Source organism: Xenopus tropicalis, chromosome 5 (assembly GCF_000004195.4).
Source record: "Xenopus tropicalis strain Nigerian chromosome 5, UCB_Xtro_10.0, whole genome shotgun sequence".
NCBI lineage: Eukaryota > Metazoa > Chordata > Amphibia > Anura > Pipidae > Xenopus > Xenopus tropicalis.
In genome coordinates, this window is record NC_030681.2 from 109,594,776 (window position 1) to 110,171,491 (window position 576,716).

Sequence of the window (576,716 nt, forward strand, 5' to 3'; positions counted from 1 at the left end):
ATTTTTGCCACTTGTTTTCTTGCTTTGGTACATATCTTTATCTATTTCTTGTGTTTCTCAGTGACGTTATGGTGTCTTGTAATCCCTTCCCCCACAGCTTTCCTCTCCATTTTGACTGACGGCACCTATATTTCTCATGTCATTGCCAGATGTAAAAATATATGAAAGCCAAGGCCACACGCTGCTGCCCGACCATTGCACTAAGGTTAAATGGTATTGACATTTAGTTAAAACTGTCAGAACTAGAGAGAAATAAAGCTCCCAGTGGTGGCACAGTAAGAATGCAAAATTTTCAAGCTACTGAACAAATATATGTTGTTACTACTCATTTGTATCTCTCATCTATAACAGGATATTTTTTCATTACAAAAAAGGAGTGCATCAAAGGGAAATTTTTTGCCAGAGAGAAGTATTTGCCAAAACACCAAGAATGGGGTCAGACCAAATGAATAAGAGAAAAGAGCTCTGACTGTTATAAAGGATGGGCTGGTAAGGAAAGGGTTTAGTTGAGGTAGGGTTAAGGCAGGAGAAGGTGACAGTAGGGAATATGGAAGGGGGTTAGACCAGTAGTGAGCCAGGGACAAGTAACATATTGTCTGCCCTCTTTTTGTTAGGATCTGTGGCAGGAGGTCCCTTTAAGGGTGTCAGATTTTTTTGTCACAGCTGTGAAGAAGTGAAGAAGAAGTGCTTACTAGGGGGGATGGCCTGTGTCTCAGCTTGAAGCACAATGGTCTGGTGATGGCCTCCTCGGGCAAGGGTCCCAAGGGTAGAGGCAATGTGCCCCTCTATGTCTTTCTTTCAGGAAGTGTGACAGATAGCCCATCATGTTAGCAAGCTCTCCATGTGGGGGCTCTGTAGCTTTTCTCCTCTACGTTATATTGTTGTTTATACTACTATTGCTATTTATATAAATGTCATTTTCTGTTTAATAGCATTAGTAGTAATAGTGTTAAAAGCTGTGGCCCTTTATAAACCAACCTTGTTATCTTTATGGAAGGTGTATGTGGGTGGGTAGAAGAACGGCTTGGAAGGGCACACGCAAGCTTGTAGCTGTACTGTCAGGATATTTCAGCGACTTTTCAGTAGCCAAAAACTTTTCTGTCACCGCTAATCAGGGGGTTATGTCACCACCCACAAAATATTTTCAACGCTTTTTTTTCAGAAATGATAAAATTAGCCTAGTATATTGCACCATATACAGTCAGTTACAACCTTTCAGCAAAGGTAATCCCCAAATTGGTAGATACCATAGAGAAATACATTTTTCCGTGATTTTTGTTGGAATTGTTGGATTTTTGTTGAAATTCTTCTTGCTGATATTTAGATGTGGCTATCACAAGCAAAGTTGTATTGGCACCCAAGCCCCCTCTTACTCTCACACACCAACCCTTGCTCAGTCCACACAACACTTAGCCAACCCCACTGCTCACTTCTCCCCATTACTGTTTTACACAATTCACTGCCCCAATAACAGCACCCCTTTCACAGCCCTAGTGGCAAATGGTTTCTCCCCGAGATCCTAAACTGACAGAGAGCACTTTTTTCCTGAAGAGATTAAATGATTATAATTATTTTGGGACTTTGTATATTGCATTTTAATTTCTAATAGTCCCTTTTAACTGAGAACAGTTGCACTCCAAATATATACCTGCCACTTCAAACAGTGCCAAATTAACATCTGAAATCTGCAATTACAATAAACAGTGTATAGAATACAATTATACCACAAGTCAACAAAATGACAGTGTAATTCTTGAATTAAAAAAGTGTTTCTTTCTTATTTCAGATCCCATTAAAAAATTGTCTGCCGTGAACCCAGTGGCTGTAAGTAGTGGCCTACAGAGGTTGCTTAATTAGGGAAGGCCATCAAGAAAGCTATTCTTGAATTAAAGGTTTTATGTCAACTGTACACTTATTAGTTATATTTTTTTTAATATGCATCCTGTATTTGAATAGTTGGTGTGTAATTTACCAATCTGACTTCCTAAGGGGGTGATTAGAAAATTACTATGGAGGGGCATGTCTCAACTGCAGAGCAGAGAGGTTCTCCCTATTTGCACATAAGCTTAATATTCCATTAATACACCAAAGAAAAGACCAAGTACTAATCTAAAACATGTCATTATTTGTAGAAATAATGATGTTTAAAGAAACAAAGTGGATTTTCTCTCATACTGTAATGTTCTGAATTAATGGGAGATTAAGGGTGATTCATTAATGTTCTACAATTGCTTTGTGTTCGGAAAAACATTGTTTATCTGATGGAACATATAAAGGAATTCTAAACGCATCTGCTATGATATAGCAGGCGTATTTTTGCATTCCTTCCTTCAACCTTGTCCTATCATGTGTCTGTCCTTCCTATACATCTGTTATCTAATGTAGTTTATCTCTATTAAGCAAAAAAACTCGGCATACTGTTCTTGTACTGCATTGTTAGCTCTAAGCCATCCATTTTCCTATTATCTCCCAACTCTCCTTTCATCCCCTTTTCCATATGCTTTTGTCTTCTGCATTGAACGCACGTAGGAATACATAATGGTTCACATGCTTTGCCCCATAATCTCTTCTTCATCATTCAGTTTTTTAGGCTGCATATACACCTGCTGACAATAGCTTTCCCATCACTCTGTGGTTTCTTTCTTTAGGTAAAAATATCTCTCACTTGGAAATATGACCCTATGAACAATAAGTAATACAAACTGACTTTGCTCTAAATCGTAGCTATTTTTTTTCTGTTACATTTTGGATTTTGCTCTATTTTCTTCCCATAGTCTTCACCATATTTTTGCAATAAGCATAAGCCATTGGCAGCTTGCTTAAACTGCCTGTTTCTGTGATATCACATCCTTAGCAGGTTATATCATGCCTGCCTCTAAAAATAAATCATATGGGTGCACTAGGTATGCAGTGGCATAGAGGATAAAGGGGAAATTGGACGTGACGTGTATTTTAAGCAGGTCTTTATTTAAGGGGATCTGTCACCCAGACATAAATAGCTGTATGATAGGTCATTTTCAAATTTATCATGAAACCCAAATTCTTTTATTTATTAAGCATCCATACTTGTTATATCTAAAAATCCCAGCTGTCAATCCTTTACCGCCTTCCCTGCCTCAGGCATATATGAGGGACAGACAATTACATTCACTTTCCGTTCTGCACTTCTCACATTCCCCCTCCCTCCACACTGTGTATACCTGTATAGTCGGTGCATGGGCCTGTGCATTAGGTCTCCCATTCTGGTGCATAAACAAGATTTTGGGATGATGACGATGGAAAGCTCACCTTAACAACAGTGTTCACAAAATGGTGCCTGCCTGCTGGCCGGTGATTCTAATGTCCAAGACTGTAGGAAACAAGATTTATATAATTTATATAGTCTAAGTAAAGTTTATGTTGCCTGACTAACACACCAGCAAAGAATTTGAAATTATTTCTTAGGATGATAGGTCCTCTTAGGATGTACTTTACGGGACTTGAGTGGTTTTGGACTAGGTACCCTGCTGTTTTTTTGCTCATGCTCCCTCACAGTTATTGCACCCTTACTTTTTACAGAACCCATTATACAGAAAGCTCAAACACACAAAATTGTATGTTTCCTATAGTGGCCTGTAAAAAAAAAGAGAGTATCTTGTCCTTCATGTTAAAGTGACACTGACATGTTGTTATCACTGACAATGTGCCCCCTTACCCTGCCCATCATTACTCCACAATCTGCTAAACTGTGTAGTTAGTGGTTAGTCAAATCTGTTGTGCTGGGTTAGGTGTAGTATGATCCGCTGGAAGGCTGTTATACTAATTTAAACAGTGCTTTAGTTTATCAAAAAATGCTGCCAATTAGTGATTAGCAATACTGAAATATTGGAGGATGGGACAGAAAGCTAAAATTAAGCAAATATCCATAGCAAGTATCAATCAGTCAGCAAACAGACCAAAGTCAGTAAACAGAAAATGAAGCTTAGAAAAAAGGGCATGCTAGAACTCTATTGAACCTGAGACCTGTAATAGAGCAAATGGACAGTAAGATCAGATAATAACCTGTAAAGGAACCAAAATATAGCATACATATTTATTTTATATAATAAGTACACTTATTAATATGTGCTGGATCACATGAAGCACTTTTTGGCACACATGTTTCTAATAACTTGCAAACCAGTTGCTCCAAATACATCCAATATGAAACATTTTCATGACTTACCGTCAATCAGCCCTACATAGCTGAAGGATTTGGACATATCCAGCTCTTCTGTGTACATGTTGCACTGTAAGGTTCATTCCTTACGCCAGGGTTAAAACCTGTTTTTATTACAGATACAGAATAAATGATATCCTTAGTTTTTATACGTTGGAATCTGTAAGCCTTCACAGGAAAGTTGGCATCTAAATACAATGCTCTTCTGGATCTTTTCCTTGCTTGGGTAAGTGTGCAAAGGGGAATCCTGTTTATAAATTCCCTTTTACAGATAAATGGAAAAACAATGCATCTGTAAGGAGGCTCTGGTAATATCTTCTTTGCTAACAGCCTTGACTTTTTTTCTTTAATGAACATACAGTATTTATGCTTTTGTTTAAGCACCCTCCTGTGAGCTATAACTGCATCGTACTTTCAAGTATTGGCCCAGAGGCATTTCTCTGATTAATGGTTTCAAGTAATGTGATTGAGCAGAGCATAATGTGTTGCCAGCTGTAAGTCTATGCAAAACAATGGTCTGGGTGCCCCTTCATTTTTTTAAATTGCAGCCAAATGAAAATAGATGTTTTAAGAATAATAATTTACAGTAAAATGAAACTTGTGTTTCCCCTTGTGTCTGCATGAGCTGAGCTCTGTTCTTTGCACTAGCCAGGGTTACAAGCACAAGCAATCACCATTCTTGGAAAATGAGCCTTTACGTCTTCTATGTGGAAGCCTCTTGGTAGAGATGTGCGTACCTCCTGCCAAATAACAGCAGTCCTACAGTCACAATTAAATCAACTGGCAGGGTCAACTAGGCTTTATACTGCTGCCTAAAAAGGTATTTATCTATTTAGCTATGAGGTTAGATGTAGCTCTGGCTATCCCAAATAATCTCTCAGGATATCAGAGATACCACAGCGCAAAATTATTCGCACAGTGAACATATATGCCCTGCCCATGTTTACATTTATACAGCTGGACAAGACTGGCGCATTTAATGTGCAAACATAATTGCGAAATTTTTATTTGCAGTGTGAATATCCTTAAGGCTTTTTATATATGGCATATTCACAAATAGCTAATATGTATGTGCACACTCTGCATCCAAGTTATGCCACAAATTGGTGGAAAAAATATTCGCTAAAGTGATTTCGCAAATTTATATTTGCATATGGGATTATGTAATAAAATGCACTAAATTTGCCCAGGAGCAGCAACCCATAGCAACCAATCAGCAGGAAGCATTTACTGGTCATCTGTTTAAAAGCAAACATTTAATTGGTTGCTATTGTTTACTGATCCTGGGCAAACTTATTGCCTTTTATTTTTTGTGACTTTTTTAATTGTGTTTTCATAGTAAAAGAGAAAACAAGTCATATTGAAGTTTCTAAACTGGGGGTTGCAGGGCCCACGGGGGCTCCCGCCCCAGGGGCCCTGCAGGTAACCCCCCCGCTGCGTCCCCTAACCCCCCCCCCGCAGGGGCCCCCACCCGACGTCCTCCCTAAATTTAATGCATGAACAATTATCTGTTGTTTACCAAAATATAAGGAAATAAGGATCTACACTAGCGTCCCGGGTTAGTGCCATTTATTACACATGGGCAAATGTTTTATGTAAAGAAATACCCAATATTCCACATATATAGAAAACCTTTCCAATAAATTCACATGAGCTTACTTCAGCAAATAATGTAGGGTTTGTCACATCATTCCAGGGTTGGACTGGGCCAGAAGCGCACCCTCTCCTGACACACTGAATATAAGTAAAATTGTATGCGTGCTCGGATAAGGGGATTGTACATACAGCAGGGGCCCCTGGGGCTTGTGAGGCCCCATGGGGGGTGTGGGGGCCCCTGGGTTGGTAGCCTGCATGGGCCAGTCTGACCCTGCATCATTTTACTGTGCTATATGTATACAAAAGTATATAAATATATGAGTAAGCTAAAACTGCATATCCTTTGCCTGATTCATCCCATACTGAGCACTAAAATAGTTAAAGAGAAAACTAAGACCTTTTGTTAAATTAATTCTAAGCACATTCTCAGAAGGAAGATGCTTGCACCTGATGTGATAACAGACCATGTGCTCATGTTTAAACGTCTGTTCTCTTGATGCTACTAACATTCCACATTTTAATTGCCTTTTGTGATTGGGTTTACATTAGCATGCATTTAAATTTATGGAACAGCGATGCTCTTTGACCAAACAATTTTATAGCACTAATGAATATCAGACATCAGGGAGCTCTCGGTATTTTTCATTTCAGTTTTCTGACTGTAGAACTGTCATACAATCTAACAGTCCCTAACCACTATGACCTCTTTTTTCTTCATTTTAAGTTTTTTTTAAAAAGTTCATATTTATAATAGTCTCAACTGTTTAGTATAGATATTGAAGTGTGTCCTATTAATCATATATATGTGTGTATTTGTAACAGGGGTATGGGGTAGGGGTACCCCAAAATCACTATTACCTCTACTGATGTACCTTGGGCCCGGTTTGATTTGCCTCAACTCCTGGTAACTCCCAGTAAAGTATGTGTTACATAGAACTTTTCTCACTCAGATGGGCCCCTTCTGTACTGTTGGAGGAAAGGGCTAACTACGTTGACCCACACACAAAGCTAACTCATTCAAATAACTTGGGTGCCGGTGGTTCTTTAAAACAGATGCAATACTTATTGATGAACACTTCACAATTCCGTTTTTGATGAGTGCTTACTTGATATTACAAATATCAATCAGTAAATGCTTCCAACAAATAGTCATCCAATGGATACTCACAAACGTTCAGTTTTAGCATTCACAACACCAAGAGGTAGCATGGCCTGCTTTGGTGCTCAATTCCCAGGTAAGTTGCTATGGGTAACTGCCCAGGTGCAAATTTGCCTATTGTTTATGAATAAGCCCTTCTTTGTCCTGTACTGGAACCTTCCCCTGTTCCAGACCCTTCAGCAAGTGGGTGAACCAAAATAGGTAGAACACATGTGGGCTTTCCTTTTTATCCCCCAGGGGAACCTGACCCCTTCATTGCTAAAGGATGTACTCCCCCTTCCAGCTGTATTTCAGGACCCATCTTATCTGGCTATCTTACTCCCAGGGGACTAAAGAACCTAAATATTGGCAAAACCATTAGCCTAATACATATAAATAAAATCCCATTTAACACTCAGGGTATTGTGTATTTAACATTTTGACTTTTTTTCCAAAGCCTTCATCTGGAAACCAGATAAGCATTGTTTAGAAGACTGAATACTTTTGACCTCTAATACCACACTCATACTTGTTCAGTTAACACAAGAATATGGGCTAGAATTGGGCAAGAATTACACAAGAAGCCCAACTTCAGTATACTGAGAAAAGAAGAGAGTTGCATAGCTTAGTGTGACTTGCACTAAGTGGTTTTAAACTTGCACTAATAATTAAGCTCCAGCCTGCAGGTACCCCAGGTTTTCTCTTAACAGGGGCACCAGCCCTGGGTAAAAGGTAAGCGATTAAAGTTACTGGGGGGTGCCCCCAAGCGATTTAGCCTTTCTTTTTCGTTAAGGTGTCCAACTATGATTAGATTGACACCCATATAAAAAGTGCAGGGAAGGGGGCAAAAATACAAAAAAAGCAGGTGCATAGTTTTTGCACTTTTCAAAGCTTCTGCACTTTGCACTATGGGCACAGGTGTTTGCTCTGTAGAATAGGTTTGGCAATCCTGGATTTAAAAGGGGCCGGCTGAGGGAAAATATAGGAGACATCATTACTGCCTTCCCAACAGCAGCTGCACTGCACTGTAATTTTTGCCCTAATCCTTGGCCTGGTTAGGTTTAGGGGGATTTGCAGACCCCATGCTTAAACACTTTAGCTGTGCAGTATCAATTTTATGTCATCTAAAAATATGGTGGCTGGAAAAAGAAATCTGCTGAAAATGAAAAAAATGTTATACTTTTTTTTTTTTTTTAAATTTCCATGGACTTTATGTAATGCCCTGTATTTTTTGGAGGCAGGGGATCATCATTGAGAACTGATAATTTAACTCTGTTTGGTTCATTTACAAACACAGGTGCATAATTGCACAAGTTCAGTTGCCAATAGCAACAAATGAGCAATCAACTTTAAACATGATACTGCATGCTATAAAATTAAAGCAGTTATCTAATTGGTTGTGGTGGGTGACTGCACTGGTGTAAATTAGCATCTTTGTTAATAAACTAGCCCTTCTTGACACAAGATTGCTTGTTAATCTTGCCAATTTTTAAAAATATTTTTAAAATACATAATTTACCACTATGTATAGCATTATAATAGAAAAGTGACCTGTATACAAAAACATATAACACTATTAGATGATATCACTAGATTTATTTTATGCCTAAAGGTCTACTATAGCAAACATATATTCATGTAGGTCCCAATGTTATAAACTACCCAAAACTAGAATGTCAATGCACATAATAAGCAATTAAGAAAGGCCTTATTTTCTAGCATATTTTGCAATCGATGGAAACTAAAAACGCAACAGAAATCTTCTCTGACAGTTTACCAGCTTATAATTTTGGATAGAGGATAAAGCTAACTGAAGTAGAAAAGCTTCGGGGATCTAGTGAGACACATCCACAAAGATAATCGCTACATCCGTCTTTTAAAAAGTAATGCAGCAGATAATCTGTTTTGACGTACGAATGCTGTGTGAGGAAGGAGCCACTATAAATCTACCTTTCAGCTGTTATGAATCTTCTAGCCTTTCTGCTCAACACAGAAAGATGTATGAAGTACTAATGCTGTCTATCAGGGGATATTCATGACTAGCGACATTTTTATAAACCCCAGACACTTCTGTTTCTTAAAAGAATGGCCTTGACATATTGGACCGTTTACCAACGAAACTGGATATTTCACCTTAAATTCTAACTGATTTAATACTGAAGTGCCAAAAATAGCTTCCTTACCTCTAACAGTGGTAACTTAACTCACCTACAATCCATTCCCCTCCTACTGCCTCCAAGCCAGGTCATTCCAAGGGTGGGACAGGCAAGCAAAGTTGGAAACCTGAGAACTCTGTATAAAGAGGACTGATGAGCAGCCAGGAGTTTCCATCTACATAAAAAGGAGAAACACTGTTTTCAGACTTATTACAAAATGCTCTATTAGCAACAGATATCAGGAAAATTCTTACAAAATTCTTTCAAAATGGTACAGAACTCCTTCTCAACTTTATCAAATGCTCCTACTACCCAATGACTTATGTTGGAGATGTAACTCTGCCCAGGGGTCTATATCACATATTTGTCTTTCCTGTTCCACCTTATTTCATTTTTGGAATACTGTACAAACTAGTTGCCAGGAGATCCTGGGTTGCCAGATAATGCTCACTCCTCAATTAATATTATTACACCATACAAATTTGCGTGAACATAGCCATTCAAACACAGCCTCCTATTACAAATGCTACTTGCAGCAAAGATCCTAATCTCCAGGCATTGGAGGGATAATAATCCCCCACTTTTGAAGAATGGATCGCAAATATGAATGATATCTATATTACGAAAGAGATTACTTCTTCCTTACATGAGAAACAGCAGGAGTTTGTTTTAAACTAGCAACCTTGGGTATCCTACCTAAACTCTCCTAATAGACTTTAATCTGAAACAGTAAACTTTGAAATGCCATGCCGAGACACCAAAAAGTCACCAAAAAGTTACCACACTTACCTTAATAGTGGCATCCATTCTGCCCTCCTCTTCTTCTCCTTACTCTCCCCTTCTCCAATTCTCCGATAAGAAATATTTACGACTAGCTTCTTCTCCGACACTCTCTTCCTTTCCTCCCCCTTCTATTACCCCCCTCTCTGGTTGAGACAATTTATGCTACAAAATTGTTAAAGGAACAGTAACACCAAAAAATGAAAGTGTATAAAAATAATTAATATATTATATACTATTGCTCTGCACTGGTAAAAGTGGTGTGTTTGTCTTAGAAAGACTACTATAGTTAATAGAAATAGCTGCTGTGTAGCCATGGGGGCAGCCATTAATTTGAAAAAAGGAGAAAAGGCATAGGTTACTAAGCAGATAACAGATAAGTAGCATAGATTCCCATTGTATTCTACACAGTTTATCTGTTATCTTCTTATGTAACCTGTGCCTTTTCTCCTTTTTCAATTTAAATGGCTGCCCCCATGGCTACACAGCAGCTATTTCTATTAACTATAGTAGTTTTTCTAAGACAAACACACAACTTTTACCAGTGCAGGGCAACAGTACATCATATTTTAATTATTTTAAAACATTTTTATTTTTTAGTGTTACAGTTCCTTTAACAATTTTATATATTATGGAACAACAATGCTGTTACAATTGCTCTGTATACAAAAATAAAGATCTTGTTGAAATACAAAAAAAAAAAGGAAAAACACCATCTCCTATAAAAGCCAATGTGGGAGGGTAATTTTCCAAAGAAGCAGGAAGGTGCCATTTTCTAGGAAGTTAGCCTGGAGTTTAAACCCACACCAGAGCGGCTAATATGTCAAGCTACCTCAATCTTAGGAACTTATCAACAAAGATGTTGACACTGGCTGAAAACAGTTTAGGTTTACTCTATTCAGTTCTGGTATAAAGTTGTATGGAGCAGACATCCTTCTTTTTCTCTGGTAGGTCCAACTATACCATTGTTCTTTTTCTATTGTTTTGGATTTTTCCATTTTCCATTACCTCCACTATGTTGATATGAACATGTCTCAAGACCACAAGAACTGACATAATTTCTTTAAAAATATATCATCATGTTAGTGTTTTAATAGCAAAGCTGAATGCTGGTCCACACATCCGGGTTCATTTAGTAGCATAGTTCCTAAATTGCACCAGTGCAGTTATCCATAACAACTGGCAGGATTACCTCAATTCAGGTCTGAAATGAGATGCAAAATAGGCCCTGGAATTTTAAGTACACAGTACCCTACCAGCCCAGTAAATAGAGACTTTGGTGTCTTACAGCAGCCCCTCTGGCATTTTCCAGAGTGTACAGATTGCCAATTTAGGCTAGCCTCAGATAGTAGTCTGTGTATTACAAGCTAGAGAATGAAACAAAGATCTATGGGTGGGTGCTGTGGTGCAATTTAGCAGCCTTTCTTCTGTCTCTCATAATGGACCACCACATTTAATTCAGTCTTCCAAACACTGATGCCACATTCTGTTATTAAATAACCATTTAACAATACAGAAAATAAGTTAAGATTACAACTTTCATAGGCCTAGGATCTTCAACCTACCATTGGCCAGTTCATTCTACAGAGACTGTAACTCCTCCCTTTAGAGTAGATGACTATTTCTAGCCTTGGTACAATAATGAAAACAAGATATCTCCAATGGTGTCTCTCTTATACTAAGTGGTGACAAAATCACTTTGGTTCTTCCAGTATCAATTCATGTTGTGCCAGAATGCAATAACTCTGGCCTTGTCCACGCTACATACAGTCACACAGTCAGGCAGGCATTATGTTTACCTAAATCCTTCCTCTCTTACAAATTACAGTCACAGTACCACTTCTTGCTGCCGAGCCACCTGAAATACACGTTGTTCATCAGGCAGAAATACTGTGCACATCCTGCTTCATACAATGCCATTTTGTTTCTTCCCTAGAAGAACCACTCAGGCTAATTTTTAAAAAAAATTGAAATATAAAAAACATCCCACACTATATCAATTACTATGCATTTCTTTGTTTCAGTCTGGCAGCAAGGTGGCACAATAGGTAACACAGTGGCCTGGGTTCAGTTCTGGCCAGGTCAGTATCAGAATGCATCAGGAAGAGGTTAAGTGGCTCCAGATGAATCTGACCTAGTGCTAAAAATAATGAACAGTGTCTATAAAGTGCTGTGCAATTCTGTATAAGTAACATAGTGTGATTTATCATTCTTTCTTTCTTTGTGGCCCCAAGACTCATCTAATACACTCCATTGAATGCAGTCACAAACAACACCTTTTATTATCTTACATTTCTATGCAACACTGTTAACAGCTTTCAAATTCTGGCACTTCTGACAAAATCCCCTGGAGTTTAATATCACATGTAGATTTTCCTCTGCTGGAAGAAAATGAAAACACCAATAAGGCAAACCTATTGGCCCGTGTTTGAAGTGACAGGGATGAATGTTCTTTGCCTGCCAATGCACACGGGGCAAATCTCTTCAATCTCTCTCTTCAATTAAGCTGTTGTCATTTGTTGCACTTTTTGCATTTTACCCTAAGTAATGTTTATCTCATTTAGAAATGTTGTGCTTTATAATAAATACTAATAATAATTAACGTTTTCTGAAGGATGATTCCTTTTCTTACATAAAATGTATTGACCAACAGGTCTGAATCACAGGTATTTTTTAAAAAAAATAGTTTTCCTGTAATTCTTGCACTTCACATTTTCAGTTCTTTTGCCTCTTCTTTCATTTTCTTATAATATAAAATACTTTCTTATCAAACTCTTAAATCCCCTTTATGTGTTTACATATTTTTATTATGCTTCTCCTTACTCTTGTTGATGCTAATGGTAAAGGAGAATAGCATGAGTGCCAAGCGAGACAGAGAAAAAGACCACTTGCAAGCAAAGTTAAAGGGGTAGTTCACCTTGAAAGTAACCTTTTAAGTAAGTTATAGAATACCAGTTCTTAGCAACTTTGCAATTGGGTGTAATTTTTATTTTTTTATTGTTTTGAATGTAATTTACCTTCCTCTTCCAACTCTTTATAGATTTCAAATGGGGGTCACTGAACCCAGCAGCCAAAAACTATTGATTTGCAAAGCTACACTTTATTGTTATTGTTACTTTCTATTACTTTTCTTCCCTGCAGGCCCTCTCCTTTTCATCTTCCAGTTTCTCATTCAAATCAATGCCTGGTTGCTAGGGTAGTTTGGGCCTTAGAAACCAGATATCTGCTAAAATTCCAAACTGGAAAGCTGCTAAACAAAAAGCTAAGTAACTTAAAAATTACAAATAATAAAAAATGAATGAATGCAAAGTGTCTCTATAGCATTCTATATAACACAATAAAAGTTAATTTAAAGGTCTACAACCCCTTTAAGAGTCAGGCAAAAGCTTAGGACAGAGGGTAAACAAGTAGAGTTCAAAAAGAGGTAAAGTTTCAGGAAACAGAGGCTTCAGATCTCTAGAAAGTAAACTAAGCACTGAGCGGTGCTCTTATAAACCTACTGCACAATCACACCAAAATGCAGGGCTGCACTCAGCAATGGCATGGCGTGATCCAGGATCTTAAAGTATATGCACATGACAACTGGAAAGCTGAAAGGTGACCTTAAAGGGCATGTCAACTACAAAAATAATATTTTGCCTAATAAAACATAATGTTAAGCAATTTTCCAATAGGAATATATTAAAAATGATTAATGATTTAAAAGTTATTTGTAAATGTAATTGCTATAGAAAGCAGCATTTGCTGAACTCCTGGTTGTTACTTTTTAAACAATGTTGCAAAGGTCGGTCTCCTCCAGCGAGTCAGGTCTGTCAGTCTGCTGGCTTGTGTTACATTGTTTCAAGAGCCACCAGGGCAGAGAATAGAAAAGGGCAGGCAAACACTGCTTCTAATAGCAATTATATATAGAAAATAACTCATAAACCATTACATATATGTAATGAATGTATACTTCAAAGTTGCTTAGAATTTTCTTTTTTATTTATTAGGCAAAAAATTATTTTTGGGATTGACTTGTCCTTTAAAGCATTCCTTCCGCTTGTCTACATTGCCTTTAAATTACATATTCCTCTAATTATTATATTAGTAACACTGCCTGCCATATGACCTATATGCCTCATGTACTCCGATGTAGATGATTTTTAATATGTTGATTTTATTACAGGTATAGGACCCGTTATCCAGAATGCTTGGGACCAAGGGTATTCCAGATAAAGGGTCTTTCAGTAATTTGGATCTCCATACCTTAAGTCTACTATAAAATCAATAAAGTATTATTTAAACCCAATAAGATTGTTTTGTATCCAATAAGGATTAATTATATCTTAGTTGGGATCAATTACAAGGTACAGTTTTATTACTACAGAGAAAAAGGTAATCAGTTTTAAAATTCTGAATTATTTGATTAAAATGGAGTCTATGGGAGACAGGCTTTCCATAATTCTGAGCTTTCCGGATAACGGGTTTCCGGATAAGGGATCCCACACCTGTACTAAATTACACTGTTTACATAGCAAATAATTCATAAATATATTTTTTTATCTGTAACATTGGTGTGTAGGCGCCATCTCAGTGCATTGTGCCTGAGTCTGAGCTTAGAGAAAGAGCCAGAGCTGCTGCCCCTTCTCCTTACTGTATACAGGTATCGGACCCCTTATCCGGAAACCCGTTATCCAGAAAGCTCCGAATTACGGAATGCCCGTCTCCCATAGACTCCATTTTAATCAAATAATTCAGAATTTTAAAACTGATTTCCTTTTTCTATGTAGAAATAAAACAGAACCTTGTAATTGATCCCAACTAAGATATAATTAATCCTTATTGGATGCAAAACAATCCTATTGGGTTTAATTAATGTTTTATTGATTTTTTAGTAGACTTAAGGTATTGAGATCCAAATTACGGAAAGACCCCTTATCCGGAATACCCTTGGTCCCGAGCATTCTGGATAATGGGTCCTATACCAACACGTTTGGAACTTGAAATTCTCCTGTGTTGTAGAAAGCTATATAAAGGATATATATTCCAGGTTCTGTAGAGTTAGACACATGTTGCTTTTAAAGGTCATAGCTATTTGGTTAACTATAAACAAATGCTTAAACCAACTGTTTGTTTAGCAAATGGTAACCTGAATCATCGCTTGATACTTTCCCAGGCAGGAAACTTTAGTAATGCTGAATTTAACACTGCTGTTTAGTGAATGGAATATCCATTTGGCAGCCGGCATCCTTTAGTCTAAAATGAGAATGTACATTAGAAAATGACACCAACAGGGCAATGCGAGAAGAAAATACATCTAGTACATTAAGGATAAGGCTGCAGTAAACATATATTACGTACAGCATTTGCAGGACGTTTTTACTGAGAAATGCTACAAAGTTCAGCACTCATATATTGATATTGACAAAGACAATGAGCCACTTACTGCAGAGACTTCCACTTAAATCATTAACTCTGATTTACTGCAGCATGGAAATCTTTTTGAAGCATCTGTAGTGTCCTCACATTCTACTTTAATAGCAAGTGTTTGTAATGTAATATTTCACTGTAATAGGCAAATTGCTGCAGAAAGTAGTAAGTGCGTGTGGAAAATGTATTAAAAAGAGAGAGAGGCAAGCCAACTCAATTTAAAATATATGTAATGCCTGTATTTTCAGAAAACTGGCTTGGGATCCAAATAGAAATAACTGTTCTGGACAATTTAAGGCAAGGCGACATCCTCTAAGGAACATCAAATGATAACATTCAAGCAGTGATTCTCAATGTAAATTATATATCAAAAGATTTGTTGAATTATTAAATATAAATAAATAACACAAAATAAAATAAATGGAATTTTTCAATTACAAATTACAATTTTTCAATTACAAAGCACCAAATATATTTTAACGTGCTGAAAGAATGTATTACTATGGGCATTGATTTCAGATCTTAGTAAGAGACCTGCTGCTTACATCGATAATGAAGGTTGGTGCAGAAGAAGCATATGGTTATGATTAGAAGTTAAAGCTACAACAGTAAAGGGGTGAATAGCCAAAAATATTCAGTGCTATGTGAACTGATGAAAACGTCTTCCGCTGCTTGCGTATTCAGGTAGGAAATGTCAGTGCTAACAATTTAAACTGGCAAAAAAAAGATTTCTAGAGTTATTGCATTATTTATGGCACAACCAATCGCAGGTGGGAGGAGCCCAACATTGTTATCAGTGTCATATGCAGTTAGGGTTCCTATCCATCCGCTTTACAGCTCTATAATTCTATGTGATACAGCAGTGCTATGTCCTGGGGGTTGTGGAAATTGCTGTTTTAGAGGATTTTGCAGTACAGGTATCGGACCCCTTATCCGGATAACCATTATCCAGGAAGTTCCGAATTACGGAAAGGCCATCTCCCATAGACTCCATTTTAATCAAATAATTCACATTTTTAAAAATGGTTTTCTTTTTCTCTGTAATAATAAAACAGTACCTTGTACTTGATCCCAACTAAGATATAATGGGGCCAATTCACTAAAGGTCGATAACGCTTATCGCATGCTTTTTTGCTTTAAAAAGCATGCAATAATTAGATCAAAGTCATTTTGCATGCATTAAGACGCATATTGCATGCGCAAAAAAAGCACTATCGCAATGCGTTATTTACCTCGCATTGCATTAATTATCGAATAGAAATAATACTAATGCATGATTCACAAACACATATGAAGCGTTAAACGTGCTAAATATCGCATTAGTTTGTGCGAAGATTAACACCTACTTGGGGCAGGGGGTACTTAAAGAAAATTGTGGTTCGTGAGCTTTTGGCAACACAACATGGACTTTGCAGTGGGATTTTTTCAAGTATGTGTTCAAGTATGAGTGATGCATCTCCCAGTTTTCAGGGAAATGGTCATTTTCAGAACAGTAGTTTTCCGAAAGTAATGGTTACGTGCGTTAAATCATGCGCTAATATAGCACGTGGCGAAATATATTGCGCGCATTGGGAAATAACGCACATGGCGGGAAATAACGCAAGAAAAATGCTCATCGTGAGTTAAATAACGCTAAGATTATCATTTGACATTATTATTTGATCTTAAGCAGTTATGTTGTTTGAATGGAATGATGCTCATTTGGTCCAAATCTTTCTTGACATACAGATCAGCAGTTATCCATAACATATTAATCTAACCATAACTAACACCATATGAAATTCAACAGGCTTCTTTATTCTTGAAATTGCTTTCAGTATTTAGGAGGAAATACATTCTAATGTCATCAGGTAAGCTATCCCTGCTGTGCAAATGTCACTCAACTATATCAGCTACTGAGATCCCATGTTTCTTATATACCGCTGGCTAGCTGAACTATGAGATTAGTTAGCTGAAATAAACCTGGAACAAATTCATGTTCTTAAGGACAGAGATGCAGAGAAGCTGACTAGAACGTGAAAATATAAATCTGCAGAAACAAGACCTTGTACACACCCTGGGTAAAGGTATCTGATGCTCAAACATCATGGGGCTGATTTACTAATTCTTGGAAAACAATAATGTATTACAGTTTCACTTGAAACTGGGTAAAATAGAAAACAATTGTGGGATTTACTTTCCCTTGCATATGTGTGAAATAGAAAACGACGATGGGATTAATTTACTCTTGAAACTGTGTGAAACAGAAAACAACGGTGGGACTGACTTCCCCTTGAAAATGTGTGAATTTTAAAAGTTAATAAATCACAAATCATGGGAGTTTTTTTCACAAACAATATTGGAAAAAATCGTAAATTCGTAAATGACTTTTTCTTTAAATTGCTTAGTAAATGTGCCCCATATGTTAACTACCATTTCATTCCTCCAAAGCAAATGTTAAAAATGAAAAATCAAGTAATTGTATGAGAGTTTTTAAAATAAAAATTAACCTCTAAAGGTTTTGTTATGTAACACTTTCCTAAGTTTACCATAGAAATAAACTTGTTGCGAGTGATAAAAGACATATTTGTTATGTTCATTGAATTTCAAGGGGAAGCATTCTATTCTTTACATTTACTCTGAAAAACAATACAACTGTGCTATTTACTAAACAACTGAGGTGCACAGGTTTTGTAGCTATTATTCAAGCACTAACACTTTATTGTTAAACTCTGCATATTTCTAAACAGGGTTTATTGGGGAGTTCATTATCAGATGTTTCTCATGAATCTCTTTGTGTTTTAATGCTTTTAGTGCCAGCAGCCGTGGCGGCGAGCAGGTTTGTATGTTGTTCCGCAATACACTTTTCCCACAGCATATGCAAGAACCCTAGAATCATAGAATTTCCGACACTCACACTGTGGTACTACTGGGCCAGATTAAATTTGGGCCAAGCTTCTGGGCTCAAGCTCATCAGTTACAGAAACCATAATTCAGTTCCTGAACTTAATTTTTTAATAATCAATTACTTCGGCTTTCTGCAGATCAGACTTAAAAAAAACCAAAAAAAAAAAACCCTGTGTATTTGATTACTTTGGCTTTTTGCCAACCAGATTTTAAAAGAAACCCAAAGCCTTGACAAATAATAAATAAACCTCAATATCTAAGGCAGAAAAACATTAAAAAATCACCTCTCTTTTTAAACAAATATTTTAAATCTTGTGCTATTTAGCTTTGACATTTCTTTGACTCACTTAGAAAGACATACTATGGGGCACATTCACTTATCCACGAACACTCCGAGCGTTCGTTCGATTGGTCCAATTGTATTTCCCATGACTTTATTGTACCTTGTGCAACTTTTTCGGCGCTTTTGCAACTTTTTATTTTTAGTGGGAAAAAATCGGTTTTGCCGCTGTTTACAATTGTTCGGTACAAAAATTTCATGGCTTTCGGATCGCCAATACGATATTATCACGACTAATACGATTCTTTCTTAAGCATTTTCGTGATATTTGCAATCTTCAGAAATTTTCGTTTCCAATCCGAATTTTTCCCAATCGGGATTCAAACTCATGTTTTGATAAATCTGCCCCTATGCAAATGATTAGCTTAATGTAGTGGTAGGGAGACAGGACACTGCAGAGTTAAACTGCAAAAGTGTAATTTATTGCACTACATGTTTTGAGCTTCCCAAGCCCTTTATTAAGTGTGAATATACAAACAGATTTTTGCCTTTTAAACCCATAACCCCCTTAGTGACATCACAGCTCCTCCCCAAGTCCAGAAAGATTTGGTACATATACAACATACGTTACAGTGTCCATAAATTGTCGATTAAATAGTGTCCATAATAAAAAAATTAACATGGTGCTGCCTAATATGGCTTACCTAGGATCTCTGTGAAAGCTAGACATGTTGTATAGACATATCATATCATGTAATAATTATTGTTACATATCATATAACAAGACAGCTGCCTGTTAAACTACCATGATCTTTTGACCACATTTGAAGTGATCTGTTGGTTTTTCACAACATTCAAAATTAGGACACGCATCAATATCTGCAAGGGAAAGTGTTAGTATTATAAGAAGAATTTTAAACCCCATTGTTCATGTATCTCTAATGGGTGAATAGAGTCCAGCTTCTTAATCCAAATTGCTTCCTTTTGGAGAAGCAACCTAGTCATATCACCCCCTCTAGTGGGATACTTTATCATTTCCAACACCATGCAAATTATGGATGCCCCTTATTCTGACTCCAATTGCTGTGATAATGGCTGAGTTTCCCCTGACAAACGTTGGGGTGGATGGACAAATGCTGGAGTGGATGACCAAATGCTGGAGGTCAAAAGGAATATTGCTTTCCCAACCCCTGGAGTAGCTCCTCACACATAGAAAGCAGGAACATGAATGGCATGATGGGAGGAACTGACGTCACACATAAGGAAGGGGATGGGTGGGTATACAGACTTAGAAGTAAACAAGTTGTAATGCAACCTTGGCAGTGTAACAATGAGAATACATATAAACCATTAACTTTAAAACATAATATACAATATTAACCGCTGGTGCAGCACATCCCTAAAATATTTAATCCCAGAAAGTAGCAAGGCAGAAGTGACAGAGATTTTTATTAATATTAAATGGTGTAATTACTACTAGTGACCAAAGGGATGACAAGAGCATAAATCTTCCAGAGAAAATTTTAGAAAGGGACAAATTTTAGAAAAGGTTTTAGAGATTATGGAAGAAAGGCACTTGGTACCGCTGTATTTTTCAAGTAAAGAGCCCAAGGAGGGACCCACTGGAGAAGCCCTTGGCAAGGCTGGTATCATTTAGTCTTGCCCTATAAAGTAGTATGTTCCTCTCAGTAAATTAGGTACATACATAGTATGTACTTGGGGCTATCTGTCGACTTTAGAATTTACAAGTAAACCTGTCTTGATGTAAATGTAACATCTATGATCTGTCAATATTGGTTTAATTGGTGATGCATGTTCATAGGGAAACTCTAAACAGGGTTGCCACCTGGCTGATAGACATGATGCTTGATGTCAGTGTTATTTTTAATAGGGAAGAAAGTTGAAAAAATAGGAAATTCAGATTTTTTCAAGAAAACAAAGCGACCCCCACCCCCCAAATCCAAATGAGTTTGACACATTTTATCTATATGTGCCTATAAGATGGTACAGATATTTCTGGGCACTCAGCCTTATAGTCCTAAATTTGTTGTTGACTGCAGACTCTCAACTTTTTATTGTATTGGAAAATATATTTCCATCTAAAAAAGCTTTTGATTATGGAATCCCATTTGAGGCAGTTTTTAGAATAAGTGCTCTATAAATATTTAAAGGTACGTAATGTGTCCTAAGTAATTTAAGCATTTGCTCATTTATAAGCAGAAGCCTAACACAGACTTTCCTAGAAGCAACATATTGGTTGCACTAAAATGACGAGTGCACCAGAAAAAGAGGTATAGGAGAACATGTAGCTTCAAACAGAATAGAGAATTTTGGAAAGTGCTGTCATCTTGCATTTTGACATTTGCTCCACTTACAGTGCTGTAGTTCAGTAACAGAATCCAGTGCAGTTATTCTCTGAACACCCTGAGATATCTGGGCTATGCCTTGTTCCAAATACATTCTTCTATATGTCTTGATCTATGAAAGATATTGCTTTCTGAAGGGATAAAAAAGCACACCTAATATGCTCGTATATCAGTTTGGTATTTATTGTACCTTAAAATTTGGAACTGTGAATACTCATTACAAAGTAAGCTTTCATGATGAGTGTTCTCTTTTTCATTTAGTTTTACTAAAACTTTCTGTTAGAGAAAAAACAAATAGCACATTATTTCATATGAAATATTATTTTACAACCAGTGCAACCAGAATACAGTTTAACTTGTTTTAAATGAAATGGTTTCAGTAAAATATTGCATCAAATAAATGAAAATTATCGTGAAAGATAATTAAATAAGGAAGTGGCAATCAGGGCTTTACGAACTCTTCCTCTATGGATGTAGAACAAAACGTATCACAAACCGCTCTACGCGTTTCACGTGTCCGCCGCGCTTCATCAGGAGCATGATGAAGCACTGATGAAGTGTGGCGGACATGTGAAACGCGTAGAGCGGTTTGTGATACGTTTTGTTCTTATCCAGATACTGTAAGTAGCCTGTACTGCAGCAGGACTATTTTTAATAAAGGGTATTACACTATATTCTGTTTTTATCTTTTGCTTTCCCAAACTGAATGGAGATCTTGAACCTACCTCTATCAAGAGTGGATTTCATTTACCTCTGCATATCTTAACTACCATCTGGTGAGTGTGCAACTACACCACACTGCCATTTGTGGATTTTATGTGCACTTTGTTATTATTTGGAGTTATAGGCACAACTCTTTCACTTTAGTTTCATTAATTTTTGAAACATATTGCACTATTTTGTATTTGTATTTTTATTTTTCATGCGCTTCCAACACATTGGTTCTTCATTAAAGGTATGTTACTTAATTATATAAGGACTTTGTAGCTAAAGGCCCCTACAGGCCTGGGGAAGCTACTATAAGATTTATAGATTATCTAGACCATGCAATACAAATGAACAAAGCGCTGTGACCCATAGTGATCTCTTATTCACCATTTGATACATTTGCACTCATTCTAGGACTGGAATATGTATGTACGATAGGAACATCAAAAACCTGCATCTTGGCAGATTGAGGTGTCAATATATTTTTTCTTAATGACGTAATGATGAGAGAAAATATATGATCAACAAAGAAAATAATTTTGACCAAATATGATCATGAAAATGAATGAATGTTAGTGTAAATACAGGACATTAAGCCATTTTACATTGTGAAAGGTCTGTTTATATCATACCTAGATAATTTTTCCTTACATCAGTAGTTAAAGTGCCCACATTTTAGAAATTCTTAAATGACACTTGAACTATGATATAGCAAGAAATAAAGTTCTCCACTTATTGTACAACGATGCGGAATATGTAGGCACTTTATAAATACATGTTAATAATAATAATAATAATAATGGTTATAATAACAAGAATTGTATTATATAGAAGGCAGAATTATTATATTTCAATGCACATTTATCATGACAATTTTCCAGGAATAGTGTAGAATATATATATATATATATATATATATATTTATATATATATATATTATATTATATATGTAACCATTCATGTAATGTGATTTGAAACTACTGGGCTACTGAAGGTGACCATTTCTGTTTACATGCAGTGTAGTGTTGTTCATTTTAGTCAAATGTAAGTATACTGATTAGTATTTACATATGCTTTGATATTTGTCCATATCTTTTATGGAGGATTCTGCATTCAGACACAACTGCTAAATTTGATTCATCCCTATTCTCTTGCAAACTTCCCTAAATAGCATTGTCTATTTTAGAGTATAAGGCTCTCTTCTACAGAACGGTTTTCAGCATGGCATTAAAGCTATGGAAAAAACGGAATCCGCGTGCTCTATATATCTGCTCATTTCACGCACTGCCCCAAACTGCGTCATATTAAGTTTAATGAGGCAAAATTCCCATCATACTTTGTTGGAGAAGTGATTATTTCAAAAGGAACCTGTTACAGATTGGGAATCTTAAATACGTGTTGAGATCATTCAGACAGCTACTTTCTTATTTTATTGCTACCAAGGCAGTCTTTTTTAATGGAAACTTTTTACTTTGTGTTTTTCATGACATAACCCTTTATGAAACCTCTGAAAAGCCTGTGATGAAATTTTAATGCGGATAGTTTTCAGGAACCAGAATGATGTGAGAGTGCTCTTGACAGGGCGATCGCACAAAATGCAGGCAGAAAAGATTTATGCACACTTTCGAGAAAATGTTAAAATGGATGCATTTGATAGCTGACCTGAGATGAGTCACTCTTTTTTATTTTGTGTCTAAAAAAGTACTTTAATGATTTTAACATTTATCTATTACATTTTTCTGTTTGATCTATTATTAACAGCTGCAGTCCACTGAGGGAAGAACATTAGTTATGTTTTCATATAAAAGCTGGATTGCTACTCCCTCCCCTCCTATGTTCTCATGCACTGAGATAAGATATCCTACCAGGAATATCACTTGAATATAATATAACACTTCATATAGTTTTCCCCACTAGTATTAATACAATCCCTAATCTGGTTTTCAAATCCATGCACACATTCAAAGACCTAAATCTAAAAAAATACAGCTGACATTTCAAAGGCAGGTTGAAGGAAAGCTTTAAGTTAATGATTTTTTTTATAACCTATTGCTTGCATTATACATATTGCTGAGTAGTTTCTGCCCCATGAATAAAACATTTTTGTTGACCATGTACTGATGCTGTGCTAACTGCCATTATCCAGGTTAACTTTACCTTATTAGCCCAAGGCAAAATGGAAATAGTAGTAAAATAGTAATTTAAGAGCAGCATGTTAGAAACTCTCTGTTTACAGAATACTAATGAACGCACAATTCCCCATACTACTTCAGATATATGACATTTTTTAAAACTGTATTGCACTAGTCCAAACTTAATGGAACAAGACAGGTTTACTACCTATGGGTAAGCAGGAAAAGGCCGTGGGCCTGCATGCTACAAATGGAGGGAAAGGGCTTAAACCAGGCAGAATAACAAGGTAAATCCACTACTAGGTGGACTAGAATACAGTGGATAAGAAGAGAAAAAAGAAAGAGAGAAAAAGAAGAAAGGAATGGAAGAGAAAAAAAGTAAGTTGTGGGCGGGAATGAGACAGCAGAAAATTGAACAGGGTAAAGAAGAGAAGGGTAAAGTATGTGTTATGGTCAGAAGAGAAAAAGGAAGAAATAGGAAAGGGTTCTTTCTTTTTTTGCTATTAGTTTTTACATATTAAGCAACTTGCAAAAGATGTGTGACCACATACTACATGCAAACATCAATCCTTATAAAACAGTATCCATGTAATACTAAATTCTCCAGAAACACTAAAGAGAGTATTCCTGGACAATTCCAATCTGACAGCATCTTCATCTTATGTTTTGCCATAGGAAGTATGTTATGTTCCAAGCACTGAGCCCTGTGTATACTGCTTATACTAATGCAGGCTGTTTATACATAGCCTGTGCACACTGGCTTTGGGCTTTATGACTAAGGTACATTGTATATACCACCCCCTGCCCAGGCATGACGTATCAGCCATGGAATAACATAGCTAAAGTCACAAAAAACACATAATTGAAGCTACAGAAAAATGGCACTGTGTCATTTTGTTCTGACACAGTCTGATATGCAGACTAATTTGTTCATAATATAAAAATATTTTGGTATTCCAAGGCACTGTATAACTTATTAATAAAATATTATAAGAATGAGCGATCCAGGAAATCATTTTGCCTTATGAGGAGGATTTGCTTTCTATATTCTGCTAAGAGAGAACCCTCCTAAGAGAGAACATATTCATCCCCTAGAAACATCTACAGTATATCATGATTGCTTGTTAAGCAAAAGATAGGATACAAAATCCTCCTGCTAACATTTAAAGCCCTTTACTACAAATATTTTCCCTTGCGTCTATGTATGTTCTATGTTGTCTCCTATGTTTCTCTTAGAGCTACCTTCTTTTCACACAATACACATCCACTGCCTTCTCTTATCTTAAAATGTTCTCTATTGCTGTTTCTTACCTCTTCTGCAGCCTCTTCAAATCCTAACTTAGATCCTACCTTTGGGATCAATAGGGGTGTCCAGTATAGGCACTAAAGAACCAATGCCCCATCTTTTGTGCCTAGCAGCACTTATTACCCTCTGATTTGTGGTTGTTGCTCACCCTTTTAGTTTGTAAGGTTTGCTGAGCAGTCTCCAGCTTTCTCCTGCATTTGTGAACTCATCTCATTTAGCCTTTGTAGCTCCATGTATTTATATTTATTTTCTGCAATGTTCATCCTCCCTGTTTAAAATTCTATTGTATTAAAAAAAATGTACATCATTGTCTATATCAGTAGCGCTTTATAAGTAAAGATGTTAAGAATGAGTTAATCTATAACAGATAGTCGACATGGCGCTTTTTAGCTAGCTCAACAGCACCCCAAAATCAATCCTGTCATCTTGCATTGACTTGAAAATGCCTGAAACCACCAGTATTGTTGGTTTTAAGTCTGAAAATAACCTTTGGACTAGAGCACTTGTTCTACTTCTTCCAAGGGCCTAGACCTACTCTTTTTCTGATACAAAAAAAGTTATATTTTCTGAGGATAATTGTCTACAAAATAGCTACTTTCTATAGCTTTGAAAAATAATAAACAGACCTCATTCAGAGTCTCATTCCTGTAAATTTGCTATACTTGTACAAACATAATGGTGAATTTGAAATGAAGAAAAATTGTGTCTGCTGATACAGCCATGTCAGAGTGATATTATTGTGTCATGTTACCAGTTTTATACACAGCGGCTTCTTAACAGCAACCTGCTGCACCCTATTTATTCTCCCCTTGAGAGTACAATGCAGGCTGCTACTTCCATTCAGGTACAATCCTTTGTCCAACAACCCTCGTTTCATTTCCAGCAGCAAAATGGAACTAGCTAAACTGCTACATACAAAAAACAGCATACAATGTTTTTATTTTTATTTCAACAGAACACTCCACTTCACTTTTCCTATTCAACATGCAAACATTCATTTTTATCGCTAGACTACTGCTTGATCATTTGTGGAACACAATATAGGAATAAAAGCAATGTTGGCAGTAATCATTGTTTACTGATATGAATCTAACACATAGATGCATCTTTCCCTAATACCAATACAATGCTTGTTCTCTACAGATGTCCTAGTTAAGACTCAATATTACATTTCGGTTAAAAGGAGAAAGTAATAATATGACTTCCATCAAAAAGGATATGTTGACCAGAGAGTCATATAAAAAAGCTGTAGCACAGTATAAATAAGACCCACGGCACAGAATATTAGGGGACCCAGACAGATATCAGAATCCATCTTCAATGTCAAAAAGACTATGAATTTTTTATAATAGGGTTAATTTCCTGTGTGTGTATGGACGGGAGATGGTGAAACACTTTTTGGATGTTTATCTTGGTGGATGATGTGCGGGTTAAGAAATACTCGACCCTAACCTGACCCCTTTATTTATAGACCTATGCCCACCCCACCCGCAATGATGTCACAAAAGGGGAGGGGCGTGTTGGGTGCGCCTATAAATTCCAAAGCCGGAACCTGAAAGCCATCAGTGTTAGGTCTCGGGCGGGGAGGGTGAGCAGAAGCACTCAACCCGAACCCCCTGCAACCCGCAGGTGATGTGTCAAGGTTGGCCCGAACCTGCCCGACCTGTGGGTTAACTCACAGGTCTTGCGGGTATCGGGCCAGCACATCACTAGTGGATGTCCATTAATGATGTCTAATTCAATAATATCCCATTTGAGCACTGAAGACCAAAACTGCACTGTATGTTTTAGATGGGGCCTTACCAGCTCTCTGTAAAGGGGAAGAATAACCCCCTCCTCACTAGAAATCTCTCCTCCTCACCTCTACAGCTCAAAACCTTGTTTGCCCTTGCAGCTGCTGCCTGGCATTGCTTGCTACAGCCAAGTTTATTATCTACAAGGACTCCAAGGTCCTTCTCCATTATGAACTTGCCTAATGCTGACACATGAAGGGTATAAGTGACTTGTATATTTTTACATTCACTCATCTTACATATACACCTGGACTGCCAGTTTGTCTAGGTCTTGCGACATCCTGGATGGAATAAAGTGCCCCACATAGTTATGTGACATCTGCAAACACTGATACATTACTTACAATGCCCACTGCCAGGTCATTAATAAACAAATAAAGGCGTCCCAAAACAGAACCCTGTGAGTCCCCACTAAGAACCATAATCCAAATAGAGAAAAACTATTTCATTGGTCTGACATGATCTGTCCTGCATAATCCCATGATGATTACTGCTCATAATAACATTCTACAACGCTTGAATGTGATTCCTTAACAGACTTTTAAATATCTTACCCACCACAGATGTCAAACCCCCTGGCTTATAATTGTTTATAATCCTATTTTATGGATATATATTATGTCACATCAGCTTTTGTCAAATCCATAGGTACCACACCTGATGAAAATGAGTCCACTGCCATCTGTGTCCATATGTCAGGATCTTCATCGGGACATTTGGCCAGTGGACTGGGGGGGTGAATTTTGGTTATAACTTGTAATTATTGGCCGGCATGTCGGTCTGAGTTCTGTTAATTCTCTTTTGTGAAGTTTTTAATAAAAACACATACAATCCCTATCAAGTACATCTTGAAACTCTAACTCCTCTATGGTATAGATTTAGGAAAATAACTAATTACTCTTTTTTCTTTTAATCCTTTATCACTAAATTATTTCTATTATTTAATGGAGTCTTACTCACAACCTGCATCTTTGTACTGTTAATATACTTATAAATGCCCAGTTGTGCATTTAGCACAAACCTAATGCACAGGATGGCACCATTACTGGGACTAGTCAAATTTTTTATTTTTTAGGCACATCTCTGCAGCTGAGCATAGCTTTAGGGTTGATCCCATGTCAATAGATGCACTTACATGCAATTCATAACAGGAAATATACCCACTATAGGCTTCAAGAAGCATTTTTGACACAAGTACTTTTAAAGGGTGCCCGTCACCCACACATAAAAAGCTCTATAATAAAAGTTTTGTTTTGTTTTTACAAATTAAACATGAAACCCTTTTTTTAATTAAAACATCCATACCTATTGTAAAGGTATTTAAAAACGACAGCTGTCAATCATATTTTGCCTCAGTCATAGGGGTGGGACAGGCAGTAACTTTCACTTTCCAATCTGCACTTCCTAGATTTCACTACACGCCTCTCATTCACCTGGTCATTAAGCTTCCTAGCTGAGATCTTACCTTTCTATATTTGTTGGCTCCATGCTCCTGAGTTTTGATACACAGATGTTGGCACAACAAGGCAATTGTGAGCAGGGAAAACCCTGCGTGTTTATTTAGTGCAACAAAGTAACGTTTCGGGGGGGAATCCCTTCATCAGACAAACTGGATAGTGAGGCCAAACAGCATTTAAAGGGTATAGGTGTGACATCACAAATTACATTTGCATAATAAATTACCAGGGTTTTCCCTGCTTACAATTGCCTTGTTGTGCCAGCATCTGTGTATCAAAATTCTGATTAGAGGGGGCCGATCTCTCACGATACTGTGCACCAGGCGGAATACATTTCGGAGGAGCCAGGGAGTGCTGTCGAGTCCTTTTTTACCCATGTTTCTGAGACCTTTCTGGTTATTTGTCCCCTGCCTGGTTCCTTTGCTTCAGTACCCTGTTACTGTCAATCTTTTGGTTAGACCTTTCTATGTATGTATGTATGTATAACTTTATTTATAAAGCGCCACAAGGGTACGCAGCGCTGTACAATCATACAAAAAATAAATACAATAAATATATATAAATGCACAGGGAATAAGTGCCATGTGGTATGAGACACAGTAGGAAGGAGTTCCCTGCCCCATAGAGCTTACAATCTAAATCTTAAAATCTTTGGCCTGGACTTTGTTTGCCTGCTGCCTGCCCAGACTACAGCCTGTCTTTTGGACTTTGTCTGCCTGCTGCCTGCCTTGACTTCTGACCTTTTACTGGACTCAGTCTCAGCTTGCCATTTTCAGCATCCTTTACTTATTTCTGTTGTGCACCTTTTTCTGTGTTTACCTTTCCTTCCTGTGCATTAAAACTCACTTTCACCTAATCATGGCTGTAAGTCTCAGATCTGCCATTTATGATTATACTCTGGGTTGTCCATCCTAACTGCCAGTCACACCTCGGTGGCTAAGCTTGACAGCTGCACACTGTTGATGCTAATTTGAATCAGTAGTATTTATAACTCAATAACACACCCAAAGTGTCTAGGGTAAGAAAAAAGTGCAGGACATATTTCCCACTACCCTAAGGGCACATAAAAATATAGTTCCTTTTTCCCAAGAGGTACGAATGGACAAACTCCAGTGAATAATTAAAGTGGGTACTTACAGACCCCTCAACTTGATCAGCAGCATATACATCTCTCCAATTAATGCTTCTCTTTCCAAGCCAAGATAGAAGGCAGGGGGGGGGGGTGTGCCCAAATAGCATAAAAACATTTTCTTTACACATAATAAAACTTACAAGATTTCCATTTTACATAGGCAAATTCCGTGCTTCTCTAAGGGTCAAGATGGATATAAACACCGGCGTTGCCTTCCAGAGTTTCCAAGGTTGTTGGTGATGTAGTCATGCCTGAAGCATTGCACTAATCAGGGTTATTCAGACGCGTTCTAATTCTAATTAGTGTTAGGCATATAACCCATAAACTGCAATGAAGAAAATACATTTCTGCAATTAGCTGTTTCTTTTATATCCTATTGTGCATATAATTGAAAGTGTTAAAAACAACAATAAATGGCATTGGGGGGGGGGGGGGGCATTTTTATTATGCTGTGCAAAAAACGTAGAGAAAATTCACCACACATCGTAATTTTTTACGCGTTTTTTCTTCCACCGGAATGTAAACGTAAAATAACAGCATAAAATCTGGCGTTTGGACGGCGATCTTCTGTTTATTTTACACAGCTTTTTACGTTGTGTTTTTGCCAAATAAATTTACCACAGCATAATAAATATACCCAGATATAACTAGCTCTTTTGAAAGTATCTTTTTTAACCTGCCATTTATTTTTAATGTTTTTTTTAGAATTTGAACAATATTCATTTTATCCAAGTTTCTAGCTTCAATATCTCTGTTGCAAGATTATTTTTAAAAATGCCGGAATAAAAATCTGCAAATTGTCCTGTAGATGGCAATATGACATAAACAAGTGCTTATATATTTTACTGCTATTATTGCCATAGTGCAGCCTAACGTGAAGTCATACACATTCACACAATAATAGCAAATAACTCCGATTTTCACTCAGGCAGGCATATGGAAGTGTATCATAGATGTTATAATTACAGGTGTTAAAATCAAAAGGCTGTGTTTACCTGATTGTAATTCAATAACTATTCCATCAAGCATATGTTTGGAATGTTATACAAAGAAACAAATGGTATATAACAAATGGTATATAATAGTAATAATAATATCAGAATGTGATCAAATCTGACCCCTGAAAATCAAAAACATTTGTTTGTCTAATCTTCCTTTACAGTAGCAACTGGACTTTGGGAGAAAGAAGAATTTCATAGACGTGGCCTTACTAACATTCCTGTCCACTTCTCCATTTCTCCTAACTGCTAAACACAATGATATAGAGCAGGGATCCCCAACCTTTCTTACTCGTGAGCCACAGTCAAATGTAAAAAGACTTGGAGAGCAACACAAGCACCATAAAAGTTCATGGAGGTGCCAAATAAGGGCTATGATTGGCTATTAGGGAGCCTCTATGCACACTATCAGCTTACAGGGAGCTTTATTTGGTAGCAAATCTTGTTTTTATTCAACCAAAACTTGCTCCCAAGTCAGGAATTCAAAAATAACTACCTGGTTTGGGGGCACCAAGAGGCTGGTGAGCAACATGTTGCCCCCGAGTTACTTTGTTGGGGATCACTGCAATAGAGGTAGGTGCTTGACCAAGTAACCAACATGTCCAAGCCACTCTCAAGGGCAATAATGGAATCTGCCATCACATCATAGCCCAGCTGTGTATGTACCCATTGCACTGAAAAACTATTCAATGCCCTCACTGCAAAAAAAAATCACATTCATTTTAGGCAGGTTAGGTATAGGCATTATGGTTGAACTTGATGGACGTATGTCTTTTTTCAACCCAACTTACTATGTTACTATGTTATTACTTTAATTCATACAAATTCTAGGGCATTTTATAGGAGACATTTTGTGTGAAGAACAAGAATGCCAGTGCATTATACTCCTCTAAATATAGAAGGAATGTGCTTTAGCCTAATTTATTGAGAAGCTTCCCCAAAACCATACTAGCCCTGCCCATTTGTTCCACTTCCTGCTGGCAACACTCAGTACACTGCACTGTAGGATAGCCAGAGGATCTATAGGAAGCTCCAATAAAGGGGCCATTTTTACAGATAGTACAGGTATAGGACCCGTTATCCAGAATGCTCGGGACCAAGGGTATTCCGGATAAGGGGTCTTTCCGTAATTTGGATCTCCATACCTTAAGTCTACTAAAAAATTAATAAAACATTATTTAAACCCAATAGGATTATTTTGCATCCAATGAGGATTATTTATATCTTAGTTGGGATCAATTACAAGGTACTGTTCTATTATTACAGAGAAAAGGGAAATCAGTTTTAAAATTCTCAGTTATTTAATTATAATGGAGTCTATGAGAGACAGGCTTTCCGTAATTCGGAGCTTTCTGGATAACGGGTTTCTGGATAAGGGATCCCATACCTGTATTTGTTTTTAGCCAAAGTAACACCAGAGCCACATATTATTCATAATTGCCTACAAGATTAAGTTTTTATTTTCCAGTTTATCCTGTATGTCTCCTTTAATGTTTTGCTGATGAGATAGATAGACAAGCGGTGAAATGAGCAAAAATGCTTATTGCTTTATAACTTGCTAAAATTTGTCGAGGGTCTGCATTTGTACCGTTGTAATTAGGATTGCCTACTGTAAAGCATTATGCTTTTTATTTCGGGGATCTAGGGGTATAAAGGGTTCAGTGGGATTCTTGACTGATCCTTACTTGTAATAAAAGTGTGTAAAAGAAACCAAGGGCTTGATGAATAGTAGAGGGGCCCTAATGAGTGGGCCCATAAAGTTCTTGAGTCATTTGTCAAAACCAGGCAAATGTTCACCTGGATAGTAACCCATACCAACCAATTAATAATGACTTTTTTTCAGTAAGCTGCATATTGTATATTGAAAACAATTCTATTGGTTGCCATTGGTTACTTCCCAGGTGCACATTTGCCCTGTCTTGATAAATAAGTCCTAGTTTGAACCAAATAATTAAAATGTATAAATGAAAATGCAGCATTGTTTATAAGGCAACGGCAAAACAAGAAATGCATATTTGAGTTATGGAAAATAATGACATAAATCCAGAAGCCACTAAACTATAATTAACTGCCGCTGGAAATCATAACCGATCCCTCACATTTATTATTCCCTCACAAATGGCATCCACAACTCATTTTCATGACTTTATCAATGATCATGACATGTAGTTGAGATGTAATGAGAAAACAAAAGGTGTATGTGGTGTGTGTACCAATTAGGAATCCAAAGTAAATGTCATTAGCTTGAGCAGACAGAGCCAATTCTACAGCAAATGTCATACTCTCAGTGCTGTTCCATTTCATGTTTGTGACGCTCATGTGTAGCATTTTGTAACTTGACAAGTGACTGTCTCCTTAATTAAACAGTTCATTTATATAACTGAAACTGAGGGTTTTGCATAACCTTTCTGAACAGTTTCCGATATATTAGTATGACAGAAAAGTAGCCTACAATTAACACTACAGTGCAAATCACATCAGAACTATTACTGATCCTTCAGCTTAGGGTGCATTTGCAGTAGTGATTTATTACTGTAATCGGATGAACTATGAGGGCTAACTGAATATCGGTCCCTAGACCTAATGGAATTTGGCCATACAACATAGCTTTAATATTGACACACGAGTTACGCACACAACTAGTAAATGTAATAGAATATAACAAGGCCTAACATTTTAAACTTTGACTTGGATTAAGTCATTGTGTCAGCATATCATTCAGAAACATCTGTAATCTGCAAAATATATTTAGTCACACAAGAGCTCTTCAGCCCCCAGTGTTGCTACATTCCCCCAAAATGTTATATCCTTTAGGATAAGCTGTCAGTTTTAGTTCACTTTGACAATAAACCCCTAAGCAAATCTCTTCTATGTTACATAAAGCTACAGATTTTCCATCAGCACAACTTAAGAAGATAATAGTTTTTGAGTACAATGTTTTGAAAGAAAATGCCCTAATACTAGCCATACAGATGTATGGATACTATTAGGGCAAATCAGTACAGGAAAATTAGAGATATTTAACTGACATTATTTTACATTTTATCCTTAGCTCTCTTACTTGCACCCCTTCACATGTTGGTTCCTAATATCTGGACAGAAAGCTCATTCAAAGCCCTTCCCTTTTCCCAAGTCAAGAAGATACTCATTATTCCCAAAACCTGTACTGACTTTTCCATCCCCAGTAAATACTGCCGTTGTTATTCTTCCCTGCATTCTCACAGGTGTTTGGCACTGTTCTGGAACATTTCCTAAACAACTTGTAAAAGTTTTCAGTTTCACAGATTGTCAACTACTATAATTCACAGAATAATTAATATTTACTACCATAATTTTCAAAGTCTCTAATTGGACTCACAGTTTAAAGTTACCCATTGTGTTGTTATATATAAGTCAAGAAGGTCATTGCAAAATAATTACTTTTAGATTTTAGGCATTTTCTTTAGCTTAGAAAGTATAGGAAAATATAATCAGTTAAGTGGTTGTAGGTATCTACTTTAGTGATTGGAGATAAATAGTGTTGCTGATTGAAGAACATTATACCAAACAGCATTTAACATATATAGATTCTGATCCTGCATACAGCATAATTATTCAAGGAAAGGCAAAAACTAAAACAAATATATATACAAGTTTATATTCAAGGGTAAAACAAGTCTCCTCAAGAAGCCATTAAGGCAATAAGATCTGATCCGATAAGACCCTGATCTATATTCTTAGATGTCTTCAGTAGCTAAAATGTTATTCATAGTTACTAACTGCATCTACATTACACACTTTTCTTTGTCTGTAACCACAGTTTTCAACAGCCTACACGCTTCTGTGATAAATAACCCCCTTTTCTTATGTTTATGTCTTCTTTTACTCCTGCCTTCACATAAATTTGCATTTGACATTGACATTCTGAAGATAAAAATTTATCTGTAATTTATCTGTAAAATGTATCTATTTATTGTATATACATGGGGGCACATTTACTAATCCACGAATCCGAATCCCGAATGGGAAAAAATCAGGTTGGAAACTAACATTTTGCGATTTTTTTCATCGCCGTTGGGACTTTTCCACGAATTGTCGCGACTTTTTCATCGCCTTTACGACTTTTTCGCGTATTGTCGTGACTTTTTCGTATTGAGCGCTCGTAAACGGCGGGCAAACCTTTGCGACTTTGCATGATTTTGGAAGCCTCCCATAGGCCTCAATGGCACTCTGCAGCTCCAACCTGGCCCAAGGAAAGTCTCCCATAGGGCTCAATGGCACTCTGCAGCTCCAACCTGGCCCAAGGAAAGTCTCCCATAGGGCTCAATGGCACTCTGCAGCTCCAACCTGGCCCAAGGAAAGTCTCCCATAGGGCTCAATGTCACTCTGCAGCTCCAACCTGGCCCAAGGAAAGTCTCCCATAGGGCTCAATGGCACTCTGCAGCTCCAACCTGGCCCAAGGAAAGTCTCCCATAGGGCTCAATGGCACTCTGCAGCTCCAACCTGGTCCAAGGAAAGTCTCCCATAGGGCTCAATGGCACTCTGCAGCTCTGAAACTTTCGTACTCGGCACGACAGTATGATTATTTAACGACGGCGACGAAAAAGTCGCGACAATTCGCGAAAAAGTCGTGACGGCGACGAAAAAGTTGTGACAATTCGTGGAAAAGTCGTGACAATTCGCGCAAAAAGTCGCGACGGCGACAAAAAACTATCATAACAAAAAAACGCATTCAGACGCTTTTCGGACGTTCGTGGATTAGTAAATGTGCCCCTTAGTCTTTTTCTAATGAAATGTATGTCTTCAAGCACTTTTTTAAGTTCATTGTATCATAGGCTCTTTACACAGGTAAGCTAACCACATCATGCCAGTTGCCTTGAAGTACCAGCCCTCCCAGTGGTGTCTCAAACCACTGCCCTGTTGCTATATTGCTTGGAGTCCCTACTCTCGCAGGTGTCACCTGGGCATTATCCTTACTCTCTCTTTGGTGGAGCACACAAAAGTTTATGATAGCAATTCTACATCTGCCTCACACTTCTAAAGCATGCTCTAACATGGGTTTATTTCAACCCTTACTAGTCCTCATTTACAGGTCCTTCTCTCCTACTTTCACTTTCTAGATAATTTTAATACCTTCCCCTACACTCCACCATCCTACACAGAGATGAGGAAAAAGTTGCCAAAGCTGGTGTCCCCTCACTCCGTAGCATGTGTAGGAAGGTATAGACACATACTGCTTTCAACATCATTTATAACATTTTAAATATCTATTTTAGTATTTGTCAGTTGCCTGAGCGTCAAACAAAACATTGTGTAAGAGCCAGGCAATTTATTAACAGCTGACTTAGCAGAAAGTTAACAAAGTTACAGCAATTCAATTTTTTTCTTCCAATTTATCAAATCAAATTTATACGAAATACAAATTTTGCCAACTAACCTCTCGAGATGTCATAGAAGTCAATGGGAAGAGTAACTTTGGCTTTTGAACAAATAATAAAGTAATAAAGTAATCAAATAATACAACTCCTCAGGCCTACCTAGTTTCCAGATTACCTTGACCGATGCCCATTCAATTCACCCCTGGAGTTTTAAGTCAAGGCAAACCTACCAACTGTGACAAAACAGCCTCTCTGGACACATCAGCAGGAAGGTAGGAAGGGCTGCTGATGTGCTCCTAGCCCTTAACCCCCTCAAAGTCAAGTACCAGGTTCTGCCCTTAAAGGAGAATGTAAGTCAAAATTTAAAAAGCATACTGCCCAATAGTCCTCCTATTGTTTAGTAAGAACGCCACACTTTTGGCTCACCTAATCAAATATTTACTCAGTCACACTTACTTCACATTTTCTAGAACAGGCAGCCATCTCTAAAAAGGTATTCTCCCTTCCTTTCCCTCCTTGCTTCATACTGCACATGTGTTTCATTCCCTCCCCCCCTCCCCCCGACAGATCCGCCTCTGATTGGCTGGTGGGCATGTGTAGCTCAGAACAGGAGACAGGATCAAGTTACACACATGCTCAGAGAATAGGAAGGCAGCCGCTGGCAGCCTACAGGAAGGGGAGAGAGATTTCAGTGATGTCACTGTAGGCTTCACACTGCTGTAGGCTGCCAGCACCATATCTCAGAGAAGCAAGCAGGGATCTGGGAATTTAGATATGCAGGACGTACTTAAAAATAATGCCTTTAGACTTACTTTTAATTTATATTAACTTTCCTTGTCCTTTAAGTCCTTAACCAAGGCATCCCCAACATCCAGTCACTACCCAGGGATGGGGGAGTGGGGCTGGTCCACTTTGCATTGCCATGCCCTGCTTCCCTTCATTCCAGTATGAATCATTGGGCTTTATGAAAATGGATAAATAATAGGATTTTGTCTGTGGGTATAGATTACATTTACAAAGGCTCTAAACAGCTCAGAATGTTCTGTTCCTAGTGAGTGACCTTTATCAATATATTTCTGTGTGTATGTATCTGGCACAGCTTGGAGATATTATAAGTGGAAAAGTATGCACAAAACATTTGGTAAGTTTTTATCACCCCTTCTACTGTTTACAATCAAAAGTTGCTGGTGTACACAATCTACTTGCAAATACCTTTTCATCCTATGTTTTTCCTATACTAAAGGCAAGCAATAACATGGAGACGTTTTCTCTGCTGTTGTTTTTATCTTCTTATGCTACACAACTGAATTATTGTCATTTAATCTGTTCATTTACTTGAACCTGATGTCCTGATTTCAAGAAAAGGAGAAAAAGGTGGTGGTGGGGTTCTAACAGTGAAAAAAGCAGGAGGTAATTGATATTTCAACTAAGCATAATGATGTCTGCAACTACCCTGACAACTCCTTCACCAATTTGTTTTCTTTCTTTAAATAAATAGAGGATGTATAACCACCCTGATAAGCATCTGTTATCCCTGCAATCCTGTTTCCAATGGCCCCACACTTACATTTAGTACTGCTGCAGGGAGAGAAGTTCCCCTGTGAGTGGTGGCAAGGGAGGAGCATGGTTTTCCTAAGTTGGCTATTAATGACCAACATTGACTGCTGACATGACTAATTATTCTGGGGTCTGTTGATGCATAACCTAATTTGCATTAGTTTTTGCCCACATCTATTCTGCACCATTGTTATAAGTCATTTTGAGGTCTCAGCTTTAAGGAGGTGAAATATGTTTTATTAAGTGCACATAGTAAGACTATGTTATGCTTCTTCAGCAGGTGGCACCAATACATATGGTTGGCCTGTAGGGGGCATTCCCCTAGAGGCGCCTATAAAAAAAAGTGCAAGAGATAGGCACTTCCTCTTTGGCTTAAGATCATCAACAGTAGAGACAGACAATACCAACCAGGCAGGAAGCTGTGTCTTGCCAGGATTAGATAGAGTAAGGAGTCTGGTTTGCTATAGGAACGAGAAATAGATTGGGTAGCCAGCAAAGACAGCCTATATCCCAGCAAAGAGTTAGTATTTGGGGAAGAGCCCCCAGATGATGTTGCCCCTGTTAAGGAACTAGAGTGAGTAGACTAGGTTAGTGAGAACCTGGTGGAGCTGTAGTGGGATGGCTTGAGAGAAGCTTATAGACTGTATGTAGAGACGACAGAGAAAAGGGGGAGGGTTAACGGCACTTTGCTAGTGCATTTCCATTTGACAGGAGAATTGAATGCTTGTAAACAGAAAGAGAGAGAGAGTATGGTGTGAGTGCTGAAGAGAGACATACTGTGCGTATTGTGTAACTGGTTGACAGTTTGTGCCCTGGTCTTCCCCTGTGACATTTGTGAGATGTACTGAATAAAGTATTCCTTGCTTCATCACTTCATTGATGTGTAGCATGCTTACTTCTTCCAGTAAAGGCCTACCCTATCCCTTTCCCAGGCTGGTAGTGTGCCTGTCATGGCTATCAACTTTAAAAAAATAAAATAGTTAGTTTTATTTCACTTTAATAGTGCATTTTTGACCTAGAAAGTGGTGCATGGATAGAGATATGGAAACGTGGCTAAATGAGAATAAACGCTGAAAGTTTCAAATCCCAGCAGCACTAACACTGAAGGGATAACAATGTGACACAAACTATAATTCTGCTCTACAGGTAATTTCATATTCAGAATATTACAAGTGACAGTAATATGTGGAAAACAAATTAGTCTAATTGCATTTGTAGGATTTTACACAGTTTATCTGGTCATAGTTTATAATATTCTGCTGTCTTCATCAATGCTGCATGTATAATTAACAAGGACTGGAGAGAAACAACACAGGTAATCACTTTTTCAATTCCGTAGGGTGAATGATTGGTTAGTGATTATATTAAGTGAATATGAAAACTGTATTCTGCTAAGAATTTGTTTTGTAATATAATGCTTTTTCATTGTTTTGGCATATATTCTTTTCCCAAATGATACTCACAAAGCATCTCATATATGCAGTGGCATAACAATACGGGGAGTAAACACCATGCCTGCTGGTCAGTCTTGGAGATGGGGTATTCTGAAGGCCCTAAAATGCTTTTGGCTTAACACACTATACTCTCACAAGCTTAGTTTCCCTGCCTGTCATGTACCCACATTGTTTTTGTACAGGGGTAACCATAAGGTTCTGAAACAGAGAACAAAATCCTGCAGAAATTCATTACAGCATGGATGCCAGGATGCAAGAAATTGTGAATTGTGCCTGTGTTTTGCACTTTAAACCCTGCCTTTTTAAATTTTAAGGACAGCTTATATGACATAAGATACCCTGCTCACTCAACAATGACAACATGGTTGCATGGCAAGCAGAGTAAGGGAGCTTACAAAGGCATAGAAGTATATTAGTATATAATAATATAACCATAAGCATGTTCTTGATAAATGTCCCAATGGTGACCGAAAAAACGTACAATAAAGCGATTTGTTAATATACATTAACCTTCAGTTGCACCTAGAATTGTATAGGAAGAGGACCACAGCAGTGGGCCCTCGCTGTACTGTTGGAGAAAGAAACACTGATTTTCCTGCAAAAAAACCCCAAAAAACAAGGAAACTAAGACTAATCCCAGAATGTGAAAACGCCCATCATAGTCCTACTAAATGAGAGCTTTTACAAAATGTACGGTAAAACTTGAAACATAATCTTGCCTAATCTTGTTATATCTACAAAAAGGACTGGTGGTGGCTATCTTTGTTTGTTTTTCTATTATATTCCATTCCTAAACAGTTGTCTAAATGGTTAAATGAATATACGCTTCTATAATACTTGCTCTGTATTACTTATCTTAATTGCCATAATATACATTTGGGTAGCTCCTTCTCTTTTTATTATGGTCCAATAACTAATCCACTGCTTTTATTTCATTTTAATCTATTAGCAACTCAGATCCATGATGCTTTTAGAATGACCTCTGCTTCTGACATATTTTTCTCTATATATCAGTATGAATCCATAACATTTTATTTAAAACAGTTACTTATTGTAATGTATTTACTCCTACCTACCCACAAGGTCAGTAACTCTTTTTTATTGACATGGTTTCTTTTATTAAGCTAATCTCTATTAATGTTAAGGGTCTTAACACGCACTTTAAAAGGTCAAAAACTACTTCATGTTATGAACAAACAGAAGGCAGATGTGTTATTCCTACATGAAAAACATTTTCTTCACAATATTTTCCTAATGTGTTTCATACTGTTATGATAAGTTCCAGTATTACTTTTGAACTAATTCACATTGAGTATGACCCTGAGGGTAGGTATCTAAGACTAAGACTAAGGGGCACATTTACTAATTCATGAACATCCGAAAGCATCCGAATGCGTTTTTTTCGTAATGATCTGTATTTTTGTGATTTTTTCGTTGCCGTCGGGATTTTGCGCGACTTTACGACGTTACGACTTTATCGTATATTTTCCGCAACTTTTTTGATACTTTATCCTAACCTAGACACTCCTTCTACATCAGATACTCACCAGAAATTTATCTCAAAAAAAGTTAGCTAAATCTATAATGCATGAGTCCTGGAGAACACTCAACCAAAATTCCAGGGATTATACATTTTATTCCCACCCATAGGGAGTATATTCTAGACTTGATTTTCTTCTGGTAGACAAAATCCTTTTTCAGCATTTAAAAAAACTCGATAGGAATGATAAAATTATAACATGGTCAGATCATGCTCCAGTCTCATTATATATAAATGAATACTCAAAAAGAATACAACAAATAATTGGAGACAGAATGAGTCTTTATTGTATAATTTAAGAGACAGAGAACATTTTTACAATTGTCTAAAAGAATATTTTGAAAATAACTCTTGAATGAAAGACCCTACATTACTATAAGACAAACAAATCAACAAATTTTATGGCTAACTATTTAAAGCAAATAAAATCCAAGATAAAAACCTATAAAATTAGACAATGGTAAGACTATATTTAATCCTCTCACAATTGCTGAAGCTTTTGCATAATATTATTCACTATTGTATAGTCTTAAATTATGATAATACAATGAATCAACCAACCACTTCCTCAGATTATTGATAAATGCTTAACTACAGTTAACTTTTAAAAAGATACTGACACCAGAAAGCAAATCTTTTTTTTACATCTATCATAACATTGTCTTTGCAAGAACTTTTTTGCCATAAAAATATTTGCCTGATGCGTTTACATTACCTGTCTGATCCCCTGTGTTCCTCTATGAGGGGGCGGCCATATTTGTCTGTTAGCATTAGAAGCTGTAACTGACAGGTTGGGAAGGGACAGTCAAGTTGGCAAAACAGTCAGGTTTAGGAACTCCAAGTAACAATTACTTACAAAACCAAACCTGTCAGCGAAAAACCGTCAACACGACCTATAGGTAGCTCCTTATGTATATTCATATTTTGAAAAGTAGTTTTTTCGTGTCAGTATCACTTTAAACTGGGATCAAATAGATTTCTTGAAAGCACCCATTTCTCTGAAGGAAGTTGAATACGCAATGAAATCTTCTCTAGGTCCCATGTCCAGGTGGCCTACCTGTAATATATTATAAGACATTTGCTCAAATTATAATCCTGAAATTAACAAACCTATATAATTCTATAATTTCAGGAGGAGGAGGTGTTACAGGCTGTTATAACTGTTATTCCAAAGGAAGGGAAAGACTTGTCAAAATTACCCAATTATAGCGATTTCCTTATTAAATTGTGATTTAAAGTTTTATGCTAAAATACTGTCAAATAGACTAATAAAATAAGAATTGACTAATCAAGTTGAATTTATTAAAGGTTGACAGTCATCAGATGGTACCAGATGCTTCATAGAATTATTTCATCTCATTTATAAAACCAAAAACCATCCTTATTATCTTTAGATGCAGAAAAAGGTGTTTGATTGGTTTTTCTATGATTTAGAAAAGGTCCTATACAAATTAGGTTGTGATTATACATTTATTCATGTAATATCTGCACTCTACCATAATCCTGCAGCTAGAATAAAAAACAAAGGTCTACTATAGACAAATTGTCCCCTTTCCCCATTGATCTTCAGTAGAATACTGGCCCCAAGAATCATAAATACAAAATAATTATCTGGAGTTTAAATTGGATACAAAGATCATATAGGATTATATGCTGATGATATAATTATTGTCTTATCTAACCCTATAGATACATTACCTTATGAAAATTTTCAAACATTCCTTATTATAAACTTAATCAAAATAAAAGACAAGCTTTAAAGTTTAACATTCCCTTTAAAAATCAACACAAATGGACAACTTCTATCCATTGGTACAGTCTTTCAAAGATTATATGTCTAAGTGGAAACCTTTATCTCTCTTACTACTTAAACTGTTGTATCTCTTTTGCACCATCCCTATTACAATATCACCCAAATGTCCTACTAAAGTCACCAAAAATTTTAACCAATTGAACTCCTATAGTTTCAAGCAATATAATACAAAGAAGCAAGCAAGCAGCTGGCCTTGCAGCACCAGGTATCAAGACGTACTATATAGCCAAAATCCTAAAACAAACTACAGACTTACTAGCCTCACATCCCCAGAAGCAATGGTCAGAAATGTAAACCTTTTTTTCCCCGCATAGGATACTATGGTCAAAAGAGAACATAGGCAAGAATTTATTTCTGAACTTACCTGCAATACTGAAAACTACAATAAAAGTCTGGAGAGACCAAGCATAAGATTTCTTGACCTCATCTTTTTCTTCTCCACTGGTGTCTATTCCGTCTTGGAACCTATATTAAATATAAAAGTTAAAACCTGAAAGAAAAAGCTCACAGTTAAACTTATGGACATTTACAACTTCAACTCAAGTTGATTTTCTGTTTAAAAGAGGAATTAAACCTGGAAAAAAGATTTTTGCATGTACTTACAAATTCGGAAATGTATATCAATTTTCTACCAAGCTAATTTAAGGCCATTATCTGACATTAGAAAAGGTCTGACAAAGATTTACAATCTCTTAATGAGACCAAAGGATACATTTAAAATTATTGGACATTGTACACATTTAATATTTTTCCGTATGCAATACTTATCATATAGTTTTATATTTCCAACATTCTGTATCATTTATGATTGGTCCAAGTAATTTCTGAACTAAGTATTAGAGTAAACCAACTTTCAGTGTGGTAAATATACAATGTGCAATTTCCTGAAGCTACAGTACATTTTGAACCATGTTCTGTTAACATATTGTAGCTTTATGCACAGTTTTGCTGGAGACTGATACGAGCAGAATTCTTTGAGATTTGAGTTAAATGTAAGCCTTGGTATTGTGAGGGATGTACTTGTCTACAGCTGAGCAAGTTGAGGAAAATTTGCCAGGAAAAAAGTATTTTTACCAAGAAAGCAAAGTGAATGAAGGGTAGAGTGTAGAAAACAGTGATATACAGGTTAATGTTAGTCAGTATGTAAGTGGTATGTCATTGGGCCAGTTCTTTCAGATAATTCATTTAATTCATTGGTAAATGACCTTGAAGTTGACATTTAAGGCAGTGTTTTTGCATTTGCTTAGGATTTAAAAACATTAAAAATAAACTTAATGACAGATGTTACCAAACAAATGCAGTATATTTCATTTGGGAAAAAGCTAGCTATAAATTAAGCAGGTCTGTGCTTAGGGGCTTCTAATTGAGAAGGCTTTGGGGATTCTAATAGAAAATATGCAGTGTTAGAAATTGCCAGCAAAGGACTATTATGCATAAATAATGTACTGACTAAATGGGAAAGGCATACAGTATATTTTGCCTTCCTAGTACCTGGCAAAGCCAAAAATACACAAATAATACCATGTTTTCACCCACTGTTCAGCCCTTTTCCTGGAAATCCAGTATGCTTATGGCTGCACTAATTTTGGGCCAGATTTGAATCATCGAGAAAATGTTATTTTATTGTTTATCATGTGAAATCTCATAAGTGAGATTTAATTAGAGGTGAAAAAAACTCACTGTTTATCAGAATCAGAAATCTGTATAACTGGAGTCCATGGGAAACACCTGGAACTGAATTAGGTGAAAAGTTTTTTCTACTGTGAATCTCGCCCATAAGTGTTCACATGATTATTGAATAACGAGATAAGTTTTTTACATCTGATTGAATCTGACTTTTTTGTGTGAAATTTACCAGCACAGATGGAAATTAATGTACATGCAGGTAAATAACACTCAAGTTGTGTTCATATTTTTCTGGTATCTGATAGGAATTGGGACAATGAGACATCCACAGTGACCGTTGGGTAAGATTCACTAGGTGCGAGGCAGATGTGCCTGTACAGGAACAATGTGCAATGGGAGCCCTGAAGAGAGCACTTTCTAAAGGCAGGAGTTACTTCCAGGGTTCCTTTGTTTCATGATGCCCTCTTACTTTACACCCAGCACTATATTCAGCAATGTGCAGTTGAATATGTCCATGTCATAGACTATCTCTATGAAGGTATTTATTAATTAAGGTCATAATCTACAATATCTACTGGAGATAAATCTAGCAGAACTGGACTTTCTGAGTGGTGAGAAGTTTTCAAGCAACTAACTAGTGTTTCGATGCAAAGTGCAAAAATAGAGGAACATGCATGAGGTACCTTTGGGAATGACATTTAAGAACATACAAATTACCATGTAATTTGGTGGTTTGCACTTAGCTCTGTTAATCATGCATCCATTTTGGATATTACTAATCTAGAAAAATGCAGAGACATAAATAAATTGTTGAAAAAACAAGAAATGGACCTTTTAAGTTCTAAAGATTGACTGTCAAACATAGGATTTCTCGAGGGAAGCAGTGTTTGCAAGGTGACATAACTTTTAACAAATACAACAGAGGTCATGGCAGACAAATCACATGGACCTTCTGTGCTGAAACAAATCTATAAAGAATACAAGGTCATGTGTTTAGATTAGACAAAGCATTCATTCACCTTCAAAAGAACATATGGTGTTCTTTACTGTGAGAAATTGAATAATAGAATTGTGTGTTGTGGGTCTGCAACAACATATTCAATCAATGTCTTCAAAGCTGTCTTAAATATCCTCTTTAAAAGTAAATATCCAGGGTAACATCAACTTTTTATTGGCAAGACCTGCAAGTCCAGGCCCTCCTTGTGCCCCCCCCCACATGGTAAATCAACAGGTTATTATTTTTTTTAATTTGTACGCAGCACTTGAGGTTGACGGGTTTTTTAACTCCAGTTCATTTTGTACCCAAACATTAATAATTTTATATTTTGCCACATTATCAGCTCAGAGCAACAAGAAGGAAGTTAATAAAGTCACAGGTACCATGACATAAATGGTAAGAACACATAAAGGGTATAGATCTAACCAGTTGTAGTGGACAAAAAGCTTACCCGTTGTTCAGGTTTGGTCTGGGTGCTCATGTCCCAGACCCTCAGCATAGGGGAGCCATATAGGAAGCAGATTAGTGAGATAGGCAGGCACTCCGGAAATCCATAAAAAGTAGAATGGAGCTCAAATTTGAAATAAGATCAATAAGTGCTTTATTAAATAATACAGATATACTGTATATGCTCTAAGCCTTCCGCGTTTCGTACCATTCTGCGTACTTAATCATAGGCTCATGACATGCACTTAAAAACAATTTCCTATACAAATATTTAACATATTGTTTGATACAACAAATACCCTTTATATTCTACCAACAGTACCCTTCCTACTCTTTCCCTGAACCCTTCCAACTTCTATTTTGACAGCTAAATTAGACCCTTCTATCTACCTGACTGTAGAACTGCATATATAATAAATGATAAACGCTCAACAGTAAATCTTCATTTAATGAAAATTCTTAATGGAACCTGTTAGACTGTACTGTCTACTTTGTTCATTAGAATTATGTCTTCTGCCACAAAAGAAAGATGTGCATTATATCACTGGTACAAAACATGGAAATTATTTCATATTCCCTTTATGTGCCTGCAAGCTTGAACTTTTTAAATGTACCTTTTAACTTACTTGGTTACTGGAAAATTTATTACACATACTGATTCACATTCAGCAATGTGCTTTGAAAGAATATTTCAGACCTGGGAAATAATTATTAAGCCTACAAAGGAACTGTTTTCTTTATTCATCGCTAGTAACAGAGTTATCTAACACAACTCATTAAATTGATATCTGTTTATGCCTTAGTACAAGTCCTGGATGTAACAATAAAACTATACAAGATAACAAGCAGATAAATATGATACTCATTCAAACCATTAATTTGTAATACGGCTTCTTTAAGCCTTTCATGCATACCATGAGCAAATTAGTAAAGATGAAGAGCTGAATTTTGGTCTGATTTAGGTCCATGGGAAATAAGCATATATATATATATATCAGTTTAAATATATTCTAATGAGATCTAGCAGTGCACTCCAATTAGAGTCAGTAACCTATAGACACAAACATTTCGCTTGTACTGGTCTAGTGAATTTAGAATAATGAAAGCAAAACGCACACCACATAGCCCTTAAAGGTCATACATATAATATGCACTGGTTATTCCTGATATGGACACATACCAGGGGTGTGATAATAAGAACAGGAGACTAAAGGTGGCCATACGCGGGCAGAATTAAGATGCCTTTTTTAAATTCTTTGGACCGATTTGGTAGCTTATTTGCCAGTGTAATGGATATCGATATGCATGCTTATTTATAATTACTCAGAAGGCCCTTAGTTTAAAAACTGTGAACGAACACTGACTTAACCCTGTACATGCCAGAAAGTCTGCAGCAGCAATAATAAAGGAAGGGATAGGCACTCAGCATTTGGTTTTATGAAATTGTTCTGATGTACAGAGACTGTGAACAGTTAGAATGTAACATACAGCCTACCTAGCTAACAGATTCCCATAGAAACAGCACTTGAACAGCCTTTGTCTAATGGGTGGATTAACTTGACAATGCTTTTCTCCACCCTATACAGATGCAAAAGCTTCCAGCTTACTACAAACCTAATGCAATCCTTAAACCTTTGCCAGGGAAGCTTTGCACAAGACCTATACAGTATATAAGGGATTGAAAGATTTAGCAACCGGATTTCTAAATATAATATAATATAACCAAGGCAACAGTACATAGCAAGGAAGGAGTGATTTAGTTAATAGGATTTAATGCTTCTGGTGAAAGTTTTATGAGTCATTTTTATCACTGGGCTAGATGCTGGTGTAACCCTATCTTGGTGTAAAAGTATTTTTCCAGCCAGTGTTGGTTGAACATGGGTCACACTGGGCTCTCTTAACCAAATGGGCCCTTGCTAAGGATAGTGTGTTGTACAACTACCCCCCTATGCTATAAAGAAATAAAAATAGGATACCAGAGATTCTTGCAAACACATCAAAAAAGGCTTATTGTCAAAGCGCAACAGGGCTAAAACTCTAAAAGCAATGAGGTAGTATACGATCAGACACAGTTATAGGTAGAGCAGGGTTCTGTGACACCACTGTGGAGATGCAGTAGGTTAAGATACACATTTATATACTATTCAGGGAATGATACAGGAAAAGCTCAAATCTCTTCACAATGTGGTCACTTCATTTTAGACCAGTTACGGAATGATAGAAGATACCTTCCACTATCATTCCTTAGGTAGAGCAAAAGGCTGCTCTTTCTAGCTTGCCTTACTATTTTACATTCCTAGAATGTGCTCCTGACACAGCTAGTCCTGTAATCTGACTGAAACTCGTTCACGAGGTCCCTGTTTCTCTGACTTTCTCTAGAAGGATTGTCTCTCTAGGGCAATACTCTTTACTGAGTCTTGTTGACACCATGCTCTTCAGATACATCCACCTAGTCAGAAGATGGAAGGCCAAAGAGAAAGAACCACCCTTTCCAATTACTGTATTAGTGGTCACTAACCTGTGGATCATTAACATAGATATATGTGTACTGGCTTCTGCCTAGCAACTAGGGGACTAGAACTTGTAGAGGACTTAAAGGCACATGGACTGCTAACCCTACAGGGCCAAACACTTGTGTTATATAAGAATTAAACATAAAAAAACCCCATCAGTCATGTTGTACTTTTAATAAATTATATTTATTTTTTTCATCAGTCCTGAGTGAAGCGGGCCATTTGTGCATTTATCTAACTTGAGATTTTGAAGGAATGCACCCAGGCATTGGATGACTCAATTTTCGCGAGTGCCTACCGTTTGAACTGTTATATATAAATATATATAAATATGTGAAAAAACAGTGAAAGGATCCGCACTCCTTTATAATTAAAAAAAACGTTTATGTGCTAGAAGACTGACGTTTTGGCTAATACACTAGCCTTTTTCAAAGTGACTCATATAAAAAATGCAGTGCCAAAAAAACATTCTGTGGCGGGAAAGGAGTGAGGGTGATGCCATCTTACGTCACCATATAAGGATAGCAAACACCAACACACAATAAAAATAAACAAATACATAATAGACCATAAAACAACAAAACAAGCCCAATGATGCTCATAAGGGCAGTGACACAAGGGGATATTTCCTCTCAAGGCAACTTCTGCGACTTTGGCAAATCACGGCGCTGCCATCCCACTGGCGATTTACATTCTAGCTGGCGGGATGGCATTGCGGGGAGATTAGTTGCCCGCGACAACGCAGATTTGTCTTGGCGCGACTAATCTCCCCCCCCCCCCCGTGTACCCCTGCCTTAACTGTTCAGTGCAGGGAGTCTGTCTAGAGAGCGAGTTTTTACAATGAAACAAAGTTTGTTGTGAGGAGTGCTCCTGTGACAGCATGATCAGTATCAAATCACTGTAACTAAAAGTACCCAGACAGACATAGGGGCAGATTTACTAATCCACGAACAGACCGAAAGCGTCCGAACGCTTTTCATAATGATCGGTATATTTGTGACTTTTTTGTATGTCCCGCGATTTTTTCGTCGCTGTCGCAACTTTTTCGTATATTTTCCTCGACTTTTTCGTCGCAGTTGCGGAAAAATTGGATCGGTTTTTCTGCTGTTTGCTATCGCTCAATACGAAAAAATCGGGACGGCGACGAAAACGTTGCGCAAAATACGATAAAGTCGCGACGGCGTCGAAAAAGTTGCGACAAATACAAAAAAACGTGATGGCGGCAAAAAATTCGCAAAATTTTTACGTTTCCAATACTTTTTTTTTGCCCTTTCGGATTCGTGGATTAGTAAATCTGCCCCCTAATGTCAACAAGCATTTATTGCACATTAAAGGAGAGGTAGAAAGAAAGTAAACTGCTAGATGTGTGTAATAAATTGCAGATCTTACCCCCGAGTTATGGTTAGAGTGGGCCAGCAGTAAAGGGCAGTGCGCACATCACTGAATCTAAAAAGGGCTGTTCTGGGAGTATTATGAAGTTTATATATAAAGCAGATTCAAAGTTCAATATTTTATTTAACAAAGAAAATTAAAGTTATCCTTGAGAATCCATAATCAGATCTTTCCCATTTTTCCTTAAATCATTAATAATGATGACTGAAAATCCCAACATATATTAATATTAAGTACATAGAGGACAAACAATGGCAGTATTCATGATGATGAGAAGTACTGTACAGATATGTAAACATATATATGTATAGGTACAGTACATACACTGCACTATAGACATACACTAAATGGAAGAAGTGCTTGTATACTTCATACGGTCTAAAGTATCTGGACAAACATTTTTAAATTGCAGTTTCTAGAATGCTTTGGTACTGGACTCTGGGAAGGCAGAAAGGGGTAGTTCATTCATGCTTCACGCTTTGCAAACAGACATGATGTGTTTGTGGATGCCTAGATAACTGTTACCTGTGTGAATGCAATAAGACTTAGGAGCATACTTAATAATTAATATTGGAGACAAACATCACCAGTGATGTTGCCCAACCAATTAGCAATTAGATCTGAATGGTCACCTACAAGTTAGAAAACCAAAACAAACACCTGATTGGTTGCTATAATCAACATCGCCGGTGATATTTGTCTCCAGTGTTACTAAATACACCCCTCAATATAAAGTTTGGAATAGTACATATAAGGGTCATTCTTAACCTCAGTAGATCGCGCCCCTTCACTCATTCCTGGAGCACTTCTGCCATTCTGTATGTTACGCACTGCACTGAGCACCAGAAGAAAAAGCCAGCACTCAGTACAGAGGGCTGCTCTGTACCTTGCTCCTCTGAATAATGTGCAAGGTATTGGGCAGGTAGGGTTCAGGAGGGGAAGCACCTTAATTGAATGAATTGCTACCTAATGCAGGCAGTATTGCATTCAAAGGCCAAGATGGAGTGCAGAGGCCTCCAAATAGTTGCACAATGCCACAGTAGCCCTTTCCTGCTATAACATACTAATAACCCCCATGCTTAAAGTGGACCTGTCACCCAGACATTAAAAGCTGTATAATAAAAGCCCTTTTCAAATTAAATGTGTAACCCAAAGTAATTTTTTTATTAACATATCCATACCCATTATAAAAGCATTTAAAAGTCCCAGCTATCAATCATATAATGCCTGCCCCGCCTTTATGCCTTAGGCATAGGGGTGGGGCAAACAGTTCCTTTCACTTTCAATTCAGAACTTCTTAGATGTCGCTGCTCTCCTCACATTCCCCCTCTCTCCTCACCATCTAATTGTGTAACCAGTGCATGGAATATGGAAAAAAACAAAATGGAGCCTGCCTGTTCTCTGCAATTGTGAATTCCAGTGCTGAAGGAAACATGTTTAAAATAATTTATATAGTGTAACTGAAATTTATTTTGCTTGACAAAGACAATAGAAAACAGTTTGTAATTATTTCTTAGGGTGACAGGTCCACTTTAAAGCATGGGTTTGCTGAGATGGGAGTGGAAGAAACTAGTCTGCACTGGTTCCCTGACCTTAAACTGAAAACCTGCGGGATGAACTGGAGCACCAAATTCAAGCTAAGCCTGCTCTTCAACATGCCCCAACCTCAGTACTGCTCTTGAGTCTTAAAGTGGAGCTGTCACCCAGACATAAAAAGCTGTACAATAAAAGTCCTTTTCAAATTAAACATGAAACCCAAATTCATTTTTATAATAACACATCCATACCCATTATAAAGGCATTTAAAAATTCCAGCTGTCAATCATATATTACCTGCCCCACCCCTTTGCCTTAGAGGCGGGGCAGACAATAACTTTAGCTTTCCATTCAGCACTACCTACATGTCACTGCACATCTCACTTTCCCCCTCCCCCTCCTCAAGTTTGCCTTCATAACAGTGTCCACAAAATGGTGCCTGCCTGCTTGCTGTGATTTATATTATTTATATAGCGTAAGTAATGTTTATTTTGCTAACTAACAATATAGAAAATAATTTGTGTTATGTCTTGGGGTGACAGGTCCCCTTTAACTAAAGCAAATTTTAACAACAATATTCCTACATGTAGTGAAACCTGCCCACAAAGTAGAGACAGTTATAACATTTCAGATGAGATTTTGGAGGGGTAAGTGCAGATAACTGAAAATGATGTACAATATATCTGTTAAAGAGCCATGAATTCAGCACATGATACTGGCCACTTAAAATAGATAAGTATATACAGATTTATTGTTCTTACCAAGTGTATTTACTTAAATTAGGTGGAAATCTTTTTTTTTTTTTTAAACAAAAAGATAAATCAGTCAAATCTTTTCAGAGGTTTTGCCACTCACTCAATGTAATAATAAAATCAGACTGCAAGAACTGTGCATTCTTTGTTTTTTTTGTTGCTAGTTCAGATAGGATTCACAGGGTGTTTTGGATAGCAGTAGGATAGGTTTGAGTGCTCATTTAAATCTGTTGATAAGTTGTATTGATGGACTTTGTTCATAGTCATTTTTTATATATAAATACTTAGATTAAAACTATGTGTTATGGGATATATATATATATATATTTCCTCAAAATATCATGAGCTTATAGTCTTGTTCTTAAAGGACATGTAACCATACATTACGCTACCATGTATATAACTTGGTCACATCTTCCCCACCTAAATTGGACCATTTGTATTGCATATATCCCCTCTATTCATCAGCACCATCACGTTTTCCTAAAACAATTAGCTTTTACCCAGAGGCCATTTTCCTTTCCACACAGTTTAGTTTACATCTGCAAAGCGCACGTGTGCTGTAAAGTCCATGCAATGAAGAATGCAGGCTTACACAGACAGAACTTACTATGATCAAAAGTTCTGCTTATAGCACTGTAATGGTTAAGCTGAGCTCAGGAGAGAAGATTAGGAGGAAAATCATGTTTTCCAGCAGTGTGCACAACTAGGGTAGGGTAGAGTTTATATGGAAACCAGCAGTGCCACCTCTTCATTGGCTGTTAGACTGGAGGGTGTGTTTGGTAACCTGAGTTGAGAAGAACTGAGCATGCTCAGTTAACCCAAGAGCAAACATCAGTTCATAAGGGAGGGGACTGAGTGAATTACAGGAGGAAAAGGAATCCCAAGTGATTAAGGGGATGTTGTAGCCTTACTATTAACCTTTGAACAATAGGAGTAGCAGGTATTTAAAGATTTCTAAGAGGCTGTTCACTGATTCATGTTTTTGTGGGGGTTTACATGTCCTTTAATATACATAAAGCAGTGTTTGTACCTTACAGGAATTCATCAACAGCTAGTCCTGTCCTTATGGGCTGCCTAAGGGCAATAATCTGATGCTGTGTCTCTTGCCTCCATACCTTGTATGCCTGAATGATGTGTAAGGTACGGGGTGGGAGGGGGAAAGCCTATAACCCTTCAATAATACAGCTCTGGCTAATGCTGTCAGTGTTTTAGTAAAGGGATTCACAGGCCTGTGACTGTTTGCACTTTGCATTCTGGGTTTTGGTTCACAAATGATATTTGCTTCAGATATCACCACCGGTATGGAATACATAAGATGTCAGTCCTGTTTTGTCTTGTGAAAAATTCTTTGATGTCCGTTGAGAAATCTAGCAATATGCATTTCTTACTTAAATGAATGTGACCCATGTTGACCAAGTAATCTACCTGCAAAAATGTTTTATTTCTGTGATTTTCACATGGTGGGCTTTTCAGTTTCAGGTATATATAAATAACATTTCTAAAATATCATTTCTTATAGTCTTATTCAGGGCAATTGGACATGACAACAAATAGTTTACCCACCGTTGTTGTTTACTAACCAAAACAAACATAGTTACATAGTTTGAAAAAAGACCAGTTCCATTAAGTTCGACCCTTTCAAGTGAACCAGAGCGCACACACATAGAGCCATACCAACTTATAAATAACATCAATACTAATTGTAGATTTTAGTATCACAATAGCCTTGGATATTATGCTTGTTCAAGAAATTGTCCAATCAATCTGCCATCACTCAGAAGGGCATCCTACAACCTCACTAACCTCACCGTAAAAAAAAACAAAAAACCCTACGCTGCTGTAAACATAAGTACTGTTCCTCTGAATGAGGGGCCTCTAGTGTGCTTATCGTTTAATACCCTGGGATGAATGTCATCTAGTCCTGGACCTTTGTTTACTTTTAAATATTCAGGTCCCTTGTGAATTTCCTCCTGAGAGACCCATGTGTCAGTAGTTATATTACTAGAATTAAGTCTATTAAAAAGAAAACCTTCACTATCTGGCTCCTCAGTTGTGTAGACTAATGAAAAATAAGAGTTCAGAATTTCTACTTTTTCCCCGTTCTCATCAACCAACTGACCCCCCTGTGATAATAAGGTTCCCACCCCTTCTTGCTTAATTTTCTTACTATTTACATATTTAAAAATAAAATTGGATTCTTTTTACTCCTAGCTGCAATATCCCTTTCCATCTCTATTTTAGCTTGCCTGATAGCGTTTTTGCATGCTTTATTTGCTTCCTTGAACCTGATGAAAGTTTCTGCTGTCCCAGCTAACTTGAATGCTTTAAAAGCACGTTTTTTCTTACCAACTTTGACACTAACACTTTTATCCAACCATAAAGGTTTTGATTTGCTATGTCTTTCCTTGCTTACAAGGGGAATAAAAAGATCTGTATACTTGTTAAACAACAGTTTCAGATATTCCATTTTCCTTCTGTGTCTAACCCTGCGAAAAGCCTTTCTCAGTTGATGTATTGCAGAGATGCCCTTATACTGGCAGTATAGTTTGAAAGTCTAAAAATGTATGGGTTTGTTTCTCCAGATTGAATAAACTTGCACATCGAATGCTACCTTATTTATTAATGTGGCAAACTTGTGCAATTAAGAAATCACGAATGCCTCGAATCTTCGAGTTTACAAACTTGAATAAAACTTGAATATCTCATATTGAAAGTATGGCTTGATTTTGCCTAGAACAAATCCCATTGACTTCTATAGAAACTAGCAAGCTTTTAGAAGTTTTACATTCAAGTTTTTGTGTTTTTGGCACTAAATAAATACCAGACATTCAAGTTTTTGAACCATAACTTGAACTCTCCTAATTAACCTGACAAGCTCAGTGCATTTGCTAGCATACAGCAGAGGCTACTACTTTCCCTCTGACACTTTTATTATGTAATGGAGAGTTAGTGCTAAGGTTACCATTAGCCTGTTTTCTTTGTAACAGTGGAAGCTCCTTTGCTGGAAACTATATGCCCCCCTTACTCCTCCCTCATGACCTCTTGTTAATTTCACTGCCAAGTCGACACTAGCTTTCCCATAATATTCTAATATTCTACCCCCCCCATGCCTAGTTTAAACACTCCTCCAGCCTCTTAGCCATTCTTTCCCCTGGCACAGTGGACCCCCTTCCATTGAGGTGCAATCCTGATTTTGCTTAGGACAACTCCCATTGACTATAGAAACTCTCAAACTTTTAGATGGTAAATTTTTACATTTGCGGTTTTGAGTTTTTTGCATTTAATAAATACCAGACATTGGAGTAATTGAAGCATAATTCAAATTATTAAATTCATATACACTTGACATTGATAAATCTCTCCCTAAATTTCAGCTGTCTTTCTAAACTTGCACATGGCACAGGCAAAACTTCAGAAAACATGACATTGGAGGACCTTTCCTTAGTATTAGAGCCTAGATCCTTGAACTCACTCTTTAAGGTCCTCCACCTACCATAAATTAGTACTAATATGTACCAAAGCAGCCAAGGCCCAGTCCCACCCAATAATTTGTCGACCCAATCAACCACACGCCGAACTGCTCTAAACTTTCCTCAATTGTTTTCATTAACATTAGCTAAATTAAAGCAATGGTGCTTGTCAGTAGATTTTTACCCAAAAAACACATGTTGATCATGATGTGTCAAAGATCTATATATGTACCCAAATCTAACAATTTCTTCATTGCCTTGCTCATTATATTCCATTATACTTTAGGATAGTCTTATAGTGAAGATAGTGGGGTGGTTAAATAGCCCAACAATAAGATATTTACTCCTTAACTGAACCTATCCCACATGTCACCTAAAACCATATTAATGACTGATGCAATAGAGCTATGCATTTTACCCTTGCCAACAATACAAGTTAAAGCCCTGCTTGCCATACATTTTTTAAATGTTTTTAGGGACAAGGTTATGCTTGTCCCTAAAAATATGACAATGTCTGTGTTCATAGTTATATATTATAGCATAATATATACTATATTGCTTAATAAATGAAGTACCTTGATATTGCTGTGATAGCTTCTTTTTTAGGCAAGAAATTTAATTGATATATAAGTGGTATTAAGAAGAAAAAATGTAGTAGAAACATTTAAATCAGATTTTTTTTGTGTAAACAGACATCTGTGCAGCCCTGGCTGTCACCTAGTTGGAGGCGTTAATCCTAAAATAACATACAGCAGCACAGTCAAGGACTATGTCAACAGCTCAACAAGCAAAAACATTCATGTAATAGATAATGTATATTGTGGTAATTAGGAGGAGCTTCAGAAAGCAGTTATCTTGAATGCTTATAGTTAATAAATGTATCTAAACCCCAGACTGAACTACATTCTTCTCACATTGGAACATGCTAACCCCAGCCAACTTACGCATCAGCATATCCAGAGAACAGATTTACAGTCCTCTGACATCAATTAAGGCAAACAGAGTAAACATTCTCCTTTGCTGTGTTTTTTAATTATTTTATTTTGCAAATCCATTCAGTGATATAGTTTAATAGAATACAGCTTTGCTTTTAATTGTTTTGGTGTAAGAAGAGAACTCTCTTGGGTGCCAGAAAGATCTGTAATATAATGCATTAGAAACAATTTACTCAGCTCAGAGGATAAATGAGGTTCACTGAAAGCAACTATATTTTTTATGAAATATGTTCTTTTAGATCTTTTGTTCTGGACTCAGAGAAAAAAACCTGCAATATGATTTAAATTGCTACAAGATAAAGGAAATGTTCTTGGGAAATGTTAATTGCATTTTTACTGTAACATAAGAAATCAAAAGCTTTTGATTCTTCTTTGAAAACATCCTGAAACCAAAGGTCATTAAATTACAATGGGAAGATTGTGAAAACAATTAATTTGTTTCGGAGATTGCAGTTTGGCGTATAGATAATTTTTCTTTTTCTGTGTTTATCTGGAAATTTAAGGCGGTTTATCATTTTTACAAGGGCCAAACATGCATTGTGTAAATACTTTTAAAAGCAAATTACACCCCAAAGCCATTCTATAGTGATAATTACTAAAGACTCCTAAGTGCTTTGGGAATGAATGGGAATAGTAAGGGGACAAAGGCATGAATACTGAGCTATAGTCTGCATGCAGAGTTGAAAACATCAGAGATGCAAGTGAATGAATATAATAAAAACCTTTTGCTGCATATACCATTGATATGGATTCTTTCTTACAGGTTAAAGCCTGCTTTTGAAACAACTGACATTTTCAAATACATTTAGACACGACAAAAACAACAAGATTCTATTTACTTTTGCTCTGCCAAAAATCAAGAATTTTGCAAACTGGCAGAATACAATTGACATTTTATAGTCATTTTGCATGATCTGCCCTGTATTTGCATGCCAAAATATCATTGGTTTGATTGGATAATCTAAACTGATATGAAAAAGATAAGAGGGGCTGTTGGGAAGCTGGTTATGTTAATATGTCATTATGAAATCTGGTTTTTAGCCTGTGGCATGTTTCTGGGGATGTTGAATCTGAACATAGTAATTGCGTGGAATTAACATTTATTTTTAAACAATAATATCTATTAATATGCACTTTAGGATAAAAATGGCATCAAATATGCATATGAGACTGAAAAATAATACAAAAAAGTAACCCATACACCATTTATACTGGCCAGTTTTCCCACATAAGTTGACTGCTGGATGTCTGGCATTTTTAAAAAATATTTCCAAAATGCACATAACTTGAGACAGCTATAGATGCCCTTACAAGAAGATATTCAGCTCAGGCTGATAGTCTGCATAGTGTTACCAGGGCCTTTGGGTTATACGAGATTTTCCCTCACATCACAACAAATATGGAAGTGATTGAGGATGAGGCAGAATGGAGTGTAGAGGGATAAAACAGAAGGGGTATAAGTTGGCTATAACTGAGGAAGATAGGCAAAAGCAAGCAGTGTGCCACATAGATCAAGACAGACAAGCAAAAAGAACACAGAAAAGGGGCCAAAGGCCAGCAATAAAAAAAAAAGAAAGCCAGGTAGAATAGCTTAGCATTAGTGATGAGCGAATCTGTCCCGTTTCGCCTTAAAATTTGGGAAATGGCAAGAAAATTTGCTAAACGGCAAAAAAATTGCGAAACGCATTTCTTGCGCAATTTTTTTTGTTGCCCGCATCTTTTTTGGTCGCCAGAATCTTTTTTTTGTCACCCCACCCTTTTTTGCCACGACCACGCCCAATTTGCTGTGATCGCGCCTTTTTACGCGACCATGCCCTTTTTTACGCAGCCGCGCCCTTTTTTGATGTGACCACAACCAATTTGATGTGACCGCGAAGTTTCATGAAACAATTCGGCAATGGCGAAATGCGGAAATTCGCTGCGAATCCTTGCCTAGTCAAAGAATTCGCTCATCACTACTTAGCATGTAACCAAACTCTGACAGCAAATCCAGTGCCCCTATAAAAGCATATGGCATGATACCAAAATGTACTTTGATGCAACCATGCTGCACTGGCATGCACTCACACACTAGCACATGTTTTGCCATAACCGGTATTGACAACAGAAACATTCACAGCAGCTTGTAGTTGAAAGCATGCACTTATACAGATAAAGCACGCTCTGAGCAGATGAAGCACGCTCTGGGCAGATGATGGGACTTTCACTGATAATGATGAAAGAGTTGCAAGTGTTCTTTAAAAATGAAAGTTATAAGCACTGCAGAAAGTAAGAATCACATCATAATATTCTATCACAAAACAAAAACTGTGGTGCAGTGTAAGCCAGTGGCAAAAATAATAAATAAAAAAGCACAAAACTTTCAGAGCTCTAAGGCCCCTTCATCAGAGGTTTCATGTCATACTATTAGGGATGTAGCGAACCTCAAAAAAAAAGTTTGCGTTCGCGAACTTACGCCAAAAAGTGCGAATATTCGCAAACTTTGCGAACCCCATAGACTTCAATGGGAAGGCGAACTTTAAAACCTAGAAAAGCCATTTCTGGCCAGAAAACTGATTTTAAAGTTGTTTAAAGGGTGCCACGACCTGGACAGTGGCATGCAGGAGGGGGATCAAGGGCAAAAATTTCTCTAAAAAATACTTTGTGGACACAGCATTGCGTAAAACCGCAAAGGCAGCTGGCAGACCTAGCGGAAATACGCGGCGTTTTTTGCTATTTCGCACTATTAGCACCATGGAAACGGGATTTGCTTAAAAACGCCATGTGTGGCTTGTGCGGCGTTTTTTAGGCCGAGAAAAAACGCAGCGGAAAAACGCCACGTGAACCCAAATTGCGGACATACGCGAAAAGTTCGCGAACTTCCGAAATCGCGAACACCCGATGTTCGCGCGAATTAGTTCGCTGGCGAACAGTTTCTACAATACTTTTGTATTTGTGTTTTTTTATTTATTTATTAATTTTGCCACTGGCTTACACGGCACCACAGTTTTTGTTTTGTGATAGAATATTATAGAGATCCTAACCAGGGCATTTTGTTACATCTCTCCTTAAAGTAGGATGACTGTGAGTTCTTCCTTCACTTTTTCTGTCTTTGGATTTTCTTGGGTTACTTCACACTAGGGTGGTGTTTCAAATGTGTTGGGGGTTCTGAATCTATTTCAAGTGTGATGCACAACTTTTTTCAAACATAAACTTTACTTCAGTTACTAAGAAAAAGCAATATATATATATACTATGCAGTTTAAATTCATAAGTAGTGATGAGTGAAACTGCCCTGTTTCGTGTTACCAATAAAATCCCGAAACCACAAAAACATTTGCAAAATGGTGAAATTTTGCTGCAATTTTGCTAAATACATTGGAGTTAATGAGCCTTTTTTACAGTGTTTTTCTCATGCCAAATGGAGTCAGTGGGAGCATAAAAACACTTTATTTCCCTGGCGAAACTAGATTCCAGCGCAGATTCCCAAAGATTTTTACAAATCCATGTTAGGTGAAAACATTATCCCTAACCATAAGGAAAATATAAAAATATTTAGGGAAAATATAAAAAGTGATCAATGTGGAAAAAAAGATATATTTTCAATTTAAGAAAAGAAAAGGAAAGCATCTGAATAGCTGAAACAATAGTGTTTCTAAGTAGAGCTCAAGTTTCTGGTTTTTATGGAAGGAAAGTCATCATCCAGTTAGAAACACCTTCTGTTTCTTCTAGATCTTTTACTACAATTATCACTGCATGTGTTTAAATTTCAAGAATGGAGAATGTTTTGTCTTTGCTTAATGTAACTGTGACAAACACAGATCAGCAGGAAAGTTACTGGTGTAACACATGTAGGTTGGAAGAGAGAGCAGGAAAAGCCAATGACTGTATACAAAACAGAATTGTTTACAGCTCGTATGTGTAGTAAACCATGGAAAAACAAAACTGCAAGCAAATATATAGTAAAAATTGTGTTTTCAGGTTTATGGTGGGCACCACCATGCTGTGGAGTTTTCTGTATGTTCATAATGGTATTCAAGCTCCCACATCGACCATCTGTTCTCTGAGAAGGTGCTCTAGTGAGACTTAATCTTTGGGAAAGATGATTCATTAGCACTTCTATCAAATGTGTATAGGGTGAAACTGACTTTTGGCGAGGAACTGTATCAAGCCAGCTGTCCAATATCAAATAGTATTTCTTATCTACAATTTTACCCTTGTTTTATTTGTACTCATTCTATGAAGAAAATATTGAAACTATGAAAACATTGCAATATTTTTGCAATATCATATCAGAAACAGAAGTTTCTGCACAACAATAGACCCTGAAATTGCAATGACTCCCCCCCATGCACTGGTAACAAAAATAGTTTTGCTTTATTTCATCTGAAATGTTAATTTGTTGTGAGATGTATTATATGTACAGGTCTTGATGCTATCCCCCTTACATGGAACAAAACAAAGAATTGTGGGGAAAGAATACTACTAATAAATAAGGCTAAATGCCTCCAGAAAAAAAGGATTAACAGAACAGCATCAGCTTAAATACATAATGCTATTTTGTAGCCATCTTAATCAATGTTTAGAATACTTTTGAGTTACCAGAGCCGTCTATCACCAATAAGCATTAACATAAAGACCTGGGAGAATCCCCACAATTTAACTTAATAGTTGACACTGTAAAAATACAGAAAAATGTATTCCTCCATATTCATTTTTTAATAGCAAGTAAATTTGACCCAATGAGTTATCAAGTATTTACCTAAGGTAGGTCTGAGGGAAAAAGTATGGAATGTAGATGGGAGAAATATTGATTTTGCCCCTAATAAAGTGATGGTCAACAATTTCCCTTATTCCACAGAAGTTAGAACAGTGCTCACATTTACCCCTACATAGGACATTAGTTAAATATCTTTTGGCACAAGCTTTATATGAGAAGATCTATAATTAATGGATTTTCTAGCTTCCATATTTTCAAATTAGACTGGATAGGAGAGCCTTAGGCAAGGTATTTTAAATAAAGATCTGTCCTAGGACCTTTAATGCTGTATAAAGGAATCTAGATTGTTTTATTTGACCACGATGTGCTACTGTTCAGTTAATATATTAATTAATTTCTTCTCTACAGTGAGTGTACATGGAAACTTACTGAAAACTAGAAACATTGCTAATGGGGTGAAATTTAAATAGTTACTTTATTTATACCATACATATTGAATATACTATATGGATGGCATTTACTAAGCGATTTTGTCACTTTGTTGTGATTTTGTTGTGATTTTGTCACAAACGAATGCTTTCTATACTAAGGTCTGTTGGTCTTAGTGAAGTCGTTTGCACATGGATAGGAAACTGGCTGCAGGATCGGGTACAGAGGGTGGTTGTTAATGGCACATTCTCTACTTGGAGTAAGGTTCTCAGTGGGGTCCCTCAGGGTTCTGTACTGGGGCCACTTTTGTTTAACTTGTTCATAAATGACTTAGGGGAGGGTATTATAAGTAATGTATCAGTGTTTGCAGATGACACAAAACTCTGCAGACCAGTCAATTCTATCCAGGATGTGGCATCCATGCAGCAGGATCTTGACAAACTAGCAATCTGTGTGGCTAAGTATACATTATATAGCTTCAAGAAGGGGTTGGATGGCTTCTTAGCAAGTGAGGGAATACAGGGTTATGGGAGATAGCTCTCAGTACAAGTGAGGGAATACAGGGTTATGGGAGATAGCTCTCAGTACAAGTGAGGGAATACAGGGGTAGGGGAGATAGCTCTCAGTACAAGTGAGGGAATACAGGGTTATGGGAGATAGCTCTCAGTACAAGTGAGGGAATACAGGGGTAGGGGATATAGCTCTCAGTACAAGTGAGGGAATACAGGGGTAGGGGAGATAGCTCTCAGTACAAGTGAGGGAATACAGGGTTATGGGAGATAACTCTTAGTACAAGTGAGGGAATACAGGGGTAGGGGAGATAGCTCTCAGTACAAGTGAGGGAATACAGGTTTATGGGAGATAGCTCTCAGTACAAGTGAGGGAATACAGGGTTATGGGAGATAGCTCTCAGTACAAGTTGATCCAGGAACTGGTCCGATTCCCATCTTGGAGTCAGGAAGGAATTATTTATTCCTTATTAGAGAGGCTTCAGATGGGGTTTTTTACCTGCCTCTGGATCAACTAGCAGTTAGGCAGATTACATATATAGGCATTAAGGTTGAACTTGATGGACGTGTATAACTTTTCACCTAACTTACTATGTTACTATGTTACCAGTTAGCATCCTGAGTATAGTAGTGGCTCTTACAATATGAGCTTTCTTTTGCTGAGTTTTCATCCTGTTGATTATACCCCAAATTACACATGTTATGTTCATGTTTATGGCTATTTTATGTTGCAACTTACTGTAAGTTTTGTTTAATGGTTTGTTAATTGTGACAGATTACCTTATATTTTTGTACTGATCATTATAAAATCCTTTACTGGTTTACCTAATACTAATGTGCATACTAGAAATCATCCCTTGTATAAACATTTTATGTTATAAACAAATAACTTGAGAAAACTCAATGATTATCATTCCATTTGGCAGGAAGATTCCAGGGAGCAGACACCATGCCAGGACCCACCAGAGGTGCCAGTCTGGAGGACAGAGCTCAGTTGGCATCAGCAAATGGACTCAATACCAACGCAGTGCCAAATGCTAAAATAATTCAGAGCTAGTATCTTTTTAAAGGGCAAAAAAGTGGGGTGGCAGATTAATAAGTCTTAGCGACTTTAAGTGTTAAGTAGTTAAATTTAATTATGTTAAATGCTATAATGCTATGAATGCAATTATACCAAGGTTTCCCCCAGGACACACAGGGTAGTTGGATATAATTATGGGCCTTTAGATTAAATGGGAAAATATGTATATAATAACCTTACTAATGGTGAAAGCGTGGCCTATAAGAAACTTGAGGCTATCTGAGAAGTAGTTATTGGATTAGCAATAATGAGCTGAGCAATTATATAGGTTATGTAAAAAAGTTGAATCAAGTGTAGCCCTCCGAGAACTTGATTGATGACCCAATGGTGAAATTAAATAAATTGCAGTTAATTATGTTCATATACGCTAATGACTGTTTTTATTAATAAAGATGAATTAATGTTTATTTTTGCAAGCAGGAGTTTACAATTTTTGCTGCCTCCTTAAAGATTTATAAAGACCCAGTTTGCACACATCGAAGACCTGTCATCTCAAGTATTTTTACCTTGAACCTTTCTTCATGTATTGATCCCTATATTTTATCCATAATCTGAAGGCTAGAATCCCTACTGAGGGATACACAGTTAAGGCTGTCTAACATAATTAGCTGTTTAAATGTTACATAGTAATACATATGTATTAGAGACTAGAATGATTATTTAAAAAAAAAAAAAACTGAAGTGGAGCATCTTATAGGACTTAGATTTTAACAGCACATTAATGGTGGAAGTTTATAAAAACCTGAAAAGCTTAGAGAATTCCAGGAAGGTAAAATCAGGTGGAGTTTGTTTGGGTTCTTTGAGAATCCATGTAAAACATGTTAATTATAAATAATAGATAATTCATTTTACATTGCTGTGCCAAAGGGTTTGCTAAAAACACACATACTTTTAATTGTAATGCCAGTACAATGCCAGTGAATTTCCAGTGCTAAAGGAAGCATATACTGGCAACCTGTTTAAAACAAACATCTTGGTTGTGTCAAAGGTTAATGTAAATGGGTAAACCCCAGGAAATATAGTAGTATTTGCAATTAATAGCTAGTATGTTCCTTTTTATCAGGTATTTGGTCTATATCTCCTAAAATCTAATTTAATATTATCACCATAACAACGAAGGGGTAGATTTACTAAAATTCAGATAAGGATTCCAAGTACATGGTAACATGTACTGTAAATTATACATGCTGGGAAATAACTATTTAAGATGGGGGAGGAATGTATGATTTGTCTCTTGAGGTAGTGATAGCTCTGTGTATGAAATCGGTCATACAACATTTGCACTTTTCTAGATATTAATACATTCAATGCATTACGTAATTTTTAACTATCCCCATTAGGGCAGTCTGTGCACCCTCTTATAGCATTATGGAACCAATATGAATAAAAGGGACAAAATACTTCTTCAGCTTCTAAGTAATGGCTAGACAGTAGTGAGTGATTTATTTTACAGTAAAGTTCACAAAATCTGACTATGGGTGTCTGCAGTGTAAAAGATGGAAGAAGTATCTGAAACCACGTGAAAAAACCTTTGCAGTTTCAGATCATTTCTTACAAGATATAATTAAAATTTGGGCTAGGAATCCTCATCTTAACCTTAAAGCTAAAGAACAAACACTATTGTTTTCAAAACTTTTTGGCAACAGTTTGGGCAAACTCTCTCCTGTTTCAGTACAATAATGTCCCATGCACAAAATAAGGTCCATGCAGATTGGGTTTGCTGTGATAAGAAACAAAGAACTTGACTTGACCTGAAGAGTAAACTGACCTCAACAGTGGGATGAATTACAACAGAGACTGTGAGCCAGGCTTGATCCCCAAAATCAGTCCCTTGTCTCACTAATCTTCTTGTGTCTAAATGGAAAATAAAAAAGCAAATCCCACCAACAATGTTCCATCATCTAGTGGAAAGCCTTCCCTGGAAAGCTGTGGCTGTTATAGCAATTAAGGGAGACCAAACTTTAGGAATGAGTTTTTGCCCAGACATGTGTATGGATACTTTTGACTAAATAGTATATTAACATTCCTATTTTATAAATGAAAACTTTTTGATATTGCAACATGAAAACCTTTAGAGTCGTATTCTGTAGCGCTTTCATAAAGGCTACAAACAGAGGCTAATTATTAGTTTCAGGACTGATATGATTTATAAGGCTCATTTGCAAACATAAGTGCTGTAAACAAAGTGCAATTTTGGGAAAGTTGCCATGTTTTTTTTATCCCACAATTCTTGTGACTGCAAGAGGTGGAGCTGTGTTTGGTACATTTACATTTATTCAAAACCGTGCAATTACACTTGTGTTATGTTGTAAATTGAACCCAATTGGTGTCAGGCTGTTGTCATTTCTGATGCTCTGCTGTGTGCAACCCCAGGAATTTTTTGACTGCCAGCAAAACATGTTTTTTTTTCTTTAAAACAAAAAAACAACCTGTCTTTAAGTAGATTTTGCTGCATACCTCATACTTTATCACCAACATTCTGTTTACAAGCTAAACCGAAGCCGAACATAGGCAGTCATTGTTAAGTGAGAACTATGACTTGTTATAATGAATACACATATGCACTCAATATACTGAATATCTAAACATGATGGATATGTTGAATAAGGAAGGATATTAAGAACCAGATGCATGAAATAATGTTGTTGTGAACTTAATCAATTTTAAAATAACTTTAGAATCAGTAATCAATTTTGTTGTAAGACACTGTATAAAAGTCAATATTATATATACTACGTATGATAGCAAAGTCAATCAAGCAAGCAAGCAAATTATTAATGCATTACCAAATAACTACTATTTCACTTTGTATATATTACTGGCATACATCTTTTAACATATTTCACACCTTTCCAAAGTGCCAGAGATAATCAAACTTAACATTTCTTCAGCTCTGCAGGATTCATATTATAGATATAATATACTGTATATAGTACACAGAGAGGAAGACACCCTTCACAAAATCAGCAGAACGAGTACTGCACAATGTTTTGAGCACAAACAGTGCTTTTCTTCTTCCCTGAAGAAGAGCAATGTTTGTGCAAATAATACAAATTTTTAAGAATAATTTCTTTTCCTCTGTAGTAATAAAACATGACCTCATACTTGATCCCAACTAAGATATAATGAACCCTTACTGGAGGCAAAATAAATGGTTAAATGATTTTTAGTAGACTTAAGATGCAGATTACAAAAAGATCCCGTACCTGGAAAAACCTAGGTCCCAAGCATTCTGGATTACAGGTCCCATACCTGTAATAATGTTATCTGTTACCTAAATTTAACATGTGTTCCTCAGAGAAAGAAATAATGGCGGCTACAAATTGCCTTACATTATCTCTGATATATGATTTGTTAATAATGTCTACACATTTGGTTGCCAATTAAGTTTTAGTCTTTACCTGTTTAATTATTACGGATTATTAAGTAATTTACTTTGAAAAGCCCAGAACGCCCATAGTAACATGAGGCACACTGCTACTAAAATTATAGCCCAGCCTTTTTTAATTTCATGATAGGACCATTAGGACTTCCCTCATCTATTGTTAAATTATGTCGTCTATTTTGTGTACGCCAAGATGTACACAGTTAAGAGCAATACAAGTGTTAACCTAGGAAAGCCAAGTAGAATATATAATGACATTTTTACTAGATATTCCTGTAGCCTGACACTACTTGCACACCCAAAGAGCATCTATACATCTGTACATCTATGTTAAACCAACATATTAGTGCTGTAATATTTGAGTTAGAGATGACTTTGATAACTTTTCCATAACTACTAAATTGACTTGATATACTGCTTGACTGTAGTGTGCTAGTGCTTACAGAGTATGGTAACCGATTTGATTTATTAGGACCTACACATATAACTATGAGATGTAGATACGCATTGATTTTGTTGCTCATTTGATTAGGAGGAAATGAAGCACAAAATGAAGAGGTGACACTGTATCTTACAGTATATTGATGTTAACTCCTATTTAGTCTATAATTCCCAAACGGCATCCATTATAGTTGACATGAATCGTAATCACCGGTTCATCATATTTACGCTCAGTGGTCCACCTATGATGAAATTGTGTTTTCTTGGAATTGCAGCTTGCCTGCAGCCTTGTGATGCAAAATACAGCAAATTAAAACAGCACTACTAGAGAAGCAATGTAAATAAGTGTGTGACCAACCATGTTTTGACTGTAATCTATAATCCCTTGAATGTTGATAAATATTTTAAGCTTTTAACTCAGGGGTGTTTCAGTGCTTCCTTTTTTTGCCTTATGCAGTGGTAAAGCAATGGAAGCTGTTGATCTATCACATTTAGTCACTTAGCTCTATCTTTAACAGGCACCATGAACACTAGGGGGCACATTTACAAAAGCACGAATGCTTGAGCGTTTATGCGAACGCTCCGAGCGTATTTTCGCAGATTTTTTCGGGCGTCCGCACGACTTTTTCGTACAGCACACCACTTTTTCGTACACCGCGCGACTTTTTCGGACGTTTACACAAAAAAATCGGAAAGGTTTTACCGCTGTTTACAATTGTTTGGTACGAAAATTTCGTGACTTTTGGATCGCCAATAAGATATTAGCGTGACTAATACGATTTTTTCGTAAGCATTTTCGTGATATTTGCGATCTTCCGAAATTTTCGTTTCCAATACGATTTTTTCCCATTCGTGATTCGGATTCGTGGATTAGTAATTGTGCCCCTAGGGGTATATTTATCATGCAGTGTAAACGAAAAGTAATCTATAATAGAAAAAATGTTGTGTGCATTAACAAGGTTGAAAAAAGTACTTGCATCTATACACACTACACCAGTTTGGCCTGTTCTCATGAACTGTGCACAACTGTATTATGCACGTCCCAAAATGATACTATAAACACAGGTATTGTAGACTGTTTACCCAGCAAATACAACAAGCGGACAGCAGGCAGACAATGCCCAATTTATTTAAATAAGAACTTGATGTAGAGGTATAAAGTTTTGTATCTGACCAGACACAATGGCTGACTATTTGTTAAACAAGTCAGTAGTTGGGCTTGGGGGTTTTTCCTAAGAACTTTTGGCATAAAAGAACGGCTTCTGCCTTGGGTCAGGAGCTTCACCTAGGACTCCTGAACGAGTGCCGGGACATTTGGATCATCACATGGTTATCGGGAACCTGAGGGTCTTGCACCAAAGGTTGAGGGGCTCCCCGAGTTTGCTGGACTAATGTTGAACTGGCTATCTTTGTAACCACAAAACCGTACGAAGCTAAGTAAATGTTTTAAATTCTATTCCTACTTGTGTGTGTAAGTTATTGCTCATTTAACAGTTTTTCATCAGAAGGTTTAATCATTTGATCCTGTAATTAATATTAAATAATATTGATAAAGGTTAACCCCCTTTATTATATATAGCGCTGTGAACAGGATCTATGAGACACATACCATGCAACTAAAGAAAGGTAACAAAAGGTATTTAATCCATTCGTAGAAGTTGGATGCAGAGGTACCAGAGGGGACAGTAATACTGATCCCAGAAGAGAATTAAGGTATGTTAGGATCCAAGATTTCAGGTCAGAGCATTCTAGCTCACAAATGGAGAGGGACATAATCTCACAACTGAAGAAAGTGAAAAGTGTTGTTTAAAGGACAAGGAAACCCTGTGAAACATCAGGGATCTAGAGAAGAATACCCACAATAAGTTTAGTAGTCCGCTTAGCAGTGGCAATTAAAATCTTTTTAAAAAATCACCAAGTCACCAAGTTCATAAAAAAAATTCCCACAGTTCACCGCTCCTGCATTCAAGACCAAGACTGGGATCATAAACAAAAGTCTTGACCAAGATGCACCACATGTAGAATAAAATAAACCTTAACCAAAATTTTTAATCTAGAACTTTAAGCGGGCACAGTGTTAGCACATATTCATGGGCATTGTAGTGAAACAGTGAGTACAGCAATATGGCACTCATGACAGTCTCTATACCCAATATTTACGTGTGACAAGTTAGTCAGTTCTTTTATTGCTATGTGGGATTCAAAAACATTTGCACATTTGATTCGGGAAGTGTCCTCTTATGGTTTTTGGGACTAGCTACTGACATCACTACAAGCCAGAGCCAGCTGCCAGAAACACACCCTCAGTGATGCTGACCAGGTCTTTTTGGGATTTCTGATTGATAAATGTAAGAATTGTGGTTATTCTGGTGGGTCACAGATGTAAGATACTGACTTTTGATATTAAGAGTTCAGAGCTTAATACACAAAAACTGAAGTTCTCTTCAGTCCAATGGCATTTTTAGAAGCGTATTTATCAAAGGGTGAGTTCTAACTTATAAATACTCTTCTAAAAGAGACATATTGAGGATTTGTCTTTGTACAAAGTGAAGTCTAAGGGGCAGATTTACTAATCCACGAATGGACCGAAAGCGTCCGAATGCGTTTTTTCGTAATGATCGGTATTTTTGCGACTTTTTCATCGCCGTTGCGACTTTTTCGTATGTTCCGCGACTTTTTCGTATATTTTCCGCAACCTTTTTGGCGCTGCTGCAAAAAAATCGGATTGGTTTTTCCGCCGTTTACAATTGCTCAATACGAAAAAATTGCGATGGCGATGAAATAGTCGTGCAATATACTATAAAGTCGCAACGGCAACAAAATAGCTGCGAAAATACGATAAAGTCACGACGGCGACGAAAAAGTCACAACAAATACAAAAAATCACGACGGCGACGAAAAAGTCACAAAATTTTCGTTTCCAATGCGATTTTTTCCCTTTCGGCATTCTGATTCATGGATTAGTAAATCTCCCTCTAAGTCTCTGAAAGTGTGTGAGAAAAGGAAAAATTGTTTCATATTTACCATGATCTTCCTTTCTAAGATGAACTTAGTGTCTGTACTTACTGGGATAGGCCCTCCTTACTGCTCCCATCAGAAGGACTCCCAAATCTTTAAAAAAAAAAAACCACCCACCTACCGGCGGCTTTTTAAGAGGCTTCTGACATGGAGTTTATCTAGGAAAGGAAGATCATGGAAAGTATGAAACAATCTTCTTATTTACCTAGCCGAACTCCATGTCAGTACTTACTGGGATGTAGCGAGCTACTTTTTCCCAATGGGAGGGTAATAGGCTTTATCAGAATCCTGTAATAAGGAATGCTCTAACATTGAAGAGACAGCCCACAAACATGCAACCACTATAAGTGAGTATAACAAAAATGACTCCAGGTGGAAGCCCCATAATAAGATAAGGATAAGAATAATACTACAGTAAAGACTCTATAACACAGAATGAGAGAGGAGCTAGCAAAGCACCAGAATGAGGAAACATAGGGCTACATATTGTCAAAGGCAAAAGGCAAAGTCAGCTAGACATAGCACCATGACTCTTCCAGAAGTGAAATATCAAGACACCTCTGCACATGGTGACATCAAATAAAGTGTATTTACTCCCCTACTCACCAGGAGGCATACTGTACATCACATGTATGATTAGTTTAGTGCAGATCGCAAGGCACCTGTAACAAACACTAGTAATGGGAACCCCAAACCAGGCCTTGAATAGGTAAGGTTAGTATTTCAACAGAGCATACAAGGCACTATGAGGTACACATGAGGAAGGTACAACAAATACCTAAATAAATACCAACAAATGCCTACTATATACCTATATATACAGGTATATATGTACATATAAGGCCTTACCAGGGACCTATAAAGAAATTATGTTTTCATCCCTTGATCCCAATGCCCTTTTTTATACAAGACAGCACTTTATTTGCTTTAGTAGCCACAGAATGACACTGCCTGGAATTAGACAACTTGTTCTACAAAAATCCCCAAATCCTTCTTAATTAAGTATCTCCCCCAACACACTACCATTTAGTGTATAACTCAAATTTACAGTATATTATTCCTACCAAAGTGCATAACTTTGCACTTATCTACATTGAACCTCAGTTTCCATTTTGCTGCCCAGTTTTCCATTTTTGTCAAATTGCTCTGCAAGACGGCAGCATCCTGCATGGAATTTAGTGTCGTCAGCAAAAATAGAAACAGTGCTTTCTATGCCCACCTCCAAATTAAAAAGCAAAGTACCAAGGACTGCCCCCTGTAGTACTCCACTAACCCTGGCCCAATTAGGAAATGTTCCATTTACTACCACCTTCAGCCAGTTCTCTGTCCAATTACAAATATTATGTTCTAGGCCAATATTCCTCAATTTTATAATTAACTTTCTGTGCGGTACTGTTTTAAATGCTTTAGCAAAATCTAGATGTAGATGACATCCAGTACCATTTCAGCATCGAAATTCCAGCTCATAAAAGGCAACTAAATTAGTCTGGCAAGATCTGTTATGCATAAAACCATGCTGGCATAAAATGGCAGCTATTGAATCATTTTTGCTAAACTACATTTGTGGCTTTGTTTGTAAATGATAAGATGTCAGCGAATTTGTTGTTGGAATGTTATCTGATGTAAGCAAACACGGAAAGATGGTCTAATGACTAAAGAGTAAACCCAAAAAGGATTCATTCACAAATGCCCATGTAAAAACATTTTTTGCACTTTACACTCTGTCCTTACATGTGTAAATGAGTTTTTTATTCCTCTCATGGAGCTGAAATTTTGAATAAAGTATATTTTTAGAACTGCACAATGTACAAAGTCTGAATCCACTTTAAGTTAAGAAATCTTTTAATTGAAAAGATATGATCCATTGGGCCCCCCCAAAAAAACACTTTATTTTGGGAAAACTCTTCCCAAAAAAACCGCAAACAGTTCATTAGCATTACAAAAGAGCTTGTTCAAAACATGTACTCACTCTGGGCTCTCACCGTCCAGGGCAACTTCCATACTCTGGAACCTTTTCAAGGATTCTCACCATCCCCAGTTTTTACACATCCCCGGTTGCTCTCACACTCAAGAACTCTCACTCTTACTCAGCCCTGCTGCCTCTCCCCTCCTGGGATATGAGCTCACCAGCCTCTGCCACATTCTGGCTTCTCACTAAGCCTTGATGTTGTGGCTTCTCATTAAACCTTGCTGACTCTAGTCCGCATTCATACACCTGTCACAGCTCCCTCTGCTTCTCGCAGTGACAGGCAGCACCCCCAACCCCTCTGGGAGTTTCTCACACAGACAGGCAGCCTTCCTGCTCTATGTCCTGCTCTGAGAGAACCTTCACTCTGAGTGACCCCAAACATTTGGTCACAAATCCCTCTGCTCCTTGAAGTGGCAGGCAGCACCCCCAGCCCTTTTGGGTGTTCCTAACACAGGCAGGCAGCCTTCCTGCCCTGTGAGCGTTGCTGTGTAACCCCACAGCTCTTTTATTTGCTGCTCCCCTGCAGCCTAATCAGGGAGTTCCCTACAGCTGGCCAGCTTAAAATCACCAAATGGAGTATGGATTGTAAGGCCTATCCTACTCTCCCACCATTTTCTCCAGGGGTTTATTTATCCGGCTTTTCTTAAACTGGCAACAAGAAATCAGAGTTATTTGCTGCTAAACCAGGCATTTTTTTCTGGTGCTAATTGTATAAATGTACCTTTAACACTGGAGGAAAACACACCTAACAGTAATCTTGCCCAGTGCATGTCTCACAAGGGCTACACAGAAAATTATTCCGAAAATATGATAAAGGAATTTCTAGAAATGTATGTTATTTGAAGCTTAAACTGTTAGAAAGTTTAGAAACTGCTATTTAAGTTCCAGAGCAAGAGAACAGTTCAGTATGTCTTAATAAAACTGGCAGCAATTGGCAGGAATAGCTGAAGGCACAGTTAATAGAATATATCCAGGGGGGATTCACAGAAGCAGCGTTAGTCCAAGACTGGAAAAAACGTCTCATGACAAAGTCACAAACTTCTGAAAACTAGTATCCGAGTTTTGACACTGTCTTGTATTTTTAACCTCGAATTATAAGTGTTCGACAATGTAACTCTTTCTGAATTTTGTATTAAAGGAACAGTAACACCAAAAAATGAAAGTGTATAAAAGTAATAACAATATAATGTACTGTTGCCCTGCATTGCTACAACTGGTGTGTTTGTCTCAGAAAGACTACTATACTTTATATAAACAAAGCTGCTGTGTAGCCACGGAGGCAGCCATTCAAAGGAGAAAAGGCACAGGTTACTTAGCAGATATCAGAAAAACCCCCATTATATGGGGCTTATCTACTAGTTATCTGCTATTCTCCTTTATTCCAGCTTGAATGGCTGCCCCCATGGCTACACAGCAGCTTATTTATATAGTAGCTTTTCTGTAGCAAAAACACAATTTTTTTGCAGGGCAACAGCACATTATATTTTAATTACTTTAAAACACTTTAATCTTTTGATGTTACTGTTCCTTTAATACTGGAACCAAATTCAGTTAATAAAGTTAATAAAGCCAAACAACCTTATACCATCTTCATATTGTCCTTAGTTGCTGACAATTTACTGTGATCTTCAGACTGCATTCCACATTATTTATCCTTACTCCATTTTCACTTTACTTTACGTTAATGAATAAGTCCCCCTTTGTTTGTACAGAATTTGTGTAATCTCTCTGACAGTTGAAAACACTCTTTTAATGCTAGGCAGCTGCCCATTCCTTTTTTAAACCAAAGTAAAAGTTAAAAAAAACAGAAATACACTAGATAGCTCATTTAGAGTGCAAGTGTATGGTGCAAAGTGCAATTTTGGTACAAGTTTATTGTCTTTTTTCCCCCAGAATGCAGCAATTTCACAATGCAGTAATTCACCAGGGGGTGATGCGCTTGATACAGTTGTGCCTGATGCACTAAAACATGCACAGTTATGTTTGCACTTTGTTGTGAATCTGATGTACTAAAAAACTTTCGTTATGGGATGTCATAATTTTCACCACTCTGCATCAAAATGATATCTGCACATAATTCTTAATACACAAGTACACTGTGGGGCCGATTCCCTAAAGGTCGATAAATCGAATGCTATGCGTTAAAAATGTTATCGCTTCTTAATTTTTGCGACTTAACGCTCAATTCACTAAAAGGACAGGCGTCATAATTAAGACGCAATGTTCTTTGCGTTATTTAACTCGCAATGAATGTTTTTCTTGCGTCAATTCCCGCTGCGTGATATATTTCGCCACTTGCTATATTAGCGCACGATTTTACGGATGTAACCATTACTTTCGGAAAACTACTGTTCTGAAAATGACCATTTCCCTGCAAACTGGAGGCTGCATCACTCTATGTTGCATTGCCAAAAGCTCAGGGACTTCAATTTTCTTTAAGTACCACCTACCCCAAGTAGGTGTTAATCTTCGCACAGACTAATGCGATATATAGCGCATCAACCCTTCATATGTGTTTGTGAATCATGTGTTAGTATTATTTCTATGCGAGAATTAACGCAATGTGAGGTAAATAATGCAGTTTTTTGCACATGCGATATGCGTCTTAATGCATGCAAAATGACTTAATTATTGCATACTTTTTAACGCAAAAAAGCATGCGATAAGCGTTATCGACCTTTATTGAATCGGCCACTGTGTCTTTTGAGGCAGGCCGCTGTGGGAACCCTGGAACTACCAGTGTACCCCAGTGTCAATAGGCGCACTGCATGCGATTCATTTGAACAAAGTGGCTGGGTTCATTGGTGTTTGGTAAGTGCTTGCCTTTAATTGGTATATATATCAGTAAATATTGCCCTTTTACATCTTGAAGCCACCATTATGTGATAGTCTGTGTGCTCCCTCAGAGATCACCTGACAGGAAATAATGCAGCTCTGACTGTAACAGGCAGAAGTTTGAGAGTCATGCATTCCCTTGGTTCATGTTTTAGCACAGTGCCTTTTACTAACCAGAAAACTAATTGAAATTATCCTATCGTCATCCTCATCATTTACTTATATAGCATGAGCAAATTATGCAGCTCTTCACAATAAAGTTAAACAAACAGGGATCTTAAAAAGTTTAACAAACAAGGTTATGCAGAGTAACAATAGGATCAAAGAGCCCTGCTCACAAGAGCTTACATCCTATAATACATACTATTAGAAACGCTCTGTTTATTTGAAACAGTGTTTTAAATATGTGCTGTTTTATGTTATGTAGTTTTGTAGCGACCTGTTCTGAAAAAAAAAAAAACATGATGGAATGCAAGTGTGCTTAAAAGCAGGCGGAATGCCCGTGGGTACAACCAGGCAGAATAATAAGCAGTAATTTGTTTGTGCACTCAGGTGCATCCAAAACTGTATCTTAAAAACACGCCAAATGCACAAAAAATGGCCTTCTGTAGGGGCCCTAAGTGAATCAAGGCCCTAGTGAATTTTTAACATGAGATTTGCAGGCTGGAAATAGCTCCATTTTACCGAAGTACTATCCATCCATTTTACTACAGATGTTTAATAAAACACATCCAGTGCCATTTCCATATCCCTGTACTCTGGCGTGCTGCTCACATCCTCACTTACAAGACAATAAACGCTATCATCGGTGATCAAAGCAGAAACACAGCAGAGACAAGAAGTTTATCCTCATTCATTTTTCTCGAAAATCCCAGAAGTTAAAAAAGATGGATTAGAACTGTCACTGCTGTTATCCATGTCATCGGCTTTATTATGTGTCCAAAAGGTATCAGTCATTTCCTTGGCAGTCAAAACCAGTGCAACTCTATTTTATAAAGCATTGTGGGATTAGATTACCATTTGGTGTTACAATGAACAAATCCATCACATCAATTACACTCAAAACAAAACCCACAACCTGCTACAGCTAAACTGACCTGCTGAAGCACAGAAATGATTTGTCTGCAATATAACTATAAAAAGCTCCATCTCTAATGTTTTTTTTCTCACTGGTAGAGCAGTGAAGGAATCATGTTAACCCCTGATATGTTATATTTAATTAGAAATCGTTCATGCATCAGGCACTTGCATAGAAGCAAGCAGTGTATTTGCTGTATACCAGAAGGTGGCAATAGCGATCTTTTACACATACATTCTCTCATATGTGTTTAAACATGTAGACATATAGGAGTGCATATGCATGCTATCATACAATATAATAATCTTTTTACAAAAAAATCTTACTCCGATACTATAATTTTTGACTGCTATTAAAATCTTACTTTTATGCTAATCTGTCACCTGTATGCTAAATTTGAGTGCGTGGCAATTATTTGTGCAATTATCATTATATAATACTCAAACAATTATGTTTGTTCCTGAATTATGAAGCAATGCATTTTGCAAGACAGTCAACTAAAATAACTTATCTATTTATTTAGAACAATAGCGAAAGATATTATGTTGACTGAATTGCTAGGAATTAGACTGAGAGCTCTGCAAGTTAGAGATTTAAGGTGACTTAAAAATATTTTTTGCAACGTAATAGATGTAGTTTTTGTTATGGCTTTGTGACAATAATTATTTTTGTGCAAAGAAAAGTGTTATTCGCAGGGGGTGCCAATTGTCAAGCTCTCCTCAGTTAATATAGCCCCTAACCTTATTCTCCAGGCATTGGCCCCAGATACCATTTTTCCTGAAGTCCTATCAATGTACTGTTCTGGAGTGTGTGCACCACAGTACATGTCCTGTTGTGAATCCTGTGCAGTGTGCCTACTGATGAAATGTAACCCTGGAGCTGCCACCACCTTAGAAGCTCTAGGGTTCCCAACAGCCTGTGTTAATAGACTTGAAAAAATTGGCAAAAATATCACTTTAATGCTTTTAGCACAGGAAGGAAGTGTTAATATCTGAACACTGAACTTAAGGAATTCAGTGCAACTGTATCCAGTTTGCATTGAAGTGCAAGTGTAATTATGTGCACTTTAGCACATAGGAATTATGTTGGTTAATACATTGCTAAATGTTCCTGGTCTGGGAGCAAATGTGGAAAGTAGTAAAATTATAAGCACTGTGGATGCTTGATACCCCTGGGCCAGGGTTGGACTGAACTGGCAGAATAGTCAGCACGCCGGACAGCCATAATATCTAAAACTTCAGCCTTTATTTATTTCCTTAAAAACACCATGCCTGACGCGTTTCGTGCGCATGGGCACTTACTCACTATGATTAAGTGCCCATGTGCACGAAACGCATAATAATTGCACAATTAAAACACAAGCATCGCCCCTTTGTGACCACAATGATGCCAGAATTCTGGGAAAAAAACACTGCATTGTGGGAAAAACATGGCAATCAAGCTCAAAATTGCACTTTCCTTACTGCACTTGCAGATGTACATGGGCCATTTGGTTTTATTAACCAACTCTGCTTTTTTATAGTATTACAAAAAGTGGACTACTACTACCTTAGTACTTGATTCTACCATATAGTTTTTTTTAAAGCAGTTGTGGAAAAAAGAGAAAGTACTTAATCAATTTGCCCATTTGTGGAATTCCATGAAGGACTCCTCATCAATAATACTGAGATACAGGCAAAAGCTGAAATTCCATTTATACAGAGCTAACTTGCCAGGAATAAGGGTAAAAACAAGATGATTATCCATTAGTACCTTTGTTTAGGAAAAGGTAAGGGCGGAATGTATAATGGTGTATATTGTCTCTTTAAAGGCACACACTGTGCATTCAGCATGTGTTGGACAGACCTATCATATACTGTAGAAGTTGGTCTCTACCTGCTTTAATGTAATACTGAGCAGCAATCCTGTGAAACATTGGACTTTTTTAATGTCAACTGTCTTTATTGCTATGATGGATGGAGATAGAGTGATGGATTACCATGGAGACTGCCCATCGTAAACTGCTATGTTTGTTTGCTTATTAGTAAAAGAATCTTCTTTTTTTCCAAGTGCGTTATTGACTGTTTAAATAATTAGTCTCCCGAGGAGCGAAATTGTTGTTTATTGCTAGTTCTTTCAATAATTGCTCCAGGGGGGAACGTTATCTGCTGTTAATGCCCTAGTTATTGATAAAACTGTGGCCATATTCTTTACTGTGTTGAAACTCAGATGCTTTTTATCAGAAAGTTCTTTATGTGCATCACAATAGGTGTGAACCAACTCCTGAATACCCCACTGCAGTGCCTTAACTTATTGATTGACATATAACCACAGAATGAAAAGCCTCCAGCAGTTACACAAAACCCCTTTTGAGCAGTATAATACTAAAATGCCACTGGAAATCCACCATATACTTTACTGCACATTGTATGAGAAAATAATTCAAACAATCCTGGGGTGTTTGCTATAATATACTGTTTCTACTTATATAAGTCTCTGAAGTACAGGGATTAGTTGATATTATTATGACTTCAGTATTGACAGTTTTCTAGTACGAATGACTGCAGTGACTGCAGCAAATTTTCAAATGTTAAACTTTGGTTATTTTTGAAGTTTGATTCATCCCATATTTGCAGATTTCAATAAACATTTGTCCTTTGCACCATTGGATGTTATTTGTTAAAGGGTGAGAGAGAGGTCCTGCCTGGATCAGAAATGATAATGGGACACTGAAGGAAGAGTTAAGGTCCCCATACACGGGCCGACTATAGCTGCTGATATCGGCCCCTTGGACCGATTCGGCAGCTAATCGGCCCGTGTATGGGCAGAACAGAGCTGCCTGGCCGACCGATATCTGGCCTGAAATTGTCCAGATCTCGATCGGCCAGGTTAGAAAATCCGGTCGGATCGGGGACCGCATCGGCTCGTTGATGCGGTCCCCGAACCAACTGCCCCATAACCACAAATGTAATCCCCTGGGGCCAAACGATCAGATTATTTTTTTTTTAAGTTACTTTCTACCCGATATAGCCCACCCGTAGGTGGGGATATCGGGTGAAGATCCGCTCGCTTGGCGACATCGCCAAGCGAGCGGATCTTATAGTGTATGGGCACCTTTAGTCCGGCTGCTCTGCTGCAATGTCCTCTATTCACTTTTGTTAAATTTGTTGTCTAGATTTACCGAACAGCTGTATTTACTTAACTTTTTTGAGCAAATGATGCTTGGCCAGAAAAAATTAGCTCCAAAATGCCAAATTCTGGATTTCCATTCCTGCGTTTCTCTGTTAGAAACTCTCCACCAGCTTCTTTCCAACTAACCTCAGATCCATTCCCTTAATACATTAGCATAACTTGTCCATTCTTGGTACTTGTGGTCCAACACCCCAATCATTTTAACCAATTTTTAGCAGCAATTACTGAATCAGCCTCCTATTTGTGCTTGTAAGTAATCTAACCACTGGCAGGTTAAGGTAAATTGGTTAGTGACATCCTTACTGCAATGTCTGTACCCCTGTTTGTACCATCAGATTTTAAAAAACAAAGCTGAAAAAAGTTCAGGGAATTTTCAAGGAATTTCATTTTTTTAAACTCCAGAAACCAAAATGAAAAATATAACAAAACGATTCCTGATTCCTTCGTCATTAGGTGAACTTTATTTTGTTTGTGATGATTTGTTGCAACCCTTAAGCTTAGCTTCTCAACAACAACCCAGACCACACTAAGCATGCCTGGATCATTACTGTTTTAGAGATTCTGAACCTGGTTGGCTGTTGCAATAAGTATATACAATTCAGCATTTCTAGTCATATTCAGTTATAGGATTTAGTTCTCCTTTATCCCTACCATAGCAATCATTAAGGGGTCTGCTGCACCTTATGTATGCTGATGCTCCCTAACTTCATTAAGACAGGCAAGTTAGGGGTTGGGTAAGGAGCAGGATAAGGCATCTATGTGCCACCCCTCATAAATACAGCTCTGCTTGATACAGACATGGCTTGTTGCATACCATTTTGGCATGTAAAAACCTGTGCCTATCGGCTTTAAACATTGAGCAGGATACAACGTGTAAAAAACATGGTTTGCAGCTTGTACTTTGCCCGGCACATTGAAATCAGAGTGTCTTCCCCATCTAATAGCAAATTGTATTAGACAGATCAGTCAATAGTTACCATAACAACATGTATTTTTGCAGGTAAATATATACATCCAAATCACTGTGGATTGCAACTATGAAAAGGAAAATACAGAGAAGAAATATCCTACAGAATAAATGCTACAATCCTACATAATAAAACTGAATTCTATATGTGTTAAATATGAAATAATCTCGGCTTTATGACTTTGCTTAGAATGCTAGCAGGTAACTTGTCCACAAGAATATCGATTCACTAGAAAGGATGATATTTAGACCAACTCCCAGAGTGGCATTACAGAGCACAAACCTCTTTGGAACAGCTCTTTGAAGAGTTCCCTGCTGAATAAGTATAAAATTAAAAGCTTTATCATAGGGAAGATATGACTTTTTTTTTTTGCTTCCTTTATATGTGTACCATTCTATGGCTGTTATTAGAAAGAATTCACCTGAATACAGATTTAGAAATAATTCTGGCAGATTTTTTTTCATTTGGTATGTAATATAAATATAATTAAACTATTACAGTAAAATATTTTCGTTTGACATTTGTATTAGATTCCAAAAAAAAAATATGTGTAAAATTCCAAGTATGTGTTAAAGGGGGTCTGTACCAAAGGGGATTAGTGACATAGTATAGAGTTCACTTCCTGGTGAAATACTTATTTTAGGGATAGTTCACTTTTATATTAACTGTATGATGTAGAGTAGACAGTGATATTCTGAGACCATTTGCAATTGGTCTTCATTTTTTATGATTTTTTCAGTTATTTGGCTTGTTATTCAGCAGCTGTCCAGTTTGGTATTTTAGCAACTATCTCAGTGCTAGGGTCTTATTTTCCCTAGCAACCAGGCAGTGGTTTGAATAAGAGACAATAAGAGAATGGAATATACTGTATATAGTAAAGTGATTATTAAAGTATGTAGATATGTAATGAAAAGTAGCAATAATAATAAAATTGTAGCCTCACAGAGTTTTTGCCTGCTGGGATCAGTGACCCCCATTTGAAAGGTGTGGAAGAGGGGGACATATGACTCAAAAGCTATAAAGAATAAATAATGAAGACCAGTTGCAAAATTGCTAGAAATAGAACATTCCATAACATACTAAAAGTTAACTTAAGGGTGAACCATCCCTTTAAAGGACAAGGAAAGGCTAAGTCACTTGGGGGTGCCAAAATGTTAGGTGCTAATATCTATCTATCTTTTCACACATGTTAGGCTACCCCGGGCTGGTGCTATTCTCTCCTAACAGGGGCACCAGTCCGGGGTAAAAGGTAGGCGATTTAAGTCACTTGGGGGTGCCTAACGTTTTGGCACCCCCAAGTGACTTTGCCTTTCTTTCTTCTTTTAAACTTTTAATAGATAACACATAAGTCTGGCATTTAATCACCACACAGGGCTTTCTGAATACATACAGTACTTGCTGATAATTGCAAACTGCTCTGTCATTTTTCATTAAAGGGGAACTTTGGCTTCTGGGCCAAAATTTGTTAGAGACCCCACAACAACAAAAAAACCTCCTTATATACCTATCACTGTAATCTTCAAAAATTATGAATACATGTCTTGAAATCCATCTGCCAATCAGTTTTTCTCTTTCTGCATCATTTAAAATCCTGGCAGGGATTCTCCACAGTTTACAGGTAGCATGCAGGAACTATATAACCCTAAATGCTTTGCACTGCAGTGTTACTTTCCTTATTGACATCATGTGTGCAGGGAATTGTGGGATTTGGAGGATGCAGGCTGAAGGCAGGCTGAGGACAGTCTACTATTGTTACATTTTTTAGTCAGACAGATAAGCAGGGGAACAGGGGCCAGGCTTAGGTAACTGTTCTAAACCCTATTATTACATTAAAAATAAGGAAAAGGCTGCATATTTTTTTTAATTATGTATATTACAAAGTTGCTTGACATTATGTTTACTTTTCAAAAAGCTTAATTTGTGTTTGGGTGGAGCTGCCTTTTAAACTGTGTTGGTGACTATGGCAAAGGAGGACACAAAAAAATATGGCTGGTAAGTAGGGGGTCAGCATGGGTGGGAACTGGTCAAATAATGATGATATTTTCGGTGCCTAGTATAAAACTTACTCCTGAATTAATGTCATGCACTTTAGAAATAATACATTTCAATAAGCTTTTCACACACACCTTGGCCCTCCTATTTCAGCCGTTTGACACAATGTGCATGCTATATCTAATGAAATGTGTATAGGATTTTTCCATTAGGGATAACAAAAGATAAGAATAGGAAATCAGGTAATGGGTCTTGCCTGTAGCTAGGATGAGGTTGCCATGGCTCTTTAGAAAAGCTATATAAAGCTGAGTGCTGTAACCAGGTCAGTAGCATAAATATAATGCTTAACTTGAATATTTTACATCATTTTCCTTCACAGCTTATTTCAGTTAATTATAAATTAATACAGAATGTTTCCTTTGTACGCCATACTGAAAGAATTCATTTTGTCGCTCACCTGTGAATTATTGCTTGCCATCACTAGGAAAATATTATATTTGCCTTTAGTTTGAGCATGGAGAACTCTTTGCAAAGAATATGATCCTTGACACTATGAACATTATGGTCTGTGGCCAGCAGCAATTTTGAAGCTGCCAGTATTAAACAATGAGCACTATATATAATGAGCAGTATACATATTTCCTTTTGCATAAATGACAGGATATGTCAGGTGAGCCCTAATAATGCAGATCAATAGAACCAGAAAAAAGAGTTAATTAGTGCTATTTAGACCTAAGAATGAAGGGTATAGATCAAGTGCTGATTGTGTGTGAAATGGTTCCATAACAGGTATTTTACAATAGGAACAGGCCTCCTGAAAAGGGATGTGCATCATTACCTTAGTGCTTAGAAAGAAAGGTACAGTTCCACAGTCAGGCAGGCTACTGTATATGACTTGGCTTATGTAGCCATGCGCCTGTCGTGGGGTCCCGGCGAAACAAAGCAGGAAGGAGGAAGCGCTTGCTACAGGTACCCCGGGCTGGTGCTGTTTTCTCCTAACAGGGGCACCAGCCCGGGGTACAAGGTAAGCGATTAAAATCACTTGGGGGTGCCTAACATTTTGGCAACCCCAAGTGACTTAGCCTTTCCTTGTTCTTTAAGGTAAAAGTTTATACTCTTGCTGACAACTGCCTGTCTGACTAACCCTGTGGATCATTTCCTTAAACTATGCCTGATTACTGCTGCTGTCTAATATACTACTTATACTACTATATATTACTTGCTTATTGTTACTGACCTCCCCTTTGGTTTACCCTCACCTGGTTTAACCTCACATTTGGATTACTGCCTCCCTGAACACTGATTCTGGATCACTTCCTTTGAACCTCACCTTGACACTTTCCTGTTATTATCCACCAGCATTCCCTACACTGCCTGTGTGCCATACTTTGCCTGGCCTGCTCTGCCTGTGCCATACTCTGCCTGCCCTATGCTGCCTGTGTGTGTGCCATACTCTGCCTGCCCTATGCTGCCTGTGTGTGCCATATTCTGCCTGTCCTATGCTTCCTGTGTGTGCCATACTCTGCCTGCCCTATGCTGCCTGTGTGTGCCATACTCTGCCTGCCCTATGCTGCCTGTGTGTGCCATGCTCTGCCTGGCCTATGCTGCCTGTGTGTGCCATACTCTGCCTGCCCTATGCTGCCTGTGTGTGCCATGCTCTGCCTGCCCTATGCTGCCTGTGTGTGCCATACTCTGCCTGTCTGATGGGGTTTGTTCTGGGGGTTGTTAGAATTTGGAAATAGCTATTATATGGTTTCTAAGATATTTATGATCTGGAGGTGCTGGAGAAGCCATATGGATTTAAGTGTATATCTTAATATGACTTTAAAAACCTTTTTCAGATATAAGTGATATTCCTGCAGTGAGCACCAAATTTTTTTTTTTGGTGTGCTACCACCATTATTGTGGAAATAATGGAATTATTAGTTCTTTGATAACATGGGTGAGGTTTAAAAAATAGGGAGTGGTCAACACCACTCCTACTTTACGTCTACTTAAAAATTTAAGTAATAAAACCCAATATGATTGTTTTGCCCCCAATAAGGATTAATTATATCTTAGTTGGAATCAAATACAAGGTACTGTTTTATTATTACAGAGAAAAATGAAACCATATTTAAAAAGTGTCAATTATTCGATTAAAATGGAGTCTATGGAATTCGGAACTTTATGGATAATGGGATTCCAGATAAGGGGTCCGATACCTGTATATATATTTAACTTTATATATATATATATATATATACACATTACAGTATATGCATACCATGGCCAGACCAGGGTGTCTTTGAGGTAGTTGTTCAGCTTGACTATATTGCAATATGTGGACAAACAATCCCTGTTTGGCATTTTTAGTAGCTTAATGCACAATATATACTGTATATATTCATGAAGGGCGAGAAAGAGAGACAGACAGACACAAAGATATCAATTATCAATTTCCAAATCTAAAAGCCATTTGTGAATATGTATTCTGCCCAATGACAACTATATTTTATAATATATTGTATTCTTTTCTTACTTTTTAAAGACTCCCCATGATTATGCTTGTGGAAAAATGGATAAAGACTTTACAGATACATAACTTATTAAATTTAAGACTTTTTTTTCTGTACAAAAGTAAGGATTTCCTTTGCATACTTCATAGTTTGTAGTTGTATATTTCATAGACTGATTCATACTTTCTTGTCTTGAATTGCTTTTTTATTGTATCCATACTAAGATTTTATTAGACTTTGCAGCATCTGCTTTCTAATATTTCCAGTTTCACTGCATTTTACCTAAAAATTCACAGCCTAAGCTGCAACAGTGACCAGGTAGGGTTTTCTTCAGTGAGCATTCAAGATATTAAATGATAGCCGCGATATTGTGATTCTCTTTTACAGTGCATTTTATACTGATATACTGTAACATCTCTTTTATTTTATGACAATGCTTTGGCTTATCAAGATTCATAATGCATTTTATGTCATAAACTCTTTCTACTGTAGTTTGGTTTAAATGTTCAATTCCATAAACAACAATAGTTAAAAAGGTTAATGCATAATGCATGTGGGTTTTAATAATGCTTTCAGGTTATGATTACATTAATACACCCTTTGGCATGCATTACTGTCTCTAAAAAAATCACTTCTAGTAAGCATCTTAGGCAAAAGCTGGCAAACAAAATGTTTGCTGTTAGTTGGTGTCTAAGGAGATTAATATATTGATGTCTTGCCAATAAAAGTCCGCAAGCTGCTAGACATATCAATTGTTTTCAATATAACCCTTATTTATAAACAATATTCCATATATCCTAAATGGCTGGCATCTGCTTGTTATAATTTAAGAACACTAAACCTAGCTCATTGTTGGTTGGCTATTATGGGCTGTGATGCAGTTGAATATTTACATTGTTATTTGTAGGGCCTTTAATATATTTTCCCATAGTCTCTCATAAGTGGGCAAGGTGTGCAGTATCATATGTATGTTTATTATGTACATGATATCAGATATCAAGTATATATTCTAATCTCCCTTGAATGTGTTTAATTTTGATCTTTTGCTTTGCTATTTATTTTACCCAGGTATAATGAAATTATACCGATTTAACTAACAGCATAATTATCAAATAGTTATGGTACATAATACAGTGATGTCTACAAACAAGGGTTTCCAAAGATCAAGGATCCCTAACCTTTTACTCATAAGTCACACTCAGATGTAAAAAGTGATGGTGAGATACACAAGCAGGAAAAGTTATTTGAGGATGCCAATTAAGGTCTGTGATTGGCTATTTGGTAGCCTCATGGGGACTACTAGTCTGCAGGAGGCTCTGCTTGGAGCAAAACTTGGTCTCTGTGCTTCTAAAACTTGCCTCCAAGCCAAAAATTTAAAAACGGACACCTACTTTGAGGCCACTGGGAGCAACATCAAAGGGGGTGGTGAGCAACAGGTTGCTCACAGGCCACTGGTTCGGGATCACTGCCATAGAGCACGTTAGATCTAACTTATACTTCCAATTAGAGTCATTTTCTCGTTCTTTATCCTTTGCTATCTTCCCACATGCTTCTGTGATTTTAAAGGGGAACGCTCATGGATGGGAATCTGCTTAACTTGGCTCAGTTCTGAGAGGTAGCTTGTGTTCTGAGCAGAGAGGAGTGGAAATTCTCCAACCATTCTTGACCGATTTCTAAAGTTTAACCCCCCACCTGCTCAGCTTTCCTATCTGATCAAAAACCTGCAAAATACTTTGATGTAGGTCTACAAATTCAACCCAATTCACCCTTACATTTCTATCTCACTTACCTGAGTCACTAACAAACATTTAAAACTTTATTTCTTGGTTATTTATGAGAAAAAACATGAAAGAAGCCACATAACACTTGGTTTTTTTTTTTTTTTTTTGAGCAACAGCAGTCAAGTTATTTAGCACAAAGGCCCAGCAATTTGAAACATACATACCTAAGTGAGCTGGCAGGTGATGTGGGAGTTGTGGTTAAACAATAACTTTAGGGCACTTGTACATTCCCATAAAACTGCAATTTGCCTTTTGTATAACTTATAACTTATAAATAAATGTTGTAGGAACAGTAAGTTGTGTTATTGTTTGAGCAATAGCATTGTAGTCACTCTCTATATAGAGCACTGAGAATAGGACAGCCAAAAATCTGCAACGTGCTTAGACCCTATTGCTCCATGTGTTCAGGTGCAGCTGGGTGGCATGCTGCCCCTAAATTTGTGCAGTCCTAGGCCTGGGCCTTTGTGGCCTTGCCACAAATCTTGGTCTGCCTGTATCTGGCTATTAAATTAAGATTTGTATCTGCATGTGTAAATTGCAGGAGGGTGTTCCCCTTTTTTTTCTATAAATACTGAAGACCACTTTATACAATACAGTACTTTGGCTTCTGATGACACACAAAGCAACCTGGCCTCCCTTGCTTTGCAAGCAAATATAACAAATGTAGAATATAATTTGTTGCAGAAAGCAAAATAAACATGACAATCCCAATTTTGTTGGGCCCCAGCTTTTGCAACTAGATTACTGTAATGTTTCCCTGCAATGTGTCCATGGTTCTACTAAATCATTTTTATATTTGACATTTTTTAGATCGACACTTTAGAACATTTCATCCTTTACTTAAAAGGTTAAAATAACACAGTGTCCACTACATTCTAACGTAGTCGCTTTATTTTTTTGTCCCAATTTACGTGCCTTGCAATGCCTCTCTATTCCAGTATTCCATCTTCTCTTTGCACAAGCTGTCTAATGCTTCTCACACAACCAATGTCTCTACTGCCTCGAGCGTGTGTCTCTTCTGCTTTTTATATCTGAAATTGTTCACACCTTGTTCATGTCAAGCACCATTTAATTATTTAAAAGCAGGTTAATCATTTACTAAATATAGCTTTGCAGCAATTTTAAGCTTTTTCTATTAGCTGTCTGGTACTGCCATGAGCTAAATCTGCCCTTGGTGTAATTGAACGTTTCAGTACCCTTTTAAGATTTTCAGTTATAAGGGACAGAGGCCTCTTATCTGGATTTATATGTATTACATAAATATACATTATTGGGAAATAAAATATACAAGCAATTAAAGCATTGCATAATCAAGGAACACATACTATCAAAGTAATTTCCACTTCGTATGCAAAGGACAACCAATATGAAATACTGTCAGTACAGTATATATAGAAAAATAAAGAAGCAGGCACTCACGTAAGGATGAAGTCACAGATGCCTGGGTGCAGTATACAAACAAGTATCATGCAAAAAATGAACAGATGCCGCACTCACAGGTCTTAGTGAAAAAATACAGAAAAATTTATTGTGTCAAACTATAAATGTTTCTGTATTTTTTCACTAAGACCTGTGAGTGCGGCATCTGTTCATTTATTTTTTTTATATATATATTGTCAGTATACTGTATATTTAGCTATTTCATTAGTCACAATAAAATGGTATATTATCTAGGGATGAGCAAACATTTTGGCTGGGTACAGTATTGCAATGACATTTATAGCACAAAAACACTCCTTGTATACGTCATTTCCATCCATGTATGGGATGTTATAAGTAGTCTGATGCATTCTGACAAACTGACACACATAATTGTACTGATAAATGTGATTTATCATTTGGCATATGTGGTCTTTATGAGGATCACGCAGAGGACACTTAGGGGCAGATTTATCAAAGTACGATTTTCTTACGTTTAAAAAGCACAATACAAAAAAAATTTTTTTGCATCGTGCTTTTTAAGGTATGAAAAATTTGTATTTCAAAATACGAAAAAATCGGATCTGATCATATAATAGTGGAAAAGTACGATTTTTTCATATTTGAACGATCATAAAATGCAGAAGTACCTTTCCGACTGATCCTTCAGTGCATGATTTTGGAAGCCTCCCATAGGACTAAATGGCACTCTGCAGCTCCAACCTGGCCCAAGGAAAGTCTCCCATAGGACTCAATGGCACTCTGCAGCTCCAACCTGGCCCAAGGAAAGTCTCCCATAGGGCTCAATGGCACTCTGCAGCTCCAACCTGGCCCAAGGAAAGTCTCCCATAGGGCTCAATGGCACTCTGCAGCTCCAACCTGGCCCAAGGAAAGTCACGATACCAAAGCTTGAATGAATCCGAAACTTTTGTACTCGGCGCGACAATAGGTTTTTGTCACGCTTTTTGTCGCAAAGTACGAAAAAAGTTGCGCAAATGTACGAAAAAGTTGCAGAAAATACGCAATACACGGAATTTTTTGTATTCGGACCAGTCGTACTTTGATGAATGTGCCCCATTGGGGCGGAAGAGGAAAGAGAGAAACAATAGAGAGCAGTCATGCAACAGCTTATATAAATGAACACAACCGTTAACAAAATGCATAGTGTCCGCTTGTGGCCATTTTAGTATAGCACCTTAAATGTAAGCATGAATGCTGGTACATATGTTCCAATGAAAAAAGGGATATATCAAACTTGTGCAAATCCTTTAGGTTACCCCACTTCTATATATAAACCTGACCCTACATTTAAATGCATCAATGTGTTCTGAGAGCATTACTTGGATCTGCTTTTTCATGGTATGGGTACATATTATGTTTACTTGAGTTCCAGCAATATACCTGTATAATCATTTTACTTGCACTTGGGGTGCTAAAAAAATAAGTCTACTTTATAGGAAGTGATTGTTGCAGTTCTTTAAAAACAAATCTGTTAATGAGTGTTCTTTATTCTGGCTTCCAGAAAACCTGCAGGCCATCAGCTGGCATATTGCTGAGAAAGTAATACAATTGTGTTTTCTACATGACTCATCAGACTACAGATATTTTATGTTTATCCCTTTTGTTACACTGTGTAAATTGAGAATGCTTCCTAAAAGTAACTATTGATCCATATATTTATTTCCATTAGTCTTTGTATAATTCTTTTCACTGTATTTCAATAAGACCTAGAAAACTAACTATTTAAAGGAGAAAGAAAGGTAAAAACTAAGTAAGCTTTATCAGAAAGGTCTATGTAAATACAGCCATAAGCACTCGCAGAAACACTGCACTGAGTTCTCTGAAAAAAGATTAGTTGTGTCTGTAATTCCTGTGCCACAGACACGCAGCTTTCAGCTCTCTCCTCTCTCCTGCTCCCCCCTCCCTCAAGAATGCTAAGAACTCACCCCCCCCTTAGGAATGTGGATCTGAGCCAATCAGCAGGAAGCTGACTCATAGGGGCACATTTACTAATCCACGAATCCGAATCCAAATGGGAAAAATTCGGATTGGAAACGAACATTTTGCAACTTTTTCGTATTTTTTGAGATTTTTTCGTCGCCGTTACGACTTTTTCGTAAATTGTCGCGACTTTTTCGTAGCCGTTATGACTTGCACGAATTGTCGCAACTTTTTCGTAGCCGTTACGATTTGCTCGTATATTGTCGCAACTTTTTCGTATTGAGCGCTCGTAAACGGCAGGCAAACCTTTCAGACTTTGCATGATTTTGGAAGCCTCCCATAGGACTCAATGACACTCTACAGCTCCAACCTGGCCCAAGGAAAGTCACGATACTGAAGCTTGAATGAATCCGAAACTTTCGTACTCGGCGCAACGGCTACGAAAAAGTCGCGACAATTTGCTCAAGTCGTAACGCTACGAAAAAGTCGCGAGAATTTATGAAAAAATCGCAAAATACCGATCATTACAAAAAAAACACATTCGGACTGTTTCGGTCCATTCGTGGATTAGTAAATCTTCCCCATAGTCTTACTAACTGAACATGTTCACTTGGTCTGGGTGTCTGTGCAGGAGTGAGGCATTATGGGAACTTTCTTTACACAGCTCAGCGTTTTTTCTTTCTGTTTGGCTTCTGATCTTCTGAACAGGTGAAATATGGGGAGACTTAAGGGCACTATTGAGATAACTGAAGGTATGCCTGCAGCTTGAGATTAACTCTTTATTAGCACATTATAGAAATACTGAGAGTGAAGGATCACCCATGCCCTATCCATGTGATGTCCCTTATTATTCTGATGCAACTTGCTACTGGTGCTAGTACTGCTCATGTATTATTGCAAAATTGTAAAGACAATGGAAAGAGATAGACAGATTCTACCCAAATAGCAATTATATTTACAAATAAAGGAAAGGAAAATACAAAGGTGAGGTGCTGACATATTGCTTCTTTGTGGCCTGTGGATTTTATGTATTGGAACATTTTCTATTTTCCTATAGTGTGCATGCATAAGTCTACTTAGCCACAGGAGAGCCTCGGTAAATACTACAAAGATGGTATGATGTAGTATTTATAGTTACTATTTATGATAAATATACCATGCAATGCAAAACAACAATTATTCTAATGCCACAGTAAACATAACTATCGTACTCCTGTGGGAGCCATAGCAAAATAACATTTTTTAACCAGAGCATAAATGTAATGCTTGCAAAAAAAAAAAAAAAAAGAGCTAAAGACATTTATTGATATTCTGTGTAAAATAAATTACCTCTCTTTTTTCTAATCACCCTTATTTGTAAGGATTGTGATGTTATAGTTATTTTTAATTCAGTCACAAGTAAATATATGCTGCATATAATTAAAAGCCATAAATGCACCCAAATGATGTGTATTGTTAGCGCTAAAATATGAAAATAAACCAGTAAGAGAACCTTATTTAATTATAAATCTGGAGAAATGTTATACCATGTTAACCTGCCTCTGGCATAAGTCTGGGAAGGAAGCAGTTAACTGTCTAGTCTATCCTATGGGCTGGGCTGGAACTAGGGGTAGGAAGAAGAGGCACAGGGTAGGTGGGGAGGAGCAGAGGAGGGGGGTATCAGGAGCTAGTGATGAGTGAATCTGTCCCACTTTGCTTCGCCGAAAAATTTGCGAATCTTTCAAAAGATTCGCAAAACGGTGAAAATGGCGCACGTCAAAAAAATTGTTGCGCGGCTATTCTTTTGTGCACTTAGAAACAATAACACAATTGGTGTTGGAATATATGGGCCTATATAAGTGTGTAATAGAAGTATGGTGCTGATGCAGAGCTGTGCCCTTGTCATGCTGTTTCCTCCTCTAACAGCAAATCCAGGTTTGTGGCTAATGTATAAAGTTCAGACAAGCTATACAGACCAGTCTGCATATGGAACAAGCACATTTGCTGCCATGCAGTTTTGGGGTAGAAGCATAAGGTATTTATCTGCATGACATAGCACTGAAGAAGCTACAGAACTGTGGATTTTTTTTTACTGTGTGGGATTTAGACTGATTTAGTGCAAGAAAAAATCATGTTATATTCTCCCTACACAAAACTCATAAACATTGCTTCCACAAGGAGCCCAAGAAGTGGATGTTATTTATTTATTTCCAGAATTACTAAATCCACTGCCTGGGCTTGTTCTTTCTCAGATTGTGTAAATGGATTGTCGTTTAGTACGGCATTAAATGCTGACAAGTTCTGATATTGACCAGCTCTTGATAAAAGAATATGCTTGGAATATTTTACTTGAGTTATTGAAGAAACAGACTGACAGCAAAATAGATAATAATGAGAACCTGTCGGGGAGATTGTTAAACATTCTATTTATTTCCAGTAAATCTCTCACATATCTAATGTAGCTGATATATACACTGCAGTGCTGGATTTGCACTCTATGATATATGCAGGGTTGCTGTAAGTTTATTTAAGTACAGTACTTTGTATTGCACCCAATAGTCTTTTCAGAACTAAACTCAGAGACTGCCTGTTGGAGCACTCACATAGCACCTGAACTGGGAACTAGCATTTATATTGCAGTGTCACCCACTGTAACCTACAGCACTTAATACCCTCCTATTCGTAAGTTATGCTTTCATTTGGATTGTAAGCTCTACAGGGAATGGACCTCTATCCTCTTGTCTCTTAACTTATTGCAACCGTACCTTGTATTTATTATCATACTTTGTATTTGTCTATTATTGTGATAACCACCTGTTTGTTGTACAGTATTAATGCACTGTGTACATAAGTAGTGATGTATAAATAAAGATATGCATACATTTATACATACATACATACATACACACACCCAAAACCAAGGTAGATACCTTGAGTTTTATTAAGGATAGGAGGTACGGAGTTAGGCCAAATGGGGAGTGGTGCAGTCTCGAGGCTGCACCTGTCATGCCCCTGCTGCTCGAAATATTTTTGTTCATAGCACATCTGATGGTTTTTCAGTTATGCTGATAAGTGTCCTGTAGGTTTATTTTAAGAACTACAATATGTATCAATATCTTGAATTTGTTTTAATAATCTAAAAACAAATGAAATAACACATTGCTTAATTTATTAGGCAAATTAGGCCCTAGCAACCACATAGCTGCTGAAATTCCAAACTGGATAGCTATTGAACTAAATTAATTGAACTAATAACATTAGTTCTAATGTGTAGCGCTGACTCTTTCTGAAAGCTCAGACTCAGGCACAGAGATGGTGCCTACACACCAATATAACTAAAAAAAATACATTTGTTATTTCAAGAATAAAATTTGAGAGTAAACAGCTATGTAAACAGTGTAACTTAGAAATAAAAAGTATACTGTAAAAACCATGACAGTATACTTTTAAAGTCTGTCGTGCTAAAAGTTAATGTTTAGGTATGCAACCCCCTTTAATATCCCCTTTATATAATAAATAAGCTAAAATGACCATATCACATGAATCTGATCTTTTAAAGCCATAATGGTCTTGCCAAGTTCATTAAGTTGCCTCTTTTAAGGATTCCGTCTACTTTCAGTCTATTCTGTAAATTCACTAGTGATGAGCGAATTTTTTCGCCAGGCATAGATTTGCATCGAAATTCTGCATTTCGCCATTGCAAATTGTTTTGTAAAACTTCCTCAGGAGCAGTTGTGTCAACAAAGTTGTGGGGGTCAAAAAAACTCACATTGTACTAGTCACAGTTTCTTACTATAGCCTGTCACAGTTTCTTACTATAGGAGCAAAACCCATTCCAGAGAATTTTAAAGAAATATAGCTTTAACACGATTAGGGCCCATTTATTTGATACACATCCTACATGTTTTGTGAACTATTGTCAAAATCTGTACATTACTATTGAGGTGAGGTCTGACCTTGTCAGCTGAGATACCTGCTCCAGCTGTACAGAACTATATTCCCCCAAGAAAACCTTGTTTTTGTATTAAAGGTATACAATTATTCAGCAGTGTTCAAATGTGCCACTGAGTTTGGAGGTTACAATAAAAGCATTATTTGTTTTTGCCAGCCAAGGTGATCTGGTTCATGATCTAAGGGGGGAATCCAATAAAGTGGTTACCAGAAAAAATATGCACAATACAAACAACAAAAAACAAGGGAAAAATGCACCAGCCCAGAGGAAAAGTCTGCATCATTTTAAATAACTTTCCCAGGTTCCCAGGTTCCCCTTCCAACACTGGTCAGAAAATTCGACTGCCCAAGTCTAATCATCTGAGGGGATTCTTCAGAGTAGAGTAAAATGTTGAAAAGGAGCATGGCCCTGGGGACTTAGCAACCTTATTCACTGGGGGTAACTAACAATTAGGCATTTCCCCAGTGAATTAGCCTTTTATATATTTTGGAAACACTGGAAACAGTATATCAATGTTTACCTCTTGATTAAAAACATTGGCATTTAATATGCACTGATAATGTTCAATGTCAGCTTCTAAATAACATAACTTGGATTACCTGCAAATATCTTGCACTTTACTTCATCTGCAAGGTAGTGTTTTATGTCTTCAACATTGGTTAGTATCTCATTGGTTTCCATCGGCATGGTTAGATATTGGGGCAGGTAACCCCCAAGTTTGTCATTGCTTGCTGTATAGAGTTTAATGCACCCTAACCATATGTGCTACATTATTTTCCCTATTCTGTCTGGGCAAGCAAGCTAAAACAGAAGTGCAGAAGCTGTACTGAAATGTCATCTGCACTCTTATAACAGAAAGTACTATTTGCCTTCTTTATTAAATTCAGAATGCAATATTAATCAAAATCTTGTACACAAGGAAAATACTTTTAATATGCCTGAGGACTTTTTGCATTCATAAGGATGCCAATGACTTGCTAGATATGCGGTTTAAGCCTTATCATTCCAGTGCTGTAGTATACCTCTTGAAAATCCGGCATTGACTTGAAATGAACATAAATCTGAAGTGGATACATTAGAGATTCATGTAATCTCATCGTCACTTTCCCCCAGGCTCCGTAGCACATAAAACTGTTGCTGCCGCACAGTACAACCTTCTAGTATGACCTTATTTATGTCACCTAGTTCTTTTTAGATTACATTCCATTTTGTTTTTTTGCTTTTACTTTCTGTTGATGTTATAAATAGCTTTCCTGTGTTTTATAAACTTACATTATTGTTTTTTTTCCTTTATGAGACCCATATGTGGAAAGGAAGAAACTGAATATACAAAAATGACATAAATACAAAACATTTTCTAGAAACCCAATTTCTAGAAAGCTCTAAATTGCAGGATAGCCATTTCCCACAGAGCCTATTTTAAGCAAAGTATTCTTATTTTTTATGATTTCTTTTTTCTCTGTAATGATAAAAGAACCTTGTACTTGATCCTAAACTGCATGAATCCATCATTGTGGCAAATCAATCCTATTGGGTTTGTTTAAATGATTTTTACTTGACTTTTAAAGTATGGTGATCAAAATTACAGAAAAAAACTTGTTAAAAAACCCAAGTTCTGAGCATCCTGGATAACAGATCCCATACCAGTGTAAAGATACATTATTAGCATGACATATTTTTATATAGACAACCATGAGCATGTGCCTATTATGACAGGTTTAAAATATTAGTGAAGATTCTAATTCATTCAGGTTATGGTATATCTGTAGTAATAAGTCAAATTAAATGGACTTGCTGTGTTTTCTTGAAGACGTTTCGTTGCCTGCCACGTACAATGCTGTTTTGGCACCTCTTCCTTGAAGGTTTAATAACACCTCAAAGCTCCAATCTTGCTAATACCATTAACACCTCACCTTCATGAGATCCCTGACCCCATGCTGCTTATGATAAACAGATTATGCCGATTGGAGCAACATTCCTGAGTATTTATTCCAGGAAGGTCTTTGTACAAGTCATTCTGAATTGAGAAAGCCAAAGACAAAACGTCTTCAAGAAAACCACAGCACATGCAGTTGATTTGATTTATTACCATAGATTCAGGTTTAGAACGCTTAAAACAAAAATTTCCCCCAGCCCACTGTCTTACATTTATGGGTAAGTCTCCTGGAAATGCGAAGGGGGAGGGGTTACCTCTTTCTTTTACAATTGGCAAATGCACAAAGACTGTCCTGCACGTGTGCCAATCAAAAAAGAAAGGGAATGGATGGAGGACCATCCTAGGGCCACACTGGGTGAATATCAGGCATTTTTTATCAGGAGTCTGAGTAGAGGAATAACACACTTCTGGGAAGGGGAAAGCAGTAAAACAGTCCAGTTTCAATGGGAGTTTCAGGGGGTCAGGGGAGCAGATCCAGCTTGCAGAGAAATGGGCAAGATTTGGGGATGCCCTGGAGCATAATGGAGAATAGTTAGATAATGGCCAATTTATGGACCCCATGGTTTCTGAAAACATTCATAAAAAACATTTTTAGATATGTTAAAATGTAGTATCATATATTAATAGCATTATTGTGCTTGCAGAAAGATGCTACATCAAAAACAAAAAAAAGAGAACATTTTTTGGCTTAGATTTGTATTAAGGAAAATGAATACACCAGTTGTCTCTTGTCACTAAAATAAAGCTAATGATTTTACAAATAGATTTAGAAGCACACCCAGTACAGACACCTCTTTGAACACTGTGAGGTATGTTTTACTCTGTTATTATTACCCTTTATATAGACAAATTTGCAAAGTACTTTACTGTCTGAATTCCCTATCTTTCACACACTATTATCATTATTATGAGACAGTTAACCTTTGTGAATATTCTTTAGTGTGCTGGAGGAAACCAGAGAGATCTGCCCTAAGTAAGAGGAAAACATTTACAACTGGAATATTCTACTGGGAAGATTTCTGATCCATGAGCTACTACAGTATTAAATATACTATTTGCTAATAATTTTCATGGATATTCTGCTTTACCTAATTCAGCCAATCAGCCTCACATATTTCAGTGTTTTAGCCATAAACAAAATGATTCCAGATAGCAAAAAGCTGTAACTTAAAATGATATTCTTGACTTCTTCCAATATGTACTTTTTAGCCAATAATGGGCCAGATTCAAATCAGTGAGAAAGGTACATAATGTGAAAACTCATAAACAAGATTCAATTTGAAATGCAATTTAATTCAGAAAAACTTATCTCACTGTTTATCACATGAAAACTCTATTGAAGTCTATCAAAGTCTATCCTAGTATTAAATCATCCATGAGTTTTCACTTGCCAGCCTTACCAGTCAGGTTCCTGGCCTCTGACTAAATACACTGTAGTGTGTGTGAATGTTATCAACACCTTAGAATTTAAGCTTCACTGAGGCAGGGTCTGGGACAGTGAATGATGTATAATCTCTGAAAATTGCTGAAGCAACAGGAAAAAATAAAGGGGAATAATATGCCCTGACCAGAAGGTACTTATGGATAATAAACATGGTTGTAGCAAGCAATATTTGTCAGGAGTAGGAAGGGTCAGCAAGGTATTGTTCTTTATTAAAAGGTTTTAGATTTACAGGAGGCGAGACTCATTTTTCCCCTTTACAGAGCCCTAGTAAGGCCCAATTTGCAACATGCAGTGATGTTTTGACCTCCATTGCTTAAAAAGTATATTATTGGAATATATAAATATGCATGGGTCCTTACAATAAAATTACTGATGCTTTATTCTCCATCACATACTTCCAGGAGAGAAGAGGGCGACTAGAAGCAAAAATGTTTCTTCTTTTAATGAAAAATAGTTTATTTTTATATTAAGATTTATATTGATATTAAGATATCAATTTATGGAACTCTATCCCCAAAGATGTTGTACTTGCGTGTGTGCATACATAAGCAAACACTCACCCACGGGTTTTTTAGAAGCATATTTATCAAACTTTCACCCATAGATAAATAAGTTTCCAAAATCCCATAGAAATGAATAGAGTGTGGATGAGTTTTTCTGTATTAAGCTCTAAACTCACATTATGATAAATCTGCCCTGCAGAGTTAAATTATGGGGCAAATTTATCAAAATGTGAGTTTAGAGCTTAATACGTAAGAACTCACCCATGTTCTGTTCATTCCTATGGGGTTTTTAGAAGCATATTAATAGGTGAAAGTTAGAACTCACCATTTGGTAAATGCGCTTCTAAAAATCCCATAGGAATGATTAAAACGTGGGTGAGTTAATCTCTCAACTCGCATTTTGATAAATCTGTCCCTAAGTATACAACTTTCAATGTAATAGTGAGCTATTAGAGAACAAGTATTGAAAATGTAATTTCCCAAAATAGGAAAAAGAAGAATAGTGGCTAATTTTCTTACAATATCAATATCCACATACTAAAGTTATTTCCCTTTGAAATTAAATAAATGTCATGTATAATACTATGTACTATAGCTGGCTTTGCAATATTAAGAGAATGATTGCAATCTAACTTGTACAAGGTCGCAAATGTTCCACAGTCTGCAGCATTTAGAGCCTGTTTACTGGTTATGCAGGGCACAGGGATGATGCTGAAGAATACTTCTGCTCATCTGCTGTTTATACTGTGCTTCTCCTTTAGCACTTGCATATTTCACTGATCATGCCAAAATCTGCCCCATGTACAGTGCATTGATAGCCCAATGCCATTGATTCGACTTATATCATAGTAAACAGAGAAAATATCTAATGTGACATAAGCCTAAGAACTAAACCCATAGTATTTTACAGATATTGGACCCAATTCAATTATAGAAATAATACTTTCCTCCAAAATCAATGGCAGATTTTCTCATACTAAACTAAGTCTGAACCATTATTTATTATCTGCTATGTAAAATAGCAAGGTAACAGCATATTTTATTCTAATGCATCTAAATCCCTTGCATTTTTGGTATTACTGGACCTTTAAATAATAACACTGCTTAATAGGATTAAATAGTAGCACTCTGGCCGGATACATTTTATGCATACAGTTTGCATAGATAAATAGTAAAATATGAATACTCTGCAGAAATTTTGCCATATTTTAAACAGTTAAAAAGTTGTATTTTTATAATATTCATGTTCTCAAATGAAATGTAATTTACAGACAGAAAATCAGCAAGTTACTGCTGTTTTCATGCATTTAGGTTTTCAGGAACAGGTCTCTCTCTATAGTGCTCAATTACTACCAGAGAGCAAGAAAAACTGGCACATGTTGTGATGTTTATACCCATAATACAACATTCCCTCCCACAATTCCAGCTAAGTTTGCTTGCCAGAATCAGGTGAAAATGATGGTCTAGATACAAAAAATATACACTAGTTAGTAAATGGTGTTCACATTGATTCAACTTCTGCTGGGCTTACTAGCTGAATATAGGTATACATTATAGTACATGCCTTTTCATTGCTTGTGATTCAGCTGACACAATAGAGAGCACCTTGGGCATAACATGCAGATGAGCCCTGGCTCAAAAGAGCACTGTGCTTTGTGCTTTATCTAGAAGAGTTGGTACAACTGGCAAATCGGTGCATAGTGCTAGAACTGAGGAGAGAGTGCAAGTAGCTGCAAATACATTAGTTATGCTGTTTTAATGGACACAATTCAATTTGCAAATTGAATTCTATTGGGCACATTCATCAACATATAAACATACCGTTTAGTTCACATTTTCTGATTATTTTCTGCATGGTAAAAGTTTTGTCAAATCCTAAAGCCAAGGGAATCCGAGGGTTGTTAGTGCTCAGCACCACCACTGAACTCTAACACCCCATAGAACACAATGGGGTTCTGATAAACAAGTATCTGCACTTTTAAATGTCTCAATTTTTATGAAAGATAATTTTTTTTCTCTTTTAATTTAGTAGAATATATTACCATTTTTTCTGGCAGGGTGCACAAAAAAGAAACCAAGCAATCAAAAAGCCCACAATCCTGCAAAAAACATAATTCCACAATGCAATGCTAGTTGACTGTCCACACTGCTGGAAATGCTAATGGGCAAGGTTTGTTAAACATAAATCCGAGCAACCATGAATCACCAAATACCCATTTTGTTTTAGAAACAAAAGAGCTTATTTAGCAAAGGCTTTGTCAAATTGTGTATTAACTAACTGTAACCAAGGGCAAGACTTTGCTATAGATTATTATTATTAAGCGCCCAACCTCACAGAAGGCTTGATAGTAATTATAGTAAAAGAAAGATTATAGTTCTTAGTACAGCTTTAATTATATTTATGATGTGAGGTAGATGTATTAATCCATGCAGTCCATTAACACAGTGCCTAAGTACTATTTGTAGATGTTTTATTAAACAGAGGTATTTTAATTGGGTCTCTGTGGTAAAGCTTGGTCTCAATGACATGTAAATTGCTAAATATACAGTGGTTGAACAATGGCCTTCGTTAGTCATGGTGTTATTGCACATCTGAAAATGGTTACAACATATTAATTTAATCTTATCTTTGTATAAATATGAAAATAAACATATGGGTCCCATTTATTATAGGTAGGAGCAGGTGCTGGCTTCCATTTTATGGAAGAGTGCTAGAAATTGCAACATCAAGAAGTCTATATCATTGGTTTATATGGATTAGTGTCTTGCCTAAATGCAAACTAAATAATAAACAGATAAGAACAGTATTACAAAAATACTGTGGCTGTTTAATAACATAGGTGCTAAATAGACCCAGTGCAGTTGCCAATAGCAACCGTTCAGCAATTGGCATTTAGCTTTCTACTACAAGCTAGAAATAGTGATGAGCAAATTGCTTTTTTTTTGCATCTGAAGAATAATTTGCAATTAATGAAGCTTGAGGCTGATTTACTAACAGTGCTAAATTCCTACATAAGGGGGTAACTGACAGGTTGTTGCTCAAAAACAAGGTGATGTTGCTAAGAATATTAAATATGTTGGCACTTATAGGACTATAGTTAAAAGGTATCAGTGAATCATAGTATACTGTATTTGGCCTCTTGTATAGATGTCATCACATGGTTCACTGTGGGTGGAGTTTGGGTTGCCTATCCCTTTAAACAGCATTCTTTTTCTACACCTTGTAAAAACACTTGATGATAAAGGGGGTTTGTGCCTAAAACATTTGCTTGGATATCAGCAACTAAAATGATTTGGGGATTTTGCAAAGCTTGTATGTTGCGTTGTTTTGTGACATGGCGGAAGTGCCCCTAACAGCCCCTCTCAGACAAAGCATACCTCTTCATATTTCTCATTTAAATGTTCACAAACATTCCAAATCTTATCGCTAGATCAGCTATATGTTTGTTGTTTGCAAACCTTTACACAGACCTGGAAGCAGTTTAGAGAGCAGTCAGAATACAGTAGCACAGCCGGGGAGTTGTTCTTCTAGGTTTCTACAAATGTTTCCATAAAAAGATATTAAATGAAAACAAGAGAACATTATGCTTGAATCCAAAATAGGCATCACAGCCTTCCCAGGTACAGGCTTTCCCTCCCAGAGAATAAACAAACACTGCTATTTAAATATTTACATGAAGTGTAGATTGTGTTACAACTTGCACTGGGAACATGCGCCTTTTGAGAATCACGGACTTATAGAAGAAATAAGCAGATTGTTTCTGATGTTTTATTATTCAGTGTAGGTTTCCCTGTTCTTGAATATTCCCTGTTCTTAAATATTCATTAACATTGGATTCACAAATATATATATATATATATATATATATATATATATATATATATATATATATATATATATATATATATAAAAACCAACGTACGATGCACTCAGACCTTAATATAATATAATATATTGCTATGGGTGCGTTAGACAGGCTCAAATTGCAGGGAGTCCACCTGCACAATAATATATCAGCTGATGATCTTAGATATCGGGTAATACAACATGTCCCTGCCCCTGGCAGAGGTGGAGACCGTGTCAAAATCCTCAAGAAAACTGAGGTAGAATGGATTCATCGTTTAAATTCTTTAGCTCCATATGGGTTAAATAGGGATTTTGATTTACATTTATTTTTGTAAAATAACCTACTTCTGTACTATTACTTTCTATTTATTTTTGCTTCAAAACTGTTATATTTCTGTTTTCATTTATATAATTAATGCTCATGCTGAATAACTAGGACTGCTGTGATACTAGGTCCCCCTTTTTGACATAATTATAATGTGCTAATTACTGTTTCAATATTATGTATGCACAGGTGCCTTTATACAATAGATCGATAGCTCCTTATCAATATATACTGAATTGATGTGCCGGCTTCTGTGGATGCTAGTTACGCTGACAGTGTGATCTGTTTCCACGGTGACCCGCTACGTCACTTCCGGTTTTCGGTTATACAAGGAAGTAACAAGTTATGTGGACTATTGACTGTGCCTAGCCACGAGGTGCGCTTGAGAAAGGGGGAGAGATGCCCCCGAAACGTCGCGCGGATGTGGCATAATGGACTGATAAGTATAGTTGTTATACTGCCTTGAACGCTTATTGCATTCGTTTTTTTTAAGAAAATGCTTGAATAAAAGCTATGTTTTACAAGTTTGGTGTGCGGCTCAGTTGGAAGATATATATATATATATATATATATATATATATATATATATATATATATATATATATTAATTTAAAATCAGAACTGTATCTTCCTTTTTTGTAATAAAAGGCACCAAGTTTCCCCGTAGCAGTAACCCATAGCAACCAATATTATGTTTGCTTTTAAACAGAAGACCAGATGACCAATTCTACCTGCTGATAGTTTTGGGTTACTGCTCCTTGACAAACAGGAGTGACTTTTATTAAATAACCTCTGCTTTTTACTAGTAATGAGTGAATCTGTTCCATTTCACAATAAAATATGCAAAACTGCAGAAAAAATAGTGGAGCAGAAAAGGTTGTTTTTCTACTATTTTTTGTACTATTTTTTTTTTTTTGCTGTTCTATTAGATTTTTGATAGCTGAATCACAAGTGAAATACTAACACATGTATATTTAGTAGTTGTTTCACGTGATGATCAAAATGACAAGTACATTATCCTGTTTTTGGGGGTGGGAATCCAAGAATTTAAAAGGAACATGGAATATGGCTTGAAAAAAAAAACCTCCTAGGTGCCATTTTTACACATAGCCTGTACATCATGTCCCACATTCTGGTACATATACAAGATTTTAGCAAGATTTTGGGGTAATACAAAACTTGTCTCAATAACAGTGTCCACAAAATGGCGCCTGCCTGCTTGCTGTGATTGTGAATCTGTGCCCACCAAATATAGTGCAGTCTTAACCAAACACCCTGAGCTTAAATAGTTAAACATGCAATTAAATAACACAACATTCCCAACAACATAATTTCCTCTTGTTCTACCCCAACCCCAACAGAGGGTATAATTCATCCTGTAATTCAAGTAAACTGTGTACGGGGGGAGTATAACTTTAGAAAGGCCCTATGTTTGGGCTGTGAGCAAGAAACTCTATAGTAGGAAGTCTGGACTTATACTTCAAAAACATAAAAAGGAAGAGCGCGCTCTCTGGTGAAGCAAGTTTTTAAACAAGTTTAATAAGGATAAAATATTGCACTTACAATTTGTAGTGTATTACACACTATCAACAAGCAAAACGATATTCAGCCTAATGCATTTCATCCAAAAAGGACTTCATCAGGGGCACAAAAAATGTTGTACCCCTGATGCTTCACCAGAGAGTGCGCCCTTCCTTTGTGTTTTCTATATAGATTGCATTGGGTCTGCCTAACCTCTGAAGCATGGTTACCTTTTTTGGGACTGAGATACCTTCTTATGGGAAGATTTTTGCAATTTCTCTTTTTTTTTTTCTTGTTTTGTGTAGAACTTCTACATTTACAAGATTGACTATGTATACCTTATTACCTGGCAATTGGAGTATTTGGTTTTTCCGCAGTGCCCGTCATCGTTTTGAACAATTTGGGCTTATGCCTCTCCCTGTCTGGGCCCAGGATTAGAAAAAATAATATACAAAGTTAGTCTGCCAACTTTGCACCTCAGAGGGGATGCCTCTTCCTCCTCATGGTAACAGTCTGGGTGTGCACCAGGAGGGGTCTCTGGATAACTAGTTGATTCAAAGCCATCTTGTAACAATTGCAGAGGTGTGCCAGGGTGGCAAGCAGAATATTGGGTTTTGAACTTTGTAATAATGGAGAAAAAGTTCAGTTATTAATCATAATGATGCAGGTGGCTGGACCAACATCGGACCAACTTTGAGGAATACAGATGAGCTCAGAAATGCATCTACTGATATCAAGCTGCAGGCCACGCCCCAAATGTTCCTTTTTAATCTACACTTTTATCTGTGTCATTTTAAATTTATCTCTCTCTTTCTTTATGTTTTTTCATCTTTTGGACATTTATACAAAACTTTTTTGCAAAACAAAATAAACCCTTCCCCTGTGCTGTACAAAATGACATAATGTCACATTTGGAATTGTTAATATGCTTCTGAAAAGTAACTACATTAAAGAATGATTTGCAAATTCAAAGTGACTTGGATTAAGAAAGCACTCAAGTTAAATGTTGAATGAAATGACACTGCCATGATAAATAACCTCCCTTGAAAAAAGTAATTGAAATGCATTATTTGATAATGAAAGTAATAATATGCATGGTGCCTATTTTTCAAATTTGGTTACGACACTTGCAGATTGCTATTAAACGTTAATGAAACTGTGCTGTATTTTACAACCATAAATTCTAATAGATGAAACAGAACAGGATATATAATTATTGTTAGAGATTATCCAAGTCCATAAAATGGAGATTTTGAAACAATACTGGGCCTCTGTACAAATATTTCAATTTGTAACCTAATTATTGTAAAGGGGCTATTTTAAAATCTTAAACACAAATGTGTCAGTCTTTATATACTGTATACTGTAAATGCACAATAGTGTCCACACCTGCTTTTCCAACATTTCATTCCGAAACCAGGAGTTCTTCCATTTACTTTTGTAAAGGTCCCTGATCTTCTGGGAAGACTTTGAGTTAGTTTATGGAACATTGTTGGTGGGATGTGCTTCTATCCAGCTGATTTTGGATGACAACACCTGGCACTTATTCAAGATTCCAATATATTCCACAAATCAGTTGTGTTGGGGACAGGGATCTCCTCAGGTCAGCCTAGTTCTACCACTCCTATATCAGAGAACCAATGCTTTTTGCATGGGGGCATCATAAAGCTGAAATTGTTACGACCAAATAGGAAGTATGGCATTGTCAAGAAAAAACATTGTACAATGTTCAGGTTTTCTTTGAAGGCATAAAGCATGAAAGACCAGTCCGACCATTATTACTTCTCTACCAAATTTTACAATTAGCATTGCACCTTTAGGCTAGCAACATTCTCCTGGCATCCAGCCCAGATGATGAAGTCATTAATTCTGAAAAACATTTCTACTGCTTTGAAATGGGGATCTTACATAGCCTTGCCCACAAAGTCTTTTCTTTTTTGGTCTGTTACACGTTTCTGATCTACTTTGTCTCTTGATCTGTGGCCATTATTTTTAATTGCTATCCATACATATGTAATTTCCCTTTTATATCTGGTTACTGCAAATACTAAAATATTTATTATGAAATATGTCTTGTATATTGCTTTATGAAGTGTCTTGTTATTATTATGCTTGGTAAATGTATTCATACATTGAAAATTCTGTCAATTTTAAGTAAATGTCTGGTTTAAAATGGGTTTCTATGGCAGTACAATGCTTTTAGGCATCTTTTATAGTGCACTTGGGAGTATATAACAAAGTAATCATGATATGGGTACCCAAAATTCCAGAACTAATAAAAGCAGGTCACAACACTGATTTTAAATCAATGCAAAAAAAAAAGACATTTATTAGTTTTTTAATACTTTATGTAAAAAAACAAAACACTTTAGAAAAAATATGCAGTTTGCATATTTTATCCCCACAAGTGAATAAGCCCCCTTTTGAAGCCCTAAGTGTTTTGTAGTGGTTCTGGACCATGCTTCCCTGCAGATTTGTTCCAGGTTGCTCAGATTAGTTGGTTGATGGATTTGCAACTTAGTATTCAAATAATGCCAGATATTCTCAGTAGGACAGAGATCAAGACTTTCTGTGGGACATTGTAGAACTGTAGCTTCTGGTTTTTAGCAGATTCTATTTTAATGAGATTACCAGTTTTTACTTTAGCATGAAGCATGAATCTACCGCGATTGTTGTCACCATTGTTTCTGGCCTAGACTCTCATACCTAACTCTCCCTCTAAAAAAATAGCTTCTTCCCCTATCTCAGTCACTGCTAGAATAGCCTCCACTTCTGCTTCCTGCACAGGATATAGCCCATGGAGGCCATTGTTATGCAGTTCTTTTGATTTAGTTGCACCTTAGCTCCAGTTTCTGCCACATTACTCTCGCTGCTTTAATGTGTTTGTGTGACTTCTCTCAAAACTCACCTTCTCAGCTATGCAAAGGATTCTGAGGAATGCCCTTTTCTAGGCAGTGTCTGGGTGGTTTAATGTAACTTCCAAGTCCATGTACATTCAAACATCTGGATAATTTATTATGAATGGCCATTTCCATTACTTTATCTACAATTTCTTTGGAATGCCATTTGTGTCCTTATAAGGAATGTTTCACGTATATAACGTTACAGCTCACACACGGATTGAGTGCAAAAAGAATATTCCATTTCTAGGTATTTTAGTTTCTAAACATAAAACATTAAAAGTATAATATTTTGAATAAAAACTTTACAACACTTGTATATATATATATATATATATATATATATAAACTATATACAGTATATATATATACAGTGGTGTGAAAAACTATTTGCCCCCTTCCTGATTTCTTATTCTTTTGCATGTTTGTCACACTTAAATGTTTCTGCTCATCAAAAACCGTTAACTATTATTCAAAGATAACATAATTGAACACAAAATGCAGTTTTTAAATGAAGGTTTATGTTATTAAGGGAGAAAAAAAACTCCAAATCTACATGGCCCTGTGTGAAAAAGTGATTGCCCCCCTTGTTAAAAAATAACTTAACTGTGGTTTATCAATTTCAATTTTCGATTTCAATATCAATTTCTGTAGTCACCCCCAGGCCTGATTACTGCCACACCTGTTTCAATCAAGAAATCACTTAAATAGGAGCTATCTGACACAGAGAAGTAGACCAAAAGCACATCAAAATCTAGGACATCATGCCAAGATCCAAAGAAATTCAGGAACAAATGAGAACAAAAGTAATTGAGATCTATCAGTCTGGTAAAGGTTATAAAGCCATTTCTAAAGCTTTGGGACTCCAGCGAACCACAGTGAGAGCCATTATCCACAAATGGCAAAAACATGGAACAGTGGTGAACCTTCCCAGGAGTGGCTGGCCGACCAAAATTACCCCAAGAGCGCAGAGACAACTCATCCGAGAGGCCACAAAAGAACTGCAGGCCTCACTTGCCTCAATTAAGGTCAGTGTTCACGACTCCACCATAAGAAAGAGACTGGGCAAAAACGGCCTGCATGGCAGATTTCCAAGGCGCAAACCACTTTTAAGCAAAAAGAACATTATGGCTCGTCTCAATTTTGCTAAAAAACATCTCAATGATTGCCAAGACTTTTGAGAAAATACCTGGTGGACCGACGAGACAAAAGTTGAACTTTTTGGAAGGTGCGTGTCCCGTTACATCTGGCGTAAAAGTAACACAGCATTTCAGAAAAAGAACATCATACCAACAGTAAAATATGGTGGTGGTAGTGTGATGGTCTGGGGTTGTTTTGCTGCTTCAGGACCTGGAAGGCTTGCTGTGATAGATGGAACCATGAATTCTACTGTCTACCAAAAAATCCTGAAGGAGAATGTCCGGCCATCTGTTCGTCAACTCAAGCTGAAGCGATCTTGGGTGCTGCAGCAGGACAATGACCCAAAACACACCAGCAAATCCACTTCTGAATGGCTGAAGAAAAACAAAATGAAGACTTTGGAGTGGCCTAGTCAAAGTCCTGACCTGAATCCTATTGAGATGTTGTGGCATGACCTTAAAAAGACGGTTCATGCTAGAAAACCCTCAAATAAAGCCGAATTACAACAATTCTGCAAAGATGAGTGGGCCAAAATTCCTCCAGAGCGCTGTAAAAGACTCGTTGCAAGTTATCGCAAACGCTTGATTGCAGTTATTGCTGCTAAGGGTGGCCCAACCAGTTATTAGGTTCAGGGGGCAATTACTTTTTCACACAGGGCCATGTAGGTTTGGATTTTTTTTCTCCCTAAATAATAAAAACCCTCATTTAAAAACTGCATTTTGTGTTTACTTGTGTTATCTTTGACTAATAGTTAAATGTGTTTGATGATCAGAAACATTTTGTGTGACAAACATGCAAAAGAATAAGAAATCAGGAAGGGGGCAAATAGTTTTTCACACCACTGTATATATATATATATATACACAGATATACAGAAACTATATATACACACACAAATAACTTTTAAATAGATATATAAATATATATATATTTATATATAGAAACTATATTCTATATATATATATATATACTACATATACTGTATATACTATATAACTGATTGTCCCTGATGAAAGCTCCAGTTAGAAGCTGAAACGTCGGACTGAATAAAGTTTCACATTTTCACATTTACTTTATCAACCTTGATGATTTCTTTGTGAAAAACCATTCCTGAAACTATATATATATATATATATATATATATATATATATATATATATATATATATACATACAGATATACAGAAACTATATATACACACACAAATAACTTTATGGAGTCCTTAAAATAAGGTTATCTGGAAGCCCAATGCTAAAGTTACCTAATTCAATCTCTGCTGCTTACTTCTGGCAGAACTCAAAGTACTGTAAACAGGTCTTGAAAGAAGGAACTGTCTTTAATGTGTTCATCTAAAAAGTTCAACTACCCCATACAGAGTTGATAACCTAAAGGGATAAAAATCAGTGAAGCAGTACCTGATGCACAGCGCAGAGAACAGCGTGACGCTGCAAGCAGAACATGCTGTGTACTGAGCCACAACATACCTGGCATTATATTTGAAAAACACAGACCATTAACTATTTTTGAAAGGACATTACAGCTTTGACATTATTAAGATTGCTCCATATATTCTGCTCCGGTTATAAATATGCATCACAATCATTTAAATATTTGCCATAGAGGAAAAACAAATTCAAACTCATAAATCAGTGAGGCAGCCTGCATTTACAGAAATGGAAAGGATGGATCAAATAGGTAAGAGTGATTTTTCAGCAAGAGCAGAACTGAAATTAATGCTGGAGTGGATGTGTCCTCAGCAATGTCCCTTGTCCAAAAATCTTTGACATGATACAGGCAGGGTCAAGTCTTGGCCCCTTTTCAACCAACCACTGGCACCCACTTTTCTAAACAATCAACCCAGACACTTTTTTTTATGGAAAAGGCCACAACCAAATCTATAAAAAATAAATTGACAATTGTGTAACTTTACATTTCCAAACATAGCAACGTTAAAGTTATTTGCAGTGGAAATTGGGCGCGGTCACGTCAAATATTGGTATATAGGCAGCTATCTCGGTGCATTGTGCCAGAGTCTGAGCTTTCAGAAAAAGTCAGCGCTACACATTATTGTTTCTCCTACTCCCATGTAACTGGAGGGGTCCCAAGCCGGACTTGGATTTCTTGCTATTGAGTGCTATTCTGATATCTACTGGGAGCTGCTATCTTGCTACCATCCCATTGTTCTGCTGAATGTTCTGCTGAATGGGTCAGCATAGAGTCAACCTATATCCAATAAAAGGGAATAATTTAGGAGCTATAAAACATGGTGCAAATCACACTGAACTCTGTCTGTTTCTGTGAACAGAGAGTGATTACTTTAGTGCATTAAGTGATAATGATCTCCTTCCTTCCACTGTGTCTAATGTACAGTGCTCTCAGCTTGCAAGCCAATGTCCAGCTGATCTCTGGCTCTATTCTCTGCCCATTGTGCTGTACAAGTCGGAAGTCGAACAAATAATTTTGCTGCAAAATAACAAATCTATTAAGGGGCTGATTTACTAACCCACGAATCCGACCCGAATTGGAAAAGTTCCGACTTGAAAACGAACATTTTGCGACTTTTTCGTATGTTTTGCGATTTTTTCGGCGTCTTTACGAATTTTTCGTTACCAATATGATTTTTGCGTAAAAACGCGAGTTTTTCGTAGCCTTTACGAAAGTTGCGTAAAATCTTGCGATTTTTCCGTAGCGTTAAGACTTACGCGAAAAGTTGTGCCTTTTTAGTAGCGTTAAAACTTAAAAGGTGCGAAGTTTCGCGTAAGTTTTAACGCTACAAAAAAAGCGCAACTTTTTGCGCAAGTTTTAACGCTACGAAAAATCGCAAGACTTTACGCAACTTTCGTAATGGCTACGAAAAACTCGCGTTTTTACGCAAAAATCGTATTGGTAACGAAAAATTCGTAAAGACGCCGAAAAAATCGCAAAAAATACGAAAAAAATCGCAAAATACCGATCTTTACGAAAAAAACGCAATCGGACTCATTTCGACCCGTTCGTGGGTTAGTAAATCAGCCCCTAAGTGTCAGTATTTGTTATTAAAGGACTACTGCATGACTAGAGAGAATTCACAGTTATATGCATGAAATACATGAAAAACAACTTTTCTTTAAATTAGGAGCACTTTTATTTATTATTACTGGCAGAGTGTTTGCATATCTGCTTAGGTGTCAGCAGGCATCTTTGATATGTTGAATAAACAAACACCAGCAATTTTAGTTTAGTGATAATTGATAATTGTTCTCAGTGAAACTTTAGATTATTGATATTCATAGACTGGAGCAAAAATATAAAGAATTCAAGTTTTTTGTTAGAAATACTACTCAAAATAGGGTTAGGCAGGACATACTATTCTGTACTTTTCATGAACCTGCCCATTGCAACCCTTTGGGACACTGCTTATAAATATGCACTCCTTTACACGTGATTTTTTTCCCAACAGTTTATCTCTAACCTTACTATCCATCCAAACTAATGGATCTATCTTGATAACTACAAGATGAATATTTTATGTTGCACAAGTGCTCAGCATTTTCAGACAAGACTACTCTGTGTGCTAATGCCTATAGAGATTACCACAGAGACTGCACACAATAAAAACGCATAAAAAACATTGTAAATACATGGATTTTTGTACATTACCTTGCGTGATTTCGTTACCACAGTGTAACTGGGCAATCCTGAATCATATTTCATTACATTTTCGTGACTTTCAACAAACTTTTTAATAAATGTAAGTTATTATACTACTGTTCTTGTAAAAATTATTATATAGATTCAGTTTGTCCCTAGAGAAGCCATACATAAAGAGCCATTCATTTAGTTAGGAGACATTATTTGCCTGATTAGGCCATCCAAGTGGTGCTGATCCTTTGACCTGGCTTCAGACCTATGATTGGATCATAACAGGTGACTATGCAGACCTGTCAGGATAGGAACTCTTAAACAGCCTTGTGGGACAAGATGTTTTAACTATTTTTTACATATATCTGGCTGATCCCCAGCTACATTTAGGTTTGGCAGATCATCATTTTGGCAACATACATACTCCACTAAGGCTAAGCTGCTGACATTAAAGGAGAAGGAAAGGTAAAAATTAAGTAAGCTTTATCAGAAAGTCTATGTAAATACAGCGAAAAGCACTCACAGAAAAACTACAATGAGCCCTCTATCAAAAGAAACACCGGATTTCTTGTCTACTTTTTTGGGAACATGTTCTTTGTTCGGTATCAGATTTCCTCTCTTTTAGGGCTCCTGCAGGTTTGGGGCTTAAATCTGCTCAGTTCTCTCCCTTCTCCTGCTCCCCCCCCCTTCTCCTGCTAACCCCTCCCATAAGAATGCATAAGAACTCACTTCCTTAACCCTTAGGAATGTGTGATCTGAGCTTCCAAGGGCTATACCTGCAGCAGGAAGCTACCAAGACCAAGCTAAAATGGCAGCTTCTATCAGAGGGAGCTTTTAGTGATCTTTCCTCAGGTATAAGAAAGCTTTCTGCTGAATAAATATAGCGTTCCAGGTGGCACTAATGGGGCAAATCTATTGGCAGTAAAATGTCAAAATGACTTTCCTTCTCTTTTAAAGTGGAAAAAAATGTGGGTCCATGAGCAGGTATGGGATCTGTTCTTTAGAATGCTTGGGGCTCTAAGTTTTCTGGATAAGGAATCTTAACATGATATGGAGCATTAAGGTTACTAAAACTTTTAAGCATTAAAAGAAAACAATAGGGTTAGTTTAACATCATCTTGGATTTATGCAGCTTAATTAGGATGAAGTATAAGGTACTGTTTTAGCGTTACAGAAAAAAAATACGTAATATTGGCTTAAATGGGACTCTTTGGGAAATGGTGCCCCCATATTTCTGAACTTTCTGCATAATGGATTTCAGGATAATAAGTCCCATAACTCTTTACATTTAGGCTTCAATATATGCTTCCCAGTCACAAATACTGTTCACACAGACCAATAAAGAAATAACCACTTTCTGTTAATATTTGACCAAATTAGCAACTAAAAATGAACAAAAGAATACCTCACAGGATAATACCCTCTTCTAATACTTTACTAAAATTATTATAACTGCATACCAACAAGCCTATCCATTTCCTACAGTAAAATACAAGTGACATATTATTAGCTAAATGCTTCATTATCGCTTATCATATAAATTAAGTTAATTTTCTGATTTTATGATATTGTTCTATGCTGAATACATAAATTAATTGTAATGCACCACGTATGGATTGTAGCCATTATTATCTCACAAATCAACACTCAAGCTACTAAACAGTGTTAGGAGTGACCATGAATCTGACAGTGAAGCACAGGCCTTATTTTTGTATTTGTAGAATTATTTTTTAATCATATTTTTGACTTCTCCCAGTGCATTTGAAGCACAGATAAAACATGGGCCTATAGTTTGCTTTTTTTGCCACATTCCCTTTACATAAGAGACTACCTGTTCAGATATTTCTAGGTCATTCCAAGGTTTTTGAATTCTGAAATTGTTTCCAAACCACAGGTTCAATGGAACAATATAGAAAGCTCTGAAGCTCTAAATGCAGGGCAAGGGACAAGTGATCCAAATGACAAGCAGCCAGATTATGCTGGTTTATGTTTAAAGATTGGCAGAATCAGATGCAGCTGTGATTGGGTGAGAAGCTTATTGCTGGGGGTGGAGAAAGGATAGGGATGTGATGTCACAAGAGAAGCAGTTCACTTCCTATCTTCTGAACAGGTAGAAACACACCACCCACCTTCCCTTTTTTTTTTTGCATATTTTAAAAAATGCCAGGATATTCTCTTCTTTATGCTCGCATATTAGCTATTAATAACAGAATGTGAATGTTGTATTGTGGTTTTGATAACGTTATACAGTATAAATGTGAGAGTCTGCATGGTATTATTTATGTTAAATTAATGTCAAATCCTTGATCCAGGGAATTTTCTGATCGCCATGGGGGTCAGGAAGGAATTTTTTCCCTCTTGAGGCATAATTGGCACTGGCTTCAGGCTGGGTTTTTTGCCTTCCTCTGGGTCAAAACAGTGGCTATATGGTAATGTATTTTAAGTTTTATTTGTCACAGCAGCGGTAGGACCTTGCCAGAGTACAGCACAGGAAATTTTAGAAGAGGGAGAAAGAACCTTATCTCCTTTGGCTCCACGGTGGGTTGATTGATACAGATGCTACTACTGCTTGTGCTAGGTGACAGCCTGCTTGGATTTCCTATCATTGAAGCACTGCAGATTCAGGACTGGCAGCAGGGCTGCTGAACTTCTCTCATGGTGGGAGATGCAGCTCCTGCTGGTAGCAGAGTTTGGGGCCATCCTCTCTGTAGGTAGATGCAGCTTAATACTCAGTGGTGGATATAATGACATAGTGCTGATCTCAAGTCTTCAATAAGGAACAGCAGAGCATAGTAAAGATCTCTTATGGAATTCTGGCTTTGGATATTGCCTTGGGTGAGGCTTATTTATTTGATAAAATGGGATAAAATGCTGTGGCCTCTTTTTACCCATTTCTGGCTCCTGGTGTTTTATTAAGGTATGTAACAATGGGGTTCAGAGGGATGGTTGAAAGCGAAGGGCAATTGAGAAGTCCCCTTGTCAAGCAAATATCTTGCCTTTATTCTCTCACAGAATATAACAATAGACCAAGGAGCAGAATTATCATCAATGAGATATAAATATATATATATATATATATATATATATATATATATATATATATACACAGATATTCCCAGTGACTGATGTTTATGATTTAATAACTGCTTATGTTTTAAGGCATTTAAATAGCAATGTCTGCTTGAACTTTTTGCCCGAGCGTATCATTATAATGTGACATTTTCCTACCTAGAAATGTCATGTAAGAAGTGTGATACTGCTGCTGATGGATTTTGATTGTAATGCCCAGACATATTTCAGAACAGAATCCAAACAAACAACTTTGCATGGAATTTAGACACCCTTTACTTCATATAATAAACATACATACCGTATATACTCGAGTATAAGCTGATCCGAATATAAGCCGAGGCACCTAATTTTACCTAAGAAAACTGGAAAAACTTATTGACTCGAGTATAAGCCTAGGGTGGGAAATGCAGCGGCTACTGCTAAGTTTCAATAGTCAAAATAAATACCAATAAAATGACATTAAATGAGGCATCAGTGGGGTATATGTTTCTAAATATTTTTTACAAAGAAAAACACTAAACTAGCTCTGTAAGTGGAGAAGAAGGTCAACAAAAACAATATGGTATCAACAATGATGTCTTAAGAGTACTACTCCCTTAGCTCAATCAGCAACCAAGCTAAAACACAAAGAGTTAAAATCCTTCAAAACTATGGTTTATATAGATTATAAAGTGCAATGTCTAGTGCAGAATGGGACAGGTGAGGATGGTAGATGAAGATGAATTTGGGAGCGGGCCAGGGCACTGGAGGGTCTGGTTGCGGTTGGCCTAATTTGCACACAAAGGACAGAGGGTGCTTGCCTGGAGGGACCCATGGCACCCGACTCGAGTATAAGCCGAGGGTGACTTTTTCAGCACATTTTGGGTGCTGAAAAACTAGGCTTATACTCGAGTATATACAGTAATTCATTAGTGACTGGCTAGTCTTCTTAAATCAATAAATAATGTAATAAAAAACTTATTAAAAAGCACAAAAGCTAAAATATATAAAATTGTTGCTTTGACCCCTTAATTTAATCAATAATATATATATATTAAAATTAATCAAAAGTAAAGTGAAATGTGCCAAAAAAACATAGCTGTATCTGAGAGTGCAGTATCCCACCTGCAACATAGCTGTATCTGAGAGTGCAGTACCCACCTGCAACTCTCTATGTATCCAGTTATAGTTTATCAGCATTCTCTTATAAAGTGCAAATATATTAAAGCCATAATATATTATTTTGCAGCAGCAATACACAATGGAGCATACACAATGGCATAGTTACAAGTTCCTTTTCATGTGTATTATATCCAGATGTATCATCAATCTCTTGCTATCATAGCAGCCATAAATAGAGCACGTTCAGTGGGCTTATAAAAGTCTCCAGCGAGAAAAGTTATGCTTATCACAGCTTAATATTACCAGTCTATTATGGCTATTATGGTGTCCCCCAGCTGAAGTTAGCAATATTAGACAGATCTCACCTGGACCATTTGATTCAGTTCCTTCCTTTACTCGCCCCGACTCTGCTCCTTTTTGCTGCTTCCTTTTATGACTCTTTTGGCACCTTCCAAGATGGTGCTGTTTTCCACACTAGCACATGTGCTTTTCTGTCATCTCTGCACTCTATATAGCAAGATTTTCTGAGGTCAAAGCAGCCAAATATCAATTCCTATGTGTTTCCCTGATATTGCTTCATCAGGCAACTATTTTTTAGCTCATTTGTTGTCCTTATATCCTATCACACATTCTTCTATTAGTTCCTACACAAAACTGGGAAATACTTTACAACACATTCTTAAAAGGAATACTGTCATGGGAAACCACATTTTTGTCAAAATGCATCAGTTAATAGAGCTTCTCCAGCAGAATACTGCATTAAAATACGTTTTTCAAAAACATAAACAGATTTTCTTATATTTCATTTTGAAATGTCCCATGGGGTTAGCCAAATTCTTCATTTCTCAGGGTGCCACAACCAAATTAAACTTCAGTCACACTTTACTGATGAGCTGCAAGTTGCAGTGATATCACCCCCCTCCCAGCAGCCGATTAGCAGAACAATGGGAAGGTAGCAAGATACAAAAAAGAGAGATGACTGGCATATAATGCAGGGCTTAGCTCATGCATGTTTATTAAAAGTGAAGCAGCAATGTTTCATGGGCAAACCCCTTCATCAGGCATACAAACCAGTGCAGTGTAGGTAGTTAAATAGTCACACAATCAATTAGCATTAATAATTACACAATTAACATATTCATTTTAAAATAAATGCAAGGACCTGAAATTCCAAATAGCGGCAGTTCTCAATATAAAAGAAAAGCAATTGTCCATGTGCCAGTAGCCCATAAAATAAGCATAATTCAAAAAAACTGAGGAAAAAAAATGAAAACAATTAGGAAGATAGCAGCTCCCAGTAGATAACATAATCACACTCAATAGTAAGAAATCCAAGTCAGGCTTGGGACTCCTCCAGTTACATGGGAGTAAGAGAAACAATAGGTTACCTGAAAGCAGTTCTAATATGTAGCACTGGCTCCTTCTGAAAGCTCAGACACAATGCACTGAGATGGCTGCCTACATACCAATATTACAGCTAAAAAATACATTTGTAGGTTCAAGAATAATATTTTAATTGGTAGAGTGAATTATTTGCAATTACCGTATATACTCGAGTATAAGCCGATCCGAATATAAGCCGAGGTACCTAATTTTACCTAAGAAAGCTGGAAAAACTTATTGACTCAAGTATAAGCCTAGGGTGGGAAACTATATGGTATCAACAGTGATAGCTTAAGAGTACTACCCCCTTAGCACAATCAGCAACCAAGCTAAAACACAAAGAGTTAAAATCCTTAATATAGTGTAAGGCAACTCGTCCAAACAGTGCAGTCTCTGGGGGTTTAGGTAGATCGCAGGGATCAGATTGGTCTCAGAAAACAACAGTTCACACCCAGCACATAGGTTTAAGCTGACCTCAATCAGCTTTATTCACATATAACCGGCACACAGGAGTATATTGGAAAACAAAACATAAAAATAAATCCTAGCCTGTCCGGCTCTAACTAAACATACAGCAGCTCCCTCTCTATGCAATAGAGCGGATCTAACATCCAACTCTACAAAAAACAAAGTAGTTTGGTTACTCACTGTGTCCGGCTCTCTCCATACTGCATGCAGGCAGTTCCCCAGGAAAGGAGAGAGTGAGTAACTCTACAGACACCATGTTTAAAGGGGTTTCCCCTGAAGCCTAACAAGGCCACTAATTAGCCAGGCTTCACCAAAACCTGGATAGCCTGTTGAATGGAAGTCCCACCCGCTCACTTCCATTCACTCCAGGGCCCTTTTTACGGGCTTTTCCAAAAGCCGAATGCAGTGAAAGAACACTCTTTCACTGCTGACATACTTTCCCTGGAGCTTAGTATATATAAGAGAGAAATCTGGGAGAAATATAAACACCTTCCACCTCTAATCCAGCATTTCTCTCACACACCCTCCCCCTCCGTTTCGACGTAGGGGTCGGAACACAACTAGCCTCAAGACAGTGTACCCGGGATAAGGCATCTGCATTCCCCAGCTGGGACCCCGGTCTATGCTCCACTGTGAACTTGTAGTTCTGAAGGGCCAGGAACCATCTTGTCACCCTTCTATTCTTTTCACGATTTTCACACATCCATTTAAGGGGGGCGTGGTCAGTAACTAATGTAAACTGGCGGCCTAACAGATAATATCTAAGCTCCTCCAGCGCCCATTTCACTGCTAAGCATTCCTTCTCTACTGTAGCATAGTTTCTCTCATGGATGTTCAGCTTTTTACTCAGGAAAACTATAGGATGCTCTGCACCCTCTCTGATTTGGGACAGTACTGCTCCGACTCCCACATCGGATGCGTCAGTCTGCACAATAAATTTCTTTGTGAAGTCTGGGGTTATCAGTACTGGTTGGCTGCATAAGGCTTTTTTTAGGGTCTGAAAGGCCTGTTCTGCCTCAGAGTTCCACTTGATCATTATGGACTTGGTCCCTTTTGTAAGGTCAGTCAGAGGGACAGCTATAGTGGCAAAGTTAGCTATGAACCTTCTGTAGTAACCAGTGATCCCCAAAAAAGCTCTAACCTGTTTTTTTGTGACTGGTCTAGGCCAGTCTTGAATTGCCTGCACCTTGTGCTCTCTTACTATGGGCATCACCGCGGTTATTCTGTCCTGCATTTGGTCTATATGCTCAATGACACTTTTAAAGGGGGTGGGTTGTCCCTCCCAAGTCTCCTTTGCTATGTCCAACAAGCCCCTTGGGTGCCTACCATATAGCAACTCAAACGGTGAGTACCCCGTAGATGATTGAGGGACCTCCCTTATAGCAAACATCAAATAGGGTAACAAGTAATCCCAATTTTTCCCATCCTTGTCTACCACCTTCTTAAGCATACTTTTGAGCGTTTTATTAAACCTTTCCACTAACCCATCAGTCTGGGGGTGGTATACAGAAGTGCGAAGTTGGACCACTTTAAACAACCTGCACAGCTCCTTCATGACCCGGGACATAAACGGGGTGCCTTGGTCAGTGAGTATTTCCTTTGGGATTCCTACCCTGCTAAAGACATGTACCAATTCTCTAGCAATGGATTTAGAGGAGGTATTACGTAGAGGAATGGCCTCGGGGTATCGGGTAGCATAATCCATGATTACCAATATATGTTGGTGTCCCCGTGCAGATTTTACTATTGGGCCCACCAAATCCATGGCTATCCTCTCAAATGGTGTCTCTATCACAGGGAGAGGGACCAAAGGGCTACGAAAATGTGGCCTAGGAGCCGAATACTGGCAGTCTGGACAGGAACTACAGTATTGCTCAACTTCACCATGTAGCCCTGGCCAGAAAAACAGTTGCAAAATTCGCTCCTTTGTCTTCTCTACCCCTAAATGTCCGCCCATCACATGTTTATGTGCGAGGTCAAGTACCATACGCCGGTATGGTTTTGGGACAACCAGCTGCTCCACCCGGTCATTTCCCTTTTCTACTACCTGATATAGCAGGTCCTTTTGGAGGGCTAAGTAGGGACAAGAGGGTCTAGAGTCAGAGTCTACAGGTTTCCCATCTATCATTTTTACATTGGCCCTTGCTCTAGACAGTGTGGGATCCTTTAACTGCTCTGAAGCAAAATTATCCCTCCTAATCTCCAAGTCAGGCATGTCATTGTCTTCCTCAACTGGGTCTACATGGACTTCCCCACCTGGTATAGTCTGGTCAAGCTGGGGTTCCATGTCTACCTCATCAGATTCCCCTGCTAATACAGAAAAGGGAAAATCTATAGTAGCCCCACCTTCCGGTACAACCTCAGACACTTTACTACCGGAATCAGGGCGGCTTCCCTTTAAGTAGGACTGGTCCATAACCTTGTCAGTTTCCCACAATTTCCAGAAATGTGGAAAGTTTCTCCCCAAAATTACATCATGTGGTAAAGTGGGAACCAACCCTACAGGGTACCTTAATGTCCCGTAGGCAGTTTTGATTTCCACTTCAGCCATAGAATACTCGCGAGTATCCCCATGTATACATGTAACCCCTACCATATCAGGCCCATATTGAGGGGTTTCAACCAACACAGATTTCATCAGGGTAACCTGGCTACCAGAATCTAATAATGCATTTACTGGCTTTCCTTCCACAATAACATCACACAGGTATTTATCATTCCCTGTCTTTGGAAGGGCAGTACACACAATCTGAGCATACATCGACGTACGTCTCTTTGTTAAGGCAGTATCACACTGCATAGGTTCATCAGTTAGGCTGCAGTCTGCAGCAAAGTGTCCCAGCATATGGCACCGGAAACACCGCACCAATTCTTTATTAGGTCCTCTACGAGGAGGGGTCCCTCCTGACACATTTTGGTAGTCTCTGGGTCTAGCGCCTGTAGATTGTCCACGTTGGAGCATGCTCTTATCAGTCGCAGGTTCCTTTTTCCATGCAGGAAGTTTTCCCTTGGGAGCCAAGGTGCGCTCCACTTGTTGAAAACGGAGTAGCTCCTCAGCAGAAATGTACCGCTCTACCATTTCCACAAGCTGGTCTGCAGTTGTTGGGTCTGCATGGCTTACCCATTTGCGCAAAGGTGAAGGCAGAGACCTAAGTAACCGGTCCATCACTATCCGCTCCACGATCTGTGGCCCTGTTAGGGTCTCCGGCTGCAGCCACTTTTTAGTTAGATGAATTAGGTCATGCATCTGAGAGCGTGGAGGCTTTTCTGCCATAAACATCCACTGATGAACACGCTGGGCACGGACCGAGAGGGTGACCCCCAGTCGGGCCAAAATCTCAGCTTTTAGTTTGTCATAATCTTTAGCGGCTACAGGATCCAGATCAAAATAGGCTTTTTGTGGTTCCCCAGAGAGAAAAGGCGCCACCAGGCCTGCCCACTGCTCTTTAGGCCAGTCCTCTCGCTCTGCTATCCTCTCAAAAGTGGAAAGGTACGCTTCAACATCATCACTTGTTGTTAGCTTTTGAAGATAGTAGCTGGCTCGTATAGCAGTTGGTTTAGCAGTTTCTGTAGGAGGTGCTGCAACACTCCTTGCAGCTAGCTGCTGCACTACCTCTTTGAGGAGCTCCCGGTCTTGTCGCTGTTCCTCTCGGGTTGCGATCAGCTGTTGCTGCTGGACTCTGGTGGCCTCTTGCTGAGCAGCCGTAGCCTGTATCAGAGCCTTGATAACGTCGTCCATCATGCCTGCAGCAAAACACTTTACAATGCAAAGCTGAAATTGGGTTTCTGGCCCTTTAAATCTTCAGAGAAAAAAAACCAAACAAAAAAAAAATTTTTTTTTTTTTTTTTTTTTATTGCCAAAGCATCCTCCACCATATGTAAGGCAACTCGTCCAAACAGTGCAGTCTCTGGGGGTTTAGGTAGATCGCAGGGATCAGATTGGTCTCAGAAAACAACAGTTCACACCCAGCACATAGGTTTAAGCTGACCTCAATCAGCTTTATTCACATATAACCGGCACACAGGAGTATATTGGAAAACAAAACATAAAAATAAATCCTAGCCTGTCCGGCTCTAACTAAACATACAGCAGCTCCCTCTCTATGCAATAGAGCGGATCTAGCATCCAACTCTACAAAAAACAAAAGTAGTTTGGTTACTCACTGTGTCCGGCTCTCTCCATACTGCATGCAGGCAGTTCCCCAGGAAAGGAGAGAGTGAGTAACTCTACAGACACCATGTTTAAAGGGGTTTCCCCTGAAGCCTAACAAGGCCACTAATTAGCCAGGCTTCACCAAAACCTGGATAGCCTGTTGAATGGAAGTCCCACCCGCTCACTTCCATTCACTCCAGGGCCCTTTTTACCGGCTTTTCCAAAAGCCGAATGCAGTGAAAGAACACTCTTTCACTGCTGACATACTTTCCCTGGAGCTTAGTATATATAAGAGAGAAATCTGGGAGAAATATAAACACCTTCCACCTCTAATCCAGCATTTCTCTCACAATAGAATATAAAGTGCAATGTCTAGTGAAGAATGGGACAGGTGAGGATGGTAGATGAAGATGAATTTGGGAGCGGGCCAGGGCACTGGAGGGTCTGGTTGGGGTGTGATTTGCACACAAAGGACAGAGGGTGCTAGTCTGGAGGGACCCATGGCACCCGACTCGAGTATAAGCCGAGGGCAACTTTTTCAGCACATTTTGGGTGCTGAAAAACTAGGCTTATACTCGAGTATATACAGTATGTAAACAGTATAATTTAGAAATAAAAAGTATACCATAAAAATCATCACAGTATCCCTTTAAATCTCAAAATCTCTCTTTAAGAATGTGTTGTAACGTGTGATGAGCAAATTTTTTCGGCAGGCATGGATTCACAGTGAAATTCCACATTTCGCCATTGATGAAACCTCCACTAAATTTGGGCGCAAAAACTCATGGTCACATTAAAAAAGGCGTGGCCGCATCTAAAAAGGAGCAGTTTCGGTAGTTTCAAAAAGGGCATGCTTGTGTAAAAAAAGTGCTGTCGCTTCAGAAAGTCACACGTGTCAAAAGAGTTGCATGGTACCTGTGTTTCACATATTTCTCTCTGTTTTGTGCATTTTTTTTTGCAGTTTTGCACATTTTTTGGCAAAGCGAACGGAACAAGTTTGCTCATCACTATTAGAAACAAAAAGTTAACCAAACAGCATCCTGGGTTTTGTCGGGAGAGGCCTTAGAAATGTAGATATAACCGGTAAAAACATTACATGACTTAAAAGTTTAAAGCAGTTGGTCAATAAAGGTAAGGTTTTTGGCTTTGGTGTTTGCTGTTTCTATAAAAGCCTTGTGTGTGAGTTTTAAACCGCTATCCTACCCAGCCAGGAGCACTTTCTGTATTATTTTTACTTTAAATGTTCTGTAATTGCCTCAGAAAAAAATGATTATATTAGCTCAACAAATCTATATAGAGTACATTTGATTTAATTTCCATTCTACAAACACATAACCTTATGAATATTAAAAGACAAAAACGATCATCATGCACCTAGAAGAGGATTAAGCATTGTGTCAAACTAAACCTGAATTGCACAGAACTGAAAATCATACTGCTATCTACAAAGGCTTTTGCTGTAAACACTGGTAAATAAAGCTTAAATTACAGCTTTACAAGCACATTGCACACAAATTAGGTGATTTGCATGGGAAGGGCATAAAATCAAGCAAGCATTATGCAATGTATATTTAATGAACATTATGTGTGATTGTGCATGGGCTGATTACCCTTTATTAAAATAAAGAATGAGACTAACATTCAATGGCTCAATCATTATTCTAACAATCCAGTTAAATGCAGTATTTATATTATGCAGTGTACCAATACATATGCTGCAAGACCTGGCAGTATCATTGCACAGATAGACTAATAAAGCTCACATGGATACCTGCATCTCACTTATCAGTTAATGGCAAATTGCCCATTAAAATGTATCTATTAGAGTGCATACAAATATTGTATCAATTTGGTGTACTCAACAGTGTAATTATTGCCTTAATTCTGATTATTAACAGTTAGTTAGTTTCTTTGCCTGCCCTTGAATGTGCTAGTTACTGATATGAGGCAACTGAAAAGTACTTTTCTTTCTTTGATATTGTAATACTGTAACATGCTCAAGTTGGTTTGAAGGGGAACTAAACCCAACTATTTAATCACTACCCCCTCCCCCCAGCACAGACCCTCCTTTCCATTCTATAACCTGACAAAAATAAATGTTTTCTCTGTAGCTGGTCTCCAAAAGCTATTCCACCACCATGTTTGGAAGTGTTGCTTCCAGCCTCCAGCTCCCCAGTGGCGAGAGTAACTTGTGCACTAAAGGGTGATTTGGCTCTGGTTTTCAGTGTGCATCCTTCAGCATTTTCAGAAAGAAAAGAAGAAAAATGTTTTGCTCAAGTTTACTTTTGGCAAAGGATAACCAAAGGCTAGGCCTAATTTATAGCAGGAAGGGGGGCTGTTTCCTTTTCCATGTTAAAGTGTTTTGTTGCAGTTCTGTACTTGGGCAGGGGTGTCACGTTCCTCTAGTCTTTAAAAAGAGAAAACATTACATACTTGGCCTGTTTGGATTTCCACTTCAAATAGGAATGTATCCTGCTGAAGAATCTGAGGCCTTAGTTAGGGCCTGAGGCGAGAAAAACCTGAGGGTTGGAAGAGTTAACCATAAAATAACCAAAGAAGTCAGAGCCTGCAGGAATCCCATGATTGAGTATTAGTTAGTTATAGCCTAGATCCCTTTACAGTAAATCCATGTAAGGTAGTCAGGACTGATGAGTAAGAGCAGTTCTGTGCTCCACCTAGATGATGTAAAGGGTTTAGTATTCCCCAGATAAAATCTGCCAGTATAGGGACTTGTGGTTGGGATCAGTGTAGTGTGTATTCCCTTTGAGCACCACTGAACAATCCAGTATGCTGCGGCTGACATCTGTGTTTAGAGTAACCATTAATGTGCTCTGTGTATTGCTAAATGTATTGTTATTGTACTAACATACATAATTTGCTTTTAATAAAATCAAGTTCATGGTTAAGAGCCACTGGCACCCTTTATTTTTATTGTCCCAGCATCTAGAGTTGTAGATCAACTACATCACCCCTCCTCCAGGCACTTCTAAAGAGGGCCTATCTGACGTAGCAAATGTAGCAACCCCTGGGTTACAAGGATAAGGATTAGAACATTAACACACAACTGGACATGTACTAATTCCTGGCTATTTTGCCTTAAAGTAGACCATCAGAGATTGTAAGATAATAATTGTATTAATAACCAGGTGCCCTGTTGGTTGATGAGATGTTTGGTATCAAAGAGAGTGAGCTTGGGAGTGATGTAGACAGGCTGGACAACATCTGGCCATACATGGCCAGAATAGCTCATTTGGCTAGGCCAGTAAATGAGGATCTATGCCTGAGTTTGCCTCCAACAAGTGGATAACACACTGGGGTCTACTGCCTACATAGACCCATCAGACAAGCAATGGATGACCACACAGATGTGTTGCTTGTCCTATGGACTCTTTTGGAAGCAGAAACCTATAGCAACCAATAAGATGTTGGCTTTTAAAAAATTCTACCTGCTGATTGGTTGCTATGAGTTATCTGGGCAATCTTAGAGCCTTTTATGATATATGGGGGTTAGAGTAGTAGGTTTATGCACCTAGTCTTTCTGGTGCTGCTTTTGCCCTGTGCCTAGGCTATATCTACATCCTGGAACCAAGATAGTGAAGTAGGCATGCACTCCGGAACTCCAAAAAAGTAGATATAAAGTTCAGGTATAAAGTAAAATCAGAGTAATTTTATTGACATGTACACATAAATGCTAAAAAGCCTTACGCATTTCGTACCATACTGGGTACTTAATCATTACCTATGATTAAGTACCCAGTATGGTATGAAACGCGTAAGGCTTTTTAGCATTTATGTGTATATGTCAATAAAATTACTTTATATCTGCGTTTTTGGAGTTCCGGAGTGCCTGCCTACTTCACTATCTTGGTTCCTATTGGGCTCCCCTATGCTGAGGGTCTGGGGCATTAGGACCCGGATCAACCTTGTACAATGGGTAAGCTTTTTCTACTTTATTCGCTTAGATCTATATACCCATCGAAGATTTTTTATATCTACGTCCTGCCTATCTCCTGATCTTTTTGTATGCACCGCTGGAAAATGCAGGTAGCATAGCATACAGAGTGACACAGAACTCTGTTTTAGGAGCATAAGCAACCTACCAAATCTCCTGGGCTAATGTACAGAAACATGGCATTCTGAGCCCTATTTTTGCACTTTCTATCATTTTTGAAAACTAAGGTCCAAAATAGTTTATAATAACATAATTTTAATAATCCATTCTTGTAATATACTGTATATAAAATAACTTAATGTACTGCAATCTAATAAATAATACAGTTTGTAATGTAGTGCAAGAACATTTTTCTCCCCATTACTTGATGATAGTATTAGAAAACACCTACTAAAACATACCCTGCATATATAAACAACATTCCGGGGCTATGGGACATCTTTTGTCTGACTGCTGAGAAAATGTTGCATGTTATGAGCTGTGGAAAAAATAATTAAAAATGCAAAATACTAGCAATAAAAGTTAATGTCTTTCGATGCACTTAAGACTGCATGTCATCCACTTAAATGATTTGAATGTCTGAAATGTTCTCTGAGAAATGGATTCTATTTTATTGGATATCTTCTTTATTAAACCCATTCATTCCCATTAAACCCCCTTTAAATTTCAGCAGCAAAGTGATTTTATATCCATTATGTCTGTATTAAATCTCCTTCCCCAGTGGTGCAGGTAAACTATTGAAACCACTTTTCAAAAGGATTGATAGTTGTTTAAAAGAAGTTTGTATTTTTCTGGCAAACCGCAGCAGACAATAAAAATATACAAATGTAATAAAAAAATAATATTCTAAAAACAATTGTAGAAAATGTTATATCTCGCTACCTACATCTCAAATACACAAAATGCAAAATATACAAAATGATACAAACCTTTTACATATAAATGCCTGACTTGGATTGAAAATAGGCCCTGGCATTATAGGTACAAAGAGGTCCAAACTGCCCCCCCAACAGGCCCAATAAATAGTGACTTTCTATGGCATCTTACAGAAGCCCCTCTGGTATTTGCCAGAACCCACAGATTACTAGTCTGGGCCTGATCTATGGTATCTTACAGAAGCCCCTCTGGTATTTGCCAGAATCCACAGTTTGCCAGGCTGGACCTGTGCCTGGATGCTAAAGCAGTTTCCTAAGATGAAGAAACTTTTGTCCCTGGACAACTGGACAGGCTTGCTCCTGTGCCTCAACCCATGGTAACCAATCAACTGCTTTGATTGTTTTATCTGCATGAAACTCATCAAAGTATTGTAGTGAGCACCAATGTACACTACATGACAAGAATTTTTTAGACACTGACTCTAAAATCTCACAACATATAGTAAGTGGGACCCTCACTGCTATGTCCTAAACTGTGTCTGTAAGCAACATCAGTACAACTATTTATGGGGAGAATGCAAAACATCAACATGCAAAATGCTAACTGTTAGCTGGAGCTGTGTAATTGTTGTTGCCATTGTACCCTGCAGCAGTAGAAACATATTCTCTGATGCAGCGAACCCCACTTCAGTTGTTGATTTCCAGGAGAGAGAGCTACCTTACATTATCAGCATAATCCTGTTCTTAAAGTTTGGTGGAGGAGAAATAATGGTCTTTGGGTATTTTTGTGGGCAAATGCAGCATCAAATTGTCTCTGGCTGGGTCAAGTCAGTGTGGAAATAATACTGTCTAGAGGGAAGGGAAAATATCAATACGGGAATACATCTAAATGAAAGGGGAAGACAGACAAGAAAAGACCAGCTTGACTTGATGGTCTATGTGCTTATTCCTTTGATCATTTTTAGGGTCCACTAAACATCATAAAGGTTAGACAACAGGTAATGTTTTATAATACAGGTATCGAACCCCTTATCCGGAAACCCGTTATCCAGAAAGCTCCGAATTACGGAAAGCCCGTCTCCCATAGACTCCATTTTAATCAAATAATTCAGAATTTTAAAATTGATTTTCTTTTTCTCTGTAGTAATAAAACAGTACCTTGTAATTAATCCCAACTAAGATATAATTAATCCTTTTTGGATGCAAAACAATTCTTTTGGGGTTAATTAATGTTTTATTGATTTTTTAGTAGACTTATGGTATGGAGATCCAAATTACGGAAAGACCCCTTATCCGGAATACCCTTGGTCCCGAGCATTCTGGATAATGGGTTCTATACCTGTACTAAGTTTGGCTTAGTGGACAAAATCACATTTCCACCAAGCCCTCATTTTACAGACAGTGGTATTAAATTAAATGAAATACAATTTAATATTAGTTCCAAAGCAAGCCTCACATTTTTATGTAATACAGCTAAATGTGGGCAATGCTGTATTCATGCACAAATGCACATATCATACACAAATCATAGGCAAAAAAAAATAAGGTTTTCACAGTTCTCCTCTACTGCAATAGTATTGATATACTGTCAAAATGGACTTAGCCAATTAGATTACTCCTGTAGGCATGCTTTTAGCACCCCTCATCCCCCTTCTCCTAACGCTTCCAGTTCTTTCTTTATTGCTTGCCTTCACTCCATCTTCATGATGCACCTTCAGGTACAGTTATACCCTACACTAATTAAATCTACAATTTACATATTTGTATAATTATAGCTAAATTACAGTAAATGTGAAGAATAGTCTTCTGAAATCTTCTAGTATTCCCACAGTAGGACTGTATTTGCATTCATCGTGTCCATGCTGCTGAAAGATTATATACGGTAGCTCTTTTTTATGTGTGCAAAACATCAGAGCTTCATATTTCTTTTATATTGATTTTTTCCTAAAATATTGTAGATTCCCATATTTGTGGTAATATATTTGCCAAATTCTCCTCTTGAGATTAATCTCAGAAAAAGACTGCAGAGTTACCAAGACACTCCCTTATATCTTCCTGATAGTTCTTTATTTCATAATAACAGCAGGGTTTTGCTATTTCTTTTCTTAATTTAGAATTATCTGGGCTTCATAGAAGTTTTTACAGTTAAAAAAACTTTAGTATGCTGTCATTTTTTAGCACATTTCATTTTATTTTCAAAAGCAATATTTAATTTGCAAAATGAAAATGTATGTGTTTTGTGCAACTGAAAGATTAGTATTAGGCTTATCTTTTTGTCTGCTTATTTAGGTAAAACCTGATATTCAGCTATGGAAATAGTACTTAAAGGGACAGTAATAACTGTATGTGGTGACTTCTGGGGAAAAATTTTAAAACTATTATGGTGACTTTTATACCTGAATTTGCCCCTGAATTCATAGGCTTTTCTACATTTTTCTGCCAAGGTGATTCTAGCTAGGTTTTTCTTACAAAGAATTCAGTGACTGCCTGCAGCCTAATGATTTGTGTTGGCAAGGAAAGTGGAGGAGATGTCAAATAAGCAAAGCATCATTTTCATGAGTAGAAGTGTGTAAAAAGAAACATATTTCCTTCTAGGACTTGACAGGTGATTGTTGTGATTGTATGAGAGAGAGAGGGAGAGATAGAGACATAAGGTGCACACCATAAACATTTGTTTTACCTGGGTCCTTGAGCTGATAAACAACATAAACAATGCAGAAGAATGCTACTCACAGGATTTGCTGAATCAATCTTCCAAAGGTTTATTTTGCTCAATGTTTTGGCCCCCACAGGAACCTTCGTTGGTAGTGATGAGCTAATCTGGTTCAAATTCACGAAACAATTATTTTTTATGCAGAAGCACCTATTTTGATGCGACCGTGTCTATTTTATTGCAACCACAGCTTTTTTTTGAGACACAGCGAAGTTACGCAAAGCAATTAGCCAATGGTAAAATGTGGAAATTCCCTGCAAATCCATGCTTGGAGAAAAATTCATGTGTGTGTTTGCATAGTTTGCTGACTTGATTGAGTAGGTAGTCTATTGGTCAGTGTTCACGGTCCCAATATCCAATACCCAATATCCTCAGTCAATATCTGATCATAACATATTCAAATATTGACAGAAAAGTCTGTCTGCATTTTGACTTCGAGTCTGCAATGTAACTCTTATATCATCAGATTGTTTACCCAAAGGCCTTACAATTCAAAAAATTGTTCCTTTGCTTGGTTGATGACAAACAAGTGGATCTTTCTCTAAATGTTCAGATCTTCAACTATACTGTGCAAGAGTGGGCTGGAATAATGAGGGCTACAAAAAAGAATTTATTCTTTTAGTAAAACTTCTAAAATGCTGAACTGCAATGCAATGATCGTTTTATTTAAACACAATCATATTTTAATGCAGTGGGATCTTTTCATCATACAAGGATCACATGAAATAAATGTCCATTGAGATGGGTATTTAAAGGTTAGAAGAAAAGTTGAAATCTGGTTCTTTTAATAAGTTGTTCACATAGTATTAGACTGTTTTATTCCAGATAATAAATAGCCCTATGCCTTCATTAACCTTTCTCCTTTATTATTTGCAGTCTTGGCACTAGAGTTCTAAGCTGAGCCCAGCAGGTCGTTCATGCACTGACATTTTAAAGATTGGCAATGCTCTATATTGCTTCTTTTTGTCATTCACGGCAAAGAAACCTCTGCTAGACCATTTTGAATAAAATCAGATTGTTACTAGCAATATATTCTTATCCCATTTCAAGCAATATTTACAAGAATATATCTAAAAACAGTCAAATATTTAAGTCTTAATGAGATACATTCATAACTATAGTACAATTTTAGATTTAGTACTAATGATGTATTTTTCACACCAATCACCAGCTTACCCAACAATCATTACAAACACTTTTTGTAGTAATTAATATCAGGGTTGCCATTTAATGAGTGCATGTGTAGTTAAAGGAGAAGGAAAGGCATTTTGGCATTTTACTGCCATTAGATTAGTCACATCAGTGCCACCTAGAACACTATATTTATTCTGCAGAAAGCTTTACCAAACCTGAGTAAACAGCCTTAGAAGCTCCCTCTGTTTGTCTAAGATAGCAGCTGCCATTTTAGCTTGGTCTTGCGTAGCTTCCTGCTGTAGCTCTAGAGGCTGGTTGCATACCAGACACATACCAGCATACCAGACACGCATTCTGATGGCAGGGGAAGCGTATACTTCTGAATTATTATGGGAGGGGGAGCAGGAGAAGGAAGAGAGGAGAAAGCTGTGCAGACTTACCCAGGAATGAAGGATGTTTTTGAGAGAGGAAGTCTGATACTGAAGAACATGTTTACAAAAAAGGAGAAGTATTCAAAGAAGTGCTTATAAATTGCCCAACAGTGTGGGAGCATTAGTGATTAGTGATTAGCTTCATATTTACCCATATGTGCCAAAATCAAAAGATGATCCCAGGGCACTACTATGTTCTTGTACTTGGAATTTGTTAAAAGACAAGTAGCAGAGACTTTATGCAGTGTGTCCCAGGGGCCATACGCCCACAATTTTAATTAAAACAATGAACTGCTTAGATAGATAGATAGATAGATGATAGATAGATGATAGATAGATAGATAGATAGATGATAGATAGATAGATAGATGTATAGATAGATAGATAGATAGATAGATAGATAGATAGATAGATAGGCATACACATTTGTTAAATACTGGTATAGTCTGAGGCAAGGTATCAGAGCAGAATTCATACACAAAAAAATTCTAGCCAGTTCAAACAGCTTTTAAATCATTGTATTTGAATCTGTTTATGAAAGGACACATTGCTTAAGGAGTTTCATTCCTTTTGTCAAAACTTTCATAAAAGAAACATTGTTCATCGCTTCATACATTTTAGACAGCATCCAGATAGATAATACAAAACCAATAGAAAATCCAAAACAATCATGTTCTCTAAGCATGCATCAGATACATTGTCAGTGCATTTATTAGCAATAGCAAGCAAACATTTCAGATATTTTAAGCATTTCTGTTGACCTACCAAAATGATATTATCTCTTACATAGGGTTTCCTTAAATCAGGTTCTGAAAAACATTCAAATTTATGCAATCTCAGAGGAGGAGTGGTGGGATGTCACATGTCACAAGGCTTACATACTTCGAAAAGGCAATAACTAATATTCAGAAATGAGGAGAACACTATACATGCAATATGACTTTATAGACTTTATTACTGGCTAAGAGACATGACGTGTTCTGGCCGCTTTGGTGCCCTTTCTCAAGTATCTTCGAGAAAGGATCTGACATAAGAATGAGATTTCTAAACCCAGTCAATTTCTTAGACCTTAGGTAGGCACTCATTCTGGCAGAATGATTTCTCATTTCCTCTTTAGGTGGTTTTGAAACAGAGGTCACATTATTAAAGTGAATATGTGATATATTTAGTGAGATACATGTTATACATTTAAGTGTTTTATGTGGGAAAGGTTTGTTTTCTAGTTCATGCTTGGGGTATTTTTTTTAATAAAGTGTAGCACCCCAACAAACTATGTATCTGTCCCAAATATTATAGTTTAGAACTACTACTTACATTTTCACCACGGTTTTAGTCTTGTCTGTGCTATAATTGTGCCAGACTGTCTTGTCAGAACTCTACATATTATCTTCAGTATTCTTTCTATTGTGTGTATAATTCTCTTACAAAAAGCAGGTGGTATGGAAGATCAGGTCAGCAGGCTGCAGAGAGGGAGGCTTGGACTGATGTACCTGTTAGGAGATATATTTCCAATGATAGCGAGACTAGCTTGGGATTTGCCAGCCTAAACAAAATATGTCCAGAGGCAATTAATTAGGAACATCATATGGGGTTTACCTTGATTTGGGTATGAGGGCTTGCCAATTTTATGGGCAATACATTTGTGACTCCTCCCCTTACCCACCTGGTTCCCTGTGTAGCACAGGGTAACAGGGCATTGGGAAGAATTTATTGTAGATTTAAGGAGGGGAGGAGTGAAGGTGAAGATTGGCAGAGGGGCAGAGGGGCCAATGGGTGGGAGGGAGGGGTGATGAGCAGCATGCCCTGACCTGGTGAAGTCAGCTTAAGGCTGGCACTGTCAATTGCTTACAACATATTTGAAACAATGCAGAGACATTTTGGCATTTTATTTGGTTTCTGAATTACAAATAAAATAAGCACAGGAATAAGAATCTTCCATAACAATAATTCTTTATATTATAGAACTTTATTAATCTTCTTAACAGTTCTAAATGTTAATATTTAACCATGTTATTTATGTTGCATGCTTACTGTTTATATTGCACACATGGGGACACTAAGTTTTGGTTAAATAGTGCAGTACACTAAATATTTGTATATCAAATTCCACCAAACAGTGATGCTGTTTACAGATTCTTAAAATGAAAAGATGTTCAGATGAACAGGCTTTGCCATCTGTGAACTGAACCTTGTTTCCATGTATGTTTTACTTATTAAGCTTTTCTCTGCAACATAAATATTTTATTTATTGAAAAATGAGAAGCAGGTGAGCAGCAGATTATGTCAACAGATAGCGATATTGTTAATTTCCCAAAGCTCCTTCCTTAAGGTAGTGATATAATTGAAGTTTCCAGTAATACTACACAATATATCTGGGACACATTAAAAACTGATTTATGTCTGCAGGAATATATTTCACAAACTTCTGTGCAGCAAGATACTGGCTGTAGTGTAAAGGGATTGCACCTCAGGACCTTATGTGGAGAAAATTTAAGGCGACAAAGGTGACATAACCTCACCAAAAATGCCAACTATTGTATTATATGATTTAAAGCCATCCTATAGAAGGTATTGCAGTAGAAAGAAAGGGACAGATTTTGGCAATACTGCAAAACTGCATAAGAAGAAATGACAGGTTTTGATAGTGGTGTTAATATGGTAAGAAAGGAGAGAGAGGAGTCCAAACAACGTGCTGAGTCAACAGGGTTGATGAGTGAGCCATCCATATATTTGGATATCATCAGCATACAGATGGTATTTGAAGCCAAATGAGTGGATAAGATCTCCCAAAGACAGCGTGTAGAGGGAGAACAACAACAGCCCAAGTACAGAGCCTTGGGGTACCCCCATATTAAGTGGAACTGGAGATGAGGTTTTGTTTGCAAAGGAGACAGTAAAGGATTGGTTAGAGTGGTAAGGGGAGATCCAGGATGCAGACTGATTACAGATACCAATTGAATGGCGAATTTGCATCAGGAGGCAGTGTTCGACCGTATCAAATGCAGCCGATAGATCAAGGAGGATTAGTATAGAAAACTGACCTTTGGCTTTGGCAACCAGAAGATCATTTGTAACTCTGCACAAGGCCATCTCAGTAGAGTGCACAGCCCAGAAACCAGATTGCAGGGGGTCAACAGACTATGGGCGTTAAGAAAGTTAGTAATACGGGAGAAGACAATACATTCTAAGATTTTGGAGGCAAGCGGTAGAAGTGAGACAGGATGGTAATTAGAGAGACAGGATGGGTCCAGCATGGCCTTTTGAAGGATTGGCTTGACACTGGCCTGTTTGAACAAAGAGGGGAAAATTCCAGGAGCCAGAGAAGAATTGAAGATGTGAGTAAGAGCTGGAGTAAGCTCAGCAACACAGTGTTTAGCAGAGAAGAAGGCATTAGGTAAAGAGAGTGGTGAGCAGAAGGGGGCTGAGAAAGGAGGAGCTGGTTTGTATTGATAGAGGGGGTAATCTGATTGCGGATGGATTCCACTTTGTTCTTGAAGAAATCAGCAGTCCTGGGGAGAGTGCATAAAGTTAAGTAATTGAGTTGGTGAGGGATGCAGAAAGGTATTGAATGTAGAAAACAGGTGTCGTGGGTTGGATTTATTATTATTTATAAGGGTATTGTAGTACTCCTGTTTAGCCATTGACAAGGCAGAGTTGAGGTAGGCCAATAGGAATTTATAATAGAATATTGCCTTGGGGTGAGGCTGGCAAGGTCCTATTTATTTGATAAAATGTCAATAAATGCTGTGGCCATTTTACCTTATTTCTGTCTGGTGTTGTATGTAACAATAGGGTTCAGTGGGTTGGCTCAAGGTGAAGGGTCAGTTGAGGAGACCCCTTATCATACAATACTCAAGGGTGACCTAGTCAGCACAGAACCATTCCAAATATATTATGTCTGTGTTGCACCAATAAAGAATTATTATTTTTATTCTTTCTGACCTAACAAATGTAAAACCAATTAAAAAAGCCTGAAAAGATAAGAGGAAACAAAAGTGTATGTCATTAATTCATCTATAACTGTGATATCCTGAAATAAGTTACACTTGCATGAAATCAATATTTTCAGTAATTGCACAGTATAATACTGTCATGGAACATCTTAAAATGTGTCAGACATAATCCCAGCTAACCAGCTATGCTGTATATGTGTGAGTTCATAATAATGATGCAGTATAGTTCTGGGTTAAAGCCATTATTTAAAAACTACAAAGGTTTATTACAATATCTTCCTATTGGGTACAATAGTTGTAGAAAAAGGCAATAGAATATGTCCTTAAAGCCAAACTTAAGGAAAGCCCTGGAGCTATAAGCACAGGGGCTGCATGGCAAGGGATCCGAATAACCAGCAGCCAGATTACACTGGTTTATGTTTGGCAGAACTAGGTTCAACTGTGATTAGGTGAGAAGGAAAGGCAGGAGAAAGCCGGCCTGGGGGGGCGGAGAAAATGAGAGGGATGTGATGTCAGAAAAAAGAAGCACTCACTATATTCTGACCAGGTAGAAACATCCCACCCACCCTCCCCCTTTTTGCATAGTTTGCAAAATGTCAGGAGTTAGGTTCTCTCCTGTGAATGCACGGTGGATTGATAGATACAGACGCTACTACTGCTTGTGCTAGGTGACAGCCTGCTTGGATTTCCTATCATCGAGGCACTGCAGATCCAGGAACGGCAGCAGGGCTGTTGAACTCATGGTTGGTAATGCAGCTTCTGCTGGTAGCAGAGTTTGGGGCCATCCTCTCTGTAGGTAGAGGCAGTCTAATACTTCAATTCAAGTCTTCAGCGAGGAACGGCAGGGCATAGTAGCGACCTCTTATGGAATTATGGCTTTAGAATATTGCCTTGGGTTAGGCTGGCAAGGTCCTATTTATTTGATAAAATGTGAATAAATGCTGTGGCCATTTTCTCCACCTCTGTCTCCTGGTGTTTCATTAAGGTATGTAACAAGGGGGGTCAGTGGGGTGCCTCAAGGCGAAGGGTCAGTTGAGGAGTCCCCTTGTCATGTACTGGATGCTTGTGAGTTAGGAAAATGTATCTTGAATGATAAAAAGAGGCAAAACACAAGTTGCTTAGGAGCTAATAGCACCTATTAACTCATGCCATTTTCCCTGCTTCTTTGACCCATAAATACCAAATATTTTCTTTTGTGATTCAAACTGCATTAGACCAGTTAAAATTGTCTGTTGGTGTTTATGCACTGGCATGTATTTTTCCGTGTTGTTACTCTTCTTATACATATGCTACACAACTTGTTATTTAATTTTCTGTTATCATCCAAACATGTTGCAAACGAAACAAAATTAGCTACACAAAGGAGCCAGTTTAAATGTTATCCTAAATGTTACATATGGTGCTTCTTCTTTATACTGCCTCCATTTCTAGTACCACCCCTATATCAGTTATATTATTAATGAATAAAAAGGACTGGACTTAAAAACCACTTCTCTGTTCTCCTAGGGCATATATATTGTTGCGTGCATTTAATTTTACACATGTGCATTCCCACTAATGTAAATCCCAACTGTTAAAGCCTTCAAGTGCGCTATCTATGCCAGAATTGAAACCAAAAGTATACACTTTCTGGCACTGGCAAATTCATCAAAGTGTAAAGGTAAGAAACCAGTCTAGCAAACATACAGTACCTTACACAGGTATAATGCAATGTGTAAAGTTGTTTTTAACTATCAATGCATTATTTTCAACAACTATGGACCTAACCCCAAGGGCAAGGGGAGGGGGTCTCATGTAAAGGATGGGCACCCATATATGCCTATATATGCCTATATGCAGCCATAAATTGTATTGCACTGCAACAACCCCTCTAAAGCCGATCTTTACCACAAACTTAGATATAAGGTGCTATAGTTCATTTCAAGTCATGGTCTTTAACAAGTATGGAAACTGCTTTCTACAGTTTTGCTTATATATACAGATATGGGATCTATTACAGTATGTAGAACGCTTGGGACCTCAGGTTTTTTCGGAAAATGGATTTTTCTGTAATTTGGATCAAAGTACCTTATGCTTGCTAAAAATCAAATTAAATACACTATAGGATTATTTTGCTTACAAAAGAACTAATTATATCTTGGTTGGGATCAAGTACAAGGTACTGTTTTATTATTACCACGAAAAAGGTAATTTTATTTTTTCTATTTTGAAAAATCAGATTATAGAAGATGACCTTCCCATTATTTGGAGCTTTCTGGATAATGTTTGTTTGGCTAAGAGATCCCATACCTGTATATAATTTGCACAGGCAAATGCATAAAAGTGATGTTTATTGTTTATTTATTTTTTACATAAAAGTGAGGTTTATTTTTTAACGCTTTGGTTTTAACTGCCATCAGGGACACCAGATCAGTGCACATATAAATGCTTAGAAGCATAACATGGTGCCAAATAATGATGCCAGGCAACCAGTGAGCATCCCAAAACATATACATACAGACTGTAAGGTCACATGACAGCACAAACTGTGTCACCATATCCAACAGAGCCCATGTTTTTGGTGGTATCTGACATAGGAGACAAGCACTCATACACATATACATATATGAACACGTCTTAGCAGTGTCCATCACATAATCCCACTGTTATATGCCACGTCTAGAATCCTACAGAGGTGATTATATGTATACATAAAAATGCATATGTAAGATATAAAACTCAGTTTCACCACCAATATATATATATAAATATATATATACTGTATATATATATATATATATATATATTGTATTTTGCAAACTGAACTACAGTAATCATAACATACTAGAAGCAGAAAACACTTCATTAAGACATGTTTTTGTTTCTAATAATAGAAGCAAAGCTGATATGTATTTAGCTCTGGCAAAAATGTTTACCCAGTTTGAACTATCAATTTAATGAATGTTCTAACATTACTAAAGAACTAATAGTCACGGCCTTTCTAAGCACAACCAACGATTACACAGCGGTGCTTACCAATTTTGTGTTCTGAAGTGCACAACAAAGTACTTATTAAAGAACATATCATTGCAATATAGGAATACACTGTATGTTATAATAAATGCGTACGTCCAAATTGTACTTTTTTTTTTTTAGATCTCTCTGCTGTTCCCTAGTACAAATAAACATCTTCAGAAGTCAGAACTCTGTGTTCCTGTTGACTATAAAAAATTAAAACTGCTTTGGAGTTTGTACTCCTGGGACTCTTGGGGTCATTTAAAGTCAGAGCCCAGATTTGAAAGTAGGGTCTTTTTCACATCGACATAAGTGCTTCATTTCATACATTAGAGATTAAATAATTAAGTGCCATAGTAAGCTTGCAGGTTCTTAAATACGATACTAGAGCTGTTATACAGAGACATACACTGCTCCCCCAACATGAGCACATAAATCCCTCTACTGTCAGCATAATGAAGATGTTTATGTAGCGTTCTTCTAGCAGGATCACTTCACACAGGACATAGATTGTAATATTGACTCAGACACTCAAGGATGATCTTTCACTTTAATCTGAGTGAATGACGTGTGTATTTTAGAGAAAAATTGCTCCGACGGGCATCAGTTTACTTTATATGTTATTGAATTTTCTCAATGTAAGAGTAATTGAAAAAGAAAAATGTTGCTAAATGGGAAGTGGTAAAATGAGCAGTGAGTGCTGTAAACATGCCCCAGGGTAGGTACATAGAAGGGGACCTACAAGGAGGCATTATTAGAGGCCAAATAACAGTAAAAAGATATATTTGATCTATGGTTAATGATATGACAAGCAAATGAAGTACAAGAGTGCGTTCTTTATATTACAAGAGGGTATTTATGTGTATCGAGGTTACCTGATAATGTAGCTCTTAATGTAGATAACAAAGATAATTATGTTAAATTGCAGTGTACCAATCTGTTTATATCTATCATTAGACATGGGCAGAAGCTTCCTAATTAGCAATTTAGGGCTATACCATAATGCCAGCTTAGTAGAAAAATGGGTCCTGGGACAGAATGTGTGCATGTCTTGTTCATCTAATAAGGAAAAGGGGAGAGGGTTTATTTCCATGAGCTTGTGGCATTTCCACAATATCTGAAGCAAAATACTGTACTTGTTAAGAGGTATGTCCATTTCAGCACCTTTTGAAATGTATGAGCTGTTGCTGCATGGACTTGTATTATAGGTTATAAAAGGTCTGTACTCAGTAGGGGGTGTACTTACTTTGATTACTGGTTGAACACTATCATCAAAATAAAAAGTGTTTGCTCTTGTTTGAAAATAGTGCTCATGGATTTTAAAAGAGATAAGTGTTAAAAAAAATAAAACATTCTGGTATAGTTATGGCAATAATTTGTGCTTGTCTATTCCCTGGGATGCTGTACACAGGCCTAGCTCAGTCTCTCCCAAGAATGAATCAGTCTGCAATGTTTACATATTAGATATGAGTACATATGGAATGAAATTAAAACCCGGCAAAAAATCCACATTCTAATTTGCTTATTATTATGTGAACACAATAAGCTGAAGCACTGGAAATGTTTCTGTAGATGTAATCATCTGAGCCATGAAATTAAAGAAACCCATAACTTGCATCCAGGGCTAGAACCATAAGTGGATCTTTACTGGTAATGCTGGATCGAATTTACAGAAAGTAGCAGCTGCCAAATTTTGGAAGCTTTCCCTGGCTGTGAACTCAGTTCAATTTTATAGGTAATTAATAGATTTAACCCGTAGCAATCATTCAGTGATTTTGTTTCAGCTAGCTGCAAGTAGAACAATAGAAGCAATTGTTTGATTGGTTGCCTTGGGTTATTACTCAATGTTGGTAAATGGCCTTCACTAGTTTCTAAAAGTCTGAGTTCTGTTTACTGATTCGGCCTGTCTCTGGCTCTTCTTTTACGCCCCAGTCAAATGTCCTAGCCTTGCTTTTATTAACCTCCCTCTTAGTTACAGTATGTGATTATGCTTGATATTTAGCAAATTATTTCTCTTGACCACTAGCTCTGGATTTCCCTCAGCTACTGAAGGACCAAGTTGCACGAGTGACTTGTTGCTGAAGATATGTAATAAAAGACATGACTAGAATACAAATTTGCAAACATTAGAATAGAGATTATTACATGAAAAATAGTTAATACCTATGTGAAAATGTGGTGATTTTCTTGGCACAAAATAAGAGTCTTTTCAGTAAGAGTTACATTCATAGCACTCTAGCACATATGTCGAAACACACAAATGCTTATTTACATCTGCAAGTGCAGTCTGGTTCTCCACAATTTCTTCAAAGTCATTTGTACTTAAAACCACTTTCATTAAAGGGGCTTGCATCAAAATGCACTCTTTTTTACTTCCATGCTCAGTCCTTCGTGCTTTCTGTTCAATCAAACACTGCTGCACCAATGCAGAGGAACCTTGGAGCTACTACCACCTCCTGACCAGGCAGTAGCTCCAGGGTTTAGACTTCTGATTGGCAGCAATGACACTGGAATTCTGGGAAACTGCTGCATTGTGGAAATAAAACATGACAATGGTGCTCCAAATTGTCCTTTGCTCACTGCACATGTAGATTTAAATGAGCCTTGCAATCTTTTTATCCATTGGTGGGCGAGTGGCAATGTTTTCTCAAAGCTTATCTTAACTGCACCCAAAGAAAATATTATTTACAGAGGGTAAAAATTGTTCAGGTGTATTTTTTTCTGCTAACCCAGAACTGGTGATATAATAAATCCCTTTTGTATCTATTATACTACAGGGGACAGACTGCATAACAATTTGAAGTCAATGTAGTGTTCTACATAGAAACATTTGTCTATTCCTGTGTTGCTACAAGTAGCCAGCAAAATGTAGTAGTTGAAATGCTTTAAGTCACCAGCTGCTCCAAGCTCTTTAAAGCTGTGCAGAGCTGTTTTCAAATCCCCTAAAAACAGCATTTTTATTTAATCTGTGCATTAATAGCAGGGCTCATAGTTATTGCCTGTTCCACTGCAACAGCCTCCACAGGACTCCTGCCTTTTGATTTGATCCATTAGTAGCTGTCTTGCTTGACTTTATGTGGCACACTCTATTAGGAAAGGTAGCAAACTAATCCAAGGGTCAGCTCTGATTATCCCAGCACTTCATCTAATGTACTTCCTTATAATCCTCCCTGGAATCCACATTGGATCTTATGCAGTATTCAGCCAGCCTAAACTGAAATCCTTGTATTTGTCTGTCTAAGTCCTAGATTCACTGTATTTTTATAGCTTAAAATGAAGAAAGAGGTCACTACACCTACATTTCTTGAACTTGAAGCCTAAATTTTCCTTGAAATATATAGCTATCTGGCCCACTTTCTAAGCATGGTATCTATTATGTTCCTTGCCGGAGCGATAAAGAGTCCCTAAAGAGCTTTGCTACATTTCAGCATTTCAAGGTTTCTGAATAATTTTATGTGGAGTAATAATTGGTTTAGCTCCACATTTCAGTGAGAGGGCACAACAGGAAGCAAGAGCTCATCATCCATAGCTGAACCTGCCTCATAGCCTTTAATGTAGGGTGACCAGATCACTTTAAAATTCAGGGACACATCTAATAAATACATTTTGCAGGGCAGAACTGCATTTAAATTATACTGCATTCAGTTCAGCCCTGCTGGCTGGATTTTCTAGGTTATTGATGAGAGAATTTTTTAGCCAGATATTGATTTGCCTTTTTTTCCCGAAACTTCTATGAAAATTTTACACATCAAAATAAGGTGGTCATGTCAAATAAGCCACGTTTGCATCAAATAAGTCATGGTTGTGTCAAAGAAGTTGAAAAGTTGCTATAAGTTACTATTCTAGACATGTTCCTTAAGTGATCTGGTCACCCTACTTGAAGGCAATCCATAAAATTTACAGGTGGAACTCAGAAGTTGAAAACAATCATTTCAGTTTGCCGAACTAGAATTCTTTTGGGACATCAGAAGAGACCCTTCCTCAAAAGATGTCAGCACATGCCTCATTACCTCCTAATGAGAGACTTTCTGCTCGTGCAGAGAACTGCTACTCTTATGGAATATTGCCATTCAAGAGCCTATAAGACTAATGCTTAATTATGGTTGTAGTCAAAAAAGACATTGATGTTATACAAAGGTACTCCTGTTGGAACTACCCGAGTGGTTGTAATTCCTGGGTTCCCACTAAGGGCTTTGTATACTGTACTTGCTGGGGTAAATGATCCCTGATCTTTTTTTTGAAAATGTAGGCATGTCAAATTTCCATGGAGACCTCTCCCTGAATCAGGCTATCACTTCTAACTAGTGATGTGGGCGGGCTGACCCGCAGTTTTACCATTAGGTCAGGTGGGATAGGGTTGAAATTTGGGCGACCATTGCAGGTTTTCCTCTGTTCCTTGTCTTGAAACCTTAGGTACTCACAGAAGTAACATACAGAGTAGAAAGACGCGGGTACCAGTTGGGTGCGGATACTACCATGGCAACATTTTGCTGTTTAGGGTTGGGGGCAAGTCAAAGTTTTGCAGGTTATGGTGGGGTGTGGGTTGCGTTTTTCCTGACCCACACATCACTATTTCTAACATCCATCTGCCAAACCTGTAAAGGGCCTACTGTGTTTGAAAATATTTCTGACTCTAAATGCTGTTTTTTTTCACACTAAATATAGCAGTGATTCAGATGGCTGTGTCTCACTGACGTTAATAAATATGACGCATGCTTCCTCCAAAGCAGTTATGATTCTTATAAATATTTATTTTGCTAATACAGAACAAAGAAATGGGAATGGAGTCGAATTTTATCTTAAGGCTCCTTGTTGTGGAAACTACAGCCGATAAATTTCAGGAAATATTGATATTTTTTTTGAAGACATAACATAATCGAAATGAAGTTGTAAGATGGAGAAATAGAACAGCTTCATCTTACTTTAAAGATCCTGCAAAGTGTAATAAATTACAACTATGATTTCAAATAAAGCACTTGCAAAATTAGTGATAATGATAAGCTAACATAAAACAGGGTATAGATTTCCTTAATGGATGCTTAGTTTGAGAAGGATGGAGAACAGGAGTTGTTGTCTGATAAAAAGATCGTTGTTTGTACCCTCTGCACTCAGATCTGCACAATTTGTTGGTACTTTTATAAATAAATAACATGTATTTAAAATGACTGTTATTCCACTGTAATAGATGCAGGGCATAGCATGTAATTTGCCAGTGCAAATCAGACAGGGGATAATTTGGAAAAATTGCAATGAACTTATTCAGCATTACTTTAAAAAGAATGATGTTTTTTCCTCTGTTCTAATAATGTAATAATGTTTTCAAAGTTCTATGCTTTTTCCACCAAAATGATCAAAGCACTGGTACGTTTTATATTATGTTGCTACAAAGCAAAGACGTGATGCTCTTACAAAATTATTGCTTTCATTAGTTTTGCCCTGGTTCCTTGTAAATGTGTTCTTTACAAACATAAATACATAATTTCTGACAATTTTAATTATACTGGAACTTCTTTTTAGAATTTGACAAACCAGACACTTTAATGTAGGTAGAAATCCAACCCCCCACCCAAGCCAAAAGTAAGGAGGCATATTGATGCATATTAACATCTACTTTTAAAATCATATGTCCCAGGGGGTTTGCCAGTGTGCACTGCTTTCTACAATCCTATTGGGTAACTGGGTGTGACATACCTAACCAAGGGTCACTATCCTTGACACATGCCTTTGCATCTATGCCCTTCCTACCCTTATTCAGTCGGACTGGCCCAGCTGCCTCAATACTACTTACTACTAATACTAATACCTGAATGCTGGTCTCAAGTTTCTTCCAGTAAACCATGTTTTTACATATTAATGTTTACATGTATCTTTTTAGGTCTAAAAAATGAGTTAGGAGATTTATGTCATCTCACTCTAGGTAGGCAGGTAGCAAGGACAGACTGTTGTCTCACCAAGGAGTGAGTATTTAGGGAAGAGACCCCAGATGTCTGTGTGCCAGTTAGGAAATGGAGCATTCAGGATCAGGTTAGTGAAACACTTGCATTGTATGCTGGACACCACAAAGAAATAGGGTAAAGAGAGCAGTGCCCCTCAACAATTAATAACACTCTGACAGTGCTCTTGGCAGGCTTTAGGACAAGCTCATGCACTATATGCTGGACATCACAGAGATATTGGGGAAAGGCATTATTAAGAGTGGAGTCCCCCTCAGTGGCCAATAAAATTCTGCCTGTACTATTTCACATGAGTGGGACATCGGAGAATTATAGAAAAGAGAAAGAATGCTGTGTGTGTGAAGGAGAAGAGATTAAGGGGCATATTTATTATGTTATGTAAAACGAATTAGCCGAAAAAACAGCGTAAAAAGCCGTGTAAAATAAACGGAGAAGAACGCCAAATTTTACGCTGCTTTTTTACGTACAAAACAACATTTTCTCTGCGTTTTTTACACAGCATAACAAATATGCCCCTAATTGTTTAGTCAATGTTGTGTAACTGTAATACTCTGACCAGTGCTTTGGTCTGTCATTGCAATACTGTACCTGTGAGAAGTTGTCAAGAAATTCTACCAATGTTTGCCATGTCTACTTCTTGCTGCTAAGGCCTACCCAAAACCCTTTCCTATAATTGGAATGTACCAGTCACAGGTAGCTATTTGTTTTTAGATTCATGTAGATATATGTACTTCTGGGTATTTGCTGACATAGCAATTACAACTATGCATAGAAACTGTAACCAGTGGTTATATTCCAGGCAGAGACAGCAGAGGAATCTTATTCCACATATGTCTGAGATATAGTTCTGCAAAGACTGTATATTAATGCTGTGATACAAAAAAGATTAAAATATTAAAACAAGTACCAATTAAATGCATAATATATTACCAGAGGTCTAAGACATCCAAAATATTTGCAGTAAATAAACCCTACTAGATGAAGATTGATGTAATGTAAACTTCTATTAATATTATTAGCAGCGTTATTAACATTATTGCTAAACGCAGGATTATCTTTAAGTCTAAGCAATTCTCTGCAAATGTTTGAACCAAACGTCCTTATTGGAGTTTAAAAGTGTTCAGTTTAACATTTTGTCAGTAGTGGAAACACTGCCATTAAATGTGAGATGCTTGAGTGAGTAGGAAATGGGTATTGGATGAGTCATTAACCTGGGCAGTCATTAAAGTTTGAGGTCAAAATGCTGGAGATTTTGGATCTGTTCTAAACAATATCATGGCTATAGAAAATTGTATCTGTTACACTAGCTCCTAATCAATGATTATTTCAGTAAAAGTCTTCATGCTATAAACTCTCCAATTAAATGGTAGATTTATTTAATAACTTATTCCATGGTAATTCTATCCTATAATTGTTAGAGAACAGTAACTTTCTTCAGCAGTGTAAAAATATCCAATGATTAGAAATAATTCTATATTACTGTCTCTGTAGCCCCTGCATGTTACATTATTCTCACAGTTTAATTTACTTTTTATGAGCTGAAGTCTGAAGGCAGCTTCTCTCACTTCCAGGGAGTCTCACTAAATAAACAAACACATGCATAAATACTTTTATTTGTATTTTAGATTGAGATAGATTTAAACTTGGTTTCACTGACTGGCAATGCACAAGGAAATTATTTTATCAAGGACATGAAAGATAAGCAAAAGGATGAGTTGCAATTTAATCTAGGTGGGCAGTGTTCTAGTGGGCAGTGCTCTGTGCTCAAATTTGTTTTGTTGGCTGGTTGCCTGAATGGTCACAAGATATACATATATTCAATCTCTGGAGAGCCCAAGCTAGATTTATCTATTAAGGAATGTTATCCCCTTATATCTAATATTGCCTGTACTAACCTCTGATTCTGTGTGAGTTACTTCTCAAAGTGTAATTGCCCCTGTAGTGATAGGATTTTAAATGATGTCTGACTCCACAAGCTGTTGATGATGTTTCATTTCATAGCGAATATGTTGATGTTTCATGTTATTTTGTATAACTGCTCTTATCATAATGATTAGGCGGTACTCCAATAAAGTTGCTTTTTAATCAAGAGTTCTGCCTGAAGATTTGTCAGTGAGTGCATGTTACTTTAGGGGTCCTGGTGCAAAATAATGCACTTAAAGCAATACTGCCATGGGAAAACATGTTTTTTTCCAAAATGCATCAGTTAATAGAGTTTCTCCAGCAGAATCTTGTTTTCACCTGAAACAAAGTACAGGTATGGGATCCCTTACCTGGAAACTCATTATCCAGAAAGTTCCGAATTATGGAAAAGCCATCTCCCATAGACTACATTAAAAATGATTTCCTTTTTCTCTGTAAATACGAAACAGTACCTTGTACTTGATCCCAACTAAGATATAATTAATCCTTATTGGAGGCAAAACAATCCTATTGGGTTTATTCAATATTTAAATTATTTTTAGCAGACTAACGTTATGGAGATCCAAATTACAGAAAGATCCCTTATCCAGAAAACCTTGGGTCCCGAGCATTCTGGATAACAGGTCCCATACCTGTAGTGGAAAATTTGCATTTTCTCATGTGCCAAATATCTGTTAGAATTTTACCATGCATTTGTTCCACTGGAAAAATATTATGTTTTCTTTGTGCTGGAAAAAAAATGCAAGAAAAATCACCAGCTGACTACAATGCATTTGTGCATTTGGCCAAGAAAAAGGGGGTGCGCATCGCTAGTGCAGAGAGCGCAATATCACTCTCTGCACTAGAGTAGCTGAAGTTCCGCTTTGCAAATTGGAATTTTTTTTATCAGGAGGGCCTTTTTGCTGCCCCTGGTAACTTGCTGGGTGCTGCCGCCTGAGACGAGTTTCTCAACTCACCTCATGGCAGCAGCGCCCCTGATTGACTCCCCAATGCATTTGGGGACATTTTGCAAATTTTTAAGTGAAGCAAAACAGGGCAGTTCCACTTTTACTAGGCTGAAATAAAAGCATGTCCATCAAGTTCAACCTTTTTATCCAAACGAAACCTGCCTAACTGCTAGTTGATTCAGAGGAAGGTGAAAAACCCCATCCGAAGCCTCTCTAATTTGCCTCAAAGGAGGAATCCTTTTCAATCTACAAGATGGCAATTGGATCAGTCCATGGATGAACGTTGTTCTAAGAACTCATTTTTTGTAGTCCAGAAGCACTTGCCAAAAGCCATCCAAACTATTTTTTAAGTTATCTATAATTTATGTCAGTGTAACCACTTGAAGAGAAGAATTCCTCAACTTCAGAGTTCTCACTGTAAAAAAAACCTTTTGCGAATGGGGGAACCTTTTTTTTCTTCTACTCTTATTGGATGCCCTCATGCCTGCTGGAAGGACCTACTGGTAAATAAAGCATCAAAGAGTTTATTGTACAGTCCCCTTATATATTTAAGTGAGGGGCCTATTTATGATTGCTCAAGCCTTTGGTCCAAATATCTCGGCAACTTTTTTTTTTTTTTTTTCCAGAGCGGGCTTTTAGGTGACTTTTGAGAGGTTATGACTTGGAGACCAGTGAAGCATAACAATATTATGCACTGCTGAGGTCTAAAGAGGTTGAAAAAAGCTGTATGCAAGTTTGGATGTATGATGAATTACCAGGCTGTATCTGTACTATTAAACCAGTGGTTCTGGATGAATATTTAGCCACAGGGACATAGGAATATTAAGGAGTCATTTGCATGTCTTTGCCCCCAGTTCCTTAAGTAAAGGTTAAAGCATCTCATTTATGCTTTTAAGACAGTGCCATGTGGATAACATGTCTCCAGCATGAGCTGGAGAGAGTGCAGAGACGTGCAACTAAACTGGTAAAGGGGATGGAAGATTTAAACTATGAGGTGAGACTGTCGAGGTTGAGGTTGTTTTCTCTGGAAAAGAGGCGCTTGCGAGGGGACATGATTACTCTGTACAAGTACATTAGAGGGGATTATAGGCAGTTGGGGGATGTACTTTTTTCCCATAAAAACAATCAACGCACCAGAGGCCACCCCTTTAGATTAGAGGAACGGAGCTTCCATTTGAAGCAGCGTAGGTGGTTTTTCACGGTGAGGGCAGTGAGGTTGGGGAATGCCCTTCCTAGTGATGTGGAAATGGCAGATTCTGTTAATGCCTTTAAGAGGGGCCTGGATGAGTTCTTGATCAATCAGAATATCCAAGGCTATTGTGATACTAATATCTACAGTTAGTACTAGTGGTTGTATATATAGTTTATGTATGCGAGTGTATAGATTGGTAGGTGTGGGTTGTGGGTGCTGGGTTTACTTGGATGGGTTGAACTTGATGGACACTGGTCTTTTTTCAACCCTATGTAACTATGTAACTATGTGAATACCTGCTGTTCTTAGAAGGCTTTACTACATCTTCACACCTTGCGTTTGATTATTGTTTAATTGTAGTAACAATTACTGTATTGGGTTCTTCATAAAAATCCTTCATTAACCTTTATTTATTTATTTGTTCAACTCAGAGGCTCATTACATACATTGTTTTCTAAAATACCTTGACATGACAAGAAAGATTATCAGTATCATGCTTACACTCTGGGGGAATACCTGTGTTACTTACTGAGGAAATGTGTACAAATGAATAAAATATATGCTGCATGTGTTTTTTTTTTTTAATTCAACTTTTCAGTGTCTTCCTGTTTGATTATGAATAATTTAAAATATGCAGTAGAAGTATTGGCTCTTTCACTGGTGCTTATGGTCGTATCATTTATTTATTAAGGAAAATCTGAAGAGCAGCCTTTTCTATAAATAAAATATTGTTTCCAAAAAAAGGCCGATTGGTTAGGTACAGAAACACTCTGCTTAGGAAAATTCCATCTGGAATGAATGAAAATCCCATCTCAGACATATCTACACAGCCAATTGCTTTCGAAAATCATCCACTGTCAATGCTTAATGCTATTTTGTTTTCTCGGTGTCCTGTGATCCCTTATTATCTTCCATCCAAGATGATAAATTTATGTAATGCAGCAACTGATCCAGAAGCTGCTGGCAGAGGATCTTTTCTGACAAATGTTACTTTCTGAAAATCCCAGATAAAAATAGAGGTTTTTATAGCAATGCTGTTTTGGGCCAAAACTCATTTCTCTTTATATTTTGTGCGCAGAGATTGGTGATGTAAATACATTTTCAGTTCCTCTGACATTTTGATCTCATTCCATTCTCCTCACTGTATTGCCCAGCCAAAACAATGTAGCAATTTAATTTGACAACAGATCTGACCTGACGGCCGTGGTTGCCAAATTATATTGGTGATTATGTTTCCTAAATTAGAAACCACCTGCATGTTTATGGTGTAGAAGGATTAATTTCGCCACCTGGATGTTTCATGTTAAGTGAAAATCTGTTGCTTCCTTTTGGCAAGAAATATATCATACAGCATATTTTTACTAGATGATTAATCTGTGTTGTTGTAGGCACATTTTCATCTCTTCTGGATTAAAATGATATCTCATTTCTTGCTATTGAATTATGTGTTACAATGTAGCATAAATAAATAACAGCATATGAAAAAGTACTGTGAAACAAAATGGGTTATGCGTGTGCTATTTCTTCAATATTTTGTTTTATTTTCATATATATGGTTAAAGGACCAGTTATATAAGTGAAATGAAAATGCCCTAACATGTATTATAATGTTAATCTAGGGGTTTATTTGCTAAAAAACAAACAAATCAATTTCGACATGAAGAATTACATGTTTCTTACTTCTGAATATTTTTGTACTTAAACATTAAATATTTTTTCCAAATTTTTTACATTTTATATAACTTTTTTTTGATTGCGAAGACCATGCAACTTTTTCTTTAGGGTTTTTTTCAACTTACAATGTTTAGCTACTGTGAGGCAGTATAGACCAGTTTAATAATGATTAATGCTTATTAAGGTTATTTTCAGTGTGACAAATCAAACCAACAGCAATTTAAATACAGGTATAGGACCCCTTATCCATACTGCTCAGGACCAAGGGTATTCTGGATAAGGGGTCTTTCCGTAATTTAGATCTCCATACCTTAAGTCTACTAAAGTCTACTAAAAAATCAATAAAACAGTAATTAAACCCAATAAGATTGTTTTGCATCCAATAAGGATTATTTATATCTTAGTTGGGATCCATTACAAGGTACTGTTTTATTACTACAGAGAAAAAGGAAATCAGTTTTAAAATTCTTTATTATTTGATTAAAATGGAGTCTATGGGAGATGGTCTTTCCGTAATTCAGAGCTTTCTGGATAATGGGTTTCCGCATAAGGGATCTTATACCTGTACTATATAATTCTGTAGACTTTTATTTTTGCTTAGCTGAAATACAATAGAAAGGAACTGACAACCCCATTTGGAATTAGGTATATTGAAGTAGAACAGCTAACTCCATAACAGCATCATTATATAGTTTCTGGGTCATGATTTTTTTTTCTAACCTCAGTTTGGAAAGGGCTCCTGATCATAATAAGTTGAGTTATAACTACATTCGCAACATGATCATGCTGTGTAAGTTTGAAAATGCTTCTTGTCTGCCTGACTATTTTACTGGCTATATTACCCAACAGGAGCACAAATGATTTAAAGCCCAGATGCTGAGCAATTTGAGATGCAGAAGCTCCCTACAGTGAAGCAATTATTGCCTTGGAGGGTCTTATTATCATCATCAGCCATTGAATTCGGTAAAAAGTAAACAAGCATTTACTGCTATGTATTTACCTAGCTCTCAACTCAGACTCTAGACAAAAAAAAGCTTTTTTTTCTATCTACTATGCATCTCTATTTTTATATTTATAGTTCTGTCTTTTTATGGAACTAATCCCTTGGAGCAAGAAATGCATCATTCTGATATTTTTAGGAAGAAATAAAAAGTCTAACAATACAGTCTAAACAAGTGATGGGCAACCTGGGGCCCTCCAGATGTTATTAAACTATAACTCCTAAACCATATAAAGAGCCCCCTGGCTGTAGTTCATTTAAATTTGGAGGGCCCCAGATTCCTATGTCTGCTCTAAACATCATGGAAATGACTTAGCAAGTATGTACTTAGTAAATTAAAATTAAGGGAAAAAATTTGGTCAGGGTACAGATAGAACAGGATTTACTGATGGGCCACAGCATCAATAAAAACAAAATGTTGGCAACAGAGTCACCAAAATATCTGCTCCATCTGTACATTAAAGGACAATGTAAAACACTTTGGGGCTGATTCATCAAAGTACGGGTTCGAATTCCGAAATGGGTAAAATTCGGATTGGATATAATAATTTCTGATGATCGTAAATAACACGAAAATTCTTAATGAAAAATTGTATTAGTCACAATAATATAGTATTGGTGATCCGAAAGTCACAAAATTTTCATAAACGAACAATCGTAAAAGGTGGGAAAAACTATTTGACTTTGATCCTTCTGTGCAGGATTTTGGAAGTCTCCCATAGGGCTCAATGGCTCTCTGCAGCTCCAACCTGGCCCAAGGAAAGTCTCCCATAGGGCTCAATGGCACTCTGCAGCTCCAACCCGTCCCAAGGAAAGTCTCCCATAGGGCTCAATGGCACTCTGCAGCTCCAACCCGTCCCAAGGAAAGTCTCCCATAGGGCTCAATGGCACTCTGCAGCTCCAACCTGGCCCAAGGAAAGTCTCCCATAGGAATCAATGGCACTCTGCAGCTCCAACCCGGCCCAAGGAAAGTCTCCCATAGGGCTCAATGGCACTCTGCAGCTCCAACCCGGCCCAAGGAAAGTCTCCCATAGGGCTCAATGGCACTCTGCAGCTCCAACCTGGCCCAAGGAAAGTCTCCCATAGGGCTCAATGGCACTCTGCAGCTCCAACCCGGCCCAAGGAAAGTCTCCCATAGGGCTCAATGGCACTCTGCAGCTCCAACCCGGCCCAAGGAAAGTCTCCCATAGGGCTCAATGGCACTCTGCAGCTCCAACCTGGCCCAAGGAATGTCTCCCATAGGGCTCAATGGCACTCTGCAGCTCCAACCCGGCCCAAGGAAAGTCACGATACCGAAGCTTGTGTGTAGTTTGTTTACTTAATCCTTGGGAGGGTCAGTTTAAACATGATCAAGTGGCTGCCTAGGACTATCTAATCTAAATTCCATTCTGCAAAGTCCTTGCTACAGCTTTTTCTATTCCCTTCATTGCAATGCGATCCTAGAGCCAAAAGATCTTATGAGATTGGCTCATTTGGCAAGCTTGCCAAACAAGCGAAAACTGTGTATGGCCACCTTCACTCTTTCTCAGCTCTTTTTGTTTGTCAAAAAGAATCACTTTGCCTTGCACTGGTCTTTAGAGAATGTATGAGCCCTTCCTGCCATGAGTCATACTAAGGATACTGTTTGTTAAGCAGATAAACTGTATATGCAGGGGAGTAGTACTGACAGTGAGCCCACTTTTAAGGTAATAAACTCACACCTTTTGTCCTTTAATATTTATTATCAAGCAATTTGAAGATGATCAGTTCACCATAACAATTTGCATAGAATGTTGATGTTTAAATGAGATTAAAGTTAATATAATTTATTCCCAGATAGAATAAACTAAATAAGCTTTGAGGAAGCAATTCTTTGCTTAATGATGCATAAATATTAATTGGTTGCCTACAACTCTGAGATTAATGATTCCAATTTATCTGGAAACTATAACACTGATTGGCCTGAGGGAAGATGTTTTTTGTTTGTATTTTTTAAACTTCCATTTGAAAAAAAAAAGGTATATGAGCAATGTGCTAAGTATCCAATAAAATATCAATAAAAGAGCATGATATATATAACACAGGAGCAAATCATAGGAGCAAAATAGTGACGGCACAGCTAATAGAACACTTTATACATTTTAGGGGGGGAAAAAATATACACGTTAAACACAAAACTGTTGGATTTATTAGCAATGGTTGATTTTATAGACTGTATAATACTGCAGTATTAGAAAATAAAAAGCTCTAAGGATGCCCATCTATTTAAAAGCAAACATCTCCTTGGTTGTCATGAGTTACTACTTTTAAATAGGTGACCAGGAAATTCTACATGCTGATTGCCCATGGGCAAACTTAGTGCCTTTTATTACATAACCCCATAAGTGTTAAATGGCACAGGACGATAGTTATTAGACTGCATTAGTTAGGCAAGAATTTGGGGATGACCCATGTTTAATACTCTTCATTTGTCACTTAGGCCCAAAACTACACCTCAGTGTTATCACATCAGTATGCAGCAGAAACTCTGGGTCTGATTTATTAGCACAAATGTTACTGAGTGCATTTTGCCATCCCTGACTGAATCCTTGAACTGTTAGTACATGCACTGTTTGCATGTGTACTAAAACAAGTATTTCAGAGAAGCATGTTTGAACATTATTTAATGATATGAAAAAAAGATTTCCCCCATCAATTACTCCATTAACATCCTATCAGCTATTAAAGTTTGGCACCTTAAGGGCTATGGCACATGGGGAGATTAGTCGCCCCCGACAAATCTCCCGTGTCTCGGGGGACTAATCTCCCCGGATTGCCTACCCACCGGCGCGGTGAAATTGTGCCGCCACGTATGCCATCCCACCGGCGATTAACATTTTCGCCGAAAGCTGCCAACATTTTTCTGATTTAGGAAAGCCTGTTTGGGGAAGAAAACCTTAACTAACAAGGTATTTTTGCTCAAATCATTTTCTTTATGATTGCTCGAACACAAAGGTGCTAGCAGTCATAAATCTGCCCCTAGGATGTTTACTATTAAACAGCATTATTAAATGCTGATTGGTTTCTGTAGACAATTAAGCCTGTAGCAGACTTTTTGACATACCCATTTAGAGACTGTACAGTATAGTGAACCCTGATACTGAGGTGACTGGTATTTGAGAGGATTTATTTTTTAAAATAGGCTCTGACATTTTAAGTACTCAGAGGCCCAAAAAGCCCTCAACAAATAGTGACTATCTATTGCATCTTACAGTAGCTCCTTTGGCATTTGAATATGCAGAATATACATATTTCCAACATACAAGGGTCTCCAAGGTGACTTCATGGTAATAGAGAATTCCATAAAGATTACCTTGAACGTAGATTCAGGGTAATAGAGAAAGCCCTAGCGATCAGTTTGGAGGTTCTTGTATGTTGTGGCTTGGACCCCAGAGTGAGTACCTAGCTGGTGGAACACACCTTACCCTCTACATTCCTTGCAGATGCTTAGGCCTGCTTTGCTACCTTTTGCTTCTAGAATGACTACACTCACGTAATAAATTAAATTCAATTATCGTTAAATGAAAACTCATTGTACTTGAATACTAATGTCACAATATAACAGGGTATAGTTGTTACAGGTGGTCATTGTCCCTAAAATGCTTTTTCAGGCTGGAAACCTACCAATATGTGACATTAGCTTAGGTAATTTGTAATATCTGTCCCTAAATTACTACACATGGCAGCCTCTGCGCTACAAATGTAAAAAGAATAAGAATATCAGAAAGAAATATAGGGACAGAGTTATCAAAGACCAATCATGAAGGGTTTATTCCAGTGCCAGTGAAAAATTTTTTTTGAATTATTGTTCAGATAAACCTGCCTCTAGTGATGAGTGAATCTGTCCCGTTTCGGTTCACCAAAAAATTTGTGAATCGAAACTGCGAAAATGTCGCCAGGCAAAAAAAATTGTCGCCTTAGACTATTCTTTTGACGCCCGCAACTATTCTCGCAACAATTTTTGGATGCACAACTATTGTTTTGACGTGCAACTATTCTTGCGTTAATTTTTGGACCCGCGGCAAATTTTTTCATCCGTTTTGTGAAACAATCCGCCAACGGCAAAACGCGGAAATTCGCCACAAATCCATGCCTGGCGAAAAATTTTGCACATCACTACCTGCCTCATATTGTTTTACTCAAATGCACAGTAAAATAACAGCTACATACAGGATAAAATAGCATTTGTACATGTTTTACAGATTTTATAATACATCTGAACAAAACAGCTAAAAAAAAGGTTTCTTGATTCTCTAATAGTCCTCTCTATGGTGCAGTGTTTTTCTTGTTAACAATTACATTTATCCAAGTGGTATTCACCAAAGAAATGTAGATTTAAATGCAGACAATAGTCTGTAGTTTTCTGGTGTTACTGGCCCTTTAAATTAGCCTTTTCAAATAAAATATTAAAGAAGAGAATATGTAGTAATGCCTGTTCTTGAATGCTGTGTCCAAGGAATTACCAGAGTAGTTTGATGACCAAAAGCACATTAAAAAGTTATTGACTGGTTCTTTAGGACTTGATTATAGAACTTTATTACTTTTATGCCACTGATTCATTTGTTATAATCAATGAATGGAGACATATGGTATCTGATATTTAATAAATGCTCTAGAAGATATCTACTGCTTAATATTCAAAATCTGTCCCAAGAGTATAAATTAATAAGTGTTAGGCTCTTTCTAATGAGGAGCTTCCTTTTTAAAACCAGAATGAGTTATCAAAAGGGACCTGGCAGATTTTCAAAGACATTTTCTGACCTTCTAGTATTCGCGTCCACATTAAAATTTAACAAGATGCTATATATCTGGAAGGTCTATTAGAATTCTTTACCATGTAATCTATTCTTTTTTTCTTTCTTTTTTTTTTATCAAACTACTGGGGCAGAAAGAAAAGCATCCAAAATAATAAGCATGCATTTAAATGATGCAAATGACATAAAGCATATTCTCAGCCTTCTTCGTAAACTGCAAACATTGCATTTAAATATTAATATAGACTGCAAACTTTCTTTACTTTCTTTTCTTACTGTGTCATTAATTTGTATTTATTTTTCAACAATGTCAACATATTTAGCCTGGAAATTGTTTCTTAAAGTGAAGTAAACCCTTTGTGTATTGTAGTAGCCCACACAAAGATATCTAAAAAACACACAATCTCCTCAAATTGATACGCATTATTTGTTTAGTGTACCTAAACCTAGATTGAAAATATGGTGAAGAGCACAACTCACATGGGCATAAGGGAGCTCTGTACTTAATTCTTGCCATATGCAAAAAGTCCTATAGGTATGTGAAATACCGTATATACTCGAGTATAAGCCGATTCGAATATAAGCCGAGGTACCTAATTTTACCTAAGAAAACTGGAAAAGCTATTGACTCGAGTATAAGCCTAGGGTGGGAAATGCAGCAGCTTCTAAATTTCAATAATCAAAATAAATTCCAATAAAATTAGGATCTATCAATCTTACTGAACAAATACGTGCAGGGAATGAGTATGCGAGATGCCAGGCTCCCCCCTTCTCCCCCCCCATTCAGTGTGAGTTTTACTTTAAAACTCTGTGTCTGTGTCACTCTCTGTGTCACTCACTTGCTCGCTCCTCGCCTCCTCAGCTAAATAGCATGCAGGCTTGATGGTTCCATTGCCTGCCTGCATCAAAGAGCTCTCACCACACAAAGAGATAAATAGCAGGCCAGTTTGAGCTTTCCCGTATAAGCAGAGGGTTAATTTTTCAGCACATTTTGGGTGCTGAAAACCTCGGCTTATACTCGAGTATATTTGGTAGTTAATGTTTTTTCTCTTTGACAGGATATGACATAGAGGTGTCCTATGCTCTGTAGGAGGCAGGTATTCTCCCATTGGTTCTGTGGGATAAGCATGTGCTTGGCTCTTATAGCTCCACCTAAGAGGCAGATGGGAGTCCTAAGGGTCCAAAGGGTGAAGTAGGGCTCATTTTCCCTCCAAATATACACATACATAATATATTTTGGACGGCACTCACAGGAATTTTGCACACACATTTAGTTACTGGGACTTTCATCAGGGATACCACCACCAGTGTACAAACAAATGCTTATAACCCTAAAGTGGCGCCAAAAGATGGTTGCTAGGCAACCACACACACAAAATCGTCCGAATCAGCAAGGATGAAAGGAAAAGAATAAAAGGAAAAAATAGGAAAAAATAATATAGGGGGAGATTTACTAATCCACGAATGGTCCGAAGGTGTCCGAATGTGTTTCTTCGTAATGATTGGTATTTTTGCGACTTTTTCGTAGCCGTTGCGACTTTTTTGTATATTTTCCGCTACTTTTTTGTCGTCGTCACGAAAAAATCGGATTGTTTTTTCCACCGTTTACTATCGCTCAATATGAAAAAATCATGATGGCGATGAAAAAGTTGCGCAAAATACGAAAAAGTTGCGACAAATACGAAAAATCGCGATGGCGACAAAAAAGTCGCAAAATTTTCGTTTCCAATACGATTTTTTCGGGATTCGGATTCGTGGATTAGTAAATCTGCCCCATAAAAAAAAAATTCTAATAGGTGTTATAAAGTAAAAGGAAAAGGCATGTTATCTGCTAAAGCATATGGCAACATAACCAGATTTCTGCAAATGCATAAAAAATACTGCAATATGAATTACCTGTACATCATTCTGATACTTTTTCATATACAATAATAATATTATTTTTAAACCTATATTAACATAACATGTTATTAAGTCACCATGTCTTTTTATATAAACTGGGATGTATAAAATAATACATTTACTTAAAAAAAAAAAAAAAAAATCAATATTTAAGGCTAATAAATAAATAAATAAAGATATTAACTTAAAAAGCATTACTTTTTATATCCTTCATACTTTTTTTATTTTCTGGTCTCATATGCTTATTAATTTACATTTTATATTCAATGTAAAATAACTTTTGGTATGGTGAATTTCAAGTAAAGTTAAGTTTGTATTAATTTTCTATGTTCTGTAATTTTTGGTACTTTTTTGTCCTACAAAATCCATATCTGGTTACTAGGGCATGATCTCAAGAGGCAATAGTAATGAAGACCACTTCAAAAATTTTTTGAAGTACTTGTAAATAGTGATGGGCGAAATGTTTCGCCAGGCAAAATAAATAGTTGCACGCCAAAAGAATAGTCACGGCATCAAAATAAATAGTCGCGGGTGTCAAAAGAATAGTCGCAGGCGTCAAAAGAATAGTTGCGGCATCAAAATAAATACTTGCATGCCAAAAGAATAGTCATGCATCAAAAGAATAGTTGCGGGTGTCAAATAATAGTTGTGGCGTCAAAATAAATAGTTGCGGCGTCAAAAGTATAGTCACAGCATCAGAATAAATAGTCACGGCGTCAAAATAATAGTCGCGCGTCAAAAAATTAGTCGCTAGCGTCAAAAGAATAGTCACAGGCAACAAATTTTTTTTTCCACGCAACATTTTCACCGTTTCATGAATTTTACGCTGTTTTGCAAATCTTTTGAAAGATTCCCAAATTTTTCGGCGAAGCAAAACGGGATAGATTCGCTCATCACTACTTGTTAAACCTATTAACATCTATAAAAATGTTATCAAAAGATAAATTAGGTTTATTAATATACAGTATTTTTAATATTATTTAGAGCTTGCAGCAGTACGAAAACAGTTGTATATGGCACAACCCTGGCAATCTTCTTTCCATGGCTACTAAACACCAGAAAATACCCTGCCATTAATAATACTGAGAATTGCCTCTTCTAAAACACACGTAGAGACAGTGATCTTGTGTAGCCACAACAAGTAGCTGCTACTAGTAGCTCCATGTGTCTTCGCCCTTATACAACAAGCTGGTGTAGATGAGTCTTGTGCAGCAGAGGTAACAGGAAAGATGCATGGGTCCCGCCTCCCCCAAACACTACAGTGTTCCATAGAACTGCTTCTAGAGCACTAAAACTTTAAATGCACAACCTGTACAGCGAAGGCGGAGTCTCTGTGGGAGAAGTAAGGGGCTTATTGATTTCATGCATAAATAGAATGTCTTCATAGGGTTCTAATGTAGATTCTTAATGGGGTGATCTACACTTATTAATTACACACCAAGTGGTATACTTATCATACTGTGCTAAAAGTGGAGTAAAGGATTACCGGTGATGGTGCCCAGGGCAACAATCAATTAGATTTCAACAGTTAGATCAGCAATTAGATTTCAACAGTTAGAAAACCAAAGCATCTGATTGGCTGCTAAGAGTAACGTCTCTGGTAATGTCTTACTCCACTTTTTAGATAGCATGATAAATATACCCCCAACTGTCAAATTAAGTTTCATTATTACTTGTGTTACAACTTTTTTCTCTAGATTTAGATGAAGGTCTGATGAAGGTCCCTGTGATGCACCAAAAAGTCGCATTGTTTCATCACAAATAATATTGTATAAAATTGCCAACCAATATATTGTATAAAATTGTATGAATGAGATTGCTACTTGTAGCTGAAGCTACTTGTCTGCAACAAGCATCTTTGAAGCTTTCTGTTTGTTAATGTGGTAAGAAATTGAAAGTGTTACATTTGCCCACATCTTGTAACCACCTCTTGTATCGGTTATTGATTGCTTTATATGTTACTCTGTATGTCCAATGTATGTAACCCACTTATTGTACAGTGCTGCGGAATATGCTGGAGCTTTATAAATAAATGTTAACAATAGCAGCTGGTCAGAAGTGTGTTTTCAGACAGCTGACCAGTAAATGCTATCTGCAGACGTAAGACCATTTACATTACATTACATTAACATTTATTTATAAAGCGCCAACATATTCCGCAGCGCTGTACAATAAGTGGGTTACATACATTGGACATACAGAGTAACATATAAAGAAATCAATAACCGATACAAGAGGTGAAGAGGGCCTTGCCCAAAAGAGCTTACAATCTACAAGGAGAAAGGGTTGAGACACAGGGTGTGAGAATGGGCATGACCAGAGTTGTGAGAGGTGGGGCACAGGGTATTGCTAAACTAGATTAGGGTAAGCTTCTCTGAATAAATGTGTTTTTAGAGATCTCTTGAAGGCAGAGAGATTGGGAGAAAGTCTGACAGTTTGTGGGAGTGAATGCCAGAGAAGGGGGGCAGCCCTTGCAAAGTCTTGAATGCGAGCGTGTGAGGAGGGAATGAGAGAGGAGTTGAGGAGCAGGTCAGTAGAGGAGCGTAACAAGCGGGTTGGATGGTACCTAGAGAGGAGTTCAGAGATGTAGGGTGGGGCAGAGTTATGAACTGCTTTGAATGCGAGGCAGAGGAGGAGCGGTTGCAGAGGTGTATGAGCCTGGCAGCAGTATTCATTATGGACTGGAGAGGGGACAGTCTTTGGAGGGGAAGGCCAATTAATAGGGAGTTACAGTAGTCCAGGCGAGATATTATAAGAGAGTGAATAAGAATTTTGGCAGCATCTTGGGTGATAAATGATCGGATTTTGGAGATATTTCTTAGGTGAAAGTGACATGATTTGATAAGTGATTGGATATGAGGCAGAAGGACAGGGCAGAATCAAGGATAACCCCAAGGCACCGGGCCTGGGAAGATGGGGTGATAGTAGAATTGTTAACTTTTATAGATACCTCGGGAACAATGTGGGCGTTGGATGGGGGAAAGAGAACCAGTTCAGTTTTAGAGAGGTTTAATTTAAGGTAACGTTGGGACATCCAAGTGGAGATAGCGGACAGGCAGGAAGAGACGCGAGTTAGAAGCTCTGGGTTGAGATCAGGAGAGGAAAGATAGATCTGAGTATCGTCAGCATAGAGGTGGTACTGAAAGCCAAAAGAACTGATTAGTTTGCCAAGTGAGGAGGTATAGAGAGAAAATAGTAAGGGGCCCAGGACAGAGCCTTGAGGAACCCCGACAGAAAGAGGCAGGGGAGAAGATGATTCCCCATTGTAAGAGACACTGAAGGATCGATCTGAGAGATAAGATGAAAACCAGGATAAGGCAGTGTCACGAAGGCCAAGAGAGCGGAGAGTCTGGAGGAGAAGAGGGTGATCCACAGTGTCAAAAGCAGCAGAGAGATCGACAAGTATTAGTAGCGAGTAGTGTTTTTTGACTTTAGCCGAAAGGAGGTCATTTGTTGGGTTAGAACAGTTTCGGTGGAGTGTTGTTGTCTAAAACCAGATTGTAGGGGATCCAGGAGGTTATTGTCAGAGAGGAATAGCGTCAGTCGGTTGTATACTAGGCGCTCAAGCAGTTTGGAGATGAATGGGAGCAGAGAGATAGGTTGGAGGTTAGTAGGATTGGAGGGATCAAGGGAGGTTTTTTTCAGAATAGGGTATTTACTGTATTAAACTGTTTCTTCTTTCTTTTTAAAAGTGTTTGAGACCTTTAATGGCACCAGATTGGAACTGTAATAAAAGTGGTAAACAGAAAAAATATTTGCACAAATGAGAAAAAAAATGTGTATTTAGCAATGTAATATTCTTCATTAGACAGTTATTGCATGGCAAATGTTAAAGGAGAAGGAAAGGTAAAAACTAAGTAAGCTTTATCAGAAAGATCTATGTAAATACAGCCATAAGCACTCACAGAAATGCTGTACTGAGTTTTCTATGAAGAGAAACACAGGATTTCTTGTCATCTTTTATGTACCCATGTACTTTGGTTTCTGACTTCTTCTTTCAGAAAAAACTCCCACAGAAAAATTCCCAGGGCCGCACGTCTGCACAGCTCTCAGCTCTCTCCTCTCTCCCTTCATTAAAGCTTCATTAAATGCATGCAAAGTAAAATTTGTTTGTGTAATGGCTTTTATTACATTCCCCCATAGCTTTCTAAGAAAATGTTATTTCCACAGGCTGGTAAGCCTTAAGGTGAAATGTGTATATGTACCGTAAATTCATGGACAAATAAATATAAAAACAATAACAGTTATGAAGTGGTACGAAATTTGTCTGCGGACTTACATATTTATTAAGTAGTTCACACATTTTAATAACACAGAAAACTGCATTCCAGTATGTTTTGTTGATATCACATGTTTAGAACAAAACTGACAAAATAAGGCAGGTCAAGTATGAAAGTGTTTTCTTTCTAACCAAGTGCATATTATTTAGGTATGTATATATTTACAGAAGAGAAGAAGCAGAGCTTGGTAATGCATCTGAAACATCACATTCATTATGTCAGCACAGTAACATGACTCAGCATTGTGGATTGTATTAGTCTGCAACATCCTATACTCAGTCTGTACTCCGACACATTGACTTCTGGCAGAAACCAAGAAATTCAGTGGAAAAAGAAATAATGTTAAAATATCTCCCTTCTACAGTGTCATAACCTGTGTCCCCTTTACTTTAAATGTATGAAGTATTTTCCATATGTTTAAGACTCTAATTGTGTTTCTAGATATTATATGCCAAAAGCAATGTTCGCAAGTTTTAGAAAAGAAAGAAAAATGGAGAAACATGTTTTAATATAAATACAGTACCTTAAAAAAAAGAAAACGAAATGAAAATGCAGTAGCATGGACTTTAGCAGAACTTTGATGCCTTGATTCAAATTCATTCCTTCTCTTCATTAGCAGTACAGGGTAGTGAGTCATGGATATGGGATGAAATTCCGCATTTTGCCGTAGGCGAATATTTTGCAAAACTGCAGCAATTAATTGGAGCTCAGAAAATTGCCAGAAAAAGTTATGCGTGTAAAACAACAAATAAACCTCATATGTAGTGATGAGCAAATCTGCCCGAAACGGTGAAACATTTGTGAAACACATTTGTTGCGCAATTTTTTTTGTCGCCTGCACCTTTTTTGTCGCCCGTGGCTATTTTTTTTGTCACCCGCGGCTATTTTGACGTGACTTTTTTGACGCCCACTTGATAAAGGGCATCACATTGCCCGAAACATGTTGTGTTTTTTGGTCTGAAATAAATAGCATTTTAGCAGAATTCTGCTTTATGGTGCTCTCCTCTATATTTGGATTGTATTGAATGGCTCAGCGGTGTGCCTTGCGAGGATTGATGCATCAAGCCTGATCTAAGGGCTGTGCGGTTGAATACCTATTTGGTGACCGCGCCCAATTTGTCATGACCACACCCTGTTTTTGACGCGCGACAACAGAAATTCCATGCAACACATTTTTGCGCGCCGAATTTTCACGAAAGTTTCGCGAAACAATTTGCCAATGACAAAATGTGGAAATTCGCTGTGAATCCATGCCTGTCGAAGAAATTCACTCATCACTACTCATATGCAGAAAAAAAACATTGCACAGTAGTGAGAAAAAACACCCAGTGACTTAAATGCATTTGGAGTGAGAAATAAAGTATCATGTGTAAAAAAACACTTGCACGGTAGTGCAAGTCCTATTAACAATGCATTTTGCTAATTTTTCTGCAAGCGGATATTTCAGCTACATGTGCCTGCACCAGAGCGTATCTCATTTATTCGGGTGCAGGCACATGTAGGAGGCGTAGGGCGTTTCTTTCGGCAAACGCTTTTCCTATGGCCGAAAATATCCGCCCTATGCCTCGTCTGGCATTGGCCTTAAGTGAAACGGGACAGATTCGCTCAGCACTAGTACAGGGTTAAATATTCAATTTCTTTCTGATTTAAAGAGTTGCTGTCCAGAATTTGAACCAGAATTTTAGTTGAAGATTGTTAAATTATGGGTACAGAAATAATCTTTGAGAAAGCTAAATGTAAAAAATCTGTTTTAGGGACGGATTTATTAAAGCTTGAGTTTTGATTTTCACAGCAATTTTTTTTTGCGCTAAAACTCACAAACTCGGAAAATAACTTCAAATCAATCAATGTTTTGTCAGTGCACAGATGTCAACTTTGTTAGTATTACTATACATTCCCTATATTGTTTAAGTTGCACCATACAAATGTATAAAAACTTAGTAGAAAAAATATACCTATGACTCTTGACACAAATAATAAATACAGTAGAGTATGCATGTGGATATTTGTAGCACACTTTGATAGCTGATGACATTTTAGGAATTTGTGAGGGGAAAACGTACTACATGCCCACGTATTCCATCCAAGGGGTCCGTTTCCTTGAGTGTAAGTAGTCTCACCAATATGAACATTTTGCAAATCCAATATATTTCTTTTCTGTATAAGATTTTTCATTAAATAAATACAGTCTTTCATTAGAACAGATGTAGTAGAGTATCTCACAGTATTACTTCCCATTTGCATTAACATGATATGTTTTGTAGATGAGGCCATGTACATCACCAACATTTAGGGGGTTATATAACAGCACTATGGAAGATCTAGTAACACAGAACACCCACTCAGTTATTTGCTTTCCAACAACAGACCAGTACATTATATTTGCTGACAACAAGAATGTTTTTCACATTTTTCTTTTGTATTTTTTAATTTCCTTCTGAGTGAATAAGCAAATGTATTTCATTTAATGCATGTCCCTGGCATAACAGCTTTTGTTAAAGATGAATTTCCATCTACTTGCATATGCTTGCATTTGTTCTGTTTCCACGTGGTAAAAAAGTACAGATGTGACCTTCCTGTCTTTATGTGACAATATCTGAGGGCTGTCAGAGATCATTCATATCTCAGTCCTATCAGTTTCAAACACATGAAGACTTTCCTGGAAATACAGCTCAGCAGAGGTAATGCAGTTCAACACCTCCTGTAAGGCGGCTAGAAGTGTTTCATTTGACTTATACATATTGCAACGATCTTTAGCATTTTGAAGTATTGAAAACCGGGTTGTCTTTTCATCCAGTCTGTACAAGATGTTTCTACGTAGAAGAAAAATCAGAAAAATTCATCAAGTCTAATATAAAATATTTAATCACAAAAGCAGATAGATTTGCTTTTATGTATTTATAATATATACATGCAGGACTATGCAACATTTTCTTTTTGGGGGGCATCGATATGAAATGAGTTTTGCTATTGTTAATGCTCTGCAGAATAGTATTATCCAGTACTGTCCAACCAATATATTCTCCTCCTTAATGAAGACCATTAAAACAGATCATTGTTTTCTATATGCCAGCCTCCAAACATCTTGCTAAATGTCACTTTAAAGGAACATTAACAATAAAGGAACTGTGACACCAAAAAAACAGCTTTAAACTAATTAAAATTAGGGATGCACCGAATCCCGGATTCGGTTCGGGATTCAGGCCGAATCCAGGATTTTTTTGAAGGATGTAGTTTCGGCCAAATCCACTGTCCCAGCTGAACCAAATCCTAATTAGCATAAAGTAGCATATCCTAATTAGCATCTGGAAAGGGTTACATGGTCAGGGGAAATCGCTGCAATTTTTAACCCCTTAAAAAAAAATGCTAATTAGGATTTGGATTAGGTTTGGGATTTGGCAGAATCCGTCAGGGTGGATACGGGGATCTCCAAAAAAGTGGATTCAGTGCATCCCTAATTAAAATATAATGTACTGTTGTCCTGCACTAGTACAACTGGTGCCTTTGCTTCAGAAACTTTACTATAGTTTTTCTAAAGAAACTGCTGTGCAACCATGGGGGCAGCCTTTCACAGCCAAAAAAAGGAGAAAAGGCACAGGTTGCATAGCAGATAGCAGATAAACTCTGTAGTATACAAGGGGAGCCTGCACTGTTATCAACTGTGTTTTCTGTGCTTGAATAGCTGCCCTATGGAAGCAGCTTGTTTATATAAGCAATAGTAGGGTCTCTGAAGGGCATCAGTGTATTATATTGCCATTCTTTTTAAACACTTACGGGTTTAAATGTTACTGTTCCTTTAAAGGATCAGCTAGTCATTTCTTGCCATATTTAGTACAGAATAGGGCCGATTCAATAAAGTGCGTTAAAACGTGCGCTATTTATAGCATGCGGTAAAATTTTTATAGCGTCTAAATTTTCGCAACAACGCACGATTCACTAAAAGCATACTTGCGTTAATTTACGCGCGATATTGCATGCGTTATTTTAGTCGCAAAGACTATTTTCGTGCGGTATTTGCCTATACATTCGCTAATCAACGCCCCACGTATAAATAGTCAACGCATATAGTCGCCGCATATAAATAGTCATGCGAATAAACGCACGCCATGTTAGCCATACATGCCAATACTTGCGGAAAACTACTGTACTGAAAATGCCCATTTCCCTGCAAACTGGAGGCTGCATCACTCTAGGGCCAACACATACTTGAATAAATAACACTGCAAAGTCCATATTGTGTTGCCAAAAGCTGATTAACTGTACTTTTCTATAATTATAGCCTGCCTCAAGTAGGTGTTAATTTTCGCATTGACTAATGCGATATTTAGCTCGTCTAAGTGTTTGTGAATCATGCGTTATTGTTATTTCGGCGCACAAATTTACGCATGCGGTTGCGCGTAAATTAACACATGCGATGTGCGACCTAACGCACGCAGTAATACTGTAGTGAATCGCATGTTCATTTTCGCATCTATTTTAACGCAAAAAAGCGTGCAATAAAAATTAACGCACTTTAGTGAATCAGCCCTAATGGGTTACCACTTTGATAAAATGTCAGGTGGGAGACAATCCAGGGAATGGTTATTTAACATGTCACTTTGGGGGAGATTTAATAACATTTGTATTTTTTCCTGCAATTCTTTTTAAGGTAAAAACACAGCTTTTTATGTAAAAATGCTACTTTTTCACCATTTATTATGGCTCTCAAGGTCCTGTAGAAGTCAATGAGAATTTGTAACAACCTTTATTTAATTTGTGGTTTTAGAAGTTTTTATTTTTTTTTCTCATTTATAGGTGTTTGTGTTCTTTGTTTTTGTTCTGCATTTTTATTAATTTGTGCTTTTTATATTTAGATCTATTATTAAATGACTAGACATTCATGGTTTTAGCGGAAATTAGTTTATTCGTGGAAAATTGGCCCTCCAAATAATCCAATTCTGGAATATTTTGATTTGCCTTCCAGAGAACAAGATTGATATGTGACCTCATCCAACACAACTAGGGCACTAAATCAATCAGTAACACGACTGAACCATGTAGCTTTCAAAGTTTTATAATTCTCAGTTGCAGTTTACAGAACTAATAGAACAGATTTACTCACTATTTATTGAGCTTCTTTATAATTGCAGCTCTTGGCACCTGATGGTTCTGCATTTGTACATAAATCATGTAGTTTGTGCACTAGAACCTTTATATGCATTTTGTACTTACATAGTTACATAGTTACATAGGGTTGAAAAAAGACCATTGTCCATCAAGTTCAACCCATCCGAGTAAACCCAGCACACAACCTATACTAACCAATCTATACACTCACATACATAAACTATATATATACAACCAGTAATACTAACTATAGATATTAGTATCACAATAGCCTTGGATATTCTGCTTGTTCAAAAACTCATCCAGGCCCCTCTTAAAGGCATTAACAGAGTCTGCCATTACCACATCACTAGGAAGGGCATTCCCCAACCTCACTGCCCTCACCGTGAAAAACCACCTACGCTGCTTCAAATGGAAGCTCCGTTCCTCTAATCTATAGGGGTGACCTCTGGTGCGCTGATTGTTTTTATGGGAAAAAAGAACATCCCCCAACTGCCTATAATCCCCTCTAATGTACTTGTACAGAGTAATCATGTCCCCTCGCAAGCGCCTCTTTTCCAGAGAAAACAACCCCAACCTCGACAGTCTAACCTCATAGTTTAAATCTTCCATCCCCTTTACCAGTTTAGTTGCACGTCTCTGCACTCTCTCCAGCTCATTAATATCCCTCTTAAGGACTGGAGCCCAAAACTGCACTGCATACTCAAGGTGAGGCCTTACCAGGGACCTATAAAGCGGCAAAAATATGTTCTCATCCCTTGAGTCAATGCCCTTTTTTATACAAGACAGCACTTTATTTGCTGTAGTAGCCACAGAATGACACTGCCTGGAATTGGACAACTTGTGATCTACAAAAACCCCTAGATCCTTCTCCATTAAGGATACCCCCAACACACTACCATTCAGTAGATAGTTCGCGTTTATATTATTCCTACCAAAGTGCATAACTTTGCACTTATCAACATTGAACCTCATTTTCCAGTTTGCTGCCCAGTTTTCCAATTTTGTCAAATCGCTCTGCAAAGCGGCAGCATCCTGCATGGAACTTATAGTTTTGCACAATTTAGTGTCATCAGCAAAAATAGAAACAGTACTCTCTATGCCCACCTCCAGGTCATTAATAAACAAGTTAAAAAGCAAAGGACCAAGGACTGACCCCTGCGGTACTCCACTAACCACACTGGTCCAATTAGAAAATGTTCCATTTACCACCACTCTTTGTAATCTATCCTTCAGCCAGTTCTCTATCCAATTACAAATATTATGTTCTAGGCCAATATTCCTCAATTTGATCATTAACCTTCTGTGAGGTACTGTATCAAACGCTTTAGCAAAATCTAAGTAGATGACATCAACTGCCATTCCAGCATCAAGGTTCCTGCTCACCTCCTCATAAAAGGCAACTAAATTAGTCTGGCAAGATCTGTTACGCATAAAACCATGCTGGCACAAACTAATAGTATTGGGAACTGCAATGTATTCATCTATCCTATCCCTTATTACCCCTTCCAGAAGCTTTCCTACTACTGATGTCAGACTAACAGGCCTATAGTTTTCAGGCTGAGAACGAGATCCCTTTTTAAATAATGGCACCACATTAGCAATCCGCCAGTCTATCGGCACCATGCCAAACCTCAACGAATCCTGAAAAATTATGTGAAGAGGCTTGGCAATCACAGCGCTCAGCTCATTTAATACCCTGGGATGAATCCCATCCGGTCCTGGACCTTTGTTTACCTTTACATGTTCAAGTCTCTTTTGAATTTCCTCTTGAGTGACCCACGCGTCAGTAGCTAAATTACTAGCACTGGGTATATTAAAAGGGAAGCCTTCATTATCTGGCTCCTCAGATGTATAGACAGATGAAAAATAAGACTGTAGTCCTTCTAAATTGAATGCCCTGGGCTGCGCCTCCTGTCACTTTCTACCTTACGTGCAAATGACCCCCAAGCTAAGGTGGGTAGGGGACAGACAAGGACGTGCCTCCCCAAAGCTGCTTCTCTTGGATCCTGCACTTACTAACACAGCCAACTCTAGATACAAAACACCATGGTGCAGGTCTCTGCTCTCTGAAATAAAGGATTGCAGATAAAATACTGCATGACCCCAGTTTCATGTTTTTTTCCTTTATTTATTACCCATTGGATGATGTTTCATATAAATCTATAGGAAATTCTGGAAAATGTCAGGAAACTTGTGTTTTAAAAATCACTATTAATGCAGTGGTCTATTCAAATGGATTCTATAAAGTATAGAGCAGTAAGTTCTACATTTTCACAGCATACCTATATATTAATAGAGTAAAACATAGTTTGCATGTATCACATGATGTAGTTGAAGGAAAACTATACCATAAGAGTAAATTTTTAAATAACAGAATGTTTCTATCATAATAAGTTGGCTATAAAAAAATATGACCAAACTGGTATATTTATCATTAAATATTGCCCTTTTACATCTTTTACTTTGAACCACCATTTTATGACGGTATGTATGTGCCTCAGAGATCACCTGACAGGAAATAATTCAGCTTTAAGGGGCACATTTACTAATCCATGAATCCGAATCCCGAATAGGAAAAAATCGGATTGGAAACGAACATTTTGCGTCTTGTTCGTATTTTTTGTGATTTTTTCGTCGCCGGTACGACTTTTTTGCGAATTGTCGCGACTTTTTCGTATTGAACGTTCGTAAACGGCGGGCAAACCTTTCTGACTTTGCATGATTTTGAAAGCCTCCCATAGGACTCAATGACACTCTGCAGCTCCAACCTGGCCCAAGGAAAGTCACGATACTGAAGCTTGAATGAATCCAAAACTTTCGTACTCGGCGCGACAGTACGATTTTTTCGCGATGGCGACGAAAAGTTCGCGACAATTCGCAAAAAAGTCGTCACGGCTATGAAAAAGTAGCGAAAATTCGCAAAAAAGTCGCGACGGCGACGGAAAAAATCACAACAATACCGATCATTACGGAAAAAACGCATTCGGACGCTTTTCGGACGTTCGTAGATTAGTAAATGTGCCCCTAAGTGTAACAGGAATAGGTGTGGGTGTAAAAGTCAGAGCTATGTGTATTGATTGACTAATATAACCTGGCATGTATGTGTGCCCTTGGTTTGTGTGTGAGCACAGTTTATCGTACGAGTCAGGAGGGGAAACAGTAGTAGAAAAGTATATTTTTAGGAAAATGCTTAATTTAGATGACACTGTGTTTCGCACATAGCTGTTTTATGTGATATATTTTTATAGAGAGCTGCAATGTTCTGGGGTATAACTTCCCTTAATGGACCCGTAAAACTGCAAATACCTTGAAAATAATAATAATGTGGTTTTCTATCCAGTTCATTTTTTAACTTAAAGTCAGAATTAAAGTAGATAGAAGCAAACTGACAGACATTCAATTTTAAAAGAATCATTTTTTATACTTGACTAGTAAAAAGTAAATATGCCTATATCTTTTTTGATATTATTTTACTGTGCTCACAGGAAGCCTGTAGTTATTTCCTCCTCAAACAGAAAATAAATAGGTTTCTTGCAAGACATCAGTGGGTACATAATATAGTGGATCAGCAAAGGAAAAATACAGCACGAGAGAAAGCTTAGGGCAGGGTCAGCCACTATCACTTTTAGCAGTTAGCAAAAGGTGTTGCTATTTTAGCTTTAGACTTACATAGTTCCTGCATAGTTGTGAGAAACAAAAATAACAGGAAAACATATTTTAAATAATCAACACTGAAACATATGTGCAGAAAAATATAAATGAACAACATTTTACTAGACATTTGTTGTTTAAGTTGAAATGTAGAGAACATTTTGTAAAAAAAAAACCTCAAAAACTGCTAAAACCATAATTTTGATAAATTGGTGTCTAACCCAGATTTACTATTGTGGAATATTTACAAGTATGGAACCTATTAACTGGAAACCTGCCATCTGTAAAGATACACTGGCAATGCCATGTCAACAGTTAATTAAAAGGTTTGTCAGTGCATTTAAGGCCTTTAGTAAACCTTTAATACCCCACTTCCCATGGATTCTTGTTAACCAATCCTATGTGCAAAAACATAGTAACATAGTAACATAATAAGTTGGGTTGAAAAAAGACATACGTCCATCAAGTTCAACCATAATGCCTATATATAACCTGCCTAACTACTAGTTGATCCAGAGGAAGGCAAAAAACCCCATCTGAAGCCTCTCTAATTTGCCGCAGAGGGGAAAAAATTCCTTCCTGACTCCAAGATGGCAATCGGACCAGTCCCTGGATCAACTAGTACTAAGAGCTATCTCCCATAACCCTGTATTCCCTCACTTGCTAAGAGTCCATCCAGCCCCTTCTTAAAGTTATATAATGTATCAGCTAGCATGACTGACTCGGGGAGGGAATTCCAGAACTTCACAGCTCTCACTGTAAAAAATCCTTTCCGAATATTTAAATGGAACCTCCCTTCTTCTAAACGGAGTGGGTGCCCTCGTGTCCGTTGGAAGGACCTACTGGTAAATAAAACATTAGAAAGGTTATTATATGATCCCCTTATATATTTCTACATAGTTATCATGTCACCTCTTAACCACCTCTTCTCCAGTGTAAACAGACCCAACTTGGCCAGTCTTTCTTCATAACTGAGACTTTCCATACCCTTTACCAGCTTAGTTGCCCTTCTCTGGACCCTCTCTAACTCAATAATGTCCCGTTTGAGCACTGGAGACCAAAACTGAACAGCATATTCTAGATGGGGCCTTACCAGCGCTCTGTAAAGGGGAAGAATAACCCCCTCCTCCCGTGAATCTATACCCCTTTTAATACAGCTCAAAACCTTGTTTGCCCTTGCAGCTGCTGCCTGGCATTGCTTGCTACAGCCAAGTTTATTATCTACAAGGACTCCAAGGTCCTTCTCCATTATGGATTTGCCTAGTGCAGTCCCATTAAGGGTATACGGGGCTTGCATATTTTTACATCCCAGGTGCATGACCTTACATTTATCCACATTAAATCTCATCTGCCACTTAGCTGCCCAGATTGCCAGTTGGTCAAGATCCTGCTGCAGGGATGTCACATCCTGGATAGAATTGACTGGTCTGCAGAGTTTTGTGTCATCTGCAAACACTGATACATTACTCATAATACCCTCCCCTAAGTCATTTATGAACAAATTAAACAAAAGTGGACCCAGTACAGAACCCTGAGGGACCCCACTGAGAACCTTACTCCAAGTAGAGAATGTACCATTAACAACCACCCTCTGTACCCGATCCTGTAGCCAGTTTTCTATCCATGTGCAAACGAGTTCACTAAGACCAATAGACCTTAGCTTAGAAAGCAGTCGTTTGTGGGGAACGGTATCAAATGCTTTGGCAAAATCCAAATAGATTATATCTACTGCATCCCCACTGTCCAGCTTCTTACTTACCTCATCATAAAAAGCAATTAAATTGGTCTGACATGACCTGTCCTTCATAAAGCCATGCTGATTACTGCTCATAATGCCATTCTCCACTACATAATTTTGAATGTGATCCCTTAACAAGCCTTCAAATAACTTGCCCACCACGGATGTCAAACTTACAGGCCTATAATTGCCAGGCTGAGATCTTACTCCCTTTTTAAATATGGGAATGACATTCGCCTTCTTCCAATCCCTAGGTACCATACCTGATGAAAGAGAGTCTGAGAAAATCAGAAACAAGGGCCACTGCAATTCTGCCCCTAGCTCTCTCAGTACCCGAGGGTGTATTCCATCTGGCCCAGGTGCCTTGTTTACATTTATCGTGTGTAACCCTTTAAGCACCATATCCTGTGCCAACCACTGTGTAGTTGGAGCTGAGGCAACAGTGCAGCTATTGGGTGGGACTTGGCCCACTGGCTCCTCTACTGTATACACAGAAGAAAAGAACTGGTTAAGCACATCTGCCTTTTCTGTATCCGCTGTAACCATATTGTTACTATAACTCAATGGGGCCACACCCTCAACCTGCACCTTTTTACTATTAATATACTTAAAAAACTTTTTGGGGTTAGTCTTGGCCTCGGCCGCGATGCGCTCCTCATTTTCTATCTTTGCCTTCCAGATTGCTGTTTTATTTATTAGTGTTTATAATCATTAAACGCAGCTACTGTCCCCTCTGACTTATATTTCTTAAAAGCTTTCCTTTTTCTCCCTATTAACTTCTTTACCTCAGAGTTAAGCCACATAGGGTGATTCTTAACACTTCTACTTTTTCTTATTAATGGAATAAATTGAGAACAGTAATGATTTAATATCATTTTAAATGACAACCATTTCTGCTCTGTGTTTTTATCAGAAAACATAATGCCCCAATCTATGCCCTGAAGCGCTGCCCTTAAGGAGCTAAAATTTGCCTTCCTAAAATTCATTGTCTTTGTTGCCCCCGTGTAAATTTGTTTCCTGCACCAAACATCAAATGAAATAACATTATGGTCACTATTACCCAGGGGTTCAACCACTTGCACATTTGCTATACGTTCTGGGTCATTAGAGATCACTAGATCCAGTATAGCATGGTTCCTGGTTGGCTCCTCAACAACTTGTGACATAAAGTTGTCATGCAGCAAGTTTATAAACTTGTTCCCATTTACTGTCCTGGCAGTACTATTGCCCCAGTCAATATCAGGGTAATTAAATTCCCCCATTATAATCACTTGCCCCAAACTAGCAGCCTTTTCTATTTGCAACAGGAGCTGGGCCTCCTCCTCTTCGCTTACATTAGGGGGTCTATAGCAAACCCCTACAATTAGTTTGGTAGATTCTTTACTATCTGTGAGAAGCTCAACCCATAAGGATTCAGCTCCCTCTGTTACCCCCATCACTTCCTCCTTAATATTTGCTTTTAATTCCTGCTTAATGAACAGACACACTCCTCCTGCTTTTCTATTGCCCCTGTCCCTCCGAAACAATGTATACCCCCCAATATTAACAGCCCAGTCATGAGACTCATTCAACCAAGTTTCAGCAACTCCAATCACATCATATTTCCGCTCCAACGCCAGCACCTCCAGCTCTCCCATTTTACCAGTCAGACTCCTTGCATTGGTAAACATACATGCCAGTTCCCCCCTTAGATTCTGCACCTCAGATTCCAAGAGGAAAACCCACCTGCATCTCTCACAAGTAAATGCTGCATGGAACTGCTGCTCCAGGACCACATACATGCGGCAAGATGCACACTGAGTAACACCAGCAATCATACTGCAACTCATATTGCCACTGGGTACTTACAGTCTCCCGAGTGCAATCCCTTATATAGTGCCTTTTAAGTTTCAAACGCCTTTTTTGTTTTTAACGCCTACTATACACTTAGGGGCACATTTACTAACCCACGAACGGGTCGAAATGAGTCCGATTGCGTTTTTTTCATAATGATCGGTATTTTGCGATTTTTTCGGCGTCTTTACGAATTTTTCGTTACCAATACGATTTTTGCGTAAAAACGCGAGTTTTTCGTAGCCATTACGAAAGTTGCGTAAAATCTGGCGATTTTTCGTAGTGTTAAAACTTGCGCAAAAAGTTGCGCTTTTTTCGTAGCGTTAAAACTTACGCGAAACTTCGCACCTTTTAAGTTTTAACGCTACGAAAAAGGCGCAACTTTTCGCGTAAGTTTTAACGCTACGGAAAAATCGGGCGATTTTACGCAACTTTCGTAATGGCTACGAAAAACTCGCGTTTTTACGCAAAAATCGTATTGGTAATGAAAAATTCGTAAAGACGCCGAAAAAATCGCAAAATATACGAAAAAGTCGCAAAATGTTCGTTTTCAAGTCGGAACTTTTCCAATTCGGGTCGGATTCGTGGGTTAGTAAATCAGCCCCTTAATCTACATGCAACACTTTAGATTAAATGCAACACTCGCTAGCAGCTCCCAAACTCGCTGTGCAGTCAGAAACTTATTGAGGTTCAAACCAAACAGCCAAAAGTCTGCTGAGAATTTACCAGATTTACTCCACCCCCTTAATTAGTATGTGCTCAATCAGCCAGGTAGCCCTTACAAGTCACACAGCAGTTAGTTAATTGCACTTACTTCCTCCTTTCAGCCAGCACTCCCAGCATGCACAGTAAACCCCAAGTGCCTTTTTTGTTTTTAACGCCTACTATACACTTAATCTACATGCAACACTTTAGATTAAATGCAACACTCGCTAGCAGCTCCCAAACTCGCTGTGCAGTCAGAAACTTATTGAGGTTCAAACAATGCACCTGTCTCCCCCCACATTTAAGTTGCACTTGCAAGTGCAATTCTTCACTATCCCAGAATATAAGCCTTGTGGCATGCACAAGGGCCGAAACAACAATGGACCATATGTACTTCGGCATACCTCTCCTGTCATTCAGGAGGTGCAAAGAGGAGTGTTAGGTGCAAGGTATTCTGGTGCTTAAATGGCTTGGCTTTATGACTGTAACATATCTACAGTATTCAAGGACTGTTTTTTTTTTCCACACTCATTTTCCTCTGTATTAAAGCCATTCTATCAATGCCTGCCATATCCTTAACTCTGTACCAAGGCTGGATGTAGGAGTAGACAAAAAGGCAGATAAGTGACAAGCATCAGGGGCATTATGGTAAGGGTCACAAGTTCATTAAAATCTATACACCTCTTTGCTTTAATATCAAGCTCCATACAATCCCCACACTCTTATGGGACGTAATCCTTCTGCGTAGTTTAGTCCCAGAGGCATCTCTTATTATTAAGGGTTTGTAGCTCAATAGAGAACTGGCCTGACTACAGGAATGGAGAGTTGTGGGGACCTTTTTATTATTGCAAATTTGGGATTGAGAAGGACAGGTGTGAGGGCCTTTTCGTGCTGTCTCCTCAACATTACTGTCAATCCACACTCACCAGCACACCCTGGCCTTTCCACTCTGTTCCACCTGGTGCACAGTATTTAGAGAGATGTCGGCACTCTCCACCACGATCCAAATAGCACAAACATCCTCAACATTACTACCAAGACATCATGTTTTCCTCCTTTCCATTTTGTCTTTGCAGTTTGACAATAGATGGAGGACAACCAGTTGGGCATCCCTGACATAAATATTATAAATATCAGTGTTTTGTTTTGTGATTTGTGTTTCCTTTTGGTCAAGATGAGGTTGGGGTCCAGGGTGAATTACATCTCTGACATACCTTACTGAAACAGAAAAACCCATAATATTGACTGGCTGTTTATAGAACGGAAGAAATGTAAATACTGATATTTCAGAAATTGTGTTTGATAACATTTTTACTGAAAAGAAGCAGCTGTAGGGTAGAAAGGTCAGTCCTATTAATATGGGTCCAAATGTCTATTCTATCCTGAAAAATAAGCAAGCAAACAAAAGCCTTCCAAATGCAGTGTTAAATCGTTTAACAGCTTCCAAGGAAGAGAGAGATTCTGCTGAGCATTATCCCTAGTCAAACTTCTTTCTAAGTTCCATATGGTTGCAGGTAATAGAAAAAAAATTGTATTAGGTAGACTTTTTTGGGTCAACTGATCAACCTTTAAGTAAAAATGAATGTCTTGCTTAGCTGTTGAAGTGATTAACATTATTTTAGGAAGCTAAGCAGTTTGGAGTTTGATTACTGTGAACCATTCCATTTATAGCAACCTATTATTTAATATAGAAGGCAAGGATAGCATCCTGCTTAGCCTTGGGCCATAATGTCATTCGGCTATGGAGCTTTTTATATATTTCCTCATAATGATTTTATTTTAAGTAAGTTAGGAAATAAAAATATTCTCCTGTCTCCTGTACAAAAACTACTTTTTGTAAATAAATGTGACCAAATAAAGCTGTATTGGGGGGTGGGAATAAGTGCTTAGGTATCCACTACCACTGTTTTCCTACCTTTTGTACCCCTTTCTGCCCTTACACTTCTGTCCAAGGTTTAAGTAAAAACAAAACAGTTACAAACATACTATTAAATGTAGGATGTCCTTTTCTTAGTACCTTTTGGACTAGTCTTATTTTTTATGTTCTAAATTTAAATTATAATCTCCTTCTTCTTTCATTGTTATTGTTACTTTATTACTTGCCATTTTTTAGGCATCTCATCCAGTCCACTGTCCGGTTGCTATGGAAAATTGAACCCTGATAAATTGGTAAACATGACAATTAGCAAATTAACACTGGAGTGTAAATTGAATCCAGTGCAATAGTATTTGTAGAGCAATTATTGAGATTCTTTATAAAATACACTCTGAGTTTGCTAAAGTCATTATACCTAGACCTTAACTTTGGTAAATAGTCAATAAAACTAGTGCTGAAACTACTAAAGCCAAATTGATAGAAAAAGAACATACAAAAGAACATGTCCTTCCCTAGTCACATACTTACTAGTGGACACAACCAAAAAATAGCGGCGTTATTTTGAAGAGATTAATAAAGTTGAAGAATATGGTTACACTCCAGTTTCAAAAGGATTTATTTACCTGGAAAATCCAATTGGAGGTTTCTGGATTAAAAAGTTTTTTTCAAGATTTTGTAGAATGTCATTTAAAATCCTAACTCTAATGGGATCTCGCTCTTTGGGATCATTAGCTGGACGCATTTCATTAGATTGGAACAGTTGTGCAGTTTCCCTCAGACTTCTTGCCGTCTCCATCAACATATGGGCAGTATCATCACCTGAATGGAAAGAACATTGTTTAGAATTTAAAACGTAATTTTCCATTTTATTCATAGTTTTATTAGGGGAAAGTTTCACTTTATCATAATTCTACGAAGATATTCTCTCCACCTGAACAGACCTGATTTACACTTATTTTGTAACCAAAATACATAGCTGCTTCTCAGGAATTATGAGATGGAAGCATTTTTATGTGTTTTGAATTATACAGAACAGCATATCTAGTGATAAAATTGTTGAATTTACACCAATAACAAAATGGTAACATTGTAAAAGCGTTAAGGCTATAAATTATCTTACCGTGCTGCTATATACGCAACTGCTTTATTTATTGAAGGAGATGTCTACCATTTTAATGAGGTGAGAAGTAGGATCTGCATATTAAAAAGTGTGCTTTGTTCTTAAACAATGAACTATATATAAAAAGAAAAAGAAGAAAGGCAAAATGTAGCATTTAACAGCTCGCCTGACAGCCCCTAAATTTGCTCGGAAGTGGGCCCAGACAAATATTCAATTTAATGGAAAAGACCTCAGTGCTTCCAAGTAGTCTAGTGCAGACATTTGGTCTGAAATAACCTGTGTTTTAATGCCTTATTTGATATGAAATCAATGCCCCTGGAAGCTTATGTAATTCGTGTAATGTAGAGTGTTAAAGATTTCTTATTTTGTCTCAAGGTGTTGGTGACAAATGAAAGGCTTTTAGTAATCAACTGTCTTAGATTATCTGCTAAATATCTACTGCATTAGCAAGGAACAACAGTTAATCATGCGTTAGACTTAAATCATCACCAAAAGATGAAAGGTTATTCCACTGTAAATAAAGCATAGCCTTGTCTTTTCCGTCTGTATTTTCTTTTGTTTTGTAGTTATTTTTGAATTCCTTTTTCTTTTTTTTAACAGATGTCTCTTTGCTTTTTTATACTAGTATAAAGAAATAAATATTAAGTTTAGAATAACAGTTTATGTATACTACCCTCCAATAATTGTTTTATTAAATATTTCCATTTCCTTTTTTTATATATTCAAACACACAAGTTAGAGAGCAGCAATGGACCCAGACTGCAACAAGGCCCTGTCTTTTTTATACGGCATGAGGTGTAGAGCATATCCAGCCCTGGGGAAGTGCTCTGTGCATAAGAACTAAGGATCATGCTCTTGCACTTCTGCCCCAGGTCAATGTTAAATACCCCTTATGTGGGGGTAACGGAGCAGTTTTTTTCAGCACATTGGGAGATTTAGAACTCCTGCCACATTCTTTGCTTGCTACAAACATCAAAATGTCTAAAAACACTCACCATCAATAAGAATTCCCAGCCAAGTGATTGTACCAAATATTTCCAACAAATTTCAAAAAGCACATTAGAGGGTGATTTTAAATGTTTTGCCCCTTAACTGTTAACAAGTGAAACCTGTCCTCTGTGCCACTGGCAAAATGCTGTGGTTTCCAAACTGTGGGGCTACCCCTGAAAGGGGTCACTGAGTAAGAAAAGCAAACCAAAGTGACATTCGAGGGTATATACTCATTTACTGCCATGGGGTTCTTTGGATGTATAGACATGTTTCCTATATCTGCCATACCAAATGTTGGACTGCAAACGTGGAACCAAACCAAAAGTTTTCACACAATAAGTAATAGATGGTGGAGGTGGACAGAATAAAGCCGTGTATTTAGAAGAACAGCATTCAAACATTAGTAATGGAACAATATGTGAAGAAATGTAATTCTATAGTTAAATGGAGTTGCTGTGTGCTCCAGAAAACTCTCTGCTTACCATACAAATCAATAAACATGTGGCTCCTAATCTTTGGGAATGGGCCCTCACAGTATTAGTGGAGGAAGGGTTTTACAGAAATACAGCTCTTAGGTTGATAAAATCAACTGGGTGCCAGTGTTTCTTAAAACAAATGATTACTTTGTATTCACAGGAACATAGAACAGTCTCTTGGAGGAGAGTCACAGATGGATGCAGTACAGTTATTTACCATTTATTCACATACAAATCTTCCCAGAAGCATTTATCTATCAGGTGTAGTGATGAGCGAATCTGTCTCATTTCGCTTCAACTAAAAATTAGTGAATCTTAGAAAAGATTAGCGAAATGGCGAAAATGGTGCACGTGAAAAAAATTGACACGTGTGTTGTGTTTTTTTTACTTTTTTTTACACGCACAACAAGTTTTTTTGACGTGCAATTATTTGTTGTGTGGAAAATTTTATCGCCAGTTTCACGAAAAAATCTGCCAATGGTGAAAAGCAGAAATTTGGCGCAAATTCATGCCTGCCAAATTATTTCACCCATCACTAATTATGTGTAGTTAATTGAACATTTGATTTAGTCAACTTGGAGATGTCCAACCCTTAGTATTAGGTCCCCCAAGTGCAACCTAGGTGAGATACAGCAGTCCCTATTATTATTATTATTAACATATTCCGCAGCGCTGTACAATAAGTGGGTTACATACATTGGACATACAGAGTAACATATAAATAAATCAATAACCAATACAAGAGGTGAAGAGGGCACTGCCCAAAAGAGCTTACAATCTACAAGGAGAAAGGGTTGAGACACAAGGTGTGGGAATGGGCATGACCAGAATGTTAGCACCAGTGCCTGCCCCTGACACTAGATATGTCTGTACACTTGTGTCTCTATCTTGAGGGTGGAACACCTAGGACTCTAACCTAATTATCCTCAATAGAGCTTCAGGCTGCTCACTAGTAAACTTATTCCTATCTCTTACTCCTGGAGTGAGCTATTATAAAATAATCATCACAATAGATTCACCCAATCCCTTACCCAACTCCCAGGAAGGTGGTATACAAAGAAAGAGGCTGAACACGTTGGCTTCCCCTAAAACAAAATAATGCCATGTACTTGCCAGTTACTGAACCACCATGAAAATACTTTAAAGGGATACTATCATAATTTTTATGGTATACTTTTTATTTCAAATTACACTGTTTACATTGCAAATAATTCACTCTAATATTTAAAATTATTGAACCAACAAATGTATTTTTTTTAGTTGCAATATTGGTGTGTAGGCAGCCATCTCAGTCCATTGTGCCTGAGTCTGAGCTTTTAGAAGGAGCCAGTACTACACATTAGAACTGCTTTCAGGTAACCTATTGTTTCTCCTACTCCCATGTAATTGGAGGAGTCCCAAGCTGGACTTGGATTTCTTACTATTGAGTGCTATTCTGATATCTACTGGGAGCTGCTACCTTCCCATTGTTCTGCTGATCAGCTGCTGGAAGGGGGGTAATATCACTCCAGCTTGCCGCTCAGCAGTGTGACGAACACTGTGTTTTTGAAAAACAGATTTCAATGCAGGGTACTGCTGGAGAATCTCTATTAACTGATGTATTTTGAAAAAAAAAAAAACATGATTTCCCATACTGACTAAAGCTTAGGAAACTGTCTTAAGAAAAGGCAACTAAACCATTAGGGTGATTAGTAGGCGCAATTTTTACAAAACTCAGTCATGGTGACTAATCGCTGCAATATTGCTGCCATAGGTTAATACACAAGTGTCTAATTGCATGTTGTTTGCAGTGCACTAATTAGTCGCTGCAACTTTTTAAAAAGATGCTGCAACCAATCGTCCTGTGTGTCTTCGCTCTTAGTTCCTAAAGATATTACCACAATGCTGAAATTACCTTTACACAAAGTATTCAATTGCATAGATATCTGTCGTTCAAACTGATTTATGAACTTCAGTATATACTGTATACATAAAGAGAGAATCTTTATACATCTATAGATGTTTGTAAATAGCTACACAATCCCACTTTCACTTTAAACACATTGAGAAATGTTTATTTATTAGGAAGAATTAGAAAGGAACTCATAAATAGTATGTAGAAAAACTATTTATATTGTGTTAACATGCTATGCAGTGCTTTATAGAATATAGTTCATCCTTTACTGTCCCTGTGGAGCTTGTGATCTTATGTCCTTATCACATTATGCACAAACTAGAGTCAATATTATTAGAAGCCAATTAACTTGCCTGCACTTTTTGGAGTCTGGGAAGAGATTGGAGTAGTCACAGGAAACACATGAGAACAGGTAACGCACAGGCTAAATTGATCTCAGGACCCATGCTTCCCCATGGTCAAGTACTTAATTGGGAGGGAGGATTTGAATAAACAGTATTCATCCTACCATTGCTATCAGGAGCTGAAGAGATGTATGTAAGTGAAAAATGGTACTGTTTTTAATTTTCATGGTTCTGTACCATATAGGTTAACAAATATGAAAAAAAGAGTATATATGTTTCACCAATGCAAGCTCAGTGTTTTGGCCCCATGTTAAGCATAGGTACATATTGCCATTGTATATGTAAGAAATCTCAGCACATGCACAGGTAGAGGTTTATTTTTTTCCCCTAATCATCTGACCCTATTATAATCATCATACTCTATATTTGTATTCCCCCAAAACCTTAATTCTGCTTTGATTCATTTTTCACCTATTGCACACCCTTTTGTTTGGTTATTGAAGCACTGTAGGGGAGCTGGTATAGATGTAACATATGTTATCTAGAACTTTATAAGGTTTAAACAGATGCTGCAATAGATGTTAATTTGACTGGCTAACTGCCATCTTCCTTGTAGACATCTGCAGACAGCCGCTACTTTTACCCTTGAGGGTGAAGACACACATAACTACTAACAGCAGCTACTTGTCATGGCTACAAAAATAGACAATGCTGATAATTTACTGATAATTGACTCTATGGGGCACATTTACCAATCCGAAAAGCGTCCGAATGCGTTTTTTTCGCAATGATCGGTATTTTGCGATTTTTTCGTAAATTGTCGCGACTTTTTCGTAGCGTTACGACTTGCGCGAATTGTCGCGACTTTTTCGTAGCCGTCGCGCCGAGTACGAAAGTTTCGGATTTATTCAAGCTTCAGTATCGTGACTTTCCTTGGGCCAGGTTGGAGCTGCAGAGTGCCATTGAGTCCTATGGGAGGCTTCCAAAATCATGCAAAGTCTGAAAGTTTTGCCCGTCGTGACAGCTACGAAAAAAATCGCAAAAATACGAAAAAGATGCAAAAGGTTTGTTTCCAATGCAAATTTTTCGGATTCGGATTCGTGGATTAGTAAATGTGCCCCTAAGTGTGGTGTAGCAGAGGCAATTCTCAGTATTGTCTATGGCAGGGTATTTTCTGATGATTGGAATTGGAATATTGATATTTGATGGGTATATTAACATCTGCCCTATATCATTAAGAGTTGAGTTGATAAGAATTGGGGTGGTAAATGCAGAAACATAGTTGGCTAAAATGACTTTAGTTAGTCCCTTAACCATTAACAACCAAATAATTTGATGGGAATATTTAATTATATAATTAAATATATTGTGATTAAATCTGTAGTTAAATCTGTAGCATTTATCCGTCCATATATTGGTTTAAAGAAACTAGTTTTTATAATTCAATACTTTTTTCCTGACAGAACAATCTAACAGTATGTTTAGCAGTCAAAACATGTTTGTTGCATCTTTTAACTGACAATTCTTTTGCTAATTTACAATATATTCCCATGATTGACAAAGATTGTAATTACTCTGCAGTGAATAGAAGAGAATTGTCAACTGTCAATTAGGTTTAACCTTAAGATTTAAAAAAAAGCACTTAATGGTTCCCTAATGCTTCATAATTGTATCAAAAAGTGTCTGGTAATGATTTTAACAATCAGTTATTTTGATATTTTAGGACAATATATTTAAATCTCTTGCTTTTAAAAGTTTGTACGAGTACTGTGACTATAATGTAGGCAGATATGAGAAAGATTTTGCCCATATGAAGAGAACACAAGTTATTACAAGTTAGCTTGTGATTTAAGCATTTTGTTTTACATTACAACATTCTAATCACATTTGTTTTGGAGGGATATAAAGCATAGTGATATCACTTAAAAATATATAACCCCTCACAGAGCACAATTATTTCCAATAACTATTGTTCCATTTGTAAGTTCATTTGTGTGAGAAATCACAGCAGGTTTGCAGTTTTTGCATTACAAAATTCATATTTTATGGTCTAGGTTGCCCTGCTTTGCCAGCTTTTTTAATTTTATAATGATATATTCCCTCCGCAGTATTAGCTAATGGTATGAGGATAGAAGAATGTGAGAATCCAATTAATCCTAACCCTACATCAATTCTTGCTGTTAGGAGGCACAGTTAAGTGATACAGGAATGTAAGAAGGAGGTTTGTAGGGTTATCATACTTAATCTTAGATACACTAATGAAACAGAATTTATTAATGCATATAGTATACACAATGCACACTGCTCACCATTCACTTTAACCAGTCAAAGGGGTCAAAATTAGTATTTAACCTGTGTTGGTTTCACTGATGAAGCCAGACACAGTTTGAGAAATTTGCAGCAAGGCCCAGTCAACACTGTACAGCTGATAGAAAGACTTCCTAGCTGAAGATTAAATATAAGGCCCCCTAGAACCTTATTTCCACTTGTCCTCCATAGTAGTGATGCACACACCTGCAGTGTTTTGTTCCCCCCAACAATTTGTTTGTAGCTCTGCTCTAGCATATACATTACCCTTGCTTTGGTAGAGAAGCCCCTTTCCGCTATGCTACAACTGTTCTTAAAAGAAACATGCTACTGTGTTGCCAATTTCTTCCAAACTGAGCAAAGTGCATAATCACAATGTTTTTTTCCCATAATATAGCATTTTTTCCCCCAAAAAATTCTGGTGTCACTTTAAACTCAAACAGGTAATTCTCTTTATACAATAGTGCTGCCTCTACTGCAACTGCATCTGATTTGCCAAAATGGACACAACTGCGGTGTTCTTTATGTTTTCTGCCTGAAGTCATTTCTATTGTTTAGAATGTGAGTGACATGTGCACCTTATTCTTTCAGGGCAAATGTTCTGCGCATATTGATGCACAGTGCTAATGTAGCCCTGGAGCTACCACCAGGAGGTGGAGGTAGCACCAGGATTTTCCTACAGCAATATGTGCAGCAGTGCTCAAATGTGAATGGAAGGCAAAGACTGAGTGGAAGTGCAAACTGTTCATTTTGACTTAAGTACCTTTACTGAAAGTGCTTTAATGCAGAACTGACTGGAAGAAAATTGCGGGGAACGCAACTGCACTAGGAAACTGCACTTGCAGATGTAAATGAGTCTTAGTGATCAGTGAAAAGGTGTAAAGTGCATAAATTGTTAACTTGATAAGCGTCGATAAGCGTTATGGGTAAGGCCGATAAGCATTATCGCATGCTTTTTGGGTTAAAATTGACGCATCATCGCATGCGTTAAGTCGCATATAGCGTGCGTTAAATAGCGTGCAACCGAATGCGTTAATTTTTAACGCATTGTGTTAATTCTTGCACAGAAATAATACTAACGCATGATTCACAAACACAGTTCATGAGCTTTTGGCAAGACAATATGGACTTTGTGATTTATTCAAGTCTGTGTTGGCCCTAGAGTGATGCAGCCTCCAGGGAAATGAAAGTAATGGTGTGTATGGCTAATATGGCTTGCGTTTTTTTTCGCACAAGGTGACAATTTGTGCCCGCTGCGTTAATTAGCGTGCGTTGCATCAAATACCGTGAAAAACCGCGTCTTAAATAACGCAAACAGCATCGCATCTAAATTAACGCAAATATTCTTTTAGTGAATCGTGCGTTAAGTGGCGAAAAATAAGACGCAATAAAATTTTTAACTCATGCTATAAATAGCACTCGTTTTATCGCACTTTAGTCAATCAACCCTAGTGTGTTTAGAAAACACAGCTGTCTTTCCTAAAAATTTGATTTTTTTTAATATTTGAGGTGTGTGAAGTGGCCTGCTGAGGGATTCCAAGTGCAGATAGGGTTAATATGCCCTCTCAGTTGGCTATAAAGGGATGTGCTGCCACACCTGGGGGTCACTCAGAGTGGAAGGTCTCTCCGAGCAGGGCACAGAGCAGGAAGGCTGCCTACCAGTGTTAGGAACTCCCAGATGGGCTAGGGGTGCTGCCTACTACTGCATGGAGCAGAGTGAGCCTTTGACTAGTGTATGAAAGCCACAATGTCAAGACCTAGTGAGAAGCCAGAGTGTGCCAGAGGCTGATGAGCTGGTATCCCAGGAGGGGAGAGACAGCAGGGCTGAATGAGAAACCCAAGTGTTCATGGGTGTGAGAGTCACTCTTTATGCGTGAAATTGGGGATGATAAGAAACCCCAAAAAGGTTCCAGAGTGTGAGAATTACCCTAAGAGCACAGAGTGGGGACACATTTTAAATATATTTTGTTGAAATTCTACAGAACTGCGTTCCTGTGATGTTTAAGTTGGGAAGAGTTTGCCTGACTCTTCCCATCTTCTTCATCTGCTTACCTGCCTACCATAGCTAATTCCCCCAAAAAATTATTTATACAGGCAAACAGCATGTCACACTGTATAGAAGCTCCAAAAACACTTGCAACCTCTCATGCACTGCAACTCTAATAGATGCATAGTTTGTTTCTGTTTAAACTGACTAGGATTTTCTCATTTAAATACATTACATCTGTTAAGAGAAACTTGGAGAAGAAAGATGTAAGGAGATGAGAACTTTTTCTTCAAAAATGATGTGCAGTTAACTAACATAAATTAGTTACAGTTTATGAACAATGGTAGCTTTCTCAATTAAAAAAATAGTTATTTTTCCCTGCTTGCATTAGGCACCAAATAAATATATAAAATAAAGCAAATATCTATATAGCTGAAAAGGTTATTTAAACTTTTAAACAGAGTATACGTCTAACTGACTTACTGTTTCTACTGTACAGATCAATACAGTTCAACAGAAGCAGAGCAAAATGAACCCCTCTATTGTGAAAATTGTGGCACATCTGCCATAGAAAAGTAGCCCTACAGAAATGTATGTACATTTTTTTAAATATAAATTATTTGATGACAGTATCTATTTAGAAGGATAAAAATTGTCAGGTTAAATAGATCAAGGGTTTAGGCGGTTTTAATGTTTTGATGGAGAATAAAGGACTTTGAACAATAATAATCTGGTGTGGGAGCCTTCTACAACAAAAAAGTGTGGATTTCTTCCCTGGCTATGGGTTTGGGGCTTTTGCACCTGGACCATTATTGATGTTGGGTGAGTTACTGCCTTGTTAAGTTGCTATTGTGGATTGGGAAGTTTCTGTCTACTCTTTCATTTGCGCAGGACTCGGGGCATGGTCACCCGAGTCATGTTATTTATGAGGTGAGCTTCAGTAAAGTCTAATACAGCATCTGAGTTATAGAATTGTGGAACATATGTTTCTTGGCTGAGCCGTGCACTTTTTTAAATAGATCAAGGGAACATAATAAGTTAAGGTAGCACTGAAAAATAATACTTCTATTGCAAAAATGATTAATATCACAGGTTGTGGGGTGTCATTTTGTTAATGTAATTGCACCATGCTGGAGTCATAAATTAAACTAGTTTGATGCTGACATAACTTCTGCACTCATTTAGAGTGAAAACAAAAGACAAATTGTCAGGTTGTTTTGATCTTCCACTCCTCAATCATTTATTTCTCTGTAAATGTTAGAATGGCAACTTGTGTTTGACAGCAAAACCTCTTTCTTGCAAGAAAAGATATTTCATGCCATTAAACTCCATTATATAGGAAATGAAGAATTATAGAACGTAACAGTGGAAGGAACTGCTTGGAAGAACAAAAGTAAGAAAATAGATCCACTTAAAGGCTGACAAATTGACTGTAGAGTGAGTACACGAAAACTGTCAGGCCAACGACTCTTGTATAAATGCCCTGTTTGTTCTTTCATATTTGTCCTAGAGTTTCACAGTTTAAGATCTTTTATTTATAGTGTCTAGTTTTAGTTACTGTATTGCTACCTGCACCACAGGTACAATGTAGCCCCTGTATCCCCCTAGTGTTATTTGTTATCATTTAATCCAGACTAGTATAAATGAGTGTTGAATAAGCTACATTTCATCATAGATAAAGATAAAAACTTTCTTTCCCCCAAATAATCTTTCTTTTATAACTAAATACACAGACCAAGGTCATTCATTTCCAAAACACAAAGCTTTTTGAGAGTTTGAGAGTGGTTAAATAAATCAAGTTCAACAAATTACTCAGCAGTAAATTACCCTTCCTTCCTGTGACTGTAAGAACAAGAGAGGGCTAGAGTGATCTGCTGCTCTGAACTAGAGTAATAAATTCACAGTACACACAGTCACTTGTCAGACTGTGAAAAGTGCAGGCCACAAGCTCCACAGGTCCTCAAAGGACCTTCATATCAAGAGGCTTGCTGTTTCATTTACTTGTTCTAATATATCAAATATAACAAAATACTTAATATTTAATTCTATTCTTCTGAATAGCCAAGGTCAGTCAAAACTTGTAGAAGTTAAATTTTTGTTTTTAGTGCTTAGAGATTACTATGGCATTAAGGGTAAATATTAAAAAAAAAAATGCCCAGGGGACAGCACAGTCATCCTAGATGATCCAAATACATTAAAACCGAACATGGTCATTGAGCTTGTGGACTTTCCATCTAAATATAAAAGATCAATCGCTAATAATATATATTATAGAAATATATAACAATAACACATATTCATCAATAGACATTAATATTAACATTTGTAGTGCTTATTGTATTTTTTTGGGCCATTCACAAAACGTCTTTAGTAAAAATGTGGTTGTGGGGCTAAGTGATTAATAAAGTAGAAACTAAAGTAGCAATAACATTTTTAAGAACTTGCTGTGCTCACTAAGCACTTTGTCCAAGTTTTCATTGAGTTCTGTGTGTCAATACCATCATCATTGCTTCATGATTATCATTATTATGATGGTGGCCATGTTCTCAAGGTAACACAGAGTAAAAAGGTCATAGTCATTAATCTTCCCTGGTACTGGCCATAATTTCGTATTTCCTTTTACTGACCTTCATTCCCACCTGTTAAGAAAAGGTGAGTGTGGGACAGTAAGGCTAGACAGTGAGTGTAGGACAATAAGGCTAGATCCTTTACCTCTAGTACCTCTAGGTTGTCTGCTCTATAACCCAGTTGATTATGACATTGAAAAACACTGCAGATATTACATACCCCTGTCTGACATCAGTTCTTATTTCAAAATGTTGTGTTATGCCACAAGCTCTCAGGATGCACCAGTATGAATGCTACCAAATACCTTCTCTAAGTTAACAAAGTTGATATAAAGCTTCCTTTGCCATTCCATTCACAGATCTATGATGTTAAGACTAAATGCACCCATTTCACTTTGCAGAATATACTATAGCTTGCTCTTTTCTCAGCTTTTAAAGCACTACCTCAGATATATGCTTTATGATAGCTAATGTAATCTCCTCTATTTCTGGTGGTGCCTTGTCTGTGGGAGATCTATTTAAGATTTCCTTAAAGTGTTCCATTTTACTCTTTCAGTTGTAATATGGCATCCTGGTTGCTTTTGACTGGAGCAACTGATGTTGGTTATTTCTTTCCAAATGTAAGTTTGAAGATTTAATTTTGTGTACATCAACTTGTTCACGCTTACTAGCGGCCTCTTGTGCTTTCCCACAAGTCTCTTTTTGTATCATTGTGTACTATAATGTTCTTGTGTTAGATTTACTTGTAGTCTGACTAACTGCATTATTCAGCTTCAGCTTCAAGGCTTATCTAATTTCCATCACCTTTCATTTCTTTCTGTTGTGATCCACTTTTTGTTTTTTACCCTAAACATTCCTTGTTGCTTTAGGTTTAGTACTTTGTTCAATTTCCTACTGATGTCATAAGTCTGGCATGGCCTTATCTCAAGGTCCTGAAGTGTCTTGAACCTATGCTTTAGCTAAAGAATATAAATGTGTTCTTTACTTTAGAGTCACAGCATTCAAGTGCCTTTTTGTACTTATTTTCTGTTGAGTTCTCTTCAGTTTCAATTTCACACAAACAGATACAAGGTAATGGTACCATTACAGTTTTAACTTCAATTTTAGAAAAATGGTCAAACATAAATAATAGAAAGCAACTGAAAAAAAGTCTATTTATGGTGTTATCTGAAAATAACTGAACTGAAAAAGTGTTTAGAAGGTGAACATGAAATGATCAATCTGGTTTCTGTCTCCCATTGAAAGAACGCCATGTCTGCTTGTGGATATCAAGATGTAGGAACAAGAAACCTCCCATATCCTATATCAAAGCTGTTCAAGGTGCAGAATACAGAAAGCCTCTTTCCGTTTCCATTCATTGCTATAACCATTTCCCTATGAGTTTATCATACTAGATGTTACTCATCCCAGCCTTTGCATTCATGTCTCCCATGACAATCATAACATCATGCTGTGTGTTCTCCACTTACTGTAAACTTCTATCATTCATGCAAATATTTAAAAAAATAAAGACAGGGTTGTCAGCTCTAACCTAAACTCCCCAGACCTGGAGGATTGGTGCATCACTTTAAGACTGGTCTCTAGCCTTTGACCTGTCTGGCAAGAGTGGCCCTACCAGAAGCAAAATCTCCAATAATTATATCTCTGGGTCGCAAAGACACTCAAGTTCCTCAGCCTCAACTAGGTAGTGATCTATCTGAAGGGAAGTTCTGGGCATGCTCCACACCAAAGGCTAGAGGATAGCCACAGAGCCAGACCAGGAGTGATGTCAGAATAGCTGAAGAAACTGATAATAATTAGGCTACTAAATGAAGATTTTAACACAATAAATTGTAAGTAATAAAAAGAGCCCCTTAATGGTAATTGAGCCTTCCTTATTCTTAAAAGACAAGTTAGAAGCAGAGGAAAAACTGATTGCAGTGCACATATATTTCTGTTATTTACTTTTTTTGTAACATTTTCCCAAGTATTAGCCAGTTACTGTTTAGAGACCAGAATCAGTTTTTTTTTTACTGTACATGGTAATAGGCAACTGTGCAGTTTTTTCTCCATAATATAGAAAAACAAGAACAGTAACATAAAACATATTCACTGAATCCCCCCTTTCTTTTCTGACTCTTTGTAGAATACTTTCTGACATCTCTGACAATAAAGAAAAGCAAAAGGAAATTCTTAATAGGTCTCTAATAGCTTCTTTATGACTCACAGAAAAATATGTTCTTCCATTAGGTAAAACTAAGTGCAGTTCTAAAGTACTTAAGCATGAAAATCTATGTTTCAACAAAGAAAGCATAATAGCTAATCATTTTCATTGAGGATTACCTTCAACATTCTTTTGAATTTCTAATGCTACGTCCAGTGCATTAAAGGGTAATACGGGTTCACTTGCTACTTGTAGAATCACTTCTGAGGTTAACTGGAATAGAAATAAAAAGTACAATGTTTACTGAAATTTAGTGCTTAATGCAATGAAAAGTAACAGTACATACCAATATACAATATTCTTCCAAAAGCATTTTTTGAAAATTTGGTTGGAAGTTTCAATTTTTAAAGGTCTGTGTATCAAGGAACTAAATAATATTTCATCAAATATACATATTTTACTTGGGGCATTTTCAGGCAATATTTTGCTATGCTGGAGACATGACATTATATCACAATCTTGTGTGCCAAACATAGAAATGAGAAGTTAATGGGTTCATTTAACGTTGAAATGATTTTCGCAGACAAATTATGGAAAGACTGCTTATATCTGTATATCTACTATTTCTTCTATTTTGCCCAAAGTTCTTCATCCTTCTGAATAAAATATTATGGCTGCCCATGAATTAAAAAAAGATTGTTACAATTTGCCTAGAACAGCTCCCATTGACTTTTACATGACCTTGCCAGTTTTTAGATGTTAGAAGTTTTGTATAAGTGTTTTTCATGGTTTTGAGGCGTAATAAATGATGAAAATTTGGTTGGGTTTTTTTTACACAAAGAAACAAGTTTAAGTCTAATCAGCAGATAAAGAAGAATAAGTGGAGGTGGCATATTACTAGTGTTAGTATTATTGAATTAGAGCTGCTGGGGCAAGTAAGGCATGCCGAGATAGTTCAACAACACGAAATATTGACAATTTTTGATTGTCGTATTTAAAAAGCTCTTAAGGACAATTGCAATGCTAATACAAATATGCAATGATATTTGCACATTAAATATAGCATTCTTGCCCAGATTTATAAATTTAAATATTCACTGAGCTAATTTGATCTCAGTAATCTATGCTAAGAGCCCCAGAGATGTACAACTTTGTTTGGGAACCCCACTATATACTGTACATGTAAGCCTTTTGAGGGAAAGGCAATAAAAGTAGTGATGAGCGAATCTGTCCCGTTTCGCCGAAAATTTTGTGAAACTTTGAAAAGATTCACGAAACAGCAAAAAAAATTGTGAAACACGAAAATTACGCATGTCAAACATATTTATTGCATGCAACAAAAATTATTTTCAAGCACAACTTTTTTGTCGCACAGCCAATTATACCATAACATATTTTTGCACCTGTTTTGTAAAACAGTCCGCCAGTGGCAAAATGTGGAAATTAAATTTCTGGAGAAAAATTTTGCTCATAACCAAATAAAAGTCATAAACAGAAAAAAAGTTGCACAAATAATTAAAATTTGCATTTCGCAATGTATATTTTTACAGCTAGACAGTTATTGCATTGCAAGTTTTGATTTGCAATTTTTGTTTCACTGGCTGAAGTGTTTGCTAAACAATTTCCTTGTTTGCAAAAGCTATACAGATATGGGACCTAAGAAGGCTTAGGACCTCAGATTTTATAGACAAGGTCTTTCCGTAATTTGGATCACCATACCTTATCTGCTAAAAAATCATTTAAAGGACTAGGAAACAAATCCTTTCAACAATTCACTATATAGATTGTCACCCCTTTATCTACTAGATCGCTATGTTTTCTTTAAGTAATACTACTTCTATCACTCTCTGCACTGTTCAACCCTCCTTTGGGGAATTCCCCCCAAATTTACTTAGGCAATGTCATGGTCGAGTTTAACTAACAGTGCATGTGTGAACCTCCCCACACGCTGACCTTGCACATAACATATTGTGCGCTGTTCTAGATAATAAAACATCAGGACTGCAGTGCAAAATGACAGAAGAAAGACACTGATCAGTGCAGAACATCAATGAACACTATTCTGTTGTGATCAATGTCCATAGTCAAGGTCTGAGCATATGTTACCATAGCAACTGCTGTAAGCAGTTGTAATCAGTTGACGTCTTAGAGAGGATGGGCTAAGCTGGGGTAATGTATGCAAGTGATCCTGCTCGATATTGGGGAAGCGTGCACACCAAGAAGATCGTGTGTACATGCACCTTCTGGGAATGCTATGATGTGTCTTGCATCAGAAGCGATCTGTTATGGAGGGGGGATCTGTTATGGAGGTCTTTCCAACGGACACGAGGGCACCCACTCCGTTTAGAAGAAGGGAGGCTCCGTTTAAATATTCGGAAATAATTTTTTACTGTGAGAGCTGTGAAGTTGTGGAATTCCCTCCCCGAATCAGTCGTACTGGCTGATACATTATATAACTTTAAGAAGGGGCTGGATGGATTCTTAGCAAGTGAGGGAATACAGGGGTTATGGGAGATAGCTCTTAGTACAAGTGAGGGAATACAGGGGTAGGGGAGATAGCTCTCAGTACAAGTGAGGGAATACATGGTTATGGGAGATAGCTCTCAGTACAAGTGAGGGAATACAGGGGTAGGGGAGATAGCTCTTAGTACAAGTGAGGGAATACAGGGTTATGGGAGATAGCTCTCAGTACAAGTGAGGGAATACAGGGGTTATGGGAGATAGCTCTCAGTACAAGTGAGGGAATACATGGTTATGGGAGATAGCTCTCAGTACAAGTGAGGGAATACAGGGGTAGGGGAGATAGCTCTCAGTACAAGTGAGGGAATACAGGGGTATGGGAGATAGCTCTTAGTACAAGTGAGGGAATACAGGGGTTATGGGAGATAGCTCTCAGTACAAGTGAGGGAATACAGGGGTATGGGAGATAGCTCTCAGTACAAGTGAGGGAATACAGGGGTAGGGGAGATAGCTCTCAGTACAAGTGAGGGAATACATGGTTATGGGAGATAGCTCTCAGTACAAGTGAGGGAATACAGGGGTAGGGGAGATAGCTCTTAGTACAAGTGAGGGAATACAGGGTTATGGGAGATAGCTCTCAGTACAAGTGAGGGAATACAGGGGTTATGGGAGATAGCTCTCAGTACAAGTGAGGGAATACATGGTTATGGGAGATAGCTCTCAGTACAAGTGAGGGAATACAGGGGTAGGGGAGATAGCTCTCAGTACAAGTGAGGGAATACAGGGGTATGGGAGATAGCTCTTAGTACAAGTGAGGGAATACAGGGGTTATGGGAGATAGCTCTCAGTACAAGTGAGGGAATACAGGGGTAGGGGAGATAGCTCTTAGTACAAGTGAGGGAATACAGGGGTATGGGAGATAGCTCTTAGTACAAGTGAGGGAATACAGGGGTATGGGAGATAGCTCTTAGTACAAGTGAGGGAATACAGGTTTATGGGAGATAGCTCTCAGTACAAGTGAGGGAATACAGGGGTAGGGGAGATAGCTCTCAGTACAAGTGAGGGAATACAGGGGTATGGGAGATAGCTCTCAGTACAAGTGAGGGAATACAGGGGTAGGGGAGATAGCTCTCAGTACAAGTGAGGGAATACAGGGTTATGGGAGATAGCTCTTAGTACAAGTGAGGGAATACAGGGTTATGGGAGATAGCTCTCAGTACAAGTTGATCCAGGGACTGGTCCGACTGCCATCTTGGAGTCAGGAAGGAATTGTTTCCCCTCTGCGGCAAATTAGAGAGGCTTCAGATGGGGTTCAACTATTATGGTTGAACGTGATGGACGTATGTCTTTTTTCAACCCAATTTAATATGTAAAAATATGTAATATGTAATAATAAGCAGTTATGGGGAAAATAAGGATTAAATACATTATATAAACCCAACTGGACTGTTTTGCCTCCAATCATGATTTATTATATATTCGTTAGGTTCAAGTACAAGGTACTGTTTTATTATTACAAAGACAAAGGAATACAGTTATACAAATCTGAATTATTTGATTAAAATGGAGTTTATGAGAGATGGTCTACTTGCAATTCGGAGCTTTCTAGATAACACATGCATATACATAAAGGCATACATTTTTGCATTGGAAATATTTTCCCCCCATTTATAGCTTATAAGAATTCTTTTGTTACTTACTAAAATAAAGCACATCTTTAAGAAACCTGGATCTTTAGCCACTTTACTCACTCTATTAAAACAACATTTTTACTGCTGTTTAATTATCTTACACTACCTAAAATTAAGTATCTTTCTTATTGAGCATTTAATTGGCATTCAGGACATTTCACTAAGCAACTTAATTAAACTACTAAAGACAGATTAAAACAATGTTTTACAGCAGTAACCTCAAGATTTTGGTGAGTTGTGTTTATTCAGTAGATTACAGATCCATGAATTGTTTTTTGCAAAGTTTGGTTTATCAAATAAATCGTATTTATTGCAGGTCCCTTATTGCGACTGGTTTGGCTTATAGATAAGCAGAAATCCATTATGCAGGGGGATTATCTGTGCACTGGTATTGCAATTATCTACCTCTTAAGAACCAAACATGGAGTAGCTTCACCTCTCTGTTTAGCTCGAGAAATGTTCAAGTGCATAAAGAAAATAAAACAACTTTGACAAGAGCCTTATTAAATCTGACTAATTCTAGGGGAAGCTAAGGACAAAGTTAAAAGTGTAAAAAAAAGTTGCTGAATAAAGTGAGGAATTGTTGAAGTTCAAGCAGGACCTTTTACTTTTCACAGTTTTCACTCCCCACAGTCTCCTTTACTGTTTTGTGTCACTAACCAACTCAGTACCTCTCCCTGATGTCTACAGAGTTAATGCTGGAGTGGGGCTATGCTCCACCTGGACACATCAGGGGTTGGGACTGAGTTGGCAATGGACATACAGGAGAGCTGTTGGGGAAGCAGGAGAGCAAAATAAAATTGCTCAGAGTATATAAAGGCTTAGCAGCACTCTCCTGGTAAATGTATAAAGTGCTAGTATCCCATGATGTGATACAGCCATTTACAGATGAAAGCCTCCCTGGGTCAAAGCAGTTATCTCCATCTTCATTCAGGAACAAAGCATCGATTTAGGATAGTCAAGTGCCTGTTTATTATGGGAAAAATACATGTATGTGTGGGTGTCTGTGTGTCAGTGTGTATATGGCCACTGCCAAGCTTTTTCAAAAGCATCTTCATAAATATTTTATTCTCATGACAACTGGATCATCATACTGCACATAAGGAATACTTTACACAGCTTTTACTAAAGTTTAAAAAGAACAAAAAAAAAAAAAAAACGATTAATGGTGGTTCTATATTTTATGACAATTTGACATAAATCACACATTTCAGGAGGATCAGTCATATTGCTTCAAAAAGATTCTGCCTTGATGACAGAGCACTGAAAAGAAATGCTGAAGAAATGTGAAACTTGGAAGACTGCTACGTGGCAAAGAATCATTAAATAAAATGGTGCTGTGAGCAATGCGCTTGAATTGACTGGCAGGTAATGCTGGATTCAGACTCCAAACTGCACCTTGAGACAATAACATCTAGGACTTTGCTAATGATAAGCTACTTACCAAAGTGAAATCTAACAGCAATGACCAGAAGCGTGATTGCAAGGAATCAATGCACACAGTAAAAAAAGAAACAAAAATATGGAAATAAAAATGGAAATTAATGTTAATAAAAAAGGACTGTTTAAAAAAATGATTTGAAAAGATTCTTTGTATCATACTTACAGTGCAGTTTGCATTTGTTAAAAGGATAATTATAGGGTTTATTAAAGCCGAGGCAATGTGAGTTAACCCAAAGCAATCAATCACTTAGAGGAATGACTACAGCATTGATTTAAGTGGAGTGACTAATAATGCTGCAGAAACATACATCAAACCCATGTAATGTAGTTAGACAGAAAAGCCTACTGATTTCTTATTTATAGCCTTATTTTTGATATTCTTTCCCTAGATTGAAACATTAAGTATACACATTCAATAAAGTATTTCTCCTCAAAAATATCAATCATATGGAATTTCCAACATAATGTGGATATATATAGATACAGTATACTGTAGATATAGATAAAGGTCAGTTAACCCCTCTGTAACTACAAATATTTTTAACTGTATTTACATTATTCATTATAATCTACAGTACTTGTATTAGCTTTCTTTCTTTGTTGTATGTTCTGCACAATCCTACCCTCTAGTCATCATTCCCCTCCCTTCCCTCTGCTGTCTCCCTTCCTATTGTGGTTTCCTTTTATTTTTGATATCACACCAGTGTCTGGTTCCCTTTACTGCCTTCCCCTTCATTCTCCACTACCTGCTGTTCCATTTTGTTCACTCCCCTCCATTACCCTACCTTTGATATGGCCAACCATAATTGTCAGCCATATTGGATAGAGCCACAGGCTACATTGTGTAGCCAGGTAGCTAAGAATCTAGGATAGTAAGAAATAGTATATCAGCAGTATATCAGCAGCATTTATCTAACAGGTCAAAGGAACTGTTTAAGTAGAGGTTGCTGCTAGGACATATCCTGTTCAAGTGTAGTGATCTTTTAACCCTGCAAATCTAAATTCAAATTGTTCAAATATTTCAAACATATTTTTTAAATTCAAATTTCTGTCAAATGTTTTCCATTCTGTTAATTGGTTGCCTGTTTTAGTAAATCCCCCAATGTATTTCTAGTTTTCAGTCTTTTTTTTTTACATCACTGCTAAGGTTTGGTGGTCCTGTAACTAGGAATGGGCTTATTCAGACTTGTACACGCCTTCATAATTTTGCCATGCAGTCTGTTCCACAGTCTTTCTGTTGCGCCAAAAAAAAAAATGTCCATTATTATGTATGTATGTATGTATGTATGTATGCATGCACATACATACATTTTTATTTATATAGTGCTACTTATGTACACAGCGATGTACAGCAGAACTATAAATTAATACAACAAACAGGTCATTACAATAATAAATACATACAAAGTAAAGTAATAATACAGATACATAAGGAGTACAGTTGAATTAAAGATTCCACAGAGCTAAGTGACAAGAGACCAGTGGATGGAGATCCCTGTTCCAAAAAGCTTACAATCTGCATGCCCCTTATCTTCCACATCCACCAATGGGATAGAAACTCTGCCCTTTCTATCTAAGGAGCTGTTTTGCGCTATGTTTAAAAGAAATTGGCAACATAGGTTGTAGCATAGAGGAAGGGAGCTTCTCTAGCAATGTATGGCACTGTATATGCTATTTCAGAGCTAAAATGTCTTAACCACAATATAATTTCATCTTTCATGTGACTCCAATGAATTTTTGTGAATTCTTTGCCAAGCCAAATGCAGCAAGTTCCCTCATTACTACTTAAAACTATATTCTATAACTGCCCATCAATACAGTTGCATAATTTGTGGCATGGACATTAGTTTTGCATATTGGAATATATAAAGTTCCTGATTATTACATTCTGATGCTAATTGCATTGGGTTCAGAGCTGCATGTAATAAGAATCTGAATAAATTACTAATCAGCCTTGTATTGTGACATTTACTGTATATATACATTATTTTGTCATTCCCTAAGCTTAGTAACTGACAGCAGCAAAGAGCATTTGCAGTGAATCAGCAGAAAAGGAGATGAGGAGCAAACAGTAAAATTGAAGCTGTTCTATGTTTGGTCCTTGTGATGTAGGCAGTGATGTAACTACTCTGCGCCAGGGCCCCCCTGCAAAAAAATCTTCGGATGCGCCAGGGCAGAGTAGTCCCCGGCTCACATTCCCCACCCGCACTGTTGTTTCCCCTGCGTCGGGTCCCTACGTTGCTTATAAATTTCCGCTACCCATCCCGTCTCCTATCTAAGATCTTACAGGAAGTGGTGATTTACAAGCAATGATAGAGGAAGCAGACCATATGGTCTGGGGGCCCCCCTATCTCCCCCCTACCCCACGACTGCAGGGTCTCCTCTATTGTTACACCACTGGAGGTAGGTAATTAGATTACCAGTATACAAACCTCTCCCTTCACCTTTGCTGTGACTGTTTTGTTATCAGGAATCCATTATCACGGGGAATTTCTGTGCATCTAATGCTTTTACCTTACAATGAAAAAATATGGAGGAACTTCAGTTTCTCTGTTTGTCTTGATTAGATTCTTTTGTAATTAAACAGGCAAAAAATGTTCTGCACGAGACCTTTTCATTGCACTCATGTTAAAGAAGAGGTTGTTGAACAAGAGGTTTAATTAATACAATTATCTGCATGAATACTGGGGTCAAGGCTGACGTCATTCTGTCTCTCTCAAAGGACACCACTGTCCCTTGTATTGTGCTTGCAGGTGCTTCATGCATCACCCTCACTTTAATAGCTATTATATCAACAATATCCCTGTTTTCATTCATGTTTTACATTGCATTCTGTTCCTTTTTGCTTGCTTATTGTTTTCATATGACCTCTTTCTTTCATATAAAAAAATGTGAATTTATGTTTATATACTTGCTGGTGAATGTCATTCATCCTGTTTTACAGTGCTGCAACAGTGTTTCTTTTAATAAAATCCTTAGGCTAATATTATTTCTACTTAGAATCAAGTGGATTAAAGCAAGAAAGACCTTCCTGATTCCGAAATGTCATTAAATAGGTTTCTAGATCTACTGTAATATGCATATCAAAAAGGCATTTTCCAGTTTTGAAAAAGTCATAAAACCATTTTTTAAACTATCCAGCATATGTCTTGGTGCAAAGATTAAAGATGAATAAGTGTATTGTACCTTTAAAACCTATATAAAGTGAATAACTTATTTTCATAGAGATGTAGCCATTGCCCTTAATAATTCAAATGCACCTACTGTATATATTGAAATGAAGCACAAATCTATATTGCAGTCAGGCATAAATTGAATTATCTTCTCTTATCATACATTCACACATCTGTCGAACCAAAGCATTTATCTACAATGTTGTTACACATATTGGATTCATATTTCTTATTCCCATTCTTACATTCTCTCTTACAGCCTATAGGGGGTTAAGTAATAAAAGGCACTAAGTTTGTATAAACAACAATATATGTGTGTGTGTAAATTTAATTGCATTACATACATAAAATATACATATTTAAATATATAGACACACTTTTTCAACCAGCACAGTAACTACTTGATACTATATTTATGAATGATTACAGCTGTCAAATAAAAACTGAAGAAGCCCATGACTGTCTCTGAAGTTGAAACTTCAATCCACATTGGATTTGACTCTTATCATTTTTTATATTAGACAAAATAGATATTGTTCGTAAAATTCTGAAATGTCAATAAATGATGGGCCTACTGTATCATGATGAAAGAAAGACACCATGACTGCATTATATTATACTCTTGGTGGAAAGTAAAATGAATCTCATATTAGCTATCATATGATTTAAAGTACAGCTTTCTTGCAGGACAATGTAATTAATTTGTAGTGCACATGAAATGTCACAGTTAATACTGTTCTAAATGCCTCACTTACTAGTCATTATTATAAATCTTCCTCTTGAATAAAGAAATTAATTTATAAAAAAAAGAATTACTGCAGTGCGTCAAAGTTCTATTAATTGCTAATCTCCCGTGTAGTAAACTAAACAGTATTTATGGGCACATTTACATTCCATATTTAAATGTTTCTCTGCACTAAAATGAATTAACAAAACTGCAAAGTGGTTGTTATTTAGAGTCATCACAAAGCTATAGCCCCGCATAATCAAGCCTCTTCATGGAAAGCAACACAGCCTTAATGAAGTAATACAAAGTAAAAGTCTGCTCTCAGCATTTAAAACTGTTACCTTGTTTTTGCTGTTTAGAACGATATTGCTTTTGTAATTAATAATTGATTTTCCTGGATTAAAAAAAAGCAGCTGTCACCAATAAAAACTACTTGTTCTGAGTCAATATAAACATATAATGCTTGTTCTTTCCCCCTCTTTAAACTTTTTACATTGGTAGGTAATGCAGAAAGCAGTGCAAACAATGCTCAGCCTAAGTTTAGCATAATAATGACAAATTTTCTGTTTGTGCATACATATAATTTATCACTTGCTCACACCCAGCCACCAGTCTGCACACTTGTCCCCATATGTAATAAAAGGTACTAAGTTTGTCCATTAGCAGTAACCCATAGCAACCATCAAGATGTTTGCTTTTAAACATGGGAAAATTATACTCCCAGAATGAATACTTTAACAACAGATAGTTGGTATAATATTAAATAGCCTATTAAGCAATCTTACCAGCCTGGAATATGTATATTTCAGTAAATATTGTCCTTTTTCATTTTTTACCTCATGCCACCATTTTGTCATGGACAGTGTGTTCCCTCAGAGATCACCTGACCAGAAATAGACAATAGAATGCCGCAATAGTTGGATGGGAATTATATACTGTAGGTACCTGTGTTCTTGTTTATTAATCAGATCAGTATTAAGGGCTTTATCCAATAAAGTTATTAAATAGTTTAGTGACCCAAAGTTTACAAACAAACTGAGACCTTAAGATGGCCATATATCGGTCCCTTATCGGCCCATGTATAGGCACTAACGACAGGCCTGCCGGACTAACATTTAGCCTAAAATCAGCCAGATCTCAATCGGGCAGGTTTTATTTTTCATCGGATCAGGGTCCTCACCAAGCGTGTATGGCCACCGTTATAAGGTAGACCTATTGTCTCTGGAATAATTACCTGACTGAAAACATTAGCAAATATGTTTACACTTTTCTTTCCCCAGGATAACATCATCCATCATGCATAAAATAAACAAAAGGTGTTTTTGTAAAGGTAAACATTATGACAATGATTATGATTTTTTATCGCTTTACACCGATATATCAGAGGTACAATATACAGGTAATCAAATGTTGAATAAGTACACAGTGAAGACTGTAAACTTGTTAATAAGACTAATATTTTTGTGTTGACACACAATTATTTTTTATTTAACAACCAAGTACTACCACCAAATCCTAGAACAGTAATGGGCAGTGCCTGTGCCCTGAGCTACACCATTTTATTTTTGGGGTGGTAGAAAGAGACAGTAGCCCTAAACCCATATATCTCCATGTCCAGGTTGTGCAACTACCCCCTGTTTGTTCTATTCATTTATTCTTCTGCCTTACAGCACTGCGCACCTAAGTAAAGATATATCAATAAAAATATACATACATACATGTCAAAATAAAGTTACTGCCTATGCTCCTTTATCTATGTTTCCTATTATGTTTCCTATCTCTTTGAGTTGTAAACTATTAAATTGACAAATACAAAAAAGTGTTTCTTAAAAAGATGAAAAGGCAGAGAAAAAAGGCTAAGATAAGAGAAACAATAACAGACTGATGACCCAGACAGAGAGGGTCATCATAACATAAGATTACAGTGAGAGAAATAATTGCCCATACACAAATGATGACCATAAGATAGAAGAGGTCCTGTACTGTGGCCTTTTGCTGTAAACTTATTGTGCATTATGAGCTTATGAGCAGGATATTTTTTAAAACACATCTATAGTAGCTAGAATATTTGGCTAATCAGAATAAACAGGCTATATTTAATCATAGCATAAACCACACAGACAGCATTCCATAAAATACTAAGACTTCAGAAGCATTTAAAATTGTTAATTAATTAGGATATCTATTATGGCAATATTTCATACTCATGTGGCAGATGTATCTCTGATAGTCTTTTGGCAGGCACTGCTGTGGGCAAATAGAGTGACAGGTGCATTCACTCTGCTAGATCTTTGGAAAACAGTAACCAAGAGACAAACCTAGATGTCTATTATCCAAATAGCTTGAATCCCTTGATAGCCTGAGAAGTAGGTGAGGGGTATTCAGTACATGACAGATGTAAATGATTCCACACTTAACTGCTTAATCTGCTTTTGCACTTTGTATAAAATGGAATGCATTTCATTTTTTTAAAGCTATGTTTGTGAGTTGTCAGAGAAGCATTGAGGCTGAACAATGAATGATGATGGATGGATGTCTAAAATCATCACTTTTTTCAGAAAGTGGGATGGTGATGATTTTTAGACAAATTCATCTTTACAAACAATTCTATATATATATACAGGTATGGAATCTGTTATATGGAATGCTTGGGACCTGGGGTCTTCCAGATATGATATGGTATGATATATAATTATACTTCTAAGCCAGATTGTGAAGCAGAATAATTGTCAGCAGATTACTTTGGTGATTAACATACAAAAAGGTTTAATGGCACAAATTTACATTTAAAAAAAATAAAGTTTACAATTCAGTGGTGGCTTCTGAATTAAAGAATTATGGTAATGACACACCAGGAGATTGGTTGCCCAGTCCCACAATAAATCTCCTCTACTGTGGGTTACCAACCCCCTTCAGATGCTTTTCCACTGGCTAAAATGCCCATCGCCGGTGGGAACCAAAAATGTGTGGAGTGGCTACTTTGTGAAGTTGCCCCATGAGGAGAGTACCCTCCCCACCGGCAACTGGCATATGCATTCTGTTAGTATTATTTCTTAGTTATAATGCCTGTATAAGTTACTGCTGCAGCAAGGCTTATAATCTAAGATCCTTATAAAATTCATACAATGCACATACACATAGTAGTTATTTTTTATCAGAAGCCAATTAACTACCTGTAGGAGTACTCAGTGGAAACCCACAGGGAGAACCATTTGCAGATAGTGCCTAGGATCGAATCCTACTCAGGACCTCCAGTGATAAAGGCAGTTATGCAAACTACTGACCCACCCAACATTTCTTACTTTATATTAATGATAAAGACAAGGAAACAGCAGTGGTAACTTAATAGTTAAAAAATTAAAAATCCTTTGTTCAAAGGTAAGGGCTAATATAAAATTTATTTTACAAAATGCAATAAAGGCACAAAGTTAGTTCCATGTCTAGTAACACAAAATAGTCAGGTAGCATTTACTGTTCCTTCGTCTGAAGATAAAGATCTGATTGGTTGCTATTAGTTACTACACATGGTGCTAGCTTTGTACTTTTATTACATTTAACTTTTATTACATAAACTTGTCCTTTAAATGGAGGAAATGAGTCAAAATTATTAGTCTTATTTACAGAAGTTGCTCATATTTCAGGGAATATTCATCAATGAGCAAATATTGATTTTATTTGCTTCACTTGGTTTTGCTTCACATTCATCCAATAAATTCATTTAAGGTCTTTATAGGTGACAATGGTGAACTATTTAATTTTATGTAACCTCTAAACTTTCTAGTAAATGAAAATAATATACATTTAACTGATGAAATGCTAAACAGCAAAAAAGGAGCAGATCATGTAATAATTATTGTGAGAGTAGTTCTGGTAACATTCCCAGACTCCCCAATATTCAGTATAAGTGAGTGGGGTGTGATACAAGGTTAGAATTATTAAAAATAATGCCTTGCTGTCTCTTGGGACCTATTACCCCTCGTTGTTATGAGTGTCAACAAATTACAGGGTCCAATTTACAGCTTCCAAAATCCTTTTACTAGACGGTCAGGGAACAAATTAAAAAAAACAAAAGTAGATGTTTTAATTAATGTCAGCTTTTAATTCAAACTAATTAAATAATTCAGTTTAATCATATGTCTGAAATTTGAAGTTAACAAACTCTGTTAAACAGAAATCATTGAAATGCATAAAGGTTTTATTGATTCTGTTCCACATATTATAAGAAACAGCATATCAATCACCATAGATACATCTGACAGTGGTTTTATTGACAAAATAAACAGACATGCAAGGTGATAACTTCACTGACATGAATTAAAAGCAGTAACCAACTCTTACATCAGCCCTGCTCAATATAATGTGAATTATAGCTGAATGTTAGTACAAGCTGCTGTATTAAAAATGTCATTAATGTCCAAAGCATAGGCTTCAATCCAATAGAAATGTAAATATTTGAATTTGAAGCCATTGTTTTTAGAGATGAGCGAATCTGTTCCGTTTTGCTTTGCCGAAAAATTCGCGAATCTTTCAAAAGATCTGTGAAACGGCGAAAATGTTGTGCGGCAAAAAAAATTGTCGTCCGGCTATTATTTTGTCGCACGACTATTCTTTTGTCCTCCGTGGCTATTATTTAGTTGCGCGGCTATTCTTTTGACGCCTGCGACTATTCTTTTTTGACGCCGGCGACAATTTTTGGACGTGCGGCGAATTTTTCCGCTGTGAATTTTTTCATCCATTTCGCGAAACAATCCGCCAATGGCGAAACGAGGAAATTAGCCGCGAATCCATGCCTGGCGAAACATTTCACCCATCACTAATTCTTTTTTCTTTCTTAAATAACATAACACAAGTTATTTCTTTTAAGTGTTTATTAAACTTATAGTATAATTAACAGAAGAGAGTTCCAAGGACAAAACCTTAAATGACTCCCTTCATCTCCTTTCTGCCAAATACGGGATAGATGTCTTAAAATTTGACATCCTGAAATGTTACAGTATAATCAATATTATCTTTAGGTAATACAACAATTAATGTATCCATGATTACTCATATAAAATTGTGATTGCAATAGCTATTAGGCATCATATTATAAAAAACATAAAAACAGTTGAGGCAGTTCTTAAAAAAATATAAAGGTGAAAAAATATTCTCTGTTGATACCAAATCTGAGCAAATCTTATAGATCAGGCCACCCAAGGTCTTGTTTCAATCAGGCTGCCCTCAAACTGTTCAGAGATCTTCTGTGTGGTCCAATTAAAATCTGACCAAGCCCAAATCATTTCATTTAAGTTGATATGTGACCTGAATGAATAAGCAGCCACTGTATAGTCTCCTTCAGTTAAAAAACAAGGTTTCATGCAAGCAAAGCATTTTAACTCAGAACAGATCTACCAGTGACTTAGTTTAGTTAAGAAAAGATTATTTGCCCTAAAACAATTAAAGGTAAACCACAACAACATGGCAATGGGTTGGCATTCTAGACCACATTCACTCCAATGAAAGCAAAAGAGTAGGTTAGCAAACAGTGAACAAGTGTCCAATCAGAAAGGCAAGTTGCCTAGAGCAGGGGTCCCCAACCTTTCTTACTCGTGAGCCACAGTCAAATGTAAAAAGACTTGGAGAGCAACACAAGCTCCATAAAATTTCATGGAGGTGCCAAATAAGGGCTAAGATTGGCTATTACGTAGCCTCTATGCACACTATCAGCTTACAGGAGGCTTATTTGGTAGTAAATCTTGTTTGTATTCAACCAAAACTTGCCCCCAAGTCAGGAATTCAAAAATAACTACCTGGTTTGGGGGCATTGAGAGCAACATCAATATGCTCAAGAGCCACTGGTTGGGGATCACTGGCCTAGAGTCATGTGAGGCACATGGGCACATTACATAAACCCAACTGAGAAAATCAAGATAATCAAGACAGGTTAAAACCAATGGATATTATATAATTTGCCATTACTTTTCTTTTAGTTACAAAAGGGCATTACATTTCCATGTCCAGTGTCATATTTCTTTCTTTTCATAATGATTGTTAGAGGCTATCCAGTCATATATGCCATAGCAAACATCTTTGCCTTAAAAAAAAAAACCTACATCAGGGCAATTGCTTAGCACAATTTAATTTTCATCAGTTTTTATTTATATTAATTTACAGATGCTGAGGTTTTTTTGGGTTATATTGGGCGTCTAAGGTTGACCTTTTGTGTTTTAACTTCCTCCATTTTTTACAACTTACAACAACAGTTTTCTGTACTCTTCTACAAGGTCCCTTGAGAGTGTGGTTTTGTGAAAGGGAAAATCATTTTGAGACCAAAGAATTAAGGTTCATGTCATCTACTACTTGGTGGTATCCTAAGGGACTAGCTAACCCTCAATCTAGATGGTAGTGTTTTGCAATAACTCCACCTTGCTATTCACTTCTGCTTGTTCCAACCACTATTTTATTTATCAAACAAGGTTTTTTATTTACTTTATAGTAAATGTAATTAATCCCTAGCAAACTAACTACTAGGCTATATCATACTATCGCAAAATTAAATATTTTCCTTGTTTCCTGAACAATCAGTTTCTCAGTACAAAAAAGGTTTACAACTCAGTGCCCAGTCCTATTCTAGCTGCAGAACTGTAGGCTAGATATTCCTTATATAAAGCAATCCACATATTTTTTTACTCCAGCAATAAAAAATGTATGTTTTTCTATAATGCAGCAGTGTCTTCCCCTACTTGTTATATGTTGTGGCAAAAAAATGACATCACTGGGATATTAGTCCTGGGCATGGCATTGCATGGCATTAACATGAATCTTGTTAAAGTTGGAGTCACTTTAAGACAATGACTCCATATTAGAAAAATACATACAGTATTTACATAGGTTCATAGTTAATGTGGTTGAAAACAAGTAAAAGTTCATCATGTTCAACCCTCCAAATGACCCCTGGTGCATATCTGTTCACATACCTCATAAACTATAAATATTGAGGTCACAATAGCCTTGGATATAATGCTTTTTCAAGATATCATCCAAGCTATATTTAAAGGCATTAATAGAATTTTCCAACACAACATCACCTGTATAGCATTTTGCAACCTCATTACCCTAACCCTGAAGAACCAAGTGAACTGAAAGTTCAATTCCTCTAAACATATAGTTTCACATCTCTGCACTCATTTTAGCTCCTTCCTAAGGACTGGAACCCCAAACTGCACGTCATACTCAATTAAGGGGGCCATAAAACAATAATATCTAGTGCATAACTAGCATTTATAGTATGTCTACAAAAGTGCATAACCTTGCTGCTCAGTTCTCCAATTTAGTCATATCCCTCTACAAAGTGACAACATCCTGCATGGAACTCTACCATCAGCAAAAACAGAGGCAGTACAAAGCCAGTTTCGGATGCAGTTCTCAGCTGAGCCTTTAGACACTGACTGCATTATGAACCCTGGAATCACCTCCATCTTTAGGTGGTGCAACAATTGATTACAATTTTGTGTGGCTGCAATTGTGGCTGCATTTGTGACTGAGCCCTGTTATGTTCCTGCCCAATATTTCTTAATTTAATCAGTAACCTTCTCTATAGTACTTTATCAAATGCTTTAGCAAAATCTAAGTGAATCCCATCTACTGTAAATCAATGTCATTGTTTCTGCTCATCTCTTCATATAATGCAATTACATTTGACTGACAAGATATAATACACCTAAAACCATGCTGGCACAAACTCGCAGTATTGTGATTTGAAATGTATCTTAACTATTATTACCCTCACCAAAGGCTTTCCTACTACAGGTATGGGATCTGTTATCCAAAATATTCAGGACCTGGGGTTTGCCGGAAAAGGAATCTCCACACCTTAATTTGGATCTCCACACCTTAAGCTTGCTAAAAAATTATTTAAACATGAAATAAACCCTATAGGATTGTTTTGCCACCAATAAGTATTAATTATATCAAGTACAAGTATTGCTTAATTATTACACAGAAAAGGGAAATCTTTTTTAAAAATGTGAATTATTTGGAACTTCCTGGATGACGGGTTTCCGGATAACGGGTCCCATACCTGTACCAATGTCAAACTAAAAGCCCTGTAGTTTATCTTTTGAATAATTGTGCCACATTTGCAATTTTGTCTCTCAGCGCTATGCCAGACATCAAAGAATGATGTTGACTGAGGGCAAATATCATAGGTCTTGAATATCATTACGTCTTAAATCTCTTTTAAATTTCACCAGCCATTAAAAGGTAAACTATTAGAATTAGATCTACAAAAAAGGAAACCTTCATTAGTTGGTTCCTTAGTTGTGTACACAGATAAAAAAAATTACAAATAAAAATGTTGCTTTTTCCCCTGCTCCCATCAACCAATTTTCCTTCTTCTGATACTAAAGGCCCCACCCTTTCTTGCTTCAAGGAGAATGAAAGGTAAATTCACTGGGGGGTGCCAAAATATTAGGTAATAGTTTATCTTATACCCTGGGTTGATGCTCCCATTAGGAAAAGACAATGCCAGCCTGGATTATCTGCAAACAAGCGATCCTCTTCCTCCTGTCTTCTGTCTTTGTGATCCCAGAGCCAACACATGTGCAGTAGAGTGAAAAAGACGGTGCTTTTGTTAAAGTTCAGCTTTTCACTGTACTGTGCATGTGCAAGCAGCAGAAGACAGAAAAGGAAGAGGGTCGCTCTCGCAGCAGCTACACCAACAGGTGTAACTAACAGGAGCACCAGCCCAGGGTATTAGGTAAGTGATTACAATCAGTGGGGGGTACCAGGGATTGTACCTTTCCTTCTCTTTTAATTCTTTTTTACTATTTACACATTTTAAAGATTTTAGTAATTATCTTATTTTAGTAATTTATTTTTTTCACTGCAATGCCTTTTTTATTTTCTGTTGGTTTTTCCTTAATACAGTTGTCTCTGTCTCATAATCTAAAAGGAGACCATGTTATTATCACTGCCAAAGAAATTGTGAAATGGGAAAACTGCGTGACTTTTTTGATGCGACCGCAACCTTTTTGATTAGTCTTTTTTGACGCAACCTTGACTTTTTCCTCATGTTGTGAATTTTTGTCACAGTGAATTTTTGCAGCAGTTTCACACACAAAAAAAACCCCAATGGCGAAATACAGAATTTGGCAGTGAATCCATGCCTGGCAAAAAAATTTGCTTATCACTATTACTGTTCCCTAAATGCTTACAAACACTAGTGCTGGAGATAAATGCTGTAATATTAATGATAAGATTACTCATAGAACCTCATAACCTAAGCATTCAAATTTACTAGTGATGAGCTAATGATGAGCTAATCAGTTTTGTTTTGCTTCGCCAAAAAATTTGCAAAACCACAGGAATATCACAAAACTGCAAAAAAATTGTGAAATGCATTGAAATCAGTGGGCATTTTTGCATGCCAACTTTCTTGCAATGAAATGCATTGGAGACTATGGTCACTTTGGAAACTTATTTTGCAGTAACTTTCTCTGTGCAGAATACATTGAGGTTGTTTTTTTCTCTGTGACTTTTTCATGATAAAAGTGTTTGTGGTGAATTTGTGCAGCAGTTTCTTAAGCAGTTTCGTAAATATTTACCAATAGTGAAATGCTAAATTTGCTCCCAAATCCATACCTGACAAAAAATTCACTCATCACCATTGATCACAGATGCCAAACTTTTCCAATTTTTTTCCTGACAGACTTGGACAGGCTTGCAGCCCCAAATTCCATTATTTCATATGGATAGGGTGGAGGCTAGGAAGGGAGTCTTAGGGGCACATTTACTTATCCACGAACGTCCGAAAAGCGCCCAAATGTGTTTTTTCGTAATGATCGGTATATTGCGATTTTTTCGTAAATTGTCCCGACTTTTTTGTAGCCGTTACGACTTTTTCGTAAATTGTCGCGACTTTTTCAGGGCATTACGACTTGCGCGAATTGTCTCGACTTTTTCGTAGCCGTCGCGCCGAGTACGAAGTTTCGGATTCATTCAAGCTTCAGTATCGTGACTTTCCTTGGGCCAGGTTGGAGCTGCAGAGTGCCATTGAGCCCTATGGGAGACTTTCCTTGGGCCAGGTTGGAGCTGCAGAGTGCCATTGAGTACTATGGGAGGCTTCCAAAATCATGCAAAGTCTGAAAGGTTTGCCCGCCGTTTACGAGCGCTCAATACGAAAAAGTCTCGACAATAGACAATTCGCGCAAGTCGTAACGGCTACGAAAAAGTTGCGACAATTTACGAAAAAGTCGTAACGGCGACGAAAAAACTGCAAAAAATACGAAAAAGTCACAAAATTTTCGTTTCCAATCCGAATTTTTCCCATTCGGATTCGTGGATTAGTAAATGTGCCCCTTAGTATAGGTGAAGTAACAAGAAAGGAGCCAGTTGTTATATACCTGATTCAACTAAATAAAGAAAAAAATATATGTTTCTTGCTACATGACTACATTAATTTACCACTTGCATAGTTGTGGCTTTATAAAAATAAAGTAGACATGTTTAGTACAGTGCAATCCCCCTGTTTGTTCAGGTATGTAATGGTCTTGATTAAACTGGTTCATTTAAATCAATAAGCACTTTTAATAAACTGCTAATCTTGGTAGGTTATATGAACTTAGAATAAGGTCAGCAAAGCCCTGAGTTAATCATTCCAGTATGGGGCAATAAACACGTTATCATTATTAATTCAATTCTATTTCTGAATGCATTTATTATTTATTAATTGGGTTTAATATGAAAAAAGCTTTTACATCAACAATTGAGTTCCTAACAACAGTCAAGATGATAACAGCATTAATTATTTCATAGTTAAATAAGAAATAAACATTGCTTTAGCAAGGCTAATACATATTTAGAATATGTATTTGCTTTCGTGAAAACCATTCTTTTTAAATTAAAAGCCCATTTTAAAATGATAAAGCTATTAATCTCTAAAAAATATATCTTTGAGTTGATTCAAATAATGCTAGGCACCAAAACAGTAAAGTCTATAATTGAAAATGCAGTTTATTTTCTATTAGTGGTATTACAAAGCTCCCTCTAAGGGTGATATTAATATAGTGTGATGTCCAGATTAAATTAAAAAGACTGTATATTAAATTATATATTTCAAAAATATGAAGTAATAACAGAAGTGTTTACATATTGTATAAAATTCATGTGTAAACTCAGCAGTTCTCAGAGTTTTCATCCTATTTTTAATTTTTACATTTGTCATTTTGGCATTTATTTTGTACTGCGGTGGTCTTTATGTTGGTTTCTTTTCTGTGAGTGCTAACACTTTAGTATTTGAATAATTTGTACTTACTTACTTACTTTAGTAAATCTAATGCCATACTATAGTTTTTTATTGCAAAGAAGTTTTAGCTTAAACAAAAAGAAAGAAAAAAAAAGTATGCTTATGTTTTTTTCTTTGAAAGTTTACAATTAAGATCTAAAAACATTAATTTCAGACATTTGTGTCATTAATTTATAACCACTTGATCACAATGGATACTAACATGAGCTGTCGATGATTTATACCTGTAATATATGTAAATTCATGCAAAAGGGTATGATCCACCACACTCCCTGGTACATTAGTCTGTAATTGTCAGTATGATTGCCTGTAGAAAATGCAGCAATGAACACCTGTGCTACTGGGGAGTTAAACAACACATTAATCCCAAAATGCCTAAACTTAATAGAAAGAAGATGGTCCAGTTCTTAAATACGAGTGATATTAAGAAACAATGTCTATCAACAGAATGCCATTAGCTCTCCCTATAGAGGGAACAGATTGCTCATCTTCATGAAGTCATGATGTTATGACCACAGCTGTCTAGAAAGAAGGGAATTCAGCAAATAAAAAACATCTTATAACAGGTCTGCTAACAATAAATTTGGAACAAATTACTTGGTCTTAACTTTGCTTTAATCTACACAAATGTATTAACAAAACAACATTTTTCTTAATATAATTTAAGGACATTTTATTAAAATTAATTTTCTGTTCATTAGCCAAGTTATAGTAGGCAATAAAAGAGTAAAAATAGTTCATTTAGGAGCTCATTTACCAATCCTGCACTGCATCCAAAATGTTGAATTGTGCTGCAGTTTACTTTGTTTTTATCCACAATAAAGGGTTATCACCAAGTATTCCACTGAAAATTGTGAACAAGTACAGGTATAGGATCCACTATCCAGAACTCGTTATCCAGAATTACAAGAAGGCCATCTCTCATAGAATTAATGCTTAAATAGTTTTTACATAGTAACATAGTAAATTAGTTTGAAAAAAGACAAATGTCCATCAAGTTCAACCTTAATGCCCATATTTAACCTGCCTAACTGCTAGCTGATCCAGAGGAAGGCAAAAACTCCATCTGAAGCCTCTCTAATTTGCCTCAGAGAGGGAAAACATTCCTTTTTGACTCCAAGATGGGAATCGGACCAGTCCCTGGATCAACTTCTGCTAAGAGCTATCTCCCATAACCCTGTATTCCCTCACTTGCTAAAAAGCCATCCAATCCCTTCTTGAAGCTATATAGTGTATCAGCCAGTACAACTGAAGTACGACTTTAGGTATGGAGATTCAAATCCCCCCCCCCCCCTTATCCAGAAACCCCCCGGTCCCATTCTGGATAACAGGTCAAACATGCACATATATGTATATATGTATGTGTGTCCGTAGGTTTTCATTTTAAGATTATAGCGAATCATACAGTATAATTTTGTTTTTACAGCATTATACCCTAACTATACTGTATTTCTTAATTACTTTGCCAAATTGCATATAAATTGTATTGAACGGTTTTGTATTTACAATGATCTTGTTTTAAATCAACATCAGGGTAGAAAATTAGTTTCAGATAGCAATGCTACAAAATTATGTAAACCATGCTAAAGTGTATCTCCAGCATTCAGTCTAAAATGTAATTAGTCTGGCATCAGATGCTAATAAGGTGGCGAGTTAATTCTGCTCCTTATCAACATATGATGCCTGATTGATTTCAATTTAATGATAAATGCAAGCAACACTTTATATTACAGACAAATAAGCAGTTCATCTGGATTGATTGGTTATGGTTCCATGGTAGAAAAAATAGATATCAAGGCAGGCTGTATAGGAGTAAGCTTGGAATCATTATGGTCCAAATTGTTTGCTTCATTTCTTTAAAAAAATGCCACTGGATGCATAAGCATGATATGATACTTTATGCAATTTTGCATTCCAGTTTCTATCTTTTCAAATGTTTGGTCTTCAGTGCATATAGTGTCTTTAGAAAAGTGGCCCTTTTGGTTGCTAGCATAAGAGTTATTGTGTTGCCACAATCCTCATAGGAAAAGCTGTAGCAATCAAAACACCTGAAACCCTGGCAGCTGCTTTTCATTGTACTGAATGTTGTTACATTGTTGTGGTAATTATGGCATAAAGTCAAGTATTGCTTGAATATGTTAATATCACCATAATGTTTAGTGTAGTTCTCTACCAAACGCCTTGATCTTTTACATAGGAACCCATTCAGCATTTCCCCTTTTTTATATTGCAGGAAAGCATTTCTACTATTAGTGCATGAAGAGTTTCTTTACTGTAAGGGAATTTCATATTGTGAGAAGTAGCAATAAGTGGTCCAAAAAGTTGAATACCTCCCTTTTAACACCAACAGAATATGTATTATTTAAAAATAGTGGTATTAAAAAATAGCAATGGCTAATGAAATAATATTTCTAACTGTTAATGTTTGGGGTGAATTCATTTTTTTTTCATAAGACAACATGGGGCATGCACGAGATTTTTGTTCGCCTTCCTCTGAGTTAACTACCAGTTATTTTCTTTGTAAAGACTGAACTTACATTTTTTCTGTACATTATCTACATATTAAGAGCACTGTTATTATAATTTCACCAAGATCAATAGCTTCAGAAACCTCTAACTGGTCGGTCCACTTTCACCCCAATACATTCCAGTGTCATGACAAGCTGCAGTCAAGCCACAGCTCATACTCGTATTACTGCTGCAATACAAGACAAATCAGCCTGCTGGGAATCTATAGTCTCTTTGTGCTGGTGTGACTGTCACAAAAGAAGTTCAGTCAGGGCAAACTCTTGCTTTACCTCACTGGGATTTTATTTGGAGAAGAATGAATAGATTTCCTTAGAGAACAAGTGTGATCAAAAATGAAATCTATTCTCTTGATGTACTGTTTCTTTCTCTTGTGTCTACAATGTTGTCTGTTTATACTGTGCATTTGTTTACTTTTCTCTTGTCAATTAATCCTACTAACATCTGATACTGTAGAATGCAAAAGTTAATATTCTGAAATGCTGCATATAGTGCAGAGGCTGTGTATGATATGTATGCTGTGTATGATATGTTTTAGGCAATGTGATACCATTTAGTAAAAAAACAGAAACCAACAACTATCACTTGTCACTAAAGGGCGATAAAACAAGCGCTATTTATAGCATGGGTTAAAAATTTTATCACTTCTTATTTTTTGCGACTTAACGCTCGATTCACTAAAAGGATACGCGTCATAATTATGAAGTGATGTTCTTTGCGTTATTTAACTCGCAATGAGCGATTTTCTTGCATTATTTCCCGCCGTGTGCGTTTTTTCCCATTGCGCACAATATATTTTGCTGCGTGCAATATTTAGTGCGTGATATTATGCACGTAAACCATTACTTTCAGAAAACTAGTGATGAGAAAATGACCATTTCCCTGCAAACTCCATGTTGTGTTGCCAACAGCTCACAAACCACAATTTTCTGTAAGTACCGCCTGCCCCAAGAAGGTGTTAATATTCACACAGATTAATGTGACATTTTGCACGTTTAACACTTCAGATGCTTTTGTGAATCATGCGTTAGTACTATTTCTATACGATAATTAACGCAATGCAAAATAACACTATGGGGGAGATTTACTAATCCACGAACGGTCCAAAGGCGTCCGAATGCATTTTTTTCGTAATGATCGTTATTTATGCAACTTTTTCATATGTTCCACGACTTTTTCGCAAAAATACGATAAAGTCGCGGCGGCGAAAAAGTCACAACAAATATGAAAAAATCACGGCGGCGGCGAAAAAGTCGCAAAATTTTAGTTTCCAATCCGATTTTTTCCCTTTCGGGATTCGGATTAGTGGATTAGTAAATCTCCCCCTGAGCGTTGATGCATTTTTTTCGCACATGCGATATGCGGATTAACGCATGCAAAATGACTTTGATGAATCTGTACTTAGTTATCGCATGCTTTTTAACGCAAAAAAAGCATGTGATAAGCGTTATCAACCTTTAGTGAATTGGCCCCTAAGTCTTTTGAACTTTTTGGTTCTCCCTGAGAGCATATTGAATGCATAGGAGGTCATAGACATACAGACCCTGAATGATATTAGTCTAATTGGAGTAAGGTAAAATCCCCACACAACGAACTGCAGTCTCTTTGGTGGTGGGGCAGGAGCCTCATGGATACCTGGCGTGATATCATTATTTGGACCACAGAGTGAGAAGGAAAACGATAACGATTTAGGCAGTCAAACCACCCTACGACAGATGATGAAGATGATAATATTTTGGGCAGTCAAGCGACTCTTCATCGTCTTTTCTTTATCACTATGTATCCAAAATAAATCAAAAGTATGTGTAGATCTCCTGATTTTGTAATTTTTGCTTTGTAATCTGATCAGCCCAATTGACCCACAGCCTGAAAGACATTTAGGTTGCAGTTCCTTCTAATTTCCTCATCTAGCAGTGTAAAATGCATTATACACTAGCAAAAAGGGTGCATTTTTAAAAATAGCCATACAAAAATCCTTAGCACATGGAATAGGATAGGTGGGCCACTGTGGTACACATACCGAACATCTTATAAAGTAGGTATCAGAACAAGTATGGCCAATTTAAATTCTGCAGCAATGTGAATGTTATATGGTGCTTTTTTGTAAAGAACTAGAATCTCACTCTGGATGGACTAGATTGCTCTGCTTTGTGAGGAAGGACAAGAGATCCTCAGTACTAATTGTAACCATAATGTAAACTAAAAAAAAATCAAAGCATTTTGTCACAATCGTACAACTAAATATGCTGTTTTCAAAAACAAAGTCAGACTATTCATAGTTTGAAAAATGAAAAATACCATAATTTGCCATTTCCAAGAAAACAAAGAGGAAAAGGACTAAATTGACTACCCTAGGTTGAAAAAAATAAAAATAAAGAGTGGATGTAGCAGGATAGAGGTAATGTGCAATGTGTCACTAAGGAGAACACTTTTTATTTTTATACCTGAATCTAAAATGTATTGTAAAACAAGAAAACACTGCTTATGAAATTCAGATTTTTTAAAGCATCAATTGTTTCATTGATGCAAAGGCATGCAAAGAATATAGATAATCAGTTTTAGCACAGAATATATATATACTGTTTATAGTACCTTTGCTTATCATTTCTAAATCTCATTTGCAAACCTATAAAGGTAAAACGGAGAAATGTTTTCTCATCTTACCTTAGCAATATATTCGTGAAGATAAAATGAAGGATCTCGCTGATTTGTTTCCTCTTCTGCAATAAAGAATGCTTCTGAAATGAAGTTTGTAGTCTGGAAGAGAGGATGAAAAACCATATCAATTCAGCAGGCCTTATTTGCCATTAAGCTTAATGCCTGGCACAAAATCATGTACAGCCTGTGCCAAAACACTATACATTAAGTAGTGGTGCCTAGTTTTATTTGTGCCTAGCTCAGTGCTTCTGCTGAACATATTAAAATACGTAAAATGACAAGTAAAGGAAAATTCACTAGGGAGTGCCAATATATTTGGCCAGTGGATTCAGTCAGGGCCCCTCTTAAGAAAAAATGCACCAGCTCGGGAGGTGGGATGTGGGGAAGTAGTGCCGAACCACCATCTTTCTTAATTTTATCAGACATCCCTACTGCAGACATAAGGCTTCTAAGAACACTGGTCCCTTTGACCCTGCAGTGGCTCCTTGGTGGCCATTGATGGTATTATTTGGCCACTGCTCCTGTCTTATTATTAATATAGGTATGGGACCTGTTATACAGAATGTTTGGGACCTTGGATTTTACAGATAAGGGGTCTTACCCTAATTTAGATCTACATAATTCAAACATTAATTAAACCCAATATAATTGTTTTCCTCCAGTAAGGATTAATTATATTTTAGTTGGGTCAAGTACAATATACTGTTTTATTACTACAGAGATTAAAATGATTTTTAAAAATTTGAAAAATTATTTTATTAAAATGGAGTCTATGAGAGATGGCCTTCCTGTAATTCAGAGATTTCTGGAAACTGGGTTTCCAGATAACAGATTCCATATGTGTACCACTATTATCACTTAGATATACAGTGTGTACATATTCAGCATCACATTATATACAGTCGATTTCCATGAGAAGTTTCCACTCTGATTTCCCACAACTGCCCTACAAGTCAGTGGACCTACCAGTACGTTTTGGACTGTGGAAGGAAAGCAGAACATCTATCAAGAACCTATGAAAGAGAACATCTCCACACTCTATGTACACTGTGTCCTGTCTGAAATCGAATGTAAGATCCAAGCTCATTAAAGCAACAACAATGGCCTCTGTACTACTACAATATTGGGATGATGAAAAGGCATCTCACTGTGTACGAGAGGCAGCCAACTACAAGCAGCATTGCATAAGAATTGCAGATTTCCAGCTGAGGGATCTAGCATTACAATGCACAATGCAATCTGTGGTGTCTCTTTTGGGTTTTAATTAAAATAAATATGTACATGCTGTGCTTTAAGAATTCTAGCAGCATTCAGCACAGCATATAATGATTGTTTAATTGATTGATTTAGGCCAATGATATCATACTGCAAATACACATTACCAATAAGCCTGATTTTCTATGGAAAATTCATGTATCATGTGTGTATCAGTTTAAATGCAAAGCATTATGAAGGTCACATCCTATAATATTTAGTACCAGCCTATATCATTTATTCTGGAAAAGCTTAGTAATTTCATTTTAACATCTGTGCCAACACAGTTGCTAAGCTACTGTAAATGTAATGCCAAAAATATAACACTTCTTTATAGTTATGTTTATCTAATAGAAACACATACTGAATTTTAATTTAAGTGGAAATAAACTGCAATAAAAAATTAATTGATATGTACTGTAGCTATAACATTTTCAGTGCAGTCTTTCAAATGAACTGTTCCGCTCAAGAGCAGTTGCATAGCCACAACATGCAATTTATTATTGCTCTCTGCAAATGCATTGTTTTAACTCTTCATGTATACAAATTGAATTTGTAAAATGAGTATGTATGTGTGTAGCTATTTAACTATTCAGTAAATAAATATATAGACAAACAGATAACAAATATGCTCCATAAAACCCACATAACTGCCTGGAAAGTACAACTGCCACTTATGTGTTACAACTCCTAGGTATATAATAACACTCAATATTCTTACCGATGGCTGGACAATTAATATTGAGGGGCAGATTTTCGATTCAGTTTTTTAATTAAAGTTACTGATTGTTTAAAAAAAATAAAATAAAAAAAATAATGAGCTGAACTGATTTATTAATCATTTCCATTTAAACGCCACAAACGCCACAAAAATTTGCACCACGCAGTCAATGAGTTGTTTGGTTGCAAACAGGAGACAATAAATGATCTCAGATAATTGGTTGCAAGTACAGTACGCCCGCTATAAATCTTCATTACCGTGGGTGACTAATCTTCTTGACATGCCATCCCACTGGCAAGATGTAAATCACCGGTGGAATGGCATACGCGTCACTTTGGTTTTTCCCAATTTACCTCTCAAGGAAACATTGTGCAACTTCGGGAAACTGAAGCGACGCATATGCCATCTTACCGGTGATTTACATTCTTGCCGGTGGGAAGGCATTGTGGGGAGATTAGTCGTCCGCGGTAATGAAGATTTATCCAGTGTATGGCAGGCTGCAAAAGTGCAAAAAACATGGTGTCCATGTGCCACCCCAAACTGCTACACATAAATACAGCTTTACAAATGTAGGCAGCACTATAATTAGTGGAATAGTGGAGGTCTTTATGCAAAGACTTGCATTGTGCCCTGCATGGCCCCTTTCATGTTTCTTGTTCTGCAATAAAGGCAAGTCAAAAACCTGTAAGTTCCTTTGGTTGATGATATACTGCAATGAACCAGTTTTTGTGTTATGGTCAATTGTGTTTATGTTTACATGCACTTAGATCCAACCATGAACAGTATTTTTATTGTGATGTAGTTATAAGTAATAAAACAGTATTATGCATAATAATAATAGTACAGTATTAATGCATTGTGGAAATTAGGGACTTTTGTGTTATATGGACAATCATTAGGGGTTAGGTGTGCATATACAGGTAGAAAAATCTTAAAGTGGCAGTATGCCAACTTGTGCAACTTGAGTTCAATAAATAAAGCTTGAGCTAAACATATTTTTTTCAAGAGGCAAACACAGAGTAGGTTCAGTTTTCCTGTTATCCTTGTTTAACTAAAGAAATAACAAAAGAAAAACAAAACAGATTTTTAATGATTAAAGCAAGAGGCAAAAAGTATGCTCAGCCTAGCCCTATTCATTGAACTCATGCTGGACACGGTATATGCTGCCCCTTTAAATGAAGTATAAGTCACACAGCCATAGCCTTTCCCCACTGCATTGAATTGTACTGTTTGCATTATATGTACCAGATACTCCATCTATATACTGCATAACTTAAACACACTAAAACTTCGAAATGAAACTTCACCAGAATCTAAAAATATACATGTATAAAGACCTATTTAAATCCAAATCTATAGGAAAACTGCCTCAGAATAAGAAACATACAAGTAATGCTAATGTCATGCTTTATTAGTTTCTATATTGCAGTCACATTACCTTTATAAAGCAATGATTTGTGCCCATTAAACTAAATTAAACGAACTATTTCCCAACAGGATGAAAAACACAAACATAGATTTATTTTAACTATAAAACATAAGGCGTTTTGAGAACTTAAATGAATAGCGACCTTCAAAAATGTAATGTTGCACTGCCAGAATGTAAATCAGTACCATTCTGATAAAATATGTCAAATCGTTTGTTTTTAGAATTAACTTTAAGGTCTATGTAATTATAAATTATCATCCGATGTGAAAACAGCGCTAGCTTCATTATACCCCCTGTATAACATATATAAGATAAAGAGATCCATAAAAATGTGATGTCTATTTGTTTAAGCCAAAAGGCAGTGGTATATGGGCTCTGTTCTCACTTCATGGTACTGGCTTTCCCCATTTCTTCATACAGCTCTCACTGAGCTGTGCCTGGTTTGTACCACTTGTGTTTAGGATTGGACGAATAGATCAACCATCTAGATAAACATACACAGTGTTAGTTAAAAAAAAGGTTTGTGGGAAAAAGAGAGAATGTGGTGGCATGCCAAATTATCCAACTTTCTCCAAACATTGCACTACTGCTGCCCTTTATAATGGCCCCCTCCCTGTCAGAGCAGATTGTACTGTATATCTCTGCATAAAAAGCATTCAGACTGAACAGGAGACATAATGAAACATTTTTAGTTTGATTTTCTCAAAATAGCTTAACATTAAAAAAAAATCAAGGTAAAAATAAGAAAAATAGCAAGGAAACAAATTCAGAGCTCAGATAACAATACATAGTATTCATATGAAGAGAAATGCTATCTGCTTGCTCTGTGTCAGGCCCATGCTTCTCAGGTGCATGCTTATATCGTGGGTCTGTGCAAGGTCATAGTGCTTACTTTTATTTCCATTTGTGCAGGCACAGCTTTCCTATAAGACTGTGTAGGTCCTGGGTCAATGATCTATTCATATTGAGGGCTATTGAGAGTGCACATTGGTTGCTTTACTGTTTATTAGATAGAATAGTATTGATGCACTCGTAGACTGAGAGACGTTATTTCCCCACTGATCCTATAAACCAACTTCTTACACAGGGGGCTACAAAATATTCAGTGCTTATGGCACTTATTTTTTATTTATTATTTCTTACTATCTCCCCTGTGCTTACCACTTTAACTTCATAATACCTTGGCATAGCAGGTTAAAGAAACTATCATGGGGCAAGCAGAAATGCTGATGCATGGTTTGGTTGGGCTTTCTCAAGGCACGTGCTTTAGAAAGCCCATTAATATGATCTAATAAAGGTCTTATTTTAATGAGAGAACTTTATTTCCTCAAGGTGTGCTTTTTAAAGTCTATGTTTCTGGTTATGATACACTGAGCACCCAAAGGAATGCCAACAGCATGTTTGGGGCTGTGTAGTGCTGGGTTTCATTTTTACTGAAAGATAATAAAATAGGCAGCCCGCAGGTCTTGTTTAGATCTTTCATGGCTGCAACCCAGATGTGAGATGTCCTCTAGGTTTAGACAGGTACATCTGTAAGGAATCATCTGGCACACAGTGTATAACACAACACTACAGCATTCCTGTGCAACAGCTTTCTATTGTGATTCATACAAACACATACCAATAAATAGCTACAAGTGAGGAAAACTTACTTTATATTAGACAATGCATATTTTTATGGTGTTGCTTAAAGGTAACTGTGTATATTTTGGCAGTGCGTACCAAAGGATTATCCATATATTAGTTTGTAAATCCATAGTTTTCCTGTATGATGTCCCATTCTTGTTTAAAAAAAATGATGAGAACAATTATTACATGTTCATTTATGCTCATCTTTTTCTCTGCCCCCATCTCTCTGTTTCTCACTAATTTTTATAGCATATAAAATATATTGGTGGTTAGTTTAGATTTAATTGTTGATGCAGTGCTTTTATATTTTTAGGTTAGCTCATAATTTCTAGTCTGACTTTTCCTTCAAGTCACCAGAAATCAGCCAACATCTGCATTGCATCAACACGTGCCTCTGACCAGTTTTAAAATGGGCTGTCCATTGGACAGGAGTCTAGCCTGTGTAATTAAACCATTTACAGGCTGTGATGTCATAGCCTCATCCCTGATATCATCAGCTCAATCTCCAAGGTCACATACCCCACCCCCGTGTCCAGACCTCCCACCGACCAAAGGTGGCAACCATAAATGTGCATATGATATTCTGCAAATAGCTTATAATTCATATGGGACCTGGTGTGCCACATAACTTTACTATATGGTCTAATATTTTAGCCCATATAGTGTGGTAAAGAGAATAGAGGTTTTTACCATTTACTATGTGGAAATGGCTAATTATGGCATTGACACTACTTTCATCACTGTATTAACCTTATTCGAAACAGTTTTTATCGCATGTAATTTGTATTCTGCAGTTTCATTTGTGACTGGAAGCTAAATTCATATCATCATAGCCACGAAAGTGTGTAGAAATGCATTCTTTCACTTTAATTTTAGACTAGGTGGTAAATACAGTGATCTGGAAATCAGATTGTTGAACAGCTGTTAAGTGACAGAAAAAATGTGCATTGGACCAAAGCTTGTCTTAAACATTGCACTCTTAATCAGTGAGCATCTGCTTTATCTTCCCCGTTACCAAAACCTCAGCATTTTATTTAATTTAATGCAAAATGCTTCCTTTTCTCCAACAGGTGCAACAGTGTTTACAAATTGAAAACCTCCTTATTAACATAATGCTTGCGAGAATAGACATTTCAATTAACAATGCAATATCTCAGAAGGAAGAATTGTTCTAGCATTTGGCAAATGCTTAGCTTGCTTTGCATTTGTGGGATTTAATTATTGGAAAATTAGCAGTACAGAAGCCAACAAAAATAGATGAAAACTTTATTGGCCCTTAGGTTTTATTGTGGCCACACTGAAATATATATAGTTCAACAAACATCAAACAGATCTATTAAATTAAACCTCTGTAAGCAAGCTGTATGGAATATTTTACAGAAGTAGGACCCATGACATTAGATAGCAGTTTTGTTTTGTTTTAATATGATTTGCAACTTTGACGTGCATTTACAATGGAGTAATGTCATAAAATTAACAACTTTTATTACATTATTCACTCACCCCATATGTAATAAAAGACACAAAGTTTGCCCAGGGGCTGTAACCCCCAGCAACCAATAATATGTTTGCTTTTTAACAGGTGACCAGTAAATGTCACTTATATTGTTAGAAGGATGTTTTCCAGGTTTGCTTGCGAATTACAAATAACAAAATTCACATTATCATGAGTGGCTAAGATTTTCACGAATCTGCACTGGAATTTCACCTTGTGTTTTGCCGGAAAAAAAAGATTTAAAAAAAAAGATTTTAAACACTTTTCACCCCTATGCTTTTTGTGTAATGGCAAAAAAAAGCTTGAATATAAACTTTTCTAACCCTCCTGATACTTTCCTTCCACTGGGGCTCTCCTGGCTTACATGCTTCTGCCTTAGGATGGAAAATACAATGATTCTCTGATTCAACTCATTTTGTATAACTACTTACCTTCATTAATTTATCATACCATCAGTTTTATTTATTTATTTATTTATTTATTTATATGTATGCATTTTTATAGTGAAAGGCATAGGCTGAGAAAGTAGTGCATGTATACATTGTCCCTAGTGTAACAGGTGTAGGGGGGGGGTACCCCAAAAGGTGCTGCTACCCTTTACAACTGTACTTTGTACCTAGTCTAGTGGTATACTCCCTAGCAACTCTCTGTAAGCACGTCATACATACAACTCTTTCCTCTCAGGTGGGCCCTTGCTGATAATGAAGTAAGGATTAACCACATTGATTGTGAACACAGAAATCAATCTCTGAAAAAACTCTGAGCACCAGTGGTTCTTGAAACAGTGGGGCAATTTATTTATGAATCTCATATAATCTCACTTTATAACATCAAGTGCCTCAATTTTTTTTTGATACTCACACAATATGCAACGTAGCTGTTGCCAACCCAGAGGAAGTATAGCTGGCCTCTTGGTGAACAGTCTCCATCATGATGCAAAGCCCACAGAGGTGAATTGCTCCAGGAAACCAACCATTTCTGAGACTAACTGCTTGGGTCGCTATAAAGGCAGCATTGACATTGCAGAATAACAACACTCACTAATCTCCTTGTTGGAGCCTCTGGATGCTCACTAACTTCTCTTTCACTCCTAGAGTTAACTATTGCAGAATCTGTTCTGGCACTGACCTTGGGGAAACCTGCCACCTTCCCAACTTTTCAGGACCTAACCTAGCTGGCTAACTCAATCCCAAGGCATATATAACTAAAGGTTTGCAAAAGCAATAGCCTCCCACACTAGGTTTCTCAGTTACATACACAGTGAAGGGCTCCTAGCTAAATATAATTAGGTTAAAAATGTGAATCTTTATTGAAGCTGTGAGTTCCTTATTTAGGAATTGGGGCGAACCCTGAATCCTTCATGAAAGATTTTTCCGAATATGAAACAAATCTGAATCCTAATTTTCATATACAAATTAGGCTAAGGAAGGGTTAAGAAGAGCTGTGCACTGCATGTACGGTAAAAAAATATTCATCATCTGCGTTCATTTGATGAAAAGTCATGTGATTTTAAGGATTCAGATCAGCCAGGCACTTGGATTCGTCTGAATCCTAATCCTGTTGAAAAGGCCCAGTCTTAGTGCATCCCTAATTGTAATAAAAACTATGCAGCAGCAGCATCACCTGGCGTGTTTCAGGCACTTAGGCCCTTAATCAGCTGCCTCATGCTGGAGGAAAGTCTGGTTTCTCAGTCTGTGTATAGGCAAGATATAGAGACAGTGTCTCTCTGCACAGCAAAAAGATAGGCAACCAATCACATTTTTGCATTCATTGTTGTACCTGCAGCTGTCTGAAAAAAGCCAATCCCTGATTAGTTGCTATGGGTGACTGCCTACTTGCACATTTGCCCACTATTGATAAATGAGCCCCACTGTGTCTTGCATTGTTTAGGGTAGAGGAAACCCTGTTGTTCATGGGCATTTCTTTATTCAACTGGTGACTCTGCAGAACAGACTTTTTGAAACTTCTTTGTGGATAATAAAGAGCAGAGAAAATCTACCAATACTAGTTAGCGAAAATCCCCACAATAGGTATATTATCTATAAATACAGTAGCACCATTGATTAAAAATACAGAAAGGAAATGGGAAAGTTTAAATAGCCCACTTTTGCCATTCATGCGTATAGAGCTGTTTTACACCATATTAATTGCTTTTTGAGAGAATGCCTATGGAGCAACATCCCACACAAGCAATGTAATCAAAATATGGTAAAGTGTATATAGATCTAATGAAGTAACTTTGGTGCATAAACTAGGAATGTAATTGCCAGAGAAGCAGCTGAAATGTTTTCTTTAATAGGCAGTATTGAAGCTGTTGTTGGATGGTGAGATAATGGAAGTCTGACAGATGTTAGGAATGAGCATGATTCAGAAACAAAGAGCAAGAAAATCATTAGACCTTGGGTGGAAAAGTTAGCGAGAGAAAAGTTTTCTCTGGTACGTTGAAGATAAGGATCGTTTGTAGCTGATTTCAAATTTAAGTGGGTGGCAGAAGAGTGTGTTACTTATAGATTGTGCCATGTCATGTATTTAATCAGTGTGCAAGATCTGGAAATAAGAAATCATACATAGTACAGATCAAGATTTACAGTATTGGTTTCTTGTAGATTATTATTAGTATTATTATTGTACTTATTGTATGGTAATGCAATGTATTGTATTGTATTGATGATCAAATGTTTCCATGATAATATAGACAGACAAAAATCATAGAATATATGCTATTTAGCCTTAATTCAGTATAAATACCTCTGATCTTTTGACATTGTCAAATACAAATTGTACAGCTGGAATTCCAAGCCGGTTAACAAAGATATCAGCATCTCCTTGCATTTGCAGAGCACCCACATTAGACTTGTAGCAACTTTCCATCCCAGAACACACCTATAAAGAAGGCGGGAAAAAATTGCACTGAAATATATGTAGTTTTACAACTTTCTATATGACAAGGCAAAACAAATAAGGCACCCACTTTTGTGTCTAAATTGTAAAAATACTGTTTGCGCAGCCATGCAAGGAAATATAAAGCTTGATATAAAGGTCACCTAATCAAATATACTGCCGCACTTTAATCAGAGTTTCAAAAATATGCTTCTCTTCATCTTGGCTTTTTCTTACATGTACTGAAAACTAAAAATGCACACACGGTATTGGGATGGTTATGAGTATTACTATTTGTAGTGCAGGTAGAAGAAGTCTGTAATACAGTTCATAAATAATGTTGTGTATAAAGATGGCCACACAACGTTTCAGGTGCATGTCCCTTTGCCAGGTATTTATCAAGCTGTGTAATGAATATTTAGGTGGGTGTAAAAACTTTACTCCACTCTTTATGCAAGATTTTCTTCTGTATTTGAACGTTTTAAAACCACAGTTTTACCACAGTTTTAGCTGTACATTTATTACACAGCTTGATAAATAAACATGATTTTACATGATGCTAAAGTAGTTATGGGGAGTGTATTCTGGTTCTCGCATAAACTGATGTGAATTCAGTGTGATCCCCTGCGCAGATTTGCCCTTAACATTTAGTTTATGTTTTTAGTATAGCTCTGTTTTTCTGTTTTTAGCATGGCTCTCACTTGAGCCATAGAAAATGTTTGTAAACTGTTTATATACTGAAAAAGTTCAGAAAAGCACAATGAGTTTGCATGAATTCATTATTTAGGTTCAGATTCTCTTTATTAAATAAGACAACATATTATTTTTAGTGATGAATGAATCTGTCCCGTTTCGCTTAGCAGTAAAATTCGCAAAACAACAAGATAATTTGCGCAATGGCAAAAAATCCGTGAAACAATTCGCCAAAGGCGAAATGCAGAAATTCACTGCAGATCCATGCCTGGCGAAAAGATTTGCCCATCACTAATTATTTTGCATTAGAGATGCAAATGTATGTATGTTTTATGGATTTAATGGTATAATTTATAAAGTTTAATAGTCATATTTAAACTACATTTATTTTTAATGAAATATCCCTATGATCTCTTTTATGAAACTAACCCCAGCTAGCTTGATATAAAAGAGCTATGTTTGTAGGGACCTCAGTAAAAAAATGGGTGTTTTTTTTCTGCTGGCTGCAGCCATTTGCTCTTTTCTTTAATTAAACATAGGATTTGACATAGCTCAAAAAACGGACTGCTCTTGGAACTCACTTTACAATTTTAATAGAACAAATACCAGAACCAGTGCTTGATAACTGTTGGTGCAAGACAGTATGTTAAATGTTATAAACTAAAATAAATATGTGCTCTTTTTACTATGTCAAAATGCGAGACCCTTTCATTTATGGTGAAGAAGGCAAAAATGTTGATTTAATGTTGTACTATTTAATGCTGTGGATTACTCAATCATTAAGGGTGGGGGTCGCTGACATTTACTGTCTTTGGTGCACAACTGATTAGCAATTAATTTATTTGTGTGCTGATTGCTGCACTTTAAGTTTGTGTCACTATTAGTAAGCAGATTCAGAACTGAAAGCAGTGCTTGGTTTGCAGAGCTGTCACCAATGTCATGTATAATATTTAAGGGACAGTTTAAAGCTAAGGGTAATACAGAGTTCTGTTCGCTGCAAGCATATTATGAAGACGCACTGTTGTGTCCATTGTTAAGCATAATATTCAGGCTGTGTTTCTTCTATCGGTATATTATTATTATTATTATTATTATTATTAATAAAGATGTATTTACAAACTGTACAAAAAATAAGTGTATACAACAAGCATATAGAATACATAATATACAGCGGATAACGAATGACTTGGGCAGGGCCAAATACCTGCCCTCCTTTTGCCCCAAGCTACTGGTCTAGAAATAATCACCACTTACAACTTGTCCTTAAATTGGAAAATATATTGGCCACAGCTTTATTACATAACATAAGCAATAAAATACATAATCATAAATATAAATTATAAAGTAAATAATAACAGTATTAACAAGTATATTAACAAATACTAAACAGTAATCCTTCAGGCACTGAAGTCCCTGGCAATGGACCAAACTAAATGCATGACAACCGTACCGGCCACCAGCCTCTCGTGCCTTCCAGCATGGTGGGTACGCAGGGTTGCATGCTTCAACCAAGGTATCAATATAATGTAACACTCCCCAGAGACCCATCGCTCTTAGAGAGGAAACATCCAAAACCATGTTCCATTGAACAAGTGGGACTTGCTAAACTCGGCACTGCCAACAAAATCTACCTCCATTGCCAGGGAGCCGCTGCCCGGCTGTGACAACAGGCCATCCCCCCTAACTACTTGCTTCACCATATCCCCAACATACTCACTTTCTTGGATCAACTTAACTTGTATCCCATTCCCCAGGCCACATTTGTGACAACTAACACAAGGGGTAACGATGGGAGGGCGGGTGGGACTCCGTTTTCTCTCCCAAAATGGATTCCCTCCTGAAGCACCTGCTTCAAATCCCATATGCTCCACCCCTCAAATGCTAAATACTAAGCCCCAACTATTAACTCCTGTCTGGCAGTTTGTCCCGCCCAGTCATGAGCCCTCTTACAGCAATTGTTGTATCGGGCTTCCCTGCCCTGCTTAGACAAACTTTCAATCTAAAGCTTGCTTTGTCCACTGCTAAACATACCAGACTGGGCTATCTATTACTATTTATAACAAAGAAGGTATAAACTGTCACCAGCCACATAGGTCTGTATTTTCCTAAATCTAGAATTGGCATCCCATTTCCAGGCAGCAGCTACATAATACAACTTTTGTATTAGAACTAAGGGCATGTATGGGGAAAAGGAAGTGGTTTGTGGGAGTGTGTCCAAAAGTGGGCATGACCTAAAGTGTATCGAAAAGTGTAAATCTTTCAGGTTTTATATCTTTCTTGTTTTATAAAATGTCACCTGAAATTTTCTCAGTCATCCGTTTATGAAAACTCTTTCCACTTATCTCTCAGGTTTTAAAACATGCACAACAGTCTCACTTATATTCATGTAGGCATAATAAGATCAAAAAGAATATAGGCATGAGAATTAGTATGGTGAATCTAATTCTTTGTGATGCAGCAACCTGACCATAACAGATAATTTAATGTGTATTTTCTATATTTTCATAATAACACATTAGGCATCCAAGTGAAACAGAATCAATTAATGGTAAGTGTTTTCTTAGTATCCTTTTACTTCAGCAGTTTAAAAGAACCCTGATGAAAATAAGTTTACATTGCTGTATATTTATGCCAATACCAGAGCTTATTTAGCATTCACAATCTACATTACTGTTCATGAATTTCTACATCAGTAGAAGGAAAAAAAACTCATAATTCCATTTTAGTGCAATCCTGTTGGCAGAACATTTCTCTGAACGTAATCTAATCTGAATGTGCTTGAAAAATATAGTAACATGCATATAATCATTACATAAATAAATAATTTTAATAATTTGTAAGATTGTGGAAGCCAAGTCATGTATTATACATGGTCTAATGAAATTATTTACATTTCTTTGGAAATAAAAGGGATCAGAGTCATGATAACTTTTCATGATCTCTTTATGAGCTGGAACAGAAAGAACTACAAAGGGAACAGTGTTAGATACAAAGGAATGAGTGATGTGCCTCTCTTTTCCACATAGACTGTGGGATAGACAGATGAGAATAGCTTGTGACTTTGATACAACTGCACTGTGTTGCTGATGACCCCACTCTTGGCAAATATTGACTATATTTATATGGTTCTTTCTGGTTTGCTGACCAATATTAGAAAAATATTCACCAGAAGAGGAAAAAGTTTTTAAAATAAATTCTTTATTTTTATTTTCAAGCAAACAAGGGAAGTGATACAGAAAGCAAGAAGAGGGAGGGAGATTGCTTACAATGTATATGAATTAAGATATGACAACAAGTTACATCTGTTACACATGGTCAAATACTATACTATGTACTACAAACATAATCTACTTCTGCTACTTCTTAGAAAGTAAAGCTTATGGGGCTGATTTACTAATCCATGAAGCCGAATCCCGAATGGAAAAAAAATTGGATTGGAAACCAACATTTTGCGACTTTTTCGCATTTTTTGCGATTTTTTTCGTCACCGTCGTGACTTTTTCGTGAATTGTCGCAACTTTTTCGTAGCCGTTACGACTTGCGCAAATTGTCCCGACTTTTTCGTAGCCATTACGACTTGTGCGAATTGTCGCGACTTTTTCGTAGCCGTTACGACTTGCACGAATTGTCGCGACTGTTCCGTATTGAGCGCTAGTAAATGGCGGGCAAACCTTTCCGATTTTTTCGTGATGGCTATGAAAAAGTCGCGACAATTCGCGACAATTTACAAAAAAGTCGCAACGGTGATGAAAAAAATCGCAAAATACCAATCATTACGGAAAAAACGCATTCGGACGCTTTCGATCCATTCGTGGATTAGTAAATTGGCCCCTATGTGTAGAAACAAATACAAAGCTTTTATATTTTATGTATATAACAATGAGGTAAAGGGGTTTTTAACTCTGCAAAAGCATAGCCAATGCCCTACCTTATTAGAGAAGCTCTTTTCTACTATGCTTCAGCTGTTCTTCAAAAAAATAATGTTACCAATTTCCAACATTGTGCTTGGCAACTAGATAGACATGGGAGGGCTGAGTAGGGCTCCCATTGTGGACGTGGAAAGTAAAGCTGGCCATACACGCACCGATAATATCGTACAAAAACCTCTTTTTGTACGATATTCAGTGCGTTTATGGCAACTCAGCAAGGCGACCGATAAAGCAGGAGGCTGCTGATATCGGTCGACTCGCCGATCGGGAGGGTTAAAAGATTTTGATTGGGCTACATTGAAGGCTCCGAGCAAAATCTCCAGAAGGAGGTAGAAATCCTATTATTTCTACCTCCATATCTGATGTTTCAGCCCTGAACATCAGTGGCGGAGGGAAATGACCTTTTGTGCGACCAATGGTCGCACGAAAGATCGAAAATTGCCATTTGTGTGGCCACCTTAAGGGGTGGATAATAATGAAAACTGCATTTTTTTCCCAGCACAACAGATCACATGTATTTTTGGTGAAACAGACCAAATGGTGAAATTCTAGCCTGGATTCAAAATTGTGCTGTGGACAAAAAAGTGAACAAAACTGTTCCATGTGAACATGTTAGCACATAACTGTAGAAGTAGTCATGCCTTAGGGCTATTCAGTCATTAACCAAGAAAGAGATAAGTGACTTTAGTTTTTGCATAAATCATGGTGTCGTAGTGGGTAGCAGGCTACTGGGGTCCTGGGTTCAGCATTAGGGTACTGAATTTTGCTAAGAAATACATTTTCCCAAATTAGTGTTTATTTATTAAGAAAAGCCCCTCACTTTTAAACAGCTCTATAGATTTAGGGAAAGATCAGCATATTTACAAACAAAAAAGAAAATAAGGGCTGCATGTACTATTAATCCATAATAGATCACTCCCCCTGACTTACAAGGCATACCAATGACTGAGAAAACCCTTTGTTGAAGAGCCAAACATGTGCCAAGTTGCAGTACATTTTGAATATTGTTTTTTACATTCATTTCCCATATAAACCTGAACTATTACAGCGCTGTTTATAAACATGCAGTGTAGGAAACCACTTGATGGTTAATAAAACTTTGAGGTAATAGGCGATTTTGATTGGCATCCTCTAATTGGTTTAGTTAGGCAGTATTATGGATGAATACAACATTTGCCCAACAGCTTTAAGTCCAATACATTAACCCCTAAGCAATTCCTTCTTATTTTCCTTATAGCTTGGTAACTCCATGGAAATTCTGATACTTATTCTTATCTTGCTTATTCTTATTGATACTTATATGAACTTATTTTTTGTGTGTTCCTTTCTCTAAACTGCAACTACCAGAATCACAAAACTTAAATCTACTAAAGGCGGCAGTGGTATTTCCAGATGGTATATAATGCCATACATACTGTACCTACTGCATATACTACTTGTAAAAAAACTTTAGGCAATGGAACATACTGTAGCTACATATTGAAAATATAAAACTAGCCTTCTTTATCACAGCCATTATTAATATGTCCTGTGCCTTGTCTTATTATGCCTCTTAATGATGCTCTCGCACTTCAGAAGAGGCAATAGAATTGTTATTTTCACATAATGCAAGCTTCCTGTCTATGTTTTTAATGAAACCCAGTACTCAATATTCCCATTCACCTATTTCACGATCACCTCTAATGTTTTTTGTAGTATTTCTTTGAAACAATCCATGATCACAGCATGTCATTGCAACATGAAACTCGTAACTCCCAATTATGGTTTCTCTTTGTGGAAAAAAAAGGAAGTCTGCTCAGTATATTTAGTAATAAATTAGGAATAGGCAGCTCTGCATGAATTGGCATATGCATTATTGTTCAAAGGTAATTTGCAAAAAAAAAATAAAGGTTCACTAATTATACAAAGTTATAAGACTGCTTCCTAAAATAACAAGAAAATGTCCGTGATTGAAAACTGCCATTGTCAAAGGTTTGTTAGACTGCCTATTTGAAAAGGTCAGCTGTAATAACTATTATAAGATGCTGAGACATTAAAGCACATAAGAAGTCAATGTTTTTTTTTGTAGAAAATTCTAGAGAAGGTTTGTGAATGAAGAATATGTTCTATATATTTAATTTGTTCAATAAATGCTTTCTGGTTAAGTGGTGTGGCATGCTGTAAACATACCAGAATAACTGTGCTTTAGTATATTTTAGAGTTGGGAATAAGTAATTCTGTATATGTTTTATAAACACTACATAATTTTAGGCCATTTACATGCTACTAGCAAAACTTAACATTTCTTCAAAGCAATCAAGACAAATTATGAATTATTTATGCATCACTTCTTTTTATAATACTGTACACATTATAACGTTTCTGACTATAGTTCCTGTATTTTTGTGAAAGAGGTAGCCTTATGGCAGCAAAAACAACCATGCTGCATGACAGATTAGCAATCAATTAATATACATGTTGTACATTCTATTCCAAATTTTAATATAAGCTATTTGTTTTAGCTCACTGCAACTTAGATCAGAACACACACCAAGTGGAGCAAAAGATAAATGCCTGATGAATGCCTGTTTATTGTGCACAAAACCAGTTGGATATGTTACCTTTTGCTGATAAACTACAAACTTAGTGCCATCTTTGGCAAGGATTCAGTCTTAATCAGATAGAGTTTATCACAGAAATATACCAAGTCCATTTTCCATAGTTAAACGCACAATGAAATAATTTCTAGAATGTCCATATGCAAAGTCCTTATTAATATGACCTGTCCTAATACCTACTTTGTTTAATTCTTTAAGAAAATTAAATTTAAGCCCATTATACATACTATATAAACAGCCAGTTTCTATACCAATATCAGAAAGTTATGTTCCTTTATACATGTTCCTTTTTGAAAATGCTAGTTTAGCACACTCACACAGCACATATACCTGTTACCCAGAATGCTCGGGACCTGGGGTTTTCCAGATAAGGGGTCTTTCTGTAAATTGGGTCTCTTTACCTTAAGTCTACTAAAAAAAAATCATTTAAACTTTAATAAACCCCAATAGGATTGTTTTTTTTTTCTCCAATAAGGATTAATTATATCCTACTTTGGATCAAGAAGAGGGTTTTATTTTATTAAAGAGAAAAAGGAAATCACTTAAAAAAAAAAATCTAATTATAATGGAGTCTATGGGGCCGATTCACTAAAGGTTGATAACGCTTATTGCATGCTTTTTTGCGTTAAAAAGCATGTGATAATTAAGTCCCGATTCATCAAAGTCATTACACATGCGTTAAGACGCATATAACATGCGCAAAAAAAAAGCACTATAGCAATGCATTATTTGCCTCACATCGTGATAATTCTCGCATAGAAATAATACTAACGCATGATTCACAAACACTTATGAAGCGTTAAACGCACAAAATATTGCATTAGTCTGTGCGAATATTAACACCTACTTGGGGCAGATGGTACTTAAAGAAAATTGTGGTTTGTGAGCTTTTGGCAACACAACATGGACTTTGCAGTAGGATTTTTTTCAAGTATGTGTTGGCCCTAGAGTGATGTAGCCTCCAGTCTTCAGGGAAATGGTCATTTGCGGAACAGTAGTTTTCCGAAAGTAATGGTTACGTGCGTAAAATCGTGCGCTAATATAGCGAGCGCCGAAATATATCGCAGCATGAATTAACGCAAGAAAAACGCTCATTGCGACTTAAATAACGCAAAGAACATCACATCTTAATTATGATGCCTGTCCTTTTAGTGAATCGAGCGTTAAGTCGCAGAAAATAAGAAGCAATAAAATTTTTAACGCATGCTATAAATAGCTCTCGTTTTATCGCCCTTTAGTGAATCAACCCCTATGTGAGATGACCTTGCTGTAATTTGAAGGTTTCTGGAAAACAGGTTTTCCGGATCACAGACCCTATACCTGTATATAATCAGCCAATTGATATAACAATATTGGAAAGTTAAATAAATGATTTTTTCTTACTTTCTGCAGAGAAATCAAACATTTGGGACACATCAAAAAGGTACATTTTTCTTGCAACAATGTTGTAAGAAAAAACAATGATGTGAGCATTTTCACCGTTTCGCCAATTTTTCTCATCAAACTTCATTTGTAATCATATATATTCACAGCTTTAGGTATGGAATAATGAATTCAAACTATTTACAACATAAAATATCACCTGTCATAATACGTACTTAGTTTAGTCCAATGTCTGGCATTTACTAAAAATCTGAAAGAAAAAAGCATGTGCGGGAAAATTTACAGAGAAGTCATGGAAAAAGTCTCCATTTTCGGCTGCATGAAAAAGGAGACTTTTTCAAATTGTCGCAAAAAAACAGCATCAAAAATCCAAAACCCCTAAAGTTTCAAAAACATGTAATGAAATTTTTTTGGCGTTTTTTTTTTTACTCCGCCATGCCTCATTTTTTTACACAGCTGCACCCATTTTGATCACAACTTTTTTTTGTGGTGTGATGAATTTTTTCGCTGCAGATTTTCACGGAAACTTCGCAAAACAATTCACCAATGGCAAAATGAAGAAATTTGCTGCAAATCCATGCCTGGCAAAAAAATGTGCTCATCACTAATGCTTAGTAAATGGGCCCCTTGAGGTAAGGCTCCTGCTTATACGATGGCTGACAATCCGCCTTGTGGGTCCTTTTTTTAAGAAATAAACATACAGTAGATCTGTCTTCATTTGAACAACAGCCAAATAGTTTGTTGCTGTACATAAATGTTCAGATGCTATGATAGTGTAGATTATATTTTATTATCCAGTGATTTACAGAAAAGCAAATCACAAGCATATACTGTAAACCCACAATATCGAGTTTCTTTGTTAGTACCTGGTAAATTCCACACAGAAACAGAATATACAAAAATCAGTAGACTACTATTTAAAAGATCAGCTTATTCCTTTTTGTTCCTAAAAATTACATACATTATCCAATTTTAGCTTTTATCTGCATATGTGTATATATTAATATATTTTTTAAATATTGCTGTATGTTGATTAAACAATGTTACCATAGGCAATAGGCTAGGTTATTTATGGTTCATCGCTTGGAAGAGGCCTGCTTTAAGCATCTGCGCCAGCACATTTGTATAGAATTTTCATGTCACTGTTAATCATTGAAATGCGATGGCTTTTGTATTTATTTGTTGGGTTTTTGCCTGCTAAGGCAATTGTTCCTGTTTCTAACTTAATGCAAACCTAGTGGCAATGGGCCTTTTAATTCTTTTACACACATTGCTGTCCAAAGTTTTCTATGCCATGGGCCAATCATCTGCTATTTCACATGCCCCATTGAGGGCCAGAAAGTAAAAATAATGATGTCATAGAAATATGTCTTTGGAGATCCTGGGGGCCATCAGCATTTCATGGGGGTCCAGAGTTGGATAGCCCATAAGTATCAACTTTGTGTGTGTGGTGTGGATTTCCCCTCCAGTATGATATTTTTATTGCTACCATTATTTCTAGAGTTTCATTTAACCAGTCTTCATCAGCTTTTGTGTCTATTTTAGTCCGTGGAGTCCTAAATAAGCCCTACTACAAACTACAGTGGCACTGAATTTTTAAAAGTGAAATATAAATATATATTATATGTACATACTTTACAACACTTTTTTTTGGTGTTACTCACCTTTAAATAGATAGATGTTTATCTCCTCTGCTTTTTAAATATCAGGTAATAGAAATGTACTATTTATTTCTATGAATGTAATCCCTTTTATATCATTTATCCTTCATCAACCTAAAAAAACTCAGTTGTAAGCTTGAGATAGTCTTAACTTGTCACTGCCACTTGTCACGGGGCATAATTCATCTACACCTACATATGCTAATGGTAATATCTAAGCTATATTCAGCCATGTTTATATTTTTTCAATACATATTTATTAGAACATCGGAATATCTTTCATTTACCAATATATCATTGCTTATTTGATATTTGCATTTGTTCTAAACTGGACACTATTAAAAAGTAATTACCTAATTAATACAGTAACAGTTATAGCAAAATAATTCTTAACCATTTCATGTCTAAAGGACTTGAAGCAAAGATCTTGTCATTATTCAAAACAACTCTATGCTGTTTAAAATATTTGTAAAATAATAATAATAATCAGAACCTTTCTCCCCGTAACCTCAGAAAATCTCTTTTATCATCACATTGCTTTTCTAGATATTATGGACTAAAGCTGAGGATTTATAGCCAATAGCATTTACCACTTTATACAATAACACTAAGTGACAATGATGGACCATTACTGCTTTTTTTATGCTTGCAGATACAATAAATTTAGAATTACATCCAATTAAACGGAAAATATTGTTTGAGGAACAGAAGGCAGAATACTAAGATGAATATCAGTTAAAACCATATCTTTCTTTTAATTTGCAAAAGTGATAAGTTATCACAAGCATACATTTGTTAGATGTTGCAATCAGCTGTGGAAGAAGATGATGCTATGTTATTATAATAATAATAATAATAATAGGAACAACTATCTTCTATTCGATTATTTAGCAGGCAACATGGTTGACCAAATCAGACATTTTTGTTCTGTGAAGCTGAAAGTACTAGATATAATTAATATACAACCATAATGTGTATAATACAAGTATACAAGTCTTTAGAAGCAGTTTTGAGGTGCCATAACAAATTAATGGAGGCATCTGAGTGACTGGTCTACCTAATTAATGAATCAGAAGTTGCAAGAATAACATTCTCAGCAGTCACCATCTTGTAAATGGTATAGTCTTTAATATAATATCTTTAAAATGGTATAGTCTTTAATAACAATATTTCATTTGTCTCTTGTTGTCTTCCCTGTTAGTGATGAGCAAATCTGTCCCGTTTTGCTTCGCCATAAAATTTGCGAAACAGGAAGAAAATTTGCAAAATGACTAACGCATTTGTCGCACAATTTTTTTGTCGCCCGTGCTTTTCTGATGCTATCACGCCCAATTTGACGCGCCCCTGCCCCCCTTTTTTTTTAAGCAACCGCGTCCGATTTGATGCACAAAAAAAAAATTTTGTGCTGCGAATTTATTCATGGCAAATTTTCACAGAAGTTTTGCAAAACAATTTGCCAATAGCGGAATGCGGAAATTCGCTGCGAATCCATGCCTGGCTACAAAATTCCCTCATCACTATTCCCTGTCAATATTCTCAGTTAAATTAATGAAATAATTTTATAGTAGCACACTTTTTTACTTTTAATTGGTACACTTATTGATTATCCGGAAATCCTTTATCCAGAGAGCTCAGAATTACACATAGGCCATCATTCACAGACTTAAAGGAACAGTAACACCAAAAAATGAAAGAGCTTTAAAGTAATAAAAATATAATGCACTGCTGCCCTGCACTGGTAAAACTGGTGTGTTTGCTACAGTAACACTATTATAATTTATATAATAAGCTGCTGTGTAGCCACGGGGGCAGCCATTCAAGCTGGAAAAAAGGAGAAAAGGCACAGGTTACATAGCAGATAAAGTTCTGTAGAATACAATTGTGTTTTTTTGTATTTCAACAAAACTTTATTGAAGTTATATAATAATTGTTACAATAACAGTTATAATACTTCTTGCATACTGGGATAATTGCAAATATAGATCAAATTATAGTAGTACATAAAAAGAAGGTAAAAAGAGAAGAAGAGAGACTGAGAGCAAGAATCTTGTATAGCACAAGGAAGTGGTTGGACGAGCCATGGACTGCCTATGGAGGAAAAAGAAGGGAAGCCATGTGTGGGACAGACAGAGAGAGATGAAGAAAAGAAAGAAAAAGTGAAAGCTGAAAGAAAAAGGAAGCCTGAGGCTGGAGCTGGCTGGCACATATATGGTAAGTGGTAGACGTCTCATAGGGGTACAATTGTAATGTTAATATCAATTCACAATGCATTACGGGATTGTAGGTAGGATACCCAGGGTTGCCAGGTCATCACATACAATTGTGTTTTATCTGTTATCTGCTGTGTGCCTGTGCCTTTTCTCCTTTGAATGGCTGCCTCCATGGCTACATACTGTAGCAGCTTATTTATATAAATTATAGTAGACTTACAACTTTTACACACAACTTTTACCAGCGCAGGGCAGCAGGACATTATATTTTAGTTACTTTTATAGACTTTCATTTTTTGGTGTTTCTGTTCCTTTAATTTTAATAAAATAACTACAGTTTTAAAAATTACTATCTCTTTCTCTGTAATAATAAAACAGTACCTTGTACTTGATTCTGACTAAAGTGTAATTTCTCCTTATTAGGGGCAAAACAATCCTATTGGGTTTATTTAATGTTTAAATGATTTTTTAATAGACATAAGGTATACAGATCTAAATAACAGAAAGACACTTTATCTGGAGAACGCCAGGTCCAGAGCATTCTGGATATATTTGTACAATCACACTTAAAGCATTTGTAGCTTATCCAGCTTTACTATGCCTGTGCCTTTTGGGTTGCACTTATTTCAGCAGACTCACTGAGATGTAAAAGAATGACGTAAATTGTGATCTAACTCTGGTGTGCCCCAGATCTTTTGCATACAGAATTTAAACATGAAGGAAAACTCAGCGGTCTTCTTCAAGCCACTGTTCAAAATTAAATATTTATAAATATGCCCCAAAGCGTTATGCTTCTCTGGATTAAGCTGGTGGTAAAGCACCGCATAACATTTTACAAGATACATAGTTTATGGAACCATGACTGCTTAAAATAAATATATTGTAGTACTGAATTGCTTAGAAGCCCATGCATAAAAACATATTCAGTTCAAGTTGTAGCAGATAATACCGCCATTGCCTACGGCATACCCATATTTAAAATATTCTTTAAACTGTCAAATGCCAATATATTGAGTCATTATTAACTTATCAAATTGAGAAGCTAAAAGTTCTTTCGGAAAAGGGAATGTTGTAACATGCCTGCAGAAGCCGACAGAATAAAACTTGGGGCTTTAAATCTACAACAGTGAAATGTGATTTAAGGCAGCCTGTATCCATGTCATCTATCAGCTCCTGAGTGACCTGAGTGTGTGTGACACTATCTGTGCCTCTGGCTCTATAATAACTTTGATAGATAAAGAAAAGATAAATGATGTAATATAATACAATATTTATATTATAACTTTTCTATGCTGTAAGACTTTATCCGTGACAATGTGGTAATGTCTATTTAGTACTGTAGCATTTTGAAAAAATGTAATTACAGACTAAATAACAATGTGTTTATGCTGTTGCTGAAGTATATATGTATATATTGCTGTTACACTTGTAGGGATGTGAAAAGTAAAATTTTCCCTGTTGTTCAGAAAGTCCCCTTAAGGGTTAATATGATCATTGGGATTTTTGTAGGACGGAGATTTCTCTTTACAGGTTAAACTATGCACTGTGGGAAGGAGATAATTTCGCATTGGCCCAGGGATATTATGGAATATCTTTTTTTTTTCCCAATAAAAGGGTCTGGATTGTTATGTGCTAGTTTCTTGATGTAACAGGTAGGAGTACTGAGGGTACAGAGATTAAAGAAGGCCTTACTGTTGGATCAAGCCCGGGTACCCAGACCGGGTTAATAAGAATTAGTAATGGAGAGCTACATCCTCAATCAGTCACCCCTCAAGTCATAATACACTCAAAATATTCCCCAGACTCTCTAGAGTGAAAAGGGATCCAGGTTTACTCTCTCTTCCATAGATGGCATTTACTGTAGACACCGTTGGATCAGGATAGGTTCCTGAATTGCAACACATTCAGCTACATAAGTACTTAAAAGGATGACATGGCATCATTGTTGGATGTTTGATAAAATACCTGTTCCACTGCCACATAATTAATTTTGTCAATATTAGCTGCAACACCCTTCCTCTACAACTGTAGTGAGAGCTCATATTAATCAAGAGTTGCATGTAATGCATGGGAGTTTATCCTTACCAGGCTGTGCTGAGTGGTGTTTTTCTGATTTAAGGGTAATTTGAGGTCAGTTTTCTGCTTGTGCTTAACTGTCCTGTATATATGAGTCAAATAATACACTTTTAAGATAAATCTCTGCTTATCTGTTCTATCAGAACTAAGGCGACCAAGTGCTAAAATGACAGAATATAAAAAAAGAAATAAGGGTGAATGAGAAGTCGAGGTCAGTCAATGCCAAAAAAGTTCCTCTGAGAAGGGAAAGAAAACAGCAAAGTCAGGTTGTCAAAGAACAGATAGCTGCGGATTGGTGCAGACTGTGCTGAAAAGGGTGATTATAATCTTGTGCTAAAAAATAGCTGTACAGATGCAATATGCATTCTTATCACTTTTCAACAACGGAGTGGAGTACGATAAAAAACTATAAACTGCTCAAATCAGCAAAGAATAAAATAAAATGCTACCTGAGCCCATTCTCTGCTTTTGAACATCTGTGCTTTTCAGCAGAATAAACTCCTCAAATAAACAAAAATGAGCAATTGGAATGAATTGTCACAAAACCATCACAATAATAGATTTTGGACTGTTGATGCAAACAATATTTTCCACTGAAATGTTTTAAGTTTATATAGATTCTATAAGTCAAGAATAGCCAGGGCAAGTGCTGAGCCAGAATTCACCTGTGGTTTTACTTTACCTGGATATTTCCAACATGCACAAAAAGAAACAAAGATCACTATCCTTGTTTATGCAAACAGATTTGTTTCTTTTCAGGTGGAAGGACTTGCATTCATATCTTATGCTGCTGGACCTAAACCTGCTAATTTGTTTTGAGTTATTTCTAATGAAAGTGAAAAATGTTTCAGTGGAGAAAGCTAAGGTCAAAATGCTGCACTGGGAGCTAATTTACACAAGGTATAGTATATGTTACCCTAACACCTCTATATGTTACCCTAACACAGATGTATCTAAAAATATTAATAACTGTTAGAAAAATTATCATTTTAAGAATTAGGAGATATGGACAAATGTGCACCAAAGCAGCAGTGGTGTAACAATAAACCAACGCCCCCCCCACCCCCTTCATGCAGGAAAATATTTTAAAGTAGTGTAATTGTAGTAGTGAAGTAGTGAAGTAGTGTAGTAGTCATTTTTTCATCAGGCATGGATTTGCAGCAAAATTCCATATTTCACAATTGCCAATTTTTTTCACGAAACAACCACAAAATGTAAAAAGTTTTGTTGCGGTTGTGTCAAAAAAGTCGCCGTCGCATAAAAAAAAGTCACTGTTATGTCTAAACAGACGCGCATCAAATAGTTACATAGTTACATAGGGTTGAAAAAAGACCAGAGTCCATCAAGTTCAACCCATCTAAGTAAACCCAGCACACACAACCTATACTTACCAATCTATACACTCACATACATAAACTATATATACAACCACTAGTACTAACTGTAGATATTAGTATCACAATAGCCTTGGATATTCTGCTTGTTCAAAAACTTATCCAGGCCCCTCTTAAAGGCATTAACAGAATCTGCCATTACCACATCTCTAGGAAGGGCATTCCACAGCCTCACTGCCCTCACCGTGAAAAACCACCTACGCTGTTTCAAATGGAAGCTCCGTTCTTCTAATCTAAAGGGGTAACCTCTGGTGCACTGATCGTTTTTATGGGAAAAAAGAACATCCCCCAACTGCCTATAATCCCCTCAAATGTACTTGTACAGAGTAATCATGTCCCCTCGCAAGCGCCTCTTTTCCAGAGAAAACAACCCCAACCTCAACAGTCTAACCTCATAGCTTAAATCTTCCATCCCCTTTACCAGTTTAGTTGCACGTCTCTGCACTCTCTCCAGCTCATTAATATCCTTCTTAAGGACTGGAGCCCAAAACTGCACTGCATACTCAAGGTGAGGCCTTACCAGGGACCTATAAAGAGGCAAAATTATGTTTTCACCTCTTGAGTCAATGCCCATTTTTATACAAGACAGCACTTTATTTGCTTTAGTAGAATGACAAAAAAGAGGGGGGGGGGGGTCAAAACTGGCTTCCATTATTGACCCTCCACCATGTAGGCCAGAAAAATTCCATCTCTCAGTACCACAGAAGATGGAGGCACCTTCACTGGTGAATGTTGTCTGGAGTACATCCAGGGATTAAAATAGGCACTAGAAAGCACTGTACAAATAGCAGTAATCTGTGATTAGAGAGGGATTCAAATAAGACAACAATAGTCCATGCTTTTTATAGACCACATACACATGACATTTTACACCAATGGGTACAACAACTTTGCATTATTCCCATAAAAGGTATGAACGACTCATTGTAGAAATAATTCTTCTTGGAAACTTACAAAATATTTGTTTATTGCTATCTTTGATAATACTCACGTTTATTGTTTCCTGTGTAAATGAGGAACCAGCATTGCAGCTTACCAGCACACAATATATGAAAGGGGGCTATCTGCCACATGTTGTACAGGCCTCTCTCTTCAGCTATGTGTAACATGACCTTTTAAATTTTTTTTTATTTAGGCTTTCATATCCTTTACTTTATTGACCAAAGAGCCCTTTACCCTCCTTGCCTTAGGTTCTCTTATTAGGGACACAAATTGGGGCTATTGGGTCTCATATTGGGATGGTGTTCCACCACAAGTCTTACCCATCCTCGGAGGGGGTCTCTAATTTTACCATTATGGGCAAAGTTAGTGCCTGTTATTACATAACCCCATATGAGGTTATCCAATATATATATATATCCAATGAGTTGGATATGACAGGTTTCCAGTAAGATTTCCAGACATTCCAATGCTGATGCAATTGAACCAACTTGCCATCAATTTGATAGGCCAGTTCCACAGTTCAGATAATGAATATCAATCAGTATCGATACATATCATTGTCTGGGCCTTTAGCATTTAGTATCCAAAAGCAGCCTAGAAAAACAACTGGTCCGGATTATTAAATTATTTTTTCTTTTCATCTCAATTTGATACATATCAATATATTTATTAAATATAAGCTTTCCTGGTACATGAATCTGAATTGGAATGATTGAGAACAATTTGCTCTGAACAGATATGAATCTATCAAATCTTAATTTAATAATTCCACAAATTGTTATAGATGGTTCAGAAATTATTATTATTACATTCAGTGAATCTGACCCAACTACATACACACATAAATAAAGATCAAATAAGAGGTATTTCGTTTCTGTCACTTAGAGGCAGATTGCATGATCCTTCGGGGGGGGGGGGGGAGTTAACCCTGTGTGAGTTCCTCAACTCACACAGGGTTTTGGGGAAAAAGACCTTGTCTGAGTAAATTCTTGTAGGGTTTTCCTTATGACTGCTGGAGACAAAAGGCTCCTCCATATCTAATGTATAATAATATTAATGAATCTCATAATCTCTTGCTCTATACCAAGGATGAGATCATTGTTTACTAGAATTATAATTGTTATAATTAATTACAAACATTATGCAATCAGTCCCCAAGGTTCTAACTCCTTGAATGTCATGTTTTTCTACATCATGCAAGAAATATCTGAGCTCTATAACCACTTTGGATAAGCAAACGCTACAGTATATACCTCTGAATCTAATAATGTTGCTGTGAGTTTATCTTCTTGTGCTGTACTGTAAAGAGCTATGTAATATTTTGGTGTTTTCTAATTAAAGTTTGATAATAACTAGAGCAGGGATCCCCAACCTTTTATACCTGTGAGCCACATTCAAATGGAAAAGGGTTGGGGAGTAGGGATGTAGCGAACCTCACAAAAAAAGTTCGCGAACCCGTTCGCGAACTTCTGCCAAAAAGTGCGAACTTTTGCGAACTTTGCGAACCCCATAGACTTCAATGAGAAGGCGAACTTTAAAACCTAGAAAAGCCATTTCTGGCCAGAAAACTGATTTTAAAGTTGTTTAAAGGGTGCCACGACCTGGACAGTGGCATGCAGGAGGGGGATCAAGGGCAAAAATTTCTCTGAAAAATACGTTGTTGACACAGCGTTGCGTTTTGTGCTGTAAAGGGCAGAAATCACACTACATTTCTAAACTTGTGTAATAAACTGCTTTAAAACGTCCGGCGTCTACATGCCAATCAAGTCGTTTAAAGGTTACAGCCGGTTCACACGCAAAGACAAAACGCCGCAGTAGTGGATATGGAATATATTATTGCTGGTGGAAAAACGTTGCTCAGGTGATTTTTTTGCAATGCAATGTCACTACTATGTGTAACGTATTGGGTTACAGCAGATGAGATCAGCAGGACAGCTGTCCCCAGCAGCTACATACAGAGCAGTCGAAAGTAGATTACTAGTCAGCAAAGCTACCTAAACTGTCCCTCAAACCCCTGCACAGCTCTCTCCCTATGCTAACTCATCAAGCACACACAGGCAGAATGTAAAATGGCTGCTGGGCTTCGGTTTATATATGGAAGGGAGTGGTCTGGGGGTGGTCCAGGAGGGAGAGCTGCCTGATTGGCTGCCACGTATCTGCTGGCTCTGGGGTGAGAGGTCAAAATTTGGCTCCAGCTAAGGCGAACCCAAAATTGCGAACTTCGCTAAAAGTTCGCGAACTTGCGAACACCCGATTTTCGTGCGAATTAGTTCTCCGGCGAACAGTTCGCTACATCTCTATTGGGGAGCAACACATGCATGAAAAATGTTCCTGGGGTGCCAAGAAGAGTTATAATTGGCTACTTAATAGCCCCTATGTGGACTGGCAGCCTACAGAAGGCTCTGATTCACATTATACATGGTTTTTATGCAACAAAAATTTGCCTCCTTACCAAAAATTCAGAAATGAGCACTTGCTTTGAGGCCACTGGGAGCAACACCCAAGGGGTTGGAGAGCAACATGTTGCTCATGAGCCACTGGATGGGGATCATTGAACTAGAGTAACCCTTTGCAATAGGACCAGTTTAGTGCCCAAATTGCTATCCAGTATCCCTATTGGCAGTTATGTTATTGCATCCATATTAATATTATCTGCTTTAATTGAAATGATCTTAGGGGCACATTTATCAAAGTATGACAGGTACGAAATACAAAAAATTTGTATTTGGTCATACTGTGCATATTTTCTGTGACTTTTTCATACTTTGTGACAAAATTTGTGCAACAAAATCGTATTGTCGCACCGAGTATGAAAGTTTCGGATTCATTCAAGCTTCGGTATGGTGACTTTCCTTGGGCCGGGTAGGAGCTGCAAAGTGCCATTGAATCCTATGGGAGGCGTCAAAAATCATGCACAGAAGGATCAAAGTCGGAAAGGTTTTCCCACCGTTTACGATCATTCGATATGAAAATTTCGTGCCAATATGATATTATCGTGACTATTCCGATTTTTTCGGAAGCATTTTCGTGATATTTGCAATCATCAGAAATTATCGTATCTAATACGAATTTTTCCCATTTCGGGATTCGAACTCGTGCTTTGATGAATGTGCCCCTTAGTCTTATATATTTCAAATTAAACTTCTTCATTTAATTGTAATTTCACTACTCAGCATTTTTGTAAATTAATACATTATATTTTCTCTATTTTCATTGCACTATACCGATCGCCTTTCTGATATCATTATAAGTAACCTGCACCAAATGTCAATAAGACATAAAATAATCAACAAAAGGATTGAAAGGAAACTAATAATTATAAATCAAAACAAATTAGAACTTTATGATGCTCTCAGAGAAGATATATCCTTTTCATTGAACCAACGGGAATGCAATTATATCACATTCATTTTTATATTTCTTAGTATGAATGTAAATGTGCTGCTACAATGCTGTTTTGCTATTGAAGTGAATACTATCAAAAGATTATGCTTTGAGATTCATACATGAATACTGAGGGATCTGAGCATTACTTCTCTTGATTGCCTGCACAAGGATATTCTGTAACACAAGAAAATAATATAGATTGACTGGCTGATTATTTAAATGTATTTTCAAAGAAACTGCTGCTCCAGTAACCTTTTATTACTTTACGATGATGTCCTTGAGATGAGCTCTGTAACAGATGCCACAAGAAGATTCTTTTTACATTTTGCTATCAAAAAACCTGCTTTTAAATCTGAGACTGTAGTTATGGTTTTTCATTAGATACATTTACACATATTATTATTCCCGGTTCTTGTAGTTTTTAGGGTCAAAAACACAACCCTGAATGGAGTCAGATGCTTATACTGCTTTGCTTTTTTATTAAAAACCAGCTACAACCTAATACAAAGTTGACCACTAGTGATGGGCGAAAAGTTTCGGCAGGCATGGATTCGTGGCGAATTTCCGCGTTTCGCCATTGGCGGATTGTTTCGCGAAACGAATGAAAAATTTAGCCGCGGAAAAATTTGCCGCACGTCCAAAAATTTGCCGCGCAACGAAATAATAGCCGCGTGCGACAAAACAATAGCCGTGCGACAAAATAATAGCCGCGGGCGACGAAACAATAGCCGCGTGCGACAAAACAATAGCCGCGTGACAAAATAATAGCCGCGGGCGACGAAACAATAGCCGCGCGACAAAATAATAGCCGCGGGCGACGAAACAATAGCCGCGCGACAAAATAATAGCCGCGGGAGACAAATTTTTTTTGTCGCGCGACATTTTCGCCGTTTCTCGAATTTTTCGCCGTTTCGCGGATCTTTTGAAAGATTCGCAAATTTTTCGGCGAAGCGAAATGGAACAGATTCGCTCATCACTATTGACCACTTCCAGGATTATCCTCCTCAGCAGGCTAATTTCTTTAGAATCATAATATTACTGATAGATTAAGTTATTCATTGTGTACAAAACACCTGATAACACTAACTGGTTGGTATGACCTTCCTGGAATGTGTCCTTAGTCATTGAATCACTCCATCTATTGTCAGAAAATGTATAGAATAATAATGGTAGTAGAAATATATCAGATCAGGGTATGCAGAATTAGCTCATTACTATGCAATCTTGGTAACACATTTTAGTAAAAAAAGAAAATGATGTTACCAAATGACATAACAAGATATTCTTGGATATTTTACAGTGTCATTCTTCTACTGTACAACTTACAATGGGAAATAAATGTGGACATTTCTTCATATGTATAGCCCTAATAATCACCAATAAATGCAAAACAATAAGTAACTCTTATGTCTTCTAACAAATTAAGGGTCAAACTAGTTTAAATCAGTTTACAACACACAATTATCACACATTAAAACATATTTGAGGTCATTTACTTTTCCCTGGACAAAAGGCAAAAATCCAGCATGAAGTGCACAGCATCAAAGGGTGCAGGCTAGCCCTGGCCCTTACTGCAACTTTAGGAAGGTGATTTATTGACATTCATATTTCATTTTTTATACAATTCCAATTTTATTGTACAAAAACTCCCAATATTCGCATTATGGTTCAAAGACTCGAATGTTTGATATCTATTAAGTGCAAATAATCAAAGACTTGCTGAAAAACCTACCAATGGTGAAACATGGAAATTTGCAGTGAATCCATGTCTGGCAAAAAATTTAGCTCATCACTATCAGTACCATATTATTTTGTTATCATTGTTATTCATTATACTTATTATCATTGAGGGTATCCTTATAATGTATCTTTGTCCACAAAGTGGGCCAGAAGGTGCAATTGTATAGGAAAATACCTTTTCCCTGTTGTTTCGACATATAGCAAAGTCATCAATACAAGATATCAAACCTCTGAATACCAGTGAAATATATTTAAATGTATTGTAGTCAATTTATAATTCGATTTGGTACTCCTTTATATTTTATAGTTTTAATAAATTATTATACACATTTGTGTGTGGTAGTATTTCAGATTATCTACTAGAGATGTAAATTCTACTTGATGAGTTCCATTTCAGCATATTTCACTGCAATATGATTGAATGCTACAAGAGAGACTGCAATTGAAATCAATCATGCTAAACTAAATAGAATTAGGGAAAAGCTCCAAATGTTGAATTTTAACATAAAATATAATGTTCAACAATATGCTATAATTTTATATGACCAAAGAAACGCCACAATTTTTTCCTTTATCATTGCCATATTTCCTTTTGAATTTATTATACATTTATATTGTAATAAAAACAGCTATTGGATTATATCACCTTTATGTGTAAACGTTATGCCTTACAGCTTAGAAAATGATTTGACATATCTTTTAGAGATTCTTGGGTCTTATTTTCTATTGGGTGCAAAGTGCAAATTTTACCCAAACTGCAACACCATTGTAGCAGTACAAGTACATAACTTGTACCAGTATATTAGTGGCATGCAAGATATACTTGAGACTTTCTGAGAGTCATATAGTCTAGCCAATAGCTTCTTCATACAGCCTTAGAAAGCATGATAGGAGCTGCACACACACATATTGCATTTAAAATGATATTTTGTCCTTGTATTTATCTCATCTGATAAAGGGTGGCTTGTCCACTAGTAATGAGGAAAACTGCCTACTTTGCTGAAAACTTTGTGAAAATGTGCAAAATGGTACATGTTTTTTTGTCCAATAAATTAAGTGGGCAATGGCCATTTTTTCATGTTCTTTTCATGTCAAATGCAATGAAGTCAATGGGAATTTTTTTCTTGTGGCAAGGAAAATAAAGCCAAATCCCCAAACACAACAAGATATATTAAAATACCTTATATCCCCTGTAGAAGACTTACAGAAAGAGACATAAGCATAGGTAGAGAAAAACATTCAGTAGACATGGATAAAATAATGAAGCTTGCAAAATGTTGGCATATACAATCATAAAAAAGGTACATACAAGATTTCTTACCAGTGGTACTTGACCTCAATAAATCAATCATGTTTACCCACCCTCCACCATATACTTGAAGGTCTATAACAGGTATAAGTGGTGGAAATGCACAACAGTTTTGAAGAGAGTTATGCACAGTAATAACAGAGTTATGCACAGTAATTACATACTGTGCAAGCCAACAGGAATGAACAGCAAAAGCTAATAATACATTTATGTATGGCAGCTGAGTGCCTATGGGCACAAGGCACCAGGTAACAGAAGCATTTTTATATATAATAAATATATGTTTATATTATATATCAAGATGTATTGCTTTGGCTTGCAGTTTTTGCCTAAGTAGCCATTGACCATTAGGCTGGTTTGTTGGCTGCAACTATGCCATAATCTTTAAAACAAAATTAATCCTTACACGTTTGCCCACTGCCACATTCTACCCTGCTTTTCCTTTCTTAATACCACATTATGATCTTATTTTTGTACTTACCGACCTGAGCTTGTTCAGTTTAGTTAGCATCATTACTTATTCTATTATGTATACTACATGGTATACTTTATGGGGTACATTTACTAAGCAATTTTGAGCTAAAGTCAGATTTATTCTAACTTCTAGATAATATCTAGATTTATGAATGGGTTTTTTGCCAGAACTGGATTTTTGCATAATATCTTTAATAGGTAGCATGTTGGGAAAAAATTCAAGCACAGTCTAAGAACAGTCTAAAATTCACATGATTGCCTTTTGTACATTTCTAAAATAATCCTTCTTTTTCTCTTATGGCAAATATTTAATATTTAACTTAAATATAATTGTATATATAAAATAACCTTTTGCAATAGAGACTTGTAAGGAAACCTAAATAATCTATGGCCTTGCTCTGAATTGATTTTATTTTTAATTATCTCAAGGCTTTGAGGGCAGTGGAAAAGGAACAAAAGCAGATGTGAAATCAGTGTTGGTGAAATAACCTAGAACTTTTAGCACTTGGATATATGTAAGATAATGGAACAGTTGAGCCTGCATTAATATGTTAGAAGCTGACATGTGTACTTCCAATTTTCTATTTGTCTTGAAAAATTCAAAACCGCTCATAGAAAGAAGGTTAATATATGTACAGAGAAGATCATTGTGGATTACAGGAGTTAATAAAAATAACTAAAGCTTTTAATGCTACCTTAAAGGACAATGGCTTCCGTTGCCTTGGAAATTTGCTTAAAACCTATTAAAACGCTATATTTTCATATACCATATATTCCGTTCAAGTTAAATTGAGATCACAAATATGTGCAGACACACGCTGCTTAACATTTAGATTTATTTGCATCAAAATCCACTGCTACTGTACTGAAATCTATTCTAGGTGAAAATACCTGAAGCTGATTTTGGTGAAGTATCATGGCAATAGTGCACTATAAAACAAATGCATGGGCCATATATGGATATAAAGATTTCAACTATGGAATATGGATTGAAACTAATAAGTGAAACATAAAGTTGCAAGAAGGTGAAATTCAGAAGGCAAACAATAGAGTAATATGATATTGGTTTTATTTGAATACCTAGAAAGAAAATGTGACACTGGTAATGATGGAGCAGAATGTAAGCAACACAATATCAGGGGATGGGAAAATTGATAAAGGTGATCCAGTGGGCAAACCAAGGGATAGGGAGATTTTGGCTGTAGTGCATGACACAATAGAGTGGAAAATTTTGTGAAACTAAAATTTTGTCAAATAATTAGTGGGTATTTTTTTGTTTGTTCTTCGCAGCAAATCTATTGGAGTGGATGGGTGTTTTTTTTTTCTTGCAGCAAATGCATTGGAGTCAATGGATTTTTTTTCTCATGCCAAATTCATTAAAGTCAGTTGGTATTTTTCTTGTGCCATATTCATTAATAAAATGGGCATTTTCCTCTCTTTTTTTTCTTGCATGGGAAAAAAGCATGATTGATTTGCTACATTTTATGCCACTTTGCAAATTAGTATCAGCAAAAATAATTTGCTCATACTTAGGAGAATCAGGAGCATAAGAAGTAGAAGGTGGATAAAGATCTTGCCATAGAATGATGGGAATGTTATTATTTTATAAATATTTCTCACTGTGCAAAATATTTGATTCTAATTTATTCTGTGTCTTTAACCTACACAGTCATAATAACTCCTGTTCTATGTTCCTGTATAAAATTCAGTCAAATCCCAATCATGACAGTTAAACAATGTTGTTTTGTGGCATAAGTAATAAGTAAAACCCCTTTGGTATTGCACCCAGTTAATAAACTGGCTAATTGCTCCTAGCAATGCTACTTGGGTATCCATTTCATCGGCACCTAACAATGCAGCTTTTTCATTCTTGCTTCCATTAAATTACACTAATTATGAAAAGTAAATTACAGAAACTCTTTTAAAAAAAAGGTATTCAGAATTATAATCTATTTACCATTTAATTTTACTGCTTTCTATCATTCTTTTTTCTTAGTGATTCCTTAGTAATAGTCACCACTATAAATAAATGTAGAAAATCCTTTTTTGTTATTTAGTTCGATTACTTAAGGCTTTTGTAAAGTACAAAAATTCAAGAACTTGATTAGTAGCCTTTTACTGCACAAGGAATCATAGCATCCAAGGGAATAGAATCAAAAGTTCAAATGATTTTGCTGTTGATTTGTAGTGACTGCACTTGTAGAGTTGCTTAGTGTTCAGCCATGACTCAAGTTCCTCATCCTCTGAGTATCTAGAATTTTAAGTTCAGTAATTCTGACACTTCATGTTAATGGAATTAAGTTAAAGGAAGCTCTTAATGACACAGGCCTAAATCTATTTTTTTTTCAAATACAAACAGTAAGAAGTCTTCATCTTTCTGAATTACATTTTCTTTCACACATATTGCATTTACTAAGCTTATTAGCTTAAGAAAAACTGATGGTTAAAGTTTGTCCCTAGTAGCCGAAAAGCTGCAAGGTTAAGATTGTTGATAAACAGGATGCTTAAAAGAAACAAACAAAAGTGTACACAGAACATGTCTACACCAAAAAAATATAAGATCTAGTAATAGGTAAAACTGACATGTTTCACTAAGCCAAAAATGTTATGAAACTAGAGAAAAAGTTACAAAAACTTCCCTTAACTCTTAGGAGTCAATGGGTAGGCACAATTACATTGCATTTATAGTTTTGCAATAGCATATACATTGCTCTTCCCTGTCAGTGAATCTCCTTTTTTCACTATGCTACTATAAAAATAAAAGTCATGTTGCCAAATCCTTCCATTTTCTGGTCAGCTTCTTAGACAGATAGCGGTAGGCTGGGGTAGGCTCTGAGCTAAACCCCACATTTTCTTTACACCGAGACAAAATGCTGAAATTCTAGCACAGATTGATGCAAATTTTTATCACTGGCTAATTTTTGACACTAAAATGTACCGGACAAAAAAATTCAATCATCTATCACATGTAATTTGCACATCTAATAAAAATATCTTCAGATTTCTATGAAAACTTATTGAGCAACCTGCAAGATATAATTTGGTGGAGCAAAAGTAGAAATAACTTTATGTCTCCTAAATAACAACTAAATTGTTTACATTTGTTACATTCAGAAAATTTCTTTCTAAATTCATTTTTGATTGATAGCTCTACTGAGCAGGGCCTTCTTTACCCCTTGTATCAGATATTGGTTGCATTTTTGTACGTGATCTATATAACCTTCTTTACACATATATTATACAACTCTGCGGGATATGTTGATGCTTAATGAATTCGGGTTAACAATAATAATAAATAAACTAGAAACTAGAGAAGTTTGCTTATTTCTAGTCTTATAATCTGACATTTTCAGAGAGAAATAAAGAGGCAAAATCTATTTGCCTTATTACAACGTGGTCATGGGGGTTGCATTAAAGTAAGGAATAAGGTTTATAGAATATTGCTTTTAAAAACCCTGATTGATTGCCCATGATTCATTTTTTTTTACCTATAATCAAACTTTTTGCTGTCCATACATTTTTTAATAACTGACACACTTACTGAAGACAATAGCTGTTTAAATTATCACATTGTGTTTGGCTGCTATGAGCAGTTAAGCACCATTCTATTCATTGGGGAGTTAGGGATAGGCATGATTACCCATCACAATCCTTATTCCCTGATGCAAATGGCACATGGGAGTGAAGAACTTAGACAATTCTTTTCCATTATAGAGCAAGAGATTGTTAGTAACTTGATGTTTTATTAATAGAGCAGCAAAAGTTCTGACCACATGATAATATAACCATAACTCCATTTCTCCTTTAGTATAAGACGTAAGTGAAGCCTAATGCTGTAAAAAATGTTGCACTCCACAGACCTTTGCCCCTTCTGGTCTGAGTAATTTGAACTGAACTTAGCAGGTTGCTGCTCTTACTCATTTAATCATGATTGATAGAATAACACAGTGGCACTGTTTTTAGCATTGCTGCCTTGTAGCGCTGGGTTCCTATGTATAATTTCAGTCAGGGCACTATCTGCAAGGAGTTTGTATGTTTTTCCATTTTTTTTTTCAAAAACATACAGGCAGGGTAACTGATTCCAGATAGAAATTACTATAATGTGTGTCAGCATGATATAGCCTTTAGATTGTAAGCTCCACTTTGGCAGTGGCTGCTGTAAATAATGACATTTTGATGCTATATGAAGAAAGGATAATATTAAACATCACTTAGACTGAAACCTATATAAACTTATCAGACCACAAGCATACTGTAAATATCATGTGCTGAAAATATCTATTTTCCATAAACCACACCCACTATAAAATTACTCTCATCAAAAGTTTTATTTGTGCCTATTAACTATACCTAATTCTTAACCAGACAGTGTTATCAATCATTTAGTAATCATTTTAAAACTGGTGTACTTATTTTTTTCTAAATATATATATATTTTTTGGCTTGTAATTCGACTTTGCATACTTCCTCTTAATATGTGTGTTGGGGTTATTACTGTAACACATTATGGGCTGGATTCAATGAGAATTGAAATCAATCAGAAAATGAGGAATCATTATTTTAGGGTTTAACACATGAACATTATGGGTGAGATTCCGTTTCAGGACAAAAAAAAAATTGTCTTCTAATTTATTTCCCATAGACATCAATAGAGTTTCATGTGGTAAACAGTGAGATAAGTTCTCATTGCATTACACCTTGCTTTATAGGACAATCTGGAATTGAATTACAAAATAAATTTTCTTCATCAGATTGAATCCAGCCCTATATCTGTGTTTTCATATGCATCTTCATAACAACAAAATCACAATATTAATGGGTTCTGTGGCTAAAAAATTGGATTTCCATTCATCTGTTTTGCCATGTCTGAAATGTTGGTGTACTTTTTGTAACTGTTACCCTTCATTAAGAAAAGCATAATCTTTGTTCTAGTTAACTGAAAAAATATACATTTGCAAATTTGATTAAGGCCACTTCAGCACAATGAGAGGGGACTGACCAGGCTTCCAGGAAGTCTCAATGAAGATTGATATTGCTACAGCAGCAAAGCACATATTAGTTTAGAATTCCAGTCAGCTAAGGAATAGGCCAACCCCCTTCTACTGATTCTGTTTTACATGTCTAGCTGCTTCAGACCTACTTCATGAACACAAGGTTAGAGTAAGGAAACCCTGTGTAAACTAGATAAAGAGTGTCACATACATCTAAGCTACAGACACACCTGAATATAAGACCGCTAGGAGCATTTATTCCTGGCAAAACATCATGGAGAATCTCACAGATTTGCAAATTTTGCAACAAAACTTTACCTCATACCTATTCAGCATATAACAGTATGTAAGATATTGTAAATTATGTTCTATCTGCCACCTCTATTATTTGAAAGTTTTTTTTTAAGCCAGGTACACTACCACTGATATGATATTTTCACTTGTGAATAAGTACTACCTCCACGTGTGTATATTTCAGGCATGGATTTTCTACAAAATTCTGCATCTCGCTATTGGATAATTTTTTCACAAAACTGCCTCAAAAATTTGCTAAGTGTGGAAGAAGTTGTGGTTGCATCAAAAAGGTTGTGGTAAAAAAAAGTTGCGGTTATGTCAAATGTGGCGATTGTGTCAAACGTGTCATAGTTGCATCAAAAAGTCGCAGTTGCGTAAAAAATTTTGCCGGACAGATTCACTCATCACTACTCTGGTAGCAGAGCTCTTTGCTGCCATCCCAACTTAAATATCTTAACATTACTGTTGATTATCTTTGCTAATACTCAAATACTGCCCCTCCAACATGCTAATTGGTATCATTTAATATTTCAATCATCATTAAACACACCAGGACACATCTCTTTTACTCCATTTATCTAATTAAGAGATCCTAAAGGAGCTGCATTAAATTAGCCATCTGACACATATAGCCATACCCTTTACTTTTTAGAAATGTTATATGTTCTGTGTGGGGCAGGAGCAAAAAAAAAAATAGTTTATTATGCAACTTTGAATATATCTAAAATATGACCTTTCATCGCATAAAATTTAACTAAAACTCTAATACATTTTCTTACAGCATTGCACCATGACAACACCAATTCTAACTATCACCACATCAGTCCATATTATACAGTCTTTAATATATAACTGCATGGCTCATACAAATAATTAAGAATTTGTCCTCTACACATTCTGTTAGACAGCTGCTGTTTCCATCAACCATGACCACTGGCACACAAAAGGCTAAGTAATGACTTTTAAAGCCAGCTTGGCTCTCTAACCATTCATCTTTTGACAGTACTTTTTTAACTTTAGGTTAGGGTGTTCTTTCTTTACCTGTCTTTGATTATTGTAGATGTAGATTGATGTAGATGCTGCTCTGTTTTATCATGGCGTTAGCTTGATATACTTGCATTTAGATGTTGTGTCAGTTGAGGACAGCTAGGTGTTGTTTAATGTGTAATGGGGAGATTTGTCACTCTGGCATTTTGTAGCTCCAAATTGCATCCCATTGCCATTACATTTGGATTGAGAGTGTCCAATACAGTTTTGTGCGGTTAAAGCTTGAAAACATAAAACATAGGGGCCAATTCATTAAAACACAAGTTCGAATCCCGAATGGGAAAAATTCGGATTGGATACGATAATTTCTGAAGATCGCAAATATCACGAAAATGCTTATGAAAAAATCGTATTAGTCACGATAATATCGTATTGGCGATCCCAAAGTCACAAAATTTTTGTACCAAACGATTGTAAACAGCGGAAGAACCTTTTCCGAATTTTTCACCCAAGCATACAAAAAAGTTGCCCGGGAGTACGAAAAAGTTGCGCACACGCGAGAAAATCTGTGAAAATATGTGCTCGAATGAACGCTCCGAGCGTTTGTGTCTTAATAAATCTCCCCCTTAATGTTATCAATAGTCACTTTCATGAGACTGTACCAGACACTTTTAGACAGTTTAATAATAAGGGGGAGCAGATTTTAAGTGTTGTATTGCTTGACAAGCAACTAAATGTCATAAATCACCTCTTCATCCATTACCTAAGTTTGTAAAAGTTTTCACAATATGTGTTGTACTGCTTCCTTTGAAATTTTCAATTTAAGAATATTTGGTGGTAAAATACTTTTTCAGTACTCAAACGCTATAAAAAAAAAAAAAATATATATATATATCAATAACAATTTGCATATTAGTGCAGTAACTTTCTAGCAGAAGACTAATACACAGAAGCACATGCAGTATGTTACCATGACAAGGAAACTGGAAAGGAATTCAAGATAGATTTATACATGTCTAAATTGCTAAAACTTTTGACTTCTATCATTTCCAATTAATGCATTCTTTTAAAGTATGGACTGAGCACTATTAAAAATAAATGATAAAATAAGCACAGTCCTTGATTGTGGACCTTACTGTTGATGCCTAATGCGTGTGTTCATTCCCTTTCATGGAGAGTGTTAATATCCAGTCAGAAGTTATATATAGTTTTAGAAAGTGGTGGTTAAAACTATGCTTAGACAAAAAATTAAGTACATTCACAGCAGGGAAACTGATTTCTGACAGAGCACCCCGCTGATCCTTACTCTTATGTACAAACAAGGTGAAACTGCTGTGGAAAATAACAATAATGAGTGGATGCAAATCAGACGTCTAAGCTTAAAAATAGACTTCTTTGCGCTGGTCTATATATAAAATGTTGATGTTTTATTCATACAGAGGTAATTATGCTTAGGAACTACAGTAAGCTCTGATAATAATCTGTTTGGAAATGCTGAGTATCTGTGGATAAAATAAAAAATTGAAAGGCACTAAAGCAATAAAAAGAACCTGTCTGCAGTTGAATTCTGGTAGTTGTCTATAATGGTTATAGTAAAGTGTTGGTCCTACAGCAATTATGTTTCAGTATCCTCATGGTGGGAGTTGTAGCTCATAGCAGCTGGAAGCTTATTTTTTTATATTTCTGATCTGAACAGCAAAACACCGCAATGAAATCTGCAGCATGTATACACATATACCTAATATGTTCTTTTCAAAGCAGAGGGTCCCTAGTGTCGACTGAATCATTAGGTATATTCTTTGTGCCATGAAAGGTAAAAACTGGCAGAATCCTTACGAAGAAGTTATAACAAACTACAGAGAACCAGTTCATTTTTGAAAAAGACAATTTCACACAAAACACAAACAATCATACAATCACACATCTGTTTATATTCATACAATTAAATATATACTAAATACTAATATGTATAAATATATACTAAATACAAACCAAGAGGGTTCAGCACTCCTTAGCAAGTGGCCAATTGACCCAGGTGCTACCGATTCAAGCAATTTCAATAGACTCCACAGGTATAGCGGTGCACACTGGGAATCCTTTAAAAGTTAGCTTTTATTGAACTATATAAAACTTAATTCATGGAGAAATAGGTCAACGTTTCGGCCCCCATCTTGGGCCTTTGTCAAGACCTTAAACATGTAACAACCATCAAAGCTATAAATAGATAAAAGCACAAACCCACACCCAATGGTTTGTGGATGGATGGATGGATGACCATCCATACGCAGCCTCAACGTTTGATCAGTCTTTCCTATATAGGACAAACCACAGGGACAAGTCTGATCAAACGTTGAGGCTGCGTATGAATGGTCATCGCTCTGCTATTAGTACAGCATTTCGTGATGGGGTGACTAATAAACCGGTGGCAAAACATTTTTTAGAACAGGGCCACAGGTTACCCACCTTTCGTTATATTGCAATTGACCATGTTCCCCTACCCAGGAGGGGGGGGGGGTGACCGCTCCCGTTTGCTCCTACAAAGGGAAACATTCTGGATTAAAACTTTAAATACATTATCCCCTTTTGGCCTTAATGAATATTGCTCTTTTTCCTGCTTTTTAAATCAACGCTAGATCTCTGTGGGGTTTAGATTCTAGGGCCCTTAATGTGAGGTGATGGGCCAGAATATAAATGGGAGTTTATGGCCAGTGGTATGCTCATTATAATTCTCCTTATGGTGTTTGATATTGTTTTCTCCTTGGTACAGGGTTTCTTTTCTTTTAATTTTGACACATGACTGGAATGACTTGTGCCATTGGGTGTGGGTTTGTGCTTTTATCTATTTATAGCTTTGATGGTTGTTACATGTTTAAGGTCTTGACAAAGGCCCAAGATGGGGGCCGAAACGTTGACCTATTTCTCTATGTATTAAGTTTTATATAGTTCAATAAAAGCTAACTTTTAAAGGATTCCCAGTGTGCACCGCTATACCTGTGGACTCTAATATATACTAAATATATACTAAATACTAATATGTATTCAAAATGAATATGTAATTACAATATATAACAAGTTCCTCACAAAGTAAAGAATTTTCAGCTTTTGTTATTTTACGTATACTCATTCTATAGGTTTATTCCATGTGTTTCCCATTCAAAAAATCTCAACATATCTTTAAAAAACTAACAAGTTCTTCATTTTCATTTTCACCTTCATGGTGCCACTGGTCTCTAATTAGAGTTATAAAAAGGTCCTTCACAGCTTGACTTAGGTTCAGTAATTAGATGCTGAATACTATCTGAAAAAATGTCAAATGTAATTTCAGCACCAGCCTTACAACTTAATAAACAGGAATTGTGTAAGTAAAACAGCAAACAATACCCAACAATGTGAAATTTAAAAAAAGAAGTAACATCTAAGCAGGTGAGATTTATTTGAATTGTAAATATTTAAGCAATATTTAGTTAAGCCCCTTAAAGGGGTGGTTCATCTTTAAGATAACCTTTAGTAAGTACAGGTATAGGACCCATTATCCAGAATGCTCGGGACCAAGGGTATTCCAGATAAGGGGTCTTTCCGTAATTTGGATCTCCATACCTTAAGTCTACTAAAAAATCAATAAAACATTATTTAAACCCAATAGGATTATTTTGCATCCAATAAGGATCAATTATATCTTAGTTGGGATCAAGTACAAGGTACTGTTTTATTATTACAGAGAAAAAGGAAATCAGTTTTAAAATTCTGAATTATTTAATTAAAATGGAGTCTATGGGAGACATGCTTTCCGTAATTCAGAGCTTTCTGGATAACGGGTTTCCGGATAAGGGATCCCATACCTGTAATAGTATGTCCTATTCCTAGCAATTTTGTAATTGGTCCTAATTATGTATTTTTTTTTTTTATTATTCGTCTTCCTTTTCTTCCTCTTTCTAGCTTTCAAATTGGGTCATTGACCCCAGCAGCTTAAACATTATTGCTTTGTGAGGCTACAATTTTATAGTTATTCTTAGTTTTTATTACTTTTCTTTCTATTATGGCCCTCTTTAATTCATCTTTAAGGTTGGCCTGTAGGGGAATTCCAGGAACTTCCTCTTTGGCCTAAGAACATCAACAGAACACTGAACAGCCAGACCAGGTTGTAGGCTGTGCCCTTTTATTACTAGGCAAGTCAGCTAATTGGCACAGGTATAGGATCTGTTATTCAGAATGTCTGGGGTTTTCCAGATAAGGGGGTCAATTAATTAAAAATTAAATAAACCCAATAAGTCTGCTAAAACTTAACAGACCTTAAGTCTGATAAAACTAATTTATTTTAGGATGAAGTGCAAGGTATAGTTTATTATTACACAGAAAAAATAAATAATTAAAAAAAAATGTAATTATTGATTAAAATGGAGTCTCTCATCCCATACCTGCACTTGCTCATTTAACAAAGGTGAGATGTAGGTTAGTTAGCAAGGGCAGTCTGTGGACCAGACTGGAGCACAGTTGTAGGTTAGTGGGTGCCTACTGGTACTACAGTAAAGCAGACCAGAGAAGTGTATGCACTGTATGCTGTATAGGCAGTAGGAAGAAGGGTTTATAGGAGAGGAGACCCCCTTAAACTTCTAACAGAACTCTTCTAGCGCATTTACACATGACATTGAAGACTTTAGGAGAGTGAATGAGAGTGGAAAGTATGTAAGGATCCTTGGATAAGTGTTTATATGTGTGCATTATATATTTAGAGCTGGGCTTCCAGTGCTCTGGTATCCCTGAAAAATCTGATATAAAAAAAATGTGCACCTTGGTTTATTGCATTTCTTTGTCAGATGCCTAATTCACACAGCAAAGGCCTATTTAATTACCTTCCTAATGATGGGAGTTCACCAGTCATTGGTGGCCCAATGACATGTACTTAGCAAACATGACAAAATAACAACAGATTATATATAAAAACAATAATATGTAACTTTTCAAAAATGCATGTATAGAATACTTTTTATGTATGAAGAAAAAAGGGTTGCATATTCCATGACCAAAAAGTACACAACCTCTAAAAGCAGCTATAAAAGCAAAAACAAAGCCAATATATAAAAGCTATCTGCAGCATGGGAGGCTAGATTACTGGGTTGAGCTATTCTAATTAAGAAAATCATCACACTGGGGAGATTTATCAACGTATTCACAGCAGTTTCATATTTTACACATTTATCAAAACTTTCCTGACATTTATCATAGCTGTGCCAATTTGGAAAACTGTATTTGACTGATTTGAGCAGCATACGGTGTGCTATCACACAAAATAATAATAATAATAATAATTCAGTAACGATTTTCGATACTGAATAAATTGTGCCAGGACTTTTACTAAATTGTTATACAGGTATGAGCCCTGTTAATGCAAATGGTCTTTATTAGCACAAGGTGAAAAGAGCAACTTACTGTGTTTTTGGAGTTTTGAGTGTTACACAAAATGCAGATTGGATCTTGTCATGGTCAAATATATATTTTTATATTATGTATTCTGGAAGACCAAACCCTCTAAAGTAACTAGATGGTCAGTTTACCAACTTCTGTCTTCCCATCATTCAACAATGATAGTGAGAAAAAATTTGCCTTGATGTATTTCAGTATGTTACAAGACCAATTAGGTTTTTTAACAGTTTACATCAAAATACAAATTAGGGGCATGAAATCCCACCCCTACAAAATATCATATATACATTTGCAGATTCTATCTATCTGTATAGCATCTGCAAATATGACTAAAAGCATTTGAAGTGCTGCAATCATTGTACGGAGAACTTCTGCCTTCCCCTGCCTGCAGCCACTTCCCATTCACATGAATAGGGAAGACATCAGTGTTTCAGGCAGGGATGCTGAGAAACAGCAAAGTAAGTTTCCCGTCTGGCAGCATCTGTCATAGGAATATAAATGGGTAGCAACTTGCAGGCACTTTGATTACCATGGTTCTCCTTGAGAGCCACAGGCTTAAAATACTTCTTGAAACTAGCAGTTTTATTTTCTATATGAAATGTTCTTATCCTGTGGGTGCATAGAGAAACATAAATATAATTTCACCCCTTTTAACACCTTAGTTATATAGCTATTGTATTCTAAAGAAAAGATCTATTATCTGCTATGCAGCGTGGGCCCTACAGCCCTGTATGCCAGTTCCCACTACTACAAAGGAACTTTGTATATAAAAGAAAGCAGGGTTTCAGAAGCAAAAACACATTTCACAAGTTAAGGTAATGGTAACTTCTATTTAAATGTTAATGCCCATTGGATATTTGGTCATTACCTGCCATTAAACAAACACAATACCTTTTTTAGAACTTCCGTTGTTAATTGTTGGAGAGATGGGGAAGAAATAGACAGAAGGCTCACATTACCACGTATTGGATTTTGCAAGCCAATGTAAGCAACAGCATTGCTCTCAAGAAGCCTTTTAAATTCCTGTAACAAAAATCAGGTCATATTTAGTCTAACTTAAAAACTTGCCCTAGGACAAATTCTGAAATATTGACCGCATTTCTTATTACAACTCTATTTCTAAAACACCTTTATATGTAACAAAATCAACGCCTCCACTTTACACGCACTTGAAAATCCCAGAGAGCCAAAGTATTTGTTCTGTATTCAGCCACCTGAAAGGATATTAAAATATATACTTGACATAAGGGACCCATCAAGTATTGCTATTCTTAATACAGTCAGTTCCCTACCAGAAGAACATTTTATATTACATAATAACATCTATAAATGTATTACTAGAGTAATCACTTGTGTGAAACCATTTCAATGATTTGACCATGCCAAGCACTTTGTACAAAGTGAGTCAATTTCCATGACAATATCCTTGTATAAAATAGATTTCCATGTGCCTGAGTATAAATGACTCAAAATGTGATACTTGCTATCGGGTATTTTATTTTCTGCCATGGTTGTATTTTCTTGTATTGTTTAAATAAAGACATATTGTAGGCATGAAGCTTGATTTAAATATATTATCCTCTATTGGGGTTATATGAATGATCCACTTTTACCACTTTCTTTATACAGACACTGCAGAAGAGTTATGAATATATTTTTCTGCTAATTTACAGTATAGTACTTTTCAAGAGCAGATAATTTATTTAATCTCACTTTTTTTAATATATATATTTTAGCAAGATTGTTTAATTGCCTGAAACTAATAGAACATGAAAACAATGCTATTTAAATCTTTTACTGCTGGTAAGTTTCAGTATGATGAATAATCTTGAAAGAAAAAAAAACAAGAAAAAGACCCTTGAAAATAAATTTAAATAATGTGTCTTCAATACAGCAATGTTACTTAAACTGTGATTGGCTCGTCTATGAGTCAACAAACATTGCAGAGGCAATGTAAAAATATATGTAACCGTAATAGTTTAACGTTTGTTGAAATATTGATAGTGAAGTTTAAAATGGATGATGCGGTTGTTTATCATAGTCAACTCGCAGGCCTCAAGGTCTCGCTCTGCCTTAAGGAAAATCCCGATGGGGACCAAAACGTAACGTTGACTGCTCATGCGTTTTTAAATACATGATTGATCTTTTTTTAAATAAAACTCGGTGTTGCTGGTCTTTTTTGGATATTTTAATTGTTTACCCGGCACCCGAGGTAAGAGCTGAAGCAGAGTGCCACCCTGGGTTCGCTATATATATATATACACATAAAAACGCATTTTCATCCAAATAGTAACATGCTTTTCTTTAGGTTTAAAGATACATAGTAGAAGACAAAAACAAGAACATTTTTAGCTAAATTGTGCAAATCTGCATTTGTATATTTTATGCTTTTTTTTTTTTTATACCTCTGTCCATTTGTAAGAACCAATGTTTCCAAAGAAAGTTCCTCCCCAAGAACTGAAAATAATTGTCCTCTTGGGTCTCCATGGCCCCTTGACTTTCAGCATGATAGATTCAATAATTGATGCCAAGATTGCAGCACTACTGACCCAGCTCCGATTGCTTTCTGCATAAGTACTTATATGAGGACTACCAAGAATCACGTACCTGTCTAGAAAAATATATCTGTGTAAGTATATTTATACACACCTGGGAAAATGGACCAGCATTTGTTGATTAGGTTTCAGAACTAGGTTTATAGAAAATCTGTTTATTTAAAAACAACTGTACTGGAAAAGTCACTTTAATTTCATAGGTTTTCTGACTTCTATTGTTTTCAATGTTTAAAAAAAAAATGAGGGCAAGGTTCTAACTAAGTCACTTTAACCTCATACAAATGTAATCATTTAGTCCCTTGGACAAAAGGTCAGGGATCTCAAGAACTAGAAGTGAGAAGTGTTGCAACTGTGGACAAAGTACATAAATTGCCCCAAACATGAAGCAGAAAATTAACTACTTTAGATGTCCTTCCTGAGAGGCCACACAATACACCAAGGGCCAGATTCAAATCAATAAGAAAACATTATTTTATGGTTTATTATGCGAAAACTTGATAAGTGATATTGATATGTGTCACTTTGGCTGTCTGAAATAGCCTTGAGTGGAAACTTTGGGTGACTTTGGAAAGCCGAAGAGTAGTGATAAGCGAATCTGTCCCATTTCACAGCGAAATGACCTTTTTTGACTCAACCTCTACTTTTTTTGATGCAACCATTACTTTTTTCTCACTCCAAATACATTAAAGTCAATGAATGTTTTTTCTCACCATTTTTTTATCACATAAAATTTCCACAACAGTACAGAATTTCACATACCTGAAGAAAAAAATTGCTCATCACTATGTGATGCATATGTTTTTCTACTGTAATAAGCCTTTTTTTAAGTGCTCCTAGGCATGACAAAATGTAATAGTACAACATTTGTATTGTATAAATAAGTAGAGAGGAGACCTAGCAAGAGACATGAAAACACGTTTCCGGTTTGTGACTGTAGACCTTCATAGGGTGAATAGCAGTAAATCTCAATGGATAAACTCGTGTCTGACTGGCAAAAAAATTACCATCAATTTATCTATTTACATAGCCACATTATGAAGCATTATTCATAGAGGTTGATTTAGGATTTACAATTCGACTGCCTGAAGTCTGCCTGAATTCCAACAATTCCAAGACCATTTTGATCTTTCTGTTTGTCCTTTAAAGATACATTTGCAAATGCTATTGATTTTAAAAGACATCCTTAGTAAAGCTAGCACATTTTTTTCAGACTTACTTATAAAAGCTAGTGTAAGCACACTGCAAGCCCCCTGTGTGGTCTATGGGACACTTCTTAAACCTAGGACTTACAGGGGTGCACATTTAGAGAAAGACACAATAGCCACCATAATTTGTATCTGGTTACTGATATCCATAACAAGTGGTAATCACTGGTTTCCTCAGTGGAAAAAAAGAAATGATATACTATATAATTTTGCCACCCAGCATTCTTGCATTTGCACTTTTATCAGTAAAAGTAAAACTAATTTGTAGGCAGTGTACAGACAGTGTGCTTGGCTCTCTTTTTGTAGAAAAGTCCCTCTGTTTCCTTAAACTTTACTTGAGTTTGAATATGCTCTCTCTTCATACTAAGTAGTTCTTTTTGTGGCATTTGCAATCATTTAGCAAAATGTCTCCTATCTTGGCAAATAATGATAAGGAGAAGAAAGATGCGACTGCAGATTCACAATAGCAATAAAAAGCCTGATGAAACTGACTGAGCCTCAGTCTCCTTTTTTTACTATCTGTTTGCAGTAAAACTTCTGACATGTGTTTACTGTTATGTCTTTCTGCTCTAGCATTTGGCTTCTTAATTAATTGGCTCATTACTTCAAAACTTTGGAAGGAAAGTACTTCAAGAACTTCTTTCTGTTGTTTTCAACATTTGCCTAGATTTGATGATGCTGAGGTTGGTTATTATCAACGTGCATTAAAAATCATTATTTAGAGACAACAAAATTGATGAAAAACATTTTAGAGTGCAGGGGAAAATCACATATCCTAATTTTAAGTAAACAAAGGAAAATAAATGCATTAAATGTGAGAATGACTTTGTGTAGAAATATTAAATACAACAAATTCACTTCTATTAATAACTCATATCCTTCTCATAAATTCCAATCCTAATTTATCACTTTTCCTCTACCAGAGACCATTTAATGAATAAGGCAAGAAACTGACAAATTCTGGACTAAGTGCCAGTGCACTTTCACATTACTTGGGGAATGCCCTATTATTTACAGATAAGAACTTTGTATTACATTGCTTTCCTTTCGGTAGTTTTGCATAGTTCTTTTTTCATAGAAATATCAATATATCAAATAGAATTATCTAATACATTACTGTGGTGTTGACTTCATATGTATCTTTGATTTACCATGACCTGCAATTAACGAATACACAGAAACCACTAAATGAATTCACTTCTGATAATTTAAGAAACACTTTTTTTATGTTTTGTACATGAACATTTAATCTACACTGTTGAGAGAAAAGATAAATATCAACTTGCCTGGAAGGACTGCTCCTCTCAAGAATCCAAATGAATTTGTTATTTCTTTCTTTGTTGGAACAGATTGAATCTTTAAGACGACTGTGCAATATTCTTTTGTATAAAAGAAAACAAAGAGAGTTAGTAAATAATTTCATTGCATGAAGTTGTTGTAAAAAAGATTCAATATTTCATGGCTAGACCTTACTTTTGCCACAAAAACTTATTTAACCATGGTTCACACCCTGAATATTAAACAGGGCAGGGCTACAGGGGAGGCCTAGCACTCTATGAAGGCTACAGCCTCCATCTAAAGGAGGAATAATTACATGTACATTAATAAATCCAACCTGCAGTTGTTCAGCTGTTCTTGACATATACCACCCATGTGCAATGTTTGGCTGTTTCTGGAATAATGGGAATTAAAGTTCAACAGCAGCTGTAGGACATTGTTGATATTAAAAATATCAGTGGTTATACAATATGACATGTGTTTTGTACTTTTTAGATATGATTCTTCTTAAGACTTCAACTAGTGGCCCAGAGAGTTACCCATTATTTTTATTTATTTATACTGCTTTTTATATTGAGCTATTACATGCCCTCGGATTGCAGATTTATACCTCCCATATTTGTTTTTGCAAAAGTCTAGAATGGGTTTTAGGCATCGAATATAACCCAGCATATACTGGTGCACCACTGCTCATCTCCTCAAAATTATTAGAAAGCTCTAAGAAGCTAATCATTATTAGGAAGCAAATCAATAAATGCACAGTGTCTACTCTCACAAACTTAGAAATATTGTTTAAGAAGTATACCAGTTACAGGTAGCACAACATCACCTCAAGTGCTAACAAAATAATTGCTATTGAAATGCTTTGTAAAATAGTAATATTATAGAGGGGAAACTAGATTGCCACATTAGTAGATATCACATTTCAGGCAGAAAGAGATTTTAAGACAATGTTTTCTGTGCTGGCTACTTATCTGTATTGAAAATGGAACATCCATCACATTATAGATCTAATTTAAACTGCTTCCAATGATGCCTGACACTCACATCATTATACTGTTGATTTGTCTTTTTCTCTCAAAATACCTTTTTCTCCATTCAATGCCTGAGAGCCTTAAGGCATAGAACTAGCAGTTACAGTTGTTTTTTTTTCTAGCAGAAAGTCAAGATCAGATTAAACAGTGCACAGAGAGTGATCTTCACTGTTGCTTAAAAAATGCCTATGCAGTAGATATGAAAAGGAACAGCCCAGGAATTGAATTATTGCTTTGAGTGTGCAAAAATACTTGGGTTATTTTTTTCACAACTCTAAAAAAGAGTAAACAGCAGCAGTAGCTTCTCCTGCTACATGTAACCCAAATATGTGTCTATTTAATTTAAGTGAAATCATGGCATTTTTATTTATATATAGTATATTTATATATATATATATACTGTATATTGTGAGAGATGCAATGGAAAAGATCATTGTTTGGTGTGTTTTCCACCAGTGTTGAAGGTGGGATACAAATGGCACCAGGTAAAATGCCTGGTTTTGCAGCAGGTGATGCTGTGTTTATGTTAAGGGATTAGGAAAAGCCAAATGACTAGGTCCCTGGAGTAAATGGAGGGTTAATTGGTTAGGTCCTCCATTCCAAACTCCCTTAAAAGTTTTCAGTTGGCCAGCTGTAGGGAGCTGCCTGATTAGGCTGCAGGTGGGAAACCAATAAAAGGGCTGTGTGATTTACACAGAGAGAGAGGGAGTTGGAGATTGATTCTTGACTCAGAAGGTCACTCTCAGAGCAGGGCACAGGGCAGAAGGGCTGCCTGTGTCAGGAACTCCCAGAAGAGCTGGGGGTGTCTCCTGCCACTGCAGGGAGAAGAGGGAGTTATGACCAGACGGATGAGTGCTGAGAGGAGTCAGCAAGGCTTAAGGTGATGTAACGTTCAAGTTAGTTAGGAACCAGTGTGCGACCGCTGGATGCAAAGTCTGACTCTTACGGTATAACAGGAACTCCCAGCCCTTCCCGGTCTTCACCGACGCCCTTTTGGGGCCCCGGAACTTTCTGCTGCGGTACAAGCTGGGGTCCTGCAAACTTTCAGAGTTCAGACAAAAACGGGGTACCGGCAAGGCAAGGCAGAATCGTAGTCGGGGTACAGGCAAAGGTCGAGGCAGGTAGCAAGAATCGTAGTCGGGCACAGGCAAAAGGTCGAGGCAGGTAGCAGGAATCGTGGTCAGGGTACAGGCAAAGGTCAAAACCGAAAACAACAAACAAAATGCTTAAGCAGGTACTGACAATAAACCAGAAGCCAGCTTGGGCAATGAAACACTGAAGGAAGGGGTTTAAATAGCAGTATTTTGGCGCCAAAACAGAAAGGAACCGGAAGAACTAAAAACCTGTACAAAGATGGCGCCCAAAGCTTCAAGGCGCGCAACTGCGCATGTCCGCGCGTCATCGCGCATGCGCAGTACCGTCGCGCCGTCCCCGCCGAACCCGGAAGTGTGGGCCCATACCAGAGCGCGTCTGCCGGCCGGCGCGAACTAAGGTAGGAGAACGCGCCGGCCCGGCAGAGCGCCTTACAGTACCCCCCCTTTCAGGAGCACCCACCGGGGGCTCCCAAGATTTCTCAGGAAATTTTCTATGAAAGGATCTAATCAAGCGAGGAGCATGAGTATCTTTAGCATTGACCCAAGACCTCTCTTCAGGCCCAAAACCCTTCCAATGTAAAAGATATTGAACCTTACCTCTGGATACTCGAGAATCAATAATTTCTTGTACCTCAAATTCCTGTTGACCATCCAGAAGTACTGGAGCAGGAGAAGAATGAGCAGCACAAAATTCATTGTAAACTACAGGCTTGAGTAGAGAGACATGGAAGGAATCCGAAATAGTCATATTGGGAGGAAGATTCAATCTGACAGAAACTGGATTAATAATGTCCTTGATGGTGAAGGGACCAATAAAACGTGGACCCAGCTTGTGAGAAGGTTGATGCAGTTTGATATTTCTCGTAGAGAGCCAAACGGAGTCCCCAACATGGAAGGAAGGGCCAGGACGACGACGTTTATCAGCAGCGGTCTTCTGAAGGGAGGAAGACTTTTGAAGCGCTTGATGGGCAAGTAACCATAAATTGTTAAAGTCCCGGACCATTACCTCCGCAGCAGGAACATCGGATTTAATTAGTTCAGATGGAAGGGCCCTCGGTTGGAAGCCATACACACAAAAAAAAGGAGAGAATCCTAAGGACTCATGTCTGAGGTTATTGTGAGCAAATTCAGCCCATGGGAGTAATTCAGACCAATTATCCTGGTTGGACGAAATAAAACAACGAAGAAATTGTTCTAGGGACTGATTAGTCCTTTCAGTCTGTCCGTTACTTTGCGGATGGTATGCAGAGGAGAAATTTAATTTGACTTTCAACAATTTACAAAAGGCTCGCCAAAATCTGGAAACAAATTGTACCCCACGATCAGAAACAATACTGGAGGGAAAACCATGGAGGCGAAAAATTTCTTTGACATAAATCTTGGCTAGAGCAGAGGCAGATGGCAACTTCTTTAAAGGGATAAAATGAGCCATTTTAGAAAAACGGTCTACCACCACCAGAATAGCAGACATTTCGGATGACTTGGGTAATTCAACAATAAAGTCCATAGCAATATCAGTCCAGGGTTGTTTAGGCACAGGTAAAGGAGTCAGTAAGCCACAAGGTAGAGAACGAGGAGTCTTATGCTGTGCGCAAACTGTGCAAGAAGATACGAACTGAGATACATCACGCACTAACGAAGGCCACCAAAAATATCTGCGGACAAGATCCAAAGTCTTCTTAGTACCTGGGTGTCCGGCCAACAATGAAGAGTGAGCCCACTGCAGCACTTGGGGAACCATGGACGGAGAGACAAAGTTCTTATCCAGAGGGCAGGCAGTAGTAGAGTCATCAGAGAGCATCACAGGAGCAATAATACGTTCTGGAGCGATTATGGGAGTAGGAGGACAATCAGGGGTTTCAGTGACTAGAAGTGACCTAGACAATGCATCAGCCTTAATGTTTTTAGACCCTGGACGAAAAGAAATCACGAAATTAAACCTTGAAAAAAAAAGAGCCCATCGTGCCTGACGAGGGTTGAGTCTCTTTGCATCAGAAATATACTCTAGGTTCTTGTGATCAGTCAAAATTGTAACAGGCTCAGAGGACCCTTCCAGAAGATGTCTCCATTCTTCAAGAGCGAGTTTGATCGCCAATAATTCTCGGTTGCCAACATCATAGTTTCTTTCAGCAGCGGAGAACTTACGGGAGAAATAGGCACAGGGATGCAAGGAATCTTGGAAAGAAGGCCGTTGGGATAAAATTGCTCCAACACCGACATCAGAAGCATCAACTTCTAGAATGAACGGGCGAGTAGGAACCGGGTGAGTGAGGACTGGAGCAGAACAAAATGTGGCTTTAAGTCTTTCAAAGGCAGTTTGAGCTTCAGGGGACCAGACATTTTTGACCCCTTTCTTGGTGAGAGCAGTAATGGGTGCGACAATTTGAGAAAAACCTTTGATGAATCTTCTATAAAAATTTGCAAAACCTAAAAATCGTTGAATGGCTTTTAAGCCAACAGGAGGAGGCCACTCGAGGACAGCAGAAAGTTTGACAGGATCCATCATAAAGCCTGAGGAGGAAATGACATAACCAAGGAAGGAAATTTCAGACTTGTGGAAATCACATTTTTCTATCTTAGCATAAAGGTGATTTACTCTTAAGCGATGCAGTACTTGTTTGACGTGAGCAATGTGTTCAGGTAGAGACGAAGAGAAAATCAGTATGTCATCTAGATATACCACCACATAGGAAAAAAGAATATCTCGAAAAATGTCATTAATAAAGTCCTGAAAGACAGCAGGTGCGTTGCATAAGCCAAAAGGCATGACAAGGTATTCATAATGACCATCACGAGTGTTGAAAGCCGTCTTCCACTCGTCTCCGTGACGAATGCGGATAAGGTTGTAGGCCCCCCGCAGATCTAACTTGGTGAAAACTTTAGCCCCGTTGAGGCGATCAAAAAGCTCAGGAATCAAGGGAAGAGGATATCGATTTTTAATGGTGATCTTATTCAAGCCTCGGTAATCAATGCACGGTCTTAACCCTCCATCCTTCTTCTGAACAAAAAAAAATCCAGCCCCAGCGGGTGAATTGGATTTCCTAATGAACCCTTTAGACAGATTCTCTTGAATATAGTCCTTCATTGCTTGAGTCTCCGGGACCGAGAGAGGATAGGTCCTTCCTCTGGGGGGAACAGAACCAGGAATCAAGTCAACAGGGCAGTCATAAGGACGATGTGGAGGAAGAGTCTCTGCATTTTTCTTCTCAAAAACATCGGCAAAGTCTGAGTAACATGAGGGCAGATGGTTAACAGAAACAGAAACAGTAGAAAGGGACACAGCAAAGTTATCGAGGCAATTTGTACGACAAAATGAACTCCAGACCGTGATATCCCCAATAGACCAGTCAATGATGGGATTGTGCTTCTGTAACCATGGGAGACCTAGAATAATGGGTGTAGCGGGACACTGAATGGCCAGAAAGGTGATTACCTCAGAGTGTAGTGATCCCACTCGCAGGCGGAGAGGAGGAGTGGAAGAGGTCACGAGGCCAGGAGTTATAGGTCTGCCATCGACAGCCTGAGCAGACAGAGGAACCTTTAGGGGCATCAAAGGAATTCGAGAGTACTTGGCAAAAGACAGGTCAATAAAGTTTCCGGCAGCTCCCGAGTCGAGGAAGGCCTGGCAGGAACAGTACTTGGAATTGGACGAAATGGAGACAGGTACCAATACTCGGGTGCGAGAATTATGGGGGAAAAAACTAGCTTCGCCTAGGGAAGTTTTCCCCAACTGACCTAGGCGCTGGAGTTTCCCTGTTGAGGCAGTTGCTTAGGCTTGTTGGGACACATCTTGACAAAATGACCGGTGTTTCCACAATACATACAAAGACCTGCAGACCTTCTACGATTACGTTCCTCCACGGAGAGTCTGGTAGCTCCAAGTTGCATTGGTTCATCCATGCAGGCTGGTACGGAGGCTGGAGAGGGTGCTGAAGAAGAGAATTCTGGAACAAACCTCCGAGGGCGGTTCTTTTGAAGCTGTCTCTCCCTTAAGCGGGTGTCGATATTAATAACGAGAGAAACCAAGTCTTCGAAAAGAGGAGGTAAGTCACGAGCAGCTAGTTCGTCCTTAAGAGAGTCATTGAGACCGTGCCAAAAAGCTGCTACCAAAGCCTCATTATTCCAGGAAGTCTCAGCGGCTAGTGTACGGAAGTCGATGGCGTAGTCAGAGGCAGCACGAGAACCTTGGGTAATTCTCATAAGGCGAGCTGAGGCATTAACCTTTCGACCAGGGGCATCAAAAATCCGCTGAAAAGTGGAGAGGAAAGCAGCCGCATTGTTAATGAGAGGATCATCTTGTTCCCAGAGAGGGGAAGCCCAAGCAAGGGCTTTGTCAAAAAGCAGAGCAATAACAAAAGCAACCTTGGATTTTTCATTTGGGTAGCGATGAGGAAACAGTTCAAAGTGAATCTTACATTGATTCAGAAATCCTCGACAGGTCTCAGGATCACCTCCATAGCGCAAGGGAGAGGGAATCTTGGGTTCGGAGAGAAGAACAGATGCCGAGGCGGTCCGAGGAGGAGAGGGTGGCAAATCAGGAAATACTTGAGGCAATTGTTGAGGTACCTGTAATGCATCAAGGCGGGTGGTAATGTGCTGTAAAGTCTGCGCTAGGTGCATCTGCTGAGTCTCCTGCTGCTCCAGACGTTTCATAAAGGCTTCCAAAATGGATTCCAGCGAAGAAGCAGAGGCAGCGGCCTGAGATGGCTCCATATGGCCCAAGCTAACTGTAACGTTCAAGTTAGTTAGGAACCAGTGTGCGACCGCTGGATGCAAAGTCTGACTCTTACGGTATAACAGGAACTCCCAGCCCTTCCCGGTCTTCACCGACGCCCTTTTGGGGCCCCGGAACTTTCTGCTGCGGTCCAAGCTGGGGTCCTGCAAACTTTCAGAGTTCAGACAAAAACGGGGTACCGGCAAGGCAAGGCAGAATCGTAGTCGGGGTACAGGCAAAGGTCGAGGCAGGTAGCAAGAATCGTAGTCGGGCACAGGCAAAAGGTCGAGGCAGGTAGCAGGAATCGTGGTCAGGGTACAGGCAAAGGTCAAAACCGAAAACAACAAACAAAATGCTTAAGCAGGTACTGACAATAAACCAGAAGCCAGCTTGGGCAATGAAACACTGAAGGAAGGGGTTTAAATAGCAGTATTTTGGCGCCAAAACAGAAAGGAACCGGAAGAACTAAAAACCTGTACAAAGATGGCGCCCAAAGCTTCAAGGCGCGCAACTGCGCATGTCCGCGCGTCATCGCGCATGCGCAGTACCGTCGCGCCGTCCCCGCCGAACCCGGAAGTATGGGCCCATACCAGAGCGCGTCTGCCGGCCGGCGCGAACTAAGGTAGGAGAACGCGCCGGCCCGGCAGAGCGCCTTACAGGTGAAGCCTGAGTGTTCCAGAGTGTGGAAGTAACCCTGGAAAGTGAGAGCCCTGAAGGAGGGACATATCACAACCCTGAACTGTTTATGAACTGTCTTATGTTTCTGTTGGGAAGAATTGGCCCTAAATAAACCTGTGTTTTGCCTGAAGATGTGGTGTCCCAGTCTCTATGCTCCAGATCCTCTGCATGCCTGCCTGCCTACCATTGCTGATTCCCCCAAAATTACGTGTACAGGCAGTCAGCATGTCACATAATACATAGGTACTTCTAGACCTCATTTTATGAGTGTATGTTTAATATGTCAATCTGAGGTCTCTGATTATAGGTCAAGGTGGTCCATAATAAAATATGGTATTCATTCATAGATAGTAGCAGTCTCTTCCTGGTAACTATTTGATCATAGCACAGAAGTACTCTGGATAAATATATATATATGTATAATTATTATTATTATTATTATTATTATTATTATTATTATTATTATGTATATTAGTATTATATTATATTATATTAGTATTATATGGTTATTAGTATGTATATTAGTATTATGTATATATTTTTATTAATATAGTACTAATTATGTACACAGCACTGTACAGTAGAACAATAAATGAATCACACTTCATTGGTTCAGTAAAAAACGAGGCAGATAAAAGCTTTATGTATGTAGCAATGGGCGAAATGTTTTGCTAGGCATGGATTTGTGGCAAATCTCCTTGTTTCAGTAGCAAACTAGTATAAATAAAGGAGGTTGCATGCTCCTTCAAAAAACACATTAATTTGAAGATGCATGCTACTAGGTAAATAAACATGTTACATAATCTAGTCAACTCAAAGCAAAGTAATTGCTAAGAAAGTCAATGAAAAACTTTTATATACAGTGGTGTGAAAAACTATTTGCCCCCTTCCTGATTTCTTATTCTTTTGCATGTTTGTCACACTTAAATGTTTCTGCTCATCAAAAACCGTTAACTATTAGTCAAAGATAACATAATTGAACACAAAATGCAGTTTTAAAATGAAGGTTTACGTTATTAAGGGAGAAAAAAAACTCCAAATCTACATGGCCCTGTGTGAAAAAGTGATTGCCCCCCTTGTTAAAAAATAACTTAACTGTGGTTTATCAATTTCAATTTTCAATTTCAATATCAATTTCTGTAGTCACCCCCAGGCCTGATTACTGCCACACCTGTTTCAATCAAGAAATCACTTAAATAGGACCTACCTGACACAGAGAAGTAGACCAAAAAGCACCTCAAAAGCTAGACATCAGGCCAAGATCCAAAGAAATTCAGGAACAAATGAGAACAAAAGTAATTGAGATCTATCAGTCTGGTAAAGGTTATAAAGCCATTTCTAAAGCTTTGGGACTCCAGCGAACCACAGTGAGAGCCATTATCCACAAATGGCAAAAACATGGAACAGTGGTGAACCTTCCCAGGAGTGGCCGGCCGGCCAAAATTACCCCAAGAGCGCAGAGACAACTCATCCGAGAGGCCACAAAAGACCCCAGGACAACATCTAAAGAACTGCAGGCCTCACTTGACTCAATTAAGGTCAGTGTTCACGACTCCACCATAAGAAAGAGACTGGGCAAAAATGGCCTGCATGGCAGATTTCCAAGGCGCAAACCACTTTTAAGCAAAAAGAACATTATGGCTCGTCTCAATTTTGCTAAAAAACATCTCAATGATTGCCAAGACTTTTGAGAAAATACCTTGTGGACCGACGAGACAAAAGTTGAACTTTTTGGAAGGTGCGTGTCCTGTTACATCTGGCGTAAAAGTAACACAGCATTTCAGAAAAAGAACATCATACCAACAGTAAAATATGGTGGTGGTAGTGTGATGGTCTGGGGTTGTTTTGCTGCTTCAGGACCTGGAAGGCTTGCTGTGATAGATGGAACCATGAATTCTACTGTCTACCAAAAAATCCTGAAGGAGAATGTCCGGCCATCTGTTCGTCAACTCAAGCTGAAGCGATCTTGGGTGCTGCAGCAGGACAATGACCCAAAACACACCAGCAAATCCACCTCTGAATGGCTGAAGAAAAACAAAATGAAGACTTTGGAGTGGCCTAGTCAAAGTCCTGACCTGAATCCTATTGAGATGTTGTGGCATGACCTTAAAAAGGCGGTTCATGCTAGAAAACCCTCAAATAAAGCTGAATTACAACAATTCTGCAAAGATGAGTGGGCCAAAATTCCTCCAGAGCGATGTAAAGGACTCATTGCAAGTTATCGCAAACGCTTGATTGCAGTTATTGCTGCTAAGGGTGGCCCAACCAGTTATTAGGTTCAGGGGGCAATTACTTTTTCACACAGGGCCATGTAGGTTTGGATTTTTTTTCTCCCTAAATAATAAAAACCCTCATTTAAAAACTGCATTTTGTGTTTACTTGTGTTATCTTTGACTAATAGTTAAATGTGTTTGATGATCAGAAACATTTTGTGTGACAAACATGCAAAAGAATAAGAAATCAGGAAGGGGGCAAATAGTTTTTCACACCACTGTATTTCCATATCTGCATATGTGTTGCTTTTCTGAGGAAGAAAAAAGCTTTTATGGCAGCCATCTTTGTACGACTTACATGAAATAAGAGTGTGATTAGCCCTAGTATGTTATAAGAGTACATGCTATGATGCTCTCTACCTTGAGTTTAGCTAAGCTGATCTGCAGCATACATACTACAGTAAAAGCCTAAAATACTGTGTCATGCTTTTGTTTGTCAATGTTTTCAGTGATTTATCCCCTAATATACAATTTACTGCCAGCTGCTGGATAAAGTTGTACTTTCTTTTTTTGTTACTACTCATTACTGTATAAAATAGTATTTCTTGAGTCATGTGTTATAGCAATGCATTCAGTAAACTTATGTGTAATTTGAGCCTGTAGTATTTCAGAAAATGAACATTTGGTAAATTTTATATGCCCCTGCCATTCAGAGGAGTTGTATCAAATGATGCAGAACAGTGACTTGGCCTCATTGGTCAACAGCCCTTTTCCACAGGAATGCAATAGGATGCTACTAAATTCTGATCTATGCAGCATATAAATCTTTGTTATCATAAATAAATGATGATGTCTGAAAGTTGCATTAGCTTAAAATGCATAAATCAAATGTTCCTCGTGGAAAATATAAATTTAATATGTTTTATGCTAAGAATACTGTATCTAGATTATTATTACTATTATTATATAAATCATCATATATATGAGAAGGATAACAAATTACTACCCCTTTTTCCTATATGAAAATCTGAAACCAAGAATGCTATACATCTAACAGAACACATCAACGGTGGCTGCACTGTTTTTATTGGATGTTTTCATGCAGAAACCTTGTACTGAACCAGTTAGGAAACATAATTAGTGATGAGCGAATATTTTCACCAGGCATGGATTTGCAGCGAACTTCCGAATTTCGCCATTGGCAAATTGTTTCGCAAAACTTCTGTGAAAATTCGCTGCGGAAAAATTCATTGAGCGGAATTTTTTTTGTCGCACGCCAAGAAAGACGCGGGCGACAAAAAAGACACACGACAAATGTGTTTCATGAATTTTTTCCCGTTTACCGAATTTTCTGGCGAAACGGGACAGATTTGCTCATCACTAAACATTATCAGAAACCAGATCTGTAAAGAGCATTTTGAGTATTGTGTAATAAGTCTAAATAAATATAGTTAAACTATAAGGAAGCATAATACAAGAGGATTTCAAGGGGAAATCTTGGCACATACCCTTTTAGAAAAGTTACAAAACATTACTGCTAAAATGTAATCCGGTGACAGAGCTGGTGGTGGAGGGGTAGGGATTGGGTCATAGCACTCTGTGTGCATGACGTCACTTCCACATGTACATGTGATGTCATATGCATGACATAGGGGCGTATTTAGGTCAGGCGCCTCCCCAGGGTTGTTGCCCTCTACCTTTAGCAAATTAGGTTCACTAGGCAGTAGTTTAGCTTTTGTAAGGGGGATGAAGATGAGTGAATTTTTTAGGATGAGCTTTTTAGGCTAAAGCCAAAGGGGATTTTAACAAAACAAAAAGTAGTGTGCAAAGTGAAAAGAAAGGCCACAATTGCCACTTGTTTGTACTTTGTGCACTGTGTCCTGTTGTTTGCGAAGTACTGCAAGTCTCTGTGCTATGTTTTCTACTGCAGCGAACTGTTGTTAAAATACAGTGCTAACCTTGCTAGTCAGCATTTTATTGGTCAGAGGTTGGTCTATTTGTTAATGCTTTTCAAGCTGTAAGAAAAAATGTGAAAAACTCAATATGATAGTAAATACATCACAAAAATTTGCATTTGCAGCTCTAAATATTACTTGATGCACAGATAAAAACATAGATACATGTATACACACACTATGTAGAAAGGAGTATTACCTGTTTCAGGCAACTTAACTGGAAGGCATTTATCTGTTCCTGTATTCTCAGTAAGTTTACAAAGTTTTCTTAAAAGTGCTACAGTTACAGGCTGTACAAGTAATGTTGTCAGATTTGATGGTATATTCCCATGGTCAGCATCTAACAAAAAAAAACAACACAATCTATTAGTCAAAAATAGCAATTTGTCTTTATTAAACTAAGCTGTTTCATTATCTCTCTTTGCAAGTACTGCATGATCTTATGAAGACTCATTTGAAACAGGAAAATGTTTTTGCTCAGAAGCGCTACATTCTGTGTATGAAAAACCTTTTTTATAAAGGGACCAGGTTAATGGAATTCTTAAACAAAATAGTTTAAACCATGACAAATATGTCACAACTTCATCTAAAGAAACCATTTTTATGAAAATATACTTTTTTAGTAGTATGTGCCATTGGGTAATCCTAAATAGAAATAAGAAATTAAAATAATTAAGGGCTGACTCATATGATTCACGGTGCAGTCAAATAAACCAAGGGCACACATATATGCTAGGCCTGGGGTCCCCACCCACCAGTCCGCGGACCAGTACTGGGCTGCGGACCACTTTCTAGTGGGCCGCCTCTGTTCCCCGCGGAGGGGAATGTGAGGTGTACACTAAGCACCGCCGGAAGAAAGACACATATATAAATGGTGCGCTGCAAATATAGAGGCTCAGAGGAAAGCGCCGCAGGTATAAAGGTGCAGATGGACGCGCCACGCATATAAAGCCACAGATGAAAGCGAATTCATCACATACAGTATATATGTGTGTGTGTGTGCTCTGTTTCTTTTAGCAAAACTGTACTGTACTGTACTTATCTACTGTTCTTTACTATATGTCTATGTGTTTCTCAAAATCTTTTAATAATGTATTATCTTAAAAATATGTAATACTGATATATTATTTGCTTTAACTGAACCAGAGAAGAATCAGTACAAAAGGCTAAGAGAGAAAAGCGGCCAAACAGAAGAGGGTCACTGAGGGACAAAGAATGGCAAATCAAAATAACGTGCATCAAATGGAAAATATCAATTTAAAAAGTGTACTTGATTCAACTGAATCTCTCACAAGGGCTTACATTCGCTATAAAAGACTAGGCTGATTTTATCAACATTCAAATTTTATTTTTGGCACAATTCTAATATTTTTATGCTAAAATTCATGAATTCATGATTTGAAATGACTGATTCCAAAGCTCAAATGTTTTATATTTATTAAGCGCCAAAACACAATTAAAAGAAACTTGGGTGTAAAACTTCAGCATCTAAAAGCTACCGAAAAATTTGGGAAAAGGCGAAAAATTTGCAAAATGAGGACCATTTTGTTGCGCACAACTATTCTTTTCTCAACCGCACCCATTTTGCCACAACTGTGCGTATTTTGATGTATGAGCACCCAATCTGTGACTTTTTTGGTTTCACAAACCTATTCGCCAATGACGAAACGTGGAAATTTGCGGCGAATCCATGCCAGCCAAAAAAAAATCACTCATGTATACAGGTATAGGATCTTTTATCCAAAATGCATGGGGCCTAATGTTATCCAGACTTGGATCACCATACCTTAAGTTAAACATTTAAACATTAAATAACCCCAATAGGATTGTTTTACCTCCAATATGGATTCATGCAATTTAGCTAGGATCAAGTACAAGGTACTGTTTTATTATTACAGAAATTATTTCTAAAAAAAAAAAAAATAGAATTATTTGCTTAAAATTAAATTTAATCTAAAAAGGACTAATTGTGATGTTGACACAAGGTTACATTGTGGTGCGGATTCTAAAAATACAGTGTATTATAATAATTTTTATTCAATTTTAAATGACTTAGTGTTAAACCGTATCTGCCTGATAAGGTGGATTAAACCTTGATGATAAAATAGAGGAGTAAAAAAATGATCATACCTAAAATATGCTATTTGTGTATCCTAAACCTGTTTATGAATTGTCCTTTTTGACATGTAATAGTTTTTTTTGTTTCACATATTCAAATGATATTAAAAACTGTAATAACTGGAGCCATACCGTTGCATTATTAAATCTTGTGGTTTCAAGCCTGACACTTCTTCTGTTCAAACCTTTTCAAGCATTAAAAAGCACGTCCCTGTCTCTTTGTGCAGTTCTCTTGATCGTAATGCCCACTTAATGTACTGTGAAAATGCTGTCAGTCTCATTTTGCACTATTTTAGATGAAATTCAGACTAGCACATTTATATTTTAAATGCAAAGCTATTATGACACAAACAGTTGTCAAAACATCTTACAAAAAAATTCTATTTTTTTTCTTATCTTGAAAACATATCAACTGACAATATTGTGACAAAATATTCTGCTTCTAAGTTGCACTTCCCACATAACTTGATAAGCATTGATGACATACACAATTCCTACAGCTTTAGCCAAGCTGTGGCGATTACCAATCATTCCTTCCTGCATAATCATGATAACAATAGTAGTACTAAGAATAATCCGAAAGCAATAGTTTTCTACTTACTTAATAAATTTTACAATTTCTTTGGCAACAATGATGAGTTAGTGGAGCCAAAAATAAAATAAAAGAATGTTAATATCATTTATTTTAATGATTAATGGTTGCACCCAGCTCTCAGCAACATGTTCCTGAGTCTAAGAAAGCTCACAGTTGGTGGTAGTTGTAATACAGGCTCTGCCATGTCTACTCCTCTTTATGTAGATATGTCATTCAATGAGTCAATTGAACCAGTTAGCTCAACATTTTTATTTAGAAGCTTGATGGCATGTTTTAAAACAACAGCATTATCCCAATTTTTTGTACAAAAAAAGTAGTTGGCATAATTAGAGTCTATAGTTTCATTGCTGGAATGGCTGTTTGAAGGATTAATTATATGTTAGCTGGGACCAAGTATAATGTTTTGTTTTATTATTACAGAAAAAGGAAATCATATTTAAAAATTCAAGTTATTTGATTATACTGGAGTCCATAGGAGATGACCTTTGCTTGGAGCTTTCTGGATAACGGGTTTCAGGATAACAGATCCTATACCTGTGCCTACACATACTATTCTTAGCAAAGGTATTAAAAAAAGAAAGAAAGAAAGAAAGAAAGAAAGAGGGGGAAGTAGCTTGAATGTTAGTTTAAGAGGTCACCATCTCTTCCTCCCTAACATGACTATTTGAATGAAGATACTTTGATCATCAGTGCCTAATTTTTAGTTCAGCTTTAGTGTACATGCCTTAATAATCAGACTACCAATTGTATTTTGTAATCGAGACGTTTTAATTTTAACCCATTTTTAATGCAATTTACAAAATAGAATAAGAATAGAAAAGGAACTAATGTATTTCAGCAGGAAGAAAAAATCTGTAATTATGTAGAAATGTTACTACTCAGAGACCTACTGAATGAGTAAGGTATTTGACTTGAGTAAGGTATTTGATTGCCATTTGGGAGAAACTGGCACATATTAAAGAACATAAAAGCTTTCTGTTAAAACACTTTTCTGACTGCCAGTTTAATGCAGGAAAGTGCTAATAAGAGTGATACTGTTTGAACTGTTAGCAATCTCTCAGCAGTCTCCAGCAAAGCCATGACAAATAATATTGGCACCCAAGGCAATACTACCTGGTTTGGTGCCCTAAACTGCCCTCCCTTGCTTGCACAACTCTAACTCCCCCTCTTATTCCTTACACCAAAACACCCAGATGTCACACCTTCTACATGTGCAAGTGTGCCCTGCCCCATTTTCACCAGTCTTTTGCCTCTGCGGCTTACTACTAGTTCCAGACCTAACATCAGACACGCAGTGTTTATTGCATCTGTCTCCAACCCCCTTTCCAAAGCCAACAGGTGCACTCACATCTAGGCATTCGCCTATTAACACAACACAAGTGCTTTAATTATGATGCAATGTGGTTCTTCACTGGTTCTAAATTCCATCCTGACAGTTTAAATTTTAATAAACAATACCTTTATGTTTTTTTAACTGACATTTATCCAGCACAAATCAATTAATATTTGATTACCGTCAGAAACCAGAAATTGTATAGATATGTCCAATCAAAACCTAGCATGCATGTACTGTATATTCACAGAATCCTATTTCTAACAGGTGGTGAACCATAACAAGGTAATGTGAAGAAATGCCAATTTTTGCTCATGTTTGAAAACTAATCACATAGCAATCAGTAGTGGTGAGGGAAGACAGGCTTGGTTTTCCATATTTCGCCACCAGATAATTTTTTTGGGAAAAACGTTGGTGTAAATAAAAAAACAAAAAAAACACACATGCATTGACTTCATTGCATTCTATCTAAAAAAATGCAGCACAAAATGTCCATTGACATTGAGTATATTTTGTATAGAAAAATAAAAACAATAAAAAACACCCATTGACTTCAATGCATTTTGCATGAAAAAAAAACACCAAACAAAAATGCCCATTGATGTCAATGTGTTTTGAGACTTTTTAAAAGTATTGCAAATGAATCCACAGTTACATGAAACAGGACACATTCACTCATCACTACCAAGGAGCAATCAAAAAGCTAACTAACAATTTCTACCTGCTGATTGGTTGCTATTAATTACTAGAACTGTTGCAAACATTGTTCATTTTATTACATTACCCCTGAAATGGTTTTGCTATAGCAATTATTGTTAAACTGTCTTAACATTGCCACAACTGTATAATAAAATATGCTTGCATTATGAAGTAATAAAAGCAGGAAAATAAGATCACAAATTAAAATGAATATGCATAAAGAAAGAAGGAGGAACTCAGCATATGTTTGATATCCCATGAACCCATTAAAAATGTAATATTGTACAATTAGCACATTTCAAAATGTCAGCCTTTCCTATAATTGCATTGGCCATAGTAAGATTCTTGCCTTCTACTATATTAATGTGGTGCAACATTAGCTAAAATACTCTTGTTTAGTGTGGCATAATGAATATCTTGCTCTTGTACATTTTTAAACTAACAAATAAATAAAGTCAACTTATGCGTAATCTTTAATAGGCAACCAGAGTACAGCACACTGGCTTGTATACATATTGTGTAGGAAAACAGTATATAATTATATAACATTACATATTACATTTTGACATTTTGAAATATTTTATTAAAAAGACTTAGGTGCATGAATTGGTGTCATTCATCCCTGTGCTGATCTGTGTGGATGACACTTGTGCAATGCATCTATTGAAACAGGGGGAACCCTACAGATGCTGCCAACTTAACAGTGGTGGTAGTTTCAAGTTCACATACAGCTCTGCATCAAGTGGCACAGTGTTCTCACACCTAAAGGATTGGCCACAGATGTAATTGTGGTGCCTAATGCTGGAAATGGCAACATAATGACACCCAAGGCTTTCAGTGCGGTTGTGCCTAATTTTTATAAAAGAGCAAGCACAATTGTGTGCATGTAAGCACTTTGGCGCAATTGCATTAAGAGATTGCCACCTTGCAGCTGCAGTTGGAAAATGCTGCATTATGGGAAAAATATGGCAACTTGTACAGAAAAATGTGCTTGTAAATGAGTCTTTATATGTTTATGAAAACAGGCCATTTTCTAAAGTTTTGGTGGAACTTTAAAGTGCTCTGAGGCCAGGTTACCTTAACCTACATCTATTAAAGGGACAAGAATAAGGTTCATGCAGTGGGGGGGGGGGGGGGGTAGAGGAGAAAAATAAAGGAAAGTCAAGGGATGAGAAAATGAAAGTCAAATGTGAAGAAAGGCTTCTATCCTAACATCTACAGTTTTAAATTAGATTTCCCTCCTCTAGATTTTTTGTAGCTATTCAAGATAGATGTACAGCCAGGAATGGGAGTGGGATCTGTACAAGTGCTGAGTTTAGGGCCCCAGAATTTTTCTGCATCAGTGTCACAGATCCATAGATCATTAAGATGAGAGCAAAGGAACAAATGAGGCAACACAAACCTCTGTTCTGATGGGTGACTAAAAGCTACTTTCAGCTCACAATACTCACAATGCATGTGCTAGGTTTCATATCATGCATACATTTGTGTGTGAATGCTTGTTCAAATGATTATTCTTGTGCTTTCTCAGTTTCACATCTTTGTGTGTACACTTTGCAGGTTACAAAGGGCTAATTTTACTCACTAGTTCATGAAATTGATTTCAAACATGGCAGCAAAACTTGCAGAAAAGAAATCAACTAAATGTACTATACAATTCAGTAATGTATAAATATTATATAGAAAATAATGTTTAAGTTCTTCAAATGAATAAAGAACAAAAAGAAAGATAAGTCTATGATAGGAAAAATTCAGTTTGAGATGTGGAAATAAGAAAAAGACTAAATATATATATATCAGTATATATGCACACAAAATGACAATGTGTATTACTCATGAACTCCCACTTTGTGTGTGTAAATACTATTTTCACCAGTTTTAAAACAATAAAAAAAGTTTTTTTTATTTCTATGATTCCATAAACGTATGTAAAACTGACATTTTTTTGTTTGTTTGGTTGTAAACTAATTAGTAGTAAGTAACTAATAAGTAGTTTAACCTAATAAGTAACATTTTTCTGAGGTGGGTTTTCTACTGTACCAGTCATAGCACTTCTGGGCATAACAAGTTGCCTGGTCACCTTTACAGAGCAGGACTTTGCTAAAACTATTGATGTACCAGTACCATTAAGCAAATGATCCTCAAGGTGGCCATACATGTTACAATGACATTCTTTCCTGCGACCATTGGTTCCGCCTGATCGACAAGACGACTGATATCCAAGGTACAAAAATAAAAAATTATTGGTGAACTTTGTATAAAATACTGGCGAAAAAAAGCTTTTTTCCTATTTTTGGATTTCTACGACTGATATCCAAGGCTTTCGCGATATCAGTCTTCTCATCAATCCACCATACACGCACTGAATATCATATAAAATGAGGTTTATTGGTGCGTGTATGGCCAGCTTTAATGAAATAGAGTCATGCCACCTACGTTGGAAGATTGGAAAGGGTCAGTCATCAAAATATAACCATACTACAAAGCCGCCTATGTGTCCAGAGGGTGCACTGACAAATTAATTAATACATGGTTAATAGCTAATGGCTAATAGCCCACATGTTTTATGAGACTGCACTGATTTGATGTAAAGAGATGTAAAGACAAATAGCTGATTTTCACTTTACTATGCCTACTCCCCCCTCCCCCATACCTTTCTCTCTCCTTTTTTTCTCACTGGTATTTCTGTTTTTGTTTTGTTAAATTGAAAACTCAATAAATAAATGTTTAAAAAAAACAAGAAGTTCTGTGTCAATTATTATGACATTAAAATCAAATTATCTACTGAGCAACAAATAGAATTATTAGATTGTCGGATTTATGCAACTTAATGTGAAGGAGAATAATGGGTAGAGTGCCACATATAATTTGTATTGGTCAACTACATAATAAAACTTGACTGTAGTTGTGAACCAATTTAGCAGGATATTGGGATTATAATAAAAAAAACAAGTTTGCAGCACTCCTGTAACCTTCTCCTTCTGGTGCCCCTCTGCTTTATTATTTTATGTCTATCGTCCCTCAATTTTTCATTTTTAATGCTAAATAAAATGTTATGTGACTTGTTTCTTATGTTTAAACAGTCCCAATGAGTGGTCCAAAACCTAATTCTTATAATTGTGCTTGAAGCAAATTGCCATGTATGTGTGAATGTCAAATCTATTTTCACTCATGGTTAAAGCAGGGCAGCAGGTGAAATTATCAGTCTGGCTAAAAGAAAATTGATACCAGCCAAAATCTCTTTAGCTACTGTCCTATAATCTGTAATGCCATGTATTATGAGGGAAGAGTCAATATAATCATTGCTATAATAAAAGTTTGTGTTTTGTTCTTTTATGCTTCTCTAACTAAATAATATTTTGTGTAATGTAACTAAAAAGGCATTTTATTACAGACTTTTAGGGGCAGACTTACAGACTTATTTTTTTTTTTTTACTGAAAAAGTTGCTTCGAGAAAAGTCGTAAAAAAACTTTCTGGAATTGTAGCCGTTAAAATCCCGACTTTATCAAATGTCGCTGTGACAATTTGAAAAGGTACTGATTTTTGGACAAACCCAGTGAAATCTAAGTTTAGAGACAAAAGAAAGTACTTCAAGGAATGGGAAGGGACCTTTGCTATTGACTTCTACATGAACTCTGCAATTGTCGAATTTGGGTTTTAAGCCGTTTAGACGTATAGTAAATCTCGGAAAAGTCGTTTTTTCTCTGTGACTTTTTCTTAAAAAACTCTGAATTGAGTTTAAAATAAAAAACTGATGGTTAGTAAATGAGCCCTTTAATCTTACGGCCCTCATTTGAATAAGGAGTAGAATTGATGAACCCCTATTATTTGATTTTATTATTTGTAGAGAAGTTTCCATAAATAATGTTTAGTTAGGTAAGCCATACATTTGAGTAATATTCAGGATTATATCCTACAGAAGATAAGATCTGGAATGCTACGGGCATAAAAGTGGCTTCCCTAACTGATCATATACTTAGCAACAAAGCTAAGGATTGATGTGAGGTAGCAGGAAACTCAACATTATAATGTACCACAGTTAGTGATCGGCGAATCTGTCCCATTTCGGTTTGCCAAAAAATTTGCAAATCTTTTTAAAAAATCTCAAAACATCGACAAATATGGGAAATGGCAGAAATGTCACACGTCAAAGAAAATGTTGTGCACGTCTTTTTTTTAATGTGAACAACCCTTTTTTGATACGTCATTTTTTTTTTTACATATGTAACAATTTTTTTGACGCGGGTGACAAATTTTTGACGCATGGCCAATTGTTCTGCAGTAAATTTTGTCACCCATTTCACAAATAAATCTGCCAGTGGTGAACTGCAAAGATTTGCAGCTAATCCATGCCTGGTGAATTATTTCACCCCTCACTAACCTCAGTCAGTCAGGCTGGGCCTCCTAGGGTCTACCTGTGAACCTGATATCTAGGGTCCATGTTTACAAGGACTAACTAATGTTCAATTTTTTATTTTCACAATTGGTATTTTTTTGTGGCAAAATACAATTTTTTTTGCAGAAAAAGAAATGTGATTTTTTTTTTTTAGATTTATTATGAAAAGCTGTTCAGAATGTAGAAGTCAATGGGAGGTGTCCTTTTTACAACTGGAAGATCTTTCTTTGCTTCATGGTTTTAGAGGTTTTAGGTGTTTTTTAAGCTTGCATTTGTGCAACGATACAAAAAAAGTTTTCGCATTTTTTTCTTATCTTTTTTAACTTCGATCTTTTAATAAATGACTAGACATTCGTGGTTTTTAGAGGAAATGAGTTTAGTCGTGGTTTTGCAAGCAATTGACTATTAATTTTTTTATGAAAATGTGACTTGTGGGTTCTGCTCACTTCAAATCTGACATTTTTTTCCTTCTTAACAGACAAAACTTTATAGTTTGTCAATTAACTACTAAAACTATACATGGATATTTCTGTGCAGAATACGTTAATCTGTATGTTTTAACTTATAATAATACAAATATAATGTGAATGCAGGCCACTGCTATGTTACTATGTCACTAATTAAACTGTATGTTTATGTTATGTTTTAATGCAATTATGTGAAATAAAACATGCAGGCACTATACTAATTTTAATAATAAAACACTATGAATAAAGAAAATCTTTTTAGTATTAAAAAGGCCCATCTATTTCTAGCTTACCAAGCTACTACATATTTTTCAAGACGGTAACTTATTATTTTTTATGGATCCTAATTATCACCATCCTGCTTTTGTACTTCATTTTGTTCTGTTCAAGGCACAAAATAACATCATGCAGAGAATTTTGCCATGTTATCCTGTATGCGGGAAACTGATTGTCTCCTAAAAATGCAAGGGATCTTCCAAGTTTTGTCCAACCTTATTTACAAAGGTGTCTCATTTCTTAAACATCCTAATTATATTTGCCACCCTGATGAGTACAGCTAAGGCACAATGTCCATTACCCACAGAGTATTAGTTTCTGTCACTGTGTGACTCTTAAAAATATATAAAAGATGATTTCATGACTCCGATTAGTTTTACAAAGTTTCTAATACATAATATTATGTTTTATAATATAGGTATCTATATAAAGCTTACAATTTGGCAAACACACTTATTTATAAAGGTGTGTATTTTTTTATACCAAACTAATTTCTAAAATGCTTTAATCATATTACTTCACTTGATTCAATGGGATTTATATTGTAAGAATTGAAAATGTGTTGAATGTGGAGTACAAAAATGATTGCATAGTTTCATCAATGGGTTTGATTGTATATGGCAAGCCTTGATTTTATTGTATTGTATTTAAATGCTATCTTTAACATTCAGGTGCTTAGGTTTTTCACCTAAAAGTGTTTGCAGGAGCTGAGATAACCAACATTTTTAAAGTTTGCCCCTTATCTAAGATGCTTGGGTCAAAAAGCCACTGAAATTGTTCTTAGCCAGATGAAAATGGAAAACTAAAGAAAAATTGGCAAATATTAACCCTGAAATAAATTATCACCAATTATATTAACTAGGTTAAGAAATGTTTAATATGTTTTGATAAGGCTGCCTCTAAGTGATTGATGCAAGTAAATAATGGATTTGTCGTTGCTAAGCACTTAAATGTTTGAATTCTCCTATTTCATTTATATTCACAGGCAACACATTAAAATGCTCATGCTTGTAAGACATTTTTGACAATGCTAAAGCATTAATTTGTACAATGTTTCTAAAACCCTCTGGCACTTGAGGCATTCAAGAGAAGCAGCTCCCAGGAAGATATTCTCAAGAAAGAAGATTAAAATATCTACACTATCTACGACTAAGTAACTAACCTGCCTGTAATATCTTTTTCTTTTGAAGATGGGGAAAATATTCTCCTGTAGTATTTAGTAGAGACACCAGATATGGCCAGGTTAGATTTGTAGCTGAAAATTGAACTAACAGTATAAGGCATATTTATTATAGTGTGCAAGCCAACATCACTGGTGATGTTGCTTATAGCACCAATCAGATCTCTGCTTTTGTTTTCTAATTTGTAGGTGTCCAATGCAATCTAATTGCTGATTAGTTGCTATGTTGGCTTACACACTATAATAAATATGCCCCATATGTGTTGATTTGCTATAATCATTGTAACATATATTTCAGGCCACAATCCATTAAATTCTATTTGCCTCACCATGCTAGTCTCAAGGCAAATTACATGGTACAATGAACCCCTACCCTGAAGTGGAAGAAACATGCCGGTTTTGGTGTCATTAATATAATAGTCCACCGATTATAATAAACATATTCTCTAATTAATCTCTAAGTAATCATTTAAAAAACAATGAATACATAAATAAACATTATAATATGAGTAGTAATACATGCTAGACGGAGACATCAGACATGGAGGAAAACATTTTGAACCACAAATGGAAGAAATAAAACAGCTGGGCTTTTGGTGTGGTTTAATTTAGGTCATTACAAGTGATCCTGTTTCGTCCACCGTTCCCACTTTAACATTCATACTCTGCTGAAATATCCACATTTTATTAAGGAAAATCAATCACTTGAGTGAAACACAAGTCTTCCTGTATTTCCTGGCTGTTGACTTCCCATGAATTACTTATTACTAGATTTTCAAATAAAGACATGCAGTACATAGCAACTATTATCCATAGACAAATGCGGTGTGAAAAGACTAATTTCATGTAGGGACTCAGTTAAATTGTGTTAGTTCCTACTTCCTGGTGACTCTTATTCCAGACAAACTACTTTCCTATGATTTTATTTGGTCCCAGGGTTTTTTGATTGTTGCTATATTACATATTTACGGCTATATTTCCACTGAAATGACATTCACCATTTGCATTTAATGCACCATTGAAGTATGCACCACATGTATTGTACTTAAAAATACCCTATATAAGCAGCATTTTAGATCATGGTAGAGAAGTAAAATGTTACATTTCAATTAACCACTTCCAAACCATCCATTATAAAGTGCCCCCATTATTGATTTTTTTTAAGACCTGTTTGTATCTGATTGGTGAGAGGTGTTTTTAGAACTGAATGCTACAGTATCTGTAGAAGTGCATACTCACATCAGGACACTAGTGCTTCCTACTTTGAACAGGTTCATAATGTAAGCTGGTGCTGTTGAATTATCTATACAGTTAGGGGCACATTTACTAATCCACGAATCCGAATCCCGAATGGGAAAAAATCGGATTGGAAATGAACATTTTGCGACTTTTTCATATTTTTTGCGATTTTTTCGTCGCCACCGCGACTTTTTTGCGAATTGTCGTGACTTTTTCGTCGCGGTTACGACTTTTTCGCGAATTGTCGCGACTTTTTCGTATTGAGCTAGTAGTGGGGCTAAGATCTTTCAGTCTGCATTATGATGTTCCTAAGGTGCGCCAGGGTGATTTCATAAGCCTGACGCGTTTGGTAGATACAACATCCTCAAAGGTTATTACGGTGAGTTGATCTGTCCACTGAATAAATATAGTGGAATATGTCCACTAAGCAAGCAAAGTAAACTTTTACATAACATGATATCTATATGCATCAATTGTTAGGGGCATAAACTGACAACCTTTGTTTTAGCTAAACTACCGCTAGTTAAAATAGAACACAGTAAATACAAACATTGCATGAGTGATTGCTTTATATACAGCATAGGAAGGCTTGTGCAATGTAAAATGTGATTACCTTAATGAATGGCATGGTATCACTCTTGAATTGAAACATGTAATCTTACATTGATTGATACACCCTGATGTTTTGAGTCTCCCATGGTTTCAGTCATTGGTGATACCATAAGAATCCGTAATATATTCTGTTTTTCAGATCTTGGCTGTTTGCAGTGAAATAAATCAAATCTAGCAACTTAGACAATATTCTGTGTGTACGGTGCTGCAAACATTGTTTGTCCATCTTCTACAAAAGTGTTTTGTTCCTAGTTACCTGACTAGAGACAAATGCTTTATTATTTTAAAGAGGCATTTTGACATTGCAGATGCATTTCAACTGGCTATATGTTACTTTATGGACTAGACATAGCTTAATCAATTCACCAGTATTATTATTTGACATGAATAAGAATGCTTTGTGATGCACATAATTATATAGTTTAAATTCATCCTAAACCTAATTTGTGAAATGGACTCGCCTCTATCTAGGTTTTGGAACCTGTTGTGGATTCACCTTACTTTTCTCATCTAAGCAGAGTGCTTTATACAACTGTTACGGTGCTGATAGAATCAGGAGTGTTAATTACCTAATTAAATCTGCAGTATGTGAACAGGCACACAGTTGGCTAGAATAAGGTTTCAGGCAGACCAGAAATTGTACCTTAATGGGCTTTCAATTTTCTGAAAGTGAAAGGGTCTCATGTGAACATCTATTGAGGGTAAAGGAAAGATTTATCAAAGCTTGTGAAATGATCAAAGAAAAGGCGTCCACATTAATATTTATCAAAGGATGCAGGAAGCTGCATGTAATATCTGGAATAACCATACTAAATGCTGATAATAAAGATTTTAAAGAATTACCTAGAGCTAAATTATAGATAGATATCTAATTTACAAAGCTTGACAAAATTAATGCACAAATGTAAAAGTGGCAACATGCAGAGCTGCCAACATTTCATAAAAGGCACTCAGGATATCCGTGAGTGTCACACACATATGCATCCCCGGAAGTGGCGTTGCATACATTTACTCTCCTAAAGCCGCTGAATGCTACCCGGGCAAGTGCACATGTTCCATATGACATCGCTGAATGCTTAATGGCCATACTCGCCTGGAATTGAAAGGGAATCTTTTAAGAAATCAGGAAAATGTGGTAGGATGACGGGAGACCTGGGGGAGGGTGCTAAAACAGTGTAACGCCTGAAAAAATAGAGTTGACAGCTCTGAACATAAGTTGTTTTGAAAAGCTTGCTTACACATTGTATTATGTTTTAAACTATGCAGTAATTTAGCACATAACCCAAGTATCACCCAACATGTGATTGGGCTACCCTAACAATTTTAATGCATTACAAGAGGGATCATTTACAATTAATTCACTATGCATTTGCACACTGCCTTCCACGCGTAACTGTTCTAGATTTCAGAAAACAGAAATCTGCAGCTGCATACTTTGAATGCAGCACTGTCTGCACTTGGCAGCACTGTATTCATGAGGGGTGGGTGGAGGCACACAGGTGCACCTCACCCACCCCCTTACATGTCCCCAAACTTGAATTAAGGGGTAATTTACAATTATGAAGGCAGCATACAAAGCACACACAAAAAAGGCTGCCTGCATTTGGTAGTGCTGTAATCATGAGGGGTGAGTGGGGGGAGGCACAAAGGTGTAACCCCCTCCCACCCCCTACCTGTTACCTAATTTGCTTTATGTTGAGAAATGATGAGGACGGGCCGACCTGCAAAGGTCAGTGCTCTGCACTTTGTTTCAGCTTTTTATTTCTGTCTTGAGTTACAGAGCACAGGAACAGAAGTGGCCCTTGGATGAGCACTATGGGGCATGCCCCAGGTCTAACTAAATGATCCCTAATATCACCACCAGAATGATACCAGCTTGGAGTACAAAAACATCAAAATAATGTACAAATCAGTTGAGAACATTACAATTATTTTAACCTGAATAATTACATAAAACATTGAAGAACAGCAGTAGGCATATCCCCAGAGACCTTGTTAGTCTGCTACCCACAGAACTGAAGCATTATTATTTAGCTGCAACTCTCCTGCACAGAGGATGTGTTACTAATGCATACACTTTACTAACTACCTGCTACAGCAATTATTTTCCAGGTTCTACTACTGTAGATGCTTGTGAGAACAGTTTTCCTGGAATCTTTTCATCAAATGGCCACCGACTACAGTGGTCCCTCTGATCATGTAATATTATACTTAACCTACTATCAAAATCAACTAGGATAAGTATTAACTAGAGTACATCAGCCCTCAAATTACTTATAGTATTAAGAGGGTCTAAATTTGTTCTAGTAACAGTCAGCAATGAGAAGGTAGCATCTATTTTTGTAAAAGGAAATATATAATTGGTTTCTATGAGCTACTAGACTTGGACCACCTGTTACAACAAAATTAATTGTGAGGGGCAACCAGTCACTTATAGTCTCTATCAGGACTTGATTACTTAGCTCTTAATATATTTTGGTACAAACCAATACATACTGCTTATTAAAAAAATATTTTTTTACCCGAATGTGATTTGCATTGTGAATTAATGTGGTTGCTGCTTTGTTCTGATGAGCATTAATACTCCAAAGATACAAATTATGTTGGGAAGTTCAAAGCAGTCAAGTATGTTCTTATGACTTGCCCTGAAATGATTGTGTATCCTGGATAAATGTGTTCTAAAGAATTTTTTGCTAATGAAATTAAGGTTGTACAGCTACCAATAAGATGAGCAGTAAATTGTTCCTGCTCCTTGGTTGCTATGGGTTACTGCTCCTGGGCAAACCTAGTGGGGGTCTTATAGGGAAACATTTGCAAAGGCACGAACGCTCGGAGCGTTCATTCGAATGCTACGAACGTATTTTCGGCAAATTGCAAATTTGGCGAGATGCACATTGTGTACAAATATTTGCAGATGGCTCATAAATGAGATGGGTGTTGCTTGAGCATGGCCACTGTGCTCGATCATTGTGCACAAATATAGAAATCTTGCAAATATAAAAGCACAATTTTCAAAACATGTTTAGCAAATACAGAGAAATGATTGCGTGTAGAAATATTTGCAATTTGTGATTATACAATATTTAGAAATCTCTTATGGACAATTGCAGTGCTAATAACAACTCAAACATTATTGTACAGGGCTGCGGAATATGTTGGCGCTTTATAAATAAATGTTAATAACAATAAATAATAATAACACGATTGGTGCACATTAAAACACCAATCTTGCCCAGATATTTTAAATGTGGACACCCCGCAGGGATAATGTGTTCTCTGTTATGAATCATTTAGTGATGGGCTATGTTTATAAATGAGCCCCCAGTGTCCTTTATTACATAGCACTTTAAGCCTTTCAATAATAAAAGACACAATGGGTCATTTACATCAAGAGCAGTGAGCAAAGTGCAATTTTAACCCTCTTTTGGACATTTGCACCCTATTTGTTTTTGCAACTAAAAAGTATAGTATATCCATGGCATTCTATAAACAAAGCAATGATTTTGGCTTTATAATAAAAAAAAAAAGCCAACAGAACAGATTTTAGTGGAACAAAATGAAATCAATAGTCAGTATTTCAGATGTCTCCAAATCATGACAACACTCACTCTGGGACAGAGAAAATAAAATTCTACTTGGTGATGCTTGATTCAATTTACCTTTATTAATAACTGCAAGTCCCTGTGGAAATTCATACATAAGACATATTCTCAAGCAAAATGAAAGGTGATAAAAGCTTTTTAATCTATCAGATCACAGACAAGTTTTGAAAGTTTTATTCCTTTCTCTTATTTGGAATAGTAATTATTAAATACAGGATACTGTTAGAAATAGTACCTCCAGTCTAGTTAATATTAAAAAAGAATGTTAGGAATAGCCTTGAAGCACACAGAAAAATGATCAATTTAAGATGCCAATTTTTCTTCTAGCTTTATGCAATGCAACTTTGGCACTGGAAATGTTTCAGTTTTGCTTAATTTATACTTCCATTTTTATTCAAAAACAAAAAATGGTTTGCTTCATTTAACATAAACTTAGGGGCTGATTTATCAACATTTGAATTAAATCTTTTCAGCAATTCAAATTTTTGTGCAAAAACTCCAATAATCGAATTCGAAAACTCCATTTCAAAACGTGAATTTCAATATTTAATATAAGTTCAAAATATTTGAAATGCTCAAATGTAAAACTTGAGCATGTAACACCTTACGAGTTCATATAGAAGTCAATAGGAATTATCGAAGACAAAATGTAAGCAATTTGAGTTTTTTTCATGGTTTAATTTAAACAAGGTTTTATATTTGCATTTTTAATAAAAAAATGTAGAAAAAAAAATCACAAATTTGAAAAATGGTAAATATGCCTCCCCAGTATGTACATATATACATATCATATAATACTTCATAGGTGCATGGTAAAATAGTATCTGAAGAAGACCAGAGACATTGGGAGTTGTATTCACTCTAGTGCAGTGCTGTCCAACTGGCGGCCCGCGGGCCGCATGCGGCCCTCGACCCCCCTCTGTGTGGCCCCCCACCTGTCTGGCTGCTTTGATGTCTTACCTTTGTGTAAGCTTTAAATGGTATCAGTACTGAGATTAACTGCCCCCTGCATGGTTATCACCTCAGATTCAGGCTGTAATCCCTCTGTATTGTTTAAAAATGTAATCCCCTGTGTTGTTCACACCTTTTAATCTCTGCATTGTTCACCCCCTGCAGTGTATACAACTCAGGCTCAGGCTGTAATCACCCATATTGTTCCCCTGTTCACACCTCAGACATTGTACCGTATATACTCGAGTATAAGCCGATCCGAATATAAGCCGAGGTACCTAATTTTACCCAAGAAAACTGGAAAAACTTATTGACTTGAGTATAAGCCTAGGGTGGGAAATGTTTTAATAATCAAAATAAATACCAATAAAATTACATTAAATGAGGCATCAGTGGGGTATATGTTTTTCAATATTTATTTCAAAGAAAAACAGTAAACTAGCTCTGTAAGTGGAGAAGAGGGTCAACAAAAACAATATGAGTACTATCCCACGCTCATTGCACATTGGCAAACTGGCAGCAGACCCAGTCACTGAGGAGATGTAAGGGGAAATAAGTATTGCTAGTGGGAGCCTAGGCCAGGGCACTGGAGGGTCTGGTTGCAGGTGGCCTAATTTGCACACAAAGGAGAGAGGGTGCTAGTCTAGAGGGACCCATGGCACCTGACTCGAGTATAAGCCGAGGGTGACTTTTTCAGCACATTTTGGGTGCTGAAAAACTAGGCTTATACTCGAGTATACAGGTCCTTTTCAAAAAATTAGCATATTGTGATAAAGTTCATTATTTTCTGTAATGTACTGATAAACATTAGACTTTCATATATTTTAGATTCATTACACACAACTGAAGTAGTTCAAGCCTTTTCTTGTTTTAATATTGATGATTGTGGCATACAGCTCATGAAAACCCCAAATTCCTATCTCAAAAAATTAGCATATTTCATCCGCCCAATAAAAGAAAAGTGTTTTTAATACAAAAAAAGTCAACCTTCAAATAATTATGTTCAGTTATGCACTCAATACTTGGTCGGGAATCCTTTTGCAGAAATGACTGCTTCAATGTGGCGTGGCATGGAGGCAATCAGCCTGTGGCACTGCTCAGGTGTTATGGAGGCCCAGGATGCTTCAATAGCGGCCACAAGCTCATCCAGAGTGTTGGGTCTTGTGTCTCTCAACTTTCTCTTCACAATATCCCACAGATTCTCTATGGGGTTCAGGTCAGGAGAGTTGGCAGGCCAATTGAGCACAGTAATACCATGGTCAGTAAACCATTTACCAGTGGTTTTGGCACTGTGAGCAGGTGCCAGGTCATGCTGAAAAATGAAATCTTCATCTCCATAAAGCTTTTCAGCAGATGGAAGCATGAAGTGCTCCAAAATCTCCTGATAGCTAGCTGCATTGACCCTGCCCTTGATAAAACACAGTGGACCAACACCAGCAGCTGACATGGCACCCCAGACCATCACTGACTGTGGGTACTTGACACTGGACTTCAGGCATTTTGGCATTTCCCTCTCCCCAGTCTTCCTCCAGACTCTGGCACCTTGATTTCCGAATGACATACTTTGGACCACTGAGCAACAGTCCAGTGCTGCTTCTCTGTAGCCCAGGTCAGGCGCTTCTGCCGCTGTTTCTGGTTCAAAAGTGGCTTGACCTGGGGAATGCAGCACCTGTAGCCCATTTCCTGCACGCGCCTGTACACGGTGGCTCTGGATGTTTCTACTCCAGACTCAGTCCACTGCTTCCGCAGGTCCCCCAAGGTCAGGAATCGGTCCTTCTCCACAATCTTCCTCAGGGCCCAGTCACCTCTTCTCGTTGTGCAGCGTTTTCTGCCACACTTTCCTTCCCACAGACTTCCCACTGAGGTGCCTTGATACAGCACTCTGGGAACAGCCTATTTGTTCAGAAATTTCTTTTTGTGTCTTACCCTCTTGCTTGAGGGTGTCAATGATGGCCTTCTGGACAGCAGTCAGGTCGGCAGTCTTACCCATGATTGCGGTTTTGAGTAATGAACCAGGCTGGGAGTTTTTAAAAGCCTCAGGAATCTTTTGCAGGTTTTTAGAGTTAATTTGTTGATTCAGATGATTAGGTTAATAGCTCGTTTAGAGAACCTTTTCATGATATGCTAATTTTTTGAGATAGGAATTTTGGGTTTTCATGAGCTGTATGCCACAATCATCAATATTAAAACAAGAAAAGGCTTGAACTACTTCAGTTGTGTGTAATGAATCTAAAATATATGAAAGTCTAATGTTTATCAGTACATTACAGAAAATAATGAACTTTATCACAATATGCTAATTTTTTGAAAAGGACCTGTATACAGTATGTACTGCCTGGCCTATGCTGCCTGTGTATAGGCAGCATAGGGTAAGCAGAGTATGGCACCCACAGGCAGCATAGGGCAGGCAGAGTGCTGCCTGCGTGTGCCATACTCTGCCTACCCTATGCTGCCTGTGGGAGGTGAACCTGGCAGGGGTTTGTTGTGGGAGTTTGTTAGTAGTTGGAAATAGCCATTAAATGGTCCCTAAGGTGTGTAATTATATGCTGGGGGTTGCTGTGCTATCCACAGGGGAGGAGGAGGCATATGGATTTAAGGGTGTGTCTTAATATGACATAATATAATTTTAACATATGAATGATGTATCATATCCCTGCAGCGACCACTGTGATAAAATGGGTGTGGTTTAAAATGGGGGAGTGGCCAACACTGGCTTCCATTAGCGGCCCTCCACCATGTATGCGAGAGAAATTCCGGCCCTCGGCACCACAGAAGTTGGACAGCACTGCTCTAGTGTATTCAAAACATGCACAGCCAACCTGACTTTCACAAGGCAATCACACCCCAATTACAATTAAGTACACATAGACAATGACATATAACTTGTAATTAAGGAAATTGCATCACCATGGATAATTATAATACAGAGACAATCATGTACAATAAAAGTTATAACAAACCATTTTGTAAAACTGATGTAGATACTGTGTATTACATATACTGATTCATTAAAAATATATTAGTATCAATGTATAACATAATGCAAATGCAAGTAAAATGCTTAACCATATTGTAATATTTATTACCCTAAATATCTGACTAAATGAAGGGGGTGCCCCTAAACCTAGCTGTTTCTTAATTAACAGTATTCTATATTACATGTATAAAACTATGTTATACATAGCACATGTTTCATCACTCACAGTGTTAAAAGAATATATCATAAAAATAATGTTTTAGGGCTCAGTGCCATTCCTCCTCTTCATTTTTTCGCAGAGGGTGCAGTTACCAGGAGTTGCTTTCTGTTACCACTTTTAACTTAAGGTTGTGGCAGCAGCCCCCACTGCCTCATGAGCACAGAAATGTCACATTGTACATTGTCCCCTATTAGTTTGGCCACCAAATTAAGCGCAAATGAATGTTTTTCACACAGGTTCTTGTTACCACACATGATCCTTGGAACTTCCATCTGATTGTGGATCTGCCACAAAATTCACTCACCCTTTCCTGAAGAATGTTATGAATGTTTCATATGTCATAAATAACACCATGCCAGAAGTGATGTCACCCAAATAATGTAAAATAGCATGCACATCATGAGTTACCAAAACAAATACTACACTGCCTACAATAAGTGTTGCAATTTCAAAAAAACGACTCTGTAAAAATAACATGAAAATAAAAAATGTGTGCTTTCTAAATAAGGTTCATTATCTACAGTACCTGCCACTTCATAGAACATAGAAAATAGACAAAATTTCTGTCACTTTGAAGGCCATTTACTAATGCTTGATTTGGTCGGTTTGGGGTTTTTTGATGCTAAAATACAATTTTGTAGAGACAAAAAACATTTGATGTATTATGCAAAAATCTGCAACATATCTGAAAACAAAAATACACCATCTAAAACCTATTGAGATCATGTAGAAGTTAATGGCAGATGTCCCTTTTCACAACTGGAAGATCTTTGCTTCATGGTTTTAGAGGTTTTGTTTTTTTTTTTATAGGTTTTTTTTATGCTGGCTTTTTTTACGACAACACAAAAGAGTTGCGGTTTTCCTGCAAAAATATGAAACAGTTATTTCCATGTCTTTTTTTTGTTTGTGCATTTTCAATTCAGATATTTTGATAAATGACTCATATTCATGGAAATGAGTTTGGTCATGGTTTAAAAAAAACTATAAAACCACAAAAATCAAAATGTTAATAAATGCCCCCTTTATGGGTTTGATTGCTATAATTAGCACCGAAGAACTAAATATAACTTCTGAAATAATAACAATAGAAAAAACCATAATAAATAAACATCCATGTAAGATATACCTAATGACTCAAGACTAAATAAAATACTTTGTGTCATTTTAGATTACAAACCTGACACTTTGCCAATCACAATGGAACAGTAATTTCCAACCAGTTGCCCATGAGCACCATGTTGCTTACTAACCCCTTGGATGTTGCTCCCAGTGTCCTCAAAGCAAGTAGTTATTTTTGAATCCCTGGACTGATGATAAGTTTTAGTTAAAAAACACAAAATCTACCAAACAAAACCTTGTTTCTAGCGGCTGGTCGTCTCCAGAATGAGGGTTAGACCATGTGCTGGCACAAGAGTGTTTCTAATAGTTGGTCAATGCCACAATGAGGCTTAGACTGAGCACTGGCAATTTCTTTCTGTGTTTTGTGTACAAATTGTAGCCAAATATTGCTTATAGCTATCATTCAGCCTTAAGAACAAGAAATTACTAACTGGTGTATGTTAATGAGCTTGGGCGTAAAAGCTCCCTGCTTTTTCACTACAGCTCTTGAGTTAAGGGTAAGTGCAACATGGTCTTACTGTTTAGTCACTTGACTAAAGTGAACTTGATTTTTAATGCATCACAGACTTACCCCTACTGTATATGTAATAAATGGCAATAAATATGCCCAGGAGCAGTATCAACCAATAAGATGTTTGATTTTAAACAGGTGGCCAGTATATTCTACTTGCTGATTGGGTGCTATGTGTCACTGCTCTAATATTAATATGCAGGTTAATAGGCAGTGTATGTCAATGAGCTAGGGCTTTAAAGCTCATTGCTTTCTCACCAGAGCTCCTGAATTAAGGGTAAGTGCAAGATGTTCTTACTACTCAGTCACACTGTTTGCAGGGGGCTGTACTACAGACTTAGAATGCTAATAGGCATTGTAGGACTCACATACGATGAGGGGCCTTGACTTGGTATGTGAGCTTACATATTTTGCCCAAAGTATGGTTCACCTACTTTTTTGTAAAAATTACTTCTAAAGGCAAATAGTGTGCTGGCAGGTTGGAGGATCCAGTGCAGTCTTAATTTATTTCTAGTTGTATGCCCGAACTAGCTCTTTCACCTTAGGTTTAAGAATACTGGGAAGCTGCTTGGACTTGTACTTCAAGTTCAAGAAGCTTTTTATTGTTTTAATTACCTACTTTAGATCAAACTAAAATCAAGGTCTAACTGGAAGGCTGACAGCAGGTCTAAGATGTAATCTAATTTTCACTGATATATATTACTCCTTTTTCTGAATTTGAGTGAACCACATATTGCTTTGCTGTTTCCATTTCATAATTAACATGATATTGATGTAGGGTATAATGAGCAGTTTCAATGTGTGTTTTAACTACTTGGCCACAATTTTGAGTTCTGTTTTTTGTGTTTTTGTAAATTTAATTGTAAATCAGATATCGATTTGGATTTTAATACTGTGTTTGATTGAATTAAAAGAAAGCAACACTTCTAATTTACTGTGAAATTAATTTATAGTAAAAACACCTTAGTTATATATATGTGCCCTATGTATAGCAAAATTATAGGCTTTTTGTACTAATGCAAAGAGACAAAATATCAAAAGTCAAAGTATAAAATAAGGACACAACCATAACAGTAATATATTCAGCTTGATAATGATTCATTGCTGTTGTCTTTTCACACAATTTTGTCATGTTAAGTAAAATATCTAGCTTGTAGGATGATTTGTAAATGAGATGTAGGCCTGTCTAAGTACAGAGTGAACAATCCAATCAAACTCTTGACCTGAATTGACTGACTGTTATAATTAAAGTCATTGACGAATACTGTCTAAACTTACCACTCTTGTTTCATGAAAATATTGCCTAATGTACAATACCACTTAGCTAATGAGTTCCTACATGAATTTTGGTAAGAGACAAAAACATCAGCAAATTAGGTTTCCTAACAAACCATTGCACTAGGTGAAATGAGAAATTGGCCATGTTTTAGGAGCAGCACTTTTTTTTACTGAATGAATTTTAGGGAGCAGCTGCACATGCTCTTTTAGCTCATATACATTACATATGTAGACATATGGATTATGTAATATATATATATTTATATATATATCTATTAGTTTTGGCCTTATTTGTGAGTGAGCCTGCACCTTTTTAAGTGAGTTTTGATTTCTAAACAAACCAATAAGTGTATAGTGTATATATAAGTGACAGCATAATGTAATGTTCCAATTTTACTGTTTACTACCATGGAGGAGAACACCTATTGCACCACTGCAACTATAGTCCTCTGCTTGCACCTATACCTAAAATACAATCTTCCCACTAAATGTATCCCTAATATTTCTAGAGTTCAAAGTATGGTATCTCCATAATATGTAAGATGGGGGCTGAATTTAGATAGTACAGGTTTGGGCACTTCTAAGAGACTGGTATCTGTGCTAAATTACGTTTGAAAGGGCATACAAAATCCAAGCACTACGAGCTATTAACTGAGGTTATTCTCTACCTTAGGGCCATTAAGAAGATTTTTGGGGGAGTTGCATACCTTTCTAAGACAAATTGAACATATAAGTAGGCAATCTATCATGCAGAAGCTATTTCTAATTTTTTTTAACTGGTAATCTAAATTAGGAAAAGCCCCCAAATCCACAACCACAGTATTCCAGATACCAGGTATCATACCTGTGCCAGTACTGGAAAAAAATTCTACACCAGATAGATTAATATGATATTGGCATGTGGATGTTTTTTCCTCTCTTTTTATCTCTCTAGCTCTTACATAGGCTTAATGCACATTTATGACATATACTTGATGCAAAAAGAATGTAGTTTAAACTGAACAGCCAACATTGTACAGTACATGCATAATTAGCCCTGCCTTATTTTGTAAATCAAGAAAAATCTTTATTTTCTCAATTAAGTCAAATCAGAAATATTTGTTGATAACTCAGGACAGTGATGAATTCTAGCATTCCAGTTTTTGGAGAATCTGGTACCAACATTTTGAAATACAGCTTCTTATAAAGGTAAAGGTATCCTGAACACCATTTATTTTAAGGAACAGAGTACATCTGAAATGACCATTTCACAGGAACACCAAGAGACTGATGTAAACCATAAGTTAAGGACAAACCACAAAAGAAGAATAAAGCTTTAAAAGCCCTTTGACCAACAAACCATTGTAGACACTAGTCCACAGTGGTGATCAGTCATACATTTGGGAATTCAGGAACAAAGATATAATTAGATGAGGTTTCAAAGGAGAAGAAATGTTCTACTGAGGAAAGAGCATAGACAGATGAATGTATAAATAAAAGAGGTGGGTGTGGCAGCATTTAAGTCTTTTGTAGCAAAGACCCTGTGTTGACCATCAGCAAAAAGGAGTAACCAATGGCATAAATAAAGATCAGTCTTTTAGCTGAAAAAGTGTATGGGTAATGTTTTTTTCTTTTGCCAGTCTCAGCAGGACAAAATATCCTAGAAAAGTGAACACAGGAAAGAAGATAGTCCTGGTATTAATTTTGATAACAAAATATGTCTTTTGCAAACACAGAGGCAACCACTTCAATAGTAAAAGTAAATAGAGCTTACAGGTAATCATATTGGAAATGCCACTCATTTAGTGTTTGGAGAAGATCATGGAATCACAGAGACAAGAATCAGAGAGCATGTGTCAGGAATCTAAAAAATACTGGTTGAATTATCAGATCTGAAACCAACTTTGCATTAAATTTATAACCTGTCTAGTAACCCATAGCAACCAATCAGCAGGTATAAAATAGGTCACTTTACATAGTTAAATAGTTAATTTGGGTTTTTATGTTTAACCAAACCAAATTACCCCCATAATCACATTCCTATGAAATACAACGAATACACAAAATATTAAAATAAGAATACACAATACACACACACACACATATATATATATATCAGATCAGTCCACACTCCCTTTTACTGTTCTCACTCACAGATTCCACGGGTGCTGCATATAGTTGTATCGTATATACATTTTTCCAAATGTTATGTGCACTCCCAGCTCAATTAATCCACTTTATTATAAATATATATATATATACACTGTACCTAACTAACTGATGATCTAAGAAGTCTTCCAAGCTACTCTTACAGAATAAAGAACCTAACTGCTTCAAATCAGTTCAGTTTTTCAAGTTTAAAGGGATGGCCTTCATAAAAGCAAGCTACTAATTGCTTTCTGTAGGTTATCTGACCTTGTCAGAACCTTGCAAGTTTTATTATATTATCTGCTTGGTGTTTTGCAGACTAAATGTTGTAGTGTAGTGGTATTTTTTCTGTTTATACTTCCCAGGAACCCGAGCATCACTGTTAGCCATGGTGCTCATTGCAGTTCTCATATATTAATACTTATATTAATACTTATCTTTCTGTGCTAGGTCAGTTTCTTTTGCCTTTTTTGTTACTAAATTCACTGCTGTATTGTAGGGTCAGTATCAATAAACCCTAGATAACAGTTTAAATTCCAAACCAGAGAGCTACATTAGAAATAATTAAAAGAAAGAAGTCCTTTTTAAACGCCTTACAATTCTATAGTCTGTATTCTATAGTCTGTAAATGTTATAAACGGTTATGTTAAAAATACATCATACATTTCCAAGACTTACTATGTATGAGCCTTCTCATTTGATGGGCTTACAGCATGCTATGTTTCCTGTCTTGTCTTACAATGTAATAATTTAACACTTATGTTCTTATTTCCTAGTTCACAATACTTCTGTCCTGACAACTTCATGATAAAACTCTTGATGTCTTATGATAATCCTCTCACAATTGTACATCACTAGAAAACTCCTGCAGGCTTAATCCCTTTTCTTGCTCACACATATCTATAAATGTGCTTCGTTTCTTGTCCTTGCTGTCACATCTGAAGATAATGTTTTTTTGAGATTTTGAAAGCTTATGTACGATCATCTGCAAAGACCTGTAAGTGTAACACCAGTTTTCCCTCAATGTTATGATATTTGGCAAGGCCAGATTACTTTTCTAACTTGTAATTGGATATTTCTGGATAAGAACAAAAGCTGTAGGTTAAAAAAAGAAGAACTGTAGAAGGCATGACTGAACTCACAAATGTAAAAAATCTAAATTTCTGGATTTTCTTTGCAGATCTTTACAAAAATAACAATGTGTATGGATCTTGAAACAAGATAAATGATTTATTTACCAAGTTTATTGTGAACAATGTGAATATAAATATTATGCTTACTTAAAAATAATAAAACTAAAGAATGTAATAAGGATCAGTTCCATCGCAAATGAGGCGAGGGAAGATCATGGCTGCCAGACAAATCTGGGAAAAAGTTAAGCTTTACATATATTTGGGTGAATGTAATATAGGTCACTACCAGAAAAAAATTTTGCAATGTGAATAAAGATTTATCGTGGGTGACTAATCTCCCCATGTCCAGTACCCTAAAGGGGACCATACAAGTTCAGATTTTAGTCTTCGTACAACGAATGTTTTGATATTGATGATACTTTTAAATGCAATGATCTGAAACTAACATTTAGAAAAATAACAAATCAGAGGATGTTTTGAACATGAACTAGTTGGCAGACACCAATCATACGAAAGTCACTTCCTGGAAATGCATTGTAGGTCCCTTAAGGGGATATATGCACAGATTTTATCTTTATCTGACCAAATTGTCTAACCTGTACGTCTGACTAAACGACCAATCACCATGGTACCTACATTTTCGGGACACTAATTCACAGCCCACACAGGCTCTGAAAATCATAAGAAACTTAGTTTCTTACAATTATATTGGTGTGTGTATGACCAGCTTTAAAACTAATGAACTTTCAGATGCTGATTATATGTTTTAATGCAACAATCTAAAGCTAACATCCAGATTGAAACTGTAGGATTAAAGTCCTAAAAATAACAAATTAGAGGATGTTCTGACCATAATAATTGCCAGACACCGATCTTACGCAAGTTATGTCCCGGAAATACGTTATAGGTCACCCAAGGACATCTTCAGATACTTATACATGCACAGATGTTATTTTTATCTGACTAAAATTTTCTGACTTGTCCGATTGACTAAATGAATGATCGCCATGTTATGAAAATTGTTGGGATAATAATTTGGAGCCCATACAAGGTACGAAAATCCCATGGAGTGTATGGACAGCTTTACCCTTCAAAACTGTTATTCACCTGTCAAACAGCAGGCAGGTGATTTGTTTGCACAAGAAAATAAGAAACAAACGAAAGCAGAATATGTTATCATGTTTTCAAACAATCATGCTTTAAAGCAATTATTAGTAATTTAGATAAGAACCACTTATCATGACTAATGTTCTGCTTTAAAGGCAGCTACAATTTTATGATTGGAAAGAGCAAGAATGAAATATATTCCCTTATGCAACTTAGTAAAGTGACAAAAGAGAAACTAATAAAAGGAATCATTTTCTCAGTGATTATCTGGTAAAATAATCGGAATTATGTAAAAAAAGACACTGGGGCTTATTTACATCCACATTCAGCTGCATGTATATCCACTTTCATCAAAGGTTCTCCAGGGGTCCTCTTGTGGTGCAGTCGTCACACGCACGCTGAACGCCAGAAATGACAGAATTCCATGCAGTTGTGGCTGATTTGTAACAAAAGTAGTGTGCAGTTGCATTAACTGGACATAATTGCAGTAGGTGCTAAGCATATGAAGTAACCCATAGCAACCAATCATCAGATAGGAATGACTGTTTCAAAACAAATATCTTATTGGTTGCTATAGGTTACTGAACTTGTGCCTCTTTTACATATGGGGTGTTGCCCAAGGATATATTTATGTAAATATGTATATTTATTCTTATATACACATGTACATGAATATTCCTGGTTATAAAGGTTCTTTACTAAAAGACAGATAGTTCAATCAAAAATATACATTTATGAACAAAAGCTGTTGACACATATCTACAGAAATAACAAACATACAAAATACAAAACAATGCCAAACCTAAATACAGTATATAACTGATATTTAAGGTGGCCATACACGCACTGATAATATCGTACGAAACCTCGTTTGTCGGCGAGTCGACCGATATCGCAGGAAGCTGCTGATATCGGCCGACTCGCTGATCGGACCAGTTGGAAAATTTTGATCGGGCGCCATAGAAGGCGCCTGATCAAAATCTCCATTCAGAGCTGAATCGGCAGAAGGAGGTAAAAATCCTATTGTTTCTACCTCCTTACCTGCCGATTCAGCCCTGAATGGTGTGTGGCACATCTGACGATGTTTCGTGCGACCGATGGTCGCACGAAACATCGTCAGATCGCCACGTGTATGGCCAGCTTTAGAAAGATAATTATAAAGGTGGATATGTTACATAGAATCCCACTGCCTCCCTTATACTCATCCTTTCATTGAGTCAGGCATCTGTGTCCTCACTCCAGGAACTCCAAGAACACACTACTAAAACTTAACCCATGCTATTAACCTAGAGATTGGTCATAGTTGATGTGGCAAGTTCCCATTGGTTAATGACCATTAAGTTAACTTTTGGGAGTTGGCCATAGATTCTTGAGGCAGGTTGGACAATGGACGTTGGGAAAATGCAGTTAGAGATAAAAGGGATTGAATTTCCAACACCCTTGGTCAAAGGGGAGGAGACTTAGCAAGGATGTGTTTGAAGCTTGCATCTGTTGTAACCTGATTGTATCTAATATGTAAATGACTGAACATCCTCAACTACACAAGTTACAATGCATATATAAAATACACGCATATTCTATTTAATAGAGATATGACACAAGCAAGTCTCCCTGGGTTAATATGGGGGAAGAGTATTTTTTTATTTAGTTTTTTAGTGTGTTCCACAAGAAGTGGAACACATTTAAATAGACAAACTTAGTGGACATCTAATTATTCACTTTCTGATGGAGTAGCATTTGAACATGTCTGAATCTGTTCAGTTTATTAGCTTCCCTTGTCAGGTATTTTCTAACACAGCGGCAGTGTCACAGCATGATCACTTAGGCTGACATCTGTTTTATGGAATGACCTTAACCCTGCAATCGTTATCCTAGATACTTCTTTTATAAGGGTTCTATTCTGAAAAGCCCTCAGCAGAACATGTTAAATAATTTGAAGCATTAATATTACAGTACCTTTGATTTTACCATTTTTTATTACCCAGGAGAGCATATTTTTCCTTCTTACTTGTTAAACTGAAGGACCTGTCACCAGCTTAAACTAGTTATGCAGAACACATTAGCTTGGCATCAGAACAACAGGATTCTATTTCTTGTCCTTTACAGTATAGTACAGGTATAGGACCCATTATCCAGAATGTACGGGACCAAGGGTATTCCGGATAAGGGGTCTTTCCGTAATTTGGATCTCCATACCATAAGTCTGCTAAAAAATCAATAAAACATTTATTAACCCCAAAAGAATTGTTTTGCATCCAATAAGGATTATTTATATCTTAGTTGGGATCAATTACAAGGTCCTGTTTTATTACTACAGAGAAAAAGAAAATCAATTTTAAAATTCTGAATTATTTGATTAAAATGGAGTCTATGGGAGACGGGCTTTCCGTAATTCGGAGCTTTCTGGATAGCGGATTTCCGGATAAGGGGTCCGATACCTGTATATATATTCAATGTCTGTGCACTTGTGCACTGTATTTCATTTGCAATAATGCCAGGAACCAAATATTTAAAACTGCAGCAGTCATAAGAATTGCTAACATAAAATAAAGGCAGGCAAAAGTTTTATAAAAGGCAGAATATTTTATATTGTTAGGAAGTATAGTGATTTGGATCATTGAATAATTATCTATGTGAAAAAAGATATGGCGCATAACATCAGGTACTATAAGTAAAGAGAATCACATAGCTGACATGTCTGAAAAATTGTATTTTCGCATATATCTAAAGACTCAGTTAGTTAGTAGTCAGGTGATCATCAAGTAGTCACCCCCCTTTTTTAGGTGCCTAGCACAAAGGACTTTTTTTCAACACTGGCAAACTTGTCACTGGACAATAACACACAACAATCAATGTCATTTTCATTGTTCTACCTGCAGCTGGCTGAAAAAATATAATTGTGTATATATATACTGTATATCAGCATGTAGAACACAGAGCTCTCATGGGACTTAAATTGTGCACAAAAATGTAATGATGTAAGTCGACGTTTCGGTCCCATACAGAGGGCCCTTATGTCTTGATAAAGGTCCTCTGTGTAGGCCCGAAATGTCGACTTACACCATTACATTTTGACATATAATTTAAGTCCCATGAGTGCTGTTTTTACATGCTGATATTTATTTTTGTGGCAGCACCTGGCCCTTTCTTTTTTGGGGTGAGTGTGCTCTCTCTCTCTGTAAATATACATATATACAGACAAAAAAGCACAGCAAAATATAGTTTTATTAAAGTACCAAAGTTTCAGTCTCGTTTGAGAGCTTTGTCCACAACTAAAGTTTGGGAACTTCATTGGGAACTTCGCTGTAACTTCTTCTGCAATGAGAGGATAATATATATATATATATATAAACTTCCAAGTAAATGCTGGCACTCACGTATAGATAAGTTGCTGTTGCCAGGGTGCAGGTCCAAATAATGTTGAAGGTGTTTGAGAGAGGGTCAGCACTCAAAGGACTTATATAAACAAATTATTTTTATTTTTATTATTAATGTCCTCGTTAATAAAAATAATTTGTTAACATAAGTCATGTGAGTGCTGACACTCTCATAAGCACCTATATATATATATATATATATATATATATATATATATGACAAGATTTTCCCTTAGGAGTAGAACTGATTCCTCTTGAAGATATTAAAGTGTGTCCCAATATGCCAAGGTACTGCCCTTGTACTGCACTTGTGATTTCTTTTGTAGTGTATTACTAAACACTAATGAACTGTTAAATTTCCTGATTTCAGTCATGAATTCATTTAAGAACCACTGATGATCGATATTGTTCACGCTACCCAAGCAAAGATTCTAACATGACCCATACCTTACTGAGGAGTAAGCGCTTGGGCATATGCTACCAATAATGGACAAGAAAAGAAGAAATATAAAAGAAAATACTTTGTTAGATACTTTGTTAAAAGTAATTAATTCCATTGCACAAACAGTTTAAAGCAAATTCAATCTAGCTTTTGCGAACCCAGAAACTGCTTAGCAATCTCATCCACCAGTGGAAAAAAAGTCCCAAAATGTTATAGTTTGCATGAGAGCAGTTTATGTAATAGAACTAAAAATGTATTTTTTTCCACAAGAGATAAAGAAGTCCTTTAAAGGAGAACTATAGAACTATATCCCCCGGGCTATAAAAGCCCCCTTAACTAGCACTGCCTTGATCCCCTTTGCTTCTCCCTTATCACAGTTTCTAAGTTTAACAACTGTCCATATCACTAACCCCAACCTAAAACAGCAGAGTAGCGCAGCTGCGTACCTGGCCAACATCTTCTTTGCAACTGAACAGTCAGTTGGGTCTCAACACCACCACTCTCTCACCACCAGTCAGTTTGGGTCTCACCGCCAACACGGACCCTGCTTGAGCATGCAAAACTGATTTCCTGCTACCTCCAACTGCGCATGCACAAGTATCAGCAGAGAGACCCAAAGACTGGTCCCTTGCAGGGAAGATGTCAGTCAGGTACGCAGCTGCGCTACTCTGCTGTTTTAGTTTGGGGTTAGTAATAGGGACAGTTGTTAAAGTTAGAAACTATGCGATAAGGGAGAGGTGAGGTGGGTTAAGGCAGTGCTAATTAAGGGGGCTTTTATAGCCTGAGGTGTATAGTTTTCCTTTACAAGCACAATTAACATTTGCAATACAATTATTGTCTGAGGAAGACCATTACATTGTGAAATGCAAATTTTTATTCCTATTTTTGACATTTTTTTTGTTTACAACTTTTATTACTTTTTCCCAATAGATGGAAGTTGTCTCTCTGTATAAATATGTCACTATATAATGTATTCTACAGAGCATTTGAGTTTTAAGATATAAAAATAATTTTGTGAACAGCAATCATCATTAATATAATGATTTTTTTAATCAGATGGAGAGTTATGTGAGAGAAATGTAAAAATGAAAATGAGACTGATCATAATAACGGCAACTTTAATGCCATTTACTTGACAATTCTGAAAGGACAGATGGGATGGAGGCTGAGCAGAACACTTGCACAAGTCATTATGATTTGTTGAAATTCTAGTCAGAATGCATCCTTAATTCATTATTGAAAAACAAATCTGTTAAACAAAGCCTAGTATTTTCATACAATATAATAACATTTTAGAGCACCAAAAGGACTTTTTAGGACACAGATACAAGCATCATTATGAGATGTATGAACACTTTCAAGTATAGATGCACTAAGCACATCAGAATCATCGTTTACCATGACAGTAATATCATGTGACAATTCAATATTTAGTCCAGTATTTTTATCACTGCCCTTCTCTTAATCAGGTCCATCTACTCAAAGTTTGTGTACATTGGAGTGAAAGAAATCATTGTTAACTCATTTAAATAATAAAATATTACATTTGTTCTAAGTGTCACCCCCCCTCCCCCCCAAAAAATAAATTCTCATTGTGAAAGAATGCAGCCTATTATAGCAGGATTTTGGGTAGAGGACCCCTTTTATCAAACCTGCTGTTGTTGCGAGCTGGTATATAAAGACTGCCATCTTGCATCTTGAGTTACTTAGACTAATTTATTGGCAGCTCTTGAGCAGTCACTGAGAGTGAATTGACTGATAAGCAGAGTGAGTGCAATTTTAGTTATAGTAATGTATTAAAGGTTTTGCACTACATGAAGCCCATTTGTTCTAGAGTCATTGATAAGTGGCAGATGGAAGGACCAGAGAGGAGAAGATACTATATTGTTTCAAACTTTTGTAAGTACCCATCTAATATTCCTTATGGTGTGTGCTGTTTGGTTTAAAGGGAAACTTAACTTAGCTCAACATGGTTAAACACATGTTTAACCATCCTTCTAAAAATTGTGTAGTATCACAAAAAGTGTATCTCAAGGCACAATATATCATTGATTCTTTTTTTTTTCTGTCTGACCCTAAGCTCCTTTGAACTCTGGTTTATATTGTTTAGACTTTATTACATCTTCCAGACATTTCTGGTGCAAACTTGTGAATGATCAAGTTGAGTAACATTTCTGTAAGTCTTCCAAAGGATGCTTATGAAAGGTATGTGGTAGTGGTTCTGTGCTACTTTTCTCCAGGCAGGTTCATATTTTCATAAAAGCACCAGCCCGAGTTAAAAATATAACTTATTAGGGGACCTAAAAAATGTGAACTCAAAAGTAAAACAGGCTCACTTGTCCTTTAAATATGGGTAGGTTTTGGGAGTCATGTTAAAGATTGGGGCATTGAGTTTGTGTTGCCTTGGCTTGCTAAAGCATGGCTGGCATTAACATTAAGGCATGATGCACAATTAGAAAAAATCTGTATTTTTTCTGAAGTTTTGAACTTTGCATACTGTTAACGATAATATCGTTAAAAAAGTACGACTTTTTCCTGATACGTTCGTTATTCCACGAAAAAGTCGTACTTTGCGCAATGACAACAAAAGTTGCATTATTCATTCAAGCTTTGGTATTGTGACTATCTTTTGGACAGGTTGGAGCTGCAGAGTGCCATTGAATCCTATGGAAGGCTTCCAAAATCATGCATTGAAGTTTCAGAAAGTCAGAAAGGTTTTTTGCACTGTTTACAATTATTCGGATAACTTTCGAATCAATACCAAGATTTTTTGTACGTCCAAGAAAATAATTTTCGTAACATTTTCGAACATCAGAAATCATTGCGGTTACTACAATTTTTTTCAATCGTACTTATAACAATCTGAAATTCATACTTTAATGAATGGGCCCCTAAGTGCTGTGCAAACACACACAGAAAATGATATTTCTGTATTGCATTGTCATATGGGAATTAGTGAAAAATGTATTTTCCTGTTTTCTATATTTTTGGTTGCATACACTTGATTTAATATCCTGGTCAGTAAAACAATGCACTTATACAGCTCACTTACATTGTTTGGCAATTTTTTTCTGCTGTAACCAGTTAAAATGGAAATAAATATCTTTGAAAATGTATTTAGGAGCCCCTTTGATACCTAAAATGTAAACACGTGGCATACAGTCCATAAAATGAACAATGAGAGAGCTAAAATGTTATATTTTCTTTTTAAGCTCCCAGAGCACTTGAGAGAACACCAGGTCAGGAATGGTAAGATACTGAGAAAATATACAATTATTTTCCCACTGAGCTGTCAAGCTACCTCGTGCTGTGAATATATAACACCCTGTATGACAGCGTAAGAATGCTTTTCCATCCTAGACAGGATGTTAGAACCTTTGCCTATATAATGGCAAGTCAATTAATTAGGTAGAGCCTGTATTAATTATTCTAAATACATCTAACTAAATACAATATTTCTAATTGTTTTATTATCAAGAGCAAAAAGGGGGATAATATTTTATAAACAATATGATGCTCTCCACAAATCACTGAAAAAGCCATGATCCAGTGGCTATAATATAAATTAGTGACAAATCAGCAGTGAATGTCTTTAAAAAACACAAAAGATGACACAGTCCCAATAATTGCAGAGTCTTATTTATTAGTGACCTCTCAGGCAACAGCATCATACCATTTTGTGGGAAAAGAGTCAGGATGGTAGGCAGAGACATTCAACAGTAGAATTAATGTGATAAAACTCATTCTGACATTTGAAAAAGAACAACATGCAAGCAGAATTCTTTATTCTAGGATTTACAAAGATAACTGAATAATAACTTACTCTTTGCAGAAAAATCAGATGTGAATGGTTCAAAGCCATTATTTAAAGACATGATGAATTGGTCATTTTCACCTTCAGGATGATCACAGGGGTCAACATAAACAAGGGCTGCTCCAAAGCCAAGTTCTTCTAATAATGATAGCTAGCAAGATAGAAACCACGAATGTGTTAAATAATCATGCTGAAAACAATCTTATTAAACTTATTAAAAAACAACTCAAACATGTTTTATGCTTTATTATACACATGGTATTATAATACTGCATATTATACAAATACATTCATTGAACTATGGGTTCAAGGCACAGCAAAGAAAGAAAGAAAGAAAAGAAGAAAATAATTCATTTGTTGGGCAGTGCCAAAATGGTCACAATAGATTGGTATCTCTGTCTTCTCCTACTAACAACGTTAGGGAAAATTGTCTATTTTATCTGTGGTCAACCCTACAGCCCCAACTTGTGAAGGAAACTCTAAAGGTTCAGAAAACATTGGGGGAATGGATAATGGAGCCATACCTTCCTCCTCTGGCACTTTTGATTTGCCCCACAAGTCTAAAAACAGAGGTATATAACATCCTAATACAACATTATGCTGGTTGTCTACCAGGTTGGCACAAAGAATAGTCATCAGACTCCCAGTCTAGAAGGCAGACACTTCTTGTCCTTCCACTTTAACTATACTCATTTGATATCATTGTGCTGTGCTGCAGTACATTGGTTCCTGACTAACTGGGCAACTGACTGCCCCATTTCCTGACTCTGACAGCATCAGCAAATTATTTTCCCCTATCCCTAACTTGCAAATCTGGTTTAGGGTTTTTGTCATATCAACATCCTTTCCACCAAATCAGTTCCACCTATCGGGGTACCATTCCACTCTAAGTTGCAGGTGGGGCGTTACCTGTGATTGGTGCTTTGTAACTCTAAGAGCCAGCACTTTAGGTTGATGAGCTTTTAGGAAAGTCCTCTATGGTAAGGTAGAGCTCAAGAAGAGCAACCATGTGGTTGGCATCAATTGGATCAGCTTGACCTGCAAAGCATTGCAGCCAAACTGTTAAGGCACACAGAAAATGATCAAGGACCACTCTTTCTATAATCAGCATGGAGTTTATTCCTCCAGTTGAAGCCACTTTCTGACAAGATGTATTAGGTCATTCATCTGCGATCATCTAAATTTGTCCACATCAAATGCCCAGGCACAAACTAGTTACACCCTCACAGTCATGGTTACTACTACCATTAGTTTTGGCTACTGTTACTCACTATTACTCACAATTAAAATCAAAATAGGCTCCAGTTACAGTAGAAAAAAAGCAATCTCCCCCACTCACTGGTCAGTTGGAAGTTTCTCCCATTTGCCACTCTTTCAAATATGCTGAGGCCTTAATTTATAATTCTCCAATGTCATCTTTTGTAAGGGTATGCACTTGTTTATATACAGGGACAGGCTCTGTCCTGTATGGCCTCTGGAAAAGTTGGTCTGCTGCTGATTGGCATTTGTTTCTTGCTGGTAACCACTGGCTTGCTGCAGGCTGGCTTTAATTTGCTATTGATTAGCATTAGTCTGTACAATCTCTTTCAAATCAGCAGTATTTTGGGAATCACTCAAAGGTGCTTAATAAAATATCCCTTTAAGAACGCTGTCTCTTTAAAGATATTGTCTCTTTAAGAATACTGTCTCATTAACCATGTGTAAAATTATGAGTGATGATTTGGAGACTTTTTTCTCCAAATACATTAAAGTCAAAGAGTATTTTTTCTCAAAAAATATTGCCAATGGCAAAACATGGAATTTCGCCATGAATCCATGCCTGAAGAAAAAATCCACTCATCACTAATCATGTGCTCTCTCAGCAGCATCTTGCACCTCACTCCCAAGTTTTTAGGGCAACATAAAGCTTTAACTACAGATGGGGCTAGTCAGACCACAGATGTGAGCAGAACTTTCTAAAGGCTGCTGAACTCTTATTATTTAGGAAAGCATGCATGGGAGAAAAACCTCAACTAATGAGGTATTTTTGCCTAAAATCCTGCATGAGATTGTTAACTTACAATTGATGCAATAAAAGAGGAGTGAGATTAATAACGCTTTCTCATTTTTTTTAAGATTACAACAAACCTGACAACAAATAAATAATAAATCGGCCCCATTCATTCCAATAATATTTCCCCGGTGCATTTTCAATGGATGGAGATGGAAATAAAACTAACCGAGAGGCACACCATATGATATGACAAGCGGACTCCTCAACTGACCCTTTCGCCTTGAGTCATCCCTCTGAGCTCTATTGTTACATACCTTAATTATACTTTTATTATATCCACCACTGAGTATTAGACTGCCTCTACCTACAGAGAGAATGGCCCCAAACTCTGCTACCACCAGCTGCATCACCCACCATGAGAGAAGTTCAGTAGCACCGCTGCCTGTCCTGGATCTGCATTGTCTTGATGATAGGAAATCCAAGCAGGCTGTCACCTAGCACAAGCAGTAACAGAACCTGTAGAAATCAATCCACCATGCAGTCACAGGAGAGGATCTTGTGCATCACTTCCCTCCCCTTTTCTTTGTCCCCAGATCAGCTTTCTCCTGCTTTAACGCTTTCCTTTTAACTAATCACAGCTAACATCTCATTCTGCCAATCTTTAAACATAAACCAGTGTAATCTGGCTGCTGGTCATTTGGATCCCTTGTCATGCAGCCCTTTTACTTATAGTTCCAGTGCTTTCCTTTAGGCTTTAGATCTAAATAAAGCTGATAAGTAAAGCCTATGTCCACCTTTGATCAAAACTTACAACACATATATATTTCACTTTTGTTTCTTTTGTGTAGTTTATACTTTTGTGGTGAAATTAGATTTAAAATAATTTTTAGATTCTAAAGCTAAGGGGGCCCTGTTCTTATTTTTTTGTTCCATGATTTGCGTTTTTGCACTAAAAACACAACAAAAACCTTTAGTGTTTGTGTAGAGCAGGGATCCCCAGCCTTTTATACCCGTGAGCCACATCTACATGGAATACCGTATATACTCGAGTATAAGCCGATCCGAGTATAAGCCGAGGTACCTAATTTTACCTAAGAAAACTGGAAAAACTTATTGACTCGAGTATAAGCCTAGGGTGTCACCAGTAGGGCTGGTGCGAGCGAGCCAGCACACGAAGCACAAGAAGTACAGCAGGATAATCTTGTTACACGATATTGCTTGAGAACTGATAATAGATAACTGGCATAGATCCCCCCATTCTCAGCAGAAAGCATATTGACATTAACCTATTGCTGCTGCCTATATACCCGAGTTTTCACAAAGTCCACACTTAAATAGAGATGCAAGAGTGTATAATAGGCAATAGTTAGACAAGAGTGTAACAAGTTGGCCTGTGGGGAATTCCTCTACAGGAACTTACATGTATATAAGAAAGTTCAGTAGCTAGAGACTTCCTCTTTGGCCTAGGAACGTCAAGCAAAACGACAGATGTCCACAGAGCCAGACCAGGTGGGAGGCAGTACCATGTTAGTTCTAGGAAGTGGGTTAGGAGATTTATGTTATGTCACTCTAGGGGTGCAAGATAGCCAGGGCATAAGGACAGTTTGTCCTATCGAAGAGGGATTATTTGGGGAAGAGACCCAAGGCAGTTGAGTGCCAGTTAGGGAACTAGAGTGTTTAGGATTAAATTATTGGGAACCTAGTGGAGCTATAGTGACAGCTCAGAGGCTTATGCACTGACTTATGCCTTCCTAGTCCCCTTTTACTTATTGAGGATCTACCAGTTATGGGCAGTTCCATTACAAACCGATTAAAAATTTCCATCATGACAGATAAAACCTCTATCAACGGAATCACAGAATTATCTGTTGTAAAGCCAACTTTCCATACATGCCAAGGTGGTCAGGCAGTGTAGCCAAAATCAGCTTCCCAGAACCACCATCCTCCTAACTGTGCGCTCTTCTGCTCTGCTGTGCGCTCTTCCGCTGTGCGCGCTTCTGCTCTGCTGGGCGCCGCAGTCGCGCCAGTGACGTCACGCTCCCCCTTCAGTTACCAATACCTTGTAAGATGAGGCCATGAGTAACTGAAGGGGGCGCGTGACGTCACTGGCGCGACTGCGGCGCCCAGCAGAGCAGAAGCGCGCACAGCGGAAGAGCGCACAGCAGAGCAGAAGAGCGCACAGTTAGGAGGATGGTGGTTCTGGGAAGCTGACATAGGCAGAGAGCAGGACTGAGGGAACTTTAAGTGCCGGTATGTAAAACTGCGACTTAGTTTGCAGGAGTTTTTGTCCGTGCAGCGTGTGTGCATGTGGGGCTTTAGAGTTGGTTGAGGGTAGGTCGTGTTGGCCGGGGCAGCGGGAATTACCAGCAGGGGGTCAGGAGGGTCTCGAGTATAAGCCGAGGGTTAATTTTTCAGCACATTTTGTGTGCTGAAAAACTCGGCTTATACTCGAGTATATACGGTAAGTTTTCGAGAGCAATGAAAAAAGTTCCTGGAGGTGCCAATGAGAGCTATAATTGGCTATTTGATAGCCCCTATGTTGACTGGGAGCCTACAGAAGGCTCTGTTTGGCAATTACACTGGGTTTTTATAAAATCATAGATCCTATAGATTCCAAGGACCTTTACAAGGTGCATGGACAATGGGTCCCATACTGGTATGTCAAATAAATAAATAAATATATATCCTTTCAGGATGAACCAGCATACTGTGTTTAATGAATACATCAACTTTTATTAGACCATTTGTGCATCCAATGTTTTGGCCCACATTGGGCTGAGCCAGATTCATCCTAGAAGTCTATTTATGATAAAGCACTGATAAGTGTATATATAGAATGAGTGCTGACACTTTTGTATCTAGCACGAGGGTGTGGGCTGGACAGCCAAGGAGGTGTTCAAGGAAGGTAAAGGCAGTTTGGGGATGAGCTGAGTGTGGAAGTAGAAGCTGCATGTGTGAGATGTTTGGAATTCATCTGCTGATTTTCCTAATACAAACCAGTGTTTGTTTGGACTGCACTTATCGGCTAAAGTAAGCCACATTTATGTGTTGGGATCGCAGTTGGGACACTTTGTGGCTAAACCAACTCTGTTTTGTTGAACTTTTGGTTACTGAACTCCCGTTGCCCTTTTGCTGCTAATGAAAAGGCTAATGGAGTTGAAAAATATAAAAGGACTGTTTTTCTGAAAGTTTGGAGGGGCCTGCATTTGTGCTGCAACCCCACTGTGTTCACCAAAACATCACAAGATATAGTATGACATGATTAAAAAATCTAGAGCATATTTAATTTGCTATTTCTTGGTGCTTTTATGTATGTTTACTAGATGGTACATGGCTGCAATCCAAAGGCGAGTTTGCTGAATTAGCTCTACTGTTAAGTACACATAAAGATCACATCACAGAAAAAATATTTTATACATAAAAACTACCTCAATTGTACATAAGAAACAATTAGCAATGCAAAGAACAATGGGGGTAGAAATCACTGTAACTAATAAGACTTAATTAAAATGCAGCTATAAAGCTACAATTACAGTTGCACTAATTGAAAGCAAATTTCTAACAGTGACTTAACATCTGCCTTATACCTCTTAAACTGTAAAAGTCTGCAAGTTAAAGAGTATTTTGCAAAATTATTTACAACGGGAACTAACCTTCCCATTTATAATGAATTTAAAGAACAATTAATTTCAATTAAATATCTTCATAATGGCCGTAGTAATTGGTATCGGGATATCCGGTAACATTTCCATGAAAAATGTTCAGTGGTCAGAAATCATTAATATATAATGGAGAAGAGATTATTATTTTACTACATCATAAAGTTTAATGCTATAGATATAAAGCTGAGTATCAGCACAGATAAAGAAGAAGAAATGCTGATTCTGATGCATACACATCATGTACCCATACACACAGGAGATTTTACTTCTGATGTGTTTTGACAGCAGGAGCTGATAATATCTAAATCTATAGTAATACATTTGTATTTTCTTATATGTTACTTGATGAGTAGTGAAAAACCAAGAAATTAAAAATGCTTCTTAGTACAGAATACAGAATAGGAGTGGATTTTATAGATATTTGGTTTTAAGAGCATAAGATACTAAGGGGCACATTTATGATTGCCCGAGCCAAGATCATAAAAGAAGCCCCTAGAGAGTTCCTTGCAAAAATATCGTTAAATGAGTTCCCCTCCCAGTAGGCTTTTTATTATTTAAGAAAACCTGCTCTGGAAAAAAAACTCTACCAAAGAGTAGTGATGAACAAATCTGTCCCACTTCGCTTTTCCGAAAAATTAATGAAACTGCTAAAAAAAATAACCACACCTTTTTTGATGCAACCGTGCCTTTTTTGATTTGACTACAAATTTTTTCAGCAAAATTTTGCTGCAGTTGTGCGAAAAAATTCGCCAATGGTGAAATGCGAAATTTCACAGTTAATCCATCCATCCCTGGAAAAAAAATGGCTCATTGCTTCTAAGGAGGTATTGTTGCCCGCAACCCCACTTGAGTTCCTTAACTCATGCAGGGTTTCCTTTATTTGCCTCTAAGTGTGTTGACTGGTGATGAGCAAAATAGCCTTATTGTGCTTTGCTGGGAAAAATTCATGAATGCATTGGAGTCAAAGGTTGTTTTGGTCGTTTTGTTTTTGGCACCAAATACATTGGAGTCAAAGGGAAAAACCCTCCCAATTTTTCAGTAAAAAAAATATGCAGTGATAAATTCTAATAATACTGTTTTTTTCTGGCATTGAAAAACAGCAACTTCTTTCTGGCAAAACAAAATGCATGGTTGTTACTATGGTGTTTTTTATTGCACATTTTTTCAACACACAAAAAAATTTCTGTGAAGCAAAATGCATGGCAAAATTCTAGCACAGATTTGCGTTTTTGCTACTGGCAAAAATGTGAATTTTTGTATCAAAACTGTATAATGCTTCATCCTAGTGCTGAGCATCCACAAAAATCTTCTTATTAATAACAAAAGTCTTCTTAGTAATAGCAAGAGTCAAAATAATTAGCAGGAATACGTGGACAAGAAAAAAAGTTCAGAAGCTTTATAGAGATATCACCAGAGTATTATATGATCATAATATACTATGTTAGGACAGCCTAAAAATGTACAGTACAGAAAATTGTGCTTTTAAGTGCTTTTTATTGGCTTTAGAGTGAGGACTAGGCAAAAAAGAGTTAATTTTTCCTCCCAGTCAGGTATTTAGGTGGCAGTTGAAAGCAAAACTTCTGCTACTAAAGGCGGAGAGGGTGTGCTCTTACACCTATGGGCGCTTTCTTGGATTTCTTGGATGAAGAAGTGACAGCTATTTTTGGATGTGAGAGGGAGAGTAACACAGCCAAGGAACCTGGGAAAAAAACAAGTGGCCTGAAAGGCCCTTTGTGAGTGAAGCCTTGGGAAATAGCAGGAACTGTGTTATACAGAGACTGAGTTATACAGACTTGTAAATGGAAAAAGCCACCTGTGTATTTGGTAGAGCTGGACAGGCTTGGGATTTTATTTTCTGTATTGTGTTTTGTTTATACATCTTTGGAGAAGCCTGGGAATATATTTAAAGGCCTATCCCCCAGTTAGACCGCAATTCAAATCTAATATTGCTACAATACATAGTAATACTGTTTTACAAATGCAAGTGAAATGTGCACCTACAGATTCACAATGATTTTTTACCCAGAAAGCAGTTTTTTTCCCACGCAATTTCAGGATCTATGGGGATGACTGCTAAACAGTACAAGGCACAACTTACATGTGGCTCATCAATGGGGATAAGAATCCACTTACATAAACCATGCCCAGTTGTCTTTCTTTGTAAATATTGTCCCTTCTGCCTTGCTGATGTGCATGACATTAGTAGTGACATACCTGTAAGGGTGGACTGATTAGCACAGTTTAGATGCATGAGTAGGCACAACCCCCTTAGGATTCTCTGGAAGTAACATCTCCACAAGGCAGGTTATTTCCAATTTTTACTTGTATTCCTGCTTTCTGTACTTTTCCTCTTACTAGCAATTCAACACACACAATGTATCAGATCAGGCTAAACTGGCACTAGCAGCTCACCAGAAGGTGTTAAGAAGCATGTATAGGCACAAATAGCTTTGTAAATAGAACATAAAGGTGGACATTTTTATGCCCATTTTAGTTCTTTGCTTGCACTTGTTTTGTAAATAAGTCTTAGGGGCCCATTCATTAAAGCACAAATATCCGCCAATTAAAAGCACGATTGGAAAAAATTCGGAGTAACCACGATAATTTCTGATGTGCGTAAATTGTGTGAAAATAATTTTCTTGGTCGTTCGAAAATATTTTGGTTGCGATCCAAAAGTTCCAAAATTTTCGTATCTGAACAATTGTAAATGGTGCAAAAACCTTTCTGGCTTTGAAATTTCAATGCATGATTTTGGAAGCCTCCCATAGGACTCAATGGCACTCTGCAGCTCCAACCAGGCCAAAAGATAGTCATGATACCGTTCGCGGTGTTTCACGGCGTAAAATTTGACGTACAATTTGGCGTACTTACATACTGGGGGCTATTTCTGCGTTGCATAAAACCAGAGTGTATACGGCGTTCTTTCTTATGTCGATGACCGCAAAGGCGTGAATGGAATTCTATTACTTTCCGTAAAATTTGAAAATGAATAAGATCGCAGTGCTATATTCCGCAATGGCGAATAACGGCCGGAAAAGACGCGGTTGAAGAACGACGGAATTAATGGCGTAAGTTTAGGTTTACGCCACGTTTAACGCCAAAAAAACGGCGTTAATCATTTTACACGCTTTAATAAATATGCCCCTAAATGTACAAGAGGAAAGTAAAAAGAAAAACTTCTTAAAACCGACATCATATGGCACACCGCAACTCAAATACATGTATATCAATGGGCATACAAACCATACAAAAAAAAATTGGAGAATCTATCTATTTATCTATCTATCCTCACCCTACCTATATTTTTATATCCATTTTAAAATCACAGTAGCTTGTGGAATGGGTAAAGTAAATAAATAACTGTAATATTTTTTGTAGCCAAGACAAGAGGCCAGTACAAAAAAATTGAGCATCTGATTTCAGAAAACATGAAATAGAGGCTTCTAATAGTTCAAGGGTGATTGGTTTCCTTTTATAATAAAATCAAGTATGTCTTCATCTTGTAATTTATACTCTTTGCTATATTGCAAATCATTATAAAAGTTGTCATAGTTGATATATTATAACTACTGGTTGTGCATCTTTTATGTTATTTCTAACAAATAGTTTTACTTAGCCCTGCAGATGAAGACATTAGGGTATTTCCATCTGCATTTTAATAAAAAAAAAGGAATCTTTTTTAGGAATCTTCTTTACATTGATGGTTTTTAATGGCAAAGGAAGACTCTGGTTTTCCAACCATGAGTACTGACCATGATATAGTTACAAATTTGTCACAATCCAGGATTGCCAAGACCTGCCCTATAACTGCACTGTTAGCTCAGCCTAATCTAGTCAGTGGTTTATGCAGGACATGGTACATAAAGGTTTATGCAGAATTAATGTGAATAAGGTACAAGGGCTGGATGGAATACACTCTTGGGTACTGAGAGAGCTATGGTCTGTTTTGCAGTGGCCTCTGTTTCTGATATTCTCAGACTTGCTTTCATCTGGTATGGTACCTTAAGGACTTAAGGAAAGCTAATGCCATTCCTATATATAAGGGAGTAAGATCTCTGGGAATTATAGGCCAGTAACTTTGAAACCGATGGTGGGCAAGTTATTTGAAGGCTTGTTAAGGGATCATGCTACAAATCTAGGACTCTCTATAGGGCCCATCAGGAGGCTTTAATGTAAACTAGGGATTCTCTACTACATGGAATTTGAACGGATAAATACATATAACAACAGGGATTATAACAGGTTAATCCTGATGTTTAATGCACAAAGTACATTATAAACAAACACTGGCACATCTTGAATGATAGTCGGGTGAAAAAGTGCATTGGCACAATCCCTCGCATTTCTTACAGGAGGAATAGAAGAACAAATTTAACTCGGTCGAACTCCCAAATCATTCGTAAAAAGGATTCAGCCGAATACCAAACCAAATCCAAATCCTAATTAGCATATGCTAAGTAGGTTTTGGAAGGGTTAAATGTTTACATGACAAAAAGTCACATGATTTTTAGGATTCAGATTAGGTTCAGCCAGGACCATGGATTTTGCCGAATCCTGCCAAAAAAGGCATAATTGTGGCCAAATCCCAAACCAAATCCTAGATTTGCACTGTGGTTGAAAATGGTGCTTGGGTGATACCCCATTACTTCTATTTTATAACTAATTTGTAGCACATTGTCACCAGTAGGCAGGGGCCCCTCCTTCTATCCTCCTGTTTATGTTTTTATGGGAAAGGGAAGTACTTTTGTAAAAGATATTTAAATAATGTAGGCCAAGTTAAATAGGTGGGGCATGAGGGTGTGCATGATCAGAAAGAAAGAAAGAAAGAAAGAAAGAAAGAAAGAAAGAAAGAAAGAAAGAAAGAAAGAAAGAAAGAAAGAAAGAAAGAAAGAAGAAAGAAAGAAAGAAAGAAAGAAAGAAAGAAAGAAAGAAAGAAAGAAAGAAAGAAAGAAAGAAAGAAAGAAAGAAAGAAAGAAAGAAAGAAAGAAAGAAAGAAAGAAAGATCAAAACACTGTACCACCCACAGCTGTATCAATTTGTAGACTAGGACCAAATTAGAACTTAACCTTTAATTGACCATTAAAATATATAAAAAAAAATTAAAAGTAAGGGGTACGGCTCTGTAACACACTAAGGTGCCCACAACAGCACTCTGTGCCTGGCGCAAGGAGAGTAGGTGGGGAGAAAAGGTAAGTGTGGGGTTAATTCACCTGTGCTGGCATGTATGACACACCATACCACCCACCAACATCGTTCAGGACCACCACGCACCCTTTACCAAACCATACCCTTTTTCCCTCTCCCACACCATCAACACCCACACTGCTTCAACACCTGCCTACCCAGATAGGTTAAAATAAGTGCCTGATGCATGTTTCGCTCAGCACATTTCTCCCCCCTGCTTTCCTTGAACCAGGCACAGAGTGCTGTTGTGGGCACCTTAGTGTGTCACCGAGCCATACCCCTTGCTTTTAGTTTTTTGATATATCTTAATGGCTAATTAAAGGTTAAGTTTTCATTTGGTCCTAGTCTACAAATTGATACAGCTGTGGGTGGTTCAGTGTTTTTATCTTCTTTCTTTCTTCCTTAATTGCATTTATGTTTCTGATCATGCACACCCTCATGCCCCACCTACAGTATTTAACTTGGCCTACATTATTTAAATATGTTTTATTTAAATAACATTTGATATGTTGTCTTATCTATACATTTTTCTCATGCAATGTTTGATAGTGGCCTTATAACTACCAGGAAAATAGTTTAATTGGTTTCATAAAGGTTATAAAATTTGGTTCATGTATCAGTGTTTGCAGATGACTCAAAACTCTGCATCCCAATCAATTCTATCCAGGATATGGCATCCTTGCAGCAGGATCTTCACAAACTAGCAACCTGGGTGGCTAAGTGGCAGATGAGATTTAATGTTGACAAATGTAAGGTCATGCGCCTGGGATGTAAAAATATGCAAGCCACTTATACCCTTAATGGGACTGCACTAGGCAAATCCATAATGGAGAAGGACCTTGGAGTCCTTGTAGATATTAAACTTAGCTGTAGCCAGTAATGCCAGGCAGCAGCTGCTAGGGCAAAAACGATTTTGAGCTGTATTAAAAGGCGCATAGATTTGTGGGAGGAGGTGGTTATTCTTCCCCTTTACAGAGCGCTGGTAAGGCCCCATCTAGAATATGTCGTGCAGTTTTGGTCTCCAGTGCTCAGATGGGATATTATTGAGTTAGAGAGGGTCCTACTGAGCTAGTAAAGGGTATGGAAAGTCCAGGTTAGGAAGAAAGACTGGCCAATTTGTGGTTGTTTATGCTGGAGAAGAGGCGGTTATGTGGGTATATGATAACTATGTATAAATATATAAGGGGATCAAATAATAATCTCACTAATGCTTTATCAGTAGGTTCTTTCAGCAAACACGAGGGCACCCATTCCAATGAGTAAGAAGGTTCCATCTAAATATTCGTAAAGTGGGTTTACTGTGAGAGCTGTGAAGTTGTGGAAATCTGTCCCTGAATCAGTCGTACTGGCAGATACATTACAGTAGATAGACCAAGATGGCTTTTTAGCTTTTAGCAAGTGAGAAAATACAGGGGTATGGAGTCAGAAAGGATTTTTCCCCTTATTATGCCTATTTATTAGAAAGGCTTTAGAAGGCTTTTTTTGCCTTCCTCTGGATCAACTAGCAGCTAGGCATGTTAAATATAGATAGTCATGAGCGAATTTGTCATGTTTCGCATCGCGGGATGGTGAAAAATTCAAGAAAGGCAAAAATGTCCCATGGCAAAAAAAATTGTTGCACACTTCATTTTGTTGACGCGCAACATTTTTTTGACATGCGACTCAAAAATGACACATGGGAGTAAAAAAACATTATGCACGTAATATTTTTTTTGACGCGCATCAATTTTTTTATGTGCGCAAAATTTTTTTGCCACAGGCGACATGTTTTGAGAAACAATCCTGCAATAGCGAAACGCGGAAATTTGCAACAAAACCATGCCTGCCGAATGATTTCGCCCATCACTATATATAGGCATAAAATGTTGAACTTGATGGACATGTCTTTTTTATACCTAACTTATTATGTTACTGTGTTACTATGTAAGGCAAGACTAGGCTACTAGGTCATTTGGTCAATAATGTTCAGTAGTGCTGATAAAACCCTTGTAAAGATAAATTCCTAATACCCAGACTATAACTGATTACCCTTTGACATAATGATGTGTGTCAGTCCTTATGTAAGATCTTATGTAGAACTGGTGCAACGTCCTCGTGCCATAAGAGGGTTTTGTCATAAACATAGATAGATGGAAAAATTGTTTGACCCAAAACCTGTTTTTTTTCAAAAGGTGTTAAATGTATTTTAACTTTAGCCAACCATTTTTACAAGTAATTGATCTGAATTTCAAAATACTAAAATCTAAAGGCCTGCATTTCCAGAAGTAATAATTGCTACTGAAGCAAATGTTTAACAAGAAAGGCAAAATAAATATATAATGAAATTATATTTTTTCTGCTATTGTTAAGATATTCACCAGGTCTTACACTAATTAAAAAAAAATTGAACTCAAATTCCCTGGAAACAAAAGCTGATTAATGTCAATAGCCTTCACTTAAAGGGGAAGGAAAGCCTAAGTCACTTGGGGGTGCTAAAATGTTAAGCACCCCCAAGTGACTTGAGTCGCTTACCTCGTACCCCGGGCTGGTGCCCCTATTAGGAGAAAACCGCACCAGCCCGGGGCACCTGGGGCGATGTGCTTCCTCCTTCCGCCTTCCTTTCACTGAGACTCCAAGTCTGACGCATGCGCAGTAGAGTGAAAAAGCTGACTTCTCTGTAAACGTTCGGCTTTTCACTCTACTGCGCATGCGCGCACAGCGGAAGGAGGAAGCGATCGCTGCTACCCCAGGCTGGTGCTGTTTTCTCCATACAGGGGCACCAGCCTGGGGTAGAAGGTAAGCGATTCAAGTCACTTGGGGGTGCCTAACATTTTGGCACCCCCAAGTGACTTAGCTTTTCCTTCTCCTTTAATGTAACCACTACAAAACAATTGGATTGCTTACCATGCAAAAAAAGAAAACACTTGCAACATATTATTAAACTATTCTAACATGCCAAATATTTTTATAACATTGCTATTGGCCTGGGCATTCTCAGTACTTAAATCAGAGCATGAAAAAAGTATTGAATCAATTATATCTTATATAGTGAAAACAATTAGTTTTGTCTTAGTTAAAACCATATTCTTTACATGAAGTACAACCTTGTATGGATATACTTTATTATGATTTCCTTCACACTACCACACTGTGTTGTGTTGTGTGCTCCATGCAAGCCAGTTGGGAAAATAACATTATGCCTGATCCATAATCATCCAATAATAGACAATTCACTGCCAATGTGATATTAGAGGTGATTCCCTTGCCTTTTCTCTTGAAGGTGTAAAATTTGTTTTGTGATTTTTTTTTATTTAAGGTTTAGGTGGACTGATTTATTTTTTTAAAAAAAGTGCTATTCTTTTTTTTGTCAGGATTTATGTGAATCAATGGAAAATGAGAACACCAATACATCCTCCCCTAGGGGCACATTTACTAATCCACGAATGCTCCGAGCGTTCGATCTGAGTATTTTCGGCGCCTTTTTCATACCTGTGTGCCTTTTTCGTATTTTGCGTGACTTTTTCATACTTTGAGACAAAATTTATGTGACAAAATCGTATTGTACGAAAGTTTCGGATTTATTCAAACTTCGGTATCGTGACTTTCCTTGGGCCAGGTTGGAGCTGCAGAGTGCCATTGAGTCCTATGGGAGACTTTCCTTGGGCCAGGTTGGAGCTGCAGAGTGCCATTGAGCCCTATGGGAGACTTTCCTTGGGCCAGGTTGGAGCTGCAGAGTGCCATTGATTCCTATGGGAGGCTTCCAAAATCATGCACAGAAGGATCAAAGTCGGAAAGGTTTTCCTGCATTTTACAATCGTTCGGATACGAAAATTTTGTGACTTTCGGATCAGCAATATGATATTATCGTGACTAATATGATTTTTTTGTTCGCATATTCGTGATATTTACGATCTTGAGAAATTATCGTATCCAATCCGAATATAAGTGTGTTACATATACTGAGCTACATTGCTACCATAAATATCTGTTTGGTATATTGTACTATACCCACATGAGTGTTCTTCGACCAGTAAATTTCCAGCCTAGCTAGTAAAATACCAGGCAAGGCCGGGGCAAGCCAATCAAGCCAGGTTGTTGTTGCCCATACACACAAGGTTTCTGTTGCTCGGCCTCCAGCCTGCCCATCTTTATCACTGGTCCAACTCCTTCTGCATCACCACTATATTGTTGTCCCATCCATGCCACCTATTTCATAAGAACCTGGAGTGTTTGTTCTTTGTTACTGGTTATTGCTATGCAGCACAGCAGATATTAGAGGGAGTCCTCTATATCAGGCCAAGGGGGGGGGGGGTAACACTTTATAGAAACAATTCAAACAGTGTGAAGAAAGACCAGTAAATGGAGTGTTCCTTCAGAGAACGGATATTTTATCAGTTTTGTGGAACTGAGTATTCATTTTGTTGATAGAATGAATTCTGTGCTATAGAATCTTCCTTTTTGTCACAAGCATTTATTTTGTCATAAAAATCTAAGTTGGAATATGCTAGTCAGTTACACCATTATATATTTTGTCAAAGTTGTGTTTTACATTCATTCTGTAAAAAACTGGTTCTGCTCTATGGATGTTATACATTTGTGAGACAGAAAGCTTGTTAAAATTTACAGAATGGAGTTTGTTATATAATAATATGCTTTTGTGCATAAAATTGATTTTATTAGAAACATGATTTTATCAGAAATATGTCTTTTGTACTGTATACAGTATTTATTACCTGTGTATATGGCCACACATTCATTCTGTGTACTGGGGATTATTTTTGCATACAGAATGTATTTTTGTAGACAAAATGTACTTCAGACAACATACTGTTGATGCTTTCAATGTTAGGACTACTGTTTCACCCACTGTATCAATTGTATCACCATTGTTTTTTAACTACATTACCTAAAAAGAACATTAACAACTTAATTAACTACTGAAATCATTAGCACATAGGTGCTCTAATACACATCCTTATTTTCAAGTATTCATTTATACAAAGTGTAAAGTATCATTTTGACTCCAGGTCCACCAATTTGCTCTATGTATTGATTTTTTCATGGTGAAAACAGTCAGTTTGAGTGATTACCACTACAGGCATTTACTTTCCTCCCATCTCTCTCTCATCATTAACCAGTTTTACCTGACCTGTCTACTCTAGCTCTTATTTGGAATCAAAGAAGTTAATTAATGAGCAAGTTGTGAAAAATGTTATGTGCACATCTAACAAGTTTTCACATTTTGAGCAAAGATGAGATCCACCAAGCACTGGTAAAAATATAATCTATTAAAATACACTCGTTTATTCAGTGATTATTATGAAATAGTGGGCAGAGCCTACTACAATTCAGCTGTCTCTTGATGCATGTTATTGTGTGCCAAAGTTGTTGTTCCATTCAACAACCTTTTTGTATTGTTTCTGTCATGATGCACATTTACAGTAACTGAATTGTTCAGGTGGCTGAATGGGAGGAAGCGATTTATTTCTCCTGATACCAGTATTTTGTTTTCATTGGTACCCTTAAGGCTCATATTTATCTTCCTCAGCTCATTTCCTTCTCTGCGCACATGTATTCCATTCACAGTTTCAGAATACTATGACAACTTTAGAGTTTAACGATGAAGACATCATTTTTATCAACGAGACTCTGGAAATGCAGAAAAGTTCATATTGAAAGAAAGGTTTTAGGGGATTGATGGAGAAAGTATGGTAATGGTATTAGGGGAATATTACTAATCAAAGGAGGTGTAAGAACACAGCGAATGGATAGAATAAATGAGAAAATGAGAGGGTAAGGCTGACAGGAGGAATGCAGACACCAAGTGTGGTCCCTAGTGATGTCTGAAACTAAACTACATGAAACATTGGCGGTGGCCTTCAAGAACAAATGACTAGAGGGACAAATTCTATATCAAAAGCAACCTGATAGGATGGTTAAAGGGACAAGGTCACAAAATGAGGGGCATCTGGAAGGATAAGCAGAGGAATGAGTACAGGCCTGAAGGAACTACACTTCTTACAAATCTTAAATAAAGAACTCCCTAAGCTTGCTTGATTTTGCATGGCCCTTCCAGGCTTGTGCTAGAATTGAAATGTTAAAAATAAACACTGAAATCCCTGTTCCTTAAACTGTAGATTGACAGAAAGATAGCTTTATAGACAGATAGATTATATATTATATATTATTATTATTTACAGAAAGTATTAAACGTTGTCAAAAGCTCCTGTGCTTCAGCCAACCTCATTTTCAAAACCTTTATTTATATGATCAGTACATGAAATTAATCAATCACTGTTACATAAAACTTTTCTTCAAAAATGCAGTACATTTAGCAGTGAACATTGTTTAGTTTAGTTGATCGTGCTAATTCTGACCTTTCTACTGGCAATCTTTGATGCAAAATGCCAACAATCTGGTTTATTTCTGTTTACATAAAGATTATAAAATGTTTATTCTCTGCTTTAAATGGCAGGCTAAATTGAAAAAAAAATGATCAGCATTTTGCATATCTATATTTTTCTCACAGCAGTAAGACATTCTAGAATGATTTAAAGTGATGATGACATTTCTTAACTGTTGGCACTATTGGGTTCTTGGAATACAAATACCCCCTAGGGTTTGCAGTTTACATTGTTGAAAAAAACTCACCCTGCAACAAAATTTCTTCTTTGTAGTGTGTCAGAAAGTGGGGCTATCACACACATACTGCAATTTTTGTTAGACTTTTATTGACAGATGCATCGGGAGTCAGACCACCAGACAATCATTTAGTGGACTCAGGGCATTCTAGACCCCAGAGCAGGAATTCAGTCTTTTCATTGGCCATTAAGTCTGTATAAAACTAAATATAATAGTTACTTGCTATTAGGTGATGGATCCTAGAAAAGGGCCCAAGCCAAACTGGGTCCATATTCCTACCAAAGCTGTCTCAGGCACACCCATGTGACAGGAAGGTAGGCCTGCAGATGGGGAAAAGAAAGTGCTGGAAGAAGCAGACAAAGAGTGAATTGGTTCTGTAAGAAGCCTGTCTCAATGCATGTGTAAAATAAATAAACCCCTGTAGCAGGAGAAAAGAAGAGGGAGCCCTTTCCAGGACCCTGAAGAGCAAAGCAAACTCTTCTATGGAAACAGAAACTTAAAGAGATTTCTTAAAAGGACATTGACAAACTGTTATAATTAACTCATTATAAATTTTGCTAACATTTACTTGCCCTAGCAAGTGGGCAGCAATTGAAAAGTCAGACAGGAAGATAAAGAAAAGAGGGTCTAATAAGTATAACAATCAAAAATGAGAATAAAAATAAAAGTGGGGCCTTACAGTTTCTCTAGTAGAACATTGCAACAACCTTCCTCAATGTAAAAAATGTCTCCTAGATGTGTGTGTTTTTTTTTTATATTACAATTATGTGTACAGCATTAATGTAGTAATTGTCAGTGGAACCAGAATAGAGAGAGAGTTTTTAAGTGCTACTGCATTTGCACCTTTGTTCTTGTTCATTAGCATAATGTTAATTTTATTGATTGTCAATGTGATTATTTGAACAAGAGTGAATAAAAGAGAGACCAGGCATTAGCAGAAGCACTGGCATTTCTCTCTTCCCATTGTCTACGTCCTAATTTCTGCATCTGCGTAGGGTAGAGGGGGCCAACAACCTTCTCCAGTGAGATAACCCAAATCCCTGGGATTGGTAAGTACAAACCTTATTTATTTAATAAAAAGAAGGCATTTTTAAAAAAAATAGTTCTACCAATGTGATAGACATCCTCCATAAAGATATCCACCATAATACATACATACATCATGAAGTCTAACTGAAAAGTTGCTGAAAATAGGTCCATCTCAAATAAAAGTTAACTGTGCGAGGTGAGCATGTCATCACAATGGGGATCAAATGCCGCTGACAAATATATACATATTTTTTTTAAAGGGAATAAACTTAACTTTTGTTTATGACAATCAACAAAAAAATATTTAGTTATGAGCAGAATGGTGCAATCAATCCCAACCTTACCTATGTTGCAAGTTTTTTTTCTAAATTGCCTGTTACTTGTGCCTGTCCCTTGCTTCCATAATAACAATCAGAGTCAGTCTTTCATTAACAATTTTGCTGTCCTGACCCACTGTCAGCTGCCTTCTCAGTCCTCATTTTCCAGCCTAAAGGCCACGGACCTTACATTATGATTAAACCATGAAATACACTGAGGAAACGGCATGCTATTACAAGGAGTACTTGGGACCTGGTATTTTCTGGAAAAGAGGGTTTTCTGTAACATGGTGTGCAAATCTTTAAAGCTACTATAAAAAGAACCTATTTTATTATTACAGAGAAAAAGCGATTGTTACTGAAACTTTGTTATCTCAGTATTCAGGGGAATCCCATGGCTCAGCTGGAAATAAAAAATAAAGCTAGTTCTCAATTTTCCAAAGGTTATTGCTGCAATAAGGACTTTAAAATTGCCCCTCTACTTGTGTTTTAGAAAAGGGTTGTTTTAATGGGATCTTTCCAGAGATGGATTTAGATATAACTATTTAAACAACAGTCATTTTAGTATTTCTTGCATTTCTTCAGTTTTTAGTATGTTGTGTAATAATATCATAGAAGGGTCAGATTGTGGGGTTTATTCCATTAAAACAAAGTAAAAAAAAAAACACATTGTCAATGAGTGTATACCTTTTCTCTTGCATTACCAATAACATGGGCATTTGTATTTGAAATCATTTCTATTGTATTTTATTTTTATTCTATCTATGCAAATGTTTAGTGTCTATTTTGTGACTACCAAATATACATTTTTAATGTAGCAAAAAATAAAGCAAGGTTCTCTGCCCACAATTTTACATTAATTAAAATGTACTGTACAGCTGTTTTGGGCAAATATAAAAGTGTTATTAACATTTCTATGACTTTATCCCATCTTTTTAATATAGCCTAAAATCAAAATTTTTATGCAAAATAATAATAATAACATTTTGTTTGCCTGTTGCTAAATAAATAGCTCAATAGAACATGTATTTTAATGTGTTGGCTTTTAACTGCATGAGGTGGCAAGTAGTAAATATACTGAATCCAGGAATCAGTTTGGATTTGGTTAAATCCTTGCACTTTTTGCAGGATTTGGGTTCGTTGTTAGTGTTTGTGAATTGTGACTCTATAGAACTCAATCTACAGAACAGTGACTTTCTTCACAGATGATGACATTTTTCCTCAGGCATTAATACGCAAATCAAGGTTCAAATTCAGTACAGTATTCACCCACTTATTTATTCTCCTAAACCCAAAAATTGCAGATTGGTTGCATACCTAGTGGCAACCCTACAATAACTGGACAAATATTGGATAGCTGAGATTATACTGACTGTATCATTACTGCCTATAACTCCATAAAAAAGTTGGAGTCCAACATAGATAAACACAAGAAGTAGCTATGTTGTTTTACTGACCTTGTACAAAAATGGCAGCACTCCAAGTTTTATGAGAGCAATGCTGTTTTTTACAGATTTTACCAGTTTTATGTTTTGTAGATCTTCCACAGTTCCATACTGCACATCAACAATCTCTCCCTAAAGAAATGTAAAACATATTGCTGAGTTAAAAACTATAATACAGTATCTGCTTACAATTACAATGATAGATGAGTCATTTCTGTCACATCTTGACTAGAAGGGCCAATTTGTAAAGTCACCATGAGTCAAGAAAAGACAGGAAGGGAACAGCAAGACAAGTTCTAAAAGGATCACACTGTGTTATAAAATTTAAGTTTGAAATGTTGTGGACAAATAATATATCTGCTTGGAAAAATGGTGTTTTAAAATGGTTGTTATTAAATTATCAGATGGAAGATGTAGCTGCAAAGCCCTTTGCAGATTTATGCATATTTATTTTTATACATTTTTTAAAAACACCCTGGAACACACCTTGTTATTTTAAACATGCTAGTTTGCACACATCTAAAGTTCATTGGTTTATTTCTGCTATTCCATAAACATAGTCACACTCTACTGCATCTTGTTACAGAGTCTGCAGGATGAAAAGATGCTTGATAGGAACCAATACTCAAGTGATTAGACAAAAATACAAAGTAGATGGATGGGAAATGAAGGGGAACTTCTACAGTAAATGGTCAACCACCAGGATCATCAATCAAGGACTACTAGTTTAGTAGTTATTCAGCCAAGAGAATGGTGTTACACATGAGGTTCTTATTCATCCAAGAGAGAGCTAATGCAGATGAGGTAGCAGAGAAGAGAATTAATTGTAGAGAATATGCAGAAAGGAAAAGTATCAAAATGAAAGCTGCACTAGCCAATGTATGTGTAGTCTGGGGCTGATTTACTGCATAATTATGGCAGGAAGCTCTAGGGTATACAGATGAAGCTTAGCTAATGTCAAACCCTGGAGTGAAATCTTTGTTTTAAAAGCTTCATTTATTTCAGTGAATAGATTTCTTTAGTTGTAGTGCTGAGAAGTGTATTCGTTTTCAGTAAAAAAAACTCCATCCAAAAAAAGTCCATCTTTAGATATTACATCATTTTATATGTAAAAAAAACACATGCATGTTTAATGGTACTTTAGCTGATGCTGTATGAAACAGGAAAGAAGGATACAAAATAATAGAGCAGATTTGAAAGGTGCATCACTGAGGAGGTCCAGCTTGGGGAACGTAGGTTAATAGCCTTAGCGGCAGACCTGGATCAGGGAGAATAAATCTAAGCCTGATAGCCTTGTCACTACTGTGGTCCCTTCACTAAGGCAGCATAGCCTTTCAGAAGACTACACCCCACTGTCTCTCCTGGTTGGAGCACAAAGAGCTGCTATTACTAGCTTACTAGCTATTGCTAAAAGACCTGACTTTCCTAGAAAGTGCTATTACTGAACTGCCCTGCTATTACTAATCTTTGTTCACAGGGTCCCTGCTCCCTGACTTCATTAGAGAGGACACTCTCTCTAGGACTGAACACTTCTGGGCTGTATTGATCCCAGGCTTGTTGTTGTACGCCAATTGTTTGTCTCAAAAAAAATTCCGCCAATAGCGAAATGCGGAAATTCGCTGCAAATCCATGCCTGCGGAAAAAATGTGCTCATCACAATTGCATCTATCCAACAGCTATTCACAAGGTACTTGCTCCAATACATGATCCATACTTGTATCTTGTAGTATAATGCTGGTTGTGTTTGGTTTTCTGCATAATGTGAAAGATGCCTGCACAAGAGTGAGGCCTAAAATGTATCAGTCATTCAATTGGCAGAGCATGCTATATTGGTGGGACCCACAGTAATGCTAAAATTCGGAAAATAAACCTGCATTATGGCTAAAAACATGACCGATTGTATGTTTTATTGGGTACTTTAGATGACACCAAATGAACAATTTTGTTATTTTTGGTGTGGGACCTTATTCTAGCTAGGTTTATGGGAGTACAATAATCCATTATACTATGCAAAATAAAGGGGTGATAAATTGTTTATAGTTTTCTGTCCATAATGGACACTGTTACTTGCCTAAAGTATTGGTTTTCAAGCATTTATTAAAATGTGAGATTGTGATGGTGAATCTCCTCTATGTAGAGACTTGAAACCATCATCAGATATGTATCTATGGATGTATGTACGTACGTACGTACGTACGTACGTACGTACGTACGTACGTACGTACGTAAAACTTAATTTATAAAGCCATACTAGGATATACAGGACTGTACAATTTTACACATTATTATATTTATTATAACAGACATTCTAATAGATAGTAGTAAATAAATAAGCATAAATGTACAGCAATTAAATGCCACATGATAAAATAAAAAGCAGAAAGTAAGTCCATGCCCATAGACCTAAGTGGGTGGATAACATACAGGCACAAATAGGACTCCTACTGCTCCAAAATGTAGTATCTGGGATTTTTCGGGTTTTTTTTGTTAAGGGGCTAAGAGAGCGTTCCTTTCAGACAAATTCAGAGATGGAATTGCAGAGATTATGAGCAGCAAGATAGAAAGATTTAAGATGAGAGATGGATGGTATGAGAAAATGGTGGCTTACTTTTTACAAATACTGAGAGAGATCAATATATATTGGCAAATTTGTTTTAGAAAAAACACAATTGTGAATTTATAAAAGGTTTTAAAACTTGAATGATCAATTTATCAAAGCAAAAAAATGCAAATCTCTCAAGATTGACATCAATTTTATTCCCCAAAGTTTATTATAATATTTATTTTAGTGACTTATTGAAAATTAAACATTGTGGTCATTTTTTTCAAGATTTTTATTTGTGTTTTATCACAAATATGTTATTGATTGATAATAAAAACCAGGATTGTGTAAGTCCCACAGGTTTTGTTGCAATTATTTATTTTCGTTATCACAGTTTTGTTTTCTTAAAAGTTGTTAAATCAGCCTTAAGTAATAGTACTCATGCAGTATAGTTTTAGGGAAGATCTATATAAATAGCGCTTTTTATACAAGGGTCTCATATTGAGGTTGGGTCAAATATTATGTATTTGATATGTTACATATATTCAAAAAGATGCATTCAGAGTAAACTTTATATATTATATTGTGTTCTAAGTAAATGATATTTAAATCCTTGAGAAAGTTTTACAAGGTAGAAGCACAGAATCAATCTTCTACTTTAGCAAACATGGTGATACATGTTTTCAGATGAGTGAATATTATTACTTGCTCTAATGCAATTTGCTTTTGAGAAAACAAAGCTGTTTTAAGTTCACTGAGCAGGTGCCTGTGACTGATTTGCATTGTTCAACAACTCACAGACTTCTGAAACTGCGTTCATAAACTAAAGCTATTTTCTCCAACAAAAACAAAGTAAAACATCAAAATTGTTGTTCTTATGCCTGGTCTATACAAAATGATGTGGTATTATTCTATATTTGCGGGTTGCAGCTGACAACACAACTCTCCCCTATTGCCTCTTTTGACCTGTTTGTCAGTTTAATAGGGTAAGCTGTGTTGCCTTTGCAATGTGCAATGCATTAGAAAGAAGTTTCAAGGTATGCATCATCCATCACAGTGGCACTAAGTATTTTTTTTCCTCCTAGATTTTAGATATCACAAATGCTGTTTAAACTGTTACTGGAAAATACAGCTTGCATACCTCATATAAAATAGGTACATGATGAATGGACTTGACATGAGTCCATGGAAGGAAGAATTGCTCTTCTACAAATAACCTTGTAAGGATACAATACCAGTGATACTGAGTTCCTCTATCTGAGCAGCCTTAAACAAGTTTAACAACAGTGACAGAGCCGAACAGAGTTGCAGACCCTTTGGCGGTATGAGAGCAACAGAGAAAATGTTATTTGCAATGGAATTTCCAATGTGAATTTAACAAGAAAAGCAAAATCAGAGCTGTGAATAAATATGGGAACAAACACAATGTCTGCCTGAGCCAAATGTTGTTCAAGGCAGCTAAGAATGAGAAAAATCATTTGCTATAGTAATTCATCTAAATAAAAATGTTTGATATGATCTTTTTTTATGGAAATATGTTTATGGCTATTGTGTCAGTAAGAGTTAGCAGCAAAATAAAAAACACAAAAGCAAAGATATGTGTTGCTCAAATCTGTACTAAATCCAGGTGTTTTGGTTATATTTAAAAATGGGCTAATTCAATTTGTCCTTTTTGGTTAATATTTTAAAACAATTAAACTGTGATAACAGTGTAGTTCCACTAAAAGCCATGTTATCTATCCTGCCTTTTTTGCTCAATTACACTCATGTGCACCTATTGATGCTGTGGAACTCTGGTGCTGCACCACCCTGAATGCTGTTGTAAATACAAATTAGCTACCAGGCAACCAGCAGCCAGTCTGGATCTGTATCCCTAAAATGCAAAGCATTTGAAAGAACTGCTCTTCTATATAAGGGACCCCTGGGCAGAAGTGCAAGAGCATTAAGTGGAGCAAGTGTGTGCCCCTTGGTACTCATCCACTGAGAACTTCTGCCCAGGGGAATGACTGCACTGTGCACCTCACAATGGAAACAAAAAATCCAATGAAGTGCACTGTGCAGCATCAGAAAGTGCAGGCTAGCCCTATCCTTGCTTGTCATAGTTGTTAATTGTTAATGTATTTTATCTTACTGTCTGTTTAATAATAGCTATGACCTGTTTATACATTTATACATCCTGGGTGTCATCATTGTCTTTAATAAAGGGTGTGTTGTGGGAGGAAAAATGGGGTATGCAGTGATTAAGAGCCAGATTGAGGTTGCACTGTCAAGAGCAGTTATCCCCAACATGTTGCTCACCAACCCTTTGCATGTTGCTCCCAGTGGCCCTAAAGGAGGTGCTTGTTTTTGAATTCTGGGCTTGGTGTCAAGTTTTGGTTGTATAAAAACCAGGTGTATTGCCAAACAGAGCCTTCTATAAGCTGCCAGTTGACATAGGGGCTACCAACTAGCCAAGTCCTTATATGGCGCCCCAGGAACTTTTGAATGCTTGTGTTGCCCCCTAACTCTTTTTACATTTAAATGTGGCTTATATGTCAAAAAGGTTGGGGATCCCTGGTCAAGAGCATAGGATTTTCAAAAATTGTCCATTAGCAAGCATTCCTGAGGTGCAAATTTATTTTGGCATAGAAAGGGTTAAAGAAACAAAGTGCTTGTTTTAGTTTCAGGCAAGCTTAATGTCACTTCTGTAAAGCAAACCATTCAAAACAGTATTCAACATCAGGGAAGAATGGTCTTGCTAAACAAATAACAGATATTGTAACATAAAATGTCCAGCATCAGAATGTTGTTCTGTTTTGCTACTTGTGATTTAACACCCAAATCACTTTGACCATTGATACAACTGACAAGTTATTATTATTCTGTTTATAATTAACAATTTACAGATGCTGCTTATGAAAAATATGGCAGGATAAATAGGAATGTTACCTTGAGAGTGCCTTTGGCAGAGTAGGCAGCATATGAGTGGAGAAACTCCTGACTCTGTTGCCCTTTGGTCTTTTCATCACACGCCTGTCCGCTTGGATAATAGCACTGCCCATTGTTCGTAGTGATTGTATTTGGAGTTGAGCCTGGTAGGTCAAGTATGACTGAATAATTTACTAACTGAACTTCTTTTAAGCCCAGTGAATTCCATAGAAGAGCAATTTCCTTCACGTTGTCTGTGTTTGTTTTATTGACAGAAATCTGCATGATGTATCTGCAAGGTAAAAATAATGTTTTGTTCATCAGAAATGTTATGAATTATGAAAAACGGCATTTTCTACCAATTCAGCCAATCAATATTTGAAAAAAAACTATAAACACATAAACTAGATGGTAAGCGCATTGGATTTTTCCTAAAGGGGGTAACAGCAGCACAACTTTGTTTCAGATTAACAGTTAATTATCTGTAAATCTAACAAACATACCAAGCGGCACTCTAGGAATGTAAAACCAGGCTTTTTAGCAGAAATTACCGCAAGGCGCATACAATTGTGTCAAATATGCCATAATTGATGGAAATCTATTTTAAAGGATGAATAACTTTTTCCAATAAAGTGTTCAGTGCGGGTTTCTGCCAGTAATTGCTTATAGGGTGGATAGAAATGTGTTTTTGTGATTTAAAACAATCTGGGGACCAAGAAGAAATGTCAGAATGCTAATGAATGTAAGTTGTAGCCCTAAGAGGGTGTACTGTGTACACTGTGTAAATCTATTCATCTTATACAGTTAAGATTCTTCTACAAATAATTGCCCCCCCTATGCTCAGGCATGCACATCAACCAATCCCACATAGCATACAAGAAAATACAAATGAATTGCAAGAAATACGTTTCTGCTTGTCTTACTAGTTCCTGTTCAGTCTTAAAATTATTGTGTTTCTTTTTGATAAACATGAATAAATATTGTAAAACACGGAAGAATGATTTGAATTGCAATTTTTTTTTTCTAGTAAGAAGAATCATGCTTCAATGAGGTGTATACAGTACATTAGATTAAAGTATTTGTGTTAACATCTACTATGATGGGAACATTGACAAGACCGTGAATCTTTTTTTTTTCATGACAGAAAAAGAAATCACAGCTAAAAACAACATTTTGGTAGACAACGTGAAGCAATTAGATGCTGAAAGTGTGAAAAGCAAATCTGTAGAGTTTTCTGGGCCTCATAATTGACAAACAACAAAAGAAAATAAAGCAGAACTGTCTGTTCTTTTGCACAAAAGAAGGCACATGAAAACCTTTTATAGTCTTTAAAGTGAATTAAGAGTAAAAAATGTACTTATCTCAAAAATATGTAAAAATCCACAAACAACAAATGCACACAGATACACCCTGAGAACAGTTTGATAACAAAAAAACAAACTAGGTGTCACAGATGAATTTGTTTGATGTTTATATACCAGAAAATATGTTAGTACAGTTGGTTAGAAAGTTACAATTGGCAATAGTGATGAACATAAATATTTACTAGGTTTCACTAGAAAAAAAATGCCCATTATTTCAATGAGGCCCATTTACTAAACAATTTTGAGATAATTTCATATTTTTTAAGTTTTTTATGGTTTTTGTTAAATGTCCAAGAAAAAAAATGTACTTTGCGCAAAGAATACAAACATTTCAGAATTCGCTTTGGTTACACTTTCCTCAGTACTATTTGTTTACCAGGTTAGATCTGTCGCATGCAATTAAGTCCTATAGAAGGCTTCCAAAGCCAGACATGGAAGGCATCAAAGTCAGAAAGGTTTTCGTGGCAACAAACTTTTCAGCATGATTTTCAGAACACAATTGCGATATTTTTGTACGAACGATAAAAGCATTGTCGGGACATTTTAGAACTTCAGAAATTATTGTGGCTACTCTGAATTTTTATCATATCATTTTAAGCCCAGAAAAAAAATCAGATTTTAGTAAATGTGCCCCAATGTATTGCAAAAAAACAGCAGCCACAGAAAAATTGACTTCAATGCTTTTCAAAAATCTTGAGCATTTTGAACATTTTTCAGAGTATAATAATGGAACAGATTCCCCCTTAACTAATTTGCAGCAGTGCTTTTGCCCAGACTACAAACACCATAGTTAGCCTTTCTCCAGGCATCTGGATGCATTATATTATTAAAGCAATGCTCTTCACTTTAGGGTTACAGGGTCTGCAGACAGTAGTGATGAGCGAATCTGTTCCGTTTCGATTTGCCGAAAAATTAACAAATCTTTTGCAAAATGCTGTGCTTCAAAAAAAAATGTATAATATTTTTCCATGGCAAATTTTGTCGCCTGTTTTGCGAAGCAATCTGCCAATGGCGAAATGCAGAATTTGCCACAAATCTATTTCACATCCAGAGAAAAATAGAAATCCAGAATTCAATAGGGAACACTATATCCCACCACATTTGTACATTACCACAAGTGGTAATTTTTGAGTGAAAAGTCATCTAAGTGAACAGGACTGCAGACTTCCACTTCTGCGAAGTGGCCTCACAGTTTGAAAAATCATCTGCAAAGCAGAATTTTAAAATAATAATTTACATTAATACTAATTATGTTGATAAAAAGACAAATGCCAAACCCATAGTCCCTGTGAAACCTCACTAACTTCCAGATTTCAAACTCTCACAAATGTTTTTCTTTATATATAAGATTGATGCCAGTGATAATTTTTTTGTGTAATTTTTTTTGCTGTAAAATTTTGCAGCAACAAAAATTAAATGCCCTGTGTCATGGTGTAATAGCTTGCATACAGGTTTGAAGTAGTGATGAGCAAATTTTTCTAGCCAGGCATGGATTCACAGCGAATTTCCTTATTTCGCCATTGGCGCATTGTTTTGTGAAACTCCAGTGAAAATTCAGCGCAGAAAGACTCGGTGTTGAAAAATTAAGTGCGCATAAAAAAAACTTGATCGCGGCAAAATAGCACGGGGGCGACAAAAAAAAAAAAAGTAGGCGACAAAAAAGGCACGCAACAAATGCATCCCGCAGATTTTTCACTGTTTCATGAATTTTCCTGATGTTTCACAATTTTTTCCCGTGAAGAAAAAGGACAAATTCAGTCATTACTAGTTTGAAAACTTTGTTAAGGCTCACATAACATTTCAAATCACTCTGGGAACTAAACAGTAGTTTTTGCATGCCTCCATGATTTTATTGTGTATCCATTTCAAACATGTTACACATGAACATGTTAATAGATCCTTTGTCAGGAACTCTATTGAACTGATCTTGTTGCACTAATATATTATAAAATCATGATGGTATTAGAATACAACTTTCTGGCTCTCTGATTTCTAATTAGGGATGAACCTAATCCATAATCCTGTGGATATGGCAGAATACCAAATCCTTTACTAAAGATTTGGCTAAATAGCAAGCCAAATCTGAATTCTAAAGGATGCATCAAATCCACTATCGAGATTTTTCCAAATTTGGTATCACGAACCAAAAATGAATCTAAATTTCAAACTAAATACAAACCCTTACTTACAGATAAAAAAATAGCAAAAATATCAACCGTATTTCTGTGGTGGTTCATCTGATTTTTCTTGAATTGATTGCTGTGGCTTGCTGCCAAGTGTTGAGGTTAAAGGAACAGTAACACCAAAAAATGAAAGTGTATAAAAGTAACTAAAATATAATGTGCTGCTGCTCTGCACTGGTAAAAGTTGTGTGTTTACTTCAGAAAGTCTACTATAATTTATATAAATAAGCTGCTATGTAGCCATGGAGGCAGTCATTCAAAGGAGAAAAGGCACAGGCACATAGCAGATAACAGATAAAACCCTATTGTATTCTACAGAACTTATCTGTTATCTGCTATGTAACCTGTGCCTTTTCTCCTTTTTTCCAGCTTGAATGGCTGCCCCCGTGGCTACACAGCAGCTTATTAAATAACTTATAGTAGTGTTACTGTAGCAAACACATCAGTTTTACCAGTGCAGGGCAACAGTGCATTATATTTTTATTACTTTAAAGCTCTTTAATTTTTTGGTGTTACTGTTCCTTTAAGGTGGAGAGCATTTTATTTCAAACAAAAGCCACTTAGTCAGTTGTCTGAACATGGATGGGCAAAATCGGTAAATCTGTCCCAAAGGGATTGTACATCAGTACATTCAGGTTTCATCCAAATTGTAATGTAAAATACATGGTTTGCTGAATTTCTTGTTAAACAATAAGTCTATAGTCATATGATGATTTTGTTTAACCTGTCCATTTAGAAACACACTTTACATTTCACTGAATTGGAAGGTCTAAAATTTAACTACAAAATACTTCAAATAAATATATTACCTGCTTGTAAAACTGAATGCCAATATATAAATTGTGCAAATATTATTATAGAGAATTTCTAAGTTTCATTAAAACATGCAAGTTATTGTAAGAGTATACCTCTTGATTTAATCAGCAGTTCATAGGTACTGGAGGTGAAGTATGAGTACAAATAAGTTAGGTTCTGTTTAAAATGACACAATATAGATTATTGCAACATGTGCTTGTGAGTTAGCATTTTTATAATTATAATTAATCTAACATATGTTTGCAGGTTATCACAAGTACACTGCTGTACATTTTTATTCAATTAACAGCTAGAATGTAATATGAATAAAGTAGTTTAACAAAGAAAGGTCAAGTGTTACATAGCCAGTTTTTGTAGATGGATTTGTAACTTAAATTCAAAATATCTTCAGTATTCTGCTATGGGAATCTGAGAATTGTAAAGATGAATGTAATTCATGGGAATTGGGATTTCTAATTTGAATAGTTGCAGTAAGCACAATTGTATTTTTGAAGTATTAAGTTATTATGACTACAGTACATAAATATACACAAAGATACACAAAACATGAGTATTATATTCAATTATGTATCCTGGTAGTTTGTAGAACAAGATTTATTTATTTAGTAATGGAATTATTCCCACAGAGATACAAAGCAAGTTTGTATAGATTCGCAAATGTAGGTTTAGAAGAAATATTTAATACCCAATTAAGTAATATTGTTTAATACCTGCGTGTTTCCATAAAAAACCTACAAAAACCCTTGTCTTTTCCATTTTACCTGTTTTGCAGGAAAAAGCAGAGCAAACTTCCTTGTGATTGTTGGGCTGTCTACCCAGTAATTAATTATCTTATGCCTTTAAAACTGTGTGCTGTTTTTGAAGACCCCTACCTTATAAAACCTATAAGCATGTAACACCAATGAAAAGTCAAGGAGACAATGTGAGCAGTCAGAGAGTGGCCAATCTATAAAAAATGTGGCCAGAGCTTAATAGTTAGGGGTTATGGGGTTTGCCTTGACTAATGATGAGGGATGAGCGAATCTGTCCTGTTTCACTCTGCCATAAAATTCATGAAACTACAAGAAAATTTGCGAAACAGTGAAAAATTTGCAAAATTTTTTTGTTGCTCACATCTATTTTTTGTTGCCGGCATCTATTTTTGTTGCCCGCGCTTTTTTGCCACGGCCGTGGGCAATTTTTATGAGACCATGCCCATTTTTTGACGTGCCTTCACTCTTTCTTGATGTGACCGCACCCAATTTGATGCACAACAAATTTTTCTGCTGCGAATTTTCACAGAGTAAAATATTTACCCAGCAGGCAAGAGTAGAACATTGACAGATTCTCAGTACACTCGCATTTGTTGCACAATTTTTTTGTCGCCCACGCTTTTTTTTACACGACCGTGTCCATTTTTTGATGCGCCCCAATTGCACACGACTGGACCCCTTTTTGACATGACCACGCCTGATTTGACGCGACCGTGGCCAATTTGATGCGCAACAAAAAAAAATTGACATGTGCCGAATTTTTCCGCGTCATATTTTCGCAGAAGTTTCGCAAAACAATTTACCAATGGAGAAATGTGGAAATTCGCTACAAATCCATGCCTGGCTAAAAATTTGCTCATCACTACTAATGACAAATAAAAAAGTGTATTGTTTAAAGAATGGGTTTCAAGAATGGTTAGTGGTAAAAAATCCAAGGAATGTGCATGTTTAGGTGTGAGTAAAATATTTACCCAGCAGGCCAGAGTAGAACACTGATAGATTCTCAATACACTCCTCTAAAATCAATTCAAATCCTGAACTGTGTAAATATATAAAATAGTCTACTTGGCTTGATGAAGTGAATAAAGAAAGGCAATTCACTTAACATTGATAGAATCATTATCAAAATATTTAAGCATTCCTTATAGCATTGCGAATAAAGTATTTCTATCAATAACTTATACAAATCTCACCTTGAACTTAAACATACAGTAAATCCGGAGATGGAAAAGACCTATCAAAGTTTCACAACTGCCTGTAAATATAGATAATATAGCACAATGCTGTGATTTATCATATGCATTTGAAAAATCCAATTTTCATTAGTTAAAAATCTCAGGAACATATCAGAATTGCTATATGAGACTTGACACAAAGCAAACAAGATGTTTCAAACTCAACCTACATTCTCTATACTAAGACATGTCTAGCTACGGCTCAAGTTGTCTCCAGCTAGATGAAGCATGAATCCTCTGAGACATGGCTACAATGGTGTTGTTCCCAGGGATATGTTGTATTCCACACTCAATGTCATTCAAAAAAGCCTAAGAGAAAACTCAATAAGTCTTTTAAACATTTAGCTTCTTTAATGAAAAAAAAAAACATTGGGAAGCTTCCTTTGTTATACATATTTACTGGCTTATAATGTCTAATGTCTGTAAAACACTTTTTTATTTCATTTTTTTTCTTTGTTAAAAAAAATAAACCGAGAGAGCCAGCCTAAGGAATATATAAACACATTATGTATGGTAATATTTTAAATTAATTTTTAGAATTTATTGGTGTCATAAAAAATGGCTTGCCAAAAACAAAACAAAAAATAAATAAAGAGAAAATAGGATTTTAGCTATAGGAACCAACAGAAATAGAATATATACATATAGGAAAGATTCATTCACATTAATGGTAAAAATGGGATATGGTGCATGTATTTGAAAACAATAACCACCAAAATTGGTATTTAGTAGAAATTCTAAGGTTTGTGAAGAATTAGTCAGTAGTGTACAATAATTCCATAACTTTATTAAAACAGGATATAGTAAAATGCATCCTTATACAGTAGCTATGTACAGTACTTGAAAATCATCAATCACAATCGATATTGGCCTTCCACTTTAAATAGAAAATAACCCTGTTGACTTGAGCAATACTCATTTTTATTTCCCTTTGGAACTATAATCACAATAAAAGTTTATTTTTAATGCCTAGCCCATCATATATACAATTTCAACAGTAATTGGATCTTTCAATTAATTATCAAAAAATCAACGAGTTGGACCATAGAGATGAGCTTCACGCAGAATATATGTATTTATAAAAAAACGCTGAAAAGGTAAGTAGTAGAGAAACAAAACAAAAGTTTTCTAATTGCCTCAATATAGTAAATTGAACAGACTAAGACTGGGGTTAAACAATAATACCCTAGGTAGCAGGGGGAAAGGGGGGTCAGATGAAATCCTTTTTTTACCAAGGTGGCTGAACTATTGGAACCACTATAGGAACCATTGTGGTTTACTCAGCATCATAAAAAGTAATGTAACAGTCAGCAAGAAAAAGGTCTCTCTTGGCAGCTGAATGCTCCTTTATTCTGTGCCTCATACAATAAAACTTCCTTCTCTGATTAATTTATTTGCCATGGCTCCTGTTGTAGTGTTGAAGGTTGCCACACCTCGCCAAATATCAGTATTTGTATATACACTTACAAGCTGGTATTTATGTTTCTATAGGCACCACCTATCTGCTCCTAAAAAAAATCTCTACATAGGGTCTACTAATCAATACAAACTCTATAAGAATTTGCTTTAAACCTTTTGACTGAGCTAGAATATTTAATTCCATAGAGAAAAATTGCCCATATTAATACATAAATATTGTATTGCTGATTTTCCAGGCTAATAAAAAGAAGTGTTACACTCATCATGAGATTGAGTCATTTCTCTGTAATGTCAAGCATAATATAAGCATCTCCTGCTGACCCCGATTATATTATACACCATTTAAAAATGTACAAAAAACTGCCTGTATGTTATTAGTTTTCTTGGTAAACTACTCTAATTAATGTTGCCAATCTAGACAAAAAGAAAAATAACATACTCATTTCTTTTATCTTGCACTAAGGCTTGGATTGAAAGCAGGAAAATCCTAAATCCTACTCTCATTGTATATATGGTTATTTTAGGTTTTGCAGCAATGGCTGCCTCAAGGCTACCTGCTGGCAAGCCCTAGGATTTCAAAGTATTCTTTGTCACTCTTCCCCAAATATTATCTAGACCCAAATATGTACAGGTATGGGATCCGCTTATCTATAAAGCTCCGAATTACAGAAACCCTGTCTCCCATAGATTCCATTTTAATCAAACAATTCAGATTTTTAAAATTGATTCCATTTTTCTCTGTAATAATAAAACAGTACCTTGTACTTGATGCCAACTAAGATATAATTAATCATTAATGGAAGCAAAACAACCCTGTTGGGTTTAATTAATGGTTTATTGCTTTTTTAGTAGACTTAAGGTATGGAGATCCAAATTACGTAATTCCGGAATTCCCTTGGTCCTGGATAACGAGTCCCATACTATTCATATCCTATCAATTGCCATTATAGTCTCAAAGGTGAGGTTGTTAAATGGCATGTGGCACATGTAGTCCCAAAGAATACCAGTTATACAGTACATACAACTATTATCATAAATAACTTGAGCAGCAAGACATAAAATGATATATTGTGTACTCTAGACTAGAACTAGTCTTTTTCTGATTCCATCAATAAAATGGCATGTTCTCTTAAAAAAATAAACAATTATTGTGCCACAATTTGTTTTATTTACTTTTATCCATTGAAAATAATAACTACAGGAATTGCATCCCATATCTGGAAACCTATTATGCAGAAAGTTCTATATTACAGAAAGTCCATTTTCCATAGAGTCAATTTTAAGCAAATAATTCTAATTTTTACAAATAATTTCCTTTGTAATAATGAAACAATATCTTGTACTTGATCCTAAATAAGCTGCATGAATCCATATTGGTGGAAAATCATTTCTATTTGGTTTATTTAAAGATCAAATGTTTTTTTTAAGAGATTTAGGATATAGTGATCCAAATAACGGTGAGATTCCTTATTCTAAAAACCTCACATCTCAAGCATTCCATATTATTATATAGTTTCTATACCTGTATATGTTAATGGTTTGTCTTGCCTGTTTTTTTTTCCTACTATGTACAGTTTGGAACACTGCTATTATATATTTGCTGCTGTGATATCGTGCCCTTAAGAATAAGGCAATCTTTGGCCACCAGATGGAGTACAGATCATGTAACAATGTCTATTTCCATCTCTGCATTATAATACTTAGAAAGAAACCTTCTGCAATTGTATGTGGGAATATATGAATTTGCTTCAAATACAGCTCGCTTTCTTTTTCCTTTATATAAAATATTATTATCTTAGTTCAAGCAAGAAATTGCCAACAATTAACAATACTGCTTTACTTTAGGTAAAATCGAACTATTTGTTTACAAAATAATAGCATACGTTCAATAGCATTATTTTTAATGTTCATGAACCAGGCACAACACATATAGCAATATTTATTAACCAATAGAGATTATCACTTAGAATAAAGGTTTGGCTTTTAAGAATGCAAAAAATATGACAGCCAGTATTTTAAATGTATAGGGCTTATATACTAATGCTAACATGCTAAACTGCACCTGTGAAGTTGACTATAGCAACTAACTGGGTCTTTGTGTTAATTTTGTAGACTGATTAAAACAAATTACTTGGTTGCTATGTGCAACTTGACAAGGGGACTCCTCAATGGACCTTTTGCCTTGAGCCATTGAACTAGACCCCTATTTTTACATTCCTTAAAGAATCACTAGAAGACAGAAATGGAGTAAAATGGCCACACCATTTATTCATATTTTATCAAATCAATAGGACCTTGCCAGCCTCATTTCAAGTCAATATTCTAAAGCCAGAATTCCAGAAGAGATCACTACTATGCTCTGCTTTTGCTCACTGAAGACTTTAATTTCACTTCCATAGCTGTGTTTGCAGTACTATGTCGCTATATCCACCACTGAGTATTAGGCTGCCTCTACCTACAGAGAGGATTGCCCCAGAATCTAGGGCAGAAGCTGTATCTCCCACCATGAGAGAAGTTCAGCAGCACTGCTGCCGGTCCTGAATCTGCAGTGCCTTGATGATAGGAAATCCAAGCAGGCTGTCACCTAGCACAAGCAGTAGTAGCATCTGTATCAATCAACCCACCATGCAGTCACAGGAGAGAACCTCCTTTCTCCCTCTTCTAAAATGTCCCTCCTGACATTTTACAAAATATGCAAAGGGAGGGTGGGTGCTAAGTTTCTTCCTGTTCAGAAGATAAGGAAATGAGTGCTTCTTTTTCTGACATCACATCCCTCTCTTTCTCTGCCCCCCAGGACAGCCTTCTCCTGCCTTAACTCTTTCCTTTTCACCTAATCACAGCTACATCTGATTTTGATACTCTAAACATAAATTAGTGTAATCTGGCTGCTGGTCATTTGTACCCCTTGTCATACAGCCCCTACATTTATAGCTCCAAGGCATTCCTGTACAGGGCAAATATGTTCATTGTGCGAATAATTCTTCGCTGCATGAATTTTTAAATGACTCCCACTGTGTGTAATTAATGAAACAATGATTTTTCCATCATGCTAAAACTGCTGTGTTATCCTGCAGCTCTAATAATAAGAGTTTAGTAATATAACACGTTTTATCACCGGTTATTGAATATTTAATACAGTATTTGTTCAAGCACTCTTTGACCATTAACAAAGTTACCTATATGTAACCTCGTGAAACTGCCGAAAACTAGTGATGAGAGATTATGTCCTGTCTCAATTTGGAAAAAAACTTGTGAAACAGCAAAAATTTGCAAAACACATTGAATCCAATGGGCATTTTTTTTCGAAAACTACTTTTTCCATACCACGCAACTTTTTTTTAACGCATTACTTTTTTTGGGGACATTGGAGTTTATGGGTGTTTTTTTCACAGCAAAAACTGGAGACACATTTTGCTCATTACTACCCAAAACTCCAATCATTTTGGAACAATGTAGATCAGTTAAATTTGAAACTGCTCTAGTTCTCTTGATCCAGCTTTAGCTTCTTTGGAAAGAACAACCTTAAATATCCATCGAAAACATCCCACTTCATAACATCATCTTTTGCATTGAAATCCTTAATGGCCAGGAAGAGCCTGTTCCTCCAGTAATTAACTATCTAACAGCAGAATCATCACTCACTGTACAACATTTCTTGCCCCTCTCCTGGGAAGCTCATGGTGGTTGTTCTTCATGTCAAGCACTAAAAAGACACCTGAGGAACCTGGAAGACAAGCTAGTGGAGAGTGGGTGGGTAGGGGGTCTATAACATGTGCTTCAGGTTTTCTCTCCAGAACCATTGATATATAAAAAGAAAATTAATAAACCAAAGTATGGCAACTTGGCATTCCCAAATAAATGTAACCTATGCATTTCTAAGGAAAAATATCTCAATTATTAAAAGCTTCCTAGGAACAAAATACAAAAAATCATCTCAGTCAACTACATTATTTACCCGAATTCTGCCATCAGTGCATTGTATAAAACATGCCACAAAATTTTACTTAAGATGCATCCGTGTTCTTATGGTCATTACATGGTGGGGGTAATTATGGGCAATTTAGTTAATGCAAAAATATGTTATGTTAATGCAGTGTGCAAAGTGAAACCTGATTTGTTTTGCTTGGTCAGTGGCAAATATATAGTATCGGGTTCTCTTGTGCTTTATTGGACTGCTTTGCTCCTATGTCATAAATAGTTGACTACATTTTTATGGCACACAAATTTGCATATATTCACCTGTTAATAGTAAATGAGGCCCATAATTTTAAAATAAAACACATCAGTTTTTTTTTCCACAGACTTGTCAGTATCATATTAAATCATAACAAAAAAAAAAAATTCTACTGTGTAAGGTATGCTGAAATCTCTCCAGCTGCACATTAGGTGTACTATATTTCATCAGTTTCGCTCTTCAGAGGGGAATGTTGAAAGCAATAAACCAAATTTGGGGCACAGGAGACCCTGCACGATACATTTTTCATTAGAGCTTCCATTTAAATAAGATTGTTGAAGGATATTTCTCTAAATGCAACTTGCTTCTCTCCAGTGAGCTGCATTAGATCTGCTAACAATGTAGACCTTAACAAAAATAAATAAATAAAATAAACGTAATTTTCTTTATTTGTTAGAAATGGCAGGTAAAGCTGTTGTATTTCTAATGTGTTCATTGCATGTGCTCTTTCTTCTAATAAAGAATATAACATGGCAATCACTATGGTTTTTTTTCTCAAAATGCCGCATTTTTTCCCAGAATTTTGTTTCTCCAAACAGGAGATTCTCTTGACACAACTGTATTGCAACTACTCCGATTCGGAAAATGGATGCAACTGCACGTGCAATTTGTCACAAATCAGGCACAATTGCACTGAATATCTTTGAAGTCTGCCTGTTGGAATTTCTGGTGTTTGGTGAGTGAGTGATTTGTGTGCCCCATTCTTCCAGCACAAGTGTGCTGTGCCTTTTGACGTAGGGTGCAGTGGGAACCCTGGAGCTACTGCCTGGTCAGGAGGTGGTAGTACCTTTAATAAAAGGAGAATTTGCAGAGATCGCAACTGGATGTAAATGAGCCTTAGAAAGTTTGAAGCATGGGGGGGGGGCATGGGGGCCACATTGGATTGGCATTTTGCTGCCCCTGGTAGCCTGCCCGCTGTTCCCACCTGAGGCAAGCTTCTCAACTCCCCTCATAGCAGCAGCCCCCTGAGTGCATCAAAACCTTCTGGTTGCTATTATGTACGACAAAACATTGTAACATTGGATTTTGGGTGAAAACTTGGTGATTTGAGCACAAAATGAAAATTAGGGGTATATTTATCAAACAGTGAAGTTAGAGCTCGCTACAGTCCGCTAGATGGAATTTCACTCTAGTGGACTATAGCGAGCTCTAACTTCAATCTTTGATAAATATACCCCTTAGCCTTTTAGCCACCAGTTTAGAAAAAAACATTTGAATTCGCTAGATGGGTACACACTATACATTACGTTTATCCTTCTTTCTCTGCTTCTTTTTGTAATCCCTCTACTCTCGGTACAGTAGGTTTTATAACTTCATATACACCCCATTCAGATTTCTCTTCCTTTTTTTAAGTTTGATTAACAGGTCTTTAATGCGTTCAACACAACTATTATTGCCCCACAATATTTACCCTCATCAGTTGCTATCAGCTTACAATCTGTAAGTAAATGTTTCCATTTTACTCTTTTCAACAACTCATTGCAACTTACAATGATGTTTATTTTCAACAATTTGGTCTATTTTCTTTTGTAAATGGTTACCCAGTAACATGGCACTGAATATACAATTAATTCTTAACCTCTCTATTCCCTTTTATAAATAAATGAAATCTAGAAATGTGAAACTAAACCTATAATATAATTATATACAATTACTTATTGCAGTAGAATGGAAAAACTAAACGCAGTTGATAGAAAGTATAAACATTCTATACAGGTTACATGAACATAATCAAAATATGCTTCATAGCAAGATAATTTATATATAGTTGATCCAGGGACTGGTCTGATTGCCATCTTGGAGTCAGGAAGGAATTTTTCCCCTCTGCGGCAAATTAGAGAGGCTTCAGATGGGGTTTTTTGCCTTCCTCTGGATCAACAAGCAGTTAGACCGGTTATATATTGGGCATTAAGGTTGAACTTGATGGACATATTTCTTTTTTCAACCAAACTTACTATGTATCATGTAACATACACTAAGCTCAATGATGTCTGCTATTCTACTTTCCATAAACTGATGAGGTAGAAAATAAAATGTGATGCAACAGAAAGTACAGATAAAACGCAAATGTTACCATGATTGTTACCAAGCATACATATTTTGAGCCTATACTAATTCTTTAACAAGTTGGCACCTTGATGAACAATACAAGACAAAACAGGTAAGTCAAGGTAACAACATAAATTTGCAAGTTTGCCCAAACTCTAAGCATTCAATGCAGAGATATTTTGGTGCAGACACCTATAAACAAAGACTCACTGAGTAACCCATTTCCAGTGTAAGTGCTATGCATTCATTTGTGAATTCATAACAAATAGTCAGATACCTGTTTCACTTGGCAATGTAAAAAATGAAATAAAAGGACACACTCAAGGTGCAAACATACTCCAGGTGTTGCAAACACTGTTATTGTACTAGGGTGTAAAGCACTAACATGTAACTGCTGATGCAAGGATTTAAGAAGAGCAAATAAGTATCCTACTAGTAAGAGCTGGCCCAGTTTATGGTTCAGGTGTTAAGATAGAAATTTGTACTCATATTTGTGTTCCAGTAGCGACAAATGCTCCTTCTGTCCTTTCTTTTTGCTTGTGAATTATTTTTGCTTGTGAATGTTTTGTTGCCCATGTGTGAATTTTTGTGCAATGAACTAAACCAGTGAATTCCTAACACTAACACAAAGGAAGTGAAAGAGCAGAAAGTGAAAAAACAATGATCGAACAAAATAGCATAATCACACAATGTTTCAAAGCTCAAAAACAAAATAAATAGCAAATCATTGGTGAATAAAACACAAATAAATTTATCCTCAAACTACAACTAATCTGTGCTGGAGAAATTGTGGCCAAGAAGGATTCCAGTTCATATATGGGATATATGGAACTGTCCTAAATGACTAGGTATTTGAGTTAATAAATAACATCATCATATATTCAGTACCTTTTTAGCTTTAACTGCTCTTCTGAATCTTGACTTGGATTCCTTGAAATATTCCAATAAACTTTTAATAATCCATATATTAGAATCTGCCAGAATACTGATAGCCCAAAAGTGAAAGAGTGGAGTTATTTCCTTCATACCTAAACTGATTTCAAACTAATAAAAAAAACGAAACTTTTTCAAACTAACATACAAAATGATTCTTCTGTGTATCCATTTGGAGTTTTATTCTTTATTAAAAGGAATAATTCCCTATTCGGTATTCATTTCCTTCTATTCCAAAGGCTCTGGAGACTTATGCACAGACCTAGGCCTTAGGTTTGGTGCATATACATCTCAGATCTGGTGAATAGGTAATCTCCCCAGAGTGGAACATTGCACTTTCACTGATTTTTCCACACAATATGTAGTTGTTTGCACAGTATTAACAAAAACACTTGACTAGACATACTAAACCAGGATATCTGTTTTGCGCTTTCCCACAGAGTGTTTCAAAGTTTATGTGATGATCCCGCATGGTGGACTTATAGGGTGAAAGTTATCACTTGGATTAAGTGCTGATCTGATTTTCTTCTATTTTATATTGAATTCTATGATGTCAGGATTAAAAATTATCTATGCAGTCACTGGAACAAATGGTCATTGATTTTGAATCTCACTTAACCTTATCTGTCCCTTTACTATAGTAGTTATTTCATTAAAGTTGGCATGTTCCTTGTTGGTACTGCAGCAGTAAGTTCCTGGGCCCCAAAAGGGCATGGATAAAGACAGATACTAGCAGGATATACACCTGCTCTCTAAAGTAACCAGCTACTACTGGGTAACTTTTTTGGATTCATTGTGACAGAAGATCTTTCCTGCTTAACAAATATAGATGATGAACAAAATAATCCAGCTAGTTTCTGAATTTGGCTGCATTTCAGCACCTCTGAGGCTTTACATTGTTATAACCAGTAGTGATTAAGTCAACCAGACATAACATATCCCTTCCAGCTCTGCAAAATGGAACTTTTGTCAGCAAACAGCTGTTTTAAAATAGCAGTCTCATTATTTCAGGCTGTGGTTAAGGCGCCCACTTCACATTTCCAGTTGGTAAAACAAATGTTCTGAGGAACCAATTCTCAGGGGGTTTGCTTATTCCCATTTATAGGCTGCACTATTGCTCCATCATAGTTACACCTATACACAGTCCACACTAGGCTTATACAGAATAGTTTAATATCTATTCCTCTGCACTAGTTTAAAAAATCAGTTATTTTTACTTTGATATACATGTACAGTTATATGTGAAAGTTCACTTGAACTTTTTTTTTTCTTGCTGTTGTATAAAAATATTTTCTTCTCTCAATAAAAAAATCAGCCATAAACAACTTGTGTTGTTCATCTACATTTACAGGTGTAATAAACCGAGGATATTATTCCCAAAATGAAAGTTAAAAGGAATGAAATCAATAATATACCTTTTGAGGCAACAATGCTTTGTTTCACTAATGTGTGTGATTCAGAACAGCACATAACTATTTCATAAAGTGTTTTGTAGCTCCCAGAGAAACCTAATATAGTTATATAGGCAGAAAAATAAAAAAAAAGAACTGCACCAGAGAATAATTAATTGCTTGAAGGTTTCAAACTAAAATCAATCTTCTTTTTCCCTATGCTGTATTGCCAAGGTAAAGTTCTTGAAAAATATAATGCAGCCTATTTGTATTTAATAACAAATGCCACTTGTTTTTAGTTAAACAAGCCTCTGTAGTCATATATTCAAGATGATGAACAGTTACTAATATGTCTTTTATCTTCATCAGGGAAAAATGCTAAGGGCTACTCTTCAAACATTACAAAATGTGCAGTACCTATTATATAAATGTCAAAAGTAAGAATAAGTGATAGCTGAATAATTAACCACTGACATGCTGACTGTTATCTAGCACCAGTAGAAAGTATATGATTATTATCCTCATTTTAAATCAGAAAGTATATTTAGTTTTACACTCCCTTGTGGCCTGGTACAGATAAACAGGCAAACAGGGAAAGAAGAAGAAAGAAGTGGAGCACAAAACTACAAATCAATATACATATTTTCTGTTTGCTGGATACTTGCCAAATACAATAGGCTCATTGCAGTGTGTATTTACATGGTCAGTCGCACCTCCCACGTCACAAACCCATTATAGACATAGGGTCAGATTTACTAAAACTAAAACAATACAGAAAAGTTGAGAAACTTTTCAACTTGTCGTACCGAAAACCCTTTACTTTTTTTAATTGTCGTACAAACAACAGCATAGAAAATCCAACGCTTCTAAAGTTTCGAAGCAAAAGAAGGATTCCCCAGGGACATCTACCATTGACCGCTACATAATCTCGGCAAGTTTTAGCTGCCAAATTGTTAGATTCGTAATTTTAGCCAAAAATTTGTGTGTTAGTAAATAGCCCCCAGAGAGGTAAACTGATATACTGTATAGTGTACATGGTGTGTATGGTATACATGGTGTCAGTGCTTGAATGTATGTTCTTTTTATAATCTATGTAAAAAACAAGAGAAGAATCAATTACAAGTTTTTTTTTCTATACATATCATGTAAAGCTAATATATGATATTTATATACAGGTATGGAATCCGTTATCCAGAAACCTGTTATCCAGAAAGTGCCGAATTATGGAAAGGCCATCTCCCATAGACTCCATTCCCCAAATAATTCAAAATTTTAAAAATGATTTCCTTTTTCTCTTTAGTTGATCCCAACTAAGATATAATGAATCCTTATTGGAGGCAAAACAATCCTGGTGGGTTTAATGTTTAAATGGTTTTTAAATAGACTTAAGTCAAAATGAAAAGAGATTCTAGACCAGGTTGTGAATGTATAATGATGGTGCCTTTTTAACATTAGGTCCCACAACTAAGTCGATTAAAATTAAAATGAGGAAACAAACACAGTGCTGCTGTCTTCTTTATTTAATACAACATGTTTCAAATTGTAAGCGATCTCTCTTGGGAAAGAGCTTACAGCTCAAAACATGTTGTGTTAAGGTAGACTTAAGGTATGGAGATCCAAATTATGCAAAGATGCCTTATGCAGAAAGCCCCAGGTCCTGAGTAGTCTCAGAACTGTCAACCCCCTCTAATTGTTCAGGGGTTACCAAATTTTTGTGGTTCTCCCCAGTCTCCTGTCCTCCAGCAACTATCTTCAGATTCTTCCAAAATCTCCCAAAGTCCTGCGGCGAATTCTGGGCATGCATACACAGTAAGCATTTGGTGACGTAATTTGATGATTTGCGCATGTGTGGGTATAATATTTTTTCGACTTCAGCAGTGAAATGTTGACAGCTCTGCATTCTGGATAACAGGTCCTATACCTGTATAAGGCATCCTACTGTGGCTACCAAACACTATTGAGGTTATTGGGTTATATAAAAGCACATTGTCCCTGTCAATATGGTCAATAATTGACCCTTGTCTCTTCTCCTTGCTCCTACTATCACTTTGCCCCTATGTTTTACTTTATCCCCATTAACCATTTTCCCTGTCACTCAGGCCCGGATTTGTGGTGAGGCCACAAAGGCCTGGGCCTAAGGCAGCACTTTATATGTTGGGACTTTAAATTTTTAGCGCATACGCGCTCATGACCACAGGGGGGATTCAGGCATGTGCACCGGGGGGGAGCAACCAACGGGGGTGGCTTAGGGTTGCCGGGAAGACAAATTCGGCGCTGCTGTCACTAATGGTGCATAGGGCCACATATGCAACTATACTTCATGCTACTGAAATGATTACCCACCTTTGCATTTTACAAACAATATCTTCCAGGACAGTAGCCCTTAAACTTAGATAAAAAGCCTTTATTTATTCCTGGCAGCAGCTCAGAATTTTTCGAGTGACAATCCACTCTTTTTCACGTAGTGCCAATCAAAATGTTGCTAAGCTTCTACCATAAATAAAAGCTTTTTTACTGAAACTGACAAGGGCTGTCCTTGATGATTTATTAGTATGCATTGAACATAATGACAAGTCCCAGACATGAATCCTGTTGTAAGATAAATGAAGTAATGGTTTATTTGAACCTTATTCTATTCAATAGGTGTTCACTTCAAGAGAGTTGATTTAGCAATACTGATAAACAAGTACCAAGACCCTATTTTACCTTGCCAGTAGCCTCAAACAAAAATACATAATGCTTAAAGAGGCAATTTACACCCCCCTTTATAATATAGATGCAATGAATAGAACATGTGCTGTAGATAGTTTTTGCCTATTGTTTTAATCATTGAAAGGAGAAGGAAAGGCAAAGTCACTTGGGGGTGCCAAAATATTAGGCACCCCCAAGTGACTTTAATCGCTTACCTTGTACCCCGGGCTGGTGCCCCTGTTCGGAGAAAACAGCACCAGCCCGGGGTACCTGGAGTGCAGCGCTTCCTCCTTCCTGTCCCTTTTCCTAAAATGCCAGCGGTCGGCGCAAGCGCAGTAGAGTGAAAAGCCGACTTTTCTGTTAAACCAGGAAGGAGGAAGCGATCGCAGCTACCCCAGGCTGGTGCTGTTCTCTCCTAACAGGGGCACCAGCCCGGGGTACAAGGTAAGCGATTTAAGTCACTTGGGGGTGCCTAACATTTTGGCACCCCTAGTGACTTTGCCTTTCTTTCTATTTTAAAATATGTTTTTGGTTTTTCTTTGCTTAAGAGGACATTTAGGTGCGCAGTCTCTATAACGGCTCTGGTTGGTTGATCAGACTTCATTGTACATTGCCCACTGTAAAATTAACTCCTCACCAATTCAGAAGTGCCATGCATTTTGTTGTGAGTCTGCTATTGTATATACGTGAACTTGTTGGGAGCTGAGGACAATGTAGGGCATACTTTACACATATAATATAGTTCTGCAAGTAAAGGGTTGTTCTGAACCTTTTTTAAGAATGTGTGCACCTTCCCCCATGTTATGTAATTCTAATCTAATACCTTATTTAAGGAGCCAAAACAACGTTTCCAAAATGTACTTTTCATTTCAGTCTATGAAAGCTGGCCTGGGGACTGAAAAAGACAGATGGAGGGACAGAAGAGGGCCATGACAGCGATAAAATGGGAGGCCTTATTCTCTTTATTCAATTGCTAGTTTGAATCAAGGGGTATTGGGTAATGTAGTATTATGCAGTGATTGGCTGGATGGCAGGGACAGTAGCCTTATCCGGGAGAAGGAGAAACAGCCAGCACCTGTCTTCCCTGAACATGGGTTGAGATATGGTCAAGGGGGCACAGGACCTATTGCAGCTGTTGCATTAGGGCTAAGTGCAAGATGGCTAGCTTCAGGGTTTGACAGGGTTAAGGTTATCCCCACAAGAGGGGACAACAGCTAGTTGTGGAGCCAGACATGACATGGATATTAATGATGTATTGTTAAACATTTGTTTTGGTTATGTAAAGTAAACTTGATGTTAATAAAATTGCTGAAGACTTTTCAACCCAACGTGGTGTCAGTTCGAATGTCTTAATTAAAGGGTGGTGGTCAGAGGTTTGTTTCAGGAAGAAGTGTCCTCATAAATTATGCTGCCCATGTCATGAATTTTTAAATACAACAACATTCTTCTATGAACATTCTCCATAACAAGTAGGATGTCAGTAAATAGATGTATGTGTCAAACAGGTTTTATAAACACAGGGGAAGATACAGAAGAATGTAGTCCTAGAATTTTGTAACATTACCTTCCTTTTGCCAGGGGTAATTCAGTATATAGAACAATTTATTAATTCAGTGTAAAGGGGCATAATGTCCAAAGATGCCTCTTCACTTATCTAAATTAGTATAAAATATATTATATCGTTTTTGTTTGCCCTAAAATAACTTTTCTAGAAATGCATTTTGGACCACATTTGTTGCTATTTTCTTCTTTGCCTTTTTATATGGTAAATAATTTATTAATATCATATTAAATAATTATTACAGATCTTGTTTTTAAAGTATATTTTTGATACCCAAAGTAATTTGCAGTAAACCCTAATTCTGAAATGTTGCTACAGAGGAATTAGAAGAATTCATTGTCAAAGAATTAGTGGGTTAATTAGCTGTTCAGTGATTTGCATGGATTAAATTGTGCACCACCGTGGTTGTCCCTGCAACACCCTCTAACAGTATTGTACAGTCATTATTATAAAAGCAAGAAAAGAGGAAATAAGGATCAGTATAGCATAACATAATTTATTGTAATTGTTTCGTTCAGTATTCATAGAACTGTGCCACATGTCGAGTTAAACTTCACTGACAGACAGCATGGGTTCCAATGTGATGGATTCATGGGTGAAAAATAGATGTTAGCTAAAAACATTAATGCTATTTGCAAATACTGCCTGAATGGAAGCTGTATCTAAAATGCTTATAGCACACTGTGTATGTGTATTTTCCTTTATGGCATGATACCGATTTTGTGATATGTCTTAATTTATCTTCGATATCCAGTACTATATTGTTTATTATGTTCCCAATATCTGGTATTGTACTAAATATTATACACGGACTAGTCAGTATTATAATGGTCCAATTTATGTACTGAGGAGCTTGATTCAATTTGTAGATGACTTGCAGAAGATAATGTAAAGATGTAACATTCCTTACTATACAGTATATTTTCATATGACTTAAGCTGGTCATATATGGACAGATTTAAGTTGCCAATTCAGCACATTCACCAAGTTATATACCTTTCTGACAGACTTTCTGACAAATAGTAGTCCGCAAATTTTAAAACAACACTGCCCATTGTTTGAAAAACAAAAAGGTGTCAGAATTCATACCTTTTTTTCTCACATTACTTAGAATTCATACCTTTTTTTCTCACATTACTTTACATGTTGGGAGATCTAATATGCACTGACCAGAGTTACACACATACTACATTCAAACTACAATCCCATCATCCTAGCACCAACTTCTATGACTGTGGGTTGACCCAGTCATGGCTCTTTGCTGCTCCACCTGTCCCAGGCTTGATCTTTTGAACTACTTTACTTAATTGATAAACAAGCTAAAACTGTTTCCCTGCTGCAATAATGGTCCATTCCTCTACAGCACTTTTAAATCAGTTATTTATTACAGGTTTTTTTTCTAAGCATTGGCACTCATGTCAATTTAACTTTTTGTGTGTCTATGCTAGGCTACACCACCACTACTAGACGGGGAAATGGTTTCTGAAACCACACAGCAGGTTTAAGGTACCAATCTTTTTATTTTTTTCCAAAAACCTGCTTGGGAAAAAAAAACTATTGGCAGCAAGTCAAGGTAATTTCATTTAGAAACCACACGTGAGTTCAGGAACTTATGCATGGTTTGAGTAACTGATTGTTTGGGCCCAGAGGCTTGAGCAAGAATAAATTATCCAGGTGGTCAGATTTTTATCCATAGTGGTCAGACCATGAAAAGATATTTTACATATGGCATAGCACAACATTTACAGTAGGTACATACTGTATTTTTTTACTTGCAAGAAAATATTGACATGTATATTTATTAAGACTTTAATACAACATTTCCCTTAGGGCACAAGAAACTACATCCTAGCTTTACAATATCTGCCTTTTAACCAACTGTTTTCTACAATTCCCTTTTCAGACATGTCAACTTTTAAGTATACTTTACATATATTTAATATATTAAGTTAGAAGAAAAGGCAGTTAAATTACAGTAGTATTGGTTAAGGTGCAGTAATCGCATGGCAAGAAGAATTGCTACAATGAAGGACATCGTAATGAGGGTGAATGATTTCCTATACTGAGTTAATGATATTTTACTTGGCTGGTTCATAACCTTCAGTGGACAAGGAATATAAAATCATAATGAAAACATGTTTTGCTGTATATCATACACTGAAAGATAAATAGATAAAAGACTATTACACAGGTAATAAAATGAATCAAGTCAATGAAAAAGGATACGGACTGCCAAAAAAATAATTTTCAACACAAGAACATAGCATTTCTTTAATTCTGTAACAAAACATAATAATGTTAACAGTCACATAAGGAAATAGGCTGTTAAATATTGTATTTTCTAGTGAGTATAACAAGGGAAAGCAATATCTACTAAGATGTTCTTGTATTTTTCCAAATAGAAAAAATAGAGTGCTAAATTATCATTCCTGCTATTTTTATATATATATATATATATATATATATATGGAACGAATAAGTGATTTTCACTATTTGATAAAACGGTAGATTTTGTATTAGCAAAGAAATTACTCAGTCATTACTAGCTTATCATCTTAAAATGACTACTGGAAAAGGAAGCATAAAATATATACTGTACACTGTATCTGTACAAATAGAAGTATTGGCAGTGAAATGACAACTAAACAAAGTCTCATTTTTTTTCAAAAAAGAAAAGCTTGTTAGGGAAAAAAATGGTTTCAATCATTTAAAAAAAATAAATAAAAATGCAGTGCTTTGCCTTGATTTATGTAAAGCACACCAGTACACTAAAGGGGGCATTTACTAACAGTCAGGTTTTTTATTTTTTTTTAAAATTCAGGTTTTTTAGGACAAAAAGTTGCAAAAAAAAAAAAAAAAGGTATGGCTTTTCCGCAATTTACTATGCAACAAAAATGTGACAATTCCAAATCCCAAAATACTCAATCTAAAACTTGTCTAGATCCTGTAAAAGTCAATGACAAATGTCCCTTCCCTGGAAGACAATACAAAAAAAAATAGTAGGAAAAGCCTTTTTACCACAAATGCTTTTTCTATTTAGATTTCTTGATAGAGTAAATGTCTGATATGCGTAAAAATGAGTTTAAAAAAAATCAAAATGAGAAAAATTAGAGTTTTAGTAAATCTACCTCATAAACCTGTCCTTGGGATTAAGATTTTTCAAAATTTTAATAAAAAAAAAATGTGAGCACCAAGAAAAAAAAAAATGTGTGAGGCTTTTTACTTTTTTTACCCTCAAATGCCAGCATATTTGAGAAAAAACTTGAATGATATAGTCATGTTCATTTTTTTTGTTGTGAAAAAAACTTGTGCACCAGTGAGAATCACATGTTCCATTCATTTTAAAAGGGGCTGAAAATTCTGAATTCTTAAGAGAATATGTCATGATTTTTATGGTATACGTTTTATTACTAAATCACACTGTTTACATAGCAAATCATTCACTCTACCATTTTAAAACTGATCTGAGCCAATCAGCAGGAAGCTGACTCATAGGGGCACATTCATGAAAACACGAGTTCGAATCCCGAATGCGATAAATTCGGATTGGATACGATAATTTCTGAAGATCACAAATATCACGAATATGCTTACGAAAAAATCGTATTATCACGATAATATCGTATTGGCGATCTGAAAGTCACAAAATTTTCGTACCGAACGATCGTAAAATGCAGGAAAACCTTTCCGACTTTGATCCTTTTGTGCATTATTTTGGAAGTCTCCCATAGGAATCAATGGCACTCTGCAGCTCCAACTTGGCCCAAGGAAAGGCACGATACCGAAGCTTGAATGAATCTGAAACTTTCGCACTCGGCGCGACAATACGATTTTGTCGCACAAATTTTTTCGTAAAGTATGAAAAAGTCGAGCAAAATATGCTCGGAGCGTTCGTGGATTAGTAAATATCCCCCATAGTCTAACTAACTGAGCATGTTCACTTGGTTTGGGTGTCTGGCATTATGGGAACTTTCTTTACAGAGCTCAGCGTTTTTTCTTCCTGTCTGGCTTCTAATCATCTGAACAGGTGAAATATGGGGAGACTTAAGGGCACTATTGAGACAACTGAAGGTATGCCTGCAGCTTGAGATTAACTCTTTATTAGCCTTTCCTTCTCCTTTAAGGATTACACCATTCTTAATAACAATACACTAATATTACATGTATCACTGATTTCTGATATTTAACACAATTCACTCTGAGGCAAAATCACTTAACTTCAGAATATTAAAATATAATAATTCAGCCCATTATTTCATATTATTTTTTTTCCTTATTACGGATACTATAAGAAAAACAAAATCGTTACATAGGAAAGGGAACCAGATTTTTATTAACAGAAAATAAGGACTTTTGTTACTTTGGTATAACATTCTATAGGTTGTAGTGATGAGCACATTTTTTCACCAAGCATTTGCAGCGAATTTTCACATTTCACCATTGGTGAATTGTTTTGCGAAACTTCTGGAAAAATTTGCTGTGAAAAAATTTGTCTCATGTCAAAAAAAGTTGCGGTCCCTTCAAAATAGGTGTGGTTGCATTAAAAAAAGTTGTGCATGGCAAATTTTCTGCGTTTCATGAATTTTTCGGTAGTTTCACAAATTTCTGCAAAGCTGAACAGGATTCACTCATGATGATTCACTCATCACCTTATAGGGTGTAATGTAATAAAAGTTACTATTGTCTTGTGATCAGCAGTTACTGGTCACCTGTACAAAAATATTTGATTGGTTGCTTTTGGTTTCTTGACCTGGTGAAAATTAGCATTTTATATTACATTACGCCATATAACTTTGTATTAGTTCAAGAACCTTTGGGTAGAAAGGAACAAGGGTATTGTGGAGGAACATAAGGACACATCTGGAGGTACCCTTTACAGTATGTTAATACCCTTTAATAATTATAGGTTATGGACACGAATATCATTATTCTTGTGGTGTAAATGTATAATCTACAGTATACTGGAAAGTAGACTAGAAAGTTGTTGCTTCTACAAAATTCTGTAAATGCTAGTTCAACCCAAAATAATGCACCATAGTAGTGATGGGTGAATTTTTTCACCATTCATGGATTTGCAGCGAATTTCCGCGATTTCATCATTGAGGAATTGTTTCGTGAAACTTCAGCAAAAATTCGTCATGGAAAAATTTGTTGTGCATAAAAAAAATAGTGGTTGCGTCAAATTGCGTGTGGTCACAGCAAAAATGTGCGACAAAACAGATTTTTTTTGCAAATTTTTTGTTTTCTTGTTCATACAGTTAAACAACTTTTTATATTTAATTTCCCCTCTATTTTAAACTTCAATTAAAGGTCATATTATTTCAGTTGTGCCCATGTAGTTATTCAGTGTGGTTAATGCCTTCATTCTTTAAAAAAAAACCTACATCACAAAAACAAAAACCTACCCAGTTTTAAAATGACACATTCTGTATATATAATCACTGTATATATATATTGTAAATCTGAATACACACAGGCCTATGTTTTTAGCTCAGATTTGTGTTAAAATATCTTGGAAATCCTCTGGGAGTTGCATTTACATACAAAGGATATATGCCACATAAATACAAAATATATGGTTGATAGTAAGAAACAAGCCTGGCAAAATAAAAAATAAATTGAATGGGAAAGGAATTGTGGATATACTGTAACTAGTACTATGAAAGCTCTTAAATAAAAATTCTTACCTGTAATGTTTTTCAATATTTTGTTTGGTGATTGAGTCAACAATATCCTTGAGAAATTGTGTTTCACTTGAAGAAGCATCTTCAGTCGCATAGCAAGTAGTTAAGCAAAAAGTCCTTTTTGAAAAATAACCTATTAATAATCCCAAAATAAATACAAACAAAAATGTGCAAAATAATTTAAAAATCCTACAAAAGTGCTGTGAATTCATTTTGGATCCTGAATCTGCACAATGTGAAAAATATTCTGGTTCCTCCTGTAAACGCTGAAACCGTCCTTTAGGTGAAATAGTTAGATGACTTGATGTAACAGAATGTGATGGTTTTTTGGATGGTTTTACCTCCTTATCAGTAAAGTTATCAGACTTAAAGTGCCCATTGAAACTATCTGGTTGAAAGTGTTCAGTAAAATTGTTCTCTTGATATTGGTCATCTCCAAGCTCTTCCAGCTCTGTTTCCATGTCCCATTCTAGTTCTAATCCAGAACTTGGAACTTCATCACTCTCTATGTAGGGAAAATCTGGACCAGCACTGATGTCACTTCCTACCTTGTGATATGATAAATCTTTTCCTGAGGGTTAAAAAAATACATAATCATTATAAGGATTTTGTAGTCTTTACCATGACAAAGTAACATTCTTTTTACTAAAATATTTATACATTTGCATCAAATGATAAAACAGAATGTCTGTTATCAGGCTCTATTGTCGCGACTATTCCATAGCCGTTACGATTTGCTCGTATATTGTCGCGACCTTTTCGTAGCCATTACGATTTGCTCGTATATTGTTGCGACTTTTTCGTATTGAGCGCCCGTAAACGGCGGGCAAACCTTTCCGACTTTGCATGATTTTGGAAGCCTCCCATAGGACTCAATGGCACTCTGCAGCTCCAACCTGGCCCAAGGAAAGTCTCCCATAGGGCTCAATGGCACTCTGCAGCTCCAACCTGGCCCAAGGAAAGCCTCCCATAGGGCTCAATGGCACTCTGCAGCTCCAACCTGGCCCAAGGAAAGTCTCCCATAGGGCTCAATGGCACTCTGCAGCTCCAACCTGGCCCAAGGAAAGTCTCCCATAGGGCTCAATGGCACTCTGCAGCTCCAACCTGGCCCAAGGAAGTCACGATACTGAAGCTTGAATGAATCCAAAACTTTCGTACTCGGTGCGACGGTTACGAAAAAGTCGCGACAATTCGCACAAGTCGTAATGGCTACGAAAAAGTTGCGTCAGTTTACGCAAAAAACGCAAAATACCGATCATTACGAAAAAAGCACATTCGGGCGCTTTTCGGACGTTCGTGGATTAGTAAATGTGCTTCTAAGTCTCTGTTTTAACATTTACATACTTAACAGGTTGGGGTTGTTTTCTCTGGAAAAAAAGGTGCTTGCGAGGGGACATAATTACTCTGTAAGTACATTAAAAGGGATTATAAGCAGATAGGGGATTTTCTTTTTCCCATAAAAACGATCAGCACACCAGAGGCCACCCCTTTAGATTAGAGGAACAGGGCTTTCCATCAGTGAGGTTGGGGAATGCCCTTCCTAGTGATGTGGTAATGGCAGGTTCTGTTAATGCCTATAAGAGGGGCCTGGATGAACAAGCATAGTATCCAAGGATATTGTGACACTAATATCTACAGTTATTATTGATTTTGGGATATATGGTTTATGCATATCAGTGTATAGATAAGTCAGTATAGGTTGTGTGTGTTGGATTTACTTGGAAGGGTTGAACTTGATGGACTGTGGTCTTTTTTCAACCCAGTGTAACTATTTAACACAAATATGCTCATGCCTGCTCCAGAATAAAATATCTGGCAAGGCTTCACAGATAAAGTTGTTATTTCAAATTGTAAAGCAATTTTCCAGCAGTTTTTTTTAACTTTTTGGCAAAATAAAACAGGACAGATTTGCTTTTCACTAACAGTCACACTCTTTCTTGCTTTTATTGACCTTGATTGCTGAAGGATAATCACTGGTAGTGAGGAACATAATTTTTGGCTAGGTTTTGCCTTGAAAAAATGCCCATAGACTCCAATGGCCACAAAAAAAGTTGCTGAGAAAAAACATCCATTGACTGCAATGCATGTCACAATTTTTTCTTCTTTTTCGAAAAGGGACAGATTCACTCATTACTATTAATCAGTTGTCAACATTATAACTACATCTCACAGTTAGATTGGCTTTAGCTTGATTGACAGCTTCAGCTTTACCTCTTTGTCTGAATAATGCTCTATCCACTGTATTTGCAACTGTACCAGACTGGGTGAGTTAATATCTTGCAGAAGTTTCCTTGTTAATGTTTTGCTTATGCAGATAGCTTTCAGGCAGCAGTACTTCATGTTATTGTCAGTTTTCAAGACCACATTTAAAATAAATGATGCATACACAATTACAAAAATCAATAATGAAACATGATTTTTCATGATAATCTGTAATATACTGTATGTGATAACATGTTTCCGGACGTAAATCCTAGACAGGTGAAAAAGTGTACATTAGATATTGCAATATGAATTTTTGTATTACTGCTAAGGGTTTATTGCCTAAATGCAGTCGCTCTTTTAACACATGAAATTCTTAAATAGTCTTCTCTACATTGGTAACAATATGAAACATACTGTAAACATAATTTAAAAATCCATCCTGTAGATAGTGGAATAGCTCTTGGTTTATCATAGAATAAATTAACAGCATTTCATCAATTTACATTCATAATTACCACCTAATTTACTGCACTAAAAAACACTAAATACTAATACTTCATTAGAGAAAATACCTTCATATGAAAAAAAGCATGAAGGCATTTTTTTGATAAAGCAGCTTTAAAGGTTACAAATACATTCACTGTACTATGTAGCATTTTATAAAATCCTTAACTTCTGGGCTTATAAAAAAAGTTATCAAGGAAAAACCTACAGACATTTGTTACAAATAGTGAATACAAAAGTTGAATATGTATACGGTACATAGGTTCATGTTTAATTTGTTAACTGTGAAAAAACAATAAACGAGAACAGGGGAATGTCTGTCTGCAGTTAAAGAGTTTATCAACTTACAGACATTTTGGAATGCTAATCAGCAACCTGTTATTTCTATTTACTGCATCAGGTTTTATACATTTTTTTGTATGCAGATGAATGAATTACTTACTGTTTAGCATGTATTTTATAGGTTTATATTTTTGAAAGGAAATGGGTAAACCTTTTTTAATAATCCTAAAACATTAAGCACATACAGTATATGATTTTGGAACCACCGGGCAGGTTATGATGGCTGGGCACAAGTAGAGGGTATGCCACAATAAAAAGAGGATAATTATTGCTTTACATTTAGGCTCAGAGAGTTAACCCATAAGTAAAATGCATCATTCCATTTTTTAAGCCAATCTAAACAATCAAAAGAAAGGTCATGTTAGTAGTGATGAGCATATCTGTCCTGTTTCACTTCTCCCACAAATTTGTGAAACTGTGAAAATATAAGCGAAAAAGTGAAAAATTCATGAAACACGGCTATTGTGCAACTTTTTTTCCGAAAATACTTTTTTGAAGCGCTCAACTTTTTCATGCGACCGCAACATTTTTTATGCAACCATGACTTTTTCCTCACTCCCCACTCATGCCCGTTTCACGAAAAAAACTCCCAATGGTGAAATGCAGAGTTTTGCTGCAAATCCATGCCTACTGAAAAATCATCACTACATGTTAGCTTTATTACTACACAGGTATAGGGCCTATTATCCAGAATGCTTGGGACCTTGGGTATTTCAGATAAAGCATCTCTCCATAATTTGAATCTCCATACTTTAAGGGGCTGATTTACTTACCCACGAACGGGTCGAATGGAGTCTGATTGCGTTTTTTTCGTAATGATCGGTACTTTGCGATTTTTTGCGATTTTTTCGGATTCTTTACGAATTTTTCGGATCCAATACGATTTTTGTGTAAAAACGCGAGTTTTCCTATCCATTACGAAAGTTGCGTAAAAAGTTGCGCATTTTGCGTAGCGTTAAAACTTACGCGAAAAATGCGCAACTTTTCGCGTAAGTTTTAACGCTACGAAAAATGCGCAACTTTTTACGCAACTTTCGTAATGGATACGAAAAACTCGCGTTTTTACGCAAAAATCGTATTGGTAACGAAAAATTCGTACAGAATCCGAAAAAATCGCAAAACATACGAAAAAGTCGCAAAATGTTCGTTTTCAAGTCGGAACTTTTCCAATTCGGGTCGGATTCGTGGGTTAGTAAATCAGCCCCTAAGTCTACTAAAAATCATTTAAACATTAAATAAACCCATTAGGAATATTTTGCCACCAATAAGGTTTAGTTATATCCTAGGCCTGGTTTTGTCTTATTAAATCAATTTTAAAAAAATGAATGATTTGATTAAAATAAAGTCTATGACAGGTGGCTTTCCCATAATTTGGAGCTTTATTTCTTCATAACTTCATTAGCATCAATGATACTGTTCACTATAGCAGTTGGGAACTTGGTATAAGAAGGAATTTTGCCTTTGGCTGAGATCTCAGCTACCAAAAAAGCAATAAAACTTGCAGCTACATATAGAAGCAGGTGCTCATAATTGCTGCCTATGTGAACAAACCTATTCCAGTTTCATGTTTTGATATAAAATCATTATAATGATTGATTCATAGAATAATCCAATTGCTATTGGATGCTATTTATAACAGCATACGCTAGGCAAACAAGTAATGTAGGCCTGAAAATATGAGAGTCAACCTTCTTTGTGGAATAATAGGTAATTATTTGTCAGAGAACTTTATGTAACATTTCACCAGAAAACAGGGAACTGAAGCTGTCCTTAGATTGTAAAGTATGTGGCCAAAGTTGCAAAAAAAATAAAGCTAAATCTAAATTTTATCTATCGACATTAGATACATGATAAAATTTTGGTTCAATTTTAAATTTCATGGGATTTTTTTTTTTTTAAAGAGACATATTGCATAATTAAAAAACTCCTCCAATCTTGTAGGCATTAATGAATAATAAATGGAGCTCCCTATAGATCCTCCCTGGTCCCAAATTAGGGGTGTCTGTCCTAATGGTCCCTGGTAGAAGTACAGTAGGAGAGGGATAGCCAATCACAGCCCTGTATTCACACAAGCAAAGACAGCTTTCAGTTCCCCATCAGGTCAACCTCACTGCTGATTGGTTCCTATCCTGCAGGGCAATGTGCTGCGGGCTCCCATGCACAGCCTGTAAAAGGAGACAGCAGGAAGTGGAACAGATGGGAGGGGCGAGTAGGGTTTTGGGAGAAAATTTTAATAAATAAGCCTGAAGGACATTCCTTCTGTGTTTAGAGTAATAGAATGCACTGACGCATTCTTAATCTTCACACAATATGTCTCCTTTAAGGTCTGTGTGTATGTATGTATCTTGTTTTCTAAATACTGAAGCATTTTCTAAAAGGCTTTTTTTTGCTAAGTTCATGAAAAATTCAAATTACTGGGCGCAAGTAAATGCACCCTATTATGTATCAAATTGTGAGGAGTAGTGATGAGCGAATTTTTTCGCCAGGCATGGATTCGCAGCATATTTCCGTATTTCGCCATTGGCGAATTGTTTCACAAAACTCCCGTGAACATTCCCAGAGGAAAATTTTGTCATGCGGAATTTTTTTTAGTTGTGCATCAAAAAAAAGGTGCTGTAGCATCAAATTGGGCGCGGTCGCATCAAAAAAGGTGCAGTTGCGTCAAAAAAGCACAGGCAACAAAAAAAAATAGCTGCGGGCAACAAAAAAATAGCCGTGAGTTTTTCACTGCTTCACAAATTTAATTGCGAAGCAACACGGGACAGATTCGCTCATCACTAGTGAGGAGGTTTTTGTAGTAACATGAATTAATTAAGTATATAAAGCCTAACAGGAAATACATTTCCCCTATAGTTTTCTAACCATACAGGAAACACCATAATTAGAGCACACGTAGTTTTTCTATCGCATCCAGCCACCATAGGGAATGAAACTAGCGCAGTTGGCCTGAGCTATTGCTAGGGTAGTTATCCCTATAGGATAATTAGGACTTGTAGTAAGTACTCAGCAAGTATATGAATGAGGATTGTGGATTTCCCATAAGCCTCCTTGATGCCTTCATTACATCTTCTAAGGTTTTAGGGTAACCTTTCTACACCACAGCATTCCAAACTCTTTGTGGATTAAAGCTTTCAGATTGCTTCCATGCCCACGCTCTGCCTCACTGAATCTAATTTTTTGCTCACTGTTGTTAAATAAATTTCTATTTTTCTCTTGGAGAAAAAATAGTAATTCTTACCAAATTTTACCCTAAAATGCCTTCAGGCTAAACCCTCCATATTTGATAAACAGTGCCCTGCAAATTCTCACTAAATACTGAGCCTCACTTATTATGAAAACAGCAAAAACTTGTACCTTGTTTAATGAGATCGAAGTAGGTTGGTACTTCATCAACACTGGGGAAATTAATAGCAAATAATGTTGTAAATCTTTCTGTATTATATTATATTGTATTATAATATATGAGAAGGTTCATTGCTGCAAGTTAAAATTGCAGTCCCACCTGTGACATTTGTTTGCTAGCAAACATATCTGTAAGTTTGGGGCAGAACTGCTGCCAAGAGTTTACACAATGCTGTAACTATAATATGCTTTAGGAACCTTTAACCTTTATCCAGACTGAGTTGAAATAAGCTGTCATATCTGAGAAATGTCATTGCTTGGTCATTTGGTTCTGTCAACTTTCATACCTTGTACAGATCTGGAAATACATCATTTCAGGTAACATGTAACCTAGAATCAAGATTTACATCTCAAAATGCCTTTTGTTTTGCAGCATTTATAGGAGCTGATTTTAAATTAAAATAGCATATTGTACAATTTTTTAAAAAAATGGTATCTTGGGTGAGCATTTATTTTAACGGAAAACTAAAGCCACAAACTAAAACCACACTTTTTTTTCAGAAAAATTTGTACTTTTTCTCATTTTTGGAGCTTTTCGTATTGACCACGATAATATCATTAAAATAGTAAGACTTTTTTGTGTCTTGTGCCTAGGGATGTAGCGAACCTCACAAAAAAAGTTCGCGAACCCGTTTGCGAACTTCTGCCAAAAAGTGCGAACTTTGTGAACCCCATAGATTTCAATGAGAAGGTGAACTTTGAAACTTAGAAAAGCCATTTATGGCCAGAAAACTGATTTTAAAAGTTGTTTAAAGGGTGCCACGACCTGGACAGTGGCATGCAGGAGGGGGATCAAGGGCAAAAATTTCTCTGAAAAATACGTTGTTGTAATCAGTAATCAGAAAATAAAAGCAGTCCTTACAAGGACTATTGGGTTACAGCAGATGAGATCAGCAGGACAGCTGCCTGCCCACAGCAGCTACATACAGAGCAGTAGAAAGTAGATTACTAGTGAGCAAAGCTACCTAAACTGTCCCTCGAACCCCTGCACAGTTCTCTCCCTATGCTAACTCATCAAGCAGAATGTAAAATGGCTGCTGGGCTTCGGTTTATATATGGAAGGGAGTGGTCCGGGGGTGGTCCAGGAGGGAGAGCTGCCTGATTGGCTGCCATGTATCTGCTGGCTCTGGGGTGAGAGGTCAAAATTTGGCTCCAGCTAAGGCGAACCCAAAATTGCGAACATCGCTAAAAGTTCGCGAACTTGCGAACTTGCGAACACCCGATTTTCGTGCGAATTAGTTCTCCGGCGAACAGTTCGCTACATCTCTACTTGTGCCTTGGGCTGTATGTACCAGCCCAAGGCAACCGCAGTCCTTTAGCAGAGAAGATCTGTGCCTCCACAGATGCCCAGTAGCTCCCCATCTTCTTTTCTGCTGATTCCCTGCACATGCTCTGTGCTGCTTTTAGTTACTGAGCTTAGGAGCCAACTCACAATATACTGCACAAATAGAATATAAATGTGACAGTAAACACATTATTTTCTGGCTGATTAGTAATTCATTCTGATTCACATTAAATGACAGACCTGAAACCAGGGCAAATGCATCAGATCTGAATAATTAACCCCGTAAAGTCTGTAGATTGTAAGCTCTTTTGGGCAGGGCTCTCTTCACCTCTTGTATTGGTTATTGATTGCTTTATATGTTACTCTGGATGTCCAATGTATGTAACCCACTTATTGTACAGCGCTGCGGAATATGTTGGCACTTTATAAATAAATGTTAATGTAAATGTAATGTAAAGTCAGCTTATATGACAGACATATCTCATTTTCTGCTTGATAATTTGCAATGACCCCTAAGCTTAGCTTCTCAACAGCTGCTCAGAGCCCACTGAACATGTGCACTGTCCCGGACAGCTCTAACAGAATTCAACATAGGAAGCTACTGTGACAACTGTAAACACCTATATCATTACAACTATAGAGATGCTGAAATTTTAAGTCAGTCCAGTCAGTTTATTATATAAAATATGGCATGTCTAGCCATATTCATTTTTAGGGTTTAGTTCTCCTTTAAAAGGAAGCTAAAATGAAATGTGTAAATAATATTTTAGTATTTTGTTTGCTGGAAATAGTTAAGAGCATTATTTTACTCCAGAAAGAATAAAGCTACAGTTATTTTACAACTCCCAGGTCCAGCTTGTTCTACTTTCTGTGTTTTTATTGTGGGTATGGTTATCAGAAGAAATCACCCCCTGCATGCTAAATCTGCCCTACAGAGAGGTAGTGCCAAGTGCTGCTTATCATCTCCCAGATGCAAACTGCATATGGGCAGAAAGGATCTGGACAATTATCTTCCAAACTGGAACAAAAACAATAAAATATCAGTTTTTATGTATAGAGATGTAGCGAACTGTTCGCCGGAGAACTAATTCGCACGAAAATCGGGTGTTCGCAAGTTCGCGAACTTTTAGCGATGTTCGCAATTTTGGGTTCGCCTTAGCTGGAGCCAAATTTTGACCTCTCACCCCAGAGCCAGCAGATACATGGCAGCCAATCAGGCAGCTCTCCCTCCTGGACCACCCCCGGACCACTCCCTTCCATATATAAACCGAAGCCCAGCAGCCATTTTACATTCTGCCTGTGTGTGCTTGATGAGTTAGCATAGGGAGAGAGCTGTGCAGGGGTTTGAGGGACAGTTTAGGTAGCTTTGCTGACTAGTAATCTACTTTCTACTGCTCTGTATGTAGCTGCTGTGGGCAGCTGTCCTTCTGATCTCATCTGCTGTAACCCAATAGTCCTTGTAAGGACTGCTTTTATTTTCTGATTACTGATTACAACAACGTATTTTTCAGGAAATTTTTGCCCTTGATCCCCCTCCTGCATGCCACTGTCCAGGTCGCGGCACCCTTTAAACAACTTTAAAATCAGTTTTCTGGCCATAAATGGCTTTTCTAGGTTTCAAAGTTCGCCTTCTCATTGAAGTCTATGGGGTTCGCAAAGTTCGCAAAAGTTCGCACTTTTTGGCAGAAGTTCGCAAACGGGTTCGCGAACTTTTTTTGTGAGGTTCGCTACATCCCTATTTATGTACAAACAATACGCATTGGCTTTGGTTGATACTATTTTGAGCTACAGATATTGCTGATCTTCTGGTACAAAGAAGAGTCAACTAACACTAACTATATTAACTTCTGTTATGAACCAACTAAATTATAAAAGTATTTATTAACAATTACTTTTAGTGTCATTTTTTTGCAAGACATCTACTGTATTATACAGGCATTCAAGTGGAAATACATCACAACAAATCACGTAGCAATTGCCAGAGATGTATCTATGCCATTATTCAAACTACATTACTTTCTTGTCAATGGGATATGAGACAGGTTATTGGCCCCTGCAGAATGAAAGCAAAATAATGACTTTGATTGACATAATTGTTATCTAACATGCCTAAGATTTCTTAATTGAAACAAAACTACATAGGTAGTAATGGTAGTAATTAATAAAATTACAACAAAATATTAATGTTATTTTATCTGCCTAACGATCTATATTTGCTACATCAACGGAAAAAAAATAAACACTTTGGAGAAGCAATATTACTTTAAAGCTACAGCAAAAAAGTAGCAGTTTGTTGAAAAATAAAGCAAGCTGTTTGATTTCTGTTGTATCTGTTCATGTGTTAAATATTCCAAAATCTGTTAAATAAAATATAAATTTAAATATCTGAATACATTTTTGTGCAGGAAGTGTAATAATCAGGAAACAAGTCAGGAAGCAAATATTATCTGGAAAGTGGAAAAAACAACAAGATGGATATTGGAATATCTAAAGATATTCAAAGAGTCTGATCACTGATTACATTTTTGTGGAGAGTTTACATGTCCTTTAACATAACTGAATAATTTCCACAAAAATGATAATGCGCCATGGTATAGATACATTTCTACTGTGAATTTTTTAACAATACCCAAAACAGCAGCAACAAATTTCTAGTATTTTCTAAATTAATTAAAAATATTAGAAGGATATGTATACATATTTATACCACTTTCAACAGATTTTATGATTTTATTTTGTTATTCTGCCATTTTAGCCATTGCCTTTCATTCTATCTCAGTGGTCCCCATACTTTGAGCCTGGCTCCCTTGGAGGGGGAAGGGGGTCAGAGAGGTGACAAGATGATTAAGAATGAAGGCCCTGCTTGAAGGTCAATTAGGGAGAGATTTGGGATGAATATGCAATTTGCTTTGCTACTGCATATATTTTACATGTATGACTAAATAACTGATATACCAGTGTTTTCCAATATCTTTACTGTACTCATTTCATGAGCTAATGTGGGCTCATATTTATGAAATTAACCCCCCCATCTTTTTTTCTGCTGATTTACTGCACATGCTCTGTGCTGCTGTAACTTACTGAGCTTAGGAACCGGCGCACAATTTACTGTATATAGAGAATATAAATGACATGATATAAGGATGATTAGTAATTAATTCAGGTTCACATTACATGGCAGCTCTGAAACCAGTTCCATTAGCATTAGAACTGAATAATCAGCTCTGTAGCATCAGCTTATTTGAAAGACAAACCTTATTTTCTTGATTATTAGTGACAACCCCTAAGCGTAACTTCTTAACTGCAACTCAGAGCCCACTAAACATGTGATTGTCTAACAAAATCCAACAACTTTGAAAACCTGTGTAATTTTTACTATGGAGATGCTGGACCTTTTGGCTGTTTCCATAAGTTTAGCATATAAAATATTGCATTTCTAGTGAAATTCATTTTTAGGATATAGTTTTGCTTTAAGAGTAAAATATTTACCAAGTATCAACACAAATTCATATTTCTTTTCTGGAATAATCCTAAAATATTTAAATAAAAAATGTAATGTAGATATTCATTCCTGGGTCTCAGATTGCAATAGACAGTCTTGTTTGTCCCTCTGTGCAAAAATGCATTATATTAATAAACAGGTCCCTGTCTCCCCAAACTACAATGAAGGATTTCCAGATCAGGTAAGTGTAATACAAATGTAATAAGGAAAGTGTGATACTGTAACATTTGATATCTTTATTTTATACATTTGTAAAATCAGGATACTGCTTCTTTTATACAGTTGTAAAATCAGGATACTACTTCGGCCTAGAGGACAAAATGAAAGACATGCATACTTTTTAGCTCACATTTTTTATTTCCTCATGCTAACAACTGTTTCAGTTTATACTATAGCTGCAGATGTCATAAGGGAATTATAGCTGAATTATTATACACAATAACGGATATTTTTAAAATGCTGGCTACTTAAGATGGCTCCCACATGACTATTATTTGCACCTATTTGACTATGATATATATATTTAAATATATGACTGAGAAAACAATTGGATGGTTTATACTGAAGACACGTGCAGATAAATAATACTTCTTGAGCAGTTTAAAAATGTAAGTATGTTAAAATATCTGATGAAATTATCCTCCAAATTAATCAGCCCCTTTATCTTTCTTTAAAAGGTTTTAAATGATATAGAAGTCATTTTTATAACCCAATACACAGTGATAGATCTGAGTAAATTACTATTTACTGATTGCATAAGCGGAATGGTTCATTCCATAGAGCCATCCATTCAGGTAGTTTTGTCATATATTTTTGTAAACACCATAAAAACTTATATTTTGCCTGTATGAATCACTGAAGGCTTCATCAAAGTTGACAGTTTTTCAAGATTAACTAAAGTAACAACATGTTTTATTCCATTTTATTTTAACAATTGTCTGTTATGTTTGAGTGCCTAAAAAGAGCAACTGACAACAATTTCTTTTTATTGAATTTGCAATACTTTTTATTGAATCCAGACAAGATCAATCCTTATTTCATCTGTCATTTAACTCTGTAATGACTACACGAAGTTGAAGAAATATTTTATAATACACTTTAATTTGATTATATGAGTTTATTACTACTTAGCTCTGATTTGTAAGCACTTGCGCCTTAAATGACTGACTGTGAAATATCAACAAGCACCTTCCTTCTATTATATTATAATGTTTTCAGCGAATACATCTGGAAAAAATGCCGCAAATCTAGTAAACTATGAAACAAAATAGTTAATAATAACTAAGCAATATACAAACCATGCTGGTTTCTATATATGTTTATATAATGGTTTTGATACTACTAAGGACCAATGTAGTGCTGTTCATTTGTTAGATTTGTGAAACTCAACATGCTTTGCAATATTTTACAGCAATTAAATCAATTATGCTGGGCAATCTAAGAATGCCAGAACATCAGAAGATTTAGTTATATGTCCAAGGTCACACAAAGTTGTCACAGAAATTTTAACCATCTGGCTTGAAATGTAGTGTAAGAAGCAGTTAATTTATCTTCTAGGCTGACTACTTCTATAACTCTGGGTCTATCCTGACCCTGGGTCTTTTCTGGCAAAAATCTGTCCATTTATTACACAATTTGTCACACCCTATTTTAGGAATCAGAGATTTCAATACTAAGAAAGATACTGAGTGTAAGTGGTGCTTACAGTGTTCCTTATTGTAATAAATGTATTACCTTTACTAATATATTTCATATTTTATAATAGCTAATTCTAGCTATATAGACCAAGTCAACACGCACGGGCAAACACGCACAAGAGGCGAGAGTGAGAAAAACATAGTTTTGAGATGAATTATGTAGATACACGCTATGACTTACATTTTATGAGAGCTTAAACACCTAGTATTTGAGTTATTAAACCTATCCTGCTGCGATCATAAGCACGTTATTTATAAGCTATTCATTTCCCATGCTGTTATCCCAGGCACATGTTGCTGGAAGTTGTTGGAAGGTTCTACTGCAATCATGTGCAGATCATGCAGTGATTATTTGGAAGCTGCATATGTGAAACACCTACTGTACATTAAGATTCTAGCAGAAGCATCTGCTAGGCAAGTGAACAAGAGCTACACTACAAACTGTTGTTCATTTGCAGCGACAGTTCCAATAGCATCATTTATCTGAGACATGAAGGGTTATGAACAAGGCACACATGCAGAGTCAGGGTGATTTGCTAATTCCCTTTTTCCCATAGGAAACTTGAATAATAATGAAAAAAAAATGAAATATGCAAAGCTTGGGAAGAAGAATATGAAACATATTTTCATTAGTTGGAGCTGGTAATCCCCAGGCTATTTCTCTTAGAATCTGAACCTTGTTATTCACAGTGTGTGAGCGTTCACTGTAAACACATGGGATAGCAAAACATATTAATGCACAGCAAGGATTGCATAGAAGATAGTTTGCTAACAACTGCTCCATGCTTGGCTTGTAACCCTTAGAGTGCATTCATGCTCTGCAACTCTAAATCACTTAAACCATGTATAATCCATAAGACTATTTGCTTTGCTTGCACTTTATTGCTAATTATAATGGTTTTCTTCGTTGCTCTTTATAGCTACTTTTTTTTATTTATGCCAGTGCGGCTCGATACAACTGGTTATCACTTCTCTAAATAAAGGAAAATAATCCTTTGATATTCGTGTCATAAGAGCAGTCAATTCAGAACAACATTGCTGCACAGGAGAAATGTATTTTGTTTTCATCTTTCAGTGATGTTGTAGACAAGCTGTATACACAGGAGCATTAACCATTGTTTTCACCATAAATGTAGCCAATAAATGTAGAAAGAAATTGAAGTGAAGGTGAAACAGTTACTATTACAGTGCAACTTGGTAATGGAGTAAGCAAAAGTTGCCAAAAAAATCACTTTGATTAATTAAAAAAGTTTTTACATTTTGGAAAAAGTTATAATTGCTTTAATGAAGAAGTATATTTTCTAGAATTCATGTAGCTCTTTCAACTTCTTTCCTGTCAAAAATGGCAGCCAGGTCATGATTTATGATTGCCATTTAATTAAGTAACAGAGCATGAATCACAAGAGGGTCATGGCATCAGAATGTTAGATAAGGAGAATAAAAAGGGTTCTATTGTGATCTGCTTAGGCTTATTATTCCTATGCAGGCAGACAGGTGTCTGCATTTGTGCATGCAAGTGGCTGCAAATGAATGTCTATTTGTATGCTTGTATGTCTGTGTATGTATTTGCATGTCTATGTGTGTCTATGTGAAAGTATCTATATGTGTGTTATAAATGGAAAGTATTTGTACGTGCCAGCTTGTGTGTTTATATTTTGCATGTGTGCATTAAGTGCTGGCAAATCTGATTTCCTTAAAAATGATTAATTATAATGTGCCCATGCTGAGAAATCTGATTTCCACTCGTTACTACTTAGTGCAAGAACCCTTGCCACAAACTTCATTTTTTTATATGAGAGAGTGGCTCTGGGCTGAAGGCTGCTTTGCAACTTATAAAACAGGCCTCTCATTTTACAACTAAAAATGCTTGGGGTGGTTAGCATTGTGAGATTTGCAGTGGTAATCTGTAAAAGCCAAAAAACACAGTAGGGTTGATTCACTATGGTGCGATAAATTTTATTGCATGTTTTTTTGCATTAAAATAGACGCGAAAATTAGTGCGCGATTCACTACAGTATTACCGCGTGCGTTGTCGCATATCGCATGCGTTAATTTTTCCGCGGCAAATTTTTTCATGCGTTTCGCAAAACAATCCGCCAATGGCAAAACGCATGAAAAAATTTGCAGCGGAAAAATTCGCTGCACGTCCAAAAATTCGCCACGAATCCATGCCTGGCGAAACATTTCATCAATTGTAGCCGCATATAAATAGTCGCGGGCAACAATCTTTTTGGCCACACGACATTGCAAATTTTTCGCTGAAGATAAATGGAACAGATTCGCTAGCAGTTACTATTTATAAGCAGCTACTAATTATATGCTACCATTTATATGCTACCATTTATATGTGGCGACAATTCATATGTGGCGACTATCTATTTGCGGCGACTATACGCGGGCGCTAATTAGCGCATGTACCGTCAAATACTGAACGAAAATAGTCTTCGCGAGTTAAATAACGCTTGCAATAACATTTTTAACGCACGCTATAAATAGCGCACGTTTTAACGCACTTTAGTGAATCAGCCCTAGTACTTGTACTTGGGGGTAGTGATGAGCAAATCTTTTCCATTTTGTGGCACCAAAAAATTTGTGAATCTTTCAGAAGATTGGAAAAACATTCGCAAAAATGTGTCTTTTTTTGACGTGCGCCAAATTTTTCTGCAGCAAATGTTTGTGCCCATTTCACGAAACAATCTGCCAGTGACGAAACACAGAACTTCAACCACTGTAATTTTGTAATTATTGTGCATTGGAAATTTGCTTAGAATTACAATTTCTCCACACTTGCTATTTTATGTTCCCCTTTATGTTTTCCTATGTATGGGTTCTATAGGCAATATGATGCAAGCACCTATATATTCAGTCATTTTAGCAGCATTACAACATTATTTTAAAAATTATACCTAAAACAACTTTCATTACAATATATATTAGTATCTATCTGCCTGCTCATAGTAGATTTCCTTTACATTCCTTGCACATACAGTATACAGTATATATACAGATAGAGAGACTGATTGATTTGTGTATTTGACACATTTTGTGGAATCCCCCGTTAAATCTAATGAGAGAACTTTTCTTCCCTTTGGATTGTAACTTTTTGATAGTACACCAGATATTACACTATTTAGCAGACATTACAGATAGGGATGTAGCGAACCTCACAAAAAAAGTTCGCGAACCCGTTCGCGAACTTCTGCCAAAAAGTGCGAACTTTTGCGAACTTTGCGAACCCCATAGACTTCAATGGGAAGGCGAACTTTAAAAACTAGAAAAGCCATTTCTGGCCAGAAAACTGATTTTAAAGTTGTTTAAAGGGTGCCACAACCTGGACAGTGGCATGCAGGAGGGGGATCAAGGGCAAAAATTTCTCTGAAAAATACGTTGTTGACACAGCGTTGCGTTTTGTGCTGTAAAGGGCAGAAATCACACTACATGTCTAAACTTGTGTAATAAACTGCTTTAAAACGTCTGGCGTCTACATGCCAATCAAGTCATGTAAAGGTTACAGCCGGTTCACACACAATTACAAAACGCCGCAGTAGTGGATACGGAATATATTATTGCTGGTGGAAAAACATCGCTCAGGTGATTTTATTGCAATGCAATGTCACTACTATGTGTAACGTGTTTGGTGCACTACTATGAATAACAGCAAACAGCACTGGACACGTTAAAGAACAGTAAATTAAATAAAAAAAATAAAAAAAATTAATAATAAAAAAAAAGTGATCTCTGGTTGGTGCTGGGGGTGAACTACTAGGAGCAACACACCAGTCCCCAACACAGCTAGACTAATAGCACTGGGCTCTATAAATTACAGTAAAAAAGTAAATAAACACAATAAACACAAATAAAAAAAAATGATGTGAATGTGTGGTTGCTGCTTAGTGCACTACTATGAGCAGCACAACTGTCTCCAACACACACAGACGGAGCTGCAGTACACAATGAAAAGAAGAGTAACAGTAATCAGAAAATAAAAGCAGTCCTTACAAGGACTATTGGGTTACAGCAGATGAGATCAGCAGGACAGCTGTCCCCAGCAGTTACATACAGAGCAGTAGAAAGTAGATTACTAGTCAGCAAAGCTACCTAAACTGTCCCTCAAACCCCTGCACAGCTCTCTCCCTATGCTAACTCTTCAAGCACACACAGGCAGAATGTAAAATGGCTGCTGGGCTTCGGTTTATATATGGAAGGGAGTGGTCCGGGGGTGGTCCAGGAGGGAGAGCTGCCTGATTGGCTGCCATGTATCTGCTGGCTCTGGGGTGAGAGATCAAAATTTGGCTCCAGCTAAGGCGAACCCAAAATTGCGAACATCGCTAAAAGTTCGCGAACTTGCGAACACCCGATTTTCGTGCGAACTAGTTCTCCGGCGAACAGTTCGCTACATCTCTAATTACAGACTTGTCAATTAATGTATAGTTGGTCGAGGCTGAAAAGTGGTGCCAATTCACCTGCCTGTTTGTTGGATAAAAGGAGGAAGCTGGAGTACATGACAGAAACCTTACTGCCTTTGGTCATAATTCAAATGACACTTGTACATGACAGCAGCTCTAATCATTGACCCACCAAGAACTTAACACTATGTGCTGATTGAATATGAGGTGTCACTATACCTTATAGTATAGATATATAGATATAGATATATATTTTTTCTAGAAATATAAAATATATCCTTTTGTTTATTCGAACAAATTCAAGGAAATTCCCTACTGTGTGGGTTTCCTATGCAAGCTGTCTAGATATAAGTGCTGAAAAAAAGCATATACAAGCTGAATATTTACAAACAGTAGAGTAGATACAGGTAACACTGGGCTATTATATAGCAAAGATGGAAATAGAAACTACAGTAAATACATTAAATCTAAAACTGTAATAGAATACAAACAACTTGTAAAGGTTGTGTAAAAATTGTAATGCAGGTAGGGCCTTATTTCTAAATTGGCTATGCATCTAAACAGCTACAAATTTGAATTCAATAATTTGCCAGGTTAAACTTGATGAATTCATGTAGAAGTCAATGGCAAAAGTCCCTTGTAGTTCCTTGAAGTTCTTTCTTTTCTCTTGAAACTTTACAAATTTTGTTGGGTTCTGTCTGAAAACTCGATTTTTTTTTCTCGATTTTTGCGGTGACAATTTGAAAAAGTCAAAGTTTTTTACGACTTTTCTCGCAGAAACTTTTCCTTGTGTTTTTTTTCAGTCGAATTTTAAAATAAAAAAATGAGAAATTATGGAATATTAGTTCATCTGCCCTTTGTTTTTCAGATAACAGATCCCATACCTAAATTAAATTAAATATTATATTTATTATATTAATGATAGATGTTATCTGTTTCATCTATTCTTTTCAGAGCCAGATGCCAGATTTCAACAAAGAGGTTGAATTTAATTTAACAATTTTTGTTTTTCCTTTAGAAAATAACCCACAGCACTTAATTTAACCCCGTTTCAAGAAAACATGTGCAGTGGGCTATATACAGTATATACATTGCACACATTTATAAATTATGCCTAATATATATCTCTAAACAAAGCTATCCTTTTCAGATAAGCAGCTGCTGCAGGCACTTTAAACCAGAATGACAGTGGCGATATGTGCATTAGATGGAAAGCCCAGATGTTTCTCAAGATGGTGCAACATCCCTCATTATTGCCTTCCTCTCAGAAGATTCACTTGGAAATCAGAAAGCAGATAGTAAACTACAAGTAAGACGACCCTCATTAAATGATTCCTGAAGCTGACAACTGGTAACAGAAATAAATGCAAAGTCAATTATTAAGATCTTTGAAGAACTTTACCTCTACTAGAGACATCTCATGTACAAAATCTTTAACATCAACATTGCTAAAACCAAATTGAATTAACCTTAACATTAAATCACTAAATGCCAATGATTATGTTTCTTTATGTTTATTATAAATACAAAACCTTTTTTTTTTTTAAAGATTTTAACAAACTTTTTAAAGACCAGACAATCCTTGTCTTTTGGTATAACACCAAAAGCAGTTGTCACAGGTACTGAAGCCACTTATATAATATCAGAGAAAAACACAATGCAGTTGGTTTCACAATAGTAAAGTATTGTTTAAAGAATTTTCACTCACAAACAGTGCAATATAAAACTGAAATGATGGAATGACCTATATGGTACTATTAACTTGTGCCCCCTTTATTAACTTAATTTATGTGATAGAGGTAAACTGAATAGGTAGGGTCTTTTAGTCCCTTTTCATTCTAATGTATAAACCCACTACCCAAAAGGACAAGGTTGATCACCATATTAGTCTTCACCTAAAAGTGAAGGGAGAAATTACAATACAGAACTCACTGTCAAAGCTTCAAATGCTCCCTAAATACTCAAGCATTATTAGTACTGCTTATTCCAAATTATTTCTTATGCTAATGTCCCAGATAAATAACATTATATTCTTAGGGGTTAATTTGCTTTAGATTTCAAAAAATAAAATGAATACTTATAGCAATAGATGTCAACATATTTGAAGCAATTTAATCAAATTGATTTAAATGTATTCCATCTTAGAACATCTAATATATCTGACATACCCCTAAAAATAATTTGGGATACCCAGTGCTCCATCTGGAAGCCTATTTGATGCATTATGGGTTAAGAAAAATCAACATACCATAGACAACTAGCACCATTTTTTTTCATTAATCTTATGTTTTAATGCTTTATATTTTGAGCTCTGTGAACAGGAGGTCTATGATCCTACTGTTTCACACTGTAACCCTTTCTCAATACAGTCATCCAAAAAAAAACTACATGTATGGGAGTACAATGCATAGGAATACATATACATACACATATGAGAACGCACATTAAAGTTACCATTACTATTACACTATATTTACAATGTATGCTCAAGTATAATTATAATTCCCAGACAATTAAAACTATTAGGAATACTAGAAAGAGCTGATTTAAGTGTTCTTCATAGCTGTTATATTTTATGAACAGAGACATTATTAAAAATAAAAGATCTCAACTGGCACATAAAAGAACACTGTTAAGAGATTAAATGTCAAGCAAAAGACACATAATGATAGAATTTAGTGAGTTCCAAACAGATTATCAGGGAACCTTTTATATGACCTGCATGTCACTTACAATAAAGCCATCTGTACAGAAATAATGCAAAATGAAATGCATATTTAATTTCAAATGAAACAATACCACACAAAATTGCCAAAGGATTTAACTTTCATTTTACATTTAGTTTATGCTTTAGGGGATATTGTAATAGAATTTGAGTATAAAGGTCATGTCCTTTTTTTATAAAATGTCTGGCCAAATGTCTTGTATTTTAATGGAAGTGCTTTTTAGGTTAGGTGGAAACTAAAAAAACAGATTTAGGCTGGATTTGTGGCTATCCAGGTTTGTATGCGTATGTGACTGCGCTATTATTTAACTGAACAGATGTTTAATTGCAAGCTTCTTTAACAGAGAAGTAGTCTTGAAATTGTGAAAATGAAAGTATATTTACTTAACCAATGAAGAGCATTTATGTAATTCCACCTCTTTCTGCTTTTCTCAAATGCTCGCATGGAACAATATTTTTCTGTTAATTTAGAAAGTATCAGTCATGTATTCTTCTCTTTTAAAGTTATAGTACAATAAAAAGGGTAGTACAGGAGGTACTTGCTACAAGGAGATTACACCTCAAAAATAGCAGCAAGTGAAGAGAATTAAACTGAATGAGCAGCAGTTGTATAGGGTTTCAGAGCTCAGCAACAATGCTGAATTCAGACACCCAATGAACAACTAATACTTCAACAGACTTAACGCACGATTCACTAAAAGGACACACATCAAAAGACATGACGTTCTTTGCGTTATTTAACTCGCAATGAGCGTTTTTCTTGTGTTATTTCCCACCACATGCGTTATTTCCCCCTGCGCACTTTATATTTCGCCACTTGCTATATTAGCACACAATTTTACGCACGTAACCATTACTTTCAGAAAACTACTGTTCTGAAAATGACCATTTCCCTGCAAACTGGAGGCTGCATCACTCTAGGGCCAACACATACTTGAAAAAATCCCACTGCAAGGTCCATATTGTGTTGCCAAAAGCTCACAAACCACAATTTTCTTTAAGTACCGCCTGCCCCAAGTAGGAGTTAATTTTCGCACAGACTAATGTGATATTTAGCGCATTTGACGCTTCATATGTGTGTGAGAGATGTAGCACAGGGCATTGCTTTAATGAGGGTATGCTTCTCTAAATGTTCTTTAAGAGATCTTTTAAAGGAAGAAACATTGGGAGAGAGTGGGAGAGAACATAGGAGGGAATTCCAGGGAAGCAGTGTGAGTATGTGAGAAGGTAATGAGAGAGAAGCTTAATGAGGGAGAAGCTGAGTAGTAGGCCATTAGAGAAGCATAACAAGCGGTTTGGTGAGTATATAGAGATGTGTTCAGAGATGTAGGTTGAGGCAGAGCTGTAAACTGCTTTAAATATGAGGGTCAATAGTTTGAATTTTATTCTGGATGGTAGCAGAAGCCAGTGCAGGGATTGGCTGAGTCGCATGGTAGAAAAGGAGCGATTGCTGAGGTGTATGAACCTGGCAGCAGTATTCATTATGGACTGGAGAGGGGACAGTATCTGGAGGGGAAGGCCAATTAATAGAGAGTTACAGTAGCCCAGGCGAGAATTTAAGCAGCATCTTGGGTGATAGATGGTCATGTTTTAGAAATATTTCTTAGGTGAAAGTGTAATTATTTGATAAGTGACTGGATATTAAGAGTGAAGGACAGGGCAGACTTGAGGATAACCCTATGGCAATGGGCCTGGGGATATGGAATAATAATGGAATTGTTAACTGTGATAGATACCACTGGGAGGTTATGGGTGTTAGATGGGGGAAAGAGAACCAATTCTGTCTTAGAGAGGTTTCATTTAAGGTAACGTTGGGACATCCAGTAGTAAAGACAGCAGACAGGCAGGAAGAGATGCCAGTTAAGAGTTCTAGGCTGAGATCAGGAGAGGGGAGGCAGAGCTGAGCATTGTCAGCATAGAGGTGGTATTGAAAGTGATATAAGTATGATTGTTCTTCTTTAAACAGTTTGATAAAGGAAAAGGCTGCATTGTATGCCTTTTTACATAATTTAATTAAGTAATGCATGAGGAACATATCATTGCATTTACACTTGTATGTATTAACCACAATATAATTACACATTTTTGAGAAGTAATCCTTTTAGTTAAAACTACATATCGGTCATGTTTATTGATACAAGACATGGGAATTCACTGGATTAATGCTAATACCTTAAAGAGGTTGAACTTGATTGACTTTTGTCTTTATTTTAATCCACATGACACTAATTAGGGTAACTTAGAGCTCCCATTTTGGTAAATTGAACTCATCTGTTTTAGATGAAGCCCAACTGCATTAACAGAATCGCCCTTTGTACTGTTTCCACAATGACACCTGAATTCTGGGGAAAACAGTGCACTGTGGGGAAAAAAAACTTTGCACTAACAATAACACTTTGCTCAACATCTTGTGGACAAATAATGCAGAAATATCTGTTTATAGATGTTATATAAAGCGTTATGTAACAATTCATACATCATCTTACACCTTAATTTTTTTGGAACATACTATAAACATTTGTTTGCATTTCATCAAGGCATAATATAGTCATATGTTTTCCTTTGCAAATAGTAGATGTTTTAAAACTAGTTCTTAAATAGTATTTTTTGTTGACTTTTCATTTATGTATAACCAAGTAAAGGCACTTGTGATTCATAAAGTCCTATAATGAGTGCTAATGCATCAATTTTCTTTGTAATTTCCATGAATTTGAAAGGGAGGTATAAATGTAGTAGCTTCATTATGCCGTGATGTATTATCATTAATGTTATTCACCAATTATTTCATGCTAAAAACCTCAACTACTTTTAGCAGTAATTATCATCTGTAATCTGTAGCTAACAGTCATGATTTTTGTGATACAGAGTATGAATTCAATATTTCAACAAGATAGATACTTTCCTTAAGGAAATGTACAGTTCCAGTATGAAAATCTCCTAGGTAATCCATCAAGCAGAACACAATTTTGACAGACTTTTGACATGTATTCACTTATCATATTATTGTCACACTTGTCCGTTTGAATATATGGTGACAATACCTAGCAGCATGTGGTCAGAATATAACTTGAATATTGTTTTTTTTTTTATATTGTCAATAAAATAGAAGTATATTTTTACTTTAAGCAACATTTCTTATAGCACAAAAGATTTCACTTTAGAGAGCAATTCATATAAACTTTGCTGAGCTCAAACAGTTTTGCATTCATTTCATTTATACATTTATTTATGTTTTAGTTTAAAAAGAAACTATAGTGGCTGTGAATTAGTCATTTTGCTTAAAGGGAAACATGAGACAAATATGCATAAAGTGCTCCCCTGAGCCCTTTTATATTTTTGTTTAATTTTTAATCTGAACATAGATTTTATCTTTGTAAGTTCCTGCAGCTGGCCATGGATAGGGATGTAGCGAACCCGCGCAAAAATGTTCGCGAACCCGTTCGCGGACTTTCGCCAAAACTCGCGAATATTCGCGATCTTTGCGAACCCCATAGACTTCAATGGGAAGGCGAACTTTAAAACCTAGAAAAGCCATTTCTGGCCAGAAAACTGATTTTAAAGTTGTTTAAAGGGTGCCACCACCTGGACAGTGGCATGCAGGAGGGGGATCAAGGGCAAAAACTTCTCTGAAAAATACTTGTAAAAAAAACGCCAAAAAAAGCGCCAAAAAAAACCGCAAAAAAATAACGCAAAAAAAGAAAAAACGCAAAAAAATAACGCCAAAAAAAAAACCGCAAGCTATTCCTATGTATATGCATAGGCGATAAAACGAAGCAAAAAAACGCGGCGGAAAAACCAAGGCGAAAAAACGCGGCGCCAAAAAAAAACCCCGAACCCAAAGTGGCGAACATCAGCAAAAGTCCGCGAATTTGCGCGAACGCGAACACCCGATGTTCGCGCAAATTAGTTCGCCGGCGAACAGTTCGCTACATCTCTAGCCATGGATCATTATTGGGCAAATACCCCAAGGGTTTATTATTATCCAGTACTCCTCCTGCATTGTGTACCAACTGCCCCACCTCTGTCAGAATGCTGAGCTTTGAGGATATGGGGCAGTGTTCCTGTACCCAGCTCAGTGGGGTGATAACTTCATGCTGGTACCATGCTACATGCTTGTTATGAGTATCATGCCCCTGTCCCAAGATAAAAAGAGCCTTTAAAGCTTATTTTAAAACAATTAAAGTAAATTGGAGAAGTATTCGAAGGAGCACTCTCTGCATATTTCATTCTTTACAAACCTTTAGTTCCCCTTTGAGTTATTTGTTTAGGTCAATATTCCACAATGATCACGTTACAGATTAGACAAATTAAAGAATCTAAACAAGTGATTCCAAAGAAACATGTTCTCCTATAGCAATTGATTAATTGTGTCAAGGTTTCTTGCCAGTTCTTAACTATACATTGGCATTATCAGCTCAGCTAGACATATGGATTTAATGGTTTTTCAGCCATTGAGTGCTAGGGCTTTTATTGATCTTACTTTCAAATGCACTTTCTTTTGAGACTAACTGACATGATTCTATTGGTGATTATAGAATTAGCAGTTTAGAGAAATACAATGTTTCCATTGGAAATGAACTTTATACTACCTTTTTGTGGCTTTCTCTGTGTCGTTCAATGCCAATATAATATACAGTTCGATATATTTTTCAAAGAATAAAACACTGCATCAGTGTAAACAGGGAAAACAGGGTGCTTTACTCTCTAAATGAAGCAAATTAGTGTCCTAAAACTACATAAAAGCTCATTTATTAAACTGGTACAATATGCAATTGCAGAAGAAAACCATTTTTACCCACAGTGCACCGCCCATTCCTAGAACTTTCTTATAAATGAGCACCCCCTAAGTCAAAGCAAATCTATGCTCCCAATTCTGAAGATGCCAGTATTTGGGGCAGGGCAGGAATTGTGTGCATTTAGTTGTAAGATGGAAGCATGAGTGACACCTTATGCGCTGATGTAGATACAAACCAATCCAGCAGGCTCTTGCACCAGAACAAAAGTAGCCATTCTTTAGTGTTTAGTACAATAATGGGCTCAGTTTTGCCCTTGTTATTGCCCCAAAACAGAACTTAATATAAGCATTTTGCTGAATAAATATGTATATGTTTTTCTTGCTTGGTGCCCTTTTATTAATCCTAAAGTGTGTAATTCAGCAGTACTGAATACAACACCATAATATAAATGCTGATACTCAAATGATTTTAACTACATGAATCCTTTGATGACAAGGTTACACAGTACAGGTATCAGATGCCGTATCCGGAAACCCATTATCCAGAAAGTTCAGAATTACAGAAAAGGCCATCTCCCATAGACTCCATTATAGACAAATAATTCTAATTTTTAAAAATTATTTCTTTTTTCTCTGTAATAATAAAACAGTACCTTGTACTTGATCCTAACTAAGGTATTATTAATTCTTATTGGAGCCAAAACCATCCTATTGGGTTTAATTACTGTTCAAATCCGGAAAACCCCAGGTCCTGAGCATTCTGGATAATGGGTCCCATACCTGTACTTCACATAACTAAAATGAGAACATAAACCCATAGACACCCAGGAAGTTAACTGGGGTAGATATTTATTATCTACTTTAAATTGTTGCACACATTTCCTAAGCCTACAGTATGTGTGTAAGTAATTGTGTGAGTAACAAGTGAAACAGGACAGATTCGCTCATCGCTACTTCTAATATTGCAATTTCTGTATGTGTAGGGACCCATAGGGTTAAGCTCCCCTATGGCTTTAATTCCCTACAACTTCCTCTTATAAACTGTTACTGGGCAAAGTCCCATGTATCAAGTTTACAGTTATACCTATACTTTATTGGTTATTTAGGTTGATCACACCCCTTGTAGTCTCATATAGTGTCTAGCAAGGAGGTGTGGCTTCCTCTTTGGCTGCCTCTGCTTCTCAGGAGAAGGACCACTGAGCCTGGGAGCAAAACTAGGCCCCAGAAAAGCCATTTACCCCAGAGTGTCACTATCCATTCCGGAGAAGTTGGGGACAGGGCCCCGTGAACGAGGATAAGTAAGCATAGCAGACTTTGTAATAGCACTCTCTAGAAGTGAGATAGTTAGCCTTAGCAAGCAAGGGCAGTTTAATAGCCCCACCAAAGAGAATTAGTTTCTGGGAGTACCCTTCCATCCAGCAAAGTTGCCTCAGTGTAGGACCACAGAGTAGAGATAGGAGACAGGCTAGAATAAACCCTGATCCCTACTCACACGGAGGACTCTCAAGCTAGGGCTTATCAACCTGAGGAATAAGGTATCTATCCAGACTATCTCCAAAGGGGTATCAAGCTGACAGCTGCATTTACCCTGCCCAAACTCTACCTTCTTTGTTTCTCTTCAAGGGGTATTATCATCTAACCTCTATATCTGCTTGTATTGTGAGTATAACCCTGCATTTCATTTGTCTTGGACAATAAACTGTACTATAGTTCAACTGCAAGAACCTTCTGGCGTCCATCTTTAATAATTTGCACTACACAGCTGCGGTGAGTTGTAGTTCAACTACACCCTTGCTCCGTCAGGTCTCTTCCACCTAAGCGAAGGCCCATACTTTTTTAAGTCGCAATGTAACCCATGCTCTAACATTAACACTAGCTTGGGTTTTGCCTAAATAGAGCCATACAAGTGTTACATGTACTATTCCTTTAAAGAAACAATAACACCAAAAAATGTAAGTGTATCAAAGTAATTAATATATAATGTACTATTGCCCTGTACTGGTAAAAGTTGTGTGTTTGCTTCAGAAACCCTGCTATAGTTTTTATAAATAAGCTGCTGTGCAGCCATTGGGGAAGCCATTTAAACTGAAAAAAAGGAGAAAAGGCACAGGTTACATAATAGATAAGCTGCATAGATTGATCCACATTCTATAGAGTTTATCTGTTACCTGCTATGTAACCTGTGCCTTTTCGCCTTTTTGTCCAGCTTGAATGGCTGCCCCTGTGGCTACACAGCAGCTTTGTTTATATAAACTATAGAAGTCTTTCTGAGGCAAACACACAACGTTTACCGGTCCTTAGCAACAGTACATTATATTTGAATTACTTAAAAACGTTTTCATTGTTTGGTTTTACTGTTCCTTTAACATTTAAGCATTAGTTCTACAGTTAGTACCTTTAACATGCATTTCCATCTTTCATGTATTAGGATTTCTAATTTATTTCACTTGGCATCATATTTTTTTCATATATGACTTTTTCTAACCTAAATCTTCCTCATGTATAATTTTTCATGATGGGATTCTATGTGACTCATTTTTCATTTATTCATTGCTTAAGCACAATCTCTTCTCTTTCCTCATTGACCAGACAAGAGTGCTCTGATTACTTACTGAAATGCTTGCTGTGATGAGTAATAGGCAATAAAATGCCTTATCCTACGTTGTATATGTGATGGAAAGTCAGCCAAAAAATTAATACCCTCAGTTCTTTTATATAGCAAAGCTAAAAATACTTCCCAAAAAAGATTTGTATTCTGAGTTTTTCATAGATTTTGCAGGTAAAGGCCAGGGGTTATGTACAATTAAATAACCTATTTATATATCTTATCATATATGTTATGTTCTTGTAATATTAGTATTAATAATTAATTAATAAGAAAATGTATTTGGTTACATAGTTATACAAATTAAGTATAATTTACTAATGCAAGTACAGTGTGCAATGTGCAATTAACTATGTTTTTAGGATGCAATAAACTATGTTTTTACCCACAATTCTGGCATAATTGCTGCCAGAACAATTGTGTCTGATACATCAAAACTAATGCAACTGCAAAAATCAGAATTGTGGCCAAATTGGTCAGAGCAGGGACTTCATAATTTAGGGTGCTTGGCATTAATTATAGCACACAGGGGGAACCAAGGAATTAGCACTATGTTCAGGTTGGCAGTAGCTTCAGGCTTTCCCTTTGTCAGTATGCTCATTTGTGCATGATTCTTAAGAGGAGCATCTCTGAATGCAAGTGCCTTTAATCCTAATTAAATCCAGGTTTGTACAATCACTTTTGGGAATGTGATTGTAAATAAGCACTATTATCTTTTTCGTGCCTTTGTTGTTTTACTGTATTAAAGAATACCTCTAGTTACCAGTACTGAGCTGTAGATTTTTACAAAAGCCTCAGTGAAGCTGCTCATAAAATGACAGCCAGTGTTAAACATTTGGTTTGCAAGTTTCAGCAGCTCTTGTACTGACTTGTGATTAATGGGCATTTAATTCCAGTCTCTGTGTTAGACACTTAATGCTGATGTTGTTGCTCCAGATGACAAAACAGCCTAAATTAAAATGACAAAATTATAGAAGATTATTAGTGAGTGTCTTGCCAGATTTATATTAGATTCTGATGGGGTTACCAAATCCATATGTGAGAAAGTGACATTTAATAAATATTTATCTCCCCTTTTCGATTCTTTAAAAGTATATTCACTAAGCACTTCTAGTAATTTTTCACTAAGGGTAAAGAAGGGGCAGGTGTAGGGCATTACTATAATGGGGTACTGCAAAAAGTCTAGGTTTGATTCAAAGATTTCCTTGACTTTGTCACGTTTTCTTTAATTTATTAAGTTTAATATAAAGTTATCATACAACTGGGGTTTATTCCAACTACTTTTTGTACCAAGTATGGTACAGAGCATGGAAACAATTCAAATGATCCTTTATGTATAAAGTGATACCCTAAGGGGCAGATTTACTAATCCACAAATCCGAATCCCGAAAGGGAAAAAATTGTATTGGAAACGAAAATTTTGCGACTTTTTTGTCGCCCTCGCGATTTTTCACATTTGTCGCGACTTTTTTGGCACCGTCGCGCCTTTATCGTATTTTGCGCTATTATTTCGTTGCCGTCGCGATTTTTCATATTGTGCGATAGTAAACGCCGGAAAAACCAATTTTTCCGCGACAGCGACGAAAAAATTGGGGAAAATATATGAAAAAGTCGCGACGGTGACGAAAAAATCGCGGGACAAACGAAAAAGTTGCGATGGCGACAAAAAAGTCGCAAAAATAGAGATCATTACGAAAAAACGCATTCGGACGCCTTCGGACCATTCGTGGATTAGTAAATCTCCCCCCTAAGTGATACCCTAAACCACCATCCTATACATGTCCTGCATTCATTTAATCTATATACTAGATTCCGCCATTGCTGCCTTCTCAGTCATAGTTATTGCAATTGCTTGAATCAGTCACAGTTCAATTCGTTGTTTCATTCATATCAATTTGAATGCCTCAGTTTATGCTGAATCTGTAGTAATTGCCTTCAATTTGGCTTCAAATAAGCATTGATTGAGGCAGGAAGGTTTTAAACACTTATTAAAAGACTAGGGTGTCCTCATGTTTTATGTATCTACAGTTTTATATTTTAATGCACTTACGCTGCATTAGCTATGCTGGAATCTGTGATCAGTACACACTGCAATATTGAAATAGGAACAAATACTTAGGAAAAGATTTCACAAATATGAGAATCTTTCAAAAATTGTAATACACAGCTGTTAGAATTTTAACCTTCAGACATGTATGAATAAGATGATTTAATTTATGCCTCCTCTCTCATTCATAACACCATCAATAGTCCCAATATACATACAATCTGTCCTTTCCTACCAGCAGAACATGTAACTGTGATAACACAAATATAGGTAAATAAGAAAAGTAAAGGGACAAAGTAATACTACATGGAAAGTTTGCTCCCTGGCCCTTAGCAACCAGTTACTGCAGGTGTTTCAGAATGGTTAAGCAGTAAATGGCTGCTGATTGATTGCTATGTGTTGCTATCTGATTTATATATGCAATTATTGTTTTTAAATGCTTCTATATTAATGATTATGGGGCAGACTTATCAAAATGTGAGTTTAGAGCTTAAAGGAACAGTAACACTAAAAAGTGAAAGTGTATAAAAGTAATTACAATATAATGTACTGTTGCCCTGCATTGCTACAACTGGTGTGTTTGCCTCAGAAAGACTACTATAGTTTATATAAACAAAGCTGTTGTGTAGCCATGGGGGCAGCCATTTGAAAGAGAAAAGGCACAGGTTACATAGCAGATAACAGACACAACACAATTTTATTCCACAAAGCTTATCTGTTAACTGCTATGTAGTCCTTTTTTTCCAGCTTGAATGGCTGCCCCCATGGCTACACATCAGCTTTGTTTATATAAACTATAGCGTTCTTTCTGAGGCAAACACACCAGTGTTACTAGTGCAGGACAACAATACATTATATTTGAATTACTTTAAAGCATTTTCATTTTTTGGTGTTATTGTTTCTTTAATACATATACTGTGAATTCACCCGTGTTCTATTCATTCCTACAGGATATTTAGAAGTGTAATTATCAATGGGTGAAAGTTAGAACTCACCAATTTAAAAAATTGTCTTTAACAGTCTTCAAAGTTCAAAGTTTACTTTTTTAATGCTTCAGACAAATGGATTTTAAATTTGAATTGTATTAAATAATGAGCACATTTCCATTTTGCTGCAGGATGCCCTAAAAAAGAAATTTCATAACAAGAAAAGAATGGATTTGTTTTGACATTTGACATGGAAACGATATGTAAAAAAGAGAAATATTTTCTTATATTGTGGAACTGTGGATGAATAAATAATCATATTTATGCAAAATTGGTAGATTTATTTATTGGCAGTATGCTTACAATTGTTAGCAAGGTATAATGTAAATATCCTTACCGAATATACAGTAAATATAAATAGATAGATAAATAGATGATAGATAGATAATAGATAGACAGATATATATATAAGAGCTGAAGCAGAGTGCCACCCTGGGTTCGCTGCTATATATATATATATATATATATATATATATATATATACAGACAGATGGGTAGATAGATAGAATTATAGATAGATAGATAGTTAAATTCATAGATAGATAGATAGATTCATAGATAGATAGATAGATAGATAGATGATAGATAGATAATAGACAGATATATATATATATATATATATATATATATATATATATATATATATATATATATAATATATATATATATATATATATATATATATATATATATATATATATATATATATATACAGACAGATGGGTAGATAGATAGATAGATAGATAGATTCATAGATAGATAGATAGATAGATAGATAGATAGATAGATAGATGATAGATAGATAGATTCATAGATAGATAGATAGATAGATAGATAGATGATTGATAGATAGATAGATAGATAGATTCATAGATAGATAGATAGATAGATAGATGATAGATAGATAGATAGATAGATAGACAAAATATCAAACAGTACCATACTTCCTGTAAAATTGTCCTGCTATTTTTACAGCATGTAATTTACGTAAACATAAATAAAACAGCACTTTAGTGCATAATAAAGTCTGTATTCAGTGAATTTACAGTAAACCTGTAAACATTTTGTAAACATTTTTATTCTCATTGAGACCTTTATCCATAAACTATAAAAAAAAATATATACTGTTCCAATAACAACCCAAAGTTAATCTTACGGGTAGGGTCATGCTGTCTAATATCTCCGCTAACTGTACCAGTTCATTATCTTAGCCACAAGTCAAAGAAAAAAGGCATCATTGATAAATCGTCTGTAATAGCCTCTATATTTACTTAATAATGTATGACAGACATGCATTGACCTCATATTATGTATAGCATAATTTGTTTACACGTGAATTGATTAACATAACCAATGTCCAATATTTGCTCCTCTTTATTCAGAATGATTGATTCTCAGTTTGATTGAAAAATTGCTCATGCCTAGTTTTACTACTACTACTAATATTATATAGAGCAAATGTACAAAACTGAGAATTGATACATTTAAAATGATATTACAGTTACTGCACACTTAAAATGTTTATGATAATCAAGAATTGTGTCAGTCTCAGTCCAAATGCTGAGCATTGACCAGTTTATCAAATGCTTTGAGCAATCTAACACCATTTTGTTTTATTGGGCTCATGGCCTAAGCTCTAACACCCTTCTGATTTGCTAATTTTCAAAAATAAAGAGAATTGTGTTAAAATAAATGCAGTGCAAGTTAATAGCGGATATTAAGAATTCAGAAATGATTCTTATATCTTCAGGGATCAATATTTTCTCATTGTTAACACTCTGTAAAAAAATGTTGATCTATAATAAATCAGTCTGAAACTTTTGCTTCATGTATCGTGTATGGATTGAATCTAACTAAAATTATATAGGATTTTAGAATTTTGTGCATTTTGATCTATAACGTTTCTATTCAATTCAAATGTGTTGCAATGCTTTTGCTCTCTGGTCCCCAGATAAAATACAGTTGCAGGCATCGCAACAAGCAGTTCAAGTCAAGAAGAGCAAGTCATTTTTACACTCTAAATTGTATTTTAATTACGTTAACTATTTAGATATTTAACTTTTCAGTAATTATGAGCATTATTGCAGGAAGATGCATTATTTAGGATAGTTCACTGTTAAGAAGCCAAAGGACCCATTTCCCCTAAAGGCACTCCACTGAATCAGAGGCAAGCAAAGCAGTAAACATCTTATTAAACAACAAGTGCAGAAAAGCAAAAGACAGGAGCCTCTAGAGCCATGTTAATTATCTCAGGGTCAAAGTCAGTGGAAAGGCTGTCTGGCAGTTCTAAAGCAGTCAGATGGCAGTGCCAACTTCTAAACATCCCCAAGGTCTTGCAGTTACAACACTGTCATATTTCAAATGACAGGTAATACTTATGAACACACCGACACTAACCTCCTCAATTATATTCAATGTCAAGGTTTCCCGACTAAAGAAACCTTTAATTTCCACCATATATATTATCTGCCAAAATGCACTGTATATAGAAAATAAAAGGAGTGAAAGATAGCCATCATAAGATGGTAAAGAGAGCAGTACGATATATAAAAATCCCGGCAGATGATCCAAACCAGTGTACATCTAGTATTTTTTAACTTGATGGATGGATCAATAATAAAATAATTTCTGACAAGACTAAAATAAAGAAAATAACCTATGTAAAACATCTGATAAATACTATCAAATGGTATTTATGTGATTGTGCAAACTTTATGCAGCAATAAAACCTTGTAAATCTGCATTATATATTTCTGAAAATATTCTGCCAGATTTTATAGCAGAATTTTTCCCACTCTAAGGGGCTGATTTACTAACCCACGAATCCGACCCGAATTGGAAAAGTTCCGACTTGAAAACGAACATTTTGCGACTTTTTCGTATGTTTTGCGATTTTTTCGTATGTTTTGCGATTTTTTCGGATTCTGTACGAATTTTTCGTTACCAATACGATTTTTGCGTAAAAACGCGAGTTTTTCGTATCCATTACAAAAGTTGCGTAAAAAGTTGCGCAATTTTCGTAGCGTTAAAACTTACGCGAAAAGTTGCGCATTTTTCGTAGCGTTAAAACTTAACACTACGAAAAATGCGCAACTTTTCGCGCAAGTTTTAACGCTACGAAAAATGCGCAACTTTTTAAGCAACTTTCGTAATGGATAGGAAAACTCGCGTTTTTACGCAAAAATCGTATTGGTAACGAAAAATTCGTAAAGAATCCGAAAAAAATCGCAAAACATACGAAAAAATCGCAAAATACCGATCATTACGAAAAAAACGCAATCGGACTCCATTCGACCCGTTCGTGGGTAAGTAAATCAGCCCCTAAAAGTGCATGGCATTCAGACATTTTTGTAAAAAACAAACAAACTATTATATATTTAGCTATTTCTATTCTGTATGCTATGTATACCCTAGTGTTAGCCCTCTTATTGGTAATATTTAGCTGCTCTGCTAACAAAGACTTGCCATAACCCTTAGTAGTTAAGAGATTAAGCACAATTATAGCACAAACAAATTTATATTTAAGGATAATCTTTCCCCATTTGCTGTTTAAACTACAAATTGAAGTAAAACAGCAAATGCAAAGTAAACAAGCAAGAACAAAAACAAGCAAAAGCAAAACACATTAAAACAAGAATGTGGTTCTCAGCTGCACTTACTATTATGCTCAGTTCATTGCATTTAAAATGAAGTCCAACTCTATTCTGGCAATAACGCTTAGATTGGCAGAGACAAACATACAGCTGTGAAGATCTGCATAACAGAAACTCTGTGACTGTTTGGAAGATTACTGTTAGAAGAGCCCTACCAAGAAGTTATGATTGAGGGCAAGCTAGGAGTCAGGGCAGGCAGCAAACACACTTGTTTGCTCAGGAACAGGTATTGATTTAGGAGAGTAACAGGAACAAGGTTAAGGTAGGGAACTGTAAATATAAAAATGTTATGGTCAAGGAGTGTGTGTGTGTCAGGAAGGGCTATTTAAACTAAAAAGGGTGCCAAAGTGTTGTCAGAATGCATGCCGACGTAACAACACAGCGCACACATCAACCAACCATCAAGCTGATGTAAAAAAAGCAGCATCATACATCATAACCCACATATGTCATGACGCATAGGGGCCTGCACTACTGTGTGCATATGAAGGAACATACCTGAGGTCTGGCGATTCGAGAAGTAAAGGCTGCCATACACGGGCCGTTTCTAGCTGCCGATATTGGTCCTCTAGACCAATTCGGCAGCTTATCGGTCTGTGTATAGGCACTAACGATGGGCCTGCCCGACCGACATCTGGCCTGAAATCGGCAAAATATTGATAGGGCAGGTTTAAAATTCAGTCGGATCAGGGACCGCATCAGCTTGTTGATGCGGTCCCCGAATTGACGGATGGCTGTACCTGTTGTTCTAATTTGATTGTTTGGCCCCAGGGTATGGGTCTATAAATAGAGGGGAGAAGCCGGGTCGGGTAGGGTTCAGGTTGGGAGCAGATGGGCAGGGCTGGCCTTGCACAAAGCCAGCGGGTTATGGGTTCCACCCATAGAATGTTTTGTAAGGTTTGGCAACTTCTTGACAACATATTATAGCAACATATTATAACATAGCAAGTATATACAGACAGGATTCACCTACTAAAATGTTGTGTGGCTGACAAAAAGAAAACATCTTTCTACAACCTTTTTCTTGTTGTAATTGTTAAAACAAATATATAATTTATGTCTTTGTACTATGTGTTTCAGTTTACTCATCCAGCTATAATTATTGGCTGCAAAAAACATAAGCTTTTATGCCCCCCTTATAGAATGTAACTCCCCCCCCCCCATTGTTCAAGCTGTGCTTTATCTGTGTCAGATTTACACTGATTTGACTTATCTGTTGAGGAGGTCCCAGAGCACTTAGTTCAGAAAGCTGAAAGAAATAATAACTGATGTTGCAAACATGCTAGCTGACCGCAGGGGCTGGAAAGTATATTCCATGTTAGTTCTGCAATAATAATCTTGCTAATCTCCTAACTAAATAATTCAGAAAGAGAAGCACATAGATGTACTTTTCAGTTAAGGAAAATCCTAAAAGGAAGTTTGATAGTGGTCTGTAAGATTTGAATCTATAGCCAGACAAAATAATGGTAGTCCCAAATGGTATTAAATATGTACTTTTGGTTTTAAAAGCTTTCTGAATTCATAGTTATTTTGGAACTAAACATTAACCTGCTGTATCTTCATCTTTTCCTTTACATCATTACATGCACTGCTAATCCTTTATCCCACAAATTGTTACTATGTTACCTTGCTCTGTTCGCTATTTTTGAAGTGCATGGACTGCAGATCCACTATACAGATGCACATGCACAATCAAATTTTCAGAACATTGAAATGCTATTAAAGTGGATATTCATAAGTCGTGCTTACTTTAGAGCTATGTTAACAGGTAAAACCTGCCTATCTAGCATCATAAGCCAAAATCTTAAGAATTAAAATATTTTGAAAGGAAGGCCCCCCAGTGTCATCATTTTGTCCATTTTTGGGCCAAAATCCACAGAGTATGTGCAGAGACAGGCAGATTTCCCTGACAATAGAAACTGGCAGTATCTTGTAGTATTGGTACTTTTTTCTACAAAAAAATCTCCTAAAAAAAAAGTCAAAATCCACCCTCTAATGTACGTACAGATGTCAGACAGATGTTTATTGGCAATAAGAACTGGCAGTATAGGACAATATTGGTTATTTTTTCTACAACAACTTAAGATCGCTTCTCTTAATGCAAATTATTCAGTTATGTGATGTTTTGTCTGTATGTTGTCTAAATTAAAGAGCTATTGACGTTCTATACGAATTTGCACGGCATTGTTGCACATTTTCAGTTGTACATAATTTACTTAAAGGAGTGTTCACTTTAAACTCATTTTTAGTATGATGCAGAGAGTGATATTTTGACACAATTTGCGATTGGTCTTCATATTTCATTATTTAGATTTTTTTTCAATAGCTCTTAGTTTGGATTTTTTAAGGAGCTTTCTGGTTGCTAGGGTCCAATTTACCCTATCAACCAGACAGTTATTTGAAAAAGAGAAGGGAATAAAAGTAGGAGAGGCCTTCAGAGAACAGTAAGCGATAAAAAAGGAACAATAACAACAACATAACAACCTCACAAAGCAATAGTTTTTTGGCTGCTGGGGTCAGTGATCCCATTTGAAAGCTGTCATTCAAAAACTATAATAAAAAATGATGACCGAAATTTACATCCCTTTAATAGCTCAATTAGCTCCCCCCCAAAAAAAAAATTAAAGGTGAAAGGATTGCAAAAAAAAAAAAATGCCATTGACCGCTCCCATTGACATCTTCATGACCTTGCAAGTTTTCAGATGGTGTATTTTTACATTCCTGCTTTAGGCTTCATAGCAAAAACTTGTGTTCATTTAAGTCATTAAAACAAAAAATATTACAGTGCAAAAAACAAAGATTTCCTGTTAGGTGATATAAGAAAGACGACTAAAAGGTTGTTTTGTAATTGCTACAGTTTTATATCCAATTTCACAAACACAAACAGGAATTCGTAGCACAGTCCATGTAACTACATCAAACTTTTACAAATAATGCTCACTGTAAAATAGCTTGCAGAGCAGAGTTGTTGTTAGAAATGATAGAATCCCTATATGCCATTCTGCCCATGCTCCTGATCCACCCAATTCCACACGGATTCACCTAAACACTGCCCCCCCAGATATACCTGTAGCATACCCACACTGTGAGACTGTCATTTTGAAGTTTTCCTTGAGACTGACCAGTAAAACTATCTCTTCAAAAGGTTGAGTGGCTTCTTCATAAAAAGAAAGCTCTAAAAAAATCTATACTAGTGCTGTTTCTCCCAGTATTACACCTTGTCTCTGAATCATCTACTCTCTTTGCACCTTTTATTTTTGTATAAGGCCCAAAGCTTCTGTCATCAAAATCAAACTAAATTGGAAGGCATTTGAGCCTACTCTGATTCAATTGTTGGTCAGTTGGTAAATAGCAGATGGGATTCTAGAAATGTCACAAAGGTAATGGGCTCTGGTAGTATTAGGGGCTGATTTACTAAGACACGATTTCGAATCCAAATTGGAAAAATTCCGATTGGAAACGAACATTTTGCGACTTTTTCGTATTTTTTGCAACTTTTTCGTATTTTTCGCGATTTTTTTCGGCGTCTTTACGATTTTTGCGAAAAAACGCGAGTTTTTCGTAGCCATTACGAAAGTTGCGCAAAGTCGCGATTTTTTCGTAGCGTTAACACTTGCGCGCAAAGTCACGCCTTTTTCGTAGCGTTAAAACTTAAAAGGCGCGACGTTTCGCGCAAGTTTTAACGCTATGAAAAAATTGCAACTTTGCGCAACTTTCGTAATGGCTACGAAAAACTCGTGTTTTTACGCAAAAATCGTAAAGACGCCGAAAAAATCGCAAAAAATACGAAAAAAATCGCAAAATTACCGATCATTACGAAAAAAACACAATCGGACGCATTCGGCCCGTTCGTGGGTTAGTAAATGTGCCCCTTATAGTAGATCCTGCAAATTTAGGGGTAAAATTGGTATTGCAATTCTTTAAAAAAGTGCACGGCTCAGCCAAGAAACATATGCTCCACAATTCTAAAACTCAGATGCTGTATTAGACTTTACTGAAGCTCACCTCATAAATAACATGACCCGGGTGCACCATGCCCAGAGTCCTGCTCAAACGACTGTGTATACAAAAATTTCCCAATCCACAATAGCAATTTAACAGGCAGTAACTCACCCAATATCAATAATGGTCAGGGAGCAAAAGCCCCAAACCTGTAGCCAGGGGAGAAATCCTCAACCTATTTGTTCTCAACCTTCAACCTAAGTTATTATTGCTCAAAAGTCCTTTATTCTCCATTAAAACTGCCTGACGTGTTTCATCCACACTGGACTTAAAAAAGTTTGGTATAATGACATTAAATTGAAACACATACTCGAGGTTTCAATTTTGTTGCAAAAAAAGCACCTTCCTTAGCCAGAATATTATGCCCTTGTGAGTTTAGAAGGAAGTTTGAGGATAAAGCATGGCTTAATATAGCTGGTACATACCCATGTGGAGCAAAGCATTGTGTGACTTGCTCAAGAATCCATGCCTCTAAGGAATTTATGAGCACAGTGACAGGTAGGATATGTAAAATACAAAATTACATAAATTAACAACGAGTTTTGTGATATACCTTCTCACATGTAAGAAATGTAGCATTCAGTATGTGGGGTATACCATTAAAAAGTTAAATAATAGAATGTGTGAACACATTAACTTAATAAAAAATAAAGCGGAGAATAGCCCAGTATCCAGACACTTTGTAGAGTGTAACGAAGGAGATATTACACAACTAAAGATTCAGGATATTGAGAAAATCGCACCCAATAATCGTGGAAGGAGTAAGATGGAGCATCTCCTTTGTGCAGAGGTTAAGTGGATACTTTTGGGGAGGTAGTGAGTGGGGGGGGTGGTAGTGGGAGAAGTGGGGAGGGGGGTTGTAAGGGGGTGGGGGGGTGTAAGGGGGTGGGGGGGTGTAGGGGAACAAAACAAGACAAGACCAAAACTAAAACTGCGCCTAGGGTAGTTATCCCAAATTTTAAAAGAAGCTTGTGTAGTAAAAAAAATGTTGTCCTGCTGAGGTCGGATTCTAAGGTGTGTCCAGATCCGGTGAGAAAGTTGGCCTGTGTGTGGAGAAGAAATATCGGATTCTTGTTGGACCCATTGGGGTTGGTTGTCAAGTAAGTATATTCTTTGCAAGAAGCAAAAATGTGGTAGCTTTTTAATATGTTCATAAAGTATGATGTAATTTCCTGTGAATGTGTTTTTAAAAGGGAGAATGTACCTCCCCGTGTACAGCCTATGATTAAGTCCACTGTGGACGAAACAGGGCTTAATGTTTTGATGGAAAATAAAGGACTTTGAACAATAATCCGGTGTGTGAGCCTTCTATCAGAGAAAAGTGTAAAATTGGTATTGGCATTGCAATTATGTAGGCAGCTATGATTGTGCAACTTAATTTAGTACAGAGTTACTGATGTAACACGTCGTGTATATTTTATGTCTCACATATCATGTGACTGAAACTGATTCAAATATCAGATTTTCCCCCCCCACAAAAATGCTTCATTGGTATGTGTATACTTTATTGGTAGCTGCACTCTGGTTTTGGGAGTGTTCCTCCATGTTAGCTATTAACACTAGTGATGGGCAAAATAATTCACCAGGCATTGATTCGCAGCAAATTCCCACGTTTCAGCACTGGTGGATTTTTTCACAAAGTGAAATTAACACCTTAAGTACATATGTTAGGTCAAGGATCCCAAACCAGTCTTGCTCACCAACGCCTTGGATGTTGCTCCAAGTGGCCTCAAATACAGTTCTTATTTTTAAAATTCTGGCTTGGAGGCAAGTTTTGATTGCATGAAAAACAGGAATAAGTGTGATATCAGAGTTTTTCTGTAGGATACCAGTCCACATAGGGGCTACCAAATAACCAATCACAGCCCTTATTTGGTACCCCAGGTACATTTTTCATGGTTGTGTTGCTCCCCAAATTTTTGAATGTGGCTCAGGGGTGAAAAAGTTTGGGGACCCCTGGGTTAGATGATAAATAGTTTTGGAACTATTATCCAGAATGCTTGGGATCTGGGGTTTTCCAGATAAGGGGTCTTTCTGTAATTCGGATCTCCTACCTTAATTCTAATCAATAGGATTGTTTTGCCTCCAATAAGGATTAATTCGATTTTTGTTGGGGTCAAATACAAGGTACTGGTTTATTATTACAGAGAAAAAGAATTATTTGATTAAAATAAGGGGTTTATACCTGTACTTTAAAATACTCTTCATTCTCATTTTTATGCTATTTCTGTCCGCAAAATTAGCTCTTTAACTACCCATAATTTGTCTTGAAATTGTTCATAAACTTTTGTCATTATAGTTTAGCTTTTGTCTTAGTCAGTACAGATGATCAACACTGATTGCATGAATTTCTGCGGATTAATCATAGACTCAGGACCGAATATCCAATTTTCTATGCAGAATTATTAGGAGTTTATTTGATTCATATGGTTAAAAATAATAAGAGCTTGTCTGAAAATCTTATCTCAAAAAAAGACCAATGTATTTTGAAAAATGTACCAAATTAACACCATCTCTTCTCTGCATCTTTGTAAATTGTTATTGAATATCCCAGGAAATCATGTTTGATAGCCAGTGTCCTATCTGTATGTAACAAACTACAGTATTTTATAACTTTGACCCTTTGGGATAATAAATTGTACTAAGCTGTTAATGATATAGGAACTGATGCCATAGACTGAACTGGATTAACTGAATGTTGCCTTGAGTGTTGTAAGAATATTAGGATTAGCATTTGAAATGTTCAGATGTCCAAATATAGTCTCTGTATTCACTTTATATACTAATAATGTAAACTTACCATCAAACAACAACACTTTGAATCACATATAAAAAAGAATTTACATAAACAATTATAAAGAATCCATCCTTTATAAGAGTAATGTGTACATTGTTCACGAAAACACTTGTGAATAGGTCAAAGCACTTCTGGATTTACATGAGCATGGCTATGCTGATGGAACAACTAATCAGAAAATACTGCTTCTTCTGCTTAACCCGGTAAAGATGTTTCTTTATTGTTTTCAATCCACAAATATACAACTATTTATATTTAATAGATCATTTCTTCTGCTTGTGTTCAGTTTTTGTATGATTAAATTATATAAAACACATGAATTAAGCGAAATTGATGTCCTTTCCATTCCGTGGCCATTGCATATCTTTGATAGGATTGGCTGGCATAATTCAGCCAGTTGGTTCAAGCATATGGAAAAGAAGCTACTGCATGCACAGTAGTACTTTATTCATGAACTTCCTACTTCTAAAATGTAATTTCTCTATCACATATCAATACATATAACCCATTCCCTAAATAAACAATATGTGTCTGTACTGACATCATACACTATACTGGATTCCTCTACAACCTGCTATGCTGTTCTGATCCCTCATTTTATGTTAACTCACTTGGTGCTGCTCACTATGCTTTGTGCAAGTTAGAGATTAAGTCATCCTACAGTTTGCTCCTGACCCCTATTTTTACCTCTCTTCCCATTTTGCACTGCTCCTATTTTCACTTGCCATTAAAGTTAACCTTCTTACTCATTTTTGTAAGCTGCTTTCTAAAGATTCATCCCTAAAAGCCCAAACCAAACTGCATCTGTCAAAAATGATGACCAGGCAGGTGCCTATTAATGCTTCTAAGTTCAACAAAAGATGTGTGCTAACACTTTCACACATGTATCAAAATACTTAAATGTTATATATAAAATGTGTAAATATCCAGTGGAAAGAATAATCAAATAAAATGACAATGATAATTGCATTTAGCATGTAAACATAAAGGCAAAGCTATTACTCCAGCTACTTTATCTTTGTCCTCGCCTGTGCCACGTCTGATAACTGACATGGTTGCCACTTCCTCCAGGATAAGATGCAAAGACAATAAGCAAACAATTCTACTCATGCAGTGAAGAAAGGAATAAAAAGGAGAAGAAAAGGTAATAACTAAGTAAGCTTTATCAGAAAGGTTTATGTAAATAAAACCATTAGCACTCACAGAAAAGCTGCACTGAGTCCTCCTTTTTTGTAAACATGTTCTTGTGTATCTGACTTCCTCTCTCAGAAAAATCCTTCATTCTCAGGGCCAGAGTCTGTGCAGCTCTCTCCTCTCTCCCTTCTACTACTCCCACCTCCCATAAGAATTCATAAAACTCACTCCCACCTCCCTTAGGAATGTGTGATCTGTGATACCAGTGGCTAAAACTGCAGCATGAAGCTATGAAGACCAAGCTAAAATGGCAGGTGCAATCTTAAACAAACAGAGAAAGCTTCTAGGGCTGATTACTCAGGTATGGTAATGCTGTAGAATAAATATAGTGTTCTAGTTGGCACTAATGTGGGGAATCTATTGGCAGTAAAATGCCAAAATGACTTTCCTTCTCCTTTAATGATGTACAAATGATGTCTCATGCCACATTTGTGCACTCACTGTGACACTGGATCTATATGCCAGTTAAAAAAATAGAAATAGCAACATTTTTATGAACTGAGTACTTAAGAGCACATTTAGTTTGATCATACTTATAATGTCTACTGGGAAGAAAAATATGATTTAAAAAAAAAAATATATTCTGCATGTTCTGCTCCTCAAAAACTAAAAATAGCATTACATTAAATTAGCAAAGTGATTTTGAATGAGAGGCATCTGCAAAACAGGAAATTATTGAGCAATTATATGAAAAAAAGAGAGCTTATCTTACTTTTTCAGCATATCAGTTTAACACTTTAACAGAAGAAATGAGCTAAAAAATATGAATCCTACGTGTTTAGAAGGTGTGATCTCAAAGATAATATGGTAAAGTATTTCGCTAACAGATTACTTGTACTTTCAGTACCTAATTAGCTGATAATTTTCTAGGAGATTTTAAGGCACAACTCAAGTGCATTGCTTACTAATGTGCTTGGTACTCTGGAATAAATCTTCATGGCAATTATAGCCCTTGTTAGTAGAAAGACAGAACATAATAGCATAGCTACTGCTAATTAGTAATGACTGAATCTGTGGCATCTTGCTTCACAAAAAACGGCAAAAATTCAGTGAAACACCAAAAATGTTGCGTGTCAAAAAATTGTCCTGCATTCATTTTTTTTTTGACACATGCAGCTTTTTTTGATGCGCGCAACTGTTTTTGGATGCACTGCATTTTTTAATGTGTGCAACAATTTTTGACAAGGGCAACATTTTTTAGACGCTTTCCACGAAACAATACCCGTATGGCAAAATGTGGAAATTTGACTCGAATCCACATCTGCCAAATTATTTCGCCCATCACTACTGCTAATCAAAATGTTGTTCTTTAAAAAGAGGTAATCATTACTTAAAGATTTGAGTGCAATAGTTTTGTGCATACATACCTAAAATATAATGGACAGAGTGCAAAGTGTAGTCTTTTTTGGATAAATCTAATGTAGTCTAAAATAGTTTTGATGACTTTTATTTGATGTTTGGAAGAAAACATTTTAGAAGGTTAATAATTCAATTGTTTAAACTGGTTCTTGTCCAAATAATTTTTTAATGAAAGAAAATGTAATTTGAAACAACACAACAACTGAAACAATTTTAATAATTTTATACTAAGCTATTTGTAATTATAATTGTTATTGAAAGAAGTTTCTTGTCTCTCACAATTCTTATTCTCTGTTGCCTAATATTAATATTAATTGTATTAGTAATGAGCTTTTCTTAAAACCCTCACTGTATGTCTCAATCCCTCTCCCTCTTAGAATGTCAGCTCTTGCAACCAGGGACCTCCCCCTATTGTCTCCCAAAAAAATCCAAATATAACTGTGAATCATTTTAGGGAAATGTTTATCTGTATATGTTAAGTGTTTGGTCTTGTATTTGTAACCTTTTATTCTGTAATGCTATGCACAAAATGATGGCGCTATATATAATAATAACAATAATAATAATAAAAAAATGTATTGTTGGGGCTAATGGCAGGCACATGGGGCACTTTTTCCACAGTGTATTTTACCTGAAAGAGAAATGCCTGAAGCCACCCTAAATGGCTTAAGGTGCCCATACACTATAAGATCCGCTCGCTTGGTGTAAGATCCGCTCGCTTGTCGCCAAGTGAGCGGATCTTCACCCGATATACCCACCTACGGGCCAAACGATCGGATTACATTTGTGGTTATGGGACAGTCGGTTCGGGGACCGCATCAACGAGCCGATGCGGTCCCCGATCCGACCGGATTTTCTAACCTGGCCGATCGAGATCTGGCCAATTTCAGGCCAGATATCTGTCGGCCACGCTGCACTGTTCTGCCCATACACGGGCCGATTAGCTGCCGAATCGGTCCAAGGGACCGATATCGGCTGCTATAGTCGGCCTGTGTATGGGGACCTTTAGACTGTCATGTTTAGACAGTCATGTCTATCAACTTGATAAAAGTCAGGACAATACCAGCAGTACTATTAGCCCATGAAGGAACTATCAGTGAAGGCAGCTGAATTTTTTATCAGATGTGTCAGGGAGCTGCAATGTTGTTACATGCTCATTGTTCTGTTGATTGGTTGCTAGGGGTAGCGATGGGGGTTATATCACTTCAACTTGCAGTGCCCACCTTTTAACGTACTACCATGGCATCTTGTTCAGTCAGGCACTTATGACTGAAAACCCCAACCACTGTTTATATCCTATACTGTATGTGTCTGTTACCCACCTATACAGATTGCAAGATCTAAAGGGCAAGTTCCTTCCTCCTCCTATGTTTCATAACACCTGGCACATAATCTTATTTGCAATTGTATATATTTTTAAATTTTTTCACATAGAACCCCCTTGAGGAACTAACATACTGTATTAGCTCGTAAAATGAGTACAGATAAATCTATTAGATGATCTATAGATCTATTACAATGAGTTGATCAATTTTATGCCACTTAAATACCACTCTTCATCTGAAATTATCTATTGAGTAAACAACTCTTGAAAGGCAAAAATGTTCATACACGACTAAATGAGGAGCTAATAAACAAAATATGAAACAAAAAGAAAATAATTCACACACATAAAAGGCAGACAGAATATAAACTGGATATAAACTACATATTACTTATTCCAAGTAATCCCAATTCGTATCCCAAATACATTGTCGTTACATACATAAAAGTTAATTAAAATTTGCAGAGTTCTTGTGCAAATCCTAACAAAGAACAAAGATCAAGAAGGACTAGCCTGTCAGACTAAAGAAAATATTACCATGCTACTTTACTCAACCAAAATAAGAAATTAGGAAGAAATCACAACTTTCCAACATAAGGGCATTTAGAAAATAAAGCTCTTAAACAACAGGAGAGTGTACAGCTCCCCTTTTTGCTTTGTATACTGAAAAATTGAAATTCTTAGTAACTAATGCCAACCTTAACGGAGTTAACATTTAAAAACTTGCAAAACTGAGATTTTAACCGGGCTGTATACAAAATTCCCCCTACTATCAGTTCTAATTTCTTATCTCAAGGAATTTCCTAACCATTGAAAAACCAAATTAACAGACTTTCTTATGAATCAGAAACTATTAGTTTTAATGAGTTAAATAAATTGTCACAGCATCATACAACGGAGGTTGAGCTCAAAAACTCGAGCCAAAAATAGGGGTTGGTTAATAACTTGACCAGAGTCAATTACAGTACACAGTTCAATTTAGTAAAGAAATGGTGTGTGTGCCAGATGCTTCATTAAACATTGTGGGTTACTTGCACCTCTCAACACTAATTCATATTCTGATTCATAGAATCAGCAGTCTGTTATTAGCAGGCCAAGTCAATGTGACCTCTATGCAAGGATTTGTGCAGCCTAATCAACACTTTAAATAATTTTATTTAACATTGAAAAGTTATTGAATAAAAAAATCTAAACAAAATGCCATTGCAGTTCACTGCTGCATTAACATACTGTCCTGAGCAAAACATTGTACATCAAAAAATAACTATAATTCCAAGGGGTGGCAATGTCTGTAAAAATTCACTAATTGCCTAGAGTACACAGCTTGATATTTGTTTCATTTCTTCAAGAAAACCAAATTACAATTCATTCTAAAAGGCATTGAACCAGCACATTTCTGGCACTATGCAGATTACCTGCATTAATCATCTGGACTTATTGCCAGGTATTAAAAGGTGAATCAAAATTAATAATACGTAAGCAAGGAAAAGGCACAAAATGAAACCTTTGGACCTCTGAATGATGGAAAGCAAATAGTTTTATGCTTCAGGAACCTCTTTATGCTCATATGGTACATTATATTAGATAAGATGGGGAGATATTTTAAAAGTTATGTAAAATGCTGTGAGAATACAATGTATATCATCATTTTAATAAAATTATGCACTGTTGAAATGATATATGTAAATAAAATTATGTCATGATTAGTGATTGTAAGCTCTTTTGGGCAGGGCCCTCTTCACCTCTTGTATTGGTTACTGATTGCTTTATATGTTAATCTGTATGTCCAATGTATGAAACCCACTTATTGTACAGCGCTGCGGAATATGTTGGCGCTTTATAAATAAATGTTAATGTAGTAATGTAATGTGATGGGCGAAATGTTTCAGCAGGCATGGATTCACTGCGAATTTCCACATTTCGCCATTGGCGTATTGTTTTGCAAAACGGATGAAAAAATTTGCAGTGGAAAAATTTGCCGCACATCCAAAAATTGTCGCGGGCATCAAAAAAGAATAGTCGTGGGCGTCAAAAGAATAGCCGCGCGACGAACTAATAGCCACGGCAACAAAATAATAGCAGCGCGACAAAATAATAGCCGCGGGCGACATTTTCGCTGTTTCGCGGATCTTTTGAAAGATTTGTGAATTTTCCGCAAAGCAAAATGGAACAGATTCACTTATCACTAGTCATGATATTTATGAACCCATAAAATAGGCCTGGCTTGCTCGCCCCACCCAAAATGCTAAATAAAAACCAGGGTTGGATACAGTTGCTTTTAACATATAGTTAAACATCATGTTTCATACCAAAAATAAATTGCTGACAAATTATTTTATTGACTTTAAAGCAATTTGCTAGGTCTCCAAAGGTACAAAATAATGTCACAATTTTGTTTGTTTAGTGTCAAAAAAAAAATCTTGACTTTTGTAGTCCCTATGTTTTGCATAATTGTTAAAATTACCTTTTGCAAAATCATTCAGTGCTGAATAGCGATGAGTAAAAGTTTTCCCCAGTTGTAGAAATTCTACATTGGAAAATTGCCGGAAAATTTCACCCTGAAAAAAATTTGCGGATTGATGGTCTTGCGGTTGTGGTTGCGTCAAAGGAAGTCGAGGTCACGTCAAAAGAAGTCATGGTCAAGCCACAATAAGTTGCAGTCTCCTTGAAAAAGTCACGCGTTTTGTGAAATTTTCAGCAGTTTTGTGAAATGGGACAGATTCACTCATCACTAGTGTTGAATCTTGTGTTTCCCAATTGCCCCTTCCCATGCAAAATGCTTGCAACAATGAGTGTTTCAATTAATGAGGTGAGAATGAATTGATTTTCTGTCTTCCCTTTCTGATTAAACAGTGATATCCCATTTTAGATTCTGTTTTGTAATACGTAAGAAAAAGTATAGTCACAACAAAAAGTATGTTAAAATTAAACTGGCCAAATATTTCACTGTAGCTAATCAAAGTACAGGTATAGGATCCCTTATCAAGAAACTCATTATCTAGAAAGCTCCAAATTAGGGGAAGGTCATTTTCCATAAAGCATATTTAAGCAAATTGTAGTAATAAAACAGTAACTTGAACATCCCAACTAAGGTATAATTAATCCTTATTGGAGGCAAAACAGTCCAATTAGGTTACTTTAATTTTTTATTTATTTTAAGTAGATTTAAGGTATGGGGCTCCAAATTACAGCAAGACCCTTTGTCTGGAAAACCCCAGGGCCTGAGTATTCTGGACAACAGGTCCCATACCTGTATCATGAAATTTTCTGTACCACTTCTAAAATTGCTATCACTATAAATGTTTTGATATGAGAAAGTAAACATTTTAATGCTAATATCTTGCATAAAGGTATATGTATGATGTGCATGCATATCTAAAGGTCCCCATACACCATAAGATCTACTCATTTGGCGAATCAGTCCAAGGGACTAATATCGGCAGCTACTATTGTCCCGTGTACTATCTTGTTTCTGTTGAATTAAATATTTTGTGAAGAAAACGTATGCATGTAGAATTAATGTATTTGCACCACAAAGGGGCCGATTTATTAATGTACAAATCTGAAAAAGTCACAAAGGTTCAGTTCATTTGAATATGAAGATTTCGTACTTAAGATCCGAAAATCATGAAATTATCATATCTCCACGATTGTGAATGGAGCAAAACTCTTTCTGACTTTGAACCTTCAGTGCATGTTTTTGGAAGCCTCAATAGCACTCTGCAGCTCCAATCTGGCTAAAGGAAAGTCACTATATGGAAGCTTGAATGAATTATGAAATTTTCATACTCATTGCAACAAATACGATTTTGTCACGCAAATTGGCACAAAGTACGAAAAAGTTGCGTAAATTAACAAAATATCTGAAAAATTGAATACACGTTTGGTCCAAAAAGTGATTCTAGAGAATTTTTTTTTATTTGTCGTTAAAATGAAGTATTGATGGATCAATGATTTATTTTTGTGGTATAGTTGATAATATTGTTGGTACAACTCTGAATTGGAATTCCTTAGCCAGAAACCTGTTATCTAGTAAGCCCCGACTTATGGGACATCTCCCATAGAGTCAATTTTAAGCTGCAGAAATCCATGTTATTGGCAAAACATTCCTATTAGGTTTATTTAATTTTTTAATTTTTTTTTAGTATATTTAAAGTATTGAGATCCAAACAATAAAAAAAGTTATCTGAAAAAAACCAAGATCCAAGATTTTTTATTAATAATAAAACTCATACTTGTATTATTAAAATCCTCAATGTATTATTTGCCTAATTAAGAAGCTTATACTGTACAACATTCTTAAAAAAATATTCTTCTCTATTTTTTTTTTACATTTCTTCCACAGTGGCCATTGCTGTTAGCATTTTCTCTGTTGGTTTCTTAATGATTTATTTATTTATGTATTTATTTATTTTTCATTTTGTAATTAATTCATTGACTAAATCTGTAACTGTGTTATTAAAAATACAATCAACACATATAATGTATATGATATTTGTGAAATGTAATTTATTTGTTATGTTTTGCTTTATAAGTAAAACATTGTGTTTTTAATAAATATATTTATAAACGTCATATTTCTTTGTGCCTAAAATATATTGAGAATATTCCATTTGTACTTATTCCACATGTTTTTTTAATTGATAACAGAGGCCCATTTATCAACATTTTCATTTTCTTGGTTTTAGAGATTTTTTATACAACTACTAAATTCTAAACTTAAACAACAAAAGAAAGATCTTCCAGTTGTGAAAGGGAAAAGCAATAAAAAAAACAAGCATAAAATGCCACACCCCACCCCCTTCCTTCTTATATATGAGCCACTGTTATATGATTTATATACAGGTATAGGATCAGTTTTCCAGAATGCTCGGGACCAAGGGTAATGTAATTTGGATCACCATTGCTGTAAGATTTGCTTTTGTAAGAGTTGTTGTATTTGCACATGCATTGATATATATTGAATTAACAACAACCCTTGATCTTTTAATGTTTTGCACATGCACAGTTTTCTCTTTATTATTAAGGGGGAAATGGAGTAGTGCAACTTGAAGAATGGATGTAATTAATATGAGATAAGCAATACATTTCACTGTTGGAACACTTGTTGTTTAGAAAATGTGACAGTAGAGCAATCTGCTATTTCTAGTTTTTTTTTAATAAATCAGATGAGTCTGCTGTACTGCCTCCTCCATGCTGGTGGTAATATTATATTGAATAAGGCTGGTTTCAGTCTGGACCATTATAATATTACTACACTACTTGATAAATTGCCTAGTGTTGGCTGACATGTACTGGATGCCAGTAACTCATACTGCAATACAACCTGGCAAATTGATAAATAATTCCCTGCATCTGCTTCCAAATACATGATTTGCATATATTTAAAAGTGTTCTATACTTATTTTTTTACTCACTTTGCCAATAACTGGAAACATATCTGTGCAGAAAATCAAGAACTGTCTTTTTTTTTAGGATATGTACTAATCGTTTGTTATAACTGTAATCTATAATGGGCATTTGACCAATATTTTTATCTATAAAATGCAAAAGCCTGCCATGTTGCTGGCAATGCCAGATTCCGAAGTCACAGATGTTTTACTGTAATTGCCAGAGGGCAAAGAAACACTTTGGAAATGAGAGGCATATGTAGATTCCGGCAAGTATTCAAAGGCAATATTTACAAGGGAAAATGGTTTAAAAACAATTTTGTAGAAAAGTGCTTTTAGCAATTCACTGCATAAATTGAAATTTAGATGATTATTAGATATTTGCATTGGGTTTGTTCTGTGATCTTTTATAACATTACAAACTTTTCAAAAAAATATTTCAAAATGATTATTGATCTTTAGTCACCAGAACTAACACCTTCATTTGCAACTCTGTAGGATACAAAACATTGCATGTTAATTCTGACAGATACAGATGTTACAAATTGTTTGCATTGTGGTTCACATTCAACTGACTAATTTACAGAAACTTAATTTATATAACAATCATAGGATAAACAATTTTAGCTTATAGCAGGCTAGGTACAGTATAAAACTTAGAAAGTCTTGCGAAAAAAAAAGTTGAAGACTCTATAAAGCTATAAAGAAATGATATTAATCTATCAAGGTATCAGAGGGAAAAACAAACTATTGGTTCTTAAAAGTATATTACTGGCTTCCAATTTGAGCAGTCACCAGAGGAAGACATGCTGCACAGAGCTCCAGGGGGACTTGGTGATCTACATACCACCCCATGCCCTATCCAGACCTGCTAGGAGTCTGGCTGTAATCCTAAAGGGAAGAAGATTAAACACCGCAGAATACAAATACTTATTTTGTCTAAGAGCACCCAGAAGAATGAAATTCCTTGTATGCCATATGCCAATGAGCTTTTGGTAACTGAGGTTACAGTTGCAGGTTGAAAATAGTCATAATAGGAATGCTAATAATGCAAAAAAAAACCCCACACAATGTATAAAAAACAAAAAATGAAGAGTTGCTTGTTTATATTTTACTTTCTAAAAAATAAGTTGAATGTCCCCTTTAAAGAAAAAGTATATTCACGGAAATAAAAAAAAGGAGGCAATGAAAGAGGAGGTCATTAAAAACACTACAATTAGTGCTTCAGGAGATACAGACACTGCTGCATTTTGTTGCAAGTTGGAAGATGAATGGCTTTGCTCATTCTATGCACAGTGGGATATATGCATATGATAAAGAATAAATGTTACCAACCTTACCCTTCGTGTGAGATCACAAGGACTTTTGTTTATGGATTACTACATAGCCAAATCCCTTTGGGTTGGCAGACAGTCTTTACTTCATACTATTACAGGAAATACTAATGAAGAGCATTGTGTTGCAAGTATTGTAAATACAATCAGACTGCCTGGCTGTGAAACCCTGTTGCTAAATGATAGCTACATGTTTAACAGAATTAATTTTAATAATGCTTGAGTCTTTCACTTTAACAAAGTTAGTACCAGATTATTAGAGCAGGCTTTTTATAATTTGGTTCCCCTAGATCCTGTGATGACCTTGATGAGATTGACCAAAGGCATGTATAGAGAATGGCATGGATGATTTATGGAAACACTGAAAAGAAATCCATATGGGTAGAATAGTTGTTCAACTTTGGGACTTGCTAAAAGGCATGAGACTGCAAAATCATGCTTGATAAATGGTTATCATATGTGAAATGAGGAATTATATAAGGTTAGATATACTTCTTTTGAAAAGGTTTTCATCTGTTGAAGGTGATTGGTAGGACTCATTGAGGTGGAAGAGACTTTCATTAAGCATTTGATCTCTCCTAGTTAACCAATACAGTTTGCTTAGTTTGCAAGTCTGAAGAAAAAAAAATTGGTAGGTACTTGGCAATACATTACTATGGGGCTGATTTACTAATCCACGAATCCGAATCCGAATGAGAAAAATTCGGACGCTTTTCGGACCTTCGTGGATTAGTAAATGTGCCCCTATGTGTCATTTCTACTTGATGTGTTGCAAACAACTTCAGTGTTTCTATTTCTATAACATTCATAATAGCTATGCAAAATCCTGTGGGTAGTGATGAGCGAGTCTGTCCTGTTTCGCTTTGCCAAAAAATGTAAGAAACTAACGGGTTAACTTCAAAATGTCTGATGTCTGAAAACAATATATGATTGCTTATTATTGGATACAAGATGTGGACAAATATTTGACCAATGATTACATTATGCTATGAAATGTTGTAGCTTAGGGGGTAATTTATCAATGGATGAGTTTGTTTGTTTATTTTGTCTCAATTCAAGTCTTTTGGCACTTAAAAAACTCGAATTTTAGTTCTGTGAAATGGAGGGCCCCAAACACTACAAAAATTAGAGTTTTTAAAGGAGAAGGAAAGACATTTTGACATTTTACTGTCAATAGATTAGTCACAATAGTGCCACCTAGAACACTATATTTATTAGCAGAAAGCTTTGTCATACCTGTGTAAACAGCCCTAGAAGCTTTCTCCATTTGTTTAATAGCAGCTGCCATTTTAGTTTGGTCTCAGTAGCTTCCCTGATGCAGCTCTAGCTGCTAGTAGCTAAGGTTACACAGTTCTGAGAGGAAGCAAGTTCTTATAGGAGGGGGAGCATTTTTTCTAGCATTTTCCACTTCTGGTATAAATATAAAAATGTTTTCTTCCACACAGGCACAGGTTGAGAATGCCATATGCATTTCAATGAAATTCTCAGATTTGTCTAAAAATGCATATACATTTTTAAAGGAATTGTATATACAAGACCCACAGGATACTGTCTATTTATAGCACTGACGTCTCAAGAACTGAGATTATGGATCTTTACAGTCAAGCTTGTAAGATCAAGATGATATATCTTTAGAAAGAAAAGTGAAAGGGGAATCCAGTTGCAAGTAAAAGGGATTAGAATTAGAATAAATGGGGTTTCAGAGGGCCACACTGCATAAATATACAAATCTTACTATGGTTTGACTTTCAACTAACCTACACATTACTTGTTAAAACTAACTGTATTGATGATTGCTTTACAGATAACATTTTTAGAAAGACACAGGGGGATATAGGTACAGCTTTGTATATCGGTGTTACAAAGGAAGAAAATAATAAATGCCTGAAGGCTACACCAAACTGTATATATGTGACTATTACACTTATAAAAACACATGCCTTTTTATGTTGTTTGAACTACAAAAAATAACAGCAGTAATTCAACCTGAGGTTTTCAAAATAAGAAAGGAGTCTATGAAAAAAATCAAAAAGCAGAAATGAATTGCTTTACTCCATATAATGAGATTCATAAGTCAAAATAAATTAAAGTTGTCTAAACACAAAGCCATTAGTTGTGCTTTTACTAATTCTTTGTTCTGTGCACCTTATATAATAATAACAGTAAAGATCAATATCAGTTAATTTATTTTCCACAGTAAGCACTCACTAATTATTTGTATCAAGATTTTTAGGGTTATAAATCCCTAAAAACCCTTTAGTGCCCCAGTTCTTGTGGCAGGGGCATTTGTCAATAAGGCCCATGAATGGTACCTTTTCCACTTTAAAATAAGAATTTAAGTGGAAAGCTGGAGAGCAAAACTAGATTTCAGCTAGATTATAATTTACAGTTAACCTGATGCTGATATGAATATGCATAGGTCTAGCAATGGGTTTAACATATGTAGTATTGAACACCTTTAATGCCATTCTTGAAAAAAAAAAAAAGGTTCTGGTATCCACATAGATTTCCTCTTGCCAATAGAAGATTGAAACATTTCATGAAAGTTTGTGAGGCTCTTAAATGCATGATAAGGAGTCTGCTGAAAGCTCTTTCAGCAAAGGGCAATGAACTAGAAACAAACTGGTTAAGAAACTCATGTAATCCTACATAGACAAATAAAGTAAAAGCAACAGTAGTTTATTCTATAAGGCACACACTCCCTTAAGTGTGTGGTTTTATGTTGCACTTAATCATAGGCTCATGACCTGCATCTTTAAGTTCTTGTATGAAAAATTAATATGTCCCAGTAATACATTTGTAACACAGGGGTACTGCTAAAATAATTATAGCAGTATAATTACCACATATCACCCATTTAAATCAGATGGGATATAGGCTGTAAAAGTAAATATAAGGCTGTGAGTCCTCAAAAAGAAGCACAAGCGGGGTCGATAGGGAAGGATACCTGTGTGCCTCCTCCTTCCCAGCTCTCTTGAATGGAGTGCTGCCTAATGTAGACAGCGTTCCATTTGAGCACAGCCCACAGGGACCTATAGCTATTTGGACACACGGAAATGCAGCATGCAAAGTGCAAAAAAAAAAAAAAAAAAGGCTGGCTGCCTATTTTTTGCACTTTGTGTGCTGTGTTTCAGTTTGCAAATGAAGCCTAAAAACTTCGAAATATTGACAAAATTAAAAAAAAACACATTTTTCAAAATATAGTGTGTGTTTTTCAAAATATAGTGTGTGCCCATTGATTTTGATGCATAAAAAAGAAAGAAAATGCACATTGAGTCCAATGCATTTTATAGGAAAAAAAATTAGCAGAAAGCCACCCTTTGTCTCCAATGAATTACAGAACTAAAAATGTAAAATAAAGGCTAAAGATGTAAATCACAAAAATGCAGGCTGGTTAGAGGTTTGACACACAAGCCACCCTGATCGAAAAATCAAATTGAAATTTAGAACAGAATATACCCACTAAAAAAGTGTATATCAATTTTTATATTTGTGTTTCTATGAATGTGCACTTGACATAGGTGTCTCTGTGTGTTAGAGTATTTGCTGTGGGCAAGAACTAAACAATTTTCAAAATAAACTATAGTAATGTGTGTGTAGTAATTTAGTGTATTTTTTTGTTTTTTATTTAGTAAAGCAATGTCTCTTGTAGACAGGCAGATCATTGGCTCAGGGCACTGGAGAGCTTAAGCACACGTGTGTGCAGCATAGTTCAAAGAGGTTGGGGGTTACAGTTAGGTGGCGAACAGCAGGCATGTCCATGTAAATTGAGCATGCATGCTGTTTCTACTGACTCCTGACAAAGATCAGGTCCCATGAGTGAATCTGAGAACTTGCTATTCATTCCCTAGGAGTTCTGAGTTAGAATAATGTGGATCACTGGCTTTTAAAAACCTACAATCTTTATTCAAACTTGAAGTTCCACAGATAATAAGATTTGTGATTTGTAGCAGATTCACAGATTTTAAATTTTATGTTCTACTACAGTAAGCAGTTAAAAAGCAAAATGCTCTCTTTTAACAAAAAATAAAGATATTTTACTTCAATTAAAATTGTCACTTACGTTGGTATTTGACAATGTCAGTTTATTTTACCAAACATAGCCAAATAAAACCTTTGACCCATTTGGGGCCTAACATAACACAGGTATTAGGCCCCAGTATCATACTAGAATTTTGCAGTGTACAAAACAAAGCACTAGTACACCAGGTCTTTGTGCCCTTGATATACAGAATAATCAGTTTAGTATGGTCTTTTTTTAAGCAATCCTCCACTCGGCAGCCCAGTTTGCTCTTTCTGATAAATATTCCTCATTCGGAGTCATAGAATTTAAACTATTTCAGACTGCTGTACATCAGGGAGTATAAGATGAGCCTGGGTGAAATTTATTTTGACTGTTCTTGGATAATGAAAGACTATAATACATATTAATATGTATGAAACTAACCTATCAGTTTGATCAGCCGATTGGATCATTTCCTAAAAATCAAACTGATAACAAAAATAACCTTTCAGACCACTGACTGAGTGGGGAAAAGGCCTTTAATAACTTTGGAGAGCACTTGAAGTAAATGATGATCCAACCTTATAGATGTAATAACATAACTGTAGAGGCAAGGATATTTAGTGACCTGACTAGTGATGAACGAATATTTTCTCCAGGCATGGATTCACAGCAAATTTCCGAATTTCACCATTGGAGAATCGTTTTCCGAAACGTCAGCAAAAATTCAGCAGAAAAAAAGTTGAGGCCGCGTCAAAATAGGTGCGGTCACGGCAAATTGGGCGCCGGCGTGGTTGTGTAAAAATCACACACTACAAAAAAGTTGCACAACAACTATTTCGCAAATTTTTTGCCAATTTGCGAATTTACCTGTTGTTTTTGCGACAGATTCGCTCATCACTAGACCTAACTAGAGGCTGCAAAGAGGCTACACAGAGCTAACAGGCATCTGTAGCAGAATAAAGTCACCCATCTTCTAAAACTGTTAGTCCAATGTACCCGACTTAAATTTAGATCCCTCAGTAAAACTTTTCTAATAATTAAAGCATGAAATATAACAGTAAAACAGTTTGCTGTTTAAACTGCAGAATACATCTGGAATACTTGTATCCTGACATGCCCCACAAATAATTTCTGGGCAGGAGCTTGGTCTTTCTCCTTATATACAAACTATTGTAGCTTATATGTAGCAGTATATGTACAATTATTAGTTGTACAGCCTGTCATGAGGATTTAGTATGAATAAGCTAGACCTCTGTCAATAAAAATAAACATTTTATCTACATTGCAAATGTAATTATCCAACTGTTGACTTTGATTTAGCATTAGCCCTAATCCACCAGATTAAAAAATAGGAATGCTTAATATCTGTGAATGGGAACATGTATGGAAGTTGCAATATCATTTAATTCTTCACAGTTTGCTTCTGTATATATTGTAGGGTAGGAGCTTAATGCAAAATGTGTGAAATTCTGTTGCTATGGAAGACTTTTCTCTTAAAGAACAATCTGTTATATTGCCTATACATTTAATTAGTTAATTGAAATCTAAGAACAAATAGGCTTTATGCATATACATATTGGTATTTGAGCACCATTGCTAGATGTGCAGGCATTAAAAAATATGTAAATGTAATACAATTTTCACAGCCTTTTAAGTGTTTTCAGTTTCAAAGATTTTGATGAAGTAAAATCTTTGGGTATATTCTTTTTGATCAGATGCCATCAAACAAAGTGATTTATCCAAAGTCACAAATACAGTTAACAAATCATGTTACTAGAATTCAAAATGTTACTGAAATTTAAATGATTGATTCAAATTTGTGATGTTAGATTAAAGTGAGAAAATATTTTATATTAATTCATACCAATGCAAAGACAGAAATGCATGGTCTCTGGTTAAACATAATTGATTTGTAATTCAAAACGCAGATGATTTACTTATCTACAATCAGCAGACTGGCAATGAAGTGAAAATCCCAATTTCTATGTGAACTTCTAGCAGCCCTTTTCTCACAGTGAAACCTACTTCTTCTGAGAATATTAATTGAGGAGTGTTTACTTAATAAGCATAGAACTACAATCTGGGTGCACGATAATCACTTTTTTCACCTATTTATATTGCTGCTGGAGTATTAATTCCTATGGTTGTTTACTTTTTGCAGTGGGGTTTACAGCTGGCACCCAGTGCTACAAATAGTGATTATTTGTGTGAAGTGAAGATTTGTTTATAAGTTTATAAACTTACCCTCTTCTTCTCTATAATGAACTGAAATAGGTTTCATACTCTCTGGCATCAAAGAATTTCTTCTTCCCACTAAAAAAAACGAAATAACATGAGTGAAAAACAACACTAATCACTATGCAAAATTACCTCTTTTATGTCAGTGTAAATAAATATTAAACAGTTCTATTTACAGCTAAAAAAAAACCTGTTTGAAAAAGGATATGTGCATTGATCAATCGTATATTGTGTGCTTTAAGCTTTCTCCTCAACAGCCCCTTTTGCAATATGGTAAAATATGTAAATTGCAGCAAGCAAACTGCCATACAAACTAAGCACTGAGAGTAATCCTGTACAAGTAGTTAATGAATACTGCTATAAGTTTCTATTGCTTGCACCCACCCTTGCAGCTTCTCTTATATGAAAAACATAAAAGGAGCTTCAAAGGACATCATGAACAACCAAGAAACTGGTTATAAAGGTTTTAATTTTAACAGACCCCATGCTTATATTGTAACTATTGATTAGTGATGAGCGAATCTGTCCCATTTCACTTAGCCAAAAAATTCATGAATCAAAAACTTTGCAAATCTTTAAAGAGATTTGCAAAACAGCAAAAAATCCTCGAAACTGTGAAAATGTTGTGCAGCAAAAAAAAAATTGGCATGCGCTCGCGAGATATCTTTTTGACTAGCGTGTCAAAAAAGATGACATGTCCATCAAAAAATTGAATTTTTTCCCCGCACAACAATTTTTTTATGCACGCAACAATTTTTTTTAAAGGGCCACAGTTTTTTGTCGCACAGCAATTTTTAACACAGTGAATTTGGTCACCAGTTTTGCGAAATACTCCACCAATGGCGAAACACGGTAATTCACCGCAAATCCATGCCTGCCAAATTATTTTGCCCATCGCTACTGGTTGACTCAGGAGTAAGTTCAGGAGGCTACAACATGTGAAAGTAAGTAGGTCCAGGACCTGAAGGCTTTCATACCAGTATACTGCAAGAGCTCATCCACTTTATCAATTTTTTTTATATCTGTCATGGTGCACATCGATTGTTGAATTGCTATCATTCAAAAAGGGATTACATTCTCATGCTGAAAACTATAGGCCTGTTAGTTTTACATGAGTGGTAGGAAAGCTTTTGAAGGGGGTAATAAAGAACAAGACACTAGGATACAATTTAAATCACAATACTTTGAATTTCTGCCAGCATGGTTTTACAATCATTAGATCACTCAATAATTATACTCAATAGATCATATTTATTAGTCTAATTTCAGAAACCTAGACTCTGGTGGGGCAGTGGATGTGAGCTACTAGATTTTGCTAATGCATTTGATACAGTATCACAGAAAGGTTACTGAGTACATTAGGTACTAGGTTATAGTGATAAGCAAATTTGTTTCATTTTGGTTTGCCAAAAAATTGTAAAAATGGGGGAAAAATTCACAATACAGCAAAAAAAATTTCAAAACACATTAAAGCCATTGGGTGTTTTGTTTTCCACACAAAAAGCACTCAAATCAATGGGCTTTTTTGTGGCATTCTTTTTTTTCCTCACAAAATACACTGAAGTCATTGGGTTTGTATTTCTTAATTAACTGAAAATGCATTCAGAGTTTTATTGTGTGTAATTTTTTTTGCTCAACAAAAATTTTCATGGCAAAAATTTGTCTTGATTTTGTAAAAAAATAGTAAATGCAGAATTTTGCAGAGAATCCATGCCTTGCGAAAAGTTCATCACAACTGACAAAAGAATATATAACTAAAGAGTGGTGGGAAATAGATCATTTTCTTAATTAAACCAGACTTTTTAGTAAAGAATTACACGTGTCTATCATTATTCCTTTGCTGTTTCACTTGTTTATTAATGATCTTGAAGTTTACATAAGTAGTGTCTCTATAATTGCTGACAGAGGATAATAAATTGTACAAAACATTCATACAGGTTTCATACAGGATATTGCCACTTTCCAGAGAGAACTGACTAATTGTGCACTGCAGTGGGAATAACATTTAGCCAGCAAAATTCTGTGTTTCGCCATTAAAAATTATTTTGCAAAACTGCTACAAAAAATTTGGCTGCAAAAAAACACCCATTAACCTCAATGCATTTGTAGTGAGAAGAAAAACTTGAAGAAGAAGCCAACTGACTAGTGATGAGTGAATCTGTCCTATTTAGCTTTGCCAGAAAACTTGTGAAACTTGAAAAAACGCTAAAAACGATTTTTTGCTGCGGCCACACCCATTTTGCCACAACCGGGCCTATTTTGACTTCCCTGCAGCCACATGGTGGGACCACAACTTTTTTTGACATGCGCAACTTTTTTTTTGCACCATTTTGCAAAACAATCCACCAATGGCGAAACCTGGAAATTTGCCGCAAATCCATGCCTGCCAAAAATTTCACTCATCACTACAACTGACTAATGTATTGGAATTAGCTCCCATTGACTTTACCAAACACACACATATATATATTTATCTGGGGGTGCTTTTAAAAAAGTGATGAACTTTATCAACAATTGTTTTTTCCTCAATCCAAATTAACGCCCAGTGGACAGGTTAACCTACCAGTATTGCATAAGAAAGCCATTGAACATTCATCAGATATCGGAATATACTTTCCCCCTAATTTACAGAGAATTTGAATGTATGGTAACATTTAATATGCTGCACAAATATATTCATGGGAAAAAAATTTCCACCATTAACAAAGTGAATGCACAATGCATCACATCTGAATCCGCAATATAGATGCATGAAATGCTATCATTTAGTACCTTGTGCTTCCTAATTTCAAGCATGAACTATCTGAACAGATGATACAGTATAACAAAATAATGAATTTACATTTGACGAATGTAAATGTGAGAATTATTAATATTTTGAGGGTGGGTGGGAAGAATGGCATGTATTTTAGTAACACAAGCCAGATGGTATAGTTGATGGAGTACAAAAGAAATAATTTATCACTATGCTATTCTTCTTACGTGAGTAACTATTTCAATCTTCTACACCAGAATAGACAAATTTATCAAGTAATGTTTCAGAGGCAATGAATTATACAATTCAAATTAAATTCTTGGACCCTCTAACTATTGTTGCATTTTGATGAAGATGCATTTTTAGAAAATGGGAAATCAAACATAGTGTGTCACAGTCATTTTCAGAAAAGAATGCTGTTTAAATCAGTGCCTTAAAGTGCACAAGATTTGGTGCTTGAAACACCTCATGAAATGATAAAAGATGCTTTGTGATCAGAAAAAAAGATGTTTCTGAATATCTATGACATTTTTATTTTATAAAGCTGTGTATACAATTAAGTTTAAGTTAATTATCTGTATCTCATACCACATGGCACTTATATACATATATATGTTTATTGTATTTATTTTTTATATCACTTGTCCTCCCTGTGTGTAATTTTGTATTCTGTAAGATTGTACAGCGCTGCGTATCCTTGTGGCGCTTTATAAATAAAGTTATACATACATACATACATCTTTGCTGGTGTTAGGAGTCTTTAAGCCAGAAATGTATTTATGAACAGCTTGAAAATCTTATAGTTGAACATGTATATTGTATGATCAAGGTATCACGGTTATAAATAAAGTGTGTATCTTAGGGGCTGATTTATTAATGCTCGGAAGGCTCAAGCATTAATAAATCAGCCCCATAGTTAAAGCTCACCAGAAGAAATGTGCGGTTGATGTGTGCATGCCCCAGACCTAGTGCGTGAAGTGGTAATCCATACTTGAAATGAAACAGATCCCACAAACATTTATGGTACAAAATTAGGCTAAGGCTAATAAGCTCAGGTTAATTTTGCAACTAATGATGAGCGAATCTGTCCCATTTCGCCATAAAATTCGCGAAACGGCAAAAAAATGTGTGAAACGGCGAAAAATTCGCGAAATGCATTTGTTGCACGATTTTTGTCGCCCACGCCTATTTTATTGCCCACGTATATTTTTTGTCACCCGCGTTTATTACGCAACTGCGCCCTTTTTTGCCACAACTGCAAATATTTTACGCGACTGCGCCCAATTTGACGTGCAACAAAAAAAATTCTGTGCGCCGAATTTTTTTGCTGCGCATTTTCACTGAAGTTTTAAGAAACAATTCGCCAATGGTAAAATGTGGAAATTCGCTGCGAATCCATGCCTGGCAAAACAATTTTCTCATCACTATTTGCAACTGCTTTTTTGGTAATAAAGAATTCTTTTCTTATTTTATTCTATTTTCCAATACAAATGCAACATTTCCCCCCACGGTTCCAGTGTCACTGTAATCACCAGGGGGAGTGGTGCTTTATGCAATTGCTGCCAAAGCATCAAAATAGGTGCAGTTGTGCGTGAACTTTGATGCAAATTGGACACAATTGTGCTGAAAAATTCCAAAGGCCAACTGGCGTCATATCCGGCATTCAGTGTAAGACTGACATGAGCATCTCTTGGCACATCTGCACTGTGTCTATTGATGCAGGGTGCTAGTTCCTTCTGTACAAATTCTGTAGCCTTTTCAAACTTTATGTCCATTTAAAGTTGTTCTAACAAAGAATATTATTACAAATCACCAAACTGTGGTAGAATGGTTGGAAAGTAGTAAAGGGAAAGAGACAAATTAAGATTGAAGTGGTAGTAATGGGAGGTTTGAGAGCATTGCATCTCCTTGTTCTTTATAAAATGATTTGTTTCAGTATTAAGGAAAGAGAAAAAGAAAAAAATAAACCCTAGATAGTCTGATGGGACATATCTTTATTTGGACTGACCGATAATATTTTATATATTCTAATATAAACAGATGTGACATCTATGGAATGATTTATAAAAATAAATAATAAAGAGAAATTAATTAGGATCATTATGGAGTGATTGATGCTGACTACTACATATGATTTTGGGAATTCATCTATTTCTTAATGATCAGCTAGCAAAGTGAATCTGTATTAACTGGACAAAAAATATAAAATAAATCCATATCCAATATATTTCTTCTTCTTAAATCTATTGGTATATTGTGTCTAAGATAACAACATCCTGAAGCCTTAGATAATAATAAATATCGATATGGAAATATTTACTAATTCCTGAACAGATTAAATGACTGGGAATTCTGCAAGGATCCCATTTCAATCTTCCCAAAACTTTCTCTGAACCTGCACTAGCAGAATTATAAATTCATCTAATTTTTTCATCTAATTATTTTTGTTGCATTGTTCTTTTGTTTTTAGAGTAAGCTTCACCTTTCTATAAATCCAAAGAAATGTCAAATTCTGACACAATGGGGCACATTTACTTACCCACGAACGGGCCGAATGCGTCCGATTGCATTTTTTTCGTAATGATCGGTATTTGGCGATTTTTCGGAAAATTGTCGCGATTTTTTCGTTGCCATTCCGAATGTTGCGCAAAATTTGGCGATTTTTTTGTAGCGTTACTACTTGCGCGAAAAGTCGCGACTTTTTCGTAGCCTTCGCGCCGAGTAAGAAAGATTCGGATTCATTCAAGCTTCAGTATGGTGACTTTTCTTGGGCCAGGTTGGAGCTGCAGGGTGCCATTGAGTCCTATGGGAGGCTTCCAAAATCATGCTAAGTCTGAAAGTTTCGCCCGCCGCTTACGAGCGCTCAATACGAAAAAGTTGCGACAAGATACGAGCGCATCGTAATGGCTATGAAAAACACGCGTATTTTCGTGCAAATCGTATTGGTAACGAAAAAGTCGCGACAATTTCCGAAAAGTCGTAAAGGCACCGAAAAAATCGCAAAAAATACGAAAAAGTTGCAAAATGTTCGTTTTCCAATCTGAATTTTTCCGATTCGGATTTGTGGGTTAGTAAATGTGCCCCAATGTCTAGATAGCAATTCAAAACTAACATAAAAAAACATTAAACTAAAAGAATTACATTTGTACTCAATTTTTAAGACACACTAGCTGATATGAGCAAACAAATACATTTTGGGTTTTTTTGAAGGGGAGGACTCCAAATGTATTACACAAACATCTATGTGTAATTACATCTTTACAACAGATATTCTGCAAAACACTCTAAAAACTAAGATGAAAGAAAAAAGCATTTCTATTATTGCTAAACATTGTTTCCTGCCAGCATAACAAAAGAAGCTCTGCATTTGTCCCTGAAAGCATTTTTGTGAATACAAAAATACTAACGCAGAAATGCTTCTATCTTTTACTTTGATCATCTTTTAAGTAAAGAATTTCAGTCTGATTTGAAAGCCAATATTCAAATTGACCCTATATTATATGGGGATGAAAATAGAGAACATAACAGTGTCTGGATTCCATTTCAACTGAAGTTCACATTTTAGCATAGAGAGGTCTAACATTCATGGGGTTCATTTCAAAGAAACAATCTCTTTTAGTATTCATACTTACTGCAGCAGAAAACATGGCATTATATGAGGTATGATAAGCTGCAAATAATAGCAACCGAAGTGAAGAACTAATATTAAATTGCAAAGTAGAACAAAAGAACACTGTCGCTATTCATTTAAATAATCCTTTAGTGTATGTTACATTTAAAGGATACTTTGCTTTCAAAAATGTTACCTTGGTACCAGATGGCATTTAAAACTTCACTTTGGGAAGATAAAATATATTATTAAAAATACAAATTAAATAAAAATGAAAACCAGCTGAACACAAAGGGGCATATTTTTCAAAGAGTGAAACTAGAGTTCCCAATTTGCCAGTGGGAAATGTCACTGCTTCATATTAATGTATAGGATTTTTAGGTTCATATTCATCAATGGTACTTTCACCATGTGTCTCACCATGTAATCCCTTACTTAGATTATATCTGCAAATAAAATCACAAGCTTTCTCTTTAAAAAATCTAGCTTAAGTTTGTGCTGTGCAGATGTGATTGTAGAGGGATGGGAGTAAAAGAAATGCAGCATTGAATATTACTTTACATTATATTCATAGTACATTAGTTTCATTTAGAAATACCAATAAAAAATTCAGTGCTTTAATGTGATCTTCAAAGTGAAGATTGTGTTTCACATGGAATTCACAGCTCTTCTTCAGGAAATAAAAGAAGCGTCGGTTCCTGAAGAAGCGTGGCAAATTCCACATGGAACACGCTGAACAGCCATTTTTAGATTTGCTCATTGTCTTTGAAAGTTTCTAAATAGTCATTTTGTGGCATCTACATATTTTCAATATAAGTTTTATCGCACTATATTAGAATTTGCATCTGTTCCATGTATGGCTGCTTGTTTGGAGCCTTGGGTCCATTCCACATGTTTATGAGATACCTGATGTGATATGGGGGACACACAGACAAGCTGTTGGGTTTTCTTATATGCTGCAATATTTATTTACATCTGGCTCACTAGGGGTATCGGTGGAGGACATTTCCCACATTACTGCAAGTCACTTTTTTTTGTAGAGTGGCTTGTTAATCTATTATCTTTCATTAATATTACACCATGGGGCACATTTACTAATCCACAAATCCGAATGGGAAAAATTTGGATTGGAAACGAACATTTTGCGACTTTTTCGTATTTTTTGCGATTTTTTTCGTCACCGTTACGACTTTTTCGTAGCCGTTACGACTTGCGTGAATTGTCGCGACTTTTTCGTAGCCGTTACGATTTGCTCGTATATTGTAGTGACTTTTTGGTATTGAGCGCTCGTAAACGGCGGGCAAAACTTTCAGACTTTGCATGATTTTGGAAGCCTCCCATAGGACTCAATGGCACCCTGCAGCTCCAACCTGGCCCAAGGAAAGTCTCCCATAGGGCTCAATGGCACTCTGCAGCTCCAACCCGGCCCAAGGAAAGTCTCCCATAGGGCTCAATGGCACTCTGCAGCTCCAACCCGACCCAAGGAAAGTCTCCCATAGGGCTCAATGGCACTCTGCAGCTCCAACCTGGCCCAAGGAAAGTCTCCCATAGGGCTCAATGGCACTCTGCAGCTCCAACCCGGCCCAAGGAAAGTCACGATACTGAAGCTTGAATGAATCCGAAATTTTCGTACTCGACGCGACGGCTACAAAAAAGTTGCGACAATTCGCGCAAGTCGTAGCGCTACAAAAAAGTCGTGACAATTTACGAAAAAGTCATAACGGCTATGAAAAATTTGCGACAATTTACGAAAAAAATCGCAAAATACCAATCATTACGAAAAAAACGCATTCTGACGCTTTTTGGACGTTCGTGGATTCGTAAATGTGCCCCTATATATTATTGTTGTGCGCTGTAGTTTCACTACACCCTTTTTAATTAGTTTCATTTAGCATTTCTACTCCATGAATTTTAAAGAGGTGTTAAATAATGTATAGATTTGCATTTTAATTTCATATCCCTCTTAAGTAGTGATGGGTGAAATTTTTCACCAGGCATGGATTCACAGTGAATTTTTGTGTTTCACCATTGGAGGTTTGTCTTGCAATATGGGCGACAAAGTTAGCAGCAGAAAAATTTGCAGCACGACAAAAAATTGTCGCTCGCGTTATTTTTTCGATGTGCAACATTTGTGCCGCTTTGCAAATTTTCTGCCATTTTACGAATCTTTTTAAAGAGTCGTGCATGTTTTGCCAAAGTGAAATGGGACAGATTCATTTATCACTACTCTTAAGCACACACACCCAAGCAAGTAATTTTTTAAAGGAAAATTAGGGAAACCAAATGAAGATTTAGAAACAATATAGAGACAATTTGAACAACAGGCAATCATTATGATTCTTAGTAATATAAAAAAAAAAAAAAATATTGAGATGAGTATGTCTCCCTGTGCAGAATAATCTGTGCCAAAAGGTTATCCTGGCCCTTAAAAAATGAATTCATCATGCTTTGAGAAAAAAAAACCTAGCAGCAGGTAACATTTACTGGTCAACTGTTTGGAAGTAAACATATTTGCTATGAGTTACTAGACCTGGGAAAACTTTCAACCTTTTATCACGTCCAATTATGTTTTAATGTTTTCCTCCATCTGTCCTTTGTTCATATGAGTACAAGGTACTGTTTTATTATTAAAAAGAAAAGGCAAATCCACAAATAATACAGAATTGCTTATTAAAGATAAACTATTCAGAAATCATACATTTTGTATCACATTATTTCTGTGTAAAAATAAAACAGTACTATGTACTTTATGAGCGGCACGAATACATATGGGTGGGAAAATAATCCTGTTTAGTTTTTTAGTTTATTCTTTTTTTTTATAAACATTATTTAGTTTATTTTTAATAGACTTATTAAAATAGTTTATTTTATTTTTAATAGACTAGACTTTCATTAAAGCACGATTGAGTCTGAATGAGAAAAAAATCATACTTTTCTTTTTGTTAGAATTTTTCATATTGACCACGATAATATTGTTAAAATAGTACAACTTTTTCATGGTTTCCGTTAAATTCCACTAAAAAGTTGTATTTTTCCCAAAGACTGTCATTGAGTCCTATGGGAGGCTTCCAAAATCATGCATTAAAGTTTCAAAGCCAGAAAGGTTTTTGCGCCGTTTACGATTGCTCGGATCGGAAAATTTCTTGACTTTCGGAACGCAATCCCAATATTTTCATACGACCAGGAATATTATTTTCGCACAATTTTGACACATCAGAAATTATCATAATTATTCCTAATTTTTTCCAATCGTGCTATTGATTGGTAAAAATTTGTGCTTTAATGAATGGGCCCCTTAAGGTATGGTGATTAGAGATTCTGTCCCATTTTACTTGGCAAGAAATTTGTGAATCTTTCGAAAGATTCTCGAAACGGCAAAAAAATTGTGAAATGGTGAAAATGTTTTGCCTAAAAATTACTTGTACAGAAATTTTTTACACACTTACACAAGTTTTTTTGGATGCAGGCGACAATTTTTTGTTGCGTGTCAAATTTTTCCACTATTTGTATTTTTTTGTGCAAAAATGTGATTTTCTCATGAAAAAAATTGTGCTTTGTTTTCTATTTATCATGCCATCATGCCATCAAGAAGCTGTTTAAATCATGTAGAAGTCAGTGGCAGGTGTCCTTTTTACAAGTGGATGTTTTTTCTTTGTTTTCAGGTTTTTTGTTGTTTACCATTGTGCTACGGTTTTCATGTTTTTTCCACATCTTTTTTCATTTGTGCTTTTTCAATTCAGAACTTGAAATAAATAACTAAGCATTTGTGGGTTTTGTGGAAATGAGTTTAGCTGTGGTTTCCAAAAAACTCTTAAACCATGAAAATTCAAATGGTGATAAATCTGCCCCTCAGTGTTGAAATTCAAATGGTGACAAATGATGAATTTTTTGGTGTTATTTCCTACCCTTATTAACTCTGATTTGTCTGGTTACTCTGTATATCTAATTATACCTAATATGTGCACCTGTTGAATTCACGATGCTTATCAATATAAAATATATAGAAATAATGCTTAAAATATATATTAAGCACACTTTTTATGAATTGTAATGGCAACTGAAACAGCTTTGCTTCGTGCACTGCATTTTAAATAAGAAATGGATTAGCCTGTGCATGCTTGACTCTCCCTCATCTTGCATCACCTGAGAAAGGCACACAAATTAGTTCTACTGAATAAGCAAGTACTGTTAATGAACAGTAAGTGGAATAAATGTCACCAATGTGTCATTTTGTTAGTCAGTAAGATTAAAACTAGAGACACTTAAAATCAATATAGGATTTTCTTCAGAGAAATATATCTTTAATAGCTCCCTTTAGTAAAACGCACGTCACTAAGTAAAACATTTTGATTTAACAAATGCAGATTAATATAGATTATCTACATTAGCCTTTGAATTTAAAAGCTTACTGCATGTATTACCTGCAACAGATACAAGTTATCATTGACTTCCTTCCAAGAAAACCTGTCCCCTCTAAATATATATCAATATATATTAATGTATATTGTGCCCTTGAGTCTCTAGCTAAGGGACATTTTGTTCAGGATTGCTGTAATAATGGTTGATCATATATTCATGTGCACTCCTGTATGTGTGACATTTGCCACTGAAACTAGCAGTTTGCCATCACTTTGTTTGGAGAGGGTTTCTCTATGATTTCATCTTTTTACAATGCACTAAAAGATATATGAAAACCCAAAAGACAAGGGTATCATTCATTCAGTTGGCCGATAATGCTGATAATGCATATATCATATGACCATATTTCATATTTCCACTACTATATGTTAATCACTAAAAAGAAAACTAACACAGTTGTAAGCAATTGGCTGAAGATGATAGGAAAGTAGACACTAAGGGGCTGATTTACTAAGACACGAATTCGAATCCGAATTGGAAAAATTCCGATTGGAAAACGAACATTTTGTGACTTTTTCGTATCTTTTGTGATTTTTTTGGCGTCTTTACGACTTTTCGGAAATTATCGCAACTTTTTCGTTACCAATACGAGTTTTTCGTAGCCATTACGACTTGCGCGAAAAAACGCGAGTTTTTCGTAGCCATTCCGAAAGTTGCGCAAAATCTGGCGATTTTTTGTAGCGTTAAAACTTGCGCGAAAAGTCGCGCCTTTTTCGTAGCGTTAAAACTTAAAAGGCGCGACGTTTCGCGCAAGTTTTAACTCTACGAAAAAATCGCGACTTTTCACGCAAGTTTTAAAGCTACGAAAAAATCGCCAGATTTTGCGCAACTTTCGGAATGGCTACGAAAAATTCACGTTTTTTTGCAAAAATCGTATTGGTAACGAAAAAGTCACGATAATTTCGGAAAAAAACGCAAAATACTGATCATTACGAAAAAAACGCAATCGGACGCATTCGGCCCGTTCGTGGGTTAGTAAATGTGCCCCTAAGATCATAGTGCAATGAAAGAGTAAGCAAGCCACAAACTTTATTAAAAGACCAATGTACCTTTATTTTATATTTTTATCTTGAGTCAAGACAGTAATGTGCATTTGTAATAGTTTTTGTTTTTTTCTCTAGAGTATTTGAAGCAGCTATCAGCTCATTTTGCAGGGCTATTTATGTATAATCTACACTGCTTTACAGGCTGGCTGGCTGCAACCTTCATCTCATTCCATTGGCATTATTGGCTTATAATACTCTTTGAAGAAACCAGTAGGGATCATGTTCTAGCAGTCCAAGGGGCACTACATAACATTACAGGAACATGCTCATAATACTGGGCTAACTCTCTGTATTTTTTATAGCCTATACACTTGAGAAATGATCCATCTGATCTGAAACATGTCCTAAGACAAGAAACAGTAACATAGCTCTGGAGTGTTGTGTTACTTCCATTTTTTTTTAAACAGTTTAGTTCCTTTCAACGTCATGGGGGTTTAGCTTATGGGAAAAATAATTTTTGCACCTTATGTTTTAATCAAACGTTAATGAAAATTGAAAATCTAGTTTGCTTATTGTCACTTGCAGTTACATAGTTACATGCAATACCAGTTATTGTTGCCAGAAGGTATATTTTTTTTACTGTAGGCTTCAAAAGAAACACAGTTAGATGAAGAGTTATACAACAGAAAAGATCAACTAATGCCTTAAGTTCTTGCTTTCAAAAAAAAATAAAAAAATCTGAAAATATTGCAGTAACCTAATTTGTAATAGTCTGTAAGAGTTTCACAACTTATAATGATTCCTAGATATATTAAACAATTAAAAAACAATAATGAAAATCATTTTTGTATATTCATATACAGTATTGCAGAGTATCAATGTTTGCAGGCAATCTGCACTATGAGAATGAATTTAATTGATGCTAATATTATAGAATGTTTCCCTGTACAGTCATCTGTTTATTTCTCTATAAAGCAAATAAAGTAAAACACTAATAAAAGTATCTGCACCAATGCTTTAAACAATGGCAACCTAACTTCAAAATGATATGCTCCTAAGTGCCTAATTATAAAGATGCTTAACATGATTTACACTGAAAGAGGCATAGAATATATTGTATTTACAAAGCTGTTCCTTTTCTCCTTACACCTGCTATTATTGCATTAAGGTTAGTAACCATCTTTCAAATGCTGTTATTTACACTTCTGTGGACCTGACATAAACCAGAACCTATGTGACTGACATGGGATAAGGGATAAACAGTACTCTACAGGCCCCTCCTAGTGGGTCAGTTCCCCCACCTCCCACCACAGGATGAAAGTGTGAGATTTTATAGGACCTGTTAAGCATTTATTACCTTCTCCCCAGGCATGTAGCAGGGGCAAGAGAAAAAACAACAACCTTCATAGAACCTTTATAGAACAGGATCTCCTCTAAAGTTGTTGGCAATTAGTTTAGTTTGAAATGCACCTAAGTGACAATTGGACCAGGTAAAAGGTGTTCAAATGGAGCCCTGATTATTTTTTAATTTTAGTTATTTAGTGACTCATTTTGCAGACACTGTGCCCCAATGTGTTATTAGGGTTGATTCACTAAAGTGCGTTAAAATGAGCGCTATTTATAGCATGAGTAAAAATTTTTATCTTGTCTAATTTTTCGCGTCTTAACGCATGATTCACTAAAAGGATATTTGCTACTTATCGCGCGCACACGCCATATTAGCCATCCACACCATTACATTCGTAAAACTATTTTTTTTAAAAATGACCATTTCCCTGCAAACTGGAGGCTGCATCACTCTAGGGCCAACACATACTAGAATAAATCCCACTGCAAAGTCCATATTGTGTTGCCAAAAGCTCATGAACTGTACTTTGCTATATTTACCGCCTGCTCCAAGTAGAAGTTAATTTTTGCATAGACTAATGCGATATTTAGCCCGTCTAAGTGTTTGTGAATCATGTGTTAGTATTATTTCTGCGCGCTAATTAACACAATGCGGTTGCACGCTAATTAACGCATACGATATGCGATAATACCTTAGCGAATGACACTTTTTTTACGTCGATTTTAATGCAAAAAAGCATGCAATATGCGTTATCGCACTTTAGTGAATCAACCCTATTGTCTCAAAAGACATATTAGAGAGATATTGCCATCAGAAATGAAACCTTTTATAACTATAATAACATTATCTTTGCCTGTGCATTATTATTTCACCTCAACGGGGCAGATTTACTAAAACTTTACAAAAAAATTACTAAAATATTTACTAAAACTTTTCTCTTTTTCTTTTAAAGTTCCAAAATTGTGACTTTTGTTGCACAAAAAAGTGTAAAAAAAAAAAGGGGGGGGTTTGGAAGCAAGGAAGGATCCTCCAGGGAAGGGAAGGGACATCTGCCATTGACTTCTACATGATCTCGACAAAATTTGGCTTGCGAATTGTTAATTGGATTTTAGTCATTTTGTCACATAGTAAATTTAGTAAAAGTTGAAACTTTTTTTCTGCGAATTTTAGCACTAAAAAATTAGAATTAAAAAAAACCATATCGTTTGTAAATGGCCCCCTTAATGTTAAAAAATATTTTTTTTGTATAACTTTGAATTATTCAGGGTCTCATAGGAAAAATAGCTTTGCCAATTGATTTCCCCCATCCCCCATACAAATGCAGTAATTATATTCTGTTTTTATTCACATGCTGTGGATCTCGGAAGCTAAAATGATGTTCTATATTTGGTCATAATTTTAGTTCTTCATTTTTGGGTTCCAGTTCAAGTAGTGCAGCATTGAAAGTTATGGCAAGTTACCTGGCAAGTGGCAATGCCTCTTATGGGAAATGTACAGTGCAAAGAAGGTTAATCAAATCTGCTTTTTAGTTGCGTATTTAAAATACAAGTCGAAATGGACATGAAAGCAATAAAAGAAGCCTAATATAAAACAACGTATGTTAATTGTTGGTAATTATGTAAAAATACCGTTCTATCAGCCCTTTTTTGCAGAGGGCATATAAACTCAACTCTGTGTTATCATGACTTATGTACTGGCAATTTACAGATGTTTTACTCACCTAATTTGTTCTTCTGTTCAAAAATAAAACATAGTTTCCATGGAGACTGCTACATTACATGATAGCAAGTTATCTCTCGGCAGCAGAATGTTTTCTTAACTAAGAACAAAACCCACACACTAATGTGTCAAGCAATTGAAGCACTATTTATCAGAATTTGAGGAAACATACCTCATCTATTACGTGACTATAAACAAACCTATTACTAAGGTTAAATAATTTGCACTGCAGTAATTGGTAAGTTACATATCCCCACAACCATGATTGTATTTATGTGTGTAAATCCATTTGAAAGTGGTGTTAATTTAAATATATGATTGATAGGTGGATAGATATAATAAAGAAATAAAAGCATTTTTTTAAACAGGTCCCCACCCAGAGTGCAGCAGGTCTTTTACCGGACCCTGCATGAGTGTATGCAGTTTTTCTTTGTTACACCAGTGCATTAATGGACTATCTGCCAGTAATCTCGGTACATTACTCATTTCTTACTTATTTCTATTTTTCATCTTTTTTATTTTGTATGTGCAAGAAATGACACTAACCATACTGCTTGGATCATTTTGCACCACTGAGGTCACTACCCTATTCTGGTTTTTCTATTTCCAATATTTTAACATAACACAATCTCAGTGTGTCAATGCTCTTTTGGTGGCATCCACTTGTGTTGCCTTCTTTAGGGGAGAATTGATTATTTGTTGTTATGTTATTATTCCCTGGAGAGAGAGGTGGGATATTACCAGCAAACCCTGGGTCACAGAAGGAGGATATAGCAGTTTGCCTAGCAGTTGAAGTGAAAGAATTAGAAAGAATTATTGCCGGAGCTATGGCGGTTGCCTGAAACTAATTACAAATGTGGTTTCTTTATGCTATCACTGGAGTTCTGCCTTATACCTAGTGATTCCTGTATTAGAGACAACCCATTAGGGACAACAGATACACAACCACCAAAGATGCTGCTAAGAACATGTTGTTGCAGGAGAACCACACACTGATAATATTTTTATCTGAGTAATACATGCTAATAAACCAACTGCAGTTTCAGTGGACAAAAATATAGATAGGCATGTCTGGGGAATTCCTCCCAAACATGTTCATAAAAAGTCATTTTAATACTTAAATAATTGATATTTGAGAATATCAAAAATACAATTTTAAATGGTAGTGTGAATTATTTGCTATGTAAACAGTGTAATTTAGAAATGAAAAGTACACCATAAAAATCTTGACAGTATCTTTTAGCATACAGTCCAGGATAAGACTACAGCTGGATCTAAATTCTAAATTACACTTTCTTGATAATATATAATGGATATTTGTTTACAATCTCTAGTAATCTGGATTCATTTCAAACGTATTTATAAAACCAAGAGCAAAAGGATGAAATCACAGCTATTAACACTAATTACACAGTGTCTTATAACAAATTATTCAAGGCCACAAGCACAGCAGGTTTAATTGTTTAGTCCTATAAATATGTTATTAAACCCAGTCAATGGTTTAGTTCTCAAAGTACTGCTATTAAAGAGGAAATGTATCTACCCGATTACATTTTCTGCCTATTGCACATCTGTTAAAAACCAAGAAAACAGGATTCATGTTTTTATTTTTGTTGTTTTGCGGGGTTGGTGGTATCATGTAAAGTCCAACTTTTTTTAAAATAATTTTTCAGCATAAGCCCCAAAACCCATGATTTCATGAAGCACTGGGGCATTGTTCAAGGCAATCCAAAAGACTCATTATTAGGTTGCTTATCAGGATTATTATAATAGGTAGCCGAGTAAACAATTTAAAAAAAAATTCAGAAGTGCATTGCAAATTACCCATATCTGTAAGACATATTGTACAGAATCTTTCAGGTGACCTATGAGTGTGTTATAAAGTTCAATACAAGACACTCAAGTGACTGTTGCTTGTACGACTTGCTCTATAGGGAGCAATTTGTTGCCTCTTGGACAATTTCCTTCAGTGTTCACTGACTGAATGAAAGCTAAGTTGTGACATTAGCCTTATAGATGCAGTAAAAGGCAGGAGACAAATGCAATTGAACCTTTTTGTGAATCAATTTCACAGCACAACTGGACATTAATGAAATAGTACTGACTGTCCTACAACAGGGAAATAAAGGTCTGTTGCAGAAATACACAAATACTGTAGATCAGCCATCTCTTCCCTCAAGGCAATATACAACTAAACGTATAGAAAAAGTTTTTTTTATTAAACTTTATTTTTCTTTGTTTTTCATAGTACAATGATAATGAAGTATTCATCCCTTCAAGGCATATGAAATCTGATAATGCTCAATATGTTTGTCAATATCTAAATAAAAATTAAAAACTTTTCAATTACTACCATCACAAAATCCTTATTGCCAGGTTTACACTCCCCTTTTATCCAGTAATGAAAAGGGAATGTGAATGATTTATGCTAAATACATTACTTGCATAAAAAAAAACTTGTAACTATTCCTCCCTGCCATGTTCAAAGCTAAAGATATGAGTATAAATACTATCATAACTTTTTCACTTAATTTAGATAAATTTCACATTGCTTTCCTATCAAAAGTATTCCTTTAATTCAATAAATAAAAAACAATTTACAGTATACACTTAAAAACAACTTCATTAAAAATTAACACAATTCATAAAACTAGTGTTAAAATTACATTCTGCCTACTGCTTTAATAAAAATAAAAATCTAATCTAATTCTAATCAAAAATAACAGAAATCATATATATTTTTTATTTAAATCAAAAAAATATCTTCAGCCTAAGGCCTATTCAATCAACTCATGTTGAATATACCCTTTAAAAGGTAAATAGACTTGATTGAATTAATTATTTTTTCGGCTGCTGAACTCCCTCTTGAAGACTGGTGTTCATTTTCTAGACATTACAATGAAATTGTGTGTTATTTGGCCCTTTTATAAGCACAAATTATCGTTTCATCTCATCTTATGGTTTTGTTTGGTTAGGGCTATTTACAAATGCAGTATTACAAACTCAGCAATCAGAGGACTCAAGGTAATTTTTCTGTCTAAAATTTTAAAGGAAACTCCTAAATCTGACTAGTTAGGTGGAATGAGAATATTGGTTTCCTCATAACCACAACAATATTTGAGTGAGGGTGGCAAAATAAAGGAATTTTTAGGGACTTCAACAAAAACTATTTATTACTGTGGCATTCAGGGGCCCCTTATAGAGGTTGTAAATAAACTTAAACCAATCCAAACCTGTTTACGGCTATTGTTGTTCCATTCTGTGCAGCAAGCAGCTTTCAGTGATAATGGAGAAGCAAAATACATTTTTTGTATGTGTATTTCTACAACAGCAGTCATGGTTCAAAATGTTTAAATGTGGGGTTGATTACAAAATACATCTATGTTTCTTTACAAATGATACTGAACGTACAATCTGGCTGTGTATCAGGAGAATGGTTGCCAAAATTTATCTGCTATTGGAACAAAAGTATTTTTTGCATTGTATGCATACAGATAACTAAAATGTCAATAATCACCGGCTTTTAGTCTGTCAAGCAAGATGATAACAAGGTGTACTGTATAGATGTCATAATATTGCTGCCACTCAGGATTGTGGACATCTTTAAGAACCTTCCAAACATAAACTGTAGAAGACACTGGAAAATGTGTAATGAATGATGTATTGTATATGAAATGTTGCTTAGGCAACAAATCCTGTGCTTTCCAGCTTAGTTCCAAGTAATATTATTAAGTGGGGAATTTGGTGATTGCAGCTCAGTCATAGATTTTGGCCTTTTAAAGCACTCATCAATTCATTTTTTATATTGATATATAATATAATGATATATTTGAGATGACACAAAAATAATTAGTAAAAAAAAATTATTTCAACAAAAAAAGGTTGCTTCTATTATGTTGCCAACAGTTAAGAATCAATTTCCCTCTACATCAAAGGTTTGTTTCTAGATTGCTTGGATTTTGGAAATTAATTTAACATTATTCTATCAAAATACACATTAAACTGGACAATTCTTTGATAAAACAAAATAAAAACAAATAATAATAAACTAGTAATATTGTCTTTTTCACTTGATTACATTGCATTGACTGTTTAAAAATGACGATGCACACAAAGTCCTACTGAACCAATAGCATTATGCTATTACAATTTTTGGCAACAATTTTACTTTCATATGAACTCCTCAAATCTCCTCATCTTATGTACACATAGTTCTTATATCCTTTACCTTGACATCATTTATGTGTTGGTCTAATATAACTGAGTGGAAAAAAAAATTTGGTAGAAATTTTTAGACAAAATGAAAATAGGTTCTAGACCAGGTTGTGGATATATAATGATGGTGCCTGTTTCCTTAACTTTAGGTCCCACCACAAAGTACAGTAGATTCCAGTAAATAAAGATGAGGAAACAGACACTCATGCAGAAACTGTGCTGCTGTCTTCTTTATTTAACATGACATGTTTCTCTCAACACTTGAGGAAGAGCTTATACCTCGAAAAAAGTTAAATAAAGAAGACAGCAGCACAGTTTCTGCATGAGTGTGTGTTTCCTCATCTTGACAAGGGGACTCCTCAATTTCCCTTCGCCTTCAGCCATCCCTCTGAACCCCATTGTTACATACATTAATAAAACACCAGGAGACGGAAATGGGTAAAAAGAGGCCACAGCATTTATTTACATTTTATCAAATAAATAGGACCTTGCCAGCCTCACCCCAAGGCAATATTCAAAGCCAGAATTCCATAAGAGATCGCTACTATGCTCTGCTGTTCCTTACTGAAGACTTGAGATCAGCACTATGTCATTATATCCACCACTGAGTATTAGGCTGCCTCTACCTACAGAGAGGATGGCCCCAAACTCTGCTACCAGCAGGAGCTGCATCTCCCACCATGAGAGAAGTTCAGCAGCCCTGCTGCCGGTCCTGAATCTGCAGTGCCTCGATGATAGGAAATCCAAGCAGGCTGTCACCTAGCACAAGTAGTAGTAGCGTCTGTATCAATCAACCCACCGTGCAGTCAAAGGAGAGAAGCTCCTTTCTCCCTCTTCTAAAATTTCCTGTGCAGTACTCTGGCAAGGTCCTACTGCTGCTGTGACAGAAACAACTTAAAATACATTAACATATATCCACTGTTTTGATCCAGAGGAAGGCAAAAAACCCAGCCTGAAGCCTGTGCCAATTATGCCTCAAGAGGGAAAAAATTCCTTCCTGACCCCACCTGGCGATCGGAAAATTCCCTGGATCAAGGATTTGACTTTTATTTAACATAAATAATACCATGCAGACTCTCCCATTCATACTGTATAGTGTTACCGAAACCACAATATAACAGTGCATATAGGAAAACATTCACATTCTGTTATCAACAGATAATATGAGAGCATAAAGAAGAAAATATCCTGGCATTTTACAAAATATGCAAAAAAGAGGGGAGGGTGGGTGGGATGTTTCTACCTGTTCAGAAGATAGGAAGTGAACTCCTTCTTTTGTGACATCATATCCCTATCCTTCTCCACCCCCAGCCCAGCTTTCCCCCTCCTTAACATACTGCTTCTCACCCAATCACAGCTGCATCTGAATTTTTCAATCTTTAAACATAAACCAGTGTAATCTGGCTGCTGGTCATTCGGATCCCTTGTCATGCAGCCCCTGCGTTTATAGCTTCAGGGCTTCCTTGACAAGGGGACTCCTCAATTTCCCTTCGCCTTCAGCCATCCCTCTGAACCCCATTGTTACATACATTAATAAAACACCAGGAGACGGAAATGGGTAAAAAGAGGCCACAGCATTTATTTACATTTTATCAAATAAATAGGACCTTGCCAGCCTCACCCCAAGGCAATATTCAAAGCCAGAATTCCATAAGAGATCGCTACTATGCTCTGCTGTTCCTTACTGAAGACTTGAGATCAGCACTATGTCATTATATCCACCACTGAGTATTAGGCTGCCTCTACCTACAGAGAGGATGGCCCCAAACTCTGCTACCAGCAGGAGCTGCATCTCCCACCATGAGAGAAGTTCAGCAGCCCTGCTGCCGGTCCTGAATCTGCAGTGCCTCGATGATAGGAAATCCAAGCAGGCTGTCACCTAGCACAAGCAGTAGTAGCGTCTGTATCAATCAACCCACCGTGCAGTCAAAGGAGAGAAGCTCCTTTCTCCCTCTTCTAAAATTTCCTGTGCAGTACTCTGGCAAGGTCCTACCGCCACAACGAGCCCAACTGAAAACCTTCGGTTGGGTTCGTCCCCACCATAAATTTATAACTATGTTATAAAACATTTCTTTTTGTATCACACATACTGTACCACAGGATAGAATAAAATTGGCCATTAGCTCTATGGTATAAATATAAATAATTTTTTTTTTTTTTTTTAAATATCATGTGTATGCAAAACATAAATAAATACTTTCCTTTATTGAAATACCTTTAAATCCATGACCATGTGCAATTACCAACATGGCCAGTTATGGATGTATATTTTTGGACACGTTACAGCAAGGCAAAACTTCCCACTGGAGCATTCTATTGGCCAAGAGACTAAAAATTTGTAGCATTATTTTGCTGCAAATTACCATGTATTCTGCCCATGTGGTAGACTAGGATGCAAACACGGCTTTTCAAAGGCAATCTGATTCCATCCTGGGTACCAAACTTGCACTTCTATTAATAACAATGGAGCACAAGTCAACCAACCACTTACCATGCCCTCCAGTTGTACACGCCTAGCTCAGAGGGCAAGATCAACCAACCACTTACCAAGCTGCTCCATAGCTGCCTGTCCTCTCTGTGGAGACCTCCCTCCGGCTGTACTTGCCTCGCTCAGAGGGTAAGGTCATCCAACCACTTTGCCATACTGGTCCGGTAGCTGCCCATCCATACTGTGAAGACCCAGCTCAGAGACCCCAGCTCTGAGGGTAAGGCCAACCACCACTCCACCATGCTGCTTCCATAGCAGCCCTTCCACACATGTGGAGACCCAGGTCAGAGACCCCAGCTCTGAGGTTAAGGCCAACCACCACTCCACCATGCTGCTTCCATAGCAGCCCTTCCACACATGTGGAGACCCAGCTCAGAGACCCCAGCTCTGAGGGTAAGGTCAACCAACCACTCCACCAAGCTGCTTCCGTAGCAGCCCTTCCACGTTGTGGATGCCCAGCTTCGAGGAAAAGGTCAAACTGCTCCTGTTGCTGCTCCAGTACACTCGCTGTTCCTGTACACACTACCGCAGCTCTGAGGGTAAGGCCAACCAACCACTCCACCATGCTGCTTCCGTAGCACCCCTTCCACGTTGTGAATGCCCAGCTTTGAGGGTAAGGCCAAACTGCTCCTGTCGCTGCTCCCGTACAGACTACTGTGCTTTTTGCCACAGCCCATCCCTTTGTGCAGAGACCTCCATCCAACCTTGCAAGCCTAGCTCATAAGGGCCCAGCTCAGGGAAAAAAAGGCCAACCAACCACTTTTTCTTGGGCTTTGATATTATAGTCACTGTAGTGACAACTAGCCACAGAAAGAAAGAAATAATAACCTTGTCGAGAATGGGGGCTATTAGTTTCTTGCCTGCTTGTACGCCCTCCCCCCCAGGTGATCAAATCATATACTGACAGTGGGGAACTGCTTTCTGCCCAGAAAATTTAAAAATAAGTTCTATGAATTAAAGGCTAGCATTGTGCCAGGGAGCTATGTGATCAGCTTAAATATACATATATATACATACATATATACACATATAAGCTACAGTAAGCAGGCCTCTATCATATAATCTTGGGGTTGCTAATTCTATATAATTGCACAGATATGGTGAAATTGTATCTACCCCCCAATTGCAAGCTGAGTGCCCTGAAACTGCAAGCGACATTGTGCTAAGCGTATGGTATTTTCACAGGCGCTGTGGCTTTCTTATACAAAACTTTTTTCAGAGGGAATGCTTGCCAGTAATAAACCACCATCCGCCTTCATGGACTACCTGGCATGCCAGCCACCCAACCGCTAGGGGTTGGGTGGGCAAATGTAACCAGGCAGCCAATTGTCAACACTCCTGTGGGACCCAAGCCCATCAAGCACCTGCCTCGCTAACAGTCGGCTGCATCCCAGCTAAGCTACAATAGGCAGGCTCTGTTTTTTATACTTACCCATCAGTATCTGGACTCCTACTAGTTGTACTAATAGAGGATTATACTATATGTAGGTTCTGTCTGCAGTAGCAGCGGATTGTCCTCTGAGCATGACCTGAAATCTGTGACTCAATAAATTAGAGGTAAGGAACCTACTAAAGGCTGCTAAATCGAGAACTATATCTATAGAAATACCATGCAATGTACAGACTTCTTAAACCAAAGCCTGGGAAAGTTACTATATTCAGGCTTTGCCCTATTCCTGACTAAGCTCCTCTCTGTAAACTCAAACTACTGCTCTCTGTGTACTTTGATGAGTTGCAGTAGCAGCAGCTCAGTGTAACAGCCTGGATTTCTATATTTAATAGAGAGGATGCCTTTTTGGACTCAGGCTGACTCCCCTGCTGCCCAAGTGACTACAGTGCAATTAACTGCTGTAGCAACAACAAGGAAACGACTATTGAGCAGCCTGCCCAAATAGTTCTACCCCCAATGCTAGTAGTATAATGAGGAGTAAATTTGTATATACTTCAACTAATAACATTATGTAAAAGAGAGAGGTCTGTACATGGTCCATGATACACTCACAGGGGCAATTGTACTGTAATCCCCTCCTCCCTCACTCTCTCTCTCTATATATATATATGTGTGTGTGTGCCGAAACACAGTAGAACTACTTCTGCCCTAGGTACACAGCCTGAGTGTAGCCTCTACAGGAATGTTGTCCAAATAACTAGATGGCTATCTGGCAGGTTCTGCATGGGTTAATAATATATAGATAGATGACATCCGCAACTGGATAAGGCCCAGTAAATTTAGAGGTCAAACTCTGACAGCAGGCTGCTGAATCAAATGATTATATCTATAGAACTACTGTATAATACGTAGTGTTAGTAAAACAAAGCCCAGGAAAGTTACTGAATTCAGGCTTTGCCTTATTACCAACTGAGCCCCACCTCCAACTACAGCTCTCTCTGTATACTCCAACTGTAGCTCTCTGTATACTCCAACTACAGCTCTCTGTATACTCCAACTACAGCTCTGTATACTCCAACTACAGCTCTCTGTATACTCCAACTATAGCTCTCTCTGTATAATCCAACTATAGCTCTCTCTGTATAATCCAACTACAGCTCTCTGTATAATCCAACTACAGCTCTCTGTATAATCCAACTACAGCTCTCTGTATAATCCAACTACAGCTCTCTGTATACTCCAACTATAGCTATATCTGTATACTCCAACTATAGCTCTCTGTATACTCCAACTATAGCTATCTCTGTATACTCCAACTACAGCTCTCTGTATACTGTAATGAGTTGCAGTAGCTGCAGCTCAATGTCCCAGCCTGGATTCCTATATAATAGAGAGGGTACATTTTTGGGCCCAGGCTGACTTCCATGCTGCCTGAGTGGCTACAGTGAGATTAACTGCTGTAAAGCTGCAAACAAACAGCAAGAGACTAACAAACAGCCTGCCCAAATAGTTCTACCCCCAAAGCCAGCAGTATAGTGAGGGGTTAGTGTGTATATACTGCAGCTATAACATTATATTACAGAGAGAGCTCTGCCTCATGTTTCTACCTGTTCAGAAGATAGGAAGTGAACTCCTTCTTTTGTGACATCATATCCCTATCCTTCTCCACCCCCAGCCCAGCTTTCCCCCTCCTTAACATACTGCTTCTCACCCAATCACAGCTGCATCTGAATTTTTCAATCTTTAAACATAAACCAGTGTAATCTGGCTGCTGGTCATTTGGATCCCTTGTCATGCAGCCCCTGCGTTTATAGCTTCAGGGCTTCCTTTATTAACTGGTATCACTTTATAGTCAGACTCATCTTCATCTAAAAGTGGTAATAGTGGGATATTTCATTGCAAAGAAAAAAAGTAGTGTTATCCCAACACCTACACCTGCAATTCTTTTGTATTGGTCCCAAGGTGTTCATTGGATTGCGTCATTTAAGAACATCCTCAAGATAATCCAGCACAGTTTTAAACAGTCAGCATCTGAGAAAAATGGCACAAAAATGTCTTTTCATGAAATCTGAAAGTAAATTAAATTTAAGTAATAATATTGATTAAACAGATGCGCATCTGCTGGCTGCTGAGCCATTAGAGAATAATGTGTCTTGAAACTGGAAGATGTACGCATATTAATTGGAGGTCCATGCTTGTAGCCATATGACTGACTGCCTTTTTATCAAACTCCTGATGTTGCCCTTGACTTTTGACTACATTAGGACCTCCACATTTAGATTAGGTTCTGATCTCTGGCACATTCCTATCTCCTGATATCCAATGAACACGTTACATATGGTACAAGCATCTGCCTGGTCCAAGATCCCTGTTCTGGGATTATGACATTGTGTCACTAGAAATGCTACTCTAGCATCCAACATCAGCTTGTCAGTACTTTGGTCTCTTTTTTTAATATCTTTCCTTACATACAACAAATGTTTATAGGATGTTAAGTCAATTAGAAATAATAAAGTTTAAAAAAAACTGGAAAGCTTAGCCTTTTGTATTGCAAACAGAAAATATGCACTCCCTTTAAATATAAGAGGGCAGCAATCCTTAGAATATATCAGCCCATGCTGTAGGAAGCTATTTATATGTGTTTGGGAAACACTGCAGAAAGTGGGACCAATTAAAGAAATTTCCATTTGCTTTGGCTTCAGTTTTTAGCATTGGCAATAATGCAAAATCTGTATTTTCTTGAAATCGGTTATTTCATTGTTAGAGAAAATTAGATGTTTAGGAAGCTTACCCAACAGATAGGGGCTGATTTACTAACCCACGAATCCGAATGGGAAAAATTCCGATTGGAAAACAAACATTTTGCGACTTTTTCGTATTTTTTCGTTGCCGTTACGACTTTTTTGTAAATTGTCACGACTTTATTGTAGCTGTTACGACTTGCGCGAATTGTCGCAACTTTTTCGTAGCCGTTACGATTTGCTCGTATATTGTCGCGACTTTTTCGTATTGAGCGCTCGTAAAAGGCGGGCAAAACTTTCAGACTTAGCATGATTATGGAAGCCTCCCATAGGACTCAATGGCACTCTGCAGCTCCAACCTGGCCCAAGGAAAGTCACGAGATCAAAGCTTGAATGAATCCGAAACTTTCGTACTCAGCGCGATGGGTACGAAAAAGTTGCGACAATTCTCGCAAGTCGTAACGCTACGAAAAAGTCACGACAATTTGTGAAAAAGTTGTAACGGCTACGAAAAAATCGTGACAATTTACGAGCAAAATCGAAAAATACTGATCATTATGAAAAAATGTGCCCCATAATCTATATGACCTATTAAAGAATCATCTTACCAAATACACTGTATATATTTTACCTTAAGCCACTATTTGAAGATGTTTTGTGTGTCACTCAGTTCCTTATATGAGACAGAGCGCAGACTAAGGGGCAGATTTACTAATCCACAAATTCGAATCCCAAATGGGAAAAATTCGGATTGGAAACAAAAATTTCTGAAGATTGCAAATATCCCGAAAATGCTTACGAAAAAATCGTATTAGTCACGATAATATCGTATTGGTGATCCAAAAGTCACAAAATTTCCGTACCGAACCACGATTTTTTTGCACAAGCATACGGAAAAGTTGTGCGGTGTACGAAAAAGTCGTGCGGATGCCCAAAAAATTCGGCAAATGAACGCTCCAAGCGTTCGTGCTTTTGTAAATGTGCCCCTTAGTCGAACTACTACTTAAAATGTCGTTTTTTTCTATAAGGATTTTTTTCATGAAAATAGCATTTCTACATGTTGTCCGCTATATAGTTATAATTTAGTTTCCTATTACCTTAGTATGACATATTTTTATGGGTCTGCAAGTAATGGGCAATTGTCTCTGCCTTTAAGTAGCCATTAATAAAACAGTTCCAGAGATATACTGTACAGGCATGTACATTGTGTTAGTTAAGTTGCTATCCAAGGATATTTTTAAAACCTTGTAGACTTTCTCTCTCTCTTACTGAGATTATTTTATGTTTATTTTGTTTGGGACAGATGCATACTGATTTCCTATTTGCACACAGACATGTAATATGTGACTGGATTGAGCAGATTAGATTACACACCCTTGAACACAACAAAGGAAAAATATAATGATTTTTGATGGCATAGGCAGCGCTAAGATGACAGATATCCCAAAAATACATCTCGCCCCCCTTTCAGCCCTCAATGAGAACAAGAATGATGGCCAGTTTGGGATTAAAAAAGGCCACAACTTTTTTTTATCAACAGATAAGATAAGAAATGTCATTAAATCCAAGCATAATTTAATCAGCAAATTACCAAATTACCCTTAAGAATAACCACCACACACCTTTCCAGGCTACATAGTCAAGCATAGCAAGCAATCCCCTACAGAAGTTAGCACAAAACCCATCATCACACCTACCAAAACAAATCAAGCAGGAACACCAAACAATTTTAGTGAAATGGTGGAAGGGATGCTGCTCCTGGGGCATTCACTGCTCACTTCCTGCTGGCTCTGAGGTACCTCCCACTCTTTCCAAGAACCTGCCCCCATGTGCTGCTTTCTCACAGAGCTGTTATTTCCTCCTATATGTATTCCGCTGCTATTTGTTACGAGACTCTTTTCTTCTGACAAACAATTGTAGATTTGTAAATATGTAACATCTATAGGTTTATGAGCTCAACTAACATGAGATTTGCTGTGCTCTCAGCTTGCCAACATCCCAATGTCATAAATATTTACATAAAAATATTGTGATATCAGTGCAGTGCAGGAACAAGAATACAATGCCCATAGTAAAAACATGTGAGTAGGAAGAGAATGCGACATTCTTTCATCTGTGGTTATTTCAGTTTTCTAATGTGTTACAGCTGTAAATTTCTCAGGTGAAAAGATCAGCAAATGATGCCAGTAAACCAAATAAAACTGGAATAAACAGAAAGGACTGCAGTATTTACACAAATACCTCAAATAATAACCTACTAATTAAGCTTCTATCTATTTGCTAGGAAAATTAGCAAAATGTCAACAGGATACTGTCACAATTATTTTCACTCACTGGTTAGTTACTGTGTCACTTTCTGAATGTGGAGACATCAGTAACTGTTGCATGAAATTGAACCTTATTAAGAGTGTAATGTTAAAATGATCAACAATTTGCACAATGTTAAATAAATGTTTATCTTCAAATTTACTATAATTTATTCAATTATGCTACTGAAATGTAATACAAACTCAGAGAATAATGGCATGAAAATAAGTGCATAGTTAATTGATATCCTCATAAAAATAGGATACACATACACCTTGTTTTTATCATTAGTAAATTTATTTTCATATCTGTAAAATCTTTATGTTAATTAAGAGAAATAGTATAATCACTATATATTATTTGCTGAGGGTAATGTTTATTTCATATTCTTTGTGGCAGATCCCATGAATGCCTTAAACTCCATAAATTACAGCAAAAATGGGGCATTAGTGGGCCTATCTACATTTTCCTTGTAGAGAAAATACCTTTTGTTACATTTGTCCTGATTTATATTTTTAAGGAAAAAAAATATTAAAGGGCTACTTATGAGTGCAAGTGCATGATGCAAAGGGTAATAAGGGACAAGTCACCATATTTTACTTACAGTGGTATATCTGTTCCCACAATTCTAGTGTAATTTTCACTAGAGGGGAAGATGCTTCTGACACAACTGTGCTAAAAATGAGTGGGAATTGCATCATTTCCATTGCTCCATGTAAAAATGTCATGCTAAGCCTCTAGGTCAGGGGTCCCCAACCACCGGGTCGGGGACCGGTGCCGGCCCATGGGCTGTGCTGAACTGGGCAACCTCTGGTCCCAATTGCCTGTGATCCCAACTCCATGACAACAGCTATGCGAAGCCCAGGAAGCTTTCTACTGATCGCAAAAAGGATCAAAGTACTTAAATCTCCATACTAAGCGTCAGGGGATGTCAGCACTTAGATGGGACTAAGAAGAGCAAGGGGGCTGGGCACATTAAGTTGCGGGGAAACAAGCTCAGGTCTTCCACTGATTTTGTATTATGATGAGCTGTATTATACCCACCACCCCTGGTCCTCGGAAAAATTGTCTTGCTTGAAACCGGTCCGTGGTACAAAAAAGGTTGGAGACCACTGCTCTAGGTGCTGTGGAACCTTGGAGCTACCATAACCTTTAAGGCGGTGGTAGTTTCAGGATTCTCTAGCTTCAGTGAACTTGAATTCACAAGAAGAGGTGAGATGGATGCAACAGGGCTAAGGATCAGCTTGTACACAGGTACCATTAAAAATGGTATTAATCCATGTAGAAACTGCATCCATTTTGGGATCTAATAGTCCCTATCACACTGACAAACAGTAGCGCCAGTTTTAGAAGTAGTAAAGTACTGTAACCTGCCCATATGGTTTTGGAGTGTGAAAGAAAACCAACACAGACACAAGGAGAACCTACAAACTCCTTGTAGATACTGCCCTGGTTGGAATCGAACTCAGAACCCCAGAATTGCAAGCCAGCCATGCTATCCCATGCTCCACCATACTGTCCATGGTGCTTGGTCTTATAAGAATGAACTAATGTACAGTTCCCCGGTGCAACCACCTACAGAGTAAATTAGAGTAAATAAAACCATTAAAAGCCATAGTAATTTGATATGTTAAAATGATTGAAGTGATATAGCTGTATGAATGTCATTGATGCAAAGCCTGCTCTTTTTCATTACATTTGAGTTGAACTGAGCTGAAGAGGATAATAATAGGGAGGAAAATGGATAGTAATAGGGAGGAAATTATTTGAACACAATCATTGTTTGATACAATTTTAGCAATGGACTACAGTATTTTAATTTGATAAAAATATACAGCATATAGATAGTGTAATACTGCAACTCTTGCCCATCATTCTATCCTATATGCAGAAATGTATGCTTCTAAAGAACAGTACTGAATGCAATGTTTTAAGATATTTCCTCAAATGTGCTGGTTTGGTCAAAGCTCAAAGTATTTCCCTCCCAGAAACATATTAGATTAGTGTGACGTGCCCTATGCTTCTTAAAACTATGCTGGCTGTAATTACTTTATTGATTATGGAGAATTCCTGTATGCAATCTCTTAATATACCTTTAATGAGCTTCTCTGCTTTAGATGTATGACTTACTGGTCGATAATTTTCCAGATTTGATCCTTTTTTTTTTAATGGCACCATATTATCTTAAAGGCTGTTTCTTGGTAGCAAGAAGTCTATTGGAAAAGAAAAGTACATTCAAATCTACATTGATGTTTTTATCTTTATGGCACCAATACTACTAGAAAGTAATAGGATCATTTATGTACTGGGTTAAAGTAATATAGTTAAATCAAGAGTTGAGAATTCATAATGTAACTGAATGGTTATTTTGGTCTTGAGTGATGAGTGAATTTTTTTGCCAGGCATGGATTTGCTGTGAAATTCTATATTTTGCCATGGGCCGCAAAAAACTCTTTGACAAAAATTCGGTGACTGAGGAAAAAGTTGTGGTCATGTAAACAAAACAGTGTCAAAATAAATGACTATAGAGAAAGAATGATATACCAGATACAGGTATTAGTTGTGACAGTATATTCTTAAGCCATATTTCACTTTCAGTTATAGGCATTTATATATACTGTATATATATATATATATATATATATATATATATATATATACTGGAACAAATTATTTGAATGCATAAACTGTGTTTTTATTCCCGTTTGTAACATGCATTGGATTAAGAAGGTGTTAGAGCTGAGGGCTGGTGCTGAGCTCTCACAGCCCATAGAGCAGAAAGAAGGGCACAGACACCGGGCGCAGCGTAGGGCCCACATGACGGGGCATGGCCGATTGGGCAGCTCGGTCTGGGTCAGCAAGGGGTTAAAAGGGGGGTGCGGACGAAGGCGCAGACAGTCGCGCGGGAAGACAGCAGGCGAAGGGATAGGCAGCAGTGGCACAAATCCCCACCCACCCTCCCCATTGCCAAAGTTCGAGGGAAAGGGAATTAGGCAATCGCAGAGGCGGGGTAGGGCTGAGGAGAACACTAGACCGGACCCAACGTAGGGAGGCGTATTAGTCACAGCTCTGGCGGGTCCCTTGCCAGTCTGCCGGGCATGTTGGTTTGGTTTGGACAATACTGGACCGTTGGGGCAACCCCTAAGGTGGGTACCCACGGTGAGGTTGAATATGTTCACTTAATTTCCCCAGGGCTTGGTCCCTTGTGGATTGTTTTTTCTGTTTAGCAACTATGGTGTGGATATTACACCGCTATGCATGCTCACTGAGCTAGGGGCAAGCAGCTAGTGAGCATTGCTGGCATCTAGAAGGGCAGACTGGCAGAGGGCCTTACCAAGGGATACAGATTGTTACCAATTGTAGTCAATTGTTGTCTATTATTATTGTCAATCGTTACAAAGTTGTACAATGTTACTAACAACATTTTTCTCTGCTATGTAAACAATAAAGTTTTTATCTGCATGACTGATGTACAAATAAAAGCTGTGGCCATATCATCCAACAGAAGGTGGTGTCACGTGTGGTCATTTGGTACAGTGGGAGGGAGGAGTGAACAATGGGTCATGCCCCTAGTCAGGGTGTTTGAATGATACAGAAAAATTTTATATTAGTTACGAAATTGTTGGAAATTGTTAATTAATAGAGAAAATATTTAAGTGCTGAGAATTCTTCAAAATACTGTTGCTTGATATTTGATCATTTTGCCCTTTGGTCTCAGATCCAGAGCTTGTCATATTTTTATCCATATGTAAGGAAAGTACACCAATTATAGATGAAGAACACACTGCTAACTCTGAAAATACATTACATAAATGAAGCATTCAGCTGTATATGTGATATATAGCTAACATGCCTACTGAACATGTCTCTGGGCTTAATATTTACTATAAATGAATATGAATGGAGGCTGGTTCCTCAGTGTATTGTAAATAAATAAAACAAATTAATACACTTAAATGGATCTAGAGAAAAAAAAATACTGACTTAGTAAAATATCGGTCTATTTACAAATGAGTTTTGAGATTCTCTATCGGTTCTCTATAAATGATATCTCCAGTTTTGAAAATAGAACAATAACTCTGGCTTCTCCAGTAAATGCGATGTTCATATATATATAATGACTTCAATCTCTTAAAGTTCATCTTTAAAAAATGTAAACAGAAAAGAAATTCAGCAGCAAATTTTGTGACCCTGTGGGCTTAGTGAATAAATTGTATTGTATAAAAATACATATGTATTAAGCTTGCAGAGTAAAGTATTAGAACAATATGTCTTTGCTGTCATCATAAATGTATTGGGATTTTCAGTGCTAGAATATAAGGAATAAAGTGCTGATACTATTTTGTGTTGCCATCCACAAGGCCAAATAAAAGGAAACACCCTGAGCAGAGCAAGCTTTAAGATGTAGGTCTCTAAAATTCACTCTTATCATAAGATTCATGCTGTCTCTGGTAGCTTTCTTGCCCTGTTCTGCCGTTATTAAATTGGTTAGTAAACTATAAAAGGCTAAAGTTAATTTTAAATGCCATGCCTGACTATATAGGGAACATCTTGCACTGACTACATTTTATGAGAGAATGCTGAGGCAGATGGGTTCTACCTTTCATCTCCACTGTGAGCTTGGTAAAAGAAAAGAGAGCTATCTACAGTAACTGGGGTATTGACATCTCCTGGTGTCACATCTAAGGTCTTTGTGTACATAGTAATGTGTCTCAACCACTGTACACGAATGAAAATGACTGATAAACAAAGGTCTGAGTTGTTTTATTTATATAGTATTTTGAATTAATTCAATTGGTAGAACCCTAAGCCCCAAATCTCAGGGATAATGGTCAGATAACAAGATACACAAGGCATCCTGAAACACACAAACAGCAAAAGGACTATGCTGTGTGCACCCAAACGGAGCAAATGTGATTTTAGCATTATATATAAATATTACTGTAGAGCTCTTTCAATGTATTAAAATCTGTGCAAGAGCTTTATTTAGAAATCCATTCCATTTAATAAATTGATTTTAAAAAGACCAGATTTGTTGTGTTACCTGAAATAACTAAAACTGGAACCCAACTGGATCAGTTTACAAATTCTCATTATAATTAGTGATTAGCGAACCTGTCCCATTTTGCTTTGGGGAACAATTCGCAAATAGGCAAAAAATCATGAAAAGGGGGTACTACATGACTTTTTTTTAACTAATAACCCACAGAAGGATTAACAGAATTTGGATTTATCAAACTTTTCTATTTTTCTGAAAGTCAGGAAAGTTCTCACATTTAGCAAAGAGGATAGCAGTGTCAATTTAGCAGAATGTGTTTGGCTTTTGAGCAGTCAGAAGTCATTTTGCCCTAAAAAAAAAGTTATACCAGCATATTTTCAAAGCTAAAATGATACAGAAAAATCCCATTATTTTATGCTTATGATTTCCCCATATATTTTCAAAAAAATTTGAAAATGTTCTCCTTTGATCAAACCAGATTCTTCAGCCTCAAAGAGGAAATGTGGAATGAATCCAGCTGTAAAGTGGCCAACATGTTTTAAGGAAAAGTTGTTTATTATTATCTTTAATGATCCTGCATCCACTCTGCTCCTTTATCTAAATAATAATAAATGGCGTTAGCAGAAGAAAAATTGCGCAAGTGCACAGTAAATGTAATAAAATATTTTAATGAAAAAGAAGTTAAATTTCTAATTCTGAATATGCATTTTATTATAACACCCATAGACCTTTACAAATAGTTTGGAAAAGTCACAATATAAATAAGTGCTAATATAAACATGCTTAACAAATAATATTAATTAAAAGTAGGTGAAAATTATATTTTATATGTTTGGTAAATATGTCTTAAAATGTGCAATTATTCTCATGGAATGGTCCGCGCACACCACCGGCCTACAGTTTGTAATTAATGTAAGTATGTAATTATTGAGCTGTAATAATATGAATGTTGTCATTTACCAGTTAATTATTATCAACTAAATAATTGACAAAAGGGAAGGTTTGTCATACTTTCCATGATCTTCCTTTCCTAGACCAACTACATATCAGTACTCACCGGGATGGTCCCTCCCATCTGCTCCCATCAGAAGGACCCTCCCCAAGTCTTTAAAGGACAACTAAACCCTCCCAAAAAAAAGCCCCCTTCCTTCCCTCCTTCAACCCCCATCACTTTTCCCTTCTCACACATCCTATTTACACTAAGTGGCCCTATTTAAAAACCTGACCTAAAAAGGCAGAGCAGTGCAACAGAGTACATAGGCGACATCTTCCGTTCATTAGAATATCTTTTGGGTCTCACTGCCGATACGGACCCTATAGGAGCATGCACAGTTGGGGCTACTCTGGGATCAGCTTCAATTGCGCATGCTCACACAGGGTCTGTGTTGATGGTGAAACGTCATAAAAATTCATGAAACGGCAAAATATTTGGGAAACACAACTTTCTCAACTTTTTTTGTATGCGACCCCTATTTTTTTATGCAACCAAAACTTTTTTTATGTGATTGCAACTTTTTTTTTTTTTTTAATGTGGCCATGAATTGTCTGTGTCAAAATATTGCACCTGTTTCGCTAAAAAATTTGCCTATGCTGAAATGTGGAATTTCGCAGCAAAAAAATTCACTTATCACTAGTAGCAAGCTCACAATGGGAGAGTAACATGCTCTAAGGGTATAGACACACAGAGCTTCTAGTAGCAGCTATTTGTCACAGCTACTAAAATAGACAATGTAGATCATTGTCTCTGTGTGTTTTAGCAGAGGCAATTTTCAGTATTGTTGATAGCAGGGTATTTTCTGGAGTTTAGTAGCTGTGAAAACTAGTAGCTCTATGTGTCTTCACCCTAAATAATAAGTAATACCTTGCAGAAAGCCCACAATCATGCCACTTTATAGAGATAGGAAAGTCTACAGTCTGCCTTCTAGACACAGATCAGAAACCTGAAAGGTGAGGTCCTAATATTAGACATTGATACAAATACCAACACACTGCAATACTATGCATGCCACTAGACCTTAATTGGGACAAACTCAAAAATTTCCAGAGTGACCTGAAGAATACTTCAACCTTAGGAAAGTATGTTAAGAGAGGCAGCAGGCCAGAATGGGGGCGGCCTCAGGGCGCCCGAAGTTGAAATCCGGTACTGGGAACACCAATGAGGTGACAAGCACTTACCGACAGCAAAACAGAAAGGCAGACATGGAATATCACAAATTGCACTCCAATGCCTTACCTGGTCCAGGAGCTGAAACACAGGGGATTTCAACATATGAGGTAATGTGCTGGGGAACAAAAACGTCCTATGTACCAAAAACCCCTGGCCCTAGGATGCCCTACAGGCCTGATGCTTTCCCAAAGTTAAAAAAATAATTTTGCTTCCAATGGGTGCAAAACAGAATGTTTGAACATTCTGTAAAACTGTGTGCAGTAGATTGTTGCCTTTGAATTACTGCAGAAATGTTAAGACAATTTGTTCCAGCCTGTAAAATGTTAAATTTTTCACAAAGTTTGCAAAGAGCGCCTATTTCAAAGCCTGATTCGGCAAATAAATTTTCTCTTAAAATCCTGTTCCGGATCAGAAGACCCTTCAAAGAGGTATATGAAAATAAGTGCTTTAAGTATTTAGAGATGGATATACTGTGCTCTTCCTCTTAATAACATTTGCATTATTGCATATTTCTTTTTTCCATCTCTACATATTAGTCATGGTAATGCAACCATATGATTATATTCGATAAATATAAAAACTGCCATTGTGGGAAGCTTTATCAATCTAACTCTCAGAATCAATGCTCAATTACATTTCCTATTTCTGCTTTCATTTGTAGAAATATTCAGGCTTCTCACTTCCAATACATCAGAAATACTGAGTAAAAGGTACAGTAATTAATCTTTTTTTTTTAGCCTCAACATCAAAAAATAAAGATTTATTCCAAGACACATATTTCTAAGTTGTTTTGTTTTTTGTTTTTTTTCATTTCACTGGCATTGCTGTAGCACTATAGGGTGAATGGGAAATTTTGAACAAGTGGTTGTAAAAATGATATGTATTCTTCTACAATTTTTTTTTGGTTGAAAAGGAGTTTTAGAATATAGTGAGTTGTATTGTGTCTGAAGTAAATCTGACAACTCTGAAAAGTCAATAGCCTTAGTACAGTTACTATTATATAAGAACAGGCATGAGAACTACGGTATATTCTAAGTTCACAAAGATAACCAGCAATATACTTTAGCCTGTATTTGTTTCACACATGAACCTCAAATATGCACTGAAATATATTATTATATTTACAACTATCTAATTACATTGAATCACAAATTATTTCAAGGATGTTTCTCCCTAATGACACACAGTTATATCCTTGCAGTAACCTCCTTTTCTTGGACACATCAGTCAACTAAAAAGCATATGCAGCATATTCAGCCATGCAATGAATACCTCTGACAGGTTGTAAATGTGAAACTTTAATGCATGCTTATCAGTCAAATCTGTTTGCTATTTGCTGAGGTACATTACCCAAGAAGGGGAGACCAAAAGCTATCTCCCTTAGACCCTTCATACAAGTCTCTATCAACACCAGAAATCTTATGAACTATAGGGGATAATACTGCACCCTGCCCAAAAACATGGATGCATTGACTTGGTTTTGGATGGCACAGTAAGCATAAGGTACTGGACATCGGTTCTAGTATAATTCTAATTTAAACACATATGAAACTGAGCAAAATGGTAAGCAAATGTATACAGCCAGTGACTTTTTCAGCTCACAAAGCCTGGCTCAGGTGCTACTAGCAAACTACTCTGGCCATAATACCATCCCATAATGAAAGTAACTGTTGCTCACCAACTTCAGATACATTATTCAAGCTTACCTTAAGTAAGTAGATAACATTTTCACAAATTTATTGAGAATCCATAAAAACATCGCAACTTATTGTGATACCACTTCATTAAAGTTATCCAAAATAAATCTTATATACCATATTATATTACACACTTACTTATCCCTGTTATTTTCATAAAAGTGTCATCGCTGAGCACCTAAAGGTGGGAGAGATTATACAATTGAATATGTGGTGCACCATCTAATACCACAATAATACATTCCTTTAATCTGTAGCCAGCTATTATGTTGTACTGTACCAACAGGTATAGCCTGGATTACAAAAGAGACTGTAAATGTACCCTGTGCACCACATACCTACTGTTCATCCCAGTTTAATACTATTTCCCTTCATTATATACTTTCACATAAATACTTACACACAATGTTTTTTTTTTACTGACTAAACGGTATACAGGTATGGGACTCATTATCCAGAATGCTCGGGTTTTATGGATAAGGGGTCTTTCCGTAATTTGGATCTCCTACCATATATCTACTAATAAAAATGATGTAAACAGTAATTAAACCCAATAAGATTGTTTTGGCTACAAAAAAAGATTTATTATATCTTAATTAGGATCAAGTACAAGGTACAGTTTTATTATTGCAGAGAAAAAGGAAATCATGTTGAAAAATTAGAATTATTTGCTTATAATGGAGTGTATGGGAGAGGGCCTTTCTGTAATTCGGAACTTTCTGGATAATGGGTTTCCGGATAAGGGGTCTGATACCTGTACTTTGTCTTGTAATAAAACTATGGGTGAATTATGTAAAGGATCCCCCCTTTACTTCTATACCGCTTAGCATCTTTTGAAAACCATCAAATTGTCTTTGATAAGCACCCTAAAAATTTCTCCTTAGCACCCTTTGAGGAACACACCTCACTAACAAAATTACCAAATTTACTGCAGTTCCTGCATAACCTCAGGAGCCACCTCTATATACCTCTATAAAAATACTTTGTCTTGCTGCATACAAAGAAACTATAGTGTCCGGTACCTAAAACTGTATTAAAGGTACATTAGTAAACCAATTAGTATTCCAATATGAATACCACGATAGAGCCAATGCTTCAAGCAATATGACATACATGACATCAATCTCATAAAGCACAGGCTTCTTCTTAACCTATTAAGCGCAAAAGTTCAAAACATCTATATTGTGTATATGAAGGATTTAAAGTGTCATATATTATTATAAGGAAGGATTTAAAGATCCACTTGTGAGTGCAAAAGCAGATCACTGGCTTCTTCAATCCCCCACCCCTAGGAAATGAATAAGCTGAGGCACAATTGCCCCAGTGGTTAAGAACAAAAGCAAAAGCCTGCACACTAGGGATGCACCTATTCCACTACTTGGGGATTTGGACAAATCCTGACTCTTGCATGAAAGATTTTGCGGAATCCTGAAATGAATCCAAATTTGACTATGCAAATTATAGTCAGCAAGGGTTAAAAAAACCATTGTGGAAAAATGTACTGATTTTCTTGTTCAGATTTGGTTTTGCCAAGCACTTGGATTCCCCAAATCCAAAATCTGTCAGGAAAAGGTTCAGATTTAGTAGAACCCAGAAGCAAATTTTCAGTGCATCTCTAATAGATTTATGTTTTCTGTTTTTGTTATGTTTACATCTAGAGCCATGTTATTGCTACTGCCTCTACCAGCAACTCATCTGTTAGACTTGTGCTGCTCCTGGGTCTTCTGGGTCTTCTGCTTGCCTGTCTGCTTGCAGACATAAACAAGTCTTTCTTTTACTGTACTAACTTTAATGTGAGCATTTATCCCACTACACATTTGTTGTTGATACTATATTATTTTCAGTTATTTTATTGCATTTTTGGTGATTTGATTGTATTTGCTGTTCCACAGTTAAACAGACATTTACTTAATGGCCCAGTCAAAGCCTTGAGGATTAATTCACCAGTGTCACAGGAACTAGTTTAAGGGCCCAAAGTGGTATACAATTTCAAATCCTAAAGGTTTTTTTTTATCATTGGTTAACCCTTAGAAATTGGAAAACAATGAATATTCTGAGATGTCAAAGGACAAAATTGTCTTTATATACTGCATGTATTTTTTTCCATTTGATCTGATTCACTTTTAAGTGATATCCAGAGAGGTGATGCTAAGACATAACTTCTTAGGTGATCATAGAGTCATTTTAACAATGAATCAAATCTAGTGATGAGTGAAATTTTTCATCAGGCATAGATTTGCAGCAAATTTCTGCAGTTTTTTTTCGTGAAATGACGCGGGCATCATTTTTTTTGTTGCACATCCCAATTTTTTTTTTGATGCATGACATTTTTGGCGTTTCACAAATTTCATTCATTTCAGCTAATTTTTCTGAGAAAAATATTTCTATAAAATTTGAAAGAAACACATATACAGACACACACACACACGTATGCACTCTATACTAATTTACTGTCATGCTTTATTATTCTGTACTTCTCATCAGACTAGCTTTGAACATTTCCCTGATGCGCCTATGATTATATTCTTACAATATGCTCTTTTGAGTGCATTACAAGTATGGGCTATAACAATTTATTTTAGTCTATACTGGAAATACATTAATGAATGTGTTTTGTGCAACTATAAATGAAAAGAAACTCACTTTATTTTATTCCTACCAATGGATCTGAAGGTTCTTAGTGTATATGTACTGCGAGGAAACAGTCTCTGGCATATGTCACTAAAATACTTGGCTCTAGGTAAAAAAGCAATAAGCTGATCAATTTCTGTTCCCTTGTGACAAAACTACTGGCACAAAAGATCTTTAAATGCCATCACATATTCTACGCCACTTAAACCATGAAAGAAAATACTGTTAATTAGGTGTGCATTAGAATTACAATACTACTTTGAATCAATTCCATCAATATTCCAAGACATTGTATGTAGTACACAAGGGAAATCTTTGTTTTATTCTTTCCCATCCGCTAAATATACATTTTTCATATAATTCCCAATCAACTGTCTAAATTGTATAAATATGGATTCTTGTGCACAAGATGTGTTGAGATGTAGCAAAGGTTATTTAGGCATTTGGTTTGGTTAACTTGAGCTCATAGTATTCATAATTTAAATGGTGCAGGAGAACACAATACCAGCTCTCACTATCAGTTACTGACATGAATTGAGTTTGCATGTACCTTTCTAAAAATTTAATATCAGATGTGTTCTTGGTTGTTCATTAATATCCATTTAACTGTGGGCAGTGCAGAAAACTGTACATAAAGCTGTGCATAAATTTTGCCATTGAGTAAAATAGCAACAAACTTCCATCTGTATGTGATGCAACAACCAACTCTAAAATATTTAAATTTAGATACACTTAGGGGCTGATTTACTAAGACACGAATTCCGACCGAATTGGAAAAATTCCGATTGGAAAATGAACATTTTGCGACTTTTTCGTATTTTTTGCGATTTTTTCGGCGCCTTTACGACTTTTCGGAAATTATCGCGACTTTTTCGTTACCAATACGATTTGCGCGAAAAAACGTGAGTTTTTCGTAGCCATTCCGAAAGTTGCGATTTTTTCGTAGCGTTAAAACTTGCGCGAAAAGTTGCGCTTTTTTCGTAGCGTTAAAACTTAAAAGGCGCGACGTTTTGCGCAAGTTTTAACGCTACGAAAAAATCGCAACTTTCGGAATGGCTACGAAAAACTCGCGTTTTTCCGCAAAAATCGTATTGGTAACGAAAAAGTCACGATAATTTTCCGAAAAAATCGCAAAATACCGATCATTACGAAAAAAACGCAATCGGACGCATTCGGCCCGTTCGTGAGTAAGTAAATGGGCCCCTTAGAAAGAAACTCAGAGCACAGTAGTATAGTGTATCCAGTAGCCAATTGTAGACTGTACGATAATCATCAGAGGCCAATACAAACCCTTATAATAATAAGTATTAGCAACCAAATAAGCATTTCATATCTCATATTAACATGTTTAACAAATTTAATAGATTCAGACAAATTCAATATATAAAATATATAGAGAAAATAATTAATGATGAGCAAATCTGTCCCAGGAAAATTAAAAAAACAAAGTTGCAAAATGCATTGGATTCTATAGGTGTTTTTGGCGCAGAATACTGTACATTGAAGTTTTGTCAGTGTGCTTTTTTTTACTGTGAACATATTTGGTACGAAATGTACCTGTGGTTACATGGAAATATTCACAGATGGTAAACAGCAAAATTTTGGTGTGAATCCATACCCGCCAAAAAATGTTGCTCATCACTAAAAAGAATGTTTGATAATTGCTCATCTTTGATAAATACTCCCTGATGTATGAAATGAAAACTCACACAGAATAAATCTTTTAACGCTTTGTACCTTATCTTGCTCCTCTCTCAGTTTTGCTGGCTTCCTAGAAGTAAATGCTCTCAGTTATGTTTTATGATGTTCTGTTATTAAATAATAAAGTATAAAGCTTATAAAAAGAATTTGTTTTATTCTTTCCCTAATCTCTAACCCTGTATTCCCACATGTTAATGGATGTCTTATTCAATACCATATTTTTCACCAAGCCTTTTTGAACCTTAAACCTTTCTGGATCCTCTACAGTACCTCTGGGATGCTATATTTCTCCATGTCCATTACGAACATTGCACCACATTGCCAAAGTAAAATACTGCTCAAATTCTTAAAGCATTTATTTGCTCTGCGATGGGGCAGCCACAGTAAAATGCATTGGTTTCACACAGTCACATATAAAGCAAGATTAAGTTGGTAATTTTGGCTGCAGCTATCCAAGGCTGCACTCTTCCAATCTATGAGAATGGAACATATCTAAATGAGGCATTATGCACACAGCCACTCCTATTTTTGCCTTTGAATTAATTTTATGCCATATCTAATATATAAATCAATAATTCCTACTCTATTAATATTATCCTTCTATTTTCCTTGATTACAGTATCTTGCCACTCTACTTAGATTGCTATGTTTCTGCCCATACAGAAAGGTGTATTATGTAAAAATACCAGGGCACATTTATTACTATAAAGAAAGTAAAGAAAATGCTGACAGGTCAGCAGGTACAAAGTAAAACACAAAATCCAGGAGTCAGATGCAACAAAGGGATAAGTGATAGGCTACCTATACTGTGCCATTGGGCAAGCTTTATAGTTGTAATACTATAAAGTAGAAAAACAGGGAACACTACAAAAACTAAATAAATAAAAGTGGTTATCCATAACATTAATGCAATAAGAAACTAAAATATCCCCTCCCTGCATTCTGACATTTCAAGAATAAGTGCTGATGATTAGTGATGAGCAAATCTTTCCCGATTCGCTTTTATGCGCACAACATTTTGGATGCGCACATCCTTTTCCTTACATAATTCGCCAATGGCAAAATGTGGAAATTCGCTGTGAATTTGGGTTGACAAGATGCCATTAATGGATTCAAACTGAACTCATATACTCCATTGAATTTGAGATTTAGTGAATTTTTCTTTGGTCTATTTCCTAAAATTATTCTGTAAAATGATGATGTAATGATTGTCTCTGAGGAGGGGGGCGGTATTTATTTATGTTCATACTTTTTTACTGTTCATGTTTTTGCACTAAAAATAATGAATTGGTTTAAAATTGGAATTTTTCGACAATGATCACTAAAATATACAGTGAATGTGCCCTAAACACATTGTATACTTTGTATATCATGTTTGTATTAACCCACCTTTTTATTTCCCAAGGTATGAGAGTAAGCACCGTAAACCACCATACATAAACATCAACAAGAACAACGAACAGGATAATGACCGCTAAAACATGCAGTGAATGTGCCTTACACCAGTTGTAGACACTGTTTATTAATTTAAAAAATTGCAATTTTTCATATTAAGTGAAAAAAACAAGAAAAACTCAAATGTAAAACTTCAGAAAGCCTGCCCAGGTCCTGGGAGCTGTCCTAGTTAGTCTTCCCCACAATAACATGCAATGAAGTAAATGGGGAAGACTTTTGATCACCCCGGGAACGTAGCCAGGGAGCGTACTATTGGTGGGAACAAGCTTAGTGGATGGGGATTGGTTAGAGTGGGAGAGCGGGAATACTGTAAGGTGGTGTGAGGTTGCTAGGGGGATCAGTCTCAGCTTAATGCAGGAAGTGTCAGGACGTTTCTGCACAGCAGCACGGCAACGCTAAAATTGGCAACCATGGAGGCCCTGATGGAGAGGCTAAGGAGCGTGGCGGAGAGTAAGGGGGAGGAGTGGCTGCAGCTGCAGCTCGAGTCCTGGGGGAGACAGGAGCAGAGTGTCGAGTTACCTGCCAGGAGGGCCCGGAGATCCCAGCCGCCGGACCGCTTGAGTCCTTCCCCCCCTCACAGGATGAACCGGAGAAGGAGGAGTCCTTCTCCTCTGCCGTCTACCAGCACGCGTGGAGTGTCCCAGGCAGCTGAGAGAGAGCAGGGGGGGTCCTTTGCCAAGAGGCGCGCTAGCGCTAATGCAGGTCGGGGCCGGCGCAGAAGTGCACAGGAGCAGGGACGCGACCGGCGCGGAACGGTTGCCATGGCAACGGAAGGCGCTTCGCTGAGAGGTGCGTCGGTCGGGCCAGGAGATTTTGCCGGTGCAGGATCATCAAGTCGTCCCGGTATGTCTGGGGGCAAGCCAGGAGGGGGACATGGCTGTGGCATTCAGGCCAAGAGGGGGCGGAGGGGCGACACGCCAGTGGTGCGGCCGGGACAAGGGGGACCAAGGGGGGTCAGCCAAGAAGGCACTGCAGGGCTTAATACAGCCGGCGGCCTAACGCTGGGACCTGAGGTAACGGAGTTGGGGGGTCTGCCGGCCCAGCACTCCAGGGAAGGGGGTTTTCTTCCGGGACAGCAGCTGGACAGGGAAGGGGGGGAAGGGGGCCCACAAGTTTTGCTACCTGGGGGCGGGGTCACCTCGCAGGTACGGCTGCAAGGGCTGAGCCAGGCACCTGTGGCAGGTCTGACAGGACAAGATCAGCAGCAGGGAACAGCCAGATATTCCCAGTCCTCAAGTATTAACCCCATGGGGGGGGCTAATAACAGGGAGGGAATTGATGTGTCCCTTGTTTCAGAACGACGAGGGAGCGAGGGACCAGACCGGGAGACACGGCTGCACGGCCCTTCGGGGGATGCTGAGCATACGGCAGCACGGAGGGCAGCTTCTGTGCAGCCTGCGGGTGAGCAGCAAGTTCAAGTTCATAGGGCACAACCTAATGTTGTTAACCAAGACATGTTCCAAGGTTTTATGTTGGGTTTAAGGGAATTTATGGAAAAATGGGAAGTGGGCTCAGGGCAGTCCGCGCCTCAAAGGGCCTGGGCGGACGCAGGGCAGAGCCAGCCAATAGGGGCAGGGGTTAGGGCGAGGGAAGTAGTGGGGCTCGCCCAGGACGTGGTTACGGTTGCAGGGGGAGAGACTGTAGCTCCTTCTGTGCCAGCTGATAGTAGCAAGGAGGCTGCGAGTAAGACGTCAGAGGGGGGAAAGAAGGCGGAGCCTATCTCGGATGCGGCTAAGAGTCAGACATATGTGTGCTTTGAGGGCCCATTGGGAACGCATTTGAAGCCAGAGGTGAGGGACAAGGTGCAAAAAGGGGAATACGTGGATATTTTCACATTGTTACCGCTGGAGCGTTTTAACTTGGACAAATGGGAAAAAGGGAAGGAACACAGGAAGGAGGAGGATGAGGATAGAAGGCGTTTTAGATTGATTCCTCGGACATTTGTGAATTGGTTGCAAGCCTTCTGTATCTTCGCTAGCTTGGTGGGTGAAAAATTTCCGGGGTGTTGCAGCGGTTTATTCTGCTATCTAGACTCCATCTTGGAGGCGCATCGGGTATATGGGGGGGTAGCATGGCTCAGATATGACGAGCAATTTAGGCAGCGCATGTCGGTGAGGCCTTCTCTTAAGTGGGATCATAAGGACATTGGGCTGTGGTTGAGGTTGATGAATAGCAGTGGGGCTAAGGCGGGGCAAAGTGGAGCGTCTTCTATTTATAGCTCGGCAAACGCTACAGTTCAGGCGCCCTTTCATGGCGGCACCGCCGGGCAGGGTCAGTCCGGAGCAACGGTCGGACCAAAGAAAGGTTTTTGCTTTGCCTTCAACGAAGGGCAATGCAAATGGGGGGCCGGCTGTAAGTTCAGGCACGAGTGTTCGGGCTGTGGGGGAGCCCACCCTTTCACTAGGTGTTTCAAAAAGGGTAAGTTCTCAGGCAAGTCAGGTGATTCAAAAGGGGAGGACCACGGTGAGCGTCGCAGGGATGCTACCGTGGCTAAATGAGTACCCTAGGAGAGATCAGGCAGCTTTTCTAACAACTGGTTTTAGGGAGGGGTTTAGGATCCCGTTTAGGGAAGGGGAGGGTTTCAGTTCTCTGCGTAACTTAAAGTCGGTGAAGGAACACCTGTCTTTTGTGGCGCAGAAATTGGAAAAAGAGGTAAACTTGGGTAGGATGTCTGGGCCATTTAGGGAGCCCCCCTTGCTGGGTCTGCGGGTATCCCCTTTGGGGGTGGTCCCAAAGAAGGAACCGGGCAAGTACCGGCTCATACAGCATCTGTCATATCCAAGGGGGTGCTCTGTGAATGATGGGATAGCTGAGGAATTATGTTCGGTGTCCTATGTATCTTTTGATGCAGCGGTACGGATGGTTAAGTCCATGGGACAGAGCGCATTGATGGGTAAGACGGATATCGAAGCAGCTTTCAGACTCCTACCCGTGCATCCGGAATGTGTTCATCTGCTGGGGTGCTATTTCCAAGGGGGATACTATGTAGATCGATGTTTGCCCATGGGGTGTTCCATTTCGTGTGCCTACTTCGAGGCTTTTAGTACATTCTTGGAATGGGTGGTAAGAACGGTATCAGGATTTCCCTCAGTTGTACATTATCTGGACGATTTTTTATGTGCGGGACCGAGGGATTCAGATACGTGCAGGGTGATTTTAGAGACTATGCAGGTGATGTTCAGCAAGTTTGGGGTGCCTTTGGCGCATGAAAAGACTGAGGGCCCAACGACATGCCTAAAGTTCCTGGGTATTGAGCTGGATTCTGAGCGGCAGGAGTGCAGGCTGCCAGCGGACAAGGTCTCGGATTTGCGTGTGGTTATTGGAAGAATGTTAGCGGCCAAAAAAGTGACGTTAAAACAAATGCAGTCGTTATTAGGGAAACTTAATTTTGCGTGCAGAGTCATTCCTATGGGCAGGATTTTTGCTAGACGGTTGGCACAGGCAACGGCAGGGGTGCGGGAGGAGCATCATTTCATAAGATTGAATAGGAGCCATAAGGAAGACCTGCAGGTATGGTTAAGTTTTTTGCAAAATTTTAACGGCATCGCGATGTGGCAGGAAAAGGGGCTCACCAATACGGACTTACACCTGTACACGGACGCAGCCGGGTCCAAGGGTTTCGGGGCGATTTTTGGGACCAGCTGGTGTACGGGGGAGTGGCCAGACGAGTGGCACGCCAAGGGCTTAACTCGTAATTTAGTGTTCCTCGAGTTATTTCCAGTGTTGGTGTCGGTAGTCCTTTGGGGCGATGGCTTTCGGGACAAGGCAATCACTTTTCACTCGGATAATATGGGTGTAGTGCAGTGTGTCAATAGCCTTACAGCGGATTCGGCTCCGGTTATTGGGCTCCTTAGGCAATTGGTGCTTTTATGCCTTGAAAGGAACATCCTTTTTCGGGCTAGGCATGTACCGGGAGTTCAAAACGAGATTGCTGATGCCCTATCTCGCTTTCAGATGGAACGGTTCCGAACCTTGGCACCATATGCGGACGAGGTGGGACTGACATGTCCGGAGCATCTTTGGCAGCTCGGAACAAGCGGATCTTGAACTTGGTTTCCAGGTCCGTGGCGCCTGCCACGTGGGCCTTTTACAAAAAGGTTTGGGGGGAGTGGACCAATTTTGTAGGGGTAGGTGGGGGGAATGTAGGGGATGCAGATTTAGGGGATATGGTTCTCGACTTCATTTGTCAGGGGTTGGAAAAGGGGTGGCCTATTTCTGGGCTAAATAAGAAGCTGTCAGGTCTTGCATTTGGGTTTAAATTACAAGGCTTACATGATGCGACTAAGGATTTTGTAGTTCGTCAAGTGATGAAGGGCTTGCGCAAGGGGAAAAGGGCGGGGGATATGAGGAGGCCCGTGTCGTTTCAATTGTTACGTGAGTTGTTTGCTTGTTTGGGAGTTATTTGTTCATCGGATTATGAGGCGGGGCTGTTTAAGGCGGCTTTCTCTTTGGCATTTTATGGTGCGCTGAGGATTAGCGAATTGGTGAGCAGGAACCGGTCGGGCGAGGGGGGAATGCGGAGCAACGAGGTGTGGGTGTGCCAGGAGAGGGTTTTCCTTTACTTGAGCTGTTCAAAAACGGACCAGGAGGGCCGGGGTTTTCAATTTTCCCTTAATGCCATTCCCGGGGATGGGACTTGCCCCGTGCGCTGCGTAACGGATTTCGTTAACATGAGGCCAATCACAGGGGGCCCCTTTTTGATCCACAAGAACGCTATAGCATTGTCGCGTTTTCAGTTCCTGGCAGTTTTTAGGAAGTGCCTGAAGGTTTTGGGTTTGAACGAAAAGGAATTTGGAACCCATTCGTTCAGGATTGGGGCGGCGACGGAAGCGGCACGTTGTGGCCTGCCGGGGGAGACAATTAAGCGGATCGGGCGTTGGGAGTCTAGGAGATATCAGTCGTATGTGAGGTTGCACTATATGGATTATTAAAAAAAAAAAAAAAAAAGTTGAGGGGGGGGGGGCTATGTCGTCGGTCATTCAGTTTCCTGCATTTGTTTTGTTTTCTCACCTTAGGTGTTGCTACTTGCCTAACATGGATTGTCGGTCATTCCTACGTACACTGGGCGGCGCAAAAGGCCGGACGGCGGGAGAACGGAAGGCAACTCGGGTTTTCGAGGGAGGTTATGGAGGTCCGTTGGTTGGGTGAGAGGGGCATGACTTGGGACAGGTTGGTACGTAAGGTTAGTGATCAATTGGAGTTTGGCTTTATACCCAGGATAGTGGTCGTGCACCTTGGGGGGAATGACCTCGGGGTCCGCCCTATGCGTGACCTGGTCAGGGATATGAAGCGTGATGTGTTGGAGATTCTGAGATTAATTGAAGGGGTGACTCTGGTATGGTCTGAGATGGTGCCGCGTTTATTTTGGCGAAGCGCGCGTTCTCAGGAGGCTATAGGTAGAGTCAGAGTAAAGGTGAATAAAGAAATGAGCAAGTTTGTCCGGCTACACAATGGGGTGGTGGTTAGGCATTGGTTCTTGGAGGCAGAGCCCGGTGTTTTTGCCCGGGACGGGGTGCATCTAACTGATGTGGGTTACGATATTTGGAATAACGCTATCGGCGAGGGGGTGGAGCAGGCTTATTCGCGGTGGCGGAGGATGCATCGCTAAGGGAGTTAGGAATGCATCCCTGTGGAGGTGGGGTCCTTGGCAATGCGGGCAAGTGGTGGAAAAGGCAGCCAGCCATATCGGGTAAAGGCTGGTTTGGTTTGGTAGCTGGAGCCCCGGCGTACCCATAGGGGCCAGGATGATTGCGGCATATGGCAGGTACGGGCTCACAGTGGTGATGGTGGTGTTGGGATGTTGATTTCAGGGTTCTGGAATGGAGCGTCCTATTGCCAAGGACCGACCTAGTTGAGCTCAGGGATGTTCGCAGATTTACATGTTTATTGTGGGTTAAGATATGCAAATTGCAATGTTATTTATGCAAATTTTTCTTCCAGGTTTAAGTTATGTGGTTGGTGAATTTATGATGGGAACTTTAATAAAGCTGTGGCCTGCTCCACATCCAATTAAACGAATTTTGGTGTGTTGTGTGTTTTATTGGGGTGGGACAAGAGGGGGGGCCCGGAAAGGTAAGTATAACGGCGAAGTGGTAAGTTGACCATGGGGTGATCAAGTTAGTCTTCCCCACAATAACATGCAATGAAGTAAATGGGGAAGACTTTTGATCACCCCGGGAACGTAGCCAGGGAGCGTACTATTGGTGGGAACAAGCTTAGTGGATGGGGATTGGTTAGAGTGGGAGAGCGGGAATACTGTAAGGTGGTGTGAGGTTGCTAGGGGGATCAGTCTCAGCTTAATGCAGGAAGTGTCCCCACCCGCCCGCCCTAGTAGGTTTTGGTCGGTGGTAGTTAGTTTACCGGATGTCGCAGCTTTAGGAAGTGCGGTGGGGTCCTTGGCAATGCGGGCAAGTGGTGGAAAAGGCAGCCAGCCATATCGGGTAAAGGCTGGTTTGGTTTGGTAGCTGGAGCCCCGGCGTACCCATAGGGGCCAGGATGATTGCGGCATATGGCAGGTACGGGCTCACAGTGGTGATGGTGGTGTTGGGATGTTGATTTCAGGGTTCTGGAATGGAGCGTCCTATTGCCAAGGACCGACCTAGTTGAGCTCAGGGATGTTCGCAGATTTACATGTTTATTGTGGGTTAAGATATGCAAATTGCAATGTTATTTATGCAAATTTTTCTTCCAGGTTTAAGTTATGTGGTTGGTGAATTTATGATGGGAACTTTAATAAAGCTGTGGCCTGCTCCACATCCAATTAAACGAATTTTGGTGTGTTGTGTGTTTTATTGGGGTGGGACAAGAGGGGGGGCCCGGAAAGGTAAGTATAACGGCGAAGTGGTAAGTTGACCATGGGGTGATCAAGTTAGTCTTCCCCACAATAACATGCAATGAAGTAAATGGGGAAGACTTTTGATCACCCCGGGAACGTAGCCAGGGAGCGTACTATTGGTGGGAACAAGCTTAGTGGATGGGGATTGGTTAGAGTGGGAGAGCGGGAATACTGTAAGGTGGTGTGAGGTTGCTAGGGGGATCAGTCTCAGCTTAATGCAGGAAGTGTCCCCACCCGCCCGCCCTAGTAGGTTTTGGTCGGTGGTAGTTAGTTTACCGGATGTCGCAGCTTTAGGAAGTGCGGTGGGGTCCTTGGCAATGCGGGCAAGTGGTGGAAAAGGCAGCCAGCCATATCGGGTAAAGGCTGGTTTGGTTTGGTAGCTGGAGCCCCGGCGTACCCATAGGGGCCAGGATGATTGCGGCATATGGCAGGTACGGGCTCACAGTGGTGATGGTGGTGTTGGGATGTTGATTTCAGGGTTCTGGAATGGAGCGTCCTATTGCCAAGGACCGACCTAGTTGAGCTCAGGGATGTTCGCAGATTTACATGTTTATTGTGGGTTAAGATATGCAAATTGCAATGTTATTTATGCAAATTTTTCTTCCAGGTTTAAGTTATGTGGTTGGTGAATTTATGATGGGAACTTTAATAAAGCTGTGGCCTGCTCCACATCCAATTAAACGAATTTTGGTGTGTTGTGTGTTTTATTGGGGTGGGACAAGAGGGGGGGCCCGGAAAGGTAAGTATAACGGCGAAGTGGTAAGTTGACCATGGGGTGATCAAGTCAAAACATAAACTATTTATTCAAATCAAGTTTTTCCAGTCTTTCAATGTCTTTGGGCTTGTTGACCAATTAAAAATGATGAGTAAATTATGATTTTAAAGTATTCACGTTTTTCACAGTTTATTCTATTGTGTTTTTTTATACAAGTTTTGATAAATAGACCTCCCTATGTTGGAAAAATTATTTTAAGTTAGCAGGAAATAACATAACCTCTCTGTATGTGTTGCTACATGATCCTTAACAGGCAGAACCCGCATGTAAATGGAATTCCAAAGTGAACAATGAATCAGCTCTAAGCAGAGCAAATAATATTCTTTTGTCATATCACCTTTTACCTGTATTCATATCACATATTTTCCATGGACATAAACACTGAAATTTCTGCAACAAACCATTTCCATAACTGTGTGAGGAACCTTCTCACAGAAAGTAATAGTGTGTACTTGCACTGAGAGTGAAGTGGAAAATAGTTCTAGGACTGATTCTAGGCATAAATAACAGACAATTGTCAGCTGCAGAAAAAGCTGAAGTTACAGGATATAAATAAATATATAAACAAAATTGCTTGTGAGATGTAAAATCTGGCATTTCGTATTTAAAAACAAGCTAAATATTACAAAGAAGAAAAATAAAGTTGGTATTGCAATTCATTTGGGAATGTGCAGGCATACCTTGGGAATGAGACAATGAAGTAACTTTAAAAGAGAAAGAGAAACTGAGAAACGGTGTCTCTTGGATATTCTAACCTTTTAAATCAGCCATTTGCTATAAGAGTCAATACAGTTCATTTGGCTTTGGGTAAATAGGTTAGATGTAACTAAACCGGTTAAACACATATCTAGCTGTTGGAAAAACATCTTTCACATGACTGGTGACAAGTTATAGGTGCTTGTTATTTGTTTAGACTTTTTCTTTTAACAGACAGGAGTTAGTGCCAAATGATATTCTGTAGGATGCCTCTTCTTAACACAAAGCAACAACATCTACACATGCATTTTAAACAAAAATATTTACGTAAGCATATATTTGGGACTGGCCCAAATTTAAAAATATTTGCAACCAATAGCTTTTTTATGTTTGTGTTAGTTTGAGGGCAGGGGATTAATATAAGCAGGAAGGATTTATTTGGAATTGAACTACTTTTTCATTATTCTATTTTAATCCTTTGTTTGATCTAATTTTTGACATTTATTAAGATTTATTAACATTAGTGATGGGAACATTTTTTTGGCAGGCATAGATTTTATGCAACAAAAAAATGACGCGCAACATTTATGCTGTTTTGTAAATTTTATGGCTCTTTGCAAAAGATTTGCTAATTTTTCAGCACAGAGAAACGGAACAGATTCACTCTTCCCTAATTAACTTTCCATGTTTGTGGTTTAAGAGGTTCTTGAACCACGACTAAACTCATTTGCACTAAAATCACGAATGCCAGCCATTTATTAAAAAATCAAAATTTTCAAATCATGAACAAAAAAAATGCAGAAAAAAACGCAAAAAACAAACTTTTTTTGTATTGTCACACAAATGCAAGAATCAAAAACACCCAAAAACCTCTAAAACCACAAAGCAAAGAAAAATCTTCCAGTTGTAAAAAAGGACACTTGCATTGACAGCTTTTAGATGGCATTTTTTTTCTTAAGGACTTGTCACAGCTTTGTCCCATAATAAACTGTGTTTTTTTTTCACAACAAAATAATATTTTTCCTGAAAAAATATGAATTGTGAAAAAAAATGAACATTAGGAAATACCTCTTGAAAGCAGGACATAAGAAGGGTAATTTATGTCTGCAAGTGCAAGTAAGCAAGGTGCAATTATGAAGCTGGGCACAAAGAGAAACCTAGAGCTAACCCCTGGTGAGGAAGTAGCAGTAGCTCCAGGGTTCCCCTGCATGAATAGACACAAAAGCACTTGATTTAGAATATAAAGCATAAAGAGCGCATTTTGACACAAGACTCTTTAATGAATGGGGTTTAACGCACACCTCACTGCAGGGAAAAGTGCAGGAGTGAAACTGTACATGCCTGTGGACTGGCAATCTGTAGATTTTGGCAAATGCTGCTGTGAATTGCAATAGGCAGGCACAAGTTATTGGATTTAAATGCCAGGGCCTATTTTGGATCTCAATTCATATATGGTAAGGGAGGGGTCGGGGCTCAGTCTTATTTAAGGAACTTACCCACAGAAAATGAATAAAATAGCTCCAACTTTTCCTTCCTATAATGTATATGTTCTAATTAAGGTTGCCGACTTTGCCAGGTTTTAAACCCAGACAAAGGGGTGTGTGTGATGACATTGGCACTGTGTCACTGATTTCATTACGCAAACAACCAACGTCATCAAGCCATATCATCACATGATTACATTTTCAGGTTGTGTGATGACATCAGGGGCAGGGTTATTGCGTCCACTGGACAGGTAGCAACTAGTCGCTGGATTCGCAGTGAATTTCCACACCACGGCATTGGTTAATTGTTCTGCGAAACTTCCGTAAATTTTGCTGCAGAAAAATTCCTTGCGCATAAAATTTAATTTGTCGCACGAATATGGACGCATCAAAATTTGGACGTGGCCATGAAAAAAAAGGCCACGGTCATGACAAAAATAAATAAATTGCGCAACAAATGCCTTTCGCGAATTTTTTTGCCGCAACCCTAGTTCTAATTCATTACAATATGGAGTAAAATTATAAAGATATAATTTGCTGTGTGGGTAATGAATGACTCCAGATATAGCATTAGTTCAAACAAAGTCCTAAATTTGCCCATTGCTTGCATCCATGGCTGTAACTTGCTCCAAGTGAGTGCTAATGATTTGCCCTAAGAAACATTTCTGCTTGTCACATGCACAACATTTTTCAAAAAGCAAATAGCAAACTAGATCTGTACTTTGTGGGTCCCATTTAAACTACAATGCCCCTTTTCTCTATAAGTAGTTTGGTATTGAAAACCTTTCAATGCACAAAGAACACACAGCACACCCTGAGAAACAGGGTGTGGCTATGTATGCCAGATGCTTCACGTAGAGGGATACTATCATCACAATAAAAAGTGTTTGTTTTGATTTGAAAACAGCATATAGGTTTTGGTGAAGAAAGTGTAGCATGGCTAACATTATATTTACTTTGATTGTAAAAAAGTTATAGCCACTTTTCTGCTTTAATACTTTTGATACACTTGGGCTCATCTACTAATTTTCACAATTAATTGTGTTATTTAAGTTCAGTTTTACCTCAAATAGACCCTAGCCAAACCAACTATAGAATTGAATAGAAAAATGTCCTAAAGTCCCAGCATATAAGCTTTTCCGTGCAAGAATGCTTTAGTTCTCATTGTAGGATGAAAATTGTCATGGCTGAGACATTCAAGAGTATTCTATTTAACTCAATGGGAAGCAGCAGGGCTGATATGGAGCTGTGCTGAGAAATAAAAAGGATTAACACTCAGAATCTACCCATTTCCTATTCTAAAGATTATTGATTTTTCTGTTCTCTTACATCAAAATGCCACATCCTAAAGCTTTCTTTACACAAGATAAGGGGCAGAGTTGTAAAACCCCTTAAATGCCTAGGATGAAAGTATACAGAGTTTTCTGGCTAAAAACACCAGTACTGGCAATTCCAGGCACTTTTCAGGCATTTTAAAATTACCCTCTCTGCAATTTGCTTTAAGAGACTCTAAAGCAATCATAAGTAACACTGATAAGGGAAACAGATCTTGCCTAGCTTTCTGGTAAATACACTGAAAGGATGTTTTTTTTTTTTTAAAGATTTCTCTAAAGGCATTTTATATGGTCATATAACCCTATTCTGGCTAGTATTTGCCAGTACCGGCTAGTAGGTATGAGCACGGGCACATGTGACTACAACACACAGGCTGGGCCTTCGCAAAACGGAAGAATTGCACTTGTGAGGTGTTGCGAAACTGCAACTCTCCACTGCCACAACGTGTATATAAAGTAATTATGGACGCCAGAGGTTCTTTTGCATTCAACTGGAACTTGGTTTATTGATGGTACACAGCATATGCAGGGTTAATACTCACAGCATTGAGGTAGAATAGCATAAAGATCAAGTGCAGTTGTAAGATAGCAGGACAGTATGACACCACTGTGGAGGTAAGTGTGGGAGTAATCAGGAGTCCCAAGGGTGTCTGCCTTTTCTGGACCGGATTCCTACAGCAAAGGTGGCTCAGGGGTTAATAACAGCCTGAGTCCCATGTCTGACACTGTGGTCCCTACAGTAAGGCAGCAGAGCCTTGGGTGTACTAAATCCTCTAATTTCTCCTTTGTGGGAGCGTACAGCTGCTCATACTAAATAGCCCTGAACTAAGTCACACTCCTAAAGCGTGCTATAACAGAGCCTAACCTGCAAATGACTACACCTCATTCACGGGGTCCCTGATCCCCGACTTAGAATCACTAGATGGATTTGGCTTCCTCTAGGGCACAGACTTCTGGGCCTAGTTGAGGTCCCAGGCTCAATGTGCAACCTGCTCTGGATGATAGGAATGCCAAAGAGGAAGTGCCCACACCCTGCAACTCACTATATTACAGTGTGCAGGAAGTGGTCATCCTAACTAAGGGCCAATAAGTGCATAGTGACACATAACTAAAGTGGCAACATTACATTCTGCTCAGTAACAGCAGATAGCACAGTGTAGGACTACAGTTCATTGCTTTCTGAATCTTATTAGAACTACAAAAAAACAAGTCCACATTGTTTCATTATACTCCTTCTGTACAGGAAGGAGTCAGGCTAAGCTCGATAAATCAATTGTCGCATAGTGATTGCTGCTCCTTCCTTCGCCGTATCGATATATTTCAATTGACAGGAAGCCAAGTTTTAGCAGGTATTTTCTATTAAAGCATTTAAAATACTAAGTGGCTTGCAGGATAGGGCAGTTATTGGTGCAGGGTAGAATAGCTGTTTTATTTAAAAATGTTAGTGTTACTTTTTCCTTTAATGCCTTTTATTATATATATATATATATATATATATATATATATATATATATATATATATATATTATATATATATATATATTATATTATATCCCCATTGTGTTCTACCCTTCATGCCACAGTGCGGACAAACCCCCTTTAGTGATCTTGACTTTTGCTTGGGATTGTAGTACAGCTCACTATTTATTTTATGGCAGAATATAAACAAAGGTGGCAAACAGAAATAAAAATACAAAATTAAGAACAAGCCCCATTTCATAATGTTATAGGATTTATTAGATTGCATGACAACATTTTTAGTAAGTGGTTTTATTTCCAGTGTACACTGGCACAAACTATATATGGGGTCATGTAATATAAGGCACTAAGTTTACCCAGGAGCAGTAACCCATGGCAAACAATTAGCAGGTAGAATTTACTGGTCACATGTTTAAAACAAAACATCTTATTGGTTGCTATTAATCTGTTATATACAGTCCATTATATTATTATGAAAACATTCTTGTGGTTCAGGCACAAACGTTATAGGCATCATTTACAACCATCATTTGCAGTTAGTAAAGTGCTTTTACCATTGCAGTCACCATAATGCAGCGTTTTTCTCCCAGAATTACCACACTCACACTGGGAGAGTTGCACCTGACTCATTATGGCCATTGCTTCGAAATTAACAGAATGTCACTTCGATGTAAATCAGATGCAATTGCACTGAAAGTTTTCCAAGTCCAGTTGGGGTAATTTTCAGTGTTTGGCTTGAGTGTGATGTGTGAGCATGATTTTTTAGATGCAAGTGTACTGTGCTTGTTGATGCTGGGTGTTATGGGGAACTGCCTGGTCTGGAGGTGACTCTATGGTTCCTCTTCATCAAAAGGTTAAAATTTGGCTCAACTCAGTAGGCAGGAGGAAGGCAGTGGCTGCAAGTGCAACTATTCAGAAGTGAAAAGTGTGCATTCTGATGCAAGGACCTTTAATGGATAGGGTTTTTTGTGCAACTGACTCCAGGGAAATTTGCTGTGCTTTGCGTGTGTAAATGACCCCTTATGAGTTTATTGATCATTCAATGTACAATAGTGCTTTTAAAATACATAATATAAACCCATGGATTATTTTACGCGTCCTGCTTTTAAAATAGTAACTTTTCATTTTCATTGTTTACGAGTTGAAATATTTAGGTTACACACCCTGTGCTGTATAAGGAAAACCTAGCACGAAACAGTAAGCAGCCCTGTTTGAGACAGTTGGATGGGTGCCTAACACTCAGAACAGGTTGTAATATGGACGCTGAAGAAAGAAAAGCATGTATCTCCTTGAATTTTCTGTGACAAAGGGTGACCTTGTAATTGCTGCCAGATCGATGATTTGTCCTGGCTGATCTCCACATTATGTCAAACTGAAGCAGGAATATGTTCCCAGTGCCCTATTAGCAGACCTTTCCAGTAGGTTAACACAAAACTATGTTTCTGTACAGGCAACGCATCTCTTAGCGGTGAGGGAGAGCCTTCAGGAATATAAACAAAGTGTCGCTGCCTAGAGCCACAGAGGAAATAATCCAACCTGCCTGAATACACAACCAAGCCTTCATGGAACCGCAGCAGATGAAACAGTGGTTTGATTTAAATTTGCATTTCTGTATAATAATAAAACCAGTTAAATCTGTAGCCAGCTATGTGTGGCAGCAAAAGGCGAGGGGGGGGGGGAGATTTCTGTATAAGAACCGGCTTTTGATTAAGTCAACAGCTGCAACAGAACAAGCAATACCTGTGTGCTGAGGTATTTTCTGTGCACCATAGAGAGAAGGTTACTGCCAGATCGGGTTACATGGTGTGTAATGCAGGGAGAGTTTCTACATTTAGACATTTGCTGAGTAAAATGAAGTTTTATGAAAACAAATCTGCTCTTCGATTCAATCAATTTGTATGAACTCATTTTTTTTTTTTTTAAATGTATCAATAGATAAACCGACACAGTTAAAAATAATCGCTACACAACAGTAGGGTGTTTAATCTTACTGGAAGTTGAAGGGGTGGTTCACTTTTCAGTTTTAGAATGTTATAGAAAGGCCATTCCTAAGAAACTTTTCAACTGGTCTTCATTATTTTTTTTTTTATAGTTTTTGAATTATTTAGATTGTAAGCTCTATGGGGCAGGGACCTCCATCCTCTTGTCTCTTTGATTCTTAACTTATTGTATTTATTTGTATTAATTGTTATGCTTTGTATTTATCTATTATTTTAATAACCGCCTGTTGTATTAATCTATTCTACTGTACAGCGCTGCTTTATAAATAGATATACTGTAGATAGACATACATACATACATACATTATTAGCTTTCTTCTTCTGACTTTTTCAAACTTTTACATAGGGTTCACTGACCCCAGCAGCCAAACAACAGTTGCTCTGCAAGACTACAATTTTATTGCTATTGCTACTTTTAGTTACTTTTATTTCTGTTTAGGTCCTCTCTCATAAATATACAGTATCAGTCTCTCATTCAATCCACTCACTAAGGTAATTTGGACCCTAGCAACCAGATAACTGTTGGAATTGCAGACTGGAGAGCTGCTGAACAAAAAGTGAAATAATTAAAAAAAAACACAAACAAGAATGAAGACCAACTGCAAATTGTCTCAAAATATTACTCTCTAAATCACACTAAAACTTTACACAGAGATGAACAACCCCTTCAACATGGGAATAGGCATTCAAGATTTGCATTACATATTTTTTGGAAAATTGTATAGGGAGTTTTATCCTTTGCTTTGATATATATTATTAATACATATTCCCTTAGTTATTTCAGACATAGATAGATACAATATTATTCAAATATTTTAGAACAGTTGTAAAAAAGTTCCTGTTATTTACTGTTAATACTATATCTTTATATGACTGCATGTATTGCATGGAAATCATAGAATAAAGGCAGAATACTGTTTAAGGTTGGAAGATCTGTGTGTATATAAGTTCAATAACATTAACAAAATGCCATTAAGAAAGTGAAAGAATATTATTTACTTTCACTTTAAACAAGGTGTAGCTAGTTTTCTGCTTGTATTATTGGTGCTACACTAAGGGGCTGATTTACTAAGACACGAATTCGAATCCGAATTGGAAAAATTCCGATTGGAAAACGAACATTTTGCGACTTTTTCGTATTTTTTGTGATTTTTTGGCGTCTTTACGATTTGCGCGAAAAAACGCGAGTTTTTCGTAGCCATTACGACTTGCGCGAAAAAACGCGAGTTTTTCGTAGCCATTCCGAAAGTTGCGCAAAATCGCGATTTTTTCGTAGCGTTAAAACTTGCGCGAAAAGTCGCGATTTTTCCGTAGAGTTAAAACTTGCGCGAAACGTCGCGCCTTTTAAGTTTTAACGCTACGAAAAAGGCGCGACTTTTCGCGCAAGTTTTAACGCTACGAAAAAATCGCCAGATTTTGCGCAACTTTCGGAATGGCTACGAAAAACTCGCGTTTTTTCGCGCAAATCGTATTGGTAACGAAAAAGTCGCGATAATTTCCGAAAAAATCGCAAAATACCGATCATTACGAAAAAAACGCAATCGGACGCATTCGGCCCGTTCGTGGGTTAGTAAATGTGCCCCTAGGGCTCACGTGCTTTTATTCCAGTCATTGATTCTAGCTCAGTCTCACTCAAAACAAGTCCCCAAGAATCAGCATTTTCAAAAGAATCAATCACAAGGCCTACAAACATCACACATTTCTGTTTTATTGTGTGCATGGAAAAAAAGTGGCGGTCATATTGATAAAAACTCATTGGTAAAATTAGCACAAGTTACCCTTTTTGTGTTTAAATTCCAAATGTAAAAGCTCTGTGTGTGCCCCAGCCATAGATAGGGCAGAATTTATGCATCTGCTTTACACAATCCAATGTGAACAAAAAAGTCACACTTAGAAATCGTGTGTAGAAATCGGACTAAATTATAAGGGGGGAATATAGTAAAAGTCGGTAACAGAAAAAATAGTCACAATTAGAGATGTAGCGAACTGTTCGCCAGAGAACTAATTCGCACGAAAATCGGGTGTTCGCAAGTTCGCAAGTTCGCGAACTTTTAGCGAAGTTCGCAATTTTGGGTTCGCCTTAGCTGGAGCCAAATTTTGACCTCTCACCCCAGAGCCAGCAGATACATGGCAGCCAATCAGGCAGCTCTCCCTCCTGGACCACCCCCGGACCACTCCCTTCCATATATAAACTGAAGCCCAGAAGCCATTTTACATTCTGCCTGTGTGTGCTTGATGAGTTAGCATAGGGAGAGAGCTGTGCAGGGGTTTGAGGGACAGTTTAGGTAGCTTTGCTGACTAGTAATCTACTTTCTACTGCTCTGTAGGTAGCTGCTGGGGACAGCTGTCCTGCTGATCTCATCTGCTGTAACCCAATAGTCCTTGTAAAAGCAGTTTATTTCACAAGTTTAGAAATGTAGTGTGATTTCTGCCCTTTACAGCCCAAAAAATCAACGCTGTGTCAACAACGTATTTTTCAGAGAAATTTTTGCCCTTGATCCCCCTCTGGCATGCCACTGTCCAGGTCGTGGAACCCTTTAAACAACTTTAAAATCAGTTTTCTGGCCAGAAATGGCTTTTCTAGATTTTAAAGTTCGCCTTCTCATTGAAGTCTATGGGGTTCGCAAAGTTCACAAAAGTTCGCACTTTTTGGCAGAAGTTCGCGAACGGGTTCGCGAACTTTTTTTGTGAGGTTCGCTACATCTCTAGTCACAATGTGAATTTCATATAACTCCGGCAAACATGGAAAATATTTAGCGACCACTTCAGACAGCGGAAGAAAGTTTGTGAATTTTATAGTTTGTGACTGTGTGCAAACTGTAATAAAACTTCTTAATGAAAAACTTACGTGTGCTCCAAAAGATTACGTCACCTTTTTTTAATTTTCAATTTTTATTCTTATTTGTGCAATTTATTTTTCCATGTATGACTTTTATTACATTCCCTAGTAAGTGTCTTGCACAATTTTTATTACACCAGTTGTCATATAAAAATGCATTATTAGAAAATTGCAAACCAGGGATAGTTACTCTAGTTACTCTGCAAACCTTCAGAGACTGCTGAACTACAACATTCTATTTGCATCTGTTCAAGAGTCTATCTAGGGGCAATGTGATTTGCATTTCCCAACATATGGATTGCTGCAGGCTTCCCATCCATCTATAGTAATGTCTACATTGTGTCCAGATCAAACTCTTATTGTCTCTATGTCTCCAAACACAAAATATTTAACTGTATAAGACAAGCACAGAGAAATGCTGCATTAGTTGTACAAATGTTACTGCAAACAAGTAGGTTAAGGGTTAGATGTATGGACACCATTGCCACTGAAGGAAGGCTGGGGGGCATAACTAGGCCTACTTTTTGGACAACTACAAAAAAATATTATGCTTCAGTTAGGCTAAAACTAAATACATAAGGCCAAAATATATTTTTCTATTATCCAGAATGCTTGGGACCTGGGGTTTTCCAGGTAAATGATTTTTACTTTAAATGGAACACCATCTTTTAGGTTTACTATAAAAAATATTTAACCATTGAAAGAAAGAGCAAATGAGCAAAAAATGAAGAATTATGTAATTAAATGAGATATTAATATATGGGCATTGACATTGTTGTATTCCTACAATGTAGAATAAATTAGGAGCCCCTAATTACCCTGCCATGTATCAAGGAGGCTATTGCACCACCACCTATCCACTGCAGTTTATGTGCGGGAACTACAGTATTCTGCTGAGATTGTTGTATTTCTAAGCACTTTGGAAAGCCAATTTCCAGATAACAGATCCCCTTCCTGCATATTTATGTATTTAAACTCCATCTACTTTCCATTTGCTTTGCTCTGCCATTCATCATTAAATGGGGTTAATAGGGCTTCTTATGAATCATTGCAATGCAGACTGACCTGAAAAGCAATTATGTTTTCCTGTGCTGAACAGTAAATTATTGCACAGAAATAATACACCAGAAATAGTATATAACTAATTAGTTACAGCAATAAGAATATTAGGCAAATGTGTGTTTGCATACAGAGCACTGTAAATTATTTAATATCAGAGCGACACAAGGAAAATATATAGAGAGAGACTTTTTTCCCAGAAAGACAGGACTGCCGGATTGACAGATATGGACTGACTGAAAGATGAATATCCAGGAGTACAGCATCTCAGCTCTATCAGATTGCCAGAGAGCATGTCAGCACTACCATATTAACTTAACAAAGGCAGGCAGAAAGCTACCGTTTGCACAGAGACTTTCCTTTCTTTCACAATATTTTCAATTAGCCGAGCTTAAGATATAAGCAGCCTCACATGTGTTTGCAGAAGTCAATAGAAATTTCACAGGTTGCGAAGACTAATGTAACACCTGAACTATAACAAAAAAAGAATTCACTTAAGTTGTTGAACTTACGTTGCAGAGAAATACACGTTGAGTTTGCTTCCTCTTCCCCCATTCTAGTTCTTTGAAAAAAACAAAGTTAGCTCCTTCACCGTGCAGGCTTTGACCTTCTGCCTTTGTAGTGTACTGTAGTCCTGCAATAGTATACCTACTTAGCTCTGTGAATAATTAGCAACCTGTTTCCTCAGCTACCTGGGCTTGCCTGACCTGTTTCTCTATCAACTGACATCACATCCTTTGATCTACAGTACCCTGCTCCAGACAGCATGCCATTGTTTCTCCTGAAAGTCGTATTTACTCAAATAGATTTGTGGCTTAATCATGCAGTAATTCAATCTGCTTTCAGTAAAGTACATTATTTTATGGAAGATTTACAACACCATTTTTCAAATATATGATATTTGCAAAGCACTGATGGAAGGAAACTGCAATTTCTACTAAATTAATTCTTTCTTTCTTTTCTAATATCCTTCTTCCTTTTTCCGAGCAAGAATAGTACTATAGTAAAGCAAATTTCAGAGCAGTTGCCATGGCTTACTGTACTGGGCATACGCTGCCTGTGTTATGGCACTAATAAACAATTTGCTTTTCCTTACATAGTGGAAGTTTTATAGTGAAAGCAAACCTGATTTTTAAATGGACTGAGGCATTAGAGGCAGGGGTAATCCTCAGTATTGCCCCCTTGCCTCCCCCATGTTTTGCCACCCCTGCAAACCTATAAATGACCCCTATTAAGGTGTGCTCCTGCCAAGTTGCGGGGTCATTTATAGCCGCAAGTGCAGTTGCAGTCCTGAAAATTTCTCTGCAATCACTGCTGTGAGTAAAACGCCATTCATTAAAGGCACTTGAGTCAAAATGACCTTTGCAATAGTGATGAGCGAATTCCATTTCGCTTTGCTGAAAAATGAGAAAGTGCTGAAAAAATCTGCAAAACTGCTGCAAAATTCAAGAAACAGTGAAAAATGTGCAAGATGTGGCCACTGTATGACTGTATCACTATTTTTTCTACGTGGGTGACTATTTTTTGCCGCATAGCAAAACTTTGTGGCCTTTTCGTGAGAACATTTGCCAATGGCGAAACAATAAAATCTGCTGTGAATCCATGCCCGGCAAAAAAATTTTGCTCATAACTATTATAATCTCTTTACCAAATCTGTGCAAATTAGTCAGGTACATTCAAACTTTCATTTGGATGTTCACAAATGTTTTATTAGACATGGGTCATTTTATTTTTGATGCGCGCAACTTTTTTTTTGTTGCTAGGCTTATTTTTATACGTCAAATTTGTGTGCACATTTCACCAAAAAATTCTGTCGAAACGTGAAAATTCGTCATGAATCCATGCCTGGTGAAAAGTTTTTTCTTCCCTAGACAGCATTAGGAGACCCATTTTTAGGGTTCAACCCATAGGCTAAGAATACCTGGACTACAGGGTTTACCCTGTTTTTTTATCATCTCTGACCCATTCTATATGACAGTTAATTAACATGTGTGAAAAAAAATTAAATATTATAACTTTCTCTAAACATACATACAGTAACACAAATGCTCATTTTAGTTTCTTTGTTAAACCCCAGGAGATGTATAAAAAAATATAGAGAATAGATGGCAACTAATGGGGCTTATTCTATATATATATACAGTATATATATATATATATATATATATATATAGAAATAGAAATAGGCACACGCAAACACATTTCTCTGTTCTTTGAGGAATACAGTTTTAGTATTCATTAGAAATAAAGTTACAATTCAGTATATATTCTGACTCCATTATTTATCATTTAAGTTCCTAATTCTAAAAACTATTCTATTTACTTGTGAGCATTTGATGAAGGAAATACTGCAAGAAATGTAAACACCAAGGTAGTTGTGCTACATAATGATGAAATATTTATTTTATGTAAGGAATCCAATCAGTAGTTATATCAATTTCTATTTTAAGTATGAACATCAAAAGATAGATGGATTGGCATCTGGAATCATGCAGCCTATCGTAGGAGCAGTGTATTCCTCCTGAGACACTTTTGTTTCTATGGTGATTCTCCCTCCTTGCATTTTTGGATTCCTTGACAATGGTCTTGTAAGCAGAGAAGCAGCATGACTAAATGTCATTTGTTGGCAGCCTGTTCCTTTTTGCTTTCCCCAGTCTCACTGCTGATTGTCAGGAGACAATAACCTTCAACCTCGTTTCTTATTCCCTGCTGTTCCCTGCCCTCCACCACTTTGCAGAATGTTCCATTTTAGAATATTAAATGTCGATAACCATCACAGGACCTGATGTGGCACAAGAGTTGGCTGTGGTGCAGAAGCTGAGTTTTAATTCACATTAACAATAGGAATTGCTGATGTCACAGTGTGTGAGAGCGCTTTCTGTGAAATTATCATAGTTTGGATGCACTTTGCCTTCAGTTATGAATATATTCTATGTCACGTCCTTAACGGATAAATAATAGCATCATGCACTTTTGTGTAGCTTTATGTACTCTGAGGACTAAAATCATCTGATGTCTGACATTTGCTGATTTAATCACAGGCTTTTCAAATCACAGATTTAGAAAGTCCAAAGGTTTAGTATATATATTTAGTATAGTCATGACTATTGCCTTTTAATATTAACATGTATATGTAAAAATACTAAATCAAAGGGAAATGATTCCCTGTGGTTGTGGGGAAAAAGGTCACTAAATATAATGTTTTATCTTAAAATGATTACAAAAATAGATTTTATCTGCAGATTTAAGTTCCCTAAGTTTCAGAGTAGACAGCATTAAAATAGAAAAATGATGAGGTCTAAACAGAAAGTTAAAATGATGGATTTACAAAAACTCCTTTTTTTAGATTTATACTGTATTTGTTTGAAACCACAAAAAAACCCTTATTTCCATGAATGGCCATCAACAGATCTAAATTGAAAAAGCACAAACGAAAAAAAGTTGTGGAAAAGTCTTGAAAACCGTGATTGCTTTGACTTGTCGCACTATAACCATAACTTGTTGCACAAAAGCCAGCATCAAAAAAATCCCCGAAACCCCTAAAACAACGAATCAAAGAAAGATCTTCCAATTGTATAAAAACATTTGCCATTGACTTCTACATGATCTCGACACGTTTTTGATGGAGTATTTTAGGATTTGGAATTGTTGCAGTTTTGTTGCATAATAAATCAGAAAAGTCACTTTTTTCCATGACTTTTTCAGGTTTTTGGTGACAAAAAACCGACCCAGAAAAGTTGCCGTTTAGTAAACAACCCCTTAAATTTAGGCAAACATGTAAAGGGGGAGAAAAAAACAAACCCTATAGAATTATTTATAGGGCGTAAGTAGAATGGGACCATGCTGAGCATTTTTAGTCTTGTGCATGCATAAACATATGTAATATAGAAACAAGGTAAGGGGAGAACATGATCACAAGGGTAGGAATGTAAAACAATGACTCAAGGAGAGTAGTAAATAGGGGCTGTCAGACAATACAGACTGGTGGACACAAGTGCAGAGGGGGAAATATACAGATTAAAAGACACAAAGAGGGAAGCATAATAAGAAGTACAAGGATAGGAAAGTAAACAGATTTATGGGCACCAGGGCAAAGGGATACAGGTTGAGGGACACAAAGAGATAAGAGGTTAGAAACTAATGGACATGAGAGAATATGTATTAATGAAATCATATTGAGCAACATAAGCATGTTATTGAGAATTATAGAAAATAATACATGGGAGGTTAAAGAGAATAGTGTACATAAGCAAAGGGAAAGATGTATACAATAGTTATAGAACCAGGGCTGGGAGAAAATGACATTTATTTTGAAGGTATACCATTTTGCATGAACCAGTAACTGGGCTTTAAAAAGCAAGAGCATCACCTCTTAAATAATCTGATGCAACGCTTTTTTTAGTAAACCCCCTTTCTTTATATTTATGAGAACCATTGATTTCAATAGCAATAGTTGCATTTGGAAGATCACTGGGAGCTTCCCCTGCTGGCTCAATCTGTTCTTTATAGGACTGTTTACATCAAAGAATGTCTGTTGTTATGCCACAACCAATATCAAAGCTAATTTGGCAGTACAAAGATCCTTAACATTTTGGTTCATTATATCAACTCATTTTGTTTATTTTTTGTGTATTTGTATTGTTTTAGTTAGGAGTAGCTGGAATCAACTGCAAAATCATGAGGCTTTATTTGAAACTAATGTGATCTATACCAATGGCTTCTGCAGTGATGTTCATTGATTCATTATCTATTTTTGGTTAAGAATTTTTTATTCAGTGACATCAAATGATTAAGCTATGTGATTCAATAGTGAAATGAACCAGTGCATATTTGAGCAAGGAGAACAGTTGTATTTGTTTGTACTGCATTAATCATCAAGAAAGCCTAGAATAAATACAGTAGACAGTACACTGATCTATTCCTATTGTGTGTTATTAAGAAAATAAGCGAATGTAAGTAGAACATGCTCAGTACAGTACATGTAGGGGCAGATTTATCAAAGTACGATTTTCGTGCCTTTAAAAAGCACAATATAAAAAAAATCGTATTAAATACAATTTTTTTGTATTATGCTTTTTAAAGTACAAAAAATGTGTATCTTGAAATACGAAACAAATCGTATCTTATCGTATAATGTCCGAAAAGTAAGAATTTTTCGTATCTGAACGATCGTAAACTGCAGGAAAACCTTTCTGACTTTGATCCTTCTGCACATGATTTTGGAAGCCTCCCATAGGGCTCAATGGCACTCTGCAGCTCCAACCTGGCCCAAGGAAAGTCTCCCATAGGGCTCAATGGCACCCTGCAGCTCCAACCTGGCCCAAGGAAAGTCTCCCATAGGGCTCAATGTCACTCTGCAGCTCCAACCTGGCCCAAGGAAAGTCTCCCATAGGGCTCAATGGCACTCTGCAGCTCCAACCTGGCCCAAGGAAAGTCTCCCATAGGACTCAATGGCACTCTGCAGCTCCAACCTGGCCCAAGGAAAGTCTCCCATAGGGCTCAATGGCACTCTGCAGCTCCAACCTGGCCCAAGGAAAGTCTCCCATAGGACTCAATGGCACTCTGCAGCTCCAACCCGGCCCAAGGAAAGTCTCCCATAGGACTCAATGGCACTCTGCAGCTCCAACCTGGCCCAAGGAAAGTCTCCCATAGGGCTCAATGGCACTCTGCAGCTCCAACCTGGCCCAAGGAAAGTCTCCCATAGGACTCAAGGGCACTCTGCAGCTCCAACCTGGCCCAAGGAAAGTCACATTACCGAAGTTTGAATGAATCCGAAACTTTCGTACTCGGCACGACAATACGATTTTGTTGCGCTTTTTGTTGCAAAGTATGAAAAAGTTGTGCAAGAAGAAAAAAGTCGCAGAAAATACGTAAAAATTGTAACCTTTAAAAAAAATATAAATTTTTTGTATTCGGACCTGTTGTACTTTGATGAATGTGCCCCATAGAGTATGTGCAATAACATTTTGTAGCCTTGAACTGCGGTACTATGAATTTTACCATCTGACTATTGCTCTGTTGGTGAGTGATTACCTATTAATTTATTCCTATCTAAAAGGCCTTGGAAAAACACTTTATATAATTCACATGAAATGCCTATGTACTCTTCCTATCCTTGTGGCAGATACTTTACATATAGTTGGTCCCTAAAACAAGAGCAATACATTTATCTCTGTGTTATGTGGACAAAGAACCAGTGGATCCAGAAGGCAGTGAAGAACCTTAAAATGACCAAGAAACAGATGGCAGAGAAGATGTTAGTTACATAGGTTTGAAAAAAGAGTCCATCAAGTTCAACCCTTCCAAGTAAACCCAACACACACAAACCTGTACTGATCAGTCTATACACTCACATACATAAATCATATATACCAACATCACTAACTGTAGATATTAGTATCACAATAGCTTTGGATACTATGCTTGTTCAAGAACTCATCCAGGCCCCTCTTAAAGGCATTAACAGAATCTGCCATCACAACATCACTAGGAAGGGCATTCCCCAACCTCACTGCCCTCATCGTGAAAAAACCACTACTGCTTCAAATGAAAGTTCCGTTCCTCCAATCTTAAGGGGTGGCCTCTGGTGCGCTAATCGTTTCTATGGGAAAAAAGAACATCCCCTATCTGCCTGTAGTCCCCTCTCAAGTAATCATGTCCCCTTGCAAGTGCCTTTTTTTCCAGAGAAAACAACCCCAACCTTGACAGTCTAACCTGATAGTTTAAATCTTCCATCCCCTTTACCAGTTTAGTTGCATAAACAATGATCAAAATGACCTCCTTTTACAGTGGTTCCCCTATGACTAGGGCAGCATCAAGTAGGCATAACCCAATCAACTCACATACTTACAAACACTTCCCCTTTCTTTATTTAAGCCACTGCATAACAAAATAAAGTAAGAGACAGGTTTTGGGTTGATGAAGGCAGCAGCTTTAATTAATAATTTGTAACCATTTCACAGTATAAACATGAATAACAAAAACCCCAAATTAATTTAGGAGACAATACCAAAAACACTCCTCAGGAATGCTTGCCACGAGCACCACCATCTATCATGCTGGCAATCCAACCCTGAGGGTTCCAAATGGCAAGTTAAATTAGACAACCATTTACCACGTAGTAGAACCTGTGCCTGCAGAGCATATAAGACACCTCAATTGGCTACATAGCTGTAATAAATCTGAGCATAAACCCCCAACCCCCCCCCCAGCTGTGACAGTTAAATACAATTACACTTGACTATTTCTTGCACTAAGGGAGGGTGGGACCTTGCATTCCACTTCAGGGTGCCTGCTTGCTCGCAAACATTTTCTCTTCAGATGATGCCAGTGCTTTTGCTCTGCCTCTTTCAAACCCTGTCAGCACCACCCTATGCTACCATGCTCTGCCAAGTTTGGGTTATGCTGCATATATCCCATTTGGCTGTAGTTGTGGAAGGGGATTACAGAAAAACTAATTCCTATCATTATCTTCAAGTTTGGGTAGGAAGACGAGAGGTGATACACACACACACAGACACATATTTAATCGCTTCCTTACGACACCTCCTCATCTGTATTCTAAAAGTCTGTTTGTTTTCTGTTGTATGTGCACTGCATGGGCATTAAAGAAACAAAATGTGCATTATGAATAATTTTTCCTTTGTTCATATAATGTTTCCGTTGCAGACATTTAATATATCCTTTGTGAACACAATCCCACAGCTCCCAATGGAAAAAAAAAATTGTTTTGTACTCTGTGCTGGTGCAAATGTATATAATGAACTGTTTTATTGAAATTATTTGTAGTGCACAAAAAAATTACATTACAAAATGCACAACGTACAATTATAATTCTTACTGGGCAATTCAACTGCCCAATGTAATGCACTGTGTAATAAATGTGATTCCATTGTGAAAATGCAATTTTCTGTTCTTATTGTTGTGAATTTCCATTTCTATAAACTCTGTTTATTAATGATGCCCCTTTGCTTTAAGCTTCTATCCTGACCGTAAGTCCAGAACCAAATCAATAATTTTCTCCCAGTATGAGACTCATACCTATGATCTGAGGAATTACCATCTCACCCACATTCACTACATCTATAGTTACATAGTTACATAGTTACATAGTTACATAGGGTTGAAAAAAGACCATTGTCCATCAAGTTCAACCCATCCGAGTAAACCCAGCACACAACCTATACTAACCAATCTATACACTCACATACATAAACTATATATATACAACCAGTAATACTAACTGTAGATATTAGTATCACAATAGCCTTGGATATTCTGCTTGTTCAAAAACTCATCCAGGCCCCTCTTAAAGGCATTAACAGAGTCTGCCATTACCACATCACTAGGAAGGGCATTCCACAGCCTCACTGCCCTCACCGTGAAAAACCACCTACGCTGCTTCAAATGGAAGCTCTGTTCCTCTAATCTATAGGGGTGACCTCTGGTGCGCTGATTGTTTTTATGGGAAAAAAGAACATCCCCCAACTGCCTATAATCCCCTCTAATGTACTTGTACAGAGTAATCATGTCCCCTCGCAAGCGCCTCTTTTCCAGAGAAAACAACCCCAACCTCGACAGTCTAACCTCATAGCTTAAATCTTCCATCCCCTTTACCAGTTTAGTTGCACGTCTCTGCACTCTCTCCAGCTCATTAATATCCTTCTTAAGGACTGGAGCCCAAAACTGCACTGCATACTCAAGGTGAGGCCTTACCAGGGACCTATAAAGCGGCAAAAATATGTTCTCATCCCTTGAGTCAATGCCCTTTTTTATACAAGACAGCACTTTATTTGCTGTAGTAGCCACAGAATGACACTGCCTGGAATTAGACAACTTGTGATCTACAAAAACCCCTAGATCCTTCTCCATTAAGGATGCCCCCAACACACTACCATTCAGTAGATAGTTTGCGTTTATATTATTCCTACCAAAGTGCATAACTTTGCACTTGTCAACATTGAACCTCATTTTCCAGTTTGCTGCCCAGTTTTCCAATTTTGTCAAATCGCTCTGCAAAGCGGCAGCATCCTGCATGGAACTTATAGTTTTGCACAATTTAGTGTCATCAGCAAAAATAGAAACAGTACTCTCTATGCCCACCTCCAGGTCATTAATAAACAAGTTAAAAAGCAAAGGACCAAGGACTGACCCCTGCGATACTCCACTAACCACACTGGCCCAATTAGAAAATGTTCCATTTACCACCACTCTTTGTACTCTATCCTTCAGCCAGTTTTCTATCCAATTACAAATATTATGTTCTAGGCCAATATTCCTCAATTTGATCATTAACCTTCTGTGCGGTACTGTATCAAACGCTTTAGCAAAATCTAAGTAGATGACATCAACTGCCATTCCAGCATCAAGGTTCCTGCTCACCTCCTCATAAAAGGCAACTAAATTAGTCTGGCAAGATCTGTTACGCATAAAACCATGCTGGCACAAACTAATAGTATTGTGAACTGCAATGTATTCAACTATCCTATCCCTTATTACCCCTTCCAGAAGCTTTCCTACTACTGATGTCAGACTAACAGGCCTATAGTTTTCAGGCTGAGAACGAGATCCCTTTTTAAATAACGGCACCACATTAGCAATCCGCCAGTCTCTCGGCACCATGCCAAACCTCAACGAATCCTGAAAAATTATGTGAAGAGGCTTGGCAATCACAGCGCTCAGCTCATTTAATACCCTGGGATGAATCCCATCCGGTCCTGGACCTTTGTTTACCTTTACATGTTCAAGTCTCTTTTGAATTTCCTCCTGAGTGACCCATGCGCCAGTAGCTAAATTACTAGCACTGGGTATATTAAAAGGGAAGCCTTCATTATCTGGCTCCTCAGATGTATAGACAGATGAAAAATAAGAGTTCAAAATTTCAGCTTTTTCCCCGTTCTCATCAACCAACTTACCTCCCCGTGATAATAAAGTTCCCACCCCTTCTTGCTTCATTTTTTTACTATTCACATAATTAAAAAATAATTTTGGATTCTTTTTACTCCTAGCTGCAATATCCCTTTCCATCTCTATTTTAGCTTGCCTGATAGCTTTTTGCATGCTTTATTTGCTTCCTTGTACCTGATGAAAGTTTCCGCTGTCCCAGCTAACTTGAATGCTTTAAAAGCACGTTTTTTATTACCAACCTCGACCTTAACTCTTTTATTCAGCCATAAGGGTTTTGCTTTGCGATGCCTCTCCTTGCTTACAAGGGGAATATACTGTTGTGTATACCTGCAAAGCAATGTTTTAAAGATGTTCCATTTTCCTTCTGTGTCTAACCCCATGAAAAGCCTTTCCCAGTTGACACATTGCAGAGATGCCCTTAAACTGGCAAAGTCTGCACGTCTAAAATTGAGCGTTTTAGTTACTCCCTTATAGAGCTGTCTCTGTAGCATTATCTCAAAGGAGACCATGTTGTGATCACTGTTCCCCAAATGCTCACCCACACAAATGTTAGAGATAAGTTCAGTATTATTAGATATTACCAGGTCCAAAATAGACTCATTCCGAGTAGGTTCTTGAACCACCTGAAATAAAAAGTTGTCATTTAGCATATTTACAAACCTACTAGCTTTTTCTGACTTAGCCACCCCATTACTCCAGTCAATGTCCGGATAATTAAAGTCCCCCATAATAACAACTTGACCCAATTTTGAAGCCTCCTCCATTTGCAAAAGTAGCTGGGACTCATCCCCCTCATTTATACGGGGTGGTTTATAGCATACACCAATGATCATTTTCTTTGTGACCTTCAGCCCTACTGAAATTTCTACCCAAAGAGATTCAACGTTTTCATTGGTAATGTCTTTATTACATGGCTTTAAATCTGACTTTACATAAAGACAAACCCCTCCACCCTTTTTAATCCCTCTGTCCCTCCTAAAAAGCGTATACCCATTTAAATTCACTGCCCAGTCGCATTTTTCATCCCACCAGGTCTCAGTGATACCAATTAAGTCATAATTTTCAATACATGCAATAGCCTGCAGCTCCCCTATTTTTCCCGACAAGCTACGCGCATTAGCCAGCATGCAGCGGAGATTACTACTTCTTCCTCTACAGCTTACATTAGCTAAAGGACAGTTAGAGCTAAGGTGAAAATTAGTCTGTTTCCCTTGTAACAATGGAAGCTCCTTATCTGATAAACTATATGCCCCCCTCACTCCTCCCCCACAACCCTTTACTGGTCCCACTGCCCCATCTACACTAGCTCTCCCATAAGAATCTAGCTTACCAACCCCCCCTTGTCTAGTTTAAACACTCCTCCAGCCTCTTAACCATTCTCTCCCCTAGCACAGTAGACCCCCTTCCATTGAGGTGCAATCCGTCAGGGCTGTATAGATTGTACCCCAAAGAAAAGTCAGCCCAGTGCTCTAGGAACCCAAACCCTTCCTTCCTACACCAAGACTTTAGCCACGCATTTAGCTCCCTAAGCTCCCGCTGTCTCCCTAAACTAGCACGCGGCACCGGCAAAATTTCCGAAAAAATTACATTGGAGGACCTTTGCTTAATTTTAGAGCCTAGATCCCTGAACTCACTCTTTAAGGTCCCCCACCTACCGTTCATTTTGTCGTTAGTACCGATATGTACCAAGACAGCCGGGTCATGCCCAGCCCCTCCCAATAATGTGTCGACCCGATCAACCACATGCCGAACCCTGGCACCAGGAAGACAGCAAACTGTCCGGTTGAAGCGATCCGCTCGACAGATTACCCTGTCCACTTTCCTAATGATCGAATCCCCTATAACCACCATCTGTTTAGGCCTAGCTCTGCTCTCCTCCCCACCACTACTAGAGAAACTGGTCTCCCGGCTGTTAGAGAGATCAGCCTCATCAAGAACCGCCAGTCCAGAGTTCACACTCCCATCTTCTTCACACAATCTGGCAAATCTGTTGGGATGCGCAAACCCTGGAGCAGCCTCCCTTTTTCTTTTCCCCACACTCGATTTTCTAACTGTCACCCAGCTTACTGCCCTATCATCCTTTCCTTGCTCCCCTCCCCCCATACTATCTGACCCCGCTAGTTCTTGTTCAGTTAGCAAGAGACTTCTTTCAAGATTGTCAATAGAACGCAGTGTTGCAACTTGTTCCTCTAGTGCTCTAACGCGAGCCTCTAAAGTGGCAACTCGCTCACATCCACAACAGAGGTATGCACTTTGGAACTGTTGTTCCACAACTGCATACATGCGGCAGGCTGTGCACTGTGTCATACCTTCAATGTTGCTGCCACTCATTCTCCCAGTTACAGAAACAGTTAAACAAAAATTGGTGAAAAAAGGCTATTAAATAAACAAAAAAAATTTTTTTTTTTTTTTTTTTTTTTTACCTTGTTTTAACTCCCTTAGTTTGTAACTCCTGTGATTATAACTCCACTTATAGAGCCCCCACTTCAAGAGCAATCACTTACAGAGCACCTACCACCAGAGCAAGCTCCACTGGAGTCCCAGTGGTTCTATTTCAACAGTCTGTTAAGGTCAACTAATCAAACCCCACCCCCTCAAACTGAGGGTAATTACAAAGGAATGTAACTCTGGCAAACCTGCTGTAAGCCTTATAGTTAACCAAACTTTGTAAATTGGCACCAAAAAGAGCAAATACTTTTGAAAAAATTTAAACCCAACAGTTAGAAAACACAGTGATTCTGAATAAAGTTAATAAAAAATACTTATCCCTTTTTTTTGTTGAATTGAAAAAGCAGTTGATTCAGTCAGCCACCAGCCTGTAAGTAAATATAGGAGGATTACATGATGACAATATGAAGTCACCCATCACAAGCACCGGATTAGCAGAGATGATATTTATAGCATCCTTGATCAAATGTGTTTTTAAAACTAGACACCTAAAGTCATTTTAGTTTCCTTTAAAAGTACCTATTGCACTGAGGGCAAAAATGGAAAAAAACATCTTAAGGTGACCTTTGGGATAACTCTTTAACAATGCAGGCCTCATTACTATGCAAAGGCAAAACAAAAGGCTTATATAAAAGGCTTGAACATAAAAGATTGTTCATGAGATTCAGTTCATAGAAACACCTTGCAGATTGTATGAGTGATTTGGGATGCTTATTTAAGTAGCATACAGTGTGACAAGTCCATGTCATGTAAAAATCACACATGACTTTTAAGCTATTAACTATAATAAGATATTTCTTTGCAAAATATCATTTTTTAGCTTTCAATTTTGCAAATGTTATGACATACATGTTTTATACTTTACTATCAGCTATAGTACTGTAAAAAGCCCAAACCAGCAGTTGTTAGATATAATGCAATGTACTAGCAAAGTCATCTGCCAGTCATTCAGTTATTTATTTCAACCAATGTGATTGCTTAAAAAAAAAACGTTCCTCCTTGCAAGGTTGCAAGAGGTAACCTTTAACCCTTTAAGCCTGTGCATTGGGAAGACAGGACAGATGCTCTGAGAGAATGAGAGGACAAAGGTTTAGAGTTAAAAACAGGAAGAACACGGAGTGGGGGCACAGTCTAACAGTGCCATTAACACTGATAGTAAACCTCTGGCTCACCGTACTAAGTAATAGAAAGGTGGGGGAATATAAATGTATATACCCCATGCAGTGGATTAAACATGGATAAAAGTTTCATGTGCAGTTATGAGCTAACCCCCAGACTGCATGTGTCCATGGAACTTTTCCCAACTTTCTCATGAGCCATGGGCATTCCAAAGAGCCAGCATCAAATGATCATAACATATGTCCCTACTAAATGTATTCAGACTGCAAATCTGGTACTCAAGTGCTTCCAGGACAAACAATCCTTATCCTTACCTTAACTGTTTTCAGGTCTCCACTTTTTATTTCACATGTCCATGACAGCTTTCTATTTTGGTGTACCCACATCCTATTGTGTCTGTGTGCATATATATAGTTAGTTACTGTTTCAGAAATTGTAACATTAAAACATCTGATGAAGAGATGTTTGGGCATCCAAATGCACTCTAGCCACTTCCCTATATTTGCTCTCAGAGCCCATCAGTCCTTTGCGCCTTCAATTACTAATTCAGTGCTACTTGGCTATTGACACATGGTGCTGTGTGAACCCTGGAGCTACTGTCACCTCTTGCCCAGGCAGTAACTCCTTGGTTTACTCAATAGATGGAGCACATTTGCAGCTAAAGAATCAGGCACAGATGTTATGTGCACACCAAACACCAGAAATAAAAATATTCTGCACAACAGCATTGTGAAGAAGCAAACACACAGTTGAGTTCATTTTGACTATTTTGACACTGTTGTGACGGACAGGACGCATTGCGTCAAATGCAGAGCAATTTAGTCTGATTCATTATCTGCATTGCATTTGAAATGCTGCATAAATTCTGAGAAAAAACAGTGCAGTTTAGGAAGAAACATGGTGATTGTGTCTGACATTGCACTTTGCTCACTGGTTCTGGAAAAGTGACTGCACCCTGTAATTTTATATTTTTATAGTCGCTGGTAGGCAAAGGGTTAAAAAGTTTTATTAGTATTGCTGAAGGAAGAGGAAAGTAATACTACTAAACATCTCATAGGCATGTTAAAGTTTAACAGATAAGAAGAAAACCCTCAAACAGAAAAATCTGAGCAAGTTTTAATAAATGTATTATATATTTCTGCATGTCACTTACTTTACAGCTGTTGCTAATCACTATGTTCTTAATACTAGTTTGGGGAATTCCAAGAGCACTGGCGCCTACATGAATTGAAAGGTTTATGCCTGCATGGTATAAATAAGGACAGTAAGGCAGGTGGAAAAACTGCTTAATATAATCAACAAGACACAACAAATCTACCACCAAGCAAATGAATGGACAAAAAGAATGTATCTGCTTTGTACTGGTTTTTGCAATGCCTAATACACTTTGTCTTGACCTTTTAGCATAGAATATAAATATTTACATAATAATGCACTTTGCTAGCGCTCACAATTCAAAAATAGAATATTAGGATAAAAATGTTTACATGCACAAATCAATATAATAAGAATTAAAACTCTTGTAATGTGGTAGAAAAGAACATTCTGTCCTAAACAACAAGCTTATTCTAATATAATCATTAATACAAAAGCCAAAGTTAACAGGCCTGGATTTGTGGCCACAAAGGCTTGGGCCGAGGGCTGCACAAATTTGGGGGCGGCATGCCGCCCAAGCCACACTGAAGTTTTGCTCACATACAGAGCAACGGGGGCCTAACCCCACTGCTCCGTATGTGAGTTAAAATGGACGCGCTAATGCGCATGCATGCTCGCGCAGAAGGGTTGCAAATGGGAGCGGCCTCGGGGCACCTATATAACAAATCCAGCATTGAAATTTAAAGGAAAACTATTCCCCAAAACAATGTAGGTCTCTATAAAAATATATCACTTAAAACAGCTCATACGTTAAACCATGGTTCATCTAAATAAACCATTCATTTTAATATACTTTTGTATTACAGGTATAAGACCCATTATCCAGAATGCTGGGGACCAAGGGTATTCCGGATAAGAGGTCTTTCCGTAATTTGGATCTCCATACCTTAAGTCTACCAAAAAATTAATAAAACATTAATTAAACCCAATAGGATTGTTTTGCAAGGTACTGTTATATTACTACAGAGAAAAAGGATTCTGAATTATTTGATTAAAATGGAGTCTATGGGAGACAGGCTTTCTGTAATTCGGAGCTTTCTGGATAACAGGTTTCCGGATAAGGGATCCCATACCTGTAGTATGTGCCAGTCGGTAATACTAAATAGAAAATTGCCATTTTAAGTACCAAGGGCTTTCCCCCTGGATCATACCATTTACAGAGCACACTAATAAACCAAATGTACACATATATATTAGGTCACATCAGTCACATTACTTCCTGTTACAGTTAAAGCTGCATTATTTCCTGTCAGGTGATCCCTTAGGGAGCACACAGACCAAGAAAAAATTATAGCTTAAGGTAAAAAAAAATATAAAGGGCAATATTTACTAATATATACATTCCAGTTTGGTAAGATTCTTTAATAGGCCACTTAGCATGATAAATAAATAAACTACAGTATCAGTTTGTTAAGAATTCATTCTGGGGGTATCGTTTTCCTTTAAGATAAAGTGTAAGGGTGCTGGCTCCCCAGTTTCCCAACAAATGGAGTCTAAATAAAATCAAATAAGAAACTGATATTCTTAATATTTGTATTTATATGGGTAACTGTGGCTCTCATCCAGAGGGAACATTGTCCAGAGGTCTGGGGAGGTGTGAGACAAATAAATAAACTCTAGTAAACAGTCCCAGAGTCAAGTCTGGTAGCAGACAGATAGAGTCGAGTACATAAAATTAGAAAAGGAAAGTTGTAAAGAAACATTAGCAAAGGTCAGTAAACAGACCAAAGTGGTGAAGATAAGGGCGGAACTAAGAACTAAGGGGGTACTGTGCCAATGGTCATTACCAAGCAAAGGAGACCAGAAGAAGTAACTTATGCACATGAACTGATTTGCAAATTTTCTACAGATATCTTTAACAAGGTTAGACGTGAATGCAGTGAAAGATTATTAGGAAACCCTGCATAGGTGTTACCAAAGTTCTTCCCTTGGTTCCGCTAGTAACAACATTGATCTATTAATGCATGGTCTAGCCAGGGCAGATCCATAGACTAAAAACCTCAAATAATATAAGTTGTAACGGTATAATGCATATTCAGCATGGTATTTTATAATAAAGCTATGTATGTCTTTTATAAAAAAAAAAGGGCATTGACTCAAGGGATGAAAACATAATTTTGCCTCTTTATAGGTCCCTGGTAAGGCCTCACCTTGAGTATGCGGTGCAGTTTTGGGCTCCAGTCCTTAAGAAGGATATTAATGAACTGGAGAGAGTGCAGAGACGTGCAACTAAACTGGTTAAGGGGATGGAAGATTTTAATGAGGTTAGACTGTCGAGGTTGGGGTTGTATTCTCTGAAAAAGAGGCGCTTGCAAGGGGACATGATTACTCTGTACAAGTACATTAGAGGGGGTTATAGACAGATAGGGGATGTTCTTTTTTTCCCAGAAAAATGATCAGCACACTAGAGGCCACTCCTTTAGATTAGAGGAACAGAACTTTCATTTGGTGCAGCGTAGGTGGGTTTTCATGGTGAGGGCAGTGAGGCTGTGGAATGCCCTTCCTAGTGATGTTGTAATGGCAGATTCTGTTAATGCCTTTAAGAGGGGCCTGGATGATTTTTTGAGCAAGCATAGTATCCAAGGCAATTGTGATATTAAAATCTACAGTTAGTATTAAGGTTGGTATATACAGTATATGCTTTATGTATGTGAGTGTACAGATAGGTCAGTTTAGGTTAGTGTGTACTGGGTTTACTTGGAAGGGTTGAACTTGATAGACTCACTCTTTTTTCAGCCCTATGTAACATATAATATTGTAAAAAGGTCCAGTTTAACATCCAGTTAAACATTTGTCCTTTTCCATAGTTTGGCATTGTATAGCCATCTGTTTATTATACATATAAATATTAGCTTTGCTGTGGTTTGTCATGGTTACCACTGAAAAAAAGTTTTCTCCGTCCATAGATAATCTGATTTTTCAACACATCTCTTCACTATATGAATAGGACACGGTTACTGAAATAGAAACTATAATGAGTTAGCATTAGCATTATATCCACACAAAATGTAAATTACAGTATGCTGTACCCAACAAGGAATTTGAATTGCTCAACCCGGGAATATAATAACATGAAGATGTCTATATTGGATTGTTTATTATTACTTAATATGATCCTTCAGGTATAAAAGTAGATTTACATCCCTTTAGTTCTGTCCTATAAATGAGTTGCTTGGAGTATTCCATTTTTATCATTGATTTTGCATTTGTGTCAACCATTCCTACTTATTCTCTGCCTTCGGAAACTGAGTCTCTAGCTATCAGTTCCACAAGGATGCATAGAGTCATTACTATTCACCTTTAAAGAATCATTCTCCCAGTATGAAGTGCTGTGAAGGCCATTTGTTTCCTATAAAATATTGCACACCAAGCAAGAACCCTTACTGAATAATGAGAAGGCAGCTTGTGTATGTTGATTCTTGATACAAGGTGCCTTGGCTTTTGTACACAGAAACCAAGTTAGTATGAAGGGAACACTGGAAAATGTGTAATCCTATTTACTGTTGCACAATAGCTTACTGTGTAATATGCATTAAATTAGAAAAAAATCAGTGTCCCCAGAGAGATGCCCTCTGTAACTCACCAACAAAATGTGGTATGTTGACAAGATAGAAGCTGCAGTAAATGGATAGCACAGGCATGTTACAAAACATAGTGAGAAATGCTTGCATTGGGGTTGGAATCTATAAAAGCTTGAGAAACATTTAGGTTTACTTCCAGTTCATTCCAGCAGTATTTTATTAAAGCACTCCACGTCGGCAGCACAGAGCTTTTGCCAAAAGCTTCAGATTGTCGATAATATTGATCTTGTTTGTATAAGCAGTCACACATAAATATGGTAAACCTTGCAACAATTCTTTCTTATTGCAATTACATTTTAAAAATACTTCCTCGGTCACAAAGATATAAAGAAAACATCTTACCAAACATGCAGTATACTATGGCAATATTGGCATGTGCAATCAATTACAGCTTTACAAAACAAGTTACAATATTGTTTTTAAAATGCTGCTCTGTAAAAGGATTTTTATAGCATCTACTGGTTATGGCTTTCTACTGCATGCAATAATGTGGGTCTGTGGCAAAGAGACACAGTGAAGTTAATTTACTTGAGATTCTGAAGATTACTAAATTTACACTTCATAGACCCCGATCTTCACTGCTAAAGGGCTGCAGTCACCTTGGAGTGGTACAGAAGCTCAAAATATATGTACAGGATTTCTACCCCACTTCTTTGTTAAGCTTTAGTTTTCCTTTAATGGTCACTATAAGCTGCTGGTGGTAATTACCGAGCTACACAGCGCCGTGCACCTAACAGCACTCCCTAACGTGTGCATTTGAATGATGCACAACTCAGGGAGTGAGATATGGGAAACCCAGTTGTGGCTCCTAGCCATTCTTCATTTTTGAAGTTTACCATTTCTATAAAAAAGCCTGCATGGGACAAAAATCTGGTGTAATCAGATTTTTTTGCACTTTGCAGCCCATAGGTGCAAACCTGCACCTCTCTGATGAATACAGATCTGCCTACATTTGGTAGATCTGTATTCATCAGAGGCACACAGGTAGACTTCAAAAATATAATCATCTATTTCCAGAGACAGAACAAAAGGTACTTTGATGGAGGAATAATATTTGTTTGGCATACCAAACATTATGATATTTTCTTTATCTGAAATCATTTAAAATGACACAGAACAGTGAGTGATATAGTAAGATAGATCACTGAGTTTTCCATGGCAAGGTGATTGCGCTTCAAATCTGAGCACAGAACATGAACTAATAAATATTAATTTTTTTTTTTCTCTGGGTGGAGAATGCTGTTTTAAATTCTGTTTTTGCTGGGAGCATTTCCAAAGAAAATTATGTATCTGAGCAAGTAGCTGCAAGGTTCCTTGTAGCAACAGAATATCAGAACAGCCCTGTTAAGACCCCTTATGTCTTTACTATAGGATATTACAAAGTTGTATATACTGAAAGCTGGTAACAATTCATTTTTATCACTGTTCTAAAAAGGGGAACTCCACCCAAATACTACTTAAAGGAATACTGTCTTGGGAAAACTTGTTTGTTTTTCAAAACACATTAGTTAATAGAGCTTTTTCAGCAGAATCCTACATTGAAATCCATTTTCCACATTTATTTTTATATTTAATTTTGAAATTTGAGAGTTTAGAATAAGTGTAACGTTGCACCGATTGAATTGCTAACATGCTTGTGCTGTGCAATGGTTTGCCAGTTGAATCGGCTTTAAAGCACAAGGAACAGGGTCTGGCACAAGTAAGCCCTATATTTAGTACACGGCTCTATTTGCACCTATAGGTGCTCCAATTTGAGCCACTCAACCATGCACAAATGCTGTATGTCAATAAAACTTTACATCTTATTTATGAATCTGGCATCATTGTATTACCCAGATCAACACATGAAGCACAAGTAAGAATGATAAAGAAGGGTAAGAATGATGCATTGTGAATAAAGAAAATACAAAATCCACTGATGTTTTCTCTTGATATGCATGTATGTGTATTTATATAGTTATTTTTACTTATAAAGCTCTACTTATGTATGCACAATGTACATTAAATAAATACAATAAAAGAACAGATCATGATCAATACAATAATAGACTATAAATAAATACAAAAATACATTTTTTTACGATTAATAACCAGTATTAGGAAATAAGAAAGAAGAGGCCCTTGCCCTGTAGTGCTTATAGTCTAAGTGGGTGGGTAACTTATGGACACACAGAGGGGATAACAAGTGCTGCAATTTACAGTGGTAGATGCATTTCTGCCTAAGTGCCAAGACTCAGAGTCAGATGTTATGCCAGTGCTCCCAGAAGCTTTTAAGCTTAATTTTGAAAAGGCTAATGGAATATTATCTGAAGGAATGCAAGGAAGAAATTCCCTTGGTAAGAGCAGCAAAAGAGAAAGGTTTAATATGCAATATAGTAGTGGAAGTGGATGGTGTAACCAGACAGTAGCTCTCAGAGAAACAGATAAGTGTGCCAGGAATGTATGGATGCTCAAAAGAAGTGATGGAGTGTGAGGGAGGATGACCATAGAAATGTGCCAGAAGGTTAGTTTTCTATTTAAGTTCTCCAAATGGTATCTTAGTTGGGAAAAACACGTTATTGATGCTATTGGATACTAGATAGGTGCGAACCTAAAAGGGATTGAAACCCAAACTACAAATTGATGTAAATGTCATCAGGGTGCTTCTCTAAACACTTTTGGAATTTAGATTTATTTTCACATATTCTTAGCAGTTTATATGTGATATTTGCATTTTCAGACAGCATGCTTATGGCTAAACAGAGAAACCTTCAGGTCCTTCAAAAATGTGAGCCAAATTAACACCAATTAATTTTTTGTGGTTTAGATCCCCATTAATATTAATTACATTACTTTGTTAAGAAATTATATTGCCACAATTAGATTCAACTATTTAATGCAAACGCTGAATGCAAGCTATTAACTTACTCTATTTTAAGTGAAAAACTAAAAGTCTTGGGTAAATTTCCAACTAAAAAGTCATTAGTAGTGATGGGCGAAATGTTTCGCCAGGCATGGATTTGCTGCTAATTTCCACGTTTCGCCATTGGCAGATTGTTTTGCGAAACATATGAAAAAATTTGCAGCGGAAAAATTCACCACATGTCAAAAAATTGTCACCTGCATCAAAAGAATAGTCGCGCGTCAAAAAAGAATAGCCGTGGGAGACAAAAGAATAGCCACTTGACAAAAGAAAAGCAGCGGGCGACAAAAGAATAGCCACGAGTGACAATTTTTTTTGACGTGCAACATTTTCGCCGTTTCGCAAATTTTTCGGCGAAGCGAAAAGGGACAGATTCGCTCATCACTAGTCATTAGAGTAGATAATTAGAGTATCCATTATCTTTTGTATTTATCCATTATCTTTAACCCCCTGTCTGTATTAATGAATTCTACTGTACAGCGCTGCGTACATAAGTAGCGCTTTATAAATAAAGATATACATACATATACAAGGAGATACCACGGTCTTATCTCTTCCTGTATGAGAGCCTAGCAACATACCCCTCAGATCTTAATCGATGTCTATGGGAAGGTTGCTGGGTTTATTTATGTAGCACTGGGCTGTGTGAAAAGTGCAAAAAACAGGTACAGTCTGCCATGTTTTTGCTCTTTGCCCATTGCACTGCTTGGCACCCAGAGGTGTAGGTCTTTGTGCTCCAGAAATCTTCAGCAATGCTGTATTCTTGAGAGGCAGTCACACTACCCAGCTTGCACGTCATTCATAATTGCAGGTCACCAAGTAAATGGGACCAATGTGCTTCAGAGCACTTTTGCTGCCTGCTTATGGCTGTGTCAGGTGTAATGATTATTTGAGTAGAAATACAGTGTGTGTTTGTTGAGCAATGTAAGTTTAATTTACAAACAAAAAATCATATTTAGTTTTAGAACTGTGCATATTTTCTGCGATTTTTTCATTAATTTCCGCAACTTTTTCGTACTTTACGACAATATCGTTTTTGTCGCAACAAGTACGAAAGTTTGGTTATTCATTCAAGCTTCAAGCAAGTATCATGACTTTCCTTGGGCCAGGTTGGAGCTGCAGAGTGCCATTGAGTCCTATGGGAGGCTTCCAAAAACATGCACTGAAGGTTCAAAGTCAGAATTTGAGAGTTTTTTGCGCCATTTCCGATCGTTTGAATACGAAAATTTTGGAACTTTCAGATCGTACCAAAGTATTTTCGTACGACTACAATGCAAATTTTCACGCAATTAACACACATCAGAAATTTTCTTATTAATTACAAATTTTTCCCAAACATACTTTTAAAAGTCCGAAGTTCAGACTTTGATAAATCAGCCCCTAGAAATGCACAGCACTAAAATGAATGTAAATATAATATAATTTCATGCAAAATTGTATTCAAAAAAGTACTTTGTTTCCATACACCCTTCTTATGTCTTATGTCTTACTATTTACAGACATAGTACCAATGTTCCTGTTCAGTCTGCTCTGTTTAATTGTGCACACAAAAATAGTACAGGCTGCACAAGGGGATTCCTGCAATTAACACCTGTCTTGTGAAAGTGACACTTTCAGGGTCCCTCTGGCTACTTGCTGTGACACAGCTACCTGTCTTGCATCAAGTCAATCATAGGCTTATGTCATTATTAATTACGAGTACCCTTCATCCACAAATGAAAAAGGAAAAATGTACAACTCAACTTGCTTGTGATTCTCCGAAGTGGGTGTCAATTTGGAATCCAAAATTTGGTTATTCTAGTAAAAGGCTGCATTGTTCACACCAAAACATGATCATTTGAATCCAAACTTTGCACTTTGTGTTTCTTTTTACTTAAACCCTCATAAATCTAACTGTGTGAGTAATTAGGCTGACATTTCCTATATTGATTTGTTTGTGCCACTGAATTACTTGACATTCTCCAATATGAAAGTTCAACTTTTAGTATAGGCTTCACTGTGGATTTGCAGCTCTGAGGCCTCCCCCTGTCCATGTGGGTTCCTTTTACTATGGAAAGTTAAAGGTTCATTAATCGGCTTTAGATAAAACTGACTTGAATGTTTAGCACAAATGTAAAATATTAAATGTTAATATTCTGTCTAAGGACTTCCATGATCAAGTGTAGAAAGCTGGGGATGGGGAAGTGATTGAAGGCATCTGGAACATTAAACTCCAGAAATATGGACTAAATATGGTCCAAAACTATTTATTATGAAAAGTTATCTCCATCTCTCTTCAGTACATGTATAATTGTGGCACAAATATAGCAATGCTTACCCATGATTAACTCATCATATGTACATTAGGTGTATTAGGGAAAAGTTAAAAAAAAAAAAAAAAAGTATATATAATATACCCAAGAGTCATAAATATTCTGTTAATATAATTTATAACTGGTGTTTAATGATGTAATTTCTGTCACATGGCTCATTGAATCTTGTGTATTATAATAAATAATGTACCCCCTGTATATCAGAATAGTAGAAGTTACCTTGGAGTTCCATGAACTGTATAAAAGCCCTCAGCCTTTAACCTCCTGCTTTTATAGGCTCATGGAACTCCTTGGTGACTTATAATATCCTTATATTTTACTATAGAAGGTACATTATTTACCATATATTTCATCTAAGAGATGTCATTGCTAAAAATGCATGTATGCTGAATTCTGCCAGCTCTGTAGTATATTTATCTGTGTCTTTGGCACTGTTAGAAATATAGTGGGTGCTGTGCCTACAGTAGTTTTCTTTTCAGTGCCTGTTCTGCAGTGCCTCCCTTCCTCTGTTTTAGAGCAGGGATGCATCTTGTATTGGGGGATGCGACACTCCTTGCTTAAGAAACTTACAGAAACTTTTCTCAAGAACATGTTGCTACATAGATATAGCCTGTCAAAGAGTTGCCATGTTCATTCTGATGTATACAAAATAATCTTAATGATAGATTACTATTTATCATTCAGATACAGTATTACAGATACACAGAATAGCAGATATACTGTTAAACACATAGAATTGTAGCCCATTCACCCCTTGAATCTTAGGTTAAGAAAAAAAACCATAGAATGCGCACACTGATCAGGTTCATTGCACATGTCAAAACTATTAGAGTTCCAGGAGCAAAAAGAGAATACTCTAGGTAATGTGATGAATCACAAGAACAGGGATTATTTTTATGCTTTATGAGTTCTGTATGGCCACCTAGATTGATGAGCATTTAATAACCTCACAGTATTTACACTAAAAATATTTCTGACCATGTCATACTTTTCACACCATTTATAAGACTCTACGCCTCAGCACTTCTACTTTCTGAATCAGCAGGCAATCTGACACATTTGATTCTAAATTGTGTTTTTTTATCCAAGTGATTTAATCCTATTACATTTTGTATCACATCTGCTTCTTCTTCATATAAACTGGCTTCCATAAGCATTTTTCCCCTTCACCTTGGATTTTTCCACATTTTTTTGTGTTACAAGTTGTAATTAAAATTGATTTAATTGGGATTTTTACTATTTCATTTATACCTTATTATTTACACTTCAAGGGTACAAATAGCTTTATTTTGACATGAAAGTTACTACAAAAACAACAACACAAAATACACAAGCACCAGGATCAGTATCTTGCAAACTTTTACCATGGGGTCAGTTGCCAAGTCTTGCCGAACCTCATTTCATTTCAGGTCTCTTGCAGACTGGAATTGCACAAATATTTGGCTCCATGCATCTTGCCCTTAATCCTGCCAGTTGCTAGCCTTTACAATTAAAAAGCAGCCCCAAAGCATGATGCTACCACCAGCATGCTTGCCCATGGGCATGTATTTAGGGTAATAAGCATTGTTGGCTTTCTGCCACACATTATGTTTTGCACTAAGCCCAAAAAGTTTAATGTAACAATTAACACGCACAACCCTTTTCAGCTGTTGATCTTTTCTGCTTCTACAGAGTTACTATTGCCCTAGATTGCCTCTCTGATTTCTATTTACCCAGTCACTGAGCTTTGGTGGGTGGCCTTCTCTAGGCAGAGTGATATTCTGTCTATTTTTAATAATAGAATAAGCAGTGCTCAACAAATGTTAAATACTTGGGATATTTATTTATTTTTTTAAATAAAATTACCATATTTTATGCTTGAGCTTGTTTTGATAGTTTCTTGGTCTTACAGATGCTGATATGTTTTGATATAAGGGGCATTTATTACCACAAGTGACAAATGCACTTTTTGGAATATTAATGGGAATTAGTGATGAGTGAATCTGTCCTGCAGTCCGCTTTGCCATAAAGTTCCAGAAACTGCAAGAGAATTAACGAAACATTTGTGAAACACATTTGTGAAACACATTTGTGAAACGCATTTGTTGCACGATTTTTTTGTCGCCCACGTTTTTTTTTGTCACCTGCGTGTATTTTTTATGTTGCCTGCATTTTTTGTCCCTTTTTTTACACGACCGAGCCCGATTTGACACAACCACGCCCAATTTGATGCACAAAAATTTTTTTTTTGCGCCCAATTTTCATGGAAGTTTTGCGAAACTATTCGCCAATGGCAATATGTGGAAATTTGCTGCGAATCCATGTCTGGCGAAAAAATTTGCTCATCACTAATGGTAATAGACTCCATTCTGTCTGCTCACAAAGAGCAGAATAATGCAAGATTACTGCTGCTCTGATAACAAAATTCATGTGATGTATTTAATAGAACAGGAATGGGATCTCTTATTCGGAAACCTCTTATCCAGAAAGCCAACTCCAATAGACTCCATTATAAGCAAATAGGTCAAGTTTTTGAAGGCAATTTCCTTTTTGTCTTCAATAAAACGTTATTCTTATTTGATTTTTTTTTTTTTTGCTATAATAATAAAATACTAATTTGAATATGTAAAAATGATTTAGTTTTTTGCTGAAACCACAAAACAGTACCTTATACTTGATCCTAGCTAAGCTGAATGAAAACAATGGCAGAACAATCCTACTGTGTTTATTTAATATTTAAAAGGCACCTGTCATCCTGATATAAAAAAAAAAAACTGTATAATAAAAGGTCTTTTCAAATTAAACATCAAACCCAAATTCCTTTTTAAGTTAACAAATTCATACCCATTATAAAGGCATTTAAAAATCCCAGCCTTAGGCATAGAGGCGGGGCAGACAATTACCTTCACTTTCTATTTAGCACTTTCCCCCTTCCTCTTCACCAGCCAAATGTGTGGGCATCAGGTCCCCCATTCTGGCACATAAACTAGAATTTGTGGAGATACAAAGTTTGTCTTAATTACAATGCCCACAAATGGCGCCTGTCTGCTTGCTGTGATTGTGTAATTCCAAGACTGAAGTAAACAAGATATATATAATTTATATAGTGTAAGTAAATACTTTTTTGCTTGACAAACAATAGAAAAGAATTTGGAATTATTTCTTGGGATACAGGTCCCATTTAAATTATTTTTAGCAGATCCAAATTATGGAAAGACTCCTTATCCGGAAACCCCAGATCCCAGATGTTCTAGATAATAGATTACAAACCTGTATTAGAAGGTAAAATCATACATGTTTCCAAGAACACTATCTATTTGAATTATTACTTTATAGAATATACCAAAGGTTTACGTAAGGTCTTCCCATTCATACCTGAACTGTTACTTGCCTACATTTAAATTATAAAGAGCACAGTATATTTTTCCGCAGTTTTTCCACTCAGCAGTACTTTACTATTTAACATAAGACCCAGTTTCCATGGTGTAAAATGAAGGCTTATCTCATTTTCTCCCGCCAAAGGGCTTACAGAATGTTCAGTGTGACACAGACTCGGTGGTTGTCAATGTTGTGATAATGCAATGCAACAGTTGGAGCCTGAATGATGTATTCTATTTATTAAGCCAAAAAGTAGCTCTGCACGCTTAACATGGAGTGACAGGCACTTCTTATTTTTGTTAACAAAAGAAAAGCAATATACCACTTGGCTCAACATTCTGGAAAATTATAGTAACTACAATATGCCGAAGGAGAAGTAAAAGCAAAACTGCTGGAAATCCACCAAGCATCCGGGAAAAACATTGCCAACTATTGAACTGAACTGGACATACAGAATGATTTAAAAACCACGAACAACACAAGAAGAAAAAAATTTGATTTTGTTGTTGTTTTTTTATGGGGCACAAGCTATCTAAAAATTGACAGAATTTATATGAAATAATAAAAAAATCATGGCAATTATGGAGATTTACATAATTTCAGCAAACTTCAGGAAAAGTACTGTATATCACTGTGTATTTATGTATAAATAAATGTGCATGTATACTTAAGCTTATATGTAAATTATATTTTAGGCAGAGCCCTCTTCACCTCTTGGATTAGTTACAGTATATATTTAGGGGCCTCTGGGCTCTGAGCAACTGGTTACTGAAACCAGTGGTGTAACTATAGAGGAAGAAAACTTTATGGGGTCTGCTTTCTGTATAGCCATTCTTGTTCCAGGAAAGTTTGCATGCCCACTGCAAACTATCAGCACATGCACTTGCGATTGGGCAGAAAGGGGGGCTGTGGGTAGGCAGCTGTGCACAACAGACCCCTCTGAAGATTTTCATACGGGGGCCCAGCGCATTCTTGTTACACCACTGACATGGGAGTTCCTGAACACCCATGTCATTTCTGTATCTGATTACCTCTGCTAATTTTTTAAAAATTAAATTCTTGGCACCTAGATCCTGTCGAGCTTTTTGTTTTTTTTTCCAAAAAAAAACTAGAAAAAAATCGAATCAGAGTCCCATACAGAAACACATGGGAGGCTAGAGCAGTCATACAGTAATTTATCCCCTTAATGTATATTCCCACTTATTGTACAGTACTGCAGAATATGTTGACACTTTATAAATACATGATAATAATCATATATTGATATCACAGAATGCCTGGGTGCAGTCCATCAGTATTCCAAGGTTGCACAGAAGATACACACTCACAAGGCTTATAAGATTTAAAATTTTGGAAGAATAATATTTTGGCTGGGTCTCCTGTCTTTGTCAAAGTAAAAATCTAAACACCAACAGTGCCCTAAAAACACTCAAGCGGGAATAGAGACCTGAATGACATCATTGTGACATCACAAACCCAAATGTAAAGTAGATTTTGTTACTGTTTATTAACTGCCCAATTGCTAGATCATATATGTACACATACTTTGTCTGTATAAATACTTTCAACCTGCATCATTTTACTATTGATATACTTAAAAAACTTTTTGGGGTTAGTTTTAGCTTCTGCCGCAATGCACTCCTCATTTTCTATTTTTGCCTTCCGGAAAAAAAATCCCAGCCATTCTATTTACACATCACAAAAGGCTATCTTAGTGACACATTTCCACGTCCAGAATATATTTCTACATGTAATTTCTACATGTAGCAAATAAAGCATGCAAAAAAGCTATTAGGCAAGCTAAAATAGAGATGGAAAGGGGTATTGCAGCTAGGAGTAAAAATAATCCAAAATAATTTTTTAATTATGTGAATAGTAAAAAAAATTAAGCAAGAAAGGCTGGAAACCTTATTATCATGAGGGGGGGGGGGGTAATTTGGTTGATGAGAACAGGGAAAAAGCAGAAATTTTGAACTCTTATTTTTCATCTGTCTATACATCTGAGGAGCCACCTAATGAAGGCTTCCCTTTTAATATGCCTAGTTCTAGTAATATAGCTACTGATGCATGGGTCATTCGGGAGAAAATACAAAAGATACTTGAACATGTAAAGGTAAACAGAGACCCAGGACCGGATGGTATTCATCCCAGGGTATTAAACAAACTTAGCGCTGTGTTTGCCAAGACTCTTCACTTAATGTTTCAGGATTCATTGAGGTTTGGCATGGGGCCAAGAGACTGGCAAATTGCAAATGTGGTGCTGTTAAAAAGGGGTCCCATTTTCAGCCTGAAAACTATAGACCTGTTAGTCTGACATCAGTAGTAGGAAAACTTTTGGGGTAATAAGGAATAGGGTACTTGAATACATTGCAGTTCACAATACTATAAGTTTTGAGGAATATTAGCCTAAAGCATAACATTTTTAATTGGATAGAGAACTGGCGGAAGGATAGATTATAAAGAGTGGTTGTAAATGGAACATTTTCTAAGGTGGGCATAGAAAATACGGTTTTATTTTTGCTGACAACACTAAACTGTGCAAAACTAAAGTTCCATGCAGGATGCTGCCGCTTTTCAGAGCGATTTGACAACATTGGAAAACTGGGCAGCAAACTTGAAAAGGAGGTTCAACGTGGACAAGTGCAAAGTTATGCACTTTGGTGGAAATACTATCAACTATCTTCTAAATGGTAGTTTGCTAGGGGTATCCTTAGTAAACCCCACACACAAAAATGTAATCAGTGAACAGCCTCTTTGAAATCTTTCAATACCACACTAGTTGTCAAGAGGTTAATAGTAAGGCTGCAGTGTCCCCTTTATCACTTGGATTTCCTTCTCCTCCTCTAATCCACTCAGCCCCCTCCCTCAGGAATTTGCTTTGGCTGTTGGCTTGTGGGCATGCTCAGTTGTTCTTAACTCAGATTACTAAACACGCCCCCCAGTCTAGCAGCCAGTAAAGAGATGGCATTGCTGGTTCCCATAGAAACTCAGCTCTAGCTGTCTAGCTGCTTCAATTTTTTTTCTCCTGAGCTCAGCTTTACCTACAGTGCTCAAACAAAGCAGAAGTTTTATCAGAGATAGTTGTGCCTGTGTGAACCTGTATTCTTGATGAAATGTATGCTGAATAAGGGTCTGTGTGTGTATGCTTAATAAGGGACTGCTTGCAGATTTAAATGTATCTGATTATTTATCAGAGGAAAAATGGCCACCAGGTGAAAGCTGCTATTTGGTTTAGGAAAATGTGATGGTGCTGGCAAGCGGAGGGGATATATGCAGTATAAATGATGCCATTTGGGTGGTGGAGACGTGCCCAACTGATATACATTGTAGGTAAATGTAGGCTTTACATGTCCTTTAAGCTATGAGGTTAGAGAAGGTTGGGGTTGTTTTCTCTGGAAAAGACGGTACATGATTACTTTGTATAAATACATTATACATACATTATAAATACATTATAGGCAGGTAGGTGGTGTTCTTTTCCCATAAAAATGATCAACGCAATTTGACATGCGACAAAAAAAATTTATGCGAATTTTCACAGTAGTTTCGAGAAACAATTCGCCAATGGCAAAATGCGGAAATTTGCTGCAAATCCGTGCCTGGTGAAAAAATTCGCTCATCACTACTAATATCTTCAGTTAGTATTAATGTTTGTGTATATATAGTTTATATATGTGAGTGTATAGATTGGTAAGTATATGTTGTGTGTGTTGGGTTTACTTGGAAGGGTTGAACTTGATGGACTCTGGTCTTTTTTAACCCTATGTAAATATGTAACTATATTTCAGTATAAAACCAGAGACTGACTGAGCTCAGCATTGCTAGAAAAGAAGGATAACATCCAGTATAATGAGTTTACAGGTAACATTTTATTAAATTTGTTTTATTATTTTATGATTTGGTTAACATTTGATTATCGTTATAATCCCAATGTTTAACTATTCTTAGTTTAAATAAACTTTAAACATTTCCTTTCTTTCTTTATCTCCTACTAACCTATCCTCCTTTGATGTTCTGTTCATTGTTAAATCTTTACTATAATCACTATAACTGCTAATCTCACTAAAACAACTGACAAAAACCAACCTGTTCAATTTTCAGAAATTATGCCATTTATTTCCACTATTCTTGTCATCCTGTATATCAATCTGGCTGTTATTCTTTAAGTCTTTATCCCATTCTGTATCTCTAAAATATAATGTTATATCATTGTGCATTCTCTGGAACATCCATTCTTTCAGTAATAAGCATACTGCTATCTATGACCTATCCATTCCCTAAGCCATGTTCAATCAAGGAGACATTACTAACTCTCTGTTGATGGTGTTAACTTTTTCTGTTATGGCATCTCCAAGCTCTGCACTTCACTTAGCAAGAAATTCCAGCCTCCCCTTTCATTCTTTCTTTTGAAATCCCTTCAGTTTAATCTCTATGTGTGAAGATTATTTATAGACCTCACAGGCAGAAATCAAAATTACTGTGTATCAGTATGCAGTGGTTGGAATTGCACTACTCTTTCAAATTTCATCTATAATTTTTGTAATATATGTCCAAGGAGCATTTCCCCTTATTGATATTATAAGACAATTTATATTTATTTTTATATTCTTTGTGTTATAACTATTTGTTTTTTAACCTGCTTCTCCAGCTTACAATTACAAATGCTGTCCACATGTAGTTAGATTTTCATTACTATTAATATTTTTAGTAATGTTATTGACTGCAGTATCAATCTGGTTGGCTTCTTGCTCACTGCATACCCCATTTTTAGTTTCCCTTCAATCCTCCTATAACACACCCCTTATTTGAGACAATGATGATTTCCAGGATGGGATATAAACAGGACACAGCTTTCATCAAACAGACAGGAAAATGAGAGATAAATACAAACAGTAAGTTAAAGTGCAATGTTTTAACCAATAACATGGAGCATAAATATTATACCCCCATTGGAAGGCTTGCCAAATAAGAAACAACCAACCAAGGCTTCATGCCATGCTGCCCACCTTCCTCAGCAGGTGGGCAAGTGAAAGCAGGTAAAGCATAATATACCATCCTCCTGGGAGCCTTGTCCAAGCCCCTTTTCTGTTTAGAGCTATTGTATATCTTCAAGTTTGTCATTCAAACCACCATCTTATTGTTAGGGTATATACAATCCTAGCATGCACATAACTACAAAGAACAAAAATAAATACTAATTGTAAATTTTCTAATACCACTGTTTACATTACACTAACAGTTGTGTTCCAGTGGAATTACCCCAATCAATGAACTTACCATAGCTGCCTCCAATAAATGATTTCTCTGTTAGAAATCTGGTTCCGACCTGGTCCTGTTCACAACATGTTTCCAGCCCTTCCTCTATTAATGATCTTATCCCACCCCAAGGTCCCTGGATTGGTTATTGATTGAGTCAGCCTCAGCCCTGTGAGTTGGAATGTTACATTCCATCAACGTGTTCCTGACCTGCCTGTTTTGCCCCCTTTGGGCTGTGCTTAGAATTTCACTGCCTTTTGTGAATGATCTGGCCTGTTCCTGATATTCTGCTCTCTTATTCACTCAGTATTTACACTGCCTTTGTTTTTGCAAGACAAAGTAAGATACTCTGCTCATTGCTACTTATAGTACCAATCAAATTTACATTGGGTCTGTGACTCACCTGTTATTGCAGGTACATTCTACTTAATGGAGTTTCTTAGATGAAAGTTGCTTAGTTATTTCCTGATTGTGTTGATTTCTCATCTACCAGTTCTTACTGCAACAAGCTGCAACTTACCTGCTGTATCAATTCCAGTAAGATACAGAGAGAGAGGACTTTGGGGCTACTTACCTACCCATTAATACATGTAGGCAATACAATCATTGGGTTCAGCTGCAAATCCTTTCGTTTGTGAAGTTAACAGAAGCAAGTTTTACTTATTATTATTTGTGGCACTGTCTCTGCTTACCATTGTATGTGGTAACTGTCTGTGGAATAGTTACATAGTTAAGTTGGTTTGAAAAAAGTTCAACCCCCAGTGCACATATATGCACACTCTCTTGCCATTACAACATCACTTGGAAGAGTATTCCCCAACCTCACTGCCCTCACCATGAAAAACCACCCACGCTTCTTCAAATGAAACTTCTGTACCTCTAATCTAAAGGGGGTGTCTTTTGATGCATTGATCATTTTTATGGGAAACAGATCCTCAATTTGTCTCAGTGTCTTTTTTCCTGAGAAAATAACCCCAACCTTGACAGTCTCCCCTCATAGGGCATCCTTCATCCCTTTTACCAGTTAGTTGCATGTCTTTGCACTCCTTCCAGCTCATTAATATCCTTCTTAAATTCTGGAGCCCAAAACTGCACCGCATACTCAAGGTGAGGCCTATAAAAAAGCAACATTATGTTTTCATGAGTTAATGTCTTTTTATGCAAAACAGAACTTTATGTGTCTGTACAGTTCAAGTTGCTACTACAAAGCAACACTTTGAGCTTTGGTTTCTTCTCTTGCTGTGTCTGCCATCCTGATCAAGTGTTTTACTAGCCTTAAGGCCTTCAAACACTTGTGACTGCTCTGAGCAAGGCACTCTTACAATCCTTTCTCTTTTATATTCTACTGCTCACACTATAAAAGTCTTTCTTTAAATATCGTATTGCTCCTGCTTCTGTGAACTATCTAGCTACACAAACTCCCCGTTCCCTTCTTTATTGCAACATTCATTGCACCTAAACAGCTTATTTGACAAAACCAGAAACATACATTGATGCAACATACATGTATTGTTTATCTCCTCACATTTTTCACATGTGTAGGTTTATCTTGTGACATTTTCTTCTGCAAAAGATACACCAAACGTTAGCATCTCCAAAGAAAACCCCCAGCCAGCTGCCAACTTAAAATTAAAGGTAAAGCAAGATCTTTCTTGATTTCTCTGCCCATTAAGCAAAACTGATTGTATTTAATAATCTTTACAGGGAATACTCTATTATATACCCTTTTTCAGAAATCTATCCAAATGCACCCAACATCACGAAATATAATATGATTAAAAAACTTCATGATATCTTTGTAATTAGAAACATAATTAAAAAAACATAATATATGGGCAGCTTGGAGGTGCAATGGCTAGCACTGCTGCCTTGAAGCCCTCGGGTATGTTCTCCCTAAACTTTCATGGGTTTCCCCCAAACTTCAAAAGCATACAGGCAGGTTAATTGGTTCCTGATCAAACTGACAAGAATAAGCACTGGCACTCAAAGCAGGTACAAGCAGCCCTTGCAAATTTATTGTGGATGTGCTCCTGATCCAACTGACCATTCTGTGTGCAGGTAAATGCCATAGAAGCCTTAGATTGCAGGCTGCACTGGGGCAGGATATGATGTGCAATCTCTGAAAATTGCTGCAGAATATGTTGGCGCTATATAAAAATGTATATATGAAAATAATGACCTGCTCTGTTACTATTTATCATTGCCACATTGTTACTTTTCTCTCATTTCTCACCACTTCTGGTCTTTTCTGCTCTGTAGGTTATAATCTTCTAGTCTTTGTATGGAAAAACACATTATGTAAATTCATGCAGCTATTTATCAGTTTTAAATATGTTTTTCTAACTGCAACAAACAAATTATTTGCTGAACCATTATTCTGCAACGTCTGTATTTTCCAAAACCCAGTGTCTAGAATACAGTATGTATAAATCATTTTTAAATGTAACTTTTAACTTAATCCAAAATGGCAACCCTTTTGTGTGCAAAATATTTTATATCTGGGTATAAATATTTGTTTTATGTACACTGTAGCTTCTTTTTTGAAATAAGCAGAAAATTGATTTTTTTTTTTTTCAGACAAACGGCAAATACATTTTGCTTTTTAAAAAACAAACCCTGGCAGAGTGAATTCCCCTTTGCATGCTTCTGAACTTTAAAATGTACAAGGGGAAAGCAAGCTGAAGCCAAGTCCCTCGTGTGAAGCCCACACAAAAATGTTTGTCTTAATAATTGGTGGATATAGTATTACAGACTAGAGATCACTTTTTTCATGATTACATCTAGCAGCAGAAATCATTTTGTGCCATGTTTTGTTGAGACTGCCTTTCTCTTTTGGTCCTCAAGCATTTAATGTGATTTTCTATTGCAAAATGTCTCTCTTTAAAATATAAAGTAATCCTTTAACTTCATTTTAAACCAAAGCTTAAATGAAGCTATGTGGCTTTGTGCTCCCTGGATTTTTAGGATTTCCCAGCTACTGTGATTTTGGTTCCTCTTCCTTTTCTTGGATTTCTTATCACATACAGTACTTTTTATATGCTATGATGACATTTTCAGACAAATGTGGCTTAAACAAAAACAAATTTTTAGTGTTTAGAGCCAAAGTACACATGGGCAGATCAGATGATTTAGTCTGTGATAAGGTGAACTGCTAGTATTGACCTGACATTGCTCCTCTTTCTGTTTCCATATCTATTCCCCTCAACTGGGTACAGTGTACAATACCCTTAAGCAGGGTTCCCCAACCTTTTATAACTGTGAGCAACATTCAAATGGAAAAAGTGTTGGGGAGCAACACAAGTATGAGCGTCAATAAGTGCTATAATTGGTTATTTGGTAGCCCCTTTATGGGCTGGTAGCCTACAGGAAGTTCTGTTTGTCAGTACATCTGATTTTTATGAAGCCAAAACTTGCCTCCAAGCCAGGAATTCAAAAATAAGCACCTACTTTGAGGCCACTGGGAGCAAAATCCAAGGGGTTGGTGAGCAACATGTTGCTCCTGAACCACTGGTTGGGGATCACTGCCCTTAAGGGTGAAAACACACTGGGCTACTAGTAGCAGCTCCTTTTTCAAGGCTACTAAACTCCAGAAAATACCCTGCCATAGAAAATACTGAGAATTGCCAATTATCAGTAAATGATCAGCATTGTCTATTTTAGTAGCCTTGGCAAGTAGCTGCTACTAGTAGCTCCGTGTGTCTTCACCCTTATCTTACAGTTCATAAAGCAGATGAAGGTAGGGGCAGGGGTATGATCCCATCCAAGCTAAAGGGGATCCAGGAGACCTCCAAATGTTTTCTTAAACTAAATTATTGATAAGGTAGGGAAGAGGATATCAAATCATCACTCATTTAAGGCTATGGATCTGCACACTTGCTGTCAATAACATTTATTACCACAGATTACTTAAGCAGCATTCAAATCTCCATTACTGAAACATTTTTATTCTGCATTACCTGGGATTTATATAGACTGCAACTAAATGAACAATATCATTTCATGCCACTGGTTCACTTTTAATCTGTTTTGGGTAGAAAAGCAGAGGACCAAAGCAAAACCATTTGGGCAGGAATCAAGGGAACCTCTGGCTACTAACTTTGTTTTACACCTACAAATCCACACACAAGGTTAAGAGTATTTCAATGTATAGCATTGACCTCATTGCTACTATGAAGACATGTTTAAAAACATTTAAATTAACTTCTCCTCATTAAAAAGCCTGAGACAGTTCAGAAAGTAGAAGAAGAAGAAAGGATCCCTAATGATTGCACACAGAACAATGATATTTAAATGAAGAAGGAACCTGTTCAAAAATGTTTGCCTTTGGTAAACAAGGTTTGGGAAACAATTGAGTGTTTTGAGTATTTTTTAGGGTATGTTGATGTTGGAAAATGGAGTGTGTACTTGATATGTGACCTTAAACTTAAATGAAGGGGGAATTAGGATATACCAAAGATGGGCAGGGGCATAAAAAGGTTCATGTCACAGGCACAGGTATCACAAAGGCAAGGAGTGTTTCAGTACATATACTATGTATTGTTTCATCAGTGGAATTTGCCTATTGCCAATTTAATCAGAGTGATCTCCAACCAGTGGCTAGTGAGAGACATGTTCCTCACCAAGCCTTTGGAAGTTGCTCTCAGTGGCCTCAAAGGCACATTTTGGTTGCATAAAAACCAGATGTACTACCAAACAAAGCCTCCTAAATGTCTACAGCTATCAAATAGCAAATCATAGTCCTTATTTGGCACCCCCTAGGAACATTTTTTACATTTGTGTTGCAGCATAACTCTTTTTGCATTTAAATGTGGCTCAGATAAAATAGTTAGTGGTAAAAAAAAAAAAGTTGGGGACCCCTACAAATATCTGTGGATTAGTTCCTCTAGGTCTGTTTCAATCTTATGTCTAAAATATGCAATTTGAATTTTAGGCTGTGGAAGTGAAGCCCACGTTTGTGGTCCAAAGAACTCACCTTACCATTATAAATTCAGGAATATCTAGGACAGTACATCAGTCTTTCCCCAAATACAACTCTAATTAACCCTAAGCTCCGCTTTTTAACATTTTTAAAAAGCAAATACACACTGAACTTATTTTTTATTTTCTCCTTGGTCTTCAGTATTAACCCCACCCCTTTTGTCAGCATCCACAATATGGAAACAAATGTGATTCTTTTGATATAGGGGAAGGGAATGAAGCAGCAAATACATTTGATGCCTCTGTAATTGTGTGCTTAAGCTGTTTTCCACATAATGGTTATCATGTTCCTGACTGTAGGAGGACTTGTCCATATCTTTTGCATCCACTAAATACTTCTACATATACACATACAGACAGAGGTATATCAGGGATAAATTGTAGAATTAAGATAAAGTGGTCAGCACTGAAGACTAATCGATGATGATGATTTGCTGCCTCCAAGCAGTTTTATCCAATTAATATCCTTGCATTGTTTCATAAAACAAATACTCATTTAGTGGCTTAAAATAGATTTGCATGTTTAAAATATGATCTCAGTACAAATTCAATTCTCCTTTTGCATAAATCTCATTATGTGTCCGTGTGTAGAGAAAAAACAATTAGCATCAGATCAATGATAATTAAAGATACAGCTTCTAATTACTATTAATGGCTTTTGCACTGTAAATGAATGTGCTTGTTAGATCCACTAACTGAATGTAAATATTTTAAATAGATTCATGCAGAATGTAACACTTTAAATAATGGTGAAATGGTCACTGCACAAAAAAAAGTAAAAGATAAAAGATACATCTATCCAGGGCTGGAACTAGGGGGAAGCAGAAGAGGCCTATGGCACAATGGTGGTGGTAGTGGTAATGTAGGAGCTACCCCATGTCCAGTCACTCGTCCCCCCACTGCAACTGATCACTTACCTCCCTCTCCCACCCTCTGTGCGTGTTGTCAAAAAGCTACTGTCAATCACTGCTGGTATAAATAAAATCTTGTTTCTAAGTGAAATCCATTGAGGTAAAAAACAGAAAAAACCTGCAATCATGAACTTTGTACCACTTTAATAGTACAAATTGCAACTCAAAAAACTGGAAAAAATTGAAAACCTTAAAGTAAAAGGACCACGCAAAAATAGCCTAGGACATTTGCTGCACCACAATATAAGGGCCTTACCACCTGAAATTAATTCAATACAAATACATCTGCCCTTCACCAATGTGAGGCAGAAATGTGATTTGAATCCTAAGTAATGTGTTGAGTACACAACCTCTGCTTCTGTTCTGCATACAGTAGATTGAATTATTGGGAGAATGATTTGTACACACTGTTTAGGATATACCTATTCTAAAGATATATTGCTATGTAAATCAGGCTGAGTAGATTTAGTTGCCTTTATCAGTTAGCACTGAGACATGAGTGGATTTTGATCGGCCATAAATTTGTCAGTTTTGTTGTGTTGAAAGCATATACTTTTTATGCTTTTTTAATGTGTATTTGCATCTAAATGCCATGGTACTAACAACATTTGTTCCACTCAGTATATAATGTACCACTCACTATATAAGGACAATCTTATATTAAAAAGGAAAATATTCAATAAAATTCACCCAGACAATTAAAACTACAAGTGCAGTTTGCGCAGTCGCTGGCGATTGTACACGCTATTACACTATGCTAACTGCACCTGTAGATGTATATGTGCCTTCTTGTCTAAAGATAATTGAAAATAAATTACAAACCAATGTAATGGTTCTTTACTGCAGTAACTAATACCTCACGTGTAAAAAAAAAATAAGAGTCTTTAAAAACAAACAAAGGAAATATGGACTAAGTGGTAGATTTATTCACCATCATTATTGCAACTTTGTTTCTACAGAAAATGAGTATCTGCCTCAAATCTCTGCTTAGCCAATCATTTAATTATGCACCTTTACTTTGCTCATATTCTTTTATGACTACAATACACTGATAACTTTGTTGACTGTATGATCTTTCTACTTTCTTCTGTGCAAGACCTTATTGCTATGGAAACTAACTGAACCAAGCTGCTTTATCAGAAATATTAAATGTAGATGTTTTTAACAATATTATCTTTGTGCAAATGTCGGAAGTGTCTATGTTTACTTTAGCTCCTGGATACTGACTTAATAGGTAGACCTAAACAGGTCACAGTGTAAAGGGCTGATTTATCAATCTTTGAAGTTGAATTTTTATCACAAATCAACATTTTTGGCACTAGAATTCACAAATTCAAATGAGGTTTCTGAAACTCAAATGTGCAAAAAATGTAAAAACCGTGAATATCAAACCTTTACATCTAAAAGCTTGCGAGTTCATACAGAAATAAATGGGACTTATCTCAGCAAAATGTAAGCAATTTCTTTAGTTCAAGTATTTAATTTTTTTTTTTTAATCTGTATATGAGTTTGTAGACCCAAAAATGAAAATAATAAGTACAATGTTAACTGCTCACTGCATTTGAGCTTTTTTTCATGGTTAATTTAATAAATAATTTCATTAGTAATGAATAAACAGACATGGATTCGCTGCAAAAAATGTTGCGTGTGTCAAAAAATTGTCACTTGCATCAAAAAAGTTATGCGAGTCAAAAAAGTCACTTTTCACTAATTTCTCATCATTTCCTGAATGTTTTCACAGTTCCGCAAATATTTTGGCGAAGTGAAATGGGACAGATTTGCTCATCACTAATAAACACACATTAAAGTTTTTAAGTTGGGGAGTCTTATGTATCAAAATTGAAATTTGTGAATTTTAAAGTTTTTTTTCCATTTGAATAAACATGACTCAAATGTTTAATTATTTTTTAAAACTTTTGAATCTAAAAGATTTGATTGAATAAAATTGTCAACACATCTAGAAACCCTCAAAAAAAATGTTTTTTAAACTTAAATTGACCTTTTTTTATTTTTTAGATGCCAGTGTTTTACATTCAAGCGTTTCTAATTGTCTGCTCTTAATAAATATCAGACATACCCTAATTTGAATTTATGAGTTTAAGAGCAAAAAAATCAAATTATGGCAAAAAATTACATTTGAATGTTGATTAGCCATGAGAATTTTTTTTCGCCAGGCATGGATTCGCAGTGAATTTCTGCCTTTTGTCATTGGCAAACTGTTTCAAGAAACCTCTGTGAAAATTTGCAGCAGAAAAATTTGCGTCAAAAAAGCAGCGGTCGCGTTAAATTGGGTGCTGTTGCGTCAAAATTGGGTGCGGTTGCATCGAAATTGGGCATGGTCGCGCCAAAAAAAGACGCAGGTGACAAAAAAGATTTTTGGGCGTTTCACACAGTTTCTTGTTGTGTTGCGAATTTTATGGTGAAACAAAATGGGACAGATCACTAATGTTAATAAATCAGCCCCCTGAATAAGAATTTCGAATTCTGATAAATAGGCCTCTAGGGGAATGCCGAAATGGGTAAAATTCAGATTAGATGCAATAATTTCTGATGATCGAAAAAGTCACGAAAATGCTTACGAAAAAATCGTAATTGTCACGATAATATCGTATTGGCGATCCAAAAGTGACGAAATTTTCGTATCCAAACGATTGTAAACAGCGGAAAAATCTTACTGACTTTGATCCTTCGGTGCATGTTTTTTGAAGCCTCCCATAGGACTCAATGGCACTCTGCAGCTTCAACCTGGTCCAGGAAAGTCACGAAAACGAAGCTTTAATGAATCTGAAACTTTCGTACTCGGTGTGACAAATACGATTTTGTTGCACAAATTATCTCACAAATAATTTAAATTCAAATTAAAATTTCATTTATAATTATACTTACAACAGATCTCTTGAGTCCTTTGTCCCTTTTAACATGCCTGTTTCCCTCAAGCTGATACCAGTTTTCATAACAAGCCTTTATGACTCATAAACTATAGCATGGTATATTTATCAGGCAAAGAACCTAGAGGTCAGAGATATGATTTATAGCAATTTTATTCAAAATTTAGCACAAGGTGTTGGTGTAATTTTAAGGCATATGTTAGCAAAACGAACTGGCAGGATTTACCTACTGTAAAGTGTCTCACACTCTCACACTCTCACAGTCCCTAGCCAAAAGAGTCAAAAGGACATTACTGAGAGGAATGTTGGTCCCTGGGGTTCCCTTCATTAGTTAAAGATAGTTCATTTTCCTTAGGGTGGTTTAAACATCTAATAATGTGTTTTAGAAGTCCTTGTCCCAGTTGCTCAACAGTCTTCGGTATGCTAACAACCTCCTCTTAGAACTTACAGTACTAACTTATCTATTGTCTTTCCACACACCTCTGATCAGAAATATTTTATCCCTTTATTCTAATCCCTGTTCTAGGTTATAAGGGTGAAGTAGCAGAGAAATACTCTCTTATTGAACGGTGTTAGTTTCAGCAGGCAGAATGGCACCAGTGCCTCTAAAGGCCCCCATACACGGGCCGATAGAAGCTGCCGATATCGGTCCCTTGGACCAATTCTGCAGCTAATCGGCCCGTGTATGGGCAGAAACGAGCGGCCTGGCCGACCGATATCTGGCCTGAAATTGGCCAGATATCAATTGACCAGGTTAGAAAATCCAGTCGGATTGGGGACCGCATCGGCTCGTTGATGCGGTCCCCGAACCGACTGCCCATGGCCGCAAATGTAATCCGATCGTTTGGCCCCAGGGCCAAACGATCGGATTATTTTTTTTAAAGCAGCTTGCTACCCGATATCCCCACCTACGGGGAGCGAGCGGATCTTATAGTGTATGGGGACCTTTAAGGGTTGCAGCAAGCTTATTATCCAAATCACCTAATACGTTAACATTTTTTATCCTGTAATGCATGGCACTGAACCACCCACATAAAATAAAGTTATACTGTGAATACAGGATAACTAGGAATAGCATACAAGCCCATGACAGACACATAGCAATGACCTGATATGTAGCAACAAGTATTAGGGTTACACTATGGACCTGAAATTTGAAGGCAGCCTGTGTCATTCTAGCAATACAATGTACAGCACCAAGCTTATTTAGCTAGGTCAAGGATGATACACAAGGATGCTACACTGTGAATGGATTTTCCCTTTGTCTGTCCAAAACACAGAAAGTTATGATAAAGTAATGATAAATAATATGACAGAACAAGAAACTTATGCATAGGCAGTGTTACCTTTGTGTTCTTGAATATGACCAGTGTCTATCAAAATCAAAATAAAATAAATCAAATGCAGCTATAACTCATTTTAGAATTGCCTTTTTTCCAGAATTACATATTTTATATTAGTTGTATGCTATCATGTAAAAAAAAAGCTGTCTTGTCAGTTCCCTCATACACTACTTACTCTCTACAACATTATTTTCACACTCCAGCAGGCAAGTGGTCTCCAGTGCATCAAAACCTATATGCGCCATCCTGAATTAATTACCTCCTTCAATCTCAGTCCTGTAATAAGTCTCTGTGGGAATTGAAAGAATTAAAAAAAGTTGCCTGCAGACCAAGTCAAAAGAGAGTAGATGATCCGGTGGCTGTTGGTTACAAGTAAAATACCATTATTTTAGCATGGCTAAGCAAAGTCTGGATATATTCATTCCAATTAAAAGAAACACTATATTACATTTTTAAGCCACATAAAGGAACTTAATAATCCAAAAAATAACATGCAAATATTAACAGTTTTTATTTCAATCTATTTTGTTAAAAAATAAATCTGTCTGCAATTTTCTGCTACTATAGTCAGTGTTTGTAACATTCAAATTATTTAAATATTTCATTGTTCATTTAGTGTTATATGATGGACTCCATTTGACTAGTTAGCTGCTGAGTTATGAGATGACCTCAGCAGGGCTGCCTGAATTGGAACATATTACTAGCATAATAGGATTTATGAGAGATACATTTTAGAGAGGTGTTACTCACAAAGACTTACAGTCTGAAACACAACAGAGCAAAAAGCATTTGCTTTAAAATCTGTTTTGAATAAAAATATTGTTCTCCTAAATTAATAGCATCAGAAAAACAATGATATGTCAGTAAGGAAACTGTACCATATTTTTTCCCATGTTAACAAAAAGCCATAGGTTTAGAACAGATGGTACAGGACTGCAAGGTATGTAGCACTAACAAAAACAACTAGAAAGGAAAGTTTGAGAACAAACTTCATGTTGGTTTTAAAAACATGAAGTCACTGAATGAAATCTAATTGGCTGTTGTTAACTCCACCCAGTTTTTCTAACCTTGAACCACAGTTATATAGTAAAAACCACTGTGCAAAGTTTGGGGACCGTGGTTTGAATGGCAGCAATTTAAATTTAAAGTGACATCTGATTAGAGGTTGTTGGCTCCGTCCACTCTTTCTAACCTGGAACTGCGGTTACTCAATGAGTAACTGCAAAGTTTAAGGACCCTAGGATTAATAGTAAAAGAATTGCAGCAGACTTAAACCAATAAAAGCCAATATGTGAATTGTGATCGGTGGTTGGTGGGTGTACCCACTTTTTCTCACCTTGAGTTAAAGTGACGAACTGTGCAAAGTTTAGGCACCCTGGCATAAATAGTGTGAGAATGACAGCATTTGAAATTTAAGCCAATGAAATTCAATGGATGAAATCTGATCGGCTGTTAGTAGCCCAACCTACTTTTCCTATTTTTGAACTGCAGTCCCAGTTGCCAACTCTGCAAAGTTTGGGGACCAATGCTTAATAATTGTGAGACTGACAGTATTTTACAGTTCACCATTGAAAGCATATAGGTGAAATGTGATTGGCTGTTGGTGACTGCCCACTTTTTTGTAACTTTGATCTGCAAATACACAGTAAATAACTTTGCAAAGCAAAACAACCTTGGAATTATTACTTTAATTATGGCATCAGTTTAAATATAAACCAATGAAATATAATGGGTGGAAATGGATTGGCTGTTGGTGGCTCCACCCACTTTTCCTAACCTTTAACCTTAGTCCCCCAGTGACCAACTGTGAAAAGTTTGGGGAGACTGGCATTAAACGTGTAAGAATGACAGCAGTTATAATTTCCCACTGAAATCAATTAAATAAATGTGATTGGCTGTTGGTGGTTCTGCCTACTTTTTCTAACCTTGAATACGTAGTCACCCAGTGACTGAATATGCAAAGTTTCGGAACCCTGGTATAAATAGTGTGGGAGAGGCAGCAGTTTAAATCTAAACTAATGAAATTCAGTTGGTGAAATCTGATTGGCTGTTGGTGGCTCTGTCCACTTTTTCTAACCATTATCCTTAGTCCCCCAGTGGCCAATTGTGAAAATTTTGGGGACACTGGCGTTAAATGTGTGAGAATGGCAGTACTTTAAATTTCCTCATTAAAATCAATTAAATAAATCCGATTGGCTGTCTGTGGCTCCACCTACTTTTTTCAAACCTTGAATTATTGTCAACCAATGATTAACACTGCAAAGTTTGGGGACCCTGGCATAAATAGTATAAAAATAGTAGCATTTTAAATTTAAGCAAAAAAAATTCAATAGGGGAAATTTTTTTCAAACCTAAAACTGCAGTCCCCTAGTGACCAGCTGTGAAGAGTTTGGGGACCCTGGTGTTCTGATTGGCTGTTGGTGGCTCCGCAAACTATTTAGAAAATTTGAATACATAGTCTCTTAGAAAAGCACAAGCAACCCGCTATAGGATGAAGAAGTGTGGGGAGTTTGGGTGTTGTACCAAAACTGTAGGAGGAGTAAAGTTTAGAAAATGGGGGGCGCTAAGAAAAAAAAGAATAGGAAGAATAACTGAATTCGAAGAACAGTATGTTGGGTTTTTCAAACCAACATAATAAGCAATCAGGAATAGAAAGAACTAGGGAGTTCACACAAGAACTTTCAAACAATTCTCCATGTCACCCACAAGGCACAAAGTGACAGAGTTATATTTCATGTTGCCAGTTCTGTGTAACCTGAGCTTGGAGTTGTATCTTCATGTCATAATCTTCATGATACTATTGGGCCACCAGCTGTTTTCACAAAAGGTTTCTAAAGGAGCAAAAAACATTCAGAATGCAAAGTTTCATCAGATTGTAGATTTCAGTAGAAAATCTTTCTCAACAAACAGAAAAATGGAACGATACAATACTGCAACCAAATGCGGATTAATGGTATGGGAATAATGTGAGACAACGGAAAGAACCATAGGCATGTTGAAATGTTTGTTTATTACAAAATTGTGAAATAATGCATTAAAAGTGGATCAGGTGATTACTTCTGTCTAAAAAGTACTATGCACTATCAATCACAAAATGTTGATCTTTGGTTGTTATGCCTTTGTTTAATTGTGTTTGTGCACCACTTATTAGATTCATTAATGATTGCATTAATTGTTTGAGAAACCATACTTTATCATGTGACTAGGGATGCACCAAATCCAGGATTCAGTTCGGTATTAGGCCATTTTCGGCAGGATTTGGAATCAGAAATCATGTGACTTTTTGTCACGTAAACACTGAAGTGAACATTTAACCCTTCCAAATCCTAATTAGCATATATTCGGTTTTTGGCAGAATTCTTTATGAAGGATTCGGGGGTTCAGCTGAATCCAAAAAAGTGGATTTGGTGTATCCCTACATACTGTATTACCATGGGTAAATCCAGAAACCATGTTTATAGTGTTTAAAGTTAAAAGGTCTAATCTGCAGTAATCCTACCGCATCCGGCCCTGTGGTTCCTGGCAGGTATTATTAATCCCAGTACTGATTTATATATATATAGGTCATTATTTTTCTTTACCTAATTTTTATGTTAGTTTATAACTTGTTAAATGCTGTCACCTCCTGGCATTCTTATATTAGTACCTGCCCAGGCATGAAGGCCTTACTCCTACGCAGATGCATCACATTATTTGTGCATTTTGTACATGCTATTGGCCACAGGGATTTAATGAACTTTGCTATGATGGTAAGCTGTATAGTATCAGTATGCACTGTTATTTTTTTTATTCCCTTTCACAAAAACCCTTAATTAGTAACCTGAACCATACTAATCTGGTGACAGTGACCTAAAGGAAGAAGTTTAGCTGCCTGACAATCTATATCACATATCGGTAGGAAAGAACATTGGTCATTCATAAATCTGAGGATTCCTATGAGGCAAACGATTAGAGTGGAATTGTTGGATTTTATAGATTAATCTTGTACTCGTGTTCATAGGCTACTTGAAAACATATATCTGTATCGGAAAACACGGGAAGAATAGTTTTTTTAGATGCTGTTGGCTCACTGGGTTAGGTAAAAGTCTACATTCCCTTATCAGACAAAATACATATTTTTGAAACTGAAGAGTTCTGAAATCACAATGTGAAATAAGCATCTGAGTTTTCATCACTGATGATAATAGACACTCAGAATCAAATTTTTTCAGGGATGAAAAGTTAAAATATAAAAAGTTAACAGATACTTGATGCTCTTGTGGTAATTTACAATCTACACTGCGAAAAACTATAGAAAATCACTGAAATTTTATTTCATTCTTTGTATAGAAAAAAACCCAGACAAAATACTCTAAGCCTTCCTATGTTATTCCAAACAAATCTTTAAGGTTGAGGAGACTACCTCATACAGATTCCCAGAATTCCTTTTGTTTATTTGTATGCTATTCCAGAAATAGATCTCAAATGTAAAACCACAAGTAGTGATGAGCAAATCTGCCCTGTTTCACTTTGCTGAAAAATCTGCAAAACAGGCACAAAATCTGCAAAACGGCGAAAATTTTGCTAAACACATTGAAGTCAAAAGGCCACAAATTTACACATGGCAAATTTTTCATGTGACAAACTCCAAAAGCATTAACCCTTTTACTGCCAGCCATTTTGGTCAAAGCGGAACTTGTATTGCCAGACAGTTTTTGAACATTTTGCACTGTTTCACTTTAGGGGCCTTTCCTCGGGGGGACTTTTAGTTTACCAAGGAAAACAATATATCGTTTTTTTCAGAACAACCTAAGCTTTCAAAATATGGTAGAATTTTTGTGTAATTCCAATTCTGTAACAAGATATAGGCTTCTAAATGTCTAAAAATGCAAAAAAAATCAAATTTTCCATAATATAATCACACATACTAGAAACAAAAATTATTTTATGCACGAATATACAACTGATTTGGAAATTCCCATGTCTCCTGAACGTGCCAATACCAAATATATATAGTTTTATGGAGATTTCTCACTTGTATAGGTCAAAAACTCCCAGCAGTACACTACCAAATTCCCAAAGCACTGCTCCAAAAAAACTGCATACTTTGGATTTCAAGGCCAAAATTCCACTAACAGAAGGTTTATCCCAGAAAATTGTACATTTTTGGAAAGAACAGATTCTGGGGAATACAGAATAGGCACAACTGTCTGTCTACTCCAAACTATCAAGTCGCAATGCTTTCCTAAAGTTATTGGTTTTTATCAAAATTTGTGATTTTTTTTAAAAATCGCTTCAAAGCTTCTAGTCTATAGTATCTTATCTCCTACAGGTCATAAAGTAACCAAATAAAACACCCTAAATATGAATGCCTGGGGTCCACTGAACAGTTTGATGCCCAATATGTATAGGTTTACCTAAGTATGTGGCATGTAGGGGCCCCAATGTGAACATACCCCATATGAACTGTCATTTCTGTCATTTCAGCTTCTGCAAAATCAACACATTTACATCATTATATGTGGGATGAAGCTAGTAAAAAGTACGCTCACCCCAGAAAGTCATATATTTTTGGAAAGTACACATTCCCCCGAATCTAAAATGGGTACCCATGTCTTTCTACTCCAAAGTACCAAGCCGCACAGCTTTTCTAAAGTTAGCAATTTTGATGACATTTCCAAAAATCCCCTCAAAGCTTCCACTTTGAAGCATCTTATCTCCCACATAGCATTAGGTACCAAGATAAAACACCCTGAATTTGAATGCCAGGGGTCCACTGAACAGTTTGATGCCCAATATGTATAGGTTTACCTAAGTATGTGGCATGTAGGGGCCCCAATGGGAACATACCCCCATATGAACTGTCATTTCTGTCATTTCAGCTCCTGCAAAATCAACACATTTACATTATTATATGTGGGATAAAGCTACAAAAAAGTACGCTCACCCCAGAAAGTCATATATTTTTGGAAAGTACACATTCCCCCGAATCTAAAATGGGTACCCATGTCTTTCTACTCCAAAGTACCAAGCCGCACAGCTTTTCTAAAGTTAGCAATTTTGATGACATTTCCAAAAATCCCCTCAAAGCTTCCATTTTGAAGCATCTTATCTCCCACATAGCATTAGGTACCAAGATAAAACACCCTGAATTTTAACACCAGGGGTCCACTGAACAGTTTGATGCCCAATATGTATAGGTTTACCCAAGTATGTGGCATGTAGGGGCCCCAATGTGAACATACCCCCATATATACTGTCATTTCTGTCATTTCAGCTTCTGCAAAATCAACACATTTACATCATTATATGTGGGATAAAGCTAGTAAAAAGTATGCTCACCCCAGAAAGTCATATATTTTTGGAAAGTACACATTCCCCCGAATCTAAAATGGGTACCTATGTCTTTCTACTCCAAAGTACCAAGCCGCACAGCTTTTCTAAATTTAGCAATTTTGATGACATTTCCAAAAATCCCCTCAAAGCTTCCACTTTGAAGCATCTTATCTCCCACATAGCATTAGGTACCAAGATAAAACACCCTGAATTTGAACACCAGGGGTCCACTGAACAGTTTGATGCCCAATATGTATAGGTTTACCCAAGTATGTGGCATGTAGGGGCCCCAATGTGAACATACCCCCATATGAACTGTCATTTCTGTAATTTCAGCTCCTGCAAAATCAACACATTTACATTATTATATGTGGGATAAAGCTACAAAAAAGTACGCTCACCCCAGAAAGTCATATATTTTTGGAAAGTACACATTCCCCCGAATCTAAAATGGGTACCCATGTCTTTCTACTCCAAAGTACCAAGCCGCACAGCTTTTCTAAAGTTAGCAATTTTGATGACATTTCCAAAAATCCCCTCAAAGCTTCCACTTTGAAGCATCTTATCTCCCACATAGCATTAGGTACCAAGATAAAACACCCTGAATTTGAACACCAGGGGTCCACTGAACAGTTTGATGCCCAATATGTATAGGTTTACCCAAGTATGTGGCATGTAGGGGCCCGAATGTGAACATACCCCCATATATACTGTCATTTCTGTCATTTCAGCTCCTGCAAAATCAACACATTTACATCATTATATGTGAGATAAAGCTACAAGAAAGTACGCTCACCCCAGAAAGCCATATATTTTTGGAAAGTACACATTCCCCCGAATCTAAAATGGGTACCCATGTCTTTCTACTCCAAAGTACCAAGCCGCACAGCTTTTCTAAAGTTAGCAATTTTGATGACATTTCCAAAAATCCCCTCAAAGCTTCCATTTTGAAGCATCTTATCTCCCACATAGCATTAGGTACCAAGATAAAACACCCTGAATTTGAACGCCAGGGGTCCACTGAACAGTTTGATGCCCAATATGTATAGGTTTACCCAAGTATGTGGCATGTAGGGGCCCGAATGGGAACATACCCCCATATATACTGTCATTTCTGTCATTTCAGCTCCTGCAAAATCAACACATTTACATCATTATATGTGAGATAAAGCTACAAAAAAGTACGCTCACCCCAGAAAGCCATATATTTTTGGAAAGTACACATTCCCCCGAATCTAAAATGGGTACCCATGTCTTTCTACTCCAAAGTACCAAGCCGCACAGCTTTTCTAAAGTTAGCAATTTTGATGACATTTCCAAAAATCCCCTCAAAGCTTCCACTTTGAAGCATCTTATCTCCCACATAGCATTAGGTACCAAGATAAAACACCCTGAATTTGAACGCCAGGGGTCCACTGAACAGTTTGATGCCCAATATGTATAGGTTTACCTAAGTATGTGGCATGTAGGGGCCCCAATGTGAACATACCCCCATATATACTGTCATTTCTGTCATTCCAGCTCATGCAAAATCAACACATTCACATCATTATATGTGGGATAAAGCTACAAAAAAGTACGCTCACCCCAGAAAGTCATATATTTTTGGAAATTACACATTCCCCCGAATCTAAAATGGGTACCCATGTCTTTCTACTCCAAAGTACCAAGCCGCACAGCTTTTCTAAAGTTAGCAATTTTGATGACATTTCCAAAAATCCCCTCAAAGCTTCCACTTTGCAGCATCTTATCTCCCACATAGTGTTAGGTACCAAGATAAAACACCCTAAATTTGAACGCCAGGGGTCCACTGAACAGTTTGATGCCCAATATGTATAGGTTTACCTAAGTATGTGGCATGTAGGGGCCCCAATGGGAACATACCCCCATATGATCTATCATTTCAGCTCCTGCAAAATCAACACATTTACATCCTTTATGTGGGATAATGCTACAAAAAAAGTACATTCACCCCAGAAAGCCATATATTTTTGGAAAATACACATCCCCCCGAATCTATAATGGGTAAATATTTCTTATTGCTACAAAGTACCAAGCTGTAAAGCTTTCCTAAGTTTGCAGATTTATATGACATTTTCGAAAATCGCATAAAAATGTTGCAATTTGCCGCATTTATCTCTCACAATTTCTTGATAAAGATCAGATAAAGACAAATCACCCCAAAAAGGAACACCAGAGGTCTACTGAACAGTTTGATGCCCAATATGCATAGATATACCAAAGTCTGCGGTATGTACTGAACCCAAAATGAAAATAGCGCATAAGGATTTCTCGCCTGCCAGCTCAGCTTTTGCACACAGAGCCCCCTGTCAGTGTATTATGTGCCAAAACTTCCCCTAACCATACAGTGACCCCCACAAAACCATATATTTTTGGAAAGTACACATTCTGACAAATCCAACAAGGGTAAAGAGTCCTTTCTACACCAAAGTACCAATCTGCAGAGCTTTCCTAAAGTTATTGGTTTTTATGACATTTCAGAAAATCGCCTAAATATGTTGCAATTTGTCGCATTTATCTCACACAATTTCTTGCGTACAAAGGCAAGTCACCCCAAATAGGAACACCAGAGGCCTACTGAATAGTTTGATGCCCAATATGCATAGATATACCAAAGTCTGCAGTATGTACTGAACCCTAAATGAAAATAGCGCATAAGGATTTCTCGCCTGCCAGCTCAGCTTTTGCACACAGAGCCCCCTGTCAGTGTATTATGTGCCAAAACTTCCCCTAACTATACAGAGACCCCCACAAAACCATATATTTTTGGAAAGTACACATTCTGACAAATCCAACAAAGGTAAAGAGTCCTTTCTACACCAAAGTACCAAGCCGCAAAGCTTTCCTAAAGTTATCGGTTTTTATGACATTTCAGAAAATCGCCTAAAAATGTTGCAATTTGCCGCATTTATCTCACACAATTTCTTGCGTACAAAGGCAAGTCACCCCAAATAGGAACACCAGAGGCCTACTGAACAGTTTGATGCCCAATATGCATAGATATACCAAAGTCTGCGGTATGTACTGAACCCTAAATGAAAATAGCGCATAAGGATTTCTCGCCTGCCAGCTCAGCTTTTGCACACAGAGCCCCCTGTCAGTGTATTATGTGCCAAAACTTCCCCTAACTATACAGATCCCCCACAAAACCATATATTTTTGGAAAGTACACATTCTGACAAATCCAACAAGGGTAAAGAGTCCTTTCTACACCAAAGTACCAATCTGCAGAGCTTTCCTAAAGTTATTGGTTTTTATGACATTTCAGAAAATTGCCTAAAAATGTTGCAATTTGTCACATTTATCTCACACAATTTCTTGCGTACAAAGGCAAATCACCCCCAATAGGAACACCAGAGGCCTACTGAACAGTTTGATGCCCAATATGCATAGATATACCAAAGTCTGCGGTATGTACTGAACCCTAAATGAAAATAGCGCATAAGGATTTCTCGCCTGCCAGCTCAGCTTTTGCACACAGAGCCCCCTGTCAGTGTATTATGTGCCAAAACTTCCCCTAACTATACAGATCCCCCACAAAACCATATATTTTTGGAAAGTACACATTCTGACAAATCCAACAAGGGTAAAGAGTCCTTTCTACACCAAAGTACCAATCTGCAGAGCTTTCCTAAAGTTATTGGTTTTTATGACATTTCAGAAAATTGCCTAAAAATGTTGCAATTTGTCACATTTATCTCACACAATTTCTTGCGTACAAAGGCAAATCACCCCCAATAGGAACACCAGAGGCCTACTGAACAGTTTGATGCCCAATATGCATAGATATACCAAAGTCTGCGGTATGTACTGAACCCTAAATGAAAATAGCGCATAAGGATTTCTCGCCTGCCAGCTCAGCTTTTGCACACAGAGCCCCCTGTCAGTGTATTATGTGCCAAAACTTCCCCTAACTATACAGATCCCCCACAAAACCATATATTTTTGGAAAGTACACATTCTGACAAATCCAACAAGGGTAAAGAGTCCTTTCTACACCAAAGTACCAATCTGCAGAGCTTTCCTAAAGTTATTGGTTTTTATGACATTTCAGAAAATTGCCTAAAAATGTTGCAATTTGTCGCATTTATCTCACACAATTTCTTGCGTACAAAGGCAAGTCACCCCAAATAGGAACACCAGAGGCCTACTGAACAGTTTGATGCCCAATATGCATAGATATACCAAAGTCTGCGGTATGTACTGAACCCTAAATGAAAATAGCGCATAAGGATTTCTCGCCTGCCAGCTCAGCTTTTGCACACAGAGCACCCTGTCAGTGTATTATGTGCCAAAACTTCCCCTAACTATACAGAGACCTCCACAAAACCATATATTTTTGGAAAGTACACATTCTGATGAATTCAAAATAGGTAAAGTTATTTTTGTACACCAAAGTTACACCTGGAAAAGCTACGCTAAAAACAGATCAGGAACACTTATATAGGGATAAAATGTGATAAAACCACAAAAATTGTGCAAATCAGTGAAACAACAAAATAAGTTACATGACAGTGTAATTAGTGGCCAGAATATCTGATCCAATAGTTACGCTGTCAAAATAAACAGTTTTTAGGTAAAAGAAAATAAAAACAAAGTGGTAAAATGAAAAAAAAAAAAAAAAAAAGCAAAACAAAAAAAACCCAAAGTGTTTGTGTATACATGTGTGTACATGTGTAAAAGTTGTGTGATAGTGTGTAAGTGTGTATATGAGTGTAAATAAGTGTATAAAAGTGTGAAAAATGAAAAAAAATAAAAATAAAAAATAAAAAAATGCTAAAATGTGTGCTGTAAGTGTGTGTAAATGTATGTAAGTGTGTATAAATGTATGTAAATGTGTGTATAAGTGTGTAAAAGTGTGTAAATGCAATAAAAAAAAAAGTCCTTACCTGTTCCTGAAGACCCGATCGCCTCCTTCCTCATTTGGGCCGGCGCTGGGGGAGAGGGAGGAAGCAGGAAGCAGCAGATGCGATGCGATCGCGTCTGCTGCTTCCTGGAGGGTCCTGCGAGCGATCGGCTCGCAGGACCCTGATGACAGCCCCCCTGGCACATTGCCCAGGGGGGCTGTCATTGTTAGAAGCCCTCTGCAGCGGCGGCACATGCCGCCGCTGCAGAGGGCAGCGCTTAAACGCCAACGACGTATGAGACACGTCGTTGGCGTTTAAGCCCTTTTACTGCCAGCACGTATGCCATACGTGCTTGGCAGTAAAAGAGTTAAAGTCAATGGGTGTCTTTTCTCACTCCAACTGAATTTATATCAGTGACTTTATTGTCTTGGCGACATTTTTGTCTTGGAGACTTTTTTGTTGCACCAAATTTTTTAGCAGCCAATTTTTGCCGCAGTTTCGCAAAAAAGTTTGCCAATGGCGAAATGCGGAATTTCACTCCAAATCCATGTCTGGTGAAAAAATTTGCTCATCACTAACCCCAAGTTTGTTTTCTTACAATTACTATATGAATAATTTTTTTTTTTGCATGATTAAGGAAAATGTAATTCTAACCAACATTCCAATATCCCCGAATTAAAAATGTTCAATAGTTTTAAAGAGATAAAAAGATATAGAATACAATTATTAAAATAAATACATTTTAAGATGGGCCCCTATTGTTTTTTTAATAACAATTTCTGTACCTATAAAGTTGTATCTATCAATCATATATTGCATTTGTTTTGTATTTATGTGGGGTGTTTTTGTTCATGGAAAACTATAAGAAATTGTGTCTCATTAAAATGTTTAGGTAGACATTTAATTACACAATAATGTGCAAGAGTAAGACTGTCTCAATATGTAAAATAACTGATTGTCTTTATCAAGGTGGGTTTTAAAACACCTTCATTTGCAGATGTGTGGTAAGAAATTTCTGTTTGCAGCATTATTATTGAACAATGATTAGAAACTTGTGCAGCATCCAATTTTAGAACTATAATGGCTCTTTAAAGGAACAGTAACACCAAAAAATTAAAGCGTATAAAAGTAACTAAAATATAATGTGCTGCTGCCCTGCACTGGTAAAAGTTGTGTGTTTACTTCAGAAAGTCTACTATAATTTATATAAATAAGCTGCTGTGTAGCCACGGAGGCAGCCATTCAAAGGAGAAAAGGCACAGGCACATAGCAGATAACAGATAAAACACTATTGTATTCTACAGAACTTATCTGTTATCTGCTATGTAACCTGTGCCTTTTCTCCTTTTTCCCAGCTTGAATGGCTGCCCCCGTGGCTACACAGCAGCTTATTATATAAATTATAGTAGTGTTACTGTAGCAAACACACCAGTTTTACCAGTGCAGGGCAACAGTGTATTATATTTTTATTACTTTAAAGCTCTTTCATTTCTTGGTGTTACTGTTCCTTTAATATGCTTTTTTCAACATTTTTTGTGCCCAACATTGTTAATGACAACACATTGTACCTCTGGTATAGGATGCAAAATGTTGCACTCAAGTGTGAGTGCCATGGTAAATGGCCAAATACCGTGGAAGGGGTAGTATGTGGATGAGTCCAATGGAAGGTGCCTCCAGGGACATACACCAAGACCTGCCATACCCAGGAATTGGGTACAGGATTTCATAAAATACAAATTGCTGTGTGCTGCATGCTTTGAATGCATATCCTTAGCTGGATACATTGTCAAAAATACAAGTGCAGAATCCCATTTATAGTAAACAAGCCCTATAGACTGGTACACATGTAACTAATACACTTTATTACACCAGCCAAACCTACAGTTTTCATTTGCAAAAAAGAGTTATCTATATGACCAATGTTCTATTAAGTAATTTAGAAATTGAATTACATCTCCAATTACAATTGCAATTTTACATAGCCAAGAGGCACAGTATAGTATATGGAATCAAACCAGCTCTGTTTAGCTTGCTAGAATTATCTGAAAGCTTTTTAAAAAAAAATGAGTCTAAATTAGTGATGGGCGAAATGTTTTGCCAGGCATGGATTCATTTGCCATTGGCGGATTGTTTTGCAAAACCAATGAAAAAATTCAGATGGAAAAAAAAGAATAGTCGCCGGCGTCAAAAGAATAGTCGCACGTCCAAATTGTTGCAAGAATAGTTGCAGGTGTCAAAAAAATAGTCGCGCATCAAAAGAATAGTCGCGGGCGTCAATTTTTTTTCTGTGCGACATTTTTGCCGTTTTGCTAATTTCTTTTGAAAGATTTGCGAATTTATTGGCGAAACGGGACAGATTCGCTCATCACTAGTCTAAATGTATCTAAACTCAAACACTCTGAACTCAAACACTGGGAGTCAAATACTTAATGCTGTAGCTACTGATTTGATGGTTTTCTATTTGCAGCATCCTCTTTGCCTCAGAAAGGCTTTGTTAGTCTTCCGTAGGTTTTTAAGATAAAACTTGCCAATTGCTGGAATCAGACCATTTCTCTCACATTTGCTCCAAGTTAACAACTGTTTTAAGGTGATTGTAGAAAATGGTAGATTCATTTCTATAAACAGAAAAATGTCCAAACAAACGTAGTGCATTAAAATGTTGGCCTTAATATGCTGCTAAATAAAGCAAGGTACCAGCACTCCAAGGCAGTTCCAATGGAGCATGTCCCTTCATCAGGTGCTGACCTGATCACCCAATGAACCAATGAAAGGGCATGTCCCTGAAACATTGTTTGACACTACTAAACATGAGGGACTCGTTCCCCATTGCAACTGCTTTGGAGTGCAGTGTCCCCAGGGATCAAGCACCAGCATACTGCTGTTCTACAGGCCTGGGAGTGCCCATAACACTCTGTGGTCTTATGATGCCACCCTATCTTGTCTGTAGCAACTAAAAATACTTGATACATGTTTGCTCATTCTATATTCTGTAGTCAGTTTGGGTTAGTTTGCAAAAAATATCCCCTTTAGATAAATGATTTATGATGATAAATACCTAAAATGCCCAGGCATAAGGCATAACTGGAAGAATGGTATCATTATATAAATAACTGGCATTCTGACATTTGAAGTGAAATCATTGTGTGTGTAAGAGAGCCTGTCCAAAGGTGTAAAAGTTAAATTGAGATCTATTCTGCTTTTCTGCTGATCATTCCCTTGCTAATAGTTCCCTGTAGTGCAGATCACACTTTACTAGGGTTAGTTTTATAGTAGAATAGCTAAAAACCTTTTTAAAATTCTCCAAACAATTTCAAAATCTTTAGTGCAGTTTCAAAGATAGCAGGATTTACAGTGCAACCATATTTCTGACCTACAACAGGGCAGAACTGACTAATGATGTTTGGAGAGAAAGAATCAAAGAATAGGCTCCAGGTATGCTAAGGTCTTTAATTCTTAATTAATTTAACAGATTAGATGGATTTGTCACTCTTTATAAGTAAATCAGTAAATAAAAAACATGGGTACAATTAATAGTATTATCTGTGTGCTAAAGATAGCTTGTGATTGGCAAATGGAGGCACTGCTCCTGATTATGCACTATTGTACTGTATTGTATTGCTTATACATGTGATAATAATTTTATTTGCTTGACAATGAGTTTGAATTATAAATGATTGCTTAGATTTTTCTCTAATCTTTCTTTGTAGCTATAGGAACATATTAATAATAACATTGAGTCAAATGTGTTCATACTGTCAAATCTATGGGTTTACGGTATACATGGGAAATCTTATAAGCATAGCTCAGGATTGGTATCTGTTATTGCTTGTTCTATGTTTTGAAAGATTTGTGTTGCATCAGCAAAGCCCAAACGGTGTATGCTTGTCATGGCCCATGTGCTTATACTAAAAAATTAAGGTCTAGATCACAGTCAGGTTTTTATGTAGATAAACATAAGGTGATAGTGGGGACAATAGAAAGCCCCAATAGACTGGAGTAGAACTGTAAATAGTACTTCATCATATCAGTGATATTAACTGCCTCTACCCTGATCCAGAGTGGCATAAAATAGAGCTCTTGACACAGGCAACTAAATGTCTTAGAGGCCAACATCAGGAAGCACTTTAGAGATAGTCAAGGGTAAAGTAGGGTTTTTATTCAGGAATAACACTTCTGGGAATAGTTTTAAAAGGTTCATCTTAAAGGGCACAAATTGTGTAAAAAACAAAAATGTGCCAATGCAGAGAAAAGGTATGTTTAGGCTGATTTATTGAATCTCCAAAACCTCTGCAAGTCCTGCCCATCTGTCTACTTCCTGCTGGCACTGCCGGATAGGAACCAATCAGCAACTAGGTAGACCTGGTAAGGCACTAAAGCCTGTGTTTGCTTGTGTGAATGCAAGGCTGTGATTGGCTATCATCCTCCGACTGTGCTTCTGGCAGGAACCATTAGGATATGACCACCCCTCATTTTTAACAGGGACAATAGCAGATATATAGGAAGCTCCAATAAAGGCGCCATTACTGCCTACAAGAAAAGAGGAATTTTAACGCTTTATGCTATATGTCTCCTTTAAACATGTAAAATATAGGCAACAATATTCTATTTACAAGACTTCATTGTATTGTTTTAGTTGTGTTTTTTCTTATTTATTTTGCAGTCATCAGTCTGTGAATTGAATTACTTTAGCAATTAGGTAGTAGTGTGGTAATCAGAATGTAAGATACATAGCTATAACATCCTGTCTGGAGTTGAACCTGTGACCTGCAGGTTGCCGTGTGGTATTTGCTCTACATGAGCAGACATCAAAGGTCCTGGTTTCCTGCTTTGTTATCCTTGCATATTCATGTAATCTGGTCACAGGTGCTCAGTGTTAACCATCAACCTGCCTATATAACCCTCTGCTCTGCACTCAATTATTGCCCGTTATAGGTCAAGCTTGCTTGTTAGTGATGGGTGAAATGTTTCGCCAGACATGGATTCGCCGCGGAAAAATTCGCAGCGCTTACAAAAATTGTTGCGTCAAAAAAGAATAGTCGCGGGCAACAAATAAATAGCCGCGCAACAAAAGAATAGCCGCGGGCGACAAAAGAATAGTCACGGACGACAAATTTTTTTTGACACACAACATTTTCCCCGTTTCGTGAATCTTTTGAAAGATTCACAAATTTTTCGGCAAAGCGAAACGGGACAGATTCGCTCATCACTATTGCTTGTTCCTGGGTGCTCAGATTCCTGCTACAGTTGTTCCCTGGTTCCTACTTCCCTGTTCCCTGTGTGACTTCTTGGTTCTGGCCCCAGCTTGTTTTTGACCTTGAGTTGCCTCACAATTCTTCTGCTGCTTTCTGGCACTGACTTGGCCTGTCTGACTACATGACAGTAGTCCTTACTGTCTCCTTCCCTGTAATATACATTTCACTCCCTGGATTCTTGTAAGGTAAGGCCTAGCAGCATCCGAGTAGTTAAGGGCCAGACCCGAGGCCAAAGGTGGCTGTTATACAGTAGGTAGAAGACCACTTTAGACCGGGTCCAGTCACTCCTCCTGGGGTTTGGGTTTGCCATACGTGACAATAAGTCGGTGACTAAACAGAAAGATAAGTAATATAAAATAATAGTTACAATAAAAATGAGTCAGTGATCCTAACATTTAGAAAGCATTTTTGATTTTTAATCAAAACAGTACAATAGAATTGTCAATAGAATCAAAATGCTTTACCATTCTTGGCAGATATATATGTATTCCAACTTAAAAGACTGACGGTGACAACTATTCTAGTAGCCTCCAGATACAGTAACCGCTTGCCCGCTTGTTAATGTAGTGGGGTAAGTTTATGGTGTGCTTTATCAAAGGTAGGGTATTAAAGCAAGCACGTATTATTTCATTGCTATAATTTCAGCAAGATTTCAGGTCTAAATAGTTCACATTCTGCAACTGGTAAAGATGTAAGGCAAATTACAAAAAAATGTCAAGACACTCAACAAGAATATGCCTCCAGCATATCTATATTGTTATTGTATTTATATTGTTATCATGCAGTTTATTTGGCACCGTTTTCTCTCATTTTGCATTCAGCAAAAACCATTAAAGAAACAGAAATAGCAAAACATATGGGATACTCCCTGACTTTCAAGACTTTTGCAATGATTTAGATTGCTGGGTTCATGTGAGGGTTTGCAATTCACTTTACATTTAAAATGAGAACACATTTTAATACCTAATTTAACTTTTAATTAAGCAATTTTGACTCAATATGCCACATACATCTCTCTTTACTCTCTGTCTCCAGCTCTTTTAATGGCCATAGCTTAATTTAAATGCCAAACAAGTAGGTAGCAAAAGTCAAAATTAAAATCATGTTTGTACAAGATTATATTAGTTTAACAAAATACATTTCCACTTGAAAATAAATCTTTTCTAGGTTTCCTAGCAATACCGTAATGAAAGATACAACTTAGACTTTGTACAACCACTCACAATACTGCTTTTATATGCATGAAACTTTAACACTTTTATTGGAGGTGCTGCCATAGGTGTTGATATCCATGGAATATCATTCAACACTGAAACATAGAATATAAATCACCTGACTTGTGTCATTGTCACTGGAAAATCGTCATGTTATATTGCCTGGCAAACAGAAAACTCGTCACATCCTATTGCCTGGCAAACTGAAAACTCTTCACAAAAATTCTTTAGAGACTCAATATACTCTAAAAAAAATCTTAGTTAATTAGGAAATAATAGTTATTCACAGAAGCACTTACCGGTCACAGCTCTGTATGTGCTGCATGTACTGCCGACACCCAGACAGCATACTGTATCAGTCCACCAATCCCAAAAATAAAAATGGAGCACCCAAACATCACTGGATAAAAATCACTGTTTATTCAATCCATTCAAAAACAAACTATGCAAGTGTATATTGGACCATACGCTTGACGTGTTTCGTGACTTCACGCCACTTTCTCAAAAGCTACAAGAGCTGCAGCTCCATTTTTTTAATGGTTAATTAGCATGCTGTTTCACTTACAAATGGAAAATGCTAAAAATTATTTTATGCTACTTAAGCAGTACACAACATTAAGCTTACCTCTATGTATAAGGTATTGTTTGAGTTGCCTGGCTGCAGGCAAGAATTAACAGGGATCATTTACTAATCCCACAGTTGCAAGTGCAAGAACCCTAAGTGGTGCAAATTTGGAAAAATGTGCCTGCAAGTAGATTCTGAGTGTGTTCTGAAGTCAATAGGCATTTTTTTCACTGCAACTTGGACGTTCAGCACAGACTTTATTTTAGCTTCAACTTATTTTCATGCTAAGTACATTAAAAGCTTACAAAAAAGAGAGGGGGATTGATCAATGCACATTTCCTGGTCCCGTGTCATAAGTAAATAATTTAAGGGGACCAGGGAATGTGCATTGATCAATCCCCCTCTCTATTTTTTGTAAGCTTGTAGTTAATTTGGCCAGATCAGTCGCACTTCCATTGTATTTGTATACTCTATTTAGCCTTGGAGTGCTCCCAAAACCCACTTCTGTGTATCTAAGTACATTAAAATACTATGGGGGGGTTTTCACATTGGGGCCTATGGGCATTTCATTACCACATTTTAAGGCAGTTTGATAAAAATATTTGCCAATAGCAAAAAGCTAAATTTGGCTGTGAATCCAAACTTAGTGATACATTTTAGTGATTATCACTACTTCTGAAGTGTACTTAAGCTTTGTAATCATCTAGAGGACAACTAGTGGGGGGCAAAGTTAACATTTACTGTGGCTGCTACAAAAACGGCACGGGCATCTGGATGTTTGCAATGCAATTTTAGCAATGTAATATAAACTGGATTAAAATGTTCAGTGAGGGCTTGAGGTGAGGCATGCAGTATATCATGGAGACAATGACTTAGGTTGTGTTTTGAGCTAAATAGCCCTGGGTTTTAATACAATGAAGAGTCTAATAATACTGGAAAAATAAATTGTTTTCTACTTGAAAAGAAAAAAACTTTTTTGAAAGGATAAATTCCTTAGGTAACACTACACATTTTCCACTAGGGCAAAGTAGATTTGCATGATATATATAAAGTATCATTGGTAATTCTAAAGAGTTCCCTTATAAAGTTTCTAAAAATGCTGACTTTCTGGTCAGCTTTGCATCAAACCAAACTGTCAAATAGTGACTGAATTTTGAACACCATTTTGCCCATAACAGTTAATATCAGGGTCAGTAACAAGTGACCGCTATAGGCGTTGTTCTGACTCTCTGAAAGAGTACCTGGTGGTCTAGTGGGGTAACAGCAGGGATGGCCACAGCCTCCTCATGCTCGCCAGACATGGGTGCAAGTCTCCTCTTCTTCGGCGCACCAGCAGGCATGTAAATAATATGCAATGTCATTTTTGGTGCAAAATTCAAATATTTATTCACCCTTACTCAATGCATCAGTGCCCGTTGTAGGTCTATGTTCATAGATCCTGGGTGCATTTCTGTATTTACTTCTGTTACGGACCTTTGCCTGTTATTTGACCTTGCTTGAACCCTGCCTGCACTGACCTTTGCCTGTTACTTGACCTTGCTTGAACCCTGCCTGCACTGACGTTTGCCTGTTATTTGACCTTGCTTGAACCCTGCCTGCACTGACCTTGCCTGTTATTTGACCTTGCTTGAACTCTGCCTGCACTGACCTTTGCCTGTTTTTTGACTTTGAACTTTGCCTGGACCAACCCCTGCCTTGTTTCCGCTACGCTGGTGTTTCCTTCTGCCTTTCCAATTTGCTATGATTTGGCCCCTTTGCTTGCCCAGAACTCTCGTCCTCTTGTGTTAAAACCTGGCAACATCTGTGTAGCTGAGTGCTCCTCCCAAAGCCAAAGGCGGTTGCTATAGGCAGAAGGGTGAGCTGAGACTGGTATCTTGATATTTGTTCTGGGTTTAGGGTACTAATCATGACACTCTCATTATGAAACTGCTTATATTATAAAACTAATGTAATTATTCAAGGGGTTGTTTTTCTTTTATTTGCAAGAAATAATAATACTGATGAAAATAGAAATCTAAGGTTGTTGCTTAGCCAAACTTCTGTTCCTGCAACGTTTTACTTAAATGTAAAGCCAAACTGAGAAAAATACAAAAGTCCTTTCAAAATTCTTAAACTAAGAACATTACATATTCCCCCATGAAATATTTTATGGCCTAGAACAATATATCATTTCAATTGCTTACGATAATTATTTATGAACATCACTGGTGTGATCATATTTGTTTGTTTAAGCATTTTATTTCATGACTGCCACAAAAACCTACATTTTGCATTCTTCTCAAACTTAAGCTATTAAAAACAGAGTAGCACTTCTAAATAGTGCTGGCGCCGTGTCCATATGTTGGTAAACATAATGACTATAAAACAGGCTTCTATAAAACGGCAATACAAAGTAAATATCTTAAATTAATTACTCTCCATGAAGTCCTCACACAAGGCACTCTGAATACATATGCATGAGGATGGATTTTAAGGAGCTGAAAACAACAGATTTATTTATAATTTTTAACCATCTTTTTTGACAAGAAGCATAAGTGATGAAAAATGCTACCATAAATTCTTTTTACATATAAAGGGGCATTTATCAATGTACGTATTTTAGTTTTTACTGCAGTTCTTTTTTTGCACAAACTGGGATTATAACTTCAAATCAAGTAAATATGATGGTAAACCTTGAAAAACTTGGAGATAAAACTTTGGCATCTAAAAGCTTGCAAAGACATGTATAAGATAATGGGAGCTGACCGAGGCAACATGTAAACTATTTGTTCAATTTTAATAATTCATGTTTTTTTTTTTACTTGTAAACTCGTAAATTTGAGGTATTACAGTTTTTCCCACAATTTTATACAATCAAGTTTTTTTTATAAACTGATTTTTTAACAAATCAGCAAACATTCAAGTTTCTTTTTATTGTGAGTTTATTTGAAGTAGAGAAAACTTTAAAACTTTACAGTTTGATAAAAATGCATTCCAATGTAAGGGGGTTATTCATAATGGAATGTAAGTGGGTTATTCATAATGGAATGTAAGGGGGTTATTCATTATGGTTACTGGGAACCTAAAGAACATGCTACATAACATTCTGCATTGAGGAGTTAAATTAAATTGACACTGAAAAAAGAAGGAAATGACCATTCACTGGGGAGTGTCAAATACTAGGCAACCCCCAGTTATAGTAATCACTCACCTGATACCCCAGGCCGGTGCTCCTGTAGTAGAAAACTGCAGTGGCCAGCGATCCACTTCCTGCTTCTTTTTTAAAATTTTTATTTTTTCAAGTTTTCAGTGCATACACAAGCATTGTTTGTTACAGGTATAGTTGCATCAATAATTATATAATGTAAAATCACATTATCCTTCATGTGTTTCCGACATCCACATCCTTCCTTCTTCTTTTTTAGTGCCAGGAGTGCACAAACAGTAGAGTAAAAAATGGAACGTAAATAAAAAACTGACTTTTTTTACCCTTCTGCGCATGCATCGACCCCAGGATTTTGAAGAAGAAAAAAGGGAAGAAGATGATTGCTTGCTTACTTGTCCCATGTAGGTAAAGTTTCTGCAAGAGTTTGCCCCTTCATACACTTCCTTTAAGAGGGTTTCAGCTCCAAAGGTTGCTCTATGTAGACCTTGTTGTATATTTATATATTTTTTTATATATTATTTTTGTATTATTAACAACAACACCAAAATACTGAATACCATGCATGATCTTATGATGTATTAGTGTACTCTAGACAGTCACAGCAATAATCTTAACATGAGGAAGACAAGCATCAATTATATACTTCTATGTTTCCATCTACCCAAATTAGAACACATAATCATTTTTCCATGAAAATGTAAATGAGTCCATCCTTTCAAGTGTACCAAGAAAGGATAATTGTATAATTAGTTTGCTCAATTAGCAAAAATAAAATGCTCCATATTATTATTCAATAACCTTAAATTATGATTTTATGTTTTGATATGAACAATGCAGCACATATAAAGTGTGTACACAATGTACAGAGTGAGTGTCTGTTTTCATGTACATTGCATTAAAGAACATTACTAACTAATAGATGATAGAAATAGTTATACGACTTGAACAATAGAATAGTATAGCAAGAGCTTGGAGCAAATTGGATATATCAAGCTCTCATCAAACTTCTTGCAACAACACTGCAAAGGCAGTTATTGGACTGGATAGGGATATTAAATATTCTCCTGACTATAAACATCTGTTTCCATGGTAATGTATGAAAGAGGCTAGTGAGGTATAATGTCTGGTAAAAGAGAAGACGGAAAAAGGTATCCGCTATATCTGTTAATAGCATTCAGTGAAACTATGCATTCCCAACATACAGGATTTTCTGGAAAGCTTTCAATATATTACAGGAATCTGTTTACCAAGTTCAAACAAAATACCATTTTGCCAAACTGCAAATATTTAACTCATTTTTCTTATCTAGCTTCCAACACAAAAAATGAGAGATGGAATATTTGTTCTGGTCTTATTTATTATTTTGTTTATATTTCCAGCTTATAAGGTAAACATTAATATCCTTAGTCCAGTGTTAACAAAAAACTTGGGAAATTGTTTATACATTGATGGTTTATTTACAAAAGTAGATGTATGGTGGGTAAAAACTAAAAAAACACTAACACTCCTACAGTGTGCATATAAATATATATATATATTTTTTTTTTTTCAACACCCCTTTTTAAGATCTTTGGTAAAATTACATCAAATCCATTTGGATGTGCACAATTTGTGAAACAGGTGTCACTTTTATTTTAATTAAAACAATCTAGACCCATTTAGAAATGGATGAAAGACACTTTGATGTGGCTTACATTATGAAACAGCATCATGAAACATGGAAAATGATGGTTGTAAAAGGTCTGGTAGACCAATGTCAACAAAATCAGATAACAAGTAGTGATGACTTCCAATAAAATTTTCAGCTGAAAAAATTGTCGCCCATCAGAAAAAAGTTGCGGTTGCGTTAAATCGGGCACGGTCACGTCAAAACTGGTGCAGTTGCATCAAAGTGGGTGCTCTTGTGGCAAAATAGATGTGGGGGACAAAAAAGTTGTTTGACAAATATGTTTCATGGATTTTTCGCTGATTTTTCACCATTCCGCAAATTTTCTGGTCTTTTCACGAATTTTACAGCGAAGCAAAATGGGACAGATTCGCTCATCACTAATAACAAGTAAATAAGGGTCACTAGCCTATGATTGACTGCATCAGATATCAAGGGTGAGTGAAAACATAAGAGAGTATCCTCTTCAACAGTGCAGAAAAGACTTCAAGAAGTACAGATGAAGGGTCATATAGAAACCTCTGTTAATTCAACAAGAAAGGGTTAAGAGGTCCTTCCCAGCTCTAGATCAACGGAGCTGGGGATGGGAGCAGATAGACTTCTTTCAGAAAAAAATGCAGGCTAAAAGCAGCAGAGCCAACACTCCATGTGCCCTCATCCTTACACTATGAAACAACATGCAAAAAATGATAATTGTAAAGGGTCTAGCAGACCAATGTCAACCACAAGATCAGATAACAAGTAAATAGGGGGCACTATTCAATAAAGCCTGTGATTGATTGCATTAGATATCAATGTACTTCTAGATGAGTGAAAATAGTGCAGGAATAAACAGTGCATGCTTCAGGAAGTGGGGCTAAAAGGTCATATAGATCTCTGTTAATGCAACAAAATAGGGTTAAGAGTCTAGATTGTGCTACAAACACAAGAATACTGCAGAAACATGGATTTTTTTTACTTATCATACAGAGATTCATCATACGGACCATTTAAGAGTTAACTAGAACAGCATTTTATTTAAAATATATTCTGCTGATGAAGGCTCACCCGAAACATACATACATGCATGCATGCATACATACAGTGGTGTGAAAAACTATTTGCCCCCTTTCTGATTTCTTATTCTTTTGCATGTTTGTCACACTTAAATGTTTCTGCTCATCAAAAACCGTTAACTATTAGTCAAAGATAACATAATTGAACACAAAATGCAGTTTTTAAATGAAGGTTCACGTTATTAAGGGAGAAAAAAAACTCCAAATCTACATGGCCCTGTGTGAAAAAGTGATTGCCCCCCTTGTTAAAAAATAACTTAACTGTGGTTTATCAATTTCAATTTTCAATTTCAATATCAATTTCTGTAGTCACCCCCAGGCCTGATTACTGCCACACCTGTTTCAATCAAGAAATCACTTAAATAGGAGCTACCTGACACAGAGAAGTAGCCCAAAAGCACCTCAAAAGCTACACATCATGCCAAGATCCAAAGAAATTCAGGAACAAATGAGAACAAAAGTAATTGAGATCTATCAGTCTGGTAAAGGTTATAAAGCCATTTCTAAAGCTTTGGGACTCCAGCGAACCACAGTGAGAGCCATTATCCACAAATGGCAAAAACATGGAACAGTGGTGAACCTTCCCAGGAGTGGTCGGCCGACCAAAATTACCCCAAGAGCGCAGAGACAACTCATCCGAGAGGCCACAAAAGACCCCAGGACAACATCTAAAGAACTGCAGGCCTCACTTGCCTCAATTAAGGTCAGTGTTCACGACTCCACCATAAGAAAGAGACTGGGCAAAAACGGCCTGCATGGCAGATTTCCAAGGTGCAAACCACTTTTAAGCAAAAAGAACATTATGGCTCGTCTCAATTTTGCTAAAAAACATCTCAATGATTGCCAAGACTTTTGGGAAAATACCTTGTGGACCGACGAGACAAAAGTTGAACTTTTTGGAAGGTGCGTGTCCCATTACATCTGGCGTAAAAGTAACACAGCATTTCAGAAAAAGAACATCATACCAACAGTAAAATATGGTGGCGGTAGTGTGATGGTCTGGGGTTGTTTTGCTGCTTCAGGACCTGGAAGGCTTGCTGTGATAGATGGAACCATGAATTCTACTGTCTACCAAAAAATCCTGAAGGAGAATGTCCGGCCATCTGTTCGTCAACTCAAGCTGAAGCGATCTTGGGTGCTGCAGCAGGACAATGACCCAAAACACACCAGCAAATCCACCTCTGAATGGCTGAAGAAAAACAAAATGAAGACTTTGGAGTGGCCTAGTCAAAGTCCTGACCTGAATCCTATTGAGATGTTGTGGCATGACCTTAAAAAGGCGGTTCATGCTAGAAAACCCTCAAATAAAGCTGAATTACAACAATTCTGCAAAGATGAGTGGGCCAAAATTCCTCCAGAGCGCTGTAAAAGACTCGTTGCAAGTTATCGCAAATGCTTGATTGCAGTTATTGCTGCTAAGGGTGGCCCAACCAGTTATTAGGTTCAGGGGGCAATTACTTTTTCACACAGGGCCATGTAGGTTTGGATTTTTTTTCTCCCTAAATAATAAAAACCCTCATTTAAAAACTGCATTTTGTGTTTACTTGTGTTATCTTTGACTAATAGTTAAATGTGTTTGATGATCAGAAACATTTTGTGTGACAAACATGCAAAAGAATAAGAAATAAGGAAGGGGGCAAATAGTTTTTCACACCACTGTACATACATACATACATACATACATACATGCATACATACATACATACATACATATGTAACAAGACATAACTAAGCCCCAGCTGATAAAAGACTGATAAGAGACATGCTATGTGAAGGAGTGAAAGGTGACTTATGGTTCATATCAAGACCCCTCACAGGTGACATGGAGGTCAAACAAAATATAAACTCAAACAGGTTATGGTTTCAATTCAATATTACCTGTCAAATGATCCAAACATGACAGGCTTTGGTACTCAGTTTATCAATTAGTAATATCTATCAATTTTTGGGGGGCTTGCAATCTCTCACCCCAGAAGTGTAACAGTGGTGGGCGTGAGTCGTGTGGATCTTTGGTATGTTGGTTTGTCTTTGGGGTGTTGTGACCCTAATATAACCTGTAAGGAGGGTGAGAGAATGGGTGGGTGACCCCTTATGTCCATACCTAAAGTCACATGCATCTGAGATGATGAAATTGTGACACAAAGTTTTTGTACACCGTTGGCAAGGTGAGAAAATACATTTTCAGTTAAACATAGACAAAGCAGTGTTGTGGGTTTGGGGGAATTTTAGTAACCTGCATAAATTGACTGGAATGCCAAATCAAAGTTCTCAAAAGGTATGAGACTTATTGGGAAGCCTTTTGTGAAACGGCAAGAACATTATCCTATTCCTAAGCATACCTGCAAGCTCTATGAGACTATTTGAAAAAGGAAATTAAAAGAAATCTGAAAGTATGAGCTTAACCGCACTGAACAGAAAAGAAAGTTCAACAGCCACCTTGTACAGATTATTTTGTAATGAACTTTTACAAAAATATGTTGAATCTTTACTTAAAGGAGACATATCCTATAAAAATTAAGAATGTACCAGTGAAGTATACTCCTCTAGATATAGAAGGATTGTGCTTAAAAAAAGTTGTGTTTTGGACTGATTTCTTGAGAAATTCCACAAAAACCCCACTAGCCCCACCCATCTGTTCCCCTTCCTGCTGGCTGAATTCTCTGGATGTGCAGGGGAGCCGGTGGCCCTCTGTACACTGCACTGTAGGATAGGAACCAATCAGCAGCTAGGCTGACCTGATAGGAAACTGAAGCCTGTCTTTGCTTGTGTGAGTGCAGGGCTGTGATTGGCTCTCCCCCTCCTACTGTGCTTCTGGCAGGGACCATTAGGACACACCCACTCTTCATTTCACACTGGATGGAGAAGTGATATGATCTATAGGGAGCTCCAATAAAGGGGCCATTTTTACAGAGAGGATTAATTTTTAGCACAAAGGGAAACCAGCACCGGATATTATTCATAATTGCCTACAAAATTAGCGTTTTCCCCCTTTATCCAATATGTCTCCTTTAACAGAATGCACAGTACGTGTTTTCCTGTGATCACTGCAAAAAAAACTGTAAGTTTCTGCTTTGTAGCAGGCACTTCATTGCTTTGTTTAACTCGCAACGTCATTACTTTCCACTTTCATGCAAACATTAATTTTAGATTATGTTTAGTGCTAGTTTCCCTTAAACCTGTAGCACACCTGGAGGCACTTCCTTTCTATCCTTGCTATATTTATTTACTCTTTTTGTGCTTAATAGTTTCATTTGGTTCTTGTCCGATATCATTGTTAACACAAACAAACATGACTTGGATAGCAGTACTTATCAGCTAAATTCCCAATTTCCCCCCAAAATGACAAAAATATCACTTATAAGCTGTGTGTTCTTCCCTTTGCAGCAATTCTATGTAAACTGTAGTGTTAAGTATCCAAAACGGACTTAAAAATATCTGTAGTTATTGAGAATGGAGATATCAGTCAATAAGTAAACTGCTCTATATTAGGAAACATCACCATTATTGTGGCACCTGCAGACCATTCTTTGCAAATCAATCCTGCGTATGTGCACTTTTTAGATATTATATTGATAAAATGTAAAATTTGCCTCAGAGAGTGTTCCGTATAATTGAGGTAGGTAATGGCAGTCTATGTTCAATAAAGAATGATGCATTGCATTTCCTATAGGAAAAAAAAATCTTCCCAGAAAGGCAGCCCAACAATATTCTCGATTCACTCTTGTGTGAATATCTAAGTTAGTTGATTTGCTTTTCTAATGATTTACTTTTTACTGAAATGTCTTGGTTGTTGCATCAAAAGAAAAAATGGAAAAATATTCTCAGTTTCAATTCCATGCATGTGAGTAAGTGGGCTCCATATTATCTTATATAATATACCAGCAGCTTCAGGCCATGTACTAGCCTCATGTATTACACTACTATGTACATTTTTTATTAAATGTTTTAAGTTAATAAATCAAAACTCATTTATATTTTAAAACAAATAAACCTTTTCCCGTACTACTTTAAGCAGCAGGTTTTTTTAAAATGTGAGATTAGAGCTCACCCCAGAAAAATTCACCTAGTTCTAAAAATCCCATAAGGATGAATAGAAAGTTGCTGAATTTTGTAGTGGTGAGCTCTAATCTCAAATTTTAAAAAAATCTGCCCCTAAATATTACTATACATTGTCATGTAAAATTAGATAACTGGGCAGCAAACTGGAAAATGAGGTTCAATGTTGATAAGTGCAAAGTTATGCACTTTGGTAGAAATAATATAAACGCAAACTATCTACTGAATGGTAGTGTGTTGGGGGTATCCTTAATGGAGAAGGATCTAGGGGTTTTTGTTGATAACAAGTTGTCTAATTCCAGGCAGTGTCATTCTGTGGCTACTAAAGCAAATAAAGTGCTGTCTTGTATAAAAAAGGGCATTGACTCAAGGGATGAGAACATAATTTTGCCTCTTTATAGGTCCCTGGTAAGGCCTCACCTTGAGTATGCGGTGCAGTTTTGGGCTCCAGTCCTTAAGAGGGATATTAATGAGCTGGAGAGAGTGCAGAGATGTGCAACTAAACTGGTTAAGGGGATGGAAGATTTAAACTATGAGGTGAGACTGTCGAGGTTGAGGTTGTTTTCTCTGGAAAAGAGGCGCTTGCGAGGGGACATGATTACTCTGTACAAGTACATTAGAGGGGATTATAGGCAGTTGGGGGATGTTCTTTTTTCCCATAAAAACAATCAGCGCACCAGAGGTTACCCCTTTAGATTAGAGGAACGGAGCTTCCATTTGAAGCAGCGTAGGTGGTTTTTCGCGGTGAGGGCAGTGAGGTTGTGGAATGCCCTTCCTAGTGATGTGGTAATGGCAGATTCTGTTAATGCCTTTAAGAGGGGCCTGGATGAGTTCTTGATCAATCAGAATATCCAAGGCTATTGTGATACTAATATCTACAGTTAGTACTAGTGGTTGTATTTATAGTTTATGTATGTGAGTGTTTAGATTGGTAGGTGTGGGCTAGGTGTGCTGGGTTTACTTGGATGGGTTGAACTTGATGGACACTGGTCTTTTTTCAACCCTATGTAACTATGTAACTATGTCCTATCAGAAGTATTTGCACAAAGAAAAAATTTACATCTGCAAGTGCAGCGGTGTGTAGACTCCACAACTTCCCTGCAGTCCATGCCAAAAGTAGGAAGCACATGTGACTTGCACGCCAAACACTGGAAATAACTCCAGGCAGAATTATAAAATATTTACTGCAGTCGTACCAGACGTGCAACGAAATGCATGTGCAGTAGCATTCAGTTTGGTGCTGAATGCTCTATCAGTGGCACAGGAATCAGACTATTTCAGCACACCCTTCACTGTGTCTGTGGAAAAAATTAATAGGCATCTCTAGGAAGATGTCTGTCTATTACATCTGTTTACTGAATATAACAAAATGTTCAAAAATGGAAGACCTATTTTTAAATATAAATTGTTTAGCACTGATAAATCTCACATTTCAGTTATAAAGATGCAAATTTTCTTTTTTCCATATGTAACCTCCATTTCAGCTCAATAACTGCCTTTCCAGACTAGTACCAGTAGAACTTGGGTTACACTAGACTCTCTTACCCATAATGGGCCTTCGCTAAGTGGAAGAGGAAGGTGAGGGTGTTGGGCAACTACATCTCTCTTTCTGCTATACAGAAAAATAAAAACAGAGGGTGCCAGAAGTTCTTACAAACAACAAAATAACAAGGGTTTATTGAATATTCATAGGGTTACTTACAGTAGAGGTTCTCTAAAGCAAGTGGTACAGGCAAAATCACATGCAGAGTGTAATACGGACTGACGCTCACCTGAGGACAGACTTGGTAGGAATCTCACTTCCCCTCTGCCACACCCCGTAGTGGATCCCTCAGGGAATTCTCTATCCTGATTCCCTATTTACTTGGATCCCTACACTACAGGCAATAAGGCCTGGGAGAGATACCTCTGAAACTACCAGTCTGATGTTGCCGCTCAGAACTGCTCTTTCTAACTCAATCTTAACTGCCTTACACTCGTATAGAGGTACTGGTACATGAGCTAAACCTGACACTATCTAATGGCTCATTTATGGGGCCCTGTTCCCCAACTTTAACTGGGCCCATGCCCAGGCTGACAGCAACATCCATCCTGTTCTTTAGGAGGAAGTGCCATTCCTTTCCCAGCACTATATCAAAGTGAGACAGGAAGTGGTCACCATCTCTGCTATCCAATAATATATATATGTTAATGAACTTACTTAGATACATTCCTTTCTGCACATCAACTAAGGGAACAGGACCTATAGGGATTTAAAGCCATAGGGCCCATTTAACCCGATGGGTCCCTTCATCTACATGTAATAAAGGGCTTGAGTAAAATGTACCATGGGTATCAGCGGTATGTCCATTATTTGTAAAGTATCTCCATTGCCTGGTTCTATTAAAATGATTGAATAGGAAGTAAGCAACAATCTTAACAGTATAAAAGGGAATTACATGCATGAACAATAAATAGAAGAAAATCTGAGAGTTGATAGAGCAGAAACCTGGCATTATGTATGATTTCAGCCAGAAAAGGTTACATAACATGTAATAAAACAAAGTTAACATTGACAAAAATTGCCTTTAACATTGACAGTAATTGTCTTCACATTTATTCTAATAATAAAATAAATAAATAAATGTAAATAAACATGCTAGTACTCTGTTCTTTTAATGGTGTGTAAACTAAATTTCTTATGCAGTTTACAGTACAAATATCCCATAAGAAATCTTTTAAAGGTAAGTAAATGCCAGCTGATGTTGTAAACAGGCAATGACAAAATGAATAATTGCACGAGTAGATTTCCTGTAGAAGTCGGGGTTGGACTGGGGTGTTCAGAGCTCCAGGGACTCCCCCCCCTCCCAGGGGTCCCCACCATGGCCCCTCCAGTGGCCCCCCGCTGCCCATCCAACCCCGTCCTCCCAAGCATGCATATATTATACTTCTCTTCGGTGCAATTGGGGGAGAAAGATCAGCAGGGGACCACTGGCAGGGATTGGGTCTGGGTCATGGGGCCCAGGAGGGCCAGGCTCACCAGCTTTTTTCCAAAAACAGAAAACTGTGTAGAGTGTACAGAATATGGGTCTGATCACTCTCCCTAACCAGTCCCATGACAAACTCACATACAACCTTTGTCTAAAGTGAAGTTCCACTGCTGCTGGACTGAAACACATTTTGTAATGGGAATTTCTTTCAGGATACATACCCTTATTCTTTCTCATTTACAAGAATAGTGGAGGGGGTGAAGGATGATAGTCAGTATTACCGTGTTTCCCCGAAAATAAGACACTGTCTTATATTTTTTTAAGCTCCAAAATATGCACTAGGTCTTATTTTCAGAGGATGTCTTATTTTTCCATGAAGAAGAATACAGTACACATTTATTCCATCATTTGAGTGGGTGTCTTATTTTCGGGGGGTGCCTTATTTTCCGAGGGGGGTGAAAAATCGGGGGGGTGCCTTACTTTTGGAGGATGTCCTATTTTCGGGGGAAACAGGGTATAGGTCAGCAATATCTTGTGTGTTATTGCAGAAGGGAGGGCTGAGGTTGAAGTGGAAGGTGGTTAGATGGGATATAGGAAATCTGAGAATGACTTGCTTGTGTGGACCATGTAGTCCACTAAAGAAACATAAGTACAGGATTGATTATCCAGAATACTTGAGACCTGGGGTTTTTCAGATAAAGGATCTTTCTGTAATTTGGATTACTATAGATTCTGCTATAAATCATGTAAACATGAAATAAACCCAAATAGGATTGTTTTGGCAACATCATGGATTCATGCTTAGTTACCATATAGTACAAGGTACTGATTTATTACTACAGGAAAAAAAATAAAATTAGACTTAATTGCTGATAGAGACTCTATGAGAGAGGGCCATCCTGTAATTCGGTGCCCTCTGGATAATGGGTTTTCAGAAAAGGGATCCCATACCTGTGCATTAAATTTGCGACACCTAGCCAGGACAATATATAAAATATCGGTGCAGATATAAAAAATGTCAAAACAAAAAGCACTATCCAACTAAGTTGCAAAAGATAAAATATCGATCTGCCTTAAATCTGAGTAAAAAAATTAGTTATTTGTTGCAGAGTAACATGAACAGTATGGAAAAGTACAGTGCATCATAATAATAGGGAGTAGCCTGCGCTCTGCTTCTATCATGAAACCTCCATATACCATATCACCAGTATCACTAATCTACTCATTTTGGGAAGAAATTTGAATCAGGCGAATTACTAATTTATATCAAGTTAAAAACATGCAACATTGTTTTACAATGTCCAAATTATTTTTGTGTCATAACAAAAATGGTTGTTTTGGTTTTAGAAAACTACCAGTGACTAAGAGGATGTGGCTTGTGATTGAATATTGTAAGACCCCATTTCTCTTAGTCCTGTTCAGCTCAATCGCTTGACAATTTGAGGAACACAGGTCTACTGGTGCCTATAAAAGGTAGATCTTTTATGTAGAGGGATTTAAGAGGAATCTTAGCTGCTGCCCATGACATTCAGCTTCATGTAGGGACTGACACTAAGCAAGCAAAATTATTTCTACCCATGTACTTCCTTCCATGCAACAGAGGTGCTACAAAGTCAGCACCAAGATACTGCTAATAAAATAAAGTATTCATAAGCTAAACATGTTTAGTAAGAGAAAAAAACTGCAATCACAACATTGATTAAAATTATAAATTCCCCCTTTTCAGGCTTTTTCTCAATTATTATCACAAAAAGAGTTAGAGCAAGAATATTTTCATTAAAAGTTCAAGAGAAAACTTGTGATGAAACCCTATATCATTTGGATTAATACACATTTATTTAGTGTCATAAATTATCTTTATGTGCAGTATGTGATGTTGTTTACATTTGCAATATATCATTCTATTTAAATGTGTATATGTGCGTATTATGCATACTACACAAAGAGAGAGTGATTTATTATCTTATAAGAAAATGCACATTGGTACCGTAGTTTAGTGTACCTCCTGGTGGTAGGATTATGGGTTTTTTCTTTTCCCACTTTCGAATAATCAAACATATAAATGTACAATTGATGGTCCAGTAATAGAAATCCACTACATACTAATGCTCATATGTCTTTGATTAATGGAAGTTTTTCCGTCAGTTGCAATAACCTACATTTTATTTAATGCCAGAGTATGCAACCATAAATCAATATGATGGTTTCATCACTCATGCTAATATTTTATGCAGTTTCTCCACAAGGAATATCTTGTGAAAAACTTTGTCTTCATCTCAAGGAGATCACTGATCAGAAGTCCCCATAAAAATTCATATTAGCTTGACTGAAATTCAGCCTCTTCAGAAAATCCTCAAGTATAATATTATGAGACAATTTTCCAGAACTGAGTAGAGAAGCTCTTCCTGCTTCATAAGAGAAACAAATATATTAATTTAATAAAATGCCAAAAAATAGAAGTAAAAAAAACTACCACATTAAAACTCAGTGACCTATATTACAGCACTTTTTAGTGGCTATAAAATGCACAGTGGTAGTGATATCAGTTGGTTTTTTAACTGGTTTAATTTTAGCATATAAAATAACAGTAAAACCTGGCTAAAGGGAGGTATAACAGGACTTATAGGCAAAAGAAAAAACAATGTCACTATATAAGTTTAAAAATAATTATAGTATGAGTAGCTATTAAATTATTATTGATATTACCCAGTACGTTTTTCTGTTTCTAACTTGTTCAATGACATTGCTAATATAGTGTAACAGATACTGTAGATATATTATATTCTTACACATATTTAAATAAGGTTATTTTTTAGGTTATACTTGGGTGTGATTGATAACCATTTTAAGTTGGTGGGAATAGAGTCAATCAGATAATCAAGCCAGTACAACATTTACTATTTTAACCAACTTGTCTCCAAAGCTATAAATGTCCTGCAATAATATTCAGTTTGGCATTTTCATTAAACGCCTCCTCTTTGTTTTGAACTCAATAGCCAGCAGCACAAGTAAAAGGACACATTAAATAATACCAAGCAGCAGAAAATAAATGAAGAAAATTAATTTACTTTATTTTGAAGGCACAATATATATATAAGATATTTCACTGGTGCTGCCAATTATTATTTCTATATACTGTATGAACCAAAGTAAAGCAGACAAGATAGGACTCCCAACAAAAAAGTACAATGATTGCTATGCAATGATTGTGTTATGCGATGATTGTGCAATAACGGTTTTACTTTAAGGCTCCTCCCACATGGGGCTGATTCTCAGCCTGCGGATAAAGGCAGGCCAAGAATCCGTACCTCGCTCCAAAAAGCTTATTGTTGTGCCTGCACCAAGAGCCTTTGCATTGGACCAAGTGCAGACACACAGAGTGGATTACCAAGTTGTACAAAAAGACTGACATTTATCTAGTACTATGCTAGTCAGTTTTTCATTACAGTTCAATAATAGTATCGATGTAAGATTACACAATTAGTAGGAGAAAATATGAAAAGTCAACAGACTGTGTTGTATAGAGTGGCACTGGAGGGTAAAAAGTAACATGTACAGTTAGGTAGATAAGAGAAACAAAAAAAGAAACAATAAATATTTCAAAATAAATGGGTACTGCAGAGAGCAACAATAATCAATCTTTTTTTTTGACAGGCTCCATCTATAGGTCAATCCAGATGTTATGGGAGTCCCTTATTCCACAGGCTAAGGTCTAAATGTATCATTTAGTTATGAGCAAATTTTTTTGCCAGGCATGGAATTGCAGCAAAATTCCACATTTTTCGCAGAAACAGCAGCAATTTGTGATTAAGCAATTGTAAAATGCTATTGTTCCTTCTCACACCCCAATCCTCTTTGTCCATTTAGCTAGAAACTGTTCACTGGAAATGCTTTTTACTTTCAGTGTGCTTATTTATTGAGCATATTTGCACCAGGGCAGTAAACTATGATAACAAAACACATATCTGCTTTATTTGTTTTATTGTCATGAGCCTGACTGTTCACAAGTGAGCTCAGAAATGCCATAAAGTTCAAAATGATGCTCTTAAAAATTGTTCAAGCAACAACTAGACATTGCACATTAGTTGTTGCAACATTTTTTAACACTTTGGTGATGTGAACTTATATGGCATTGTATTGAATCTAAAGGTTTAGCCCTACATGCATTATAGCTGATTATATATATCCTCCTATTGTTTAGTAAAAACACACTTTTGGCTCACCTAATCAAATATTTACTTCACATTTTCTAGAACAGGCAGCCATCTCTAAAAAAGGTATTCTCCCTTCCTTTCCCTGTTTGCTTCATACTGCACATGTGTTTAATTCCCTCCCCCCCTCCCCTCTGCCAGATCTGCTTCTGATTGGCTGGTGGGCATGTGTAGCTCAGAACAGGAGACAGGATCAAGTTACACACATGCTCAGAGAATAGGAAGGCTGCCGCTGGCACCTACAGGAAGGGAAGAGAGATTTCAGTGATGTCACTGTAGGCTTCACACTGCTGTAGGCTGCCAGCACCATATCTCAGAGAGGCAAGCAGGGATCTGGGAATTTAGATATGCAGTAAGTACTTAAAAAGAATGCCTTTAGACTTACTTTTACTTTATATTAACCTTTCATTGTCCTTTAAAGAAAGACTGTTATTCTAAAAAAAAATCTGTCTTTCCATATAGTCATTATTTTATTTCTTACTTTTTTCTAGTGTAAGCAAGACACTAGGGTTCTTTTTACTAGATGCAGGGCATACTACAGATTGCAAGAAAAAGGGCACAGTTCTCCATGATGAATACACGTGCTATGTGTAATGTAAGCATGTGCCAAATCTTAAAAAAATACATGATATAAAAATATTTGAAAAAAAAACATTTCAGATTTTCTAAATATATACGTTTTTTTAAAAGATTTGATTTGATTTTTGTTTTATTTTATTTAAACTTTGATTTAAAGGACACCTAAAACCAACTTGTTGTGCAGTGCCATTTGTTAATCTACCTTTGTGACCACTGTACCCCCTTGCGCCATCCTGGACCAGCACATGTCCAATATAGTAATTTTTCTGACTTTACTATAATGTACATGCCATGGACTCCTAATGAAAAGAAACCCAGGCCAGGTTCCAAGTCAGAATGTAGACTCACTGGGTGGGTACCTAACAAATTAGCACCCCCTAAATAATTTGGCTTTTATTGTCCTTTAATAATTATTTAATTCATATAATTTTTCAGCATTTTTATTTCAGTTACTAGCAATATGCTAACTGACTTTATCTGCTTTATCTGCTTATAAACAAGAACTTTCCTTTCCTTTCTCCTTTGTAACATGTAAAAAATAAATTTTATATATTGGCAAGCTAAAAACACAATAGTACCCAGCTGCTAGGAGAGTAAAAGTCAGTATATTCTATAAGCTTTGAAGTGATTGAAAGCCGCACATGAAGGAATTGACTCAAAACTACTGGACACTGGTTCCTTCCCATACACTTTAATATACTTTGCCATGTTAAGCGTATCATTTTGGCATAATTCCTGAATTTATTTCGACATCTGTACTTCTATCTGTACTTTTAGGGGCACATTCATCAAATCACGAGTTCGAATCATGAAATGGGTAAAATTGGATACGATAATTTCTGATGATCGCAAATATCACTAAAATGCTTACGAAAAAATAGGTCACGATAATATCGTTTTGGCGCTCCGAAAGTCACAAAATTTTCGTACTGAACGATCGTAAACAGCGGGAAAACCTTTCCGACTTTGATCCTTCTGCTCATGATTTTGGAAGCCTCCCATAGGAATCAATAGCACTCTGCAGCTCCAACCTGGCCCAAGGAAAGTCACGATAACGAAGCTTGAATGAATCCGAAACTTTCGTACTCGGCGCGACAATACAATTTAGTTGCACAAATTTTATCGCAAAGTACGAAAAAATTGTGCAAGGTACGAAATTGACGCAGAAAATACGCTCAGTAAGTAAAATTCGGACAGATCGTGCATTTATAAATGTGCCCCTTAGAGTCGGTAGAAGCTAAAAGTTAATATTTTTAAATATCTAGAAATTTTATTATACTAATTTTGTAAATGCTAGGTTGCTTCCAATAATAAACAACCATACTCTATCCTTTTAGGTCCTAAATGCTTGGCTTAATAGGGGTCTTCAAGCAGTGTGCGTTTTTTTCGTAATGATCGGTATTTTGCGGGGGTTTTTCGTAAATTGTCGACTTTTTTGTAGCGTTCGCGCCGAGTACGAAATTTTTGGATTCATTCAAGCTTCAGTATTGTGATTTTCTTGGGCCACGTTGGAGCTGCAGAGTGCCATTGAGTCCTATGGGAGGCTTCCAAAATCATGCAAAGTCTGAAAGTTTTGCCCGCTGGTTACGAGCGCTCAATACGAAAAAGTCGCGACAATGTACGAGCAAATTGTAACGGCTACGAAAAAGTCGCGACTTTTCGCACAAGTCGTAACAGCTATGAAAAAGTCGCGACAATTTACGATAAAGTCGTAACGGCGACGAAAAAATCGCAAAAAATACGAAAAAGTCGCAAAATGTTCGTTTCCAATGCAAATTTTTCCCATTCGGATTTGAATTCGTGGATTAGTAAATCAGCCCCCTTGTCTACTACATTAGCAGTTTAAGTTCAAATGTATAATTTGATAAATACCACACTAAATTACATTTGTTTCTACATATTTCTGAAACTGCAGTATCTTTGGATATTTTACTGATTTTTATAATCTTATTTTCAGAATAATTACCATGGCCCAAAGCTGAAACGCTGATTTGACAAGCTTTTTTGGTAGCTAAAGTACCATTGTATTTCTTTTTGGCCCCATTTAAAACAAGTCATACAAATTAGCAAAATAGTGGCTAAAGAGGCCTAGACTAATTATGCCACTTATTAATCAGTAAATATGAGAATTGTGGTCACATAAATTATATTACTTATGTTAATGTAAAAACAAAATGTAATGTAACATTTTGTTCCTATATGCCAAATTGATTTAAATGACAAAATTGTGCAGTTATGCAATGCATTTTTTTTTTATAAGACAAGATCTATTACATTGAATATTTGATTTGAGTTCTTTATTATTGACATTTACATTTCAATAAACAGTTGCATATTATTTAGCATAGTTAATGTATCTTTGTACATTTGTGGGGGCACACCAAAACTAAGCATCATTGAGATGTGGCCTCCCAACAGTACAGGTATGGGACCTGTTATCCAGAATACTCGGACCTGGGGTATTCCGGATAAGGGATCTTTCCGTAATTTGGATCTCCATAACTAAGTATGCTAAAAATCATTTAAACATTCAATAAACCCAATAGGATTGTTTTGCCTCCAATAAGGATTAATTACATCTTAGTTGGGATCAAGTACAAGGTACTGTTTTATTATTACAGAGAAAAAGGAAATCATTTTTAAAAATTAAAATAGTTTGCTTATAATTGAGTCTATGGGAGATGGCTATTCCATAATTCTGAACTTTCTGGATAACTGGTTTCCAGATAAGGGATCAATGATCAATCAATAACATTCATGTTATCAGTGATTGTAGGCAAATATTTAATAACACATAGATATTAGTTCAGTGTTTATAATTTGTACAAATGTAAATGCAATAATGCATCTTTCAAGGCATTTCTTTATAAATTAAGTACCCTATCACATTTGTATACAATATTTAAATGCCTCATACAATACTCATCACCAGTAAATTAGAAAAAGGAAAACAATATTATAGGACATAAAAAAACCCAAGCCTAAAGCATTTTGTGACTAATGGGGCACCTACTCATAGGCTCTACCATAAGTGTGAATTTTTCACTGTTCAATAAGCTTCATAAATGAGCCCTAATTTATTTAGTCTGAGCCAAGCTACCAGTTAAGAAAAAAAATCCAAAGGTTCGTCCATCTGGTTAATCTCCAAGTCCTAAACCTCCGTAGCTATACTCCCATACCATGTGCTGATAAGAATAACAATTGACTAATAACCAATATTTTCTACAAGTTTGATTGAAAAAATTATCAAAGAGCTTACGGACAAAAAGTTAATATGTTTACATTAAGACTCACATTAAGCAGGTGTTAATCTTGAATGTTTGGTTTCTATATAATACTTAGGAGAACAAATAGAACATGTTGGTATTTTCCCCATGAGAGTAAGGGGGTGGTTAACTTTTAATATGTTATAGAATGTTCTATTCCTAGCAGCTTTGCAATTGGTCTTCATTATTCTTTATAGTTTTTTTTAGTTATTTGCCTTCCACTTCTACATATTTCCAGCCTTCAAATGGGGGTCATGGACTGCTTAAAAAAAGATTGCCCTGTGAGATTACAATTTTATGACTTTTATAGCAACCAGGAAAAATATCAGCTGAAATACCAAATGAGGACCTGCTGGATAGAGACCTAAATACTGAAAATCCACAAATAATAAAAATTGAAAACCAATCACAAATTGTCTGGCTAAGTGGACCAGATTTGCTCTTCACTAATCATCAGCACTTATTCTTGAAATGTCAGAATGCATTAATGCCATCTTTCCAACCCAAATTTGCAGCAAATTTATGCATTTTACCATTGGCGAATTATTTCATGAAACTTCCACAAATTTCCATGGCCGTGGAAAAAAAGGTTGCGTGCATCCAAAATGTTGTGCGCATAAAAAAGTCACATGGCATTCGCGTTTCATGATTTTTTTTGTGCATTTTCCGGCGAAGCGGGACAGATTTGTTCATCACTAATCATCAGCACTTATTCTTGAAATGTCAGAGTTCTTGAACAAGCATAGTATCCAAGGCTATCGTGATACTAATATCTACAGTTAGTATTGATGTTGGTATATATGGTTTATGTATGTGAGTGTATAGATAGGTTAGTATAGGTTGTGTGTGCTGGGTTTACTTGGATGGGTTGAACTTGATGGACTCTGGTCTTTTGTCAACCCTTGATTGTTTAAGACGAAAGGTTTGAGAAGTCGTGACTCTGCCCCTGTGTGTTAGTGTAGCATGAAAGTCTTAAACGGTTATTCTGTAAAACATACTATACTTTTGAGAATCTGTATTATAGATACTAACGGAAACTATATGCTTTAGGTTCCATGTTGTGCCTGAGGAACACATACATGGATCAGAATTTGTGTATAGTGGTGAGCCAAAACATTTGCAAAACTGTGAAAAAGCTTGTGAAATAACAAAAAATTCATGAAGTACGGGTCACGCGCAGCCTTTTTGACATGCTTGACTTTTTTTACGCAACTGCATCCTTTTTACGTGCCTGTGCCTTTTTGTCACACTACCGCAAATTTTTTGCGGCAAAATTTTGCAGTTTCGCAAAACAAATGTGTAATTTTGCAGCCAATCCATGCCTGGTGAAAAAATTCACTCATCATTATTGTGTGCCATACAGACAACAGATTTGACATCATTATCATGCTGCTTCAGATATCGTGTAAGTCAGTGCTGTCCAACTTCTGCAGTGCCAAGGGCCGGAATTTCTCTAGCATACATGGTGGAGGGCCGCTAATGGAAGCCAGTTTTGGCCACTCCCCTTTTTTGAACCACACCCACTTCAAAACCACACCCATTTTATCATAATGGTGGTAGTGCAGCAAAAACCCAAATGCTTGGTCCTCACTGCGGGGATATCAACAGTTATTCATATATGAAAGAATTATATTATGTCATATTAAGACACACCCTTAAATCCATATGCCTCCTCCTCCCCTGTGTATAGCACAGCAACCCCCAGCAACATAATTACACACCTTAGGGACCATTTAATGGCTGCCTGTGTGTTCCATACCCTCCCTGCCCTATACTGCCTATGTGCCATACTTTGCCTACCCTATGCTGTCTGTGTGTGCCCTATACACAGGCAGCATAGTTCAGGCAGTACATACAATAGGTGTGAACAGGTGAACAATGTGGATGATTACAGCCTGAGCCTGAGGTGTGAACACTGCAGGGGGTGAACAATGCAAAAACTAAAAGGTGTGAAAAACACAGGGGATTACATGTTTAAACAATACAGGGGGATTACAGGCTGAATCTGAGGTGAGAACCATGCAGGGGGCCAGTTAATCTCAGTATTGATTCTATTTAAAGCTTACACAAAGGTAAGCCATCAAAGCAGCCAGACAGGTGACGGGCCACACAGAGGGGGTGGGCCACCAGTTGGACAGCACTGGTGTAAGTAAGTGCCGTTGGAAGTTGCTCTAAGAAAATCCCTGACAAAAATTACACCATATGTTGTGAAGCCTGACTATGTGTGGTGAATATTTGTTGCTGTTTTTTACACCACATAATAAATATGCCCCAAAATGCATTAAAATTCATATGTGTGTTTAACATGCATGTTTCTGTTTTAATAAATAATAGTTTGTTTGTCATGTCATATGCATAACAATGCATTACATTGCACTAAAAAACAGCAAAGGAATGCCACTATGCCTAAAAGATCTGAACGCTCATGAGTACAGTATGCAGAATAACATTAAATCAGTGAGATTAAGCGCTTAAACCTGCGCCTCAGATACACATAAATGTAAATACACTCGTTTTGCATAGAGGTGCAACTATGGGTTAATTGGTTCTTTAAAAAAACAAAAAAAAAACGTAAAAGAACATATGAGAAACATGTTACATATGTTAAAATGTACTCCCTAGCATCACATTCTATCTTTCTTTATTCATAAATTGAATGTTCATTTTTAGATAATATTCCGAAATCCTGTCAGCTATATAGCACTGGTGTCACTTCTGTCATTACAGGTCCAGTAAGCACTATAATGGCCTAGATTGTGCACCAGTGCTCATTATGTGTTTGTGCCATCATAAATCATGACAGCAATCACCAACAGAAAATATAACCTTTGGGAAAACTGATATTCATTGCAGAACATTGCAAATGTTTGTGTCTTACTTGAAAATGACATCGCTGGAATTTCTGCCATATTTTTACAGGAAAATATATTTAAAATGTTCTCAAGAGCATCATCCATGACCCCATGTATTGCACTGTGTATGTGTCTCACTGTAGCTGTTTCCACCTGATATTTGCATATTTGTATATATTTATATATTTTTATATATTTTATGTATACTTTTCATTTATATTTTTAAGCTCTTTCAGTGTTTTCCATTATTGACAATTCAATAACTATCTAGACTAAAACAGTAATCACCAAAGTGACAGGCAGGCACCTGCCTAGAGTACAACCACTTTGGGGAAAAGAGTAGCAAGTACAGAAAATTTTATTTTATTGTCAGAATCCAATGAACTACCAATAGCAGCATCTCTGTCTATTCACTCCCTTTCTTGTTATGCTGTAAGTTGGATTCTGTTTGTCACTAGTGATGAGCGAATCTGTCCAGTTTCGCCAGAAAATTCGCGAAACGGCAAGAAAATTTGCGAAACATTCGAGAAACGCATTTGTTGTGCCTTTTTTTACGCGACCGCACAAATAATTCGCCAATGGCGAAATGCGGAAATTCGCTGCGAATCCATGCCTGGCTCATCACTATTTGTCACTAACTTGCTAGACAGTCAGAAATTGTAATGTAGATCCATAATGATGGAGTGGCACACGCATGGCAATTTTTACCTTGAGTGCCATAACATCCCCTACTGTATATAGTGTAAAGGCCAGTATGTCAAAACTCACCTGTAAAATCTGGGTTCCATGTGTACATGTTCCAGACCTACAGCTTTAAGGTGTAGTCCATACCCAAAAAAACCTCAGCACTCAGAAATCAAAGATAAGTGTGTAGGGGAGCTGTGTACACTTGTCTCTCCTCTGTGTTGTTACTGTGGAAGGAGGAGGAGCCCCCACCCTCTGTGTGCAATGACAGGAAGGAAGTGAGAGAAAGAGTGGCAGAAAGAGCAAAAGGGAGTTCTTCTTAAGACTTTGAAGCACTTGCCACATAAGTGGGGATTCCCCTCAGCAGTTCAGAAAGTGCCAGCTATGTTATGTGAGTGAAGTTGCCCCTGGCTGGCAGGCTGTATCTATCTCTGCAAATTTAAAGGTATAGCGGCCGCCAATAAATCTATCAACCTTTCCTGTGTGTGTGTGTTGTGGATCAGAGAAGTTTCCCAGGGAGGGGTACTGCTGTTCAACCTGTCCTGACCCCGGGTGAGTAATGTAATTTCTCAGGGAGAAAGCAAATGTTGGCTTCCTTATTGCATTCTTTGGCTTTTCACGTTATCCAGCATACATCAATAATAATTTTTTCCTAATCCAGTTTGTTAGTCTGGGAATTCTTTTTCAATGTAGGACTTTAGTCTGCTATAAATGATCTTTAGCTTAGTTTGAATGGCATTTCATATAAGGAAATGTGTAAGCTACTTATGGAGAAATGTAATAAGTGGTCTTCTACTAAGTAGCAACCAATCAGCAGACAGCATTTACTGATCAACCACACATCTGGTTATGTGCTATGGGCTACTAGATACGGACAGACTTACCATATACTTGAGTATAAGCCGAGTTTTTCAGCACTAAAAATGTGCTCAAAAAGTAACCCTCTAACCCTCGGCTTATACTCGAGTATATGGATGTGCTGACTCTGGCTCGATGTGCAGATGTAACGTGCTCCTTGCACGCACCCCCCCCTGTGGACGGACGTGTGTGCGTGTGCATACCCTTAAAGAGAAAGGCAACCTTTTAGTTAACTTTTAGTTAAGCGTGCCCCACATTGGAAAGCACTGTCACTCACTGCACAGACCAGCAATGTAACTCTTCTTTTACACAGTGGCCCAGAAACACGTCACATTGACCCCAACATTATGTGATATAATGGCACCAGCAAACTATCTGTACATCTGTAATACCAGATCACTTCCCACATTTACAGTGACACTGATGTGGCTGATATCTCCTTCCATGACATTTAATATATAGGTTTAGTGATTTATTTCATTACAAAAAAACAGTACTAATGATAGGGTGTGTTACATGTCTACAGTGTATCTGCACAACGAGCCAGAGTCAGTAAGTGGTCAAATAACTTGTTATTTAAAAAAATTAAATTTGTACTAAGTCCAGCATCAAGAATTATTTTGCCCTAGTAATTACTATTGTAGTACTGTGGTGGGACTTGTACACTGGGGTCCACTGAGGACACCACCTCACGTGAACTGATACTGGTACTTGATAATTAGTATGGCAGCTTCCTTAGCCTTCCCAAACTTGCTTTTGTCTGCTGCTGTAGCATTTTTCTTTCCCTAAAGTTATCTATTATTTATTTATCTGTTATTTATTTGATTATTGAAACTTAGCAGTAGTGGCTGTATTTCCCACCCTAGGCTTATACTCGAGCCAATAAGTTTTTCCAGTTTTCTTAAGTAAAATTAGGTACCTCGGCTTATATTCGGATTGGCTTATACTCGAGTATATACAGTAAGTATTTTTTTTTTTTTTACATTACACCGTTAATTGCATGTAAGCTATAAATAGGGATTTCAGTACAGGTATCGGACCCCTTATCCGGAAACCCATTATCCAGAAAGCTCCAAATTACGGAAAGCCTGTCTCCCATAGACTCCATTATAATCAAATAATTTGGATTTTTAAAATTGATTTCCTTTTTCTCTATAATAATAAAACTGTACCTTGTATTTGATCCCAACTAAGATATAATTAATCCTTATTGGATGAAAAACAATCCTATTGGATTTAATTAATGTTTTATTGATTTTTTAGTAGACTTAAGGTATGAAGATCCAAATTACGGAAAGACCCCTTATCCGGAATACCCTTGGTCCCGAGCATTCTGGATAACGGGTCCTATACCTGTAGTATGTAAATCACCCCATGTTATAACATTTCTAATTAAAATAATACCAACATTACATTTTGATATCAGACACATTTTGCACTCCAATTAGCTTAGCTTGTCCTTTTTGGGAGGAACCAATTCCTTAATAAAGGTATTACTGCAGACAAATTATTAAGCCTAAGCCAGACTGATTTTATTATATAAGTCTCATTATTCTACATTTCTTGGTTTGCAAATATATTAGCCTATATATTTTTCTATTGCTTGATTTGCAGAAAATTATTCTGACTTCTCTAATGCATTGGGCGTGTAATGCCTGCAATACAGTTCCAGTGCATAACCAAGAAATTTACAAATTCATTTTGAAAGATTTCCCATTTTTGATTATGTGCTGACTAAACGCTAATGGAATGGGTGACATAATTTGCTGCTTTATGCAGTTTCTTTACTCACACTAATATTTTACTATATTAACTATAACTGGTTCCTCAAGCAAGTTTCCCAAGTGACATTAAATGGTCTGGAGGACATGGTGTATCATTTATTCTTGTACTGAAAGCCAAGAGAATCACTTCAAAGTGCTGAGATTAAACAGGGTATGAAGGTTACTATGATATATTTAGAAAAGAAGAAACAACTAAAAAGACAAAAGTGTGGCTTGAAAGCCATTAATTGAGATTCTTTGTATTATTTAACTGATCCCAACTCGAAATTTATGTTCTTTCGACTAAAAATAAAATGTACCAATTTCATTTATATAACAGTAACTGCTAATACCATATGGCATTGCATTTATTAGTTACATCATGTTATTAGAGATATGTATACTATTAGCAATTTCAATAATTTAAAAACGGTTTCTTTTGAGAAGATACAATCTCATCACTGAATTCTCTTTAGAGCTTTTCAATGACCTGTTTACCTACCAGGTTTTTTTAGGGAACTATTTTCACTTTTGTGACATTAACTAAATAAGTTACATAGTAAGTTAGGTTGAAAAAAGACACACATTCATCAAGTCAATATAAATACCCATCTAACTGCTAGTTGATCCAGTGGAAGGCAAAAATCCCCTTCTGAAGTCTCTTCAATTTGCATCAGAGGGGGAAAAAAATATCTTTCTGATGATAATTAGGCCACTCCCTGGATCAACGTGTACCAAGAGCTATCTCCCATAAACCTGTATTCCCTCCCTTGCTAAAAAGTCATCCAACTATCTAATGTATCAGCCAGTACAGCTGATTTATCAGACATATAGGATGATCACAGTAAACAGACTAAACTTGGAAGCATTCACAGATGATGGCATAATTTTACCCCGCAAAACATATATATATATAAGTTATTTGTAAACAAGCTGAAAAATACCGAATGAAATCACCCCTGATTATGTCTCAGTAACTCATGTCTAACTAGCTCATGAAGTTACCTTTTTGAAGAATGTTAGTTTTCCCTTCTACAATAATGGTGGTAAACTGTTTTTTTCTAGCATTGAAGTGGCAGTATGTTGACATTGCATTTTTATTATGTACTGCCTATATAATATAGAATAATTAAATATATCACTATATAATTAAATATCCTTTCTAGATAAGGGAATAGATAAAGGAATATCTCTCTGTTTAGAACATACTAAACAAAAAAGTAACAGAGAGGATGCTAGAACACAAACAGCACAAAAATATGTAGCCTGATCCCTCAGCAAGTGGATCCCCATAATACATAAAAAAGTAATGTCTCAATGTCAAGGCCCCACATCTGGACTAATACTATTGTCATTAATAATGTGTAATCCATGAAAATTCTTCTTGCTAGGCAATGTCCCATTACAGCTTCTTGTAATGGAATTATAGACACAACTGGAGTCTTTTGAAAGATGATAAAGTATTTGTAGCCAGACTGCAGAGGGATAATGACAGCCTAGGAAAGGCTAAAATCATACACTGAAGGTAATACTTTCACAGAATAAATGTACTATTTACGTTATCCCAGGCCTGAGTTTATTGTTGACATTTGTGCAATTAATTGATGCGTGATAAAGTCCATAGAGTGAGAATACAAATGGAGATGATTAGATAGATAGATAGATAGGACAGATAGATAGATAGGACAGATAGATAGATAGATAGATAGATATAGAACTGATAAATAAATAGTTAGATACAGTATGTTAAAAAAAGAAACACAAGAACCTTCCACGTAAAACTATAATAAGAATACATACAATTTATTATTTATTTTTATACATCGAATATTCTGGCATTAACCTCATCTTACTTCTAGCCACAAATAATTTAAATCAAATTATAGAATACTAAAATTGCAATTTTATTAAATATTTAAAAGACAGGTCAGCTTATTATCTGTCCCAACCCCTTTCCAAAAAAACACACCGGACTAGCCCTTTTTGGCTTTTCCATAAATACAAGCCCATCTATTACTAAGCAAATAAACAGAAACCAGAAAATATGAAAAAAAGCCAAAACAGTTAAAGCAAAAAATACTACTACTACTAAAAATAATAAAAAATGAAAATTTTTAGCATAGATATCAACATACTGGAAACTTGCATAGTAGCACATAATGCAAGAAACCTGTTAGACAACTGCATATTGTGGATGTCAAAATAATGAGCATAGTTTGTTATATCAGTCCACATTGATTTTATGTCTTTGTTGTTTTAAATGTATTCTGTACGGCAGTAGGAGTTTCCAATATGCGGAATACCTGCAGTATAAATTAAAGTTCATATTTTCTGTGCTTTAACTTGCCTGAATCTCTAATTTCCACCCTTGCCTTTTTTCCAATTCTTCTAGTTGCTGATGTAAATAGCTATATCAGCCTTCTTAATTTTGCAAACATTCTTAGGGTGAATGCCACGAGTCACCCATATCTGTAACTTTCCACTGGTTAATCCCAAATCAGTACAAATCGTTATGTTTTCTGAAGAGTTTCAACGCAATTAAAAATATTCATTGGCATTGGCCAAATGCTGAATCAGATAAATTTAAGTTAAGGGGAGGGGGGGGGGTCTATGATTTGCAGATGATATATATGTGTATATATTTTTTTTAAGTGGAGGTTTCTTGCTGATAAACAGTATTCTCTAAGTCTATGAAGATTCTCATTCATCCAGGTCATGATATACAGTATCTAGTAGAATTAAGTCTAAAACAACTGGACTTTTCTGAGTTTTTCTTGAAAACGTTTCACCACTCATCCGAGTGGCTTCTTCAGTTCAAATGACTGGTAGGGAATTCCCCGGTATTTAAACTCTTGATGGTAGTAGAGTCACAGACATCCAATCACAATGGTTCCATTACCCCGGCAGTTTCACAACAGTTCACACTTCCAGTCATGTACTTTGAAGGATTAACACCTTCATCAATGAGAATCTTGGTACCATTGTGATTGGATCATACCTTCTTACACCTGTCAGTTTCAGCTAACACCTAACTGAACAAGTTCAATGGAACCATTGTGATTGGATGTCTGTGACTCTACTACCATCAAGAGTTTAAATACCGGGGAATTCCCTACCAGTCATTTGAACTGAAGAAGCCACTCGGATGAGTGGTGAAAAGTTTTCAAGAAAAACTCAGAAAAGTCCAGTTGTTTTAGACTTAATTCTACTAAATACAGTATTCTCTAAATGCTTGGAATAAGCAGAAAGTTGGGAGGATACATGAAGCCAGTTCTACCTCATTGCTACTTACATTATGTAAAACATAATGACCAGTGATGAGCGAATCTTTGTTTCGCTTTGCTGAAAAATTCGGGAAACCACATGAAAATTCACGAAACGGCGAAACACCTGTTAGACAACTGCATATTGTGGATGTCAAAATAATGAGCATAGTTTGTTATATCAGTCCACATTGATTTTATGTCTTTGTTGTTTTAAATGTATTCTGTACGGCAGTAGGGGTATATATATGTGTATATTTGAAACCCCATCAGATCTCAATTTAGAATCTCTGTTGTAAATACTGTATGTATGCATGTTTATTACATATGGCTACATTCCATATACTTGTATATATTTTTTTTAAGTGGAGGTTTCTTGCTGATGAACAGTATTCTCTAAATACTTGGAATAAGCAGAAAGTTGGGAGGATACATGAAGCCAGTTCTACCTCATTGCTACTTACATTATGTAAAACAAACATGAAATGGCGAAAAATCTGTGAAACACATTTGGCACGCAACTTTTTTGTTTTCCCATGACAAATTTCCTGCGACCATGCCTATTTTGAGGTGACTGCGACTTTTTTTGCTGCGTGACTAATTTTTCCTCAGCAAATTTTTGCTGAAGTTTCAAAAAACAATTCACCAATGGCGAATCCATGGCTGGCGAAAAAATTCACAAATCACTAATAATGACTTAAAGGAAAACTATACCCCCATAATGAATACTAAACCATCAGACAATTTATATCATATTAATTGATCTATTTAAGTATTTTACCAAACTGGAATATATATATATCAGTAAATACTGCATTTGTACATCTTTTCTTTTGAGCCACCATTTTGTGATAGTCTGTGGGCTTCCTTTAGAGATCACCTGACAGGAAGCAACGCAGCTCTAACTATAACAGGAAAAAATGTGGAAGCAAAAGGCAGAACTCTGTCTATTTATTGACTCATGTGACTTAACATGTATGTGTGCCCTTGGTTTGTGTGTGTGCACTGTGAATTGTATGGTGGCCCTTAATTTTGAAAATGGCAATTTTTGATTTAGGAGTACCCAATAGCACATACCACTAAAAAAATTTCATTTTTATGAAAATAGTTTATTTAGCCTAAGCAGAGTTTAACATATCAGCCGTTTTATTTTCTTTTTAGCCTTGGGAAAGCAGGGCACTGTGGTGCTATGGCAGGTATCACTTGTTTTTCCTTGAACCATGTGACGTCCCCGGCTGTGGTAAGCAGGTCTGGTGGCAGGTACTTGTCCCCTCATCTGTGTGCCTTACTGGGCTTGCATACAAAGCGTTTAGTGGCAGTGGTGTGTGTGGCCCCCTACACTCTTTTTAATTTTTACAGATGGCCTGTAAAAATCATAATCATTTCTTACTACTTCCATCACTTCACTCTATTACCTGCAATGTTACCTGATAATAGGGCTGCTATCAGAAATTCTGGGAATCCATATTATGTTGTTGAAAGGCCGCATCCATACTGAGCATTCCATAAAAAAACCCACCTCTTTTGATGTCTGCAAATCTGGACTATCAGGAGGTATGCATCTGTTTGGGTTGCCCACGGGGACATGACAATTAGAGATGTAGCGAACTGTTCGCCGGCGAACTAATTCGCGCGAACATCGGGTGTTCGCAAGTCCGCAAATTCGCGAACTTTTCGTGATGTTCGCAATTTGGGTTCGCCGGCACCGAAAAAATCGCAAAACTTACGATAACGGTACGAATTCTCCGAAAAAATCGCAAAACTTACGATAACGGTACGAAAAAGTCGCAAAACTTACGATAACGTTACGAATGATCCGAAAAAGTCGCAAAACTTACGATAATGGTACGAATGATCCGAAAAAGTCGCAAAACTTACGATAACGTTACGAATGATCCGAAAAAGTCGCAAAACTTACGATAACGGTACGAATGATCCGAAAAAGTCGCAAAACTTACGATAACGGTACAAATGATCCGAAAAAGTCGCAAAACTTACGATAACGTTACGAAAGCTCCGAAAAAGTCGCAAAACTTACGATAACGTTACGAAAGCTCCGAAAAAGTCGCAAAACTTACGATAACTTTACGAAAGCGCCGGAAAATACGAAAAAGTCACAAAATTACCGATCATTTCGAAAAACGGTGTGTGTCAATTTTTCAGAGGTTTTTGCCCTTGATCCCCCTCCTGCATGCCACTGTCCAGGTCGTGGCACCCTTTAAACAACTTTAAAATCAGTTTTCTGGGCAGAAATGGCTTTTCTATTTTTTAAAGTTCGCCTTCCCATTGAAGTCTATGGGGTTCGCAAAGTTCGCGAATATTCGCAATTTTCGGCGGAAGTTCGCGAACAGGTTCGCGAACTTTTTTTTTGAGGTTCGCTACATCCCTAATGACAATATTAAATTCAGATAAAATTGTTTAAACAAATTAATATTCACTGCAAAAGTTGTTTCCCTTTGTTTCATATTTTTTGACAGAATGAAGGATGCCACTTATAACATTTTTTAGAGAACAGTATCAATTTACATCCATAGTTATATTTAATTTTAGAAAATATTGGAGCTTTTATAGAAAGTTAAATAAGGGAATTGATTATGATTTACAGAATTTCCTAAAAACCAAACCATTATTTTTGAATATAAGCAGTGAGCTTTAAATCTGAAAGAGAAGTTGATTTGATTTAGCTTTAAATAGTAATCTTTGACACTGAAAAAGTCATTTTAGATATATATGAGCCCTGGCATACAACTATACATTACTGTTCTCATGGCTATTTTTTCATATACTTTATCTCTCAGCTGCCACCGTTCTGGGACTTCCCACAGTAACCAGAAAATCAATGCCCCTTAAAAAGTGCACTGAAGCAACACTGATCTTGCTGTGTCAGAATTATAACGATGAAACCTTTTTATGAAATGGAAAATATAGAATTCAAAGACTATCACCCTAGACAAAATGCTGCTGATCAGAAAGGGTCTAAGTTTTATAATCCCTGTTTTATTTAAAAGGAGGAAGATGCTGCCTGGTGGCCTGTGTATTTTCACATCCCTGACAAGTACTTTAGGAAAGTGCGATAGAAACTGTTAACACCTAATATTAGCATTCTGTACTGTTAACTAACTGAAAAAGCACTTGAGAAAAACAAATAAAATGTTTAACA

At 36.9% G+C, this 576,716-nt stretch overlaps 1 protein-coding gene across 1 annotated transcript; it reads right to left on the bottom strand.

Annotated features, from left to right (window-relative positions):
- Positions 1–161,329: 161,329 nt before the first annotated feature.
- On the bottom strand, positions 161,330–483,452 carry naaladl2 (N-acetylated alpha-linked acidic dipeptidase-like 2). Its single transcript, XM_031902480.1, has 15 exons — positions 483,333–483,452; positions 421,698–421,766; positions 363,957–364,524; positions 337,663–337,933; positions 332,205–332,324; positions 311,950–312,091; positions 276,566–276,706; positions 264,687–264,779; positions 262,046–262,251; positions 260,532–260,663; positions 224,021–224,155; positions 214,751–214,843; positions 188,962–189,055; positions 175,578–175,773; positions 161,330–162,855 (listed from the first exon to the last, which is right to left on the bottom strand). Exons 1-15 carry the CDS (start codon positions 483,373–483,375, stop codon positions 162,660–162,662), a joined length of 2,499 nt encoding a protein of 832 aa, XP_031758340.1. The 5' UTR covers positions 483,376–483,452; the 3' UTR covers positions 161,330–162,659.
- Positions 483,453–576,716: the final 93,264 nt, after the last annotated feature.

Coding starts and splice junctions, on each gene's coding strand:
- naaladl2 (XM_031902480.1), bottom strand. CDS start 483,375: ATGGGGGAAGAGGAAGCAAACTCAACGTGTATTTCTCTGCAAC. Junction 260,664..262,045: donor GTTCTTACAAATGGACAGAG/GTATAAAAAAAA, acceptor TTTTTGTTACAG/GAATTTAAAAGGCTTCTTGA. Junction 175,774..188,961: donor AATTCAAAAGAATGTTGAAG/GTAATCCTCAAT, acceptor CTTTCCATTCAG/GTGATGATACTGCCCATATG.